The sequence below is a fragment of the Sus scrofa genome, chromosome 6 (assembly GCF_000003025.6).
Source record: "Sus scrofa isolate TJ Tabasco breed Duroc chromosome 6, Sscrofa11.1, whole genome shotgun sequence".
Lineage (NCBI taxonomy): Eukaryota > Metazoa > Chordata > Mammalia > Artiodactyla > Suidae > Sus > Sus scrofa.
Genome location: NC_010448.4, coordinates 91,448,878 through 92,025,593, shown reverse-complemented (window position 1 = coordinate 92,025,593; position 576,716 = coordinate 91,448,878). Strand labels below are relative to the sequence as shown.

Here is a 576,716-nt window from a genome sequence, read left to right as displayed (position 1 = left end):
TTCCATATGCTATGCACGTAACCATAAAATTACAAAAAAAAAAAAAAAAAAAAAAAAGAACTGGGACAACTGATTATCTATAGAGGAAAAGATAAAACTGAAAACCTTCCTCACTTTGTAAAATCAATTCCTGTGAAAAGTAAGCCTTGAAGGAAAAAATATAAGCAACTTGAGATGGAGAAGAATTTCTTAAGTGCAACATTCTAACCAAAAATATATTAACCATTAAAAAAAGACTATTAGGAGTTCCCGTCGTGGCGCAGTGGTTAACGAATCCGACTAAGAACCATGAGGTTGCGGGTTCCATCTCTGCCCTTGCTCAGTGGGTTAACCATCCGGCGTTGCCGTGAGCTGTGGTGTAGGTTGCAGACGCAGCTCGGATCCCGCGTTGCTGTGGCTCTGGCATCGGCCAGGGGCTACAGCTCCGATTCGACCCCTCGCCTGGGAACCTCCATATGCCGTGGGAGCGGCCCAAAGAAATAGCAAAAAGACAAAAAAAAAAGACTACTAATTTGGAGTCCCTGCTGTGGCACAACGGGATCGGCCACATCTTGGAAACGGTGGGACAAAAGTTCAATCCCTGGCCCGGCACAGTGGGTTAAGGATCCAACATTGCTGCAGCTGCAACTTAGGTCACAACTGCAGCTCGGATCTGATCCCATGCTGAGGATCTCTATGCTGCAGGGCAGCCAAAAAAGACTACAAATTTAACTAGATTAAAATTAAGAACATGGAATTCCCTTCATGGCTCAGCAGTCAACGAATCTGACTAGCATCCATGAGGACACCGGTTCAATGGATTAAGGATCTGGCATTGTTGTGAGCTGTGGTGTAGGTCACAGATGTGGCTTGGACCTGCATTGCTGTGGTTGTGACGTAGGCCAGCAGCTATAGCTCCAACTGGACCCCTAGCCTGGGAACCTCCATATGCCATGGTTGTGGCCCTAAAATAACAAAAAAATAAAAAATATATAAAATTAAGAACTCAAGTTCATCAAAACACAATATAAAGAGAGTGAAGACAAGGCAAAACATACATAATATGTATAATCATTAAATTACGTAAGTATCCAACATATTAAGAACTCCTACAAATCAATAAGAAAAACAGACATTTTTAAAGGCAAAAGTAATGAACAGCCATATCATAGAAGAGGGAACAGGAAGAATGAAAAATCATATTTTAAAAGTTCAGGAGTTCCCGTCGTGGTGCAGTGGTTAACGAATCCGACTGGGAACCATGAGGTTGCGGGTTCGGTCCCTGTCCTTGCTCAGTGGGTTAACGATCCGGCGTTGCTGTGAGCTGTGGTGTAGGTTGCAGACGCGGCTCGGATCCCGTGTTGCTATGGCTCTGGCGTAGGCCAGTGACTACAGCTCCGATTTGACCCCTAGCCTGGGAACCTCCATATGCCGCGGGAGTGGCCCGAAGAAATAACAAAAAGACCAAAAAAAAAAAAAAAAAAGTTCAATTTCATTATTTATTAGGAAAATACAAAGTAGGATTGTGGTGAGACATGAATTTCACCCACCAAAGATGGTAAAAATTGGCTTAGTGGTTAATGAACCCGACTAGCATCTATGAGGACTTGGGTTCAATCCTTGTCCTCACTCAGTGGGTTAAGGATCCAGCGTTGACATGGGCTGTGGTGTAGGTCACAGACACAGCTCGAATCTGGCATTGCTGTGGCTGTAGTGTAGGCCAGCCACAACTATAGCTCTGATTCAACCCCTAGCCTGGGAACTTCCATATGCCATGGGTGTGGCCCTAAAAAGACAAAAAAAAAAAAAAAAAAAAGATGGTAAAAATTAAGGGCGTAGAATAACAAGAACTCATGATACTGATATTGTTGGTGAAAGAGTGTAAAGTGATAAAACAAACATACTATTTTGTAAAGTGAAAATGTAAATACAACCCAGCTATTTAGGTCCAGAGAAACTTCTGCTTCTGGCAAGAGGAGATATGCATAAGAGTGTTCTTAATAGCACTGTTTGTAATAGCAAAATATTGAAAACAATACTAACACTGTCCATAATAGAACTGATAATAGAATTGATACAATCTCAGAAACATGACACTGAGTGACAAAACAAGGTGCAAATGAATGCATACAATGTGGCTCTAATTATATAAAATTGAAAAATATGCAGAAGTGGAGTTCCCATTATGGCTCAGCAGTTAACGTACCCCACCAGCACCCGTGAGGACGAGGGTTCGATCCCTGGCCTTGCTCAGTGGGTTAAGGATCCGGCGTTGCTGTGAGCTATGGTGTAGCGCAGACGCAGCACAGATTCCACATTGCTGTGGCTGTGGCACAGGCCAGCGTCTACGGTTCCGATTAGACCCCTAGCCTGGGAACCTCCATATGCCATGGGTGCAGCCCTAAAAAGACAAAAAAACAAATAAAAAGTAAACTGTATGATTTAAAGATAAAAATATATGTATTAAACAATACAGAAAAGCAAAGGGACAGTAAATCCAAAGTTCAAGAAGGTAGTTACATCTGAGAGGGAAAATAATGGGACTGGAACGTAAAGGAACACAACTCAAAAGGTAAAGGTAAAAAAGAAAAAAAAAACAAAAAACAGAATTTCCCATTGTGGCTCAGTGGGTGAAAAACCCAACACAGCGTCCGTGAGGATTTGAGTTTGACCCCTGGTCTCGCTCAAGGGGTTAAGGATCAGGTGTTGCTGCAAGCCGCATAGGTCACAGACGCAGCTTGGAGCTGGCATGGCTGTGGTTATGGCATAGGCTTGCAGCTACAGCTCTGATTCAACTCCTAGCCAGAGAACTTCCATATGCCTTGGGTGCGGCCATTGAAAACAAAAACAAAAACAAAAACAAAAAACCTCCACAAAGGTAAAAGTAATATTCTTGTTCTCTTTTTTTTTTTTTTTTTTTTTTTTTTGTCTTTTTGCCTTTTCTAGGGCTGCTCCCACAGCATATGGAGGTTCCCAGGCTAGGGGTCAAATTGGAGCTACTTCTGCCAGCCTACACCACAGCCATAGCAAAGCATGATCGGAGCCGCTTCTGTGACCTACACCACAGGTCACTGAAATGCCAGATCCTTAACCCACTGAGTGAGGCCAGGGATCAAACCCTCAATCTCATGGTTCCTAGTTGGATTCGGTTCCGCTGTGCCAGGACGGGAACTCCCCCATCTTGCAGAATTTTTGAAAATACACAATCCCCCTCCACTCACTCTAGAAAATTCGTTGTTGTTTTCTTTTTTTAAGGGCCGCACCCATGGCACATGGAGGTTCCCAGGCTAGGGGTGGAATCAGAGCTGTAGCTGCCGGCCTACGCAGGATCCCAGTGGTGTCTGCAACCTACACGACAGCTCACAGCACGCCAGATCCTTAATCCACTGAGTAAGGCCAGGGATCGAACCTCCGTCCTTATGGATGCTAGTCAGATTCGTGGCTTCCTCTGAGCCACCTCAGGAACTCTTAAAATCCCTCATTATTGATGGCAGACATTTCCGGGCTGGCAAAGTCACTGCATGGATTAGACTACAGAACCCCAAAGTGAGTACCAATCCTTTTTTTTTTTTTTACATTAGCAGTTAAGGCCTCAGGGTTTTAGTCCAAAAGCGCTAGACCTCTTAACAAACTGTGTGACCTGACATTACCCAATACCTCCAACAAAAACTACTGACCACCGGCCATGTGGCAGGGGATCATGTGGGAAAGGGGTAATTTGGTGATAAGTACGAAATATTCCTATCCCTCCAAGAGTTCATAGTTGAATCAGGAGACCAATGAGGGAAAAAAAAATTACCACAGCCCCCCCCACTCACTCACCCACGGGTCGTTCCCCACCCTCTCGAGCCCATTTTCCACACATCTTCAAAATATTATTTCAAAGTGAACACAGGCTTAAATCACTTACCTGTTTAAAGTCCTTCCATGGCGCCTCTGCGACCTCCAGATCAAAGGCCACCGAGTTCTGGAAGGCCTCGGGCAGCCCCGCCGCACGTGCTTCAAGGGGCTCCATCTCACCATGGCGGCCGCTCGGGTCTCCACTCTGATTGGTGAGCGTGGAGGTAGGACTGAACATGCGCAGCCGAGCCCCTCCCATCACCCCTAATTTCAGGTCCCGAGGGCTGCAGAGAGCTTGCCTTCTTGCCAACCACTCCCTCCCCATTCTAGTGAGGTTTAATTGACATTCGATAAATTGCAAGTGGGTAATATGATGAGTTTTGACATAAGTATAGTGTATATACTTTTATATATACACATAAGTTTTGTATCATCGCAATCCAGACCCTTAACATCTTTCACCCTCAAAATTTTCCTCCTGCCCCTTGGTAATACTGCCTTTTGTCTCTTCTTGCCGTCCCCTCCTGCAACCACAAATCTGCTTTCTGTTGCCATAGGTTAGTTTCATTTCTTAATATTTTATATAACCAGAATAAATTCTTTTTTTTTTTTTGCTGTTTCTTTATCTCACCATAAATATACTGAGAGTCACCCATGTTGCTGTATGTGTCAGTGGTGCATCGTAGTCTATTATGTGTCTATTAGGTGGATATATGTTTATTCACTCACATGTTGGTGGGCATTTGGTTGCTTTCAGTTTTGAGGCCATTATAAATAAAGTTGCTATGAACATTTGTTTACAAATCTTTTGGCCAGTTGTTTGGGTAAACATCCAGCAGTCAAATGGCTGGGACTTATAGTAGGTGTGCATAACTTTTAAATAACTTAAGGAACTTTTTATTGTTTTGTTTTGTTTTGTCTTTTTACGGCTACACCTGTGGCATATGGAAGTTCCCAGGCTAGGGGTCTAATAGGAGTTCCAGCTGGCCTATGCTACAGCCACTGCATTGCCAGATCCTGAGCTGCATCCACAACCTACACCGCAGCTTGTGGCAACGCTGGATCCTTAAGCCACTGAGTAAGGCCAGGGATGGTACCTGCATCCTTATGGATACTAGTTGTGTTCTTAACCCACTGAGGCATAATGACAACTCCTTAAGGAACTTTCAAAAAAGTAGCCAAACTGTTTTCCAAAGTGATTGCCTCATTCTCACCATAAGTGTATGAGAAATTCATTTGTTCCACATCCTCCTGAACAGTTGGTACCCACAGTCTTTTTAATTTTAGTCCTTCCAGTGGGAGGATGGTGGTATCTCATCATGGTTTCAATTACACTTTCCTAATGATAAATGATGTTAAGTATCTTTTCAAGTGTTTATTTGCCATTTGTGTAGTTTCTTAGGTGAAATGTCTAGTCATATCTGTCAATCATTTTTAAATTGTGCTATTTACCCTCTTAAGTTGTAGGAATTCTTCATATAGTCTAGTCTAGATAAAGTTCTTTACCAGATGTACATTTTGAAAATATTTTTTCAGATTATGGCTTGCCTCTTCATTTTCTTTTTTCCTTTTTTTTTTTTTTTTTTTTTTTGGTCTTTTTTGCCTTTTCTAGGGCCACTCCGACGGCATATGGAGGTTCCCAGGCTAAGGGTTTAGTCAGAGCTGTAGCCACCGGCCTATGCCAGAGCCACAGAAACATGGAATCCAAGCCATGTCTTTGAAGTACACCACAGCTCACGGCAACACCGGATCGTTAACCCACTGAGCAAGGGCAGGGACCGAACCCACAACCTCATGGTTCCTAGTCGGATTCGTTAACCACTGTGCCACCACAGGAACTCCCTATAATAAGTCTTAAAATCAGGTAGTGCATTATTTATCTACTGCTGCATAACAAATTACCACAAATTTGGAGGCTTAAAACAACATACATTTATTATCTCTCAGTTTCTGTGGGTTAAGTTTTGAGCCATGGCTTAGCCAGATCATCTGCTTAGCATATCACAGGCTACAATCAAAGTGTAGGCCATGCTGGGTTCTCTTTTGGAGGCTTAATCAGGGAAAAAACTCTCCATCTCCAACATTTGTCATTTGGTTCATAGCAGCTATCTACAAGAGCTCCCTTTTTTTGTTGGCTAGCAGCTGGGGGCTACCCTCAGCTCCTAGAGCCCGCTTAGACATCTCAACACAGCCAGTAAAGAGAGGTAGAGGACTTTCTAGTGAGTCTGCTAACAAGATAAAATCTTTTGTCTTTTTTTAGGGGTGGGGTGCCCCACCTGCAACATATGGAGATTTCCAGGCTAGGGGTTGATTTAGAGCTGTAGCTGCTGGCCTATGCCACAGCCACAGCAATGCCAGATCCAAGCCATGACTGATATCTACACCACAGCTCACAGCAAAGCTGGATCCTTAACCCACTGATCGAGGCCAGGGATCAAACCTCATCCTCATGGTTACTAGTCAGATTCATTCCCACTGAGCCAGGATAGGAACTCCAAAACAGAATATTATATAAATTAACATAATCACAAAGTCACATCCCATTTGCCATTTTTTGTTAGAAGCACAGGCCTTGTCCACACTGAAGAGGAGGGGATTATACAAAGGACTTAACACCAGGAGTTGGGGATCATGGGGCCATTTTAGACTCCATCCGCCACAGAAAGTATAAGTTCTAAACACGTTTTTCTTTTCAAAGTTGTTTTCAGCGATTCCAGGTCCTTTCAATTTCCATGTAAATTTTAGAATTAGCAATAATGTTTTACCAAAAAGCTTGCTGAAGTTTTGATTGGAATTAATCTATAGATCAATTTGGGTACAAATAACACCTTAACACTATCAAGCTTTCCGATCCATGATCATAGTGCATCTCTTCATTTTTGTGGGTCTTCTTTAATTTCTGTTATCAATGTTTTCTACCTTCCAATGTGCAGATCTTGCATATTTTTACAAATTTATTCCTAAACACCTTTTATTTATTTATTTATTTGGCTGCACCTGGGGCACATGGAAGTTCCCAGACCAGGGATTGAACTCATACCACAGCAGTGAGAATGTTGGATTCTTACCGACAGGGAACTCCCAACACTTTTTATTTTCAATGCTATTCAAATAGGATTTAAATTTTTTCCATTTTATTCTAAAGTGCTTAATCAATGAATTTGGAAAAGTAGATTTTGGAAAAGTAGACTGAGTGGAAAACCAAGGTTGTCCTGTGCTTGCTGTGACTAGGAAGGCAAACATGTTAAGGGAAATATTACACACCTGTTTGCCTGCACTTCTAAGCAAGTCCTCTTATCTAAGTCTTAGCAGCAACAAAGCTGACATCTTGCTCTTCCTCCAACTATCTGATATCTATGGCTATTTTTCAGTTGGTTCTCAACTGCTGTAAGGAAAGGAGTATGATTTATTAACCCCCTAAAACCTCAACGTCTCCTCCATCTGACTGCTGAAACCCACTTGTATTTCAAAACTCAGTTCAAGGCTTCCTGTGTTCATGACAACTTCCTGACATTCCCTCCCCAGTGTCCCTGCTTGCACTTCCTGTGATGCATGTGGCAACATTAGCTGCTCTCCTTTGTCAATACGACCTTCTCCTTCCTCCTCCTTTTTTTTTTTCTAGAAATGTAAAAGTCCCAAAAGCACAAAGAAAAACCATACTTATCTTTGAAACCTCACTGCTTAACACAATGTCAGGCAGGCAATAGGTATTCGACAAATGTTTGCCTAATAAATTATTATGACCGCAAAATGACATGACTTCAGTCTTGAAAAAGGATAACTTTGTTGTGTAATAGTTGATGAAATATATGCATTAAGATTATATAAAGATATATGCGGAGTTCCCGTCATGGCTCAGTGGTTAACGAATCCGACTAGGATCCATGAGTATGTGGGTTCAATCCCTGGCCTCGCTCAGTGGGTTAAGGATCCAGCGTTGCCTTGAGTTGTGGTGTAGGTCACAGACATGGCTTGGATCCCACGCTGCTGTGGCTGTGGTGTAGGCTGGAAGCTACAGCTCTGATTTGACCCCTAGCCTGGGAACTTCCATATGCTGTGGGTGCAGCCCTAAAAAGCAAAAAATAAAAATAAATAAAATAAAAATATGTATGTCTTGAAAAATGATCTGTAAAACAAATCACTTTTACTTTGTAAAACAAATGTACTTGGTGTCTTTTTTTTTTTTTTTTTTTTTTTTTTGACTTTTTGCCATTTTCTTGGGCTGCTCCCATGGCATGTGGAGGTTTCCAGGCTAGGGGTTGAATTGGAGCTGTAGCTGCCGGCCTACACCAGAACCTCAGCAACTCTCGGGATCCGAGCCATGTCTGCAACCTACACCACAGCTCACAGCAACGCTGGATCCTTAACCCACTGAGCGAGGCCAGGGATCGAACCCGCATCCTCATGGTTCCTAGTTGGATTCATTAGCCACTGAGCCACAACGGGAACTCCTGTATTTGGTGTCTTTTTAGCAAGAATTTAAAAACTGTTCACTATTCCTATCTGAATTGCAACCCCCACCCCCAACATAACACACACAGGTTGGGGGTGGGGCTCAATGTCACATGGGATATTGACTCTGAAGCCAGCCAAGTAGAGGCAGTTAGAGAAAGCAGGACTGAACACATGAGAGGACAAATCCAAATGCCAGTCGTGGAGCAAAAGTAGGGTCAAGGAAAGAGATCACAGAGACTGGAGTTCAGAATTAGATGAGACAGAGTCACAGGAGAGCAAAGTTTAGGGTGGAGGGGTATTCAAGCATGGCTTCCTTAAATATCTGTGGGAGTCTATGAATTTCATTTGGTTTGTGCATGAATTTGAAAATGTTTGCTACTTTAATATTATCCTTTAATTTAAATTATTCCTGTTACAGTCTCCTCTTGTTTAACAAATACAGTATCTCCTTTTATCTTCCTGAGAATATAAAATACAATTTTGGAGAGAAGTTTTCTAATGTTCCTTCTGCATGGTCCTTATTTTCCTTGAGTTGTGTTTATCGTTTGTTTTGTTCTCTGACTTTCATGTTCAGGAATTTCCTCAAGTAATAATATTAGCTAACATTTATTGGGCATCTATCTATAAGCCAGACACTGTGTGCTGTTTTCACAAAGACAGATAAAACAAAGTCCTAAGCAAGATAAATACAAAGATATCTAGGCTTATTAAAGTACGGTACTGAGGAGTTCCCAGTGTGGCACAGTGGGTTAAGAATCTAACTGCAGCGGTTCAGGTTGTTATGGAAGCACATTTTCCATTCCCAGCCTGGCACAGTGGGTTAAGGGATTCAGCATAGCCACAGCTGCTGCATAGGTCTTAGTTGCTGCTCAGATTCAATTTCTGGCCCAGGAACTTCCATATGCTTCAGGTGCAGTCTTTTAAAAAAAAAGTAATGATGTTGAAAATCAAAAACAAAAATTAAGATTAGCCTGTACCAGTCAGGGTTACCCAGAGGAGCAGAACCAATAGGATAAAGATGTAGATGGATGGACGGATGGATAGATAGATAGACAGACAGACAGACAGATGTACTGATGGTTTCCAATCCCTTTCTCCCGTCTGTATATACCACTCTCAAATCTATTATGTCCAAACTGGACCTACAAATTGAATTTACCACCTTCCTCCTTCTCACAAATCACATGTCTATTGCTGTCTTCTGTGTTCATTCTCTCAGTGGCACTATTATCTACCCAGCTACCCAAGCCCTCTTAATGAGTCTGCTTCCTTCCCCACACTCTCCATATTCACTTTCACCAAGTTCTGCTTCTTCTACCTTCTCTATATCTCTTGTGTTCATTCCTTCTCTCCAATTGCTCTGTCACTGCTCAGGTTCAAGCTTCGTCATTTTTTACTTGAGTTATTGCAAAGCAACTCTAAATTCCCTTTATCAGAACTTCAGCTGCAACCTACCCACAACACTACAGACAACATAACTAACACAAATCAGACTCTGCAATTCCCCTGGGCCTGTCAACAAACTCTAAACTCCTTAGAATGCCATTCAAGCCCAGTCCTGTCAGGGAGAGGTGCTTTCATCTGTGGTCCAGCCTTATCATTTCCATTTCCCCCTATATCCCTTTATAATTTGAAAGTACTGAAATTACTTGTAATTCATCCTAACTAGTCTTAATCTCTCCCCCACCCCCGTGCCTTTGCCCATAAAGATTCCCAGAGGAGTCCCCATTGTGGCTGAGTGGTAACAAACCCAACTAGTAACTATGAGAACACAGGTTTGACTCCTGGCCTCGTTCAGTGGGTTAAGGATCTGGCATTGAAGTGAGCTGTGGTGTGGGTTGCAGACACAGCTCAGATCTGGCGTTGCTGTGGTTATGGTATAGGCTGGCAGCTATAGCTCCAATTCAACCCCTAGGCTGGGAACTTCCATATGCTGAGGGTGTGGCCCTAAAAGAAGACCCCCCCCAAAAAAAATTCCTAGAATGCCATTTCTTCTAAGAAGATTTCCTTCATCCCTCAGGCTGAGTTAGAAACCTCTCTAACATTTCTCATAGTACCTAACCCTCAATGCTACCTTGTTACATATGTGGCCCCCAAGTTTACAAGTGAACATTTTAATGGTCAGAACTTGCGTCTCTCATCTTTATATTTCCTAGCACATAATAGGAGCTCCAGAGATGTTAAACTAAAATAATTTATTTCTTCCTCCAGTCAATTTGTAATATAGTTTTTTGTCCCTCTTTGCATTAAAGATTTGCCAATAGCTTCTGGAGAATAATCTACATAGAAGAAATCAGAGCCAAGAGATGGAGAAAGAGACACAGAAGAGGCACATGGTTTATAAGGATGCTGATCAGTCTGTGACCTCTCTGCTTGCTGGCCATGTCTCTGACACAGAAGTAGACACATGAGCCAATATTGCTGGTATAACACATCCCCCAGTGACTGATTCAAGGATGGACATGAACATGACACAAATGGTGGGGGATGAAGTGGGGAGAAGGACATTTGGACTCACTTGAAATACATAAAATAAGTGTTCCCATTAAAAAAGAGAGATTTTTATCACCCAAAGAAGTAATACGGGAAAGCATTTGGGTAGATGAAAATGACAGCCACTATAACCTACTATAACGCAACAGTGTATCTAGAATCCCCTTGATCCCCCCCTTGTCTACCTGGCAAAGTATGCCTCATGCTTTATGATCTATCCCAAAATTCATGAGTCTGTAAAGTTTCCCTGACCCCACATGGCAAAAGTTGTTTTTTCCTCTTTTAAGTTCCTATAATTTCATGCTCAGTAGCAGGTATAATGAAGTTAGATAAAACTGGATTCAAATTCTAGCTTTGACTCTTCATCTTTAAAAACGGGAATACCAGAGGTCCCATCGTGGTGCAGCAGGAACAAATCTGACCAGGAACCGTGAGGATGAGGGTTGGATCCCTGGACTCTCTCAGTGGGTTAAGGATCCGGCGTTGCTGTGAGCTGTGGTGAGGCCAGCAGCTGTAGCTCCAATTTGACCCCTAGCCTGGGAACCTCCATATACCACAGGTTTGGCCCTAAAGAGACAAAAGACAAAAACAACAAAAATGGGACTACTACTATCAACCTCAAAGGACTATTGCTGAGATTAAAGATGTTGGTATAATAAGGTAACTGACATATACTAGTCATCAAATCAGACAATGGGTTTTTTGGCATGTGGTTTATTTATTTATTTATTTATTTATTTATTTATTTGTTTTTGGTTTGGCTTTTTAGGGCCGCACTTGCGGCATATGGACGTTCCCAGGCTAGGGGTCGAATTGGAGCTACAGCTGCCGGCCTGCACCACAGCCACAGCAACACCAGATCCGAGCCGCATCTGTGACCTACATGACAACTCACAGCATTAACTTACTGAGCCAGGCCAGGTAGTGAACCCACAACCCCATGGCTCCTAGTCGGATTCGTTTCTGCTGTGCCACAATGGGAATGCCTGCTTTTTTTTTTTTTTTTTTTTTTTAAGGGCCACACCTGCAGCATATGGAGGTTCCCAGGCTAGGGGTCAAATCAGAGCTGTAGCTGCCAGCCACAGTCACAGCCACAGCAACACGGGATCCAAGCCACATCTGCAACCTACACCACAGCTCATGGCAACATCAGATCCTTAACCCACTGAACAAGGCCAGAGATCGAACCTGCATCCTCATGGATGCTAGTCAGATTTGATAACCACTGAGCCATGGTGGGAACTCCTCCTCTGCTAAACTTTTAATTCCCCGAGTATAAGGGCCACATGTACAAATCTCTGCATTATCCTTGCCATGACTTAACAAAAGGGCTTGGCTAGCAAGAATTAAAAGGCATGAGATTAGTCTGTGGCCACACTACCCTGAACACACCCAATCTCACCTATCTTGGAAGCTAAGCAGGGTTGGGCCTGGTTAGTACTTGGTTTGGAAATACAGGAGATTAGAGAGCCCTAGGATGGGTGAATTTGGGCACCTCTTCCTCTGGAGAAGTCAGTCTTATAAAGTATGAGGCCATACTGCCCTCTGGAGACTGCAGATTTTTCTCAAATCATCACTGAAATAGATCTTCCCATTAAGAGATGCACCCACATCCCTGATGAAACTTTGTTTTCACTTGTGAAATGTTGCAAGAAGCTCTTCTAAATTTCCCAAATAACAATTTCTAAAAAGAGGGACACCCAGGAATTAAGAACACAAAATTTTCCCATTGTTCTTCTTTCTCAAATTTCTTACACTGAAGAATTTCTTTTAAAAAGCAATCATGTGTGTTGCTATTACAGTATACTCCATATTTATTAGACATTTGACACAAAAAAACATTTGGCACAAGAATGCCAATTTATTCTTTTTTTGGACACATGAACACAAAATATCCCTGCAGGCCAAAAAAAAAAAACAAAATTGAAACTTAAACAACCATTATCTTATCTCAACATGGGGCTACCACCCCTCCCTTAATAGTTTAGCAAGTACCTCGTATTGCTAGAGACATACATCCAGTCCAAATTTAATAAAATACATTTGAAAACATTACAGGCGTAACAATATAGAAACAAAAAATGACACCATTAGTCAAATGAACAAATGCAAACATTTTTAGCCACTAGATGTAGAAGGAGCATGAATATGTCAATAGCAAGGGATAAGAAAATGGTTAATCTATAACAAGATCTTCCCTTTAATTTTACAAGGAAAAATCCTTGGAGTTGAAGCAGTATTGATACAATGCCCTCAGTCTCCACTTCCTTAAAATGAAAGCAGAGCTACCACCTTGCTATTGAGCAAGAAAATCTTACAGCACATTCACAAAGGGTCTCTAGAGCAGGGCAGAGAGGGTGAGCCTTGTTAAACAGTGGATTACCTTTTCCCACAGGATGGGTAGGTTGCTGAGCCAGCTAGATAAGCTCTGATATAGCCTGGGCACCAGATCCTAAAATACAGACCATGTAGAATATGTCTGCTTATAAATCATCACCTTTGGAAGCAGCAAATAGAATTTACAGTAAGAAAGAGTATGTTCTGCCTGCCCAGACAACTGGCTGTATTAAGCCAGCTAGTTCACTTTACAGCTAACAACAACAAAACATAATTGGTTCAACATTTGGATCTTCACCATTTAATATCCCCGCCCCTTATTCCCAAATTGTTACTCTTTAGCATTGCTACATTGAAATCTTTCACACCACATGACAGTGCCTAAATAGGCTGCATTTAAAAAAAACCCAACAGCCTAAAGCTACTTCTAGAGAATGCACACCTCCCATTGATTGACACATGCATAAGGATTCAGTCAGTCCCAAGGGGCTACTGTGTTCACACTGTCAAGCCAAATTAAAACTGCATTCAGATTTGCTCGAAGTAGTATTGTTGCAACTCTGGTTCTGCAGTGATTACCTTTTAAAGATTCACCCCTCAGCAAGTGTTTTCCAACAATCCTAGTTCTGTATTTCTTTTCATTTGTCCAAAATGACAGCATTGCACCCTTAAAGGTACTGTTTTCCTAGAAAAATAGGCCTCCCGGCTTTTCCTCCACCACAACGCTGATTTGCCCCAGTGTACTTGGACTGACTGAGGTCATACAAACTACAGTTCAAGGTCCAGCGGATAGCCCAACTGCAGGCAAGCGAGTCAGGGCTTCCTGGCATTCCGCCTCACTCCCTGCTCCATACATGCCAGGAGATGGTGAGAAGTGACACTTCTTCTGTGCATTGTTAACAAGCAAGTCTGAGGCACTCAAATGCAGATGTGGTGCCTGCTGGCCAGCCAGCCAGCCACCAAGAGTTCTTCACAGCCTGGACTCCAGCAAGTCCTTCTCCTAAAAAAAATCTTCCATTTTTCCTTCTTTGAGTCCAGGGTGGCCAAGCTGAAGGGTATTTTCTGTGCTCTCCCTGAACAAGTATGAATAAAAAGCAGCAGCCAGCCCCTCACCAACATGTCCTGATTTGTAGTGTCCAAGTGAGGTATTTGCAAAAAAGGAAAACCTTAAGAAATTAATTAACATCTGCCATCTTCTTCACTCCCACCTATGTTGTGCCTCTATTACAGAGCTTGCTTTCATCCCACTCTATGGAGAGAATAAGGAGGTCTGCGCTTGTATCTTAATGAGCTTTAGGACTCCATATACATTATAAAACTCTCAGAGACCAGTCTCAGCAAACACTGGTGGCGCCGCTGATCAACAGCACATGGAAATGTAAACTTTAATGTATTTACAAGCTTCTTTAAAAGACTGAAGAAAAACAGTGCTTTATATTGCTGGGATTTTGAGAAGGCTAGTTTAAGAGATTTGGACTGGCTAATGAGTTCGAGCAAACATCCTTCACCATTAGATCCAGTGTTTCCCCCACCAGCAGTTTCCAGACATAGGTGGCAAAATCAATTTACCACATGGTGTCTATCTCTCCTCCCAGCCATATGGAGTGGCTCTGGGACTTTAATCTCTCTTTCCAGCTCTCACTCCTGAGATTCCAGGACAGAGAATTCTAAGTCAGTAAAAATTGGACTGGGAAACACTGGCTGGAACTATCAAGACTCTATGTAACTGTTGTCCATTCACAAAGTATTATCTACACTAAATACAAAATACATTTCCCCCTACATTTTCACTGATGCTTACTTTAGATCAACTTCCTTTGTTTGGACAAGAAAGGAATCCTGTCTCCCTGTGAACGGAATCCAGAATCTATTAAGAAAAATCAACCTTTTCTATGTAGTTTCAGTTTAATAAAAGGAAGGAATCCCCACCAAATACATTTCAGGTTGAAAGAGAAGCAAAATTTTTGCACTGCAAGTAATTCTGTGAGTAACCTTGATTCCCGGGAAAAAAAAGTTTTAAATGCTGGTACATTTTTGCAAGTTGCAGCATCACTCAATGTACCTTAAGGATGGCAAAGCCTATCCAATAAGGAAGCATCCTGGTTCTAGCTTATTTTAAAACAAAGTGACAGGACATCAACTGTGACTATAAAACAGATAATAATTTTTAAAAAAGGCATGGAAATATATGTCTTTTCTGACCAGGTTCAGAAATTGCCAGACTATGATCTAGTAAGAAATAGCTGATAAAAATCATACTGAAATCTCATCTAAAAAACTACATTGTCAGGAGGAGGAAGAGAAGGGACCTTAAAAAATGTTTATTGCCAAAGTTAACCTTCTATGAGAAAAGTTTAAAAATCATTTAGATCTAACAAACCACACAGCAGCATAAAATGGGCACTTTTGAAAAATACTAAAAGCTAATTTTTTTTTTCAAAAAGGGGGAAACATGAGTACTTTGACCATGGCAGTGTTATCTGTCGCTGTGACATGCATTCCATCTGTCTGTGTTACACATTCACAAAAGTCAACCAAATAAGAGAACTGCCTGCCTGAATCTGCAGCCGAATATAGTGCAATTTGCCTGGCAGCCTGTACTTACACCAGCACAAGTCTGTAGAGATCAATAGATAAAGTAGTAAAACTAATAAAACTCTGTAAAACTTTCAAAAATTAATGCTCATTAAAGGCATTTACAGTGGTGAAGTCAGAAATCTCCATTAAAAAGTCTATGGACCCACACAATTAAATAGTTACACTGAACCGAAGTAGACTGTTTGGTTTTTCTCTCCCATTTATGCACATACCCCACTCGATGAATACAGAAAAAAGGAATAATCCTCTCTTGTAAGACTAGAAGGATGCGGTGAACACCACAGCTAGCAAAATAGTCCATAGAAACCTTTCTTGTAAAGTCCTTTAGAAAGTTCAGGCTGATCAGCCTTTGCATGATGAGGTAAAAATTCAGTCCAGTGCATCAGAAAAGACAATCTATGAGTATCTATTACTTTAAAAAAAATGGCTCAATTTTGTTGATGCATCAGACAGTGCTGTGAAGTATAGATTCAGTGCAACCATTCCGAATTGCTGGTAGAAGACCACCTGAAGTCAGCTTGGCTCTCTCTAGAGGCGGTAGGCATTTGAAACATTTTGAGGCTGCATGGGGTGTCAATTGGTTGAGTTCTTTTTCTGAGACTCTCAGGCAAAATACATCGTGTGCTGGGTATCATGGTGGATCTGCACGGCTTTGGCCAAGGCCTGAGGATCTCGGCCGTTGCTCTGTCCTGACACGTGACTGCCTTCCGCACTGTAAAGAAAAGAAAGCAAAAAACCAGGTGTAAGAAAAGACTACTGGAGTTCCCGTCGTGGCGCAGTGGTTAACGAATCTGACTAGGAACCATAAGGTTGCGGGTTCGGTCCCTGCCCTTGCTCAGTGGGTTAACGATCCGGCGTTGCCGTGAGCTGTGGTGTAGGTTGCAGACGTGGCTCGGATCCCGTGTTGCTGTGGCTCTGGTGTAGGCCGGTGGCTACAGCTCCAATTAGACCCCTAGCCTGGGAATCTCCATATGCCGCGAGAGCGGCAGAAGAAATAGCAAAAAGACAAAAAGACAAAAAAAAAAAAAAAAAAGAAAAAGAAAGAAAAGACTACTAAAAACTCCACAAGGTTCAGATAGCACGAATAGAACCTGGGCCCTTAAATAATTTGTTTTTTGTTTTTTTTTTCCCTTAAATAATTTGTAACATCTCTCTAAACAGTCAGTTTGCCTGACTGAAAAATATACACAGAACTTACTTAATGGACTGTGGCAATCGTTAAATAGAATAATATCTGCAAAGACCCAAATCTTTAACAATACCTACATAAGGACTTCCACTGCCTGTACTGTCTGGCTAATGCCTACCTGTCCTTTAGGCTTCAGTCAAATGTTATTTTCCCCCAAAGAAATCTTCCGTGACTCTCAAGTTAGGTCAGAGCCACTTGGAATTTCCCAGAATCCTCTACTTTTCATTAGGAAGATTATTATTTAGGTAATTATTTACTTCTCCATTGGGATGTAACTTCCAAGAAAGCAGCAACCTTGTCTATCTTACTCACAGTTGAACCCCTAGTGTCTGGCACATAGTACTGCCTCAATAACTATTTGTTGAATGAACGAATGAATGAATGGGTAAATGAATGAATGAATATGCTTAGCACAGTGTTGGAACACAGTGTGGAACAAAATTGATATTCAGCAAATGTTACTATGCCACAAGTCTTTCTCATCGTCCCTTCACTAGCTATAGACCTTGGACAAGTAATAGTTCCTCTGAACTTTTACCTTTTAGGATAACAATAACAACTTCCAAACATATTTCTTAAGGGCACCATGTGATATAAAGGGGTTAGTAAATGGAAAATCACCATCCCTCTTGTGACTTTTCTACTTAAATTATTATTACCCTTATCGTTTAGGCTCAAAGTCCTAGTCATCTTTTACTTCATCCTCCTCTCTGCCACTCACATCCAATTAACTGTTGAATACTATCTATTTTACCCCAGGAACAGCCTTTTGCTTTTAACAAAAATAATCTTGCTCTAATACACTTTTCCACCCTCATGCCTGCGATTCCCCTTTGAAATGCTCCAGCCAAAAAAAACAAAAAACAAAAAACAACAACAACAAAAAAAATCTGCTACCGTCCAAATATGTTACTTGTCTTCTCTTCTTTGTGTCCATTATTCCCTCTGCCTGGAAAATCCTTTTCTTTTCTTCAAAGAGCCACCTACCCATCCAGCTATGAAATCTCTAACAGACTTTACTCTGATGTCCAATTGCATTTTCATCTACACTGCTTTGGGCAAATGGTCAGTTATATGTTTGCCTGTACTGTCTACCATACTGAAACATAAAATCCCGGGAAACATGCCTTCCTCAACTTAAAGGTTTTAGTATCTAGCACAGTGCTGGGCACACAACTTCATAAATGTGTTGAATAAATGTGTATATTATGGAATGGAAGGTACAAAGCCACAGCTGGGCATTTTCCATAATAGCATACTTTCAACCCATACAGAAATAGACTTGCAGTGGAAGGTCTACTATTTAGCAGCTGAATACAGACTTGGGGAAGAGCCCAGAAACTGCTACACTTCACAGATGGTCATTTTGGGGGGGGGGAAATTAACACATTGAGCTTGTTTAGCTATTTAATAGTAGCCCAGTAACAAGTTAATATGTCAGATTCTCTAGAGATCCTTATTTTGGGATGAGAATGGTTTGGTACCCCACCTTTCCCTGAACACACACCAGGTTTCCTCTGGTGCATTCTCCCAGATTGTACTGAAAGCAAACGGAACTGATCAGGACTTCCCCCTCGCATGAAGTAGAATCCACAGGCCTAGGACTGCTCTGACTGGAGCCAGAACACTGGCCTGGACACACTCGTGGCATACAGAAGTTCCCAGGGCAAGGATTGAACCTACACCATAGCAGTGACCTAAGCCACTGCAGTGACACCAAATTCTTAACCTGTTGCTCTACAAGGGAATTCCTGGGCTAGACACTTTTTGAGGCTGCTTAGGACCTGAGCAGACCTGAAATGCATTTGGCTCTATGGGAAAACCAGAGGCAGTTCCAAATAAGAACTCCTGTTGGGGGGCAGACTTTATTTATCTACTTATTTTTAGGGCCACACCCACAGCATACAGACAGTCCCAGGCTAGGGGTCAATCACAGCTATAGCTGCTGACCTGTGCCACAGCCACAGCAATGCCAGATCCAAGCCACATCTGTGACCTACACCACAGCTCAGGCAACACTGGATCCTTAATGGATCCTTAACCCACTGATTGGGGCCAGGGATTAACCTGCATCCTCATGGATATTAGTTGGGTTTGTTACCACTGAGCCACAACGGGAACTCCCTGAAGGCAGACTATAGACACATCATATAAGAATGAACAAGCCTTGTCACTTCTTGAACCAAAAGTCACATTATCATCTCTCAAAGGTACAGGCAATTTCATTTTCTCCTTGAAATTTAAATCCTAAAAGGAAGTTTAACTCTTCCAAGAAGTTTTCTGTAGTAGCTCATTTTTTTTTTCTAACATGCTGCTAACACAGATAGAAAGTCGTGCTTCTTTTTGGCTTGAGAAACTTGCCTGTCGTGATCTTTATCCACCAGATGATACCGTGCCCTGAATGCTACAAGCCGGGCATAATAGGCAGGGGCTGGAATAGAGACTGAGCGTGTGCACCGCACATAAGTATGACACAGCTGGTAAGTTAGTAACTGGAGCTCATCTGCAGTGAAGCAGTTGTCATCCCACAAGACCTGGTAATGTGACGGACGGCTGGTTCCCTGGAGAAAGAGTTACATGATTAATGTCTCTGATACGGGTTGACTACTTAAGAGAAGGACTGCCCACTCTTGGGCATCTATCCAGACAAAACTCTACTTAAAAGAGACACGTGCACCCGCATGTTCATTGCAGCACTATTCACAATAGCCAAGACATGGAAACAACCCAAATGTCCATCGACAGATGATTGGATTCGGAAGATGTGGCATATATACACAATGGAATACTACTCAGCCATAAAAAAGAATGACATAATGCCATTTGCAGCAACATGGATGGAACTAGAGAATCTCATCCTGAGTGAAATGAGCCAGAAAGACAAAGACAAATACCATATGATATCACTTATAACTGGAATCTAATATCCAGCACAAATGAACATCTCCTCAGAAAAGAAAATCATGGACTTGGAGAAGAGACTTGTGGCTGCCTGATGGGAGGGGGAGGGAGTGGGAGGGATCGGGAGCTTGGGCTTATCAGACACAACTTAGAATAGATTTACAAGGAGATCCTGCTGAATAGCATTGAGAACTATGTCTAGATACTCATGTTGCAACAGAAAAAAGGGTGGGGGAAAAAATGTAATTGTAATGTATATATGTAAGGATAACCTGACCCTCTTGCTGTACAGTGGGAAAATTAAAAAAAAATAAAATAAAAATAAATAAAAAAAAAGAGAGAAGGACTGAAACCTACTTCCTAAATTCAGAAATATTCCTGCCCAGCACACCTACAAGCAGATATCTAGACCAAAAGATAACAGCTCTAGGGTACAAGCATTAACAAAGTTATGTGCAGTGTTTAATAACAAGTCTACTCAAGCTAGGTGCTGAATTTGCAAACACCTCCTTATCAAATCAAAGATCTGGATCAGCTTCCAAATTACCTGAATTCCTGCATGACTACAGAGGTAAAAGTCAAACTCAGATGGATGTGTGATGGTGCTGTCCACAGTAGTGCCTGCTGGTACGTTGCCACTTTTCCCCACCTACCAAAAAAATAAAAGTACAGTTGGTCATCAAAATGCTAAACTGGGTTCAGGTCATTAGTAACAAGTTAGTAAACTGCTCTTAAGTGGACTCTTGAAAACAAGTTTAATTCGAGAAGTTGAATATTCTATAACTTTCCCTTAGCCCAACTATTTTGTCCTTTCATACTTTCCCAAGCAAATATACTCCATTGTTTCTCTAAGGGAAAGCAGATAGAGAATGATTTTACCTGTGGTTTTGGGCTACATTATTGTCATCTACATAATGGGTGACACATTGGTATGTTCACAGAGGGGGGTAAAAAGACATTTAAGATGGATAATATTCCCAAGGAAAAAAATAAGTTTCCTCTCTTCCTTCCTTTCTTTTTTCATTTTTGGCTGTCCATGGAGCTCCTGGGCCAGGGACCAGATCTGGGCCACAGTCACAACCTAAACTGAAGCTGCAGCAATATTGGATCCTTAACACACTGTGCTGGGCCAGGGATCAAACCTATGACCCAGCACTCCCAAGACGCTGTGGATCCTGTTGCGCCACAGTGGGAACTCCCAGTCTTATTTCTTACTTGAAGTTAAAACAAAACACAACTTTCAGTAAAAGTATTTGAGTTGGTTCACTAGGTTCAACAAAACTAATACTTTTTTTAAATTTTTTTTGGGGGGGTCTTTTTTGTCTTTTTTTTTGTTGTTGTTGTTGTTGTTGCTATTTCTTGGGCTGCTCCTGCGGCATATGGAGGTTCCCAGGCCAGGGGTTGAATCGGAGCTGTAGCCACCGGCCTACGCCAGAGCCACAGCAACGCGGGATCCGAGCCGCGTCTGCAACCTACACCACAGCTCATGGCAACGCTGGATCGTTAACCCACTGAGCAAGGGCAGGGACCGAACCCGCAACCTCATGGTTCCCAGTCGGATTCGTTAACCACTGCGCCACGACGGGAACTCCTAAACTAATACTTTTAAACAATCAGTAAGAGCATTCACTGTCACATGCATTATCAGGAAGAGTGCATTGAAATGAGAATTAGGAAAAGAGAGTTTCAATTCTAAGCCCATTCTTGCAACCACATACTTAAACAAAGCATAATATTTTGGGTTTCAATCTAATTATCTATAATATTAGGTAATGATCTCTTACACTTCTAAAATTATAAAGTTTTTCTATAGCCAAACTCTGAAATCAACTTCTAGAAAAACAGAAAGGGTAACTTCAGAAACACATTTATAAGGAAAGGAATTCAATCTTGCTATTTGGTCAATTTTCATCCACTTCTGCTGCACAGAAGGGCTCTATATGAAGGAAGTTTATTTAGCATATTGGCACAAATTTGATGGAAATTTATTTGGCTCCATTCTAACCACTGTTAACTTCAGCTGAAGATCACACACCAATGCATATAATAACATACATGAGTACAGAAAAGTCTCATTCCATCAAATTCATATGTGACCTTGGGTACCTAGCTGAACAAGAGGAAATGTAACTGATTTACAATTGTTCTAGCATTGTTTCCCAAAGTGTATACTTTAAGAATATTAGTCTTGTAAGATGTGTTTAATCGTCAAATAAATTTGAGTAATACTGGGTGAAACAAAAGTTAAAAGTTTTTTCTATTGTATAACTTCTCAGAATCTTTACCTAGTAATGTATAATCTTTAAGAGGGAGATAGAGTATATAGCATTTCCCAAACTTATTTGATCACAGAATCCCTTTTAAAAAATCTCTTAGGAGTTCCCACTGTGCGTGAGTGGTAATGAATCCTACTATCATCCGTGAGGATGCAGGTTGGGTCCCTAGCCTCGCTCAGTGGGTTAAGGATCCTGCATTGCTGTGGTTGTGGTGTAGCCCAGCAGTTGCAGCTACAGCTACAATTCTACCCCTATCCTGGGAACTTCCACATGCTGCATGTGTGGCCCTAAAAAAAAAGTAATAATAAATAAAAAATAAATAATCTCTTTAAATCTACAGATGAGAGCTTAAAGAGGTGCTTCTCTGCGCAAAAGGAAGTCCAGGTATGTTCATTTCAATAGTTATTGCTTGAGTACCACATGTAAGGCTCTGTAGTAGATATTATGGATAAGAGACAGAGGCACAGAGAGAACTAATGAACCTGCCCTCCTGCCCTTCATGAACCACATGCAGGAGTTTCCTGGTGGCTCAGTGGGTTAAGGATCCAGCATTGTCACTGCTGTGGATTGGGCCACAGCTGTGGCACAGGTTTGATCCCTGGCCTGGGGAACTTCCATGTGCTGCAAGTGTGGCCAGAAAGAAAAAAAGAACCATATGCAGCAACAGCAATGCAACGTAATAAAGGCCTTATGGAAGGCACTTGGAAAAACTGGTGGGAGAAAACGGCTAACCCATACCTTATAGGATAAGTAGGGGTTGAAAGGAGGAGAGGAGGTGGAATGAAAATGCAAAACATTCCAAATATCCCTTAAAGTCAGGATAGATAAACAAATGGTGGTTTATCCGTATCATAAAATGCTACTCAGCAATAAAAAGGAACAAACTTTTTTTTTCCTGCTGCTTTTTAGGGCTGCACCCACAGAATATGGATGTTCCAAGGCTAGGGGTCGAATCAAAGCTGTAGCTGCCATTCTACGCCACAGCCACAGCAACGTGGGATCTGAGCCGCATCTGCAACCTACACCACCGTTCATGGTAATGCCAGATCCTTAATCCACTGAGCAAGGCCAGGGATCAAACCTTCATCCTCATGGATACTAGTTGATTCATTTCCGCTGCGCCACAATGGGAACTCAACAGGAACAAACTGTTGATACACATGATAATTTGGATGAATCTAAAATAACATTATGTTGGAGTTCCCATCGTGGTGCAGTGGAAATGAATCCCACTAGGAACCATGAGGTTGCGGGTTCGATCCCTGGCCTCACTCAGTGGGTTAAGGATCCGGCATTGCTGTGAGCTGTGGTGTAGGTCACAGATGTGGCTCGGATCTGGTGTTGCTGTGGTTCTGGGGTAGGCTGGCAGCTGTAGCTTCGATTAGACCCCTAACCTGGGACCCTCCATACACCACAGGTGCAGCCCTAAAAAGGAAAAAAAAAAAAAAAAAAAAAAAAGATCAAATAACATTATGCTAAGAAGCCAGACCAAAGGCTATGACTTCTTTTCTTATGACATCTTGGGACAAACAAAACTATAGGGACAGAATACACATTGTCAGGGGCTGTAGATAAGGGAAAGCATTGACCACAAAAGGGCATGAGAGAGGTTCTGTGTGTGATGGACTCCTTCTGTATATTAAAGTGGTGGTGACACAACTATATGCATTTGTCAAAACTTGCAGAACAGTATACTTAGAATTGTGAAATTTACTGTGTCCATATTATATCTCAACAAAAATAATGGAGAAAAGGGGTGGGCTGGGTGTGGATACTCCGAGGATAAAAATACACAATGTATGTGGGAAATGAAAACAGTCATACTGCTAATGGAAGGTGTATGGAGGTGTGGTGAAAGACCAAACTAAAATGCTATGTTTGGGAGTCCCTGGTAGCCTATTGGATTAAGGATCTGGTGTTGTCATTGCTGTGGCACCAGTTTGATCCCTAACCTGGGAACTTCTGTATGCTGAGGGCGCAGGCAAAAAAAAAAAAAAAAAAAAAAAAAAAAGAAAAAAGAAAAGAAGAAGTTGTGTTTTGGTGACCTTGGGAAAACACTGACCACCATAAGACAGCATTTGGTAACCACTAGGGGAAATGTGAAAACTTCTGGGCAGTGGAGTGGCAGGAAAAGACCTACATCTTAAAAACCTAGCCCTGACAGTAGGTGGAGGATGCATCTGTGAAGGAGGAATGGAGACGAGGAGACTCTCAGGAGTCTCCTGCAATGCTAGGACAGATAGAACACACAAGAGGAAGAAATGAGACAAGAGATTTCAGAGCAGAACACAGAGGACTATTTGACTATCTGAACATGGGAAGGGGCGGGGGAGACAGGAATAGAGGAGAAGAATTTAAAGACAACCTGAAGTTTCTAGCATGGCTGGCTAATATACAGTGATGCCAAATAACAGAAGAACAGGAGAACTGGGGGAGGAATAGCTTTTGGATGAGGATAAAACAATAATAAGAAGGTTTAGATGTGTTTTGTTTGAAATGCCTGTGGTAGATTGTATCGGTGGTGCCAAATATTCCCATGCCCCTCCCTGGGGGAGGATTATACATTCCCACCCAATTAACTCAGGAGTGGCCATGTAACCTCCTTTGGCTGGCAAAATGTGGCCTGAAATGTGTTACTTCTGGGCAAGAGCTTTAAGAGCCAGCATCTGGCTTGTCATGTATCTTTTTTCCCCTCTGCTACAATGACTGGCTATGTTCCAGGTAGATGCTTCTCTGTTAGGTTCCAAAGGGAGGATAGCAGGGTCACAGCTGCAGCATTGCCACAGTGAATGTGTAACGTGAGCAAAAAATAAATCTTTGTAAGCCGCTAAGACTTTGGAGTCTTTTGTTACCACAGCCCAGCCCAGCCTATCTTGACTGATACAATGCCTACAGAGCCTCTAAGTAAACTGGTAGACAATCAGAAGTGCAGATCAGGAGCCACACAGAAAACTTGGGGATACAGATTTCAGAATCTATAAGCAAATAAATGGATCTAGAAAAGTGGGTGAGACTAAAGAGAGTTGAAATTGAGAAGCGAATAGAGAAAACTATGAAATGTCAGTGTTGAAGACAACTGTCCATAAATGCTGCAGAGGTCAGGATGGGAACTGGACAGGTTATCACTGGATTCAAAATGAGAAGTCATCAAGAGAACAACTTCAAGAGGAGTCACTGAAATCAAAGTCAGGCTACAGAGAACTGGAGCATGATATGAAAAGTCTTTTTTTTCTTTTTCAGCTGCACCTGCGGCATATGGAAGTTCCCGGGCCAGGGATCAAACCCAAGCCACGGCTGTGACCTATGCCACAACTATGGCAATACCAGATCCTTAACCCACTTTGCCATAGTGGTAACTCCTCAAGTCCTTTTTTTTCCCAAAAGACTAGTCATAAGAAGGAGGAAAGAAAAGATGGCAAGTAGGCTGTGAGGTAAACAGAGTGAAAGGAAGCTTTTGGGGGGACTGAGGAAGAATTGAAAAACTTTAAAGGGTGAGGAGAGGGAGGCAGTAGAATGGGGAAAATTGAAATTTTGAGAAATAATAGGTAAGGAGTTTCTGTTGTGGCTCAGTGGTAACGAATACAACTAGTACCCATGAGGATGTGCGTTTGACCCCTGGCCTCGATCAGTGGATTAAGGATCAGGCACTTCCGTGAGCTGCGGTGGTCACAGACATGGCTTGGATCCTGCATTGCTGTGGCTGTGGCGTTGGTGGCTATAGCTCTGATTAGACCCCTAGCCTAGGAATTTCCATATGCCTTGAGTACGGCCCTAAAATAAAAAGAAAAAGAAAAAGAATAGGTAATAATGAAGTGAATAGGTAATAATAATATAGAAGGCAGAAAGGATTAGGAACAAAAAGCATAGGTGGGGGGAAAGAAAGTACAGGTGGAGAGGTTAGCCTTTGAGATTCAAGGACCAGGCTAAGAAAACACAAGTTTAGTTAAATTTGAAACTAGAGGAGAGGAATCTGAGAAAATTCACACCTTCCAGATTTTGTTTTCTGGAGGAAATAGCAGGTTGTTGGCAACTTTCTACTGACAGCAATGTAAACTGTTGGCAATGAAGGTGTCGTGGATAGGCCTGGGGATGTGAGAAAAGTATAAAGTTTAGAACAGGTGCTATGAGGAATAGGATAAATGAAAAAAATTGCAGCATCAAAGGCCTGGCTGAGGTTTTGCTATCATGAACCTGTGATATAGTTTTTTGTTGTTGTTGGCTTTTTTTTTTTTTTTTTTTTTTTTTGGTTTTTAGGGCTGCACTCATGGCATATGGAGGTTCCCAGGCTAGGGGTTGAATTGGAGCTACAGCTGCCGGCCTTTGCCACAGCCACAGCAAGGCCAGATCCCCGCTGTGTCTGCGACCCACAGCACAGCTCATGGCAACACTGGATCCTTAACCCACTGAGCGAGGCCAGGGATGGAACCTGCATCTTTGAGGATACTAGTCAGATTCGTTTCTGCTGCGCCACAATGGGAACTCCTATATTTCCTTATTAAAGAAATGAGTTTTTTCCCCCTCAGCAACCTCTATCAGCCCAAGAGAAGAATCAAAGGAAATAGGCGGGTGCACTAATTCGGAGTTGGAGACTGACAAGAGGTATGTTTAGAGAACTGAAGACACTGTTAAGTGTCAGGGGTGCAGAGTAGACCAAGGATTGAGACTGTCAATCTTTAAAGGTCAAGGAGTGACACTGGATGGCCAAGAACAAAGCTATGAGACAGCTTGGGGTTTTAGAAAGATACTCTAGGTCTTAAAGTTACATGAATAGCAAGTTGACAGAGGGATGGAGAGTGACTATGCAGTTAAGGAAGGGCTGGTAGGATGTTTTGTGCCCAGAGCTTGGGTAAGAATTCAGAGAATCTGAATTAACAGAATCTAGGAAATATTACCCAGTCAGTTTGGGCAATTTAGAAGACAATTATTTTTTGTCTCACATTAAGAAGACAGTATTTTGAATCTGAGCTGATTGGTGGACCTGGGGCCCAAGGAAAAAAACCTCAGTTCTCTAAAGATTCCAAAAACAAGAAGAAACAGTTAAACCTTGGATGAGAGACAAAAATTAAGAGTGTACTAGAAAACGGTGGGATCGGAGTTCCCGTCACAGCTCAGTGGAAACGAATCTGACTAGCAACCATGAGGATGTAGGTTTGAACCCTGGCCTCGCTCAGTGGATTAAGGATCCGGCATTTCCGTGAGTTGTGTGGTGTAGGTCGCAGACTGGCTTGGATCCCGAGTTGCTATGGCTCTGGTGTAGGCCATCAGCTACAGCTCTGATTTGACCCCTAGCCTGGGAACCTTCATATGCCATGGGTGCGGCCCTAAAAAGATCAAAAAAAAAAAAAAAAAAGAAAGAGAAAAAGAAAAAGAAAGAAGGAAAACAGTGGAAGTGACCTACAAGATGACAAGATTACGCAAAAGAAAGAACTGGTCTGTCTGGGGTAGATCAGGGAGGGCCTAGAAAAGATGGAGTAAAGTCATAGAAAAGACCATAGAAGTAACATCACCCTGCACTATGTACCTAGAATTTGCCTAGCTTATACATAATTATCAGATTATAAAAAAGGTATACAAAATGCCTAGAAATGCTGGGAATTTTACCCCAAATTAACATTCATTTACAAATTCATTCCTTAACAACAACCCTGTGAGATAGGTACTATTCTTCTCACACATTACAATTGAGAAATTCACTTGCCCATGATTAGTAAGTGCGACATCACAGATGTTCAAAGTGTGCACCCTAAGAATCCCTTATACTGATATAAAATCACTGGGGAGAGGAATTCTTCTTTATTCCCTAGAACCATGCCTTAGGCACTGGTAGTAAAAAGTAACAAATGGCAACAAAGTCCAAATAGATAAACCTTCCCTTTGGAGGTTGCCTGTGTCAATAGTGTACCTGGCATGTTTTGTTTTGTTTTGTTTCTTTTTAGGACCAAACCTGAGGCATATGGAAGTTCCCAGGCCAGGGGCAGAATTGGAGCTACAGCTGCCGGCCACAGTCACAGCCACAGTAATGCCACATCTGAGCTGCGTCTGTGACCTATACTGCAGCTTGCAGCAATGTCAGAATCTTAACCCACTGAGTGGGACCAGGGATCGAACCTGTATCCTCACGGATACCAGTCAGGTTCATTACCACTGAGCCACCAGAGGAACTCCTTTACCTGGCATGTTTTTTACTTCCCCCACTAAAAACTCTAAAAATCAGTATTTCTGTCACACAAGAGAAATATTCAGTCTTGACTGAATCATCTGTATCATTCAGAATTGCTATCTAAACACAACTGGAGTTAGTATATTTATTAAATTATTATTACGCACCTCTGCTTTTAGAAAAAAGAAAAACAACTGTATGTATGCCTACTCAAAACCACATTCACTCGCATCAGATAATAAAGCTTATCCTATGTGTTCTTACCCTTTCTGTTTTATCCGCACAGAAGAGTCTTGTGTGATGTCTTTTCTGAACCACAATATAGGTTATTCCTGGCCGATAATCTTCTTCCAAGCTAATACATGCTTTTCGAATTGCTATTAGTTCTGGCCAAGCTACCTAGGAGTAAGAAATGGAATGATGTTTAATTGAGAACTTACCTATCTCTCAGATATGATTTACCCAGGGTAGCAGATGGGAGGACGCTCCATCGGACACCCAGAAGCCCCAGAGGGCAACTACAGGATGAGAGTACCTGTTTCATCTGTCCCTCGGATACCCCTCCACGGTAATAGATGATCCGAGTGGGTTTGAAGCGTGTGGATTTGTAGAACTGAATCAGCAGCTCTCGAACCATGTTAGTGAGGTCCTGGATTACCTCCTGACTATAGAGGAGCTCCTGGGAGATCTCCTGGCGAGAGGTCTGCACCCGAACAGTAGCACAGTACCGGCTGGGGTGGCCATCCATACTGCCAACAACAGCGGCGATGGAAGGCTTCTTGCCATCCCCTGCTGGGGGGTGCGTGACATCTGCTCCCAGGAAGATGACAGGCTGCTGGAACACCGAAGGCCTGCTCAGATTTAAGGAGACATTGCCACTCAGACATATAGAGGAAAATGTTTTTGCTTAGCAAGCGCCCTAGATACAATCACAGACATAAATCTTATAAGAGAGAATAAAGACCTGGGCCCACTGCGAGAGAACTCACTGTGCCCCCTAGTACCTTGAACCTGGACTGACTGAAGAAGCCAACATGGTTCTTCTGCAACAGTAGGAAGGGAAGAGTCAAGAAGAGGACTTGAGGAGTTCCCATTGTGGCGCGGCGGTTAACGAATCCAACTAGGAAACATGAGGTTGCGGGTTCGATCCCTGGCCTTGCTCAGTGGGTTAAGGATCCAGCGTTGCTGTGAGCTGTGGTGTAGGTTGCAGACCTGGCTCGGATCCTGAGTTGCTGTGTCTGTGGCGTAGGCTGGTGGCTTCAGCTCTGATTAGACCCCTAGCCTGAGAACCTCCATATGCCTCGGGAGTGGCTCAAGAAAAGGCAAAAAGACAAAAAAAAAAAAAAAAAAAAAAAAAAAGAAGAAGAAGAAGAAGAAGAGGACTTGACCCAAATTTAACAAAACCTCTATGTGTAAAGGGAAAACTCTCCCAGAATAGGCTCTCTTGAGATCCTAGGATTTCTACAAAGGATACTGAATTGCAGAATGTACATGGTACTGGGACAAAACCCCCCACATGTGAGACTTAGGGAAGAGAATAAAGTCTCTCTCCTTCCCTATTTTATTTTTCTCCATCACTTTTACCACATATTTTACATACACACACACACAATTGTAAGCTCCATGAAGGCAGGAAATTTGTTTTGCTTTGTCTTGTTCCCTGCTGTATTCCTAGTGCCTAGAATACACTACCTTGCTCACAGTTGGCACTCAACTAATATTTATTGAAAGAATGAATTCAGGAGTTCCTGTCCTGGCTCAGCAGTTAACGAACCCAACTAGCATCCATGAGGAAGCAGGTTCAATCCCTGGCCTGACTCAATGGGTCAAGGGTCCAGCATTGCCATGAGCTGTGGTGTAAGTCACAGACGAGGCTTGAATTTCACGTTGCTGTGGCTGTGGCATAGACTGGCAGCTCAGCTTCAATTCCACCCCTAGCCTGGGAACCTCCATATGCCACATATGCACCCACCCCCCAAAAAAAAATCAAAAAAAGAGAATGAAATCATTTATTTGGCACTAATTTCTCCATATAAGGAATCAAGAAGAAAAATATCATGCAAGCATCAATTCTCTGGTAAATTCTTAAAGATACAACTTGGGACTGTGAATATTGATTTTTTTTTTTTTTTTGTCTTTTTCCCTTTTCTAGGGCCGCACCTGCAGCATATGGAGGTTCCCAGGCTAGGGGTCTAATCGGAGCTGTAGCCGACGGCCTACGCCAGAGCCACAGCAACACAGGATTCTAGCCGAATCTGCAACCACACCACAGCTCATGGCAATGCTGGGTCCTTAACCCACTGTGCAAGGCCAGGGACCGAACCCGAAACCTCATGGTTCCTAGTCGAATTCATTAACCACTGCGCCACAATGGGAACTCCTGTGAATATTGATTTTTAAAGTATGTCTTCGTTGCTGTCGTGACGAAGAGGAAATAAATCTGACTAGGAACTATGAGGTTGTGGGTTCAATCCCTGGCCTTGCTCAGTGGGTTAAGGATCTGGCATTGCCATGAGCTGTGGTGTAGGTCACAGACGTGGCTCAGATCTGGTATTGCTGTGGCTGGGGCATAGGTCAGCGGCTACAGCTCTGATTTGACCCCTAGCCTGGGAGCCTCCATATGCCACAGGTGTGGCCCTAAAAAGACAACATTAAAAAAAAAAAGATGAGGATCCATGAGGACACAGACTGTGTTGTATTTACAACATGGGCTTGGCACAGAAAGGTATAAGAGCAAAGGCATACATATACATATATATATGTATATATAAAACATAGATATATATACACACAGATAGTCTAAAAACATTATGTACCAGCCACTGTGCTAAATATTTTACATGTATAAATTCATTTAGTCCTCACAACAATTCTACCACAATGAGGGTGGTAAAAAAAATTTTTTTTCGTCTTTTTAGGGCTGCACACATAGCATATGGAAGTTCCCAGGCTAGGGGTCAAATCGGAGCTGTAGCTGAGAACCACATCACAGCCACAGCAATGCGGGATCTGAGCTTCATCTGTGACTTACACTGCAGCTCATGGCAATGCCAGATCCTTAACCCACTGAGTGAGGTCAGGGATTGAACCCACATCCTAGTGAATACTAGTTGGGTTCCTTACTGCTGAGCCATGGCAGGAACTCCAAGGGTGATACAATTATTATCTCAATTTTCCAGGTTTAAAAAATAAGATACAAGAGGACAAGGACCTTGTTCAAGATTACATAGCTAGGAAGTAATAAAGCTGAAATCTAAACCCAGAAGCCTGACCAAAAAAAAAAGTATGTAGTCTATGCCACTATGCTACAATGTTTGGGGTAAAATTAAAACTTGCCTTTGGTTAACTTCCATTCTATGGCCTGTATAGGCCTCATCTAACAATGTGGCGGGAAGGATTTATTTACCTAGAAGTTTCAATCAAAGAGGAAAATGAGAACTGTGATATGACTACGTAAGAGGAAGACACTTAAATTCATCTTTTTCTCAAGTATGGCAACGACTAGTATCACAACCCAGATTTAACTCTCTAAATTTCTCTCACATACAGGATTTCGCATAAAAAAAATTTTAGAGTTGACAAGTCAGATATCTCAACATAAGGAAACTACAAATTAATGAAGAGCATCCCTGATTAGGAAATGGGCAAAGGACTGAATAGGCCCATCACAAAAGAGGATGTCCACAGAGCCAATAAGCATAAGAAAATGTGTTCAATATGATTACTCATCCGATATGCATTCATCAGATGAATGCAAATTAAAACCATAATGAGACAGTCTTAGCCCCATCCAAAGAGGCTAAAATTAAAAGGACTGACACCATGAAGTATTGGTGAGAATATGAGCAAGTAGAACTCTCAGTGGAAATATAAATTGGTATGACCAGTTTGGAAAACTACAGTAGTTCCCATATCTGCCGGGGATATGTTCCAAGATCCCTAGTGGATGTCTAAAACTGCAGATAGTACTCAAACCTACATATACTATATGTTTTCCTATATTAATGGGTAGGCAGCATATATAACATGAATATGCCAGACAAAGGGATGATTCACGCCCAAAGCTGGATGGAGAGGGACAGTTTGAGATTTCATCAGGCTACTCAGAATGACATGTGATTTAAAATTGAGGAACTGTTTATTTCTAGAATTTTTCATTTAACATTTTAAAAAAAATTTTTTAGGGCTGCACCCACAGCATGTGGAAGTCCCTAGGCCAGGGGTCGAATCAGAGCTGGAGCTGCTAGCCTACACCACAGCCACAGCAACACCAGATCCAAGCCTTGTCTGTAACCTACACCACAGCTCACAGCAAGGCCAGATCTTTAACCCACTGAGGGAGGCTGAGGATCAAACCTGCAACTTCATGGATACTAGTCAGATTCGTTACCTGCTGAGCCACAACAGGAACTCCTTACTTAACATTTTTGGACGGAGGTTGACTGCAGATAACTGAAACCAGGGAAAGTAAAAACCATGGATGGGGGAGATAACCACTGTATTTGATAATATCTATCAATGTTAAATACATTTATTATCTGTTAAGTCAGCAACTCCACTCTTGGGTATATACACAGGAGAAAAAGTACTTAATTTCACCAAAAAAGTAGAAGACTTGTATGATAAACGTATAAGAACATCTAAATTTTTGTGGTATATCATACAATGAAATAATACACAACAACAACAACAAAAAACTAAAACAGCAATATTAATTAACTTCAGAGACATAATATTCAGGAAGAGAAGACAGACAAAAGAGTACAAACTGTATAGTTCCATTCATATGAGGTTCAAAAAGAGGCAAAACTAATCTATGGTGCTAGAGGTGAGAACAGTGCTATCTTTTGGGGGTATCTATCAGGACGGGCCACAAGGAAGCCTGATGAGGTGCTGGACGTGTTCTATATCTTAATCTGTGTGGTGGTTACATGAGTGCATATGCATATGAGAAAAATCAAGATGCATACTTGAGACTTGTACGCTCTACTATAAGCTAGATCTTGGAAAAAATGCGGGAGTTCCCATTGTGGCTCAGCAGTTAACAAATCTGACTAGCATCCATGAGGACATTAAGTTTGATCCCCAGCCTTGCTCAGTGGGTTAAGGATCTGGCATTGCCATGAGCTGTGGTGTAGGTCACAGATGCCGCTCAGATCCTGCATTGCTATGGCTGTGGTGTAGGCTGGTGACTACAGCTCTGATTTGACCCCTAGCCTGGGAATCTCCATATGCCACGGGTGTAGCCCTAAAAAAGCAAAAAAAGCAAAATAAGAAAAAAAAAAGGGAGTTCCCATTGTGGCTCAGCAGAAATGAATCTGACTAGCATCCATGAGGACGCAGGTTCGATCCCTGGCCTCAGTCAGTGGGTTAAAGAGCAGGCGCTGCCGTGAGCTGTGGTATAGGTCAAAGACGAGACTTGGATCTGGCATTGCTGTGAGCTGTGGTGTAGGCCGACCATGGCTATAGCTCCAATTCGACCCCTAGCCTGGGAACCTCCACATGCTGCAGGTGCGTCCCTACTAAGAAGACAAAGAAAGAAAGAAAGAGAAGGAAAGAAAGAGGGAAAAAAAATGGAAACACAGAGTTCAGGATCTTACCTTTGATGAGGTACAAGCACATTGTTGATTCCTCCAAGCTTTGCATTTATCTTCAGGCAAAGGTTAGAAAGGGTCTGAGGTGAAGTCTTCACGACATTTTTTACCTGGACACACTGTGTAGCCATACCCAAGAGAGTATCTCCAACACGTTTCACCTCCGCTACAAAAATGAGTTTATTAATTACATTTAAATTTAATTTTATATTCTCCTAATTACTAAAAGTAGAGGAAAAACCCAACACATTAACATTTACAGCGTGGCTACTATACACTGTATACTGTGCTAGATGCTTCTCACGTGTGGTCATCTGTTAAACACCAGGGCAATTTTTCTTTTCTTTTCTTTTTCTTTTTTGAGTTGGGTAGGCCTTACCCCTCCCTCTCTCTGTTTCTTCCCTTCTGCAGGCCTTGAAGCTAGTCCACTTCCTTTATTCTTCCACACTGCCTGCCACCACTCACTCAAGTCCTCTAAGGCTTCTTTGCCCACAAGACTAGTCTGATAAAGCAACCAACCTCCCCAGTTCCTCCTTCTCAGTATACACACCAGCCCTTTGAATTCTAAGGCTTTCCTTCCCCCACTTTTTTTGGCTAAACACAACAGACAAACAGAAGGCAACAAAAGAAACAAATTGAGAGGGTTGAAGAAGTTTTACAAACTTCAAATGACTGATCTCTGTAGTTTCCAAATCCTGGACTTACTGACAGCCAAAAGAACTTTGTATCATCCTTCTTGTAACAGATACAAACTAAGCAGCTCCTTTTCTGGAAGTCTCCTGCACTCTGATATTCCTAAGTGCTTTCACCAGACATTCCAGTTCTCCCTGCTTTGGGGACTACAGAATTAAATGCATACCCTAGACCTCATGCCCACTGCATTTCCTGCCCTGACTCTACTTCCTCCCTGTGTAGGCTGGGCGGCCATTCAGCTGGTTGTGGCTAAGAAATTGCAAAGGTAATGAACCGGACTAGGACTAGCATCCATGAGGATGCAGGTTTGATCCCTGGCCTTGCTCAGAGGGTTAAGGATCTGGCGTTGCCCTTAGCTGTGGTGTAAGTCACAGACAAGGCTCAGATCCCACGCTGCTGTGGCTGTGGCATAGGCTGGCGGGTGTAGCTCTAATTCGACCCCTAGCCTGGGAACTTCCACATGCTGCCACCAGTGCAGCCCTAAAAAGAAAAGAAAAAAAAAAAAAAAAAAAAAGAGGACCCTCCAGAGCCCAACTTTTCTACCACTGGGCCAGGAACATTCCAAATAGCAAGTGGGTTCCAGAGTGAAAATTATATGTTGACTGGAGCAGAGGCCTCGGTCTACCCTCAATGGACATAGAACAAGAGCAAAAATAAACTTTTGTTGCTTCAAGCCACTGAGAGTTGGAGATTTTTGTGATATAACATATGGCAGCAAAACCGAGTTTATCCTGACTGCTACACCCACTACTTGAAATCATTACTCAATCAACATTAAAGGAGTCCATACCATATACTGGTGTCTTTCCAGGCAAAATAACCACTATTAGCTGTAGGCCCACATATGTCATTTTCAGGTGTTTAAACATGGGCTCCACGCTGTCTGCACCTTGGGCATACTTGCAAAAACATGGTTGACCCTGGATGGGCATTCCTGCATCCTTAGAGATTTTACGGAGTTGGTCAGTGAAACTCCTGTTAAAATAGAACCAGTGGTACAGTGCTTTCATTTCAGAGCACATTTGTAGTATTTATTTCCGTCTAAGATATTTCTTTCAGTTCTGTAAATTCTTGGCCAAAATTAAAAACAAACAAATAAACAACCCCCCCCCCGTTTTTTAGTTGCCAAAAATAGCCTGGCGGTTGTATCACTGATAATTATAATACAGAAGAATCTGTATTATTAAACTATCAGATTATTAGTTTGCATTTTAAGATAATTATGCCTCATCTGGACCCCAGGGCCTAGAATAGCATTCTGTTCAAAGATTTTTTTTTTTTTTTTTTTAAACATTCAAGTCAGTAATTCTGGACTGAAGAAAAAAGAAAGGTCAAAATTTCAGGTCATGTATATTATGGTAAGCCTGGTACAAGAATAGTTGGGTAAGCTTGTGTTTGATTTAGAACATGGAAACATACTGTCACAAAATCAGCATATTTAGGATTACATTCAAACTTGTATAACAGATCATAATTCAATAACAATGTCAAAAGAAATCGTCACTTAAGAAAAAGCAAAATTCATTGCCAAGTGTTAAATTTTGGATTTGAGAAGTTACTTCAATCTATGTATAGAGCTTTCACAATAATTTCTTTTGTGCATTTGCTAATATTTTGTAGGATACCTTCTTTCATTCCAGTTCCCTTTTCCTGTCTTGATTTTTCCACCCTTCTCACTACCTTCCTTTATACAGATAACTGCATCTGTAAGATGTGAACCAATGATCTCAGTCAGTGACCCTGCAGTAAAACGATTTTGCTAGTAAATTATAATGATTAAGAATGAACTAGTTTTTAATCTTAACTGAAAAGATACAATTAATCTCAAAGGAAGCTTCACTAAGAACTCAAGAATTTGAGTTTCAACATTGTTAATCACACAGTTCTGCTCTAAATGTAGGAAGCTGAGTCAGATGCTTAACATTAATTCCCAAGTTTGCAATTTACTATAAGAACAAGACCTTTTTCCTATAGGCAGAGGGTGTCACTCTAGAAGTCAGGGATTCAGTGCCAGTGCACACAGCACATTCACATAAAGATGGTATTTTCATATCTGAAAGGGATATTACTAAGCTGAAAATATGAAGATACTCACTTTAGTAAATCTTCCCTACATTGTTTCTGAGGCGCAAAACAAGCAACTGCCCAAACTTTAATTTCAATGCCAGCATAAAACTGCTTTCCTCGCATGTCCCAGACACCCTGGTTGGGTGTGGCTACCGTTTTATTCTTTAAAAAAACAAAAAACACAAAAAGAAACAAAAGAAAAGAGAAAAGACATTACAATCTAAGGCCATTTTAAAGTTGATGAGGGGATAAACAAAACTCTATTTGGTATTAGCCAAAAGACAAAAAGCAATAAGCAGCAAAACTATGGGTAAATTCAGTGTGGTGTAGTGGAAAAACCCTGGCTTTGTCTTTTTTTCTGGTTGTAGGAAGAAACTTGCCGAATAAAATAAAAAGCTTACCCGGCCTCCATACTGCAGCATTGGTGCTGGAAGGACCCTGCCTGTGAGCTCTGTCATTTCATTGTGGACAACAATACCAAACTCTTTAAGGTATGGATCAGGTCCACCCACCATGCTGTTACTCTTCACCTAAAGAACAGGAAAGCCTGCATATATAAAAACCAAGGAGTAACTGTGTCCCATTAGGCATTATCTATTGTTTTGTTTTTTCATCTGAAAGCTAGCTTATCTTAAAGACCATGCCTTACTGACCAGTCTACTGATTTCTTCCTGTCTGTCAGGAGCGGATCGTGCTGTGGCTTTGATCATCGTGGAAGTCTGATTGTCCGTGAGCTTCTTTATACATCGCTGCCCTGCCACAATATTACAGACCTACCAAGAGGCAAAGAAGAATTAGGTTGTGTAACGAGCTTCTATATCTTAAGCCCCTGTTGAACTGTAACTTACATCTTCCATTTCCAAAAAAAAAGAGAAAATTCTGTTATATGGTGAAGTTACCTGTCCAAAACATTTTAGAAATTAATACAAAACTCTAATACTAGTCTAGAACATGTCTTTTTTTTTTTTTAACTCATTCATAAGATTGGCAGAAGAAAATTTAGTTTAGCTTACCTCAAGTGGCAAGTATGTATGCTTTTGTTCTTGTCCTACTTGGAGACAGGGAAGATGGGGGTATTTCAGCTGCAGACTATACTTTTGCTTAAAATATTGAGCTACTGTACATTCCATAGCTTGACCGTTTTCTAGCTGTAAGGGAAAACTATAAGAGAACAAATTTTTTAGAAATATCTTCAACTTCTTTTAATTTTTAAAATTTATTTTACTTTTATTTATTTATTTATTTATTTTTTGTCTTTTTAGGGCTGCACCCGCGGCACATGGAGGTTCCCAGGCTAGGGGTCCAATCAGAGCTATAGCCGCTGGCCAACACCACAGCCATAGTAACGTCAGATCTGGGCTGTGTCTGCGACCTACACCACAGCTCACAGCAACATTGGATCCTTAACCCACGGAACGAGGCCAGGGATGGAACCTGTGTCTTCATGGATACTAGTCAAATTCGTTTCCACTAACCCATGACAGGAACTCCAATTTTTTTAATTCTTATTTTTTTATTATTTTATTAATTAATTTTTTTTCTTTTTAGGGCCACACTCACGGCTTATGGAGGTTCCCAGGCTAGGGTCTAATTGAAGCTACAGCTGCCAGCCTATGCCACAGCCATAGCAACACCAGATCCGAGCCTTGTCTGCAACCTTTACCACAGTTCATGGCAACGCCAGATCCTTAACCCACTGAGTAGGGCCAGGGATCGAACCCACAACCTTGTGGTTCCTAGTCGGATTCGTTTCTGTTGCACCACAACGGGAACTCACTAATTTTTATTTTTATTTATGTTCTTTGCTTTTTAGGGTCACATCTGCAGCATGTAGAAGTTCCCAGGCTAGGAGTCAAACCGGAGCCGCAGCTGCTGCCCTACATCACAGCCAGAGTAATGCCAGATTCAGGCTGCATCTGTGACCTACACTGCAGCTTGCAACAGGATCCTTAACCCAGTGAGTGAAGCCAGGGATTGAACCCACATCCTCACGTATACTAGTTGAGTTTTTAACCTGCTGAACCACAAATGGAAATTCCTGACAAAATTCTTTTTGAAACAAGTGCTACAATTCACAGTAGCACATAAGTTATTGGTAACATTTTTTTCCCCTAGAGAATGAAGTCAGTGGTATAACATGAAGAATACATGGAATATCACTTTACAACTCAAGAAACTCATGTGAGGAGTTCCCCCTGTGGCACGGTGGCTTAAGAACCTAACTGCAGTGGTTTGGGTCAGTGCGGAGGTGACCTGGGTTAAAGGATCAGGCATTGCCACAGCACTGGCTCAGATTCAATCCATGGGTGAGGCCATAGGAAGGAAGGGTGGGGGGAGAAGAGAGAGAGAGGAAGAAAGAAAAACAGAAAGAAAGGAAAGAAGAAAGAAAGAAACTCATGTGGATGTGAACATAAGTTCAGACTAAAGAATTTATTCAAATCAGACCAAATTAATATACTACATTTATCCAGAGGTCACCCCAAAATTTCAGTTATCTAGAACAAAGCCCTCCAGGTTATTCTGACGTACACTTGCTTGAAAAAGTCTTCTAAATAAAGTTTACATAGCTAAGTTTATGCTCTTCACTTAGGAAAGCCGATATTCATATTTATGTCAGACATGAGTTTAATAATCTTTATTATAGGAATACAACTTACATATATGGTAATTTAAAAATTACTTTCATATATATCTTTTCACTAGGCATAGTTCACAGTGGATTAGAAGTTGGGTGATTAGAAAAATGAGATTGGGAAAGTAAAAACGAGTGTGTTGCTGGAGGCATGCCATATACACTGACAGATGGAAGAAGCGACAGCTAGCTACAAAAGGAGGAAAGAAAAATCCACATAAAACACAGGCAATATATCTTTTCCCATGACAGCTTTTATGACTTACAGGCCTTAATAGATCCTTCAGGCCATGCATTGAGAATTACAACAATATAATAAATGATGCTCATAATGATGATTTTGCATAATTATATAAAATTGATCTATGTTTAGCATACTCTGTTTAAGAGGTGAAATAAATTAAAGGCAGGAAATACATTTTACAAATATCTCTTATCAAAAATATTTAAAACATGGTGTAAAGTTTGGTGCTTAAAAGTAAAGATCTAGGTGATTTTTTTTCAAAAAAATTTTTGGCTGTAGCATGAAGCAGTTTGATGTAGGATCTTAGTTCCAGACCAGGGATTAAACCTGAGCTGCAGTGATGAAAGTGCCAAATCTTAACCATTAGACCACCAGGGAACTCCTCTAGGTGATTTTTTAAAATTACAATATGGGGTATCGATTTCTCATATGACTATAGTAGCTTATTTTGTTACCAAAAATGGAATGGTATAATTTTAGATGTGGCTAACATACGTTTGATGACTGGCTGGCCGTCTAGTCACATTACAAACTCGATATTTGCGTTTCATCTGTCCACAGTGGGTCACCTCAACTTTAAGACCTGAAATTAAAAGAAAGTCAAAATATCAGTATTAATTAAAATCACAGGTGACAAAAAAAAAGAAAAAAGATTTGAATGTTGTTTTCAGAAAGACATGACAAGAACTCCTGCTGTGGCACAGCAGGATTGGTGGTGTCTTAAGAGCACTAGGGCATGGGTTCAATCCCTGGCCTGGTAAGGTGGGTTAAGGATCCCGTGATGCCACAGCTGCAGCTTAGTTGGTGGCTGTGGCTTGGATCTGATCCTTGGCCCTGGGGCTCCATATGCCTCGGGGCAGCCAAAAAAAGAGAAAGGCATGACACTGTACAGGACAGAAGTTGCAAGGCTATAGGAACAATATCCTCATGTACCGGCAAAAACCTTCAGCCAAGCAGAATAAATTAGAACCCAGACAACTTAAGATTTGAAACCTACTTTGATGTATTACTTCATTTATAAACACCTATTAAGCATCAACTGTATTGTCTGTAGATAGCCCTAGTGAAGCCTATGGTATGAGAGAAATAGCTAATAACAGGTAAAGAAAAGAAATTCTAAGAGTGGGAGTTCTTGTTGTAGCTTAGTGGTTAACGAACCCAACTAGGAGCCATGAGGTTGCAGGTTTGATCCCGGGCCTCTCTCAGTGGGTTAAGGATCTGGCGTTGCTGTGAGCCGTGGTGTAGGTTGAAGATGTGGCTTGAATCTGGCATTGCTACGGCTGTGGTGTAGACCAGCAGCTGTAGCTCCAATTTGACCCCTAGTCTGGGAACCTCCATATGCCATGGGTGCGGCCCTAGGAAGACAGAAATACCAAAACAAACAAACAAACAAACAAAAAAACCCAAAAAAAGAAATTCTAAGAGGAGACTAAATGAACTTGTGTTATTTTATTAAAATGGGACTTTTCAAGTAAGTACGAGTAATAGTTACTAAGTGCCTGATATGTGCCTGGCACTGTGCTGGAATCTTTATAATCTGGCTGCATTTAACTCTTACAAGACACATATTATTATTTCAGATGAATAAACTAAGGCTCACAGTGGTTAAGTAAATTGCTCAAGGCCACAATGATAGAACTAGCTGGGAAGGGATGGAAGCCCAGATGTGTCTGATTCTAAAACTGTGTTCCTTGCACCATGCTGAGCTGCCTCTCCAAGATCACAGTAATGCGAATACCTACCTCTGATTTCTTTGGTAAATTTGACACGCTGGGAGTCTGTTAGAGGTTTGGTCTGTTCATTGATGTTCTGAATGTCTAAAACCTCACACATGAACTCAATGATAGGCTGAGCCCTGTAGAAAGCAGTTGCAGATACTAACAAACAGAGAAGAAGGCTGATTAACTTCAGGGAAAGGAAAAGGACCAAAAAACTAGCCAAAAGAGTACAGGGTGAAGAGAGTTCCATCCTACCATCAATATTGAGCATCATATTCCACATGGCAGGTCTCACAGACTGATGAAAGCCAAACCAAACCTCTCTACCTCCTCCCAGAGGATGGTAATAACCTTCAGGAGGTGAGAAAAAGGAGCGACCCACTGGAGTGTACCTGAAGAAACAAGAGTTTGCATGTTTCACAATAAAAACTTGAAAGGGCCTTCATTTCATTCTCAACTTTGTGAACTGAAACCAAGTTTCAACTATGACTTATGCAGAAAACTTTCAATGGCTCCAATGCAACTTAGCAGAAAAGTCTGACATTTGTGGCAAATAATTCAAACTAAGGTACCAACCTCATGGAGGGAAGGTGTCTTGTGATAACATCAAGTGCTTGAACTGAGTCATCTGGGACTTCATTCAAGTGCCCGGCCAAAGCTTCTAAAAGCAACTGAAGACTCACAACTGACACCCACTGAACAGACACTTTAAAGGTCTGGTCTTTACCCTCGCCTGGAAGGGTCACTTCCATATCGACCTAAGGAAAAATACATATACATACATATTTACAAAGGCTGAGAGATCTCAGGAATGTTCAATATAGTATATGTATATTTAACACTTTCTATAATTGCAAAATATTGGAAACAACCTATATTCCATCAATAGGGGAATCATTTAATATTGAATATTATATAATGGTTAATAACAAAGTAGATGCTACAACATGCATGAACCTTGAAGACATTATGCTAAGTGAAACAGCTAGACACAGAATGACAAATATTATATGGTTCCACTTATATGAGGTACCTAGGATAGCTAAGTTCATAAAGACAGAACATAGAATAGCGGCTACCAGGAATAGGGGAGGAGGAAATGGGAGTTATTGTTTAATGGGAACAGAGTTTCAGTTTAGGATGATGAAAAGTTCTAGAGGTAGACAGTGGTCATAGTTGCATAACAAAGTGAGCATACGTAATGCCACTGAATCGTACACTTAAAAACGGTTCAGGAGTTCCTGTTGTGGCTCGGCAGAAACAAATCTGACTAGTATCCATGAGGACGCAGATTCATGAGGATGCAGGTTTGATCCCTGGCCTCACTCAGTGGGTTAAGGATCTGGCGTTGCCATGAACTGTGGTGTAGGTCGCATATGCGGCTCAGATCCTGCATTGCTGTGGCTGTGGTGTGGGCCAGCGGCTACAGCTCAGATTCAACCCCTAGCCTGGGAACCTCCATATGCTGTGGGTGCAGCCCTAAAAAGACACACACACAAAAAAAAGGTTCAAATAGTGAATTTTATGTTATATATTTTACCACAATACAACAAGGAGTTGCTCGGGTAAAGCTGCAGCTTGCATCTGATCCCTGGCTCAGGAACTCCATATGCCATGGAGTGGCCAAAAAAGAAACAAAATGTCTTCAAAAGTATTGTAGTAGTATAAATATTTTTAAAAGTGGGTGTTATATAATATTCTACAAGTTATATAAAAATTCCACTGTTCATGCAGCAACTTGGATGGAACTAGAGACTCTCATACTAAGTGAAATAAGTCGGAAAGAGAAAGACAAATACCACATGATATCACATATCTGGAATCTAATATATGGCACAAATGAACCTATCTACAGAAAAGAAACAAACTCATGGACTTGGAGCACAGACTTGTGTTTGCCAAGGGGGAGGGGGAGGGAGAGGGATGGACTGGAAGTTTGGCATTAGTAGATGCAGACTATCACATCTGGAGTGCATAAGCAACTGAGATCCTGCTGTATAGCCCAGGGAACTATATCTAGTCACTTGCAATGGAACGAGATGGAGGATAATGTGAGAAAAAGAATGTACATATATACTATATATATATTTGACTGGGTCACTTTGCTGTATAGCAGAAATTGACAGACCACTGTAAATCAACTATAATACAAAAAAATAAAAGCCTATTTAAAAAATTCCACTGTTCAGATTCAGGCGGCACTTTAACACCTGAGAAATTTGGAATATATGTAAAGGTGACCTAATCAACCTAAATTCTAATGCTCAATTAATTGATTAACCAAGGGACAGAAGGATATGGACAGAATAACAAATCTATCATCACCATGAGAAACAACTTTAAGAACTGAATTGTTATTAGAAACAGGAACATTTTTGCCCTATATAATTATTACTAAATGTCCTAGGTCTAATGTACATTTCTTGCTGTTAACACTTACCCTATCCCGTCCAATTGGCAGTGGATGTGCTGTGTACATATTTCTTTTGCCATCATAGCCAGGCTGCCGATCACCAAATATTTGGATCTTAAAGTGCCGCACCATTGTATCTACTACCTCCCTTAACAATAACGGAGATAGTGAAGGTTAACTCTTCGAAATTGTGAACAGCAAGGAATACCTTAATCATCAAAATTCAGTTCAAAACTCCTTGGAAAAAGTAAGAGTTAAAGTTATAGTTGTTTCCAGTAATTTAAACTAGGAGTTCTCTGGTGGCTCAGCGGGTTAAGGATCTGGCATAGTCACTACTGCGGCTAGGGTTTGATCCTTGGTCCCAGAACTTCCACAAGCTATGGGCGCAGCCAAAAAAAAAAAAGGTTAACTAAAGAAAAGTAGACGAGTGCACAAAAGCAACTATGAGATGACAATGGAAGGGGGGAATAAAAGGAAAAAGAAAAGAAAATTTATAGCATCCTTTTTTTTTTTCCAGCCGCTGGCCTACTCCACAGCCACAGCAACGCCAGATCTAATCCATGTCTGCGACCTATACCAAAGCTCACAGCAAACCAGATCCTTAACCCATTGAGCAAGGCCAGGGATTGAAGCCACATCCTCATGGATATGAGTTGGGTTCGTTTCCACTGAGCCACAATGAGAACTCCCTACAGCATCCTCTTAAATTCCTACTCTCCGAAGTCCTCTACTATAACGAGTAGAGCCTTATATGAATAGCCTGGAGTTCCCTAGTGGCTCAGTGGGTTAAGGATCCAGCATTGTCACTGCTGTGGCTCTGGTTACTGCTATGGCATGGGTTCAAGCCCCAGCCCAGGAACTTCTGCATGCCATGGGCATGGCCAAAATAATAATAATAATCTATCTTAGGTATCTAAGTTTGGCATGTTCATAATTGAACAATGATAAGTTTGTTATCAAATAAGCATCCTTATTCAAGTATTCTGGTTTTGGAAAAGAGAGTAGGCAGAAATTCCAAATAAATCTAAGATGCACCATACTCAAAGGAATAAATCAACCCCTTTGACTAGTGCTACTAATTTATTATTCTGCATAATATAACTTGTTATATTCCAAACTGCTCCCAAGTAGTATAGAGAAGGGAATGTCATAAAATATCTTCATTCCATAAAGATTACCCATGCAGTTTCTTGTCTTGTGGAATGAAAACCTTTCTCTCAACCAAGCATGAATAGCTTTATTTGTTTTTGCAGATATGCCAGATCACACTGTCTGCAGACCCTGAAATAAATGCAGCTGTAGGGAAACTAGCGGCTATAGTTTAAGATGGACAGATCTGAGTGTGAGATTTTGGAATGCTACAGTCAATAAAAAGTCAGGTGCTATGTCTTACCAACATTAGTGAGCCCCATGTATGGGATCTGTGTTTTTTTTTTGTTTGTTTGTTTTTTGTTTTTTCGTCTTTTTGCCATTTCTAGGGCTGCTCCCGCGGCATATGGAGGTTCCCAGGCTAGGGGTCGAATCGGAACTGTAGCCTCCGGCCTACGCCAGAGCCACAGCAACGCGGGATCGATCCGAGTCTGCAACCTACACCACAGCTCACGGCAACGCCGGATCGTTAACCCACTGAGCAAGGGCAGGGACCGAACCCGCAACCTCATGGTTCCTAGTCGGATTTGTTAACCACTGCGCCACGACGGGAACTCCGGGATCTGTGTTTTAAAAGCCAAAATATATCACAATTAGCTAAGGCATTAATGTTCCTACAAATGAAATCTGTGGGAAAGTCACATGTTTTCAAACCAAATCATGCACCTGAAAAAAAAATTTAAGGGACAAATGGTCTCATACATTCCCAATTTTAACAAGCTGAGTTAAGAACAGTATATTTTCAGACTGGAAGGGTAATTTTTCACCTTACATTCTTAAAATATGACCATAAAGTTTGACAGTAAAAACACATTTTCACCTCTATTCTCATTCAATCTTCAAAACAACCTTGTGAGACAAGCAGGGCAATGATTATTGACCTCATATTGAAGAGAAAAAACAAAAATTGAGAATGGGCAAGTGACCTGCCCCAGTCACACAATGATTAAGTGGCAGAGCTGTATGACCTCAGACAAGTTACTTAATCTCTTACAACTGTTTCTTCATTTGTAAAATTATGGTAATTATAACACCTACAACAAAAGTTGTTATATTAAGTGAATAAATACATATAGAATCTTTACTTTTTTTTTTTTTTCTTTTGTCTTTTTGACTTTTCTAGGGCCACTTCCTGTGGCATATGGAGGCTCCCAGGCTAGGGGTCGAATCGGAACTGTAGCCACCGGCCTATGCCAGAGCCACAGCAATGTGGGATCCCAGCCGCGTCTGCAACCTACACCACAGCTCACGGCAATGCCGGATCGTTAACCCACTGAGCAAGGGCAGAGATGGAACCCGAAACCTCATGGTTCCTAGTCGGATTCGTTAACCACTGCGCCACGACGGGAACTCCCATATAGAATCTTTAGAAGAGTGTTTGCCATACAATAAGCCTCCTTATTGCAGGACATTTGGTCCTGTTCATCCATAAGATGTTTGGTCTGTAAGAAATTTGTTCCACGTCAAGAGGTCCTTGATATTTGGCCATATTTGTCCTGTCCAAAATATCCATGGTGGAGTTCCCGTCGTGGAGCAGTGGTTAACGAATCCGACTAAGAACCATGAGGTTTAGGGGTTCGATCCCTGGCCTTGCTCAGTGGGTTAAGGATCTGGTGTTGCCGTGAGCTGTGGTGTAGGTTGCAGACGCAGCTTGGATCCCGAGTTGCTGTGGCTCTGGCATAGGTCGGTGGCTACAGCTCTGATTCGACCCTTAGCCTGGGAACCTCCATATGCCGTGAGAGCAGCCCAAGAAAAGACAAAAAGACAAAAAAAGGGAGTTCCCGTTGTGGCGCAGTGGTTAACGAATCTGACTAGGAACCATGAGGTTGCGGGTTCGGTCCCTGCCCTTGCTCAGTGGGTTAACGATCCGGTGTTGCCGTGAGCTGTGGTGTAGGTTGCAGATGCGGCTCGGATCCTGCGTTGCTGTGGCTCTGGCGTAGGCCAGTGGCTACAGCTCCGATTCAACCCCTAGCCTGGGAATCTCCATATGCCACGGGAGTGGCCCAAAGAAATAGAAAAATGACAAAAAAAAAAAAAAAAATCCATGGAGACATTTATTCCACACCAAAAGGTCCTTGACACTCAGTCTTGTCCAAAACCATCTGGCATGGGCTGAAAGTGCTCATGGACATTTTGAATAGGACCAAATTTCAGGGAACTTTTGTGTTTTTGTTTTGTTTCATTTTTGGCCACCCCATAGCATGTGGAGTTCCCGGGCCAGGGATCAGATCCAAACCACAATTGCAAGCTAAGCCACAGTTGCAACAATGCCAGATCCTTAACCCACTGTGTGGAGCCAGGGATCAAACATGCGACCCAGCACTCTCAAGATGCTGCTGACCCCATTGTGCCACAGCAGGAACTCCTCAGGGAACTTCTGATGTGCACCAAATATCTTATGGATGTTTTAGACAAGCCCAAACATCTGCTAACCAGCCTATTTACTTTGGTATGTTCAAAAAATATCGCTCTAGGAATCTTTCTCTCTCCTGAGTCATCAAATTTTCCAACTCTACCGAATTATTTCTTTCAGCATACAATTATGGTATAATTTCTCTCATCTTGAAAAAATTAAACTTTCTCGATTCTCCTTCCTCCTCGTCTGAACACTTCATTTCTCTGCTCCCCACTGCATCAAAATTCCTTGAAGGAGTTGTCTCTAATTGCTCTTCTTTTCTCTCTTTAACCTCTCCTTTTTTTTTTTTTTTTTTTTTTTTTTTTTGGTTTTTAGGGCCACACCTGCAGCATATGAAAGTTCCCAGGCTAGGTGTCGAATCAGAGCTGTAGCTGCCAGCCTACACCACACACCACAGCCATAGCAATGCTGGATCCAAGCCATGTCTGTGACCTACACTACAGCTCACGGCAATGCCGGCAATGCCGGATCCTTAACCCACTGAGCGAGGCCAGGGATCAAACCCACGTCCTCGTGGATTCTTGTTGGGTTCTTTACCACTGAGCCACAACAGGACCTCCTCTCTTTAATCTTCTCAAGTGAGGCTTTTCCTTCACCAAAACTACTCTTAGCAAGGTCCCCAGGGAGCGCTATGTTTTGAAATTCCTTGTCCCCTGAGCATCAGGTGATCAGTTCTTTCAACTTAAAACACCTTCTTCCCTTGTCTCCTTACTCTGCCCTGGTTTTTCTCCTGTCCCAGTGGCCTCTCCATGACAGTTTTCTTGCAGATTCTTCCTCACCTCCCCAGTTTTTAAGTACTGGGTTACCTCAGGATTCAATCTCGGAGTTGTATTCCCTTTACCCATACTCACTTCCTATGTGTTCTCAGCCAGACTCATGGGTTTACCCAATATGCTGTTGACTCTCAAATGTCTGCTTCCAGCCTGGACCTCTCCCCTGAGTCCAACCTCACGTACTCGGCTTCCTGCTCAACATCTCCACTGGGATGTCTAAGAGACATCTCAATCCTAACATGTCCAAAAAACGTATCTCTGGATCTGCCACCCTTGTTGGATTCTCCCATAGATTTCCCTGTCCCAATAAATGGCAACTCCATTTTTCCATTTGCTCAAGACAAAAACCCTGGAATCAACCATGACTCATTGCTTTCTCTCATACTTCATGTTCAATCCATCAGCAAATCCTGTTGACCCTAGTAAACTTTGACCATTTCTTATCACTACCATTTTTACTACTAAAGTTCAAGCCATTGCTTTCACCCGATTCGTTATAAGTGCCTCCTAAATGATTTCCCTGCTTTTCACCCTTACCTGCTAGGGTTCACTTGCAACACCACAGCCGGAATGATCCATTAGAAATATAAGTTGGAGTTCCCGTCGTGGCGCAGTGGTTAACGAATCCGACTAGGAACCATGAGGTTGCGGGTTCGGTCCCTGCCCTTGCTCAGTGCGGTAACGATCCAGCGTTGCCGTGAGCAGCGGTGTAGGTTGCAGATGCGGCTCAGGTCCCGAGTTGCTGTGGCTCTGGCGTAGGCTGGCAGCTACAGCTCCAATTCGACCCCTAGCCTGGGAACCTCCATATGCCGCAGAGCGGCCCAAGAAATAGCAAAAAGACAAAAAAAAAAAAAAAAAAGAAATATAAGTTACTCATATCAAATATCTACTCAAAACCCATCTAATCAGAATAAAACTAAAGCCCTATGACTGCCTACAAGATCCTGCATGATAGGGTCCTTTGGAGTTTCTCTATCTATCACTCTCCCCCTGACCCCAGCAATATAGGCCTTATCTGCTGTTCCTTGAAAATACCATCCAAGCTGCTGCCTCTGCCTGGGATTCTCAATGTCGATATCCCTCACTTCCTCTAGGTTTCTCCTCAAATGTCACTTTTCAGTGAGACCTTCCATTGCCATACTATTAAAACATTATATACATATATACACACACATTTATTAGAACATATATATATTATATATACACACATATCTTACATAATATAAATGTCATTATATACATTTTTATATGTGTACACATAAAATCAGTGGCTCACTCCCACCATTCCCTATCTTCTATTCCTGTTTTTGTTTGTGTGTGTGTGTGTGTGTTTGGCTATGCCCACAGCATGCAGAAGTTCCTGGGCCAGGGATCAAATCCAAGCCACAGCAGTGACAATGCCAAGTCTTAAACTGCTAGGCCACCAGGGAACCCCTCTTCTGTTCCTGTTTTATTTTTCTTCACAGCACTTATCACCAACTAACAAATAATATGTATTGTTTGCTTATTCATTAATTTTGGTTATTATTATTCATTAATTACAGTATAAGTTCCTCAAAGGTACGAACTTTTGCCTGTCTTGTTCTCAGACAGACAAAAGAACACAGAACAATACCTGACATAAAATAAGTACCCAATAAAATATACAGTGAATGGATTGATGTTAGCCATTACCACCACTTCTATTACTACTGATCTCAGTTATAAATAGCCAAATAATTAAGAGCTTGCATGAGACTGAACTACACCAGAAAGCCAAATTATTGGTCTATAATGAAAAAAAAAAATGAAGCAGCATCCTTGGAAAAGCAAGAATTGTAATATTAAAGACTGCCTAAATATTGGTGTGGAAACAGAGAAGAGGGAAGTGGGTGATCTCAGCACATCAAAAGAATATCTGCTACAGGAGTTCCCGCTGTGTTTCAGTGGAAATTAATCTGACTAATATCCATGAGGACGCAGGTTCGATCTCTGACCTCACTCGGTGGGTTAAGGATCCGGTGTTGCTGTGAGCTAGGGTGTAGGTCACAGACATGGCTTGTATTTTGTGTTCCTGTAGCTGCGGTGTGGGCCAGCAGCTGCAGCTCTGATTCGACCCCTAACCTGGGAACCTTCAAATGCTGCGGGTGTGGCCTTAAAAAGACGGGGGGGGGGGGGGGGGGGGAGTTCCCGTCGTGGCGCAGTGGTTAACGAATCCGACTAGGAACCATGAGGTTGCGGGTTCGGTCCCTGGCCTTGCTCAGTGGGTTAACGATCCGGCGTTGCCGTGAGCTGTGGTGTAGGTTGCAGACGCGGCTCGGATCCCACATTGCTGTGGCTCTGGCGTAGGCCGGTGGCTACAGCTCCGATTGGACCCCTAGCCTGGGAACCTCCATATGCCGCAGGAGCGGCCCAAGAAATAGCAACAACAACAACAACAAAAGACAAAAGACAAAAAAAAAAAAAAAAAAAAAAAAGACGGGGGGGGGGAAGAGTATCTGTTATAGGGCTATGTCTTCACTCTTGGCAAACTGCTGTCATATGGATCACAGTGCTTAGATCATCCTATCTAGACCCCACTTGGATAATGCTAGAATTAAACAGAACTTCTCTCTGAGCTTATGTTCCTCAATACCCCAAAATGGTCCTGATATCTTTATACTTATGTTTTTCTCATGTCTAATACCAATACTCAATAATAAAATCTGAATTTCCAGATAGTTCTAGTAGTATTTTCCATATACGCCAATGTCTTCACCTATTTTTATAAATTTCTGCTGCCTTTCAATGAAAGAGTGACTTTTCTTCTTCATTCATTAAGTATTTACTTACTGATTGAACAACGATGTATCCAGCACTCTGCTAGAATCTGTGGAGGGTAATCTAGCACGAGACAGCAAACCTGCTATAAGAAACTTACCATCTGTTTATAATAACCTACAGGGGAAAAAAGAATGGATGTATGTACCTCCATAACTGATTCACTTTGCTGTACACCTGAAACTAACACAACGTTGTAAGTCAACTATATTCCAACAAAAGTTTTTTAAAAAGAACAAAAAAATCTTAGAAAAAAGAAACTTACCATCTCAGAGAAAAATAAAGCCTACATGTTAAAAATAATTTTGAGAACAATATGATTTGTAACAAATAAATTATATGTATTTAAATATATAGAGACGTCTACTCTTTGTAATCCTTACCTGTTGACTCTACGAGGCCGTTTTTCTGGTTTGATATCCACATCATAATGATACACATCTATTTTAGGAATCTGAACCTGAAAATGATTGGCTAACAGTCGAATTGGTTTTCCGACAGTTCCAAGGCCAGGACGACGAGGTGGCTGAAACAGGCTAGTTGGAGGTCCTAAAGAAGGTGAAAGACATTGGATGTGCTGTTTGGTCACGAAGGATGATATTCCTTTCATGATCATGACGACAGCTACAATTATTGAGATCTTATTGTTTACTGAACATACTCTAATGTAAAGTTTGGAATATCTTTTGACCTAAGAGCCTCTAGATTTCCAAGTATTTTTCCATGTCACTATTATTTTGAACATGGGAGATGTCAACATTAGATACAGTATGATGAACTCTGAGATAGAGTCTACTGTATAAAATCTTTTATCAGCATCAGTAGATCTATAGTTAACCTTACAAAATTATATTCATTAAAAAAAAAAAAAAACCATCTCTAAACTCGAGTCCATCACCAGGCTAGAGATGATCTATTAATCCTCCACAAATTAGCCTGAATTATTTTTTTTTCTTTTGGCCACTCCTGCTGCATATGGAAGTTCCCAGGCCAGGGATTGAAACCACACCACAGCGGTGACCTGGGCTGCTCCAGTGACAACACCAGGAGTACCACAAGGAAACTTCTGTAGCCTACATTATTTTGTTTGTACAGATTGTGGAAGATTAAACAGCAGCTGTATTTATCAATTTAATTGCTAAATTAGATTGTAATACAATACCGATCATGCTAGACTTTCTTGTTTATAACCTGATATTTAAAAAATCTGGACAGTCTGAGGAGTTCTCATCGTGGCACAGCGGAAACAAATCCGAGTAGGAATCATGAGGTTTCAGGTTCGATCCCTGGCCTCGCTCAGTGGGTTAAGGATCCGGTGTTGCCATGAGCTGTGGTGTAGGTCGCAGACACGGCTTGGATCCCACATTGCTGTGGCTTTGGCGTAGGCCGGCAGCAACAGCTCCAATTAAACCCCTAAGGTGGGAACCTCCTAAAAAGGTCAAAAGACAAAAAAAAAAAAAAAAAAATCTGGACAATCTGGTATTTCCTGATCATAAGGTCTAGTTTATTTCTTCAACAAACATTTATTCATTTATTCCATGTCTAATCTGTACTGTGGACTCAGGAAAAAGACAGAACCTCTGCCTTCAAGAACTTCCAGTCTAAGGAGTTCCCACTGTGGCACAACAGGATAGGTGGTGTCTTGGGAGCACTGGGATTCGGGTTCCATCCCCAGCAGGCACAGTGGGTTAAGGATCTGGTGTTGCCGAAGTTGTGGCTTAGATCTGATCCCTGGCCCGGGAGCTCCATATGCTGTGGGGTAACCAAAAATGGAAAAAAAAAAAAAAAAAAAAAAAAAAAAAGGAGCTTCTAGTCTAGACCAGTGGTTCTCAACCTCGAGGGAGCTTTTGTCCCCCAGTAAACATCTGCCCAATGTCCGAAGAACTTTTTGGTTGTCACAACTCCAGGGGCAGGGAGTGATACTGACATGGGGTGGGTAGGGGCTAGGGTTACAACTAAACATCCTCCAATGCACAGGACAGCCCCTGCAGCAAAGAAGTATTCAGTCCAAAGTATCAAATACTACTGAGGCTGAGAATCCTTCGTCTAGACAGTGCAGTCACTTCAAATTATTGCATTGATGATTCACAAGATATTCCATAAAGAGGATTCCATAAACTAAAGAAACTGCGTACTCTCTCCCCTTCTTAAAATTACAATACATATTATCATATTAAATTCTCTAACAAGTCATGTAATAAATAAACCCATTTAACTCATCATTTACCCAACTTATTTTTCCTCAGAACAAAGACACACACACACACACACACACACACACACACACACGAGCTCTCTCTCTCTCTGTTTTTAAAATCAAACATCTGATGTTCCTGTCATGGCTCAGCAGAAACGAATCTGATTAGCATCCATGAGGATGCAGGTTTGATCCATTGCCTCGCTCAGTGGGTTAAGGATTTGGCATTGCCATGAGCTGTGGTGTAGGTCTCAGACACAGCTCAGATCACACGTTACTGTGGCTGTGGCATAGGCCAGAGGCTATAGCTCTGATTGGATGCCTAGCCTGGGAATCTCTATATGCCATGATCAAGGCCCTAAAAAGACAAATAAAATAAAATAAAATAAAACATCCTATCAATATTCAGTAGATAAAGATTTAAGGAAATGCAAGCTGGGAATTATCTGTCTACAGAAAACCTTACTCCTTTTTGATGAAAATGTCAAATGGACACTGGCCTAAAAAATAAACATCCTTTCTGCTATGAACAGATGTTGAGTAAAGTGGGTTGTGACTACAAAGGAAAGTTACAACAAGTTCTCTTGTTGCAATGGTATTTCATCAAGAACAAATATGATTCACTGAGGAGAGAAAATTTTGAACCAAGAAGTTGTTCTGGCCCAACATCACTTAGGAAAATCAAAGCAAACACTTTAACGAAATTTGTGTTGACAGATCCCCACATTCTTTTTTTTTTTCTCACCACATTCTTAAAGTACTGAAAATCTTTTCATGTACTAAATTCATTGTTCATTCTTTCCCTAAGTTATACTCATCCTTCAAAACTCAAGTCAAGTGCCACCTCCTTAGAAAACCTTTCCAGAATCTCCCAGACTGGGGAATGCATCTTCTGGGTTCCCCAGACCCTCTGTGGAAGATGAGGGCAAGTACCTAGAAACAACTTGTTAAATTAATGCTTTCTCCACTGGACTGTATACTCTTATAAGAAATGGAGTTCCAGGATTTCCTGTCGTGGCTCAGTGGTTAACGAATCAAACTAGGAACCATGAAGTTGCGGGTTCGATTTCTGGCCTCGCTCAGCAGGTTAAGGATCCGGCGTTGTGGTGAGCTGTGGTGTAGGTTGCAGACGTGGCTCAGATCCCGAGTTGCTGTGCCTCTGGCTTAGGCCGGCGGCTACAGCTCTGATTCGGCCTGGGAACCTCTATATGCCGAGGGAGCGGCCCAAGAAATGGCAAAAAGACAAAAAGAAAAAAGAAAAAAGAAAAAGAAATGGAGTTCCAGTTCATTGTTACCTCAATACCTAATTCAAAGATGAGCACACTGTAGGAATTTAGTTTTTTTTTTTTTTTTTTTTTTTTTTTTTTTTTTTGGTCTTCTTAGGGCCTCACCCATGACATATGGAAGTTCCCAGGCTAGGGGCTGAATCAGAGCTGCATGTGCTGGCCTACGCCATAGCCACAGCCACAGCAGCACCAGATCGGAACCGTGTCTGCAACCTACACCATAGCTCATGGCAACACTGGATGCTCAACCCACTGAACAAAGCCAAGGACTGAACCTGCATCCTCATGGATACTAGTGAGGTTTGTTACTGCTGAGCCACAACAGGAACTCCACTTCCTTATGTTTCAATCCTGGTTTTATTACTTCAAACTGCATGACCTAGGGCCAATTTCTTAGCCAATCTGTGCCTCAGTTTCCTTATCTATTAAATGGAAAATGTATGATTATAATAGCATCTATATCATAAAGCTCTTGTGAGGATCTCATGATATGATGTACAGAAAAGGCTGAATACAGTGGCTCATAATGGTAAGCACTCAATAAATGTTAGCTATTATGATTTCACTTACATAAATGTTATATCAGTGCTCAAAGGTCTTCATATTGGAAGCAACTCCAAAATTTAGTGACAAAGTCAGAGAATCTTATCTTCCAAAAAGGTAAGGAGTATGACTCAACATAGATTGGATAAAGTCAGCTTAAAAGAGGAGGGCATTATCCTTACTTCACCACTCAGCCTTGAGACCTTGATAAAATCATGATAAGCTCTCTGAACTTTTTCTCATCTGTACAATGGGGCTAACACCTGCCTTGCCTTCCTCACAGAGGATCAAATGAGCTATCAGCTATGAAAGCACTTTCCAAACTATAAGGCACTGTGAAAATAAATGTTATCATTAATAGAGCAAAATACATGGTAATCTAATTAAATATATTTATTTCCAAGTTATGGTTGTCAGAAATCAAAATTGAATGAGGGACAGACAGCAATAGCAAGACTGAACATGCTTCAATGATTGTGCAAGAGTGGAGGGAACAGAGCACTAGATACAGGTGCTTTAACAAAGAAGCAGGAAAGCTTCTCTAGGTTCTTAGCCTGGATGAAATATCCCACAAGACCAGAAAATCCCTTTGCTCTGATTCCAGACTCATCAAGCAGCTTCTTGCTATGAACTGGGCTTCCAAGGTACTGTGACACCAAAAAAAGGAGTCTGCTAGACAGCAGACAAGAAAATATCTCAGTTAACAGAAAAGATCTATGCGACATTTTGGCTGACTCATTAATGTCTTATAAATATGGTTAGTGAGAATTAATTTTCCACAATCCAAGGTGAACTGATAAGCCCTCCAATCTGCAAAAGCTAAAATCAGCTCCCCCCGCACCAAGAGTCAGGGCAATCTTTCCCATGAATTTCATCTGTATACACAGTTACATAGTCTCTTTCAATATCAGCTCATAAATGCAACAGTTGAAGTCTCTTTCAATATCAGCTCATAAATGCAACAGTTGATTCAATTATGACTTACTAACAGGGAAGGGAGGGAAAAACCATTTGTTAAGTATCCATAATGCATTACTCTCTCCAACAAGATTTCTCATATACATTCTTATTTGATTCTCACAACAATCTTGCAGCACATAATTATTATTACCCTCATTTTATAGATGAGGAAATGAAAGTTCAAAGGAATTAAGTAATTTGCCCAAGGTTATACAACTATCAAATTACTAGACTGGATTTGAACAGAAGTCTGTCACATTCCTAAAGACCTGATCATGCCTTTAGCCGGGGGACATAGCTGAAATAGCCCAGTGTAATACTCACATTGAGGGTGATCAAATAATATTGTGACAAAACCAATTTATTTTTAAAAGGCATGTGAAATTTGATTATGAGGGCCTTTAAAAAATACTTTAAGTAGCAAATTAAGGTGGGGTTTCACCATTCAGCTATGTAAACAAGTTTTAAGTAAACAAACCTGCAAAGTTTCCAAGCTCAAATGGTAGACTGAATTTTCTACACACTATAAAAATGAAATGCTTTACAACAAAGTCCACTGTGTAGACAAGGTATAACGTTAAAAGTTAATTCTAACACAGCCCCTAAACCCTGCCCTACTTAGCCAAGACATTAGAAACTTGTTGGGGTTCCAAGTAAGAACACCAGATGCCAATCTGCAGGGTATTGGTTACAACCAGGAATGGTTCCCCCGCTTTGGGCAGAACTGGGGAGATAACCAGAGGCCATTCACAATGATGGGGAATTACAGTTTCCAAAGCACTTTCTCCTTCATTTGATCCTCACAACTACCCATAACCCAATTAGAAGACACTTGGGGCGTTAAAGCTTCTGCTGGAGCGCGCGCGCTGGCGAGTAACTCGGCCGTCACTAAGGCACTAGCACAGATCACTGGGTCTGTGACACAGACTCACAGACCGAGGCATAGGACTAGATTCCCCAAGATTTCAGGGCCTTTGAGAAAGGGTGGGCACTTTGCCCCTTGGCCTTCGGTGGTAATGAGAAGTGTTTAAGGGAAGTTCTCTTTCTTCTTTATCTGAGGGCTCTGAACTGCCTGCCAGTGCAAAGAAAAATAGGGGTGCGGCCTCAAGCCAAAAATACTCCTGGTAGTAGGTGGGGTAGTCCTTGCCGGTACAGGCCTCCACTGCGCACAGATCGTCCCTTCTGAGGCCCAAACTGGCCTCGCCTCCACCGCGGAGCACAGCTCTCTGAGGTTGGGTCAGGTCTCCCCTCTACCTGGGTACGCAGGTCACCTTCCTGGGCCTCCCTCTCTTAGACCTTAAGAACTGGCTCATCTCTCCTTGTTGGGGCGCGGTCCCCGCGCCCCCCCGCCCCGAGGCCCAGGTCAGCTCCCTCTGCCTTGTGCCATGGGGCACCAGTCCCCTTCCCCCAGGCCTAATGGCCCAACCCAGGTACGCGCGACTCGATGAGGGCCACAGGGAGCGGCCGGCCCTCCTGCCCACCCGTGCCGGGGTGCAGTCCCCGTCCCAGACCGAGCGCGCTCCTCACCGGGTCCCACTGCTTCCATGGCGGCGGCGGGGGCCGCCTCGCCCCGGTCCCCGGCGCCTCCCGCTCCGGGCCCCGCCGCCGCCGCCGCGTAACGCTTGATCTCCGGAATATTGGCGCTGGGGGGGCGCCGCGGAGACGCGGGCGCTGGGCAGGGGGCGGCGGCGGCGCCCGGCCGGGGGACAGGGACTCGGCTCCCACGGCTCTTCCGGCCTCAGCGGCAACAAAAACAATCCCCGCCGCCGCCGCTGCCAGCGGGAGCGGGAGCCGGGGCGCGCGCCCGCCAGGCGGGGAGGGGGCGCGGGTTGTGGGGCGCGCGCGGCCCGGGGTCCTGGCTCGCGGAGGAGGCGTGCGCGGCCCCGGACGCCGGGTCCACCCAGCCCGGCGGGGGGCAGGGGCAGGGTGGAGAGGGGGGCGGGCGCTTGCCCAGAGAGGGCAGCACCCCGAGGATGTGTCGAGTGCGCGCGCGCCCGCCTGCACTGTCCTGTGGCCCAGGGCGGCCTTCCTGGGCGAAGGGCCGTGGGGCCCTACACGCTACACTCCCAGAGCCTCCGCGAAAGATGGGGACCAGAACCCCGGATCCACAGACACAGCTCTCCACTTCTGTCGGTGGAAAGGGTCCCGAGATCTCCCACTTCAGACCTCTTCTTTCACCTCTGTCTTCTCTCTCTCCAGTGAGTGTCCCAGGACTGAAAACACCGGGGTCACCACAGACACAGCATTTTCCCTCCACTTCTTCATCCAAGACTGTACACTGAGGTGCCGGTCCTGACCCATGTAGCTGAAAGCACCACGGGAATGGACTATGATGAACGATGCATTCTCTTGCAGACGATGACGAGCACCTCTGCTCAGCAAGTCACTAGTCACTGAAAAGTCTTGCTTTCTCTGATGACTTGCGATCTCTGATGACGTCACCTTAGCAGCCAAGAGCCAAAGGAGCAAAACCCCACTCCAAGATGGCATGGTCAGCCCGGCAGAGCCAGCTGGGGTGTTTAGTTGGGACTTTAAATTGAAGAACATAGTCTTCAGAATGAGACAGATCTCTGTCCACCAGATAAAAAGGTACAATGCATATGCTGTACTCATTTGCTAGAGCTGCTATTACAAAAGTACCACAGACTGAGTGATTTTAAACAACAGAAGTTAATTTTCTTACAGTTATGGAGGCTAGACATCCCACATCAAGGGTTGGTTTCTCTAAGATTTCTCTCTTTTGCTTATAGATGGCCGTCTTCTCCCTGTGTTTTCACATGGCTTTCCTTCTGTGTCCAAATGTCCTCTTATAAGGACACCAGTATACTGGATTAAGGTTCAACTTACAGACTTCGATTTAATTAAATTACCTCCCTAAAGACCCTGTCTCCAAATACAGCAAGTTCTGAAATAATGGGGTGGGGGTTAGGATTTCAACATGTGAATTTTGAGGGGACACAATTCAGCCTATAACATGTGTAGTGAGATAGTCATTTGAACACTTTCCGTGTGCAGCCATAGAGCCAAGTAATTTCTGTATGATAAAAATTATTAAAAAAATATTAGGGGCACATTGTGGCCAGACACTGTCTTATGGGCTTCACATGTCATTTAATCTTCACAACCACCTATAAAGTAGATATTATTAAGAAAGTTATCAGTATGGATGAGGAGACTAAAACTTAGGGAAGCTAAGAAAGTCAGGCTCTGCATTGCATGATAGGACAGAAAAGCATGGAAAAATTTGAGTTCTAAATTCTGCATTCTAGGAGTTCCCATCTTGGCTCAGTGGTTAACGAACCCAACTAATAAGCATGAAATTGCAGGTTTGATCCCTGGCCTCGCTCAGTGGGTTAAGGGTCCAGCATTGCCATGAGCTATGGTGTAGGTCGCAGAAGTGGCTCAGATCCCGAGTTGCTGTGGCTGTGGCATAGGCCAGCAGCTGTAGCTCCGATTTGACTGCTAGCCTGGGAACCTCCACATGCCGTGGGTGCGGCCCTAAAAAGACAAAAAAATAAAAAATAAAAATAGATCCCGTGGCCAGTGTTAACGAATCCGACTAGAACCATGAGTGCGGTCGGTCCCTGCCTGCTCAGTGGTTAACGATCCGGCGTTGCTGTGAGCTGTGGTGTAGGTTGCAGACGCGGCTCGGATCCTGCGTTGCTGTGGCTCTGGCGTAGGCTGGTGGCTACAGCTCCGATTCAACCCCTAGCCTGGGAACCTCCATATGCTGCGGGAGCGGCCCAAGAAATAGCAACAACAACAACAACAACAACAACAAAAATAAATAAATAAATAAAATCCTGCATTCTATTCCTAGCTGATTCCAGCCTTGGCTGGCTATGGAATTGGGACTTTTAATCAAGTAACTGGTTCCAGTCTACTGATAACATACTCCAAGTTCTTTCCATAGTGCCATACTACTTCTCTGTTAAACCAAATATTTACTGGAAACAATGAAAGGGACAGAAAGTTTGAAGAAAAGGAAGTATTCACTAAATGAACAGACTGGTGGACAGTTTAGAGGATAAGAAAAACTAACTAAAGTTCAAGTTTTGAGTTAAACCTAGTAGCCACCTCCCTTCTCCACTCCAGGCTAAATTCCTCCCACAGTTTACTCAGTGCTGATGCCTTCTAATCTGGTTTGAGACTGACTTTCCCCCTCTCACTTCCTAACAAAATGTCCCTTATAATCTATTTGATGTGTTGAGCAGAGACCATAGCTTGTTTCCTGTACTGAAAATAGCCCCAGAAACCTGAGTATGACATGTTTTTATGCCGTAGTCAGGACTACAACGCCTTAATCCCTGTCTCTCACATTTGTCACTCTTGATCACTCTGATGATCTACAGTCTCCTTCCAAAACTCACTCCCACTAGGCACTCACACCCCCTTTCCGAGGGGGTGACTGAGCTCTCCCAAACCAAAGTTCTCTAGTGAATAAGCTCTCCTAAACTCAGCCTCTTCGGCAAGCCCTCCCTCCACTTCCTGCTGTGGCTAATAAGAAGCAGTGCCCCAGAATACCACTTCCCCCTCAGCTCTCTCTGATGGTGGCTGCTTTTCTCCTACGCCCCACAATCTACAAGACAGGGTGGAGGATGGGTAGAGAATTGGCAGTCTATTGGCCCCCATTGCACCAAACTTTGAATTCTCATTCTCATATTAAAACTACTAGCCATCTGGTCAGACTACCACTGGGCCTCCCTTGGTGTTATAATTAACTCAGCTCCTGGTCTTATGTCTCAGTTCAGCCTGGCTCCCACTATATTGTAAATCCTTGAGGGCAGACTTATGCCTTATTCAGGTATGCGGGTTTGTGTTTCTGTTGCATAACACCTTACCCAGCACCAAATACCTACTCAGAAATTTATGGAATGAACGAATCAATGTACAAGTTAGGTGTAAACTATGGGAGCTAGAAATGGTCCAGTGGAGGGGCCTATGGGAAAAACTCTGAGTGAACTAGCAACTTCTCCAGAGCACAGACTTTCCAATCAGGTGATGCCAAGTTCAAATCTCAGTTCCACAACATACTAGCTCTAAGTACCTGGAATAAGTCCCTTCACCTACAGCTCAAGGATGCTGTGAGGAGCATGCTAAACCATATAGGTACATGTTCCTGTGTCAGTGGCTCAGAGTAAGTGCCCAATAGTTAATTTTCTTCCTTCCTCCTTTCCCTCAGCTGAAAGCTGCTCCTCTACTGCTGTCTGGCTGTCTCTTGAGACAGTGAGCTCATGATCTTGGCTCAGTCCAAGAGAGTGGAGCAGAGTCATCAGGGACCAAGCATGTTTACACATTGTATGTCTGAGCCACCTGAGGACTGGGACTTGGCACAACCATCTGAGGATGACAGATGCTTGGTTATGAATGGAATTGGACTTACTCTGGTGTCAGTACTCTCCTGAGACCAGATTGTACCAGAGGGAGCCTTGCTAGTGGACATTGTGACAGATGGCAGAGGTCCAGCCACCCACGCTGCTTGTGACACTCCAACCTTTTCCTAGACTGCTGGTCTCTGTTGGTGTTTTGACTCCCCAATCTCTCCTCATATTGTCTTTCCACAAGTCTGGAGCTTAGAAGTCAAGGAGGAGCTTCTTGGCAGTCTGCCAATTAGACTAGAGGCTTTCACTCTTCTTTAGCTGGGGACCCCTTATTTAAACAAAAATCTTAAGTGGGAGCTGAAGTGGAGCCACTCTGGCTGAGGACAGGGACCTGCATTGCACACTACTGAACTAGACTAGCTTGCCAAGAGACACAGGGCATCCCAGTAGAATTTCTGCCCACTTGCTCCCACTCCATCAGCAGCCTTGCTCTTCTGCAGTTAAAATAATTGAGATATAGGAGTTCCCATGGTGGCTCAGCAGGTTAAGAACCCAACATAACCTCCATGAGGATGCAGGTTCAATCCCTGGCCTACCTCAGTGGGTTAAGGAGCCAGCGTTGCTGCAAGCTGTGGCATTGGTCAAAGATGGGACTTGGATCCAGTGCTTGGATCTGTTGGTGCTTGGATAGCTGTGGTATAGGCTGGAAGCTGCAGCTCCAATTCAACCCCTAGCCCAGGAACTTCCATTTGCCGTGGGTGCAGCTGTAAAAAAAAATAATAATAATAATCACAATAAAGATATAAGATTTCCCATTGTGGCTCAGCAGAAATGAATCTGACTAGTATCCATGAGGACACAGGTTTGGTCCCTGGCCTTTCTCAGTGAACTAAGGATCCGGCATTGTTGTGAGCTATGGTGTAGGTTGCAGACGAGGCTTGGATCTGGCATTGCTGTGGCTGTGGCATAGGCCAGCGGGAACAGCTCTGATTTGATCCCTAGCCTGGGAGCCCCCATATGCAGCAGGTGTGGTCCTAAAAAAAATAATAATAATTGAGATATATAATTCACATACTGTAAAATTCACCATTTTAAAGTGTAAAATTTAGTGGTTATTAGTATATTCACAGATTGTGGAATAATTACTACCATCTAATTCCAGAACATTTTCATCACCCTGGAAAGAAACCCTGTACCCGTTAGCAGTCACTCCCATGCCTTCCTACCCCCAGCCCCTGGCAATCACTAATTTACTTTCTATCTTTATGAATTTGCCTATTCTGGACATTTCATGTAATTGGAATCATACAATATGTGATCTTTTGTATCGTTTCTTTCATTTAGCATGTTTTCAAGGTTCATCCAAGCCATGACATCAGAACTTCATTGTTTTTATGGCTGAATAATATTCCATTGTATGTATTTTTTGTATGTATACACCATATTTTGTTTATCCATTCATTAGTCGATGGATATTTGAGTTATTTCACTTTTCGGCTGTGATAATGCAGCTGTGAACATTCAGGATATATGTCTTAAATTGTTTTGGTTATACTTAGGAATAGAATCGCTGGGTTATATGGTAACTCTATAGGGTTTTTTTTTAATTTTTAATTTTTAATTTTTTGACCACACTCATGTCATGTGAAAGTTCCTGTGCTAGAGATCAAACCTTCACTCTGGCAGTGACCAGAGCCATGGCAGTGAGAAAGCCGGGTCTTTAACCTGCTGAGCCACAGAAGAACTCCTGCTAATTCTATGTTTAACTTTTTGAGGAGCTGTTTTCCACAGTTGCTACATTATTTTATGTTCCCATCAGCAATGCATAAGGGTTCTAATTTCTCCACATTCTTGCCAACACTTATTTTCAGATTTAAAAAAATTTATAGCTGTCCTTATGGGTATGAAGTGGTATCTCATTGTGGATTTGGTTTGCATTTCACTAAGGACTAAATATGTTGAGCACCTATCTATTTATTTATTGACCATGCCCATGGCATGTGGCAGTTCCAGGGCCAGGGATCAAATTTATGCCAGAACAGTGACCTGAGCCACTGCATTGACAGTGCTGAATCCTTAACCCACTAAACCACCAGGGAACTCCTTGAGCATCTATTTATAGGCTTATTTATCTGTTGTATATCTTTGGAAAAATGTCTTTTTAAATCCTCTGCCCTTTAAAAAAAATGGGTTATTTATCATTTTTTTGTTGTTGTTCTTGAGTTATCAGAGTCATTTATACATCATAGATATTAAGTCCCTTATTGGATATATGGTTTGTAAAATTTTTCTCCCATAGTGTGGGATGTCATTTAACTTTCTTTATGGTGTCCTTTGAAACACAAATGTTTTCAGTTTAGAAGTTCAACTTTGATTGCTTGTGCTTTTTTATCATCATCTAGGAAACCTAATTCAAGGCCATGAAGATTTATATATAAGATATATATTTTTTCTGGCTATGCCCGTGGCATGTGGAAGTTCCTGGGCCAGGGATTGAACCCGAGCCACAGCAGTAAGCCAAGCCATAGCAGAGACAATGCCAAGTCCTTAACCACTAGGCAACCAGGGAACTCCTAAGTTGTTAAGTTTTATAGTTTTCGCTCTTACATTTATACTTCTTTTTTTTTTGAAGTTTTAAGATTTCTTATTGTTTTATTTTCACTGTACAGCATAGGGACCCAGTTACACATACATGTATACATAATTTTTTCCCCATTGTTGTGCTGCAAAGTAAGTATCTAGACATAGTTCTCAGTGCTACACAGCGGGATCTCATTGTAAATCAATTCCAAGAGCAATAGTTTGCATCCATTAACCCCAAGCTCCTGATCCCTCCCACTCCCTCCTCCTCCCCCTGGGCAACCACAAGTCTATTCTCCAATCCATGATTTTCTTTTCTGTGGAAAGGTTCATTTGTGCTATATATTAGGTATCAGATATGAGTGATATCATATGGTATTTGTCTTTCTCTTTCTGACTTATTTCACTTAGTATGAGAGTAGAGACTAGTTCCATCCACGTTGCTGCAAATGGCATCATGTCGTTCTTTTTTTTTTTTTTTTTTTTTTTTTGTCTTTTTGCTATTTCTTGGGACGCTCCCACGGCATATGGAGGTTCCCAGGCTAGGGGTCGAATCGGAGCTGTAGCCACTGGCCTACGCCAGGGCCACAGCAACTCGGGATCCGAGCCGCATCTGCAACCTACACCACAGCTCACGGCAACGCCGCCGGATCGTTAACCCACTGAGCAAGGGCAGGGACCGAATCCGCAACCTCATGGTTCCTAATCGGACTCGTTAACCACTGCGCCACGACGGGAACTCCATGTCGTTCTTTTTTATGGCTGAGTAGTATTTCATTGGGTATATATACCACATCTTCCTAATCCAATTGTCTGTCGATGGACATTTGGGTTGTTTCCATGTCTTGGCTATTGTGAATAGAGCTGCAATGAACATGTGGGTGCATGTGTCTTTTTTAAGGAAAGTTTTGTCTGGATATACACCCAGGAGTGGGATTGCTGGATCTTATGGTAGTTCTATGTATAGGTTTCTTTCTTTTTTTCTTTTTCTTTTCTTTCTTTTTTTTTTTTTTTTTTTTTTTTTTGGCTTTTTTGCCTTTTCTAGGGCCGCTTCCCATGGTACATGGAGGTTCCCAGGCTAGGAGTCCAATTGGAGCTGTAGCTGCAAGCCCACGCCATAGCCACAGCAATGCAGGATCCGAGCCATGTCTGTGACCTACACCACAGCTCACAGCAATGCCAGATCTTAACACACTGAGCAAGGCCAGGGATCAAACCCGCAACCTCATGGTTCCTAGTCGGATTTGATAACCACTGCACCATGACAGGAACTCCAATATGTATAGATTTCTAAGGTCCCTCCATACTGTTCTCCATAGTGTCTGTACCAGCTTACATTCCCACCAACAGTGCAGGAGTGTTCCCTTTTCTCCACACCCTCTCCAGCATTTATTTGTGGACTTATTAATGATGGCCATTCTGACTGGTGTGAGGCAATATCTCGTGGTAGTTTTGATTTGCATTTCTCTAATAATCAGGGATGTTGAGCATTTTTTTCATGTGCTTGTTGGCCATCTATACATCTTCCTTGGAAAAATGTCTGTTCAGGTCTTTTGCCCATTTTTCAATTGAGTTGTTGGCTTTTTTGCTGTTGAGTTGTATAAGTTGCTTGTATATCCCAGAGATTAAGCCCTTGTCAGTTGCATCATTTGAAACTATTTTCTCCCATTTTGTAAGTTGTCTTTTCGTTTTTTTTTTTTTTTTTTGGTTTCCTTTGCTGTGCAATAGCTTGTCAGTTTCATTAGGTCCCATTGGTTTATTTCTGCTTTTATTTCTGTTGCTTTGGGAGACTGACCTGAGAAAATATTCATAAGGTTGATGTCAGAGAATGTTTTGCCTATGTTCTCTTCCAGGAGTTTGATGGTGTCTTGTCTTATATTTAATTCTTTAAGCCATTTTGAGTTTATTTTCGTGCATGGTGTGAGGGTGTGTTCTACTTTCATTGATTCGCATGCAGCTGTCCAGGTTTCCCAGCAATTCTTGCTGAATAGACCTTCTTTTCCCATTTTATGTTCTTGCCTCCTCTGTCAAAGATTAATTGACCATAGGTGTCAACGTTACATTTATATTTCTTATGTATTTTGAGTTAACTTATGTGTATGAAGTGAGGTAGAGATTCAAATTCATTCCTTTGCATGTGGGTACCCAATTGTCCAAGCATCATTTGTCAAAGACTGTTCTTTCTCCCAACAAATGGTCTGGAACCCTTGTCAAAATTAATCGATTGCCTGTAAATGTAAGAGTTTATTTCTGGATTCTTAATTGTATTCTATCAATCTTATGTCTATTATTATGCTATTATCACACTGCCTTTTTTTTTTTTCATCTTTTGTCTTTTTTTAGGGCCGCACCTGCAGCATATGGAGGTTCCCACACTAGGGGTCCAATCAGAGCTACAGCTGCTGGCCTATGTCACAGCCACAGCAACGTGTGATCCAAGCCACGTCTGGGACCCACACCATAGCTCACGGCAATGCCAAATCCTTAACCCACTAAGGAGGTCAGGAATCGAACCCGAAACCTCATGGTTACTAGTCAGGTTCGTTAACCACTGAGCCACTATGGGAACTCCCTCACACTGTCTTGATTGTAGCTTTGTAAAAAGTTTTGAAATCTGAAAGTATATATCCTCTAACTGTCCTTCTTTTTCAAGATTGTTTTGACTATTCTAGGTCTCTTGCATTTTCATATGAATTATAGGATCAACTTGTCTATTTCTGGAAAAAAAAAAAAGGCAGTTGGAATCTTGATGGGGATTGCATTTAATTTGTAAATCAATCTGAGGAGTATTGCCATCTTGACAATACTGAGTATTCCAATCCGTGAATATGGGATATCTTCCCATTTATTTAGGTCTTCCTTAATTTCTTTCAACAGTATTTTCAGGATACAGATTTTATATTTTTTTGGTTAAATTTTTTTTTTTTTTGTCTTTTTAGGGCCACACCTGTGGCATATGGAGGTTCCCACGCTAGGGGTTTAATCAGAGCTGTTGCTGCAGGCCTACACCAGAACCAAAGCAACGCCAGATCTGAGCGGTGTCTGTGACCTACACCACAGTTCACGGCAACGCCAGATCCTTAATCCACTGATAGAGGCTAGGGATTGAACCTGCAACCTCATGGTTCCTAGTCAGATTCATTTCTGCTGCACCATGACAGGAACTCCTCTTTGGTTAAATTTATCCCTAAGTATTTTATTTTGGGGGGTGTTATTGTAGATGGAATTTTTTTTTGTCTTTTTTGTTGTTGTTGTTGTTGTTGTTGTTGGAATTGTTTTCTTAATTTCATTTTTAATTTTTCATTGTTCATGTATAGAAATACAACCAATTTTTTTTTTTTTTTTTTTTTTTGCTATTTCTTGGGCTGCTCCCGCGGCATATGGAGGTTCCCAGGCTAGGGGTCGAATCGGAGCTGTAGCCACCGGCCTACGCCAGAGCCACAGCAACGCGGGATCCAAGCTGCGTCTGCAACCTACACCACAGCCCATGGCAACGCCAGATGTTAACCCACTGAGCAAGGGCAGGGACCGAACCCGCAACCTCTTGGTTCCTAGTCGGATTCGTTAACCACTGCGCCACAGCGGGAACTCCCGATTTTTTTTTCTACACCCATGGCATATAGACGTTCCAGGGCCAGGGATCCAACCTAAGCCACAGTAGCAAACCAAGCCACGGCAGTGACAATGCCAGATCCTTAACCCACTGCACCACAGGAGAACTCCAAAAATGCAATTGCTTTTTTTTTTTCCCCACTTTGCTTTTTAGGGCTGTCCCCGCAGCATATGGAAGTTCCCAGGCTAGAGGATGAAACTGCCAGCCTACTCCACAACCACAGCAACTCAAGATCTGAGCAACCTACACCACAACTCAAGCAACACAGGAAGCCTAACCCACTGAATGAGGCCAGGGATGGAACCCGCCTCCTCATGGATACTAGTCAGATTTGTTTCCGCTGCGCTACAACAGGAACTCCCTACAATGATTTTTTTTTAATGATTTTTATTTTTTCCATTATAGTTGGTTGATTTTTAGTATTAACTTTGTATCCATAACTTTACTGAATTTTTTTCTTACCTCTAATACTTGTCTCTGTGTATGTTTTACTGCTTTCTATATATAAGATCATGCTATCTGTAAATAGAGATTGATTTTACTTCTTTTCCACTATGTATGCTTTTTCTATATTCTTGCTTAATTGCCCTGGCTAGAACCTCCAATACAATACTGAATAGAAGCGACCCTCTTGTGTCTTTTGCAGGCAACTTTCTACATATTCACGGTCTAGGGGTCAGGAATAGAGAGACTTGGCAACTATATTTGATTTTGCCATCTCTCTAAATGAGATGACATAGCTAGCAAGGAGGGCAATGCACGAGGGTTTGATAAACATATAGACTACTATGTTTACTTTCAGCCCTAATTTCTAGTACACTTTTTAATGAGGATGATTGATTTTTCTTTCTCTTCTTCAAGACAGAGTAAAGAGAATGAATTAGGGAATGAGATAAACCTGGATTTGAATTCCAATTCTGTATTGTAATTCTCAAAATTCAATTCTGTAGACCACGTGACATTAAGCCACCTCACCTCTCTGCACCTCAGCTTTCCCCATCTGCAAAATGGATGTTTCATAGTGTTATTGAGAGAATCAAAAAAGATAATGAATGGAAAGTGCCTCATACAGTGCCTGGCACTTAGGATGGGCTCAAAAAATGCCCACTCCCTTTGACTTCCTCCTCAGCCCTGAACAAGCCTCCTTTATCTGTAGGTTGGGGAAAATAATTAATTTTTAAAAGATTTTTCTTATAACCGAGTGGTCCAAAGAAGGAAGGGTTTCCAGGAGGTAGTGAGGTCCAGGCTCTGGGGGTGTTCAAGCATGTTTGAGATGATGAAAAGATAAGAATCTATTAAACTATGTGAAAATATTTATTGACTTATGTGTTAGTTTTCTCAGTAACTATTTATTGAGTACTTGCCATGTGCTAGCCCCTGTGCTAGCACAGATCATGGGAATACAAGGATGAGCTAGAGAAGTAGGATTCCTGTCCTTATGGAGTCCGTAGTCTTGAAATGAGATTAATGATAAAAAAATAACAAACAGTAACAAAAGAATAGATAATTACACATTATGATGAGAGTTGTAGAATAAACAAAATGAAATTGAGTACCTAGGGGAGGCAATTTTAGAGAAAGTGGGAAGGAATAGCCACTCTGATACAGAGACATTTGACCTGAGAACTTTTGGTGGTTTTAAAACATGGCTACACATTCTTTGACATTTCACCCATTAAGAGGTAGGTCAGAGAGTCCGTTGTGGTGAGGCAGGTTAAGGATCCGGCATTGCTGCAGCTGTTGTGTACGTGGTGGCTGTGGCTCAGATTTGATCCCTGGCCCAGAAACTTCCATATGCTGTGGGTATGGCTGAAAAAGAAAAAAATGCAATTCACTAATGTTAACAGTGGTCACAATGCTGTATATCACATACCCAGGATTTATTTATTTTATAATTGGAAGTTTGTACCTTTTGACTCTTCACCCATTTTGCCCATTCCCCAATCCCTGCCTCTAGCAAACATCAACATGTTCTCTGTAACTGTTGAGTTTGATTTTTGTTTGTTTGTTTTTAAATTTCACACATAAGTGAGATCATATGGTGTTTGTATTTCTCTGACTTATTTCATTTAGCATAATGTCCTTAAGGTTCCATCCGTGTTGTGACAAATGGTGAGATTTCCTTTTTTTTTGGAAAAAAAACCCCTTTATTTATTTAGAAAGGCTAAAAAGATTGTATGCTAATTTGAATAGCTAGGTTGTATAAGAAAATTCCACTTCTGATGTCCTCCAAGAGTTGGATTCCATTGTGTTAAGTATGTGTTCTTTATTCCAACCTGGGGAAAAAAAACGCACTAATTTTTCAGTGAGTAATTTAGCCCCCTTTTCCAAGTTTAGAAATTCTTATGATTCCCTCAGACAGTTCCTTCTGGAACAAGCCTTCCTCTTCTCCCCAGCCAGCCCCAGTGGAGTCACCTTTACAGGTTCTGGGACTAGGACAGGAGGTAAGACTGTGAATGTTTCTTCACAGGGAGAGATTCCCTTCGTTTTATGAGCTGAATAATATCCCATCGTACGTATCTGTATGTATATATATGCGTGTGTGTGTGCATACACTGTGTGTGTGTGTATACATATATACACACCGCATATACATATATACCGCATGTGTATATATGTATATGTATATATGTATGGATATAGAAATTTTAAAAAATACATATATATCTTATACATTTTCTTTATCCATTCATCCATCAAAGGACACTTACGTTGTTTCCATGTCTTGACTGTTACAAGTAATGTCAGAGTGAATATGGGATGTGTGTATGAATATATCATTTTGAATGTTTCCTTGGATAAATGCCCAGAAGTGGAATTGTTGGATCATCTATTTTGTTTTTTTGAGGAACCAGAACTTGTTATAAAATGATTTTTTGTTTGTTTTTTGGCCATACTTGCAGGCCAGAGGTTGAACCTGCACCATAGCAGCGACCTGAGCCACAGCAGTGACAACTCTGGATCCTTAACCTTTTTCTTTTTTTAAAATAAATTTTATTGGGGTATAGTTGACCTATAAAGTTGTGTTTGTTTCAGGTGTATAGCAAAGTAAATCAGTTGTTCATATACGTAGATCCATGCCTTTTCAGATTCTTTTGCCATATGAGTTATTACACAGTATTGAATAGTTTACTCTGTACTATACAGTAGGTTCTTGTTACCTATTTCATATGTAGTAGTGGGTATATGTCAATTCCAACCCCTTAATTTGTCCCTCCCCCCTACACTTCCTCTTTGGTAGCCATAAATTTGGTTTCAAAATATTTTTTTTTTTTTGCTTTTTAGGGCCACACCCGTGGCATATGGAGGTCCCAGGCTAGGGGTCAAATCAGAGCTGTTTACCTGCCCGCCTATACCATAGCCATAGCAATGCCAGATCTGAGCCACAACTGTGACCTACACCACAGGTCACAGCAACGCCGGATCCTCAACCCACTAAGCGAGGCCAGGGATGGAAACTGCATCCTCATGGATACCAGTAGCATTCGTTAACTGCTGAGCCACTTCAGGAACTCCTGTAAATATCTATACTTATAGCACATTTTCTTTATCCATTCACCCAATGATGGATTTTTAGATTATTTCCATATTTTGGCTATTATAAATAACACTGCAAAGAACATACGCGTGCATGTATCTTTTCAAGTTAGTATTCTCATTTTCTTCAGATAAATATCCAGAAGTGCAATTGATGGAACATATGGTTCTTGCTTTTTTCAAACAATACAGAACTACCATATTGTTTTTCATAGTGGCTGTACCAATTTCCATTATCCCCAACAGTGTACAAGCATTCCCTTTTCTCTACATCCTGGCCAACACTTGTTATCACTTGCCTTTTTTTTTTTTTTTTGTCTTTTTGCTATTTCTTTGGGCCGCTCCCGTGGCATATGGAGGTTCCCAGGCTAGGGGTTGAATCGGAGCTGTAGCCACTGGCCTATGCCAGAGCCACAGCAACGCAGGATCCAAGCCGCGTCTGCAACCTACACCACAGCTCACGGCAACGTCGGATCGTTAACCCACCGAGCAAGGGCAGGGACCGAACCCTCAACCTCATGGTTCCTAGTCGGATTCGTTAACCACTGTGCCACAACGGGAACTCCATCACTTGCCTTTTTGATAACAGCCATTCTAACAGATATGAGGTGCTATCTCTTTGTGGTTTGATTTGCATTTTCCTGATGACTAGTGATATTGAGCACCTTTCATGTCCCTGTCCACCATCTGTATATCTTCTTTGGAAAAATGTCTATTCAAATACTCTGGCCATTTAAAAAAAAAAAAGCAAATTGTTTGTTTTTGTCTTTGCTATTGAGTTGTATGAGTTCTTTGTATTTTTTTTTTTTTTTTTTTTTTTTTTTTGTCTTTTTGCTATTTCTTTGGGCTGCTCCCGTGGCATATGGAGGTTCCCGGGCTAGGGGTTGAATCGGAGCTGTAGCCACTGGCCTACGCCAGAGCCACAGCAACGCAAGATCCGAGCCGCGTCTGCAACCTACACCACAGCTCACGGCAACGCCGGATCGTTAACCCACTGAGCAAGGGCAGGGACCGAACCCGCAACCTCATGGTTCCTAGTCGGATTCGTTAACCACTGCGCCACGACGGGAACTCCTCTTTGTATTTTGAATATTAACCCCTTCTCAGATATGTGATTTGCAAATTTTTATCTCATTCCATAGATTGCTTTTTCATTTTGATGGTGGTTTCCTTTGCTGTGGTTTCAATGTAGTCTCACCTGTCTATTTTTGTTGCCTTTGCTTTTGGTGCCAATTCCAAAAAATTATCACCAAAACTGCTGTCAGGGAGCTTACTTTCTATGTTTTCTTCTAGGAGTTTTAAGGTTTCAGGTCTTATGATCAAGTTGTTGATTCATTCTGAGTTAATTTTTACGAGTGGTGCAAGATGGTGGTCCAGTTTTATTCTTTTGCGTATGGCTATCTAGTTTTCCCAACACCATTTATTAAAGAGACTCTCCTTTCCCCATTGTGTATTCGTGGCTTCTTTGTTGTAAATTGACCATATATCCATGGATCTATTTCTAGGCTCTCTATTTTGTTCTATTGATCTATGTGTCTGTTTTTATGACAATGCCATACTTATCATAGATTTGTAACATAGTTTGAAATCAGAAAGTGTGATGCCTCAAGCTTTTTTCTTCTTTTTCAAGAGTGTTTTGGCTATTTGGGGTCCACCCTATAACCCTTTATCATTCTTTTCTTTTTCAAAACGCTTATCTCTATCTGGCATTATATATTTATTTATTATTATTATTTTTTTTTTTTGGCTGCTCCTGTGGCATGTGAAAGTTCCTGGGCTAGGGCTTGAGCTAGTGCCAGAGCAGCAGCTGGAGTCACCACCGTGACAATGCTGGATCCTTAACCCACTGTGCCACGGAGAACACATATTTACTTATTTTTTATTGTCTATATTCTGCTACAAGATAATCTATGTTCTCTATAAGAACAGAAATTTTGTTTCAAACTCTAGTCTCTATGCCTGACCCACAGAAAGAGTTTATTTTGATTTATTTTTTTTTTTTTTTGTCTTTTTGCCATTTCTTGGGCTGCTCCCATGGCATATGGAGGTTCTCAGGCTAGGGGTCAAATTGGAGCTGTAGCCACCAGCCTACGCCACAGCCACAGCAACTCGGGATCCAAGACGTGTCTGTAACCTACACCACAGCTCACGGAAACGCTGGATCCTTAACCCACTGAGCAAGGCTAGGGATCGAACCCGCAACCTCATGGTTCCTAGTCGGATTCGTTAACCACTGAGCCACGATGGGAACTCCAATATTTTGATTATTTTTTTGTACATAGAAAAGCATACTAAAAAGTAATGGATTTTTTTTTTTTTTTTGGCCACACCCATGGCATGTACAAGTTCTGAGTTAGGGATCTAACCTTCACCACAGCAGTGACCTGATCGACAGCAGTGATAATGCCGGATCTTTAACCTACTGGTACACCAGTGAACTCCTAAAATTTAGTGGCTTATTGATTTGCCCACAATTCTGAAACTTGGCTGGGTTTAGTCAGTGGGTTCTTCTCTGTCTCACCTTTGGTCCCTCACATGGGTGCATTCATCTGGAGGTTCAACAAGATTGGAACATCCAAGATAGTCAAGTCTTGCAGGATTCTCTTCTTTTTTTTTTTTTTTTTCTTGTCTTTTGTCTTTTGTTGTTGTTGCTATTTCTTGGGCCGCTCCCGCGGCATATGGAGGTTCCCAGGCTAGGGGTCCAATCGGAGCTGTAGCCACTGGCCAACGCCAGAGCCACAGCAACACGGGATCCGAGCCGCGTCTGCAACCTACACCACAGCTCACGGCAACGCCGGATCGTTAACCCATTGAGCAAGGGCAGGGACCGAACCCTCAACCTCATGGTTCCTAGTCGGATTCGTTAACCACTGTGCCACAACGGGAACTCCATCACTTGCCTTTTTGATAACAGCCATTCTAACAGATATGAGGTGCTATCTCTTTGTGGTTTGATTTGCATTTTCCTGATGACTAGTGATATTGAGCACCTTTCATGTCCCTGTCCACCATCTGTATATCTTCTTTGGAAAAATGTCTATTCAAATACTCTGGCCATTTAAAAAAAAAAAGCAAATTGTTTGTTTTTGTCTTTGCTATTGAGTTGTATGAGTTCTTTGTATTTTTTTTTTTTTTTTTTTTTTTTGTCTTTTTGCTATTTCTTTGGGCTGCTCCCGTGGCATATGGAGGTTCCCGGGCTAGGGGTTGAATCGGAGCTGTAGCCACTGGCCTACGCCAGAGCCACAGCAACGCAAGATCCGAGCCGCGTCTGCAACCTACACCACAGCTCACGGCAACGCCGGATCGTTAACCCACTGAGCAAGGGCAGGGACCGAACCCGCAACCTCATGGTTCCTAGTCGGATTCGTTAACCACTGCGCCACGACGGGAACTCCTCTTTGTATTTTGAATATTAACCCCTTCTCAGATATGTGATTTGCAAATTTTTATCTCATTCCATAGATTGCTTTTTCATTTTGATGGTGGTTTCCTTTGCTGTGGTTTCAATGTAGTCTCACCTGTCTATTTTTGTTGCCTTTGCTTTTGGTGCCAATTCCAAAAAATTATCACCAAAACTGCTGTCAGGGAGCTTACTTTCTATGTTTTCTTCTAGGAGTTTTAAGGTTTCAGGTCTTATGATCAAGTTGTTGATTCATTCTGAGTTAATTTTTACGAGTGGTGCAAGATGGTGGTCCAGTTTTATTCTTTTGCGTATGGCTATCTAGTTTTCCCAACACCATTTATTAAAGAGACTCTCCTTTCCCCATTGTGTATTCGTGGCTTCTTTGTTGTAAATTGACCATATATCCATGGATCTATTTCTAGGCTCTCTATTTTGTTCTATTGATCTATGTGTCTGTTTTTATGACAATGCCATACTTATCATAGATTTGTAACATAGTTTGAAATCAGAAAGTGTGATGCCTCAAGCTTTTTTCTTCTTTTTCAAGAGTGTTTTGGCTATTTGGGGTCCACCCTATAACCCTTTATCATTCTTTTCTTTTTCAAAACGCTTATCTCTATCTGGCATTATATATTTATTTATTATTATTATTTTTTTTTTTTGGCTGCTCCTGTGGCATGTGAAAGTTCCTGGGCTAGGGCTTGAGCTAGTGCCAGAGCAGCAGCTGGAGTCACCACCGTGACAATGCTGGATCCTTAACCCACTGTGCCACGGAGAACACATATTTACTTATTTTTTATTGTCTATATTCTGCTACAAGATAATCTATGTTCTCTATAAGAACAGAAATTTTGTTTCAAACTCTAGTCTCTATGCCTGACCCACAGAAAGAGTTTATTTTGATTTATTTTTTTTTTTTTTGTCTTTTTGCCATTTCTTGGGCTGCTCCCATGGCATATGGAGGTTCTCAGGCTAGGGGTCAAATTGGAGCTGTAGCCACCAGCCTACGCCACAGCCACAGCAACTCGGGATCCAAGACGTGTCTGTAACCTACACCACAGCTCACGGAAACGCTGGATCCTTAACCCACTGAGCAAGGCTAGGGATCGAACCCGCAACCTCATGGTTCCTAGTCGGATTCGTTAACCACTGAGCCACGATGGGAACTCCAATATTTTGATTATTTTTTTGTACATAGAAAAGCATACTAAAAAGTAATGGATTTTTTTTTTTTTTTGGCCACACCCATGGCATGTACAAGTTCTGAGTTAGGGATCTAACCTTCACCACAGCAGTGACCTGATCGACAGCAGTGATAATGCCGGATCTTTAACCTACTGGTACACCAGTGAACTCCTAAAATTTAGTGGCTTATTGATTTGCCCACAATTCTGAAACTTGGCTGGGTTTAGTCAGTGGGTTCTTCTCTGTCTCACCTTTGGTCCCTCACATGGGTGCATTCATCTGGAGGTTCAACAAGATTGGAACATCCAAGATAGTCAAGTCTTGCAGGATTCTCTTCTTTTTTTTTTTTTTTTTTTCTTGTCTTTTGTCTTTTGTTGTTGTTGCTATTTCTTGGGCCGCTCCCGCGGCATATGGAGGTTCCCAGGCTAGGGGTCCAATCGGAGCTGTAGCCACTGGCCAACGCCAGAGCCACAGCAACACGGGATCCGAGCCGCGTCTGCAACCTACACCACAGCTCACGGCAACGCCGGATCGTTAACCCATTGAGCAAGGGCAGGGACCGAACCTGAAACCTCATGGTTCCTAGTCGGATTCGTTAACCACTGCGCCACGACGGGAACTCCAGGATTCTCTTCTATGTGGTGCATCTAAGACATTTTTGTTTCTTAAATGGTGACAGAGTTGTACTAAGATAATAGAAGTGAAAACTGCAAAGTTCCTTAAGGCTTAGCCTCAGAAACTATCTATACAAGGTTACCTTCACTACATACATTCTGTTGATCAAGGTAAGTAACAAGGACAACTCAGATTGAAAAGATCAAGAATGAGATAAGAGGTGCAGAAAAATCACAATGAAAAATGGAGAGGATACAATGAACTATGATTATTCTAACAGTCTATCACAATGCACAATAAAGGCTTGTGAAGAGAATGAACAAATTATATTGTGTCTAAAGTCCTGTGCTTCAGGAGTTCCTGTCGTGGCAGAGAGGAAACGAATCCAGCTAAGAACCATGAGGTTGCAGGTTCGATCCCTGGCCTTACTCAGTGGGTTAAGGATCTGGCATTGCCATGAGCTGTGGTGTAGGTCGCAGACGCAGCTCGGATCTGGCATTGCTGTCACGGGTGTGGGCCGGCAGCTGTAGCTCTGATTAGAACCCTGGACTGAAAACCTCCATATGCAACAGGTGTGGCCCTAAAAAAAAACCCAGAAAACAAAACAAAACAAAAAGTTCTGTGCTTCATATTCTAGGTCTGCTATGATCTTGTTTCCAGAGCACGAATCTCATCTCTTTCCTGACACACATCACAATCTGCTCTATAATTTATTTGTATGTGTGTTTTATCCTCAAAGGTATCTTATCTTGTTCTCTTGAGCTAGTGCCAGAGCAGCAGCTGGAGTCACCACCGTGACAATGCTGGATCCTTAACCCACTGTGCCACGGAGAACACATATTTACTTATTTTTTATTGTCTATATTCTGCTACAAGATAATCTATGTTCTCTATAAGAACAGAAATTTTGTTCTCAATGTATCTAGCAGATATTCAGGCTCCAAAGAGACACTCTATAGTTCTGTAATGAGCTTAATTTAATTAAACAACCTTGACATCTTATCCCCTACCTTCCATTCCATCATTAAGTCAATTCTCTGAAACTCTTATGATCTTTCCTGTCTCCATGCCTTTACCCACTCCATTTTTCCCACCTAAAAATATTCTCCTTCTTTCTTTTTGCTTATTTCAGTGTTTCTTACCGACATTTAGCAACTCTGGCCCTACCCACTAAATTTCAGTAGAGGCAGGGTCATTATGACAACCATGATACATCCCCTGGTTGAACATCCCTAGTAAGACCACCCTTTGGGCCTACAGTGGGAATGATGTTGTTTTGTCTGTCCAGTACCACCTCCTGTTTTAGGAAGTGTTCCTTCCCCACTCCAACTATATTGTTCTTAAAGAAGTTACTATATTCCTATCAGACTCTGCCCTTCTAGGTACAGTTGAATCACATGGCTTGTCTGAAGAAGGTCAGGCACTAGACTACCCATAAGGAGGTGCTGAAACTGAACAGAAAGTAGGAGTGGAGCAGATCCCCTTTGTCCTTCTGTGATAGAATCTCCTTCCTCCAAACATACATATATGGGTAAATTCTCCCTAGACTAGCTGAGGCATATGTGGTTGAGATACAATTGACCAAGTGCTGGGGATGCTAATATCTAAATAAACACTACTCGGAATTCCCATTGTGGCTCAGGGGATTAAGAACCCGACATAGTGTCCATGAAGATGTGGGTTTGATACTCGCTCAGTGAGTTAAGGATCCCGCATTTCTGCAAGCTGCGGCATAGGTTGCAGATGGGGCTCAAATCAAGTGTTGCTGTGGCTGTGGCATAGGCCTACAGCTGCAGCTCCAATTGGACCCCTAGCCTGGGAAGTTCCATATGCCTCGGGTGCAATCCTAAAAAGAAAAAAAAAAGTAATAAATAAATAAACCAACACTACTCTCACTGTAAGCCATCAAATTTCTATAAAGCTTGAGGGAGGGTTGAGTTGTGAAAACACTTGAGTTTTTACAAAAACTGAAGAATAAGGCTGTATGGGAAACTGAATAAAGCAGGCCAGAGGAATTTCTCATATATGTTTTTTTTCCCTGGGTAGGTAGCCAGAAAAGGAAAAGGGAATTGAAGAAAAAACATATGAAGGAGATACTAATAGCTGCTGAGTTAATGTTTTGGGAGCTGCATACATAGAAGTTTGGAACTGGAAAGAAGAGAAGGGTCTGTGCCTGCGGGATACCTCTTCAGTCACCAGAAAAGCCAAGAGAGAGAGCTCCGATTTGGACAAAGAGCAGACAGAGGTGAGCTAGGAAGGGGAAATCTTTTATTCTGCATTAACTTGTGCCAAACTAAAGTGAGTCTGTATTTAGATTTAGTGACCTGTATGTATTCTCAATTTTGGTGATTGGCATCCTAGTCTGGCATTCACCAGTCCAGAAACCTGAGAGTTACTAGTTTTACATTGATTCTACTGTCCCTTGCCCCTCAAGATTATTCATCAACAAGCCCTGTCAATTTTGCCTCTTTTCCCCCAATCCATCTCCTCCTCTCTATTGTTACTATCACTGACCTAGTTCAGGTCTCTATAATCTCCCACCTAGATAACTGGTCTTCCTTGCAGTTTAATCCCCTTCCAATCCATCTTTCATATGCTGCCAGAATAATCTTTCTCAAGCATACATCTAACCATGTTGCTCTCCTTCTTAATAACTCCCTCCACCACCACTACCCTCAGCTGCCCATTCAGACTGTCTAAAAACTAAGCTCTAAGCATAGCATTCCAGACTTGTTGTTCCCTGTTTAACTTTTAGCCTTCCCAATTCTGGCCATTTCCCCACCCCCCGCCACAACCCAAACACACACCCCGTGCTCTAGCTGCCCTGACCTACTTTCAGTTCCCCAACACAACATGCTTCATCAAGCCCTTGCACATACCTGGAATGCCTTCTTCCCGTGCCAGCCAGGAACATTCCAATCCATCTTTGAAACTCAGTTTAGGAGTCATCTCCCCCTGAATTGCCCCAGGCAAAATCAGGGCCCCCACAGCTGTTTGTATACATTTCTATTACACATGCCTTTTTACTTGCCTAACTTCAAACAGCAATGGGAAGCTCTCTGAGAACTAGACTGTATTTTATTTATCTTTGTATTCTCTGTGTCTAGCTTAGGCTTAAAATAGGGACTCAAGTCTTGCTGAATGAGTGGATGAATATTTGATATGTATTTTAGGTTGCCAAAATTTACAGTAAAGGAGCTTCTGCCTACAAAATAGCTGATGGTGTGTGTGCTATCACGTCTCAGGAAAAGGCCCTGGTATTTTGTTTAGTTTCATTTTTTAGGCTTATTTTATTTTATTTGCTGTGCTCATGACATGCAGAAGTTCTCTAGTCAGGGACTGAACTAGTGCCAAAGCAGGAACCCAAGCGACAGCAGGGACAACAGCATATCCTTAACCCGCTGAGCCACTAGAGAACTCCTTGTGCTTATTTTAATCATTCTTTCAACAATTATTTATTATGCATCCACTATGTGTCAGGTCCTGTGCCATTTTTAAAGGTCAGGGAGTACACCACATCAAGCAAGAAAAATAGTTCTGGCCTCTAAGCAGGCATTCTCCTGGAGAAGCTTTATAACTATATGGAATTACAGTACAAAATTGTTTTTGAAAGCAGATTCTAGAAGATGTAATTACTTCACTATTCCAAAGGAAAATTTAAACAATTCGTTGAATAATTTTAAAATGAAGCAAAGAAGAAAAAGGTTTTAGGATAGAGTAACTACAGGCACTAGATGGACTGACATGACCAAGCCCTGTCACATGGTGGCAGTGCTTCTCCAGGGATGAAGATTTAGCAGCCAAGACCTTGAGAAAAGCAAACATTTCTCACACTTCAATTCCAGACAGGGAAGAGTACTAAAAATTTAACATGGTAGACTTTCTCAATTCACAGAAAAGATGAAGTAAAAGACATAATTTGCTCAACTTTATCCCTCCAAACTTTCTTAGGCCTTTGGAATCTGTTTTTGTTTGTCTGCCAGCAAGCAAATATAAATAGAACTTTGGAATGGGCTGAATGTGTTAAATTACACAGCTTATTTTTTCATAATTGATTAATTAATTTTTTTGTCTTTTTAGGGCCACAAGCACCTGTGGCATATGGAAGTTCCCAGGCTAGGGGTCAAATCAGCAGCAGCTGCCGGCCTACACCACAGCCATAGCAACTCGGGATCCAAGCTGAGTCTATGACATAACCACAGCTCGTGGCAACACAGGATCCTTAACCCACTGAGGGAAGCCGGGGATTGAACCTGCATGCTCATGGATACTAGTCGGGTTCGTTAACACTGAGCCATAATGGGAACACCAATATTTTCATAATTAATTTTTTGTATTGATTTTTTGTGATATAATTATAGATCCTACTAGTGAAAACATTTCCTAATTTATATGACCCAAATAAATGTGTCAGTATTGAAATGTATTTCCTGTATTCTTTTTTTTTTTTTTTTTTTTTGTCTTTTTGCTATTTCTTGGGCCGCTCCCGCGGCATATGGAGGTTCCCAGGCTAGGGGTTGAATCAGAGCTGTAGCCACCGGCCTACGCCAGAGCCACAGCAACGCGGGATCCAAGCCGCGTCTGCAGCCTACACCACAGCTCACGGCAACGCCGGATCGTTAACCCACTGAGCAAGGGCAGGGACCAAACCTGCAACCTCATGGTTCCTAGTCGGATTCGTTAACCACTGCGCCACGACGGGAACTCCTATTTCCTGTATTCTTATACTTTCAGGTGCTCTGCCAATCAAGCCAATTTGAGAGGCATGGTCTAATCCAATGTTTCCTAACTACAGATAAGGAAAACAAGGCTCGAGAAGCTAAATGTCCTATCTAAAATCACAAAGCCATTTATGGAAGAGGTTCAAGGCTAATTCCTGCCAAGTGAACACTCCAGACCTTACCTTCACCTCCCTCTATCAACTTCATAAACAGAGCTTGTTGGATGATTAACCTTGAGAATCAAGAGACAAAGAGGAGTCAAAGTGACTTCCAGATTTCTGAACTGGTGAATTGGATTATGGCGCTCTATTCTCACCAAAATTAGGAATACAGATTGCTAACTTCAAATACAGACCCACTTTAGCTTGGCCCAAGTTAATACACAGAACAAAAGATTTCCCCTTCTCAGTTCACTCCTGCCACCTATTGTCCAAATCAGAGCTCCCTCTCTGTTTCTCTGGTGACTGAAGAGGTGCTCCCCAAAGAGAGGAAAATGCTAATTAGTTCTGGAAATGCTAATATCAGAAGTATCATCTCATTTATTCACTTCCAGAGGGTGTACAAGAAGAATAATATAGTTGTCAAGTGAGTGAGTTAATGTTTAACAAATTAAACTGACTTGACTGACTTCCCTACTATGAGCCAGGAAAGCCCTTGGTTCTCAAAGTGTGCTCTCCATACCGGCTGCATTAACATCACCTGAGAATTTGTTAGAGATGCAGGTTCTTGGGCCTCACATCAGACATACTGAATCAGAAATTCTGGGAATGGGGTCCAACAATCTGTTTTTACCAGGCCTTCAGGTCATTCAGATGCATGTTTAAATTAAAGAACGACTATTCTAGAATGAGAATATGGTGTTAAAGAAAATGTGGTGTTAAAGAGCTTGTCCTCTTTTATTTTTTTTATTTTTTTATTTTTTTGCCATGCTTGCAACATGAGGAAGTTCCAGGGCCAGGGGCCAGGGATAGAATAACCTAGCCACAGCAGTGACAATGCAGGATCCTTACCCCTCTGCCCACCAGGGCACTCTGGACAATGCTTGTTCTTTTGAAGCAATGATATACAAATAGACAAAAATAAAATTTTAGCTAGAGGTGAGTGCTACCAGGGAAACCAGTACAGGGGACAGAAGGACAATGTAGAAGGTGTCCAGGAAAGATCCCTTTGAGGAGTGTGAGCTCGGGAGTCAGAGTGAACGGGGTGTGAATGTTGGCTCCACCAGTTACTAGCCCTTTATTTTTTTTTGGGGGGGGATAAGGTGTACTTTATTTTATTATTATAAAAGTATAATTGTCTCACAATCAGCCTTTTAAATATTTTGTTTCCTCCTCTGGTAAAATAGAGATAGTAATATCAACTTACAAAGTTACTCTAAAGATTAAATAACAACTGCAAAATTCTCACAACTCTTTCTGTCCTAGGTTAAGCCCCCAATAAATGTTAGTCCTCCAAATATGAGGGAGGAGTGGGTAGATGTATATTGCGGAATAGTCAATGTAGAAATTGACATAAAGTGCATAAAAAGTTGGATGGATTGAGATGTGAGAGAAGAGGATGGATGATGGGATCTTGGTGGGAGTAAAAGTCGGTTGAGGAGTGGTGAAGAAATGAAGATGAGAAGAGAGAACTTTTATTTGAACCCAGCTAAAGCTGGAAACTTGGAAGAGGAGGCCAGGATAGGGTGACTAACCACCCCAGTTTGCCTGGGACTAGGAGATTCCTGGGAGGTGAGATTTTCAGGACTAAAACTGGGAAAGTCCTGAGAAAACTAGGATGGGTAGGTTACCTCATCAGTGGATAGAATCATGGTGCGTGAAGGGGGGGGGGGGAAGTAACCGCCGTAAGCTTTGTATCTTGGAGTTCTCATCTCTTCCTTACAGTAATCTTGCAAAGTACCCTCCAGTAGCTTGACTCAGGAAGAATCTAGAGGGTAAGGGAGCTCAAATCAAGCAGTGGGGAGAAGTCAGCCTTACCTGGACAGAGCAGGATAAGGAAAGACAGAGAACAGAGCTGGAGGGGCAAAAGGATCGTAACAAGCACAGTGACAAGGGATTAGAATTGTCTGGAATTAGTCTGACTCCAGACTTTCTTTATCCTGCCTAGTCTAAAGAAGATAGGGGGGAAAAAAAAAAGGAGTTCCCGTCGTGGCGCAGTGGTTAACGAATCCGACTAGGAACCATGAGGTTGTGGGTTCGGTCCCTGCGCTTGCTCAGTGGGTTAACGATCCGGCGTTGCCGTGAGCTGTGGTGTAGGTCGCAGACACGGCTCGGATCCTGCGTTGCTGTGGCTCTGGCGTAGGCTACAGCTCCGATTCGACCCCTAGCCTGGGAACCTCCATATGCCGCGGGAGCGGCCCAAGAAATAGCAAAAAGACAAGAAAAAAAAAAAAAAAAAAAAAAAAGAAAGAAAGAGTTCCCGTGGTGGCTCAGTGGTTAACGAATCCGACTAGGAACCATGAGGTTGAGGGTTCGGTCCCGGCCTCGCTGAGTGGGTTAAGGATCCGGCGTTGCCGTGAGCTGTGGTGGTAGGTCGCAGACGCGGCTCGGATACCACATTGCTGTGTCTCTGGCTTAGGCTGGCGGCTAAGCCAGCCTAAGCCAGTTACGATTAGACCCCTAGCCTGGGAACCTCCACATGCGGCGAGTGCGGCCCTAGAAAAGAGAAAAAATAAATAAAGAGTATAGGAGTGGGATGGATGGGTGTTTTCTGCATAATCTAATTAAACTTAAATAATATTATAAAGAGTAAATAAAATTATAAAGGATATTCTTTGGTACCTGAGCAGCCCACAAAACTTTTCTTTTTTGATGTCCAGTGGCATGAGTGCCATGTACGAGAAGGAGCAGGCAGGATCCAGCTGCTCCAGGAATGGAGGTCCTGGAGAAAATCCCCGCAGGGGATGCCCCCAGGTGCCCAGGGATCTTCTCCCAGCTCATTTCCCGTCTGAAGGGCTTACTCCTCAAATTGTGCCTGATGGGAACTGTCGCGCTAAGGCAAAGGTCAAAGGTCAAAGACTACCACTCTCAGGGTATTGTCTCGCAAGGCCAGAGGGTCTGGCAGCCAGGCAGCCAGAACACCTCCAGCCTCCCTCAGCCTCAGTTGACAAGACTTGGCGCGACCCGCCAACGCAACCCAGACTGTATTCGTACTTCGGGCCGAAGGCGCTTCGTGATTGGTAGGACATGGTGGGGGCGTGGCCTCACGTAGAAAGCCTCCTCCGGATTGGTACAAATCGCCCAGGGCGGGGCCACCAGGCTTGCTGGGCGCGAAAGCTCGAACGCCGCTGCCGGGCAGGAGACGGCGGGAGCGGCCGCACCCCGGGTGTGGGAAGCCGGGAACTGCTTCTTCCCGAGCGGTGGGCTGAAGAGGTCGGAGTCATGACGGGCGAAGTGATTTCCGCAGTGAGTTCATGCACTCGCCTCCATCCGCGGCTGTGGAGGCCCAGCGCTGTGGGGTGGGGTGGCGCAGTGGTCGAACCGGGCCGAGCAGGTCGCGGAGGGTGGGAGGACTACAGCTCCCGGCGTGCACCGCGGCGGCTCGGCCTCGCGGCCCCGCGGAGATAAACCCGCTGGCCTGGCGCGCTCGCGGCTCCACTCCTTGGTCCCGCGGTTGAGTTCCCGGCGCCTTCGTCCCTTCGGCAGTGTTGCCCCTGATCTTTGCGGCGCGCGCGCAGCCAGCCGCCTGCCCCTGCTCAGCCTGATCTGCCCGCACCTTTGGCGCGTTTCCCGTGGCGGGAGCTCTTCCTCTAACAGCGCCTCCAAAAGTGAGGAAGGACCAGGCCGAAACGGGCTATCTCTGTAAATGGACGGTGGAAGTCTTAGGGAATTGGAAATTGGGTTTGGAAGAGGCCTTTTGAGGTCATCGCACAGCGCCGAGAGGGGAAATTATCAGTCTCTGAGCCTCTCTAGTGGTGGCTGGCTGGTCGCTATCGGAATTGGAGGTAGAGACGACGTCTCTTTCCAGATGTGTGTTATTTTTCTGAGGCTGGGATTAGGGTGAAGCACTCGTCCTGGGAGCAGAGGTTAAGGGGGCGCCAAAACACTTAGTAATCAAGATAGTGTTTTAATGCAGCATTAAAAAAATTAAGGTAAAAAAAAATTAAGGTAAAAAAATCCATGATTAGATTTTGTGCAAAATATCAAACTTTAAAATAAAGGCGATCTGACCCTGTGTTTGCACTACTCTGTTTCATTCACCTTACCCTAATCCTGGCCCTCGTTTCCAAAAAGCTTAATTTACAAAAGCAGGTGGCTGACCTCATGAGCTATAATTTGCCAATTTGATTTTTTTCTTTTAATATTGCACTAAAATATTTTGATTATTGAATGTTCAAAACATTCTGGTCCCACCCTCTTCCGGGCCCTGTTTCTGGTTCTGCTGCATATTGCTTAGAATAATGATTAAGAGCATCACCATGTATTGAGCTTCGTGGTTACCTGAACTCAGTTTCCATATCTTACTGCTTTGGATTGGATTTCAGATCATATATTTCTATGATCCTCAGTGATTCCTCAGTTTGTGTCATTTTTTGTTATTATTATTATTTGGCTGCACCTGTGCCATACGGAAGTCCCCAGGCCAGAGATTGAATCCGAGCTGCAGCTGTGATACAGCTGTGACAATGCCTGATACTTAACCTTCTGTGCCACAATGGAACTTCTTGGTTATTTTTTTGATAATTGTACTAAACTGGAGTTCCCGTCGTGGCGCGGTGGTTAACGAATCCGACTAGGAATCATGAGGTTGTGGGTTCTGTCCCTGCCCTTGCTCAGTGGGTTAAGGATCCGGCGTTGTCGTGAGCTGTGGTATAGGTTGCAGACACGGCTCGGATCCCCCGTTGCTGTGGCTCTGGCGTAGGCCGGTGGCTATAGCTCCGATTGGACCCCTAGCCTGGGAACCTCCATATGCCGCCGGAGCGGCCCAAGAAATAGCAAAAAGACCAAAAAAAAAAAAAAAAAATTGTACTAAACATTCAAATCAATTTATTAGTTGCTTGAGAAACCATTAGGGTGAAGTCTTGTGCCATATTACCTTACAGATATTCATATTTTCTGCCTTGTTAATAAGTTGATTCATGGTCCTACCTACAGCAAGGAGGTAGGAGACCTGGTATCTAGGATCAGCTTGGTCACTAACTGGTCAAGTTACGTAATGTACCTTCTTAGATTTTTTTTTACTTGTGACTTTTATTTTTTATTTGTTTTTTGGGAAAATTTGTAATGAATCCACCACCTAACTTTAACAATTATCAAATCATACAAATTTGTTTCGTTTATACCCCTGCCCCCTGACTCTCCACCTTACTGGATTATTTGGAAGCAAATTCCACACATTTCATCCACAGCTATTTCATTATGCATCTCTAAAAGGTAAGGGCTTTCTAAAAAAGATAACTACAATTTTATTACCACACCTAACAATGTAGAATTATTGCTTGGTATCCAATACCTAGTCAGTGTTCATGTTTCTTTGACTCATACATATAGTTTCAGTTTGTTTGAATCAAGATCCAAATAAAACCTACATATTGCAGTCCTTGATATATGTGTGTATATGTGTATCTTAACTCTCTTTGTAAGTCCCCCTCCCTCTTTTTTCTTGCAATTTACTGTTAAAGAAACCATACAGTTCATACTATAGAGTTTCCCACATAACAAATTGCCTCTCTGTGATGTTATTTAACTTGTCATTTGGATACACTGAGAAACAGTTCACACAGAAAAACACAGTAAATGCTTGATTCTTTAAATTTATTTGCTGTTACTCAAACTAGTTTGTTCTATAGTATCCTTCAAAGGTCAACAATGAATTTCTGTCGGCTTTTTTTGTACAGTAATTCTTTTTTTTTTTTTTTTTTTTGTCTTTTGTCTTTTTGTTGTTGTTGTTGTTGTTGTTGCTATTTCTTGGGCCGCTCCCGCAGCATATGGAGATTCCCAGGCTAGGGGTTGAATCGGAGCTGTAGCCACCGGCCTACGCCAGAGCCACAGCAACGCGGGATTCGAGCCGCGTCTGCAACCTACACCACAGCTCACGCAACGCCGGATCGTTAACCCACTGAGCAAGGGCAGGGACCGAACCCACAACCTCATGGTTCCTAGTCGGATTCGTTAACCACTGCGCCACGACGTGAACTCCTGTACAGTAATTCTTAATGTCATTCTTTTGTTAGATCATTGAATTGTTTCTTTTCCTTATTTCAGCCTGATGATCCCAAGATGATTTGTGTTTTTTTGTGTACTTAGAGCTTTCTGTCGTCTGCTGGTTAATGCAAAGTATATTCTTATTTTCTAGGTTCATCTAGAAATCAATGATTCAAAACTCATTTCACAAGAAGAAGCAGATAGTCCTTTAGACAGTGGACAGGGCAGCTCTGAAACAATTGGGCCCTTGAGTGAAGGAGGTTTGTAATAGTCAGAACTTATATTTCAGGAATAGAATGTGGGAGCTTGGGTTGTAAGTGGACAGGATTAATTTCATTTTTCTCTTGATTTATTAAATTAATAATACCTAACTTATTTATTATAAAAGCAAAATAGTAGTGCTTGCAATCTTTTGAAAATAACCTTTCCTATCATATTATTGAATGTATTAAATGACTAGAAACTACCACATTGCCTGGTTGAATGCATTCATTCTATAATAAAAGGATTTTTAACACCTGCCAGAAGGATCAGAACAACTTTACACGTTGTAAATATGCATAATTACATTTCTCAGCAAGAGGTATTTTTCCAGGGAAGATCTTTTTCAAAACGTATTTTTAGATTTGTTTTGCTACAGTCAGTTCTTAGTGTTAGTTACATAATTTCACAAGGTATCACTTGGATAATTGGATATGTTTTTAAGGAGTAGTGGGACTAGGAAGAAGGCCAGGTGACAGTAGACCTCTAAAAATTTTTTTGTTTCCTCCAGATTCAGATGAAGAGATATTTGTGAGTAAGAAACTGAAAAGCAGGAAGGTGCTACAAGACAGTGATTCTGAAAGAGAGAATGCAAATGCCTCTCCAGAGAAAACTAGCAATGACAACGTTGAGGAGGAAGATAAAGAGAACTTATATGCCAGGAAAAATAGAAAAGTTAGAAAGCTGTACAAAACTCTGATGGACAGTGATGAAAGTGACATCGAGGAGTCTTTGTATCAGGATAATCTTGAAACCCAAACGACACCTTGCGTAGGGCTGGGTCTCCAATCTGAAAACTCTCTGGAATTTACAGTTGACAGAAAGAGTTCCAAAAAGCCCATATATGATAAAGAAGAATCTGGGCGAAAAGCAAAAGTAAAATCAAAGCGAAGACTTGAGAAAGAAGAGAGAAAGCTGGAGAAAATTAGGCGACTGAAAAAGAAGGAAACAAAAACTGAGGTACATTTAAAAGAAGAATCTGCTGTTTCTTTTTTCTTTTTTTTTTTTTTTTTTCTTTTCTTTTTTCTTTCCAGGGCTGCACCTGCGGCATAGGGAAATTCCCAGGCTGGGGGTTGAATTGGAGCTACAGCTGCCAGCCTACGCTACAGCCACAGCAACGCCAGATCCCAGCTGCATCTGTGACCTATGCCACAGGCTGTGGCAATGCCAGATCCTTAACCCACTAAGTGAGGGCTGGGATTGAACCCACATCTTCATGGATACTAGTTGGGTTCTTAACCTGATGAGCCACAATGATAACTCCAAAATTTGCTATTTCTGAGGCAGATTAACATTTTATAAAAAGTTTTTAGTTCTTGAGATTGTTTCTGCACTCAGTATATAGCTCTGAGTTGATTGTTTTGCATTGCAAGTAATGAGGTTTGCGATTTCATACCTGTTGGTCTCATTCTCCATTTGGGGTACATAAGGACACTTCCAAGTAAATGGGTTTCTGATATTCTTTGTGAACATGTAGAATTATTTATTGCTGCTTCTGATCTGAAGAAAATTAACTTTCACAGGAGGATTTTTCATGCATCCATCAGTCAAAAGACTTGTTTGCTAACTAGAAAAACTATCTTCAAGTTTTATAAACTAGTTTCTTAGTAAATTTTTTTTTTGTTTGTTTGTTTTTGTTTTTTTTTTTCTATTTCTTGGGCCGCTCCCGTGGCATATGGAGGTTCCCAGGCTAGGGGTCCAATCGGAGCTGTAGCCACCGGCCTGCGCCAGAGCCACAGCAACGGGGGATCCGAGTCGCATCTGCAACCTACACCACAGCTCATGGCAACGCCGGATCTTTAACCCACTGAGCCAGGCCAGGGATCGAGCCCGCAACCTAATGGTTCCTAGTCGGATTCGTTAACCACTGCGCCATGACATGTACTGTTTTTTACATTAGTTTTGGACAATTGCATGAAATCACATTGTGAACGTCAAAAGATGACTGTGGATTAGGAACCAGTGAGAATGTTGTAGGATGCGATATACTTGTCTATTGATGAAGCCTGCGCTTTTTCTTGTTCTGATGCAAATTGCTGTATGATGTTGTAAAATACTGGATTTAAAATGATTGGATCTTGCTTTTTCTTTATGTATTGTCTAGGAAGATGATATGAAACAGCCATTTAATGACAGTGGCTGTCTACTTGTGGATAAAGACCTTTTTGAAACTGGGTTGGAGGAGGAAAGTAACTCTCCACTGGAAGATGAAGAGTCATTAGAATCAATAAGGGTGGCTATGAAAAACAAAGTAAAAAAACACAAGGCAAGTAAAAGATGACTGCAATAAAAGCTAACCCATTACTTCTAACCTTTGCTTTGTTCTGAATTGCTGTGGGAATCTTAATTTTTTTTTTTTAACTGAAGAAAAACGTGTCAATTGATTTATGTTTTCAGCTGTTAATTTTGGAATGATGCAGTACAAGCGGTAGACATGCTAACTTGTTTGGAAACTAGTATTTTCATTGTCCTAAAAGGAATGTTGAGGGGGAAAGTAGGATACTTTATGTAGGAAGCAGGTTAGAAATAATGGGGCAGAGATGTGAATTTTATAATCTAGTAGCCTCTAGGAAATGAACCTATAGGGTTTCAGAAAGGGTATCAGAGAGAAGCATCTGTCAAAGCATTATTGTCCTGAATGTTTGGAAGCATAATTGTTCTTCCTAAGATTATCTTTAGTTCCCTGGGGGTCGTTTTCCCTCCTGAGGGAAAGATTAAATGCAGGGGTGTAAGAAATGAGGGCCCAAGCTCCATTTAAGACATCCAGTTTGTTTCCTAGGCTTTATAGGATACTGTGTGTCTAACATCTATACTTAGTAATTATTGATTTATTATTAATGTAGCATGATGGGCTGTTGGAGTGCAAAAGCAGTCTTTGACTAAGCAACATCCTCTTGTGTCAGTTTAATTTTTGTCCCTGTTTATCCATGTGCAATCTTCTCTTTTAGAAAAAGGAATTGTCTTTGGAGAGTGGGGACTATTCGTTTGAAGAAGAAAGTGGATTACCAAAAGGCACCACAAGGAAGGTGAAGTAGAGCCCTATATAGTTGTCATGTTGAGCTCTTTTCCCTGGAGATTGTGGGTTTCTCAGGAATTCCATCATGTCCATCGTATTTTCCTGATACCCAGAATATTGCTTTGTACATAGTCGGGACACAAATATGAGTTGGGTTGAATTAATTCTATGAGACTTGCAAATAAGTGAGCTCTTGAAGTTTATATCATATCAAGCTTATAGGTATTTACTCTTCCCTCTCCATCCTTGTTTCTTGGAGGAAGTAGACTCTTAAGGATGACTCTCTTTCTGGATAATAGCATTAATATAGTCTCACCTTTTGTTTTCTTTAAGGAAAGAAAGGCAGCCAAGTTAAGTAAGGAAGCATTAAAAAAATTGCATAGCGAGACTCAGCGCCTTATTCGAGGTAATATAAACCAGTATGGTAAACATTGAGGCAAATCACATTATTTCTTTGTAAGCTCAACTTGGATGTTGGGGACTTTACTTTTTTTAAACAATCCTAATATGAATGGGATTATAATAGCATGTTTAGAATTGACATTGTTGAATGGCTGTTATTCTAAAACCTCTGGATCATTAGTATAAACTGAGAAAATTTCCAGAATTGTAGTGGTTATGAGAAAGGAGTTTTTTGGAGTTTCCTTTGTGGCTCAGCGGTTAATGAATCCTACTTGTAACGATGAGGTTGAGGGTTCAATCTGTGGCCTCGCTTAGTTGGTTAAGGATCTGGTGTTGTCGTGAGCTGTGGTATAGGCCAGCAGCTGCAGCTCTGATTCGACCCCTAGCCTGGGAACCCCAATACGCTGCGGGTGCAGCCCTAAAACAAAACAGAACAAAAACAGAAGAGAGTTTTTATTTATTTATTTATTTATTTTTTGCCATTACTTGGACCACTCCCGTGGCATATGGAAGTTCCCAGGCTAGGGGTCAAAGAGGAGCTGTAGCTGCCAGCCTACACCAGAGCCACAGCAACGTGGGATGCGAGCCACGTCTACAACCTACAGCACAGCTCACAGCAACGCCGGATCCTTAACCCACTGAGCAAGGCCAGGGATCGAACCCGCAACCTCATGGTTCCTAGTTGGATTCGTTAACCACTGAGCCACTACAGGAACTCCCAGAAGAGAGTTTTTAAAAATGGTTGTCTTTGGCTTGTCTGCATCAGGATCCCTTATACAAACCTTTCAAATTTATAAATTTGTATGCCCTACAGAAATTCTGATTCGGTAGGCTTGAAATGGGACCCCAGAATCTGTATTTTTAAAAGACTTCCTGGATCAGTTTGATTTCACAACTAGTTTTTAAAAGCCACTGGTCTTCAGGGAATTCTTTTGTATTTAGATCTTGGTTTTTTGGGGGGTTTTTTTGGTCTTTTTTTTGCCTTTTCTAGGGACACTCCTGCAGCATATGGAGGTTCCCAGGCTAGAGGTCAAATTGGAGCTGTAGCCACCGGCCTACGCCACAGCCACAGCAACGTAGGATCCAAGCTGCATCTGCGGCCTACACCACAGCTCACAGCAACACGGGATCCTTAACCCACTGAGCAAGGCCAGGGATCGATCCTGAAACCCCATGGTTCCTAGTCGGATTCATTAACCACTGAGCCACGACGGGAACTCCTAGATCCTGTTTTTAGTAACGGCAGAAATATTTTCTATTTCTGGTGATGGCTTTGGTTCTATTGTTTAGTTAACTGAACATGAAGCGACATTTCAGAATATACAGTATATGTATTTGCTTGTTTTGTTCCATTTTATAGAGTCTGCACTTAATCTTCCATATCATATGCCTGAGAATAAAACCATTCATGAATTCTACAAACGTAAACCCCGGCCCACTTGCCAGGGAAATGCAATGGCACTACTGAAGTAAGAACCTTTTTTCCTTGTGATTATAATTTTCATAAATGTTCAGTTTTGAGACAAATACTTTGCATAAAGAGTTCAGATTCCCCCCTCCCTTAAAACTAATGTTAACTGGTTCACTATGTGCTGAAGGATGAGAATATTTCAGATTTAGGGTAATTTTCAACCCCGACTTATTTCCCATCCTCTAGGTCATCTAAGTATCAGGCAAGCCATCACAAAGAAGTCACCGATACTGTGAATACAACTGAGCTGAATAATGACCACCATAGCAAAGATTCCGAGCAGACAACAGGTGCAGAACATGAAATGGAAACCAACGAGCTCCTTGAAGTTACAAACGAACCACAGACCACTACTGGATCAGATGAATCTTGCAGTAAGAATTTGATGAGAAGTGAAAAGCTAGAAATTCCCAAGGAACAGGAACAAAGTGATGCTAGACCTTCACCTGGAGACATCTTGGTGGCACAAGAATGCAGCTTCCTTAGGGACAAGGACAGTGAGAAGTATCGGGCTGGAGGGCTCGTGGCACCTGAACCTCCTGCCCTGGAGGGAGAAGAAGACCTGAAAGAAACAAAAGAAGCAGATGAGAAGGTGGAAGAGCCCAGCCAGCAAACTAAATCAGCAGCAGTAGTGCCACCTGACAAAATTAGGAGGTTCACTGTGGATAGACTTAAGCAGCTGGGAGTAGATGTTTTCATTAAACCTCGGCTGGGTGCTGACAAAGATTCTTTTGTGATACTTGAAGAACCTGAAACCAACAGAGGTAATGCTCTGAATTGTGGAGAGATTCTCTAGAGTGATCTATTCTGTCAGCTTTCTATTATTTGCCGCTGTGGAGGATAAGGAACACGGGAGAAACGAATAACCACACATGGTCTTATTCTACAGATGAATCACAGGTAGAATCTCATGTAGATACACTTGGCAGGGTATCAGAATGTTCTAAACCTTGTTTAAAATGGAAACCTGTTGATAGTTAATGTACAAAGGAGGGTACATTGCGTTATGGCATGACACTGGTAAAAGCATTATTTAGTTTGTCACAGTTGGAAGCACTTTGGTTCAGCAAATTGTCTGCAAAACTGAATTTCTTTTCTTTTTTTTTTTTTTCACTCATTCAACAAATATTAAACTATCCATTGCATGCAAGATGCTATAAGGCATGCTTGAGAAATCTGACATTTATCCTACACTTAAGCTACTTGCACTCTAACAGGGGAGATAAGAAGTATGCAAATGACAGTAATACAAAAGATAAAGTGGTAAGTGACATCTATCCTGAATATGTCACTATAATTGGAAAAAATTAAATAACATAGAGAAAAGGGAAGCGTATTCTTTGCTGAAAGGAACATTAAGAATAAAGTATGTTGGGGGTTCAGAGAAGGAGTAAGCCTCTTATAATAGGTGGTTAAAGGAAGGCTTGAAGAGTGAGTGAGTGTAATTACTGATGCACTACCTTTCCCATTATACCTTGAGTAGGGATCTTCTGGCTTGCTCTCTACTCTATCCCCTGTGCTTCCAAAATGGATGATACATTGTAGGCAACCATGTTTATTGAATGAATGAGTGAACGAATGATCCTTTAACAGAGAACTCAAATACTACCCACATTGGGTAAATGTCCTGACTTGTAGGTAAAATTGGGCGCTCCCTCGGCATCAAGGCGGTGCGGTATGATAATTAAGAGCTTAGGCTCTGTAGCAAGATTGGGATTTGAATCTGGACTTCTCTACTCACTATTTAAACTTGAATATGCTGTTTGACCTCTCCAAGCCATCTTTTTAAAAAAAATGAAATAGCACTATCTGGTTCACAGGGCAGTAGTGAAGATTTGTTGAAATAGTGCATATAAACGAAGAGCATAAATAAACACTCAAATGGTGGCTGCTGTTTCTGTTATTAGTGAAATTATGTACATCAAGTCTTTTCTTTATTAAATAGAATATGGTTGGTGGGTACTAGGTCAGTCAGTGTCTGGCGTGTAAATTAAGCTTAGTGAGTCTTTGTTGATTGAATGGGTGGACTTTGTGTAAGTGGAGAGAAGGACATTCTTGGAAGGGACAGAAAGAGCTCTGTGGGGTGCGTATTGGGAGGATGTGTAAGTCAGTTTGACCAGAGCTGGGAATGAGGTGGAAGGGTTGTGTGGCATAACTCTGTTAGCAAGGAAGCATGGGAATAAGCTGTTGCCCAGCTGTTGCCCAGATTAGGGAGGGAAAGTTTTGTTGTATGGGACAAGAAATTATGTAAACAGTCTCAGACTAGGAGATGGGAAAGAAACTTTTTTGAGTACATTCTATACTAGCCACTGAAATTTTGTTATGTGGGACCAGAAATTATCTAAACATTCTTGGACTAAGAAACAGGAAAGGGAAGAAAAGAATTGTTTTGTCATTCCCACAGCATGTAGGACTTCCCTAAGCCAGGGGTTGAACTGCATCATAGCAGCAACCTGATCCTCAGCAGTGACAACACTGGATCCTTAACTCACTGAGCCATACAGGAACTCCAAGAAAACTTTTTTTGGGGTGTCTACTATATTAGATACTGACAGATTTTTTTGCTATCTTTCTTAATTTTCGTAGCCCCAGGTATTATTTTGCAAATGAAGAAATTGAGGTTTGGGGAGGTTTTCAGGGGTTTCTTTTGTCTTTTCAGGGCCGCACCCGCAGCATATGCGAGTTCCCAGGCTAGGGGATGAATTGGAGCTACAGCTGCTGGCCTATGCCACATCCACAACAACACAGTATCCAAGCCGCATCTTCGACCTACACCACAGCTCATGGCAATGCCAGATCCTCAACCCACTGAGCAAGGCCAGGGATCGAACCCACAACCTCATGGTTCCTAGTCGGATTCATTTCTGCTGTGCCACGACAGGAAGTCCTGTCTTCTTCTTCTTCTTCTTTTTTTTTTAAATATTTTATTTTATTTATTTATTTATTTTAGTCTTTTTGCCCTTTCTAGGACCACACCTGCGGCATATGGAGGTTCCCAGGCTAGGGGTCTAATTTGGAGCTGTAGCCACCTGCCTACGCCATAGCCACAGCCACGCCAGGTCCGAGCCGCGTCTGTGACCTACACCACAGCTCACAGCAACACCAGATCCATAACCCACTGAGTGAGGCCAGGGATTGAATCTGCAACCTCATGGTTCCTAGTCAGATTCGTTAACCACTGAGCCACAATGGGAACTCCTTCTCTTCGTATAAGTACACACCAGTCATGTTGGAATGGGGCCAACCTCATCTTAACTTGATTATACCTGCAAAAACCCTACTTCCAAATAAGGTCACATTCACAGACACCAAGGGTTAGGATGGGGACTTATCTTTCTGGAGGACACAACTTAACCTATAACAAGGTCCTTTGTTGACAGATCTCTGAAGTTACAGGATTGAACCTGTGTCCTCATGGATGTTAGATTCATTTCTGCTGAACCACGATGGGAACTCCTAAGGCTTGGAGAGTTTGGTTGGCTTATAGAGGGAACTAGCACAGTGCCTGGCACATAAATACGCACTTTTTTTTTTCAATTGAAGTATAGTTGGTTACAATGTTGTGTTAGGTTCTGGGGTACAGCAAAGTGATTCAGTTATATATGTTATTTTTCATATTCTTTTCCATTATAGTTTATTACAGGATACTGAATTTAGTTCTCTGTGCCATTCAGAAGGACCTTGAATGTCTGTTTTATGTATATTAGTTTATATCTGCTAATCCCAAACTTCTAATTTATTCCCCCTTCCTCCTTTCCCCTTTGGCAACCATGAGTTTGTTTTGTATGTCTGTGAGTCTGTTTCTGTCGTAAATAAGTTCGGTTGTGTCATATTTTAGATCCCACATGTAAGTGATAGCATATAGTATTTATCTTTGTAACTTACTTTACTTAGTATGATAAACTCTAGGTCGTGTTGCTACAGAAGGCAATATTTCATTCCTTTTTATGGCTGAGTAGTAGTCTATTGTATATATACTACATCTTCTTTATCTATTCATCTGTCAATGAACATTTAGGTTGCTTCCATATCTTGGCTTGTTGCTGTGAACCTTGGAGTTCTGCTGTGAACATTGGAGTGTGTGTATCTTTTCAAATTAGAGTTTTCTCCAGATATGTGCCTGGAGAAAAGGAGTGGGATTGCAGGATTATATGGCAACTTGTATTTAGAATTTTTTGAGGAACCTCCATACTGTTGTCCATAGTGGCTATACCAGTTTACATTCTCACCAAAGGTGTAGGAGGGGTCCCTTTTTTACACACCTCTCCAGCATTTGTTATTTGTATACTTTTTTTCCTTCTTTTTGGCCATGCCTATGGCATGCAGAAGTTCCCAGTCCAGGGATCAAACCATACCACAGCAGTGAGCTGAGCTGCTGCAGTGACAATGCTGTATCCTTAACCAACTGCATCACAAGGGAACTCCTGTAGACTTTTTAACGCTGGCTATTCTTTCTTTTTTTTTTTTTTTTTGCTTTTTAGGGCCGCACATAGGCATACGGAGGTTCCCAGGCTAGGGGTTGAATTGAAGCTGTAACTGCTGGCCTACACCACAGCCATGCAGGATCCGAGTTGTGTCTGTGACCTACACCACAGTTCACAGCAACGCCAGATCCTTAACCCACTGAGCAAGGCCAGGGATTGAACCTGCATCCTCATGGATGCTAGTCAGATTCTTTAAGTGCTAAGCTACGATGGGAACTCCAATGCTGACTATTCTGACCAGTGGAAGATGGTACCTCACTGTAGTTTCGATTTGCATTTCTTTAATAATTAGCAATATTAAGCATCTTTTCATGAATAGGCACTTATTTTTAACTCAGAATGTTTTCCTTCAGAAATAATATTTAACATGAAAGTTGGGTTTCCAGATCAGCCGGTTCCATAATATAATATGAATGTTGATGTATATTTACACATGTCAACATTCATTTATTTATGCATACATTTTTTTTTTTTAATCTTTTTAGGGCTGTACTGACAGCGTATGGAAGTTCCCAGGCTAGGGGTCAAATCGGAGCTACAGCTGCCAGCCTACAACACAGCCACAGCAATGCGGGATCCGAGCCATGTCTGTGACCTACGCCACAACTCACGGCCATGCTGGATCCTTAACACACTGAGTGGGGCCAGGAATCAAACCCACATCCTCACGGATACTAATTGGGTTCGTTAACTGCTGAGCCACAGCGGAAACTCCTTATGCAATAAATTTTTATTTAGCATATTTTTGGGTGCTCTGTAAGATGTGGTCCCTGCTTTCAAGAAAATGAAAGTCTAGTAGGAGTAACAGGCAGGCAAACAGACCATTATACTATTAGATGCTAAGTGTTGTGCATACTTTGAGCCTAGAGGAAGAGTTCCTCACAGGGAGTCAGGGAAGCTTCTGAAAGGAGCTGATACCTGAGCTGAGTCCTGAAAGCTGAGTAGGAGATACGAAGGCAGAGAAGTGAGGGAGGACTTTCTTGGTGGAGGTGATGGACTTGCAAAAGACACGGAGCAGGAGAAAGCACAGAGTGCTCTGGCTAGTTGAAGTGGGGCCTGTAAGGGGGTGGGTCACCAGAGGCCAGATCATGCAGGGCTTTAAGGTGTAGATGTGAGCTGGAGCAGAGACTTTTCACTTAGATGAAACGTGCTGGGAAACAACTGATGGAGGGAGAGGAGCTTGAACAGGGATTCTAGTGAAGAGGGTGGTGGTTGAGTCCTGTAGTAAAGGGCAAGGAAAGTGGGTGCTCCAGTGGGTTGGGGGGTGAAGGGATTTGAGGGACCTGGCCTTCTCCAGAAGAGTGAAGGCAATTCCTGCCTAACTTATTTTAGGTTCTGAATAGTTTTCCTCCCCTCCCCTTTCTTTTATTCTCTTGGCACCAATAATGACCTGCCTATTTCTGTTCCTTTCCACTGCCACCTTTCTTGAACTACTGTAAAATGGGATACAACTTACAGCTTCTCTCCCTACTCTTTGGTTGGCAATGTGAACATACCATCCTTTGGAGTTGGATTTTTGCTACTAATAAATACTGTTAGGGACTCAGAACACAAAGGTTTCCTCCAGTTCATCTCCTTTTCTACTAAGACCCTCCAGGGAAGGGAAAATAGTATCTAGATGCTAACCCCAAAACTACTAAAGTATGATTTGAGTGCATTTTAGAAAAAGAACCAAACTTGGAGCATCCTGGACATTTTAACATGGAAAAGAAGGCACGGTATGCAGAAATAGACAGCATCCCTCAACCCCAAAGGAACTTTTTCTTCTTTTCCTTTCCTTTCTCTTTATGACTGCCAGCTCTCTTACAACAGATCCCACTGTGGTTTGATTGACTCGTTAAACAGAGGGAGTGGGGGATGGTGCCAGGTAGCAGCTGGCCGAGGGAGAAAGGAGAGAAAGTTCTGAGCAATAGCAGTGGGGAAGAGGAGAAAGGCCCTATTGCTATTAGACCACTGAACTCACTCCCAATATCTATGTATATACGTGTGTGTGCATGTGTGTATGTGTGTATACATAACACACATATGTATACACAATATATATTCCCATTTGTAAGCAAGTTGAATGTGTGGTACAGGACTTACCTGTAAGTGGGATTTCTTTTTTTTGCCTTTTTTGCTTTTTAGGGCCATGCCTTTGGCATATGGAAGTTCCCAGGCTAGGGAACAGCTACAGCTGCTGGCCTACGCCACAGTCTCCACACGTCAGATCCAAGCTGCATCTGCGACCTACACTGTAGCTCACGGCAATGCCAGATCCTTAACCCACTGAGGGAGTCCAGGGATTGAACCCACATTCTCATGGATACTAGTCTGGCTTGTTACCATTGAGCCACAACAGGAACTCCTGTAAGTGGGATTTCCTTTCTGATTATACTGACTATATCAGTATAAAAGTTTCATCAAAAAACTTTTCCAGGGTTCCTGCTTTGGTGCAGCAGGTTAGGGATTCTGTGTTGTCTCTGTAGTGGCTTGGGTAGCTGCTGAGATGCAGCTTTGAAGCCCTGCCCAGTGTAGTGGGTTAAGGATCCAGCATTGCCGCTGCCGTGGTGTAGGTTGCAGCTGTGGCTAGGATTCAGTCTCTAACCCAGGAACTTCTATATGCTGCAGGTACAGCCCCCCCCCAAAAAAATTTTTTTTTCCCCAGTTCTGCTGCTGAATTACATCCCTTACTGTAGTGATCATTATATTCTTTTTCCACTTCTTAAAATTGACCTTGTCCACAATTTAGTGAGATTGCTAATACTGAAATGTTCAAAATATGGAATTTTTAAAAAGGAAACGAAACCCATGAAAAATTAAGGCCTAGAATAATTGAGAAGTATAGTATTTTTTTCTACTAGTTCAATACATTTTTAAAAAAGGAATTGCACATATATAGAAGCTTTGGTTATAAATTTCTGTCCTAAAATAAGTTTTGAAGTATATTGAGGAAGAGCCGTTGCAGCAGTTCATCAGTTTGGGTTAAGGCATATAAATTGGACACAGGTGTTGGTAGCAAAGGAGTTTTTTGATTTATCTTTTTTCCCTACAATTTTATTGAGCTTAAAAAACTTAGCTTGTAATTATTAACTGAAATCTTAGAGGCAAACTGACATACTGGTTGGTGTTTGGTTTAGAACTGGAAGCCTTGAAGCAGCGTTTCTGGAAGCATGCTAATCCAGCAGCCAAACCCAGGGTTGGTCAGAAGGTGAATGTGAACATCATAGTGAAAGATGTGGGCACTGATGGAAAGGAAGAGCTCAAGGCAGATGTGGTACCCGTGACTTTGGCAGCTGAGAAGCTGGATGAAGCAAGCCACACAAAACCAGGTATTTGAGTTCATGGGGGTTTTTTTTGGTTTTGGTTTTGAAAAGGGGTTTGCTTTACTCTTTGTACTCTGACAGGTCTTTTTTTTTTTTTTTTTTAATTCCATTTTACTTTATTTTATTAAATTTTTTTGCCTACCCTGTGGCATGTGGAGTTCCCAAGCAAGGGATCAGATCCAAGCCACAGCCACAGCTGTGGCAATGCCGGATCTTTAACCCACTGTGCCGGGCTGGGGATCAAACCTGTGTCCCAGCACTCTCAAGACACCACCGATCCTGTTGTGCCACAGCGGGAACTCCTGACAGGTCCTTATGGCTAGTGAAAACCCTATAGCGAAAAGGTAGAGAATCTTGGAGTTCCTGTCGTGGGGCAGTGGAAATGAATCCAACTAGGAACCATGAGGTTGCAGGTTCGATCCCTGGCCTCGCTCAGTGGGTTAAGGATCCGGTGTTGCCGTGAGCTGTGGTGTAGGTTACAGACTCGGCTCGGATCTGGCGTTGCTGTGGCTTTGGCGTAGGCCGGCGGCTACAGTTCCCATTGGACCCCTAACCTGGGAGCCTCCATGTGCTGTGGGTGCAGCCCTAATAAGACAAAAGACAAAAAAGAAGAAAAGTTAGAGAATCTTTTTCCTTGGAAACTTTGGAGATCAGATAGCACCTTTAGCGTGATTCATGTGTCACGTTGCCTAGATGTGTAGAATGGTGGGTAAGATGACTTTATTTCTTAAAATAGCCTTTGTCTTATTATTTAAAAAATATATATATCTGGGGGTTCCCATCTTGGCTTAGTGGAAACAAATCTGAATAGCATCCATGAGGACGCAGTTTCAATCCCTGGCCTTGCTCTGGGTAAAGGATCCAGTGTTGCCGTGAGCTGTGGTATACATTGCAGATGCAGTTTGGATCCCACGTTGCCGTGGCTGTGGCATAGGTTGGCAGCTGTAGCTCTGGTTCTATCCCTAGCCTAGCAACCTTCATATGTCTCGGGTGCAGCCCTAAAAAGACTACACACACACACAGACACACACACACACACACACACACGTACATATATATATAGTGTGCAGCCCTAAAAGCAAAACAACAACAACGTGACCATACATGAATTCTGCTTTGTAATCTGCTTTTTTGTTTTAGCAGTGTATTATGGACAGGTCTGTTGTTCCCACTCCCACTTTGAAAGTACAAGTAATATATTACATAGAAAAAAACTAAAACACTTAGGGGAAATGTATAAAATGAAAAATTAGCCTTCCCGAAGGCAACTGTTAACAGTTATTTGTGTCCTAGGAAAATTCATATGTATTTTCATATTCATATCATTGTGTGTGTGTATGTGTAAGAGAGAGATTGAACACTTTCTGCTAGGATTCCTCTAGGTGTTTTACAGGAAATAGCATTAGTATCCTTATTTTATATATGAGGAAACTGATAAACCATTTAAACAACTTGCTCAGGTTTACACAGCTAGTAAATAGTAGAACTAGCAGCCTAATCCATACCACCTAACTCAAGAGCTCAGTTGCTCATATTGTGTTTGACGTTTTTCTAAGAGCTGCATAATATTCCATTGTGTAAATATAATATGATTCGTTTAACAGTATTCCTCTTAATGGACATCTTGTTTGTTCCAGTTTTTGGAATTTCATACAGTGTTGTGTCCTAGTATTAGATATATGTTGGTAATTCTGGAGGCAAAATTCCTTACAATGGAATCAATGAGTCACATTTTGATATATATATATCATCCCATTATCCTTCAAAGTACTTATATTAATTTACACTCTGAATCACCGTGTGTAATAAGAGTTGCTGTTAATAATGGATATTATCAAACCTAATTTTTTCCAAATATGTATAAAAATAGTGTCTCATTGTTTAGATTTATATTTCTTTTTTCTTTTTTTTTTTTTTTTTTTTTTTTTTTTTTGTCTTCTTGCTATTTCTTGGGCCGCTCCCGCAGCATTTGGAGGTTCCCAGGCTAGGGGTCTAAACGGAGCTGTAGCTGCCACCCTACGCCAGAGCCACAGCAACGCAGGATCCGAGCCGCGTCTGCAACCTACACCACAGTTCATGGCAACGCCGGATCGTCAACCCACTGAGCAAGGGCAGGGACCGAACCGGCAACCTCATGGTTCCTAGTCGGATTCGTTAACCACTGTACCACGACAGGAACTCCCTAGATTTATATTTCTTTAATGAAAAGTGAGGTTAAGAAATTTTAATTTGTTTATTAATAATATGTGTTAATTTTTCTGTGAACTACCAGTTCACATCCTTTGTCCATTTTACTCTTGAGTTGTTTCTCTTTTTCTTTAATGTAGATAATTTATCAGTATTTTCCTTTGTGGCTTCTGAGCCAGAGACTTTTTAAAATTTAATTTAATTTTTTTTTTTTTTTTGCTTTTTAGGGCCACACATGGAAGTTCCCAGGTTATGGATCAAATCAGAGCTACAGCTGCTGGCCTACACCACAGCCATAGTAACTCAGGATCTGAGCCACATCTGCAACCTACACCACAGCTCATGGCAATGCCGGATCCTTAGCCCACTGAACAAGGCCAGGGATTGAACCTACATCCTCATGGATCCTAGTTGGGTTCATTAACTGCTGAGCCATGAAGGGAACTCCCCAGAGACTTTTTTTTTAATTGAAGTATGGTTGATTTACAATGTTGTGTTAGTTTCAGGTGTATAGCAGAGTGATTCAGTTAATAAATATATATATATATATTTTTTTTTTCAGATTCTTTTCTGGTTATTACAAGGTATTGAATATAGTTCTGTGTGCTAAATAGTAGGTCCTTGTTGTGCCAGAGACTTTTGAAGTCTCACTCTTCCCTCACTTTGTAGTAATAATTTTATAATCTCTATAATATATTATCCCGAGGTATAGAACATAATTCTGGAAGTGATCTTCTACACTCAGTTCATAATAATCCCCATTTCTTTGTTTGGCCACACCCATGGTATGCGGAAGGTCCCAGGCCAGGGATCAAACCCGAACCACAGCAGCCATCCAACCCCCAATGCTTGATCCTTAACCCACTGAGCCATACAGGAACTCCTAATCCCCATTTGTTAAGATAACAAAAGCCTAGGAGTTCCCATTGTGGCTCAGTGGTAACGAACCTGACTAGTAACCATGAGGACACAGGTTTGATCCCTGGCGTTGCTCAGTGGGTTAAGGATTCAGTGTTGCCATGAGCTGCGGTGTAGTTCACAGACGCAGCTTAGATCTGGTGTTGACGTGGCTGTGCCATAGGCCAGCAGCTGCAGCTCCAGCTCCAACTCGACCCCTAGCCTGGGAACCTCCATATGCTTCGAGTGTGGCCCTAAAAAAAACAAAAACAAACAAACAAAAATAAAAGAAAAGCCTAGAGGTCACCGACTTTCCTTTTGGGATGTGTCTAGAATACTTCTGGAATTGCTTAAAATACTCACTTGCATTGTTGTCCTGTGTAGTCAGTCATTACAGTTAAAGCATCTCTTCATATTTCTCTTCAGGGGAAAAGCTTCAGGTGCTGAAAGCTAAACTGCAAGAAGCAATGAAACTCCGAAGGTTTGAAGAACGCCAGAAGCGCCAGGCATTACTCAAGTTAGATAATGAAGATGGATTTGAAGAAGAAGAGGAGGAGGAGGAAGAAATGACAGATGAGTCTGAGGAAGATGGAGAAGAGGAGGGAGAGGAAGCATTAGAGGAAGAAGAGGAGAAAGAAGAGGAAGAGGAGGAAGAAGGCAATCAGGAGGTTTCTGGCAATTATGTGATTTTGTTACTAGGTCATGGTAAATAAGAGAAGGAGAAAATAAGATTTGAGTAAGAGTATAGTGAACACATTCAGTTGTATGAGATTTTAGGGGCAGAGATAAATGTAGCTCATATGTATCTAAATTTTAGTGCATACATTTCACAGAGCCAGAGCCTTGGCTTCTACGTGTTGGCTTACACATTGTAATATAATGCTAATATCAAAATGACTTCGTATGAATAGACTTTTTTCCTTGTTTTCTCTATTCAGAATAAAAAAGGACTCTTTTAACCTTGGCTAGGTTGAGGTCTGGAGTATTCTCAAGCTAAGACCTTCCTGAGTTAATTTCTTTCTTCATTAAGGAGAGTATTTGTAAAAGGACCTCTTGCCTTTATTTCCATAGTATTGTTTTCCACCTATAGAAGACAAATGATAGGATTTTTAGTATTAGAAAACAGAAAAGCATCCTTGTCAGAATGCTGGAATCATTTGAAAGAGCTGATTAATGTTTAACCCTAAGTAAAGGGAAGAGAAAAGCCATGGCTGAGTTGGGCAGGATTTTACAGTCTGTGGTTGGTTTGAGGTCATTTGTTGTCTTGCAGTCTTAGGCTAATCATGTAACCTGTCATTGACACAATAAAATTATAATCCAGTCTTTTTTCATAATCTTGTAACGGTTTGGTGAGAGTAAAAGGTAAAATGACATAGATATAAAAGAGCTCTAGAAGTGCCAGGGAGAATTATATTAATGACAATTGTTAGACCAAGCCTCCTTCAGGTTAACCTTTTCAGATTTAAGATATGACTAGTAACCAAGCAGCATATTTCAGGCTAACTGTGTTTGCTTTTAAAATTTTTGACTTGTATTATTTTGTTTTGGTAAAGATGGCAGAATTCCATCTCGATAGTGAAGAAACAGAAACCAAAGATGAGAAAGAAATGGATAAAGAAAACAATGATGGCAGTGATGAAAATGACAAGTCAGTTGGCCTTCTCTCTGTTCCCAAGCCTCTCTCATCAGATTCTACCTTCCTTTTATTTAAGGACAGCTCTTCCAAGATGGAGTAAGTAAATCTCTCTAAGAAAAGATTAAGATTCCTTGGTATTTGCCCCTCCAGTAAGAAGCAGAAACAGGGAGTTCCCATTGTGGTTCAGCAGAAACATCTGACAAGCATCCATGAGGACATAGGTTCAATCCCTGGCCTTGCTCATTGGGTTAAGGATCCGGTGTTGCTGTGAGCTCTGGTGTAGGTTGCAGACTCGGCTCGGATCTGGTGTTGCTTTGGCCGTGGTGTAGGCCAGCAGCTACAGCTCTGATTGGATCCCTAGTCTGGGCCTCCATATGCTGTGGGTGTGGCCCTAAAAAGACCCAAAAAAAGAAGCAGAAAGATACTCAAACAATTTACCTTTTTATTTTGTAGTTACTCTCCTAGTGAAGAAAAATCAGAACTAGATGAAAACTCAGGCAAAAGGCCTAGCAAACTAGGTAAGTAGTGACTCCTGTATAGAACTTGACTTTTCTTTGATCCTCTAGCTTTGACACTTAAGGACCATAATTTCTTAAGGTTCCATTTTTTGAACTCTAGTGGTCTTTTCCCAGTTGTACCTAATGGCAATTTGGTCCAATTTTGGAAAACTTTGCATGAAGTTTCTTTACAGTTGACCATGAGCATGTAAAGGTCCTTAGTGAGTATGTGTTAATTGAGCGAAACATGAAACATTTCTGTCATATGTAGATCAAAGAGATGTGTAAGTGATTGGATAATGGAACAAGTAATCATAGGCATCAGGCAGGGTGAGAGAAAGACAGGAACTTTGAGGTATCACTTAGCTCAGTGTGATAAACCCTGATCGTATCATGCTATTTTAGTACCATAATTTACCTTTAACTTATTGTTTTGGAGCATGTAACTTGAGAGGTTTGCCTGTGGATCCTACCCTGACAGTTTCATTCTCAACTCTTCTTCTTAAACAAATCTCACTTATTTTTGGAATCACACACTTAAAAGTTATTCTCTTTCTTTAGATGAAGATGATTCATGCTCATTACTGACAAAGGAGAGCAGCCACAACAGCAGCTTTGAGCTGATAGGCTCCACAATTCCGTCCTATCAGCCTTGCAACAGGCAAACAGGCCGTGGGACCAGTCTTTTCCCGACAGCAGGAGGATTCAGATCTCCTTCCCCTGGGCTATTTAGAGCCAGTTTGGTCAGCTCAGCATCTAAGGTAAGATGGTAATAGTTTTCTAATCTCTCCCTTTTGCTTCCCACATTGCTAAATAAAGTGTGTCCAAGCCAACAACTCCCACCATGTTATGTATGTTCATTTTTAAAAAATCCACCCCCTTTGTATATTAAAAACAAGCCTCACCCAAGGTTCTTACTTTCTTGAAGGTATTATTCTTTATGCTTCTCTTGGCTATGCATTGTCCTCCTCAACTGCAGTTGCCTGAGAATAGATTAAATTTTACAAATAGCAACTTCTGTTGTTGTCATGACAGTGAATGACATTTGTAAAACGTTTTGTTTTTGTTTGGTCTTGTTTTGGTGCCAGAGTTCAGGAAAGCTGTCAGAGCCTTCACTTCCCATAGAGGATTCCCAGGATCTGTATAACGCCTCCCCAGAGCCTAAGACACTTTTCCTCGGAGCAGGAGACTTCCAATTCTGTTTAGAAGATGACACTCAGAGCCAACTGTTGGATGCAGATGGGTAGGTAGTTTTATGTTTCTGTGGGTGGAATAGCGCTGGGTACTGCTTAATTTTGTTTAAAAATAAAGAGAGCTTCTGTCTCTCCATCTGTGCTTTTTCTTCTGAGAAAGAGAGGTGTACAGATCATTAGTATTGCATTCTACAAGTTTGAATAAAGTCTCTCTAGAAAATAAAAGGTAAATAGCCTTCCTGGCATTCTGATCCTTCAATTTCTGTCTTGTTTGAAATGTATAGCTCTCATAAAGGAATCAAATTTCCCTGTATCCATCCTACTATATTAGGATTGTTGGATGGGATTGAGAATCGACACATCTGTGGCACATTGCATGGCCAGAACACCAAGCCTTATTCTAGCACCATCGGCTTTCTTGCTTTTTAGGGCCACACCTGAGGCATATGGAGGTTCCCAGGCTAGGGGTCTAATTGGAGCTACAGCTGCCGGCCTACACCACGGCCACAGCAACACCAGATCCGAGCCGCATCTGTGACCTACACCACAGCTCATGGCAACGCTGGATCCTTAACCCACTGAGTGAGGCCAGGGATCGAACCCGCAACCTCATGGTTCCTAGTCGGATTAATTTTCACTGTGCCATGATGGGAACTCCTAGCACCATCCAAAGCCAAAAATTATCCTTTACCCTTATTTATTTATTTATTTATTTTAATTTTAGGGCCACACTTGCAGCATATGGAGATTCCCAGGCAAGGGATCGAATTGGAGCTGTAGCCGCTGTCCTACGCCACAGCCACACCAATGCCAGATCCTTAACCCACTTGAGCGAGGCCAGGGATGGAACCTGCGTCCTCATGGATACCAGTCAGATTTGTTTCTGCTGAGCCATGACGGGAACTTCCCCTTTAGCTTTTGAATAGCCTTTATTCTTTCATAAACTTCCCCTTCCTCTTTAGATTATCAAGAGGCTAAAGTCTGAGTCTTTTGTCTTCTGGTTCGGAATTCAGCTTCTAACTTTGGTATTGGAAATGAGTTCAGACTTTTTCATCCACCACTCTGTTTTCTTCCTAGAGTATTTCTGACATTCTTCATTGGGCTTGTAGGTTCCTAAATGTCAGAAACCACAGGAATCAGTACCAAGCTTTGAAGCCTCGATTGCCATTGGCCAGTATGGATGAGAACGCCATGGATGCCAACATGGATGAGCTGCTGGATTTGTGTACTGGAAAGTTCACATCTCAGGGTGAAAAACCTCTGCCCAGGAAGAACGACAAGAAAGAGAACATGGAGGAACTTCTGGATCTTTGTTCAGGAAAATTTACTTCTCAAGGTAAGTATCAACCAAGAGAGCATCAGGCTCACCACAGCCAAATATCTTACGTCAGTATCCTTGAAAAAAAAGCTCCTTACTCTCAGGTTTAAAGTTCACAGAAAAAAAAAAAAAGAAAGAAAGAAGGAAAAAGGAGTTCACAGAAAACAGACCTGTGGTGGATTCTTGGGTGTACATTGCATTCATTGCTTAGCTCCTGATATTTAGAGCTCTTACTTTCTTAGAATGGTGAAATAACAATCTAAGTCTGCTTTCACTTGGGCCATATGACTTGTCATTTATGGCTAATATATGTGCAAAGCCTGGAGCAGTACCTGCTATATAGTAAATTTCATATAAATGCTAACATATTACTTCCACCTGCACATGCCTTTAACCCCCTCACATCCCTGCTAGAATGTAAACTGGGAGCTGGGATTTTTGTTTTGTTCACTGCTGTTTCCCTGTTGCCTGGCACATAGTAAGCACTAAATAAGGATTTGTCGAATGAATGGAGGATGAGCTCTTTTTGGCAAGCTTACCTTAAAACTGTGTTGAGCTGGCATGTCCTCAGATGGCTGGGGAAAGAGGATAAAGCTGTCATTTCTTGGTGACAAATCTTTTTCTTTGTTGTGATGTAGATGTCTCCACTCTGGCTCCATCAGATTTAAATAAGCAGGAGAAGGAGAGCAGCATGGGTGATCCAATGGAGGAAGCACTTGCTCTTTGCTCAGGCTCTTTCCCAACAGACAGGTAAGTCAAAGTGCTTGGAGGGAATTTGGGAGGCCTGGCCTTCTGATAAAATTCTGGGGTAGGTTCTCTGGGCTTAGCAGTAACTGGTCATCTTAGGGGCTTCATGTTTCACTATACCTGTGGTTCTGTCTGAGAGTCTTGCAGTGGGTTTGAGTCTCATGTTTCCATAGTAAGGAAATGATAATGCTTTAATTGATTGGTAGGGAACAAGGTAAAAAAGGCAAGAATAAGAATGTGAAAGTGCTCAACATCACTAATAATTAAGGAAATATACCATAATAAGATACTACCTCATACTCATTAGGATGGCTACTGTCAAAAAAAACCCAGAAAATAACAGGTGTTGCTGAGGATATGGAAACATTGGAATCCCTTTCTTTTGCTGGTGGGAATGTGAAATGGTAACACTGCTACAGAAAATAGAATTGCAGGATTTCCCTTCGTGGCACAGCGGAAACGCATCTGACAACCATGAGGTTGCGGATTCAATCTCTGGCCTCAATCAGTGGGTTGAGGATCTGGAGCTGCCGTGAGCTGTGGTGTGGATTGAAGAAGCATCTCAGATCTGGCATTGCTGTGCCTATGGTGTAGGCCGGCAACTGCAGCTCTGATTCGACCCCTAGCCTGGGAACCTCCAAATGCCACGGGTGCAGTCCTTAAAAAAAAAAGAAAAAAAAAAGAAAAGAAAATAGAATTGCAATTCCCCCAAAAATTAACAGTAGAATATGATCCAGCAGTTACTCCACTTTGGGGTATATATACAATAGAAATGAAAACAGGATCTCTAATGGGTATTTGAACACCCATGTTCATAGCAGCGTTACTCATAACAGTTGAAAGGTAGAAGCATCCCAGGTGGATACATACACAGAATATTATTCAGCCTTTAAAAAAGAAGAAAATTCTGATATATGCTACAACATGGATTAAGTGTGTTGAAGGAAATAAGCCAATCACAAAAAATACAAATACTGGAGTTCTCATTGTGGCTCAGCAGGTTAAGGACCTGACATTATCTCTGTGAGGATGCAGGTTTGATCCCCAGACTTGCTCAGTGGGTTAAGGATCTGGTGTTGCCAAAAGCTGCTGTATAGCTTGCAGATATGGCTTGGATTTGGTGTGGCCATGGCTGTGGGGTAGGCCCCAGCTGTAGCTCAGATTTGACCCCTCACCTGGGAACTTCCATGTGCTGCAGATGCAGCCATAAAAAGAAAAAGAAAAAAAAAATACAAATACTGTATGATTCCACTTATATGAGGTACTTCGAGTAGTCACATTCATAGTGATAGAAAGTAGCCAGGGGCTGTGAGGAGGAAAGAATGGGGAGTTGCTATTTAGAGGGTGTAGAGTTTTGGTTTTGTAAGATGAAATGCGTTCTTGGAGGTTGATTGCATAACAGTGCACATGTACTTAATGCTAGTGAACTGTACACTTAAAGTGGTTAAGATAGTAAACTTTATGTTGTGTGTATTTCATCACAATTTAAAAAAAAAAATTAAAGGCTAGATATCTTGTTTCTTAAGGGATTGTGGTACTGTTCAAGTCCTAAGTTGGCTGACTGCTTGTAATTTGCTTTCAACAGCTTATTTATTGATTTGTTGGTTTGCATTTTAGAGAGGAAGAAGAAGGTGAAGAGGAGGAATTTGGAGACTTCCGGCTTGTCCCAAATGATGATGAGTTTGATAGCAATGAGGTGAGTTTGGAGGGAACAAAGTAGTCGTGACTGAACTCCATGTATTGCTGCTGTATGGTTTTTTGGTTTTTTGTTTTTATTTTTGTTTTTGTTTTTTGGTAGAGTGAGTCCTTAAGAATTCTGTTTGTCATATTTTCAGAAGCAATTTCTTAGAATGAAATGTTTGGGTCGAAGTTTGTAAATGCTGTCTCAGTGGAGGACATATTTTATTCCTTTAACTGCATGTGATTTTGCAGGATGAACATAGTGACTCTGACCATGAAGACCCTATGAAGACCCATGAAGACCTAGAAGACCATGAGGAGGAGGAGGATGAGGAAGAGCTCCTGCGGCAATCCGAGAAGTTGAAAAGGCAAATGTAGGTGTTATGTCCCTTCCTTCCATTGCAAGCAAGTTCTCCTAACAGTTGAATTGTAGCTTGCCAACATTTTACCTACATTTGCTGGTTCTGTATTTGCTTTTTGTGGTTAACACAGATTGAATGAGATTCATTTAGTTGCTATCTCTTGAGTATTCAAAGATGGCTGTGTCCTCCCCAAGTGATTTCTATACTAAACACCCCTACCTCTTCAGCTCTTTCTCATGTGACGTTGCTTCCAGACTCTTCACATATGTATGTTCTCTTTATCCTCAGGTGTGGTCTGACCCCACTGCTCTATGTTGTGGTACAACCACATGCCTTGTTCTGGATGCATACCACTTCTAAAGTAACCAAAGATCTTAAGAAGGGGTCACTGTAGATCCTGAGGATCTCATAGACAACTAAAGTTCCCCTTGTCTCTTTTCTTGTGAATTACTGTCATCTCAGGTTTCCTCATCCTAGTCTTGGGCAAATGACCCTCCTTTATTTTTTTTTTTAATGTTGTGGGTTTTTTTTTTTTTTTTTTTTTTTTTTTTTTTTTTTGTCTTTTTGCTATTTCTTGGGCCGCTCCCGTGGCATATGGAGGTTCCCAGGCTAGGGGTCGAATCGGAGCTGCAGCCACCAGCCTACACCAGAGCCACAGCAACGCGGGATCTGAGCCGCCTCTGCAACCTACACCACAGCTCACGGCAACGCCGGATCGTTAACCCACTGAGCAAGGGCAGAGATGGAACCTGTAACCTCATGGTTCCTAGTTGGATTCGTTAACCACTGCGCCATGACGGGAACTCCGTGTTTTTGTTTTGATCATGAAAGTAAACCATTTATTTTGGATAATTGAAAGAATACAAAAAGATATAAATAAAAAGTCATCTATATCCACCATCCAGAATATTTGTGAAAGTGGTGGTTATCATCTCATAACCAAAGGCATATATATATATATATATATATATTTTTTTTTTTTTTTTTTTTTTTTTTTTGGTCTTTTAGGGCTATACCCATGGCTTATGGAGGTTCCCAGGCTAGGGGCCAGTTGGAGCTGTAGCTGCCAGCTTAGGCCAGAGCCACAGCAACGTGGGATCCAAGCTATGTCTACAACCTATACCACAGCTCACGGCAACACCAGATCCTTAACCCATTGAGAGGGGCTAGGGCTCAAACCCATGTCCTAATGGATGCTAGTCAGGTTCTCTAACCACTGAGCCACAATGGGAACTCCCAAAGGCATATATGTTTATTTAGTTGAGATCTGTAGTTTTTTCGTATATGCAATTTTGCATGTTGCTTTTTTTTTTCCCATTTACCGCATCTGTGAGCATTTTTCCATGATACTGAAAGTTTTATAAAAACCATTTTAATAGGTTTTTATGTGTGAATTACTTTTAGAATTCAAATATAAGACATCATATTGATCCCTATTATATTTATTTTGTTGTTTTTATCCCATCATTTCATTCTATTAAGATCAGTTTGGGGTTCTAATTTGTCACCTATCAGGTTTACTGTATCATACAATTTTGGATCATCTATAAATTTTTCTAAGGCAATGGTTCTTAAACCTTATTTAACTACAGAGTCCTTTGTTTTGTTTTTTTTTGTTTGTTTGTTTGTTTGTTTGGTTTTTTTTTTTTTTGCCATTTTTTGGGCCGCTCCCTCGGCATATGGAGGTTCCCAGGCTAGGGGTCGAATTGGAGCTGTAGCCACTGGCCTATGCCAGAGCCACAGCAACTCGGGATCCGAGCCGCGTCTTCAGCCTACACCACAGCTCACAGCAACGCCGGATCCTTAACCCACTGAGCAAGGCCAGGAATCGAACCCGCAACCTCATGGTTCCTAGTCGGATTCGTTAACCACTGCGCCACAACGGGAACTCCCTAACTACAGAGTCCTTTGTTCAAATGAAATGTTATGAAGAATTACAGCTAAAAGTTGAACTGCTCTAGGAGTTCCCACTGTGGCTCAGCAGTAACGAACTCGATTAGTCCATAAGGATGCGAGTTTGATCCCTGGCCTCACTCAGTGGGTTAAGGATCCAGCGTTGCCATGAGCTGTGGTGTAGGTTGCAGAGGCGGCTTGAATCTGGCGTTGCTATGGCTGTGGCATAAGCTGGCATCTATAGCTCCGATTCATCCCCTAGCCTGCGAACTTCCATATGCCAAGTGTGCAGCCCTAAAAAAAAAAAAAAAAAAAATAGACACACACACAAAGTTCAAAGAGTACCCTCTTTAAGAAGATTGGAAAGCTTAGTGGTTATTGGCCCCTAAAGGGATTCTTCAGGAATCCTAGGATTTAGAGTAACTCAGCTGTAAAAAAAAAAAAAATGTAAGTCTTTGGTAAAAATCAGTTTTCAGAAGTACCTTATGGTGCAGAGGATTAAGGATCCAGTTTTGTCACTGCTGTGGCTGTGATCACTGCTGTGGTGCAGGTTCAACCCCTGGCCTAGGAATTTTTATATGCTGCAGGCCTAGCTTAAAAAAAAAAAAAAAAAATCAGGAGTTCCCATCGTGGCGCAGTGGTTAACGAATCCGACTAGGAACCATGAGGTTGCGGGTTCGGTCCCCGCCCTTGCTCAGTGGGTTAACGATCCGGCGTTGCCGTGAGCTGTGGTGTAGGTTGCAGACGCGGCTCGGATCCCGCGTTGCTGTGGCTCTGGCGTAGGCATGTGGCTACAGCTCCAATTCAACCCCTAGCCTGGGAACCTCCATATGCTGCGGGAGCGGCCCAAGAAATAGCAACAACAACAACAACAACAAAAAGACAAAAAAAAAAAAAAATCAGCTTTCAGAAAACCATCAGCTTCTGCCACTCATGACCATAACAGGACTTTGAATTTAGGCTAACAACAGATTTGTTCTCAAAGTGAACTGAAGTCAATAAAACTAACTAGTAGTGTTTTGGGGTTTTTTGTTTTGGGGGTTTTTTTGCTTTTTTAGGGCCACACCTGTGGCATATGGAAGTTTCTAGGCTAGGGTTGAATTGAAGCTGCGTCTTTGACCTACCACAGCTCATAGCAACACTGGTTCCTTAACCCACTGAGTGAGGCCAGGGATCGAACCTGCATCCTCATGGATACTAGTTGGGTTTGTTGCCACTGAGCCACAACAGGAACTCACCAACTAGTAGTGGTTTTGATTACCACTGACTCTGAGCCTCAGTCATACCTCTAACTTGAGGGTCAAGATTTGGTGGGCTCAGTCTTTCTATATTATGCTATCCCAGGTCTGTCTCCTGAAGCTGGTAAGCTTAAATACAAAACAAAAGAGTTTGAACCTTCTGGCAGGTATGTCTGAAATACATAGAGAAGATTGAGAGTTTTGGCTCTATTAGTTACCAACCTGGGTTGAAGCCAGGCTCTGCTTCCTCCTAGCTGTGTGACCATTGGTAAGTCTCTGAGTCTCAGTTCCTTCAACTGTGAATCGAAGGGATTAATATTGCATTAATCCCTTCGATAATGCAATAATGCTTCAAAGCAGTTATTGGCACTTTAAGACTTTTAAGTATTATCAAAATATGTTATTACGTCAATTTAAGCTTCTTGTTATTAGAGATGGCTCAGTGTTCTTTCTGTTTTTCTCATTGCTTCCATCTCATTGTTATTAGAGATGGCTCTATGTGTATATTCATTGTTGCATTTTCTAATCTTCAAAAATTGTTTTCCAGGAGATTAAAGAAATACCTGGAGGATGAAGCAGAAGTGTCAGGAAGTGATGTGGGGAGTGAAGATGAGTATGATGGAGAAGAGCTTGATGAATATGAAGAGGATGTAATGGACGAAGTACTTCCCTCTGATGAGGAACTGCAGAATCAAATCAAGAAAATACATATGTCAGTATCCCCAAAAGCCCTTCTAAGTAATAGGATGTGCTTTAAGGCAGGCCCTATAACCCCTATAACTAGGAATGGTCCTGGTTTTTAATACCATGTTTCTTGTGTTGTAGGAAAACAATGTTGGATGATGATAAGCGACAGCTCCGTTTGTACCAAGAAAGGTACCTTGCTGATGGGGACCTGCACAGTGATGGTCCTGGACGAATGAGGAAATTCCGATGGAAAAACATAGGTATCTTGATTGTTGCCTTCAAAAGCAAATGCTACAAGGTACATGTTTCTGTAATTTAAGACAGAAAGAAGAAATCACAACTATAGCAAGTGGTTGTGGAGGGCTTGGTTGTGACCATTATTATCTATTAATGGATAGGAGAATTTTGTGTTAGTATATTGTACATGGAAAGGGTTCACCTGTGTCTGCAGGCACCCTCTCCTGGGGATTGCAGAATGCTAATAGCCTTAACTCTTTGCTTTAGATGATGCTTCCCAGATGGACTTGTTTCACAGAGACTCTGATGATGATCAGATTGAAGAACAGCTTGATGAGACAGAAGCCAGATGGAGAAAGGAGCGAATTGAACGAGAGCAGTGGCTTCGAGACCAGGTAAGAAGCCTGCAAAAGATTCTCCTATTCCGACCACAGTTATGAGGGTCACTTCAGTCACCCAGCTTGTCATGACAGTTTTAAAATCTTTGGCAATAAATTGCAGTCCCTTTTTTTTGGCCACACTGTGGTGTATGGAGTTCCCGGGCTAGGGATCATATCCAAGCCACAGTTGCAACCTACAGGATCCACAGCTGCAGCAATGCTGGATCCTTAACCCACTGTGCCAGGCCAGGGATTGAACCTAGATCCCAGAGCTCCAGAGATCCTGTTGCGCCACAGTGGGAACTCCTATCATGGTCCCTTTTAATCCTTGAATTTTCTTCTATGCTTTGAGAAGGTTACCTTGGGCAATTTTGTCTGAAATCCCTCCCCCCCTTTTTTTTTGGTCTAAAGCAATAAAGGGTTGCAAGAAGGAAAACAAATGATATCTCAAGTACTCTAGCTTCCAGGCTATGCTAATTATTTGGGAGAGCTGTAGGCTTCTGTTAATGCTGTCTGATTTTTATTTTCAGGCACAGCAGGGGAAAATTGCAGCTGAAGAAGAAGAAGAAGAAATTGGAGAAGACAGTCAGTTTATGATGCTGGCCAAGAAAGTTACAGCCAAAGCTCTGCAGAAGAATGGTGAGCTCTTAGTCCTCCTCAGCATCTAGCTCCCTGGATTGTTAGTGCTGGAGCCTTGGAGGTGACTCCAGCCCTCAGGAGCTGTTGCAGCTTAGTCACGGGCCTGTGTCTAATATTGTCTTAAAGAGACCCCTCGGAGATGGGGAGAGACAGTGTTCTTTTGATTTTAGACTGTTGGGCAGTGGACATTGTACTTGTGTGTGTGTGTATCTGGTTTTGCTTTATGTTCTAAGGCAGCTCAGAGGCGTGAAATCTGGCTTCTTTATTTAGTTGCTCAGGCTTATATATTTAAGTGTTAGATCTGGAATCTGAACTCAGATGTATCTAACCCCATAACTGAAGCCCTTAAACACTTCTCAGCACTCTTATCACTCTTATTTTTTTTATTATTACTGTTAATTAGTCAGTAAGTTCAACTGAGTTGTCTGTCATCTCATAGCCATTTACTGTATTTTCAAGTTACAGTTTAAAAGTAATCAGGAGGGAGTTCCCGTCGTGGCGCAGTGGTTAACGAATCCGACTAGGAACCATGAGGTTGAGGGTTCGGTCCCTGCCCTTGCTCAGTGGGTTAACGATCCGGCGTTGCCGTGAGCTGTGGTGTAGGTTGCAGACGCGGCTCAGATCCCGCATTGCTGTGGCTCTGGCGTAGGCCGGTGGCTACAGCTCCGATTGGACCCCTAGCCTGGGAACCTCCATATGCCGCGGGAGCGGCCCAAGAAATAGCAACAATAACAACAACAACAAAAAAGACAAAAGACAAAAAAAAAAAAAAAAAAAAAAAAGTAATCAGGAGTTCCCGTCGTGGCGCAGTGGTTAACGAATCCGACTAGGAACCATGAGGTTGCGGGTTCGATCCCTGCGCTTGCTCAGTGGGTCAAGGTTCCGGCGTTGCCGTGAGCTGTGGTGTAGGTCGCAGACGCGGCTCAGATCCTGCGTTGCTGTGGCTCTGGCATAGGCTGGCAGCTACAGCTCCGATTCGGCCCCTAGCCTGGGAACCTCCATATGCCATGGTGCGGCCCTAGAAAAAGGCAAAAAGACTAAATAAATAAATAAATAAATAAATAAAAGTAATCAGAGTTCCTGTGGGTCTAGTTTATTGGTCTTATTAAAAGCTTGTTAGCTGGTTAAGATTTAAAATAATTCTGAGAGGGTGTTCCCATCGTGGCTCAGTGGTTAACAAATCCGACTAGGAACCATGAGGTTTCGGGTTCGATCTCTGGCCTTGCTCAGTGGGTTAAGGATCCGGCGTTGCCATGAGCTGTGGTGTAGGTTGCAGACGAGGCTCGGATCCCGCGTTACTGTGGCTCTGGTGTAGGCCAGCGGCTACAGGTCCCATTAGACCCCTAGCCTGGGAACCTCCATATGCTGCGGGAGCAACCCAAGAAAAAGCAAAAAGACCAAAAAAATAAAAAATAAAAAATAAAATAAAAGTAATTCTGGGAGTTCCCATCATGGTACATCGGAAACGAATCTGACTAGGAACCATAAAGTTGTGGGTTCTATCCCGGCCTCGCTCAGTGGGTTAAGGATCCGGCATTGCCGTAAGCTGTGGTGTAGGTTGCAGACTCGGCTCAGATCTGGCGTTGCTGTGGCTGTGGTGTAGGCTGGCGGCTACAGCTCCTATTAGACCCCTAGCCTGGGAACCTCCATATGCCGTGGGTGCAGCCTTAAAAAAAAAAAAAAAGACAAAAGACCAAAAAAAAAAAAAGTGATTTTACCCCAGCTTAGCCTATAACAAACCTCTCTGTCTTTTCTTTTTTTCAGTCAGTCACACTGTGGTTACTGAAGATTCAAAGTCATTATTTAGAAATCCTTTTGAAGCCATCAGACCAGGAAGTGACAGCCAGGTTGGTTGGGGACCTGATGTCATGATCTTGCAGTCATAAAGGTCAAGTTAAGGGAAGCTCTGTCATTAGTGGAGGGAGGTGGCTGCAGGAAATGGCAGTAGATGTCAGAGGAGCCTGCTGTTTCTCTTCTGCTTGAGCTGGGTGGGAGTGTGTCCCCTCAATACTTGGCAGAGTCAGGGAGGAACTGACTTCTCTTCTTCCCTTGGCACTTGGAATCTGATGCTAGATGACTCTTCTTTCCTCAGCGGAAGACAGGCTCACTGCTAAACCAGCCCAAAGCTGTGCTTCAGAAACTGGCCGCCCTCTCTGACCTCAACCCCAGTGCTCCCCGAAATTCAAGAAATTTTGTCTTCCACACACTTTCTCCTGTCAAGGCTGAGGCAGCAAAGGAATTGTCTAAGCCTCGGGTAAGGAATTTGAGAACTGATAGGGTGACTCTCCAAAGCAGAGTGAGTGAGTGAATGAATTGAGTTGAGTTTAAAATATATGCATATTTATAACTTAAAGGCTTCTGCTGCACTGTTATATCTTGCACTCCCAATAAGGTACAAGGGGATTGCTATCCCCATTAAGTAATCTGCTTTGAAACTTGCCTGGAAATTTTCTATTTCTTTTTTTTCCTAATCATCCATGATTTAACTATGAGCTGCTTAAGAGCTAATTGAAGCTAAGTACTTGTATGAGAGTCTTGAGTTGGTCCTATCTCTTCCTCTGCTCTCTAGGTAAGGAGAATGGGTCCATCTTTAATGACATCCCCTTCACCTAAGCGCCTCAAAACAGATGATAGCACTTCAGGATCGAAGCAGAGCATCTTCAGATATTTGGAAAGCTAACACCACACGGATGGCAGCACCTATGTTAAGACTTTGTTGAGAAGTATCTGGGCTTGAAGGTTGAAATTGATGCCCGCGTGGCCCCGTCCTTCATAATCAATGCATTAAGATTGAGGACAGAGATTCCAGCTCTTTCCACTGCATGGGCTCTGGCCTCTATTATTTCCTGGGTTGACTACTAACTTAATTCTGTAGTTTAAAACATCAGCTTCTGGCATACTTGGGTATCCTCCATTAAATATTTGGCATTTTATCCTAGCAGCTTCCTGGGTTGATACCTTTTGGTGAAAGGGGTGGCTGGAGGAAGAAAAAGTGCGGCGTGACAGAAAATTACAGAAAGCAGTGAATGTCAAAACCAGGACGACTCCTTCACACCCCTAAGATCTGCACCGTGGTGACCAGGACTCAGTGAAAGACTTCTTACAGGACCTAGGGATTGACAGAGGGGCTGTTATATTAGTCTTGCCCCTTAATTTTCTTTATGCCTCTTCCCAAGGCAGTCTCAAATTTCCAGTTAGCCTTTGCTTCCTTTATATATGGACTCAAACTTGTACCCAAGTTAGAAAGAGCTAACTTTCTGGAGTGTGAGGATGAAGATAAAAGGTTATACCTGGTGTCTGTCCACATTAGATTGTCCATGGGACAGAGAGCACTCTCCTAGGACTAAATTTTTGATGTGAAACACCGTTGCTTAAGGACTTCCCTTCTCATTCTGACTAGAAGAATTACTTATATAACCATTATTTATTGCATTCAACTGGGTTGAGTACATTGCTCCAACCAGTCGGAGGACAATTTAATACGTCATTACTTATTTTGAGAGAAGACCATCATGGAGTTTCATCAGAGTATTTTTAGGAGGATTGCCACGAATCCCAGTTTCCCCCAAACTTCCATGAGACTCTCGGGATTTTATACAGATATTTTCCCCCCTCAGAACCAAGTGCCACTGCTGCTTTGGAAAAACATTCCATGTAAATACTGTGGATTCACTGTCAGAAGCTGGACTTGGGAAGCTGGATAAATTGTGCCAGTTTTTTATTGGCAGACGAGAAATACCAGTTTAACTGATGGAATTAGGATATAGGTTTTCTACAGTTGTTTCTAATATGCAAGATGCTGACTTTGATGGAATTTATATTTGTACATTTGTAATCTTGTAATGGTGAAAATGTACATAAAGATGTTTTAATATGTATGTAGTTTTTCAATAAATCCCAATGCCTTAAGGCTGGATTTGCTGTCCAGATTAAATGCCCATTCTTAGGTCAGATGTTGAGCATTTTGTTTTCAGGGTATCTCTCTCTCAGGGAAAGCCAGGAATGAGAGACTATTGCTGTTGTCCCCTCACTGGCTTCTCAGCTCCAGTGAATTGATTGCATTAACTTAACCAAGTAGTTTGGGTTCAGTGCAGGTGAGGAGAATCTATTGAAATGATACCCATTGGGGTTCTAGTTGTGGCTCAGCAGTTAGCAAGTCTGACTAGCATCCATGAGGATGCAGGTTCAATCCCTGATCTTGCTCAGTGGGTTAAGGATCCTGTGTTGCCATGAGCTGTGGTGTAGGTTGCAGACGCGGCTCGGATCCCGCGTTGCTGTGGCTCTGGCAAAGGCCGGTGGCTACAGCTCCGATTCAACCCCTAGCCTGGGAACCTCCATATGCCATGGGTATGGCACTTTAAAAAATAGAAAGAAAATGATACCCTTTGTTGTTAAAGCCCTTCGATTGGCAGCCTTGGGTCCAAGGTGAGCATTATTGCCCTTCCCTTTTAGCACTCTAAACAGTGCCCAAGGCTAGGCAGCCCTTGCTGGTCAATAGAAAACTAGGGAGGCGGGCTAGATGTTTCTCCCCTCTTGCTTTCCCATATCCTTTTATAAGGTGGGGGCGGGATAGAGAAAAGGATTGGAATTGACTGCTGAGGATAAGAAAGTTAGTGCCTGACAGTAGAAATAAAAACAATAAACAAATAGGACCTAATCAAACTTACAAGCTTTTATGCAGCAAAGGAAATCATAAACAAAACAAGGGAGTTCCCTTTGTGGCTCAGCAGGTTACAAACCTGACTAGTACCCATGAGGATGCAGGTTTGACCCCTGGCTGTGTTCAGTGAGTTCGGGATCCGGCATTGCCATGAGCTGTGGTATAGGCCAGCAGCTGCAGCTCTGATTCAATCCCTAGCCTGGGAACTTCCATATGCTGCAGGTCTGGCTGTAAAAAGCAAAAACAGCAACAACAACCATAAAAAAAGACAACCTACAGAATGGGTGAAAATATTTGCAAACAATGCAGCTGACAAGGGCTTGATCTCCAAAATATATAAACAACTCATACAACTCAACAACAAAAAAACAACCCAATTGAAAAATAAGCAGAAGCTCTAAATACACATTTCTCCAAAGAAGACACACAAATGGCTGGTAGGCACATGAAAAGATGCTCAATATTGCTAATTATTAGAGAAATGCAAATCAAAACTACAGTGAGGTGCCACCTCACACCAGTCAGAATGGCCACTATCATAAGTCTACAAATAACAAGAGCTGGCGAGGATGTGGAGAAAAGAGAACCCTCCTACCCTGTTGGTGGGAATATAAATTGGTACAACTACTCTGGAAAACAGTATGGAGTTTCCACAGAAAAGTGAAAATAGACTTACTATATGATCCAACAATCCCAATCCTGGGCATATATTTGGACAAAACTATAATTCAAAAAGATACATGCACCCCTATGTACATAGAAGCACTACTCACAGTAGCCAAAACATGGAAACAACTTAAATGTCCATTGACAGATGAATGGATTACAATGATGTGATACATATATCAATGGAATACTACTTGGCAGTACAAAAGAATGAAACACTGCCATTTGCAGCAAGCTGGATGCAGCTAGACATTATTGTGAAGAAAGAAAGACAAATACCATGTGATACCATGTATATGTAGAATCTAAAGTATGGCACAAATAAACCTATCTGCAAAACAGAAACAGACTCACAGAGGAGTTCCCGTCATGGCGCAGTAGAAATGAATCCGACTAGGAACCATGAGGTTTCGGGTTCAATCCCTGGCCTCGCTCAGTGGGTTAAGGATCCAGCATTGCCCTGAGCTGTGATGTAGGTCACATATGTGGCTCAGATTCTGCGTTGCTGTGGCTGTGGCATAGGCCAGCAGCTACAGTTCCCATTTGACCCCTAGCCTGGGAACCTCCATATGCCATGGATGCAGCCCTAAAAAGCAAAAAAGCAAAAAGAAAAAGAAACAAACTCAAAGACATGGAGAACAGACTTGTGGGTGTCAAGGGGGAGAGAGTTTGGGGTTAGCAGATGCAAGCTATTACATTTAGAATGGATAAACCACAAAATCCTACTGTATAGCACAGGGAACTATATCCAGTCTCCTTGGATAAACCATGATAGAAAATAATATAAAAAAAGAATGTATATATATATGTATGACTGAGCTACTGCTGTACGGCAGAAATTGGCCAACATTGCAAATCAACTATAATTAAAAAAAAGAAAATCTGTGCCTGAGAAATCTAGGAGCAAATGATTTCTGTTCTAGATTCCAGAAAGGAAGCACTCTTTGGAGAAATAAAAGTTGAGTCTTAAGCTCTGGGTCACTTTTTCCCATGTCAATATAGTGGTCAGGAGGCAAGCTAAGCCTTGATCTTTGTAACTGGCATGGAGAATCATGACGTGACTTAAGCCCTGTGCCCAAAGCCCTGAGCCATCAGGAAACTGAAGCTCCAGGCCCTGTCCTGTGGCTCCTTCTAGGACTCAGGTTCACCAGCTTGGAATCACATACTTGGAGGGATGAGAGCCCGTGAGTCTGGGATGAGGGTGCTCAGCGTCAGTCCTTTCATCTCCTCGTGTTGGAGATGGATAGGGACAAACCATATTTACTTGATTGAAACAGGCCTCTGACCTCGCTAATTCACTCCACAGCTGCACAAGCCATACTAGGGTCTCTTCCATGAAATATCAGGTTATACTCACCAAAGCACTGTAGAGGCAAGGTGCTCTGCTCCCTGTGCAACTTCTTGACTGCTTCTCTACAAACTACCCTACTTTGAGAATTTCTAATGGCTGAGTGAGTATTTCAAGGCTTTATCTCCCAGAGTAATATCTGATAACTCTTAGGTCTTCCTGAGGCTTATATACCTAAGAATAGGAGAGAGTATTTCTGGGAGGAATATTGTCATGATACTATCTGATTATATCATTGCTGGGACGGTATTGTCTTCTACCTTTGTGTCCAGGCCTGGCATGTAGTATTGCCTGTTAAAGTTTGAATGAAAATTATCACACCATTCAGAGCCTTCATTAATATCTATAAAATGAAGATAGTCATTCCTGTCTGTCTCTGAGTCACTGTGAGGCTTGTTGGAAGATGTATGTGGCTGTATTATGTCGAGTGCTACTCTGCAAGCATATGGATTCATCAGTATCACAAGTGCATCATGTTTTTTTGTTTGTTTGTTTTTTTGAGGGCTGCACCCGAGGCATATGGAAGTTCCTAGGCTAGGGGTCAAATCAGAGCTGCAGCTGCCGGCCCACGCCATAGCCACAGCAATGCCAAATCCGAGCCACGTCTGCAACCTACACCACAGCTCATGGCAACACTGGATTCTTAAGCCACTGAGCTAGGTCAGGGGTCAAACCTGCCTCCTCATGAATCTTAGTCGGGTTAGAGTCTCTACCACTGAGCCACAATGGGAACTCCACAACTGCATCATGTTTTGTGACCAGTCCTTAAAGGCCTGTTGTCTCATAAGCATCTCAAACTCAACATCTTTAAAAAGGTGGTTTAATTTATATATATATATCTGGGGGGCTGCACCCACAGCATGTGAAAATTCCCAGGCTAAGGGTTGAACCTGCACTATAGCAGCAACCTGAGCCACAAGGGAACTCCAAAAGGTGGTTTTAGGTTTCCCTAAAAATCTGCTCTTCCTCCTGTGTTTCCCATTTCAGTAAAAGGTACCTCCACCTACCCAGTCACTCAGGCTGGAAACCTGAAGGACATTCTTGACCCCTCCTTCCTTAAACCCATAATCAAAGAGTCTCTAAGTCCTGTTATTTCTTTTTTTCTTTCTTTTTTTTCTTTTTTTGGTCTTTTTGCTATTTCTTGGGCCGCTCCCGCGGCATATGGAGGTTCCCAGGCTAGGGATCTAATCGGAGCTGTAGCCACCGGCCTACGCCAGAGCCACAGCAACGCGGGATCTGAGCCGCGTCTGCGACCTACACCACAGCTCATGGCAACGCCGGATCGTTAACCCACTGAGCAAGGGCAGGGACGGAACCCGCAACCTCATGGTTCCTACTCGGATTCGTTAACCACTGCGCCACGACGGGAACTCCTAAATCCTGTTATTTCTACTTCCAGATTACATCTTGAATCCCCTCCAAAGCCAATGCCCTATTCCAAGATTATTCCCATGATTTCTTGTTGCAGTGTCTTCCTATCTCCCCATTCTTATTTTTGCTTCCCTTCCAACCAGTCTGTGCACAGCAGCCAAAGGGTGGCATTTGTATAATCAAGTTGGAGGATGCCGCTCCCTCCCTCAAACCCTCTCACTGTCTCCCAGTGCACTCAGAATTCATTTCAAACTCTGCATGGCCTATGAGACCCTCGTGATAGAGCTGTGCCTGCCAGCCTCCTAAACACTGTTCTCTCTTCACATCACACTCAGCTTCAGGCCCTTCCAAAGCAGCCTTCCCTTTAACTGAAATGACATTTTCTCCCTTGTCCTTTGTCTCATGTTGGTTTAAATCTAACTTCCTCAGAGATGCCTCCATTACCACCCCTTTCTTAATTAGGTTACCTCTGTTAGTTTCTTATCTTTTTCTTTCCTTTTTTTTTTTTTTTTTTTTTTTTTTTTTTTTTTTTGTCTTTTTGGGGTCGTACCCTTAACACTTGGAAGTTCTCAGTCTAGGGGTCAAATCAGAGCTGTAGCTGCCGGCCTACACCTCAGCCACAGCAACTTGGGACCCAGGCTGCGTCTGCGACCTACACCACAGCTCATGGCAACGTTGGATCCTTAACCCACTGAGGGAGGTCAGGGATCAAACCCACATCCTCATGGATCATAGTCAGGTTCATTACCGCTGAGCCATGATAGAAACTCCCTTTTTCTTTCTTTAAAAAAAAAAAAAAAAAAAAAAAAATTTTTTTTTTCTTTTTTGGCCACCCCTTGTAGCATATGTAAGTTCCCAGGCCAGGGGTCAAATTTGAGCCATAGCTGCAACCTACGCCACAGCCGCAGCTGCAGCAACGCTGGATCCTTAACCCACTGCACCAGGCTAGGGAGCAAACCTGAGCCTCCACAGAAACAAGCCGGATCATTAAGAGCTGGATCATTAACCCATGTGCCACAACAGGAACTCCTTTTTTTTTTTTTTTTTTTTTCTTTTGGGCCTTCTATCACAGTTGGGCACCTTAGCATTTTAATGTTTGTTTAGGTCTGCTTTCTCCTTTAGACTAAATTCTATGAAAGCAGAGACTATATCTATTGTGTGTTTTTTTTTTTTTTTTTTTTTTAATGTATGTTTCAGGTAACACCATGCCTGGCACTTAGAATTATTCAATAAGTATTTGCTGAGCAGTGAGTAATTGAAAGCCTGAAAGAGCTCATGGTGAAGAGCTTGGAACAGAATGGCTCACACAGATGCTTTCTAGTGTGGGATTGGATAGAGGTGGTTGTTATGTGAGACCTTGAGTCCTTACTCTGCAGCTTACAAGTGGCGTGACCTTGGAATAAGTCATTCTCTCTGAACTTTTTTCCTCAACTGAAAAATGAGGCTAAAATGAAATGGTTTGGTTTAACTAACAGGGCTCTGGTTAGGATCCAAGGCATGGATTAATGGGAGCTTATTCAGCACATTTAACAGGCTGTGCTAATGCTAACTAACCTGTTGCTGAGCAAGGGGTGGATCTGATGCTTCATTACAGTCTGGCTGAGTAGGAAGGAGAGGCCAAGCCTCACCAAAGTGCCACAGCCGCCAGCCCAGGGGCCCGTGCCGGCACCTGTGGAGGCTAGCTCTCTGCCTGGCCTTGTGAGAGTGGGCAGGGTTGGAGGTCTGCTGGTGTGCCTGGATGGTAGTAAGTTGGGGAAATAGGCATGGCTTTGTGTATGGTAGTGTCACCTTTTGAGACCCAGGTGCCAGATCTCCGTCCCTAGTAGTCGAATCATCTTCGTCTGTACTGTCCATATCTTTCCCATCCCCTCTTCCTCTCCTCTCTTCTCTCACCTGAAAGATTTTTCATTTTCAGTTTATTGATCTAGTTCTTCCCTGTGGTGGATACATAATGGGGAAAGGGGGGTTGAAGTAGCTACAGCCTAAGGGTGATCAGAGGAAGCTATGGAGCTGGACACCTGGGTTCTTTTCATTCATTTCAGAAGGAACCACAGTCTAGCATTCTTGATGACTGGTGGGATGGAGGTGAGGGTGCAGAGGCAGCTCCCAGCTCCAGGCTGCAGAATCACAGGGCCCTGTCCAAAGGGTGGAAGGTGCAGAGGCAGGATTTAGAGTGAGTCCTATAGGTTTTTCAGCCCCCATCTCTTTTTCTCAGTGGCTGAAGAATGGAAAAAAGCTGACTGCCCACCCCTCTCTTTGTTTGTCTTATCTAATTTAACTTACGTTATTTATCAAAAAGACAGGTTATTTGGAAAACCAGATGGACCCAGGCAAAAATCATCTGGGTTTTCCAAACATGAAAAATTAGGTTCTGGGGGCCCAGGAGGAAAGGCTTATGAGTGTGTGTGTTGAGGGGGTGGTTAGGAGGGGGTGAGGAGTATTGAGATTACTTTATGTCTCTGTCGTCAGACCTGGAAATTGCTACATAACTTCCAAGCTTCCCCCCTGCCCTCTTTTTCCTTCAAGTTCTTGATGATTGCAATCTAAATGAGAAAACTAAAAGCTTTACGTTGGTGGTTGGGAGTGCTGAAAGGTTTAATTAATTGGCCAAGGATGAGGACATGTCAGGGCTATAGCAGAACAGCAGCTAACAGTTTTCCCTAGCTTTCCTGCCTTCACTTCCTCCCACAGAGCCACTGGGTTAGTGAGAGGTCCCGGGTTACAGAGGCTTCTGGAGCAGAAACCTGATCTACCTCTTGTCCCTTCAATGTTATCATCCCAAAATGATCGCAGCAGTTATGGAAGTTAGACATTAAGGGAAAAACTTACCCTTTCATGACTTTCTTTTCTTTTTTTTTTTTTCTTTCATAAATTTCTGATAAAGACATGGCCAAAGAACACTGGGAGTTAAAGGTTGTCTGTCCATTAAATATCCAGGGAAGGACCTAGCTCTGCAGCTACAACAGGGATTTTTTTTTAGGGCTGTACTTGCAGCATATGGAAGTTCCCAGGTTAGGGGTTGAGTCGGAGTTACATCTGCTGGCCTATGCCACAGCTGTGGCAGATCTGAGCCATGCCTGAGACCTATGCCACAGCTTGTGTCAGTGCTGGATCCTTTAACCCACTGAGCGAGGCCAGAGATTGAACCTGCATCCTCATGGATACGAGTCAAATTCTTAGCCTGCAGCGCTACAATGGGAACTCCCAGAGCAGGAATTCTTAAAGCTTGTGGTTCTGTTACCCCTGGGCAGCATCATTATTAGGAAGGAATTGAAGTGGGTGGCTATGGAAGCCTGACTTTTGGCTGCAACAAAGGAAATGTTCTGGCTGAAAGCATAGAGGGATCCCTTTCTGCATACACACATGCATACTCACAGAACAGAGCCAAGACCCTTTCTGGCCTGAAGAATCTTGGGCAGTAGCAAAAGCACTTGTCCCATCGTGAGTGTAATTTTTTTAAAGTGTCGTTGGACTGTGAAAGCCACTTAATAACTTGCTGTCATCTGTATAATCTGAGTTAATACTAGCTCCACAGTTGCGAGATTAAACTTGAAAAACTTGTAAAGTGTCTGCCTCCAGGCTCAGCAGAGAGTAAACCTCAATGAATGCCTGTTGAATGAATTAACTCATGAACTGGAGCATTAAGTGTCCGTTGACCATTTCCAAAGGTCAGTGTATAGCAGATGGAATAACTGAGGCTGGTGAGCTGTCCTGTTGAGCCTGAAGCCTGAGGCACGACCTAACCCTGCCATTCCTTTAACACATGTTTAACAAGCATCTGTGGTGTGTGGGGTAGACCCCACAATGCACACCCCATCCCCTTTAGTGAAGGTTGCTGGCCCAGCTGCAGATGGCCTTCAGTGAGGGGATGCTGCCTCAGCTGCAGAGAATGACTTACCGCGTGCCCGTGCCCCTTTCCAGCACAGCCCACATCCAGTGGTGACAGGATTGTAAAGGCCTAGCCATGTTAACTCGTTTCAGGAAAATTCTAAAGGGCCTATTCTCGTTTCAGAGCTCCCTGAGGGGTCAACCAAGTATACCACAGATCCGTGTGCTAATTCAGCTACCCTCCCCTCCCTTCCACAGACGATCCCAAAGGCACTTCTTAGTAAATATCCTGCACCCTAAACTGTCTAAGTCTGCTTCATGGGGAATCCGACTTGTGAGTGTGCTGGTCCTGGAGGCCAAGGCTTTTGGACAGAGACTCCTTTGCAGTTTTCAGCTTTTGTTTCCAGCATTGGAGGTGTCAGTGCTGCCTTTCATGTCCACCAGAGGGCAGCAGCAGCATGGCAACCCGTCCTCCTGAGGCTCAGGGCAGTGGGCTTGCCTCTTTTCCTGTCTCCCTCCAGCTTCCCACCTCCAGTATCAGGCAGGAGCACCTCCCTTAGTGTGCCCACCCTTCCAGGGGAAGAAAACTTTGGGAAACTGTCTAGGCCTTGGTTTTGTCAGTCTCAAAATGGCCGTCTCCCACCCCAGTGCCAAGGCCAATCTGTCTTCCTAATGCGGATCCCTTCCCCTCCTCAGCGGGCCACCTCTTTGCCCAGGATCTCCCATGTCTCCACACTCACCATCCACAACAGATTTGTTTTCTGCGTGACAAGGTAATTATGAACTTGGGGCCAGGAGGCCCAGGGGCCAGTCTGAGGATGGTCACTTCCATCTAGTTCTCCCTGTTCGGCTAACATTATTGATTTTTTTAGTTTTATTTATTATGATGCTTTTTCTGTGTGATCCTGCTCTGGTGACATGAGATATGGAGGCGAGAGGGCAAGAGGGGATTTATTCTTGTGACAGTTTAGCTCTTTGAAACCACCTACCCACCTGACAGTTTTTGTTTGTTTTGAGTCTCCTGGATTTACCGGATTTGCTTATCTGTCTTCATTCTACCCAAAGTTCTCCCAAAGATTCTTCTAGCAATTGGAGCCAGATGTGCCCAGAGGATGCCATTAACTCCTCAGCAAGCCTTTACTTGCATTCCCCTTACTGGTCAGTTATTTCGAGGAGAGGCTCCCCAACTTCCTGCTTCTTTCTCAGCCCTTCCCCTGCTGCAGTCCTTACACAGACCAAGCTATAAGCCTTTTTTTTTTTTTTCTTTTCCCTGCCAGAGTTTCTCTGGCTGAGAAATGGGTGTGAGGAAAACCTAACCAGGAAGCTTTCAGAGCATGAGATTGAGATTGAATGGAGCCTATTCAAACAAAGAGCATGTCTGCCTGACCCTCAGGTTACTAGAGGCCTCCCATCCTGTACTCTGCTTCCTTAGAGGGAAGAAGAGGGGCAGGCTTTAGGCAATAAATTGTAAGTGGGAGGGGGGCACTCTGAGCCATGGTGATTGCCTGATTGCCGTGGGAATCAGCTGAGGCCAAGGGCGATTTGTGGGGCCACGTTCCCCCAGCCTGTTTTCTCTGTGTATGCCAGGAGAATGAATAAATCATTGTTCAGGGGCGGGATGCAGCTGCCGGGCTCCTCCCCTCGGCACATGCCCCGACTCCAGGTCCTCCATTGAGGGCTGCTGGAGCAGAGCGGTTTATACACCCAGCTCCCCAAATCCTATTGAGGCAGCCCCCTTCGCACGAGCCACTGGCTCCAAGCCCATTCAGCCTGGCCCTTTGTGCTGGAGGTTAAGTGGTTACATGTGGGGGGCACCCAGAAAGGACCTGTCAGGCCCTGAAAGGCTGTGCTGATACCACTCCCTCCTACTGATGAATGGGTGGGTGGAGGAGAGGTGGGCGGCCAGAGGGTGGGGTAGGGGAGAGGGCCTGGGGATTATGGAGCCCACTTGGAGGCAGCTGCTAGGAAGGGGGTGGAACAGGCACTCCCTTCTCTCATTCCCCCTTCTGATCAGCTTCTCTACCACGCTCCCTCTGTTGTGGGCTCTGGAACCTTGGATTTGGCTTCTCTGAGCTCCTGGCGGAAAAGAGGCCATGCACCACTTGGGTGCATTGGGGAGAAAGTCTATACTACCTTTCATGCTTCCAGCTTCTCCAAAACACCCCTCGGTTTCTCCTTTTTCCCTTCAGGGTCAGCAGGGAGGATGGGGAGAGGGGTAGAGAAATTCATCTCCTATGTTCACGTGGAGCAGTGGATTTGGAACTGCCCCACTGAGATTTAAAAACTTCCTGGGGGGCAGTTCCCCCGTCATGGCTCAGCAGTAGCCAACCCTGGCCTCACTCAGTGGGTTAAGGGTCAGGGGTTGCCGTGAGCTGTGGTGTAGGTCGCAGATGCAGCTTGGATTCTGCATTGCAATGGCTGTGGTGTAGGCCGGCAGCTGCAGCTCTGATTTGATCCCCTAGCCTGGGAACTTCCATATGCTGTAGGGGCAGCCCTAAAAAGAAAAAAAATAAAGTAAAAAAAAAAAAAAAAGCTTCCTGGGAAGCCCCATGGGATCTGCTCAGGGTGGAGGGTTCAGGGCAGGAGAGATCTCAAACTGGGAATATTCCAAAGATTTTAGTGTAAAAGGATGATTCCAAGGCTTAAAAAAAAAAAAAAAAAAAGAAAAAGCCTTAAAACTTCAGATTGGATGTATCTCCCCCTCATTTTACAGCTGAGAAAACAGCCATGCTGGGGGCGTAGAGGATGGGCATGTCTTACCTACGAAGATCACACAGCAGTTTCTGGAGCGACTAGAGTGGCACTTTACCTTTAAGAGGTGGTGGAAAAATAGCTGAACAAAACAACTAGGTCACCAGCAGCTGCGAGGTCTTCCTTTCCTGAGATGAGCTAATTCTGGGGAATGGTTTTCTTTCTAATCTGCCTTAAGGGCTCTCAGGTACATCAAAGTTCCTCCAGGGCTGTGCCCGGCCTTGAGTGCCCAAGAAACAGTGTTCTGAATTTTAATGTTATTTAACAACGTTCAAGACATGTTATTGTTATTTAACCTAGAAAGGTTAAAATGCTTTGCTTTGCACAAGTTCCCAAAGCCATGTGGGAAGCTGACAGACAATATGAGCTCAGAGAAAGAAAAGAAAGCAGGTCGCCGTGCAGCTTGTACCCCAGGACGAGATGCCTGCGCTTTGTTCTGAGGTGGAAGCTTTGGGGGCTTCCTCAGTTGTCTCCCTGCTGTCCACAGGGTGAAGCCCAAGTTCCTTGGAGTGGTGGTCAAGGCCTTTCACAACTTGGCCAATGTTATCCTCCAGCCTCATCTCCCATCTCCGCTTCTTCCCAAACTCCAGACACACCAGCCTCCTCCATGTTATCGGAACAGGTTCTGAACACACACACCGCATCCAGTTTCCTCTGCCTCCTCCTAACTTCTTTCTTTTTCTTTGCTTTTCTTTCGTTCTTTCTTTCGTTCGTTCTTTCTTTCTTTCTTTCTTTCTTTCTTTCTCTCTCTCTCTCTTTCTTTCTTTCTTTCTTTCTTTCTTTCTTTCTTTCTTTCCTTCCTTCCTTCCTTCTTCCTCCTTCCTTCCTTCCTTCCCTTCCCTCCCTCCCTCCCTCCCTTTCTTCCTTCCTTCCTTTCCTTCCCTCCTTCCCTTCCTTCCTTCCTTTTTTCTTTCTTTCTTTTTGTCTTTTTAGGGCTGCACCCGAGGCATATGGAGGTTCCCAGGCTAGGAGTCTAATCAGAGCTGTAGCTGCCAGCTTACACCACAGCCACAGCAACGGGGGACCCGAGCCTCGTCTGTGACCTACACCAGAGCTCACGGCAACGCCGGATCCTTAACCCACTGAGCAAGGCCTGGGATCGAACATGTGTCCTCATGGATGCTGGTCAGATTTGTTTCCACTGAGCCACGATGGGCACTCCCTTCTTCTACTTTCTTTTGGTGAACTTCTATTCATCCTTCAAAGCCTGGCTCAGATATCGCCTCTGTGAAGCCTTTCCTTATCCTCTTTTGTGCTCATTACTCTTCCCTTCTAGCTCTGTTGCAGGGCCTGTCACATTGTATAGCCCACTTTTTGATATTTCTCTATCCAAACAGAGAGCTCCCCAAGGCCACCACCAATTCGGATTCTGCTCTGAATCCTCAGCACAGTACCTGAGGCAGCCGTTTGCAGCTGTGTGCTAAACATGAATGAATGGATGGGAAGGGGCAAAATGTTTGAGACTGAAACATCTTGACCCTACCTGTCTCTTCCTGGGAGTACTAACATCGAGAAATTATCCAAGTATAGAAGAACTCCTATGGCCATCCTATTTCATGGAGTAGAAACTCCTCTCATCTTCCCTTGTCTCCTTGCCTAACACCCCAGGCCCCCAGGGCCTGGATCTGGCTACTCACTGCTAACCAGTCTTGGCTGTGATATCTGTCTGCTTACCAAGATATCGATGCACTGCCCACTGCTAGATCATCATGATGGGCTGGCCTGCTGCAGAACTCTGCTTGGGTTGGTACTGTCCATCTCTGGTGATTTCTGTTCTATCCCCCTGCCAATTAAGTCCTTGCAACCTATGTAGCTGGGTGGACGCAGCCACAAAGAGCCCTTCTTCTGGGGTGACTGATTCCCTGGCATCTGGACTGAGGAATCCTCTGGTGACTGAATACCAGACATCTATACAAATGCTTTTCTGTGGTCACAGATGCCCTTGGCTTCCTTGCTCTCTGAAAATCATGGCGTGCCCAGGACCACTGTCTGAGCACTTACTGCATTAGTTATACGGTGCTAGAGTATTCCACATAATGTACCCTTGACTAAGAAGAGAGGCTATACCCTGATGCCCTTGGAATTCACTTTACTTACCAGGTATATGTTATTCAGAAATAACCAGTGTTATAGAATAACAGAGTGACCAACTGATGACTCAGCAAGGTCAGGTTATTGCATGCTGAATATAATATAGGCTTTAAATCAACAGTCAATATATAATTCTTTGGGTTTTGTAGCCAGAATACTTGGAAAGAGGTCGAGGTGGGTATTGCACATTATGATTGTACCCAATGACATTCTCAAAGAGTTTGCTTCCTGTCTCTGACAGTCTGGGTTCTGCAGTTCAGGAGGTTTTAGCATCTAGGGAGAAATGTCTCTAACCAAGGAACACAAATATGATTCCACTGCATTTCGGGCTCCTCATAATACTAGAGGAATAGAAGAAAGGAGGCCACACTGTAGGCTGGACTGGTAATGGCTATCAAGGGGAAAGAGAATTGCTACTACTTAATGAGGGCCAAGAGGTATGCAAGTGGGACCCAGGGGACTGCTTTGTGCTCTTGTATTAATCATGATTCTGGAGTTCCCGTCGTACCTCAGCGGAAATGAATCTGATTAGCATTTGTCAGGACGCAGGTTTGATCCTTGGCCTTGCTCAGTGGGTTAAGGGTCTGGCTTTGCCCCAAACTGTGGTGTAGTTTGCAGACGTGGCTCGGATCTGGCATTGCTGTGGCTGTGGTGGAGGTTGGTGGCTACAGCTCCGATTCAACCTCTAGCCTGGGGACCTCCCTATGCTACGGATTGGCCCTAAAAAGACCAAAATAAATAAATAAATAAATAAATAAATAAAAATTCAGGATTCTGTTGTTTTACAGTGAAAGAAATTCCACTCAAATTAGGCTTGGCAAAATAAGGGGCTTATTGCAAGGAATACAAGGACTTCAGGAAACAGGAACAGGACTATCACCAGGCCTTCTATCTTTCTGTGTCTGTATGTCAACACTAATTTCTCCTTCTACAGACTGACTTCTGCTTGGCAGGGAATGTGATTGCTATAGCCCTGGGCTCACATCTTCCCTGCTTTGTCTTCCTTTCATTTTATTTCAGAAAGTCCTAGAGAAGGAGTCTGACTCACCTAGAGCAGGAGTCCTGTTTCTGGACTCATCAGGCTCCCATTTGACCCATCTAGTTAGAGCTGGGAGAGACGGGGCTGGAAGGAGAGGCAGGAGGAGCTGTCTAGGGCCCACCAAACAATCAAACAATGTTGTGGCTGTGTGACATGGGGAGACTGGCATTACTGTAGACCGCCAAAGCTCAGAGACTTCACAAGTGAGGATTTGGGTCACTTCCTAGGGAAGACAACTCCAGCTGAAGGTAAGGGGAAGTTAGAGTGATTAAGGGGAAAGGGAGGCTAGTTAGGCCTCAGGACCTGATGTAGAAATGGGATGGAGGTCTCTGCATGTGTATACATTTTTTTGGTTTTTGCTCTTTTTTTTTCAGAGATACACCCACGGCATATGGAAGTTCCCAGGCTAGGGATTGAATCAGAGCTGCAGCTGCCAGCCTATGCCACAGCCACAGCAAGTGGGCATCCAAGCCGCATCTTCGACTTACACCACAGCTCATGGCTGGATCCTTAACCCACTGAGTGAGGCAAACCCACATCCAAACCCACATCCTCATGGATACTAGTCAGATTTGTTTCTTCTATGCCACAATGGGAACTCCCTCCGCATATATATTTTTAGCTGGGGGAGTACCCAAAGCTTGAGTTACTTCTTCCTTTTCCGTTTTATTTCCTTTTCTCTCTTAAAATAGTTGTCCTAATCATAAAATGATTTTTCTCTTCCACTTCCTTTATTTTGTTTACAGGATGTGTTGGTGTGATTTAATTTGCCATTTAATCTCTATTGCAGAGTGGGAAGTTAGAATTAAGCTGGGAATGGAAGAGGATGCCTCATCATAGAGATCAGACTCAAATTCTCTTAAAAAAAAAAGCAAAAGAAAGGAGGGGGAAAGACAATGGTATTTTCTAATGTATTACGACTCAAAAATGAATCCATATTAGTTTAGTTGAGGGTTTTTGTTGTTGTTGTTGTTTGTCTTTTGTAGGGCCGCACCCATGGCTTATGGAGGTTCCCAGGCTAGGGGTCCAACTGGAGCTGTAGCCGCCGGTCTACACCATAGCCACAACAACGCTGGATCCTAGCCGCGTCTGTGACCTACACCATGGCCTGCCAGAACCTTAACCCACAGAGTGAGGCCAGGGATCGAACCATAGTCCTCATGGACACTAGTCAGTTCGTTAACTGCTGAGCCACAACAGGAACTCCTAGTTGTGCTTGTTTTTAATTGGCAGGGGGAGGGGGGAGCATGGGGAAGTTATAGCCAATTGCTTGGTTTGTCCAGTAAAGGTGAGGGTGTAGAAGGGATCTTCTGGAAGATCCTATGACCTGAAGGCTAAATTTGTCCCATATTTTTTTCTGGGGCTGCCTCTCCTTAACAGCCAGTGCTTTTCGGTTTTATCAATAGAGTCAGCAATTACTCTGTTCATTAAATGACTTTAATCAGATAAGCACAAAAGAAACATATAACTTTAAATGGTGATAGCTGCTATTAAGAAAAGGAATAAAACACCCTGGAGGATAACATAAAAAGGGGGGACTAATCTGATCTGGGAGGTTAGAGGTTTTTCTGAGAAGAGATCCGAAATATGAGATGGGGGAGAGAATTTTCGGCAGAGAGAACAGTGTGGCAGAAGGGGCGTGAAGCCCAGCTGCAGAGGCGAGGGCACAGGCTGAAGCCGCAGAGGTGAAGCAGGATGCTCAGAGCCCCACGGCTGCTGCCCTAAGGATTTAGCCTGCAATGCGGAAGCCATTGAATGGTTTTAGGCAGGAAGGTGGAGACATGATCAGATTTTCATTCTGAAAATGTCACTGAATGTGCAGTGAGGCAAACCGATCGGAGGGATCCTGTGAACGCAGTTATGAAATAAAACAGAGTCTGCAAGGGCTGGGTCAAAGGTGCCGAAGGCTCAGGAGGCGGTTCCAGCGCTCCGGCCCTCGCGCGGCTCCGCGGAAAACCGAACCGACCCACGTGGGCCTGGCCGCCCCGCCCCGCCGCGCTGACGCCGCGCGACTCCGCAGTCCCGGCCTGGGTGGGAGCGCGACACGAAAACCCGCACCCACGCCCCTGCCCGCGTGGACGCCCAGGCCAAGGGACAACCCCCCCCCGCCCCCGCCACAACCCCGACGGAAGAGTTCCCGCCGCGGGCCTTCGGAACAGAGCTAGCTGGGCGGGCCGGCGCCTCCAGGCCGTGAGTGGGGGCCCGGAGCGGGAGGGTTTGGACCCCTGCCGCAGGGGGCGGGGGTCGCAGCCTCGGCCCAGCTGCCTCTTTGGGGGAGATTAAGGAAGGGCCGTCAGTATCCTCGGTCTCCCGGGGTAGTCTCCTTCCCCCACCCCCTCAAGGCTAGGCAGGAAGGGGGGCTGCCTCCTCCCACCCTTACAGAGCGCCCCACCTCGGCAAATTGCTAATTAGCTTGGAGAGAAACCTGATCCTGGGCTGTCTCCATTCCCATTTTACCGTCTCTGAGAACCCCGTGATTCTTAGTACCACCTCCACTCATCCCAGCTTCCCTCACGGCCCCCGCCCAAGCTTAGAAAAAAAGAAAACATTGGGCCAGGAAGATCTCCAAGCCCCTTGCTTAACAGGATGGAGTGTGTAGGTTACAAAGGGACTGTCCCTAAACCGTTGCTCCTAGGACCTCTTCCCACTACTGAATGTGGGAAGGGTCCCTGCTCCCTCCACTTACACTATCCCTCACTCTTACTGAACCCCCACTTTTTCGAATCCTAGTAATATATGGTCAATAGAAAGCTCTCGTCAAGTAAACACTAATTTTGGGAGAGGTCGGTTGTTGGGGAGGAAGAATAATGGGGCATGCCCTCTTTCCAGGGCCTCAGGATGGAGCAAGCTAGAGGCAGGGGCACCGGGATTGTGCTAGACATGGAGGCTTCAAAGGGCCGGGTCAGGGGAGAGAGGCTTGTCAGTGGGGGAGGGGGTTCCTCTCTGAGCAGAGGGGCGAACCTAGGCTTCAGCTGTAGCCTCTGCTACTGTTGTTGGGGTCTTCCTGAGCATAGATATCCCACTGCAGTCCCCCTCCCCCATTCACACACTCACTCGGCAAGGATCTACTGTACCTGGTTAGTGCCAGGCTCCATACTGGCTCCTGAATATGATGGAAGATATATAGAGGAATTCTATCTCTAGTCACAGAGCCAGAAGTGGAAGCTGCTATTGTAAGACAGATAAAAAAGCAAAACCCCAAAAACTTGAATAGACATTTACTGACCATCAAGAAACAAACATGGGAGTTCCCGTCATGGCTCAGTGGTTAACGAATCCGACTAGGATCCCTGGCCTTGCTCAGTGGGTTAAGGATCCGTGAGCTGTGGTGTAGGTTGCAGACACGGCTCGGATCCCGCGTTGCTGTGGCTCTGGCGTAGGCCTGCAGCTACAGCTCCAATTCGACCCCTAGCATGGGAACCTCCATGTGCCGCAGGAGCAGCCCAAGAAAATGGCAAAAAGACCCAGGGCAGTGGGGATTCAGAAGAAGGCACAGTTAGCTGTGTTAGTGTCTTTTGGGCAGAGGGGAGAATATCCAGATGGCTTAGAGAGGTGGGGCTATTAGAGCTGAGTTTTGAGGTACAAAAAGGAATTGTCTGGGTGGCAAAGGGAGGAGTTTGGAGGGAAGGGGAGAGGAAGGGTAGTGTAGGCCAAGGGAACTGTGTAATGAGAATAATGGTGTGTCCTGAGATCTCTGAGCAGTTTGGGGTGGTGGGAGGGGCAGAGTGGCAAGAAGCAATTCTGGAGCCGTGAGCAGGGGCCAGATGAAGCACGGCCTTGTAGGCCATAAAGGGGTTTAGCCAGAGTTTGTTGGGGGGAGCCATGACAAATTTACTTTTTTTTTTTTTTTTTTGCTTTTTAGGGCCACACCCTGCCATATGGAGGTTTCCAGGTTAGGGGTCAAATCTGAGCTACAGCTGCCAGCCTATGCCACAGCCACAGCCACACAGGATCCGAGCCGCATCTGTGACCTACACCACAGCTCATGGCAACGCTGGATCCTTAACCCACTGAGTGAGGCCAAGGATCGAACCTGCAACCTCATGGTTACTAGTTAGATTTGTTTCCACTGTGCCACACGGGAACTCCCAAAGTTAAATTTTTAACTAGAGGCAGAGAGATCAGCGAAAAGGCCACAGCAGTCAGTAATCCAGAAACAGCCCTAACCAAGTGAAAGCGAGGGGAGATGTATGTACAGACGCACGTTCTCTTTCTCTTTCCCTCTCTGTGTCTCTCTGAGGTTTTTAAGAGAAAGAATTGTCTGAATTTGATGGCTAGTGAGGAGGGAATGAAGCAAGTGAGGAGTCCAGGCTGCTCTTGATTCTTAGCTACAGTGACGGACTGGAGAGTGGGGCCGTCTTGCTGCGGACATGGAACGGGGAGAGCTGGTCTGGACATGGGGAACTTGAGGAACCCAGGCTTGGTTGCAGAATTTGGTAGCTGTCGGGTCTGGGCTGGAGACAGATCTGAGTGCCCCAACACATGGTTGTTCTTGAAGCTACAGCAGAGCATGAGGTCATTTGGGAAGAAGTGCATTAAGAGAAGACAAGCTGCCTCCCAGGGCTAAGGGAAAACCCTGTGAGGAGATGGAAAATCGGCAGACAGAGAGGGGGGAAGAAGACTGCAAAGGAAGGTGTTACCAGAGTGGAGGGAAAGGGGCTGAGAAGGAGAAGCCTTGTCCTGTGGCCAGGTTGTCTCAACCTCAGCAACCCACACCATCCTGCTTTGACTACATTCTTCTGCTTCCCTTTACAGACCAGATGTTTGCCGTCCAGCCAGGGGTTGCTGAGGGGGCTCAGTTCCTGGGGGGCCCGCCTCCTGCAGTATGTCCACCCGAGCTTCAAGCCGACAGTAACTCCAACTTCATGGCGAGTGCCAAGGATGCCAATGAGAATTGGCCCGAGATGCCAGGCCAAGTGGAGCCCAAAGTGATGAGGAGCTCCTCCAGGTTGCCCTCTGACAACCAGGGCTTCCAGGTTCCTGGACTCCCTGAAGGGGAGGTCCGATGCCCACCGGAGGGGGCAGAGATCCCCAGAGCTGGGCCTGAGAAGATGGGCGGTGCCAGCACAGTCTGCTCCCCGCTAGAGGACAATGGCTATGCCAGCAGCTCCCTGAGCATTGACAGCTCTAGCTGCAGTCCTGAGCCTGCCTGTGGGACCCCACTGGGCCCTGGCCCTTCAGATCCCCTTTTGCCCTCGGTGGCCCAGGCTGTGCAGCAGCTGCAGGCTCAAGAGCGCTACAAAGAGCAGGAGAAGGAGAAGCACCATGTGCATTTGGTGATGTACCGTCGCCTGGCCCTGCTCCAGTGGATCCGGGGCCTGCAGCACCAGTTGGTTGACCAGCAGGCCCGTCTGCAGGAGAGCTTCGACACCATTCTAGACAACAGGAAGGAGCTTATTCGCTGTCTCCATCAGAGGGCAGCACCATCCAGGCCCCAGGACCAGGGCTAAGGGGGTTCCTGTATAGGGGTGCAAGAGTATATGTATATATTTGCAGGCATGTGTGTGATTGTGCACAAGCAAGTACGGGTTATTTGCTGGCATGAGTGCCGGAAGCATAAACAAGTGTGTCAGTGCTAACATTTAGGCAGATGTGCCCAGAGATGTGTGAATCAGCACCTGGGCCTCAGCGTGTGTGCTGTATGGACACACAAGCTAACTTTTGTGCAGGCCTATGCGTGAGTATGTACATATGTGTATGTATAGTATGTATGTGAGAGGGAGTAAATTTGTATGCCTGTGTGGAAGGGTACCCCCACAGTGTGTGAATATGTGCATGAGTGAAGATATATATGCAAAAGATGTGTGTTTATGTATGAGTGAGTTCGAGTATACAGATTTGTGGTGGGTGTTTGTGAGTGAGCCCTTGTGTGCGCAGGCCTATGTGTAGGGGTCCATGTGTAAAAGGTGCAGGCATGGGAGAACTATATTCGGAACATGTGTATTTTCAGGCTGACTCACAAGTAGGTGTGCAAATATATGTTCATTGCATCTGTAGGATGTCCATCCACGCCCTGTGTTACCCATGGCCTACAGTAGCCTTTTTTCTCCGCAGGGTCCTAATGCTCCCTTTGGAGAGGGCTAGCCTGCTCTGATTTATCCCAAGGCTGTGGCTGATCCATTCTCTTGGGATTGCTCAGGCCACCTCTCCTTATCCCTCCCCTTTACTCCCCCCAGGCCTTGCTCTGGTAAGGCTGTTGTCCCTGATGGTGGATATGCTGAGGGAAGTTAGGTGGCTGCTCTGGCCTGCCATGGCTTTTTGGCTGCAGTTTTGTCAGGGCAGTTGGTAGGAACTTGATGTCAGGGAAGGGAGCTGGGATGGTTGACTGAGGCCATGGCAGGGATGGGGGCGGGATCAGAGAAGCTAGGGGACTGTCCCTTTTGAACTCGGTCTTGGGGCACACGGGAGATGGGGATGAGGGAGATGACAATGGCAGAACCCTGTGAAGACCAGGAGAATGGGAATTCTAAAATACCAGTTCCAAACAAATCGTATCTCACCACTGCAAAGGAACTGTTGCAAACCATGCCGACTTAAGCGTCTGATGAAAAGGAATCTGTGTTAATATAATGTCATATGTCAATTATACTTCAATAAAAGAAAAAAGAAAAGGAATGTGTGCTTTCTAAGCTTGCAAGGAATGGATAGATGTTCCAAGGCTGTTGGGGAAAATCTTACTTCCCTCTCTGTGCCTCTACTTGCTGTGCCTCTCTGGCTTTAGCAACACTGGATGTCAAATTCATTTGGTCCATTTCCCTGAAATCAGACTGCCTTGGCTGGCAGGAGCCACAGTTCAGCTTTGGTGGACAATGAGCAGTGTCAGCCCAGCCACTGGAAGCTCTTAGGATGCTGGGCCATACCCTCTTCTGTCACTGCATGGCCCTCTAAACAGGGTTGAGAGGCTCTAGCAGAGGCTCCATGAGATGGAGAGCAGGTGAGTTTTGGGGAGAACCAAGGACTAAGGTAGTTGAGCTCCCTGCTTTGCTTTTGGGAGCCAAGAGGATGCAAGATCCTGTTGGGTAAGTAGTGACATGGAAGTCACTGACACTGCCTCTGGCCCTTTGTCTCCCTATCTGCAACATGTGTGGGTGGGTAGGTGAAAGGTATAGGGAATGAAGCTGAAGCAATGGCCCTGGGGACTTTGTGCTCAATCTTGCATGTTGAGTGTGAACCTGGCCTCTGGACCAACCAGGATGAATGAACCGGGGCAAAGAAATGCATGTCATGGGAGTTCCTGCTCTGGCTCAGTGGATTAAGAATCTGACCAATATCCATGAGTCTTGGGTTCGATCCCTGGCCTCGCTCAGTGGGTTAGGGATCCAGTATTGCTGTGAGCTGTGGTGTAGGTTGCAGATGCGGCTTGACTGTGTGGCTGTGGCTGTGGTGCAGGTCGGCAGCTGCAGCCACGATTCAACCCCTGGCCTGGGAACTTCCATATGCTGTGAGTGAGGCCATATAAAGCAAAAAAAAAAAAAAAGCATTTCTTGGGTTTCTATTTTACCTGTTGTCAGGTAGCCTCTTTTCCACGCTATCTGAATCCCCCTTTTGAACGGGTTTTGGGCTAGGGGGGTGGGTGTGGGGAGAGACACTGGAAGGAGACATTCAGGCTGCTATGGCCAGCAGTCTCATGGGGGCGCTATGGAGAAGTGGGTGTGAGGGTGTCTCTCCTCAGGGGTCTCTCAGTCTGGCATAAACTCACACAAACACACTTACCTACTCGGTCTGCCCTGAAGCCACCACTTCCTTGAAGGGGGGCCTGACTGTAAGACTGAGTTAGTGTCCTTAGATGGCTCTGACATGGATATAGTTATACCACGTGTACACAACTTTAGATATTTGTTGATACCAATCTAGATTAGATCTTCTATTTTATTGCATTTTATTTACTTATGTAATTTTTAATGGTTGCACCTGTGGCGTATGCGAATTCCCAGGCTAGGTGTTGAGTCAGAGCTGCAGCTGCTGGCCTACGCAACAGCCACAGCAACGCTGGATCCTTAACCCACTGAGCCAGGCCAGGGATCAAACCCGAATCCTCACAGGCACTGTGTCAGGTTTTTAATGGGAACCCGAGGCACAATGGGAACTCCAGATCTTCTATTTTATATTGGTTTGTAGGATGACTCATTAATTCAAGTATATTACAGTTGACCCCTGAGTAACACAGGGGTTGGGGCATCAACCCTCCATGCAGTTGAAAATCTGTGTATAACTTAGAGTCAGCCCTCCGTATACTCAGTCCCTCCATACCCATGGTTCTGCAGCCGTGCATTAGATCAACTGCGGATAGTATAGTACTATAGTATTTACTATGGAAAAAAATACACATATAGGAGTTCCTGTCATGGCTCAGCTCAACCCGACTAGGATCTGTGAGGATGCAGATTTGATCCCTGGCCTTTCTCAGTGGGTTAAGTATCTGGCCTGGCCGTGAGCTGAGGTGTAGGTCAAAGACATTGCTTGGATCTGGTGTGGCTGTGACTCTGGTGTAGGCCAGCAGCTGTAGCTCCTTTTTGACCCCTACCTGGGAACCTCCATATGCCATGCAGGTACAGCCCTAAAAAGCAAAAAAAAAAAAAGCAAAAAAAAAAAAATCTCATATAAGAAGACCTGAGCAGTTCAAACTTGTGTTGTTCAATATTTACCTGTAGTTACCTATTGCATAACAAATTACCCTAAAACTTAATGACTTAAAACAATACACCTTTATTATTTCATCATTTCTGTAGGACAGGACTCTCTCATCAGGCTGCAATCAAGGTTTCAGTCCAGATCCAGGGTCTCCTTTGTTGGGAGCATTCAGTTCCCAGAGAGCTGTTGGCTGGAGGGCACATTTAGTTCACTGCCATGTGGGCCATGGCAGCTTGCTTCATCAAAGCATGCAAGCCAAGAAAGTTATAGAGTACTAGGAAGAATGAAGTCACAATTGTTGCCAGAATTCAGCCCTCTGTTTGCCGGTGCCAAGTTGAAACACAGAGACAGAGTTTTGGGTAAAGGAGAAAAAAAATAGTTTTATTGCTTTGCCAGGCAAAGGAGTGTCATAGCAGGTTAATGCCTTGAGACTATGCCCCACTTTGGGAAGGATTGTGGGAAGTTTTATAGTTAAAAGGAGAAAAACAGGTTTTCATATAGGAATCAGGATTGGGACAAGCGTGCATTCTTCTTTCTTTGGGGGAATCTTCGTCATCAAAGCTGGAGTCAGGAGATGTTCCCGATGGTGGTCTTCTGGGTTATTGCCTCGAATAACAGTACTTGCGAAAAGGGCACATTGATCAGAGATGAGAACAAACTAGGAAAGTTCCTGAGAAAACATCATGTGGTAATAATCTTTCACCCACAGGCCATTGTGCTCAAGGTGCCTAATCATTAGCTTATGGGTGACTGTGTTTAGGGTGCAATTGGGTCAGGGAGAAGGACAAGGAAAGACGCTAAGCTGTTTAATTTTAAAGTATTCATTTCTAAAAGAAGCATAAGGAATATAACTTTTCTCTTAGGTGTATAAGGTGCCTATATTATTATGTGTATTCCTTGAGAGGGAACCAGGATCTTGCCCCAAGGCTGTACTATTGTTGCTTGATCCTGATCAGCAACTGTCTGAACCTGTCCCTAGGAACTCAGGGAAGGTCACAGTGTCTGAATGAGGCCAATTTCCTAAGAACAAGAAATGGGGGACACAGAGAGGCTCTTGTGCCCAGCAGCCCCACAGGGCCGTGTTTGGTTTCACAATTATCTGCAACCTAATCATAGACGTGACATCCCTCGGTGTTGTCATATTCTCTACTGGTTAAAAACAAGTAGCTTATGGAGTTCCCATGATGGCACAGCAGAAATGAATCCGACTAGGAACCATGAGGTTGTGGGATCAATCCTTGGCCTCGATCAGTGGGTTAAGGATCCTGCATTACAGTGAGCTGTGGTGTAGGTCACAGATGTGGCTTGGATCTGGTGTTGCTGTGGCTCTGGTGTAGGCTGGCAGCTGTAGCTCTGATTTGACCCCTAGCCTGGGAACCTCCATATGCTGTGGGCGTGCCCCTAAAAGGACAAAAAGACAAACAAAAACAAAAACAAAAACCCAACAAGTTGCTTAAAGTCAGGGATCATTAGGGGTCCCCTTAGAGGTTGCCTACTACAGGAGGAATCATGGGGGTTTTTTTTGTTTGTTTTTGCTCTTTTTTCTTTTTAAGGCCACACTCAGGGCATATGGAAGTTCTCAGACTAGGAGTCAAATCAGAGCTGTAGCCATTGGCCTGTGCCACAGCCACAGCAACACCGGATCTGAGCCGAACTGCGACCTACACCACAGCTCACAGCAACACTGATCCTTAACCCATTGGGCAAGGCCAGCGAATGAACCCGCTTCCTCATGGATACTAGTCAGGTTCATTACCTTTGAGCCACAATGGGAACTCCCAGGAGGCTTGTTTTGATTGATTCAATAAAGGCATATTTTATGGATTACTTTTTAATTACACAAATACAAGTCACATTCTACTTAGAAAAATTGAAATATTTCAGAGAAACCGAGTGTTCCCTTTTAGCCATTCCCAACAAGTTATATATTTTTTTCTTTTTTGCCACGCCTATGGCATATGGAAGTTCCCAGGCCAGGGATCGAACCCATGCCACAGCAGTGACCCAAGCCACTGCAGTGCAACTCGGGATCCTTAACTCGCTGTGCCACAAGAGAAACCCAAATTTTTTTTTATTTTGTTTTTTTCTCCTCCGCCTCCAAGGTATACATATTTTTAATTTCACAAAGTATACTTCTCACTGAAACAGTCAGTGACCCAGTACATTAATAATTTTTGTTTTCTCAACATTTGACATTTAAACAGAAACAAAAAATAAACAGAAACAATATTGAACAAGTTTTTAACAAATTCTATTCATTAAGAGATGTTGTTCTAGCAAAGGGATATAGCTACATTTGAATAACTTTAACCACAAGGATATTTTTTTTTCTTTTTATGGCCGCAGTTGTGGCATATGGAAGTTCCCAGGCTAGGGGTCAAATCAGTGCTGCAGCTAAGGCCTACACCATGGTCATGGTAATACCAGATCCAAGCCCCAAGCCACATCTGCAGCCTACACTGAAGCTTATGGCCACACTGGATCCTAACCCACTGAGCAAAGCCAGGGATCAAACCCTCATCCTCAGGGACACTATGTTGGGTTCTTTTTTTTTTTTTTTGTCTTTTGTCTTTTGTCTTTTTGTTGTTGTTGTTGTTGTTGTTGCTATTTCTTGGGCCACTCCCGCGGCATATGGAGGTTCCCAGGCTAGGGGTCTAATTGGAGCTGTAGCCACCGGCCTACGCCAGAGCCACAGCAACTCGGGATCTGAGCCGCGTCTGCAACCTACACCACAGCTCACGGCAACACCGGATCGTTAACCCACTGAGTAAGGGCAGGGACCGAACCCGCAACCTCATGGTTCCTAGTCGGATTCGCTAACCACTGTGCCACGACGGGAACTCCACTATGTTGGGTTCTTAACTCCCTGAGCCACAATGGGAACTCTACCATGAAGGTTTCTAACAAGACATTCTGAGCCAAGGAGCAAGAGAGCTGGGGCTGGCCCTCTGTGAAGGTCTCTGCCTGAGATTTCTATATTTGAGAGGTCTGGTTTTTTGTTTGTTTGTTTGTTTGTTTGTTTTGGTCACTGGGCCAGAGATTGAACCCATGCCACAGCAGCAACCTGAGCCACTGCAGTGACAATGCCACATCCTTAACCCACTGAGCCACACAGCAACTTCGGGAAATTGTTTTAAAAGCCACCCAGGAGAGATTTCTTAGTCCCTAGGACTGTGAGAAGAGTGGGGAAGGTTCACACACGAGGGAGAGCATTATTAGCCAGTGAGCCACCCCTCCCTTTCTTGCCAGAGTGAAATCCCATGACCAGGAGCAAGAAAGTCTAACTCAGGTTTCTGGTCCTATGTGAGGAAACCTAGGAGGAGTTTAGGAGGAGGAATGAGGGATGAGGTGCTGAGACCTGGAGACCCACAGGGGCAAAGTGCACAGCAGAGGCCTGTGCAGGCCCCAGGACAGGACTGAAGCATGGAAGGGACTGGCAGGGATGTAGGTAGTGCAGGGCTGGGTCCGCTGGGGAGGAAAAAAAGTCTCAGTCCATGGAAACTTTCTCTCCAGGGACCCCAAGTGGGTCTGAGCCATCAAGCTGGTCAGAAGGGGTAGGGTTAAAACCTGGAGTGCTGAGAGGCAGGGAGTGGACTGGAATGAGGAGGGGTGTAAGAAGTTGGGAGTAGGGCACTCAGCGACTAGCATCCATGAGGACGTGGGTTTGATCCCTGGCCTTGCTCAGTGGGTTAAGGATCTGGCGTTGCTGTGAGCTATAGTGTAGGTCGCAGACGTGGCTTGGATCTAGCGTTGCTGTGGCTGTGGCATAGGCTGCTCACTGCAGCTCCTATTTGACTCCTAGCCCGGGAACTTCCATATGCTTAAAAAAAATTGTTTAAAAAAAGAAGTTAGGGGGATAAGGAGACTGCAGAATGTAGTAAGCGGGCCCCTGAGCCCTCAGCCTGGCATGTCTGGACTCTGTGTACAGACAGTGTCTGACTTTCGATGATTTATAATTTTTGGACCTTTTGATGGTGTGAAATGGATAAGCATTCTGTAGAAGCCTACTTTAAATTTTGAACATTGCTCTTTTCCCAGGCTAGAGATATGCAGTATGATATTCTCTCAAATACTGTTGTCATGCTGGCAGCTCCTGATCAGCCACACGATCACCAGGGTAAACAACCAATACACTTACAACCATTCTGTACCCAGACAACCATCCTGTTTTCACCTTTGGTACAGTATTCCATACATTACATGAGCTATTCAACACTTGATTATAAAATAGACTTGTGTTCAATGGTTTTGGCCAACTATAGGCTGATGGAAGAGCTGAGCACACTGAAGTTAGGCTAGACTAGGTGAGGATGTTCCATAGGTTAGGTTTATTAAATCCATTTCTGACTTACCAAACTTTCAACTTGCCATGGGTTTATTGGGACAGAACCCCATTATCAGTGGAGGAAGACCTGTAGTGGCTATCTCCAAGGACACTGAATGGCCCCTGATGGCAGCTTGTGCCAGCCTGCATTTCCTATAGGCCTCACCCCAAAACCAGTGTTTGTGTCTTCTTTTCTAGTGCAGACTGGACCCAGATGTCTTGGATCCTCCACGTACTAGCTGTGCCTCACTTTTTTCAACTGTGAAATGGGAGCAATCAGTACTTCTCTCACAGTGTTATGTGAGAGTTCAATAAGTTTACAGAGGTAAAGGGCTTACAGGAATTCCCTCGTGATGCAGCAGGTTAAGGATCCAGCAGTGTCACTGCTGTGGCTTGGGTTGCTGCTGTGGCTCGAGTTTGATGCCTGGTCTGGGAACTTCCACATGCCAAGGGCGAAGCCAGAAAATGGAGGTGGGGCTTAGAGCTGAGCCTGACACATAGGAAAGAGTCCCTAAATGTTAGCTGTTACTATCTGACTAGGAGAGAATGGGGAGGCCATCAGGGGTAGGAAATGCAGCTGGGCAGTTGTGCTGTACATTAAAAATCATTGTGGAGTTCCTATTGTGGTTCAGCAGTAATGACTAGCATCCATGAGGATGTGGGTTCGATCTTTGGCCTTGCTCCATGGGTTAAAGATCTGGCATTGCCATGAGCTGTGGTGTAATTCACTGACAAGGCTTGGATCTGGTGTGGTTGTGGCTGTGTCTGTGGCATAGGCCCAACAGTTGCAGCTCCAATTTGACCCCTAGTCTGGGAAGTTCCATATGCTGTGGGTGCAGCCCTAAAAAGACGCCCCCCCCAAAAAATCATTGCTAATGGGCCTTGAATCCCAGATCTCTGATTTTAATGGGATGCTGGTGGTGAGAAGAGGAACATGACATGAGAGTGTCCTAGGAACTGAACCAGACCTCAAATCCATACTCGTACATGCCCACACCCACCAGGCACCCACAGAACCGGAGGGCACCAATCCCATGCCTAAGAATTGTGCATATGCAATGCGCACACACACACATACTATACAATTGTTCATGCAAATGCACACTCCTAGACACAGACTCACAAGCATGCTTCCTCCTCTTTCCCCCACTCTTCTCAGTCAATAATAAGACTGCACCCAGTGTGGGGAGGTTTCCAGACCCAAGCAGACCCCCCAAGCCTCTCCCAGCTCCAGCACGGGACAGCCAGAAATGTGTCTGCTCCTGCTTTCCAGGCCTGAAGGCCTCCGTAGCCAAACCTTATCTTTCCCCACATCTCCCCTCAAACTCCTAAGCTCAGAAGTGGTTGATCTTCTAACTGTTCCCTTCTCATTCATCACCAGGAGATTTGAGAAGAGATTCAGCTGGTTGGGGGACAGGCCAGTGACGGGGGACGGTGCTCAGGGGAAAAAGGAGAGGGGGTCATCATACTAAGGTCAGGGTAGGGGCTAGGTTGCCCAAGGTCCTGTACCTCCCTGCAACCGGTTGAAAGAGGCGGGCCGTGGGATGAGAGCAGTCCAAGAGGTTAGGGGCCTGGGGGGCCTTGACCTTGCCCCATAATGGGGCACAAGGTGGAGCTCTAGTGCTCCGCGCAGAGGAGGAAGGAGAGGGCAGGAGGCCGGCGTTCAGCTGGTGTTCGGTGGTCCCCGGGCGGGGCTTGTCCCCCGAAAGGCACAGACAAAGAGGCTGCCACCCTGGACCCCCGCGCCACTGCAGCCGGGGGACTCTGCACAAAGCTGGGGGCGGGCGGAGCCGAGCCCGCCCCACGCGCCGGCGCGCACGGGACTGTTGATCCGCACGATTGCGAGCGACGTTTCCTGCGCCTAATCCCAACAGGCATGAAAACGGCTCGAGCGGGCCGCCAGCAGGCCCTTTGTCCCGGCCCCTCGCGGGACAGCTGCAGCAGGATCCCTCCCCCCCTTTTGTGTCTCCTCCCCTGCGCCCCTCTCCGCCCTCCCCACCTCAGCTGGCCGGATGGCCGCGAGCCTCCCAGGGCTTTCGCCTCGGGCGCTTGGGCCGCACAAAGGGGGGCAGTGCCCTTAATCTGGGGGAGGGGGAGGATTAACCCCAGGGTCTGCAGGGAGGGTTGGGACCGTGGAGGGAAGAGCAAGAGAGGGCTGCGGGGTGTAGGGATGTTCAGGTGAGAACACAGATTTGGGACAGGAGCCTTGGGTGGACACTATGAGTGGGTGCCAGTTAGAGGGGGCTTGGGTTGTTACTTATGCTCCTTGGACGCCTCTGGCCAGCCTCCGACATTCCGTGTTCAGATAGTACTCAGGTCGAGAAACTTCCTAGATCTGGATGCTCCCCCGGGCTGTCCTGGGACCTCCTTTCTCTGCACGCCTCCTGAGATCTCCTCCATTCTCTGCCTCTGTCCCTGATCATCCTCTGGACTCCAGCGGGGCCTCTGCCCCCACTGCCCAGCGGACAGCTCCACCCAGATGACCCACAGCATCCCAAACTTCCAAAACTGAGCTCGTCTCCCCACCTACAAACCAGCTCACCCTATTCAGTCATCTGGGGTGTGATCCTTGGCCCTCTGAGTCACTCCTCATGTCACATGTCCCCAGGTCCTGTCCCCTCCTTCTCCTAAGCACTTCTCCAGTCTATGCCTTCCTCTCCACTCAACTTCCCCGTCTTGGTTCAGGCCACCTTCATCTCTCACAACTGGAAGGGCTTCTGGCTTGGCTCCCCTCCTCCCATTTGCAACACTGCTCTAGGGTGGGCGTCCTAAGATCCCTCCGACTTAAGACCTTTCCAGGGCTCTTCAGTGGCTTGACTTGCTTAGCTTGGTTTGCAAGGCCTTCTCTGGTTGCTTCCTACATCCCCACCAGCCTGACCTTTCCTCTCAGTCCAGGGTTCCACAAGTCACTGTCTCATCCACAAAGACCTTCCTCAAGAACTTTCATGGAGATTTTCCCCATGCAATCTCTGTCTAGCCTTGTTCCTCACAAAACCAACCTTCGGATTCCCAAGTTCTAGGAAACTACACAGCAGTGGATGATTCAGGGAAGCCAGACTCTCCAGAGATGGTGTGTGCTGCCTGGCCTTGCCCACACTACGTGGCAGAATAGCAGGGTTCCTCCCAGGCTGATGAGGTCCTGCCCTTCCCTGGGCTTCCTCAGGCCATTGTGGCTGCAGAGGCCACTCCAGGTGCCTGAATCCCCTGGGGCTGCTAAACACCCTTGTCTCTGTCCCAGACCTCTGAGGATGGACCACATCCCCAGGGGGCTCAGAATCCCACAATCTGCAAGTGTGTCCGTGTCACTCTGTTCTTGTCACCATTATCACCAGCCACCTCCTTCCAGGCACTGCTAGGAATCTGCTTCCAAGGGCTCTTTAAGTCCTCATCTTAGTTGCAGACAGGAAATCCCTATATTCTAAGAATATTTATTGGGAGTTGTGGCACAGCAGAAAGAATCCCACTAGTATACATGAGGACACGGGTTCAGTCCCTGGCCTCACTTAGTGGGTCAAGGATCCAGCATTGCCGTGAGCTGTGGTGATCCTATGGCTGTGGTGTAGGCTGGAAGCTGTAGCTCTGATTCCACCCCTAGCTTGGAAACTTCCATATGCCACATGTGCAGCCTTAAATAGCAAAAAAAAAAAAAAATTTTTTTTTGTCTACCATGTGCCAGACCCTCTGGTGGGCAGTGGAGACCTAGATGAATCAGACACAGTCCCAGGCCACTGGGGCTTCACAGTCAATTCCTGGAGACCCAGACATGGGTGAGAAGAGTACAGTGTGATAAGTGCTAATACAAGTCTGTCCACAGAGCTATGGAAGCACTTTCCAAAACAGGTTCCAATAGTCAAGAAGTAAAAGATTTCCAAGTCAAAGAGGCTTGGAAAACACTGGGTTAAACGATGTTAACTGGGCTTCTTTATTGCAGGACTTCTCAGGGCCTTTGCTGTGCAGAGATGTGTGGGAATTCCTGAGACGAGGGCAGTGTATGAAGAGGGCTTCTCAAACTTGTTTGCTCATGGAACCCTTTTCTCATGGGTCATCTTATAGATGGAGCATTCCAGGAATCACATCTGGGAACCACAGAGCCATAGGAACCTAGAAAATAGAGAGACTAATTCTGTGTTTGACATGGGGAGAGGAATGAGGGAGGTGAGGGATGATGAAGAAAGAGTTTGCAGAGGTGCTGTTGTGACGGTTATGACTGAGAAGATGAATACGAGTAGGTGAGGACAACGGCATTTGGACTCACACTAGGGAGCCAGGAGCCAGGAACCAGGAGCAACTGAGAGGTCAGAAGCAGGGCCCTGTCCCCAAGACAGAGGAGATTCTGAGTTAGTGACTGTGATGAGGAGCGAGGCTTTACCTGTGCCACTGTTATGAATGCTTTTTCTCATGAGGTTGGCCTAAGACGTCACAGCACTTCCTGGGAGGCTGGGCAATATAATAAAGTCAGTAAAATATCCCACCTGTCTGTGAGCCACACAAGCCTCTGTCTTCAGGTACACCCTGAACCTCCCCCTTTGCGACCTACGCTGCGGCTGGATCCTTTTAAACCCCTGTGCCAGTCTGGGGATCGAACCTGTGTCCTGGCGCTGCAGAGATACCACAGATCCCATTGCGCCACAGCAGAAACTCCCCCACCCAACTTTTGAACCTTCCCAGTCCCTCTTCCCTTCCTCTTCCTCGTGCCCCTTAGAAAACTGGCTTTAAAGTCTGTGTTCAAGGTCACTAACCTTATCAACAAGAAAGAAAGTCATTGAAATTTGTGAAGCCTTCATTTCCTCATCGTTTGAGAGGGATAAGAAAGTAAGTGACATTTACTTTTACGAGATGGCTGTGAGTATTAAATAAGGCTCTTGAAATGGCTTTGTAGGTTGCAAAATATTTTACAGCCCAGTGTAACGTTGTTGTTTGGTTAGTTTGTCTTGCTTTATTTTTTACCCCTTCTAGAAGCAAGTGTTTTCATTTCAGTCATTACTGTTTGTTTTCTTTTCTTTTCTTTTTTTTGCTTTTTTAGGGCCACACCCGTGGCATATGGAGGTTCCCAGGCTAGGGTTCGAATCAGAGCTATAGCCGCTGGTCTATGTCACAGCCACAGCAACGCCAGATCCCTGACCAACTGAGCCCACATTCTCATGGATCCTTGTCCAGTTTGGTTCCTTAACTGCTGAGCCACGGAGGTTACTCCTTTCATATTTTTTAAAAGTCCCCTTTGGAATAGTATTCCTCCCTCTCCTCTCTCCCTACCTGCCACTTAGAACCACAGGGCTGCAGGCTCGGCTTTGGACATTGATCCCCTTTCGATTCTCCGCCCCATCCCACTCTTTTCTCCCAGGAGATCTCAGTACTTCTCTCTTCTGGGCTCTCTTGTTGAGTGTCAAGAGTTACTGAGCTCAAGGCCCAACCTGCCTCTGAGGCTTGAGGAGGCTGTTCCTTTAAGGAGGCTGGTTCCCAGGACTAAGTGTGGTGGCAGGGAGGGACAGTGGCAAGTGGGATGGGGTGGCTGCTGGTGAGAAAAAGGATCGGACCCCACCCCCGCCCCCTGCAGGCCTCTCCTAATCGCCACACTCTGCGTTATTACCCGCCTAACGCAGCGTGCTTTTAAATAAAATATGCAAAGATTTCCTTCTCAAATTATCTCCCCAGGCGTGCTAGCTTGACTCTAGCTTGTTAATAGAAAAAATGCAAATAGGGCCTCCCACCTCTTTCTCCCAGCCCCTAGGCCCTGGACAGCTAATGTGATTTCTTCCATTTAGGAATTTCTGTTTCCATTGAAACCAGTTTGGGGGGAGGAAAGGGGCTTTTCCATCCACCCGGAGAGTCTTAGAAGGGAGGGAACAGCTCAGGTAGAAGTTGGAGGAAATCACTCGGTTATGGGGCTTTTGCCTCTTTCTGAGCCTCATTCTCCTCGTCTGAGATCTCAATTAGTCCTTAGGGCTGCAGTGAGGCTGAACTGAGGGGAAGGCATGGGTGGGGTGCAGAGTAGGTGCCCCTTTCTGGTTTAAACCTGCTATGCTTGGAGGATTCAGAGATGGAGCACTGGACTTATTATGGTGATCATCTTTTTTTTTTTTTTTTTTTTTTTTTTTTACTATTTCTTGGGCCGCTCCCGCGGCATATGGAGGTTCCCAGGCTAGGGGTCCAATCGGAGCTGTAGCCACAGGCCTACGCCAGAGCCACAGCAACGCAAGATCTGAGCCGCATCTGCAACCTACACCACAGCTCATGGTAACGCCGGATTGTTAACCCACTGAGTAAGGGCAGGGACCGAACCCACAACCTCATGGTTCCCAGTCAGATTCATTAACCACTGCGCCACGACGGGAACTCCTCCATTTATGAGATAAATAAGTACTAGGGACTAGGGATGAGATGTAAAACATGATAAATACAATGAACATTGCTGTATGTTATATATGAACGTTGTTAAGAGAGTAAGTCCTAACATTCCCCCCCCAGCTGCCTTTTTTTTTTTTTTTTTTTTTTTTGCTGCATCTGCAGCATGCAGAAGTTCCTGGGACAGAGATCGCATCTGAGCCCCAGCAATGACAATGCTGGATCCTCAACCACTAGGCCACCAGGGAACTCCCTGGGAATTCTCATTACAAGGAAAAACAATTGTTTTCTATTTCTTTCATTTTGTATTTATATGAGATGATGAATGTTCACTGAACTTATTGTGTAATCATTTCATGATGTCTATAAGCCACATCATTATGCTGTACGCCTTAAACTTGTATCGTGCTGTATGTCAATTATCTCTCAATAAAACAAATTAAAAAAATAAGTCTACTCTGTTCCAAGTACTGTCCTGGAAGGATGTGGATGAATTAAAAGGGAAGAGAAAGATCTCAGCTTTACTGGACAGATGGAACACATGTGGAAAAGAGCAGTATCAAAGTATTGTATTTTTGCCTTGTTTACACTGTTAAATACAGCTGGAAACAATCAAAGACCCATCACTTGAGGAATGACTTAGGAAATTGTTACATCCAGTAATGTTTAGGAATAGGATGGTAAAGTTCCCATTTTATCATAGTAAATGAAAAAGCTAGAGGCAAAGTTGCAAATGTCATGTGACGTCAACCACATTCTGGAAGAACTACAGAGAAAAAAACATTCAAAGGAAAGACATTGAAATATTGACGATGGTTACCTCTAGATGGTGCTATCTGGGTGTGGTTTAATTTTTTGGAACTCGGTTTCCAAAACGTCGAATAATATACCTGAATTACTTTTATCTTTTTTTGTTTTCTGGCTGCGCCCACAGCATGTGGAAATTCCCAGGCCTGGAACCCGAGGCATAGCAGGGACAACACTGAATTTTTCACTGCTAGGCCACCAGGAGCTCCCGGAATTACTTTTATAATGGAAAGACTTCAACCTTCTTTAAAAAAAATTGCTTTTGGTTACAAATGAATAATGGCGTTTAAGCTTTTGAGGAACTGCCAGACCCTTTTCCAAGCAGTTGCATCATTTACATTCCCACCAGCTGGTCATGGGGGTTCCAATTTCTCCATATCCTCACCAACACTTGCTATTATCTGCTGTTTTGGTTATAGCCATCCTTGTGAGTATGAAGTGATCGTGTCATTGTGGCTTGATTTGCCCCTTCCTTCCTTCCTCCTTCCCTCCCTCCCTCCTTCCCTTCCTTCCTCCCTTCCTTCCTTTCTGTCTTTCTGTCTTTTTAGGGCCAAACCCACAGCATATGGAAGTTCAGGCTAAGGGTTGAATTGGAGCTGCAGCTGTCATCTGACACCACAGCCACAGCCACACCAGATCTGAGCCACATCTGAGACCTACACTACATTCCATGGCAATGCGAGATCCTTAACCCACTGAGCCACGCTAGGGATCGAACATTGTCCTCATGGATACTAGCTGGGTTCATTACCACTGAGCCATGACGGGAACTCCTTGATTTGCATTTTTCTGATGGTTAATGATGTTCACCATTATTTTTTTATAGCTGCAGCTTATGTTTTGATTGTTCAGTTCCTATATCTGCCCAATCCTACTTTCTCCGCTTCCCCACTTACATCGACCCCAGAGTACTCCCCAGTCAGCTTCCTGCTTGCAGAGCTCCACCTCAGGATCTGTCCTCAGGGCACCAACTTTAGACAGTTGGAATTACATACCTGGGCTTGGCAGCAAAGTTTGTTTGATAGACAGAGATTTGGGGACCACTTATTATAGCAAGGATGGTAGACGTGGGGCATTGGGCAAGGTGATGGGAGATGAGGGGCCAGAGAGCAGAGGGATCCCATCTTAGGGATAAAGGCCGGTTGTGGAGGGGGTGGGAAAAGGAAGAGTAGACAGACAGACAAGGGAGCAGAGGCAGGACAATGTAGGCTTGTAACTGGTGTTTTCTAAAAGGACAGGTGGTCAGGGCCTTTCAGATGCTGACTGAGCCCAGGCCACTTTTGTTTATATGAGGGTCCAGTGTACATGGAAAAATGTCTAATGCTGGAGTTCCTGTCATGGCTCAGCGGAAACAAATCTGATTAGCATCCATGAGGACTTCCTAGATGCTCCCTGGCCTCGCTCAGTTTCGATCCCTGGCCTTGCTCAGTGAGTTAAGGATCTGGTGTTGCTCTGAGCTGTGGTGTAGGTCACAGACGCGGCTTGTATCTGGAGTTGCTGTGGCTATGGTGTAGGCCAGCAGCTATAGCTCTGATTTATCCCTACCCTGGGGGCCTCCATATGCTGCCAGTGTGGCCCTAAAAAAAAAAAAGACCCCCCCCAAATGTCTAATACCAAAGAAGTGTGCCTTAAATGTGATATAATTTAAATGCTTCCATTAATACATTAATTTTTTTGTAGTGATACAACGCCCCCAAACCTATATATAATCTCACTGGAAATAAAAGTACAACATTTAGGGAGTTCCTGTCATGGTTCAGTGGTTAACAAATCCGACTAGGAGCCATGAGGTTGTGGGTTTGATCCCTGGCCTCACTCAGTGGGTTAAGAATCTGGCATTACCGTGAGCTGTAGTGTAGTTCGCAGACGAGGCTCGGATCCCGTGTTGCTGTGACTCTGGCGAAGGCTGGCGGCTGCAGCTCCGATTGGACCCCTAGCCTGGGAACCTCCATATGCCACAGGTACAGCCCTAGAAAAGGCAAAAAGATAAAAATAAATAAATAAATAAATAAAAATTAAAAAGTACAACATTTAGACTTGTCGTGAATATGAAGCCTATTCTAAGTTTCTCCTGGCCACCTTCCCCTGCACTAGGTCCTGCAGTCAGCAGAGGCTAACCTGATCAGAATTTGGAAAATAAAACCAGAAGGGGACAAATTTGGTAAGGATGTATAGAAATTAGCACCTTTGTATATTGCTGATGGGAATATAAAATGGTGCAGCTGCTATGGAATTCCTCAAAACCCAACAAACACAGAATTACCATATGTTTGCCACTGGGTAAATGCCCAAAAGTATTGAAAGCAGAGACTCAAAGATGTTCATAGAAGCATTATGCCCAGTAGCCAAAAGGTGGAAACAACTCAAGGGTCCGTGTGGTCTGTACCTACAATGGAATATAATTCAGCATTAAAGAAGAAGAAAATTTTGGAGTTCCCATTGTGGCTCAGTGGATTAAGAACCCCATGTAGTCTCCATGAGGATGCGGGTTCAATCCCTGGCCTTGCTCAGTGAGTTAAGGATCCTGCATTTCCGCAAGCTACGGTGTAAGTCACTGAGGCAGCTTGGACCTGGCATTGACGTGGCTGTGGCCTAAGCCTGAAACTGCAGCTCTGATTTGACCCCTAGTCTGGGAACTTCCATCCACCACAGGTGCGGCTGTGAAAAAGAAAAAGGGGGAAAAAAAGAGGAAAGAAATTTTAATACAGGCTACAACAGAAACCAGAGAATCTTATGCTAACTGAAATGAGTCAGTTGCCGAAGGGCAAATGTGCTTTCACTTATATTAGATAACGTAAGATAGTCAAATTCAGAAAGTAGAATGAAGGTTGGCAGAGGCCAAGGAGCTAGAGGGATGGGGACTTATTGTTTAGTTGGCAGGGGTGGGGGGGCAGGGGGGTGGTCAGTTTTGCAAGATGAAAAGAAAGTTCTAAAGTTGGGTGGTTGTTTTAGTTACACAACAATGTGAACGTACGTAATGCCACAGAACTATACACTTAAAATGATTAAGATGGTAAATTTGATGTTATGTATGTCTTAGCACACACACAAAAACAAACCAAAAAAGCAGTTGCCACGAGCTCTACTCCTGTGAGAGTGCTTCCATCCCTGACTTGCCTGGACCAATCAGACCTAAGTGACTTCACACGGCCCACAATCAGCAGCATCACAAGATGCAAGCAAACAGCATACAAGTTACACCAGCCACCTGAGCTTAGGAACCAAAAAACTCTGTAGGTGATGTGGTGCTTTATAAGCCATAATCGAAAAGCCAAAACTGAATTATTTGTGGTTGGTGATTAACAAAATCATTAGCTTATACCCACTACCAGAAGAAGTCTACAAGTAACATGTGTGCACAGCTTGAATCAGGTGTTACAAAAACTCAAGTTCTGATTTTGGAAGGATTTACCTTTTTGACTTGGGTAATTGGTGCTTTTTGGAAAAAAGGGGTGGGGGGGAAGAATCTGAATTCGTGTCAGTGGATTTGACAGCCAGTGGTGACTGGAAGCAAGGACAAAGATGGTTATATGATCATCATAGTCTATGTGAATGCTACCCTAGAGCTGTGCAGTCTACAACCTGCACAACTGTACTAAGCTTCCTGAGTGGCAAGCAGTGAGTTAGAGGATCATGTAAGAACTTCCCAGAATGCTCACAACTGTAAGAGAGAGGGGATGGACTTCCGAGGTCACCCAGGGAAGGGGCTGGGATTATTGTTGTTTGAATACAGCCTCAAATGCACATGTTGTGACTTCAGGGAGTCTCCAGCTTACTTGTGGGCATTTGCTGGACCCCTCCTCCAGCAGGTGAGAGCAGAGGGAAAGGCTTTATCCCTAAAGCCAGGAACTGGGTGTGACACTCTGGCTGTTAGAATGGTCTTTGTAAAACACTCATAGATTAGTCACTCTTCCAGATCAGATGTAAACTATTGTGGGCTGTGATGGTTGCAGTTGGGTCCTGAGATGCTGACCTTAGGGGCAGCTCAGCCCCTCCTTAGAAAGTGGTTTACCTTGGGTCCTGCTCCCACTGTCCCAATTCCAGGGTCCAGGAAGGAGGACCCTGAGCAGGAGTTAAGGGCCCTGGGCTCAGTGGGTGTCCTGGGTTCTTGTGACCCTGTTGTGTTGGGGTTGGGGGTGGGGACACCAAGGTGCTTTTCCAGGTTGCTGTTAGGCCACTTCTGAGGGGCTGAGCTGGGGGTCCAGAGGTCTGGGGTTCTGGCCAAGTGCCTGCTGCTGTGCTGAGCACTCCGTCAGCCTCCTGGCCTTGCTCTTGGTTCTCTAACCCTCCCCCACCCTTCTGCCAGGGACTGGCTGGGTCTCCCCCAGGCATAGACAGGCAAAGTTCAGGGGCGAAAGCAACTACTCTGTTCCTTCCCCAGGATCCTCTTTGCCCCTTTTTACAACCTCTTTCCCAGGGGGTCCTTTGTGGAAATGGAGTGAGAGCCAGAACAGAGTGAGCCTCTGGCTCTTTATTAAAGATTTGTGTGTGTGTGTGTGTGTGTGTGTGTGTGTAAGGAGAGAGAGAAGTGCGCTGAAAAATGAACGTGTCCCTTTTCCAATTTCTCCACAGCTCCCACCTCCCAGCCCTGCTCATCTGTGCAGGTGGACCTCGGGCTTGTCATTAAGTCTCCGTCTCTGACACCTCTGCAGCGTCCATGCCTGGGGCGCCTCTGTCTCCCACTCCCCCCAACCCCATCTCCACTTCAGCTGCATACCACACAGTCCAGCATCCCTGAAAGCTTCTCCGTCCCACCACAGCGCCAGCCCTCAGAACCAGCCCTTCACAAAATAACCACCCAGCACCCCCGCCTCCCCAACTCCAGACTTGGCATTGAGCTCCCAGATAATAGGAGGAGACAGAGGAAGGAAACTAGAAGAGGAATGCAGAGAATATAACTGAGCCTGAAAAGCTCGTTTCAGAGTTTCCTTGTGGCACAGTGGGTTAAGGATCCAGCATTGTCACTGCAGTGGGTTGCTGCTGTGGCACAGGTTTGATTCCTGGCCCAGGAACTTCAGCATGCCACAGGCAAGTGGAAAGAAAGAAAGAAAGGAAGGAAGGAAGAAAGAAAGATCAAATTTAAGAAAGAGGAGTTCCTGTTGTGGCGCAGTGGTTAACGAATCCGACTAGGAACCATGAGGTTGCGGGTTCGGTCCCTGCCCTTGCTCAGTGGGTTAACGATCCGGCGTGGCCGTGAGCTGTGGTGTAGGTTGCAGACGCGGCTCGGATCCCGCGTTGCTGTGGCTCTGGCGTAGGCCGGTGGCTACAGCTCCGATTCAACCCCTCGCCCGGGAACCTCCATATGCCGCGGGAGCGGCCCAAGAAATAGCAACAACAACAACAACAACAACAAAAGACAAAAGACAAAAAAAAAAAAAAAAGAAAAAAGAAAGAGAGTCTGTCTGTCCAGCTATTTTATACTCATCTGTGCACCCAGCCATCTGCCCATCTGCCTGTCTTCCCCACTTCTCTCTGTGTTTTCCTTCGTTCTATTATTTTTCTTTCATTCATTCATTCATTCTCTCTCTCTCTCCCTCTCTCTCTCTCTCTTTTTGCTTTTCAGGGCTGCACTTGCAGCATGTGGAAGTTCCCAGGCTAGGGATCCAATCAGAGCTGTAGTTGCCAGCCTCCACGACAGCCACAGCATTTCCAGATCTGAGCCGTGTCTGTGACTTACACCGTAGCTCACTGCAACGACAAATCATTAACCCACTGAGCAAGGCCAGGGATCAAACTCGTTTCTTCACGGATACCAGTCGGGTTTGTTACACTGAGCCACAATGGGAACTCCCCATTCATTCATTCTTAAATTTTTCATTAAACCCCAAATAGAACTACAAAACAATTTATATGAAGGAAAAAAAATCCCCGAGCTCTACTTTGGGGAACTTTAGCTTTTATCCAATATTCCCATTCTTGCTTCCATTCTCTGCCCAGTCGCATGAAGACAAAAACAGATCTTGCTAAAATAATTATTTAAGAATATATGTCAGCAGAATTTCCATTGTGGCTCAGCAGATTAAGAACTGGACTAGCATCTATGAGGACCCAGGTTCCATCCCTGGATCTGGCATTGCCCCAAGCTGTGGCATAGGTCACAGATGTGGCATTGGATCCGGCGTTGCTGTGGCTGTGGTGTAGAGTAGCAGCTGCAGCTTCAATTCGACCCCTAGCTCGGGAACTTCCATACGCCACAGATGCGGCCTTAAAAAAAAAGGAACAAAAATTAAATGATCATAAACTCTGTATGAAGGAGGTTCTAATATTATTCTTATTCTAGAGTTGAGAAAACTGGTAATGTTCATGGAAGCTAACTTCACTCACCCAAAGTCACAGATTTCTGTTTGTGTGACTGGCTCTCAACCACTGTGCAATACAGATTCACTTACTATAATTAAAACTTACTATTTTAATTATAGACAAAGGTATCTATTTCTCACAAAAGATCAGGAGCTGCTGAAGGTCAGGGACTGGCTTGGCTTTGTTTCTGTGTTGTCAATAAATATTTGCTGTGTTGAATCCGATTGAGAGCTTTGAGGATGGAGTGGATTTTGGGTTGGTGCCCACAAGGATAAATGGTAGAGTTAGTGAAGAGATTAGCAGGAAAGGGAGTGTTTGTGGGCAAGAGGTAGCTTTGGGGACTTATGGAAAGAGGAGTCTGATGAGTGGGGCGCCTAAAGGACACTGTCTAGGAGCTTGAGCCTCTGGCCCTGCAGCTGTTGCTCCTTGGATCACCCCTCTGGCTCTGTTTGGGGAAAGGGGACAGGTATGGGCAGAGTAGGGATGCAGGGGGCTATGCTGGTGCTGAAGGGACCATTGCAAATATCCACACTCCTCACTGGATTTCTGGATGGAGAAGAGAGCAATTTAGAGCTCATCTCCAAGGGAGAAAAAAAATATGCCTGATTCAAGGTCAGGTGTGCAGTGTCATTTTCTTAGTTTTTTTTTTTTTTTCGTTTTCTTTTTATGGCCACGCCTGTGACGTATGGAAGTTCAGGGGCTAGGGTTTGAATCGGAGCTGCAGCTGCTGGCCTATGCCACAACCACAGCAATGCCAGATCCGAGCCACCTCTGCAACCTACACTGCGGTTTGCTGCAACACTGACTCCTTAACCCACTGAGTGGGGCCAGGGATGGAACCTGCATCCTCACAGGCACTATGTCGGGTTCTTCACCCACTGAGCCACAATGGGAACTCCCGTTTCTTAGTTTTTACAGATACAGCATGACAATATAAAATGGAATAATGGGGAAATTGAGTGAAGGGCATACAGGAACTCTCTGTACTATCTTTTGTAGCTGTTATGTAAATATAAAGTTATTCCAAAATAAAAAGTTTGTTAAAAACAGGAAAGTAAGATATAGCTGAACTGATGGCTGGAATTCCATAAGAGTGCAGACTCTGAACAGAGAAAGGAAATTTTCTGCTACCCTTGGACAAGCTACCTTGCTGCTCTGAACTTCATTAATGTAATGAAGAAACATCCTTTTGCAGTGTACCTGTTGAAGATATGGTAATAATGAAATAAGAGAAGGGACAGGAAGGCTGTCAGGATCCCAGCAGAGCCGTGAGATTCAGGACCAGGCTATAGGTCCCATAGGGAAGCAAGCCCCAACCGTGTGCAGAGGCAGCAGTGAGGGTGGGTTCGGTTTAACCCAATTCACTGTATACTGAAGCAGGCTGACTCACACCCCCTGCCCTGGGAGATAAGGCAATGATCCGCTTGATGGGAAGTTGGGGGGGCAGGCAGAGACCAACACCTCCTCAGAGATGCTGCTCTAAAGCCCAGGGCTCCAGATGGCTTATCTCTGGCTCATCCTGTCCCTCTGCATGTCCTGGGAGACATGGACAGCCAAGAGCAGGTTGAGGGGGAGAAGTTCCTGTTGTGGCGCAGTGGTTAACGAATCCAACTAGGAACCACGAGGTTGCAGGTTCGATCTCTGGCCTTGCTCAGTGGGTCGAGGATCCGGCGTTGCCATGAGCTGTGGTGTAGGTCGAAGATGCAGCTGGGATCCTGCGTTGCTGTGGCTCTGGCGTAGGCCGGTGGCTACAGCTCCGATTGGACCCCTAGCCTGGGACAGGAGCAGCCCTAGAAAAGGCAAAAAGACAAACAAACAAACAAACAAACAAATAAACAAAAAGAGTAGGTTGAGGGGGAGTTCCCTCAGCATAGTAAGAACCTGACCAGTATCCACGGAAGATGTGGGTCTGATCCCTGGCCTTGCTCAGTAAGTTAAGGCTCTGGCATTGCTGTGGCTGTGGCATAGGCCTGCAGCTGTGGCTCTAATTACACCTCTAGCCTGGAACCCTCCATATGCTGTGGGTGAGGCCCTAAAAAGGCCAAAAAAAAAAAAAAAAAAAAAGAAAGAAAAAAAAAGAGTATGTTGAGGGGGTCTGGGCCCAGAGTAGTGGCCCAGGTTCTGGCACCAGACGACAGGTCCTCCCTTTCCCATCCATGGAGGGAGGCAGGCAGGCAGCAGTTCACAGCCAGTGGATAAAGTGGCAACTTTGGACTGGGAGATATGAGTGAAGCTGGGTCTGACAGGTAGAGGCTGAGCATTCCTGCACGCCTGGGCCCTCCTTTGTATTAATTACCCACTGACATGGTTTGTGTGCTGCTCTCCCTTTGTGCTATTTTAATTAACAGAGATCTCCTCCAAGCAAACCAGCTGCTGTGTAAGTTGTCAAACTGTCAGCACACACAGGATGGGTGTTATGGGGACATTAAGTGTGGGAACTAACGACAGGGTACCCCTTTCCTTGCCACCTTTGTACTTCCCCCTAAACTCACCCCAGTTGTAATCATGGGCAGAAGAATGTCAAGTTCAAGAGCTTGTCTTTGAGGAGTTCCCGTCATGGCTCAGTGGTAATGAAACCCACTAGTATCCATGAAGACGTGGGTTTGATCTGTAGCCTTGCTCAGTGGGTTAAGGATCTGGCGTTGGTGTAGGCTGGAAGCTGCAGCTCTGATTTGATCCCTAGCCTAGGAACCTTCATATGCTGTGAGTGTGGCCTTAAAAAGCAAAAAACAAAACAAAACAAAACACCAAAAAACAAACTGAGAGTCTCGGGAAGAAGAGAAGTGGACTTTTAGAAATCTTTAGGAGATAGAATCTCCAGAATTAATGCTGATTGGACATGGGAAGCTTAAGAATAGGGTAGAGGAATAAATGAATAGTAGGTGGCCAGAGAGATAAGAAGTAGTTTAAGAGTTCAAACTTGTCAAGAGAAGAGTTCCCTGGTGCTCAGCAGGTTAAGGATCTGGTGCTGTTGCTGCTGTGGCTTGGGTCACTGCTGTGATGCAGGTTTGATCCTTGGCCCCCGGGAACTTTCACATGCCATGGGTGCAACCAAAAAAAAAAAAAAAACCTTGTCAAGAGAGAAGACTGGGGGGTGTAACTTGAGTGCAGCAGTCAGGCAAGGAAAAGGAAATTTATTAAAGGGAAACAAGGGGGTGACTGACCCTTGCCAAGAGCCAGCCCCCTGTCCTTCTGGCAGGTCCTTCTCATACCCCAAGGACGGAAAATTGGATCCCCTGAAGGGGGAGGGTTAGTTTATCTTCAGCCTGCAGCTGGACTCCGGTGGTCACGTAGTCTTGAGAAAGCCGGAGGTGTCCCACGTAGGATGGTCTCATAGTCTTGAGAATGTCGGCACCAGCGGCAAAATTAGGATATCACTTGAGCAAGGTGGTCAGTTTCATGGGCCACTGTGACCTTTCATATTTTGTTTGCGAGGTCAGCACAATGAACCATTTTAACAATGAGCTCCCATGTAGCCCCTAACAGGGGGAGTGAGTTCCAACAACGAGGGAAAGGTCAGCAATATCCAATGCTGCCACAAGGTCCCAACTACAGGGACTGGGAAGTGGACCCTGGGTCTAGCTCACAAGAGACAGCAGGTACCCTTGGTGGGCAGTTGTATGTGGGTGGAGAGGAGATGGGATCTTGTGCAGGGGACAGCAGTGATTTGGGAAATAAAGGGGTGCAGTAAGAGGAAGAGGAGTGGAGACAGCGCTTTAGAAAAATGGCAATGAATCGAAGGAAAGTAGCAGATAGAAGGAAATGTTGTATGGAAGAGATGTGAGCATATGTATATGTGAAGGGAAGCTCTAATAAAGAGCAAGAGACTAAAGGAGATGGGGGGACAGTTGATGGAGAAAGGTTTTAGAAGAGAAGAGGGTGGGATGCAAAGCTTTAGTTGGCATTTGGCTGTGGATCCTGCTGAGATGGGAGGAAGTAAGGATGAGAACACTTTTATCAGTTTTGGTGATTGGTTTCTACTGGGATGGGTTCAGGAAGTTAAAGTTTTGCTTCTGGAGTTCCCTTCGTGGCTCGGTGGTTAATGAATCTGACTAGGAACCATGAGGTTGCAGGTTTCATCCCTGGCCTTGCTCAGTTGGTTAAGGATCCGGCGTTGCTCTGAGCTGTGGTATAGGTTGCAGACATGGCTCGGATCCCGAGTTGCTATGGCTGTGGCATAGGCCAGTGGCTACAGCTCCGGTTAGACCCCTAGCCTGGGAACCTCCGTATGCTGCGGGAAGCGTCCCTAGAAAAGGCAAAAAGGCAAAAAAAAAACCAGTTTCGCTTCTGACAAAAATAAACTCTAAATGGCTTAAGGACTTAAATGTAAGACAAGACACCATCAAACTCCTGGAAGAGAACATAGGCAAAGCAGTCTCTGATATCAACCTTACAAATGTTTTCTCAGGTCAGTCCCCAAAGCAACGGAAATAAAAGCAAAAATAGGAGTTCCCGTCGTGGCGCAGTAGTTAACGAGTCTGACTGGGAACCATGAGGTTGAGGGTTCGGTCCCTGCCCCTGCTCAGTAGGTTAAGGATCCGGCGTTGCCTTGAGCTGTGGTGTAGGTCACAGACGCGGCTCGGATCCCGAGTTGCTGTGGCTCTGGTGTAGACTGGTGGCTATGGCTCCAATTAGACCCCTAGCCTGGGAATCTCCATATGCCGCGGAAGCGGCCCAAGAAATACCAAAAAAAAAAAAAAAAAAAAAAAAAAAAAAAAAAAGCGAAAATAAACCAATGGGACCTAATCAAACTGACAAGCTTTTTTTTTTTTTGCCTTTTCTAGGGCCACTCCCGCGGTATATGGAGGTTCCCAGGCTAGGGGTCTAATTGGAACTGTATGCCACAGCCACAGCAACTCGGGATCCAAGCCGTGTCTGCCACCTACACCACAGCTCACAGCAATGCTGGGTCCTTAACCCACTGAGCAAGGCCAGGGATCGAACCCACAACCTCATGGTTCCAAGTTGGATTCGTTAACCACTGCGCCACGAAGGGAACTCCAAACCGACAAGCTTTTGCACAGCAAAGGAAACCATAAAAAAAGCCAAAAAGACAACTTAGGAAATGGGAGAAAATAGTTTCAAATGATGCAACTGACAAGGGTTTAATCTTTAAAATATACAAACAACTTATACAACTCAGAGCAAAAAAGCCATCAACCAACTGAAAAATGGGCAGAAGACCTGAACAGACATTTCTCCAAAGAAGATATACAGATGGCCAACAAGCACAAGAAAAAATGCCCCATATCCCCTCATCATGCAAATCATCATAAATTGGGATTAGTTATAGGATTAAGTCAGGGAATCAGATCCCACCCAGACATCCAGGGACAGAGCAGGGTGAGCCCTTGGCTATAGGTGAGGAGGGAGGTTATTGAGCAGGGTCTTTGGCTCCGACAGAAGGCAGTGAGACCTGGCTCTGACCTTAGGGGCAAGAGATGGGGGTATTTCTAGTATCAAAATAGCAGGGAAAGAGGGTGTAGGAGTTTGGCAGGAAGCTCCCTATGCATTTGCTGGACAGGCTAGCGAGATACTCAGTTATACACCTAGGAAGTAAACTGTTCCAGGTGGACCTTCAGAGGTGGGTGGGAGTGGGCGGAGGGAAATACATTTAGAGTGGAGTGTCCTTGCCAAGCCTGACCCGTTGCTTGCAGGTGTAACTGAGGGTGAACTCAGGTATGAGACATGTTAGAAAGTGGAGTTCCCGTCGTGGGGCAGCAGAAACTAATCCAACTAGGAACCGTGAGATTGCGTGTTTGATCCCTGGCCTTGCTCAGTGGGTTAAGGATCCAGCGTTGCTGTGAGCTATGGTGTAGGTCATAGACGTGGCTTGGATCTGGCGTTACTGTGGTTCTGGCGTAGGCCAGTGGCTACAGCTCCGATTAGACCCCTAGCCTGGGAACCTCCATATGTCGTGGGTGCGGCCCTAAAAAGGACAAAAGACCAAAAAAAAGTAATAATAAAAATAAAAAGTGTGATGCCAGGTGCAGGATCAGGCCCCAAATCCAGAGAAGGGGCCGGGAATCTCAAGCCATCCAGACATTCTCTGAATGCTCCCATCCTCATCTTGGGCTCTGTGGAAGGAAGGCATCAAGAGGACAGATCACATCACATCAGAACCTGGCACGGCCTGGCTCGTGGCATCCTTTAGCTTGTCTTGCCCTGGCATATGCCATCAGAGAAGCCCCCTGGATGTTGTCTGGTGCCTCGTTAACGGCATTGCTGAGCTCATTAAATCGATCTTTCTCCTCTCCTCAGTCTCCCAGCTCCCAGCTGTCACCTCAGTCACTCCCAGCCCAGGCCTGGATTAACCCGCAGAGTCTCCAGCACAGAGAATCCTATAGATGTTGCTGCTGGTCTCATGACAAAGATTTAGAAAAATTGATCGGAGTTCCCTTTGAGGGTGGATGAGTTCACTAGGGCTACCTTAACAAAGTACCGAAGACTAAGTGGCTTCAACAACTGAAATCTATGGTCTCTCAGTCCTGAAGTCTGAGGTCCATGAAGTCTGAGAATCCAGGATGCAGAAGTCTGAAATCAACGTGTCGGAAGTGTTGTTCCCTCTGAGTGCTGAGAGGAAGAATCTGTTCCGGGCCTGTTTCCTAGCTTCTTGACAGTTTTCTGTCAATCTTTGGCATCCCTTGTCTTGTAGAAATATCACAGAGTTCCCTTTGGGGCTCATTGGGTTAAGGAGCCGACATGGTGTCCATGAGGATGCAAGTTTGATCCCTGGCCTCGATCAGTGGGTTAAGGATCTGACATTGCTGTGAGCTGTGGTGTAGGTGGTAGACGTGGTTAGGATCCCATGTTGCTGTAGGTGCGGCATAGGCCAGCAGCTGCAGCTCCAGCTGGACCCCTAGCCCAGGAACTTCCATATGCTACAAGTGTGGCACAAAAGAAAAAAGAAAAAAAAAAAAAGAAAAAGAAACATCACCCCTTCTCTGCTTTCATCTTCACATGGCATTCTCCCTGTGTGTGTCTGTGTTCAAATTTCCCCTTTTTGTAAGGACACCTGTCATATTGAATTAGGACTCCCCCCACCCCTACAAAGACCTCTTTCTAACTTGGTTGCTCCTGTGAAGACCCTGTCTCCAGACAAGTCACATTCTGCTGTTCCGGGGGCTAGGACTTCCAATCTCTCTTTTGGAGGACAGAATACAACCCCTCACAGGGGACAATCTTTTGTCCTTCTCAATCCTCCTCTGAATACCCAGCATCTTGAAGATACACCTTCACGTTCTTTGTCTCTAGGATGGCCTGAACTGAAGCTCAGAAATGATTCCTAATAGAACATGGTGATAGCCATGGGAATAGAAAGGAGAGGAGGAGGAAGAGAGGAAAGAGAAGAAAGCAGAGAAGGAGAGGGAATGAATGGAGGAGAAAAGCCACACCCAAACTCATTTTCAGGATATCATAGTAAGGAAGACAGAGGTAAAGTCTCTCGAAGGACTTGGATTGAACTTCTCAGCTGGACCCAAACTGGAGTCTTGGTCAGGGAAGATGATTTATATTAAAGAACTTTTCCTTTCATGGACAAAATGTCGAGTGAAAGGAGTCACACATAAAAGAAGGCACACCATATAACTCCATTAATGTGAAAGCGACGATTAGAAAAACAAATCTATGAGGAAAAAGTCAGAAGTGCCTGCCTTTGGGAGGTGTTGATTGGGAGGGGGCATGAAGGCATCCCCAGGGTACCTTGATCTGGATGGGTGTACATGTATGTGACACCACTGAGCTTTACATTTCAGATGCCCTCTCTTCACTATAACTAAATTATGCTGTAGACAAATAAGTAAATAAGCCCCTTCCTTACTTTCCTTCTCACCACTGATTAGTCTAGGCCAGTCTATCCAGTTCTCAGGCTATTTCTGTGCTCTCTGTGCCTGCAAATGCTTACAAAGGTGAAATAACAGAAACCCCTAGCATGGTGTCCACAACACAAGAGCAACTCAAAATGCAAATTCACATTATGCTCCCGTGCACATCATGTTCTGGGGATGCAGCAGGGGTGGTGTCCAGAGATGATCTGGGCTCCCTCCTCACCTCCCATCCATGGAGGGTGACCCCAGGCTCAGAGTAGAGGGCATTCAGGCTTTGGTGGAAGACTAGTAAAAAATAATGTCTCCTATCCCCAGGAACAGCACACAGCCCAGCAGAAACCCCAAATCATAATTAAAAGATGCCCTGCAACTCTCTTGGCAGCATAAATTTTGAAGATGAAAGTAAATGATTAAAATAATTAAACACTTCAAGCTGACAAGCTGGAGCAGAATCTTGCCAGCGGACGTTTGTCAGTAATTAGCTAATTAATCCTGGCGCAGATTATAAGCCATAACAAACCAGTCAGGCTGAACAGAGCCGGCTGCTCAGAATTAGACTTTTTAAAAAGAGGAGAAGGTGGGGGGAGGAGAGAGCAAATAAGAGGGAAGGGGAAAAAATAAGAAAAAGACATGGCTTTTCTGGCCACCTGTCCTGACCCTAGCAGATAGTGTGGTCCAGCCTGTAGGGGGCTTCCTGGAGAGTTCAGGGACCGGCATCCACTGAGACCTCAAACAGAACAGATACTGGGGAGGAGAGGAGGGATCGCTTTGGCCCCCACGCCAAAAGGAGCAGTAGGAAGGAGTCCAGGTAGGAGTGATTTGATAGCAGGTGGGTACAACACTATTCCATTTATTTCCCATTCAGCAAGGGACCCCAACAGTGACAAGGGTCCCATTTGTGTTCAGAAATGAGATCCAAGTTGGGGGTCAGGGCTCAGCCAAGCAGTCTGGTATCAGGACAGGCTGCAGACTAGTGCTTCCAGTAGGACTATGATGTAAGCCACAAACATAATTACATAAAGCAAAAAGAAACAGATGGAATTAACTTTAGTAATGTATTTTCTTTGACCCCAAAGGCTATCATTCAGCCTATAATTAATATAAAATACTTTTTCATGAGCTATCTTCCCTTTTTTTGGCACTGAGTCTTTAAATTCTGGTATGTATTTTATACTTGCAGCCCACTTCAATTTGGTGTAGTCGGATTTCAAGGGCTCAATAGCCACACATGACTAGTGCCTCCTGTATTGGATGGTACAGCTCTAGACAGAAAAAAAAAAAAAAAAGTGGAAAGTGGGAGACTGAGATCCTAAGCCCTGGGACAATCTTCAGCAGGGAGGAGGCAGACCAGAGTGATGTTACCTCCTTACTGTCTTTCTCTCCTTGGCCATTCTTTCACCTAGCTGCTCCTGCTGGCAATTTCCAGCCCAGGCAGGCTTAGCTTTAAGGATCTCCAAGAAGAAGCATCTGGGAAGGACAGAGGAGAATCCAGAGAGACTGGATATCTGCCCCGGAGCACACACAAGGGCAGGGCAGTGCTACCGCTGTACACAGAGTTGTGTCCTGCTGTCTGGGAATGTGAGGGTATCTGTGCGTCTGTGTGTTTCAGAGATGCTTCAGGACATGAGCATGGACCCTCAGAGAGCACCCTGCAGCTTCAGCCTTTGTGGGAAAGCTGTTTCCTTCATAATAATCACATCAGGCAAGAGACAAGAGATGGCACATTTCACTCTAGTGACTCTAGTCAGATGGAATCTGTCTCTTAGAAAACAATCAAGATCTTTTTCCAATTATTTTATTGTGGTAAAAATATATGGCATAAAATTTATCATCTTGGAGTTCATGTTATGGCTCAGTGAGTTAAGAACCTGACATAGTGTTCCATGAGGATTGGGTTCAATCCCTGGCCTCTCTTAGTGGGTTAAGGATCTGGCGTTGCAGCACGCTGCAGTGTAGGTTACACTTGCGGTTCGGAACCTGCATTGCTATGGCTGTGGGGTAGGCTGGCAGCTGCAGTTCTGATTGGACTCCTGGCCTCGGAACTTCTATATGCTGCAGGTGCACCCATAAAAAGAAAAAAAAAAACCTTAAAAAATGTATCATCGTTACCATTTTTATGTATACAGTTAAGTGGTATTAAGTACATTTATACTGTTGTGCGACCATCACTATCATTCATCTCCAGAACTTTCTCATCTTGCAAACTGTTTAACTGCTCATTAAGCAATCACTTCCCATTGCCCAAGCCCCTGGCAACCGCCATTCTACTTTCTGTCTTTGTGAATTTGGCTAATCTGGGTACTTCACATACGTGGAATCATACACTTTTTGCCTTTTTGTGACTGGCTTGGTTCACTGAGCATGACATCCTCAAGGTTCATCCACGTTGTAGCATGTGTCAGTGCTTCCTTCTTTTCTGAGACTGCATAATATCCCAGTATGTTTATACGCTTTTTGTCAGTCCATTCATCCATTGATGGACGCTTGGGTTGCTTTAATATCTTAGTTTATTGTCAATAATAGCTAATCAGGATTTTTTCAAGGGGAAGATCAACTGCTTTTAGCCAGAGACCTGTCCATTTCTACTACCATCTCAACTTAAGCTCTCTGTGCATATGAATTGAATCTCTCAGAATACACATCAAAGCTCTGGTAAAAGGCAGAAGTGAAAGGACACAGCCTCTGGACCAGTGGCACGGATTTGTTGGTACAGCCACTGACTTGCCCCCACTGCCTGGGGAAGAGATCTGGAGAGGGAAGAGGAGGCACGAGGGAGAAGGTGGACTTTGAGAGCCATGTCATAGCTCAGACTATAGGACAACAGAAGCCATTCTAACCCCTAAACTCACCACCAAAGATACAAAACACTTCCTTCCCTACCCTCAAAGCTCATCTTTGTTTAGCCAAGCTTCTACCCATACATTTGAGTATGTATCTTGGGCAGGAGCTCTGTGCCCATAATCAAATAAAGTACCATTGCTTGGGGCCACGGGAGGTGCACAGAGACTCTTGTGGTGGCTCAGGGCTCAGGGACATCCTTGTTAGCTGGATTGACTGGGGGAAGTCCCAAGGAGGAGAAAAGCTTCAGTTGTACCTTGGAGATGGGGAGGAATCAGAGAGCAGAGAGAAGGAAGGAGGGCACTTTATAGGGGAATTTCATATAGACCCTTTCATTCACATAGCTCTTCAGAGCTTACAAAATGTGTTCACATGTGTAATCTCATTTCATCCTCATTGGGCTGTAGGATCCCAGAGGTACTGTCTCATTTGAGAGGCAATATAGCATAGTAATTAAGACTGCAGTCTTTGGATTTCTGGTTAAATGTGGCAGATGGAATATATGCATCTATATCTGCTCCCTCAAAAAAAAAAAAAACCCTCACTAAAATAAAAGTAAAGGAATATAAAAGAGGCATGGTGGACCACAGATGTCAGTACATTTTTGGAAGATGGCAAGTGGATGGAATAGTTGGCAGAGCTGAGATAGCTACGTACCAAGTGCTGCAACAGAGGATGCCAAAGAAGAGTCAGCCAAGTGGAGCCCTGGGACCAGGGAAAGAACAGATATTGTAGGCAACGTTTATCGCAGAAGGTGGGAGGCATGGGACTAAGAACATGGGAACAGGTTGAAAGTCTGCATAAGAAGCAGGTCTCTTCCCTGCACAGACAGCCAACTACATCTTCCACACCCTGGCAGGGACTGGAGGTTTTATTCTCCTTAGAAAGTGAACTAGGAGCTCCTGTTGTGGCTCAGTGGGTCAAAACCCCACATAGCATCCGTGAGGATGCGGGTTTGACCCCCAGCCTTGCTCAGTGGGTTAAGGATATGGCATTGCTGAAAACTATGTGGTACAGATTGCAGACACAGCTTGGATCCTGCATTGCTGTGGCTGTGACGTGGATTGGCAGCTGCAGCTCCAATTTGACTCATAGCCTGGGAACTTCCATATCCCACAGCTGCAGCTCTAAAAAAAGGGGGGGAAAAAGTGAACTAGAATGGGAAATAATCTGAAAAAGAATGGATATGTATGTATATGTATGCCTGATTCACTTTTCTGCATGCCTGAAACTAACATTGTAAGTCACCTATACTCCAATAAAATTTATTTAAAAATCACAGCTCTAAAAAAAAAAAAGAAACACAATGGTGGAAAATTTTTTAAAAAAAGAGATGGGACAAAGGGACTATACACTCTGTGTCGAGTGTCCTCAGTGAATAATGAGGGTGTTCTAGTGTCTTTTTTTTAAAAAAAAATTGGAGTATAGTTGATTTATATCTAGTGTTCTTAGTTCAATAAGGAAAATAATCTTTCTCTCTCATTAAAAAAAAAAAAAGAACCAGAGATACGAACTATTATGTAAAAAATGAGCTATGAGATACTGTACAACACAGGGAGTATAGCCAATATTTTATGATAACTATAAATGGAATATAACCTTTAAAAATCGCTATATTGTACACCTGTAACTGATACAATACGGTATCAACTATACTTCAATTTTTTTTAAATAAAAAGGAACCAGAAAGACTCTAGCCAGGAACATTGGGCCCAGTGGAAATCAGGGGAGTATGCCATAATAAAAAGAAGGACATTAGTGAGGGGGCGTGAACAGCAAGACTCTAGGGTCCATGAGACACTGTTTCTAGAATGCTTATGGTCAGGTGCATAACCTCTCAGGTGGGGACTGGTGGAGACTTCACTGGGGAAACTGAGCATAGAAAAGACCTTTAGCTATTAAAAGAGAGATCACATAAGATGGAGAGAAGAGATTCACAGAAATAAGGGAAGAAGATTTCTCAGAACTAAAAGACATGTACTTCCAGAGTGAAAAGGCCCACAAAACGTGTGACAAATATATTAAATGAAAATAGGCCCATGCCAAGTCTCATTAACATACACTTTTAGATGGGCAAGGATATAGATAAAATCTTACAAGTTTCCGTACAGAAAAGAGAGGGTACACACAAAATGTAACATCGAACCAGGAAAGGCAATGGACTTCTCAATAGCCATAGTGGAGCAATGCCTTCAAAATTCTCAAGAATTCCTATACCAGCATAGCCATAAATCAATTGTGAGGGTAGAATAAATAATTTTCTGAAATTCAAGACTTTAAAAGTTTTACTTCTCATATTCTTTCTCAGGAAGCTACTGAAGGATGTGCTCCATCAAAATGAAGGACTAAAGAAAGGAAGAAAAAGATGTGGGTCTTGGAAAAGGGGATACAGCCCAGAAAATTTACAACAACAATGCCCTAAACAAAAGCTGTGCCCAGAGTAAGTATAGTCAGCCCTCCATATCCATAGGTTCCACATTTGTGGATTCAAGGAACTGAGGATTGAAAAATTAAAAAAAATATATATATATATATTGCTTTTTAGGAGTGCACCCAAGGCCTATGGAGATTCCCAGGCTAGAGGTCGAATTAGAGCTACAGCTGCTGGCCTATACCACAGCCACAGCAACTTGGGGTCTGAGCCACATCTGCAACCTACACCTCAGCTCACAGCAATGCCATATCCTTAACCCACTGAGCAAGTCCAGGGATCAAACCTGCATCCTCATGGATGCTAGTCATATTCATTAACTGCTGAGCCACAATGAGAACTCCTGAAAATATATTTTTTTAAAGTTCCAGAAAGTTTCAAATAGCATTTACACTGTATTTACATGCATTTACACTGTATTAGGTATTATAAGTAATTTAGAGATGATTTAAAGTATGCAGGAGAATGTGTGTAAGTTAAATACAAATACCGTACCATTTTACATAAGAAACTTGAGCATTGGTAGATATCAGTATCTCTGGGGGTCCTGGAATCAATCCCCCAAGGATGCTGAGGGATACCTGTACACAGTGAGCAGCGAGATGGAAGACTCTAGGATAGAAGCCTTCAGGAAAAACAAGAAAGTGGAATTAATAGATTACCTGATGTATTTCACCATGTGGAAATTAGCATTTAGAAGGTTTCTACATTCTGTCAAAGAGTTTGGGAAGAATTCATGATAAGGACATGGCAAACAAGGAAAATAGGAGAAAGAAAAAAAAAGCTATTAACACAAGGGAAGACAAAAAATCTGTACAAGAAAGGTTATGCAGTATTAGTTTTGGCAGTGAACCAGGAGTGCCAAATTAATAAGGCAAACCCTAAACATTGATTTGAAATTGTGATAGAATTATAATAGGATACAAGAGGGAAACGTGTGGATGTGCTATAAGAAGAGGAAATTATTATCTTTCATAGTAGATTAAGAATTAGCATAAAAACATGTTATTTATTTCATATTCTTCTTTGTTCTTTCTCCTTCTCCTCTTCTTTTAATGGCTGCACCTGTAGTATATGGAAGTTCTCAGACTAGGGGTCAAATCAGGGCTGTAAATGAGGCCTATGCCACAGTCATAGCAACACCAGAGCCAAGTTGCATCTGTGACCTACACCACAGCAATGCCAGATCCTTAAACCACTGAGGAAGGCCAGGGATCAAACATTAATCCTCAAGGAGACAATGTCGGGTCTTTAGCCCACTGAGCCACAATGGGTAAAAAATCATGTTCTTCAAATGCTCAGACATAAACACTGGTAGGTACAGCTAAACTGATTTTAAATGGTTGCCTTGAGGAGTGAGACTTGAGGGTATGGTATGGACTCCTGATTTTTGTAATAATACTTGTAGTACTAGTTTACTTTTTAAATCCAGGTGCATGTATTGATTTGCTTTTAAAAAAAAGGAACATACCATGGAATATCATTCAACCTTAAAAAAGAATATTCTGACAATGCTACAATATTGATAAATCTTGAGGACATTACAGTAAGTGAAATGACAGTGACCCAAAAAAGACAAACACTGTGTGATGCCACTTATATGAAATAGAGTAGTCAAATTCATAGAGATAGAAACTAGAATGATGGCTGTCAGGGGCTAGCGGGGCAGGGGAATGGACAGTCACTGTTTGATGAGTACGGAATTTCAGTTTTGCCAGAAGAAAATTGTTCGAGAGATGGATGGTGGTAATGGTTACACAACAATGTGAATGCACTTAATACCGTTGAATTGCACGTTTAAAAATGATTTAAGATAGTAAATTTTATGGTATGTTTATTTTCCCACAATTTAAATAAATATAGATCTAAAAATTGGTTAATATGGTAAATTTTACATTCTGTGCATTTTCCTACAATTAAAAATTTTTAATAGAAAAAAGAGAATGCAGCCTATGACTCTGATTTCCAAAAGATTAAGTACAGGATTAGAATGTAGGGATTAAATGTCAACTCCAAGAGGACAGGAAGTATTGTCTGTTACTCCTGCCACTGCCTCTATCGTGCCAGTTTAGAACATTGTCCTTACATTGTGCAGTCTCCTAACAAGTGCTTCTGCCCCAGCCTCCCACTCCAGTACACTCTGCATACCGCTGCCAAATGAAGCTTCCTTAAAGGCTTTTCATATGAAGACTTTTAATGGCTCTACACTGCTTTTGAATAATTTCCAGGCCTGTTCACTTGCCATTCTAGGCCCTCCCCCGCCATCTGACAAGGATTTGCATCTCCAGAGTTACTCACGACTACATCCTTGGAATCTAGTGTAGTAGTCACTAAATAATCAAATACAGTGAGCACTCAATAAATGCCATATATTTTCATTCTTGTTATTTGCCTTCAGGGTACATCCCTTCATGCTAGAGCAACAGCATTTTCATGCACGCACACATGTGCACACACACATGCATACAAGCATGCAATCTCAGGTCATATCCCTTCGAAGTACTTGCAGAAATGGGAACAATTCGGCAAGACAAGCATTATCACGCCATTTTTTTAGATGAAGAAATTTAAGCCATGTGGCCCATAAATCGGATCCCAATCTTGGTCTTCAGACTCCAAGTCTGATATTCTTCCATCAGCAGCTGACAACTGAAAACTTGTAGAAGCACAAAGCTGAGAAATTACCTAGATTGAATGGGTGTGATAAATGGACCTGTTTGACTGGATAAAAGGAGAACTCATGCAGGGGAGGATTGGGCAACAACTCTGGAGATGCAAATCCTTGTCAGATGGCGGGGGAGGGCCTAGAATGGCAAGTGAACAGGCCTGGAAATTATTCAAAAGCAGTGTAGAGCCATTAAAAGTCTTCATATGAAAAGCCTTTAAGGAAGCTTCATTTGGCAGCGGTATGCAGAGTGTACTGGAGTGGGAGGCTGGGGCAGAAGCACTTGTTAGGAGACTGCACAATGTAAGGACAATGTTCTAAACTGGCACGATAGAGGCAGTGGCAGGAATGATGAAAAAATCAATGAAATTCATGAACCTTTAGTCAAACTAATCAGGAAAAAGGGAGAGAAGATCCAAATTACCAATACAAAATCAGGAAGCAGAAGAAGGTTATCACTAAAAATCCTAGAAAACTTGAAAGGATATTAAGGGGGTATCATGAAGAGCCTTACACCAATAAATTTAGATAAAAATATGATTTCCTTGAATCACTCAAGAAGAAATAGATAACTTGAATAGCCCCATATCTGTTAAAGAAATCACATCTTGCTTTAAGGTAAAGGGGGATGTGCCTGTAACTTCCCATTGTTTGTTGCATCAAGTCTCAGCATTCAGTGCCATCAGAGGTCCTATCTTACTCATTTGGCTCATTCAGAGACCTGCTTAAGATAGTTTGATGTAGATTTCCATTTCTTTCTTTCTTTTTTCTTTTTTGCTTTTTAGGGCCATACCAGTGGCATATGGAAGTTCAGGCTAGGGGTTAAATCAGAGCTGCAGTTGCCGTCCTACACCACATGGGGCCGGATCCTTAACCCACTGAGTGAGACCAGGGATCAAACCCACATCCTCAGGGATACTAGTTGGATTAATTTCCGCTGCACCACAATGGGAACTCCCTCCATTTCTTATAGTCAGAAGAATCTTGACTAATCTTTTAAAGACTACTTCCAGGATAGCAGAGCCCATGGCATCTGTCCATGGTGCTGACTCTGTGGCCCTATTCATTGCTTCAGCAAGGAGTCAGGGCCACTGAATACATCCTCAACCCAGGACGCAGTGGACCCTGTTGATTCTGTCCACAGTCCTAACCACAACCTTCATTTGCCCCTACAGCCCTAAGGGTCAGTATCAGAGTTTATAACTCTTAGTCACACTCTCCAAATTTGGGAAACCAAGAAGATACCCTGAAGCTGTAGCTTCAGAGACTTTCCATGGTCCTTCAGTGCACAACTCAGGCAAAGCTGAGGCCAAGCTCTGGTAAGTGCATGCACAGACAACTTGAGGCAGAAGGCCAGCCCTCAGTAGAGAAGTCCAGGCCCTAAGGAGAAGTGTGGCAAGATCAAGGCAGAAAAATCAAGGCTACTACCTATGGGGCAGAGCTCAAGCCTTGGAGGAACAGGAGAGAAAACTAATGAAGGAAGTCTGCCATGTGGACCAAGTACAACTGGAAGCAGTGGAAGAGGTCACAGCCTGACAGGCACAAGTATGCCCAGGTCTTACCTAAATACTATGTGACAAGCTTAGGATAGAACTTCTAAGTCCGGATGGATCTTATGATGTATCTGAGTTTGTTTGGTTCCCTTGCTGGAACTCAACAGTTCATTCACCCAAAGCCATCCCAATTTTATGGCTGAGCTTCCTTGGAGGGAGAACTTCTCCAGGTCAGGGAGAACACTGAAGCTTTTGCTATCAGCTTTTGCTATCACTGAAGCTTTTGCACATGACACTCAGATGATGAAAAGAGAGAAGATGGATCAACCAGAGAGGGATTCCCAGAGTGGGTACCTCTTGAAAACAGTGAAGAGTCAACTTCCATATAATATTTTTAGTTCCTACTATGTGTCAGGGACTGCACACACTTCTTTTTTAAATCCAAATAATTCAGTGAGAAAGCTGTTTTTTTTTTTTAAATCCCATATTGTATTAGGGTTCTTCAGAGAACAGAATCAATAGGATATTATATATATATATATATATACACATATATAAGAGGAAATCTATTACAGTATTTGGTTGATATGGTTATGGAGGCTGAGAAGTTCCACAGGCTGCTCACAGGCTGAAACACTAGGAATGCTGGTGGTATAATTCAGCCTGAGTCCAAAGACCCGAAAACCTGGAGATCTGATATCTAAGGGCAGGAGAAAATTGATGTCTCAGCTCAAGACGAGAGGGAGAGAATTTACTTTTCCTCTGTCTTTTTGTTCTCTTTGGGTCCATCAACAGATTGGGTGATGCTCACCCACATTGGTGAAAGTAGATCTTTATTGAGTCTACTGATTCAAATGCTAATTTATTCTGTAAATACCCTTACAGATGCCCTCAGAAATGTTTTACCAGCTAACTGGGCATCATTTAGCCCAGACTAGTTGACACACAAAATTAACCATCACACATGCACGTAGGGAAACTGGAGCCCAGAGAAGTAAATTATTTGCCCAAGGTCACATGGTCAATGTGTGGCAGAGCCTTTGCTTTTTCCACTGCATGGTGTAAGCTGCAAGTTGAACTCTGCAACCACTCACTCACACAGGACCCTCCTAGCAAGCAGTGCGTTTTGAAAAGGCCACCTGCCTTTATACCAGCTGCACCTAGCATCACTGAATGAGGTAGGTACCAGCCATGCCGCTTCTTCTTTTGGTCAAAAGCAGTTAGAGGAGCTCTGAGCACACATCAGGCCTGGGAACAGGAGGAAGTTTGGAGACTTCAGGTATCAGGGAGGGAAAGGAAACCTCTGTAGAGGGAGGAAGCTGGTGGGGATGGAGGTGGGAGAGGATTGGCTCCCTGCTGCTCCCAGAACGATTCTCACCTGCCAATCGATGGCTAGAGACTCACGCAAGTGCTAATCAGCTCCATTGACACACTCAGGCTGGGGCTACAATCCATTTTCACATAGAATGGCCGATCGATTCCTCATTCCCTACAGTCCCCCATCAGCCTCATCAGACCATCCGTCCTTGAGAAGCTGAGATACTAGTTAACTCTCTGTATCTCTAGCCATCTGCAAGCTTTGGCCTTCTCTATAATCTCCCAGATATAATCTGCCCCCCCTCCCCCAACCAAACCATTACCAGGTGGAGCAGTATAATAGAACTCTGGGTTGGGCATCCAACAGGCTTGGGTTCCAGTCTCAGGTCAGCACCTAACTGTGATTTTGGACAAGTCACCCCACCTTGTATAACTTCAATATGTCTCAGCTGTGTAACGGGGATAAAAATTTCACCTCTGCCAGGTCACTCTGAGAATCCCAATTATGTCTACTGAATATTAAGTTTGGGAAACACTGCAAAATGTAGCTAATATAAAGCACAGCCTAAAATAGGTTCTTTCCCCAAACCTTGCCTTCCCCTTCACTCTAAGCCCTATCCTTGATATCTGACAATTCTGTGAGGGAAGGTATATTGACTTAGATTTAGGAGAAGTTTATCTCCTGTCTCAAGATATGCTCAGTAGTCAAAAATAGCTCTTGGGTCCTTGTTCTCCTGGCAGGATTAGATCTTATGGTGAGGGCCACTGGGTTCTAGAAACTGAGCTGAGAAGTAGCAGAAACCAGGCAGGCAGGCAGGAGCTGAACTCAGCAAAGCCAGGTGGAGTGCCTGGGGAAAGGATGTTTTTAGGATTCTGGGTAATTTCTGGGCATATCCCCTACTCTAAAAAATAAAATTTGGGAGTTCTTGTCATGGCTCAGTGGTTAACGAACCTAACTAGCGTCCTTGAGGATGCAGGTTCGATCCCTGGTCTCACTCAGTGGGTTAAGGATCCGGCGTGGCCGTGAGCTGTGGTGTAGGTCGCAGATGTGGCTTGGATCCTGTGTGGCTGTGACTGTGGTGTAGGCCAGCGGCTACAGCTCTGATTGGACCCCTAGCCTGGGAACCTCCATATGCCTTGGATGCAGTCCTAGAAAGCCAAAAATAAAGAAATTTCACCCATAGTGACACTTTGTCAGTACTCATCAATTTTATTTAATTTCAGAAAAAAGGACCATATTGTAGAGATGCCCTATATATTCTTCCTGTGGATATCTTCTTTTAAAAGGAGGAGTCCTCTGGATCCCTCCATCCTAATCCCTGGTCATAGATGATTAGATGAGAGTAGGGTGCAGTTGCTTAAAGCTGGGCCAGTCGTATTTTTTCTAACTTCACGTGCACTGGGGCATAATAGTGTATGTGGAAACAGAGGACACCACTTCACTGAGAGAAGAATGGAGCAGACATGCAGAAAAGCAGAGGCAAGAAATTAGCAGGCTCCAAGGGATAGCAATGAGGGGAGTTGCTGCCTGATGATTTCCTAGTTCCCCAGCATATTGACTGTACTTGTTGGAAGGGGCATTCAATGAGTTTCCCCTGTGTTCTTCCATTGTAAACAACCTTCTATTCAGCTGGATTGAGTGTATTTCTTTTCCTTGCTACCAAGAAGCCCTCCACCTAGAACAGACCTCAAGTGTGCAAATGCTGTTTTATTTTTTTTAACCACCAAATGCTAATATTGACACTTTAACTGGGACGGTTACCAAACACTGAATCGGAAGTTGTTTGGCCATGGAACAGGTCTTCCAAAGTGCTTTTGAGTCAGCATCTGTACACCACGCATACCCTGGAGGTAAAGTACCACTCACTCACTCATTCAAAATGTGTTTAGTAGGAGTTCCCGTCGTGGCTAAGTGGAAACTACTGTAACTAGTATCCATGAGGACACAGGTTCAATCCCTGGCTTTGCTCAGTGGATTAAGGATCCATCATTGCCATGAGCTGTGATGGATCCTTGTGTTTTTTGGATCCTGTGTTTTTTGCTGTGACTGCAGCATAGGCTGGCAGCTATAGCTCCAATTTGACCCCTAGCCTGGGAACCTCCACATGCCATGGGTGTGGCCCTAAAAATAAAAAAAATAGTATTTAGTGAATGTCAAGTAATACTGTTCCAGGTACCCTACTATGTACTGGGGTTACAACAGGAGTGATACAAAATCTCTGTTCATATGAAGTTTGCATTCTTTTGGGGTTATTTTTTCTGACATAAAATGGAAACAGGAGCAGTATTAAATAACCAAAATACATTTAATATAAACACATTAATCAAACAAGTTAAATACATACATAGGACTTAAGATGTCTTAAAATATGTTACATATTCTCTTCATGTATTAATCAATCCATCTGCTTCTTACAACATCCTTATGAGGCAGGTGCTATTATTACCTCTGTTCTATAGGCTAGAAAATTGAGGCAAGAAGTTAAGCAACCTGCCCAAGCTTACAAGTTAAGTGTTAAATCTGGGATTTGAACCTAGGCTGCTTGGTGCTATATCACCCATGCAATTAACCATTACATCATACTCTCTCTCAGTACAAATGACTAACATACTAAATCAGAGATGAATCTGTACCAATCCTTCTTGTCTCATCTGAGCCCAATTTCCCCAGATGAGGGCCAGGAAGCCAAGCAGATTTAACAGGTTGTGAAGAATAGAGCACCTCATCAGCCACCTCTGGAGCCAGAGTAGTGCACAGAACTTGGGTCCTGGGTGCTGGAAAGGAACCCTGGCTACTGCTCATTCTACCTTGGACTCTGCATAGCCATCTGAACTCCCCAGACCTGATAGCCTGCTGATTTCTCCAGGGAGATGCCTGGCGAGGGAAGCTAGGTCACTCACATGGATAGTATCACGGCAAATGCCCAACGAGCAGGCCGCCCAGCCCAGGGCCTGAGTCTTGTGATTGTGCTCTTGCTTCTTTTGCTTCCAGAAATTTTCTCATAGTCATGCCTTCCTTATCAGCCCCTGTCCTGACTGTATATTTTTCCCACTGGATGATGTCAACAGCTTCATCACTGGTCTGCTAGGGCCAAGTCTCACTCCTCCAATTCTCTCTCTCTCTTTTTTTTTTTTTTTTTGTCTTTTGGCTATTTCTTGGGCCGCTCCCGTGGCATATGGAGGTTTCCAGGCTAGGGGTTCAATCGGAGCTGTAGCCACCGGCTTACGCCAGAGCCACAGCAACGCGGGATCCGAGCCGCGTCTGCAACCTACATCACAGCTCACGGCAACGCCGGATCCTTAACCCACTGAGCAAGGGCAGGGACCGAACCCGCAACCTCATGGTTCCTAGTCGGATTCGTTAACCACTGCGCCACGACGGGAACTCCTCTTTTTTTTTTTTTTAATTTGCTTTTTAGGGCTGCACCCACGGCATATGGAGGTTCCCAGACTAGGGGTCTAATTGGAGCTACAGCTCCTGGCCTACACCAGAGCCACAGCAACGTGGGATCTGAGCTGCCTCTTTGACCTACACCACAGCTCACAGCAACGCCAGATCCTTAACCCACTGAACAAGGCCTGGGATCGAACTTCCAACCTCCTCATAGTTCCTAGTTGGATTCGTTTCTGAAGCGCCACAATGGGAACTCCCTCCTCCAATTCTTCCTCTAAATATTTCTGTAAATCTAAAATTATTCCAAAACAAGAAGTTTATTTTAAAACACAATGGGGGAGTTCCCATTGAGGCTCAGTAAGTTAAGAACCCAAAATAATCTCCGTGAGGATGAGAGTTCCATCCCTGGCCTTGCTCAGTGAATTATGGATCCAGCAATGTAGCAAGGTATGGTGTAGGTCTAAGATGCAACCCGGATCTGGTATTGTTGTGGCTGTAGCATAGGCTGGCAGCTGCAGTCGCCTAGCATGGGAACTTTTCTGTATGCTGCAGGTGCTGCCATAAAAAGAAAACAGTTATATCTAATCATTTGTGATGGAACATGATGGAGGATAATGTTTATATATGTATGTATAACTGGGTCACTTTTCTGTACAGCAGAAATTGACAGAACATTGTAAATCAATTATAATACAAAAATTAAAAAAGAAAAAAAATTAAAAAGAAAACAACAGCAACAATAAAAACCAAAGTGGCTCACCACACCCCTTAGCCTGATGTTCAAGATCCCTTGGCAAACCCCAACCCCCTCCAACTGACTTCACACCATTCTTTGAGGATGCCATCCTATTGGAAACTTTAATACCATTGTATTTTTGGAATGCTCTTCTTCACACCCTTGACTTTGCCCCCTGTAAGCCTGATGAGTTCCTAACCAGTTGTTGTTGTTGTTGTTGTTTGGCTACACCCACATCACGTGAAAGTTCCCTGGCGAGGAATCAAACCCACAACACAGCAGCGACCCAAGCCACTGCAGTGACAACACCAAGTCCTTAACCCACTGAGACACATGGAGACTCCACCAGTTGTTTTTATTTACCAAACACTTATATAGTATTGTGTGCTACTACCTATGTAGTAATAGTGCTATATTCTAAGCACCTTACAAATATTGATTCATGTAATCTTTACCACGACTCCATAAGGGAGGTACTACTATTGACCCATGTTACAGGTAGGGGAACTAAGGCATAGAGAAGTTAAGTAACATGCCCCCCCCCAACAGAGCTGGTATTCAAACCCAGGCACGCTGGAGCCAGACTCCATGATCTGAACCAGTACACTGTGCTGTCTTTTCAGCTTTCAAAATTCGGCTCAAAAGTCATCCCCTCTGGAGCCCTCCTTGACTTCTTTCCAGCAAAGTTACTCTTCCCCACTCTCAGGTCTCAAAGCTCTTTGTATATTAATTAAAAAATCTGTTCACTCATTCATTCATTATTCACTGAAACATATTTATTGAGCATTCACTATGGCCATTCATTCTTATTTATTTAATTCCTTGCTTTTTTTTTTTTTTTTTTTTTTTTTTGTCTTTTTGCCTTTTTCCTGAGCCGCTCCCACGGCATATGGAGGTTCCCAGGCTAGGGGTCCAATGGAGCTGTAGCCACAGGCCTACACCACAGCCACAGCCATGCCAGATCCAAGCCACGTCTGCCACCACAGCTAATGGCAACGCTGGATCCTTAACCCACAGAGCAAGGCCAGGGATCGAACCTGCAACCTCATGGTTCCTAGCTGGATTCGTTAACCACTGCGCCACAATGGGAACTCCTTAATTCCTTGCTTTTTTAGGGCCGCGCCTGTGGCATATGGGAGTTCCCAGGCTAGGGGTCAAACGGTATCTGTGTCGGTGACCTACACCACAGCTCACAGCAGCTCTAGATCCTTGACCCGCTGAGTGATGCCAGGGGTCGAGCTGGCATTCTCATGGATACTAGTCAGGTTTGTAACCCACTGAGCCACAATCGACTCCCAGCCATTCTTCTAGGCACTGAGAATACATCTGTCTACAACGATTTGTACAATCCCATATTGAAATTATTTGTTGATCTCCCTCTCCCTCTCTATGGGAACTCCTCCTTAAAACTGTTTATCTTTGTAACCCCTTGAATCTTGCACAGTACCTGGTATGCAGTTTGTCATCAGTAAACGCATTTTGCAGAAATAAATGAATAGTTATCAGGAATGGTGGTGACAGTAATGATAATGGCAACCATTCAGAGGAATCTGGTATGCAACTGTGACAGCGTGGGCCAGGGGCCAGGTACATCATCACAGTCAAGCCCCAGGCCAGGAGGCTCCTGGGGAGATGACAAGTACCTTCTGTATGTAGACCAAGCCGTTGTTGTCACTGTGATTATTTCTGCCATTAGTGTTGGTGTTATGCTGCAGTGTGGCAGGTGCCAGCAGCAAGCTGGCCTGCCACACTTTCTCGTGGCAGGATAAGCATCAGAGAAGCAAATGGCTTTCAGAGGATGAGCAGCAAGGAGGACCAGGCTCAGGATGGGCTTTCAGCCCAGAGTCTCAGCAATCCAAACATCTGTTCTAGGTGGCTAATGTGAGGACACATTTGTATCTTACCCTGCTTTCCACAGTCCAAAGCCCTAGATATATCAGGGAGAGGGGCTATTGAGGAGGGGTGCTTTAGAGAAGGAATCATCAGATTAAAGGGCCTCAAGCAAGAGGAACCATCAGCTTTCACTAGATCAGAGCCTGAGTGGGTGAGGGGATAGTTAGGGGTGGGCTCCAGGTGGAAGTTGGATTTGGGCTGAGGATGGGAGGAGGAGCAGTAAGGCAGAGCTTAACATAGCCCTGAATTCCTTTATTGTTCCAAATCCTGGAAGGAGGCACACCAAGCTTTCTTGTTCTGTTTAATCTCCTTGGGGATCAGAAGTCAGATGGCACAAATGGTATTTCTAATGTTTGTGCAGAATTCTCATAAGTCCTCTACGACTTTTCCTAAAGGATCCTAAGATCATTGTATTTATGATGACAGGCTTCTTGGGCCCCTGGAATTTTCTCTAAGAGACTATGTCCAGCTCCCTGCCTCTGGGCAAGAGATTGAAAAAATTATAGGTGGTAAATAGCGCAGTGACAGTGTGCGGTGCTGTCAGTTGCAGACAGTACAAGGCATCAACAGGTCTCTGATCACAGGCCACTTCAATTCTACTGGGGCTGTGTCAAACACAGCTCCTGGGGAACCTACAAGAAGAGCCATGTTTTTAGCCATGAGCAGATGTAACCACTCTGGTCCCTGGGGCTAATACAAGGAGGAGGAAGGTGTCATTTGTCTGACAGTTTCCAGGATACTAAAGCTGATGCTGAAAACACCATCCAGCCCCCGTGTTTGTATTTTGGGCCAATCATACTCCCACCCCCCTCCCCAGGAGGTGGGGGATGGGAGATTTTCCAAGGAGAAGTCTTTCTTTTCAGGTGGTTAAGCTAAGGCCTGGAGCACAAGGTGTAGTCACAGAATTTGTCCAATGTATAGGTCCCTGATTTTTTTTTTTACCACCCCCACAGCATATGGAAGTCCCCAGGCTAGCTACTGAATCCAAGCCACAGCTGTGACCTATGGCACAGCTGAGGCGATGCTGGATCCTTAAACTGCTGTGCCACAGTGAGAACTCTTGTAGGTCCCTGATTTTTATCTTTAACTTCTTCCCTAGGACTGGTTCCATTTGAAAGCCTTCTAACTGAAAGCCAGACTTCTTTTTCCCAGGTCAGCAGTGGGGAAGCAGAAGAGAGGATTTGAAAATTGAAAGGTTCTTATCCGTCCTGGCTCTTTATCTCTAAGACTGCTTCTGTCACCTCTGGGTACCTTGGCCAAGAAGAGTATTGCTTTTGGGGGGTTTTCATTCCAAATCGGTGCAGTTCACCTGTTTGTACTTTAACCTTTCTCTGGTTACCTCAAACATAGCCTCATCCATCCCTGGCCTTCTCCTCTGCTGTGCCTCTCCCGCTGAGGCTTTGATAGGCTGCCTTTCCCCTTCTATGCTTTGGTTTGGTACCCTACATTCTGTTTTGCCTGACTCCCCTCTGGCCCAACCTCTTCAGTAATGAACTTCCTTCTGGTACATCCACATGGACGATTTTTAATTTTTTTTTGTCTTTTTGTCTTTTTAGGGCTGTACCCACAGCCTATGGAGGTTCCCAGACTGGGGTTCTAATCGGAGCTGTAGCTGCCGGCCTACGCCAGAGCCACAGCAATGCCAGATCCGAGCCACGTCTGCAACCTACACCACAGCTCATGGCAACGCCAGATCCTTGACCCGCTGAGTGAAGCCAGGGGTTGAGCCTGCAACCTCATGGTTCCTAGTCAGATTCGTTTCCACTGTACCACAATGGGAACTCCTACATGGACCATTTCATAGACATCCAAGAAATGTGTATTTGGAAGAAATTTTCCTGACCTGAAGCAGAAGGTGCTAAATAGAAATGTGATGATGAAAGATGAACATCCAGACTAAGGTAAAATAGATACCATGAAGGCCAAAGATGTGATATAGAAAGGTGCTTTGCTATTCACAACAACCAAGACATGGAAACAACCTAAACGTCCATCAATAGATGAATGGAAAAAGAAGAGGTGGTACATATATACAAGGGAATACTACTCAGCCATAAAAAGGAATGAAATAGGAGTTCCCGTCGTGGCGCAGTGGTTAACGAATCCGACTAGGAACCATGAGGTTTCGGGTTCGGTCCCTGCCCTTGCTCAGTGGGTTAACGATCCGGCGTTGCCGTGAGCTGTGGTGTAGTTTGCAGACGCGGCTCGGATCCCGCGTTGCTGTGGCTCTGGTGTAGGCCGCTGGCTACAGCTCCAATTCGACCCCTAGCCTGGGAACCTCCATATGCCGCGGGAGCGGCCCAAGAAATAGCAACAACAACAACAATAACAACAACAACAACAACAAAAAAGAAGGAATGAAATAATGCCATTTGAAGCACGTGGATTGAATTAGAGATCATCATACTAAGTGAAGTAAGTCAGAAAGAGAAAGACAAATACCATATCAGTGATATGTAGAATCTAAAAAATGACACAAAAGAACCTATCTACAAAACAGAAACAGACTCACAGAGAACAAACTTGTAGTTCCCAAAAAGTGGGGAAAGGGATGGGATGGAGTAGGAAGTTGGAGTTAGCAGAAGTAAGCTATTATACATGGAAGGGGTAAACAACAAGATCCTACTGTACAGCACAGAGAACTCTATTCAATGTCCTATGATAAAGCATAATGGAAAGAAAATAAAAAAGATAGATTTGTATAACTGAATCTCTTTGCTGTACAGCAGAAATTAACACAACATTGTAAACCAACTATACTTCAATTTTAAAAAAGAAAGAAAAAAATTTTTTTAAAGGCGTTTTGTAGAAAATGATGAGGTTGGGAGTTCCCGTCATGGCACAGCGGAAACAAATCCGACTAGGAACTGTGAGGTTGAGGATTTGATCCCTGGCCTCTCTCGGTGGGTTAAGGGTGCCGTTGTTCCCCTGAGCTTTAGTGTAGGTTGCAGACATGGCTTGGATCTAGTATTGCTGTGGCTGTGGTGTAGGCCAGCAGCTATAGCTCCTATTCGACCCCTAGCCTGGGAACCTCCGTATGCTGCAGGTGCAGCCCTTAAAAAAAAAAAAAAGAAAGAAAGAAAAGAAAATGATGAAGTTGGTAATACACACAAAAATACCTATAAAGAGAATTTAGAAATGCTGCTTGTGACTTTAAGTGTCCAACTGTCAACAAAATATGGATGACAACAAATGAACTATTTAAATGATGTATTTATCACATGTCCAACTGGGGTAGGCAACCTCAAAGGTACCCCCAAGGCTGAGAAGAATAGGATGCTGGACTTGAATGTGGAAGAGAATGTTTTTTGCAAAGGGGGCCTGATGAGACCAAAAACTTGGAAGAATCAAGGGCTGATCTAGAGGGGCAGCCAGCATATGTCAGGTGCAGCCAAGGAGACAAGGACAGCACTGAGAGGTGAAGCTAAGGACAACGAATGAATATGAGTGGTTGAATATCATGACCAGCCCATGAGTCAAAGGTGGGGCTGAAGAAGAAGCTGTAGTCACCGAAGTTCTGTCAGAATGTGCCAAGTAAATGGGCTCTGACTAGCAGAAGCAAATGAATAGGAGACATGGGAGCTTGAGGAGGGGGATGGTCATTTAGTTAACCATGGTTCTGGAGGATGATGCCATGCTATTAAGAGACAACTTCCATTGCCTTGTGGATTGGTTTAAAGGTGCTAACTTGTATCTGACAATGGAAAGATATACCTTGTTCAAAATAAATTTATCTGCTGGAAAGGGCATGGTGTAAACTGTCCAAGAACCTATATACTTGTAATGGATGTGAATTTTACTCACATGTAAGAAGTGAGTAAAATTTTTCTACATTAGGCAATTATCATGTAAGCCCTCACTCACCCTTGTTAATTATAGATTTGATTTCAGAAATGTTTTTGGGGACTCTCCCTCTCCCTAAGATTACACAAAAATTCTGAGCAATGTATACTGGCTAGGATTAGATTCCCTAGAAGCACAGTTTTAGACAGATATTCTTGTTCAAGTGACTTATTTGGGGAGTGATTTCTGGAGAAAGGGTATAAGAGAAGCAGGATGGGACAGGGAATAAAAAGCTGGCAAGAGTGTGGTCTTAGCTAATTCTGCAAGAAAGCCCCAGGGCACAAATTGGACCTCAGAATTAGCTACCCATTGACACAAAAGAGTCAGTCTCTTGTATCCCTGTTCCAATTAGTTATTGCTCAAAGTGGGGTACAGACTCCCAGGTAAGGGGATGACAAATTCTCTAGAAGAGAGGGTAGCTGTTCTGGGCTGAAGGTTTGTGTCTCCCCAAATTTACATGTTGAGGCCCAAACCCCAATGTGATTATGTATGGAGATGTGGCCTTGGGAGGTAATTAGGGTTAGATTAGGTCATGAGGGTTTGGCCTTCATGATGGGAAGAGAGACCTTATAAGAAGAGAAGATTCCGCCCCTTCCCCATCTCCCTGCATACACTGAGGAAACACCATGCTGTAAGGAGATAGTGAGAAGTCAGCCATCTGTAACCCTGGAAAAGAGCCCTCATTAGGAACTAAACCTTGATGGCACCTTGATCTTGGACATTCCAGCTCCAGAATTGAGAAAATAAATTTCTGTTGTTTAAGCCATCCAAGTGGACTAATACAGCAGCTGCGAGTTGCTATCAGCCAACATAGCTGGCGCGGGGAGGTGGGGGAAATGTTTTACACTAACAGAGACTCTACAGTCTGCCTCTTGCCCCAAAAAACTCCACTCACTTCTCACATTAAATTCATTCTGTCTAGTTATAGCCTTTCCAGGACCCTGGTTGCCCACAGTTCCTGAAGAAACTTACAAGAGGAGGGTTAGTGAAATGAACTATAGCCCCTGCTGCTGCATTTGGTCTATGAGCTCTAACTGCTACTCATCATCTCTCTCTACCACCATTCATTTTGGATCTCCCTCCCCTTTGGCTTACTTGGTAAGTTGACCCAGATCCTAATTTCTGCCCTCCCCCCACAATGTCACTGATATATAATTGACATTAATATTGTATAAGGCTAAGGTGTACATTGTGGTAATTTGATACACATCCACACCCTTATTTCTTGTCTTTTTTTTTTTTTTTGTCTTTGGCCACTCCTGTGGCATATGGAGGTTCCCAGGCTAGGGATCAATCGGAGCTGTAGCTGCTGGCCTACGCCATAGCCACAGCAACTCGGGATCCGGGCCGCATCTGCAACCTACACCACAGCTCACGGCAATGCCGAATCCTTAACCCACTGAGCAAGGCCAGGAATCGAACCCACAACCTCATGGTTCCTAGTCGGATTCATTAACCACTGCGCCATGACGGGAACTCCCTTATTTCTTTTTTTTTTTTTTCTTTTGTCTTTTTGTTGTTGTTGTTGTTGTTGTTGTTGTTGCTGCTATTTCTTGGGCCGCTCCCGCGGCATATGGAGGTTCCCAGGCTAGAGGTTGAATCGGAGCTGTAGCCTCCGGCCTACACCAGAGCCACAGCAACGTGGGATCCGAGCCGCGTCTGCAACCTACACCACAGCTCACGGCAACGCCGGATCGTTAACCCACTGAGCAAGGGCAGGGACCGAACCTGCAACCTCATGGTTCCTAGTCGGATTTGTTAACCACTGCGCCACGACGGGAACTCCGAAACTCCCTTATTTCTAAGATGTCTGGTCTCCTTCCTGGTCACCAGACCCTTACCAGGCCATGGTTGCTATGATTGCCCATTTGTAGTTCAACTGGGTACAGGAGTACCAAGAGATGCCCTAGGGGATCATCTGAGTGCCAGAGTGCCATATTCCTCTATGCCCTCATCATGTAGCTGCAGCCCTATGTCCTCATGAAGATTAAGATCAATTATCCCTGCAAAACTGTGCAGTTTACTTGTGCTCTCAGGATCTGCTTAGACTTGATCTTAGATGTATTACTTTCATTTTTGATGTATTATTGCTGGGCCCATTTGACCTTATAACACAGTAGGTTAGACGGAACTCATCTCCTAATGAGAAATTCAAACTATACGGTCATTTGATATCCTATGGTCAGACAATTTTACCAAGATGGTATGCCCTTGATCTAGAATCCTAGAGATCTGAGCTACAACTCTTGATTGTGGATTACCCAAATTTCCCTATGGCATAGTCACCTCTAGTAACATGCAGTCAGCCGGGGCAAATGTCCCAAGTAGCCAGGCTGACACTGCTGCAGAGCATGTTCTTGTCCTGGACCCCACTCAAAGCTAGAGATCTTCCACATGTCAATAGATGTTATTGGCACTCAACATCTTAAAAAAAAAAAAGCTTAATCTGATGCTTACTTAAGTATATTCTGATCAGGCTCAGTTCCAAGAAGAGTGAACTATTGATCTCAGGGTTTTGGGAAAGTTTTAGGATTCAGAGATTGGTGGATTTGCAGAGGCATGAGTGGGTCGACATAATCTTAAGTGTGATTACTTGGATGAGACTGTTATTGGTTGGCATTCAGAAGCATGTTCATTGGAATGAATCAAATCTTGATTGGTTGACTTTTAGAAACAAGGAGCTGTCACTGAGTAGTTGCAAAAAGCATGTTCACTATTTAATTGGTTGATATATCAACATTGATTGGCTAAAAGCGTTTAAAATCCATTCAAATGATGATTTGTTCCCAAGAATATTAGAACTCTCATTATTGGTTATACAGGTTTAAAACATATTCTTTCATCTTGTGGCTGTGTTGTGCGCAGGAGCCCTGTATGGCTGAGGAGGCACCCAAGGCTGTGCAGGGAGGAGGCCGAGGCCGCAGCTTGAGGGAGGCCCCGACCCCTCTGAGCCTGTGTCTGGAAGAGCTGGTTTGAGATGAAGAGACAATCCTCCCCAGCTGTCTGGATAATCAAGAGTTTTGGCCGGACCTTTGAGCACACACCGAGATAGTGAGGAGCCAGATGAAAATCACAGACTATGGCGCAGAAACGGATTAATAAGGAATTTTAGTGATTTGGCCCGTGACCCTCCAGCACAATGTTCTGCAGGTCCAGTTGGGGATGACATGTTTCAATGGCAAGCCACAATTATGGGACCTAATGACAGCCCGTATCAAGGTGGCATATTTTTTTTTTTGACAATTCATTTTCCTACAGACTATCCCTTCAAACCACCTATGGTTGCATTTATAACAAGAATTTATCATACAAATTTTTTTTTTTACTTTTTTTTTTGTCTTTTTGCTATTTCTTGGGCCTCTCCCGCGGCATATGGAGGTTCCCAGGCTAGGGGTCTAATTGGAGCTGCAGCCGCTGGCCTACGCCAGAGCCACAGCAACGCAGGATCCGAGCCGCGTCTGCAACCTACATCACAGCTCATGGCAACGCCGGATCATCAACCCACTGAGCAAGGGCAGGGACCGAACCCGCAACCTCATGGTTCCTAGTCGGATTCGTTAACCACTGCGCCACGACGGGAACTCCTATCATACAAATATTAACAGTAATGGCAGCATTTGTCTCGATATTCGAAGATCACAGTGGTCTCTTGCTTTAACTATTTCTAAAGTTCTTTCATCCATTTGTTCACTGCGATGTGATCCAAACCCAGATGACCCCCTAGTGCCAGAGATTGCACGGATCTATAAAACAGACAGAGTAAGCACAACAGAATATCTTGGGAATGGACTCAGAAGTATGCCATGTGATGCTACCTTAAAGTAAGAATAACCTGCATTATAGCCGGAATAAACTTTAAAAAATTACTGTTCCTTTTTTGATTTTCTTATCCAGCTGCTCCCCATCAGACCTCATCTTTTTAAATTTTATTTTTTGTTTACCTCCCTCTATTCATTCACATGCTCATCTGAGAAGACTTGAGTTCTTCCAGCTTTGGACAATAACTGCTTTTAGAAACTGTGGTTACAAGAGAACAGTTGCCCAAGATTCAGAATTTTCTAAAAAATTAAACATGTGTATTATGTGGCCAATGTCTTCATTCTAACTTGGTCATGACACTAAAACCATTCCTCACTGCTCTAAAATGCTGAAGAATCATTTGAGAGGGAGGGAGATGGATGCTCAGTTGTCACATCAATGGAAGCAGCACTATTCTAGCACCTCCATTCTTGTTTAAACCCTCCACTGCTAGAGTTTTGAGGTTACATAATATACTTTATGCTCATACCTGATGTGGCTGGAGAATTGGTACTGAATTTATAGCATCAGCAGAACAGAAAATGTGATGTGTTTTATGCACATCAATAAAGGAATGACCTGTTCTTGTTCTACAGAGAATGGAAATTGGAAGTCAAATACCCTTTGTATTCCAAAATAGGGTCTCAAACATTTTGTTATTTTCATTTAAATTGCTAGGAGGCTTGAGCTATTAGTTAATCTATCTTCCAATACACTGTTTAATATAGCACTGAATAAATGATGCAAGTTGTCAATGGATGAATGATCAACTAATAGCTCTGCTAGTAATTGATTTATTTTGCTTCAATAAAGTTGCATAAACCAAAAATAAATAAATAAGACAGATTCTTGCTTGATACTATGACTTTAGAAAAAAAGTCATTATTTTCATAATAATATGGGAATTTAAAAATTCTATTTTCCTTTTGGTCTTAACTCAGCCAAAGCTAATAAAAAGAGCTTGGAAAGCACTCAAGAAATGTGACCCAAGATTTCTTAGGCCTGACCAAGAAAACATGTTCAAACAACTCCTTGAGTCTACCTTAGATAGCCAGGCTGTGTTTTCTTAGATGCAAATTGTTCTATTTCCTTATGGTGTTAATTGATGTAAAATATGAAGTTGGGAGCCAGATTTTGTGTACCTGCGATGTAATATGTGAACCTCTTCATGATTTTGTTTTTCTATTCTATAAGAGGGTCTTGCCTAAGGATTTTAGACATAGTGCTTGTTAACATGAATATCTGCTAAAGAATTCGCGGAGTTCCCATCGTGGCGCAGTGGTTAACGAATCCGACTAGGAACCATGAGGTTGCAGGTTCGATCCCTTGCCTTGCTCAGTGGGTTAAGGATCTGGCGTTGCCTTGAGCTGTGGTGTAGGTCGCAGACACGGCTTGGATCCCACGTTGCTGTGGCTGTGGTGTGGGCCAGCGGCTAGAGCTGATTAGACCCCTAGCCTAGGAACCTCCATATGCCTTGGAAGAAGCCCTAGAAAAGGCAAAAAGACAACAACAACAAAAAAAGGATCCAGCTTCAGTGTAGGCTACAGATCTGCCTCAGATATGGTGTGGGTGTGGCATAGGTCAGCAGCTGCAGCTCTGATTGGACCCTAGCTAGCCCAGGAACTTCCATATGCTGCAGGTGAGGCCCTAAAAAGGAAAAAAGAAAAAAAAGACTGTGAGCAGTGAGGCTCAATGAATTTTGTGCTAAGGTAGGACGAGGTAAAGCTGGGACCAGAATTAGGTGTTGATTTATAGGCCTCCCACTACATCAGGGGGTCTGTAAACTATGTCCAATGGGCCAAGTTTACCTCTCTCCCTCATTTATTTTTGTAAATAGTTTTATTGGAACATTGCCATGTTCATTGACTTATATATTGGCTATGGCTGCTTTTGCACTACAATGGCATCATTGAAAAGTTGTGGAAGATACTTTATGGCCTACAAAGCCAAAAATATTTGGCTTTACAGAAAACTGGCTATATCATGCTGTTTCAGAACCTCCGCAGGCATTTTTCTAAGATTCAGTTATTCTAAGACTTTAATTGGAGGAGGGAGTCTCCCTAATTCTTCTCTCTTTTTAGGGTCGCATCTGTGGCATGTGGAATTTCACCAGCTTGGGGTCAACTGGAGCCGTAGCCACTGGCCTATGCCAGAGCCACAGCAACGCCAGATCCCAGCCGTATCTGTGACCTACACCGCAGCTTGCAACAATGCTCCTTAACCCACTGAATGACGACAGGGTACTAACCAGCATCCCCATGACACTAGTTGGGTTCTTAACCTGCTGAGCCACAACGGGATCTCCCCCGCCCCCTGCCTTATGCGTGCGAAAGCTCCTGGGCCAGGGTTCAATCCCACGACCCTGCAGCCTGTACCATAGCTGTGGCAGTGCTGGATCCACAACCTGCTGTGCCACCAGGGAACTTCCCAATTCTCCCCAATTCTTAGTGAGATAAAACAAGTTATTTCTTGCAAATCCACTTTCCTCTATACTAACAAGAAGTTACAGAATCTCTAGTGTGACTTAGCTAGAGGAGATTTCAAGAGTCCCAGGGAGGAAAGGGCCAGACTAAAAGATACTTAGGTCCTTCCTTCTTTTTCTTCTTTTTTTTTTTTTTAGGTCCTTTTTAAAAATTGGATTTTTCCAATTCAGAATTTTGCAGCCTTTATGAATGAATGAATATCGGTATATACAAAAGAAAAAAGGTCTGGAAGGATACACATCTGGTGGGTAGCTACCTCTGGTGGGAGGAGAGATATTTAACTTCACTTCTGTATTACTTGTGTATGCATGTATATAAAATGTAACTATGTAATTTTTGCAACTGAAAAACACAAACACACACAATGACAAAGAGAGAGAAACAGAGAGAGGCTTGAGAGACTTCTTCCCCAGTAGTGTTTAAGAAAAGGAGCTTTCTAGGATGATGGATGTATCTGTGTTCATAGTGGGATGGTTGACTTAATGACCTCATTTGCCCCTGGCATCCATCCCATGATAGATGGGCTGTCCCAAACTCAAGCTCTGTGTTCCTTCATGGGCAGAGAGCTGGAAGAAACATTCCTAAGAGAGTAAGGACCACCCATTTCTGCAGAAGCAAGTGAATTGTATAGCTGTTTTTGTAGATACAATTGCAACCAGTTTTCCATTTCTGAGGAGGTTAGTAAGGCTAGCATGGAGACTCAACTGTGAAACTATTCCAATGTCAGAAACTGATCATGGAATATTTCAGTCCCCCCCCCATCCCCCGCAATGCCTGCAAGATATAAAGGGATGGCTGTGCCTTCTCCTATTAAAAAATGAGTGATATGTGAGCCTTGAGAAACACTCAAATAACAGATGTGTATAAAATAGAAAGTGAAAGTGCTTCCCTCAAATCACTGTTACCAGAAATAACTACATATAATTTGGGGTTGGAACGTCTATAAATAGACCTTTCATGATTTTAGTTTTCATGCTTAGATCTTTAATACAGCCACATTTTACCTTTATGAAGCATGTAACCAGGGCTCCTTTCAAAGGCTCTTTTTCCAGTCTAATCTAGTTTGCAGGGAAGGGGTTCCTGGGATTTACCGAGGAGAGAATGGAAACGGCCATCTAGGGACGTATGCCTTTTGGCACACACATGTACACTTTACATACGGTGCGTGATTTCCTCCCCAAGTGAGTTTTATTTTTATTTATTTTTTTAAATTACTTTTATTCTTCCATTATATTTGGCTTCCCAAGCGAGTTTTAAATTCTGTTATAAATAAAGAAACGAGGCATTACCGAAGGTAATTGGCCTATGCAGTCCAGATTTCAAGACACGACGTATAGTCACAAAGCGATAACAGACTTTAAGCCACCAATCGCCACGCCCACCTTCCAACCTCTCGCGACAGTTGAACGTCATCTAGGAGCGCCGGCTGCCGGGAAGGTCGCGCGGCCTGCGTCGCGCGGAGCTTCGCTCGGCGGTGCTGTCTCACCGGTGAGGCCGAGAAGTCGGCCAGTCCCGCGCTCTGTCGAACCTGCAGGCCCGGGCCTCCTGTCACTATGGAGTATCTCATTGGCATCCAGGGTCCCGACTATGTCCTTGTCGCTTCCGACCAGGTGGCAGCTAGCAATATTGTCCAGATGAAGGACGGTGAGAGGAAGCAGGGGAGGCCCTGCTGGGCCTGGATTTAGAGGCAGCGGGGGAGGAGTCGGGGTAGGGGTGGGGGTGAAGGGGTTTGGGGTGAGTACCAGAAAGGTCTGGGAGGTGAAACCCCGCCTGCCTTGGTCTGCGCTTACTTAATTTTAGAATTAAGAGACAGGCAGACAAGTTTAGGGCCTTGACTTTCGTTCTTCCCAGGGCTTCTGAGTCAGTACTTGCTCTGGCTTTTGCTGAATGCTTGGTAGGCGAGAGTTGCTTAATGGAAAATAGTTTTTAAGTGTGTAAGCGCCAGCCAGCTCCAGGATCCCTAGACCCCCAATCTCTGATAAATTTCCTCTTATCGCAATTGATGAGGTCAGTTTGATGGCAGCAGCAGGTGCTCCCAGGGAGAGTGAAAGAGACTATGGGGCTAGAAATCTGGCAGTTTCCATTGACTGACTATATCTTCCCCTGTCTTAGCGCTGATCCTTCTTTTCCAGGGCATTGGCTGCCACGTTTTCCTTCTATTTAAGTAGTTAGAGGACTTAGAAAACTGGAGCCCTGTCACTTACTTGCTTTATGACTTTGTGCAAGTTATTTTGCAGTGCCCAGATTTCCTCATCTGCTAAATCAAGTTAGTAATAACAGCCTCAAAATCTTGTTGCAAGGATTGAGTGAAGAAGTTTTGTGCAAATGTTTAGCACCGTAACAAATACTTAGTAATAAACATACCAAGCACTTAGGTATGTATAATTTTAAGCAACTTATATTAATTCATTAACCCTTTGAGATGGGCACTATTACATTGCCACTTTACAGAGTACACTTTACAGGCAAAAACGTTGAGAACCTTGCGTAAGGCTGCAAGTGGCAGAACCCAGATTAACTTGTGCAGTTTGACTCCCTATCTTTTGCCATAAGTGCTATACTATACTGTCTCCCTAGTTAGTATTTTAACAATGTTTAAAAGATTTTTGGTTGTTGATCTGCAGAATCCAAGAGTAGGTTTTCATAAACATTACTGATGTTGAAAAATTGTTACTCTTTGCAGATGATTTGATGTTCTTTTGACAGATAGGTTTTGGGCACCTGTATGTTCATTACAGTGCTAGGTGCTGAAGGAATGCAAAGAAGAGTAAGATGTGGCCCTAATCTGGACGTTTCAGTTTAATAAAGGATTCAGATATATGTACAAATAATTTAACAAGCTAGAAAGTGATCCTGGAGTTCCCGTTCTGGCTCAGTGGAAACAAAGCTGATGAGGAACCATGAGGTTGTGGGTTTGATCTCTGCCCTTGCTCAGTGGGTTAAGGATCCAGTGTTGCCATGAGCTGTGGTGTAGGTCGCAGATGTGGCTCAGATCTGGTGTGGCTGTGGCTGTGGTGTAGGCCTGTGGCTACAGCTCTGATTAGACCCCTAGCCTGAAAACCTCCGTATGCCTCTGGTGCAGCCCTAAAAAGCAAAAAAAAAAAAAAGAAAAAAAGGAAAAGAAGAAAGTGATGCTGCATATAAAAGATACAATCAAACTTCAAACTTCTTGGGTAGTGCTGAGGAAGCAGAGATTGTTTTTAGGTAATCCAGAGGAGGAAGAGATTCTAGTTGTAGAAACTGGAAGGCTTCGAGGGCAAATGCCAATTCATTTGGGGCTTAAGGAATGAAAAATTAAGTTGTTAAACATCTATGGTATGGATTGTTCCTCAAGTCAAATTTCTTTATGAAAGTCCATGATTAATTTGTAGAAGTTTTATTTGTAAACCGAGTTTTCCAAAGGAGTCAGTTTATTTTTTTGAGGGTAAATCTATCCATTACTTTGAAGACTGAGGCCTTTGACATACAGGTAAGTTTAGCATGAACTAGTGTCTAGATAGAGCAATAACCAAGTCAGCATAGGTGTTCTGTTTCATCACAATAATGTGTATGAAATCAATTCAAAAAATAAAATGTATTTTAAGCCCACTTACATACACAGTAGTTCTAGGTGTTATAGGGTTTGCAGTGTGTTGGGTATAATCCATAAAGGAATCTAAGGCGTTAAGAAAACAAGGACCTAATACTTTTTTGGGTTAAAATGATTTTGTATAATAAAAGAAGTATCACTAGTATTAGGTTATTTTTATTTTTTATTTTTTTTAGGGCCGCACTCAGCCCTAAAAAACGGAGGTTCCCAGGCTAGGGATCCAATCCAAGCTGCAGCCACTGGCCTGCACTACAACTCATGGCAACACCAGATCCTTAACCAACTGAGCGAGGCCAGGGATGGAACCTGCGTCCTCATGGATGCTAGTTAGATTCGTTTCTGCTGAGCCTTGACGGGAACTCCAGGTTAGTTTTTGTGTGAATGGTTTTAAGAGTAAATCCTTAAGGTAGTCAGAGAAAAGAAATCACTGTGGTATAGAATGATAGATTTGAGTTATTGAAAAGAATGGTTCAGAGTTCCCGTCGTGGCGCAGTGGTTAACGAATCCGACTAGGAACCATGAGGTTGCGGGTTCGGTCCCTGCCCTTGCTTAGTAGGTTAACGATCCAGCGTTGCCGTGAGCTGTGGTGTAGGTTGCAGACGCGGCTCAGATCCTGTGTTGCTGTGGCTCTGGCGTAGGCCGGTGGCTACAGGTCCGATTAGATCCCTAGCCTGGAAACCTCCATATGCCGCGGGAGCGGCCCAAAGAAATAGCAAAAAGACAAAAAAAAAAAAAAAAAGAAAAAAGAAAAGAAAAGAATGGTTTGAAATAATTGCACTCAGCTCTCTCTCATCTTCCCTGTAGTCTTTTCTGATATAAAAATGTTTATGATAGAAGCTTTGGAATTGTCTGAGGACTTTTTCCTTCTTTCATTTCATGAAGTAACTTTGTCTGGTGGGCAAGAATGCTGAAAATATGGAGGTTCCCAGGCTAGGGTCAGATTGGAGCTACAGCTGCCAGCCTACACCAGAGCCACAGCAACACCAGATCCAAGCAGTCTTTGACCTACACCACAGCTCATGGCAACACCAGATCCTTAACCCACTGAGCGAGGCCAGGAATCTAACCCGCAACCTCGTGGTTCCTAGTCAGATTCATTTCTGCTGCGCCACAACAGGAGCTCCGCAAAAGAATAACTTTTTTTTGGTCTTTTGTCTTTTCAGGGCTACACCCGCAACATATGGAGGTTCCCAGGCTAGGGGTCTATTCAGAGCAGTAGCTGCCAGCCTATGCTGCAGCTGTAGCAACACCAGATCCGAGCCATGTCTGTGATCTACCCCACAGCTCATGGCAGTGCCAGATCCTTAACCCCTTGAGCGAGGCCAGGGATCAAACCCGCAACCTCATGGTTCCTAGTCAGATTCGTTTCTGCTGAACCACGACAGGAACTCCTGAAAATGAATAGCTTTTTGAGATTCATTTTCTCCAGGTATAAAATGAGAGTGATATCTCCAATCAATTTTTTGTAAGATATTTTGATACTATAGAGGAGGTATTTCCCAGGTATTTATTAAAATAGCACACATCTTCAATTTGGTTATATGCCACATTTCATTTTTCTTGTCTCCTGACCTGCATAGAGTTAATACATGTAATATTACCATTTTATACACTTGGAAACATAATTTGGGCACATAATTGGCCCAGATTCATAGTGCTGAACCAACATTATAACTAAGGTCTATTGGTTTCAGTCTCTTTGGCTTTGCAAAGTATTGTACACTGATGTTTATTTTGTTGTTCGTATGTATTACATATGGATCTTGTAAGTTCTTTTTCAGGGATTGGAAATTGCCTAGAGCTACGTGGGCTGTTTCCTGAACAACTCGGAGCCATTAGCATCTATCATTTTTGTTTTTATATTCCCCTTCACCAGTCACTGGACACACAATAGATGTTTAAAAAATACTTTTGGCCTTGAGTTAAGTTCATTTCCAAATTGAATGGTTTACTGTCTCAAAATTTAGCATTTCTTTTAAGTGTAATATAAATTCTTTGTAAATAAGCTCCCCCACCAAATTAGAACAGCTTTTTTTCTCATTATGATAATGAAGCAAACTTATCAAGTAATGTTTTCTTATAAAGATGATGCATATTAGGTATAGACCTTTTAGGAAATACTCATAAGCAAAATGAAGGAAATAAAAATTGCCCATACTTTTGCCACCGGCAAGAACTCAGATGCCAATGGTATATAATACTCTTCTGGTTCTTTTTCTCTGCATAGATAATATATCTATAAGTGAATTTTTTTCTTTCATAAACAGGTTTGCAAATTAACAGTCTTTAAATCTCCTGTAGCCTGTAACAAATAAAAGTGTGTTTATTTAGGAGTTTCCAGGAATTTTATACTATCTATAGACACATTTTAAGTGGTTTTTTTCCCTCCCCCCCAAAGTCTAAGAAACCATATTACTGGTATCTACAACCCTCAACACTTGTAAAGTATTTGACTGTAGCATTTTGTTTTTTAAATCCCGTTAAAGAGATTTTAACATTTTAGAAGCTTTCAAACAGGAAATATGTCTCCCAGGGAAGATTATTCAGCACTATTTGAAAAATGGAAAGTGAAAGTAAGATAGGGAGATTTAGCCTTTTTCTGAAGCTGTAAACTGAATATTGAGTTTTCTTCTTGGGGCACTGATTGCTATCTGAATATTTATTTATCTATTTAATCTGAATGAATCTGGTTCAGCTAGATAAGATTAGAGTTATTGGTATTTTTGAGGTATTTTAAAATAGCTTAGTGTTACAATATTTGTTAGAATTTTTGCTTTGGCACTCATTTTAATTTTCTCTTTGCTTTAGAAATGGAGTTGGTTACTTATATTCTCAGTTGGTTTTTTTGGTCTTTCTTGAGATGGTTCCGTTGCAGTAGCACCGGTCCTTTTCATATACTCTTGTATGTGTGTATATATAATACCTAACATGTGTATTTATAGAGACGTTTCAGGGTTTGTAATTATGAGCCTAAAGTAATGGCCATTGGCTTGGATTCCTCCAGTTTCTTTGTCCTATTCCTTGCATTTCAAGTGCTTTAATGTTTTTTATGGGTGTTTTCAATTATCAGCTTTTACATGTATTTTCCAACTGAAATTGATATTAATAAAATATGTAGATGGTTTTAACATGGAGAGTGAGAGAGTAATTGATACAGTTGCCCGTTAAAATCTCCTAAAAACTGATTCATAAAGTTATTTGATATAGTAATTGATAAACCTCTCCTGGTTACCTATATAATAACAATAAATTTCAGATAAGGCAATTTCTAACACTGTGTTTTCTTCTTTGAGCAGATCATGACAAGATGTTTAAGATGAGTGAAAAAATCTTACTTCTGTGTGTTGGAGAGGCTGGAGACACTGTACAGTTTGCAGAATATATTCAGAAAAATGTGCAGCTTTATAAGATGCGAAATGGTGGGTAATACTTAGAATGTAGCTTTGGTGAGTTTGTCTTTAAATTTGTACTGAAAGAATATTCTTGGGAGTTCCTGTTGTAGCTCAGCGGTAGTGAACCCTACTGGTATCCATAAAGATGTAGGTTTGATCCTTGGCCCCTCTCAGGGGGTTAAGGATCTGCTGTTGCTGTGAGCTGTGGTGTAGGTTGCAGACATGGTTCGGATCTGGTGATGCTGTGGTGTAGGCCATCAGCTGTAGCTCTGATTGGACCCCTAGTCTGGGAACTTTCATACGGCATATGCCCTGGGTGCAGCGCTGAAAAGACAAAAAACAAACAAACAAAAAACAAAACAAAAAGAATAGGAATTCCCTTCTTGGCTCAGTGGAAATGAATCTGACTAGCATCTAAGAGGATGTAGGTTCAATCCCTGGCCTTGCTCAATGGGTTAAGGATCCACTGTTGCTGTGGCTGTTGTGTAGGCTTGTGGCTATAGCTCTGATTTGACCCCTAGCCTGGGAACCTCCATATGCCGCCAGAGTGGCCCTAGAAAGCAAAAAAAAAAAAAGAAAAGAAAAAAAAGAAAGAAAAAGAATATTCTCTTACTGGCAGGTCTCTACATGAGCAGACCAGTGTGGTCATATTTTTCTTTGAGTCTTCCTATCTTTAAAGCCTTATCTAGATCCTCTTATCCTAAAGATTTACAAAAATCACAGAGCAGAAAAGAGAATTGTTAAAACACTGATACCTGGGCGATAAAACTAACACTATCTTGAAAAATGGGCATGTTAATATCAGACTTTTAAGTGTTAGAGAATGTGATAGGAGCTAAAGTATATCTGAAATCTCAGAGCTAAGAGACCTAAGTTAAACTTGGTTTTACTATTTTTTTAATATGATAAGTCACTTATCCTTTCTGGGCCTTTATTTCCCTTATTTCTCAAATGGCATTATTATAATAATATTAATGAATAATGCTTATGAAAATGCTTTGTAAACTTTAAACTCTGTGTAATTATAGGATATTTACTGTGTCATAAAAGGGTTCTGCCTTGCCTCTCTGGCAGGTTCTTGTTTTAGGGAGATAATTAGGTATTTTGTGAGCTCCATCTGGGGCTAATGAACTTATATCTACTGGAAAAGCCTGCCTGTGAAATAATACTTGCTAATGGCCCTCTGATCCAGGGAAATTTATAGTGACACTGTAGCAGAAAGAACTTTCCTTCCTGTTGCTTACTTCATAGTGTAATAACACTGTTGTACACAGCACCGGTATAATGTGGCACTGTAAAGGAGTTTAATTTGAATATAGTTGTATGTGTAAAATGACTAGATTTGATACATTCATATAGTTTTCTAGACAGCAAATTTAGCTTCATGCATTCAATTCTGTAAATTATTTTGAGGGCCTCATCTCTGTTAATTACTCTGCCTAGTACCACAGAGAATTGAAAGACAAATAAGACTTAGTTCCTGCCATGCAGGAAACTAAAGTACATGGTACTTAGGTTTAAGCAAATTTAAAATATTTCAATAATTATTTTTTAGTGGTTCTACTTTTTCCCTACATGGCAGGTGAATGAAGCCAATGTTTCTTTTTTTTTTTTTTTTTTTTTTTTTTTTTTTTTTTTTTGTCTTTTTGCCATTTGTTGGGCCGCTCCTGCGGCATATGGAGGTTCCCAGGCTAGGGGTCTAATCGGAGCTGTTGACACCAGCCTACGCCAGAGCCACAGCAACGCGGAATCCGAGCCATGTCTGCGACCTACACCACAGCTCACTGCAACGCCGGAACCTTAACCCACTGAGCAAGGCCAGGGATCGAACCCGCAACCTCATGGTTCCTAGTCGGATTCGTTAACCACTGCGCCACGACGGGAACTCCCCAATGTTTCTGAAGTACAGTCAGTAGAGCAATGCTTCATTGTCCTGTCCCAGGAAAGGGAGGAGGAGTAAAAAAATTGTCTGTTACATAGCTGTTAGGGTCTAAAGTCAGTACGTACCACAAAAATTGCATGTGCTTAAAATTGCCCTTTAAACCCCTTAAATTGAAGTTCCCGTCATGGCGCAGTGGAAACGAATCTGACTAGGAACCATGAAGTTGTGGGTTTGATCCCTGGCCTCACTCAGTGGATTAAGGATCTGGCATTGCTGTGAGCTGTGGTGTAGGTTGCAGATGAGGCTTGGATCCTGTATTGCTGTGGCTGTGGTGTAGGCCGGCAGCTGTAGCTCCGATTAGACCCCTAGCCTGGGAGCCTCCATATGCCATGGGTGTGGCCCTAAAAAAGACACCCCCCTCCCCCGAAAAAAACCACTCTTAAATTACCTGTCAAGTATAGTTTTGTGTATGTAACCTATACAGTATTTTTTTTTTTTTTTTTGCTTTTTAGGGAAGTTTAGTTTAGAACATTGTAGGAAATAATTACATACTCCCTTTCCAAGCCGACATTTTCTGTGTGGGTCTGCTGAATTGTGGGTCATTCTTGTGACTTTTGACACTAGCCCCATTTTACAGGTGTTAAGTTTCAAAGTGAGTGCCTTGTTAATGCACCCCTGATGCCACTGGTCTGGGTTGTACTTTCGTTGACATTACAACTTTATTTAGAGGTTTTATGCTCAAGATACTCTATTTTTAAAATATTGTAGATAGTGATAGGAACATTTTTTCCCCTGTGGCTTGAAAATTGTATTCTTTTTGAAAATTGTATTACACTTAATAAAATTGCTTTTTTTTAAAAAAAAGAAAACCTTATAAAGTGTGATTCTGAGGCTATTCTGATTTCTAGCCTCTCTTTTCCCAATCTTTTTTTTTTAATAAACTAAAAAAATTGTCCTCTCAAGACCTTTCTTTTTTTTCAACACCTGTATATATTTATACCTCTTTCCTTCTACAGAGGAAACCACAGTTTGTGGATGAATGAATAGCTTAAGCAAGGCTATGAATTTGATCTCACCATAGAATAGTTACCTTGGTTCTGTTTTATGGCGAGGAATTACTGTCAGTACTAACTAGCTGTTACAAAATGTTGACTAGAAGTACAGTTGTGCTCCTCATCCTGGTGTCCAAAGGGTGGTAGGCTCTAAGAATAGGAGTAGTGGAATGACTTGGATACTGATAGTCCTTCTGCTTCACTTTAAATATGATTATTTATCTCTTGTACCAGGTTATGAATTGTCTCCCACAGCAGCAGCTAATTTCACTCGTCGAAACCTGGCTGACTGTCTTCGGAGTCGGGTAAGCAATATAGCAGGCAGCCTTAGGAGCAGAAAAATCAGCTGCTTTTCTACTCCTGTTACACATGAGTGGTATTTTTGCATTTCTTTGGACTTCTGAGCCCTTCCCATTGCTACTTTTTCATTCTTCAGTCTCTTTGGATTTATTTTTTTTCTTTCTGAGTTGTTGCTAATGAAAGCCCAGAGAGTGAATATACATTCCCAAAGAATTTGGATGGAATATACCAACATGAAGGCCCTGTGATGGCCTTTAAAATTTTTTCTCACTGTTTTCATAGCAAGCCATATTTCTTAATTCCTGTGGTTGAAGGTCCTTACATGGTAGTGGAGATGAAGCCTTGAAAATAATCATACAAATTTCATTTTGAGATTAACTGTATCTTTCTATGAGTGTTCTTGTCAAAGCACACAGAATTGTTCTTCCTCACTTATTCTGGTCTTGTTGTTATCTTAGAACTGTAATAGCATATTTTTTGTTTGTTTGTTTTTTTGTCTTTTTTGTCATTTTTTAGGGCCGTACCCACAGCATATGGAGGTTCCCAGACTAGGGGTCTAATCGGAGCTACAGCTGCTGGTCTGCGCCACAGCCGCAGCAATACAGGATCCAAGTTACGTCTGCGACCTACACCACAGCTCACGGCAACGCCGGACCCTTAACCCACTGAGAGAGGCCAGGGATCAGATCCACAACCTCATGGTTCCTAGTTGGATTCTTTTCCACTGCGCCACGATGGGAACTACAGTCATAGCATGTTAATAGATGCAACGTAAGTTAAAGATTGAATGAAAAAAGGAAGAAAGGGGAAGAAAAGGATTGAATTGTGTAGGATGTGCCAGGAAAGTTCATATGATTGCTAAAGGTATGTATTGTTCCCTTCCCACAGGGACTGAGTAAATGGAGCCTTACCATATTACCTTTCCCTCAGTGCCTGTTTACTCATCTATGAAATCTAGATAACATCCTAACCCCACAGGAGTGCTAGGTAAATGAATGCTTGTAAATCATAATATTTAACATTCATATGACTTTTGCCCAAAGCATTTTGCTTAATAATTTAATCTACTCACTATTCCACTGAGATATATAGTAGTTAATTCTCTTTCAGTGGTATGGAATGAAAAGCATAAAGTAGCAAAGGTATTAGCTCCAGGTCAGGCGGAAGCTACACTAATGGTGCCATAATTACTTGTCTGTTCCGTTTTGACAGCTCATTGGTTTTCTAGTAGTGTTTCTAGAGCTTAAGTGCTATTTGTGTTTTTATTACGGTTTTAATTTCAACTGCACTTGTTTAAGCTGAGTTATGACAGAAATTGAAAGAGTTTTTATTTGTTTTTTACTTATTATAGATCTTTAAAGCAGTTTATTTTCTAGTGCCTAATAATAATGGTTTGAGAACTTTCTCCATAAATAGAATTTCTTTTCTCAGTGCTAGCTTGACCAAGGCGGTTTTGCAGTATGAAGGATTATGAAGTTTGAAGAGAAGCTAGAAACATGTTGGATTGATAGGAGAAGACAAAATTTACATTTTTTGACCTAGGTAAAATGTCAGTGGCTTTTTTTGTTCACTCCTCTGTTGGAGAGGAAAATGGGTCAGATATGACCTTTGCTGCCACTTAAAAGTTCCCCTGGTATTCAGTAAAGAGTATGCTGTGGCTCGCCTTGTAAAATATTCCTCTGACGTGTAAGGCAGAACTGGAATAAGAATTCCAGCTTTGGGCACAGTAAACACTTTGTTACAAATGCTACAGACATTAAGTGAGTTAAGCTCCTTTTAGAATTGAGATAAAAGTGGCAGTGTGCTTCATGCAAATGTAGTGAATCCAGTTAATCTCTTAGCAGAAATGTTTGATGTTTTAACAAATAAATATCCCATGTAGACAGTGACATGGGGCTGTAGTAAACAGTGGTTACCTCTGCCTTGTGCTCTAGGTCCAATCTGTGCTTCCCTATCCTCCTATCAAAATAGACCATTCATATTTTAGTCATTTTATTATGGGGAGAAAGGTGATGGTAGTTCTTCTGTCTTCCTACTAAGTACAGAGTTACCAGATTTGGTACATTTATATGGTCACACTAGTTAGCACATGAAATTTATTTTGAGTCAGCTGGTTACCATGTATAACTTTGTGTCTGTAGCTCAAATTATTCGATTTTCAACTTGCTGTGTGCTGTGCTATTTGCCAGTCTTATGTAAATGGGTTCTTTAAGATGCATGCAGTTTAGCTTTGTGGTTAAACATAGTGTCAAGAATTACACTGCCTAATTTAAATCTTTGCCCACTGACTTGCTAGCTATGTGTCTTTGGACAAATTCTAAGCTTAATTTCCCTATTTATAAAATAATGGTACTTACTTCAAAAGAGTTACTATAAAAATTAAATGAGGTGGTCATGCAAAGCTGTTAGCACAGTGTATGCCACATATAATTAAGTAAATCACTTGTTTTTATGCTGCTATTAAGAAGCAATTTAACAGTTACAAGTTAGTCTCTATGGGAGATTCTTTGTTATGCTTTTTAGTTGAAAACTTATCTACTAGTAAAGAGTGCAATACTAATACTTGATAGGAAAAATAGAAATAAACCAACATCTATCATCTTTTATCTGCTAGGCTTTTTTCTAAATTGACCCGGTCCAGTATGGTAGCCACTAGTCATATGTAGCTATTTCAATTTAAAATAATTAGAATTATCAATAGATGAATGGATAAAAAAGATGTGAGATACACACACACACATTGGAATATTAGCTATAAAAAAAGAATGAAATTGTGCCATTTGTAATAGTGTGAATGGACCCAGAGGGTACTAATGCTTAGTGAAGTGAGTCAGACAGAGAAAGACAAATACTCCATTATCATTTTTAATTAGAATCTAAAAAATAAAACAAATATACATAACAAAACAGAAACAGATTCACAGATATAAAGAACAAACTAGTGGGGGAGGGAAAAGATTCACAGATACAGAGAACAAACCAACAGAGGGAAAGGGGGAGGGGAAAGATAAGGATATGGGATTACAAGATACAAACTACTGTGTATAAAATAAATGAGTAACAGGATATTTACAGTACAGGAAAATACAGGTATTATTTTATAATAACTTTAAATGGAGTATGATCTATAAAAATATTGAATCCCCATCTTGTACACCTGAAACTAATAAGTCAGCTATGCTTCAATTACAAAATTTAATTTAAACTTCAGTGCCATTCTAGATACCTATATTTGGGACCTTATTTAATGCTTCTTATTACACCATGAGTATTAATCCCATTTCACTTACAAGGATACTAAGACTGGTTAATAGAGGGTTAAATATTTCTCTTATGTATCCGAGTATACCAAAGGTGCATATATAGCCTGTTAAAGACTAAAGGAAGACTTTTGTTTGTTTGTTTTTGCTTTTTAGGGTCGCACCCATGCATATGAAGGTTCCCAGGCTAGGGGTCCAATCTGAGCTGTAGCTGCTGGCCTATGCCACAGCCACAGCAATGTAGGATCTGAGCCACGTCTGCCACCTACATCACAGGTCATGGCAAGGCCAGATCCTTAACCCACGGAGCAAGACCAGGGATCAAACCCACCACGTCATGGTTACTAGTTGGATTTGTTTCTGCTGTGCCACAGTGGGAACTCCTAAAGTAAGACTTTTAACTTCAACTACTGCACTCTTACATGCTGTCTCCTTTATTAATTACTAGACTCATATACAGTTATGTTCATACATTTTTGGAGGCATAGAATGTTCAGTTCTATTAAGAAGTCAAGATCCCCACATAGGATTATATAGTTAAGGTATAAATATGTGCCCATTGGAAAAAAAAAAAAAAAGAAAAGAAAAGGAGTTCCCGTCGTGGCGCAGTGGTTAACGAATCCGACTAGGAACCATGAGGTTGCGGGTTCGGTCCCTGCCCTTGCTCAGTGGGTTAACGATCCGGCGTTGCCGTGAGCTGTGGTGTAGGTTGCAGACGCAGCTCGGATCCCGCGTTGCTGTGGCTCTGGCGTAGGCCGGTGGCTGCAGCTCCGATTCAACCCCTAGCCTGGGAACCTCCATATGCCGCGGGAGCCCCCCAAGAAATAGCAACAACAACAAAAAAAATAAATAAATAAAAAAATAAATAAAATAAATAAATATGTGCCCATTGTAGGTGTTGAATAAATATTTGCTGAATAAATGTCATCTAGTTAGGTCTACTTATAACACTGAAACTGTTATTGTGCATTTATACACTAGAAGGGAATTTTATTAAAATTTTTTTTTTTTTTTTTTTTTTTTTTTTTTGTCTTTTGAGGGCTGCTCCCGTGGCACATGGAGGTTCCCAGGCTAGGGATCGAATCGGAGCTACATCTGCTGACCTACGCTGCAGCCACAGTAACGCTAGATCTGAGCCGAGTCTGTGGTTTAAATTCTTATGATTTGATTAATAATAGACTACGGAAGGGAGAATGATGAATAATGGAGCTATTTCTTGCTTGAAATGAATTACATGGCACATTTGGTATAGTCCATATGAGTGCCCTAAAATTATCTAGTATTATCCATGGAGATCTCCATTTTACCTGTGTGGGAACTGAGGTATGAGCCAGCCAGATTTGATACTCTTGGGGAATGTAGAGTTTGTGATAAAGCTTAGAGTAGAATGCCAGCTTCTATGGTGTGTAATCTTCAGGCTTTACTACAGCTACTTGCTGGGCAAAGTGTTTTCATAGAACCTTTTCTGAAGTGCTTGATGAGTCTTTGGTAATTTAAGTTTTTATGGGGCTATACCTATAAATGCTTAGCAAGTTAACAATAGAAACAGTGTTGTTGGAGTTCCCGTCATGGCGCAGTGGTTAACGAATCCGACTAGGAACCATGAGGTTGAGGGTTCGGTCCCTGCCCTTGCTCGGTGGGTTAACGATCGGTGTTGCCGTGAGTTGTGGTGTAGGTCACAGACGCGGCTCGGATTCCGCGTTGCTGTGGCTCTGGCGTAGGCTGGTGGCTGCAGCTCCGATTCAACCCCTAGCCTGGGAACCTCCATATGCCACGGGAGCGGCCCAAGAAATAGCTAAAAAAGACAAAAAAAGAAAAAAAAACAGTGTTGGAGGCCTTCCTGTCATGGTGCAGTGGAAATGAATCCGACTAGGAACCATGAGGTTTCAGGTTCTAGCCCAGGCCTCATTCAGTGGGTTAAGATCCGGTGTTGCCATGAGCTGTGGTGTAGGTCACAGACACGGCTTGGATCTGGTTTTGCCATGGCTCTGGCGTGGGCTGGCGGTTACAGCTCCAATTTACCTGGGAACCTCCATATGCGGTGGGTGAGGCCCTAAAAAGACCCCCCCAAAAAAAGAAAAGAAATAGTGTTAGAAAAATACTATCCAGCCTGGTCTAGTGGTTTCAAACTTAATTACATGAAGCTGCCTTAGGAAACTCACCAAAGAAGACCAGTGTGGTGACGCTTTAGATCTGCTTCATATAGATAAAATCAACTGTTATCTTTTTTTTGTCTTTTGTCCTTCTAGGGCCGCACCCTTGGCATATGGACGTTCCCAGGCTAGGGATCTAATCAAAGCTGTTGCTACCAGCCTATACCACAGCCACAGCAACGCCAGATCCAAGCCACATCTGCGACCTACACCACAGCTCATGGCAGCGCCAGATCCTCAATCCACTGAGTGAGGCCAGGAATCGAACCCGCAACTTCATGGTTCCTAGTTGGATTTGTTTCTGCTGCACCACGACGGGAACTCCAACTTTTATCTATTTTTATATCTAAGAATTCCATGTAAGATTTTATTTGAAAAAATGACTTCATTGTCCCTTTCCCACTAAAGTTTGAAATCTAGTGGTATAGTTGAAAGAGCCCTGTTTCAGGAGGTATGACAATAGCTCTCCCATGAGCTAGATGAAAAACCTTGGGAGAAAGACAATAAACCTTGGTGGTTTTAATGGTTTCTTCCAGCCCCCAAATAGCATGATTTAAAGATCTGATATCAGATTTCCCACTATGGCACAGCAGGTTAAGGATCCAGCATTGTCTCTGAGGCGGTGGCACAGGTTCAGTCTCTGGCCTGGTGCAGTGGGTTAAGGATCCGGCATTGCCACAGCTGTGGCTTGGATTCTATCCCTGACCTAGGAACTTCTTTATGCCACAAGTGCAGCCAAAAAAAAAAAAAAAAAAAAAAAAAAAAAAAAGATCTGATGTCAAATACTGCGGAACTATAGTAATCAGAACAACATGGTATGGGCACAGAAACAAACGTTTAGATAAATGGAACAGAATAGAGAGCCCAGAAACAAACCCACATACCTACTGGCAATTAATGTACAACAAAGGAGGCAGGACTATACAGGGGAGAAAAGATGATCTCTTTAGCAAGTGGTGTTGGGAAAGCTGGTCAGTTACATGTACATCAGTGAAATTGGAACACTCCCTCTCACCATATTAAAAAATAAACTCAAAATGGTTTTAAAGACCTGAATATAGGATATGACACCATAAAACTCCTGGAAGAGAACATAGGCAGAACATTCTTGGACATAAATTGTGCCAGCATTTTCTTAGATCATTCTCCCAAAGCAAAAGAAATAAAATCAAAAATAAAGAAATGGGACCTAATCAAACTAAAAACTTATGTGCAGCAAAGGAGACTATAAATAAACAAAATGACAGCCTACACAACTGGAGGAAATATTGCAAACAATGCTACTGACATGGGGTTAATATTCAGAATATACTAACAGCTCATAAAACTCAGTATCAAAAGAAAACCACAAACAAACCCACCCAATTCAATCAGAAAGTGGGCAGAAGACCTAAATAGACATTTCTCCAAAGATGACATACAGATGACCAACAGGCACATGAAAAGATGCTCAGCATCACTAACATTAGAGAAATGCAAATCAAAACTACAATGAGGTACCACCTCACACCAGTCAGAATGACCATTATTAAACAGTTTACAAATAGTAAATGCTAGAGTGTGGAGAAAAGGGAATCCTTGTGCACTGTTGGTGGAAATGTAAATTAGTGCAGCCACTGTGGAAAATGGTATGGAGGCTCCTTAAAAAAATAAAAAATAGATACAACAATTCCACTGCTGGGCATATATCCTAAAAAGATGAAAACCGTATTGGAAAAGATACATGCACCCCAGTGTTCATAGCAGTACTGTTCACAGTAGCCAAGATATGCAAACAACCTTAGTGTCCATCAATAAATGATTGGTTTAAGAAGATATAGTATTACAATAGAATTGTTTAGTATACACTATACAATATTACTCAGCCATAAAAAAAATGGAATATTGATGTTTGCAGCAACATGGGTGGACTTGGAGACTATCATACTAAGTGAAGTAGGTCAGGTAGAGAAAGACAAATATATGATGTCATTTATATGTGGAATCAAAAAAATAATACAAAGAGTTCCTGTCGTGACGCAGCAGAAACGAATCCGACTAGGAACCATGAGGTTGCCGGTTCGATCCGTGGCCTCGCTTAGTGGGTTAAGGATCTGGCGTTGCCGTGAGCTGTGGTGTAGGTCGCAGATTCAGCTCAAATCTGGCATTGCTGTGACTCTGGCGAAGGCTGGCAGCAACAGCTCCGATTAGACCCCTAGCCTGGGAACCTCCATATGCCGCGGGTGCAGCCCTAAAAGGACAAAAAGGCAAAAAACAAAACAAAACAAACACAAATGAGTCTATATACAAACTTACAGACACAGAAAAGAGGGGGGATAAATTAGGAGTATGAGGTTAACAGAAACAAATTACTCTCCATAGATAAGCAACAGGGATTTACTGTATAACACAGGGAACTATATTCAGTATCTTATAATAACCTATAATGGAAAATAACCTGAAAAAGTGTGTATATATTGTGTGCATATATATGTATGTGTATATATATATACACATCACTCTGCTGTACACCTGAAGCTGACACAATATTGTTAATCAAAACTATGCTTCAGGAATTCCTGTTATGGTGCAGCAGCAACAACTCTGACTAGTATCCATGAGAATTCAGGTTCAATCTCCGGCCTTGCTCAGTGGGTTGGGAATCCGGTGTTGCCATGAGCTGTGGTGTAGGTCTCAGGCATGGCTCAGATCCTTCATTGCTGTGGCTGTGGCTTAGGCTGGCAACTGCAGCTTCAGTTCGACCCCTAGCCTGGGAACTGCCATGTGCCATAGGTGCAGTTCTGAAAAAGCAAAACAAACTGCACTTCAATTAAAAAAAAACCTAATATGAAGACCTAACCAGACTTAAATTTTTTTATTTTTATTTTTCAGTGAAAGGGAAAGAATATATTGGAAAGAATTTCAGTTATCAGTCATTTCTAGAAGTAACTTTTCCTAGCACTCTGCCCTGGATTTGAGTGTGTTTGGCCTGGTTGTTAGTAGTCATGCATAGTGTACTCTTGTCCTAGATGAGTCCTGTTGCTTTGAGCCTTCTCTTCAAAGGACAATATTGTTCTTGTGCCTTTGGTGGCTGGCACAAAGGCATCATTTGTTTATTGGTATCAGGTCATGTGACCTTGTGAACAGATGGCCCAGGTGAAACCTTGATTTTGTAGGTCTTGTCCCCTAAACACAACCAACCATTTTGTTACATGTGATTAAAATATCACTAACAAGGTTAATTTCACAAGCTTTTTGGCAAATGTGGTTAGCAGGATGTGACATGACACAGCATTACTTTCTTTCTCTATGTGCCATCTCCCTTGAGGCCTCATCTCCCCTGCTCGCCCCTATCTCACCCATGCCCAGGCTTGCCTTCCAGCTCACCTACTCCAGATGGGCGGCACAGTGGGAGGACACTGGCAAAGGCAGATGTGTTTATTTTCCGGAGACAAAATGTTGTGCTGTCCCAGATGGCAGTGCCTTGGAGCAAATGGCAGCCTTTGACACTGCTGCCACGCAGCCTGGGCATCTTGACAGACAGAGCTGGCTTACTTTGGATGATGGAGAAATTGAAAATAAATAAATAAATAAATACCAGGATGTTCATCATGAAACTCACGGAATTTAAGTGCAGGTAGTATTTTTTTTAGACCTGCAGAGCAGTTTTCTTCCCTGTCAGACCTCAGTTAGCTAGCTAGCTAACTGGATTTTTGCCATGGACCAAGAATTATTTGTCTCAATAGAACATAAAGTACAAACTTAAAACATGTGACTACATTTAGATGGATGTTCAGTGGTGCTGCATAACACGCATATCCCAGGTCACATCTCAGTAGAGTCTCTGAGGATTGGGAGTGGCTCATGTCTGTCCCATTGGAGATACCGCTGTTCTGTTTTTAGTGGTCATTTTGATTATCTAAAGACCCAGGGACAGATGTGCCTTGAAGTTGAGATGCCTTTGTGCTTATAATGTTTTTCTGCCAAGAAGAGTTAAGAATTCTGACAGCTGCCCTTTTAAGCAGTTTGCTTCTATAGTCATTAGAACTTGACTGAGTCCATTAAGGAGACAAAGACTCTGATGTTGAATTGTTACACTACTAGTCTCCTAGGGAAAAAATGGCTTAAGAAAATCTTTCTTCGAAAGTTACTGGCTTTATCAGGAAACCTTTTTTCCTTTTTTTAAATATGTGCTGTTTTTCCCAGTCCTAGTGCTGATAGAGTTAGAAGTTTGCAGGTGTAAAGTCCTCCCCTCCCCTTCCCCATCTCTCTCCAGGGGGTTGTATGTGAGAAGGTGTTGCTTTCTCACTCAGAGAGCATGTATGTGCTACCCTGTTGGATGCCTGCTGTGAGCATAGAGAACCTGTGTTCTGGTTGAATGGAATGAACCTATTGGGTGGCTCAGATTGTGTGACCCCCATAATGCCAACTTCTCACTTAAAGCATCTTTCCTATCCACGATGGGGGTGAAGCAATATAGATAATTGGTCTAAATTTGTGTCATTTTGAAACTTGTGCCTTGAAAATTAGGTGGCTTCCTGTTAAAGTTTGGTTTAAGCTGCAAGCAGCGGAGTACTGTTTCACTAAGCAGCAGAGTGCTTAGTAAAATATGTTTACCGTTAGAAATACAGACTTACCTCACCTTTTAAGACTGCTGTAAACTGGAGTTGCTGTGAGCTGTGTTGTAGATTGCAGACGTGGCTTGGATCTGGCATTGCCGTGAGCTGTGGTGTAGGCCAGCAGCTATAACTCTGATTAGATCCCTAGTCCAGGAACCTCTGTGTGCCGCGGGTGCGGCCCTAAAAAGCCAAAAAAGAAAAAAAAAAAAAAAAAGATTGCTTTAAACCAGTGCCTTGGCCTGTGTGGGCATGCCTTCACACACACAGATACAAATATACACATGTACGCTGGCGTCTTAGTGTTTCTCTTTATCTGCCAGGACCCAGGATCATTCAGAAATAGGAATTCAGGGGCTGACCCAAAAAATCTGTTTTCTTTAGTCTCTCCCACAATTATCTAAAATGAAGGAGGGAGTTCCCTTCGTGGTGCAGTGGTTAACGAATCCGACTAGGAACCATGAGGTTGCAGGTTTGATCCCTGGCCTTGTTCAGTGGGTTGGGGATCTGGCGTTGCCATGAGCTGTGGTGTAGGTCACAGACATGGCTCAGATCCCATGTTGCTGTGGCTCTGGCATAGGCTGGCAGCAACAGCTCTGACTGGACCCCTAGTATGGGAACCTCCATGTGCTGCGGGAAGCGGCCCTAGAAAAGGCAAAAAGACCAAAAAAAAAAAAAAAAAAAAAAAAAAAATGAAGGAGAGTGGGAAGCCTTTAGAGGGAGAAGTAGTTGACTGTTCTGTTTCTTGACCACAGAGGTAGTTACATGTGTGTTCACTTTATTCATTAAGCTGTACGTGTATATTTTATGCACGTCTATGTGTGTTATTGCATAAAAAACATCTTACTATGTATATTACATGTACAAAATCCATAATCTAAAGTAGTTTGTTAAATATGGCCCAGAATTTTAGGGGAGTGGTAAAAGATTGAAATTGGTCCATGTTATGAAGACTTCGTTGGAAAAGATTTTGTGCTAAAAGCTGTGGACCTCTCTGGAAGCTTATTGGCTAAGAGGGGGTTATCATGATCAGATGAGATTTGGTTAGACCACTGGCTACACTTTGGTAGACCGTTTGGGGAAAATAGAAGGAAGCAGGGAGACCAATGAGGGGCGCACATGTCCATTGAAGAGGTAGGAGTAACTTGTGTTGAACCCAGCCTGCTAATAGGGAGCAGTGTGTTCTAATAGAAGGGCTTCTAAATAGTCTTTACTCAGGATTATCTTGTTGCTATTGACATCTGAAAACATACCATTGTGTATATCCTACATAGTCTTTTCCAGCAGACTTATAGCCAACTTATTTTTTTTTTTTTTTTTTCCGGTCTTTTCGCTATTTCTTTGGGCTGCTTCTGCGGCATATGGAGGTTCCCAGGCTAGGGGTCTAATCGGAGCTGTAGCCACTGGCCTACGCCAGAGCCACAGCAACTTATTTATTAACTCAGGGAGATGAATCACTCTGATGTTCAACATTCAGAGATATTCATAGGCATGCCTAGCACATACAACATAGTAATATATATTATTATATGCCTTGGAATATGCAGAGCATAGCTTCTGCACTTGAATTTTTTTTTTTTTTTTTTTTTTTTTGAGAACCTACTTAAAGGTATATGGAGTCTTATATTTTCCCTGGAAACTGCCAGCTCATGAAAAAAGAATTCAAGCGGCCTTGTTGCAGACATGGTGCTGTTGGTTTTACCATTGCACAATCAGCAATTTTATTTTGATGTTATTTAGGAGAAAGCAGTATTTTTGATTAGCAAGTAAAATTAATGTAGAAAACAAATACTGTGTTAACTAGTTGGTATAATAAGGCATCTGTGCCATGTTGCATTTCAACTCATTAAATTTCTAAACTTCTAATTACGATAAGATTACAACTTTAATAGGAGAACCGTTCAAACTTTGGGTTAGTGATGGCTTTAGAGAAGTTAAATTTATAGAAATTTCAGAATTATTGAGGGGGTAACTAAAATCTAATTTTTCTAAAAGTTGAAATATACAAAATATTTAATTTTTTGCTCCTAAAATTGAGATTCAGTTGACATTTGTTGGGCATCTACTACTTAACTAAATTTCCTTCTTCTAGGAACTTTTAACACATGAGTATTTTTCATTCCTCACAGCTCTCAGGCACATTCAGATGCGGCACTTGAAACCTCAAGGCCAAGTGGACTGTCTTTCATAACACACCTGTAAAGTGATAAAGCCACATTTGATCTTGAGTCTTCATTATTTTTTTCACAAAAACATAGGCCTAACTTTTGACTTATGGCATTTAAAAGCACATGTTTCTCAAATAATAATTTAAAAGGTGTTTTGCTTTTAAAGTTTAAAATGTTGGTTGTAAATGCAGTGACATTCTTGAGCTTAATTAAGTTCAAGGATTCATCCATTATAAGAATTTTTGCCAGTGTGTTAAGCAAAAACATTCAAACAGAGCTAGTCATTATTAAAAGAGAATGAAAAAAAGAGAGAATGAAGATAATTTTTACTATGATTTTGTTTCTGCCAGCATGAAGCAAGTATGCCAGATACACTTTCAGAGAATGAACTAAGGCAGAGAAAAAGAAATGAGAAACCTTGGTTAGACAGTCTCATTTGCAGAGTAGTTTCTTTTATTTTGCCTTGGGCCTCTGAAAATCAAAGGTTTGTTTCATTTGAGGCACAATTTGCTTCCTTATTTCTTAGTTTAGTGTGAGAATTTATAAACATGGACCAGTTTGTATTTTAGTGCAACAGAAGATAAGCCTCTCTGAAGCAGAAAAGAACAAGGGAAGTCATTCGGTTAACTTTTTTCTTTTTTTTAAAAAGCTGCATCTGTGGCACATGGAAGTTCCCGGCCTAGGGGCTGAATTGGAGCTGCAGCTACCGGCCTGTTCCGTAGCCACAGCCACAGCAACACAGGATCCAAGCTACATGTATGACCTACACCACACCTTGGAGCAATACCAGATCTTTAACCCACTGAGCAAGGCCAGGGATTGAGCCTATATCCTCATGGATACTAGTCGGGTTCTTAACCCACTGAGCTACAATGGGAACTCCCAGTTTAATTTAACTTCTCTGTGGTGAACTTCACTATAGTATTCTGATTCTAATAGGTTTAAACTCATACTTTTTTTCCCAGCCACAACATTAAGAGGAAACTATTTTCAACTTCCAATATCATACTTCATTTTTTTTCCGTCTGAGTGGCAACAGTAGGTAAAAAGACTGGTCCTACCCTGTGATCATGAAGGAGAAAAAGGCTAGTTTCTTCTCAGCTCCCAAGAACTGCTCTCTTCATCTTAGATGTTTACACTCTGAGAGATTAGCCTCTCTGCTTTCTCTCTCATTTTACTTCCTCCCCTGCTTTGCCTCCAGACCTGCCTCGCACCCCTTTCTCACTGGCGTTCTCTGCTTCATACTGAATCACTTGTACTTCCCCTAAACTGCTGTGTGTGTTCTCTCCTGTATCTCTGCGTTTGTCTGCTCCACCACTTTGCTGGTCATTCTCACCTGAATGTACTTCCATGTCTCCAAAGGCTAACTCTTAATTGGTAGTTAAGACTTAATTCATCGTTTTCTAGGGAAACTTTCTGTACTTCTCCACACATGTAAGTCACCCTCAGCTGCTTCTTGCCCTCAGCTGCTTCTACCTCTGCCCTAGTTTCTTGTTATAATTGTTTCCTTTATTGTCTTCCACAAGTGAAGCATAGGAGTATATGTTTGTATAAAGAAAACCTCCTGACTGACTCTTCATTCAGTTTCTTGATTTCAGCTGTATGTTATTTTTTCTTTCCAGCTATTTCTGAACAGCTCACCTTAAGCCTCATTGGGTCTAAATTGAATTTTTTACATTTGCTTTTCCACTTTTCTCCTTATTGAGAGTCCTGTTAACTCTTCTTTCTCCCTCATCTTCTATTCTACTAGTCGTTAATTCCTATATATCCTACCTCTAAATACATCTCATACTCCATATCTCCTCTTTCATCCCTGCTGCTTCTGCAGTGTTCTAAGACATGAAAAAAGCTGGGGAATGGGAGTGGTTTTCATAGGTTCCTCCATGGTTTACATGCCAAAGTTCATATTCTTTAGTCTGGGAAGCCAGTGACAGTATCCTCCCAGTTCTTGTCAACCATTTCCTCTCTGCCTCCTACTGAATCACCTAATTCACTGAGTATACATGATCCATATTCACCAAAACATTCTATGTTTTTTTACCTTCACATATGTTTTTTCCTCCATCTGAAAACTTTCCTACTCCTGTCTGCCTTATCACCTCCTTTCCAATCAAGTTTTCCATCTTCATCACCTGGCACAGTGCTTCTCACATAGTAAATGCTAAATAAATAACCTTTATTGAATTTATAACGTATTCACATTCTGCATGCAAAAGAGAAGTTGGTTGGGGCAGTCGCTCATTTCATAATTATCCTGTGCAGGCTCAGAGAAGTCCTGTAGGATTTGGTTGAAGGCTTTGATAAACTTGATATGTTTTTACTTCAGATGTAGTCACCACTATTATTAGAAAAAGAGATTGATGGGTTTCCTTAAAAAGGACTCTGTCAAAGAGGATTAATGACAAGGTACAAGTGATTCTGTATTGCTTAGGCATTAGGGATAGGTAATTCTTCCTCACCCTGTCCCTATCATAGATCCATAATCTTTTAGAGCTAGGAAAGTTATGTAGGACACAAGGACAGTTGGAAGCTGCTGAAATTGTTCAGATTTTTAAAAAGTGTTTGAAATAGTGAACATTGCAATTCCAGTGTAGGTACAAAGTATTTTTTTAATTAACAATAGGAGTTCCTGTCGTGGCGGAGTGGTTAATGAATCCGACTAGGAACCACGAGGTTGTGGGTTTGATCCCTGGCCTTGCTCGGTGGGTTAAGGATCGGCATTGCTGTGAGCTGTGGTATAGGTCGCAGACATGGCTCAGATCCCGCATTGCTGTGACTGTGGTGTAGGCCAACAGCTGCAACTCTGATTAGACCCCTAGCCTAGGAACTTCCATAGGCTGTGGGTGCAGCCCTAGAAAAGACCAAAAAAAATAAAAAATAAAAAAATAACAATAGGCCCATTTTATTTATAAACGAAATTGAAAAATTGGGCATTGACAAAGTAGTTGAAGTGTTGTTATCTATTTATATTTAGTATCTACTACATACTTGAGTAGTTGTAGACCCTCTAGAGGAGTCATAATGATCTGATATTAAACCTGCCCTTTTTAAAAGTTTAAATATAATTGATCAGATATATAATTGGTCAAATATAATTGGTTAAGATATAATACGTGAAATTGAGAAAAATAGATGCTGGTATGCAAAATAATAACATTTTGAAATATTTGAGTATGCAACTGACATTTACATATTGAATCATATTTTCACACTGATTTCCATTTTGTGGAGGCAGCATTGTTTCTTAGAAAAGTGCACAAGGCTTGGAATCAGGAAGCCTGAATTCTGGTCCTGACTATAATTAGCTGTGTGGTTTAGTGTAAAAGTCACTGTCCCCTCTTTGAACCTGAGTCCCCACATTTGCAAGAAAGACACTGGATAAACTAAATGAGCTCTTAGATCCCTTCTAACTCTGTAAGTGGCATTTTAATGAAATATTCTCAGTGCCAAAGGTGAAATTTCAGGCTGCTTTGACAGTCAGCTAGACTTAATGAAATAGTGGGCACCATTCCCTTCAAAGTCTAGTCTCTGTTTAGTGTATTTAGAAGTTTAATATTTATTAAATATTAAATATTTATTAAAACACTGTCATCATTAGCCACATCCTTTGTCTCAGTGGTGTTTTTGCATCTCCTGCCCAATTTCTGACCCGCCAGGAATGGAAGTATGCTTCATACACTGCTTAACATTCCAAGGTGTGCAGCACATTGCACAAGGAACTACGCGTTCACCAAGGCACCTCACTCACAGCAACGTCGTCTTGTTCAATTAGAGGTGGCAGAGGCTGGCCTGGCTCCAAAGGAAGACTGTCAATTCCTCTCTTTTTTCTGTGTCCACGCTCGGCAGGATGCTTCCTCACGCCCACCTCTCTCCCCCTTGCTGTGACTTTGGCTTCCGCCAGATGTCACACCGCTGCTTGTCACCGCCCAGACTCTCGTCGCTGATTTTGTTGTTTCAGTGTATTTATTACAACTGTTCTCTTTAGCTGTAAAATTTATGGAATTTCACACTCTTCTTAATCACTACAGTGTTTCCTTTTCATGAGAGAGGGAATATACAAGGAGTTGTACGCACAAGAGTTAGAGGGAAGGAAATGCTCCATCTAACTTAAGGGAAGTTTGCCGTGTGTGCCATGTACAACCCCCACTCCCAGATGTACAAGGGAACTGAGCTCAAATGTACAAAGTGGAACTGAACTCAGTGCTGTGGGGCTCAGAGGCACTTAGGAAGTCCATTTTAATCCCAGGGAGAGGGGTATAAGAGATGTGCTTTTTGGCTAATTCCCCTGACTTAAATTGTATTCCTTTTAGCAACCAAAAAAAAAAAAAAAGTGGATGATTTTACTGGCACTCCATGGTACTTTTTTTTTTTTTTTTTTTTTTTCCTTTTTAGGGCCACACCTGTGGCATATGGAAGTTCCCTGGCTAGGGGTTGAATCAGCTGCACCTGAGGCCTGCGCCACAACCACAGCAACACTGGATCTGAGCCTCATCTGCCACCTGTGCCACAGCTTGTGGCAACGCCAGATCCTTAATCCACTGAGTGAGGCCAGGGGTCAAACCTTCATCCTCACAGACACTATGTCAGGCTCTTAACCTGCTGAGCCACCGCAGGAGCTCCCACATCTTGAATATTATTGTCTCATCAGCTGTTAATTATGTGGTCAGATCCTAAAAATGATGGTGATAGGGAGGATGATGGTGATAATAGATAATATGTATTATTATTATGTAACAGGTATTTCATTGAGCTCTTAACATTTATTTATTTAAACCTTTCCAGGATGATAGATACTGTTATTATCTGTGTTGTATAGATGAGGAAATCTCAAAATGATTTAAAGCTTTCCACTTTAAAGATAAGCTTACATCATGTATTTTTTAAGGGAGGAAAAGATACTAATTTATCTAGGTTTTTTTCTTTTTCTTTTTTCTCTTCTTTCCCTACTTGTAAAAAGAGGCAAAAATTTGGTGGCATTTTATTTTAGAAACTAAAATTCATTTTGAGTTCCCAGAATGGTTCACTTAAATTATTTTCTTTGTGTGTTGGTTAGATACAACTTTAAAAGTAAGCACTTTGGCATTTTCACGGCGAACCGTTGATGGTGATCCTCAAGGCCATTGGACAGAGAGGGCTTCAGCTAAATGTTTGGATTCATTTATTGATTACTTGGATGTTTAGGTTAGTTCAGAATTACGTATAATATTCATGGAAACAACCTAAATGTCCATTGACAGATGAATGGATAAAGATGTGGCATATGCATACAATGTAACACTACTCAGCCATAAAAAGGAATGAAATAATGCCTTTTGCAGCAACATGGATACATCTAGAGATTATCATGCTAAGTAGGTCAGAAAGAGAAAGTCACATTGTGTATGTTGTCGCTTATATGTGGAATCTAAACTACTACACAAATGAATAATATATCTACAAAACAGAAACAGACTCACAGTTACAGAGAACAGACTGGTGGTTTCTGGAGCAGGGGATGTGGGGTGGGGGGAGGATTGGGACTTTGGGATTAGCAGATACAAACTATTATACATAGCATGGATAAACAACAAGGTTCTACTGTATAGCACAGGAAACTATTTAAAAGTGCTGCTTTGAACATTGGGGTGCATGTATCTTTTCAAGTTAGAGTGTTTTCCAGCTATATGCCCAGGAATGGGATTACTGGATCGCATGATAGTTCTGTTTTTAGTCTTTTGAGAAACCTCTATATTGTTCTCCATAATGGCTGCTCCAATTTATGTTCTTGCAGACAATGTGCAAAGGTTCCCTTTTCTCCACATCCTCTCCAGCATTTATTATTTGTAGGTTTTTTTTGTTGTTGTTGTTTTTTTGTTTGTTTTTGTTTTTTTGTATCTTGTCTTTTCAGGGCTGCAATCGCAGAATATGGAGGTTCCCAGGCCAAGGGTCTAATCAGAGTACAGCTACCAGCCTACGCCAGAGCCACCAGCAACGCCAGATCCGAGCCACGTCTGCAACCTACACCACAGCTCACGGCAACACCAGATCCTTAACCCATTGAACGAGTCCAGGGATTGAACCTGAAACTTCATGGTTCCTAGTCGGAATCGTTTCCGCCGCACCAGGACAGGAACTCCATATTATTTGTAGATTTTTTGATGATGGCCATTCTAACCAGTGTAAGGTGATACCCCATTGTGGTTTTGATTTGCATTCCTCTAATAATTAGTGATGTGGAACATCTTTCATGTGCCTGTTGGCCATCTGAAAGTCTTTGGAGAAATGTCTGTTTAGGTCTTCTGCCCATTTTTTGACTAGGGTTTTATTATTACTATTGAGCTGTATGTATATTTTGGAAATTCCTTATAGATCACATTTATGAATATTTTCTTCCATTCCATAGGTTGTCCTTTTTATTTTGTTTATGGTTTCCTTTGCTGTGTAAAACTTTTTAAGTTTAATTAGGTCCCGTTTATTTATTTTAGTTTTTGTATCCATTACTCTAGGAGATGGATCCAAAAGTTTTTGCTGCAAGTTATGGCAAAGAGTGTCCTGCCTGTGTTTTCCTCTAAGAGCTTTATAGTATCTGGTCTTACATGTAGGTCTTTAATCCATTTTGAGTTTATTTTTGTACATGGTGTTAAATAAAGAATGTTTTAATTTCATTCTTTTACATGTAGCTATCCGGTTTTCCCAGCAGCAATTTTTTATTTATTTATTTATTTATTTATTGGTCTTTTTAGGGCCACACTTGCAGCCTATGGACGTTCCCAGGCTAGTGGTTGAATCGGAGCAGCAGCCACTGGCCTACACCACAGCCACAGCAATGTGGGATCCAAGCCGTGTCTGTGACCTATACCACAGCTTATGGCAATGCCAGATCATTAACCCACTGAGCAAGGTCAGGGACTGAACCCGCATCCTCATGGATATGAGTCAGGTTTATTAATGCTCAGCCATGACAGGAATGCCCTACCACCACTTACTGAAGAGACTGTCTTTTCATCACTCTATATTCTTGCCTGCTTTATTGTAGGTTAATTGACCATAAGTGCGTGGGTTTATTTCTGGGCTTTCTACCCTGTTCCATTGATTTGTATGTCTGTTTTTGTGCTAGTACCATACTGTTTTGATGACTCTAGCTTTGTAGTATAGTTTGAAGTTGGAGCATGATTCCTCCAGCCCCATTCTTTCTCAGGATTGTTTTAGCTATTGTTTATGGTTTCCTTTGCTGTGCAGAAGCTGTGTGAGGAGTTTGTCTTGTATTTCAGTGCCAGAAGTGGTTGGGCTTCTCCTGCGTACTTACCCTGTTTATTTCATGGACACTGTGAACTTCATAGGTGACTCTGTTTCCCTAGTAATAATTTTAGTGTTTATTGAGCCTTTTCTCTATTTTAGGTACTGTACTTTTTGTATGGATTATCTCCTTGACTCTTTACTATAGTCTTTTTCAATGAGAACGATAAAATTCAGAGAGGTTAGGTGACTAACTTTTCTAAAGCCATACGTCTGGTAATAGAGCTGGATTTCAAACTCAGGTCTAACTCTGTATTGTAACCCAGTGTTTCCTCCTGAGATATTTGTTTAAGCTATATTTTTCTCCTTCATTTAAATCTATATGTCTGTAGCATAATTTTTTCCTTACTTAACAACCCTATCTAAAGGATTGTAGAAAAAGAAGGACCTAGGAGCCTAGGAAAAAGTAGCAGTATATGTAGTCACAGAGAATCTGGCAGTCAAATTTGAACCAGTTCTTGGAAATAGGACCTTTTTGACACTTGTTTAGTGATTAATCTTTCTTCTTGGGATACTAGGCATTAGCTGTGTATGTATTAAAACATGTGTAATGCTTTCTGGTATTATTATTCACTCAGCAGATATTTGTTAAACATATACTATATGCTTAAATATTGAACAAGCTAGACACAGTCCTGCCTTCATGGAGTTTATAATTGGTATAAATATTTGAATAAGTGAGTTGTGTCTTACACATACAACGTGTTTCCCTAAACACACTATAGTCACGTATATATGCTGCAAGAATATTACAAAATTGAATAGCTTAGAATTTGTCTTATTCTAGGAAAACACTATTGGATCAAGAATATGAACTTAAGAGTTCCCGTCATGGCTCAGCGGTTAACAAACCCAGCTAGTATCCATGAGGATACAAGTTTGATCCCTGGCCTCACTCAGTGGGTTAAGGATCCTGCATGGTGTAGGTGGCAGACATGGCTCGGATCCCATGTTGCTGTAGCTCTGGTGTAGGCTGGTGGCTACAAACTCCCATTGGACCCCTAGCCTGGGAACCTCCGTATGCCATGGATACGGCCCTAAAAAAAAAAAAAGAATATGAGGAAAGGTAACGGTCAAGAAACTCATAACTATGGCTTTGTCACTTTGAATGCAATGATTCTTAGAGAAGAGTGGCAGTATACACGACTTTATTTGAAATTTAAAACAAAAAAACTAGTGTGAGCCAGAGGTCTTTGATGGAGCATTGTCAGAAGAATTTCAGAAACTGCAAGTTGTTCAACAGATGTATTGATTTAATTAGTCTAGATAACACCATTTATTTATGCTTAAGCATCTCACACATGCAAAAGTTGGTAATTTGAAGTCACACAATAATTTGTGAGTTATCTTCTGTACCACGTGTTGTAGCTTCTGAATACCAACTTGAGGAGCTTGTGTGTCAGATGCTTAAGCATAAATAAATGATATTATGTAGACCAATTAAGCAATACACTTCTGGAATTCTTTTGACACTTTCATGTAAGTTTTTTTGGTGGTGGCTTTTAAAGATCTTATTAATTATTTTAAACACAGTTTAATTTCATAGTATGGGCAAAATCCTCATTGGAGACAGAATGTATGTAGGTTCTATTGTTAGATCTCTAGATATCTGGATGGATCCTTAATGTATTATTGCAACTTGATAAAATTGTTCTGGTTAGCCATAAAAGGAGTGTTCTCCAGTGAATGAAGAAGAATTATCCTTGTAGCAAAAAGGTGAACTTATTTTGTGATAGGTAAGGGACTATTTTATTAAATATCTTGGGTGGGGAAACCAGTTAGACTCTCCTTATTACATCTATCTCTCTTTTGCTATTTTAATTTTAACTGTAAGAATGTCAATATAACATTTGCTTGATTTTGCAGTACTATTCTCAGTTTTTTTAAAAAAATACTGTTGGAGTTTCCTGGTGGCCTAGCATTTAAGGCATTGTTACTGCTGTGGCTTAGGTTTAATACTTGGCCTGGGAACTTTCACATGCTGTGGGCATGGCCAAAAAATACTATTACATATTTTTTTAATTTTTATGTAATTTAAACGATTTTATTGTTGTTTAAAGTGGTAAGCTATCAAAAAGAGACTGGGGTATAACTAATATACTAGAAATTTAGGTAGCATCTTTTCTTCTAGAGTTTGGGATGCTTCAGCTTCATTGTTTTTCCCTACCATACTCCTTAGAAGATAGAAAGGGTAAAGATTAATTAACCCAGTTTTACACATAAAGAAACATAACACTCAGAGTTCCCATTGTAACTCAGCAGCAGTGAACCGGACTAGTATCTGTGAGGACATGCGTTCGATCCCTGGTCTTGCTCAGTGGGTTAAGGATCTGGTGTTGCTATGAGCTGGTGTAGGTCACAGGCGCAGCTCGGATCCTGCCGTTCAACCCCTACCCTGGGAACTTCCATATGTCACAGGTGTGGCCCAAGAAAAGCAAAAAAAAAAAAAAAAAAAAAAAATGCTCATTGGGGTTAAGTGTCTTGCCAAAGGTCAGACCTACTAAGAATGTTGTTACAGAATGTGACAGAGCATTCCAGAGCCTAACACACTTACTGGGATATGTGATAAGTAGATAATTATTTTCCCTAAAGACTTGCCTCTTGTTCTATTGCTGGTGAACTCTTACTCCTCTGAGACTATTCACCTTCTTATCCCAAGGCAGAAACTTGTTTGCATGTTAGGGCTACTCTGTAACCTTTGAGAAATATTACTTAGCACAGCTGGCTTGGTATTCCAAGTAGGTATATAATATTTTCATGTGTTTCATGCCCTCAGCATTTGGAAGTTCCTGGGCCATGGATCAAACCCACAGCACAGCAGTGACTTGAGCCACTGTAGTGAGAACAGTAGATCCTTAACCCACTGCACCACAAGGGAATTCCTTTTCGTGTTTTTGTTTTTTTAATGGCCACACCTGAGGCATATGGAAGTTTCTGGGCCAGGGATTGAATCCGAGCCACAGCTGTGGCAATGCCAGATCCTTTAACCCAGTGCACCAGGCCACGGATGGAACCTGTTCCTCTGCAGCGAACGGAACCAAGGCAGTTGGATTCTTAACCTGCTGCACCACAGCAGGAACTCCTTTCATGTATTCTTTTAACACAAGTTCGAATGTTTCTTCAGGCTTCCAAGTGCCCATGTTAATCTGTGTTCAGAGAATTCAAGATGTTGCTTTTAAGACCATTTGCTGTTATTTTATTCTCCATAATAGGATGCATAAATATATTTGAATTCTTTTAATGGGCATTTAATCAAATATATAAGTTTAGGGATGGGCATGTAACCATGAGCAAGTCCTGCTCACTACCCACTGAGGCAAATGCAAAAGGAAAAACACACTTTGCAGAGAAAAAGGATGTAAAATAGTCTCACCGCTGATGCGTGGGGACATGGGCAGGTTGAATTTAACATAGTAAGTGGCCTACCTGATACACAAAAATAATCATCCACTTGGAGATGATGAGCAAGGTTCTCTATAGAAACTTGCATTTTTAGACTTATAGATAATACAAAGAAAGGATACCTACAAATAGATTATAATTATTGTCTCTTTGATAAAATTATCTTAATTATTTTAGCAGAGCCTTTTTGTATTAGGAAAATGTTATCGCTTCACCCAAATCTGCGTTCTTCTAGAGTTACCATATTTCTTTGTATTTATGAACTTCTGTTATTACTCTCTACATTGAAAGTTAAGTGATTTGACTTAAATATTTGAGACTTCTTACCCTTTCCCACCCCAAGATATATTTCCTAATGGTGAAGCATATAGTTTGCCATTTGAGATTTTGGTCCAGATGTCCAGACCGAGCCTTTTTATTTTGAATGATGTGGTTAGAGCTGCAGCTTTCTTTAGCCTCTGGCCTCACTCTCAGAACTGTATGTTGGTTTCAGCAATTAGGAAAGACAGAAGAGCACCCATGCGTTGCCTTTGAGATGCTTTTATGGCAGGTTTTGGTCTACAGGCATTAAGAAGCAGCTTTTTTATATACCTTAGAGTACTCCAAATATTCTTCCAGTCAGGAAAAACAAGCTGACCTCCCTTTACCTCTGACCACACTCTGGGTCCTTTAGATTTCTCCAGATCTTTACTTCCATCATAATTTACTCAGGTGCTGCTATTTTCTTATTCATCAAGAGTTGGAATGTTCTTATTTCCATGAGAAGACATGTAGGTGTTACTGCTGCGACCATCACTTTGCAGTGTTTTTTCCTTGCAGACCCCATATCACGTCAACCTCCTCCTGGCTGGCTATGATGAGCACGAGGGTCCCGCACTCTACTATATGGACTACCTGGCAGCCTTGGCTAAAGCCCCTTTCGCAGCCCACGGCTATGGTGCCTTCCTGACTCTCAGTATCCTGGACCGATACTACACACCAAGTAAGTTCCCGCTCTTTAAGTAGGGAGCAGTAGCAGAGCCCCGGGTTCAGCTGCTTCCAGTTTTGTGCACAGCGCCTTGGAGTTGGGTTGCCAGGGCTTGAATAGAGGATGAATCCTAAGAAGCGCACATGCAGCTGCCCTCTGGGAGCTTTCTTGTGTAGCTCAGTCAGTAGGGTTATTGAAAAGTTGATCAAAGTCCCTCTTTTGCCAGACAAAATGAGGTATTGCATGTATCCAGAGCTGGGTTTTATTTTAAGTGGGGGTTGGAGTAGTGAGTAAAATCGTAATTCTCCATTTTTTTTGACTCATTTTGCTCTACTTACAAGCTCATTCACTTCTCAGCTATAGAGAATAAGCAGGTAAACCAAGTGGTGTGTGTGTTTGTTTTGAGCTTGTGGTGGATGGACAGGTTCCCAGCATGACAACTAAGGGTCTCTTTTCTTAAATGTCAGAGGTTTTTAAAGTGATAGCCTGAGTTGTTCCCTTGGTTCTCATCACCTGATGGCTACTCTCCTATAAGAAAAAGCTGGCTCTCTACTTGTCTAAACTGTCAGCTTGGCAAACCTTCAGACGCAGGGGTGCTATTATGTTAAGTTCTGTCTTCTGACCCTACTCTCAACCTCACCTTCAGCCACTGTGAGCAATAGGCACTTGGGATTCTCAGCTTTTACAGGCTATAGATGCAGCACAGATAATTGCTTCTCTCCTTACATTCCCTTCTTCCCTGTCAGTATAGTAAGAATCTGGCTTGTTCATTCCTTTTTTTCAGTGTTGCCCTCTCAGTCAACCTCAGCCATGCCACAGCTCTAGGCCACATCCTGTAAAGAATTAGCCTGGCCTTCTAGTGATTGTTTCTTGATTTGGCATCTGTCAGCAATACAGCTGATTTGCCCACCAAAATAACCACCAACCACCCCTGAAGCCTAAGTGCATAATATGTCACTCCAGTTTGCCATGCCTGTGGACAGTTCTTTTGCCTCCTATTTTATGAGAGACTCAGCCCCATCCTATGAATTCTTTTTCCATTGTGAAACCGAAGCCCAGCTGGCAAAGTGAGGCTAAAACTCCGGCCCTGTCCTCTCTTTCCCTGATTTGCAGCTGGCTAGGGCAGATGGAACTGATTTAAGCCCTGGTCTAAAGGCGCGTGGTGGGGGGAGAGTTGGGGGATGGGCTATAAAGAGGAGGCAGGTTGCTGGACTTCTTTAGAGGCAAGTCCTGGCCATGGGAGGCAGAATTCCGTCATGCTTACCCTTCTCTGTAGCAAATCAATTTGCAATGGCTGTGGCTGCCAGAGCATTGGGTCTGGGGCACCGTCAACTGCATATGGAATAAGTTTGTTGCAAACCAAAAGGCTAGGCATTTTTTTGCCTTTTCTATTTGTGTAGCATGCTGAACTGAAAAACAATTTAAAACTTCATCAAAAGTTGTGGCAGAGAATTGAACTTGATGTCAGCACCTTGAGTTCTTGGCCTCTGTGTTCTCTTTCAGCTATCTCACGTGAGAAGGCAGTGGAGCTTCTTAGGAAATGTCTGGAGGAGGTGAGTAGCTCCCATGGGATCCTGAAAGGAATGTTTTGTCTCTCTGTTTGCCAATATTGTTCCTGTTCCTTGGTTACATTTTTTTCTGATCCTTGCCAGAAGGTATAATAAATATCCACTAACCAGCTGTGAAGTTGCTACCAGGGATAGAGTTTGGTGAATAATAAGCTTGTTTTTGCTCTCATGGGTCACTTTCTCATCAATGTCAGTTTTACAAGTTAATTACTTTTTTTTTTTTTGCTTTTTAGGGCCGCACCTGTGACATGTGGAATTTCCCAGGCTAGGGGTCAAATCAGAGCTATAGCTGCCAGCCTACACCACAGCAACTCGGGATCCAAGCTGCATCCGAGACCCACACCACAGCTCATGGCAATACCAGATCCTCAACCCACTGAAAAAGGCCAGGGATAGAATACCTGTGTCCTCGTGAATACTAGTCAGATCTGTTAACTGCTGAGCCACTAAGGGAACTCCTAATTACTTTTCTTTTTGGTTCATCCACACTGGTGGTTCTCAAATTTTAGTATATATAAGAATCATCTGGGGAACTTTTCTTTTAAAGGCAGATTCATGCTTTCCACTCCCCCCCAATTCTGATTCAGTTGTCCTGATGTAGAGCCTGAGAATCTTTTAACTAGCAGTCCCAGGTGATTTTGCTGCAGGTGTATCTAAGGCCTTACTTTAAGAACTATTGTGCCAGGAGTTCCTGTTGTGGCACAGCGGTTAACGAATCCGACTAGGAACCATGAGGTTGCGGGTTCGATCCCTGGCCTCGTTCAGTGGGTTAAGGATCTGGCATTACCGTGAGCTGTGGTGTAGGTCGCAGATGTGGCTCGGATCCTGTGTTGCTGTGGCTCTGGCGTAGGCCGGCGGCTACAGCTCTGATTAGACTCCTAGCCTGGGAACCTCCATATGCCGAGGGAAGCAGCCCCAGAAAAGACAAAAAAAACAACTATTGTGCCAGACCTTATACCTGCTCTACTTTTGTGCCACCTGTAATTGCTATAAAATCTGCTCCTTTAACAGTACATGAGTCTTGGAGAGAAAGCCTCCCTGGGAATTTAGGAGGCCATAGAAGCTTTGAGCAGAAGGGGAGAGTAGCTCTTAGTTCATGAGGCAGGAGAATGGGCCCTGCCCACTCCAATACTACTCCTAGGAGTCTAAGTCTCTGGGGTATGATCGGGGGAAAGGAGGAAAAGAAAGCGGCTCCATTAAGCTTCTTAATTCGTTTACTGTTCTTGTAGCCTAAGGATGAACTTGAGTTCGTGGTCTAGTGGGAAGAGAGTAGGAGGTTGAGAGCAGGTGGTCGCATTGGACAGTAATGTCGGTTTGCTTCTTACACAGCCTGTCATATTCAGTCCACAGTGCCCCTTCTTCCTCTTGTTTATAAATCCCCTTTCCAAAGCAGAAGCTGAGAATAAACTCATGTGCTTTTCTTTTTTTTTTTTCTTTCCTCTTTTTGCCATTTCTTGGGCCGCTCCTGTGGCATATGGAGGTTCCCAGGCTAGGGGTCTAATCGGAGCTGTAGCTGCCGGCCTGCGCCAGAGCCACAGCAACGCAGGATCTGAGCCGCGTCCGCAACCTACACCACAGCTCATGGCAACACCGGATCCTTAACCCATTGAGCCAAGGCCAGGGACCGAACCCGCAACCTCATGGTTCCTAGTCAGATTCGCTAACTGCTGAGGCACGACGGGAACTCCTCATGTGCTTTTCTTAAGCATTCAACCAAGAGGCTATATTATTAATCCAGCAGCTCCAGGTGTTGCAAGGGGCTTCCAGGAAGAAGCCACTGGAATATTGAATGCTTTGAGACTTTATTCCCCAGGGAGCTTAAAGATGATTATTTTATAAATCTGCATTTCCTCATTGTCACCTTTTCTTGATCTTGGAGCTTGTTTTTAGACAAGAGAGCACTGTGGCAATGAAATGGCTTGTTGCTGTCTAGTTCTCAGCTGTAAAGGAAAAAAGAACTATCAAGGGAGGGAGGGCTCAGGCCTGGGGAGAGGTACAAGATATGCTCCAAAGGAAGCGGGTAGAGCTTTGTGCCTTTTTTTTTTTTTTTTTAGGGCCGCATCTGTGGCATATGGAGGTTCCTAGGCTAGTTGGAGCTGTAGCCACCAGCCTGTGCCACAGCAACACAGGATCTGAGCCACATCTACCTACACCACAGCTCAAGGCAATGCCAGATCCCTCACCCAAGCTTTGTGCCTTCTACCTGGAGATTAAGTGAGGTGTTAAGGAAGAGTAGCCAAGAAGCAAAGATTTCCATCAGATGTGTTCCTCAGTAATCTCTAGCCAGGAGATTGATCGGAGCTATCTGCTTCTATGCATTCAGACCGCAGTTCCTTTGGAATAGCCTTTCAGAGGGAGTCTTATGAGAGTCCAGACATGTTTCTTTAATCACAGATTAGCTTGCATTGGAGGAGAGAGAAATAGGAGTTGTTGGGAGTTCCTGTTGGCTCAGTGGTAGTGAACCCAACTAGTATCCATGAGGACTCGGGCTTGATCCCTGGCCTTGCTCAGTGGGTTAAGGATCCCACGTTGCCGTGAGCCGTGGCGTAGATTGCAGACACAGCTTGGATATGGCATTGCTGTGGCTGTGGTATAGGCCAGTAGCTGCAACTCCAACTTGACCCCTAGCCTGGGAACTTCCATATGCCACGGGTGTCTAAAAAGACAGGAAAAGAAGAGGTAGGAGTTGTTCCAAGAGGAGTTTTGAGGCCATCCTTCCCACCACCCTCCAGCTATAAACACAGTCACACTCAGACACATCTGGGTGGGTGACTAGAGCAAACTTTTGGGACCTAGGAGTACATGGTTTTGGTCCAAAGCTTATTCCTAGGGCAGTTGCTCCTTGGTTGGCTTGTTACCTTGAGACATATTAAAAGAGAAGTCTGTTTACCAGGCTGATTGGTGGCAGATTGTGAAGAATAGTGCATTATATTGTCTCATCCTTCATCAGCTGATATGCCAGTGAAACTCTCAGCTCTTGCTCACTACCTTCCAGTCATCCTCCAGCTGCAATTTGGGCTTTCCTCAGTGTCCTAGTACCAACTTGCTCCACTAAGATACGTGCTTCACAAAAGCAGAGATTATTACCTATTTATATGTCCAGTGTCTAGAACAGAAAGCTTGACCCATAGTTAGTTTTCAGTAAAAATTTGTTGGAGTTCCCATTGTGGCTCAGTGGAAACGAGCCCGACTAGCATCCATGAGGATGTGGGTTTGATCCCTGGCTTAGCTTAGTGGATTAAGGATCCGGCCTTGTTGTGAATTGTGTGGGTCGCAGACACAGCTCAGATCCCACATTGCTGTGGCTGTGGTGTAGGCCGGCAGCTGAAGCTCTGATTTGACCCCTAGCCTGGGAGCTTCCATATGTCCCAGGTGTGGCCCTAAAAAGCCCCCCCCCAAAAAAAATTTTTTTTAATTAAAAAAAATAAAAATTGTTGACCGATTTCCGTTATATGTCTTTCTGCAGCTCCAGAAACGCTTCATCCTGAATCTGCCAACCTTCAGTGTTCGAATCATTGACAAAAATGGCATCCATGATCTGGACAACATTTCCTTTCCTAAACAGGGCTCCTAACATCATGCCCTCTCTCCCATTTGCTAGGGAACTTTTTTTGATGGGCTCCTTTATTTTTTTCTACTCTTTTGACGTGTGCTCTTGATAAATGGTTAATTCAGAATAAAGCTGAATATGAATAAACTGAGTGCTATGAGTTGAGTCTCAGTTTATCTAACATCACCTCAGGAAGGAAGTGGAGAAAGGATTAGCTGCATTGGACTTTTTTGCCAGTACTGTCTTTCCTCCTGCCCCTTTCTCTTCATTAATACTCTAATTGTCCTTTAGTGGCTGACAGTTTGCTTGCTACGGTCTTGTTCCCTCTAAAGCAGTAGTTCTTTTTTGTCCCTAAGCTTAAACATTTTTTAATTAATTAATTTGATTAGGTAATACATGAACCTAGAAAAAATGCAAAAAGTACAAAAACAGTGTGTATTTTTTTTAAATCACATCTGCAGCATGCAGAAGTTCTTGAGCCAGGGGTTGAACCCGTGGTACAGCCGTAACCCAAGCCACAATAGTGACAATACTGGCTCCTTAACCCACTGAGCCACCAGGGAACTCCTTCCATCCCTATAATTTAAGCAACTTCTCTTCCCAGAGGAAACTTCAGCTACTGATTTTTTTTTATTTTTTATTTTTTGGCTTTTTAGGGCTGCCCCACAGCATATGGAGATTCCTAGGCTAGGGGCTGAATCAGAGCTATAGCTGCCAGCCTACATCACAGCTCATGGCAATGCCAGATCCTCAACCCATTGACCAAGGCCAGGGATTGAACCCGTAACCTCATGGCTCCTAGTTGGATTCATTCCCACTGTGCCACAACAGGAACTCCTCAGCTACTAATTTCATATCTGACTTTCAAAAGATAAACTTTTTTTTTTCTTCTCTTTTTAGAGCTGCACCTGTGGCATATGGAAGTTCCCAGGCTGGGGGTCAAATAGATGATGCAACTGCCGGCCTACACCACAGCCACAGCAACACAGGATCCAAGCTGCGTCTGCCACCTACACTGCAGCTCATGGCAATGCCAGATCCTTAAACCACTGAGTGAAGCCAGGAATAGAACCCACATCCTCATATATAATAGGTTTGTAACCTGCTGAGCCACAACAGGAACTCCAGGATAAACTCTTCTTATATAAAGGATGTACACACAAGCTTGTGTGTACACACACATCTGCTTTTAATTTTCTTTTCTTTTCTCTCTTCTTTTTTTTTTAGGGCTATAGGTACAGCATATGAAGTTCCCAGGCTAGAGGTCAAATCAGAGCTACAGGGGCCAGCCTATATACCACAACCATAGCAATGCCAAATCTGAGCTGCATCTGCGACCTACACCACAGCATGCCAGATCATTAACCCACTGAGCTGGGCCAGGGATTGAACCCACACCCTCATGGATGCTAGTTGGGTTTGTTTCCACTAAACCACAATGGGAACTAACTCCTAAAATTTTTTAAAATATTCTGCATATTGCTTTTTTTCATCTAACATTATATTGGGGATTGTTTTTATATTAGTGCATAATAGCTACCTTATTCCTGTTGTCAGTTGCATATATTCTCTTAAATTCATGTACTATAGGCAGTTAACCAGATAGCTGTTTTACTTCCTAATCTTGCTTTCTGGAAGTGAGGAGTAATGTAGATGTTTTTTGATTGGTGCCACTAAAATAGTGGTTCTTAACCAGATGCATGGATTAGAATCATCCAAGGAGTCTTCTTTTTTTAGTGTACATGATAAGGTGCATTCACTCAGATTCTAATGAGTAGGTTTGTGGCCTTGACTAGGAATATTTTTTAAAGCTTCTTAAGTAATTCTGATCTTCAGTCATGATAGGGGACCACCAGATTTGAAGCTTCTTCGGAGCTGTGGTCCTCAAATTTTAGCATTCATCTCAAGTTCCTGGAGGGCTTATAAACATAGCTTGCTGGATCCTACCCCTATAGTTTGGGGTGTGGCCTGAGATTTTGCCTTTCTGATATTTCCAATTGATTCTGATGCTGTTGGTCTGGGAACCATACTTTGAGCAACATTTGGTCTTTTTTTTTTTTTTTTTTGCTTTTTACAGCTGCACCTGAGGCATATGGAGGTTCCTAGGCTAGGGGTCCAGTTGGAGCTACAGCTGCCCGCCTACACCACAGCTACAGCAACGCAGAATCCAAGCCACATCTGTGACCTACACCACAGCTCATGGAAATGCTGGATCCTTAAACCACTGAACTAGGCCATTGAAACCCACAACCTCATGGTTCCTAATTGGATTCATATCTGCTACGCCACAAAGGGAACTACAATATTTGGTCTTAAACTAAGATAAGCCTTACTTTATTCCATTCTGTGCTACTTTTAATACCACATACAAAAGCTTTTTGGTTTATCTGAGGTAAAATACATCACCTCTCTTGAGATACTCCTTATAGATTAGCACATTTGTATTAACAGTATTGAGTTAATATCCGATCTGAATGTTATATACTTTTTACTACTCTAATGGTAAATACTTTATACTATAAGAAGCAAGGTAATCACTGAATAAATTGGGAGAAAGAGATGCTTCACATCACCGTAGCTAGTTGATCATCAGGCACTACCATGAGTATGCATAGATTTGGGCTTTTGGCTAGATTCCTGTCTCTTTCTAAGGCAACTATTTTTTTTTTTTTTTTTTTTGCCATTTCTTGGGCCACTCCTGCGCCATATGGAGGTTCCCAGGCTAGGGGTCGAATCGGAGCTGTAGCCACCGGCGTACGCCAGAGCCACAGCAACTCGGGATCCGAGCCGCGTCTGCAACCTACACCACAGCTCACAGCAACGCCGGATCGTTAACCCACTGAGCAAGGGCAGGGACCAAACCCGCAACCTCATAGTTCCTAGTCGGATTCATTAACCACTGCGCCATGACAGGAACTCCTAAGGCAACTATTTTAAGCTCTACAGGTGATTCTGATGCTTTCCCCAGTTGAGTATAAGCAGTCCTGCTTCATGGTTTTCCCATCTGTAAAATGGTCAAAATTTTGTGGTGGTGGTTATGAGGATTCCACGCACCAATGTAAAGCATTTGCAACAGGGCCTGGCATCTGTGAGTGCTCAGTAAGCATATAATTATTGGTAAACTTGTTATTCTGCATCCAAGCCTCACCAGGAATGAAATTGTTATCTGCCTTTAATTATAATTCCCCTGAGCAATCTCACAGGCAAACCGACCAGCCAACCCTTTGTCTCTTTTCTCCAATCTAGATCTCTTTCCTAAGCTCAAGATACAATTAATTATGTGTATCTCACCCTTTAGTCCTAGGAACATCAAATTCAGCATGTCTAAAGCTGAACCATACCGTCAGCCCCACCACCACCACTCCCTCCCATTCCCAAGTGTCCAGGCCAGAAACTTATAATCATTTATCTTTTTTTTTTTAATTTTTAAAAATTACAGTTGATTTACAATGTTCTGTCAATTTCTGCTGTACAGCAGTGACCCAGTTATATATACATTCTTTTTCTCAAATTATCCTCCATCATGTTCCATCACAACTGATGAGACGTAAGGTCCCTGTGCTATACAGCAGGATCTCATTGCTTATCCACTCCAAATGCAATAATTTGCACCTACTAACCCCAAATCATTTATCTTTAATAAACTTTTTTGGAATAAAAATTTGGTTTTATAGAAAACTGGCAAAGATAATTAACAGAGTTTCCTTATATCCTTCACCTTGTTTCATCTAATGTTACCATGCTACATAGCCACAGTGTGTTTGTAGAAACTAAGAAACCAACCTTGGTCCACGCATTAGTATTAACTAAACCGCAGCCTTTATTCAGATTTCACCAGTTTTTCCACTAATTTCCTTTTGCTGTTCTAGGCTATGGTCCAGGATACCACAGTGCATTTATCTGGGCATCATTGTTGGTGCCTTCTTTTTCTCCAAGTCATCAAGTTCTGGTACCAAGTTCACATAGTCACCAAGTTCTGGCAATTTCACTTATTAGATCTCTCTCTCTCATTTTATTTATTTATTTATTTTTTGATTCCATAGGATATGGAAGTTCCCAGACTAGGGATCCAAGCTGAGCCATGGTAGTGGGGATGCCAGATCCTTAATCCCCTGAGCCACCAAGTAACTCCAACCTAAATCTTTTTTTAATAAAAATCTCCATCTCAGAGTTCCTGTTGTGGCTCAGTGGGTTAAGAACCCGATAAGAGTGTTTATGAGGATGAAGGTTTGATTCCTGGCCCCGCTCAATGGGTTAAGGATCTGGTGTTCCTGCAAGCTGTAGTGTAGGTTGAAGATGGAGACTCAGATCTAGTGTTGCTGCAACTGTGGTATAGGCTGGCAGCTACAGCTCTGATTTGACCCCTAACCCGGGAATTTTCACATGCTGCAGGTGTGTTTATTAAAAAAAAGCGAAAAACAAAACTCCATCTCCATTATGCTGATCTATCTCCCATCATTTCTTTCTTTTTTTTTTTTTCTGTTTTTAGGAAGTTCCCAGGCTAGGGGTCAAATCGGAGCCACAGCTGCAGGCCCACGTCACAGTCACAGCAATGCAGGATCCAAGCTGCATCTTCGACCTACGCCACAGCTCATGGTGACGCCGGATCCTTAACCCACTAAGTGGGGCCGGGGATGGAACCCGAGTCCTCATGGATGTTAGTCAGGTTTGTTACCACTGAGCCACAATGGGCACTCCTATCTCCCATCATTTTTTTCTTGAACTATTTTAACAGCCTCCTGTCTCTTTTTTTTTTTTTTTTTTGCTTTTTTGGGCTGCACCCACAGCATATAGAAGTTCCCAGGCTAGGGGCTGAATTGGAGCTGTAGCTGCTGGCCAACACCACAGCCATATTAACATGGGATCCGAACGGCGTCTGTGACCTACAACACAGCTCACGGCAATACCAGATCCCTCACCCACTGATTGAGGCCGGGGATCAAACCTGCATCCTCATGGATACTAGTTGGATACGTTTCCGCTGCACCACAATGGGAACTCCACAGCCTCCTGACTTCTTTCTATTTTTAATCTCCTCCCACTCCAGTGTACTCCAAAAGTTGGATCATGCATCACTTAAAACTTACTGATGGTTTTCCATTGCTTGAGAAATAAAGCTCAACTCTTTGGTTTGACATACTAGGCTTTTCATAATTCTTTCCCAACCTAGTTCCCCAATTTCCTTTCTCTCTTCTGCACTTCATAAAGCCCATTACCCAACTAAATGGCCTCAGCATACATTTTTTACTTTACTCATGTATATACACCTACTGTAAACGGGTAAGCATTGCTTCCCAGAACTTTTCTTACAGCAGATATGTGTATATGTCATGATGTAGTGCACACTGATATTTTCTAATCTATTTTCGTCTACCAGATTTTTTTTTTGCGGGGGTGGGGGGTGGGGGGGCGGGCAGGGCATGTGGAAGTTCCCAACCCCAAGCTGCAGCAGTGACCATACTGAATCTTAACCACTAGGCCACTAGGGAACTCCAACCCCAGATTTTATTTTTTTTTAAATGCCACCTATGTCCTTCTAAATCAATTTCCTGAAGTTTGAAAAACACTGGGAATATTTTAACACTCATGACCAAAAACTATTCAGAATGGTCTCCCAATTGATTCCTATCTGCTTTCAGGTGATTAATACATTGAAAACAGTTTCTTCCTTTCCAGGCTTGTGGTGAGTGAGAGTGGATAGTTTGGAGAAGAGAGCAGCTGTTTTGCCTCAGGATAGAGAAGCTTAATTCTAATTAGTGAAGAGGTTGGGGAGACTGACAAGGAAACTTTAAGAGATGGAAGAGAGTGCTGAAATAGTTTAATTGCCAAATATTTAATCCCCTCAACTTCCATAGTCTAAAATAATTCTAGTAGTTGAACATCTTGCTAGGCCCAGGGCTTTGGTTTAAGTGAACATTCTTCCAGCCTTTCCTTCATGCCTCCTTTCATATGGGTGGCTTGAGACAGGGAGACTTCTTGGGGACAGAAATCACATCTTTGGACCTTTCATCTGAGAGAGGACTCCTAGACCTTTCATTTCTGCAAAGCACTTGCTGCTGGCACATCTACAGAGAACTGGAGAAAGAGAATTCCAGGCAAAGAATGGTAAGTGCAATGGCCCTGAGGCATAAAAGTGGTCGTTTGAGGATTAGAAACCAGGCGTTCCCATTGTGGCTCAGCAGGTTAAGAACCTGACTAGTATTCATGAAATTATGGGTTCGATACCTGGCTTCACTCAGTGGGTTGGGGATCTGGTGTTTCCATGAGCTGTGATGTAGGTCGCAGATGCAGCTTGGATCCTGTGTGGCTGTGGCTGTGGCTGTGGCTGTGGCTGTGGCATAGGCTGGCAGCTGTAGCTCTGATTTGACCCCTAGTGTGGGAACTTCCATATGCTGTGGGTGCAGCATTGAAAAAAAAGAAAGGAAATCAATGTAGCTAGAACAAATTGAGCAATGAAGGGAGTAGTTTAAGATGTAGTTGAAGAAATAGGCAAAGCCTAGATCATTGCAAGGCCTTAGTATGAAAGTGTGCCAGTGAAAACAGGGAGACCAGTTGGAAGACTGTTGCAATAGCCCTGAGGACTCAAGTGGTAGCAGAGCAGATAGAAGAGGATGGACTTTCTCATGGATTAGCTGTAGGGAAAGAATCTAATATGACACCCTAGTTTCTGGCTTAAGCAACTGAGTGTAGAGAGTGGTGACATTTATTGAGGTCAGGAAAGTGGCCTGGTCAAGATTTGAATACTTGACTCAAGTACTCTACTTTGGATGTAAGTAGAAGTGTTTCAGAAAAGAACAGTGGGGAGTTCTCGTCGTGGTGAAGCGGAAACGAAGACGACTAGGAACCATGAGGTTTGGGTTTGATCCCTGGCATCGTTCAGTGGGTTAAGGATCCGGCATTGCTGTGAGCTGCGGTGTAGGTCACAGATGCGGCTCGGACCTGGCGTTGCTGTGGCTCTGGCGCAGGCCGGCAGCTATAGCTCCGGAAAGAAAAGAGCAAGTGGTCAGCCATGTCAAATGCTGTGAGGTCCAGAAAATGGGCCTTTGGATTTGACATTGTGGCTATTGATAACCTTGCTGCGTGGATTTCCATTGGCTGGTAGGGATAGAAGCCACATTTAAAGTGGGTTGAAAGGAGTTCCTGACACGGCTCAGATCCCGAGGGGCTGTAGCTGTGGTGTAGGCAGGCAGCTACATCTGATTCGACAGGAGTGAATTGGCAATGAGGAAATGAAGGTAAGAGCAATCTTTCAAAAACTTAACTGCAAAAGAAGTAGATGGGGAAAGGATTTACGTTTTGTAAGGTAAGAGATCCTAGAACGTGTATCCTTTGGGGAATAGTCAAGTAGATAATTCCGCAGAGGGAGAGACTGTGCAGGAAAGAAAAACAGCCCAAAGAATGAAATCCTCAAGAAGACAAAATAGCTGGATTTGAATGGTTCCAACATACACCCAGAGTCATCAGCATTCACACATAGAGATCTGCCACCAGTGGCCATGGTAACACATCACATAAAGCCAATAGCCAGATTGACACATTGACACACAGGCCCAGTAAGTCACAATAATATACATACAGCTCCCACCCACCAGGATTCACTTCACACACACATAACTAATAGGCACACTGACAAGCCAGATAGACCCACCCCCTCACACAGAGATGCCCACAGCCCCTTCTAAGGGTTTCCCCCTAGAGGCACAGTCCTTCAACCCCTCCTAAATCCTGTGGTCTTGCCCTCTTGGGAAGCAAATCCAGGACTGAAGGACAGGGAAGGCTTCATATCCAATGAAAAGTTTTTATTAAGATAATGAAAACAATCTGGGAGTTGGGGAGGTATACTGACTGCAGGGCAGGAGAAACGACACATACAAAATCCCAAACAACCTCAATGTCCCTGACATCTTTCTTCCCTCCCAGCCCACCCACAGCCCTCTGAGAGCAAAGACAACCTCTCCATCCTGGTCCAGCTGGACATCTTGGTACATGAGCAGAAGACAATGAAACAGGAGTCCTCAATGGGATAAATAAGTTGCACTGGACATTTAAAAACTTTAATTACGACATAAATAAATAGGACAGACAGCAACAAGACTGAAGTGCAGCCTGGATTCAAGTTATGCAATTTGTGCTTTATCTTCTCTGTTCCTCAAGGGTCTCTCCTGCCTACTTCTTTCCAAGGGTTGGAGGGGTCCAAAAAGCCCACCGGGGCCTCCTGCCAGCATCCCTTTTCTGGGGGTAGGAGAGTCTGGAATGAGGGGGTACCAATGCCTCAGTAGCACCTCTAGTTTGTTAGTTTCCCTCTGCTGGCTTAAAGCAGCAAGGCCTTGGCCCCTAGGAGAACCCATTGCTGCCCAGGCACCCTAATGGGCAGCACTGGCCCCAAGAATCAGGCTTTTCCATGCCAATTTCCTGTCCAAGCCCTTCGCAGCAGTCAAGGGTCAGAAAGTGGCACATGTGAGACAGCCACCTGGGCCCTTAGCAACAGACCACCCAGACACCACCTCCCATTACTTCATCCCACACCCCTAATTCGGGGGTTTCTAGAGGAATGTTCTCTTTCTGGCTTGATTCCAACCCCCCCTTTTAATCCTTTCAGGCCACCCCCAGGAACAAAGACCTCATTTCAGGCCTTGGGAGCCCCTTAGGGATGAGGTAGGGAGAGCAACTATTTCCGGTGTTTGGCATCCTTCTCCGAAGCCTTGGTGTCACCATGCCCACTGCCCGTGCTGCTTAGAAACATCTTGTCCAGCCCCTTGAGTGACTCCAGCAAGTAGTTCTGGAAGGCAGTGAGGGCAGCACAGATGGCAGGCCCCCCGAAGCCATGGGTGATGAGGCTGAAATGTGTCAGGCAGCTCTGCACTCCAGGCTCCAGGATGAGTGCTGGGCGGCTATTGCCCAGCGGTGAACGGTCCTGTGCCATCAAGTCTGCAAACTCCTTGCAGATCTGCCTGGTGGGGGAAGGAAAGTCAGAGGACAAATGTCTGCATCCAAGGAAGGACCCACCACATGCTGGGCACTTTATATATACATATGATTGCTGACCCAGTAGTCTGCAAATGATGATCATACCCATGTTACAGAAAAGTGAGGCTCAGAGATGTTAACTGATTTGCCCAATATCACACAGCTAATAAACAGCACATGCCAATACCCTACAATCTCTTTTTCTGTGGATGTCCTGCCCACATTCAAAGTCCAGCTCAATTCCTACCTTATTCAGGAGTCTCCTTGATTCTCTTTCCTACTTCTACCTCCACCCAAAATACCCAATGCTTTAAGAGTTTTGTCTATGAAATTATCAGGGAACAATCTAGAATCTGCCTTAAATAACAGAAATAAGGAATTCATGTCATGGCGCAGCGGAAACAAATCCGATTAGGAACCATGAGGTTATGGATCTGATCCCTGGCCTTGCTCAGTGGGTTAAGGATCTGGTGTTGCCACGAGCTGTGGTGTAGTTCGCAGACACAGCTCAGATCCCACGTGGCTATGGCTGCAGCTCTGATTCAACCCCTAGCCTGGGATCCTCCATATGCTACAGGTGTGGCCTTAAAAAGCAAAACAACAACAACAAAAAAAACACCAAACTGAAGTAATAGCAGTGAACATGATTTGAGGCCTAGATGCTGTACCAAGCACACTATATGTATTCTCACAACAAATCGACACTGTTATTATTACCCCCATCACATGGAAGAGGAAATTGGTTGGTTTCAGACAGGTGAGATGACCCGCCCAAGTGACTAGGCTGGGGTTTGAATCCAGCTCTTGTCTGCAGCCTTTGTTCCCTTCTCTGTGCATGCTGCATGTGGGCCAGACAGGACAGTCGCCCATGTCTCGCCTTTACATCACCATGGACACCCGTCAGCATCTTAGACACGACTGGGACCCAGGAAATGCTTGATGAATTAGCTGATTAATGAGTGAGGTGAGCCCTGCCCTAGATATGTTTCTCCAGCTGCAATGCAAGCAACCTCAAAGGTCCCATGAGCCTATGATTCCACTTCTGCCTAGAGGACTTAATTGTGATTTGAAGGACTGCGTTAGGTGAGGGGACTGGATGGTGTCCTAAGCAGCAGAGCAAGCCCGAGGGCAGGAGAGAGCAAGTAGGTCAATTGGAGTGGTTGGGGTTTGTGCAGAGCAGGTTGTGGGGCCCTCAAAGGAGCCTAGACTTTACAGGTTGGTGATTTTCAAAACCTTTCTCTTGCAATGGGACCCTTTCTAAAAACTAAATCTTAATGGAATACCAGTTCATTAAACAGGCCTCGAGGCATCTCCACAGAACTTAGTTTGAAAATCAATGAAGTAGCAATGGAAGCCATGGAAGGCTCTTGGATAGGGGAGCAGTGCATGTGCAAGGAGGCTGAGGGAACAGAGGGGCACTGGGGTGAGGGTCCACGAGTTAAGACTGGGAGACTGGAGTTGAGGTGGCAGCATGTGAGTGGTGGTGAGGGAGGCATCGATGAGATTTGCAGAGGGCTCAGGTATAAAGGACAAAGGAGAGTCAAGCCAGGGGCCCAGGTGGGTGTTGGTGTCCTGATGGAGGTCACTAGAGTAGAGGGGCTGACTGGCAAGGCTCAGGCAGGGGAGCAGGGCCAGGGAATCTCAGATCCAGGATGGACCTGGGGCTGGTGGTGCCATGGGGCAGTGTATGGGGGCGTGGTACCTATGTAAGCCTGTCTGTGACACTGTTTTTGCTGATTTCTGGAACCCAGAGATGCTCACGTATCCACGTGTGCCTCTGCTGTGCCAGGTGTGCCCATGGGTAGTGCCACATGTACCATGTATACATTGCATGTACAGAAGTGGTATCCATTGTGCCCACGCTTGGTGTCTGTGTCTGTGCCCTGCACCAACATGTGCCTGTACTCAGCACCCATGACAGCGTGTGCATGGCGCCCTCACTCACTTGGCAGCCAGCAGCATGCTCTTGCGGCTGTGCAGTTCCCCAGGGTCAGCATGCTGTCGGCACAGGTACTCGGCAGCTGCCTTGGCTGGGAACTCGGTCTCACAGACATAGCCGAAGTCTCGGGCCAGGTGCACGGCCTCTCCTGGGGAGGGGAGGCAGAGATGAGCCATCACTATAGCCAGGTGTATCTTTGAGCTTGGAGCATGGCCTTGAACCTTGAGCTCCTGGCAAGGCCATCCTGCTTCTTCAGATACTTTCTCCTCATTCCCCTCTCAGCTCTAGTCCCAACCCCACTGCTCTCCCTTGGGGCCACCTGGGATGGGCTCAGCTCAGGGATGGGAGCTGAGCCTACAGTGTATCCCAGAGCCTGAACCCAAGGTGACCCAGCCCAGAGTCACCAACCTCCAGGTAAGGGACTTTGATCCCCTCATCTCTACCACATCCAAACATTGGCCACTCTCCTTGCCACACACACACACACGCTCTCTATTGTACCAGCATGTGCATATGTGTGCATGCACATACTTTTAAAGATTAACACACATATCACACACACCCCTTACTTATATGTGATGCACAGAGAATACACATGACTAAACACACCATCTTGCACTGGAGACAGTCACACACAGTCACACTAGATGACACATGTCCCATTAGGTCTCACCCTCTACCAGCGAGGTCAGCAGTGTCACATTGGCAGCCTTGCGACGGCCAGCTGGCAGGTTGAGCCCAATCTTCTCCAGCCGTTCCCGCAGACACCGGCCCCCGTTCTTGGACTTGGCCCTTGACGTGCACACAGAGAGACAGATACACACCATGAAGACGAATAGAAGCATGTAGGCTAAGTGACCCCCAGCAGAGCCTTGCTGCCCCCACTAACCCTGCTGAGGCTTGGGTCTGGCCCTGGGGACACTCTTGGGCCTCTATTAACCTGATCCCAATCTCTTTCTAATCTCACTGGTTTTGCAGCCAAGATGGGAATGGAAGGTGTAGCGAGCGCCCAGCTCCAGGAACCCCTCATTTCTCCCTAATCCTCTCAATAGCAGGGACAGCCCAAGGTGGAGCAGGATAGACCAGCATCTTATGGTCCTTCTCCCCACCATAGCACACCAACACAGCTACGCAGGGACAAGCAGACCCAGAGACACCGGGGAAACACCGAGAAACACATGGGGAGACACAGTTAGACACACAGCTGCCCAGGGGCACACAGACACACACATACAGATGAACACACACAGAGGGCCAAGAGTAGACATACACCCACACCAATAGAGACAGACACAGACACCCAGAGGCAGAGGCAGAGACACATGTTCATGCAAGTCAGGATCCCAGGGACATTTGTACAGACACTTACAGACTCAGACAAGCCCCCCCGGGATGCTCAAAGAGACCAGGAATAAGGAGATATTCCCACACCTGCACAAATGCAGCTCCACACAAAGGTACATTTGTGCAAATATACATGTGTCTAGCTGCAGGTACACATGCAGTCTCTCTCTCTCTCTCTCACACACACACACACACACAGAGTGGGACACACTCTAACACATCCCACTAAAAATAACACAAGAAACTCACACTCATGAAAACATATATTGCTGGTCACCACTTCCTACCCCCCCAACTCATGCACGCACACACGTGCACGCAAGCACACAAACACTACAAAATACATCAAAACTCATAGCCCTGAAGCAAAAAATACCTTACCCAAGCACAAGGACGTGCACAGAGAGACAGACACAACCATGAAGACAAACTGTGGACCTCATGCTCCCCACCCTAAAACACACACACACACCAGAGAGGCCTATACTGGCACAGGGTCCTGGGAATACCTTTCCTATGGAAGATGGCACTCTCCCTTCCCCAGACCCAACCTTGTCCATCATGCCCAATGTGGCTGAGGCCTCCATCCCTTCCCTGTACCCAGGCTCCTCACCATCCCCCGCCCCCAAGCCCACAGACCAGTGGGAGCTGCTGGGGACCTAGGCCTGTGCCCAGAGCATGCACCCCAGAGAGACTGAGGTAGAGAAGACCCTGTCATCTGGACAGCTGTGACCTGGGATGGGGCTGGCCCCTCTCTGATCCCCTGGGAAAGTCTGAAATGTCCACAGATTTTAGCCCTGGCACTGTGCAGGGAGTTGTGGGCTGACCTTCCTACCTGCGAAGGACGCCACCCAGGAGGGAGGCATTGAGGCATTCGGGAGGTGAGAGTCGCCGCTGGACCTCCCCCACTGTCACCTTGTACTTGGACGTCGAGCTGAGCAGAGAGAGCCGGCCTGGCACGGAGCAGAAGACCTCACTTGGGTTCGTGATGCCACCAACCAAGCTGTCTTTGGCCAATGAGAGAGCTGAAAGGCTGCTGGCTTTGGAGGGGATGGGGACTGTGGAGCAGAAGCGAGAGCAAGGGAGAGAGAGACAACACTGAGCCAGGGACCACAGGACAGGGGCACTAGCCAGTTGCGGCATGATCATGTCGAAGAAGCACTGAGCTACCATGCTGCACACACATGGCCGCATCTGCTGTCCTGGCACTTTTCAGAAGGAAGTTCTACTCTCCCTGCTCTGCAAGGAAAGAGACTAAGGCACAATGAAGTTAACGGGATCCACTCAAGCTCACTCAGGTAATGGGTGGTAGAAATTAAACCCGAAGTCCTCCGGCTCTTGAACTGCCATTTCCTCCACTGAATCAGGCTGGTTCCCTTGTCAAAACTCAAACAGCTTCAGCAGCCTTGGAGTTTGGGCATGTGCAATCAGAGAGGGAGTTGGAAATAAGGCAATAGAGTCTGAGCTGGAGGCAAGACTCCTGGGTCCTGAAGCAGGGCCCATCCAGATCCGTGCAAACACAAGGAGTCACCAGTCCTCACACCTCAGCTCACTTGTGACCCCAGATCAGTGAAGGGCCTGTAGACTTTGGATTCCCACACAGGGAGGGTGAGGCTCCATTAGGCCTCCAGCCCTGGCCCCCTTCCTGCCAAGTCACTCTGGGATGCTCAAGGAGACCAGGAATAAAGATACACCCTACAGCCCTCTCCCCCAAATGCTCTCGAATTATCTACCAATATCTATGAGGGGTGGGAAAGGGAATCTGAGAAGTTTATTTTTTAACACCCATTCGGACACACTTGGGTCTAAAAGAACGGTCTTCCTGCAGTCTACCCTCCATCCTCCTACTAAGCCTCAAGGGGAAGGGAATGACTGAGGCACTTACTTCCCCTTGGGCTTCTCTTTTTTCAAGGAAGTAAGAGCATCAGTAGAGAAGGGAAGGTCTTGTGTGTATTAGGGGAGGGGGGTGCACATGGGGCGCTGAGGCCAGGAGTCACTGAGGATTCACTATACTATGTGCTTCCACAGATAACCTCACTGAATCCTCAGAACAACCAACCAGGGGGCTACATTATTCCCATTTTACAGGTGAGGAGACTGCAGCCCAGAGAGGTGAAGTAATCTGCCTGAGATCATGCAGCTGGTAGGCTTAGTGCCAATTGCAAGCCCTGGACTGTGATCTCTAAAGGCAGCACTCAGCCCTCTAGTCACCTGGCAAATACTTGCTGAGCACCTGTGTGCTTGGAACTGTGCTCAGCCTCAGGAATGCAGAAGTAAGCAAAGCTGGCCCAGTCCCTGGCCTAGCAGAGCCCCTCCAGCTTTTCCCTCTCTGGATCCACATTCAAACCCTCCACCCCTCCAGAAGCCTCAGTGAGGCTCCCCTCCTCACTGCCCTCTCCCACCACATCCCATCCGTCACCATGTACTAGGGCTTTCATTTCTCCACGTGCCCTGCATGCAGCCACTTCTCTGCCTGTACAGGGACGCTCACTTCCCACATGAATTTCTGCACCCCTCTGCTCCAGAGGGATCTTTCTGGAACACACATCATTCCTCAGCTGAGACCCCGACAGTGCCTGGTCTGTTCCGTGAGAATCAAATTCCAGGTCCATAGCTGAGCAAATGATGCTATTGATCCTTCATTGAGTGCCAACGGCATACCAAGTGCTTCACATTGTCAGCTCTGTGGAGAAGATGCTATTATCTATCCTCGTTTCAAGATAAAGAAACTAAAAGTTCAAAGAGGTTAAGATGGCACAGCATTAAGGAGCAGAAATGGGTCTTGAACTCTGAGGATGGACTTTAAAGTTCACATCCTTAACTGCCATAATGCCCTCCTTCAGGCTCTTTTGTGGTCCAGGCCCTGCCTACTCCTCTTGCCTGGTCCACCATCTGCCCTTTAGGCTCTTGGCCCACACTGACCAATACGAATATACTGTAAGCCACAGATATAAGTTAAAATTTTCTAGGAGTTCCCGTCGTGGCACAGTGGTTAACGAATCCGACTAGGAACCATGAGGTCATGGATTTGATCCTTGGCCTTGCTCAGTGGGTTAAGGATCCGGCATTGCCGTGAGCTGTGGTGTAGGTCAAAGATGCGACTCAGATCCCGAGTGGCTGTGGCTCTGGGGTAGGCCAGCGGCTACAGCTCCAAGTGGACCTCTAGCCTGGGAACCTCCATATGTCGCGGGTGCAACTCTAGAAAATACAAAAAAAAAAAAGCTAAAATTTTCTAGTAGCCCTGTTTTTAAAAAGAAGCAACTGGTAAGACCAATTTTAATATATTTTACTTACCCCAATATATAAAACTATTATCACTGAAACATATAGTTAGTTAATGGTTAAAATTTGTATTTTATTTTATGGCTACACTCATGTCATATGGATGTTCCCGGGCCAAGGATTGAATCCAAGCTACAGCTGCATAAATGCTAGGTCCTTTTAACCCACTGCACCAGGCCAGGGATCAAACCCACGCTTCCACAGCAAACGGAGCTGCTGCAAGCAGATTCTCAACTCATTGCGCTTACAGCAGGAACTCCTATAATCAATTTGTTTTTCTTTTTTCTTTCTTTCTTTTTTTGGCCGCCGCACAGCATATTATGGAGCTCCCAGGCCAGGGATCATATCCGAGCCACAGTCGCAACCTAAGCCACAGCTGCAGCAATGCCAGATCCTTAACCCACCGCACCAGGGATCCAGCCCACCTCCCGGTGCTCCCAAGACACTGCCAACCCCCTTTCGCCACAGCGGGAGCTTCTAAAATCAGTATTTTAAAAATCAGACTTCTCTTGTGACACGGTGGGTTAAGGATCTGGCATTGTCACTGTAATGGCTCAGGTCACTGGGAACTTTCACCTGCCACAGGTGCGGCCAAAAAAAAATTTTTTTTTTTTAATTATTAAGTCATTTTACGTTGTTTTCTTGTACTTGGTCTTCGAAGTTCAATGCATGTTTTACACTTACAGCCCATTTTAATTTGGACTAGCAATATTTCAAATACACATGTGGCCAATGGCTGCCACAGTGGACAGCACGGATCTAGACTTCGAAGGGGAGAGCACAGCAGGTAACATGAGTGAGTGAGACGTGGGGATCTGCTACTTGGTCGAGTGTTACCGTGCAGGACACAACAGCATTGACAGAACTCTCGGTTTGTTTGGTTTTTGTTGTTGTTGTTTACTGGCTGTGCCCAAGGCATGTGAAATTTCCTGGGCCAGGGAACAAACTCACACCACAGCAGCAACGCAAGCCACTGTAGTGACAACGCCAGATCTTTAACCTGCTGCCCCACGAGGGAACGCCTGTTAATTGTTATTATTGTTGGTGTTTGCTGGTGAGACCAGGATTCGAGATTTCAGGTGAAATCTCTGGATTTCTAAAACATTAGCAACTGATTAAAAAATGTAGGCGTTCCCATCGTGGCACAATGGAAACGAATCCAGCTAGGCACCACGAGGTTGTGGGTTCGATCCTTGACTTCCATCAGTGGGTTAAGGATCCAGCATTGCCTTGAGCTATGGTGTGGGTCGAAGATGTGGCTCGGATCCAGTATTGCCATGGCTGTGGTGTAGGCTGGCAGCTGTAGCTCCGATTAGACCCCTAGCCTGGGAATCTCCATATGCCATAGGTACGGCACTAAAAAGCAAAACAAAAAAAAAAAAGTGGAAACCCAGGACAGAGCAGATAGAACATGTGAAGTGCCACCTGCACTGTGGGATGACGAGCTCACCAGGGTATGAGCTCTTTAAGTCCCGTAGAACGGCTCACTCTTTGTCTCAGGCTCCCTTCTCCCTTTTCCTAAGCAGGGCCCTCTCCTTCCTAAGCTTTGGTCCAGGCACCACCCTCAATGCAAAGCTTCCTGGGCCCTCGACTCCAGCTCCCTCTCCCCTCTGTCACTGTCTTTACCACACTGAACTCCTGTCTGCTTCCTTTTCAGCCTTTCCCACCAACTGGGAGTGCCTGCGGGCAGGGTCTTGGCATAAGTAGACGGCAGTGAATGTGGAATAAATGAATGAAGCAAGGGTTCTTGAAACCTGAAATGGGGAGTGATGGCCACAGCCCAGATTTGCCCAGGGTAGAGGTCATTAGGAGACCATCATTCCTTTTTTAGCCACTGATAATAAACTATCCTACCTCCCTGGGTTGTCCCAATTCAGGCACGAGGGAGGGGCCAAAAAGTCATGGGAATAGTGGAGAGGTGGGGGGGATGTGGAGAAAGTAGCAGCACACACCACACCCCAAACAAGTTCCCTGTCGACAGAGCAGGGCCAAAATGTGAGGCAGGTGAGGTACTCACTTTGGGTGCAAAATTTGAGAAGGCACCACAAAGCAATCAGGACAAGCAGTAATCCTATGTGTGCTGGGCTACACCTCTGGCACGCAGAGGTTCCCTGGCCAGGGATCCAATCTGCACCACAGTAGTGACAATGCCAGATCCCTAACCTGCTGAGCCACCAGGGAACTCCAAAATAAACAGTATTTTAAGACTTTTTTTTTTTTTTTTAGGACTGCACCTGTGGCATATGGAAGTTTCCAGGCGAGGGGTGGAATCAGAGTTACAGCTGTCAGCCTACCCCACAACCATAGCAATGCCAGATCACTGACCCACTGAGCAAGGTCAGAGATTGAACCTGCATCCTCATGGATACTAGTCTGATTTGTTCCCACTGTGCCATGACAGGAACTCCTTTAGTATAATATCTTTAAAAATAAAAATTAAGGAGTTCCCACTGTGATGCAGCAGGATCAGTGGCATCTCTGGAGCACTGGGATGGACGTTCAATCCCTGACCCAGCAGAGCAGATTAAGGATCCAGTGTGGCTGCAGCTGTGGCATAGGTCATAACTTTGGCTCAGGTCTGATCCCCAGCCTAGGAACTCCATGTGCTGAAGGGCCAAAAAAGAAAACAAATTAATGTAAAAATACATGATGAGGAGTTCCTGTTGTGGCACAGCGGAAATGAATCTGACTAGTTTCCATGAGAACTCGGGTTCGATCCCTGGCCTCCCTCCATGGGTGAGGGATCTGGTGTCGCCGTGAGCTGTGGTGCAGGTTGTAGACGTCACTTGGATCCCGTGTTGCTGTGGCTGTGATGTAGGCTGGCAGCTGTAGCTCTGATTTGACCCCTAGCCTGGGAACTTCCATATGCCAAGGGTGCGGCCCCAAAGCAAAAAAAGAAAAAAAAAAATCCATGATGACAAAATCTCAAAAATTTAAATAGAAGCAGGCTCTGACCCTGACCTTGCATGACTCTGTCTCACTCCCTTTACCCCAATCCCGGCCTCCCCCCAGAATGACAATCAGGAATGTGCTGACCCAACAGACACACTGACATTGGACATGCAATAGCAGCCTTGCTCCTCCGACCCCAATGTCTCCTAGCCCTGTGCACAGATGCCCTCTTCACTTGTGTCGCTCTGCCTTGAGGGGACTTTTGGGGGGTGATGGAATTATTTATTTTGTTTCAGTGGTTACATGACCATATGATTACATTTGTCAAAATTCATAGAAAGGTGCATCTAAGAAGGGTGAACTGTAAATGTAAATTATATGTAAATTATACCTCAGAGTTCCCTTGTGGTGCAGCAGGTTAAGGGTCTGGTGGTGTCACTGCAGCTTGGGGTGCTGCTATGGCATGGGTTCAATCCCTAGCCCAGGGACTTCCATATGCTCCGGGTACAACCAGAAAGTAAAGAACAAGAAAAAGAAATTATATTGCAATCTTGACCTAAAAAATAAAACTATGAATTAATAAATTAACAAGAAAGGCAAAATGACTGTCCTCTCTCCCATGACTCCTAGTCAGAGGGACAGAAAACCCTTCTCTCCTTCAGCAGCCTCCTCCATCCCCAACTTTCATTAAAATCTGAGGATCAGAGTACCCACTGTGGTGCAGTGGCTTAAGGATCCTGCATTGCCACAGCCGTGGCATAGGTTGCCAGGTGTGGCTCAAGTTTCACAGGAATGTGACAATGCAAGTGCTTTTGCTCCTGCTCATATATATCTGTATTTGTCCTTTTTACAGCTGCATCTGCAGCATATGGAAGTCCCCAGGCTAGAGGTCAAATTGGAGCTGCAACTGCCAATCTACACCACAGCCACTGCAACACCTGATCTGAGCTGCATCTGTGACCTACGCAGCAGCTTATGGCAACGCTGGATCCTTAACCCACTGAGCAAGGCCAGGGATCTAATCTGAATCCTCGCAGAGACAACATGGGTCCTTAACCCACTGAGCCACAACGGGAACTCCATGTTGACATATTTAAACACAGAGTATGTGCTGGATGTATGCAAACATAGATGCAGCTAATGCAGGTGCATGACAGACATGTGTTTGTGTATATGAATTATAGATTTTGTTACTTCCCTCACATGCCAATCCTCTTTTCCTTAGAACTTCTTCCTTCAAAAATGACAGAGGGTTAGAGGTCAAGGTTAGGGAAGCAGCTGACCTGGGGAAGGAGCAGTCATGGAGGTGGGAATTAGCTAGCCCAGACTGCAAAGCAGGAACACTGGTGTTTGTCTCCCATACCACAGTGAGTCTGGTGGCTGAAGCGGTCTATTCATGGTGTCCCCCTGGTCATGCATGCAAAAGCCATCCACATGTACACACTCCTACAGACATAAGAGCTCCTACTTATTCAACCTATCAGACAAGACTCTCACATACTCACAAGTCTACACGCCTGTTCACAGTGGTGAATGGTCTGATCACTGAATCTGGGGAGTGTGCAATAAAGTCCCTGGAAAGCGGGTTAAAATTGCAATTCTTTCTAGAAGAAAATACAGGAGAAAAATCTTCATAATCTTGGGTTGGGCCGAGTTCTGAGATACAACACAAAAAGCATGGTCCAAAAAAGAAAATGATTGGAGTTCCCGTCATGGCTCAGTGGAAACGAATCCAACTAGGAACGATGAGGTTTCAGGGTTCGATCCCTGGCCTCACTCGGTGGATTAAGGATCCGGCGTTGCCATGAGCTGTGGTGTAGGCCAGCAGCTACAGCTCCAATTAGATCCCTAGCCTGGGAACCTCCATGTGCCAAGGGTGCAGCCCTAAAAAGACAAAAAAAAAAAAAAAAAAAAAAAAAAGAAAATGATAAATGACTTCATCAAAATCAAAAACTTTGGCATTCCCGTTGTGGCTCAGCAGAAATGAACCCGTATCCACAAGGATGTGGGTTTGATCCCTGGCCTCGATCAGTGGATTAAGGATCTGGTGTTGTTATAGCTGTGGTGTAGGCCGGCAGCAGCTCCAATATAACCCCTAGCCCAGGACCTTCCATATGCCGTGGGTACAGCCCAAAAAAGAAAAAAAAAAAAGACACTATTAAGAAAATTAAAAGACAGGAATTTCCTGGTGGCTCATTGGATTAGGGATCTGGCATTGTCAACTGCTGTGGCTCTAGTTACTGCTGTGGCATAGGTTCAATCACTGGTTGGGGAACTTTTGTATGCTGTGGGCGCAGCCTAAAAAAAAAAGGAGAAGAAAAGAAAAGAAGTGAAAAGAGAAACCACGGACTTGAAGAAAATATTTGCAAATCCTATGTCTTATTAGGGATGTGTATCCAGAGTATACAAAGAATTCTTATAATTCAACAGTAAGATAAACAACCCAATCAGAAAACAATCAAAATATGTGAATAGGCATTTCACTAAAAATGATATATGAATGGTCAGTAAGCACATGCAGAAGTGCTCAACATCATTAGTCATTAGGAAATTGCATATTAAAACTATACTGAGATTTAAAAATTAAAAACAAACAAAAGTTTACTGAGATACCACCAGGATGGCTGTAATAAAACAGACATATCAAATGCAGATGAGGATGGGGAGAAATCGGAACCCTCACACCTTGCTGGTGGAAATATAAAATACTACAGCCACTTTAGAAAACAGCTTGGGAGTTTCTTTAAAATATTAAACACAAGCTTCGCATAAAATCCAGCAATTCCAGTCCTAGGAACTCAAGAGCAATGAAAACATATGTCCACACAAAGACATGTGTGTGAATGGTCATAGCAGCATTATTCATCGTAGCCAAAAAGTGGAAACAACCCAGTGTCCATCAACTGACGAATGAATAAACAAAATGTGTTACAACTATACCATGGAGTACTACTAAGCAATAACAAAGGAATGAAGTGCTGATACAGACTACAACAAACATAAATCTCAAAAATATTATAAGTAAAAGAAGCTATATGCAAAGGTCAATATATTTATATGTTCTATTTATTATTATTATTATTAGTCTTTTTGCCTTTTCTAGGGCCACTCCCGTGGCATATGGAGGTTCCCAGGCTAGGGGTCTAATCGGAGCCATAGCCGCTGGCCTACACCACAGCCACAGCAACATGGGATCCGAGTCGAGTCTGTGACCTACACCACAGCTCACGGCAACACCGGATCCTTAACCCACTGAGTGAGGCCAGGGGTTCATAACCTCATGGTTCCTAGTCGGATTCGTTAACCTTTGCGCCATGACGGGAACTCCTGTATGTTTTATTTATGTAACATGTCCAATATGTGCAAACTTAGTAGATAAGAGATTGTCTAAGGCTTGGAGTAGGAATTAACTACAATGGGAATGGAGGAATTTTGGAGGGTGATGGAAAGGTCTTAAAACAGACCATGGTAATTGTTACACAACTCTATAAATTTACTAAAAATCATTGAATTGTACCCTTCCAATGAATGAATTTCAGGTCTGTAAATTTTACTTCTATCAATCAGTTTAAGAAATGAAGTTCCAGGGCCACACTTTCAGGGATTCTCATTTAATAGATGTGAGATCCAGACCAGGAAATCTGTATTTGTTAACGGGCACCCCCAGGGGATTTGATGCCTAAGGTTCCTTTAGCCACACTTAGGGCCCAGAGCCTGGGGAAAGGACAACAGGAGGAAGGCAGACAGGAGGGGTCAAGACCCTCCTCCCAGCCTACTAGGGTCTCTTCATCACCCCCAGCGGGACCAGCTAGTTTTGTTCTCACCAACTGCTAGAGCGGTTCTTTTACCTTTTTTTTTTTTTTTTTTTTTTTTTTAAATTGAGGTATAGTTGATGTACAATATTATATAAGTTTCAGGTGTACAACATAATGAGTCACAATGTTTAAAGGTTATGTTTCATTTATAGTTATAAAATATTGGCTCTGTTCCCCGTGTTGCACAATATATTCTTGCAGCTTATTTATTTTATGCACAGTAGTTTGTACTTCTTAATCCCCTACCCTTATCTTGCCCCTCTCCCTTTCCTCTCCCTCGAGGGTTTCCTTTAAATATAACTCCTACCCTTCACCGCCCTGCTCTGTATTGCCCCCAGGGACAGTGGATTCACAGTCTATCTGCATAAGCACTGGTTTTTTAGTCTCATTCTGGGGTCAAAGGTAGCCTGGGAGGCAAGTGAGGCAGGGGTGGAGACGTGCAGAGTCAGATTCTGTTTTTACACAAAATTTGGACATTTTGTTTATTGAGGATTTTTTGCATTATTTTTTTTAAAAAACACTGCAGTAAGATATATTGTTCATCTTGATTGCTGAGTTTTTAGGGACCCTCCTAAGCTTTGCCTCAGGCGAGTTCCTCACTTACCTCACCTCAGTCCTAGCCCTGCTTGTAGATTCACTTGGAAGCCCAGAACCTCCCCATCTCCCTTGTCCTTTCCCAGAGCCAGGCATTGCGGAGGAAAGGGTGACAATTTACATCAGCCTGGAGGTGCCTTGAAATTGGACAACAGAGCCTAGCAGAGAGCCATTCCCCACCCCAATTAGGCAACCACCCACTCTCCTTGGAGAGACCGAGGGATACTGCAATTCCCATCCCCAAACTACTCCCCTCCAGCTGTGACTATATAACCTGAAAGCCACAGAGATGATTAACCTTTTAAATACCTGCCTGGCTTTCCAAAGCATGCTGTGCCTAGTGGGGTGAAAGTAGCTCGGCCCTTTGGATAACCCCTCTTCAAGTGCACTCTAACTTTAAAACCCATCACTCATTCATTCAACAACCCCCCAAACACCTCCTGAGCCCTGTGCTAAAGTCTCTCCTTACCAAAGCCTTCCAACCTCAGTCACCCACCGCTCCTCTTCTGAGCTCCCACCGCCACTGTACAGACCCCTGCTCACTGCCTTTCTCGGCTGGAAAATATTCCTGTCCATGTCTGTCTCTCTGACCAGTCCCACCTGCTTTCTGTGCCCCTAGGATAGGTCGCAAAACTGAAAGCGATAAATGTGGATAAAAATAGAGGGCTTTCCCCTCCCCCACTTCCCTTAATGTCAGCCTCAGCCCCATCTGCCATCCCGGTCCTATGCTGTCCTGGCTGCAAGGGCCTGCCCACCTGCAAGTGCGTGATGAGGCAGGGACTTCGCCTCCCCTCCCTCGCCTGGAGTAGTGAAGATTTTACAACTTCCCCTGACGCCAGGCCTCCCAGCGATAGGAAGGCTGCTTCTGGAATAGAGCTGGGCTGCCTCGGTTTCATCCAGGACGCGAACGGCGGTGACACAGCTGCCCCTCCCGCCAGATCCGGGAGGAGCTGGAGGAATTCTTTGCTTCAGCTAGCCAAGAACGACTTTCTATAATTCCAGGGCCCAGCTCAGAGTGGGGTGGTCCCCAACCGCCCCTGGCAGGTGCCAGAGGACTTTACGACACAACGGGGGCTCCCGAGGCATTCGTAAAGGCCCGGGGGCGAAGAAGGATGCTAATCAACTGCGCCCAAGTGGCTGGCAGCGTGGCCGGAGTCCCGCAGTGACTGCGGACGGCCCAAGCGAAAATTACCGGTGCGCGGGGTGTGGAGGTTCCAGGGCGCAGGGCTCCAGCCCGGCCACTGGAATATAGACACAGCTGGGTCACCCGCGCATGCACTTGAGGTCTAGATTTCCAGAGATCAGCTCTGTCTCGGCGTTTGCAAAGCCAGAGAGCACCGAACTCTCTCTTCTCCCCAAAGGCTCGCGGCCCGAGCCGAAGGTCAAGCTCCTGTATTGGGAACCCCGCGCTTCCTTCTGCTGGGGCTCTCATCCTTTCCCCTTTGGTGCGTCGTTCCCTACTGTGACTCGACGTCCGAGTCAAGTCGGGGCTCCCAGGGTGCAGTCCCCGGCTCAGGTCGCGGACACTCCACTGCGACCACTGACGGGCTTGACACTGTTATACCGCCGGGGTGCGCGCCCGCGGCGGTCTCGCACCTCTCCAGCGCCCAAGTCCAACCTCACCCGCCGGAGCCAGCGCGCAACTCCCGGACGGTCCTGGCCCCACTGACAGTGTTCTTGGAACCGCCTCTGGGGATCTGGGCGCACACCTAGGACCCGGGATTTATGAAAACTGATGTTCTTTGAGAGAAACCAACTCGAGGCAAGTTTAGTTCCTTTTCTTGGCCAGTCTCTTGTCCTGGCTCTGGCCAAGGGATTGGGGTTTAAAATACTCAGGGCCTCGGCTGATTTTTCTACCCTTTCCCAGGGCAGAAATCCTGCAGCTCCTTCCCAAAATGCAAGGTCCTGGCTATCCTCAGGGAGTCAGTGAGCCCAGGCGCCCCTAGCTTGTTGAACTCTGGGAGGAGTAGGGAACCGGGAACCCCAACCAAGGTCGAATCTCCAGGTGGTCGCAGCCCAGCGGTGGGCTCATGCCACCGTAGACCAAACGCTCTCTTTCCCTCGGCTTCAAAGAAATCCTCTAAACCCAGGCAGAGCATACCAACAATGAGCTGGCTCTGAGCACACACCTCTGCCCTGACTCCAGGCACCCTCCAGGCAGCCGGGTTCCCAGCATCCTCCCCAAACCCCCAGCTCCGGGTAATACAGCCGGGATACCTGGAGCTCCCTTCCCCCAAGTTCCAGGAGGCCTGTCACCTCATCTTCCCCACGCACACTCCAGGCCAGCCAGCTAAATCCCAGCCCCAGGTAACACAGCCTCGACACTTGGAAGTCCAGCTCCCACCCCCACCCTCACGCTCAGGTCCCTCCTCCCCCATCTGAGAACACGTGGAGGGCAAACAGAGCCCAGGCTTGAATTCACTCATTTGAAAAACAAACTCGAGCCAAATCCCATGGGAGCAGCGCCTGGCCTGCCGGGGGCAGAGCGGGCTTGTCTGTGCCTCCATATTCCTCTCTGGCATCCGCCCCAAATTTAAATCTCTGTCTCTGTCTTTCCCATCTTTCCCTATCATGTCGGAACTCGGACCAGAGGCCTAGAAATCCACTGGAGGGCAGATCTCAAACCCCTGGCTTTTACTAGGGCAGAGAGACACAAACACCCCCCAAAAACACACAAAGAGCAAACCTACGTGCTTAGAGATCTTCAGTGCCAAAGAACAAAATCTGGGACACAATAAAGACCCTGACATACACCTCCAAATGCACAGAAATTGCACCAGCAGAACAGACACGCTCACATACTCACAGCAACAGAGACACTTACCAAGATATACTAGAAAGACACCTAAGAAAGGAACATATAGACAGGTACAGGACCCCAAACTCACATAGACACGGACACCAGGGCCCTGAGCCTCCTGCACACAGCCTGATAAAATATTCACACACCACCTTCCCCAATCCTAAATGCTGAAAGAGGCTCCCGTACAGAGAAAAAATTCTCTAGAGAAACTGCAAGGCCCCTACGGCCCTGCTGTGAAGGGAGGGGCAGAAGTACCTGGCAGGCTAGGAAAGGGTAAGGCTCTGTAAAGTGGAAATCATTTAACGAAATCCATGGGACTAGCACCCCCATCACTCCCTCTTAGGAAAGAGGGAAGCGGTTTAACTCGTTTTGCAAATTAACTCCAGATCCATAAGAGTGCCCTCCCCTTGGTAGGGAGAGGCCAGGCCCCTGTACACCTTGGCTGCCAGGGCAGCCAAGTGAGTGTGGTTGGCCTCCGGAGGACCCCAGGAGTTGGATCTGGGGCTGACTTACCAACCACAGCAACTGCCCAAGCTCTAGCCATGCCTGCAGCCTCTACTGCCTCTCTACTGGGCGAGGAAGTGTGACGGGTGACCACAGAGCTCGGTAATGCACGGGAGGTACCATCACAGAAGAAATTGGCTCTGTGTGCTGGGGCCTGCACCATCTCGCCCCGTTCTGCCCTGGCAGATGCACCCCATTCCTTACCTTTCTTGATCACGGACTGGTCCAGGAGACTCATTCCCGGCTCATCCATGGCCTGGAAAATAGGACAGAGTGGTGGTAAGGGTGGTGGTAAAAGTGGTGGTAGACCTTTTCTCCTGTCGCTTCCCAAGCCCCTGGTATCCCTGCCCCCCGTACTGTCTGCTCCACCCAAAGCGCACCACCCAGCAGCAGGCGGCAGGGACTGGCCTGGTGGGATCAAGGTTCCCCTGGGCTCTGAGTTGGAGCCCTGGCTACCTCACCATGCAGTGCAGAAAGGGACTTTTGAACCTTTCTTCACTGAAGGCACAGGCTACCCCAGGAGATCAGGACTGGGCATAGATGTCCCACGTTGCCCAGCGGAGACAGACGGCCCCTGCCTATTTACTCAGAGAAGGGTGGCCACCATCCAGGCACGGCTCATGGACTCAATGCCAGGCGGCCTGAAAGGCCAGGCAGCATCTAACTCAGGACGTGGGACGCATTCTCAGAGAGTCAAGGGCAAGAAGAGGCAGGCTGGGAGACAAGTCAGGTTCCTGTATTGGTCACTCTTTGCCTCCTGCCAAGTCCCAAACCACCGCGGCCGGTCCTGGCCCATTCCGGACCCTTCGGGCCTCACCTGCATGTCCTCCAAGCTCGGCGGCGCCGCCAGTCCGGGGAGGCCGAGGGGCGCGTCGGCCAAGCCGTGCGCGCCGTCTGCCAGGCCGTGCAGGAGCCGAGGCACAGAGGCAGCGTACTCGCGGCGCGGGTCTAGGCCCAGGGCTCGGGCGGGCGGCGCCAGCAGGCCGGGCGGCTCGTCGTGGGCGCGGGCGGCGGCGCGGGGCGCAGCCCAGGCGGCCTGCGGAGGCTGCGGCTGTGCCAGGGGGGCCAGGCCGCCGTAGGGGTCCCCGGCCAGGTGTGGAAAGGCAGCGGCGGCGTCGGACGCCTGACCGTAGGGTAGTGGCGGCTGCGGGTAGGGCGGCGGGAAGTAGGGCGGCTGGAAGTCGGCGGCGGCGGCAGCGGCGGCCGGCGTGTGGCAGAGCGGCGGCGCCGGCCCATAGGCTGCCTGGGGCAGAGACGACAGGCGGGCCCCGCCAGCTGCTGCTCCCAGCCCGTCGGGGCGCTCCTGGGGAAGGAGAGGGGCGCATTAGGCGACCCGCCAGCAGCTGAAAGGATCCCAGGCCGAAAAGACCTTCCTCAGTTCCCGAGGGTCCATTTGCTGTTCTGTCTATCTCTGAATGACCCTTGGGCGCGGGAGCCTTGGGCTGGGTACAGCGGTCTCCAGCGCGCACAGTTCTCAGCGGGCAGAGTCGCAGTGACTCCCTCCCTCCGAGATTTCGTTGGAGGAGGAGGTTCGGAATGTCCAGCACTCAGGCTCCCGGATCCCCAGCCCAGTGCCCCTGTGCCCCTCGGCCCGAGACGACTCACCATGGCGGAGTAGGTATGCACCAGCATGGGGCGGGCAGCGCGGGGCGCGAGGCGTGGCGGCGGCGGAGCCCTCGCCCGACGGCGAGCGCTGCGGGAAGAGGTGCGGGGAGCCTGAACGGCCCGCGGGGATCAGTTTACGGCGGCGGGGTGCAACCCAGCCCCGACCCCAACAGGCATGGGGTTCTCAGCAGTGGGAGCCCCCGGGCGGGTCCATGGGGGCGGGACGTGGGCCGGACGGGCGCTGATCGCACTTGAAAAAGTCGGTCAACGGGTGCCCAGCGCCCGCCCTTCTTCCTCTGAGCGCAGCCTGCTCCATGCACTCCAGTTATAGTGGCGGGGGCGCGCGGGGCCTCCGGGGGCGCGCATTAAAGAGACACGCTGGGGCCGCTTTCTACCCGGTCCCCAGAGACAGCTCAAAAGGAGGCGTGGCTTTGGTGCGACCCCCTGGGAAGGAAAGAGAGTTGAGTTGACTAGAAGGCGCTGTTCTGAGTGCCTTCTAGTCTCCCAGCTGCCTTGAAACAGAGAAGGTTTCAAGGCTGGGAAACAAGGGCTCTGGTTTGCTCTTGGCTCTATTGCATCTCTGCCTTTGAGCAAAGCACTAGTCTTCCTTGGTCTCAGCTTCCTTGTCTATGAAATGGGTATTAGTTCCTTGTCTGTAAAATGGGTATTGGTCCTTTCTGCAGCTCACTGGACTATGGATAAGGCGGGAAGTCCTGAATATGGAAGAAGTTTATGAGCTGCAGGCTCAAGCCCACTGGCTCATGTGCATATACCTATGTCAGTGCATGTGTGTGTGTGTTTGTGTGTGTGAGAGAGAGAGAGACAGAGAGAAAGAGAGTTGGAGACCATCACAGCCTCTCTGCATGTTTCTGGATCAAAGCCCCTCTAAGGGTGCCTTCTTCGTTCAGTCTTCCCTCAGCTGGAAACTCCCAACGCCAAGCCAGGCTCTCTGAGGAAGCTGAAAACACAAACTGCCTGGAGGTCAAATCTGCCCCGGACTGGATTTAGGAGTGAGTTCCACCTGAGAAGGGCTCAAGATAATTCTGCAGTCATTGAGGGTCCGGGCTGATTGAATGTGGGCCTCTCATACCCAGAGGATGTTGAGTGAATCTGTAACTGACATGGTGTGGACCATGTACCATCATCACACTAACACACAGGCTGTGTATTTATGTGTCACCATGGCAGACACCGGCTGGTTCTCAAGCATGTTTCCAGTCTATACAGTCACTCCACCTTTCTTTCTCTCAAAAGCCAAACTTCCCCTCCTGAGGAACAGGAACAAGGATTAAACAAAGGGAAATGAGAGGAATACTAAGGAGAATGGGAATTAAGAAAGCAGATGGGAGGTGTTAAAGAAAAAAAAAAAAGGCAAGAAGATGCTCAGACCAGGGCAGAGTAGAAATAATCACAGCAAACACTTATTACAGACTGTGCCAGACTCTATGCTAAGTACTTGATGAATATTGAGGTATTTAACCCTCTCAACAGCCCTATGAGACAGAAAGCCTTAGCACCCCCTTTCATAGTTGAGAAAAATGAGGCACAGAGAGGGGACATGACTTGCCCAACATCAAACAGTCAGTTCAGTGGCAGAGCTGCAATCGTCTGCCTGTAGCTCCTTTCTGTGCTCAGAATTACTGTTCTGTGTTGCCTTAGACCCAGGTCCCTGACTCCTTAGACTTAGTCCTGACTCCAATGGACCGTGTGATCCTGGGCAAGTCCCTTTTCCTCTCTGACCTCAATTTCTACAACTTCGACAATAAAAAAGCTAGGGGAGGGAAGAGAGGATTAGATGTTTTCTCAGGCCCCTTTCCGATGAAGTGAAGTGAGCTGGGAGTTCCCTGGTGGCCTAGTGGTTAAGGATCCAGCATTTTCACTGTTGTGGCTGGGGTCACTGCTGTGGCATGTGTTTGATCCCTGGCCCAGGGTGCAGCCTCAAAATAAATAAACAAAAAGTTTAAAAGATATTGAGCTAGATTGCTTTTTTTTTTTTTAGGGCCGCCACCATGGCACATGGAGGTTCCCAGGCTAGGGGTTGAATTGGAGCTACAGCTACTGGCCTACACCACAGCCACAGCAATGTGGGATCTGAGCCATGTCTGCAACCTACACCACAGCTCACAGCAACGCCAGGTCCATAACCCACTGAGCAAGGCCAGGGATCAAACCTGCATCCTCATGGATTCTAGTCGGGTTCATTAACCGCTGAGCCATGAAGGGAACTCCTAGATTGCTTTTTTGTTTATTTTTATTTTTTTGATATTGAGCTAGATTAGAAGAGAAAGGGAGAGGAGATTGGAGCAAAGTATCCCAGAAGGCAGATGGCAGGTGCAGAGCTCAGGTCTGGGTCATCTCAGCCTGGGAGGCTTTGGGAGAAAGGAAGAGGCTAGAAGCCACCAACAATTCATCAGTAAGAACTTTTCAGGGGCTGAAACCCCAGCGAGGGTGGTAGATGAAGCAAAATTGGGCAGCTCTGCAACCTCATGCCCAGGACAGATCAGAGGGCAGGAGTACGTTTGTGTGTGTGTGTGTCTATATATGTGAATGTGTGAGTCTATGGTGATACCCCCCCCTTCCCCAACCCTCAATTTCAGCCACAGGACATTAAACTTCAGGCCCCAGGAAAGGTGTATGTGTGTCAGCGCATGTATGCAGGTTGCTGGACCCCTTTGGGAGAAGTCCAGGAGCAGTGAGGCTGATAATGCCTAGCTCTGGGGCTCTCTTGCTCTCTCCAGTAGGCTTGGAAAGGGAAGACCAGAATGACAGGAAGAAATGTCTTCCCACTGACCTCCTTGGGTTTCTTCCTCCTGCAGCTTAAGGTGAGCCCTTCTTGCTTCAATTGACTTTTTTCTTTCTATCTTTCTTCTTCTTTTTTGCCCCCCCCCCTTTATTTAGGGCTGCACCTATGGCATATGGAAGTTCCCAAGGTAGGGGTCAAATTGGAGCTGAAGCCGCCGACCTACACCACAGCTCATGGCAATGCTGGATCCTTAACCCACAGAGCGAGGCCAGGGACTGAACCCACACTTAGTTGGGTTTGTTACTGCTGAGCCACAACGGGAACCCCTATTTACCTCCTTTCCCATCTGACCATTTCTCCGTCTTCTTTTCTGTCTCCTCTCTTTTCACCCACATCTTTAAGGTCAGTTATTCATTCTCAGAGTTGAAGCTGCTGCTCTTTTATTCCCATCTGCACTCTTCACTAGTGAGTTCCTCCCTTCTCAAGACTTTCATGACTACCTGGCCATAATTATCTCCCAATCTTGTTATCACCAGTCTGTATCTTCACTAGAAATCCAGACCCATAGATGCAGTTGCCAGTTGGATATTTCCTTCAGACATTTTGTTGCAGCCAGCTGAGACTTTCCAAGTCCCAAAGTGAACTAACATCTCCTCCACCTCCACCACCATCCCTAACCTGCCTCTCTTCCTCCTGTGTTTTATAGTTCTGTACATGGCACCACCATTCTTCAAATTAAAAAGAGCCATCCCAGGCTCTGACCTTTCTCTCACTTCCATAAGATGATCCTCATCAAATGTCATTATTTCTAACCCTCAAACATCTCCCTCCATCCTCTGGCAGTATCTTAAGCTACCATACTCTTTCTCATAGACCACTAGTTCTCCGAGTGTGGTCCCTGGACTAGCATCACCTACAACATCAGGGAACTTATTAGAAGTGCCTGTTCTTGGACCCCACCCAGATCTACCAAATTGGTAACTCTGGGCATGGGGCCTAGCCATAAGCCTGTAAGGTGACTCAGAAGCTCAGCAAAGTCTGAGAACCACTGCTTAGACTACTGCAACCATCCCCACCCCACTGGTCTCCTGCCTTCATTTCTATCTCTTCTTCAACAGGAGTGACTGGACCACGTTACCTCCAGCCTGAAAACTCTACTGGGGCTCCTCATGGCCTATTTTCAGGGGAAAAAATTTTAAACCCTAACCAGCATTCAGGATCTTTGCAGCTGCAACTTATTTTCCTTTCTTGCCTCATGAACCAGTTCACAAGAAGAAGATGAAAGGAGAAATAGAAAATTTGTCTAGTATTGGGCTTGGTACATAGCAGGTGCTCAGTAATGCTTATTAAATAAAGGATAAATGGATGAGTTTATGAACCCCTCAGGCTACTGAGCGATCCTTTAGGAAGTCTCCATGTGAACATGACACTACGTAGCTAGATGTGGAACCCAGACATAATCTGGGGAAGTCATCTGATAAATGAGTGATTTTGCCTACAGCTGCAGAAGAGAGGAATGTTCTCTACGGTCTGATGCTGTTTTGAGGGCTCCTAAGGCTGTAGGCTCTGTTGTCCTTCTTTCTCAGGGCCAACCAACTCCTCACTTTCTGAGGTATGGAGGTGGGCATTGCTTGCTGCCCACTCTCTGGCACACATGTACATGTGTGGAGGCCTGGAATGTTCACAGGGGTACACATGCAGACACTTTTGGACACAGGGCACATAACATGCTCAGGGGCACTCATGGGAAACACATACATGGGGACACAGGACATATATTGACACAGAAGTATGCATGTTCAAACATACAAGGACTCCCTCGCAGCATACTTGCCATATTGCTCTTTGCCCAGGCTCAAATATTCCCCCTCCCCTTTTTTTTCTTTTTTAGGGCTGCACCTATGGCATATGGAAGTTCCCAGGCTGGGGGTCGAATCGGCATTACAGTTGGTCTCTACGCCTCAGCCATGGAAACATCAGATCTGAGCCACATTTGTGACCTACACTATAGCCTGCAGCATCAATGGATCCTTAACCCACTGAGCAAGGCCAGAGATTGAACACGCTTTCTCAAGGACACTGTGCTGGGTTCTTAACCTGCTGAGCCACAACGGAAGCTCCAGATCTTTCCCTCACTTTCAAAAAGTGAGTTTGCAGATGTTTCCTGGTGGCTTAGCGAGTTAAGGATCCAGTGTCGTCACCGCAGTGGCTCAGGTCACTGCTATGGCACTGGTTCGATCCCTGGCCCTGGAACTTCTGGATGCCTTGGGTGTGGCCCCCCAAATAAAGAAAATGAGCTTGCATTTGGACTTTATGTTAAGCCTCAGGCTTGCCTCCCTTTATTGCTGACGAAGTCGCCCTCCTCCCAGCCGTTGACAACCTTCTGCTCTGGGCCTGGCTGAGTATTTGCAGGGTGGGGGAAATCTGGCACAAGGAGATGCTGAGGCGCCACCTCGTGGTTAGATCCTACAACTGCAGCTTCAGTTCCCCCTTTCTCACTTGCTGCTGACTTCCAGGAGCAAGCTTGGTTTTACCATGGTAGACTAGCCCCCTCTCCATTCCAGAGCCTGGATCTCTCTGACCATCTCTCACTGAAGTACAGGGCTCAGTCAGCTCGGCATTTTTTTTTTTAAGGCCACACCCAAGGCATATGGAAGTTCCCAGGCTAGGGGTCCAATGGGAGCTGCAGCTGCCCCCCTACACCACAGCCACAGCCACGCCAGATCCGAGCCATGTCTGCGACCTATACCACAGCTCAGTGCTGGATCCTTAACCCACTGATCGAAGACAGGGATTGAACTTGCATCCTCATGGATACTAGTTGGCTTGGTTACTGCTGAGCCACGTTGGGAACTCCCAGCTTTGTATATTGAGGCTTTCTGTAGGGTTTGTCTTCCCCTCCGCCCAAGGGAGATTACGAGTAGGGACCAGGGGGTGCCATTTTCTTTGGGACACTTTCCTTCTCTTTTCACTTCCCTAGATGATCTCAGTCACTCCCATGACTTAGGGACCCTCGGTACTGACAGCTCCTAAATCTGTCACTTGCCCAGACCTCTATCCAAGCTCCAGACTGCAGAGTCACTGCTTCCTGGATACATGCAGTACCAAATCACCATTTATCAAAATGAGCTTACATTTTGCATAAATCTGTTTCTCTCCCAGTGTTCCTTGTGTCAGCGAATGGCCCCGTTACCCACTCAGTGGCCCAGATCAGGAAATTGGGAGTCATCCTTTGCTCTATCCATCTTCACTTCCAATTAATCACCAAGCCCAATTAACTAACTCCTACCTATTCTTTTTCCACCCTCAGTGCCACTGGCTTAATTCAAACTTAACTACGTCCTCTCTGAGCTCCCTGTCTCAGTCATTCCTCTTGCAGCCAAAGTCTTCTTTATAAACTGAATCACATTCAATCTGCTTAAAAACTAGTCTCAGCAAGCTCCCACATTTAAGCTTCTTAGCACAGCACACCAGGACTTGTAAGATCTGGTCCTTTCCCACTGGTCCAGCCTCATCTTCACACTCTGTAATGACCTACTTGGAGTTCCCAAGCTTGCCTTTATACCTGCTGCTCCTCTGCTTGTCTGCCTGGCCAGCCCCTCTTCCCCTCAGGTCTCAGGGAAAATAGTTCCTCTGAGTTTCTAGGATGTATTCAGCTAGGCTGAGAGGCTCTCATGCTCCAGTCGCACTTCATTCAGACCACCCAGAGAAGCAACTGCTTACTTACCTCTTTAGGAGCTGGCTGGCTGTTGCCTAGTATATTTCCCCTCTGGATTTTAAGCTGCTTAGCAGACACGATTTGTCTTTTCATATTTTTCAGGGATTTCAGGGACTCCATGCCAAGGACATGCCTTTCAGTGCACCCAATAGATAAATGGACGTTCCTGTCTATGCATAGCCAACCACATGTGGGCACTTAGGATGTGCTCAGCGAATGCTTGTAAGCTTAGGGACTAGGTGGAGAAGAGTGCAGAGTGTGGACCTGGGGTTGGTCTGGCTCCAGCCTGGCAGATTTGGTTCAGATCTGGTGAGGCAGTGGGTGCTTGGGTCGGGTCTCTGCTGAAGCCCTCAGACCCTTCCCCTTCTCACTTGGCATAGACCAGGGGTGAACAGTTGGTTGTCTGAAATTTGGCTTGCAGATGTTCTGTTGGGATACTACTGATTGAATTTTAAAAATGATCAACATTCAAAATCAGATTTCATATAAAAATTCGGATCTCTGACTTCTTTTTAAAAATTGGAGCATGGGGAGTTCCTGTCGTGGCGCAGCAGAAACGAATCTGACTAGGAACCATGAGGTTGTGGGTTTGATCCCTGGCCTTGCTCAGTGGGTTAAGGATCCGGTGTTGCCATGAGCTGTGGTGTAGTTCGAGGACACGGCTCGGATCTGGCATTGCTGTAGCTGTGGCGTAGGCCAGCACCTGCAGCTCTGATTAGACTGGTAGTCTGGGAACCTCCATATGCTGTGGGTGTGGCCCTAAAAAGCAAAAAAAAAAAAAAAGCAAAAAAAATTGCAGTACTTGGCAGCACTACTTGGCAACAACCTGCTGCCACGCAGGAGCAGCACTTCCTTTGTACACAAGAGTCCTAGAGCCCCCAGTGGCCTTACCACATCAGCAGGCTAGTCTGCAACCTGCTCTGGCATTGAAGGGTGTGGGCTGAGAAGTCGGATAGCCTGCATGTTCTTGGCTCTGGCACTTACCAGCTGCAATACCTAAAGCAAATCACCTACCCATGCCTGATGAGTTTCTTCACCTGTAGAATCGGAATGATGCTGGCTTCACTGATTCTTGGAAGGGCTGAATGTGAGGTGTGTTTAACAGGGCATGTGTTCAGCAAACAGTAGCTGTGAGCTGCTGGGACTTGGAAGGGAGAAGGTGCAGGACAGACCACATGGGAACCATCTTGTCACCAATGAACATTTATTGAGTGTCCACATGTGCACAGCTTTGAACTTGGCGACCAGAGAACGCACTGGGGGAGGGGAGGGGAGAGGAGAGGGCAGCAAGGGGTTGGGGGAGGGTCCCCTGGATTCATAAGAAAGGTAGTCCCCGCTGGAGCCGCCAGTCGCGTCTCTCTGCAGCGGAATCATAGGCAGGGGTGGGAGTTAAAAGCCAGGCACCAGGATGGTGATGGGGTGCAGTTACTAGGGAAACATGCGGATTCTGGGAAAGCGTCCCTCTGGTTCCTGGCTCCAGCCAGGCCAGATGGCACCAGGGGCACAGGGACCTGATGCTCAGGTGTCCAAGCAGGGATTAAGGACAGGCAAAAATAAATAACCCCCCAACCCCCATTGTCACTCTGCTGCAACACGACACGAAAGCTTAGAGACCAGGACCCAAGGGCTCCTGGGTCCCCTCAAGGAAGCTCAGGCGGAAGGAGGTTTCCCAACCCCCCCACCAGGCCTGTCTGCCCCGGGTTTCCCTGGAAGGCTGGGGCAGTTCAGACCCTGGGTCACTGACGCTGATAGGAAGAACTGCGATGTCAATGGCCTGAGCCTGCTCTGTCTGCCCAAGAGGGCCAAGGGCAAGAACCAAATGGCCAATTGAAAGGACGTGGACGTGGGAGGCCAGAGGGGCACCACAGCCTAGGGGAGCCCACGCCCTGGCCGGCAGGGCACGTGGGCCGAGGCAGCCGGCTCCTGCCAGCCCTGTCCCACCTGGGGGGCCTCCCTCCCACAGGGGAGCCAGACATTGGGCACAATGCCACCTAGTGCCCCTCTCCTGGGGGGTTGCTCCAACCTCCCCTGGCCTGGAGGGGACAGCCACGCTGATTTCCAAGCCAATCCCTGTCCCTGAGCGGGCCCAGGGGGCGTGACGCAGTTCCTCACATTTGAAGGGTGGGCACCATGCCCTCACTCTTGGAAAAGCCAAAAGCTGGGGTGTTTGGGGGGGAAGTTTGGGGAGGGGGGTCCAACTTGGGGGCTTCAGGGAAGATGCCTCCTCCCTCCTTCCCTCGCCGCCCGCCCCCGGCTCTATCCCCAGTGGATGCCCCCTCAGGGCTCTGCCAGGCATTGCTCCAGGGCGGCCATGCGGTAGTGGCTGGCCGTCTCCTCACCCGCCTGCAGCCTCATGGCCTCACGGCACAGCCGGTTGGCCCGCGCCAACTCAACCAGGACGCCCTGATAGGCGGCTACCATCTCAGGCTTGACGGAGTTGGGGCTGACGCTGCCCAGCAGCTGGAGCAGCTCCTGCGGCCAGCGGGAGCGCAGGGCGGCGGGGGCCAGCCAGGGCAGCAGGGGCACGCAGCCTGTGAAGGCCTGCATGCCCAGGAACCAGAGCTCCTGCAGGTCGGCCCAGATGCCCTCGTAGTCGGGGGACAGGGCCAGCACCGCCTGGTCCGAGCCAGGCGTGGCTCGGGCCACGTGGGACTGTGACAGGAAGAGGATGGCAGCTGCGAAGAAACCTCGGGACGCTGGAGTTCCCTGAAGAGCTGGAAGGCAAGGAGGGAGGGGGCATGAACCAGAGGGGCCAGTGGCCTCGCCAGACCCTCCCTTCCCTTCCCTGGTGGCACACTCAGGAGCCAGAGCATAGACCAGCATCAGCCTGCCTGGGTTCAAACCCTACCTCCGACTTCACTGTGTGACCTTGGGTAATTCACTTTTCTGGGTCTTGTTTCTTCACTTGTAAAATGGGGCCAAGAGTGCTAATTTTAGCACGCTGTTGTGAGAATGAAATGTAATAACCCTGGGACGTTACCTCGTGGTTGGACCCTCCCGTAGTCTGAGGAGCCTCTGCTGAGCCTAGTACTACAGAGGCTGGGGAGGGCAGAGTGATTTGATTCTTAGGCCAGAAAAGGGTACCAGAGGGGACCATGGACTGGGTCCCTGGTTTGGCTCACCTGCCTGCAGGGGTTTGCCCCCTGCACTGCAGATGCTATCCTGGGGGCTGTTAGCATAACCTGGCAGCATCTGTGGGTGAATCAGTGCTGGGGCTCTACTCAGGGGCTGTGGAGAGGCAGCCTGGGACCGAGGGAGTGCAGGGGCTAGAGGGCAGGAGAGACCCTGGTCCACTGGGACCCCTTCCAGATGCTGGGTACACCCTCCCTCCCCTCAACCAGGAACAGAGGCAATTGAGGGTATGGGCTCATTACACTCTGTTCCCAGGCATCTGTGCAGCGCCTCCAACCTGACAGATGGGGCGCAGGGAACAGGCGGGGACAGAGGGACCTAAGCAGACACCCACGGCCAAAGTGGGAGACACAGAGGGCTGGCAGGGGCTGGAGCGGACACCCCTCCCCCTGCACGCAGCCAGAGTGAGGTGGGTGCGGGGGAAGGTATGTTCAGAGAGGCACTGAAGCCTGTCACGAGGGAGGTGAGGTGCAGAGGAAAAACCTCAATGGAGAGAAGTCATGTTTTTGACTCAAGGCCTGGGTGGGGGCGGCTCCACCTTGAAAATACAGAATTCAGATTCCTCGGGCTGCTGGGGATTCCAGGTGCCTATGCCTGTGCCTCCGAGCAGGCCTGTGCTTACACCCACCAGATCTTGCCTTAAAAGTCTTCAGAAGGAAGAGAATGTTATCATTTGGGGAAGAAGGGTGGGGAGGGCGGGGGATGCAGATGCACTTCAGAGACTTCCTCTTGACTGGAAAATTCTGTAAAACTATTTTTGGAAAACGGTGACTTATGCCCTGAGCACAGCAGGTCTATCACCCAGGTTTGCTGCCTCTGTCTGTTAGGACTGGGACCCCAGGGCTTACCTGGAGAGGTGCTAAGGAGCCGGGCCATGAGGAGGCCCAGGGTGGCCACGTTGGCAGCCAGAAGCAGCCTCCCCTGCTGCTGCACTAGTGCGGGCAGCGACGCCATCAGAGTGTTCATTAGAGAAGTGAAGCAGGCATCTCGCCTGGGGAGAAAGGGAGAGAAAGATGGGAGGTGGCGAATTAGTAGGGCCAGACCAAGCCCCGGGAAAACTTGGGCTCCCGGCTTCCCCAGGCCAGTGTCTGGCAAGAAATTAGCCAGCAGGGTGAACAGTTAACGTTAGGCCCCATCTGTGGCACCTGGGGAGCAGAGACTGGGTTATGCCTGCAGAGGGAGGGTTCCACATACACCAGATCTTCGTGTTGGGTGGCTCTCTCTCCATTCTGAAACCCTTTCGTTCTAACACTAACAGGAATTCATGTGCACAGGGAAGCAAAGTGGGAAACTGAGATTTGGGGCAAATTTGAAGAGGCCCCCTCCTTCCTCCAACCTCCTCCCCAGCCTCACTTGATCAGCCCAGGTGCGGTGACCACGAGGTTGAGGAAGATGTGACAGCAGGTCTGTAGGCCAATCTCCACGCTGTCGGGCAGCACTGAGGTGTCATGACCAGGGGAAGTGAGCTCCCACTGCTGCAGGAAATACTTGCACAGAAGAGAGGGGGCCCCCTCCTTGATCAGGATCTCCCGGGGCCCATCTTCGACTGTCAGGTGGCACCAGCCGGGCAGGAGGAGCCTGGGGGGTGTAGAAGGGAGACAGATGTGTGAGATGAAGGCACCAGGCTTCCCTTTTGGGGGGGTACCCCCATCTAAGAGAAATGGAAGTAGGGGAGGAGAGCACATTTTTGAAGGCACTGCACAAAGAGCACAAGCTTTGGGGGTACACAGGCCTGGACTCAAACTTGGGCTCTGAGTGTGAGCAAATTACTTTTTTTTTTTTGGCTCTGCGGCCACAGCAGTGATAATGCCGGGTCCTTAACTCTCTGAGCAACTCCTGGGCAAGTTACTTTAACTTCCTGGAGTCCCGGTTTCCTCATCCTGAAGACGTGAATGAGACGTCTATCCCAGATTTGCTGTGTAGACCAGATGAGATCATTTTGGGAAAGGTATAGTAAAATGCCTGGCCGTAGAGGCTCAATAAGCAGTTCTCTCTTTATAGAGCGATCTGGGTTTGGCAAGTGAGACTAGGCTCACCAGGTGTTTTGTGGCAACAAGTCCCCCGCCGCCCTAACAAACCGAAATACTACTCAATCTCATGCCCCTCAATCTCAGAAAGCCTGGCACAGCCCATGTTGGGGGGAGAGGAGGTGTTCCTGTGTTACTCCTTCCTTTAGAACATTCTGGCTGAACAGACCATAACTACAAACTCACCGGAGAGCATCCCCTGGCCAGGTGGGCCCTGGGGTGGTGGGGGAGATGGCCAGGGTGGCCACCTGCTGGGAGAGGTCATTGGCCTCCTCAGCCTCCTCGTAGAGGGTCTTAGCATAGCGGACGAGGAAGGGCAGCAGCTGGCAGACTTCCTTGCGCAGGGATGAGGTCTCCTCGGCCAGCCAGGCACCCAGGATCCGCACGGATGCAAACACAAAGGGCTCCTTCTGCTTCTCCTGCCCCACCTGTTGCCAAAGGATCCCTTTGAGATGAGGCAGGACTGGAGACCCTCCCCTGCCTGGCCAGCATGCCAACCAGCCTAGAAATAATTGAACTCCAAGAGAATTCTAATTCTGGCCTGTGAGCCCTTCAAAAGCAGGCCCCGTGCGCCAGAGCCCAGCACACACAGGGACACACTTAGCGGGGACCCCGGCAGAGAGCAAGCCCCCAGGTCATGCCTGTTGAGTGAACTGAACTTTAGACAACATGCTCTGGCCGTAGCTGGGACTCAAGTCTCCTCTACATCTCCCCCACCTCTCAAGTGGCTCAAGGCTAGAAGGGAACTCACAGGTCTGAAGCTGAGTAAATACCCCCTCTACAGTGGCTCTGACCTAGAGGGGGAGGCCAGGCCCCTGGCCACCAAGGAAATACCCCTAATGGTGGAGGCGGTGGGAGAGAAGCCCCCTTGGGGCTAAGACAGAAAGAATGAGACGATGGGAGCTTGGCGTGGTGTGGGGGATATACGGCTGCTGAGTCTAGGGGCTGGAGCAGGCAATGAAAGAGATCAGAGTTCTGAGCGAGCCCCTGTAGGCCGGGATCGCTAGACTCTCAGACAGGGAGGGCAGAGGGGATACTGGGGGAGGCGATCAAATGGAGTCAGGGGAACCTCTACAGAGGCCAGAAACCAGATGGCCCTGCTCCTTTTCCTTGCACACTTGCACATTGGCCTACGTATGTGTGTAAAGCAATGCTATAGATTGAGCAGAACAGACTGCTTCAATTTTGTGTGTGGACTGGGGGAAGGGCTGCGAGTGGGAGGTTACTGTGTTGTGTGTGCGCGTGTGTGTACTGTGATGTGAGTGCACATATGGCGTGTGGTATGGTGCTTGTGTGGAGGCTCAGGGAGGGCGGGAGAGGGAGGCTGGGCCGTGCACTACTCCCTGGAGTGCCGCAGGATCGGATCGGCCCTGTTACACCCAGGTGCGGGGCTTCACTTCCCCCTTTGCCTTGTCTTCTGGCTCCTCCCACACTGGGCACTCTTACCTGCTGCAGATAGTGGATGACGGCCCCGATGGCCTCCTTCATGACGCTCACCAGCTGCACCTTCTGAGGCTCCTTAAGCAGGGACTGCTCACAGCGGGTGCACTCCTGGATCCCCAACTCCATGAGCGCGTAGCAGGCGGTCACCACATCCTCTTTCACCTCTGTGCCTGTCTCCTCCAGTGCCAGCCGCACCTCTACGCATGCCAGATTCACCAGCAGGGCCAGGAACTTGCTCCCGGAGCTGCCCGCTGGGATCCAGTCGGAGCCGCAGGCGTGCGCCAGGCGGGCTGCCAGCTTCAGTGCGGGGTTGCGCTGCCAGGAGCTCAGCTTGCTGCCCAGGATGCGTGCCAGCCCAGCCTGCAGATCCCGGAGGCATTCAGAGGGCACGGTTGTCGGGGGCAGAAAGAGGGGCAGCAGCTGGCAAAGCTCAAACTTGCTGGCATCCTCAGCTTTCTGGAAATCTTCGCTGAGGCCCCGCAAAACAGCCAGCAGGTCGGGCTCCGCCTCCTTCCAGCATTGTGTCTCGGCAGCAGCCAGCAGCCCCACCAGGAGTGCCAGGGCCTGGTCAAAGCCATAGCCGTGCCCCAGGTATGCCTGACACAGGGCAGACACGGTGCCACCAGCAATGAGGTGTCGGGGCCCACGGGGTGTGCCTGCCACGGCCGTCAGGCACTGGTAGGTGTCATCGATCATGGAGCGGCGAGCAGCATCGTCAGGGTCCCCCCGGGCTGTGAGAAAGGTGCTAAGGATGGGGATCTTGTTCAGGACCTGGGGGTGGGCAGCTAGTTCAGGGTCACTGCAGAAGCAGGCCAGCAGGGCCACACCCAGGGCCCGGAGAACGTGGTCGGGGCAGCCATCTGGCGCCTCCTTGGTGGTCAGGAGACGATTGGGGAAGGTGAAGCCGACGGCATCAAAGATCCGCCGCCGAGTTTTGGCATCGATGTCACCTGCTTTGACTGCCTTGGTCACCTAAGGGAGGTATGGGCTATCAGCAGGATGAAAGGAAGAGGTGGCAAAGACTGTCCCCTGCCCTCTGGGGGGGTGGGGACATTAGCAGGACTAGGTTATATAACAGGATGCTCTGGGGTCAGGGAGCCTTCCAGAGATCATTTCATCCAGCTCCTTCCTTCTCCCCAGAGACAGATAGGTGTGACCTCTGGGATCCCTCATCTATGATAACCCCTGTGGAAGAGAGGTCTGGTCCTCCTCAACTACTTGTTCTGCCATTTCATCACCTCGTTAGTTGAGAAGTTCTTCGTGATGTCTAAGCTAGATGCCCATAACCAGAGTTGGAAGAGGCTTAGTACTCAGTGTTAAAAATCCTCCAAGGATTTAGGGGACCTCCCTAATTGCTCTCTCCAGAGAAGTCTCTAATCCATTCCCGCCACCTCTTAGGGGAAATGGCTCCTGTGTCTCGCCACTCTGCCTGTCAAAACATTTCCCCTTACGTTTCACCTAAACACCTCCTCTGCTGCAGTGTGAGCCCTTGACTCTCGAGCCTTCTTCCTGTTGCCATGGCAAACAAGCAGCGGCTGTACTCCCTCCTCCCTTCACCCCCCACACACCAACACCCCCCCCCCCCAGCACTGCAGCTCCTGTTCTGCTGTCCCCAGCTTGAGTTCCTCCAATGGGGTCAAGCCCCGAACCAGATCCTTCACCTTCAACCTACATACTGCCATCCTGGCTATCCCCTAGGACCCTTTCCCAGTCATTCCCAGTCCCACTACTCTCTCTACCCCCAGAACAATTATCCCCAGCCCTCAAGTACTCTGCACTAGTTACTACCTGCTGCTGTTACCCTATGAGTCAGCTCCCATCTGCTCTGGGATGCCCCAGAGAGCAGACCTAGGCAGCCTCCTCCAAGGCTCCCAGGGGGTGAATAAACCCCTGTTCTCCCCTTTGCTCCCACACTCAGGGGAGCAAAACTGAGTTCACAGGTAGATGCCTTGGGCCTTCTTTGGTGCCACAGGATTACCAGCACCACTTTGGGGACTTGTTGACCCCATTCCTTGGGGGCCCAACCACCCGGCCCTCCCCACTTCCCAATTTTCAGTCAGTTCCTTACTAGCAGCAGGGCTGCAAACTGCTCGCTGTCATTCTTGGCCTCACGGAGGGCTCCAAGGTAGCGCTCCAGGGTGGGGTTTCGGCCCTCTGCCTGGTTCAGAGCTGGCTCGCAATCCGAGGCCATGATGCCCGCCTTGCCCAACTGTGAACACAAGAGGGACTGAGCATCCCTCTGCAGAGGAGGGGTGGGGGTGGGAGTGGAGGATGGAGGGAAGGATTAGCACAGAGGGGAGGATCAGGAGGGACGGACTCCTCAGAACTGACCTCCCTTGGGGAAGCCCCTATAAGAGGCTGGACCCACAAGTCCTTAGGGATGAAGAAGGGACCCTGGTCCAAGGTCACCTCCAGAAAGCGGGAAAGAAGGACCATGCATCCTGCTGCCCAGCTGGACAGCTAACCTCACCAATTTCCTTGGGGTGGGAGGGGGCTGGCCCCACTGCTCCGCTGCCACCTGGCACCAAAGGCCAGGTTTTGTTTCCCTCCATCAGGCATACAGGGAAGGAGTGGTGAGGACAGACAAGGAGGAATGGAAACATACATGGGTGAAGTTCGATTATCCGGACTCAGGCCGACAAGAGGGAAAAGGGCATCTTGGGTTTCCTTTCCCCTCCCTTCTTCAGAAAAGGCAGGAGACAAGCTTCAGCAGAAGTGAAGAAACAGGGCGCTGACCAGGGAAGGCTAGGAGGCCCCTCTGGGGACCCCACCCCTCCAGCCAGGTCTCTCAGTCGCCCCCGCAGGCTCCTTGCCTCCTCTCCTTTCCCTCCCTCGGGCAGAAGCTGCAGCAGCAGCAGCAGCAGAAGCAACAGCAGAATTAACCCTTTGCGTTCCCTCTCCTCGCCCTCCCCGCCCGGCTACCAGCCTGTCGATGCCGGAAGGGGCTGGAGAAGCAAGAAGGGGTCCCGGGTAGCTCCCAGGACAACGGAGAATCCAAAAGCCGGATAATCGAAGCGGGGCTGCTGAGATGGGGAGATGAGAAGGGGAGGAGGATTCCTGGCGGTCACCACCTGTCCCGCAGCAGCCAGGTCACAACACGACATTGATGAAGTCACGACAGGGCGGCGATGAGATCACACTTCACGATGGCGCGGTGATGTCACGGAGAGATCACGGCAAAATCACGACATGGGACAGCCCCCAAAGATGACAGGGCAAATTTGTAAAAAAAGATATAGCTATATACTGAAAAGGGCTGTGACAAAATGGAGTCTCGACAGAGCACGGTGATGTCGCGATATGGCGCGATGGAGTCGCGATAGGGTCCCCGGGGTGTGTGGGCATCGATCAGCGCCGGCTCCGAGTGGCCCCAGCTGGGATGTAGGGGAGGGCCTGAAGGGGGCTGAGCTCACCAGGCTGCGGCCCCGAGCAGCGAAGTCTTCTCCGAGCGCGATGCTCCAGGAGCCTGGGGCCGCTGCTCACGCCGCGTTGCCCACTCCTGGCTCCAGGCTGCTGCAGCTCCACCCCCACCCCCGCACCGCTCTCGACCAATCCGCCGCGGCCTCACTCCAGGCTCTGGCCAATGGCACGGCTGGGCGCTAAGCCGTAGGGGGTGCTGCCGCTGCCGCCATCTTGCTTATGGGTATTGCCAGAGTCTGAGGCCTGGGGCTCCGCAGGGCGGGTGAAGGTGCAGACCGCCTCGGAAGAGCAGGAGGCGACACCTTGGGGACCCCGCTTCCTTCGCTCGTGCGTAGTTCTAACCCCCCCCTCCCCCGGCACTATCCCTCCTCCACCTCTGGCTCGAGGATGGAATTGAGCTTCCGGGGGCAGGAGGGCTTGCTTAGGATGCGAAGTGTGTTTCCGGGTTGAGCCCGGGAGGTGGGAGGGGGCGGTGTTTCGGCCGCCGTAGCTGACCGGAGAGGCTGAGGCGAGAGGGAGCTATCCCGGTGGGGAGCCCGCACCCCCTTCTTCCTTTTCCTCCTCCTCTGGGTGAGAGGAGCGAAGGTTGGGGCCCTGACCCCATGGACCGGGAGGAGGCGGAGGCCGCCGAGAGCCGGGGCCCCGCTGTGTGGCCCTGAGCCCCGGTAGGTGGCCGGGGGCGGCTGGCTGCCAGGCGGAGGACCACGAGCTCAAGGGAGGGGCAAGCGGGAGAGGCTCTTTCTGTGTGTGCGCTGGGACCCGGAGGTGGTGCTCCTGGTCCCACTAGAGCAGCCAGCTGTTTCTGGTTTTGCAGGTTCGGAGCTCGAGTTCCAGGTTGAATCCCGCCCGGGCCTGGTCATGCGGCTCCCTCTATTCCCCGACAGACAGAATGGCCTCGAAACTCAGCTGGTCTTCTTCCCTCGCCCATAGCTACTGTCCCTGGTGTTTGTTCCCCCACCAAGACAGAAAGTTGAACAGAATAAGGGGGGCGGGGCTGAGCACTACGTGTGAATTATGATGCGAAACCTGTCTTATTCAGGACTTGGAAAATTATGCCCCACAGAAGGGTCCTGTGGTGGCCGCAGTGAGCACAAAGGTGAAATGAAGGAAGTCAAGAGAAAAGACCTCTGGCGAGATTCCAGGAAAGCTTTGCTTTCTCTCACCTCAGGGAGGTTGTGTCCAACCGACAGTAGATGCAGTTAGTGAGGAGCATTAGCCGACTCTCCGTGTGTTTTCTTATCTGATTAATCAGACTGGAAGCTAGGAACAAACTGGAAAGACGACCTCCCAGAACAATCTGTTCATTTTTCCAGCTATTTGGAAAACAATGTCTGCAAATATAAGCAAAGCTATTCATGGCAGTCTGTTCTGTAACTTTCCCAAATATCTTAGACTTTTCTTTTTAAGGAGCTTTATTCTTGATTACTCATACCAGCTGAATAGGCTGTTTCAGCCGTGCTCTGTCGTTGCTCAAACATATCTTATCGCTGGGTACATAAATGGAGTTCCACGTATGTAGCTGACAGACTGAACTATGATACATCCCCCATCAACCTGAAGTATTAAGTAAACATTACCCCCTGCTCTGTCTGAACAGCTGCTGCAACAGAGAGTGCTTTTATTTCGGGTGTACTTGTAACGCCCTAAATGCCAGAACTATTGCAAGCTTTTCTAGATTTTCATTTGTCAAGTATTGTGGGGGTGTGTGTTCTCTCCATGGGCTGTTTCCCTTTGCTTCTATAACAAACCATTTGGATCTTGGTGATGTATTGTTCTTGCCTCTGGTCAGCAAGCCTCTGGCTGGACCCTAGGAGTGATTTGTGCCCTTAGGCAATTGTAGGTTTCGGAGGAATGGCTGGGAGTTCACAGGAAAATAACTGCCTCTCTCTCATGCATGATTTGCGAGACATTGCACTTCTAATCATCTTGCTAATCCAATGGTGTTTATTACTCCCATTTTCAAAAGCTATTCATTTCTTTTATGCTTCTGTCGCCCACCTGCCACGCTATTGATGACAGGTGTTGAGTCACCTTGAATTTAAAATCCTTTTGTGGTAGGCAGAAATGTGTTGGATGAGATTCATACACACACACACACACACACACACACACACACACTCTCTCTCTCTCTCTCTCTCTCTCACCCATTCCATCGTGAAAGTCTAGAAAAGTTGCTGGATATACTTTCTGGCTTAGGCTCCATTTCATAATCTCTTAAGTGTGTCTCTGGACCACAGACCTTGTTGCCCCCTTCTCCCTAACATACAACTACAAACCACTAGAAATAGTAATGGATGGAAGCACATGAGAAAGATGAAGTACTTCAGATGCTTAAGGCTCAATTAAAGCTTTTTCTTGGGTGAGCCATACCTTAGCTTTGTAGCTCTGTGTGTGCGTTTGTCTATTTCCTGGTATTAATTGGTATTAATATCCAACCTATACAGTGCTGGCTGGGACTTTGTGTTGTCAGTCTGTGTCATTTGCCAGATGTGGATGACAGGTGCATATTTAGGGCAGAGGACTTTTGAATTCCTTCTTCACAATTCAGCAATTCTTGTAATGCTGCCAAGATTTATATAATAATTTATATAATATAGGGAAATCATGTAAGAAGAAACTGATGGAAAATCATTTTTTTTCTTCTGGAAAGGACCTAAATCATTCAGCTCTTTGGCGTTCCTGTCGTGGCTCAGTGGGTTAAGGATCTGGTGTTGCTGTGAGCTGTGGTGTAGGTCGCAGACGTGGCTTGCTTGGATCCTGCGTTGCTGTGGCTCTGGCATAGGCCAGTGGCTACAGCTTCAATTAGACCCCTAACCAGGGAACCTCCATATGCCGCAGGAGCAGCCCAAAAAATGGCCAAAAGACAAAAAAAAAAAAAAAAAAAAAAATCAGCCCCTAGATTCTAGAGTAGCCAGCACAATGCGTAGTACCTAATAGAGGCTATGTAAATACCTGTCAATGGATTTAAGTGAGGAATTGCCAATGCTTCTAGGGATCTGGGAGGTTACATCAAAGTGTAAGCAGAATCTGTTTTAAAGGTAAGAGTGGTGGGGACTGGAGCAAGCTGGAGAGTGCATGGCCTGCTTAAAGACAGTCACATTAAAAGATTTTAAAAACATGGCTAGAAAGACCTTCAGATTAGCTTACCTCTCATGCTCCAAACTTAATAGATAAGAAAGTGTGTTTGGACAAAGTCACAAAGCTGTTAGTCTAACTGGAACTGAAATTCAGATTTTTGCAGTCTGGTGCTCTTTCCATTCTTCCACATAGATGATTAGCTGTTAGATTAGAAAATAATGGAATATAAAGTGTTTCAGTTTTGCAGTGGATTCATTTCATACCCCTTGCTATGTTTTTATCCTGATAATTATAGGCTATGTCAAAGCTCAGGTTTAAAATTTATAGGCAGGTATGAACAGTGAAAGACAAACTTGAAATTTCTCTTTTCCCTAATTCTGTCACATTCTTTAGCACTCTGCATTTTGAGGAATCAATTATTAATCACTTGGCATATCATTTTTTCTTTTTCTTTCTTTCTAGTGGACTGGTCCTGCCTGTCTGGAAGGCCATGGAGAAGCTGGGAATGAAGCCAAGCTCTGCTTCCTGGATTTTATCAAGACTTTGTTGGCAGACATCTGTGAAGTGGTTCAGAAGCCTGTACCTGTTTTGTATTTGCTTCTGCTTCAGTGCTCTGTGGTTGACAATAGGTACATTTTTAAAAATATATTTAAGGTTTTTTTAAAAGGGGTACTCTGTGTGAATCCTTCAGTTCATTTTAAAGACTAGTAGGAGCCAGAAAAGCAATCTGCTAGTTGATGGAAATGGTCATCCTTTTGGTGGACATTTATTTCATTGGGTTTATTTGTTTTAAACTAAAATTTTAAATTGGGTTCTTTCTTTCTTTCTTTCTTTCTTTTTTTTTTTTTGAGGGGGCTCTCTTTCTCATAAAGGAGAATTGGCATGATCGTTTTGAAATTTGATGAAAATGTAATGAAAAAAGTTTCAAAGTTAGATAGACCTGGGTCTTGGAGCTAGATGTTGCTTTTCACTTAACTGTAAAACCTTGAGCAAGTTACCTGTTGTCTGTGAGGAAGGATAAGACCTCATAACTCGATTTAAAAGATAGTATAAGGGAGGAGTTCCCTATGTGGCTCAGCGGAAATGAGTCTGAGTAGCATCCATGAAGATGCAGGTTCAATCCCTGGCCTTGCTCAGTGGGTTAAGGACCCAGTGTTGCTTTGACCTGTGGTGTAGGTTGCAGATGCGGCTTGGATCGGCATTGCTGAGGCTGTGGTATAGGCTGGAAGCTATAGCTCTGATTGGACCCCTAGTCCCTGGGAACCTCCATTTGCCTAGGTTGCAGCCCTAAAAAGACGAAAAAAAAAAAAAAAAAGTTCCTTGGTGGCCAAGCAGTTAACGATCTGGCATTGTCACTGCTGTGGCTTGAGTCACTTGCTCTGGTGCTTGTTTGATCATAGGCCTGGGAACTATTGCATGCTGAGGTGTGGCCAAAAAAAATTTTTTTAAGTTAATGTAATTTAAGTGTGTAGTACAGGGCTATGATCATAAATGATGCTTTGATTTCTTTCCTGAAGGAAGCTGTATTCTACACTTAGAGGGAGAATGTGTTCCTTGCTTTTTCCATGGAAAGGGGTTATGCTGATAGATTTTATAAAGCATGCTTTCCTCCTAGAGATTGTTTCACCAGTCTAGAAACTCTTGCCAGGAAAAAGTGCCAAGAAGGCTAAATTTCAAAGAATATCCTTTTTTTTTCCATCTTTTTTCTTTCAGTTCTTTTGTTGACATTTTCTTTTCAGAGTATGGCATGTGAAAAAACAGCAATTTGAGAATAACTTTTGAGTATGCTGCTGTTCTGGGCAGTGACCAAAAGACTTCTGTTGTAGAGACCACTGTCTGGGATAATCAGTCATTTGCTCCTATAATTACAAAGATTTCTGTTGCTTTCCAAAAGGAATTGGTGGCCATGATCTTGAGAATCAAATAATCACTGTATTTAGCAATTTCAGTAACATCAGCTTTAGGGTTTTTTGTTGTCTTGCAGTGGTGGTTGATGATTGCATAATTATAGCAGTGGAAATTGCAGTTGACAGAAAGCTGACCTAAATGTTTTTTACTCAGATGATGCTTTGCTGGGACAGCTAACTATTTCAGGCCAACATTTTATATAAGATCATTTGAATTAACTAACTGATTTAGAACCATCAGAGTAGGAAAATGACATTTTTTGAAGTACACCAACCACATAGCAGACCGCTGGTTATAAACATTACATGTATTTCATTTAATCCTTGTGATAATCCCAAAATAGATTGTTTTACTTTGTAGATGAGGAAATTGAGGCCCAGAAAGGCAAAATGACTTGATCAGGGTCTCACAGAAAGAACATGACAGAGCCATGAATCTAAACCTAGGTTTTTCCACTCCAGAGCTCACACTCTTTTTCTTCTGCTACCCTGCCTTCCAACCACAAATGATCTTTTGGAGAACCAAAGACAGTTGTTTTTTTTTTTTTTTTTTTTTTTTTTTGCCTTGATCCAGGACGAGCATTTGTTATTTGAGAGATTCTGAGTATAGGGGAGGAAGAAACATTTCTGAGTGTTTCTGTGTTTTCCAAGCTAGTTGGTTAAACATAGTACTGTGGGTTCATTGGGCTGTTTTTTTAATCCCTGGAGCTTGGTGCTTAAAAACAGCACCCTAATGAACAGATCGAGTATGACAGGTGAAAAGGTAGTATTGTTAGGAGTGGTTTGGCGGGAATTAGATTGTACCAGTTCTGTTTTTTTGTGTTTTGTTTTGTTTTGTTTGCTTTTTAGGGTCACACCTGCTGCATATGGAAGTTCCCAGGCTAGGGGTCGAATTGGAGCTACAGCTGCTGGCCTATGCCACAGCCACAGGCATATGCCACAGCCACAGCAACGCAGGATCCGAGCCCTGTCTGTGACCTACACCATAGTTCACGGCAATGCTGGATCCTTAACCCACTGATTGAGGCCAGGGATCAAACCCGAATCCTCATGAACCCTAGTCGGGTTCATTAACCGCTGAGCCACAGAGGGCACTCTTTGTACCAGTTCTGTTTGATGAAAGTTTGGAGCTTTTACTGTCTAAGGACCAAGAACTATGTGTGTTCAAACTGAGGTAGCATGCAGGCCACACATGACAGATTTATTGTATATTTTAATTTATCAGAGCTCTTTTACATCAGTTTTTCAAAAAATGCAATGTCCTAATAGCAAAAATGAGTAAGAGATATAAACAGAGAGTATCATAAATGAGAAATTAAAATGATTTAGGAGTTCCTAGTGGCTCAGTGGGTTAAGGATGCAGAATTGTCACTGCTTTGGCTCAGGTTGCTACTCTGGCACAGGTTAGATCCCTGGCTCTGGAACTTCTGCATGCCATGGATGTGGCCAAAAAAAAGAGATTTATAAACTTAAAACAAAATGTTCATTTTCATTATTAACCAGAGAGCTGCAGATTAAAATGAGAAATACGGAATTCCCATTGTGGCTCAGCAGGTTAAGAACCCGACTAGTATCCGTTAGGTTGTGGGTTCGATCCCTGGCTTCAGTCAGTGGGTTAAGGATCCGATATTGCCATAAGTTGCTGCATAGGTCACAGATGCAGCTTGGATCTGGCGTTGCTGTGGCTATGGCATAGGCTGTTGGCTTCGGCTCCAGTTTGACCCCTAGCCTGGGAACTTCCATATGCTGTGGACGCAGCCCTTAAAAAAAGTGGGGAGGGGGGGAGAAAAAAGAAAAAAAAGTTAAATGAGAAATCCTTTTTAATATAGTATGTTGATGAAGATCAAAGTAATATCTGGTGTTGCCAAGAGGTGATGTGGCTGCCCTCCTGTTGTGCTAGGGAGTTTGAACAGAAAACTTTTTGGCATAAAATCAAGATCTTTAAAAAGTTCATATCCTTTGACTTAGTAATTCTGTTTTTAGGAATTTACCTCAAGGACATATTTAGATGGTTATGAATGAGATCATTCATCAATACTTCATTTATTCTGTGTGTTGCAAAACATTTTTAGAACCTGTTCCACAATAGGAGTGTGGTGACAGTAGGCTTGTCCACATGGTAAAATGTTATCTGACTTCAAAATTTACATTTTAGAATAATAAGTATATGGGAAATGCTCCTCTTATTAAATGAAAAAGCATGATATTCATATTCAAAATTGGTGTCAATTTTGTGAAAAAAAATATTCTTATGTAATAGGAAGTCTGAAACAAGATATATAACAAAATGTTTATATATTCTTTTCAGTAGTGGTACATATTAACTCTTTTTATAAGGGGGGAGAAAAACCTACCTGAAAAGGCAACAGCAAAGCAACAGTAAGCAATAGTAGCAAAAACCTATTATTGATAGTCTGAGTTAATATTTATTCATACATTTGTTCAGTTTTTATCTGAGCTCTTAAGTCTTCCATGATAAAATACATAGATTGTTTGCTATTGTCCTTTAGCTCATGGATTATAGAAATTATTCTTGAAAAACTAACGAAAATAAAGCAGCTCTCTAGTTATCCTCATTGCTGTTTACCACTTAGCAGTTTCTCTATCTCCGGAACAGTCACAGTTACCCATCGATATGTATAGTGGGCTTCTTTTTTATTTCAGCTTTGGGTTCAGTGCTAGATCCCACTGCCAGAAGGAAGTGATTACAATTTGTCTGATAAAAGATTCTCTGTTTTCCTTGTGGGCCATTGAGACACTATGTTTCTGTCTAAGGTTTTTGTTAAAAGGCTTAAAATAGCATTTTGGTCTAGAGACTGTCAGTATCTGGAGACAAATGTGAAGTGACCCCAAGAATTTGGAAATTCCTGCAGTAACTTGTCAGCTTCTTGAGAGCAGAGATTTTGCCTGTTTTGCTTATACTAGCAATTCCTAGCGAGTACCAAGGTCTTGGCACATAGTAGATGCACCATAAAAGTATTTGCTGACTGAATAATAAATTAACAATAAGGGAATTTTCCTTTGAGAATTAAATGTTAAACACAATGTATCACTTGAGAGCTAAAGCTTAAAATGAACAGAGCAGAGGTATGCGAGGGCACTTTAAGGAAGGTACTTTATGCCTTTCAGGACGGCAAGATCTGATTAAAATATTCACCAATGTGTTAACATCTAAAGAATGTGTACATTAAGAGTTATGCGTGCACATGCATGGGAGAGGGTATACAGCAGCCTTGGAATTTTTTTTTTTTTTTTTTGTCCTTTTGTCTTTTTTTTAGGGCTGCTCCTGCGGCATATGGAGACTCCCAGGCTGGGGGTCGAATCAGAGCTGTAACTGCTGGCCTATACCACAGCCATAGCAAAGCCTTGGAAACTTAAACCCAGGAGAATCATTGGGGCTAATGTACACCTAAAGCTAACACTTGGCTATGAAAATGTTTACTCTTGTTCCCTTGCTTCTGGGAAGTAGATTATATAGAGTTAGTTAATAAGTATTTTGAGTACAGAGAAAAAGGTATTCAATTCAGAGCCAGTTTTTGAGAACTTATTAGGAGTCTGGACCTAGGCTAAGCATGAGGGTAATAAAGATGAGCACAACACAGTTCCTGCCCTGAAAGAACTCCCAATTTAATGAGGGAGATAGATGTATAATTACTATGATGTGTTAAGTGAGAAAATAGAGGGATGCAGTGCCCAGAGTGCTACTGCAACCAGAGAAGCATTCAGCTGAGAGATGAAGGAGGAGAGCTGAAGAATTCTCTCCAGAGAAGCTGATGCCTGAACAGAGTTTTGAAGGTTGAATTTGAAGGATATTCCCAGGCAATGGGATTGCAAGAGCAAAAGCACAAAATTATGAAACAGCTTGGTATGTAGAAGAAGCTCTCTTTGCAGTTTAGTGCAGCTGGAATGCAAAGAGCAAAGCCAGAATGGCAACCTGAAGAGGGAAATGGTGGCCAGGTGATAAAGGATCTTGTATGCCATGGAAAGAAGCTTTGAGTCTTATCTTTTAAGGCAGGTGGTCTGCATATTTTCTTGATTATACTGTCATATCCATAAAGAAATTTGAAGATGTACCTCAATATGTGTTTGTTTTTACTTTATACGAGATGCCAAAGCAAAACCTTAATACAATCAACTAAAAAAAATATAGTTTTAATATTTTCTTTTCACATCCCAGTGATTTGTCTTTTGCAACTCTGGTAAGCAAAATCTTTGTTTTGGAGATCATTGCCTTAGGAAATTCAGAGTTATAGAAAATTTTAGGCCAAAGAGTAAATACTTGTAAATTGCTGGAACATTTTTGCTGGAATATAAGGGAATGGTAATGGTAGGGATGGGAAGAAGATGGAAAGGGGAGGGAGGTCAGGGCTTGAGGAAAGGATATCCGTTAGGAAGCTAATGAACTAGTAGTCCAGGAGAAAATTGATGACGTTCTCTGTCTTCAGGGAACCTCTGTCGCTGAAGAGAGTAATTTCACTCAATATGAATCAATGGATGTAGGGCTAAATGGATGGATAGAATTTAGGAATTCTGTAGTAAGAGATTAGAGGAGGTCGTTTATTTTTTAATTGAGGTGTAATAACACTATTTATTTATTTATTTATTTATTTTTTTTTTGTTGTTGTTGTTTGTTGTTGTTGTTGTTGCTATCTCTTGGGCCGCTTCCGCGGCATATGGAGGTTCCCAGGCTAGGGGTTGAATCGGAGCTGTAGCCACCGGCCTACGCCAGAGCGACAGCAACGCGGGATCCGAGCCGCGTCTGGGACCTACACCACAGCTCACGGCAACGCCGGATCGTTAACCCACTGAGCAAGGGCAGGGACCGAACCCGCGACCTCATGGTTCCTAGTCGGATTCGTTAACCACTGCGCCACGACGGGAACTCCCAATAACACTATTTAATTCCAGAACATTTTCCTCACCCCCTAAAGGAAACCTCATACCCATTAGCAGTCATTCCCTATTTCTCCCTCTCCTAGCTTCTGGAAACCACTGATCTACTTTCTGACTATGGATTTGCCTATTCTGGACATTTACTGTAAATGGATTCATACAGCACATGGCCTTTTATGTCTAGTTTCTTTTGCGTAGCCTAACATTTTCAAGATTCATTCATGTTGTATCAGTATGTCACTCCTTTTCATGGCTGAATAATATTCCACTGTATGTATATACCACATTTTGTTTATTATATCTAGGAGTGGAATTGCTGGATCATGTGGTAAGTCTAACTTTTTGTTTGTTACAGTTGCCACACCATTTTATATTTCCACCAGCAATGTGTGAGGATTTCTCCATGTCCTCACCAACACTTGTTATTCTCTGCTTTTTTGGTTATAGTAGAGGAGGTTTTGTTTTTTTTTTTTAACTTTATTGGAATATAGTTGACTTATATAAAGTTGTCCTAATTTCAGCCATACAGCAAAATAAATCAGTTATACATATACGTATATTTATCAGAGGAGGTTATTATTGAAGGTTAGAAAAATCAGGGAAGTCTAGGAGGGGGAAATGAAACTTGACTTGGGCCTGATATCCAGTTTGCAGAGAGGCAAACTGACACAATAAGAAACAAGGACTGGTCAAACAACTAGATGGGTACAAATCATTCATTTGTTTTATTATTATTGCTTATTCATTCAATAAATGTTTATTAAACCAGGCACTGTTCTTGATCTCTAACCAGGTCGCTGGCTCACCGTCGCCAGCCAGGGAAGTTTTCTGAGAGAGCAGACCACATTTGCCCTCCCCATTCTTCCACTTTTGTTTTCTTCTGAATCCAGTGAGGTCTGGCTTCTGCCTAAACCTTGGCTCTGCTAAGGTAACCAGGGACTCCCCTGGTTGGACATCTTTACTTTTTACCTTGCTTAACATCTCTGCTGCTGTGACTACTTTCTTGATACCCTTTTCTCAGTTGCCTTACGTTACACCATGTTTTTTTTTTGTTGTTGTTCTCCTTAGTTGATACATTGCCCTTTCTAATTATTTATTCTAAGCTTGTCCCTTAAATGTTTTGTTCTTCAGGGTTCTGTTTCAGCCCTTTCTTGTCTCACTCCTATGTGTTCTCCCTGGGTAATCTCATTCTTTCCCATACTCGTGACCTGTGTGCTCATTACTCCCAGATCTGTAAGTGTTCATTCACTTCTCTCAGGGCTCCAGACCACGTGGGCACGTGTATGTCACATGTCTCTAACTGGATGTCTCCCAGCTACCTCTAACTTAATATATCAAGACTAAACTCATGGTCTTTTACCCTTCTTCCTCCTGTATTCCCTGTAGCAGTGAAAAGACCACCTCCACTCATATTCTGAGGTAGAAATCCCTGAGTCATTCTGTATTCCTCTTCTCCTCCACATTCAGATCACTGCTGATAGAGTGCATGTCATTCCTCTGCATATGCTGTTACCTTTCTACCTGATGTATTCTGATTCAGGTAGACATAAGCTCCTTTCCAGTCCTTTCCCTGAAGCCTGTGATTTGAACTTGTTGTTTAATGTTCTCATAGTGTCTGTACATTTCACTGTAAACTATGCCACATTATACTCTGTGGTTTTAGGCTTTATGGAGAGGATCAGAGTGAGTATTGCCCTGGAGTTCAATCCTTACTCCTAAAGGCATTTCTAGTACCTGCTGATCTGTGAAGTTAATGTGATTTCTATGCTTTGGCAGAGCTGGAATTCCAAAATGCTCCTACTTCCTACCCCAGTACTACTTGACCTCTAGTCATTCTGTTTCCCTCTCATCCTTGTAGTATCTACCGTGTAATAAACATTAGGTGGTCTTGCCTTGTGTTTTATGTCCCAGCTCTTAGCCTTTTGGAATCCCCTCTTTTCACAGTTCCTTCTCCAGTGTCTTACCACTCAAATTCTAGCCAAACTCAGATCTCTGCTCCTTGGGCTTGGTGAAACCCCTCTGTTCTGTTTGGGTTCCAGCTTTCTGTGCTATGGTTGAGAAGTTGTCCCTTAAAGGAGAACCGAGCAATTATGGGGCTCACTTCAAATTTCCTTTCTTCTTCTTCTTTTTTTTTTTTTTTTGTCTTTTGTCTTTTGTTGTTGTTGTTGTTGCTATTTCTTGGGCCGCTCCTGCGGCATATGGAGGTTCCCAGGCTAGGGGTCGAATCGGAGCTGTAGCCACCAGCCTACGCCAGAGCCACAGCAACTCGGGATCCGAGCCGCGTCTGCAACCTACACCACAGCTCCCGGCAACGCCGGATCGTTAACCCACTGAGCAAGGGCAGGGACCGAACCTACAACCTCATGGTTCCTAGTCTGATTCGTTAACCACTGCGCCACGATGGGAACTCCCAAATTTCCTTTCTTCTAATAATTGTAGCCTTGCACTGCCTTTTACTTCCTGATGGAAAACAGTTGTCATGTATATTCTGTCCAGTTTCGTCGTTATTCATGGAGATGGTGAGTCTGTTATCGGTTATTCCATTATGGCTATGAGCAGAGGTCTGCTATGGTTATTTGCTTGGGTGCCTACTTCATGAAACTATCTTACTCATAGTTACATACCTAACATTTAGCTCATAGTAAGTAGCAATAAAGGTTTGTTAGGTAAACTTAAGGATGATGCTGGAAATAGGGCCACCTTGTAATATAAATGTTAAGGAGAATAGATCTTTCCTGTTCTTCTTCTTCTTCTTCTTTTTTTCTTTGTCTTTTTGCCTTTTCTCGAGTTGTTCCCATGGCATATGGAAGTTCCCAGGCCTAGGAGTCTAATTGGAGCTGTAGCCACTGGCCTACACCATAGCCACAGCAGCGTGGGATCCGAGCCGTGTCTGTGACCCACACCACAGCTCACGGCAGCGCCAGATCCTTAACCCACTGAGCCAGGGATCGAACCCGCAACCTCATGGTTCTTAGTCGGATCCATTAACCACTACGCCACAACGGGAACTCCAGATCTTTCCTGTTCTTTGTTTCAGTCTTGACCCATTAAGTGGGCACTTTACTTCCCAAAGGGGCCAATGTTTGGAAGGTTATTTTTGCTCTTTTTTCCCACCTTTTCTCTGGCTCTCTCCATGAATGGAAGAGTGGTTTTTCTTTTTTCTTTTCCTTTTTTTTTTTAACAGCTGCACCTGTGGCATATGGAAATTCCTGGGCTAGGGGTCAAATCGGAGCTGCAGCTGCAGGCCTATACACCATGGCAACACCAGATCTGAGCTATGTCTGTAACCTACACAGCAACGTGCAGCAACACTGGATCCCTAACCCACTGAGTGAGGCCAGGGGTTGAACCCACATCCTCATGACACTACGTTAGATTTTTAACCTGCTGAACCACAGTGGGGACTCCAAGGAAGAGTGATTTTTCTGATTGGTGAAATCGGAAAAGAATTTTGTTGTATAGAATGGCCAGTCTTCAGGATTTTCATGTGTTCTCTTCCTGCCATGGTTTAACTGGTATGCCCATGCCAAGAGAGCCAATTTGTCCACTTGGTAAGTTTAATTCAGTGATTATCAGGAAAGCCAATTTGTGATTATCCATCTAAGAATCAGGAAGCCAATTTGTGATTATCCATCTAAGCTATGTTCTGTAGTTACCTTAGCACCTATAAGATGACATTTTAGTTTCCTTCTACCTGTAAATGCCATGATTTATTTATTTATTGCTTATTTATTTATTTATTGCTTAAACTTCCACTCGTGACAAATGGAAGTTCCCAGGCTAGGGGTTGAATTGAAGCTACAGCTGCTGGCCTACACCACAGCCACAGCAATGCAGGATCTGAGCCTCGTCTTTGACCTACAATACAGCTCATGGCAGCGCCAGATCCTTAACCCACTGAGTGAGGCCAGGGATTGAACCCAAATCCTCATGGATCCTAGTCGGGTTCATTAACCACTGAGCTACAAAGGGAACTCCTGCCATGTTTTATTTTTTAATTATTCTTAAACTCTGGGTGAGAGAGATTATTATCCTCAACTCTCAAAGTGACTGCAGATGGGACAAAGACAGCTTCCAGCTTAATAAGAACTCTTCCCCACTAGTTTTCATTCCTGTCTTGTTCTCATAACTGCTTGCATTTGCCCCTGGCAGACAGAAGGCACCTGGACTCACTTCCCTACCTTTTAGTTGTACTTTTAGGGCTGTAGCCTCTGTTGTACCAGTCAGACCAGATGGCATTCTTTTCCTTTAAGAGGATAATTATTTTGAATATGCATTGGTCTTATCTTTGGGAGAAAAGCATTTTCAGGAGACTTTTTAGGTGGTATTACATCCCTACTCTCCTTGTATCTGCTGGGCACCTAATTTAAGGCAGATGACTAATGGAATATACTTCATAGTGATGAGGCTTCAGCAGGAATTTTCTCCTGCCAAACTGTCCTATATTCTTAACTACATTGCAGTACAGGAAGGTAATAAATTATTAATCCTAAATCTGTCTCCTCAGATTGTGATAATGACTTGGGTACATGGCAGCTGGGGGAAGGTAGAGTTTTCTGGCTGTTAACATAAACCATGCAAGCTTTTTGATTATAAAATTCAGCTAACATTAAGCAAGTCTGGGATATTTTTACATTACAATTTAATTGATGTAAGTAAAAAACAATCAGAATCTCCTAAAGTTAGCCTCTCTCCCAATGAAATGAAGTAATTGTCTTTTGCTTAAATACCCTACCCGTTAGTAAAAGATAAGCATCCTAAGTCCTTCTCTCTAGCTTGGAAAACTAACTTTGGTGGGTTTGTGTTGCCTTTTAGAAGCATTATGCAAACAGACTTATTTCCTAATGTGAGAAAGTGAAGAGGGTTAAGAAAATGGCATATTTGGGCAGTAAATCCAATTCAGTTTAAAAGCTATCTTATTTGGAATGAATAAGCAATGAGATCCTGCTGTATAGCACTGGGAACTATCTAGTCACCTATGATGGAACATGATGGAGGATAATGTGAGAAAAAGAATGTATACATGTATGTGTGACTGGGTCACTTGCTCTATAGTAGAAAATTGACCTGACACTGTAAACCAGCTATAGTGGAAAAAATAAAAATCATTAAAAAAAAAAAAAAAAAAGCTGTCTTAAATTGACTCTCCTCAGAAACTCCTCAAGGGAGGAAATAAAATAATGGAGGAAGTTATAAAAACAGAATAATAATTGCAGGACCCAAGCAAGGCCTTCTGGCTTATTTTGGAGATTGTGTAAAAGTCTTACTAATTGGAACAGCTTCCATTTCAAGGCATTGTGTGGAATCAGCAAGAACATGATCAAAATTATGTGTGTGGTTACTCTTTGGACATCTGTTTTATTTTTTATTTTTATTTTTTTATTTTTGTCTTTTTGCCTTTTCTAGGGCCACTCCCATGGCATATGGAGGTTCCCACGCTAGGGGTCTAATCAGAGCTGTAGCGGCTGGCCTACGCCACAGCCACAGCAACGCCAGATCCTTAACGCACCGAACAAGGTCAGGGATCAAACCCGCAACCTCATGGTTCCTAGTTGGATTCGTTAACCACTGTGCCACGACGGGAACTCCTGGACATCTATTTTTAAGTGATTAGTACTGAAGGGTTTGGGTCAAAATGCGTAGCTCTTGGTTTGAGGGCCTGCCCTTTGAATTTTCTTTCTGATCCTCCATCCAGGAGCTTCCTTAAGAAAAGTTAGCCTGAGAGTTCTCTTGTGGTACAGCAGGTTAAGGATCCAGTGTTGTCACTGCAGTAGCTTGGGTCACCGCAGTGATGTGGTTTTGATCCCCGGCCTGGGAACTTCCACATGCCCTTGGCACAGCCCCCCCAAAAAAGGAAAAAGGAAAGAGAAGTTAGCCCATGTGGTTAAGATCTTTTAGCCACTTTTGATTCCAGGCAACACTGGATACATTTTAGAGAGAAGTTGTAAGAATTGTTCCTGACCGCCTACCTAATCATCAACTGAGCAAGAGACAGGAGACAGAATCGCTAAGGACTTGGGAGTCAGACAAGCCTGAGTCCTGGTTCTGCTATATACTGAGTGGTATTACTGAAACCCACCATTCTTCAGGTTCCTCATCTTCAAAACAAGAATGACAGTACCTTTTACAGGATTATTTTGAAGATTAAATAAATGTTCACAAAAAGTGTTTAGTCTACTTCCAGGTACATAAATAACAATTCAGCAAATGTTAGCAGTAGTCATTATGATGTAATGACATAAAATCCTGTTTGGTTGGATTCTTATCTGATCCCAAGATGACCCAGTAAAGCAGTAGGTTTGAAGTCTTTGCTGGCTTCTGAAACTTCTGGCCAATGGGATGTCAGTCCCCACCTTTTTTATGGTATAATATGGGCAGCATTGTCAGGAAAAGTAGGCCTCCACTCAGTCTTGAGATTGGTTGAAGCCCATGACAGGGTGAGCTTACTGTGCATTTCCTATAATTATAACAAGCCGCTAAGGAGCACAATGCCTTCTTGTTTCCTCCTTCAGCCAGGGATACTTTTCCTTTGGAAGAGGACTCTGTTCTGATGCCATGACACTACCTGGCCTTCAGCCGTGTTTCACTTCCCCCAACACTGGTGATATGCTCATGTTGGGCAAAGCCTTGTGCTAGGCCAGATTGTCTCTCTCTTTGGTCAGGGCAGTGTTTTTTTTTTTTTTTTGTTTTTTTTTGTTTTTTGTTTTGTCTTTTTGCTCTTTCTTGGGCCGCTCCTGCGGCATATGGAGGTTCCCAGGCTAGGGGTCTAACTGGAGCCGTAGCCACCAGCCTACGCCAGAGCCACAGCAACGTGGGATCCGAGCCGCATCTGCAACCTACACCACAGCTCCCGGCAACGCCAGATCGTCAACCCACTGAGCAAGGGCAGGGACCGAACCCGAAACCTCATGATTCCCAGTCAGATTCGTTAACCACTGCGCCACGACGGGAACTCCCAGGGCAGTGTTTTGACTGGGGCTACCTCAATAGCATTTTTTGATTTTATGTCAGAAATAGCTTGCAGAGTTAGTTCCTTCCTTCCTTAATCTATTTATTAGGCGCCTGCTATTCTAGGCATTAGAAATGCAGTGGTGAGTAAGACAGACATGGTCTCTACCCTCGTGGAGCTTGCAGGCTAGTGATTCTTTAATCGTTACTTGGGAACAGAAATGAATTCTCTTTGATAGCAATGATGTTACTGATATCAGTGATGCTGAGGGCTCCATAGGATCTCGATAATTCAGTGATAAGGGAGACCCAGTTTTCCTTGCAGAATCCTAAGAGACTAGGCAATTTGGTGTCTCAAGATGATCTCAGTAGAGTAACCTTCTGCTACAAATTATGTAGGTGAAGCCCCTGTCTATAATGCGGTATATCTCCAGCTCTCCTTTCAATCCAGCCCACTTTCTCCACCATTTATAACCCACATCTCTGAATAAGCAGTAAGGGTGGTTATCCGGCGATTTGGAAAAGGTGCGACTATGCAGTCTTTGCCTCCAGTTTGGAACTATGTGTGAGTCCTCTGGTGATTTCATGAGTATTAGAAATACCCAGCCAGTCAGCTTTTGAAAATCTTTTCTGCATCAGGTTTGTTACTTAGGCCCTCAAGTGAGCAGTTGCAATGCAAAGCAAGCAGCAAATTACATAAATCCTGAACTTCTCTGCTCAATCACAAAAGGAAACTGTAAAAGGCCCTATGATAAGAAGGAATTATGAATGTTCCTGAATGATGAGTTAACAATCACAGGCACTGTTCTAGGAGAAGCAAAAGCAGAGAGGAATGCTGGTCATGGCCTACCAAACTCCATCAACTGCAGACTCTGCCTCTGAGCCCAGTGTAGCTCATCCCATTTCCCCTTTTTATTTATTTATTTTTTTGCTTTTTAGGGCCACATCTGCAGCATATGGAGGTTTCCAGGCTAGGGGTCAAATCGGAGCCAGCCTACACCACAGCTACAGCAACGCAGGATCCGAGCCATGTCTGTGACCTACACCACAGCTCATAGCAACGTCAGATTCTTAACCCACTGAGCGAGGCCAGGGATCGAACCGGCAACCTCATGGTTCCTGGTCATAGTCGTTTCCACTGCACCATGATGGGAACTCTGCATTTCCCCTTTTTAAACTCTCCCAGCAAGTGATGGGCTTTTGAGGAATGCTCTCTTTCTTCCAACTGGCTTAACATGCTTTGATTCTGATCCAGCAGCAATTTAAAATAAATGCGTGCTCTTGGATTCTCTCACTTTTTAGGTAATAAGTTCATTTGTATTACCAGACCTGGGAGATGGGAGTTAATATTGATTTGATTTTACTTCTGTACTCAAATTTCAGATTCAGGTTTAAAACTTTAAAGGGATTGCCATTCTGCATATTAAGAAAGGACTCCCGGTGTTCCCGTCGTGGCGCATCTGAAACAAATCTGACTAGGAACCATGAGGTTGCGGGTTTGATCTGTGGCCTCACTCAGTGGGTTAAGGATTCGGTGTTGCCGTGAGCTGTGGTGTAGGTTGCAGACCCAGCTCGGATCTGGTGTTGCTGTGGCTGTGGCGTAGACCTGCAGCTACAGCTCCAGTTAGACCCCTAACCTAGGAACCTCCATATGCCACAGATGCGGCCCTAAACACACACACACACACAAAAGGATTCCTGTTTTTTTGCTTTTTTTTTTTTTAAGTACACCTCACAGCTTATTGTCCTTAACTGAGGGCAACCTGAGTCTGCTGGAAGCATATGGATTTAGGCCTGGTAGAATGAGTGAGTCTTAATCAGAATAAATGAAGCTGCCTTGTAGAGAGAAGCTAAAGAGCCAAATTCCACTTCAGAAAGTTGAATCCTGCTGGGTCAGTGTTGGCTCTTGGCCTGAGCTAAAAAAACAAAACAAAACAAACAAACAAACAAAAAACTTGTGCTGAATACCATGCTTCTCTTTTTTTTTGACCATGACTGAACCCAGGCCACAGTAGTGAAAGCACCAAATTGTAACCACTAGACTACAAGGGAACTCCCCCAGGCTTCTCTTCTACCTGTGCATTCTACAACTTTAGTCTCTAACTGCTTGGCTTTCTTTTTCTCTTTTTTCAGTTTGATTTTTTTTTTTTTTTTTTTCCTTTTTGGGGCCAAAACCTGTGGCATATGGATGTTCCCAGGCTAGGGGTCGAATCGAAACTACAGCTGCTGGCCTAGACCACAGCCATAGCAACTCGGGATCCAAGCCAAGGATGCGAACTGCACCACAGCTCACTGCAACGCTGGGTCCTTAACCTAATGAACAAGGCCAGGGATCGAATCTGCATCCTCATGGATACTAGTTGGATTTGTTACTGCTGAGCCACAGTGGGAACTCCTGGTTTGATTTATTTAACCCTTTCATATCTGATGATAAAAGTCACACATTCTTAATGTAGAAAGTTTAGGAAATGCATATTCCAGATAGAAATAAATACTTCCTGTGAATCCCATTGCCAGAGATGACCACTGTGTACCTGCAGCTGTAGTATCAGGGATATCCCTGGAGAAGTTGTGTTTTGTGAGGTCTTGCTTTCTCTGCTCAATTCTGACTTTTACTGGAGGCCGTTATGGCACCAGCCTCTCTAGACCTGGTAGAAGGGAGGTTTTCTATTCTTGTCGATGCCATGTCCCAGCCTAACAGAAGCTGCAGGCTCTTCCTCTCTACTTGATTTTCAGAATCACTCTCAGCTATGCTCTACAGAGTGTGCTTATAAGCTGTACCCTGACATTTCTCATACTGCACTTTTCAAATCATAGGGTGGATTTTCATATTACCCATTCTGTGAACGTTTAAAGGGAGGACCTGGCTCCTAAGCTCAGGGAAGCAGATCTTGAGCAGGGTTATTTGCCCAGGATAGTCAGGACAGAAGGAAAAGTTTTCTGGCCTTTCCAAGGAGACTTTCGCTGACAAGGAAGACTTTCCCTTCCTTCCCCAAGCTGTTTTGATTGAACTGTTTCGCCCCCACTCTTTCATATTCATGTGGGGGTTGCTGCCTTGGCAGCGGGGAAGAAGAAGTAAAGAGTGAAGGCCCTTTGTATATGGCATGTTTTCAAGATTTTTTTTTGCTGTGTGCTCATGGGGAGTGTGTGTATGTGAGAGAGAGCGCGCAAAACACATTTGGATATCCTTATTGCTCGAAATAATGTCACTTTGATGCACCATTTTACAGATGAGGATGAGGAAAGGCCAGATGCTCTGTGGCTAAACAGAGTCTGTATGAGGTAACTGGGTAGTGAAGAATGTTGACCGTTTTGCCCAGATTTTTATTTCTGTCAGTAGAGTATGTGAATTGCAGTCAACTTGAAAATGGAAGTATAAGACAAAGGTGTGTGTGTATATATACACACACACATATACATATATATGTATGTATATATATGTATATATGTACTTGTCATAAAAATGAAGTTATTGAAAGCCATACATCCAGAGTAAGTAAAACAAATGGTACCAAATTACCTGAATGCTACATTATGTCAATGACTAACTACATTACGTTTTTCTAATATTTGTGATCTCTGGCTCTTGATATGTGTTATCTTGTATTCAGTGCCTTAAAATATGCTTACTGCATTTCAATACCTTCTTTAGTATGCTTAATTCAGATCACTTATGATAATATCTAGGTGTTATGTGCATAGTATAGATACATATAATTCATGTCAACAAACACTGTCCCTGGCTAAATAAAACTTATTTCCTGCCATCAGAGAGTTCACACTATGGAGGCAGAGATAGATGTAGAAACATAAAGAAGCATGATAAATTTCAAGATGTGTTATGGGAACACAAACAGAGGGGCAGGGAAGAGCTGAACCCTGTTCTATAGCAGGCTGGTGAGATAAGTGCTATTCTGATCCCTTTGAACTTCTTTCTCCCAGATTCATCTGAAGTGGTTTTTAACCTGTGGAGCACTTTCACTTCTTTATCACAGGGAGGGGGTGGGGTAGGGGGAAGAGTATGTACAGCTCTATAAAGTCTAGAGAATAAGAGCCCTCAGAAAATTACTTTTATTTCTGTACAGATATTATACAGATTGGCTTTGATTTAATTTGAATAATCCAGCTCTTAAAAATTCTAAGAATACTAACTACTCATACAGTTTCACTTTCATTTACACACAGATGAGAAAGCATCTGTAGTTCTGCATTTTATTTGCTACAAGCAGAAAGTGGTTTGAGATATTTAAGTAGCTGAAGCTTGGTTGTATTGAGTCCTTGCATGTCCCAGTTCAGCCCACTGCAGTTTTTTTTTTTTTTTTTATATGAGACTTACATAATATTCCAAAATGAGAGATTTTTAATGGATAAATTGATAGAAATTTTTCCTCTATTGGCATATCTGCTAACATGACACTTCATGGTTTGCTATGTTATTTCATCCTGAGCTTATTGCTGTTTTAATTTACATATCTCTGCTGCAGCCCTCTAAATGACCTCTTTAGAAACAACAAAATCCCTCAGGAAAAAACAAGGAAAACAACAGCAACCCAAAGCAAAAAACCTTCTGCACAAACAAATCAGTGCTCAGATTCAAGGTTTATTGTGTGGGTTTCCAAAGAAGGTTGGTATGATTATGAATGCAAATAATTTATCAACCCTTCAGTCAGAGACAGCAGTCAACTGTGGTTCTTAGCAGTAACATTTAAAAGTGGGCTCTACAGGGAGTTGCTAGATTCATGATGTCATATCTAGGGGCTTTTCTCTTTAGAAATAGAAAAAAGGCCTTTTTGGGACAATTTTTTGTTTTGTTTTGTTTTGTTTTTTTTGGCTGCCTCTGTGCCATGCAGAAGCTTCGGGGCCAGGGATTGAACCCAAGCCACAGCAATGACAATGCCAAGTACTTAACCACTAGGCCACCGGGGAACTCCTAGGACCACTTTTATGTACAGGCCAGAATTTATCTGTTATCGTGTGGTACCTGTGCTTTTTGAAGTACAATGACAGTGCTACATACAGAGGTGTGGGTTCCTTTACACTGTGGCTTGGAGGCGTGCTCTCCTTGCTGACAGCATTCTCCAATCTTTTAGTCATAAGGTGGTGGGAGAAAAAGTGAAGCAGGAGATTCTGAGTATATTATATGCAGCAGTATAACCCCCAGTCACCATTTTTTTTTTTCTTGAGTACATGGTTTAATCATTTGCTTTCAATTTGCCTTTAAATATTATAAAGCCTTTGATGACTAGATCATTTCTGAGCAGGTGACTTTATGGTAGGAGAGCTATTTTCAGCTGTACCAGTGTTTCGATTAATACTCTCACTTATAACTTGGTTGTGAAGAAGTCTTTGGACTAAACCTTAGCAGATAGGTCTTTTGAAACTGTATAGCAACTATATCCAATTAATGCAAACTTTTGTTTTATTGCTAAGTATCAGGTAGAAGCTGAAGGCCTGAGAGTTGTGATAGACTGGTTTCTGTTCTTCATCTGGGTGACCAGAACTTTAAGAGGTGTTTTTTTCTTTTCCTTTTCATCATTACTCAGGAGAAAGGAAATTGAATAGATTTAGATGTCATCAGTGATAGATGACTATTTGCTTAGGTGAACTGGGAAGCTATTCTCCACTGTTGTTTTTTTCAGAAAGTTTCATGGTGAAAGCCTATCTTGCCTGTGAGTGAAGTGGAGTGGTCTGAAATGGATAGATAGCTCAGGGAACTGAAATTTGGTTGGTCCCTTCATGAGGAAAGATTGCTTTGTGATTTAAAAAGATTTTTCAGCTCAGTGTTTAGGCAGGAAAGGCTGTCGCCTGGCTGGTTATATTGGATTTTGCTATCTCTTTTTAATCCATTTGGCTTTTCTTGAGTTTCCTTTTGCATATCTCTCATTTTACCTCTCATTCAGTGCTCTCCCCAGTTTAATTCAAAAAGCTCTTTCTCATTTCTTAGTGAACTGGGAACTTTGCTTTTTCTTCTCTCCATCCCTCCCTTTTTTTTTTAGCCAAGGAAATGAATTAAGAATCTGATTAAAACTTAAGTAGTTCCATATTAAAACTTTTGCCAGATTTTGTTAATTAAAAAAACCCCTCATACATTTATTTAAATACTGGGTAAACTTTAAAAATTAACAAATATTTCTTTGAATGCCTGTTGTATGCCAGGCATTTTTTTTTTTTTTACTGTTTTTTAAAAAAAATAACTCAATGAATTTTACATTTATAGTTGTACAGTGATCATCACAACCCAATTTTATAGCATTTCCATCACAAACCCCCCACTCATCCCCCCACCCCCAACCTGTCTCATTTGGAAGCCATACATTTTTCAAAGTCTGTGAGTCAGTATCTTTCTGCAGAGAAGTTCATTGTGTCCTTTCTTTAGATTCCACATGTAAGTGATAGCATATGATGTACATGTCTCGTTGTCTGACTGACTTCACTTAGCATGATAATTTCTAGGTCCATCCTTGTTGCTGCAGATGCCGTTATTTCTTTCCTTTTAATGGCGGAGTAATATTCCATTGTGTATATATGTACCACATCTTCTTTATCCACTCCTCTGTTGATGGACATTTAGGTTCTTTTCATGTCTTGGCTATTGTACATAGTGCTGCAGTAAACATTCGAGTACATGCGTCTTTTTGAGTCATGGATTTCTCTGGATAGATGCCCAGGGGTGGGGTTACTGGATCAAATGGTAATCCTATTTTTAGTTTTCTGAGGAATCTCCATGCTCTTTTCCACGGTGGTTGCACCAAATTGCATTCCCACCAATAGTGTGTTAGTTCCCTTTTCTTCACACCCTCTCCAGCATTTATTGTTTGTAGACTTTGATGATGGCCCTTCTGGCCGGTGTAAGGTGTTACCTCATAGTGGTTTTTATTTGCATGTCTCTAATAATTAGTGATGCTTAACATCTTTTTATGTGTTTTTTGGCCATCTGTATGTCTTCTTTGGAGAATTATTCGTTTATGTCTTCTGCCCATTTTTTGATGGGATTGTTTGTTTTTTTGGTATGGAGCTGCAGAAGGTGTTTACAAATTTTGGAGATGAATCCCTTGTCAGTCGCTTCATTTACAAATATTTTCTCCCATTCTGTGGGTTGTCTTTTCCTTTTTTTTTTTTTTTTTTGTCTTTTTTCCTTTTCTAGGGCCACTCCCGCAGCATATGGAGGTTCATAATCGGAGCTGTAACCACTGGCCTATGCCAGAGCCACAGCAATGCAGGATCCGAGCCGCGTCTGCGACCTACACCACAGCTCATGGCAACGCCGGATCCTTAACTCACTGAGCAAGGCCAGGGATCAAACCTCATGGTTCCTAGTCGGATTCGTTAACAACTGAGCCACGATGGGAATTCCTGTCTTTTCCTTTTGTTTAGGGTTTCCTTTGCTGTGCAGAAACTTTTAAGTTTAAATAAGTATCATTTGTTTATTTTTGTTTTTATTGCCATTACTCTAGGAGGTGAATCTGAGAAGATACTGCTGTGGTTTATGTTGGAGAGTGTTTGGCCTATGTTTCCCTCTAAGAGTCTTATAGTATCTGGTCTTACATTTAGGTTTTTAATCCATTTTGAGTTTATTTTAGTGTATGGTATTAGGAAGTGTTCTAATTTCATTCTTTTATGTGTGGCTGTCCAGTTTTCCGAGCACCACTTATTGAAGGGGCTGTCTTTTCTCCATTGTATATTCTTGCCTCCTTTTTCATAGATTAGTTGACTCTAGGTGCGTGGGTTTAATTCCGGGCTTTCTGTCCTGTTCCACTGGTGTATATTTCTGTCTTTGTGCCAGTACCGTATGATTTCGATGACTGTGGCTTTGTAGTATAGACTGAAGTCAGGGAGCCTGATTCCTCCAGCTCCATTTTTCTTTCTCAAGATGTCTTTGGCTATTCTGGATCTTTTTTGCTTCCAAACAAACTTTAAAATATTTTGTTCCAGTTCTGTGAAAAACGTCCTCGGTATTTTGATAGGGATTAGAGTGAATCTGTAGATTGCCTTGAGTAGTATAGTCATTTTGATAATACTGGTTCTTCCAATGCAAGAGCATGGTATGTCTTTCTATTTTTGTGTGTAATCTTTGATTTCTTTTGTCAGCATCTTATAGTTTTCAGAGTACTGGTCTTTTGTCTCTTTAGGTAGGTTTATTCCTAGGTATTTTATTCTTTTTGATGTGATGGTAAATAGAATTGTTTCCCTGATTTCTCTTTCTGATCTTTCGTTGTTAGTATATAGAAATGCTGTCGATTTCTGTGTATTAATTTTGTATCCTGTGACTTTGCCAAATTCATGGATGAGCTCTAACTGTTCTCTGGTAGCGTTTTTAGGATTTTCTAGGTATAGTATCAAGTCATCTGCAAATAGTGATAGTTTTACTTCTTCCTTTCCAGTTTGGATTCCTTTTATTTCTTTTATTTCTCTGATTGCCGTGGCTAGGAGTTCTAAAACTGTGTTGAATAGTAGTGGTGAGAGTGGACATCCTTGTCTTGTTCCTGCTCTCAGTGGGAATTCTTTCAACTTTTCACCATTGAGATTGATGTTAGCTCTGGTTTTGTCATATACAGCCTTTATAATGTTGAGGTAGGTTCCCGCTGTGTCCACTTTCTGAAGGGTTTTTATGAGAAATGGTTGTTGGATTTTGTCAGAGGCTTTTTCTGCATCTATTGAGAGGATCATATGGTTTTTATTCTTCAGTTTGTTAATGTGGTTTATTATACTGATTGATTTGTGGATATTGAAGAATCCTTGCATCCCTGTATGCCAGGCATTTTGCTGTGCCTGCAGATGCAGAGATACAGGATACAGGATTTAATCCCAGCACTTAAAGAGGGCAGAGTGTTTGAGGAAGACAAACAAATATGATCCAGTGAGAGAAATACTATGATGGAGGTGTGTGGAGGATGTGGAGAAGAGAGGAATCTTGGAGTGAAAGTTTCAAGAAAGACTCTCTGGAAGGAGTGGTGCCTGAGCTAATATGATGTGTAATAACAGCAACAAAAGTAATGTCAGCTGATAATTACTGAGCTATAACAACATGCCAGGCATTGTTTAAGTACTTTATATAGTTTATTTCCTTTTGTATCTGTGATAACTCTGTTATCATTTCTATTTTTACTCATGAATAAACCAAAATTTTGACCCAAGATGACACAAATAGTAAGTTGACTGCATTGATAGTCAAACCCAGACAGTCTTATTTCAGGAGCAAAAGCCTTAACCAGACTTGTAGGGTGGGGATCAGAAGATGGGATGAGATGGAATAAGGGTATTGGTCTTTTTTTTTTTTTTTTTTTTTTTTTGTCTTTTTGCCTATTCTAGGGCCACTCCCACGGCATATGGAGGTTCCCAGGCTAGGGGTCAAATCAGAGCTGTAGCCGCCAGCCTATACCAGCGTCACAGCAATGTGGGATCCAAGCCGAGTCTGCAACCTATACCACAACTCACGGCAACGCCAGATCCTTAACCCACTGAGCAAGGTCAGGGATCGAACCTACAACCTCATGGTTCTTAGTCGGATTTGTTAACCGCTGACCACGATGGGAACGCCTCTTTTTTTTTTTTTTTTTTTTGGTCTTTTTTGCCATTTCTTGGGCCACTCCTACGGCATATGGAAGTTCCCGGGCTAGGGGTGGAATCGGAGCTGTAGCTGCCAGCCTACGCCAGAGCCACAGCAACGCAGGATCCGAGCCGCATCTGCGACCTACACCACAGCTCACGGCAACGCCGGAACCATGACCCACTGAGCAAGGGCAGGGATCGAACCCGCAACCTCATGGTTCCTAGTCAGATTCGTTAACCACTGCGCCACAATGGGAACTCCCTCTTTTTTTTTTTTTTTTTTTTTAAAGGCTGCATCTGTGGCATATGGAAGTTCCAGGCCAGGGGTCAAATTGGAGCTACAGCTGCAGGCTTATGCCACAGCCACAGCGACACCAGATCCGAGCTGTGTCTACGACCTACACCACAGCTCACAGCAACACCGGACCCCTGACCCACTGAGTGAGGCCAGGGATCATTGAACCCACATCCTCATGGATACTAGTTGGATTGGTTTCTGATGTGCCACAATGGGAACTCCTGGTATTGGTCTTGATATGGATTTTCTTGTTCTTTTTTCTTTTTTGGTCACTCCATGGCATATGGAGTTTCTGGGCCTTGGATCAGATCCGAGCAGTAGTTGAGACCTACGCCATAGGTATAGCAATGTTGGGTTTTAACCCACTGTGCTGGGCTAGGACTCAAACCTGTGTCCCCATGCTCCAGAGACACCACTGATCCCATTGCACCACAGTGGGAACTCTGATGTGAGATTTTCTTCTGGAAACAAAATTTTTAATGTAATTTTCTGAGGGTTCTATGTGAACTTCCAACCTTACCTTGGAGAAGTGGATGTATTTTCTCATTAAAACCGAAATTAAATGAGGGCAGTTATCATAGTTCCTTTAACCTGTGAAGTTCAGTTTTAGTTAGGTTAAAAGAACACTTCCCCCTCTTTTGCCTGTAAGTATTGCCCTCTGCTAAGTAGATGTTATGGTACTGTTTTTCTCTGTAACAAATGCCACAATCCAGTACCTATGAAAACTTTTGTTTGTTTGTTTGTTTTTTGTCTTTTTGTCTTTCTAGGGCTGCATCTGTGGCATATGGAGGTTCCCAGGCTAGGGGTCTAATCGGAGCTGTAGCCATCCGCGTACACCACAGCCACAGCAACTTGGGATCCGAGCCACGTCTGTGACCTACACTGGCAACGCCGGGTCCTTAACCCACTGAGCGAGGCCAGGGATCGAACCCAAAACCTCATGGTTCCTAGTCTGATTTGTTAACCACTGCACCACGACGGGAATTCCTGAAACTTGTTTACCGTAAGTCTTTTTTCTTTTTTTTTGCAAACTCTTGACATTTGGAAGTTCCAGGGCCAGAGACTGAACCTGCACCACAGCAGTGACAATTCCGTATCCTTTACCTGCTAAGCTAGGAAACTACTTCGCCATCAGGGAACTCCCTGTCAGCAGTTTTACAGGAGAAAACCTATTCTTCTTGGTATTCTTAACCGGAGAAGTGCTATAACTCTCTGGTTTTGTGATCAAGTCATTGGAAGCTTGTTTTTTCTTCTAGCAGCCAATCAAGAGTTAATGTGAATGGTGGCTAAGAGATATCTTGTGGGCAGCTAGTTTCATGGAGAGTTTGTCTTTGATCAGAATGGTCTTTGGGAAAAATGGAAACATTCCCGTCAAGGGAAAGGAGTCAGAATATGGATACAAAGCCTATTGATTCTTGTTTAGCAGTTAGTTTTTTTTCTAGCAAATCACCTAAACCATAACATTTAACAAACTGTGCTCTTAACAAAGCTAAGCACACAGAAAGGCAATGAATAGTAATTATTTTCTTTTCTAAGGACTGCTTTGTGAGGTGACTGCCACCTTTCAATCTAACCTGTAAGCAGTTGAGGAAGAAAGTATTGGCCCTTTTGAAAAGGAAGAGAGAGGGCAATGGTTATTACCCTGGCTTTTCCCAAACTTCATAATACCTGATTGTGCCCGTCAAAGGATTTAGTTACCTCCTCTGCCTTGCTTTTTGAATATGCTAACCCCCGCAGGAGAGAACTGGTGTGGAGAGTAACATGGAACCATTTTTGTATTTGTTTATTAGTGGGTGTACAAGTGACAGACATGCTGACAGTCAAAAGGAAGGTAGAGTGTGCCCCCTGATGTGGTTTGTTTTTGAACAGTCCCTTTGAGTTGTTTTGGGGATTGATAATATCCTTGCCTGTCTCATTTTCATGTGGCATCCATCTTGGCGGAGACCCACTGCTTCTGAGAGAACGCATACTTCTGATGATAGCTTCAGGAAGATAAATGGTGTAGAGCCATAGTGCAGTCACTGACTTAAGCACCAAATTTAAGGCATCTGCTTTCTTGGTAATGGTTCAGTACAGGTATAATTATCACATGAAAACTGTGAATGGATTCTTGACCACATTATGAAATTGTGAAATTGCCAAGACCGGCTCAGCAGGTTATGGCTAAAGAACTGGTGCTGTGAAGCTTAAGGAAAAAAGTTAACATAAAACAAGACACAGAGACATTTATCTTAAAGGTGGGAACCGGGGGACTCAAGGTCTCAGGGACCAAGAGTGCCGCCTCAAGAAACCACACTGCTTTTATTGTGCTCTTTGGGATTATGTCAAGTGAGGAGGGGGCTATAGGTGCAGGATATAGTTTTTTGTTTTTTTTTTAATGTTCTTTTATTATTTTAAAAGTCACAGAGCTGGTAGATGGTTAAGCTTTTACTCTGACCTTTAGGCGTCAGCTATCTATGCATAGCATTCTAGAGCATCACCATTGTGCTTCTGCAGATGGCGTGCCTATCTGCAGCAACCCAGTGTGCCTAGGTTTGCACCTTGGTTCTCCTTGCTAATGCATATCTTGCCAACGACCCCTCATAACCCCCTTAGGGCCATGAGGCTCATCTTCCTCCTATTCTTTTTTTTTTTTTTTGTCTTTTTGCCATTTCTAGGGCCGCTCCCACGGCATATGGAGGTTCCCAGGCTAGGGGTCGTATCAGAGCTGTAGCCGACGGCCTACGCCAGAGCCACAGCAACTCGGGATCCGAGCCGCGTCTGCAACCTACACTACAGCTCACGGCAATGCCGGATCGTTAACCCACTGAGCAAGGGCGGGGACCGAACCGCAACCTCGTGGTTCCTAGTCGGATTCGTTAACCACTGCGCCACGACGGGAACTCCCTTCCTCTTATTCTTTAGAGGACGTATCATGCTGTGCAAACCGCGTGCCTATCCGCACAGGTCTGGTGTGTCTAGACCAATGCATTATGTCTTCATTCAGCTGACCACATGAATAACTTATGCCTTTAGGTCTTCTTAAGCTTAAGTCATTTGCCAGCACTACGACTGTTTTCCAAGCAGGGATATAGGGTAAAGTAAAGCAGGACAAGATGGAGTTTTCAGCCTAGAAAGTAGAAGCAAAGAGGCTAAGAAAATATTGTAGAAATATGTTTCACGACATGAAATTTCAAGAAAAGAATTTTAGTTTCAATGAATGTTAAAAAGTAAGTGCACATTGTGCCTATAAAATACCCCAACCATGTGTAGTTTTCCACAGATCACCCTCCACTCCCCTTCCTAGGAGAAGAACTTATCAACTGCTTTTTTTTTTTTTTTTTTTCCTAATAATATTGGTGGGGCATTCTCTTGACTGCCATTCCCACCATTTCAGCCCTTCTCTGGGATAATGTTTGGTGAATTTGGTTAAGGTATAAATTCCCAATAACCTCAACAATGTGATTCCTAAGATAGCAAGCATTCTGTCTCTACTTCCATCTTGGTTGTCAGCCAGCACAGTTTCCAAGTCAGCCAGAGAAGTCAAGCTCATTACCTGAGACTTAAGAATGCTGTAGGCAACAGCACTGTCTCTAAATATTTCCAGAGTTGTTCACAGCTTTCTGAAAATATTTGATGAATTTCCTTCTGGCAATAATTCTTATATTCTATAGACTTTTTTATTCTGCTACTTGGAATTATGAAACCTGGTGTAGATTTTGTGCCAGATTTATTGAATTCTGTCTTTTGGGAGGTGGTAATGGTAAGTAAGCATTGCTAGTTCCAGAGCCTCCTGTTTTGGGGATCCTCCAGGCAATTCATATGAAAGCCTGTGTTCTCTGCTTTGTCATGACTTTAGAAAGAAAGGGACTAGCTCTCTCTTCCTGTTTTCACCCTGGGTAAGCTTTCTATGTGCTCCTACCAAGAATGAGTTCTAGACTTTTTCAAAGGGTTTTTAGCCTAATGTTCGACCACCTGTAAGCCCTTTTTTGGTAAGGATTTAATACTGCTTTTGTTTAGGCCCTGGAAGCAGAGCCAGGCTATGGAGGCGTGGGCAAGAGAGGAACTGATCTAAAATTGGAACTTATTTTCATCTTACCTTTTGTCCAAGTTACTTCTAGAATCCAATATTGACTCTACCAATGCTTCCCCACTTGCTTCTCTGATAAATCCTTTTTCTCAAGATCAATATTAATGAAAACATGAAAACGGAATCTCAGAGAAGTTAAATTACTTTTCAGAGATTAAATTACTAGTAAGTGATGGATCTTGATCTGAAACTGGAACCCTTGTTTTTTTTTGGATCAGTTATTTAATTGGGTTCTTTGTTTATAAAACAAACTTGTGAAGATAAATCCCATTTGTGAAGGCAAGCCCTGGAGCTAAGGAACAGCCTTGACTCTTCGCAGAATTTGTGAGTCCACAGCTTTCTGCTCTGTAATTTCCTATTTCTCTTTCTCTGCGTCAAAGATCTCACCTTCTTGGTGCTTGGGCTTATGTAGCTTCTTTTTCTTGAAGTAAGCACCAATAAGGTGTTCTGGGATTTTTACTCCACTGATAACACTTTTGGTGGAGGTGGAAATAACAAATTTCTGGTTTGTTCTACACAGAGGAACTCGATTGAGGGACAGAGGTCCAGTCACCAGTAGCAAGCCACTGCTCAGCTGCTTCAGGAAAATGGCCTTCTTGCCTCTGTGGTGTCTGGTGAGGGTGATCAGAACGGTCCCAGGAGTGACGTTAGCCTGCAGTTTCTCCCTTGCTTACTGAAGGGTTTTTTGCCATGACTCAACAGCTTTCAGGGTACATCTTCAGGAGGATAATAGCTAGGCATTTTTCGAAGTTTAACCACTTGGGTACCACCATTCTTGTCACCACCAATGGGTTTTGAGTTGGCGGTGACGAGTAGTAAGAACCCTCACCTTCTTTTCTTTTCAACCTTGGATTTAGCTGCTGAATACATCTTCTTATACAAAGCCTTTCTGGAATACATAGCCGATCAGGAATACCTGCCAATTCTTCTGACCAGGACAGGGTTTCGGCAGCAGTGGGGCTTCCCCTTCTTAACCTTCTTAGCCTTTTTAACCTTGCCACCACCATTAGCCTTCTTGGCTTCAGACTTTTTCTCCTTAGTATCTGGTTTCTTAGCTTTTTCGCCTGCCATCTTAAAAGACGGGAAAGAGCTGGAATCCTTGTCTTCTAACTGTGTAAGATGATTTATCATCCTTTAACCATCTAAGAGGAAGAGTTATGATTCACTGAATGGATGAAAAAGATCTCCCCTTCTCCCATTTTTGTTATTGAACACATAACAGAGCAACATTAAATAATGTTTGATTTAAAAAAATTTTCTCAAATTCCCACTAACTTAACATGTGAACTAAGAGATCAGAATATTGTCTCCCATTATAGGGAACTATTGGGATTAATTTTTTTTAGCAACGCTGTAGCCAGGTAACCTCCCCCAGACCTTACATGTCACTGCAGCAGCTTGGGTCACTGCTGTGGCCCAGGTTTGATCACTGGCCCCGGGACTTCTGCGTGCCATGGATGTGGCCAAAGAAAAAGATATAAGTGCTTCTGACCATCTGTTCTCTCCCAGGCTCTATTCCTTTGAGCTATTACAAAGGATCAGGTTGTCAGCTATGACTCACATGAATCGGAGATCTTACCCATTACTAAGCTTTAGTAATACTATTAAGAATACAGCAATCAAGAGTATAAGTGAAGTAGTGAGAGTCTGGAACAACCTGTATGAATCCATAGGTTGTTCCTTCCCTCATTGAATGTGTTCTCTCCAGCCCAGGGTAATGGATGAGATCTTTGACTGAGGCTTCCAGGCCACCTCAAAATCAGGGGGGGTGTTTGGGTTATGAAATATTTCTCTTCCATACTACCAGATAGTTGTATAGCTTATGTGACATTTTTTGGGGAACCATGGAAGCAAAAGAAGGCCTTTGCAGGACAAACCAGTTTTGTAGGCTCCCCCCTTGCCCCTCATTTTATCTCTTCCTCTTTCAAGGTCTGAATTTAACCAGAGCTGCTAGAAACAACAAGGGAATTAGAATTTTTTGCTACCTTCTCTTGGCCCTTGTAATTGCCATAAATCCCCTTGACCAATGGGTTGTTCCCCTCCCCTCCTCATTCCATTGATATGACATCCTCTGTGACTTGCCTCAAAGGTTTCACCATTTTACACCAAGGATGTATAGGCAGCCATCCTGTCATCAGTTCCTCATCATATTTTTCCATTCTCTTTTTTCTTGCTGTGACATGCCTTAACCATTATGATTTGTGTCAGTCTGATTTGACATTCCCGTATAACTTGGTGCTTTTCAACTCACTCGCACTTTCTACCCTTTCCTTCCTAACTTTTTAACTGTGACAAAAATCCATTGAGTTACTAGATTCTCTCTATATTCAAACTCGTTAGTTGGGACATTAGATAGAATGTTCTCAGACCTGGTTTTTTCTTGGCAAAGTACCTGTTTCTCCCTCTAGCCTGCAGGCAGTGGTTGCTCATCCTCCTGTATCCCATGTACTGCTGAGTTTTAAGGTGGAGCCGATGTCCTTATCATTCCTCACTGTCACTTCTTGAACATTACTCCTCCACTTTTTTTTGTAAAAACTCATGCTCTTTGAGGTTTATAACACTTCTTAACCCTAATCATTACTCACCTGCCAACTGTCATTCACTCTCCCTTCATTTATTGTGGCGTGTGGGCCTCATCTCTTTTCATAGTCCTGCCATAAGTCTGAATTGTCTTCAGTACAACCCTCTCAATACCTGGCCACATGGTTTCCTGACACTTCATTTGTTCATTCATTCTTTCAATACTTCATTCATGCATGTTCATACTTGCGTTTATTTGTGCATTCATTCAAAAAGGCTTTTTGATCACTTGCAATGTAATGTACTAAATCCTATGCTAGAATTGGAGATAACAATGGTGAGGGGAAAAAAGGCCACACATGATCCTGTCATCCTGGAGCTTATAGCAAAGTTGTAGGGGAAAGATATTGAGCAGATGATTATGCAAAAAAATGTAACTTTATAAATGTTATAATTAACTTTGAAGGAAAGGGGGCAACAGGGTCCAAAGGGTGTATTAGAGAGACCTTCCTAGTATGGAGGCATCTCTGAGGAAATGATGGTTGAACTGCAACCTCATATGAGGAATTAACTGGATAAAAAAGAGAGGCAAGAAAAAAAAAGAGGCAAGAAAATTCCAAATGGGGGGACAGAGTGTACAAACCCATTTAGGAGAGGGAGGGTGGACCATTTGAAGAATGAATGAAGGCTGGTAGTGGAACATGATGAAGGAGGGAGAGCATGATACAAGGTGGGGTTAGAAAGGTAGGCAGGGTCCAGATCATACAAGATCTTTTTAGGTTACCTGAAAGACTTTGGTCTTGCTTTTAGGGGAATGAAGCCATTGGAAATTTTGTTTGTTTAGGAGTTCCCATTGTGGCATAGTGGGTTAAGGATCTAGTATTGTCTCTGCAGTAGCTTGGGTTGCTGCTGAGATTTGGGTTTGATCCCTGGCCCAGGAACCTCCATATGCCGGGAGTGTGGCCAAAAAAGGGAAAATTTTGTTTATTTAACATTTTATAATTAATTAATTAATTAGCTTTTCAGGGCCGCGCCTGCCGCATATGGAAGTTCCCAGGCTGTTGAATCAGAGCTGCAGCTGCCAGCCTATGCCACAGCCACAGTTCACCTGGGAACTAAGCCTCGCCTGCAGCATACACCACAGCTCATGGCAACGCCTGATCCTTAACCTACTGAGTGAGGCCCAGAATCGAACCTGCATTCTTCTGGATACTAGTTGGGTTTGTAACCTGCTGAGCCATAAGGGAAACTCCCAAAATTTATTTTTCAAAATATAATACGTATACATTGTACAAATTCAAAAGGTGTAAAAGGCTATTTAGTGAACAAGTCTCTCAGCCACCTAGTTTCCCTCTAAAGGCAACTATGCCAGTTTCTTGAATATTCCTCCAAAAATAGCCTATTTGTATATGTACATAAACATTATATTCTCCCCCCCCACACACAAATTGTAGCATACCATACACACTCCTATGCACCTTTGTTTTTCCACATAATATTTCCTGGATATCATTTCATATCAGGACTGTAGAGAATGGCCTTATTCATCCTAGCAGCTGCATGGATCTTCCTTAATTTATTTAACCTGTACTCTATTGAGGGATGTATAAGTTATTTCTGATATTTTTCATTTCAAATACTATACAGTATATATCTTTGATATCATGTGACATAAATGATAGTGTATCTGATAAATAAATCCAAAGTTATCTACCTTTATTCATAAAGACTGAATTTCTCTCCTTCAGAATACTTAATTACTTTGCAGTCCTGCATTTATTATTATGTCTATTTAATCTCCGTTTCCCCCATCTAAATTATAAGCTCCATCAAAGAAATGCCTAGCATGAAACAGATGCTCAGTAATATTTGTTGAGTAGTTGAGTGAATAAGCAGATAAGGATAATAGCTAAATGGGAAGTAAGGGTGCCTTATTAATTAAACTTTTGAGGTTATCTTTTATACCGGACAGAAATGATTTACATCTCTATAAAAATCAAAGTGATTTGAAACTTACCAACTTTCTTTTTTTTTTTTTTTGTCTTTTTGCTATTTCTTTGGGCCGCTCCCGCGGCATATGGAGATTCCCAGGCTAGGGGTCGAATCGGAGCTGTAGCCACTGGCCTATGCCAGAGCCACAGCAACGCGGGATCTGAGCTGCGTCTGCAACCTATACCACAGCTCACAGCAACGCCAGATCGTTAACCCACTGAGCAAGCGCAGGGACCGAACCCGCAACCTCATGGTTGCTAGTCGGATTCGTGTTAACCACTGCACCACGACGGGAACTCCTGAAACTTACCAACTTTCTATATGTTAACATCTAAATTTAGGCTCTACTCAATAATAAATAGTAAGTCAAACCAAAGTATATATTCTTTTAGACCAGAGATTGGCAAGCTTTCTTAAAGGGCCAGATAGTAAATATTTTCGGCTTTACTGGTCCTAAAGATAACTCTGTTGCAGCTACTTAACTCTGCCACTAGAACAAAAGCAGCCATAGATATGTTCCAGTGAAACTTTATTTACAATAATCAGCAGCTGGAGTTGGCCCTTGGGTCATCATTGGCTGCTGCTAGTTTATAGAATCAGTAGTGATAACCCTTCTTTCATTCCTGATACTGTCAATTTGTGACTTCTTTCTTTTTTTGTCATCAGTCCAACTAGAGCTTTATCAGTTTTATTGATCTTTCAAACAACTAGATTTTGGTTTCATTGATTTTTCTCTGGTTTTTGTTTCATTGGTTACTCTTTAATTTTTCCTTTCTCTGCTTATTTTACATCTAATTTGCTCTTCTTTTTTTGTCTTTTATGATGAGAGTATAGACCACTTTTTTCCCCCTTTTCTCAGCCAAGCCTGCAGCATATGGAAGTGCTCAGACTAGGGGTTGAATCGTAGCCTCAGCTGCTGGCCTGTGCCACAGCTCTTCATATCCGAGCCACATCCTTGACCTATGTCACAGCTTGTGGCAGCATTGGATCTTTAACCCACTGAGCGAGGCCAGGGATCAAACCCACATGCTCATGGATGTTAGTTGTGTTCTTAACCTGCTGAGCCACAATGGGAACTCAATAGATCAGTTTTGTTTTTTTTTTTTCGGTGTTTTTAGGGCCACACCTGCAACATATGGAAGTTCCCAGGCTAGGGGTTGAATTGGAGCCACAGCTACCAGCCTTCTTCACAGCCACAGCCATAGCCACACCAGATTCTTAACCCACTGAATGAGGCCAGGGATCAAACCTATGTCCTCATGGATACTAGTTGGGTTCATTACCACTGAGCCACGATGGGAACTCCAGTTTTTTTTTTTTTTAGTAACTGTTTTTTGCTTTATTCTGCATTTCACATATGACAGTCCCAAACCCAACTCTCAGTTTTTCTTTTCAGACTTTGTTATTCTTTCAGCCTCTATGTCAACATACTTTCTTCCAGTAGCGCATAACAGATTGATCCTCACCTGGTGAGTGCACACAGGCTCTCAAACATCCCGACTGTCCAGCATGGGAACCTGGGTCCTTCCTTTTTTTTTTTTTTTTTTTTGTCTTTTGTTGTTGTTGTTGCTATTTCTTGGGCCGCTCCCGCGGCATATGGAGGTTCCCAGGCTAGGGGTTGAATCAGAGCTGTAGCCACCAGCCTACGCCAGAGGCACAGCAACGCAGGATCCGAGCCGCGTCTGCAACCTACACCACAGCTCACGGCAACGCCGGATCGTTAACCCACTGAGCAAGGGCAGGGACCGAACCCGCAACCTCATGGTTCCTATTCGGATTCATTAACCACTGCGCCACGACGGGAACTCCTCTTCCTTTTTTTAGTTTATTCCCCCCCCCCCCCCCGCATATGGAGTTCCTGGGTCCCTGGGATCAGGTCTGAGCCACAGTTGTGACCTAAGTTGCAGCTGTAGCAATGCCAGATCCTTAACCCATTGTGCCAGGCAGGAGATTGAAACCTGTGTCCCAGCACTCCCAAGACACTACCAATCCCTTTGTGCCACAGCAGGGAGTCCCCTGAGTCCTACCTTTTGATTGCATCCATGTCTGTGTGTGTTGGGGCTCTGCCTTGGTCCCATTACCCCTGAAATGTCCGTAGGCCAGGAATGCCAAACACATTATGTACCAACTCTTAATAAACACAGGGGGCTGCTTTGGAACCTAGGGTTGAGGGTGAAAGGCAGGCTCTGTCTAGGTTCCCTTATAAAGAATGCTGTGCTTGATTGGTAATGTCTGCCGCAGCAACACCCACTAGACCTGTCTGGAATGAGGATATTGGGAGAAGAAGCCACATGCTGGCCACAAGTTTAGATAGGGACAAGGCAAGGAGTTCCCTGGTGGTCTAGTGGTTAGGTTTTGGCATTTTCACCACTGTAGCCTTGGTTCAGTCTCCCACATCAAGCTGCTGCACGCTGTAGCCAAAAAAATAAATAAAAGAAAAGAAATAAATAGTAAAAAAAAAAAGGGACAAGGCATATGATCCATCCTTGCCTTAGGTGTTTGTTCTGTTTTCTAGGTTGTGTTGTCTCACTGGCCATGTGGCTGAGGAGGCAGTCTGAAGGCCACAAAGCTGCTGGTGGCTTTCCCAGGCCCTGGATGGGAGAGCATAAGCATCAAGCTAGAGGTTGGAAGGGCAGTCCATGCAGGGCTCTCCAGAGGTCTACATGCTGCAGGCCACGCTGGCATTAGTTCCCTGTCCTTTGGAGTCATTTCATTCAGTCAGAGCCAGCTGGCTGGCTGTCAAAGAATTATATGCAGCTCAGGGTAAAAATACTTTTTCATGGCACTTACACAGAAATAACTTAAATCTCTGGATAAACTTCAAAAATCTCTATTCCAGGAGTTCTTACTATGGTGCAGTGGGTTAAGAATCTGACTGCAGTGGCTTGGGTTGCTGCGGAGGCACAAGTTCAACCCCAGGCCTGGCACAAGGGTTAAAGGATCTGGCATTGCTGAAGTTGCAGCCTAGGTCACAGCTGTGGCTCCGATTTGACTCTGGCCTGGGAAACTTCCATATACTGTGGGTGCAGCCATTAAAAAAAAAAAAATACCCCAAAAATCCCTCCAATTCAAACTGAAAAGGTTTCTCTTCTATGTGCTCAAAATAGAGTTACAAGACAGACTTACTTTATTAATTAATTAATTAATTTTGTCTTTTTTGCTTTTTCTAGGGCCGCTCCCTCAGCACATGGAGGTTCCCAGGCTAGGGGTCGAATCCGAGCTGTAGCCGCTGGCCTACGCCAGAGCCACAGCAACACGGGATCCAAGCCTCGTCTGCGACCTACACCACAGCTCACGGCAACACCAGATCATTAACCCACTGAGCAAGGGCAGGGACTGAACCCGAAACCTCATGGTTCCTAGTCGGATTCGTTAACCACTGCGCCACAACGGGAACTCCAGAATGTTCTGTAGTAGCTATTTCCATATTGATAAACATTCTTGTTCTTCAGATATTTTACCAGCACAAACTATACTGTAATGAAATCCTCACAAGTGAGAAGTTTTCCAGGATAAAGGTACACAATATTTTTGATGTATAATTTATTGAATGTCTTCTTACTTATGCTCAGAAGGAATGAACTGGTTCTGTATGATTTATCACACTAATTACATTTTATGGCTCTTTGTTATGAATTTTCTTCTTTTTTTTTTTTTGGTCTTTTTTTTTTTTTTTTTTTTTTTGTCTTTTTTAGGGCCGCACCTGAGGCACATGAAGGTTCCCAGGCAAGGGGTCGAATTGGAGCTGTAGCTTCCGGCCTAGGTCACAGTCACAGCAACGCAGGGTCCGAGCCACATCTGGGACCTACACCACTGCTTATGGCAACACTGGATCCTTAACCCACTGAGCGAGGCCAGGATCAAACCCAGTCCTCATGGATGCTAGTCGGGTTTGTTAACCACTGAGCCGCACGGGAACTCCTGTTATGAATTTTCTTATGTTGTTTAAGGGCTGAGCTTTGGCAAAAAGTTTTCCCACATTAATTATATTCATTAGGCTTTTCTCCAGTGTGGATTCTCTGATGCTCAACTAAGCTCTTCATAAAGGCTTTCTCACAGTTACTACATCAGTAGGATTTATTTCCACTATCGGTTTTCTGATATCCAGCAAAGGATGTGTACCTTAAAGATTTTCCACATTTACTACAGTGATAGAATTTCTCTCCTGTATGCATTCTTTGATGGTTAATAAGAGTTGAGCTCTTCCTAAATGCTTTTCCACATTCATTATACCAGTATAGTTTCTCATCAGTATGAATTTTCTTATGTTCCAACACAGTTGAGTTACTCAAAAAGCTTTCCCACACTCATTATGTTTAAAAGGCCTTTCTCCACTATGTACTCTTTCATGATGAGTAAGGGCTGCCTTCTGAGCAATGATTTTCTCATAGTCTTTGCATTTGTAAGGGTTTCTGACTGGTATGAATTCTGTGATGACTTAAAAGGATAGAGTTCTTTCTGAAAGCTTTTCCACATTCATTGCATTTATAGCGTTTCTCATTAGAATGAATTCTGTAATGATTAATAATTGTTGACTGCTTCTTGAAAATTTTCCCACATTTAATACATCTCTAAGCTTGCTTTCTTATATGAGTTTTATGATGATTTAAAAGAAATGAGCTTTTCATAATGGTTATCACACATTCTTTATGGGATTTCTTAGCAGTATATATCTCGTGTGCAATAAAGGAGGAATTAAATTCAAAGACTTCCTACATTATAGTACTTCTGTCCTCCTTCTCCAGGCCTATATCAGTCATGATGCTTTTTGTTTGCTCTTCCAGAGCAGATCCTTCAGAAGTATTTTGCTTTAGGGCTGACATCTTTTTTTTTTCAAAGTGGTACACCTGGACTGCATGATACCTGATGGAATTTCTCACACTTCTATCCAGCGCTCTGCACTTTGCTTCAGTTGGGCTATTAATTTTGGTTTGGAAGAGAGAAGCTTCATAGACAAGAGATTTTTTTCTTCTTCTTCTTCTTTTTTTTTTTTTTTGCTTTTTATGGCTGCACTTGCAGCATATGGAAGTTCCCAGGCTAGGGGTCGAATCAAGGCTGCAGCTGGTGGCCTATGCCACAGCCACAGAAGTGCGGGATCTGAGCCATGTCTGCAGCCTACCCCACAGCTCACAGCAATGCCAGGTCCCCGACCCATTGAGCAAGGCCAGGGATGGAGCCCGCATCCTCATGGATACCAGTCGGATTCGTTTCTGCTGCACCACATGGGAACTCCATAGACAATAGTTTTCCAGCATCACATTCCCATTGAATGTCATCCAGGTGTCATCATTCAATCTGGGTAAAAGCCACAGCCACATCCCCAAATGTCAGTGATCCCTGTATGTAGGCTCTTGCTAGTCTTGGAGCTCTCTCTCTTTAAATATTCTTCCAGGCAAGGGTATAGAATCCTGCTTAAGCCAGTAGTTCTAGAGGCCAGGAGGCCAAAATCAAGGTGTTGGCGGTGTTGGTTGGTTCCTTTTAAGACTCTGGGTAGAAACCTTCTTTGACTCTTCCTAGCTTCTGGTGGTCACCTTCAGTCCTTGACATTCCTTGGCTTGTAGCTGTATCATTTCAGTCTTTGCTTCTATCAGCACATGGCATTCTCCCTATGTGTCTTTTCTAGATCACTGATTTTAGACTTCTTTTCTAAAATAAGCATTTAATGCTATAAATGCTCTCTAAATATTGCTTTAACTGCATCCCACAAATTTTAGTATGTTGTGTTTTGATTCATTCAGTTCAAAATATTTTCTAAACTCTCATGCAATTTCTTTTATTTTTTATTTTTTTATTTTTTTTTGTCTTTTTGCTATTTCTTTGGGCTGCTCCCATGGCATATGGAGGTTCCCAGGCTAGGGTTCGAATCGGAGCTGTAGCCGCTGGACTACGCCAGAACCGCAGCAACGCGGGATCCGAGCCGCGTCTGCAACCTACACCACAGCTCACGGCAACGCCGGATCGTTAACCCATTGAGCAAGAGCAGGGACCGAACCCGCAACCTCATGGTTGCTAGTCGGATTCGTTAACCACTGCGCCACGACGGGAACTCCTTCTTTTTTTTTTAGAACTGCCCTTGTAGCATATGGATGTTCTCAGGCTAGGGATCGAATCGGAACTATAGCTGCTGACCTGTGCCAGATCCAAGCCACATCTGTGACCTATACCACAGCTCGTGGCAACACCAGATCCTTAATCCACTAAGCGAGGCCAGGGATTGAACCCACGTCCTCATGGATACTAGTCGGTTTCATTAACCCCTGAGCCATGACAAGAACTTCTCTCATGCAATTTCAACCAACACTTGTATAAATTAGTATTATACCAAGTGAACCACTATTCAGATGTTTGGAGCTCTTTCTCTGTGTAGCTTCCTCCTTTCTGGTAGTTTGTTCCAAATTCTAGCTATCACAGTCACCCTGAACTCTCTTTCCTCAATTCAGCAGGCCATCCGATTCCGCTTGGTTTCTTCCCTATTCCATAACCTGCAGCATGTGCGGCCTGTAAACAGAAAGCCAAGTTGGTCATGGGGGTTCAGCCTTGTTTATTTCCTTTTTCTCTGGGCTCACAGTCCCAGAACAGCATGTTGAATGCATGTTGAACCACATGTTGTTCAGTGTCCAAAACCAATTGTTTTGTGTATGTTGCCTAGTTTTCTAGTTACTCTTGGTGGGAAAGCAAGTCCTATGGGAATTTCTCCTTCAAGGACAGATGTGGAGGTCACAGTACATTAAAAAAATTAAATGGAATAGCTGCTTGCAGAAGAGTGCAAGTTATTTTCATTTTTGTGGACCTCTTCACTATGTTCAATATGAGAGACTTTTTCTGAGAGGAATGATGGAAAGTTGATAAAAAGGCAACTGACAGTAGTTATTAATGTAACAATTTGATTTCAACAAAGTAACTACACTCAGCTGTTACCAAGGTTTATACCATTGGTTAGTGTGTGGGAAGGTAGATGAGGAAATAAGGGGCATTTCTGTAGCTCTTGGTAGCTTCATTTTTTTTTTTTTTTCATAGTTTCTACTTCTTCATCTTTTCTTGAGGAAGTTCGATTTTTTTCTGGTCTCTAAAGTATCTTGTCTGATTTTAGGTTGGTGCCCATGTTTCTCTGTTTTCTTTAAAGAATAGTGGCAGATTGGCTTCCCTGGTGCTTGCCCCACTCCATAATCCAGAAACCTGCCTATTTTCCTCTTATCTCACAGTCGACTAGTGTTTATATTTAGTATTTCCTGGCTGTCAAGTTGGCTTTGGCTGATTATCCATAGTTAGTCATAGCCCTTTTTCAGTTATATACATACAGACGTGATTATCCAGCTCTTCAGTAGTTTGGCTCTACTATGTATTTTCTATATGTAATTCTAAAATATATGTTATAATCCCAGGGCTAGGGCTTGGGTGAAGAGAGAGTCACCTCAGGTATGTCATCTTAGGGAGACACTCTCAAGGTCAGGTAAATGAACCCTACATTTACATGACTCTTGAGAGTGAATGCCTCTATGCCCGAGGTACCTTCTTGTCTTTCCCTGGTTCTGGCTTTGTTAACCCTGACCACAGTTGGTTACATGGCTATACAACTAAGACCTTAAAATGAATGCTGTATAACAACTTCAATTTATAACATGCTTTGATTTTACTTCATCTATAGAAGCGAGGTAATATTTCAGGAAAATCAATACTGTGCCTGAAAAAATTCAGTGGCTCAAAAGTTTATCCATGAGCAGCATTAGCTGGAATTTTGGACCATGTTATCTAGGTTAACCACAGTAGGTCACCACTGTACTTCTATTTCTTTTTCTTTTTTTTTTGTCTTTTTAGGGCTGCACCTGTGGCATATAGAGGTTCCCAGGCTAGTGGTCTAATTGGAGCTACAGCTGCCGACCTACACCACGGCCACAGCAACGCAGAATCTGAACTGCATCTTCGACCTACACCACAGCTCATGGCAACGCCAGATCCTTAACCCCTGAGCAAGGCCAGGAATCTAACCTGCAACCTCATGGTTTCTAGTTGGATTTGTTTCCACTGTGCCACGATGGGAACTCCCCCCCCCCCTTTTTTCCCCTATTTCTTTCTTATCATGACATGGATTGTCATTAGGAAGTTCATTCTAGCAGAATATCTGTCATGATTAAATATCATGAGATGTTGGAGTTGCTGCTGTGACACAGTGCATTAAGAATCCAACTGTAGTGGCTTGGGTTGCTGCAGAGGTCCAGGTTTGATCCCTGGCCCAGCACAGTGGGTTAAAAGGATCTGGCATTGTGGAGTTCCCGTTGTGGCACAGCAGTAACGAATCCGACTAGGAACCATGAGATTGCAGGTTCGATCCCTGGCCTTTCTCAGAGGGTTAAGGATCCGGTGTTGCTGTGAGCTGTGGTGTAGGTCACAGACACGGCTTGGATCTGGTGTTGCTGTGGCTATGGAGTAGGCCAGCAGCAACAGCTCTCATTAGACCCATAGCCTGGGAACCTCCATATGCCACAGGTGCAGCTCTAAAAAGACAAAAGACACACACAAAAAAAAGGATCTGGCATTGCTACAGCTGTGGTGTAGGTCACAGCTGCAGCTTGGATTCAGTCCCTGGCCCAGGAACTTCAATATGCTGCAGATGCGACCATAAAAAAAAAAAAAAAAAAATCATGAGATACTTGACTACTGCTCTGGTTCATGCTGTGATATGTAAAACCACTTGATTTTGGCAAACCATTGGTTAGAAAATGGATGAACCTGAAACCTGCAAGAGGTCAGGAGTACTTGGTTTATGTTGCTGCCAGTTCACTGGGGGAGGTATTCCATCTTCTTCAGCAGCCTGCTCTTCTGGCCCCATAGTCTTCATATTGTCCCTGAGAAATGCCTCAGAGGTGAGTGGGTGGCCAAGTGGTAAAATTCTGTCCCTCAGTACACGTCACCAGGAGAGCTCTTTCGTTTTATTTTACTGTGTTTTTTTTTTTTTTTTTTTTTTTTTTTTTGTCTTTTTGCCATTTCTTGGGCCGCTCCCGCGGCATATGGAGGTTCCCAGGCTAGGGGTCTAATTGGAGCTGTAGCTGCCAGCCTACGCCAGAGCCACAGCAACGCGGGATCCGAGCCGCGTCCGCAACCTACACCACAGCTCACGGCAACACCAGATCGTTAACCCACTGAGCAAGGACAAGGACCGAACCCGAAACCTCATGGTTCCTAGTCGGATTTGTTAACCACTGCGCCACGACAGGAACTCCTATTTTACTGTTTCATGAACTGGAGGTCTGTGTAAAAGATCTGTGTGGAAGGGACTCATTGAGGAGGGGAGCCACTGATGAATGTGGAGCAGTAATTCTGCAAGCTAAAATATCCTGAGCCAAAAAACACTGTCTTTTGCTTCTTCTGTTCCACTTACTAGACAGCTTTCCCACCCTCTTAAAACCCAGTCTTCAAATAGCCTCAAATGTTAGTATTCAGGACTTTTTACAGAGCTGTAGTCTCTGTTTTTATTTCATCTTTAAATGTTTTCATTCTTTGTTTTTAGATGCCAAGGAGAGCAGGTGCCAGCAGGCAAAGACACAATTTGGAGTTGGCCTGAGATCTAGAGGAAAAAATCACCTCCGGCTTCTTGAAGAAACCCCATCTTTCCAGTCTTGTTGGGCTGCCTGCTGCCAGGACTCTGCCTGTCATGCCTTTTGGTGGTTAGAAGGAATATGCCTTCAGGCAGACTGCAGCAGGCCCCAGAGCTGCCAGGCTTTTAGGACAGACTCTTCCAATTCCATATTGGTGTTTTTAAAAAAATTCCAAATTGCAGATGATTTAGATATTCTACTTGAAGATGATGTACCACATATTCTGGGGCTAGATTGGAGCAGGGCATCTCAGAGGAGGCAGAGCCTACCCAGAGCTCCACTCAGACCCACTGTATCTTCCAGTGACCAGCAGAGCTTAATCAGGAAGCTTTGTAAGAGAGAGAGTCCCAGTGAAGAAGTAGCTGCAGTGACACAGCCTTCTAAAGTGAATGCCTCCAAGGAACCAGGTGATCTGAATACCACTGGCTCTGCAGAGGTAAGTATATTATGAATAGGGAGCACAGAAACTGTTTAATCTGCTTTTGCATTTGGCACACATGAGCAATGAAGCTGGTGCTTGTGGGCAGCTCTTATAGGCTGAGGAGTGTATCTATAATGCTGCATGGTGTCATCTTAGTGGGTGCTGCTCGGATGTTCAAGGGTAATTTGACCTTAGAGATGTTCACTCCAGGCAAGTCTGACCATTGTTTTGGTGAAAGCAGAAAGCTGCTCATTATCTACTCTAAGCTGGTTCTTGGCTACAGGTAAACGCAGTTGTGTGGGTGTCAGTCTCCATCAGTGATTCTGCAGTGTTTTCTGCCAGATTGCAAAACATTTGATTGATGTGGTTGCAGTTAAGTTCTTTTCCTCCTCCATCTCCTGCCTGTAAACACATTCCTTAAGAGGTAGTTTCTATTCCAGTCTGAAGTAACCATGCTTGGTACCACAGATTAAGACCTGACCTGCTGGGCTGGAGAGCCGGATGTGGCCATTAGCCAAGAGGTCTCTGAATTCTCACCAAGCTTTGTATGCCAAGGGAGAAACCACCAGTGGAGTTTATTCTGCTTATTATGTTTCTTCATTGTTGATCTTCCTGGGCGAATGATTAAAAGGAATGACTCACTCTGTGCTCATTCTCCCTTGATTACTGTGACTTATTTTTGTATTTGTTTTGTCCTAGTTGTCTCTATCAAGTTGAAGCCAGAATGGGGAGGCTTCTACATGCCAGGCATTATGTGTGCTAATTGTTGTACTGTGTCATTCTGTTTAATTTTCATAGCAATATTTCTGAGTAGATAATATTATCCCTGTTTCATTAGTAAGGAAACTGAGGCCCGAAGAGGTTAAACAGTTTGATCATGCAGCTAATGAACAGCAGACCTAGAATTGGAACCCAGATTTAATATTAAGAAAAAACTTTTCAGCGCAATATTAGAGATACAATATTAGGTTTAATATGTCCATAAACATTAATGTCGGGTATTTTTCTAAGCATTAGAGATATGAAAGGAATTCCCATTGTGGCTCAGTGGGTTAAGAACCCAACTAGTATCCACAAGGATACAGGTTCAATCCCTGGTCTCACTCAGTGGATTAAGGATCCAGCGTTGCTGCAGTGTGTGACAGGTCACAGATGCAGCTTTGATCCTGCATTGCTATAGCTGGGGTGTAGGTCAGCACCTGCAACTCCGATTTGACCCCTAACCTGGGAACTTCCATATGTCACAGGTGTGGCCTGAAAAAGAAAAAGGAAAAAAAAAAAAGAAATATAAAATCAAACAAGACATTGCCATTAGAGTTTATGGTCTAGTGGAGATGCAGACATAAAGGTGTATATTTACAGTAGTGTATAATTATTGCATTTGTAGATTTATGTATCCAGTGTAATAGGAACACAAAAGAAGTGATCCCCTTGAGCAGGCAGGTGATGTGTATATGCAAGGAAGACTTTTCAGAGATGTTTACCTTACTTCTTGAAGAAAGTGTAGGATTTTACTATGGGGTCAAAGGTAAATAAAAAACTTTCTGGAGAGAGATCCTGTATATGCAAAGGCTCAGTTGGTCAGCAGATATTTATTGCACACTTATTATGCAAGGTCCTGTACTAAAAGCTAGGCACTAGAAATATTATAGCAAATAAGATAAACATGGAAGAATTCCCTTGTGGTGCAGCAGGTTAAGGATCTGGTATTGTGACTGCAGCAGCTCAGGTCACTGCTGTGATATGGGTTTGATCCCTGGCCCAGGAATTTCTACATGCTGCAGGCACAGCCAAAAAAAAGGATTAATTTGATTCCTGTCCTAACAAAGCTTATAATCTAGTAAGGAAAACAAATATGAAATTTATGGTAATTAAATAATTATAACTTTGATGCACATTATGAGAGAGTAAATATAGAGTGCTTAAGAGCATCTAACAGGGTCCTAATCAAGACTATGTGGTAAAGTTAGGCTTCCCTAAGTAAGGAAAGTTGAAGCTGAGATTTGAAGTAGGAGTTAGGAAAAGAAACAGGCAAAGAATAATTCAGGCAGAAGAAATAACAATTTCAAAGTTTGTTAGGTGCCCTGGAGCATGGCAAGATTCAGAAGTAAAGAGAGACTGGTTTTGTTTAGCAAACAGAGCAAGAGAGCTAGTAGTGAAAGAAGAGGCTTCAGAAGTATGTGGAGCCTTGAGACCTTAAAATATCAGTATTTATCTTAAGCAGGGAATGAAATGATTAGATATGTTACTGTGTGGTGAATAGACTAGAGAAGTACAAGAATGTACTGGAATGATCAAATAGGAGGCTCTTCAGGCAAGAGAACCACCACACCTTTAGAAGGAAGTCGAAGATTCAGGAAAGGGGATAAATGACAAATACTCCCTCAGAGCCAAGGTTCTCAAACTTTAACAAATGTCAGAATCACTTGGAGTTCTTGAGAAAAATAGATTCTAGGCCAGAACTACAGTTTCTGATTCAGTAGGTCTAGAGTGGGGCCTGAGAATTTGCATTTGTTGCAAGATCCTGGAATGCCCATGCTGATAGTCTGGAAACCACCTTTTAAGAGCAACTCCTTATAGGCCAGGTGGGTTAGAATCCAGAGCAAAGAGTACAAGATTAACCTTAAGCAGAAGGAGAGACATCTCCTTCATTGTGATAAGAAGAAAGAAATGGTTGGATATAGATGCAGCTAAGATGGGCTTTTAGGCTCATTAGAAGGAAATTTTGGTAGTTCTAATCACATTCTTGTTTTTTCTGAAACAAATGGGATAGATCATTTACTGAGAGTAGAAGGAGTACAAGAATGTACATGGGACAATCAAATAGGAGGCTCTTCAGGCAAGAGAACCACCACACCTTTAGAAGGAAGGTGAAGTGGGGGTAGATAGGTAATAGGCAGGAAAATGAGAGGTTTTGAGAGTGTAAAGGTCTGAAATGACCATTGTAAGGGGTAGAAGATAGAAAATTTCTGGATAGCTTGAAGATGGAGACTGAATTTACAACAGTGGCACTGATCTTTATAGTTGTATGATTCTTCTCAGTAGCTCTCAGCAACCCTTTCAAGAAGGCTGATAGTTTGATTCATCCGTGATTAGAACCTTGCCAGTTTTGTATAGAAGGAAATTGGGGCGTGAAGACAGGTTGTTGTCAAGAGAGTGGATAAAAAGGAGAGTATAAGAAGAAAGAAAAAGAGGCAAAGGCAGGAAGGGGTGACAGAGATGCAGTAGAGGAGTTTGACATTCAGAGGTTTCAGTGAGAGAAAGCAGATATAGGGGCACAGGTAAATGTGTAGGATGGATAGGAAGTAGTTATCAGAATATGGGATATTTGAATTTAAGATTTTGGAGGTTGGGAGTCCCATTGTGGGGCAACAGAAACAAATCCAGCTAGTATCCATGAGGACGTGGCTTCGATCCCTGGCCTCACTCAGTGGGTTGGGGATCTGGTGTTGCCGTGAGCTGTAGTGAACTTCGCACATACAGCTTGGATCCCAAGTTACTGTGGCTGTGGTGTATGTAGGCTGGCAGCTGTAGCTCTGATTCAACCCCTACCCTGAGAACTTCCATATGCCCCAGGTGCGACCCTGAAAAGAAAAGCAAAACAAAACATAAAAAAGATTTTGAAGGTAGAAGTTCTGGTGATTACAGGATCTAGGGTGAAGTTATGGAAGAGAGTTGCTGGGGTAGAGTGGACAAGATATCTGTTGGTGACAAGGAGCTCAAAGAACATACTGAACAAGTTATCCATGTAGACATTGAGATAGTCTTTAATAAGGATGATAGCAGCAATAGCTAATGTTTAATTAATACCTACTATGTGTCAGCTACCGTTATGAGCCCTTTACATGAATTAACCCTTTTATCTATACAACAAATCCTATGAGGTTCTATTACCATCTTTATTTTATAAATGAGGAAACTCAGGAAAAGAAAGGTTAAGGAACATGGCCAAGGCAACATACCCACTATATGGTAGTACCAAGACTTCAACCCAGGAAGTCTCATTCTATCCAGTGTCTGTCCTCTTATTCCTCTTACACTTGAGTCAAGGACTTGCAGTGAGGAGGAATTTTAAGAGCCAGATGTCAAAGCCATCAGTAAAATAGGAGGAGTAATGAGTAAGTTGGAAGATGACAGCTATGATGAAAGTTGAATTACAGTGCAGCAAGATAGCAAAGGAAAAGAGGTTTTTTTTTTTTTTCTTTTTTTTACAAAGAAGATAGAAGAGTAATGATTTGCAAAGGGCACTGGGAAGAGGAGCAAAATAGCAACCCACCTTTAATCTTGAAATATGGGAGAATAAGCTGGCCTTTGTATTGCAGAGGTGCGTTAGAAACAGTATCCCCAGGGGAGAGGGCAAGCTTACAATTAAGAGTAGGTGGTCGGAGACCACTTTATGGGCATGTGACCTCTGTAGTACCCATCCTCAGAAAGGCCTTGTTATTTTATTTTTGGCCATGGTGTATAGCGGCTTGATGTCTGGATCTCAGTTCCCAGACCAGGAGTTGAATCTAGGCCACAGCGTTGAAAGCACCAAGTCCTAACCAACCAGACCATCAGGAACTCACAGAAAGGGCTTGTTCTTGACCTAATGCTCTGCTGTCATTATCTTAAAATTCTCTCTCTTTTTTTTTTTTTTTTTGGTCTTTTTAGGGCTGCACCTGAGGCGTGCGGAAGTTCCCAGGCTAGGGGTTTGAATCAGAGCTGTAGCTGCTGGCCTACACCATGGCCACAGCAACACAAGATCTGAGCCTCATCTGTGACCTACACTACAGCTCATGGCAATGCTGGATCCTTAACCCACTAAGCAAGGCCAAGGATCAAACCCGAGTTTTCATGGATAGTAGTTGGGTTCATCACCACTGATCCATGATGGGAACTTCTTAAAATTCTTAATTTTTGAACAAGGGACCCCACATTTCATTTTGCACCAGATCCTGAAAATTATGTATCCTGCCCTGCAGAAGATATAGGGAACAAAACATGACATGACTGAGCATTTGGGACTTTTCCAGTAATGGAATAGAAGTTCCAGATACTTCAGTGGAATTTTTGGAAGGAAAAAAAGGAGGTTGGGTTTTAAAGGAGAGAAAGTATAGGTCATTGTTGGGATAGCATTTTGGTGTGATAAATGTTTAACAACTGGGTTTTCACCCAGAAAAAGTCAAGCCCTCAATCGTAGACACTGCCAATTTTCATGGTATAAATACTACCATTATGACCAGTTTCAAGCTACCAACATGAAGTCACTGAACACAGAGTTGACAGAAATGGGCATAGTCAGCTTATGAGCTGGCTCTAGCACACAACAGGAGAATAAAGTTAGACCAGTAAAATTAGAACTTTGGGAGTTCCTGTTGTGGCTCAGCAGTAAGGAACCCAACTAATATCCATGAGGATGCGGGTTCGATCCCTGTTCCCCCTCAGTGGGTTAAGGATCTGGTGTTGCCATGAGCTGTGGTATAGGTGGCAGACGCAGCTTGGATCCTGTGTTGCTGTGGCTATGGTGTAGGCCAGCAGATACAGCTCTGGTTTGACCCCTAGCCTGGGAACTTCCACGTGCTGTACCTGCCCTAAACAGAAAAAAAAAAAAAAAAAAGAACTTCGGTAGATGTAGGCCTAAGAAGCTTCTGGAAGATGGTGAAAACTCAACCTCAGGCCTCGTAGAATTCAAGTGTATATTGGAGGGAAGATTCTGAGTTTGTGTTGTCTAGGCAGGTTTTTGTTATTGTTTTTGTTTTCCCTAGTTGCTCACCCATTGTAGGCAGTGGCAATAAATTGCTGCTAGAGAATAGGATCTTAGGCTTTATGATCTGACATGGAGAGTGGGTGAAAATGGGGGGAAGACTATCGAACTTGAACTATGAGCCCTAGGAGTGGGAAAGGGCAGTGTTGCATAGAGGCATTACATAGTTTGGCATCACATATTGGGAACTACAAGCATTGCTGAAAAATGGGTTCAAACTTCTGCTTAATACACTAGGGAAAGTAAGAGAAATGTGTGCATTGCAGATCTCCTAATTAGGGATGACTGGCTAGCGGCAATAGTTTTTAGTTTGTACTGTTTTCACTGAGATGTCAAGCAACTCTATATCCAAAGGAGGAAGAAATTGTATCATAAGTTACTCTAGTCTTGCCTGAAATGCCTGCAGAGCTACAAAGGCATGAGGTTGTCACGTAGCAGTTTTCAATTTTTTGAGAATCTGCACAAACACACATATACATATATATATATATATATATTGCATCCACGAGCAGGTATGTGGACCTTTAGCAATTTCAGAAGTGGAAAGAAGTGTCACCAATTTATTCTCCTTTCTCAACTTAGAGAAGGAAAAGCTTGTATTGCTTGGTTTAAGTACTTCATCCTTTCTATACCGTAAACCTCTGAATTGTTGGCAGGAGGAGCAGAAGGCTTGTTAACTGGGTATTGGAACATTTGTAGACAAGTAGTTCGGCCACTACAGTTAATTGCTGCCAATCCTGCTTGTGAAAGGGGTGTTTTCTTGGAGCCCAGGGAATAAAGCTCCAATTAGGTATCCCCACATAAAAGGTTTGACTTTAGAAAGACTGAGGTGCTCCTTTCTTTACCAGCATCACCTTGTTTCCAGTCACTATTAGAGCATTTTAGCGCCTGCAGGCCACTGGCTTTCTATGGAACAAATGACTGAGAAAGATAAATGAGCCAAGCCCTTGGACACCTCCCTGCTGCCTTTTAGTACCTCTACAAAAGGTCAGAACTTACCTCTTATTAGAAGCTCTGTATGTGGGCAGCAATAGAGAAGAGCCTTGCATAACCAAGGACAGAAACCCAAGCAGTTCTTTTTCTCTTCATCCATGCTTTTGTTTTATTTTGTTTTTCAGAGTTTTTTGTTTGATTGCTTTCTTTTGGTTTTTGTTTTAAAAATCTTTCCTTTAACCCTTTAGCCTTCTGAAATTTTTGCTAAAGGCTCATATATTCTTCTGGCCATTACTTCCTGACAAATTTCGAATCTCTCAGGACCTAGTTTTCTCCAGATTCTCATTCTTAGTTATCTAAGCAGCAGGCAACCAAAATTTTTTAGTCCTAGGCCCTCTTCCAGCCCTCTGGTCTGGACAGATTGTGTGGGTTTCTTACCTCTCGGTGATCTAGGTACTTCCCATACTGTCTGTAACTGTGTACATATAGTTATTAAACACTCGCCAGACAACTCCCCAACTCCCACCATTCTAATCTTACATGAGTGGCTTATGGCACTGAGAGAAAAACTGGGCAGTCTGTTTCCTTGTTGTGTGTAGGTGTGCAAAAAATCCCTGCTATTGTACTTTTCCTTTTTCAAAAGTATTAATGCCTGAACCATACTACCTTTTTCTTATTTTTTTTTCCCACTGTAACTGTATACTTTCTCCTCTAATCTAAATATTCTGGTTCTTTTATATGATTATCTTTTTTTTAATTGAAATATAGTTGATGTACAATATTGTGTTAGTTTCAGGTGTACAACAAAGTGATTCGGTTATACATTTATATATGTATATATCTATATTCTTTTGGGACACCCAAGGCATGCAAAAATTCCTAGGCCAGGCATCAAACCTGCACCATATCAGTGATCTGAGCTACAGCAGTGACAATGCCAGATCCTTGACCCATTGAGCCACCAGGGAACTCCTCTGTATTCTTTTAATTTAATTTAACTTAAATTTAATTTTATCTAATGGCTGCACCATGGCATATGGAAGTTCCTGGGTCAGGGATTAAATCCAAGCCATAGCAACACCAGATCCTTTGACACACTGCACCAGGCCAGGGATTGAACCTGCATCTCTACAGGGACCCGAGCTGCTGCAGTCAGATTTTTTTTTCCTTTTCTTTTGGGAGCTGCACATGCAGCATATGGAATTTCCCAATCTAGGGGTCAAATTGGAGCTACAGCTGCTGGCCTGTGCCATAGCCACAGCAATAGGAGATCTGAGCCACATCTGCAGCCTGTGCTGCAGCTTGCGGCAGTGCCAGATCCTTAACTCACTGAGAGAGGCCTGGGATCAAACCTGAATCCTCACAGACACTATGTCAGGTTCCCGCCATGGTGGGAACTCCTGAAATTTTTAAATAAATAGAAACATATATTACTCTTCTTTTTAATAACTTCATTGAGGTATAATTTATGTACTATAAAACTCACCCCTTTTAAGTGTACAATTCAGTGATTTTAGTGAATGTATAGAGTTTTATATCTTCACCACAACTTAGTTAACATTTCTATAACTCCCAAAACTTCCTTTGTGTTTATTTGCCCCAAAATTCCCTTGTGCCATCTCTACTCCCACTCCCAGTCACAAGTATCCACTAATCTGCTGTCTCTATAAATTTGCCTTTTCTGGACTTTTCATATGAATGGAATCATCATGTAGTCTTTTGTGTCTGGATTCTTTCACTTTAATGTCTTGGTGTTCATCCTTGTTGTAGTATGTACCAGTAGTTGGTTTCTTTTAATTGCTGAATAGTATTCCATTGTATGGACATGTCATAATTTGTATATCCATTTACCTATTGATGGATGTTTGATTGTTTCCAGATTTTGGTTATAGATAAATCTGCTGGGAACATGTGTGTGTGCTTTTGCATGGACATATATTTAAATTTCTCTTGGAAAAATACTTGGGAGTAGAATAGCTGGGTCATATCATAGGTATATATTTAATATTTTAAGAAACTGCCAAACTATTTTTCAAACAGTTGTGCTATTTTACATTCCCATTAGTAATGGAAAGTTCCAGTTGTTCTACATTCTCACCGACATTTGGTATGGTGAGTCTTTTTCATTTTAGATGTCCTAATAGGTGTGTAATAGTATCTCATTATTGGTGGGTTTTTTGTTTGTTTTTCAGAGCCACACCCACAGCATATGGAGGTTCCCAGGCTAGGGGTCCAATCGGAACTGTAGCTGCCATCCTACACCACAGCCACAGCAGTGCCAGATCTGAGCCACATCTGCGACCCACACTACAGCCCACGGCAATGCTGGATCCTTAACCCACTGAGTGAGGCCAGGGATCGAACCTGCAACCTCATGGTTCCTAGTCGAATTTGTTTCCCCTGCACCACGATGGGAACTCCTCATTATGATTTTGATTTTGATTTCCCCAGTTAGTAATGACATTGAACATCTTTTTACATGCTTATTTGCCATCCATATGTTTTTGGTAAAGTGTTCGTATTTTCCCCCATTTTCCGTATATATGTATACACGTGTATGTGTGTAATATATATCTGTGTGTGTATATATATATGTGTGTGTGATATATATATCTCTGTGTGTATACACACACACACACACACTGCATAGAAATTATGTCTCTATGTGTGTATATACATCTTTGTGCATAAATACATATATACATATACTGCATATGAATTATTTGTGTGTATATATATCTATGTGCGTATATACATATATACATACACTGCATATGAATTATTTGTCAGATATGTGATTAACAAATATTCTCTCAGTCTGACACTTGCTTTCCATTCTCTTAGCAATGCGTTTTAAAGAGCAGATAGTAATTTTGATGATGTCCAGTATATTGGATTTTTTTTCAGGGATCATACTTTTGGTGTTGTAGCTAAGAAAAATTTCTCCTAAGTTTTCTTTCAAAATTTTATAGTTTTAGGTTTTAAATTTAGGTCTGGAATTTTTTTGTACATGGTGAGAGCTATGGATGGAAGGATTGTGATTTGCTTTTTACATGAGTATCCAGTTGTACCAGCACCATATTTTTTTCATCCTTTCTCCACTGACTTGCTTATAATCTTTATTGGAAATCAGTTAACCATATTTTTAGGAATCTATTTCTGGACACTGTTTCCACCGGTTTGTCTACATTAACATCAGCACTATACTCTCCTACTAACTATAGCTTTGCAATAATAATACGTCTTTATATCAGATAACATAAATCTTACAGCTTTGTTCTTTGTTAACAAAATTGTTTTGGCTCTTATAAGTCCTTTATATTTCCATGTAAATTTTAGAATCTTGTCAATTGCTTTTTAAAAAGCCTTCTGGGATTTTGATTGAGGTTATGTTAAAGCTGAAGATCAATTTGGGGAGCATTCATAGCCTAGTAATAATAGCGAGTCTACTGTCTACTGATCTATGAACACAGTATATCTTTCTATTTGTTTAAGTCATCTTTAATTTCTCTCAGCATGTGTTCTCCTATGGCTTCAGCTTCTATCTTTAGGAATTTGATTCCAAGTCTGAGTCTCTATTTGAATTTCCCAGAGGTACTTCAGATTCAGTCTGTCTAAAACGTAACTTGGCTGTTAAATTCTTTTTTTTTTTTTTTTTTGTCTTGTGAGAGCTGCACTCGTGGCATATGAAAGTTCCCAGGCTAAAGACTGAATTGGAGCTGTAGCTGCTAGCCTGCACCACAGCCACAGCAATGTGGAATCCGAGCTGTGTCTGCAGCCTACACCACAACTCACTGCAATGTCAGATCCCTAACCCACTGAGCAAGGCCAGGGATCGAACCTACATCCTCATGGATACTAGTCAGGTTTGTTACCACTGACCCACCATGGGAACTCCTGCCTGTTACGTTCTTAAAACTGCTCCTTTGTAGTCTATCTTAGTTTTTATTTATTTATTTATTTTGGTGGGGGGGGGCATGCCCACAGCATGCAGAAGGGATTGAAGCCACGTCACAGCAGTAACAATGCCAGATCCTTAACCTACTGTACCGCCAGGGAGAGCTTATGTTAGTTTTGATGACATCACTATAGTTTGTCCCTCACTCAAACCAGATACATGGGAGCCATTTTAGATTCTTTTCCTCAAGCCCCAGATGCATTTCAGCTTCACAAATATTAAATTCTTAATATTTTAAAATCCATCCCACAGGGGAAATTTCCAGTAATGTTGGCAGAGTAAAGCAGTCTCTTGAACCTTCTTATAGATAATAATTATAAAATATGTAAAAAAATGTTTAAATAGACTGGAAAGTATCCAAAAGCAGACAAAAGCTATCAGAGCGTTTACTCTTGAAAATCAGTAACTGGAAATGGTAAGAATTGTGAGTTTGCAGGTGGTTAAAAATTTTGCTTGAGGGCATTCATCATCTCCTGCAGCAGAGGAAAGTGGTAGTGGAAAGCATCAGCCTTACTTTCTTGTAGTAGCAAAGAATAGAGTCCAAGTAATAGAAAAATTACTTGGAAATTTAAGGGGAGGGGCCCTTGAAAGGAAAAAAAACAAAATAAGACAGCAATATCACAGCAGAGGGTAAAACCCATGACCTCACTGTAAACTCCACTAAAATTCCTGGGTGAACGTCTAATCTATACCTACATGGGGGGATTCCAGAGGGTCTGGTTAATATAGAAATCAGAGAGATGGAGTTCTGTCTTTGAAAGACAGAAACCTAAACCAGGTGAGCTCTGTGAATTTCCCACTTTTTAAACTGAGTTCATTGCCCAACCATGTATAATTCATGTGGCAAAAATCTGAAGTCTTATTTATTTGAGGTATCAGGACAGAGTTTAAGACTGAAAAATTAAAAGTAATCTCCAGGAGTTCCCGTTGTGGCTCAGTGGTTAACGAATCCGACTAGGAACCGTGAGATTTCGGGTTCAGTCCCTGGCCTCGCTCAGTGGGTTAAGGGTCCGGCGTTGTGGTGAGCTGTGGTATAGGTCGCAGACGCAGCTCGGATCCCGCGTTGCCGTGGCTCTGGCGTAGGCTGGCAGCTACAGCTCCGATTAGACCCCTAGCCTGGGAACTTCCATATGCCGTGGGAGCGGCTCAAGAAAAGGCAAAAAGACAAAATAAATAAATAAATAAATAAATAAATAAAAGTAATCTCCAGATTAAAGAAAGCACAGCCAGAACAGGTCCCAAATATGGATATAATCTGTGGCCATAATCTTGGGCAGTCACCAGATTCACAAGAATACCTAAAGGGGACCATGCTGAAAATATAGCTGCAGGAATTACAAAGAGATACCATTTTCTGCACATTGCAGGGAAAGCAAAATAAATCCACTTAAGTTACTTACCCACTAGGAAAAGTACTGCAAATAGTTCCACAGATTACACAGTAAAATTCAGAGTCACTAGGTATGTTAGAATGTCTAATATTCAAACAAAAATTATTAGATATGCAAAAGAACAGGAAAGAATGACCCATACTTAGCGGGAAATAGCAGTCAGTAGAAACTGACTCCAAGTTGACTCAGATGTTGGAGTTAGTAGCCAAAAAAAATCTCAAAATATGTTCAGAGAACTAAAGGAAATGAAGGGAAAATGGTTTTACTGAGTAAACAGTTAAGGAGAAAAGAGAAGTGAACAGTTAAGTCAAAAGAGAAAAGTAAACAATTTTTAAGATGGGAAAAGAGGAGTTCCCTTCATGGCACAGGGGAAATGAATCCAACTAGGAACCATGAGGTTCTGTGTTTGATCTCTGGCATTGCTCAGTGGGTTAAGGATCCCACGTTGCCATGAGCTATGGCGTGTATTGCAGACGTGGCTCAGGTCTGGGGTGGCTGTGGCTGTGGCATAGGCCAGCAGCTGTAGCTCTGATTGGACCCTTAGCCTGGGAACCTCCATATGCCATGGGCACGGCCCTAAAAGGACAAAAGAAAAAAAAAAAAGTGGGAAAAGAGAAGCAAGCTTCCACCTATGGCATCATGAAGTAGTCTGTAATTTTCTCATTGTAAAATCAAGTGTAAAGCTGGACAGTATTGTTAAAAACAAGTATTTCAGGCCACTAGAAATATAGTGGAGGCAGAAGTAAATTTAGGAGTATTTCCTCTTGGAAAGCTGGTAAGATTGAGCAAGTACAGTGGGAGTCTGTAGTTGTCTTCTTGGGGCTTCTCCTGTTATCCCAGTTCAGGTGACAAGACATGTAGTCTTACAGATGTGCAGCTAGACATGAAAACTTGCTAGGAACTTTCCTTCCAAATGGGATGGACTTGATTTGGGTCAGAGAGTGAAAACATATGGCTTTGTCAACTAAAAGTGGCAAACTTGGTTGCGAGTGAATGGATTGAATCCACAGTTTGCTAGCCTGAGGTTGCAGTGCCTGTTGGTGTGAGTGATGGACCTGCCAGAAACTTAATGGGAAGGTCTTGAAAATAAGAGAGCCATAGAAGGGCTAAGATAAGCTCTCCACATATCCTGGCTGACTGTGAAACTACTTGCATATATGAGAGGGACCCAAGAAAGCCTGGTAAAAAAATAAAAATCAGGAGTTCCATATGGATTAAGGTTCCAGTGTTGTCACTTCAGTGGCTTGAATCATTGCTGTGGCAAGGATTTGATTCCTGGCCCAGGAACTTCTGCATGCTGTGAGTGTGGAAAAAAAAAAGGCAGGGGAGGCTTGGGACTTGGTTGCAGCATTGAATGCCCTCCCCCAAGCAACACACAGATGGATAGGCAGAGGTTGAAGTTTTATGGGTTCAAGGCCTTTAAGTGACCTCTGTCTAAACCATTGACTTAATGCAAAACTATGTAGATATAGGAGTAATACCTAGGAAGCCAGGCTAAAATAAAAATAGAAATTAATGGGAGTTCCTATTGTGGCTCAGCTGGTTAAGGACATTTTCCTTGAGAGGATGTGGGTTTGATCTCTGGCCTTGCTCAGTGGGTTAGGATCTGGCATTGCTGTAAGCTGCGGTGTAGGTCACAGATGTGGCTCAAATCTGGTGTTTCCGTGGCTGTGGCGTAGGTGCCAGCTATAGATCCAATTCGACCACTAGCCCAGGAATTTACATATGCTGCAGGTGTGGCCCTAAAAAGAATAAAAAAACTGAGCAGAGACATCAGTGGCAGCATACTCTGAGGAAGTCCGTTTCTGCAATTTAAGTACAGGGAAGTTATTAAAAATAATCAACAGCCCATCCAAAAAAAAAAAAAAAAAAAAAAAAGCCCCAACCAAACAACAACAATAAAAAAATAGAACCCAGAGCTTCTATAATATATTATAGAAAATTTCCAATTTTCAGAGTTACCTGGTGGCCTAGCAGGCTAAGGATCTGGTGTTGTCACTGCTGTGGATGGATTCGATCCCTGGCCTGGAAACTTCCTCATGCCTTGGATGCAGTCAATAAATAAATAAATAAAATTTCCAATTTTTAACCAGATTTTATGAGACTTGTGAAAAAAGAGTGGGAAAGTGTGACCCATGCTCAGGGGATAAAAGTAATCTATAGAAATGAATTCTGAGTGGATCACCTATTACATTTAACAGATACTTCAATGCAGTTTTTAAAAATAGGCTTAAATGAAAAATACACTTAAAAATGTAAAAGAATCTATGTTCATAGATTAAAGGAATATGATATAAGAATTGCTCAGCAAATAGGGGCTCTAACTACATTCATTAAATGTTATACTACAGGTTCTTGCCATTGTGATAATGCAAGAAAAAGAAATTTAAGGAGTACAAACTGGAAATAAAGAAGCAAAACTGCCTTTATTCACAGATGGTATAATCATGTATTTAGAAAATTCCAAGGAATGTATATAAAAGCTACTGGAGCTGTTGAGTGAATTTAGCTATTAAGTGAATTTACAATGTAATGTTACTCAGCCATTAAAGAATGAAATAATGCCATTTGCAGCAACATTAATGGATGAAAGACTATCATACGAAATGAAGTAAGCCAGACAGCCAGCCAAAGACAAATATCACATGATATTGCTTGTATGTAGATTCTAAAAAAAGTGATACAGATGAACATATAGAAAACAGAAATAGGCCCACAGGAGGCAGGATCAAAATGGTGGAGGAATAAGATGTGGTGCTCACCTTCTCCCACAAACGCAACAACAACAAAAAATCTACATGCAGAACAATTCGCACAGAACATCTGCTGATGAACTCTGGCAGAAGACCTTAAACTTCCATAGAGGGCAAGAAACCCTCCACATAACTGGGTAGAACAAAAGGAAAAAAAGAGAAAGAAATCAGGATGGAAGTAGCACTCCTGAGAGGAAGCTGTAAAAGAGGAAGGGAACCCACACCATGGGAAGCCACCCATCTGACAGGGAGATCAGCTGAGACGGAGAGACCTCAAAGCCTCAGAGAAAAGCTTAGCAGCTGGACTGAGGACGGCAAAGCAGAGAGAGAGCCGCACAGGCCATCCATACCACCTCCCAGGACACCATAGCCTGAGACGCTCGGGAGGGTGTTGGGTGCCGAGACTCAGGCTCCGTAGGTCAGTTCTGGGAGAGGACCAGGGTTGGCTGTGTGGAGACAGCCTGAGGGGCTAGGGAGCAGTGTGCTAAAAGCTGGGGAGCAGAGCCCTGCAGCCAAGGGAACCCAGAAGGAGGTCTGGGCCCAAGGAGAAGCAAGGTGCCATTACTGGGGAGGGCAAGAGGAGGAGGGGCAGACTGCCATAGGAGTATCTTAATCTGCGCACACTCAGACTCTTGGAGGGTGGGGTGATGGGCTGGTAAGGCACCTTTTGCATGGGCTATGGGAGATGGGCCCCTCTTCTGCAGGCTGCAGGTGGCAGTGCCTCCTGTGTGGGTTAAACATGATGGGGGTGCCTTTTGTGTGGTCTACAGGTGGTGGGGACAAACCATCTGAGACTCCAGAGGTGGATGTGGCCCATCACCACTCGGGGTCCACTAACAGAGACCACCTGTGACCCCAGTCACCTCAGAGGTCAACACAGAGGAGGGCACTGCAACCAAGCACCATGTGTTGTTGCTCTCACCTCCCTGGGAACATATACGCCCTACTGTTGCCACTGCCAAATCCTCCAGGGGCCATCTATACCTGCCTGTGGGTCACTGCCACTTCCTAGAGCCCTGCACCTAGTAGCAGCCTGTGCCACCTTCCTGCAGGTCCTTGCCACTGTCAAGGGCCCAGCAACCAGGCACTGGCTACTAACTCTGCCCATCGCCTCCATCTACCTGCAAGCACATGCAGCACCGTATCATGGGTATAACAGCCTGCACCCAGTGAGGCAAGAGATAGAAGGTATCCAAACCCAAAGCAGCCCTCACACCAAAAATAAATAGTAAGCCCTCCCTCACAAAGTACCCAGGGCTACTTTTGCATATAAATAGCCCTCCAAGACTAGGGCAGTTTCTTTCCCTAGACTCATAGAATAAGAAAAAAATAAGCAAGATGAAGAAGCTCAGGAACTATTCCCAGTTAAAAGAAAAGAAGAATTCCCCTGAAGGAACAAACAATGAAACAGACCTCTGCATTCTGACAGTCACTGAGTTCAAAAAAGAGATAGTGGAACTATTGAAGGAATTAAGAGTAAGTATGAAGGATCTAAGAGTGGATATGAACAGATAGATGCAGATTACTTTAGAAAGGAACTAGAAAATATAAGGAGTAGCCAAGAAAAATAAGAAAATTCATTTGCAGAGACATAAGCTGAGTTAAAGACACTGAAGAGCGTAATTAATAATGCAGAGGAATGATTTAGTGACTTGGAAGATAGAATAATGGAAATCACCCAATCAGGACAGCAGACAGCACACCAAGTGAAAAACACATGAAAGCAACATAAGAGGTCTATGGGACAATATAAAGCAGGCCAATCTATGCATAATATGGATTCCAGAAGGAGAAAAAGGGGATTGAAAATATATTTGAAGAAATTATAGCTGAAAACTTTCCAAATCTAAAGGAAACAGATACCAAGAGGCCCACAGAGAGCCCCAAACACGTTGAACCCTAACAGGCCCACACCAAGACAAATTATAATAAAAATGGCAAAAGTTAAAGAAGATTCTGAAGGCAGCAAGACAAAAACAGTTAATTATAAGGGAACACCCCTAAGTCTAGCAGCTGATTTCTCTACAGAAACACGATAGGCCAAAAGAGAGTGGCAAGATATATTCAAAGTTCTAAAAAGGAAGAATTTGCAGCCTAGGATACTCTACGCAGAAAGAATATCATCATAGGAGAAATAAAGAATTTCTTCAACGAACAAAAACTGAAAGAGTACAGCAATACTAAATAAACTCATTATCACCATGGGAAAGTAATCACTTAAATAAGCCAGTATACAGATCTAAAAGGGGGAAAAATCTATTGTAAAAGCAACAATAAACACAAAAATAACAGTAAAAGGATATATGTGAAGGTGCTAGGAAAAAACTTCATAAAATGTGGGTAAGGAAAATAAGAAAATCTAGATTTTTTTTTTTTTTAAAGCATGTATGACTATCAGGGTAAAGCAAGGAGATATAGGGACGGGTTGACATAGAAAAACGGGGCAACTGCAAATCCAAACCAAAGAATACACAGAAAAACTAAAAAGAGGACACAAGCGTAAGATAAAAGGAAATCATTCAACCAAAAAAAGAAAAGAACAAAAGAGAAACATAGACTCAACTGGAAAACAAGGTTTAAAGTGGCAATAAATACATCTTTATCAGTAATTACCTTAAATCTCAATGGACTGAATGCTCCAATGAAAAGACATAGGTAGAATGGCAGACTGGATGAAAAAAGAAGGGCCTACAGTATGCTATCTACAAGAGACTCACCTTAGGGCAAAGGACACTTATAAATTGAAAGTGAGGGGAACAAAAAAGATATTTCAGGTGAATGGAAAAGACAAGAAAGCAGGAGTTGAAATAGTCATATCATACAAAGTGACTTTAAAACAAAGGCCATAAAGAAAGACAAAGAAGGATACTATTTAATAATAAAAGGATCCATTCAAGAAGAGGATATTCACTTGTTAATATATATGTCCCTAATATAGAAGCACCCAAATACATACAACAGATGCTAACAGACATTAACAGGAGAAATTGATGGGAATACAATAATAGTAGGAGACTTTAACGCTCTGGACAGAAAATCGCCAAGGCAACAGAGATCCTAAATGACACAATAGGGAAGTAGACTTAATTGATGTTTTCAGGACCTTACATCATCAAAAAAAAAATCAGAATATCATTCTTTTCAAGTGCACATGGAACATTCTCAAGGATTGACCACATACTGGGGCACAAAACTAACCTCTGCCAATGTAAGAGTATAGAAATTATTTCAAGTATCTTCTCTGACCACAATGGCATGAAACTAGAAATCAATCGTAGGAAAAGAAAGGAGGAGAAACTGACTACATGGAAACTAGACACCATGCTACTAAAAAAAAAAAAAAAAACCAATGGGCCAATGAGGAAATCAAGAGGGAAATTAAAAAATACCTTGAGACAAATGATAATGAATATAGAATCTATGGGATTCTGCAAAAGCAGTGCTTAGAGGGAAGTTCATAGCAATACAGACCTTCCTCAAAAAAGAAGAACAATCTCAAATCAACAACTTAAGCTACTACCTAAAAGTATTAGAAAAAGAAGAACAAAAGTCAGCACAAAGAAGGAAATCATAAAGATTTATGAGGGGAAATATAGAGATTCAAAAAGACAATAGAAAAAAAAATGAATAAAACCAAGAGCTGGCTCTTTAAAAGGGTAAACAAAAATTTTTTTTTTTTTGTCTTTTTGCTATTTCTTTGGGCCGCTCCCGTGGCATATGGAGGTTCCCAGGCTAGGGGTTGAATCGGAGCTGTAGCCACTGGCCCACGCCAGAGCCACAGCAACGCGGGATCTGAGCCGCATCTGCAACCTACACCACAGCTCACGGCAACGCCGGATCGTTAACCCACTGAGCAAGGGCAGGGACTGAACCCAAAACCTCATGGTTCCTAGTCGGATTCATTAACCACTGCGCCACGACGGGAACTCCTAAAAGGGTAAACAAAATTGACAAACCTCTGGCCAGACCCCCAAAGAAGAGGAGAGAAGGAAACTCAAACAAAATAAATTAAAAAGGTGGGTTTTCTGTTGTGGCTCAGCAGTAGTGAACCTGACTAATATCCATGAGGATGCAGGGTTGGTCCCTGGCCTGGCTCAGTGAGTTAAGGATCTGGCATTGCTGTGAGCTGTGGTGTAGGCTGCAGATGCAGCTCGGATCTGGCATTGCTGTGGCTGTGGTGTAGGCCAGCAGCTACAGCTCCAATTTGACCCCTAGCCTGGGAACTTCCATGTGCTGTGGCTGTGGCCCTAAAAAGACAAATAGAAAGAAATGAAAAAAAAATCTCAATGGATACTGCAGAAATACAGAAAACCATAAGAAAGTACTATGAACAATTATTTGCCAACAAATTTGACAACCTAGAAGAACTGAACAACTTCCTAAAGACATACAGCCCGCCAAAACTGAATCAAGAGAAATAGATCAATTGAACAGACTGATCACTAGAAATGAAATTGAATGTATAATAAAAACACTCCCTACAAACAAAAGTCCAGGACCAGATGGCTTCACAGGTGAATTCTACCAAACATACAGAGAACTTATACCCATCTTTTTAAAACTTTTCTAGAAGGTTGAAAATGAAAGAATAATCCGAATGATATCCTATGAAACCACCATCACCCTAATACCAAAACCAGACAAAGATACTACCAGAAAAGAAAGTTACAGGCCAATATCTTTGATGACTATAGACGCAAAAATTCTCAACCAAATTTTAGCCAACCGAATCCAACAACGCATAAAAAAGATCATATACCATGACCAAGTGAGATTCATCCCAAGTTCACAAGGATAGTTCAGCATACGCAAGTCAATCAGTGTCATACATCACATAACAAAAGTCAAAAACCACATGATCATCTCAATATATGCAGAAAAAGCATTTGACAAATCCAACATATCCATTCATGATGAAAACTTACCAAAGTGGGTATAGAAGGAACATATCTTAACATAATAAAAGCCATTTATGACAAATCCACAGCCAATATAATACTCAATGGAGAAAAGCTAAAACCTTCCTGCTAAAATCTGGAACAAGACAAGGGTACCCACTCTCGCCACTTTTATTCAACATATTGTTGCAAGTCCTAGCCACAGCAATCAGACAAAAGAAATAAAAGGTATCCAAATTGGAAGAGAAGAGGTAAAATTGTCATTCTATGCAGATGACATGATACTATATATAGAAAACCCTAAAGACTCCACACAAAAACTACTCAAACTGATCAATTAATTCAGCAAAGTAGCAGGATTCAAGAGTAACATTCAGAAATTGGTGGGATTTCTGTGTACTAACAATGAAATATAGAAAAGGGATATAAAAATGTAAAACCTTTTAAAATCACACCCCCAAAAATTAAATACCTAGGAGTAAACCTAACCAAGGAGGTAAAAGACTCATATTCCAAGAACTGTAAAATATTAATCAGGGAAATTAAAGAGGATTCAAATAAATGGGAAGCTATTCCATGTTCCTGGTTTGGAAGAATTAATGTCATTAAAATGGCCATACTAGCCAAAGCAGTCTACAGGTTCAATTCAATCCTTATCAAATTATCCATGACATTTTTCACAGAACTAGAACAAACAATCCAAAAATATATATGGAACCATAAAAGACCCAGAATTGCCAAAGCAATCCTGAAGAACAAAAACCAAGCAGGAGGCATAACTCTCCCAGACTTAAGACAGTATTACAAAGCTACAGTCATCAAGACAGTGTAGTACTAGTACCAAAACAGATATACAAACCAATGGAATGGAATAGAGAACCCAGAAATAAATTCAGACACCTATGGTCAATTAATCTTTGACAATGGAAGCAAGAATATAAAATGGAAAATAGTCTTTTAAGCAAGTGGTGCTGGGAAAACTGGACAGCTGCATGTAAATCAGTGACACTAGAACACCCCCCCACACCATGCACAAAAATAAACTCAAAATGGCTTAAAGACTTAAACATAAGACAAGACACCATCAAACTCCTAGAAGAGAACATGGGCAGAACATTCTCTGACATCAGTTGTACAAATGTTTTCTTAGGTCATTCTCCTAAAGCAATAGAAATGAAAATAATGGAACCTAGTCAAACTTAGAAGCTTTTTTGAACAGCAGAGGAAACCTTAAAGTGAAAACAAAAAACAAAAAAACAACCTATGGAATGGGAGAAAATAGATTCAAACTGTGCAACTGACAAGGGCTTAGTCTCCAAAATATACAAACAACTCACACAACTCAACAGCAAAAAACAAACCCAATTGAAAAATGGGCAGAAGACCTGAATAGACATTTCTCTAAAGAAGACATAAAGATGGCCAACAGGCACATGAAAAAATGCTCAGCATCACTAATTATTAGAGAAATGAAGATCAAAACTACAATGAAGTGCTACTTCACACCGGTCAGAATGGCCATCTTTAGTAGGTCTACAAATAACAAATGCTGGAGAGGGTGTGGAGAAAAGGGAACCCCCCTACACTGTTGGTGGGAATGTAAATTGGTCCAACCACTATGGAAAACAGTATGGAGGTGCCTCAGAAAACTAAATATAGAACTATCGTTTGACCCAACAATGCCACTCCTGGGCATATATCCAGACCAAACTTTCATTGAAAAAGACACATGCTAGAGTTCCAATTGTGGTGCAGCAGAGACGAATCCAACTAGGAACCATGAGGTCGTGGGTTTGATCCCTGGCCTCACCCAGTGGGTCAAGGATCTGGCGTTGCCATGAGCTGCGGTGTAGGTCACAGACATGGCTCGGATCTGGTGTTGCTGTGACTGTGGCATAGGCCGGCGGCAATAGCTCTGATTGGACCCCTAGCCTGGGAACCTCTATATGCCATGGAGCAAAAAAGAAAAAAGAAAAAGAAACAAACTCAAAGACATGGAGAACAGACTTGTGGGTGTCAAGGGGGAGGGAATTTGGGGTTAGTAGATGCAAGCTATTACATTTAGAATGGATAAATCACAAAATCCTAAAAAGTCAAAAAGACAAAAAACAAACAAACAAACAAACAAAAAAACAAAAACACATGCACCCATATGTTCATTGCAGTACTATTACAATAGCCAAGACATGGAGACAACCTGAATGTCCACTGACAGATGAATGGATTAAGATGTGGTACATATATACAATAGAATACTACTCAGCCATGAAAAGAAGAAAATAATGCCATTTTCAGCAACATGGATGGAACTAGAGACGTAATAAGCATAGAGAGAGAAAAACAAATACCACGTGATATCACTTGTATCTGGAATGTAATATATGGCACAAATGGACCTATCTACAGAAAAGAAATAGACTCATGGACATAGAGAACAGACTTGTGGTTGCCAAGGGGGAGGAGGAGGGAGTGGGATGGACTGGAAGCTGGGGGTTAGTAGATGCAAATTATTGCATTTAGAGTAGATAAGTGATGAGACCCTGCTGTATTGCATAGGGAACTGTATCTAATCACTTGTGCTGGAATATGATGGAGGATAATGTGAGACAAAGAATATATGAATATATATATATATATATAAAACTGGGTCACCTTATTGTACAGAAGAAATTGACAACATTTTAAATCAATGATAATAAAAGATTAAAAAAAAAAGAAATAAACCCACAGACATAGAAAACAAACTTATGGTTACCAAAGGGGAAAGGGTGCAGGGGAGGGATAAATGAGGAGTTTGTGATTTACATGTATACACTGCTATGTATAAAATAGATCACCATCAAGGACCTATATAGACAGGGAACTATACTCACTATTTTGTAATAACCTGAAAGGGAAAAGAATCTGAAAAAGAATATATATACTCAAGGAGTTCCTGTTGAGGCTCAGCGGGTTAAGAATCTGACTAGTATCCATGAGGATGTGGGTTGGATCCCTGGCCTTGCTCAGTGGGTTAAGAATCCAGCAGCGTTGCCACAAGCTGTGGCCTAGGTTGAAGATATGGCTCGGGTCTAGTATTGCTATGACTGTGGCATAGGCTGGCAGCTGCAGTTCCTTAGCCCTCATGCTATATATTATACTCCTGTGGCTTTGTAACTGGCAGTTTGTACCTCTTGATCTCCTTCACCTATTTTTCTTCCACCCGTCACCCCCATCCTTCAGGCCTTTTCCTTCTGGCAACCATGTTAGTTCTCTGTAGCTATGAGTCCTATTTTTGTTTTGTTTATTTGTTTTTTAGATTCCACTTATAAATAAGATCATATGGCATTTACCTCTTACATATTTTACGTAGCATAATACTCCCTAAATGTATCCATGTTATTGCAAATGGCAAGATATCCCTTTCTTTAGAGGTGAGTAATATTCCCTTTTGTATATAGTACCACTTCATTCATTCATCTGTTGATGAACATTTAGATCGCTTTCATATGTTGGCTGTTGTAAAGAATGTTGCATTGGAGTTCCCGTTGTGGCTCAGTGGTTAACGAATCTGACTAGGAACCATGAGGTTGTGGTTTCCATTCCTGGCCTTACTTAGCAGGTTAAGGATCCGGTGTTGCTGTGAGCTGTGGTGTAGGTTCCAGAGGAGGCTCGGGTCCCACGTTGCTGTGGCTGTGGTGTAGGCTGGCAGCTACAGGTCCGATTAGACCCCTAGCCTGGGATCCTCCATATGCTGTGGGTGTGGCCCTAGAAAAGACAGGGGGGAGGAAAAAAAAAAGGAATGTTGCATTGAACATTGGTGTGCATATCTTTTCAAATTAGTGATTTTTTCTTTGGGTAAATACCCAGTTGTGGAATTTCTGGATTATATGGCACTCCTTTTTTCAATTTTTTGAGGAGCCATCATACTGTTTTTCGTAGTGGCTGCACTGATTTACAATTCCACCAACAGTGCATGAGGATTGTCTTTTCTCCACATTCTCACTGACACCTGGTATTTGTCGTCTTTTTGGTGATAGCCATTCTGACACTTGTGAGGTGGTATCTCATTATGGTTTGCTTTACATTTCCCTGATGATGATTTGTGTTGTTGAGCATCTTTTCACTTTGTCTTTTGGCCACATGTATACCTTTTTTGGAATAATATCTGTTCACTTCCTGTGTACATTTTTAAATTGGGTTTTTTTGATGTTGAGTTGTATGAGTTCTTTGTATATTATGGATATCAATCCCTTATCAGATGTATCATTTGCAAATATTTCCTCTGATTTAATAGGCCCTTGTTCATTTTGTTGATTTCCTTTACTGTGCAAATGCTTTTTAGTTTGATGTAGTCCATTTGTTTTTTGTTTTTTGTTTTTTTGCTTTTGTTTCTCTTGCATGAGGAGACAGATTGAAAAAAATCAATATTGATTTTGTGCTAAGACTGATGTCACGTAGATGACTGCCTATGTTTTCTTCAAGGAGTTTTATAGGTTTAGGGCTTACATTTAAGTCTTTAAGCATTTTGAGTTTAAATTTGTATATGATGTGAGTAGTCCAGTTTCATTCTTTTGTGTGTAGCTGACCAATTTTCCCAACACCATTCATTGAATAGACTGTCTTTTCCCCATTGTATATTCTTGCCTCCTTTGTTGTACATTAAATTAATCATATAAGCATGGGCTTATTTCTGGGCTCTCTGTTCTGTTCCATTGATCTGTGTATCTGTTTTTATGTCACTACCATATTGTTTTGATCATTGTAGCTTTATAGTATAGTTTTCCATGGTTTTTTTGGTGGTGGTGTTTTGCTTTTTAGGGCTGCATCTGCAGCATATGGAAGTTCCCAGGCTAAGGGTCGAATCAGAACTACAGCTGCCGGCCTATGCCACAGCTATAGCAACAGAAGATCCAAGCTGTTTCTGTGACCTACACCACAGCTCACAGAAACACCAGATCCCCAACCCCTTGAGTGAGGCCAGGGATCTAACCTGAATCCTCATGGATACCATTCAGATTCGTGTCCACTGTGCCACAATGGGAACTACCTGTCAGATTTATGTCTGCTGCACTACAGCGGGAACTCCCTGTACTATAGTTTTAAATCAGGGAGCATGATAGATACCTCCAGCTTTGTACTTCTTTCTCAAAATTGCTTTGGCTATCCAGGATCTTTTGTGTTTCCATACAAATACTCAAATTATGAAGAATGCTTTTTTTTTTTTTTTTTTTTTTTTTTTTTGTCTTTTTTGCTATTTCTTTGGGCTGCTCCCACGTCATATGGAGGTTCCCAGGCTAGGGGTCTAATCGGAGCTGTAGCTGCCAGCCTACGCCAGAGCCACAGCAACGCAGGATCCGAGCTCCATCTGCAACCTACACCACAGCTCACGGAAATGCCGGATCATTAACCCACTGAGCAAGGGCAGGGACCGAACCCGCAACCTCATGGTTCCTAGTCAGATTTCGTTAACTACTGTGCCACGATGGGAACTCCTTTTTTTTTTTTTTTTTTTCCCTTTGATAGGAAATGCACTGAATCTGTAGATTGTCTTGGATAATGCGGTTATTTTAACAATATTAATTTTTTCAAAAATTTTTCTTTTTTTTCCTTCTTTTTTTTTAAATTTTATTTTCCCACTGTACAGCAGGGGATCAAGTTATCCTTACATGTATACATTACAATTACATTTTTTTCCCCACCCTTTGTCCTGTTGCAACATGAGTATCTAGACAAAATTCTCAATGCTACTCAGCAGGATCTCCTTGTAAATATTAATTTTTATAATCCATGAGTGTGATATATTTTTCCATTTGTCTGTCATCTTCAGTTTCTTTCATGAATGTCTTGGTAAAAATCTTCATAATATTTATTTATTCATTCACTTATTATTTAGGTATAGTCGATGTATAATATTGTATAAGTTTCAGGTGTTCAACATAGTGATTTGTAATTTTTAAAGGTTATACTCCATTTATAGTCATTATAAAATATTGGTTGTATTCCCTGTGTTGTACAGTATGTCCTTGTAGCTTATTTATTTTTTTACATAGTAGTTTGAACCTCTTAATCCCCTACCCTGTCTTGCCCCTTTCCTGTTCTCTTTCCCCAGTGGTAACCATTAGTTTATTCTCTATATCTGTGAGCCTGCTTCTTTTTTGTTATATTACTAGTTTGGTTATTTTTTAGATTCAGCATAAACATGTAAGTGATTTTGTACAATATTTGTCTTTCTCTGACTTATTTCACTTAGCCTAATATGCTCCAAAGTCCATCTCTTGCTGTTGCAAATGGCAAAATTTCATTCTTTTTTATTGTTGAATAGTATTCCATTGTGTGTGTGCGTGTGTGTGTGTCTGTGTGTGTGTGTACATACCACACCTTCCTTATCCATTCTTCTGTTAATGGACACTTAGGTTGCTTCCATATCTTAGCTATTGTAAATAATGCTGCAATGAACATTTTTGGATCGGTGCTTTTGTTTTTTACAGACATATAGCCAGGAGTCAAATTGCTGGGTCATATGGTAGTTCTATTTTTGGTTTTTTGAAAAACCTCCATGCTGTTTTCCACAGTGACTGTACCAATTGATATTCCTACCAACAGTGTACAAGGACTCCCTTTTCTTGTTCATCAATGTCTTATCGTTTTCAGAGTACAGATCTTTATAAACTCTTTGGTTAGATTTGTTCCTAGGTATATTTAATTTAACTTAATTTTAATTTAATTTTTTTATTTTATTATTTATTTGCTGCACCTGCAGCATATGGAAGTTTGCAGGCTAGAGGTCGAATTGGAGTTGCAGCTGCAGGCCTTTGCCACAGCCATAGCAACGCTGGATGCAAGCCCACATCTGCCCTGAACCTGTGCCACAGCTTGTGGCAATGCCAGATCCTTAACCCACTGAGTGAGGCCAGGGATCAAACACACATCCTTATGTACACTATGTCAGGTATTTAACCCACTGAACCACAATGGGAACTCAGGTATTTTATTATTTTTGATGCAGTTGTAAATGAGATTGTTTTCTTAATTTCTCTTTCTGATAGATCTTTATGAATGTATAAAAATGCAACAGATTTCTATATATTAATTTTATGTCCTGTAAAATGTATTTACTGAATTCATGTATTAGTTCTAATAGTTTTTTGGTAGTGTCTTTAGGATTTTCTCTGTATAGTATCATGTCATCTACAAATAGTGAAGGTATTACTTCTTCCTTTCCAGTTCAGATTCCCTTAATTTCCTATTCTTGTCTGATTGCTGTGTCTAGGACTTCCAGTAGTATATTGAATAAAAAAGGCATGTGTGGGCATCCTTATCTTACTCTTGATCTAAGAGGAAATGCTTTCAGATTTTTACCATTGAGTATCATGTTGGCCAAGTGCTTGTTATACATTTGTGGTATGTTTTCTTCAGTACTTTTCAAACAGTTTTTAATCATATATGAATGTTGAATTTTATCAAAAGCTTTTTTGCATCTCTTAAGATGATTATGATTTTTATTCTTCAGTTTGTTAATGTATATCACATTGATTGATTTATGAATATTGAATTATCCCTGATTCCTTGAGATAAATCCCATTTGCTCATGATATATGATCCTTTTTAATTTTTTTCTTTTCTTTTTTTTTTTTTTGTCTTTTTGCCATTTCTGGGGCCGCTCCCGCGGCATGTGGAGGTTCCCAGGCTAGGGGTCTAATCGGACCTGTAGCCGCCGGCCTACGCCACAGCCACAGCAACTCGGGATCCAAGCCGTGTCTGCAACCTACACCACAGCTCACGGCAACGCTGGTTTCTTAACCCACTGAGCAAGGACAGGGATGGAACCCGCAACCTCATGGTTCCTAGTCGGATTCATTAACCTCTGAGCCACGATGGGAACTCCTTTAATGTATTATTGACTTTGGTCACTTCCCTGTGTATAATCCTTTCATTAGCATCATTAACGTGGCTGCTGCTGCTTTTTTTTGTTTGTTTGTCTTTTTGTCTTTTCTAGGGCCGCACTTGCTGCATATACAGGTTCCCAGGCTAGGGGTCTAATCGGACCTGTAGCCGCAGGCCTACGCCACAGCCACAGCAGTGCTGGATCCGAGCTTGTCTGCGACCTACACCACAGCTCACAGCAATGCTGGATCCTTAATCCACTGAGCAAGGCCAGGGATCGAACCCGCAACCTCATGGTTCCTAGTCGGATTTGTCAACCACTGAGCCATGACGGGAACTCCAACCTGGCTTTTTAAAGTGACATCTAATGTCTTCTTTATTCTGGCCCCAGACTGTCTTTTCAGTTCATCTTCTCTTACTCCCCATCTCTCACTTTGCTCATGACCCTCATTTCTCAACACTAGCCTTCTTTTTTTTTTTTTTTTTTGTCTTTTGTCTTTTTGTCTTTTGTTGTTGTTGTTGTTGCTATTTCTTGGGCCGCTCCCGCGGCATATGGAGGTTCCCAGGCTAGGGGTGAATCGGAGCTGTAGCCACCGGCCTACGCCAGAGCCACAGCAACGCGGGATCCGAGCCACGTCTGCAACCTACACCACAGCTCACGGCAACACCGCATCGTTAACCCACTGAGCAAGGGCAGGGACCGAACCCGCAACCTCATGGTTCCTAGTCGGATTCGTTAACCACTGTGCCACGACGGGAACTCCAACACTAGCCTTCTTAATCTCATTTTTTGTGCCTATACTCATCTCTCACCTCAGTCTCTTGTCTAGGTTACCCTTTAAAACTCTCAGAACTCTCTACCTCCAGGAAGTCTTTATTTATTTAAACCATCCTCTTTCACATGCTTGCTCTCTCCAAGAAAGAGCAGTACTCTCAGATTGTGTTTCTTTGGTTCATCATAGTTCTTATAAGTTTATTCACCATTTCAGCTTATGTTTCCAGCTATTTCTCCCCCACTAGATTGTGTACTTATTGAGTACAGTGATTATGTTTCATTTATATGTTGGATCCACAGGCCTGTTTTATAATAGGTACTTAGTACATATTGTAGAAAGATTGAATTGTAAAAGATAAGTGAGAAAAGAAGTTAAAGTACATAGTATGATTATACTGTTTAAGCAAAGCTCTTTGCATAGAAAAAAATACTGAGCAAATTTATATCAACATTTTCATACCAGTTTGGGTGGTAAGATTAGTTTCTTTAATTTCTTTAAACTGGCTGTATAACTTTTGCCTATTCAAATGAATTTTTGCATTTCTCTAGGTCCACAAGGCAGTTATAATTTCTAATCCCTTAACCACAGACCAGACTGAGAAGATTGCTGGTTGGTCAAAGAATGTATCAGTTCAACCTGAAACGTCCGAGGACCCTGGTACTACTTCTAGTGTTCAGCAAGTAAAAAGCCCTGGGAAAATGCAGGTTGCTACCCCTCTGCCAGTGGCTCCCTCCTACAGTTATGCTACCTCTACCCCCCAGACCTCATTCCAGAGCACCTCAACACCATACCCAGGTGAGGCCCTTTGCTTCTGCTCTTGGAGATAGGATAGGAAAATAGAGCTTTTGATCAAAGTGTTCCCCTTTAGTGGAAAGAAAGGAAGGAGGCATGACTTTTGAATACTATAGATTAGAAAAAAATAATCCCATTAATGTCCCTGTAATTATAGGACTTGGGCTCTCAATCCTTTTTTTCAGTAAGCTCCAACCTGTGGGAATGTATGAGGCTCATTTCCTAGAGCCAGATTCTAGGTGCCCAGGACTTAAAGGCAGAAGATACAATTAAATAATATTCAAGGAACCAAGCAAACAGAGGCCACTGGAAAGAGTTGGATCTGTACCCCTGTTTGCCTTCCGAATGGCTGATTGTAGGTCAGATATTTCTGTCTCTGATTTTGACAGCATCTTTATATATATATATAGAGAGAGAGAGAGAGAGAGACTTTTTTTTTTTTTAAGGGCTGTAGGCGTGGCGTATGGAAGTTCCCAGGCTAGAGGGCTACAGCTGCCAGCCCATGCCACAGCAACAGCAGATCCGAGCTGCATCTGTGACCTACACCGCAGCTTGCAGCAACGCTGGATCCTTAATTCACTGAGCAGGGCCAGGGATTGGCCCATATCCTCATGGGTACTAGTTGGGTTCATTTATGCTGAGCCACAAGGGGAACTCTGCATCTTTATCTTTTTTTTTTTTTTTTTTTTTTTCTGTCTTTTTGCTATTTATTGGGCCGCTTCCGCGGCATATGGAGATTCCCAGGCTAGGGGTTGAATCGGAGCTGTAGCCATCGGCCTACGCCAGAGCCACAGCAACGCGGGATCCGAGCCGCGTCTGCAACCTACACCACAGCTCACGGCAACGCCGGATCGTCAACCCACTGAGCAAGGGCAGGGACCGAACCCGCAACCTCATGGTTCCTAGTCGGATTCATTAACCACTGCGCCACGACGGGAACTCCTGCCTCTTTATCTTTAAAGCAACTCATAGGGAGGAGATTTAAATAAGAGTGTTGCCTTATTAAGCCTACGCTTCCTAGCTTCCATTCTAAGGTATTAGGAGGAAATGGTTAATCAAGAAAACTGTGTCAATCCCCTGAAAAAGTCAACAGGGTGAAGCAAAACCAGTGAAAGTGAATTTTTGCCAATTTTTAATTTCCTAAATTCTCCTTTGGTGGTAATATAACATGAAATATTAAGGTTTCAATTCTGAGACACTAAGGTAATTTTTGTATTCAGATATAATGGTTGTAGTTTCTGGTGTAATTATGAAAGATTTGGGCTGTGCTGTATTTTTGTCCATTATGCTTTCTCTGATTATAGTGGTTTCTTTCTTTTCTTTTCTTTCTTTTTTTTTCTTTTTTGGAAAGTTACTTCAGCAATTCTTATTCTACCTCCTGGGGTATCTAAAGGCTGAAGCTTCCATAATGAATGGTTTCATTTCTCCCCGAGTGCAATGTTCCCAAGCAGATGGATAAAATCTCAAATTTCATATTTGTCTCTTTTCATCTCCCTGTCTTGAAATATAGATGGACCAGCCAGTTGTTTGCTTTAAGCTCTCTAGTTCCTGGGTCTCATACCAAATGAACAGTTATTGTTAGAGAAATAAGATTTATATAATCAGTGGTTCTCAACAGCCTGTAAACATTTTGGGTTGTTAAAACTGTGGAGGAGGGGTGCTACTGACATCTAGTGGGTAGGGACTAGGGCTACTGCTAAACATCCTAGAGTGCACAGGACAACCTCTTCCCCCTCCAAACAAAGAATTATCTAGTTGAAAATGTCAGTAGTGCCAAAGTTGAGAAACATGGAATAGCTGGTGAATAGTATAAAGGCAGTATCTAGCTATTAGCTGATGTGGGTGTTCTGAAAATGCTAAAGTAGATCACCTTAAACTGAAGTGGTCTGGGAAGATTTCTTGGAGAGAACACTGGCTTTTAAGCTAGAAACAAGGTACAGTATTTAGAATAAAGTAGGCACATGTCCCATTTGAAAGAAATAGCTTTAGGAAAGTCTCCATGAGTAGACCATGGCTTATATGGAGCATAAGAGGGAAAATGAAAATAACTAGATTCAGAATTAGCAGGGGTGAAATGATGTCATCAGATGATGAGGGTCTCTAATGCCAGGTTAGGAGTTTGGCCTTAAACATGGAGTGGGAGTTGGGGTCTTAAGTAGGAGAGTATCATAGTGGGTGAGTATTTTAGAAAAATTCATGGTGATACGTGTTTTAGGAAGACAGAGTAGAATGGGTTAGAATGGGGAGAGGCAGCAGTAGGAAGACTAGTTAAGATTCTTGGAATTATCTCAATCTATAGCTGCAACAATTGAAATGGAAAGAAAATTAAGGCTGGCCTTGTTGACATTTCTCCTAGGAACTTCATATATGTATTTAATTTAATTAATTATTTTTAATTTAACTTTTTTTTTAGGGCCACACCTGTAGCCTACAGAAGTTCCCAGGCTAGGGGTAGAATCAGAGCTGCAGCTGCCGGCCTACACCACAGCCATAGCCACGCAGGGTCTGAGCTACGTCTGTGATTACACCACAGCTCACTGCAACACTGGATCCTTAACCCACTGAACGAGGCCGGAGATTGAACCCACATCCTTGTGTATATTTGTCGGGTTTGTTACCTCTGAGCCACAACAGGAACTCTGATATATATGTATTTTATTAGAATGTTATATATCAGCATAAAGATTGTCCTTGAAAATGAGATGAACTCTATTTATTGAAATCTGTGGAAAGTACTCTATAAAGAGGGCTTACGGACACACCATAGTTAAAAGGCAATGGAGAAAAACTCAGAAAGGAAGAAAGTAGAATAATATGGTGTCATGATAACCAAGAGTTTTAAGATAGAGGCAGCCAGCAGTATTAGATGCCATAGAGGTGAGGGTGAGGGTTAGAAACAGCTGTTAGATTTGCTAAGATGCAGTTTGTTGATGACCTCTAAAGATCCTTTTCAATGAAAAAGTGCTGGGGAAAAAAATCACATTTCAGGGGATTAGAGAGTAGATAGATAAGAAAGGCAGTAGCTGAATATTGTTTATAGAAGAAATTTGGCCCCCAGAGGAAGGAAAGAAATGAGATAGTTTGGATCTAATTTCTTATATTTTGTATATTTTCTTTGTTTCCAGTTGTAAAGGAACTGGTGGTCTCTGCTGGAAACAGTGTCCAAATTACCCTGCCTAAGAATGAAGTTCAGTTAAATGCATATGTTCTTCCAGAACCACTTGCAGGTAAAATAATCCTCTTATACTTGTATAATGTTTTAACTCATATGATATCTACATCCCTTAACTCATTTACTTGTTGTATAAGTCCTGTGAGAATAGGATATGGCTTGTGCATGCACAAATATTTATGTGATATGAAAGGCAATATAATAAAATGTTTGAGATCATAGGCTTTGATGTCAAGGCTGGGTTCAAATCCTAACTCAGTCATTAGCTGAATGATTTTAAGCAAGTTATTTAACTTCTCTTAAATTCCCATTTTTTTCTTAGTAAAATGAGGCTAATAATTCCTACTTTATAAGATTACTTTAAGGGCAAAATGAAATGGTATATAAGGTGCTTACTTCTTTGCCTAGCACATAGTTAATGCTCATTAAATATAGATTGTATTATACCCACTTAAAAGAGGAAGAAACTGAGACCCAGGTTAACCTGTTTGTTTTGGCCAAACAACTCGTAAACAGCAGATATAGAACTTGTAGAGAAGTTATTCAAGACTACTGCTAATATAGATTTGTCACCTAAAAAAATGCAAGTCCAATGTGATATACAAAATTCAAATTTATAAAATATATAAATTAGGGGATGATTAATTTATTATTTAAGAAAACTTTTGTATTTTGAGCATCTGTTTCTTGAAGTATATGTTAATATGCCAGGGTTTTACTTATAAACACATGTTCTCTTAAGACTATCTGTAACATGAAATGTAGCATACTTTGACAGAAGATGATTGCATTGGGTTTGTGTTACTCTTTTTTTTTTTTTTTTTTGTCTTTTTGCCATTTTCTTGGGCCGCTCTTGCGGCATATGGAGGTTCCCAGGCTAGGGGTCCAATCGGAGCTATAGCCACCAGCCTACACCAGAGCCACAGCAACCCTGGATCCGAGCCATGTCTGCAACCTACACCACAGCTCACGGCAATGCCGGATCGTTAACCCACTGAGCAAGGCCAGGGATCGAACCTGCAACCTCATGGTTCCTAGTCAGGTTCGTTAACCACTGCACCATGACGGGAACTCCTGGGTTTGTGTTACTCTTGTTATAAGGTTAGTCAAGTACTTCGTTATAAGGTTAGTTAAGCAAAATGTCACACTTTATTCAGGATGGGGTCCTCCCATTTTAGGTACACATGTTTCCAATACAATATCCCTACTTTCTGGGCCAAATACCAAATAGTGTATTTATGCAGAAAATGCTTTTCCAGAGCCTAAATGCCCTCTCTGTTCTATATTTCTGCCCTCAAATTGAATTTTCCGTATCAATTCATTCCACCATCCTGGAGAGAAACGTTTTCCTTTTCTCCTCTGGTGGTAAGTTGAAGGTTCAGGTGAGGAAAGAACTGCTTTGAGCTGCCATTGCTTCCACTCTTTTGTGAAAGATATCCTGGGCTCTGTTGTATTTTCTTTTCTTTTTATTATTTATTATTTTTTCTTTTTTTTTTGCTTTTTAAGGCTGCACTCTCAGCATATGAAAGTTCTCAGGCTAGGGGTCGAATCAGAGCTGCAGTTGCTGGCCTACACCATAGCCACAGCAATGCGGGATCCAAGCTTACACCACAGCTCACGGCAACGCCAGATGTCTGACCCACTGAGTGAGGCCAGGGATCAGACCCACATCCTCATGGATACAAGTCAGATTTCATTTCCTCTGTGCCACAACAGGAACTCCTGTTATTTTTCTTTTTTCTTTTTTTTTTTTTTTGTCTTTTTGCCTTTTCTAGGGCCACTTCCTGTGGCATATGAAGGTTCCCAGGCTAGGGGTCTAATCGGAGCTGTAGCCGCCGGCCTACGCCAGAGCCACAGCCACGTGGAATCCGAGCTGCGTCTGCAACCTACACCACAGCTCACGGCAATGCCATATCCTTAACCCACTGAGCAAGGCCAGGGACCGAACCCGCAACCTCATGGTTCCTAGTCCCCGCAACCTCATGGTTCCTAGTCGGATTCGTTAACCACTGAGCCACGATGGGAACTCCTATGTTTTCTTTTCTAACCCCTATTCGAATATACATTTCTGTGAATTAATATCACCTGGTATATCAGTATTCAAGAACATATCAGTTTGATTCTCCTGTCCCCAGGTTCTTCAGCCTTTATCAGGAACATGAGATGGATGGTTTCAAACTTTCGAAGATTGGGGATGATGAGGCAGGACCAGCTCTTCCTGTTCTTCATCCCCTTCATTTCCCGTGGCAGTCCCTGAAACACCTCTCAGGATCCCTCTAGGGTTCAGAGGCATGGTTTGAAAACCACTGCCCTAGATCATTAAAACCAGCATTCTGTCTAATAGACCTACGCAGTTGTACCTACCCTTGGGCAAGTTTCTATCTGTAAGGCATAATCCGTCCCCTGAGTATTTCTGTCCTAGGAATAGTGTCATTTTTTGAAATTTGTGTTGCTAGCCTTAGATGTTATAAAATTGTCAGTTCCCAAACTAGTGTGAATCTCTTTTCTCTGTGGAGAAAAATTTCCAGGCACAGTTCAAGAAATGTTATCCCTTAAAACAAGTCCCGCTTCTGCTTCTTTCCTGTTCCTCACCCAGCTAACTTCTGCATATACATTTATGAGAGCTGCCTGGGGCCAACGACTGGCCAAAACAAAGCTAGTATTTTCTGGAGGAAGGAAGAGTAATAGATCTTGTATCTTAGGCTTATAAAATAAAATCCAATCTTAAGATGAAGCCTGTTTGGAATCAGGTTCTATGTGTTAACTTTACCTTTTGACCTCATGAAATAAGAAAAAGACAATTATTCTCTGTAAGCATTTGAGGTTTCTTTTGCTATTCTTTTCTTTTTTCCTTTTTGGGTAGTAACTTAAACTAAACCTTCCTACCAAATCTCACCCTTTCCTAGCCTTTGCATTTTGTTCTAAAAAGTATTTAAGACCTCTTAACTGGGGAGGGATTCCATTAGGTAACAGGGTCTGTCCTCTTCTACCCAGTCATATAGTCCAAGGTACCAATGAGGACCATTTAATGCTTCATTTGATCTTAATTAATTTCAGTGGGGCCTGTTTTAAATGGGCCATACCCTACCATCTTCTGCAGTGTGTTATTTAGCTCAGCGGGAATGAAGTAGCTCTTTTAACTCACCAGGGTGCGATGACCTCAGTGAGAGGAGCATTGTTAGCACTCTCTAAAAAGCTATTTTTGAACCATGTTATTTAGAAGTCATTGCTGTTCTTTGTTGCAAAAGAAGTTTTGTAAGAAAATGGCCTTTGTTCCCTGTGAGTTCATCCATAGTGGTTGGTGGGGCATGTATTTTCCCTGGGGTGCCACACTATGAGCAACCTGGTATTTGGGGGAGGACCGGCCCAAAGCAGGGTGGTTAAGGGCAGGAATGAACACTGCTGGGAGAGAGTGGAAGAAGCTTTAGCAGTAGTTGAGTCAGCAGAATCTCCTCTTTATTTCAACAGACTATTTGGTTTCCCTTTAGGTTTCGGGGTGAAAATTTTAAAACTAAGGCCTTGTCAAGGTTTGGAAGAGATTTGTTATAGACAGGCTGTGTGGCTGCCCTCTCTGTGTGTAGGTGTGTATTTTCATGATTTTTGTAACTGCCCTTCTATAGGAGAAACCTACACCTACGACTGGCAGCTGATTACTCATCCTAAAGACTACAGTGGAGAAATGGAAGGGAAACATTCCCAGGTCCTCAAACTATCCAAGGTGAATTTGCCTCCTGTCCTTTGCAGGGCTGGGCTAGAGGTGTTGACCATTTTCTAAAATGTATAATATAGAATTTTCTGTCCACACTTAAGTCAGGAATAATTTTTCAGAAGTGAATCCTCCAAAAGTCTGGCTGGCTGACATCCAGTATTTGTTAGTGTATGATTCTCAAATTTTCACTTATGGTAAGAATACTGTATAAGCATAGTGGTGACAGCTGAAAATATACACTAAACAGCTTTTAAGGGTAACATAAGGATTTCAGAATTTGGGAGATAAGCTAGGTTATTTGTGGCCACATGACTGAGTAAGGCTTAGTCTTTTTTGGGATTTAGTGTTGTTATTAAGAGTCATAAAAATGCTCATATTCTTTGGCCAAGCAGTCTCATTCATTCATTCATTTATTCACTCATTCTTTCTTTCAACAACTGTTCATTGTAAACTAGTCATATGGCAGGTATTGGAGATTTACCAGTGACTTAGTCATAATGACATTCAAGGACAATAGTATTTAGTAGGTACTGCTGACCAGAAGCAGGTAGTTAAAACAGGGATACATTAGGTCAGTGCAAGGGATATCAAAGCCCTGGGTAGTTAGAGTAGATTTCTTAGAGTTTGCTTAGTTGAGTCATGAAAGGTAACTAACTTATTGGGTAAAAGTGGGGTGATAATACCCCAAACAGAGGAAGTAATATGTCCATTGGGACAAATAATAGAGAGAAATGTGGGGAAAAGGGAATTATATGTGATTCATCCTGACTGGACTCTAAGGTCTGAGAAGAGCAGTGGCACAAGTTTGAGAGTTGCAGGGGCCAGATTGTACAGAGCCTTGTGTGCCAGAGTAAGGATTTTATATCTTATCTGGAGGGAATATGGAACCTTTGAAAGGTTTTAAGTAGGAGAATGACATGTTCAGATTTTCAGTTTAAAAAGATCACCCTGATTGCAGATTGGTGGGGTTAAGACCCAAATTAGGGAGATCAGTGAGGAATCTGTTGAAAAATGTAGGTGTGAGATGATGATAGTCTGAGTGAAAATAAATAAATAAATAAATAAAATAAAACTTAAAAACCACCTATTTAGCTCATACCATGTATCAGACACAGTGCTGATTGTTTTATATAATTATTTCATTTAATCTTCCTAACAACCCCACGATGCAAGTATTGATATCTTTTTTAAAATGACAAAACTGAAAAATAGAGAGCCCTCCTACATTGTTGGTGGGATTGTAAATTGGTGTACAGCCACTATGGAAGATGGTATGGCGGTTCCTCAGAAAACTAAAAATAGAGTTGTTCATCAATCCCGGTCCTGGGGATATATCCAGACAAAACTATAATTCGAAAAGATACATGCACCCCTATATTCATGTCCATCAACAGATGAACAGATAAAGATGTTAGGGTATGTACACATACACACACACACTGGAATACTACTCAGTCATAAAAAGCAATTAAAAAAATGCCACTTGCAACAACATGGATGAATTTAGAGATTATCATACTGAGCAAAGTAAGTCAGAAAGAGAAGGACAAATACCATATGATATCAGTTATACATGTAATTTTAAATACAACACATGTGAACATATCTATGAAACAAACAGACTTACAGACATAGAGGACAGACTTGCGGCTGCCAAGGAGGAGGGGGTTGAGGGTGGGACGGATTGGGAGTTTGGGATTAGCAGATGTAAACTAGTATATATAAGATGGATAAACAATAAGATCCTGCTGTGTAGCACAGGGAACTATATTCAATATCCTATGATAAACCATAGTGGAAAATAATATGAAAAATTATATATATATGTATGTATAACTGAATCACTTTACTGTATAGCAGAAACTAATTCAACATTGTAAATCAACTATACTTCAATAAAATTTTAAAAATAAATAAATAAAAATTAGAAAAATAAAATGGTTTGGCCAAAGTGCACAAAGCTATTAAATGGTAGATTTGAACTGGAACTTTCCATCTCTGAAAGTCCATACTTTTAACAACTGTGCTATGACGAATGGTTAAAAACTAAGATGATGGTGGTATGAACAGAGAGAAGTGGGTGGATTTGAGAAATATTTTGGAGGTCAACTTGATAAAACTTGGTGATTAATTAATTGGGTGCAGTTGTTGGAGAAGTCTAGGATAATTCTAGCCTTTTGGCTTAGGCACCTGGATGGATGTTGGTGTGTTTGTGGTGATATTCACTGAAATGAAGAGCATAGAAAGAGGAGAGAGGGAGAGGTTTGAAAACGATTAATTCATTTTGGGACACAGTGAGTTTGAGGTACCTGTGAAACATTTGAGTGGAGGTGGCCAGTATGTAGCTGGAGGTGAGGGGCTAGAGATCAGGATACAGATCTGGTATGGAGATATAAATTTGTACATCAACCTCAAATAGATGACATCTGAAAACATGGTGATAGATAATATCAGCCAGAGTATGTAAAGTAAATAAATAAACAGATTGCACTGGAATTCTGGGGAACACTTACTGAAGGTAAGGCAGGAAGAGGAAACGTAAGAAAATGAGGAGTAGGTACAGAAATAAACTCCAAGAAAGGAGAGCATTGCAAGAAGGAAGTGGTCAGAAATGCTCCATGCAATCAATTAATATTTACCCAAAGGAGATAACTCAAAAGAAAGAAAGAAGTCATTCTACCTGAAAGACATCCATCATAGTAGCATTAGTTATAATAGTAAAAATTTGGAAACAACCCAAATATCTAACTATGTGAAATGCTTGTATGAATTATGGCACATTTATTCATGTACTATTCTGAAGCTATTGAAACGACTATTAAAAATATTATTCTAATGGGAAAGTGTTCATGCTAAATGAGCGGAAGAAGGAACAATAAAAAGTTTGATGCACACTGTAAGCTAGGCCATGAATACTGCTGAAATATGAGCTCTTTATAATCATCTTCAAACTCCAAGCCTGGGACAGTGACCAGAATATAATTGGTTCCCAGTAAGAGTTGAACAGATGAGCTGTTTATAGCTATTTTTTGGTATGTGGTCAAGATTAGAAGGAAAGAAGAAAAATATGATTAATTGGTATGTTAGGACAGTCAGATTGTGGGTAATTTTTTTTCTTTTATGTTCATACTGGTAGTAGAAATCAGGAGGGAAAAATACTCAGATATTTGAGAGCTATTTGGTGTTTTTTCAAAATGTTTTTCTTTGCAGAGATGATTGTTTTAATTTCATAACTCTGTGAAGTAGGATGGTTGGGCCCTTAATGTTCTTCTGGAAAGAAAATGGGAGTACAGAGATTTTAAAATCCCTTCTGTTATTCTAGAGTCAACTAGTAATAAAATTCACATTAAAAGCTATGGGTTTTTAGTTTATAATTTATTGTTTCATCTCTCCAGCTAGTTTACTTTCCCCGTTTTGAAAACAGTGCAAGAAGAGGAGATTGCAAGAATCATCATTGGAAAATTCAGATATATATTTTATTTAATTAAAAAAATTTTTTTCTGCTCACAAATTTTATTTTATTATTATTTTTAATTTTTTTTGTGATTTTTTTATTCTTTTCCATTATAGCTGGTTTACAATGTTCTGTCAGTTTTCTACTATACAGCATGGTGACAATTTAAAAAATTTTTAAATTTGTTTTGTTTTATTTTTATTTTATTTTATTAGTATTAGTATTATTATTTTTTTATGGCCACACCCATAGCATGTGGAAGTTCCTGGGCCAGAGATTGAATCTAAGCTGCAGCTACCACAATGCTGGGTCTTTTTTTTTTTTTTTTTTTTTAACTCAGTGAGTTTTATAGTTGTACAAACATCATCACAACCCAATTTTACAATATTTCCATCCCAAACCTCCAGTTTTACAATATTTTCATCCCCTTCCAACTTGTCTCCTTTGTTAACTGTAAGTTTTTCAAAGTCTGTGAATCAGTTTCTGTTTTGCAAAGAACTTCATTGTATCCTTTTTTTTAGATTCCATATATAAGTGATAGTATATGACATTTGTGTTTCACTGTTTAACTCCACTTAGCATGATAACTTCTAGGTCCATCCATTATTTCATTATTTTTTATGGTTGAGCAGTATTCCATTGTGTACATGTACCACATCTTTATCCATGCCTCTGTCAATGGACATTTAGGTTGTTTCCATGTCTTGGCTATTGTATATAGTGGTGCAGTGAACATTGGGATACATGTATCTTTTCGAGTCATGGTCTTCCCTGGATAGATGCCCAGGAGTGGGATTGCTGGATCAAATGGTAATTCTATTTTTAGTTTTCTGAGGCATTGCCATTCTGTTTTCCATGATGGTTGCACCAAGTTACATTCCCAGCAACAGTGTATTAGAGTTCCCTTTTCTCCACACCCTCTCCAGCATTTATTGTTTGTACACTTTTGATGATGGCCGTTCTTGTTAGTGTAAGGTGGTACCTCTTAGTTTTGATTTGCATGTGTCTAATAATTAGTGATGTTGAACATCTTTTCACATATTTTTTTTTGGCCATCTGTATGTCTTTGGAGAATTGTCTGTTTATATCTTCTGCCCATTTTTTGATGGGGTTTGCTTTTTTGGTATTGAGCTACAGGATGTGTTTATATATTTTGGAGATTAATCCCTTGTCAGTCGCTTCATTTGCAAATATTTTGTCCAATTCTGTGGGTTGTCTTTTCATTTTGTTTAGGGTTTCCTTTGATGTGCAAAAACTTTTAAGTTTAATTAGGTCCCATTTGTTTATTTTTTTAACACCAGATCCTTTAACCCACTGCTCCTGGCTGGGGATTAAACTCATGCCTCCACAGTGACCTAAGCTGCTATAGTTGGAGTCTTAACCCACTGCACCACAGTTGTAACTCCAGATATATGTGTTATTTTAAATATAATTGCTGCTGTTTGTGGTTGTTTAAAAGATCTTCTCTCACTTCTGCAGCTCACTCCAGGCCTGTATGAATTCAGAGTGATTGTAGATGGTCAAAATGCCCACGGGGAAGGCTATGTGAATGTGACAGTAAAACCAGGTATGTTTCCCAGCCCTGCCCATGTTTTTATTGCTCCCTCTGCACGATTCCCAAGAAGATGGAGATCTAACTTGGATTTTTAATTTCCTTTCTTTTCTGGTAAAGAATGTCTTGGGCAATTCCTAGTTCAGTGTAGTAAAAGGTTAGAGTGGCAGAGTGTAGATAGTTTGGTTCTAGTTGGAACACCTGACTGGGCAGGAAACGTTAGTCACATGGCCCGCAGTGCAGTATGGCCTGTCTGCTTGAGAATTATTGCTCCAGGTGAGTCATGCTGGGAGAGGACCATATGTCATAATTAAGAGACACAAGAAAGCCAGGAGAGTGGGAGAAACATGTAGAAAGAAAACCAGGCCAGTGGCTGGTTCTGTCTGATTTCTCTCCAGAAATACGGGCCTTTGCATGCAGAATTCCTCATTTAAAGCTTGCCAGTCCTCTTTCACTGTGGAAGACACATCCCATCATTCTTTTTAGATCATCCTGGTATATTACAAGACATTACCTTGTTTTGCATTTTTAGAAAAATTTAAAGGAAGTTGGAAAGTGGCATATACTGGCACCGTTTTTTTCCCTTTTTTCTTTTTAGGGCTGTACCTGTGGCATATGGAAGTTCCTGGGCTAGGGATCCAATCAGAGCTGCAGCTGCTGGCCTACACCACAGCCACAGCAATGCCAGATCTGAGCCACATCTACAACCTACATTGCAGCTTGTGACAACACCAGATCCTTAACCCCCTGAGCGAGGCCAGGGATCAGAACCACATCCTTAAGGACATGATGTTGGGTTCTTAACCCCTGAGCTACAATGGGAACTCCTGGCACAAATTTTTAATACTGTTTTCTGTCTTTGTTGGTAATAAATTTCCTTGTCATTCCTTCCTTGAACTTTGTAGCCAGGGTAATCCTTGCACCTTCTTAAACATGTGTGTAGCATAAAGACCATTTGATCATCTCTGAAGGAGAAAAGGCTGCTGGGTTATAGTTCTGTCATTTGAGTGGATCAGAGCCTAGTCACCTCACACACAATCAGCTCAGGGATGGTTGAGAAATCACTCATTATCTTTTTTAGGACAGTCTGTGCCAAGGGGTAGTTTACCTGCCAAGGCCTTTATTGAACAAAGCTTGTTGGTTGTCCACCTCTACTCAGCATGTCTGAAAGCAGTCACTTGCTGCTCTAGTACTTCTAATGTACTAGATAGTAAATGAGCATTGAAAGAATGCACAGCTTTAACAATCATCAGGATTGGAAGAGGCTTTAACATTCCCAGGTGTCTTAGGTTAGAATGGCAGGTCGATCTTGTAACTTTCCCACTTGCGATGCTTCAGCTATCAATTATGTAATGGAAACTGTCTTGTATTCCACCCAGATATGGCCTTTTCCTCCTATAATTTATAAAGCCCCTCTTCCAATATCTTCTGTGTCACATTCTTGCAGAGCCTCGTAAGAATCGGCCTCCTGTTGCCATTGTGTCACCACAGTTCCAGGAGATCTCTCTGCCAACTACTTCTACAGTCATTGATGGCAGCCGTGAGTACCTGTCTAGGGATGATGTTTTAGACGAGTATTTACTGTGTATTCTGGTAGAAGATTTGGGGCCAGCTGTGTTTGCATACTGTTTAGGTCAGTACTCTTGGCTACGTTATCAGAAGACCAACCATTTGAAGCAACTGATTAGGAAGTAAAAATGAGATAGGCCCTGTTTAAAATCCCCTATGGGTTGTCTGAAGTAATATTTTTGAGATGGTAAAAAAGTGGGATTATTCATGTACTTAGCATTATTTTAGTTGAAACTTGCTGGTTTTCAAATTTGCTTAGCTGGACTTGTCATTCTCAGTTATGGAAACAAAGCTCCTTCCTCTCATGACAAGATAAGGAACTGGAGGTCTTGACAAAGAGCTCTCACTCAGCCATTACTGCCTAACAAGATTCTTGTCAGCCTTCTTCTGGAGAGACTCACAGAATGTACTCCACACCCTTGCCTGGGCTCATTAACATTTTACCCTTCAGAGCAGTGTCACCTGATGGGTGACATGAGAGGATTTCTGGGTCTCAGCCATCCATCCTGGCTATGTATATGCAGGTTTTGGGCCTGTTGTCTCACCAGGTTTTGCTTGATTTCTTTTTTCTTTCTTTTTTTTTTTTTTAGGGCCACACCTATGGCACATGGAAGTTCCCACGCTAGGGGTCACATCGGAGCTGTAGCTACCAGCCTACACCACAGCCCACGGCAACGCCGGATCCTTAACCCGCTGAATGAGGCCAGGGATTGAACCCACATCCTCATGGATACCAGTTGGGTTCTTAACCTGCTAGAGCCACAATGGGAACTCCTGCGTGGGGTCTTTTTCAACCCATTAAGGCCCTGTTACTCAGACTGTCTTGACACCAACAGTGATTTTTGACCGAGGCAGTCACTGCTTTAACAGAGAAATCTCTAGCAAGGTTAAGCATTTCATGTAGATGGTTCTGGCAGAAAGAGGCTAGAAGAACAGGAGGTCAAGCAGAAGAGACAGAGTAGAAAGGAATACTTGTGAGAGTGGTAGAAAGGATTTACATAGTACCATTTCATTTTATGTTTTTGAATAGATCAAAGTTAAATAATATGCAGAGGTGTAGAGTGAAAAGAATCACTACCATCCCTGTCTCCCAACTCTCCAGTTTTCCTCCAGACAGCCAGTGGAGGTTGGTTGTCTTACCTTTCAAGAGATGTTTTATGCATATATAAGAAAATACATGTACAATCTTTATGATAACATTGTACACACACACACTGTCATGTGTAAGTCTTCCTTCTCTGTGTTGGAGTATTTTTCTGAATCAGTCCATCAGTACTTCTTCATTCTTTTTTTCTTTTAATGGTTACATAGCCTTCTCTTCTATGAATGCATACTTTCATTGTATGAATATGTATGAATAGATACTTATTTTCAATCAATCTGTATTGGTGACCATTTAGATTATTTTTGGTTTATTATTACACATAATGTTGCCATGAATAATCTTATAAGCAGACATGTAACACCAATATTAAATATCCTATAGATGCACAGCACAAGTACACTACACCTGTAGGATTAAATTCCAAGAAGAGGAATTGCAGGGACAAAGATAAATTTTGCCAGACTGTTCTTTATCGAAGTAGCATCGATTTATACTTCCACCATGACTTAGGAGGAGGCCTCTTGCCCCACACCTTTACCATTGATAGGTTAAAAAATGCTATCTCAGTTGTAATTTAAATTTTCATTTACTTTCAGTGAGGTTGAGTATCTTTTCAGGTGTTTAAGAATTTTTGATTTTCCTTTTTTTATATTGTATCATTTTTATCAGAGGTTACCTGTGTTAGAGTCCTTGGAAAACTATGCAGTGGAGGCAGAATGACCTAATAATCCTGGGGAAGAAACACTCTGGAAAGATAGTCTGTAATTCCATGAAGTTTTCCTAGCCTCAAATCTCTGGATAGTTGCCCTGGTTTGTGTAAACTGAATAAGTGCTGAGACCCAGTGCTCTCATGTTGTAACTGATGTTTCTTTATGGTCAAGAAAGCACTGATGATGATAAAATCGTCCAGTATCATTGGGAAGAGCTTAAGGGACCTCTGAGAGAAGAGAAGATTTCTGAAGATACGGCCATATTAAAACTAAGTAAGCTCGTCCCTGGGAACTACACTTTCAGGTAAATTTGGATCCTTCAAGTTTTCCATGGACCATTTTTTTCCCCTTATGGGTTTTACATTCTTTTTTTTTTTTTTTTTTTTTTTTTTTTAATGGGTACACCTGTGGCATATGGAAGTTCCCAGGCCAGGGATTGAATCCAAGCCTCAGGTGTGGCAACCCACTATGCCAGGGTTCAAACCCACACCTGCTCAGCTACCCAAGCTGCTACAGTCAGATTCTTAACCCACTGTGCCACAGCAGGAATTCCCTTTACCTTCTTAGAGGAGTAACTCAGAGATATCAGATTCCCTGTACAGTTGGTTGATCATACAGCTTTTGGTTCCAGTGGTTCTTTGAGCTATCTGGAAATTGTGGTCATGACAGTGATAACTTTTTAGGTCAAGAGTCCTTTCATAATAGATCACGACCCACCACAGTTAATCCTTCTCCAGCCTTACTTGGCATATATCCAAACCCTTTTTTAGAATTTCTTTTATTAAGTGAAAGAGCCCATCTTTCTTTGCCTTTTCTCAGGAAAAATCTAGAAGAAATCTATTTTCGTCTCTTTCATTTGGGAAATGCTTCCTCACCTTACGAAATCTTTACTTTTGGCTAGTGGTTTATTTTAATATGATTTGTAAGATCTTTCTTGATTGGGGCTTTTTGGAGGATTTGATTCAGTGTTAGTCCTTTTGGGAACTAGTGTTGATATACTATACTGTGATTAATAAGAGTGTGAGGCTGACTCTAAAATAATCCTTATATTTGCATTATTCCTTGTGTGTTACAAAGCACCGCACATGAATATCAAACAAACACCATATGTACACTATACTATCTTCATTTTACATCCGAGGAAATTGAGGCTCAGTGTATTTACTAACTTCTATGACATCACACAGCTAGAATTGAAATGCAGATTTTCTAATCCTCAAGTCAGGGCTCAGTCTATTCTCCTCCTTGACTTGACTCATACGCATTTGTTTGTACTTCCGAAAATGCCCTTTTCAGTTTGTTGGGGTTCTGCCTATTTTTAAGGACCTCCTTAGCTTTCTAGATTGAGGCTCTCTGAAGTCCCTCCGGATAGAAGAGGACATGTTTCTCTTCTTTCCCTGTTGCACTCAGTGCCTCCACATGGCACCTGCCATGGTGCAACAGCTCGTTCATGGGTGTCCGTCTTCCCCGCTAGATCTGAGGTTAATCACGTTTTAGACACTGTCAGAGACACGGCCATGAATGTCCTAGTGCAACATCTCTCATATATATAAATGTATGGGTTCTGACTTGGGGCACTCTCATTGACTCAAGACTTCAAGTGAATGAAGGGTAGTTGCTATTACAACAAAGTAGTCTTCCATAAAATGAAAATGTGAGTTGGTTTTTACCTTGCATTTCTTTTCTTTCTTTTTTTTTTTAATGGCCGCATGCTTGGCATATAGAGGTTCCCAGGCTAGGCGTCAAATCAGAGCTGTAGCTGCTGGCCCTCACCACAGCCTCAGCAACATCAGAGTCGTGTCTGCGACCTACATCACAGCTCATTGCAACGCCGGATCCTCAACCCACTGAGAGAGGCCAGGGATCGAACCTGCGTCCTCATGGATACTAGTCAGATTCGTTTCTACTGAGCTATGACAGGAACTCTTACCTTGCATTTCTAACATAGGAATTTTAATTCCTATGGGATTTATCCTAAGCCATGTTGATCCCTTTTTGAAATAGTAGCAGCTGTAGCTACTGCTTCTTGAACATGTACTATGTGTTTAGTACTGTTCTGAGCTCTTTGCATGCTATAGTTCATTTAATCCTTGTAACTGGTATTACAATTACTCTTTTTTTTACAGATTAGAAAATTTAGGCACAGAGAGGTTAAGTAACTTGCCCAAGGTCACACTGGCTGTCTGACTCCAGAGTCTGAGCTTTTAAAGAGCATTTTGGGTAGGTAGGGAATTGGGAATGATTTTTTTTTTTTTTCCTAAGCCTCAATGCATGAAAGGATGGGATTGAGTTTTTTTCTTTTTCTTTTTTTTTTTTTTTTTTTTTTTCATTTTTGGTCACCCTGTGGTATATGGGGTTCCTGGGCCAGGGATCAGATCTGAACTGCAGTTGCGACCTAGACCACCGCTGTGGCAGTGCTGGATCCTTTAACCCACTGTGCTGAGCCAGGGATGGAACATGCGTCCTGGCACTGCAGGGATGCTGCCGATTGTGTTATGCCACATAGGGAGCTCTAGGATTGAGTTTGATTAATATTAAGATCCAATCTGTTTGACTCCACTTACTTTTTTTTGGCCGCACCCTCGGCATGTGGAAGTTCCTGGACCAGGGATCAAACCTGCACCACAGTTGCGACTGTGGCAACACCTAGTCCTTAACCCACTGCGCCACAAGGGAATGTCCATGATTCCACTTATTTTCCCTCTCCCCTGCTTTTACATGGCCTTTTTCTCCGGTTCTGTGCTCAGCTGATGTTTGGTTCTAGGATTTTTGCATGCAAGCTAGGGACTGTCTGAGGTAAAAGTCAGAGTAAGGGCAGCTGCCATTTTGCCATCTGTCTTACCACTTGTTTTTGTTCTGAAATAGGAGACAAATAAGATATGTTAAACAACCCCCCCCAAAACTGTGAAAACAGGGAAACTGGAAAAACTGGATTTTTCTTCATCAGATGTACTGATTTGCACATCTGTGTGTTTGATGTTTTTATAAACCTGTAATATCAGAAATTCCCTTAAGACCATAGGTAAAAAGTGAGATGGTGAGATAAAACCCCACAGATGTCTGGCTCTTTCTGTGGCTGGTGGTGAGATTTAAACAAACGACATGCCTTTTATATGCTTTTCCTCTTTCTGTCAGCAAAATGGAAGGAGCCCAAACCTCCTTGCTTGCTTATGCTCACATTTTGAGGTGGCAAGAGAAGCTTTAGGCTGTTCAGCTGGAAGGCATCATTTAGGTAAAAGCCTGCTCTTATAAATGAACATTTTTTTTTCTCTTGCAAATCCTCTTTCACACTGGCACAAACTGTGGGACTGTTGCGTAGGAGAAATCATTTCCATCTCAGGCTCCTGTCTTACTGGAGCCAACCCTCCTGGTCCATCCTAGAGGCTGTCTGCCCAGGAAATAGTCCATTCTTGTGCTGTGTACACAGCCAAAACAGGATGATGGGAGGAGAGCCTGCTGCAGTCAGAGCTTGCTTTATTTAGTGTAGCATCTTTGAACCCCATAGCAATAGGGGCCAGGGATTATTGGTTCTGGGCTTTGGAGTCAGAGAACTGGGCTTGCATCTTGGCTCACTATTCAGCTCTGGGCGGGTTACTTAGCCTCTGTAAGCCTCCTATAAAGTGAGATTGATGATACCTATCCTGTGACTGTTGTGAGGGCCAGTACAGACAGTGCTTTAAAGGTCCCAGCCACAGACACATGCAGGCAGCAGAGCAAAATGGTGCTACAGATATATTTCCTATATTCATATGCTGACTCCACTACTTTCAAGCTTGAGCAAGTTGCTTTACCTCTCTCTGCCTTGATCTCTTCATTTTTGTAAGGAGTGAAATGGGGATAGTACTTTATAGAGCTGTTGTAAGGATCCATTGAGATGTAAAGTACTTAGAACAGTGCCTGGCACACAATAAACCTCAGTCAGTGTTAGCTCCTAGTATTACTCTATCTTTCTAAAAAGAATGGGTATGAATTGGTTATCAATTGGTAACCCCATCACCTTGGTATTTTTTACCTTGATTTTCAGTTCTCCCATGTTTATTCCCTTTTCCTTAAGCCAATCCCTGATTGTACTCCTTTCTCCGTCCTCATAGCTTGACTGTAGTAGACTCTGATGGAGCTACCAACTCTACCACTGCAAGCCTGACTGTGAACAAAGCTGTGGATTACCCTCCTGTGGCCAATGCAGGCCCCAACCAAGTGATCACCCTGCCTCAAAACTCCATCACCCTCTTTGGGAATCAGAGCACTGATGATCATGGCATCACCAGCTATGAGTGGTCACTCAGCCCAAGCAGCAAAGGGAAGGTGATGGAGATGCAGGTAGGGGGGATGCAGGTTGTCTTTTCTTGCCCATGGGAATTAGAGCTACTGGTCTGGGTCACCTGTTCAAGGCTTATTTCTGCTCCATTTTAATTACCAAAGTCAGATTTGTGCATAGAACGTTTGAGTTTTTTTTTAAATGTAGAAAGTTTAAGGGGCCTTTAGTTAATACATTAGCAAAAACCTTTGTCTTCAGTGTTTAGTATTAGAGGAGAAGACTGGCTGAGAAATGGTAGCTGTTCTAGCATGATTTCAGAGAATCAAATTATTTAGAAGCTACAAGGGTGCAAATCTTACTTAGTAAGCTCTATTACAAATTGGAGTAGATTGCCTGACTAGATGGTGAACAACTTCTCTCTGGAGATATTTAAGAAGAGACTAGGTCTGTCACCAGGCAGGTAATGTTAAGTAAATGATGAAAACTGGATGGGAGTGGGGGCAAACCAGAGAATGTAAGCCCTGACTAAAGGGATCAGCTGTCCCTCAAGTCTGGCTGGTTGTTTTATGGTCTGAATGTTGCTAGATCCTCTAGCTTTTCAAGAGAAGACGAAATTTAGACTTTTATGTGAAATTGTCCAAGTTTTAAGACTAAGGCCAAACAAAATGTCTGCAGGCTGGACTTAGCCCAGAGGATGCCAGTTTTTGCCTACTGTCCTAGAGAAAGCTCCTGCATGCGAAGTTTGCTCTAAATTATTTATAAAGTTCCTTCTGACACCTTCCAAGTCTCTGTTTCCATATTTGAGGCATGATTTAAAGCTCACATTTCACCTGGCTTTAGTTTAAGTATTACATTAGTTTAAGTATTACATTAGTATTACATCAGTTTCTCTGCTGTTGCAGAATCTGACAGACCTAAGGGGACATCAGGGAATTACGTAGAATCTTGAGTTGTTGTTGCCATGTTTTATTGAGGCCACTTTGTTAGGGTCACACTGTGTGGCCTCAGTAGGAAGAACATTGCTTTTAAATTGTGTTATTTTATTGTATATTCATAGTCTTCTTTCTGGCTTGGGTCATAGAGACTGATCTTGGTTATCTCTGCAAATTTTCCTATACTCCTCTCCCTTGTGAGAGCTCTAACTGTTTGAAACTGTTGCTATGTCAGGGAGGTTTATTCCTTTAAAGGGGGGAATTTTTAACAAGAAGTCCCGCAGTGTCTGATTTAACATTCACTAATTATATTGAATTGGAGAGGTAATAACCAGGTACCAGCCTAGGTTTGGAAAAGTTGGTAAGTCATCTAGACCAGGGCAGGACTTACTGTAGGATATTGTGATTCTGGGAGTCCATGTGTCTGTGTTTATATATCCAGGGTGTTAGAACACCAACGCTGCAGCTTTCCGCCATGCAAGAAGGAGACTACACTTACCAACTCACAGTGACTGACACAATAGGACAGCAGGCCACTGCTCAAGTGACTGTTATTGTGCAGCCTGGTAAGTTCTAACTTTGTGGTGAGGGATCTTCGGTTGGCTGGTCCCTTGAACCTTGAGGGAGAAGAGGCTTGGGTTCTGAACTATATGAAGGTAGAAGTGGGAGGTTCCATTGGCCTAGTGCTTTCTTCATAGATAGAGTACTTCACAGCCTCAGCTTGTCCCTTTTGCTCTTCCTTAGTTATTGCACCTTCAAGGGGACCAAGAAGATGGAAGCCCTGACATCCCAAATCCTGCCTTATTTTCTTAAAGCTTAGAGCCCCCTTCCTCAAGAAAGCCGTAACTTAATCTCTCAGACCTTTTCATTTGAACTCCTACAGTACTGTATTTCAGATTTACCGTGGCATTGTAATTTTAGTGTCTTCTACCACCTTCTTTCAGAATCGTTTTATATATGTTTCAGTCTTAAATTCTTCATTGTGAGCTCTCTGACCATACCCTCATCTCCCACATTATCCGACAACTTCTGTGGGTGAAGAGGCAGAGTACTCGAGGCTTCCAGAACATAAGTCCCAGTTGGTTCTTCTCCTTTCCCAGCAGGACTGCCTGCTTTTGACCTCCACATCTCTGTCTTCCAGAAAATAACAAGCCTCCACAGGCAGATGCAGGCCCAGATAAAGAGCTGACTCTTCCTGTAGATAGCACAACACTGGATGGCAGCAAAAGCTCAGATGATCAGAAAATCATCTCATATCTCTGGGAAAAAACACAGTGAGTATTGACACAAAACCCTTATATATGCAATGGCCCCAGATGTTTGAAGAGCAAGGTTTTACTTGCTTATAAGAGTTTACTTGCTCTTATTAGCTTATTCAAGGAGGGGAGAGGGGTGTGAATGAGAAAGAAATGTTTGCAGTCCCAAACCTCGACTTTAAGAAAATGATATAAAATAGTTTTTGTAAGAAAAAAAGCTTACCATCAGCTGTCCCCAGGTGGTACTTCGTGATCCCAGTGCTTTTACAGGTACAATCCATCTGCTGAAATGCATAGTTTAATTACACTTGAGAGGCAGAATGGAAGGGGTAATGGAGCTGAAAAATACTCTTGCTCAAAATTAACTGGGTAAGGCTGGCAGGAGGGATGGGGCAGAGCAGCTATTAAGGAAAATTGAAAATTCATCTACAAAATGAAAGCATTTCTATGTTATTATTTCCTTGAAAACACCATTTGCCATTTATTTTAGCCAGAGGCCAAAGGCAGTAAGCAGAATAATACTAATTAAATTGGAATTACCTAATCGAACCATTCCTGGTTCTTGTAGTTTCTTTCAGCTCCTTTAAACCATAACAAGTGGAACTCAGATTATACGCAGGATCCCACAGGATGCAAAAGGATTCCAAGGAAGAGTTAAAAGCATTCTCAATTTCCAAAGGTAGCAACCATAGGACAGATTGGGTTTTTTATTTTTGTTTTTATTTTTGACTAGGGCATTAGAGATAGGTAGGAAGGGGCTATGATTTACTTAAAAAAGCACTTGACTTACGATTGGTGAGTTGGAGTCTAGAAATTATTTTCCGTAGCTTTTGTTTGTATTTTTTGGAGAATCTAGTTTTTTCCTCAGCCCAGCATGTTTTTAATTATAACTGTTTGGTTGAAGATGCAGCTGATAAACCTTTCAGCTGAATTTTATTGGTGTTTACAGCAGAAATGCTTAGCATAGCTTCTTGGAGGAAAATCTGTTTCAAGAGGGCTGCTGGGGTCAGGACTAAACGTTTACGTTGCAAAACAAAGCAGCAAAACCTGGGAGTCTCCAGGTCTCTCAGCTCATTCTGCAGTGTTAAGGAAGGCTCTGAGGCATTTTGATCCTTGAACAGAAGGGCTCTCTGATATGTGTAGTGTTGTGCCTGGATGTTGGCACAGAGATCACTGCCCTGCTGCAAGCTGCTGTGTGAGGCCACAGGGGAAAAAGAAAGATACGGAGTGTCCTGAGTATTCTGTGGCCCCTGTCCAGGAGCTGGAGGGAGTTTTGCTTATAGGGCTGCTAAGAAGAGGATGGTTTTGTCCTGAGAATTCCCCTGAAGCCTTGGCCCATTTCCTTTCCCTGACTTTTCAGCAGGAGGGAGTTTGGCATATGATTAAGAAAGGCATTTTGCTTCTTTGCTGGCAAGAGCTGAACCAACTCCTGAGCCAGAAATGCTTTTCAGAAACGTCACTCTCAAATCATTCTTTTGATCAGAGACCTGCTCAGGGCACTTTCTTCCTTTTACAAACTAGAACAGCAAAGAGTTTGAATGTTCTTGAAGCTCTTATAAAGCTCAGTTTGAAAGCTGGTGAATGGAATTTTCTAATCAGCAGGTAGTCTGTATTTTGGGACCAAATGACACTCTGTCCGAATGGAATATTTTTAAACATGCCCTCTCAAGGTGTGAGAAACAATAGTTCATGTCTTAGCTGAGGCAATAATTGTCTGCTCCTCCTGAGTCAGAGACGAGAAGCAGTAGACAGGTACAACTCCACCCTCTGGTTTCTCTCTTTGTCCAGGGGACCTGACGGGGTACAGCTCGAGAATGCTAACAGCAGTGTCGCCACTGTGGCTGGGCTGCAGGTGGGAACCTACGTGTTTACCTTGACTGTCAGAGATGAGAGGAACCTGCAAAGCCAGAGCTCTGTGAATGTCATTGTCAAAGAAGGTACCTTGCTGCCTTGGGTTGGTGCAGCAGCCTCTGGGTGGTATAACTGAAGAATCCATCATCTCTTGTTTGGCTACAGAAATTGATCAGAGACAAGGGGTAGAGGAAGAAAGTTAGGAGTAAGGGCAGCTGTTAATTTGCTTTTCTAAAGCAACCTTTGATTGAATGACCGTAAGGTGAATTTTAACTTCTCATTTTCCCTCCCTCCCTTCTTTCCTTCTCAGTTGAATAGGGCAAGAATTAAGGTTTTTTTCCCTTTGCGTTTTTATTTTGCATCTGCTGCTAATACTGGGCTTCTGTGACTCTCCTGCTAGCTACAGTGACACCTTCTGTCAGACCTTAAAATGACTTCCCTGCACTGTAGCTTCCTGTGCTCATCCTAGGAGCCTGCATGCTGAGGCAACTTGAACCAAAGTGGATTGGCTTTGCTCTGATTTGCAGGCATGGTGATCAGTGATGGTCTTAGAAGAAGGCAATACACTGATAGTCAGAAAAACTATCAGATATGCACATGACCTCCAGATGTAACAATATTGAACTCAGTGAATAGAGAGCACAGACTGAGTAAACAAAGCTGCAGGTGGAGCCCAGGATAAGAAAAGTGTCTCTCTCCTTTTTCTCTATTAAAGTAATAAGGAATGAATCAAAAAAGATGTTCAGAGAATAAAATTTTAAGCCATATTTTGAAGACGATTTGTGGTATCAGTTGATGAAACATGAACTTCAGGGCTTTAATCCATTTTAGGCCTTTGTTTCCAATCATCATATACGCCCAAAGCAGAGAAATGAATTCCTTTTGGGGAAGCTGCTATGAGAATACAGGAAGAAGCTATAGTTGTCCCCTCTATTTTACAGTGTCAGGAGAACATTTCTTTGGGCGGGACTGGAGTCTCAGGACCTACAAGCACTGGTGGCTTTAAATCTACATTGTTGGAGTTCCCATCATGGCTCAGTGCTTAACAAATCTGACTAGCATCCGTGAGGACATAGGTTCAGATCCCTGGCTTGTTCAGTGGGTTAAGGATCTGGCGTTGCCATGAGCTGTGGTGTTGGTTGCAGATGCAACTCAGATCCTGAGTTGCTGTGGCTGTGGCTGTGGCGTAGGCCGGCAGCTATAGCTCTGATTTGACCCCTAGCCTGGGAACCTCCATATACCAAAGATGCAGCCCTAAAAAGCAAAAAAAAAAATATGTAAATCAATCAGTCAGTCTACATTGTTGCTGTCATGGATAGTTTTCCACTTAAGATGCTTTTGATGTTTAGTTTTCTTGTAAAGCACTGTGAAGAAACATTCCTTCTTTTTCTGAATGTTATATTTTTTTCGATGTTTTTTCTTTGGTTAGAAATGAACAAACCACCGATAGCCAAGATAACTGGGATTGTGGTGATTACCTTGCCCACGGACACAGCAGAGCTGGATGGTTCCAAGTCCTCAGATGACAAGGGAATAGTCAGCTACCTCTGGACTCGAGATGAGGGGAGCCCAGCAGCAGGGGTAAGTGTGCCAGGAGGTGGAGAGCTACAAGGTCCAGATGATAAGATGTGGGGAGAAGGCGGAGCCAAACATTCCAGTATCAGTTTTAACCAAATGGTCTCTTGTGTCAAACCTAGATTACTCTCTGAAATCCAGGGAGGTTAAATGACTTTCTTGTGTCAAACCTAGATTACTCTCTGAAATCCAGGGAGGTTAAATGACTTTCCTAGGGTCACGCCTCAAGTTAGTGTGGGATAGAAGGTGATTCTCTTCCCTGTTCCTAGTGGCTGTGGGCCGTAGTCTATCACAGAGCAGGAGCTGCCCATGGCCAGCCCAGGGGGATCTTGGTTGTGACAGGAGCAGCAGCTGTCTCCACGAAAGGAGTGTTGTTTTCTGCAACATAACCATGCTGTTCAATCCCACAGGACGTGTTAAATCACTCTGACCATCACCCTATCCTCTTTCTTTCCAACCTGGTTGAGGGGACCTACACATTTCACCTGAAAGTGACTGATGCGAAGGGTGAGAGTGACACAGACCGGACCACTGTGGAGGTGAAACCTGGTGAGTTCATTAAGTGAGCTGACAGAGTGGCATTGCTGGGTCAACCCAGCAGGGCCTTGATCTTGAGACCCTTCCCCTAACAGGAGAGTTAGATGGCATATCCAGCTTTCAAAAAAATCTAGAACCCTCGAGCTGAGAACTCATTAGACTGTCTGTTCCAACAAGACCTCTCCTACCTGAGCAGGAGTCTGGACCTCCCCCTACTCAGCTCAGATGGAGAAACAAACTCAGAGAGGGCAGGGCTTGCTCAGCTTCACACAGCAGTTGTGTCAGAGCCAGGCCTTTGTGCCTCTACTTCAGCACTTTCTCCTCCAACTGTGACTGATGAGAGAGGGCCCAGGGTGCTTTGGGAATCTGAGCACAGGAATAACTTGAGTCATGATGTCTCATCAGCACCCAGATGCAGAAAACAATTTATTTTTATAAGTTGAGCCTCAGGCTTTATCTGACAACCCAGAGAAGGTAAAGAAAGTAACTGGTGTCCTTTACATTTTTCAGATTTGCAGAAATAAAATTTCTTTCTTAAATAGAACCATGTTTTTGTTTTGTTTCAAGGTTAATTTGCTAATTTTTTTAGGAAGGGAATTAGTAAAATATAGAGCTTTATAAATTCCTGAGCATCTGATGAGAAGGTATTAACTTTAAACCTACTCTTTATCTAGGCCAAGCTCACGTACTGATGTCTTAGATGGAAAAGGATCTTGGCAGGTCTTCCAGTCCTTGTCCTACCTCTGTGAAGGACAACGGCCAAGACACTGTAAAGTCTCTTCTTGTGTTTAAAATCAGATCACAGCTAGTGGACTAATTATGTAAACTACACATCAGAACAGACAAATGGTGCATCCAAGTATGTGAATAAGGTATTCCGAATAGTCATTTTAAACCTGTAAGTGTAGAACAGTTAGGACATAATCAGAAGTAAAGCACAATAGTCTCAAGGTTCCAGAGTTGTAAAAACATCACGCAGCTGTGATGTTGTCTTAAGGAAATCCTTGTTTCTTGGCTACCTGGTTTTCCTTTGCGTTTATGGTTTTCAAACCTGTAGGGCAGATGCATTCCCATTATTGATAAGATCATTGAGATAGAAACCTTCCCTCCCATTGTTGTAGACAAAGTATGGAGGGTCACTGAAAGTCAGATTAGTTCAGGAGAGATTGCTAGATACCTACCTGCCACTTGGCCTGGAGAATTCAGCAAAGCCAACTGGGCAGAGGCTTTTAAAGGAAACCTTGAAACATTTCTGTCCTCCCCACTCCCTTCACTAAACCTCATTGCTTTAGCCTGGTCCCCAGAACATGTGTGGTTGAGAATTAGAGGCCAGGACTAGACTGCTGAGGACCAGGCCAAAGCAATGGGGAATTCACTGTTGTACCTTTCTAGTTGAAGGAGGTCAGTTGCATTTCTGAATGCTCTCACTGCTTTCTCTCCCGGGCCAAAGCGGATACAGTGGCAGGTCTGCGTTAACTCTCTTACTTCTAAAGCCATGACTGATCCACATGCTTTCCAGATCCCAGGAAAAACAACCTGGTGGAGATCATCTTGGATGTCAACGTCAGTCAGCTCACTGAGAGGCTGAAGGGGATGTTCATCCGCCAGATTGGGGTCCTCCTGGGGGTGCTGGATTCCGACATCATTGTGCAAAAGATTCAGCCGTACACGGAGCAGAGGTAGCTGGGCAATGAATGGGGGGAGAAAAGGACAGACTAGGGGTCCCCTGGGTTTCTTGACTGAGCTGAGAAATAGTGTGGGTAGATAGAGACGGGTGGGCTCTCTAACTGGGAACCGCTCATGGTGTCCATTTCTTTAGTGAACTTTTCTAGTGTAGGTCACATGCTCTGTACTAGACATTGTAGCAGGGTACAAGGTCAGGAGAGGTCTATGATGTTTGAAGACCATAGTCTAGTAGGGGAGATAATCAAGTGAACATAAAACATCAGTACAGGGTGGATTTTTTTTTCCCCACATCCATGGGATGTAGAAGTTCCTGGACCAGGGATTGAACTCCTGCCAGAGCAATGACCAGATCCTTAACCTAGGAGAACTCCAGTATAGGGTGAATTTGACACAGTCACTGCTCTTATAAGCAGATAGGATGGAAAGTTCCTGGAGAAGGAGAACCAGGTATAGCCTTCTTGACATTCTTAAGAGAAGCCTTTTTTTTGGCCTAAGCCATTTTGTGGTCTAAACCTGACCACACTGCTTGACCTTGGACAGGTCTCAGAAATTCATGATCTTAAGGGAACAAAAGAATGCAGGAACAAATGACTCTTTGTCAGGCAAGAGAAGTTACAATAGCAAAAATAATAAATCATTTGTAAAGATTACCTGTTTTGTTTCACTGGTAAAGATGAGCTTGAAGTACTCAACCCCAGATCAACTGGAACGTAAGAAATATTGATGTTCACCTTTTCTGACTCCTGTGACTTTGATCAGCTGAAGCTGGGACTCTGGACCTTTGGCCCAATTCTATGCTGAATTCCCCTCTGCTCAAACCATTTCATGAATATTCATATGCCCTTCGTTTAAAACCTCCCCAGTACTGCCATTCTGGAGACACTGCTTTGGGAAGTATCCCTGATGTTCTCTTTACTTCCACAAGTGATAAATCCTTCCTTCTCCCCATGTTTGGCTCAGTTGTGTCTTTTGGTTCAACACCAACCATGAAGAAAACCCAGTTTTTTGGGTAACACTGTTGTGGAGCCACAGAGGCAAGGGCAGTTAATTCTTCCAGGAAGCTTGGGGTTGAGGTAGTTCAAAGATTTTCCAAAAGTAAAACTTGCACTGATCAAGCATAGAAGGACTAAGCAAATTCAGAATAGGGGAACAGCATGAACAGTGTTCCTGTGGTGTGAAAGCATAGGGTTTCCTCTGGAAGAAGTGAGTTCAGAGTACTTATCGGGCCCTAGGATATGGTAGAGGATAAGGCTGGCCCTGAGAATGCTTATAAGCAAGCCAGGCAGTTTAGGTTTAATGGTTTGGGTGGGAGGACTCAAGCTTTTTTGTTTTTGCTTTTGTTTTTAGGACCACACCTGTGGCATAAAGAATTTCCCAGGCTAGGGGTTGAATTGGAGCTACAGCTGCCAGCCTACGCCACAACCACAGCAAAGCCAGATCTGAGCCACGTCTGTGACCTGCACCACGGCTCTCTGCAACGCCAGAATCCACTGAGCGAGGCCAGGGATTGAACCTGCATCCTCATGGATACTAGTTGGATTTGTTTCCACTGTGCCACAGTGGGAACTCCTCAAGTTTCTTTTCTATATGTGAAGTTTTTATTTATTTATTTATTTTTTGTAGCAAGGCTGTTAGATTTTTTTGTTTGTTTTTAAAGAGAGATCTGTAGTGTGGAGACTAAAATAGGGAGAGGCCAAAGGCTGGGAGACCAATCAGGAAGCTTTTGGACTAGTAAAAAGGTGATTATACCTAAATGAGGTAGTGGCAGTAGAAATGTCGGAGAGAAGAGGAAATTGAAAGAAATTAAGAGGTAGAACAGTAGGATGTGGTGACCCTTTGGGAATGAAGGTAAGTGAAACCTCAAATATGAGAATTTTTGGAGTTCCCGTTGTGGTTTAGCGGTAAATGAATCTGACTAGCATCCATGAGGATGCAGGTTCAATCCCTGACCTCATTCAGTGGGTTAAGGATCCAGCATTGCCGTGAGCTGTGGTGTAGGCTGGCAGCTACAGCTCCAGTTCAACCCCTAGCCTTGGAACCTCCATATGCTATGGGTGTGGCCCTAAAAAAAAGGAAAAAAAAAAGTGAGGATTTTTGTTTGGCTGCCTGGATAGATGGTGGATGCCATTAACTGAGATTAGGGATAGAGAAGAAACTAGTTTCAAAGAAAAGATAATGAGTTCGGTTTTCACTGTTGGATTTGAGGTGTCTTATGGTTACATGGGGCAATCAGGTAGTAGCGAGTATAGGCCGGAATGTGAGCAGGAAGCAAAAGCCAGAGATGGGGAGTAACTACATACAGGCAGGAGTTACAGCCGTGAGGATGGATAAGTCACACGGGGAGAGTGTCAAGAGGGTTGAGGACAGAGCTCTGGAGAACATCCGTATTTTAAGGAGGAGGCAAAGGAAGAAAGGCCAGCAAAGGAAACTAAGAAACAGCAGTCAGAGAGGTGGGAGAAGAACAAGGTAGGAGTGGTCTGCTGAAAGTTAAGGGACAAGCTGGCAGTAGGGGGGCTGCCAAAGGATTCAGGTGCTAGAGACAGGTGGGGTGAAGACACAAAACAGGCTTTTGGGGAGTTCCCTGGTGGCCTTGTGGGTTAAGGAATCGGCATTGTCACTGCCGTGGCTTGGGTTGCTGCTGTGGCGTGGGTTTGATCCTGGCCCAGGAACTTCCACATGCCACAGGCACAGCCAAAAAGAAAAAACAGGCTTTTGGGTTTGTGAGTGGTAGATCATCAGAACAAAAATGAAAGCATATTACTTAGATAGTAGGAGCAGATTTTTTTCATGGTTTGAGGATCCAGAAAGAGGTATAACACCTCTTTGAAGAGGTTGGTGCTGAAAACAATAAAGGAGATAAGTTCAAAGAACACCTTTTGAAGATGAGAAATACTGGGACATTTTTATAGACTGAGGGTAAGGTGCAGAGGAAAAGCAGACGGTGGAGACTGGGGAGGCGGGTTATAAATGGAGGGAGGTCTGGGGCACTGGCTTTGGAAGAGCAGGAGCACCGCATTCTCTGGACGTAGGAAGTGAGGGAAGATATGCTATTATGAGTGAATCTATAGGTGGAGAAGATGAAATTTGTGAGTGTTGGTACCCATGTCCTGGTTTTTTTGTTGTTGTTTTTTTCTGAAAGTGGAGGCAAGGCCATCGGCTTTAAGGTGAGAGTGAGGTGGGCAGGCTGAGGAAGATGGTAAAGGTTGGGAACAGCAGCTCCAGGAAAGAATGCTGGCTTTGAGCAATGTTGGAGTCTCAGCTAGAGTTAGAGACATGAGGTGAGAGCAGTGATTCCCAGCTCTAGCTGCATAATAGAATCGCCTGGAGCTTTTATGAACTTGCCATTACCCAAGCCTCACTTCGACAGACTTTGATTCAGTTGGTCTGGAGTGAGGTTTTAAAAACTCCCCAGGTTGGGAGTTCCCTTGGCGGCTCAGCTGTTAACAGATTTGACTGAGATCCATGAGGATGCGGGTTTGATCCCTGCCCACGCTCAGTGGCCTAGGAATCTGGTGTTGCCGTGAGTTGTGGTGTAGGTCACAGACTCAGCTTGGATCTGGCATTGTTGTGGTTGTGGCATGGGCCAGCAGCTGTAGCTCTGATTTGACCCCTAGCTTGGGAACTTCCATATGCGGTGGGTACGGCCCTAAAAAGCAAAAATAAAATAAAGTAAAATAAAAATAAAAACTCCCCAGGTGGAGTTCCCATGGTGGCGCAGCAGAAATGAATCTGACTAGGAACCATAAGGTTTTGGGTTTGATCCCTGGCCTCACTCAGGGTGTTAAGGATGTGGTGTCGCTGTGAGCTGTGGTGTAGGTCGCAGACGTGGCTCGGATCTGGTGTTGCTATGGCCGTGGCATAGGCCACCAGCTGTAGCTCCGATTTGACCCCTTGCCAGGGAACCTCCATATGCCATGGGTGCAGCCCTAAAAAGCAAAAAAACAAAACAAAACCAAAAAACAAAACAAACCCTCCCCAGGTGAATCTAACATGCAGTCGGGGTTCAGTGGATCAGAGACAGCACGATGACTGGGACTTGCTTTTTAAGCTCTGCTTAGCAGCCTAGGAGCAGGACTAGGGAAGATGGCTGCTGGGATCCATCCAAGCTGGTGGGAATTGGCTGGGACAAAGCAATGGAAAGACATTAGCGAGAGTGCAGGTAAGAGCATTGTAAGAGGGGTTTGTTTTCAGACTTGCTATGACTATCTCTGGATCATGAAGAAGAGAGAAGCAGCAGTGACTCTGGGTTTCCGGCTTAGTTGAGGAATTTGGGAGGAGGATATGCTCGGAGGAGATAGTGTATTACAGTGGGAAGGAGCATGGGCCTCACACCAGGCAGACCTTGCTTCTGAGCCCTGTTCTGTTAGTGGGAGCACTGACACCAAGACAGAGCACAGGTTATTGTACTTCTCTGAACCCATTCTTCATTTGTAAAAATGCTAGCACCCATTTTATAAGATTTTGTTGAAGCTTACATAAGATGATGTTTGTATAGTCCCTACCATATAATGAGTTAGTGGTTATTCTAGTTTATTTTGAAACATGTTGGCATGTGTGGAATATCTGGGGTAGATATTCTACCAAGCATTTGCAGATACAGATTTGGCCACTCTGGAGGGACATGGGGAGAGGAGATAAAGATTTGAGTGTCTTTTGTATATAGAAATTGAAACAGTAAGCATGGATTAGTTATGGCTAGGAGAAAATAATGAGAAATGGACCACAAATCTTTTATGGAAAAAGTTTGGTTTTTGATCCTGGAATTTGTAATTGCACTGTTAGTCTCACTGTGCAGTAAGCTTTTAAAAGTCTTTATGACAGGGCTTCTCAAACTTTTATGTCAATCTACCCATAGAAAATAATGCTGTTTATATCATTTGGGACAATTTTATTGGAAGCAACTGGTCCAGGGCCTCTGGGATACCCAAGTCCCCTGCAGCCACCCAGTGTGCTATGGGGAGCAGTGTATGTGGCACAGCTATAAACCCAGTGTGACCCACTGATTGGGAAAATTCTTTTTGTGACACCAACCTGGAGTCACGAAGCAGGCTGCTGCAAATGGAGGCCAAGGCATAGAGAACAGAATTTGTGCCACCCAGGAGTGAGTTCACACATGGTCTACCTTGGGTGGAAGTTGACAGTCAGAAAGCAAACAGATTCTGGGCATGAAACAACATAATCTTGCACCAGTTGTACCATTGTATAGGGTCTTTCTCGTTGCTGTCATAATAGTGATCACTTTGGTTATGTTTCGACCTATGGATAATGCTTTGATGCTATCCAACAGTTTACATTTCTCAAAGCACTGTGGTTTTGCTTACAAATAACCCAGGCACAAACCCAATAGCACCACACCCTTAGCTGTTAAAAGGCTGACATTGTGATAGAACATGATGTAGGATAATGAAAAAAGGAATATGTGTGTGTGTGTGTATGTGTGTGTGTGTGTGTGTGTGTGTGTGTGTATAATGTTTATATATGTTTATATATATAAAAAAATTGGGTCACTTTGCTGTACAGCAGAAATTGACAGAACATTGTAAATCAACTATGATAAAAAAATAAAAATCTTAAAAACAGCTGACAACAGGGATGTACTCGTAGGCAAATCTCCATTTTTATGATCTCAGTTACCGATTTGGAATAGGCCTTCTTTTTCTTTTGGGCCACACCCACGGCATATGGAGGTTCCCAGGCTAGGGGTCTACCCTACAGCTGCCAACCTACGCCATAGCCACAGCAACGCCAGATCCGAGCCACGTCTTCGACCTATACCACAGCTCACGGCAATGCCGGATCCTTATCCACTGCGCAAGGCCAGGGATTGAACCTGCAACCCCATGGTTCCTAGTCAGTTTCATTTCCCCTTTGCCATAATGGGAACTCTTGAAATAGGTCTTCTTGTTAGCTGGGGCAGCTTAGGGCTTTTCCAAAGGCATAGTCTCTGGAGTTGGACATATCAGGGTTGGGATCTGGCTCTGCCATAATTAACTGTGTGACCTTGGGCAAGTTTCTTAACCCCTCTGAGCCCCAGTATTGTCCTCTGTAAAATGGGGGTGATGCTGATAACCCCTTTCTCACCAGCTTACTGTGAGAGAAAGTGTATAATGCTTAGCACGGTGTCTGGCACAAACAGAAGGTACTTATTAGCAAATGGTAGCTACTGCTTTTGTGTTGACAGCTTCAGCTCATTCATACTGTTGCATGTCTCTGCAGCACCAAGATGGTATTTTTTGTTCAAAACGAGCCTCCTCACCAGATCTTCAAAGGCCATGAGGTGGCAGCGATGCTCAAGAGTGAGCTGCAGAAGCAAAAGGCAGACTTTCTGATATTCAGAGCCCTGGAAATCAATACTGTCAGTGAGTAATTCTGGGAAGTTGGGAATGAGAACTTAGCCACTGCCCCAGCTCACCTGTTCGTCCCTGCTGTCCTTGGGCTTCATTTCCTGTTCTCCAAGAACAAGAAGATAATCACTTAACTTCGCTACCCTTATCATGAAGGAATCTTGACTCATTGCAGAGGTTCTAAACCTGGGCCTCTGGGTTAGCATTCAGAGGAACCGTGAGTTTGAATTGGAAAAAAATTACGTCTTTGTTTTCATGAACCTCTATATTCATTGTTTCCTTCAGTCATGAATGTAGGCAACAAACTACAGTAGTATTAACACAACGTGCGACTTTAAGGCAATAGAAATCTCAGATAATTTTGTATCCTACTACATGACGAAATAGCATTTTTACTCATCACTACTTCAAAATTATGACAGTTGTTAGGCCCACTTCTAGATCTTAATATTTTAATATAGACACATATATTATTAAAATTTTATATTCCTAAGTACTTTAAAAACATGTTCAATATAACTGTTTTCTTCTGTGATACTGTGTATTTTTTTTTGGCAATTAAATTATTCAGAGGAGGGCGTCTACCAGACATGGAAGATTAGAAACTGCTGATATGGAGAAACAAGTAAAACCAGTGTGGAGCCTTTCTGATTGTTCCTGTTTTATCCCACCGTGATAATAATGGGTACTGTTCCCAGCTGTGAAAGCTCTTGGGGCAGGTCTCCAGGACATGTCATCACAGGCCATCGAGCAGGGGGTCCCTTCACACTTCATGGGCACTGGAAGCTGGTTGTTCCCCGGCTCTGACTTCTGTTGACTTTTTCTCCTTTCCTTCTGCTTCCAGCCTGCCAGTTGAACTGTTCTGACCATGGCCACTGTGATTCATTCACCAAACGCTGTATCTGTGACCCTTTCTGGATGGAGAATTTCATCAAGGTGCAGCTGAGGGATGGAGATAGCAACTGTGGTGAGTTTTCTGCTTGGCACTGTGCCAGCTGGTTTGGCACGGAGCGTGGCTCTGAGTTGAGTGGGTGGGTGTTGGTGTTTCCAAGGCAGATGAGCAAGTGAGAACTTGGTGTATTTTCTGTTTGCAGAGGACTTTTACTTCCTTCCTCCACACTTGCTCAAGGTTAGAGGAAAGCTCTGAAGCAGTTGTTTAAGAAGAAACACACTTAAATCAGACCAACTGCAAATTGCAGCCTAAATCAGACCAGCTGGAAGGCCTCCTGTCGCTTTGGAGTGCCTGTGTACCCAGCCCCATGCAAGCCCCCAGGTTTCTATTCCCTGCCTTCCCTCTGTTAAAGCTCCTTATAGCCTGCCCCACTGCTCCACGGTCTCAGAGCAACAGCTAGAAAGCTGGGGCTATTTGTAAGGTTTAAAGTTTCAGTTGCCTTCTACTCCAAGATCTCACCTTCCCTGGGGAGCCCTGGGGGCCTTTTTGTCTACAGAGTGAAGCCACCTCCTGCCCAGGGTGGACAGCCCAGACCTCCCTTCCAGCCCGTCTTCGCTGCCCTTACCATTCTGATTTTCTTGGCAGAGTGGAGTGTGTTATATGTCATCATCGCTTCCTTTGTCATCGTTGTTGCCTTGGGAATTCTGTCCTGGACTGTGATCTGTTGTTGTAAGAGGTAAGGTGAACTTGCGGTGGAAAGTCATTCGGGCTTCTGATCATATGTTCACTCATCAAAAGTGCTGAGTGTGCCCCCCACGTGATGGGTGCTGAGTCCTGGGCTTTCCCCCTTCCCATCACTGTTGGAGTGGCTTGGTCCACCTACGGCACGCACAGAAGAGCTCTCCTGGCCCTCTGACACTCCTGAGGGTAGACGCACACTCCTTCAGTTGAGTGGCTATCACTGCAGTGATTTGCAAGCTGGAAAACGTGGCAGGAGTGGGAGTGGCAGGATCTGGGGTTGGACCAGGCTCACATCTCCAGGGCGTATGGCCTTTAATACTTCACACCTCAGCCGCACCACGTTAGCACGTGGCTTAGTTTGTCTGCCTTCCTTCCGTTTGGGATTCCCGTGCATATGTGTTTTCACATAATGGTAGACTTAGGTTAGTCATGATTTAATAAGCCTTGCAGGTTTTTTCATTTAGTCTTCCTATCTAGTGTTATAATATTTAATGGTAACATATATTATGTTTTCATTATTAATAATAGGTGTCATTTCTGTGTTTACTGTGTGCCAAGCACCAGGATAACATTTTATATATTTTATAGGTAATAGCTTTTTTAATATGCATAGCAACCTTTTCTCATAGCTAAGGAAATGTAGGCTCAGGAAAATGGCATCACCTGTCTGTGGACACACAGTTAGTAGGTGGCATAGCTGGAGTTTAACCTGTAGCATAACCTCGCAATAAAAACTTAGAAAATTAAAAGAAATTTTAAAAATTACCACCAAGCTAAGACAGCTACCGCTAACAATATTGTTGACTTAATGCTTTCCTCCATCCCACACCCTTCAAGCGTAGGAGTTTTGTTTTATATATATATATATATATATATATATTTTTTTTTTTTTTTTCCCCCTCTCCTTTTTAGGGCCGCCCCTGTGGCACATGAAGGTTCCCTGGCTAGGGGTTGAATCAGAGCTACAGCTGTCAGCCTATACCACAGCCACAGCAACAGCAACCCGGGATCCGAGCCGCGTCTGCAATCTATACTGCAGCTCACCACGACACCGGATCCTCAACCCACTGAGCGAGGCCAGGGAGGAACCTGCGTCCTCATGGTTACTAGTCAGATTTATTTCCACTGAGCCACAGTGGGAACTCCTTTTCATTTATGCTTTTAACCAGTCTGTCCTTTATTTGCCACTGTGGGGTGGTAAGTCCATGATAATATAACCATGTTTTCCTTGCTTTTTTCCAAATTGGTAAGGAATATTTGAAGAACAAATCAGTTACCTCCCTCCCCAGCTGAGGAGAAAGGAGAAACAGCCTTTCCATTGAGTAGCGTCCCCTGAGCCAGGGCTGTACATGCAGTCTGGCCACCATGCTGTGGTGGGCTCCCTGAACCTCATACAGACCCTCTTTCCTAAGCAGGGGCGGGGATTGTGTTTTTCAGGCAAAAAGGAAAACCCAAGAGAAAAAGCAAGTACAAGATCCTGGATGCCACGGATCAGGAAAGCCTAGAATTGAAGCCAACCTCCCGAGCAGGTAGTGGCCCTGGGAACTGGGAGCATGGGTGTCTAGATTGGTGCTCTCTCCCTGAAGAGCCACCGTCATCACCAGTCCCCTCTTAAATGTGTTGCTAACAGCTCCTTGTGCTGGAAAAGCCTCTTGTTCCCTCCCTGATAAGGCCTGAGGGCCAGCTTTGCCCTGTGCTGGACAAGCTGCCTACTGGACAAGCTCACTTCCCAGCATTCCTTTCACTGTGCTGAGGGGCTAGGCCTCTTGCTTTGCTTTTCCTGCTCATTCCTCTCAGAGCTCCTGCCTGCAGTTCATCTTCTCACGCTGCCCCTGAGTCAGGCTCAGAGACCGTGGTCCCTTACACTTGACCAGTGTGTCCTTTCTGGGCAGACAGCAAGGTGAGGCAGCCAGTGTCTGTCAGGGGGCCTCCTTTCTAGCCAGCCTTCCTCTCCTAGCTTCCTCTCTCCAGTATCTGTCAGGTTCTATCACTGTCTTAGAACAGGTAGAGGGCAGATTTCCTGCTGGCTCCTGCTGTACTGGGCTCATCTGTCAAAAGAATTTCCAACTGCATGAGCAGTAAGATGGCTTTCAGTGATGGGGTTAGGAGGGGCCCCCTTCCTTACCTCAGCTTGGTCATTGGTGAGGTTCCCATTCATCGTGGATGCTGCAGGACAGGTCCTGTCTGCTTATGGGAGCTGGACTCTCTGTGGAGCTATTCCTAAACACCCTGCAAGTAGAACTAATCTTTATACAGAGTATTTATTAAACATTTCTCATACTTACCGCTTTGTACTAGGAGAGGCTGTAAGGGGACCATAGAGAGTTCTAAAACACAGGCTCTGCCCTCAGACTTCCACTCTAGTGAGGGAGAAAAGACATGTAAGAAGAGAAATGCTCATGGCAGCTGGCTCTGTCTTTCCCCGGGCAGCTTGGTTAGGGAACACTGTGGGGCGGTACCAGGAGGCGGGAGGCTGGCGAACCACAGAAGTGCAGCCAGAGCGTCCCACACAGGATACTGAGGATGAAGGGTGAAAACGAGGGTCCAGAGGGGGAAATGGGCATAGCATCCTGTACGTGGCAGCCAAGGTCATGTTTACGTTGCTCTGGCAAAGTTTCTCCACCCCTTGAAATCCTTCGGTGACTTAGGTTTGGTGAGGTAGACATGGCCTTGGTGACCTTACACCATTGTGCTTTCTGAGATCCTCTTCTTTGCTGATCTTTTTTCTTTATAAACAAATTATGTTCGTTCATATTTCTCTGGAGAAAGCATTTTATCATCCTTCCCATAACTTGCCAGTTGAAGTCATGCTCATCTCTCTCCCACATGTCTGTTTTGGTGATTCTCTCACTGTTATTATCAGCTGTGTTACTGTTTGTCCCCTTAGTAGTCAGTGAGGGCAAGGATTGTATCTTCTTCATCTGTGCATATGGATCAAGACCGCTGTGTATCAGGCCCTGTGCCAGACACTGGTAAGCCAGACAGACCTTGCTCTTGGAAAGCTTGTATCAGGCGGACCTTCAACAAACAAATTCACAAATACGCAAAATGTGGTAGTGGAATAACACTTAAGCTGAGACTCGGGCTGAGAGGAGTTAGGCATATACTCTGGGAAATAGCATACCAGGCAGAGGAGCAAAGCTGGTGAAGGGCTGGCTGCTGGGAGCAGCAGAGAGCATTTGAGGCAGAGCTTGGGCGAGTGGCACAAGGTTGGGCAGGCAAGCAAGAACCTTGCCATGAGTTTCTTCTAAGAATTGGGGAGCTGTGGGTAGTTTTCTTAAGGAGGTGAACAGTGTGATTAGATTTACATTTCAAAAAGACAACTGTGGCTGCTACTGAAGGAACTGGAGAGGCCAGAGTGAGTGAGAGATTGGATTAGAGTGTCCTCATGGTGGAGAGATGGTGAGGTAGGAGAGGCAGCTAGATTCCTGATACATTCTGAGGGAGGACTTGCTGAGGTTCATGATATGTGGTCCAAGGAGTGTGAGAGAAAAGGGAGAGGAAAGGATGGTCCCCAGCCTTCCGCCTCAAGCACCTGTGGATCAGGTGGCTTTATTTCCTGAGATGCAAAGGACTGGAGAGGAAACGCTGGCGAAGATCATTTAGTTTAGGACAGTTACGAATGGGGTTGGGGAAGTGAGGCTGGAAGATTGACAAGGATGGGGAGTTTGCAATATCATCAGCCGAAGGAGTTCAGTATTCATTATCGTGGTGATGAGGAGTGACGTCTTGAAAGTGTTGGCTGGACTTAAGTGGCTCAGCAGGTTAAGGGTCTGATGTCTCTGTGAGGATGTGGGTTTGATCCCTGGTTAGCCTCGCTGAGTGACTTAAGAATCTGGTGTTGCCGTCAGGTGCCATATAGGTCACAGATTCGGCTTGGATCTGGTGCTGCTGTGGCTGTGGTTTTCGCCTGCAGCTGTAGTTCCTGTTCAGCCCCTGGTCTGGTCTGGGAACTTCCATATGCTGCAGATGTGGCCGTAAAAAAATAAATTAATTAAAAAAATAAAGTGCTGACTTTGAAAAATAGTCTAGTAACTACATTTTAATCCATTGAAGAGATTACAGGTGGCGGCCAGCAAAGTGATTTTTGCCACCATCCAAGGTCAAGGCTGACTCCTGACCTGAGAGACTAGTAGCACTGTTGACAGAATTAGGACATACGGTGCAGTCTGGGTAAGAGGAGATGAATTAAATAGAACTCAATGGAACAGGACTGGAGGTAGTGACATAGGAATCTTCTCTGTGCTGGGGAAGGTCAGCACCACAAAAATGGGTCTGATCCCTTCTGGGAAGAGTGCTGAGGGATAAAGGAAGAGGCGCTGAGGTGAGGGAGCAGGGGTGTCATCAGAGAGCGGCCAGCAGACACTGGCATAGGAGAAGATGATAAGGAACTGATGACAGTGACAGCAGCGGTGATGACACTGGAGGAGTTTGTAGTCACCTAAAGTGCTGGAGTAGATGGTGAATGACAGCAGAAGTGACAGTGCAGTTTTCTTAGGGAGTAAGCAGGTGGTGAGGAAATGGAGGCCATCAACACTTAAAAGTCCTTTTAGAAGTTGAGCAGTGGTACGTGGGGTGCATGGGGTTCAAGAACAAATTTGCAGGCAGAGGTGCAGAAGGTCGAGGTGATGTTCCTGAGGAGGGAGGAAGGAGTGGAGAAAGGGGTTCCGATATGCTCCCGAGGTGGGAGGGAGGGAAAAGCTGGATGATGCTGCTGAGGGCTGGGAGGAAGAGCCTGGATGCAGCGCCGAGGACTTGTGAGAAAGGCGAGGAAGGAGGGAGGTGGCCGGCTGCACCGAGGTGATGCTGATGAGACGAGGGGAGGAGCATCAGCCCTTTTTTTGTGGGCAGTGTCTGGCTGAGAAGGCAGTGCATGTCCCCTTGGATCTAGTGTGAGTCTGACCAGGCCAGAAGCTCTTCCCCTTGTTCTGAGCTCTGTGTGGATTAGTTGGTGCCACCCAGAGCGGAGACACTGGTGGATGAGAATGGGTCGCAAGAAACTGAAGAATTACAGCTTGAAGAAGAGTAAATTTAGTGGGGCATGCTGGGTATGGAAGTGACCCGAGATGGACACTGTTTGCTGGGAGCCAGGATCAGCTGGAATAAAGAGTGACTAGGAGTGACTGAAGGCCGCCAGGCAGTGTGGGGATGCCCGCCCTCAGCAGATGTGGTTCACATTTAGCAGCTGTGGTTTTGGGTTTGGTTTGGTTTGGTTTTGCTGTTCTGTTGCTTTTCCAAAACTTTCTATTGAAGCATATTAGGTTGAACCATATAAAATTTTTGGTATTTAAGGGGTTCCCATTGTGGCTCAGCAGTAACAAATCCGACTAGGAACCATGAGGTTTAGGGTTCGATCCATGGCCTTGCTCAGTGGGTTAAGGATCCCGTGTTGCTGTGAGCTGTGGTATAGGCCGGCTGCTGTAGCTTCCATTTGACCCCTAGCCTGGGAACTTCCATATGCTGCAGATATGGCCCTAAGAAAAATTTACTGGTGTTTGACATTTCTCAATCTGTGGACATACCAGTTTTCTGTGGTTCAGTCTAATATGTATAGAAAATCATAAGCACAGCTTGATGGGGTTGACATGTGAATGTGCTCATGTAATCAGCCTCCAGTAGTGCCCCATGGGGCTTCCTTCCAGTCACTCCTTCACCCCAGTTTTACTTCTTACTTCTTGGAGTAGTTTATATAAATGGGATCATTGTGTTTGGCTCCTTTCATTCAGTATTACATTTACGACATTTATCTGTGTTGTTGGGTAGAGCAAGAGTTCAGCCATTCTCATTGCTGTTTAATTCCTGTTGTATGAATACATATATATATATATTTGTCCAGTATACTGTTGGCAGACGGTTGAGTTCTTTCCATTTCTAGCTATCACAGGGAGTGCTGCTGTGAACATTCTTGTCCGTGTCCTTTGGTGGACATGTGTATGGATTTCTGTTAGGTCATTCTCCAGAGCCTGAGTTCTTCTTATGCTTTCCTGCCTCCCACAGAACTCCACCCTGTGCAAAAAGGAAAATGATAAAACAATCCACATTTGAGAGAGAGGAAAGAGAATGTCATTGGGTGGCACTAACCAAAGCCAGTAGGTACTGGAGATAAAGAATCCGCATTGGAACCCTGCTCTCTTGGTCTCTAGTCCACAGTCTGTGGCTTCTCTGATGGGACTGTCCCATGTAGCCAGGACGGGGAGGACTCCGGAAGCCTCCTTCGCAGGAGAGGGCAGGAAGAGGACATGACTGTCCCTCTGCTCTGCTTCAGGCTGGGAGGAGGGCGCCGGGTGTGGCTCGAGGCAGAGAAGGTTTGTGCTCCTGACACTGGGTTCAACTCCCTTGCAGGCATCAAACAGAAGGGCCCAATGCTGAGCAGCAGCCTGATGCACTCGGAGTCCGAGCTGGACAGTGATGATGCCATCTTCACGTGGCCAGACCGAGAGAAGGGCAAACTCCTGCATGGTCAGAATGGCTCCGTGCCCAACGGGCAGACCCCGCTCAAGGCCAGGAGCCCACGGGAGGAGATCTTGTAGTCTCCGGGTCTGTCTCCTCAGGTTAGGGTCAGCAGTGCCAGTCTGCTTCTCATACCTCCCAAGTCTGAGGGCAGCTGCTGGTCACTCCACCCTAACACCTCAACCAGAGCTGCTGGTACTTGAATCTAGAGACATTCTCCAGGCACCCCGGAATGAAGCTGTGAACGAAGAGTTTTCCTCTTTAACCTGTCTGGTAGGTCCCCCCCAACGTCCTCACCTCAGGGCCACCTTTTTTCCAGCCTCTCCCCTGCTCCGAGGGCAGATGGTGCCAGCTCCTGGCCTCCTCTCCAGCTCCCTGTTGGCAGGGTTGCTGCTCCCAGGGCGACTGCACAGTGAGGCCTGGCTGTGTCCTCCACACCTGGGTACAGAACGAAGCACCACAGCCGTCTGGCTCCAAAAGCCTGCTTGCGGGCATGGTCTTTGTTCTCTTCTCGGGATGGAGTGTGCCTCTCGCTAGGCCCAGAGGTAGTGTCACCCTCTCCTCACCACTGAGACTGGACTGGTAGTCCCGTAACAGCCTGGCCCAGGATTCGGGGAGGGCTGGCTCTTTCAGGAATGGAGAGGGGCCCCTCTGGCTGCTGAGCTGATGTGTTAGAGCAGCCAGGCTGGACAGACTGCCACCCCCCTTCCTCCTGGCCATCCTGGTTGCTTCAGGGCTCAGGCCACCATGCCCTGTGCCCAGAGGAGACAGTCACAAACAGAATGGAAATGTTATGGCATGAGGGCGCATGTGTGTGAGTGTCCCACGGTGGTTTCCTCTCAGTCTGTCTCTGTGTCCCTTGCATGTGTGTGTGTGTGGGTGTGTGTTAGCGTGAGTGTGCATCAGCTCCTCCTAGGGCTCTTGGCTACTCACCAGGCAAACCTGACCTGGAAAGACTTCCAGCTCCTTGGAACAGAGACTTACTGAATCCATCTGGGCCTGTCACTGGTTCCTCAGCCATGGTATCTGGGTGTTGAGGAATGGGAGCTTTGGGAGAGTGGCTTTTTAAAAAGAAACTTACCGTTTATACTACTGCACTACTGTCTGTTGTGAGATGATTAAACATGGTATTTAATTGTACACATGCCTGCTGGGTATGCTGCTTTGTGCTCCATTGCTTACCTTACCACGGCTCCAGCCGTCTGTGCGTCCCTGTGACATGATGGCCTCTGGCAGAGAAGTCTTGGGCCTCGCATCAGAATGTGTGGTCAGTGTTGCTAGGATTCTGCCTCAGGGGCTGCCTGGCTGCTAAAGGAGTCACTGCCCTGGCTCCTGCCGGCCAGCTGCTGCTTGTGGCTTTGAGGGAGGAGGGTTTTCTGTCCTTTCTTCACCCCTTTTGTGAACACAAAATTGATACACACACGAAGCCCCCAACCCAGTGGACAGGCTGGGGCTACAGTGTCTCAACAGCCAGGGTGACCTTTAGGGGCCCTGACAAATCAAGTCCTTTTCTGGAACACACAGAGATTACATCTCAAGCCTTCTGCACAGTATGGGCAGAAGAACGGAGTTCCGTCTTTGGCCCTGACCCTTTAGAAACTTCTGTGTTGACACCACGCCCCCCCGCTACCCGCCCCTGTCCCTCTTTCCATCTGCTGGCCAGATGCAGTGACCACTCAGGAGACTCTAAGGCCATGGTAGAGACACACACAAGGGGAAGGGAGCCTGGTCCCTAAACCACCATGTAGAAGAGCTGCTCTACCAGAATGGTCAGTGGGCTGTGACAAGAGAAATAAGCTTCATTGTGTTAGCCAGTGCATTTTTCTTTAAAGTAATGGCTTGCGTTAAGATTGTGTGACAGCCATGTGGGCCGCAGGAGGGGCCGTACAGTTCTAGGTCACATGTTCTCTCTTCTTTCTCTGAAGAGCATTCATTCGGATCCTCCCTTAGGATAGGGCACCCTGCTTGGGGATCCGGCGTCAGGTGTATGTTTACCTGCAGTGTGTGGTCTGGGCGTTGAGGGCCTGGAGAGGAAGAAGCAGCAACAAGCTGAAACTCCTAGATCTCTGTGTGGGGGAACTTCCCACCTGACTGTTGACAGGCGGTATCTCAGCTGTTACTATATCTAGTAGCCCAGAAAACTGAACAGATTTTCAAACACCCATTTCTGTGGTTTAAAAAAAAAAAAAAAATGCTTAAAGGAAGAGCCAGGACAAATCCAGTGCAAAAAGTGCTTAATTCAAATTTGTGCTGCTAATGCCTATAGCATTTTAGTATTCAATTGGAAATAAGACTACATGGATAAAAATCGTTATTTTTGTAAACTGCAGGTAACTACACACACCCTGAATCTCTGAAGAGGTCCAATGTCCTCAAGAAAAACAATGTCATTACACACCTGGAGTCAGACTGGGGTTCTTGGTCTGAACCGTAGAGCCCAAAATGGGGAACTGAATCATGGGAACATCTGAGCCATAGGATTTTCCTTGGCATTTATTATTTGGCTAAATAAATTAAATCATTAAAGCAGATAAAATAGGGAGTTCCCATCATGGCCCAGTGGAAATGAATCTCACTAGCACCCATGAGGATGCAGATTTGATCCCTGTCCTCACTCAGTGCGTGAGCGAACCCAGTGTGGCCTTGAGCTGTGCTGTATAGCTCGCAGATGCGGCTCGGATCTGGTGTTGCTGTGGCTGTGGCATAGGCTGGTGGCTGCAGTTCTGATTCGATCCCTAGCCTGGGAACCTCCACATGCAGCAGGTTCAGCCCTAAAAAGATCAAAAAAAACAAAAAACAACAAAAAACAAACAAACAAAAAAAAACAGATAAAGTACCATCTCATTACAGCAACTTAAATTTTTCCCCAGGTAATGCCCTTCAGGGCATTGCAGCCAAGAATTGCTCTCCCTCTGAAACGTGGAGCTATAGTGACTTGTGTGCCTCTTACACTCTATACGGCCCTCAGCCTACTTACAAATTCATGAAGCTGGAGGCATCTTAGGTTTTATGACACTCTTCTCATTCTGATTCTGTTACACAGAGACAAAACACATGAGTCTCACACATACACTCTCTCAACGAACAATTAAAAAGAAAGCAAAATAAATATACAGGGAAGTAAATACTAGCAATATGAAGAATAAGAACCAAGTGAAAATATTAAGTATGAAAAATATAATGAATAGTATAGAGGAGCAGATACAGGTCAAAATCAGTTAGCTGGAGCATCACTTCAAGAGTCTTTACCAAAAAGCAGGGAGGAGTCAGAAGAGATGGACACACACACACACACACACAACACACACACACACAGCAGTCCAACGGTAGAGTAGAAATGCTAACATCTGAACGAATGGAAGTCCTAAAAAGAGAAAAAAGAGGAAATATTTGAAGAAATAATGCGAATAGACTGGCCACAATTAAAGGAAGCTAAAGGGACTCAAAGATGAGTAAGGAAAACATACAACCCAAAAACAGTAACAAGAGATTTGAGACCACCTAAGAAAATCAAAAATTCTAAAAGCTCCCAGAAAGAAGCAGATCAATTACAAAAGGAACAGGGTCGGATTCACATCACGTTTCTTAACAGTATCCTTAAGTGAAAAAAGACGAAGGAATCATGTTTTCAAAATGCTGAAAGAAAAGAACTTTGAACTCAGTTTATCTCAAGACAAACTCATTTAAACAGGAAAGTGTTATAAAAATATTCTCAGTGATACAAGGCTTCAGAATTTTTTTCAGGAGTTCCTTTTGTGGTACAGAGGAAGTGAATCCGACTAATACACATGAGGATGTGGGCTCGATCCCTGGCCTCACTCAGTTGCCAAGAGCTGTGCTGTAGATCGAGGACTCGGCTCAGATACCATGTGGCTATGGCTGTGGCTCCAATTCAGCCCTTAGCCTGAGAAAATGTATTACTTTTAAATAGGTCGATGAAAAGGTTCCAGTGAGTAGCAAGGGGGAACACAAGTTACAGTAAGTAGAAACTGTGAAACAATGGCAGAAATAAGTTGTAAGAACAGTAGTTAAAATAATGTAAGCATCTTACGCTTAACCAAAGGGAGACTCACCCCTTCTTTTCCATCTTCACTTGCCCTCCTTGCATGGAGCCAGTGTTGGAAGAAGAAAATGCACACACAAGGAGTATTGGTGGGCCTGAAGCCCATGGAAGCTGGCTGGTGAAGGGGGCCACAGGGAGGCAGCCCAACCGTAGGGCGAGTGAGACAGTGGGTGGCTGAAACAGTAAGGAGATTGATTACGCTGTGCAAACATGTTACCTGATGAGGAATTAAGCACATATATTGAGGATAATAGGAGATAGATTTTCCACTTTTTATTTATGAACATGGAAGGGAAGAGGCTAAAAACCCCAAGTTACTGAATTCAAACTGGAAGAACTGGAATGTGAACTCACCGGTTAAAACAGACAACAGAGTCGAATACAGTTATATAATAAATATGTGTTTATATTTGCTTATGGGTTATTTATTTATTTGTCTTTTTAGGGCCACACCCGTGGCATATGGAGGTTCCCAGGCTAGGGGTCAACTTGGAGCTATAGCTGCTGGCCTACGCCACAGCCACAGCAACACCAAATCTGAGCTGTGTCTGCAATCTACACCACAGCTCAGGGCAACCCGGAGCCTTTACCCACTGAGTGAGGCCAGGGATCAAACTTGCATCCTCATGGATACTAGTCAGGTTCGAAGCCACAACAAGAACTCCTTGGATTGATGGATTCTATCCACTGATAGGGCATAGGAACAGTTTTGTCTTAGTAGAAACAAGCATACCAAATACTCAGGCTTGGAGTTCCCGTCGTGGCTCAGTGGTTAATGAATCTGACTACGATCCATGAGGTTGCAGGTTTGATCCCTGGCCTTGCTCAGTGGGTTAAGGATCCGGTGTTGCCGTGAGCTGTGGTGTAAGTCACAGATGCGGTTCGGATCTGGCGTTGCTGTGGCTCTGGCGTAGGCCAGTGGCCATGGCTCTGATTCGACCCCTAGCCTGGGAACCTCCATATGCCGAGGAAGCTGCCCAAGAAATGGTATAAAAAAAAAAGAAAAAGACAAATGCTCAGGCTTTAAGGCTCCATGGCAAAGGCTAAGACTGGGGCAGGGAGAGTATAAAATAATACCAGAATGTCTGATTTTGAGTAATACTGAAAAAATGATGGGGACACGTCAGAACATAAAAGCGAGCCAGAGAGGCTTGCATTAATCAAACCTGGGATAGGAATTCCCATTGTGGCTCAGTGGTTAATGAACCTAGCATCCATGAAGATGAAGTGGGTTAAAGATCCAGCATTGCTGTGGCTGTGGTGTAGGCTGGAGGCTACAGCTCCAATTCGACCCCTAGCCTGGGAACCTCAATTTGCTTCGGGTGTGGCCCTAAAAAGAAAAACAAAAAAAAATCAAACCCAGGACAATTGGGGCATCAAAATAAATTGAACTATAACCTACTGAATAGGAATCTATGAGTATATACAGATATACATAAGTGAGTAAAAATTTAAAAGGTTCAACATGAATTCTTTTTTAAAAAAACAATTTAGGGCAAAATGATTTTAAAAAGTAATAAAACAGAAGAGGAAAAATAGGGATGAAACTGAAAAAATTACAGAGAAATATAAAAATTCCAAACTGACATCAAAAACTTGAATAGACTGGAGTTCCTGGGAGTCCTGGCTCGGTGGTTGATGAATCCGACTAGGAACCATGAGATTGCGTGTCTGCGACCTACACCAAAGCTCACGGCAACGCCAGATCTTTAACCCACTGAGGCCAGGCATCGAACCCACAACCTCATGGTTCCCAGGTGGATTTGTTTCTGCTGTGCCAAGACAAGAACGCCTCAGACTTCTTTAACTTGATGTTTAAGATTGCTCTCCAGAATGGATATTTATTCTTAGAATATGTAAGGGTTTTTATATCCCTACATCACTACCACCACTTGGCATTATCCATTTTTCTAATTTTATCCAGTCTTCAAGATGTAAAGTGATAGCTCTTTAAAAATATCCCAGGAACTTCCATTGTGGCTCAGTGGAAATGAATCCGACTAGTATCCATGAGGATGCAGGTTCAATCCCTGGCCTTGCTCAGTGGGTTAAGGATCTGGTGTTGCTGTGAGCTGTGGTGTAGGTCACAGATAGGGCTCCAATCCCACGTTGCTGTGGCTCTGGTGTAGGCTGGCAGGCAGAGCTCGGATTCAACCCCTAGCCGGGGAACTTCCATATGCCATGGGTGTGGCCCTAAATGAAGGGAAAAAAAAAAAAAAAAAAAAAACCAAGATTATTGATGAGTTTGAACATCTTTTTACATATTTGTTACCCTTTTGGGTTTGCTCTTCTATGAACTATCCATTATTCTTCAGTTTTCTTTACATTTTAGCAGTTTTTGATATATTCTATGTGTATATCCTTTGATGGTTTTACAAATTACAAGTATCTTCTGAGCCTGTCATTTGTTACCTTTTATTGACAGGAATTATTAATTACTAAGTACTTTTAAAAAAGCAAAAAACAGAAAATGAAGTTCCCGTCATGGCTTAGCGGGAATGAATCTAACATCCATGAGGACGCAGGTTCGATCCCTAGTGTTGCTCAGTGGGTTAAGGATCTGGTGTTGCCGTGAGCTGTGGTGTAGGTCACAGACGAGGCTCAGATCCTGTGTTGCTGTGGTTGTGGTGTAGGCTGGCAGCTACAGCTTGGATTCGACCCCTTGCCTGGGAACCTCCATGTGCCACAGGTGCAGCCCTAAAAACAAAACAAAACAAACCATAAAAACAAAACTAAGTACTTTATGGCCTGCATTACTACTATGAATAATATCTTTTCCTTTTAAGTACACTATCTAATCAGCTATTGTTCTTGTGGAAAAATTCTTGAAATTTTATAAGCTTATTTTTTAGTTAGCAACCTTAAACTTATTTTTAAATAACTGTTTTTCTTGGCTTTTTAACATAGATGTTCATAAACATCTGAAAATAATGACGTACAAATGAGTTTTCTCACTTGCCAATATTGATAATCTTGTTTTTTTCCTTAGAGTCTGAATCAGAACTTCCAGTTCTCTATTCAGCAGCAGCATACTGGGCATAGCAGGTCTTTTAGTTATGGCACTGGTTTGGCTGCTTTAGTGGAGACCAAATAACAACTTCAGTAAGATGAAGGTTTGTTTATGTGACGGTTTTGAGCTAGTAGGCAGTTCAGGAGATAAGTGGCTGTCCCATGAGCCACACCTCATGGTTACTAGTCAAGTTGGTTAACCACTGAGCCATGACGGGAATTCCTAATGTGCTCTTGGTACGTTGCCCTTTCCCACACAGACAAAACCACAGCAATGTGGTTTGCTGTGACCATTCACCTTGGGAAGTGGGAATTAGAGGGCAAGCCCTTGCCTCTTAAAGATATGGCCTCATAATTACTAACACGTTTGCTTCCATCCCACTGGTCAAAACCTAGTCACATGTTTACACCTAGTGGCAAGATAGCCTGGTTACCAGAAAGCTACCGAGTAGTCAAAATATGGGGGTATTTTTTTTTGGGGGGGGGTCTTTTGTCCTTTTTAGGCCCACACCCTAGGCATGTGGAGGTTCCCAGGCTAGGGGTCTAATTGGAGCTGTAGCCACGGGCCTACGCCAGAGCCACAGCGACACAAGATCTGAGCTCCACCCGCGTCTGCGACCTACACCACAGCTCACAGCAACGCCAGATCCTTAACCCACTGAGCGAGGCCAGGGATCCAACCCAAAACCTCACGGTTCCTAGTCAGATTCGTTTCCACTGTGCCACAACGGGAACTCCGGTATTCTTTATTGTAATCTCACAATTTCAAAATAGTTCAAGGTGAAGTAGGCAAACTGTAAATCTCAAAAAAGTCTGCATGAAATGTAATATATACAATACTTGATACTTTAAATATAATTAACATTAAAAATCAAAACAAGTCTTTGATGGGGGAAAAAAGACAACTGAAAAGATTTTGCAATGAAACAATATATTTACTGGACTGAGTAAAAACCAAATAATTTATTTTCTGAAAACTGCTCTTTTTCTTTGTAATATACCATCTGTTGGGTCATACCAATAGGGTCAAAAAAGTTCTTTCATAACATAAAGAAAGGAATAATTCACCCATCAAATACAAATATACTGTTTTATTCCAAGGGAATATTTCTGTGGTTTCTGCAAGGGAAAAACCCAAAAGTGTTTCAAAAAAAAAAAAAAAAAAAAACAGAACAGAATGGCTAATTTAATGTTTTTCTTGTTTGATATTTTTCTCCCCCCCCAGGGGGGGATGTAATTTTGCATAATTTCAATAAAATTTTAAAAAGCAAATAACCTGACACACATATTAACAGCTATATGCTTATGCGGAATGACCAATAATTAATCAAGATTTTCTTTTATGAATTAATTTAGGATCTGGACAAAGTCTGTGGACTAACATGCAATTGAAATCCTGACACAGTCATTCACCTGGGTATTTGGCTGTTCTCAGAAGATACAGGATTTTTTTTTCCTCTCTGGTGTTTTATAACAATGTACCTACTGTGCCAAATATTTTTTTTCATACAACTACAAAAGGGGAAATATTAGTGTTTATATAAACCATAAAATTCGTATAGTGGGTACTATTACACCTGATGTTGCTGGATAGTTTATTGGCAGACTTATCAGACAATCCAATTGCTTTTCCTCCATATCAAACAAAGTTTAGAAGTAAGTTTTCCAGCCAGAAATGACAAACACAGATGGAATTAATCATACAGAATTGGGGCAGATTTACTTCTTTCACATAGTTCGTGGTAACAAAAACAAAATTTGTTACAGGCAGAGGGACAGAACTGTAAGTACACAATGTCAAAAGGCCTACCTTAAAATTTTTGTTGTAGTTAAATGACTTTATTAAAAAAACAAACAAAAAAAAAACACCTGCCACACCTATCTATAAAGATGGGACATAATGAAAAGTCTTCCAAGGTTAAAATTTCTAAGAGGCTTTTTAGACTTCTCTCATTTCTATTACAGGGTCAAATTAATCTCAGCTAAAGAATTTATGTGATTAGCCAATATCATTAATGCTTTGATTCAAAATTCTGTGAGGAAAAAACAGAATAGAGATGAAGGAGATGGATCCATATGCCAAACACACCTATGACTTGCAATCCTCATAGAACTACTGAAACAGCTAGAGTTTGGAATAATGCTATAAGAAGACTGGATATGCAAGACAGTCAATGTCTTTGTATCCTAACCCAAGAAGCCTATTTTCAGTTTCTTAGGGCAACAAGGTCATTTTCCAAATGCTTTATATAGGAATATACTAGGACCTTTTTTCCTACCATAATTCTGATACCTAAGTAACACTGTGTCTTTGTGGAATCACCCACAGGTTTGCCAGAGTAAAGAGAGATTCATCTTTTTGAAACGACAAGGGCCTCCAGAAACTGGTACAAAAGACAAAATAAGAGGAATTATTTGGGAAACAGGAAGATAAAACAATGGGAGAAAAGCTGCCATTTGGGGATAAAATGAAAACGAAAGGAGAACCCCCATTTCTGTGTACCACAGCTCATGCTGTGAAACAGCAGCAATAAAGGCTGACACCCAGAGAAGTGGGCATTTTAGTGGGTTTTCTACAAACATTTCAAGACACTTGGGCTCTGACAGGCTCTACAGACTTTCTGCAAAATCATCTTGCAGGTTCAGCCCCTTTGACTTAATTTACCCACATCCAGACCCGCACTTAAGAAGCTAGACCCAGAAAGTGAAACGGACACATTGCTGCGTGAACAGCAGTGAAGGCCTTTTCCCTAATGTGAGGGACCCCATGGCGAAAGCACCAGAGGGTTCTATCCTTCACAGAATTGGCTTGGCAGTGAAAATTAAAATCAAGACCACTTCACTCTCTACCTTTTAAAAAAAGTTGAGTATTTTTATTGGGTCTTCAAGTCTGGGTCCCACAGTCCTCAGCTGATGTCACTCTTAGCGCGGTACTGATTTCTCCCCTGACTTTCACATAGAGCTTGCCCAAGTAGCCTACTGCAGCCAAGGTTTCACTCCAAAGCTACCTCTCTAAGGTCTAAGGTTACTATGGTAGAGTTTTATACAACAGGTTTCCTTAAAAATATTCCACAATTTGTTATTCCCAAACAAAATAAGATTATGCACCACTCAGAGAAATTGGTTAGTCATTCTGAAGATGTCTAAGGACTATGTCACTGCCAAAGAACAACATCTCTCAGTTCGTATTCTTTCCTTCAATTTTCATTTGTACATCCACACTGTGGCTCACGAGTCATCTGTTTTCCATTATCTTATAATCAAGTCGAGAGGACTTGGCCTTAAAGATCGTTTTCCAAAGCTGGATGCATTCACAGTTTGGTGCATACCAACGTATATGAAAATAGGAACCGCACTTCCACTTTAATCTGACAATTCAACATCAGAGTCTTCTGATTTGGCTTTGGCAAGTTCTTCGTGTACTTCCCTCACCATGAGAATACGTGTTAACATGGTGTCCAGGGTCCCAGGGTCTATCGGAAACGTGGAGTACCACATGGGGCTGTTTGGAACACAGGAACGCTCAGGCTGCAGGTAAAACACGTCATTCCTCTGCTTTACACTTTCGGAACTATCCACAGGGGAACAAAAAGAACAGAAAAAAGGAAAATTGCAGGTCAGAGCGTATAGGAAATATGTGACTACTCTTCCAATACAATGGCTCTCAACTTTTCCATACTGTGACTAATACTGTAAACAGAGCATCCACAGAAGTGAGTTTATAAGTATTTATTCTCCAGGAGCAACCTGTAACTCCGTATTTTTTTCTCCCACACTCAAGAATCACACTGGATTGGAAGTGAGTATGATGCTAGCAGACAAAAAAGTGTAAATCCTTCACAACAGGATTATGAAGGATTTATCAGATGCAACAAAAAATTCAACTCCCATGTAACACTATCGCTGAGACAAACATATCCTCAGCGCCCAAGATCTGGAATGAATCCCAAGAGCACTCAATACGCACTATCAAAAAGCAAGCCCAGGAGTTCCCGTCGTGGCTCAGTGGTTAATGAACCCGACTAGCATCCATGAGGACGAGGGTTCAATCCCTGGCCCAACTCAGTGGGTTATGGATCCAGTGCTGCGGTGAGCTGTGGTATAGGTCGCAGTCACCCATCAGATCCCAAGTTGCTGTGGCTGTGACAGCAACTATAGCTCTGATTGGACCCCTAGCCTGGGAACCTCCATGTGCCTCGGGTGCGGCCCTAAAAATACAAACAACAACAACAAAAATACAAAAAAACCCAAGCCCAGTCATATTTGAGAAAGTGCTTTAGTGTGGATCTTACAACTCTTTAACTCTAAAACCAAAAGGTTTCTGTAAGAAAAACACCACTCAAAAAATTTCAATTCTTTAAATTGTTTTCCTATTTATGGGTTTGATAACACAACCTCTCCCTTATCTTTCTTATAAATAAATTCACAGCAGTTTAGGTATCGCTCAACTAGATATAGTTGAGCAACAATTGGAGAAAGCAAACAATGGCATTGATTCTTGCTTTTGAAGAGATTTTTGAATTAAAAAACATTACAAAGATAAAGCAGTTTGTTTCAAAATCCAGGCAGATATGAGTTGGGAAATATACGAAATTAGCTGTAAATCATTATTTAAAGTCACAGACCTTTCTAGCTAACATTTACATTTAAGCATCTGAAATCCAAACTGTTTTACTACTCTTTGAAGTGTGTTATTATCCAGTTCGGAGGAAAATCACTTACCATTTTGAGAGATAAAACTCATAAAGTCGGACTGGGCATCTTAGGGGGTTGTCAGTATTCTCTGCCATCTCCACACCCACTGGAACCTCGTCATCTTCATTTCGTTTCCTCTTGCCAAGAGTTAATTTATCTTGACACAGGAAATAATAATCAAAATATTGTTAAGTCTTTCTTTACATCTTAAGACCAATGAGCTTTACCGGCTTCTAGTAGGAACTGTCATTCCTTTTCCTTTCACCTTTCACTCATTCAACACTTACTGAGCACCCATAGAGGCACTAGACTAGTGCTAGCTTAATGAAACAAAGTCCCTGCCCTATAAAATCTATGATTTCCTCCTCATCAAAGTGGAAGCAGCATGATAAAAAGCCTGATGCTTGAGAGAAAGTCTCAACTGTGAGACTGAGTTTGTTAAGAGATTTTTATGAGGCATTTCCTAACCCACAGCAAGATAAACAGGGGAAAAAGGTCCCGTGTGCTCTCCTCCTACAGAAGCACACAAGACAGACGTCGTCACCTCTTCATCTGAAAATATTTTTCCTGTGGGGCACCAGTGTCCACTGGGCATTTGTTTAAGTTTCTTTCATTTGTCATAGTATGAGAAATGAAGTCTTTGGAAAATAAATCCTTGATAAAGTTGACCATTTGATAAGGAAAGAGCAAACCCTTTTTTACCAACAGAATTTTGTAGAGGCCAAGGGTTACCACGGTGAAGACATGGAAAGTGGCCTGTTTCCGTCCCACCTCTCCATTCAGTCTTCAAGAGAAGAGTTACTGAGAACCTGAGGGAGAAGGTTTTCTTCTTTGCCTATAGCTGCTTTTAACAACTCATCCAGAACTTTCTTTCCCCAGCTTCGTGTATTACTTATAACTTAAACAAATTCACCCAGTTTTCCATGTAGAGGCTACCTAAATAGAATTTGCTAGCTACTCATTCAGTAAAGAAGCTAAAATTATTACCAATCTTTTCAAGCACTTAATCAGAAAACAGGGAAATGTTATTACCTCATTGCCTCCACCTCCCAGAAGTAATATGAATTAAGAGCACAAACTGGGCAATATATAAATGAAACCAAGTGGACATAGATGTGTGATGAAAAAAGATAACCTTAATATTTTCTAAAGCAAAGGAGCAATGAGAAAAAGTTAACACAGACGAAAAGCACAATTATTCCTTACAGAGTTTAGTTTCAGTAATTAAAAACTGTCACATTCAAAATATATATTTCACAAAAAAAAAAAAAAAAAAGGAGTTCCAGATGTGGTGCAGTGGAAATGAATCCAACTATGAACCATGAGGTTGCAGATTCAATCCCTGACCTCGCTCAGTGGGTTAAGGATCCCACGTTGCCGTGAGCTGTGGTGTAGGTTGCAGACGGGGCTCAGATCTTGCGCTGCTGTGGCTGTGGCATAAGCTGGCCGCTTCAGCTCCAATTCAACCCCTAGCCCAGGAACCTCCATATACTTCGAGAGCAGGCCTAAAAAGCAAAAACAAATAAACCCAAAATATGTATTTCATTCTTATCCCAAGGAGGTAACTACCTAAGCAGTCCACTCTAGGTGAGGTTTAAATTCCTTCAGAATTGGAGTTCCCGTCATGGCTCAATAGTTAACGAATCCGATTAGGAACCATGAGGTTGCCAGTTCGATCCCTGGCCTTGTTCAGTGGGTTAAGGATCTGGTGTTGCTGTGAGCTGTGGTGTAGGTTGCAGACATGGCTCGGATCCCGTGTTGCTGTGGCTCTGGTGTAGGCCAAAGGCTATAGCTCTGATTCGACCCTAGCTTGGGAACCTCCATATGCCGTGGGTGCGGCCCTTAGAAAAGGCAAAAAGACCTAAAAAGATAAAAAATAAAAAAAATAAATTCCTTCAGAATTTGACAATGTTGAACTAAAAAGAGGTCAAACTGCAATGAATCTGGGGGATTAAAATGATGGAGTGAAAAGGACTGGAGCTCACCTTCTCTCATAAAAGCAACAAAATTACAAACAACTGCTGAACAACCTTCAACCAAATAGACTGCAAATTATCAAAAAAGATATTCTATTCCAGAAGACAAAGAGGAGGCCACACTGAGACAGTAGGAGGGGTGGTTATGTGACATGAGCAACCCCATACCTGAGGGTGGGCGGCCCACAGACTGAAAAGTAACTGTATCGCAGAGGCTCGCCCACAGGAGTGAGAGTTCTGAGCCCCAAGTCAGGTCCCCACACCTGGGGATCTGGCATCCGGAGGAGGAGCCCCCGGAGCATTTGGCATTGAGAACCAGCAGGGTGTGTCCACAGGACTTGGAGGAAATGGAGCCTCCACTCTTGAAAGGCACACACACACTTTCATGTGCACTGGGTCCCAAGGCAAAGAAGGAACTCCATAGGAATCTGAGTCAGACCTGAGTGCAGTTCTTGGAGGATCTCCTGGAAAAATAGGGGTGACTGTGGGTTCACTGTTGGGGAGGGACAATGGAGACAAAGGTCTTGGGAATATTCATCAGTGTGTGCTCCTCTAGAGGTGGCCGTTTTGGGAAAAAAAGTGGCCCCACCCAGCGGGGGAGGGGGAGCCCAGACCAAACAATAATCCAGGTGGGAACACAGCCCCACCCATCAGCACACAGGCTGCCTAAAGCCTCCCCACCAACAGGCACACAGGGCCTCTAATCACACCCAGAGACAAAGCCCCACCCACCAGAGGGATAAGAATCAGCTCCACCTACCAGTGGGCAGACACCAGTCCCTCCCACCAGGAAGCCTGCTCCAAGCCCCCATAGCAAGTTCAGCCTCAAGGAGAGCAGACACCAGAAGCAAGAGAGGCTACAACCCTACTCTCTGCAAGAAAGAGACCACACCAAAAATCTATACAAAATGAAAAGGCAGAGAATTATGACTCAAAAAACCCAGAAAAACAGCTAAGTGATCTGGAGATAACTAACCAACATGAAAAAGACTTTAGACTGATGACAGTAGTGAGTCAAGATTTTAGAAATAAACTGGAGGCAAAGATTGATAAATTACAAGGAGGAATGAGCAAAGAAATAGAAGATTTAAGGATTAAGCAGAGGTGCAAAATAAATCAAAAAGAGGCGCTCTGCTCACAGGAAAAAAAAAAGATTTAGAAACAGACTTAAAAATTAAGCGGGTTCCTTTTAACTAGTTGGCCCATCTATTGCCTCTATATCAGTGATTCTCGAACTTGGTTATTTATTTATTTATTTAGTCTTTTTGCCTTTTCTAGGGCCGCTCCTGTAGCATATGAAGGTTCCCAGGCGGGGTCTAATCGGAGCTATAGCTGCCAGCCTACGCCAGAGCCACAGCAACTTGGAATCTGAGCCACGTCTGTGACCTACACCACAGCTCACGGCAACGCCGGATTGTTAACCCGCTAAGCAAGGGCAGGGACCAAACCCTGCAACCTCATGGTTCCTACTCACATTCGTTAACCAATGCGCCACGACGGGAACTCCTGGACCTCTATTTAAATTCCCTAAGAAATTTTATTTTTTTGCCTTTTTTTTTTTTTTTTGGCCTTTGTTTTTTTGGTCTTTTGTCCTTTTTGGGCCGAACATGGAGGTTCCCAGACTATGGGTCTGATCGGAGCTACAGTTGCCAGCCTACACCACAGCGACAGCAACTCCAGATCCAGCCACATCTGTGACCTACACCACAGCTCACGGCAATGCCAGGTCCTTAACCCACTGAGTGAGGCCAGGGGTTGAACCACCAACCTCATGGTTCCTGGTAGGATTCGTTTCTGCTGTGCCATGATGGGAACTCCAACCTGAGAAATTTTATTTTATTTTTGTCTTTTTTGCCATTTCTTGGGCCGCTCCTGCGGCACATGGAAGTTCCCAGGCTAGGGGTTGAATCCGAGCTGCAGCCGCTGGCCTACGCCAGACCCACAGCAACATAGGATCCAAGCCATGTCTGCAACCTACACCACCGCCCACAGCAACACCAGAACCTTAACCCACCGAGCGAGGACAGGGATTGAACCCACAACCTCATGGTTCCTAGTCGGATTTGTTAACCACTGAGCCACGATGGGAACTCCCAACCTGAGAAATTTTAAAATGCAGATGATCTGGGCTATATCCTAGACCAATTAAATCAGAATGTCTAAAAGCCAATTAAAGCATACTGAGGCAAATAATTTCTCTAATTTTTAGTCAAGCCTTTAACCTGGCCCTGACAATAAAGAGAAGCATTCAAATGCTAAATTAAAGCTACACTCCATCATGTCTAAATTTTGCAATTACTCTCTGGCCATTGTGGCCCAGCAGGTTAAGAAACTGACATAGGCTCTGTAAGGATGCGGGTTCAATCCCTGGCCTGCCTCACTGAGTTAAGGATCCAGCACTGCTGCCAACTTGTGGCAGCGGTCACAGATACAGCTCAGATCCAGTATTCCTGTGGCATAGGCTGGCAAATTCAACTCCAATTCAACCCCTAGCCCAGGATCTTCTGTATGCCACAGGTGCGGGCATTTAAAACAAAAATGTCTATCTGGAGTTCTCCTTGTGGCATAGCGGAAACAATCTGACTAGGAACCGTGAGGTTTAGGGTTTGATCCCTGGCCTCACTCAGTGGGTTAAGGATTTGGTATTGCAATGAGCTGTGGTGTAGGTCACAGACGCGGGTGGATCTGGAGTTGCTGTTGCTGTGGTGTAGGCTGGCAGCTGTAGCTCCGATCAGACCCCCAGCCTGGGAACCTCCATGTGCCATGGGTGCGGTCCGAAAAAGACAGAAAAGAAAAAAAAAACAAAAAGAAAAAAAAAGTGTCTATCTGAATACTACTAAGACTTCGAATAGAATCTTTTAAGAGGCGGAGTTCCCGTCATGACACAGCGGAAACAAATCCAACTGGGATCCATGAGGCTGCAGGTTCTATCCCTGGCCTTGCTCAGTGGGTTAAGGATCTGGCGTTGCTGTGAGCTGTGGTGTAGGTTACAGACGCAGCTTGGATTCTGTGTTGCTGTGGATCTGGAGTAGGCTGGCAGCGACAGCTCTGATTAGACCTCTAGCCTGGGAACTTCCATATGCCGAGGGTGCGGCCCTAAAAGGACAAAAGACAAAAAAAAAAAAAAAGACATCTTTTAAAAGAGGGATAAGACTGCAGAATAGGAAGATCCTGGACTTGTTTCCTTTCGTGGTCACACCAACTCTACAATGATAAATAGAGGAACTACCTCCAAGAAAGACTGGCAGAAAAGACTTTCCACAACCAAGGATAAAAAAGAAAATCCCCAGTGAGAGGGGCAGAAGGGGTGGTGATGTACCTAGCCAGGACCCACGCCACTGGTGCACCAACACACAGGTAGGGGAGTTAGGACAGCTGCAGAGGTCCTCCTGAGGAGACAGGGTTCAAACACCACACTGAACTCCCCAGCCTGGTGGGATCAGCACCAGAAAGACAAGACCCAATAATACCATGCTTGTTAAACCAATGAGGCTTATGTCCAGAGGGTGGTAGGAAACAAAACTCTACTCTTAAAAGGGTGCACACAAAAACTCCCGCTCCAAGTCCCACCGCACTGGCAGCAGTTTGAAAAGTGCCTGAGGAGTTCCCGTCGTGGTGCAGTGGTTAACGAATCCGACTAGGAACCATGAGGTTGCGGGTTCGGTCCCTGCCCTTGCTCAGTGGGTTAACGATCCGGCGCTGCCGGAGCTGTGGTGTAGGTTGCAGACGCGGCTCGGATCCCGCGTTGCTGTGGCTCTGGCATAGGCCGGTGGCTACAGCTCCGATTCGACCCCTAGCCTGGGAACCTCCACATGCCGCGGGAGCGGCCCAAGAAATAGCAACAACAACAACAAAAGACAAAAAAAGACAAAAAAAGACAAAAAAAAAAAGAAAAGTGCCTGAATCATACATGAAGAAGATTCAGTAACTGATTTTAGGGTATGGACAGGAAAGGAAGAGATCTCTTGGAATTTTCAATGGTGACAAAGACAATGGCGAACATGTTATTTCTGCACACCTTCTACCTAGCTGGTCTGGTTGTGGGCACCATTTATGACTGCTGTTGGACACCATCTCACCCGGTTCACCTGCAGATCTGTCCAGTGGGCATCCTCCAAAGCAACTTCCCACCCCATCACACCAAGCAGGTGGCTTCAACCAGCATCAGAGGCCAAAGCATCCCCCAATCCACCACTCCCAGGAAGCTCTCTCAGATGGCACGGGAGCTTCTCCAAAGCAGCTCCCACCCTAGGAGCTGGCCTCACATACCAGAGTGCCTGCAATAGTCAAGACTGAGCACCATAGCCAGCTAAGTCAGCATACTAGCATACACACAGCCATCACAGCCAAGCCACAACAAGAAGGTGCACGCAGCCCACAGAGGTGACAGCCCCGAGCAGCTGGCTCTACTGACCAGGGGGACCCATGCTACTAAGCCTTATAGGATACTCTGTTATTTTTTTTTGCTTTTTAGGGCCACACCCACAACATATGGAAGTTCTCAGGCTAGGGATCAAAATGGAGCCTACACCACAGCCACAGCAGTGCCAGATCCAAGCTGCATCTGCGACCTACACCACAGCTCGTGACAATGCCAGATCCCCAACCCACTGGGCAAGGCCAGGGATCGAACCTACATCCTCATGGATACTAGTCAGAATCATTTCTGCTGCACCACAAGGACGGGAACTCCCTCGGAGGATACTTTTTACATAAAATCACCCCTTTAAAACTTGGAAATGTAGGAGTTCCCATTGTGGGGCACAGTGGTTAGCGAATGTGACTAGGAACCATGAAGTTGCGAGTTCAAATCCCTGGCCTCCTTGGTGGGTTGAGGATCTGGCGTTGCCGTGGGCTGTGGTGTAGGTCACAGATGCGGCTTGGATCTCGTGTTGCTGTGGCTCTGGGGTAGGCCAGCTGCTACAGCTCCAATTCAACTCCTAGCCTGAGAATCTCCATATATATGCCGCAGGTGTGGCCCTAGAAAAGACAAAAAACAAAAAACAAAAAACTTGTTGGTGTAGCTGATCTAATACATAGAAACAAACACAGAGAGCTAAGAAAACTGAAGAGACAAAGGAACGGTTCCAAATGAAAGAATAAGATAATAACCTCAAAAAACAAAACAAAACAAAAACAAAACAAAGATAGTCCATCTACCAGATAAAGAGTTCAAAAGAATGGTGATCAAGATACTAACCAAACTACTCTGGAGAAGAATGGAGGACCACTGTGAGAACTTCCAGCAAAGAGATAGGAAATACAAAAAAGAGGAACCAATCTAATATAAAGAATACAATGAGTAAAGTGAAAACTACACTAGAGGGAATCAACCACAGATCAAAGGAAGCAGAAGAATGGGACCAGCAACTAAAAGAAAGGGTAAAGGAAGTCACCCCACTGGAAGATCAAAAAACAAGAAGTTAAATTAAATAAAAACAAACAAACAAAAAACAAAAAAAGAGGCTAGTTTAAGAGACCTCTGGGGACAATGTCAAGCATACTAACATTTGCATTATAAGGATCCCAGAAGAAGGGAGAGAAAATGAAACAGAAACCTATTTGAAAAAATAACAGCTGAAAAATTTACTATGTTGGAAAAGTCACCCAAGTTCAAGAAATAGAATCCCAAACAAAATGAACCCAAAGAAATCCACACCAAGACATGTTATAATTAAAATGTCAAAACTGGAGTTCCCGTCGTGGCGCAGTGGTTAACGAATCCGACTAGGAACCATGAGGTTGCGGGTTCGATCCCTGCCCTATGCTCAGTGGGTTAACGATCCGGCGTTGCCATGAGCTGTGGTGTAGGTTGCAGACGCGGCTCGGATCCCGCGTTGCTGTGGCTCTGGTGTAGGCCGGTGGCTACAGCTCCGATTCAACCCCTAGCCTGGGAATCTCCATATGCCGCGGGAGCGGCCCAAGAAATAGCAACAACAACAAAAAAGACAAAAATAAAATAAAAAGAAAAAAAATAAAATAAAATGTCAAAACTTAGAGAAAGAATATTAAAGCAAGAGAAAAAGAATTAGTTACATATAGAGGAGTCTCCATAAGATTATTAGCCGGTGGAGTTCCCATCATGGCTCAGTGGTTAACGAATCCGACTAGGAACCATGAGGTTGCGGGTTCGGTCCCTGCCCTTGCTCAGTGGGTTAAGGATCCAGCGTTGCTGTGAGCTGTGGTGTAGTTGCAGACGCAGCTTGGATATCGCGTTGCTGTGTCTCTGGCGTAGGCTGGTGGCTACAGCTCCAATTCAACCCCTAGCCTGGGAATCTCCATATGCCACGGGAGCGGCCCAAGAAATGGCAAAAAGAAAAAAAAAAAAAAAAAAAAATAGCTGGCTTTTCAACCAGAAGGGAGTAGCATGATATATTCAAAATACTGAAAGGAAAAATATGCAACTAAGAGTACTCTATTTGGCAAGATTGTCATGCAGAATTAAAGAAGAAATAATGTTTCACAGACGCAAAAAGCTAAAGCGGTTCATCGCCACTAAACTGACCTTACAGTAAATGTTAAAGGGACTTTTTTTAAAAAAAAATTTATGGCCACACCCAAGGCATATGGAAGTTCCTGGGTCAGGGATTAATCTGAGCCACAGGTGTGACCTATGCCACAGCTGCAGCAATGCTAGATACCTTTGACCTACTGCACTAGGCGGGGATTGAGCCTTCTCCTCCACAGTGACCAGAGCCACTGTAGTCAGATTCTAAACCCACTGTGCCACAACAGGAGCTCCTAAAAGACTTTTTTAAACATAAAAGAAAAGGCCATAAATAGAAATATGAAAATTATGGAACAAAAAATCTCACTGTAAAGGCAAACACAGAGTAAAGGTAGTGAATCAACTGCCTGTGTAACCAGTATGGAGGTTAAAATACAAAAGTGGTAAAATGATATAATCTACATTTATTAGGTAAATAATACACAATTTTTTTTCCTTTTTTACGCCCGTACCTGTGGTATACGGAAGTTCCCAGGACAGGGATGGAACTGGACCTGCAGCCACAGCAAAACTAGATCCAAGCCATATCTGTGATCTTTGCTGCAGCTTATGACAACATCAGATCCTTAACCCACTGAGAGAGGCCAGGAATCAAACCTGCATCCTCACAGTGATGGCAGGTCCTTAACCTGCTGAACCACAATGAGAACTCCCACAAATTTTTTTAAAGTACAATATGATGTCAAAAGCATAAAAGGTTAGGTGGGAGAGTAAAAAATGCAGTGCTTCTAGGACACACTCAAAATTAAGGAACTATCAGCTTAAAATGGACTGCTATATACACAAGTTCTTATTTAAGAACCTTATAGTAACCACATATCAATAACCAGGTAATAGGTACTCACACAAAAAAAGAGAAAGGAACACAAGCATAACACTAAAAACAGCTATCAAACCACAAGGGAAGAGAGCAAGAGAAAAAGAAACAGATAAGAACAACAAAAACAACCAGAAAACAATGAACAAAATGTTAATAAGTATATACCTATCAATAATTACTTTATATGTGCAATCTAGAGACACTCATTTGGCTGAATGATTACCAAAATAAGATTCATATATATGCTGCCTACCAGAGACTCACTTCAGATGTAAAGGCACACACAGACTGAAAGTGAGAGGATAAAAAAGGATATTCCATGCAAATGTAAACAAACAAAAAAGCTAGGATATCAATACTTAGAGCAGATGAAATAGACTTTAAAACAAAGAGATAAAGAAGGGCTCTGCATAATGACAAAAGGATCAATCCAACAATAAGAGGAAACACTTGTATATATGTATGTACCCAACACAGGAGCACCTAAATATATAAACCAAATATTAACAGATATGAAAGGAGTCCTCCATAATCATAGTGGAGGACTTCACACTCCACTTACATCAATGCAGATCATTCAGACACAAAAGCAATAAATACTGGCCTTAAATGACACATTAAACCAGATGGACTTAATAAATAGTACATCCACCCCCAAAATGGATAACATTCTTTTTAAGTACACATGGAACATTCTCCAGGATAGATCACGTTAGGCCACAAAATGAGTCTCAATAAGTTAAAGAAAACTGAAATTATACTGAACATCTTTTCCTGACCACAACTCTATGAGACTGTTAGAAAAAAGTATGGAAAATACACAAACGTGGAGTCTTAACAACATGCTACCAAATAATGGATCGCTGAAGAACTCAAAGTGGAAGTCAAAAAAATACTCTGAAACAGAGTCAACGGGATGCATCAAAAGCAGTTCTAAGAGAGAAATTTATAGCACTGTAGGAAACAAGGAAACAAGGAAACTTAGGAAACAAGGAAAATCTCAAATAATCCAAACTTACACCAAAAAGGAGTTAGAAAAGAACAAACAAAACCCGAAGTTAGCACAAGGAAGAAAATAACAAAGGATCAAAGTAGAATAAATGAAACAGAGACTAAAAAATAGCAGGAAAGATCTGTGAAACTAAAAGCCTGTCCTTTGAAAAGATAAACAAAATTGACAAACCTTTAGCCAGATTCATCAAGAAAAAAAGAGGTCAAATACATAAAATGAAAAATGAAATGGAAGTATACAACTGACACCACAGAAATACACACAACTGTAAGAAATTACTATGAATAATTATATGCCAACAAACTGGACAACCTAGAAGAAATGGCTAAATTCTTAGACACATACTACCTTTTAAGACTAAGTCAGAAGAAATAGAAAACATCAACAGATCAATTATCAGTAATGAAACTAAATCAGTAATCAAAACACTCCCAACAACAAAAAGTTCAGAACCAGATGGCTTACAGATGAAGTTTACCAAACACTTAAAGAAGAGTTAATACCTATCCTTCTCAAACTATTCCACAATATAGAAAACTAAGGAACTCCTCTAAATTCATTCTACAAGGCCAGTATCACCTTGCTACCAAAACCAAAGATACTACACAAAGAAAGCAAATTTCAGGCCAATATCACTGATAAACACAGATGCAAAAATTCTCAACAAAATATTAGCAAACTGAATCCAATAAATCATTAAAAGGAGCATACACCATGAGCAAGTGGATTTATCCCAGGGATACAAGGATGGTTCAATATTCACAAATCGAACAACATGACACACATTAAGAAAACAAAGGACTAAAAAGCATAATTTCATCTCAATATGGTCCATAAAAGCTTGTGAAAAAATTCAATACCCACTTATGACAGAAACTCTCAACAAAATGGCTACAGAGGGAACATACCTCAACATAATAAATGACTAAATCAGAGTTCTCATTGTGGTGCAATGGAAATTAATCTGATTGGTATCCAGGAAGATGCAGGTTTGATCCCTAAGTGGGTTGGGGATCCAGCGTTGCCATCAGCTGTGGCACAAGCCAGCAGCTGTAGCTCTCATTTGACTGCTAGCCTGGGAACTTCCCATATGCCATAGGTGCAACCCTAAAAAGCAAAAAAAATTTTTTAAAAAGCGTATATGACAAACCCACAGCTAATACCATAATCAACAGTGAAAAGCTGAAACCATTTCCTCTAAGATCAGAAATAAAACAAGGATGCCCACTCTTGACACCTTTATTCAACAGTGTACTGGAAGTCCTAGCTAATCTGACAAGAAAAAGAAATAATAAGAATTCAGATTGGAAAGGAAGAAGTAAAACTGTCCTGTTTGCAGATGACATGATACTATATACAGAAAATTCTAAAGACACTACCAAAAAACTATTAGAATTAATAAATGAATTGAGTAAATGTATTTTACAAAGTACAAAATTAATATGCAGAAATAATCTGCATTTCTACACACTAATAACAACCTATCAGAAAGTGAAATTAAGAAAACAATCATATTTACAATTGCATCAAAAATAAGAAAATACCTAAGAACAAATTTAACCAAAGAGGTGGAAGACCTGTATTCTATGACCTTGATGAAAGAAATCAAAGACAATACAAATAAATACAATACAAATAAAGACAATACAAATAAATGCTCATGCACTGAAAGAATAGTGTTGAAATGTCCACACCAAGATAACCTATAGATTCAAAGCAATCCCTATCAAAATACCAGTGGCATATTTTATAGAAATAGAGCAAATAATCTTTAAATTTATATGGAAACACAAAAGGCCCCAAACAGCCAAAGCAATCTTGAGAAAGAAGAAAACTGGAGCTATCATACTCCCTGACTTCAAACTACAGTTCACCCCTAGACAACACAAGTTTGAACTAACTGGATCCACTTATTTGCTGATTTAGTTCAATAAATAGGTACCATAGTACTATTGAATACATGGCTGTTTGAATCTGCAGATGTGGAAATGAGGATCAGGAGGGCTGACTGTAAAGATATATGCAAATTTTTTACTGTAAGTAGGGTTGGTGCCCCAACCTATGTATTGTTTAAAGGTCAACCGTATTAACACAAAGCTATAGAAATCAAAACAGTACAGCAATGGCACAAAAACAGACACATAGATCAATGGAACAGAACAGAGAGGCCAGACTAAACCCATACTTACATGGTCAATTAATCTGCAACAAAGGAGGCAAGAATATACAATGAGAAAGAGACAGCCTCTTCAATAAATGGTGCTGGGAAAACTGGACAGCTACATGCAAAAGAATGAAATTCAACCATTCTCATGCCATATACAAAATTAAATTCAAGATGGATTAAAGATTTAATTTTAAGACCTGAAACCATAAAACTCCTAAGATAACCCAGGCAGGAAACTTGGACATCAGTTTTGTAATATTTTTTAGGATATATCTGCTTAGGCAGAGACAACCAAAGCAAAAATAAATGAATGGAACTATATCAAACTAAAAAGATGTTGCACAGCAAAGAACACCATCAACAAAATGAAAAGGTAACCTACTGAATGGAAGAGGATATTTGCAAATTATCTATCTGGTAAGGGGTTAATATCCAAAATGTATGAAGATTTCTTAAAACTCAGTATCAAATAACCAAGTGATGCAATTTAAGAATGGGCAGAGGATCTGAATAGGTATTTCCCCAAAAGACATATATAGGACTTCCCGTGTGGCTCACAACATAACTACTCGGTGTTGCTTCTACAGTGGCTGTGGCTTGACCCCTAGCCTGGGAACCTCCATATGCCGCAGGTGCGGCCACTTGTTTTAAAAAAAAAAAAAAAAAAAAAAAAAAAAAGACATATATAGATTGCCAACAGACACAAGGACAGATGCCACCAATCATCATGGAAATGCAAGTCGAAACCACAATAAGGTATCACCTCAAACCTGTCAGAACGACTGTCATGAAAGAGATGATAGATAGGAAGTGTGGGTGAGGATGTGTAAAAAGGGGAACCCTTGGGAACCCTTGCAGCCACTGTGGAAAACAGTAAGGAGGGTCCCCCAAAATTAAAAATAGAACTACAGTATGATCCAGCCTTTCCACTCCTGTGTATTCACCCAAAGAAAACAAAAACACTAATTCAAAAAGACATATATGCACCCCTTTGTACACTGCAGCATTACTGACAATAGCCAAAAATATGGACACAACCTAAGCATCCTTTGGTAGAACGCATTAATATACTCAGCTATAAAAAAAGAATAAAATCTTGCCATTTGTGATAACACGGATGGATCTAGAGAGTGTTACGCTAAGTGAAATAAGTCAGTGAGAGAAAGACAAATAACATATGATTTCACCTATACGTAGAATCTAAAAAATAAAACAAATGAACAAAACAGAAACAGACTCACAGCTACAGAGAGCAAATTGGTAGTTGCCAGAGGAAAGAGGGTTGGGAACTGGACAAAATAGGTGAAGAGATTAAGAGGTGCAAACTTCCAGTCATAAAATAAGTAAGTCATAAGAAGTAATCTACAGCATAAGGAATATGGCCAATAATATTATAATAACTTTGTATGATCACAGATAGTATTAGACTTATGGTGGTATCCATTTCATAATACATTTTAAGTCACTATGTTGCACATTTGAAACTAAATGTTATACATCAAGTAGACTCAATTAAAAAATAAAGAAATGAACAAACAAACCTTAAAAACTCCACCACACACCTGGTTCTGACTCCTGCTTCTGTAAAGGTGGGAAGAACCTCAGGTATGTCATCTTGGTGCTGTACTTCAGAGTCCTGGTCCGTCTCATCACGTGGGCAAAGGAAAGCTTCAAGTGCTCAGTAACGTTCTTTAGTTGAAAGTATTTGGTATTGAAGAAAAGGAGGGTGTTCAAGAGGACGATTGGTGAGTAAGCGCCCAGTTGCTTGCACTCCCACAAATGCTCTTCTTCAATGCGAGAGAACATGTAACCTGGACAGAAGGGGGCGGGAGGAACAGAACTGAGCTCCTGCTAACTGGGAATAAGTAACTTCTCTTATTCTCTGACAGGAAGATACTAGAGAAAAGACTGGTTGTTACTCTTTTTCTCCCTCTTCCTCATATAGAAAAACAGAAAAGGCACTGCAAAGAAAAGGGCAGATGATTCCAGTGAAGCAGGCAATATGAGGACTCACCTGAAACAGTTTTAATCTACTGTTATTTTAGACCAGAGGGTAGCAAACTTTTTCTGTGAAGAACCAGATGATAAATATGTTAAGCACTGGGGGCCATAAGGACTCTGAACAAGTTTGTTGTTGTAGAAGATGAGGAACTATAAGCAATTCATAAACCGGTGTGGCTATTTATAAAATTCACTTACAGAAACAAATTTGAACTTCATGTCATTTTCACATGCCACAAAATAATGTTCTTGAATTTTTTTCCAACTACTCAGAAGTGAAAAAAATGTTGAACTCACGTATTATACAGAAACAGGCAGCAGGCCAGATCTGGCCCATGGGCTGCAGTTTGCAGACTGCTGTTAGAGATCATTATGTTTACTGTTAACTGGTTCAGTTTTATTTGGCTAAAATCATTAGAAGGGGGAAAGCTCTCTCTCTCTCTCCCACATCCTCTTATTTTAAATTTATATTAAGAGTGATTACTTCATGGAAACTTAACTGGATTTTTCTTGAAAAGCAAAGGTCAGAAGATTAAAATAAACAGACCCTTTAAACCCCTCTTCCTCATGATACCCCTTGGTCTTTCATGACATCCTCTTCCCAGTCCTCTTCACTGCTGCTTCTTCTATATTCTGTTCTTGGGAGAGTACTCATCAACATGAACTTATTATTTCCAACTCTATGTTCCTAGGCCCCTCTCTCAATGTTAAATGCATCAAGCCATCACACTGCTCATAATGCTTCTCTATAGCCCGACAGAACAGGGCACATATTTCTGGGCATCACATTCAACCTCTCTATTCATAGCCAAGGAGGCTGAGACCAGGAGTAAATCAGGGACTTGTCCAAAGACATACAGTCAAAGACGTTTTGAGAGGAAGACTTTAATTCTTTTTTATTTATTTATTTATTTTTTTTTTTGCTTTTTAGGGCCGCACCCACGGCATCTGGAGCTTCCTAGGCTGGGGGTCTAACTGTAACTACAGCTGCCAGCTTACACTACAGCCACAGCCGTGCCAGATCCGAGCCTTATCTGCAACCTACACCACAGCTCACAGCAACGCTGGATCCTTAACCCACTGAGCAAGGCCAGGGATTGAACCTGCAACCTCATAGCTCCTAGTTGGATTCATTTCTGCTGCGCCATGACAGGAACTCCAAGGCTTAACTCTTTTGACCAGTTCAGGATACTTTTTATAAAATATCAAAACAGGTCCATGCTAACAAATAGAATCTAGAAGTAGGATACGTGGCAGATACTGGTACACTACACAACTGTGCCAGATCAAAAGTGGTTTCTAAAGAGTAAATGTAACCTCCAGTTGTTTTTTTTTTTTTTAATTTTCAACAGTTTGTATCTTATATGAAATGAAAATTACAACTTTACTAAAATCAATAATAATAAACCAAAGACTTTCTCCTCAAAAGTCCAAATACGTTATAAATCAAGAGACATAAAATGAGTGATTAATAAAAAGGTAATCATAAAACTTAAGGAACTTAAGGCATATCATGAAAAGACAAAATATAGAATAATCATCCTACCATTAGGAAGTATTGTAGGTTCCCATATTTTCAAGAGTTTGGTAAGTTCAATCATAAATCTGGAATAGGGCTCAGTAAAAATGTTATCTATTCTACCATTTTCAAACAGGTACTACGAGAGAAAAAAATGGAAACATATATGGTTGATATAAAGAAAATACAAGTTTTAAAAGATTATTATAAGGAATAGAGTTTACCCTTAGTTTATATCCTTACAATAGTGTGAAACATTTTACAAATACTGTTCAAATACCAAGATTCAAGCTAAAGATCCTTTTCACATGAATTAACATTATCTTGAGCACTGAGCTTATAAAGATTTCTATTTCCTTTTTAAAACATTGATTAAAAAATAATTATAACAAATAACATAAGTACCTTTTTTTTTTAGGGCCACACCCGCAGCATATGGAGGTTCCCAGGCTAGGGATCAAATCAGAGCTGCAGCTGCTGGCCTACGCTAGAGCCACAGCAACACCGGATCTGAGCCTTGTCTGTGACCTACACCACAGCTCACGGCAATACCAGATCCTTAACCCACTGAGCAAGACTAGGGATCGAACCTGCGTCCTCATGAATGCTAGTCAGATTCGTTAACCGCTGAACCATGATGGGAACTCCTGATATAAGTACCTTTTAAACAATTAATAAAACTACTATACTAAAAATTGGTTCTAATTCATACTTGCCAAATAATTTTTCTAATTCTCAGTGTCTGAGATGTGCTTACTCTTTAGCCTAGTTATAAGATGACTTCCTGAAATAATGCAGTTAGCTACTGTTAGGTGACCTGAAGATACCTAAATTTTAAAACTATTTATTTGGAGGCATCTAACCACAGTTCTCAATGCTCTGACTCACAACCCAGCCTTCAAAAAGTTCAAGTCTAATTATAGGACATAAAAGTATGTTAATTATAACCACCAAGAATCATATCACAGGAAGGAAAGCAACAGCCTGGGTAGATTACTATTAAAAAAATATTCTGAGGGTGCAGGCTAGGTCAGATGAAATCAGAGAAATATAATGAGCATTTACAGAACACAAAGTAGCATGATTACATGTTAAAAATCTTTTGATATTTTTAAGATTTGGTATTTTTAACATATATCTATGGCTACTTTGGTTTCCTACTTTTTGGTCTATGTATGACTTGGAGAAAATTTTTATTTCAACTTAAATTTATGCTGGCTAATAACAATTATACATCATTTCAATGTGCTCTGTTTTTTGTTTTTTCGTATTTTCTAGGGCCACACTCATGACATATGGAGGTTCCCAGGTCGAATAGGAGCTATAGCCGCTGGCCTAAGCCACGGCCACAGCAACACCGGATCCGAGCCGCATCTGCGACCTACAGCACAGCTCACAGCAACGCTGCATCCTTAACCCACTGATCGAGGCCAGGAATTGAACCCGAAACCTCATGGTTCCTAGTCGGATTTGTTAACCACTGAGACATGACGGGAACTCCCTCAATGTGCTCTTTGATGGCCACACCTGTAGCATGTGGAAGTTCCTGGGCTAAGAATCAAACCCAAGCCACAGCAGTGACAAATGCTGAGCCCTTAACCACTAGGCCACCAGGAAACTCCTCAGTGTGCATTTTAATAGGCCTTTTCAAAAGCAATTTATGATCAGATAGCCAGATTACAGTTATGTTGTTGAAAAATGAAAGATAAACCCAGTATACAAAGGCAACTACAATCAACAGTCGGGGGGATTTCAATCCTTAAAAAAATATCCTTTATGAATACAGAATTGAGTTTTGTACATTCACCCAAATATACGTACATATAAAATACATGGATTAAAAGCAATCACTTCTCCCTCAGATCATAAACAAGACAAAAATGCCACTTCTATTCAACACTGTATAGGAAGTCCTAGCCAGAGTAATTAGGCAAGAAAAAGAAATAAAAAGCATTCAAATAGAAAAGGAAGAAGTAAAACTATTTCTATTTACAGGTGGCAAGAAACTATATAATAGAAAATCCAAAAGAACACATACCAAAACTAGTTATCAGAGCTAATAAATGAATTCAGTAAAACTGCAGAATATGAACAACACAAAATCACCCACAATGAACAATTCACTTCAAAGAATAATTCACAACAGTGACATCGCTGGACATTTAACCTGCTGGGCCACAAAAGAAGGCCTGAACTATTACTTTTTTTATGAATACTTCTGTGGTTTCTAATTTTTTGCTGTTAAGCACAATGTTAACAGAGTTCCCACTGTGGCTTAGCGGGTTAAGAACCCAACATAGTGATGTAAGGATGCAGGTTCAATCCCTGGCCTCAATCAGTGGGTTAAGGATCCAGTGTTACTACAAGCTGTGGCATAGTTTGCAGATGTGACTCAGACCCCATGTTGCTGTGGCTGTGGTACAGGCCTGCAGCTGCAGGTCCAGTGTGACCCCTAGCCCGGGAACTTACATAAGCCATAGGTGGTGCCATAAGAAGAAAGAAAAATATCATAATCAAAATACTTGCACTTTTGTGCATTTCGTTGGGAGAAAGATGCTGATCAATGGATTTGCTAGACTAAAGAATTTATATGCATTTAAAGGTACTGTTTTGGTTTTGGCAGCACTTGGGGCATGTGGAAGTTTCTGGGCCAGGGACTGAACCCATGCCACAGCAGCAACCCTAACTGATGCACTGACAATGCTGGATCTGTAACCCACTACATCACAAGGGAACTCCCCATTTCAATTTTTTTTTTTTTTCCTTATGTCCACACCAGTGGAATGAGGAGGTTCCCAAGCTAGGGGTCAAATCAGAGCTACAGCTGCTGGCCTATGCCACAGCCACAGCAACACAGGATCCAAGCCGCATCTGAGACCTACACCACAGCTCACAGCAACGCTGGATCCTTAACCCACAGGGCGAGGCCAGGGATCAAACCCACAACCTCATGGTTCTTGGTTGGATATGTTTCTGCTGGGCCACAACAGGAACTCCCACATTTAAAGTTTAATAGCCACTGTTAAAGTGCCCTCTGAAAAGATCTCCAACAGTGTACATATATCTTCACTAAAACTTGGTATTATCAAACTTTTCAACTTTTTAAATCCAACTGATAGGTGATTTAAATTTGTTTTTCTTTTTATGGCCGCACCTGTGGCATATGGAAGTTCTCAGGCTAGGGGTTGAGTAAGAGCTGCAGCCGCCAGCCTACACTACAGCCACGGCAATGCCAGATCCAAGCCACATTTGCAACCTACACTACAGCTTGCAGCAATGCCAGATCCTTAACCCACTGAGTGAGGCCTGGGATTGAACCTGTATCCTCATGGACAGTATGTCAGATTCTTAACAATAGGAACTCCTGATAAGTGAAATTTTCCCTGATTATAGCTGACCACATTTTTATATGAGAGGCACTCCAAAACAGTGAACATAAGCACTGCCCCTGAGGCTGAATTATCAGAGTTCACACTTTGGCCCTGCCACTTACTGTGCCTCAGTTTCCTCAGCAGAAAATGATAACAATATTAGTTTTTAGACAACATAGGGCGACACTAACAATTAAGTGAGTTAATGTATGAAATGCACTTATATTAATATATATCATCCACAGTAAGTGATTGTTAAGTATTCCTAGTACATTTTATATATTAGCAATCTGTTGAATTTTTTCTCTTGACTATTAGTTTCTTTTACCAAATTATCCCTCCTAACTAATGTTGACAGTGGTATTCAAGGTGGTGACATTATAGATGAGTTTAGTTTCTTTACATTGTTACATTTTTCAACATTTTTTACAATTAGCGTAATTATTTTTATAATCAGAAAAAAAATAAAAAAGAGCACAGGTATCTAAAATGTCAACATACGTAAACTATCAAAATTCCTTACAGTTAAGGAAAATTTATTTCTTGTCAAAATTGACAAAGGGTTCATAATTATTTACTTCCAATAACAATCATCAGACAATCTGTTAACTTACGGCCTCTTTTTAATGATATTGTAATAGAAGGTTTGTTTGTTTATTATGCTTTTTAGGGCCATACCAGTGGCATATGGAAGTTCCCAGGCTAGGGGTTAAATCAGAGCTATAGTTGCCAGCCTAAGCCACAGCCAGAGCAATGTGGGATTTAAAGCTGCATCTGCGAGCTATACCACAGTGCACAGCAATGCCAGATTCCAGAAACAATGGGATTGAACCTGCAGCCTCATGGATACTAGTAGGATTCCTTTCCACTGCGCCGCAAGGGGAACTCCCAAAAGGTCATTTATTAATTAATATAAACAAAGAACAAGATAAATATACTAGGAAAACACTTTAACAGGTTTATGAATTGTCCCACAAATAGAGTCTATTTAAATACAGCAAAGTATCTGACATGTAAAGAACTCAAATGTTTTTGATTGAAATCCTGGCAATGATCACATTTTGATTCTATCCAAATCATTAGAATATTAATAAATATCACAACTTATTTCTTGATGTCTGTACTGACAAAATAAGAAAATGTCCTTTAGATACAATATTATAGACTCCAAGAGTACAGGAAATGTGTTCATAATCCTCACAATTTTTGGCTAAGCAAAAATGTACACATAGCACACATAGTAAGTTCTCAATGAATTTTTGTTGAAAGAATCCATAAAATCCGCTAGTACGTAAATTTTAAAATATTTTTTACAACACAGAAATAGGATCAAAATATAAGGGGAACTTATTAAGTAGCAAAGGTGCTTTTTTTTGATCTTTTGTCTTTTGAGAGCCGTACTTGCGGCATATGGAGGTTCTCAGGCTAGGGGTTGAATCGGAGCTGTAACTGCTGGCCTATGCCAGAGCCACAGCAACTTGGGATTCGAGCCACATCTGCCACCTACACCACAGCTCACAGCAATGCCAGATCCTTAACCCAGAGCAAGCCCAGAGATCAAAACTGCAACCTCATGGATACTAGTCGGGTTCATTAACCACTGAGCCACAATGGGAACTCCAAAAGGTGCCATTTTAATTCTGTGGAAAACAAATGTTGCTTATGTAACTAGCTACCCCTAGGAAATGTTATTCGTCATAAACATACCTTTCTCATATAAAAAACTGAATTGTAGATAATTAAAGATGTCAATCCAAAAAGCTCCAAATATTTTAGAAAGAAATTGATGAGAATTTACATTTAAATACTTGAGTATGAAAACCATCCTAAGCAACATGGAAAACCCAAGAACTATAAGGAAAAATATATCCATATTGGACTATGTAAAAGAAAAAAAGAAAACGTAGAAAAGGTCATTTATTGTGCTACAAACAATGGTTATCTCAGGGTACGGGAATGGATGGAGATAAGTTTTTCTTATTTTATTTATTTTTTTGTCTCCTTGTCTTTTCTAGGGCCGCACCAGCAGCATGTGGAGGTTCCCAGGCTAGGGGTCTAATCAGAGCTGTAGCCACTGGCCTCCACCAGAGCTACAGCAACACAGGATCCAAACTGTGTCTGAGACCTTCGACCACGGCTCACGGCAACACCGGATCCTTAACCCACTGAGCGAGGCCAGGGATCGAACCTGCAACCTCATGGTTCCTAGTTGGATTTGTTAACCACTGAGCCACTACAGGACCTCCAATACATTTTTCTTTATAGGCCTTCACCTACTGTTTGTTTGTTTCTGCTTTTGTTTTCTTGGTCTTTTTAGGGCCACACTGGCAGCATATGGAGGTTCCCAGGTTAGAAGTATTTCATCATCTGCAGCCGCTGGCCTACACCACAGCTACAGCAACGCCAGACCAGAGCTGCATCTGTGACCTACACCACATCTCAGGGCAACACTGTATCCCTAACCCACTGACTGAGGCCAGGGATTGAACCTGCATCCTCAAGGATAATAGTCAGATTTATTTCCACTGAGTCATGACCGGAACTCCTTTTTTTTCCACCTACTGTTTTAACAGTACTTAGCATATTTTATAATTAAAAAATAAAACTTTAACAACAAATAAATGCCTAAATAGAACAACACATCACCAATACAAAAGTGATAAAATTTGGCAAATAGAGAAAAGAGAAAAAACAATGATATCCAGAGTTATACTACCCCTGGGGAGTTCCTGTCGTGGGTCAGCAGTTAATGAATCTGACTAGCATCCATGAGGACGCAGGTTCGATCCCTGGCCTTGCTCAGTGGGTTAAGGAGCCTGTGTTGCCATGAGCTGTGGTGTGGATTGCAGACGTAGCTTGGTTCCTGTGTTGCTGTGGCTATGGCATAATGGCTACAGCTCCAATTCCACCCCTAGACTGGGAACCTCCATATGCCGTGGGTGCGGCCTTGAAAAAAAAAAAGGCAGAGTTATATATACCACCCCAAGATGATAACGGCTGTAAACACTTTTCATGCATTTCATTTTATTATGTATCTATGTCTGTGAATGGTTTTATTTATTATTTTTCTATTTTATTTTTCTTTTGGCCACAGTCATGACATGTAGAAGCTCCTGGTCCAGAAACTGAACCTTCGCTACAGCAGTGATCTGAGCCACAGCAGTAACAATGCTGGATCCTTTCTTTAACTGCTAGGCCACCAAGGAATTCCTTATATGAATGATTTTAAACCACTGTATGTTAACATATAGTAATACACATAGAATATGAACTTATATTGTTCATTTAATGCTTTAATATTTTTTATGCACTACTAGAAGTCACTTTGTAAACAGTTTTTATTAGCTACATAATACATAACTGTATAAATGTACTATAATTTACTTAACCATTACCCTTTGGTGGATACTTAAGGTGATTCCACTTTTGGGCAATGATGTCTGAACTTCAGAGCTCTGACAGACTCCCCCAAAATGAATTACTGGTAAAAAATATGAACATTCAAAAATATTCTTGAAACATATGCTCGAAACTGCTTTCTACAAAGTATGTACTAACTATAATTACCACCAGCTATTAAGGTGAACCTATCTCACAGAACTCATATCAACAATGAGTGTTGTAATTTTTTTATTTTTGCTAAGGTGATAGATAAGGTGATATATTAATTTGCATTAAAAAGTTTAGATGAGACTTAACATTTGTATAAATACATATATATATATGATGAACAGAGTCACCTATGTCACTTCTTTTGTTAACTGTTTTGTATACCTTTTTTGTCCATTTAGTAATAAAATACGCCACCCTCAATTTCTGTTTTACTACTAACAGTCTCAGTACAGCTTACAAAAGCTTATACGATTAAGACTTTTAAATCAGAGTCGGTGGTTCATTGAGAGTTAAGGAGCAATAGTAATAGCTAGCAAACCATATATATACACTATAGTTTTGCAGCTTAATTCACAAGTTCTAACAAAACTATTAAAAATATAATAGATATAATAACAATTATTGAATTTTATACCTGCTGGATTCCAAGGCACAAGTATAAGATACTGTCTGGATCATATTTTTCACCATTTGGTCTCCGTACTTCTTGGATAAACTGGCATAAGCCCAAACTCAACTCAGCAAAAGTGCAGGACAGAATATCTTCCTTCAACTTGATAGAACGGACTGTGAAAAGGTAGAAAACATCTGAAATACTAACTTACAGGAAAAATAAGAGCATTACTCAATTCACTGACTACAGTGGCCTGGGTATTCTGGTATACAATGGTGAATACATGGATTAAAGACAGATTCTAATCTCAAGGTTTTTTTAGTTAAAGGAATAAAGACAATACAGCACATAAGATGTAATAGGTGCTATGATAAAGATTTTATTTAAATAGGAATCTATGAAAAAAAATGAGGCCCATCTACTAGGGAAGGGTCACGTTAGATTTTGGAAGATGTGACACTAATGCTAGACCTTGAAAAAGAATTAAACAGGTGGATAAAGAATTCCAATCTGAGAAGTTCTTTTGTGGTACGGTGGGTTAAGGATCCATTGTTGTCACTGCAGCTGCTCAGGTCACTGCTGTGGCATTGGGTTTGAGCCCTGGCCCAGGAACTTCTCCATGTTGAAGGCATGGCCAAAAAAATAAAGAATTCCAATCTGATGATATAAAATGATATCCCAAATTGTATTCCACAAAATATAAATCTGGAAAACAGCAGCATATTGTATCTGCCTCTAAAGAATTCACAATGTTTTTCAATACATTAAAAGCTGTAGGGTTATTTGCAAAAATAATAATGCTGTTTAACTTTGTCATATTTATTTGAATATAGAGCAGTTCAGTAACACATAATATCTTCATGCCTTTAAAAATGCTGCCATAATATGTGCTTGGCCACAAAAGTGAAAAGGTTCAGGTGTATAGCAGAAAAGAGTGTAGGTGGGCAGATCAGAGTAAGCCTCATATATTAGGATTTTGAAGACATCTAAGAACTGAATTAATTTTAAGTAGAGTTATCTAATTTGACATGTAGGCAGGGTAAGAGTTGAAACAGTCTTTCTAGTAACTGCATTTCTGCAGTCTAGATTGCAGGTTTCCAGAGATATACTTGAACTCTCTGAGTTGGTTTTGCAAATGGAAATAGGTGATTTATGAGGGCAAGAACCATGTCTAACCCTTTCACTCGAGTACCCATACCATGTGCCTGATACATGATAAATATATTCAGGAAGTATCTCACTGGATGAATGAGTAGTAGTAATGAGTAGGCATCCCCTACATCGCATTCACTCCTTACAGTCAAATGCAATATTACTTCTTCATTCTAAGTACCCCTCCTTCTCTCTCAAAAGTGTTATGGTTCAGAGTGGAAGGTAAAGGGCCAAATAAACTCCCATAACAAGAATATACTGATAACATTCTGGAACAGAGAGATTACACTTCATCTAGGGAAATTCAATGAGTCAGTCACACACCATAGCAGCGACTAACTCTTCAATAAGGAGGGTAGACTGAGGAGAAGCTAAGGGTGCATGCAATCACCAGGTGTTAGAAAGTATAGTTGGAATGAGGCAAAAAATCGAGTTACAAGGGTATCTTACATAAAACAGAAAATAAAAAAGCAAAGTATAAGTTGAAAACAAAGTTTAGAATATAACAACAAAACCAGGAGAAAAAGAAAGCTAATTACTGGGCTGTGCTGCTAAATTATACATCTTTGCTCTATTTGAACTGTTTACTAAGTTCCAAATTTCCTGGAACCAAAAGAGAAACCTACAAATATGGTCAATCACATACATCTCCTTATTAGGAAAAATTCCTATAGAAGCTTTTCCAAGTATTTTTCTTAAAAAAAAAAAAAAAAAAAAAGTGTCAGAGTGGATTCCATACGGGTTATTCTACAGACATAGGGTTCAAGAAGATAGATTTGAGTCATTTGCATAATGTTAGAAAAGCAAATAAAATTCCTTTTCTTTGAATGAGAAACCAATGTAACGAGTTCTTTAAAATTGAGAATAAATATTAATTTCTCTTTTTAAACATTAGACTTCAAATTTTAAATAATTTAAAAAATTCCATTTACAAACTATAAATTCCATTTACAACAATGAAGGAGTTCCTGCTATGGCACAGGGGGTTAATGATCCAGCACTGTCTCTGTGATGGTAAAGGTTCTATCCCTGGCCCGGTACAGTAGGTTATGGATCTGGCACTGCTGCAGCTGTAACGCAGATTGCAATTGTGGCTTAGATTCAGTCTCTGGCCTGGGAATTTCCATATGCTGAGGGTGTGGCTAAAACAAACAAAAATCAACAATGAAATTACAAGCAATTCAGATTACAAGGAGATAAATGTTTTACCTCTACAGCCTGGCTCTGAAGATTCTTGAGAGAGCGCATGGTCTTGAGCACTTCCTAAAGGATCAGAACATGGGCTAGATGACGCATGTTCAACTCCTGACAAGGAAAGAAAAATTAAAGAGAAGTTTAAATAAAGATGGAAAAAAATTTAAGTAAAGCCAAAATCAAAGTTTTATGAGATTTTTTTTGTTTGTTTTTTTTGGGTTTTTTTTTATTTTATTTATTTATTTATTTATTTTTTTTAAAGTTTTATGAGATTTTTGACCTAGTGCTTATCTCTTTTGAATATGTATGACCTTACTTATTACCTTATTTATCTATATCCCTCCCACCCCCCAAAATCGAGACACAAACTCAAGCCCAGTATTTACCGCCACATTTCAGATCCCCCTGCTCCTCCTTGGCATTTTTCCACTGAACCCAATTCTTCCAGGCATTCACCCCATACATGTATTTCAGTGTCATCCCAGATACTGAGCACCCTTGAAAGGCTCCTTGAATAAGACTCCTGGGTTCAACAGACACTATAGACTTCTTCCGCCCCTGTAAAAATTCCAAAAATTTACAGAATATAAAATTTAGTTTTGGATCTTTAAGAATTATGGCTCTCAAAGATAGAAAGGGCATAAATGTACAGAAAATGGAATTTAGTATTAGATCCCAAAGACTTACAGTTCTTAGATCTAGAAAGAGCTTTAGAGATTATCTAATCCAATCCATATGGGAAAAGAAAAAAAGAAAACTGAAGTGTAGAAGGTAAGATTGTAATAATCACTAACATATGAGTACTTACTAAGTTCCAGATACTAGACCTACCCAATGCGGTATGAATAACAATTATTACTGCTCATGACTAATTAAGGGAACATATGAGTACATGGGCCATAAAACAAGCCTCAATAAATTATCTAACTAAAATAGAATTAAGCTAGAAACCAATAATGGAATAAAGTTAGAAAAATCCTTAAAAATTAGAGATTAAACAACACTTAATAAATACCCCACAGGTCAAAGAAGAAATCACAAATACAGTTAGAGAATATTATAAATGTACATAAAAAGGAAAACAAAATTTATGTAATAGTGCTAAAACAGGGCTTACAGGGACATTTACAATGTTAAAAAGCTTCTATGAGAAGTCAATAAAAGTTGAAAGTCAAAAATTTAAAGAGTTTCCATTGTGGCTCAGTCAGTTAAGAAACTGACTTGTTTCTTAACCCACCAAGAGGAGGTGGGTTCAATCTCTGGCCTCGCTTGGTGGGTTAGGGACCTGGCGTTGCCCTGGCTGTGGCGTAGGCTGGCAGCTGCAGCTCTGATTCAACCCTTGGCCTGGGAACTTCCATACACCACCCTAAAAAAGGGAGAAAAAAAAAAAAAAAAAAAGCTTATATGTTAAGAAACTGGGAAAAAGACTACCTTAAAAACCAAAGTAACCTAAGAAACAAAACAAAGTAGAAGTTCCCACTCTGGCACAATGAAATCATTGGCACCTCTGAAGAACCAGGATGCAGGTTCAATCCCCAGCCCAGTGCAGTAGGTTAAAGGACCTGGCATAGCTATGGCTGCACCATACATTTCAAATGCAGCTTGGATCAGATCCCTGGCCCAGGAACTCCATGTGCCAAAAACAAAAAACAACCCCCCCCCCAAAAAAAACCAAGTAAGGAAATAATAAAAAAAATAAGAGCAAAAATGAATGGGAAAAAAAAGCGAAAAAAATAGTAAAACTAAAAGCTGGTACTTTTAGAAGGTTAAAAAAAAAAAAAAAACCAAATCTCGGAGTTCCCGTCGTGGCGCAGTGGTTAACGAATCCGACTAGGAACCATGAGGTTGCGGGTTCAGTCCCTGCCCTTGCTCAGTGGGTCAAGGTTCCGGCGTTGCCGTGAGCTGTGGTGTAGGTCGCAGACACGGCTTGGATCCTGCGTTGCTGTGGCTCTGGCGTAGGCTGGCAGCTACAGCTCCGATTCGACCCCTAGCCTGGGAGCCTCCATATGCCGCGGGAGCGGCCCAAGAAATGGCAAAAAGACAAAAAAAAAACAAAAAACAAACAAACAAACAAAAAAACAAATCTCCAGCTGAGATGATCAAGGATAAAAAGAGAGAAGACAGGAGTTCCCGTCATGGCGCAGTGGTTAACGAATCCGACTAGGAACCATGAGGTTGCGGGTTCGATCCCTGCCCTTGCTCAGTGGATTAAGGACCCGGCGTTGCCGTGAGCTGTGGTGTAGGTTGCAGACGCAGCTCGGATCCTGCGTTGCTGTGGCTGTGGCGTAGGCTGGTGGCTACAGCTCCAACTCGACCCCTAGCCTGGGAACCTCCATATGCCGCTGGAGAAGCCCAAGAAATGGCAAAAAAACAAAAAAACAAAAAAAAAAAGAGAGAAGACAGATTACCAACAACTGATTCTACAGACATTAAAAGAATAACAACAGAATATCATAAACATTGTTATAACAATAAACTTAAGTTAGATCAATTGGACAAATTTCTTAAAAGACACAAATTAACAAAGCTGGCTCTAAAAGAAATAGATTACCTAAATACCTATAGCAATTCAATTCATAGTTTGAAACCTTCCCACAAAGAAATTACAGACCTGGAGTTCTTGTTGTGGCGCAGCAGAAACAATCTAACTAGGAACCATGAGGTTGTGGGTTTGACCCCTGGCCTCGCTCAGTGGGTTACGGAGCAGGTGTTGCTGTGAGCTGTGGTGTAGGTCACAGACCTGGCTCGGATCTGGTGTTGCTGTGGCTACGGTGTAGGCCGGCAGCTGCAGCCCCAGTTAGACCCTTAGCCTGGGAACCTCCACATGTCGCAGGTGTGTCCATTAAAAAAAAAAAATTCTAGACCCAGATAGTTAGACTGTTGAATCCTACCCAACAATTATATAAATTATACCTCAGAAAACAGAAGAGGAATAACACTAGTTCACCTTATGTTGCTATTATCCTGATAGCAAGGACAGACAATGTCATTATGAGAAAATTACAGCTGAAGAGCTCTTTTAAAATAATACACTTAAACCTTTAACAAATTATCAGAACCTGAATACAGCAATATATAAAAGAATAAATACATCGTGGCGCAGCAGAAACGAATCCGACTAGGAACCGTGAGGTTGCGGGTTCAAACCCTGGCCTGGTTGAATGGGTTGAGGATCTGGCATTGCCATGAGCTGTGCTGTAGGTTGCAGATGTGGCTCAGATCCTGCATTGCTGTGGCTGTGGCACTGGCCAGCAGATGTAGCTCCAATTCGACTGCTAGCCTGGGAACCTCCATATGCCGCAGATGTGGCCCTAAAAAGAAAAAAATAAATAAATAAATAAATACATCAAAAGAAAGTAGTGATCATCCCATGAATACCAGGTTAGTTTAACATTTAAAAAGTTAACATATTTCACCATTTTAATAAACTCAGAAAAGAAAAAACAGATTTATCTGAAGAGATCCACCTGATAAAGTTCAAAACACAATCATAATAAAAACCTGAGCACATCAGAAATAGAAGAGAAGTTCCTGAACTTGAGAACATACAGGTAACATGATACTTTATGTTGCAAGGCTAAACACTTCCGTAAGATTGATAAGAAGCATGATGGTCTGACTCCAGTTAACGCAAAAAATTTTTAAAAAGGAAGAAAATGCATCAAGATTGTAAAAAAAAGGGAGTTCTCTTGTGGTGCAGTTCTTTAAGGATTCAGTGTTATCACTGCAGAGGCTTGGTCTGCTGCTGTGGCATAGGTTCTACTCCTAACCTAGAAATTTCTATATGCCATGGGTGTGGCCAAAAAAGGGCTGTTACTAAAAAAGTAAAAAAAATAAAAAATAAAGAGAGAGATTGTAACAAAAAGAATGAAACTGCCTTTTTTACAGATAACAAGATAGTGTAGGTAGAAAATACTAAGGAGGTCCCGTCGTGGCTCAGTGGTTAACGAATCCGACTAGGAACCATGAGGTTGAGGGTTCAATCCCTGGCCTTGCTCAGTGGGTTGGGGATCTGGTGTTGCCGTGAGCTGTGGTGTGGGTCACAGACATGGCTCAGATTCCAAGTTGCTGTGGCAGTGGCAGAGGTCAGCGGCTACAGCTCCGATTCGACCCCTAGCCTGGGAACCTCCATGTGCCGCATGTGCGGCCCTCAAAAGACAAAAAGAAAAAAACAAAAAACCATAAATCAATGGAACAGAACAGTTTCAGAAACAAACCAACACATATATATAGTCAATTGACTTTTAACAAAAGTGCCAATGAATCTAATGGGAAAGGGTTGCCTTTGCAAAAGTGCGCAGGAACGATTATCATGTATCAAATAAATGAAACTTGAAATTTGCCTCAACTTATACAAAAAAATTACCTCAAAATGGATTATAGAAAAACATAAAAGACAAAAAAACAAAACTAGAAAAAAAGATAAAATATTAATTACCATAGTTAAGCAAAGATTTTTAGGTGGGAGCATAAAAAGCATGAATTGTAAAAGGATAAAAATTGATAGAGTAGATTCCTCGAAATTAAAAAGTTCTACTCTGGTGCGGCTGACCAAGGCGGCAGAATAGGAAGACCCTGAGCTCATCTCTTCCCATAAGAACAACAAAATTACAACCATGTACAGAGTAACTATCCATAAAAATGACCTGAAGACTAGCAGAAAAGAGTTTCTACAACTGAAGATATGAAAAACTACTACAAGATGGGTAGGAGGGGGAGACACCATATAATCAAACTCCACACCAGCAGGTAGGTAACACACAAATGGGAAGATAATCTGCGACTGCAGATGTTTCTCCCAAGGAGTGAGGGGTCCGAGTCCCATATAGGGCTCCCCAGCACAGGACTCCTACACTGAGAAGACAAATGTTTAGAACACTCAGCTTTGAAGGCCAGTGGGGCTTATTTTCTGGAGAGCCAGGGGGCTGTAGGAAACAAGAGACTCCACTCTTTCCTCACATACTCCAAAACCTAGGCAAAAGCAGCAGGCTGTAAGGAGCCCACGACAGACCCACTTGGTTTTGGGAAGCCTCCAAGAGAGGCAAGAGGAACAAGAACTTACCTTGGGGATATAGATGCTGGTCATAGCCATTTAGGGGAGTTCAGGCTACAACAAGAACCCTGCTGCTGGCAAACAATATTTTAGAATCCTCCCACTAGCTTATGAGAATTGGAATCAAACTGCCAACCAACCAGGTGCCACCAATCTTGGGTGGCCAAGCAGCTAGCCAGGTGTAGACACTGTCACACCTACCAGCAGGTTTCCTGCTGTAAGGCCCCATGAGTCACCAGCAACCTAAAAACAAAGCTCTAACTTACCACTGGGTACCAGCTGTAGGACCTTCTCAGGACCAGCCTTGACCACAGGTAGGCTGACAACAGCTCCAGGATCACTAGGGCTCCACAGCCAGAGATTTCCCAGAAGCATGCTCAGCCCATCAGTGGGTCAGTACTAGCCCCAGGATACCATGGGAACCATGCCCACACACCAGCAAGCCAATACCTGCTTTGGGAACCCTAGGCCCCACAGCCAGAGATCCTGGGATTCAGTTCTGCCCAGCAATGGACTGGAACTAGCTCCAGGACACATCCTCACCCACCAATGGATGGGCACTAGCCCTGGGATCCCATGGGCAGTGGCCCTGCCCACCAGAGAGCAGACACTATCCCTGGGAATACTGTAGTCCCACAGCCACCTGTATTAGGACCCAGTCTATACCTCAGTGGGTCAAAACCAGCCCAGGACACCCACCTCCCACACAGCCCCACCCACAGAAGGAAAGCACTAGCTTAGGAACCCTGCAGAGCTCTGCAGCCAGCCACCTTATAACCTGGCCCTGCCCACCAGTGGGCCAGCACTGGGACCAGAACTCCCTGGGCTGCAGCCAGCCACACAAGGAGGCAGACGCCTACATATGGCAACCAAACGGGCTGGGGACCAGTCACACCTACAACCACAGCCACAGTAGTTAGTATTTCATAACATAAGGACTCATGCAGTGCGTATAGAGGGCACCCCTAGAGCATACAACTCTGGGGATCAAAAGGGACTGCACTACTTGGTCCTATAGGACATGTCCTACATAGGTCACTTATCTAAGACTGGGAATCATATTAACCTATAAAGTACACAGAATTAAAAACAGAGAACTAGGCAAAATGAGGCAATAGAGGAATATGTTCCAAATGAAGCATTCTACCCAATAAGAGTTCAAGGTAATAACTGTAAAGATAAACAAAGAATGAATAGTGAGAAGTTGGAAATTTCGAAGAAAGAGTCAGAAAATGTAAACAAAAACAGCTGAAGAATACAATAAATGAAATTAAAAAAAAAAACCACTAAAAGGAATTAACTAAAAGATTAAATGACACAGAGGAACAGATCAGCAAATTGGAAGACAGTATAGTCAAAAAAATCTCAAGCTGATGAATTTCCTCATGGCTCAACAGGTTAAGAGTCAGGTGTTGTCAGTGCTGTTATTCTGCTATTCTTATTACAAATGCGAAGGTTTGTGGGTAAGGCAAATATATGGTAAAGGTAAGAAATCATCCACACATAAATAAGATATCAAAACCACCAATCGTGAGGAGGGTACAAATGTAGGATACTGGACATGAATTTGCAATTAAGGAATCAGCAACTTAAAACAATCTTGTCTATATACAGACTTCTACATCAAAACCTCATGGTAAACACAAAATAAAAATCTACAATAGATAAATACACAAGTAAGAAAAGGCAATCCAAACACAACACTAAAGACAGTCATCAAACCACAAGGGAAGAAAAAGACCAACAAAAACAAATCCAAAACAATTAACAAAATAGCAATAAGAATGTACATATTGATAATTACCTTTAATGTAAATGGACTGAATGCTCCAACCAAAAGACAGTGACTGGCTGAATGGATTCAAAAACAAAGTGAGACAATGGAAGATAATAATCCATGCAAACGGAAATCAAAAGAAACTGGAATAGCAATATTCATATCAGACAAAATAGACTTTAAAAAGTTACAAGACAAAGAAGGACATTACATAATGATCAAAGAATCAATCCAAGAAGAAGATATAACAATTGTAAACATATATGCACCCAACATAGCAGTACCTCAGTATATAAGACAACTCTTAACATCCTTAAAAGATCAACAAAACTAATAAACCCTCACCCAGATGCATCAAGAAAAACAGGTATCAGACACAACCTAGAATAGATTTATAAGGAGATCCTGCTGAATAGCATTGAGAACTATGTCTAGATACTCATGTCGCAACAGAAGAAAGGGTGGGGGAAAAAACTGTAACTGCAATGTATACATCTAAGGATGACCTGACCCCCTTGCTGTACAGTGGGAAAATAATAAAAATAAATAAATAAATAAATAAATAAAAAAAAAAGAAAAACAGGTAGAGGACTTAAATCAATAAAACTAGAAATGAAAAAGGAGAAGTTACGATGGACATCACAGAAATACAAAGGATGACAAAACACTACTATAAGCACCTATTTGACAAAAAACGGACAATTTCTTTGGAAGGTACAATCTTACAAGACTAAACCAGGAAGAAATAAAAAGATGAATGGACCAATCACGAGTAATGAAACTATGATTAAAAACTTCCAACAAAAGTCAAGGACCAGATGGCTTTACAGGTTAATTCTATCAAACATTTAAAGAAGAGTTAACATCCATCCTTCTGAAAATCTTCCCAAAAAATGGAGAGGAAGGAACACCCCCAGACTCATTCTATAAGACCACTATCACCCTGACATCAAAACCAGAAAAAGATACCACAAAAAGAGAAAATTAAAAGAGTTCCAATTGTGGCGCAGTGGAAATGAATCCGATGAGGAACCATGAGCCTGTGGGTTCGACCCCTGACATCACTCAGTGGGTTAAGGATCTGGCATTGCTTTGAGATGTGGTGTGGGTTGCAGACATGGCTCACATCAGTGTTGCTGTGGCTATGGTGTAGGCCGGCAGCTGTAGCTCCAATTCGAATCCTAGCCTGGGAACCTCCATGTGCCATGATTGTGGCCCTTAAAAAAAAAAGAGAGAGAGAGAGAGAAAATTACAGAGTAGTATCAGTGATGAACACAGATGTAAAATCCTCAACAAAATACTAGACAACCAAACCCAGCAATACAAAAAAGGATCATATCCCATGGTCAAGTGGGCTTTGTCCCAGGGATTTTTCAATATACACAAATCAATCAATGTGATATATACCACATTAACATATTGAAGAATTAAAAACCACATGATCATGTCAATAGATGCAGAAAAAGCTTTTGACAAATTTGAACAACTATTACTGAAAAAACCCTCCAGAAAGTGATCATAGAAGGAACCTATCTCAACATTAAAAAGGCCATATATGACAAGCCCACAGCTAACATCATTCTCAATGGTCAAAAGCTGAAAAAATTCCCACTAAGATTAGGAACAAGACAAAGATGTCCACTTTCACCACTTTTACTCAACATGGTTTTGGAAGTCCTAGCCAAGGCAAACAGAAAAGAAAAAGAAATAAAAAAATAAAAATTGGGGGGAGTTCCCGTCGTGGCGCAGTGGTAAACAAATCCGACTAGGAACCATGAGGTTGCGGGTTCGATCCCTGGCCTTGTTCAGTGGGTTAAGGACCCAGCGTTGCCGTGAGCTGTGGTGTGGGTTGCAGATGCGGCTCGGATCCTGCGTTGCTGTGGCTCTGGTGCAGGCCAGCAGCTACAGCTCCGATTAGACCCCAGCCTAGGAACCACCATATGCCACGAGAGTGGCCCTAGAAACGGCAAAAAAAGACAGAAAAAAAATAATAACAAAAATAAAAACTGGAAAGGAAGAAGTAAAACTATCACTGTTCGCAGATGACATGAAATATACATAGAAAATCCTAAAGATGCTACCAACAAACTAAGAGCTCATGAATGAATCTAGTAAAGTTGAAGGATACAAAATTAATACATAGTAATCTACTGTATTTCTACATACTAACAGTTAAAGATCAGAAAGAAACTACGAAAATTAGCCATAAAAAAGGATGGAATAATGCCATTTGCAGCAACATGGATGGACTCAGAGACTGTCGTACTAAGTGAAGTTAAGTCAGTCAGAGAAAGGCAAAATCATATAATATCACTTATATGCGGAATCTGAAAAATAATAAAAATGAAGTAATTATAAAACAGAAACAGGAGTTCCCGTCGTGGAGTAATGGTTAACGAATCTGACTAGGAAGCATGAGGTTGCGGGTTTGGTCCCTGGCCTTGCTCAGTGGGTTAGGGACCCGGCGTTGCCGTGAGCTGTGGTGTAGGTTGCAGATAGGGCTCTTATCCCACATTGCTGTGGCTCTGGTGTAGGATGGTGGCTACAGCTGCGACTGGACCCCTAGCCGTGGGAGCGGCCCTAGAAAAGGCAAAAAGACAAAAAAAAAAAAAAAAAAAAAAACAAAAAACAGAAACAGATTCAAAGACTTTGAAAACAAACTTACGGTTACGGAAGGGGAAAGATGGAGGGGGTGTAAACTACTATTCGGATTGGCATAAACTACTATATAGAAAACATAACTATGAAACAGTTACTAAAAAAAAAAAAAACAGTTAATCAACAAGGACCTACTGTATAGTACAGGAAACTCTATTTGATATATTGGGTTTTTTTGTTGTTTGTTGTTTTTTTCTTTTTATCTTTTTGCCATTTCTTGGGCCACTCCTGTGGCATATGGAGGTTCCCAGGCTAGGGGTCCAACCAGAGCCACAGCAAAGCGGGATCCAAGCCATGCATGCAAACTATACCACAGCTCATGGCAAGGCCGGAACCTTGACCCACTGAGCAAGGGCAGGGATCGAACCTGCAACCTCATTGTTCCTAGTTGGATTCGCTAACCACTGAGTCACGACAGGAACTCCCAGCTATTCAACATATTGTAATAAATTCTAAGGAAAAATCTGAAAGAGAGTGGATATACATATAACTGAATAATTTTGCTGTATGCTTGAAAATAACACAACATTGCAAATCAACTGTATTCCAATATAAAATAAAAATTAAATAACAAAAAACAAGCAAAAAACAAAAGAAAAACCTCATGCTATCAACAAACCAAAAAATCAATAATGGACATACACACAAAAAGAAGAAAGTAACCCAAAATAACATTAAAGATCGCCCTCAAATCACAAAGAATGAGAACAAAAAAAAGGAACAAAAAGTTTGAAAAACAGCCATATAACAATTACCAAAATTGCCATAAGTCTATACCTATCAATAATTACTTTACATTAAATGGACTAAGTGCGCCAATAAAAAAGGCACAGGGAAGCTAAATGGATACAAAAATGAGGCCCATACAAGTTCTACCTAAAAGAGACACGTAAGATCTAAAGATACACACAGACTGAATGTGATAAGATGGGAAAAGGCGTACGTAAATACATAAAGCAAACATTAACAGACATAGAGGGAGAAACTGACAGTAATACAGCAATAGTAGGGGACTCTAATATCACACTTGCATCAATGTACAGAATATCTGGGCAGAAAATAAATAAGGAAACACTGGACTTAAATGACATAGTAAACCAGATGGATTTAATAGATATATAGAGAACATATTAGTATAGAACATCTACCCCAAAGTAGCAGAATACACATTCTTTTAAAGTGAACATGGAACTTTCTCTAGGACAGATCACTTGACAGGCCACAGAACAAGTTTCAGTAAATTTTAGAATGAAATCTGCTATCAAGCATTTTTCCAACCACAATGCTATGAGGCTAGAAACCAAATTCAAAAACCATGAAAGGGAGTTCCCATTGTGGCTCAGAGGTCATGAACCTGAGTAGTATCCATGAGGATGCAGGTTTGAACCCTGGCCTCGCTCAGTGGGTTAAGGATCTGGCATTGTCGTGAGCTGTGGTATAGGTTGCAAACATGGCTCAGATCCCTTGTTGCTGTGGCTGTGGCCTAAGCTGGCAGCTGCAGCTCCAATTCGACCCCTTGCCTGGAAACTTCTACATGACAGTGTGGCCCTAAAAAGCAAACAAACAAAACCAACAAAACAAAACAAAAAACCCTGCAAAAAACATACATCATTTGAAGACTATACAATATTCTATTAAACAGTCAATGGGTCACTGTAGAAACTGAAGAGGAAATCAAGTTATACCTGGGAACAAATGAAGATGAAAATACAATGATACCAAATCTGTGGGATACAGCAAAAGCAGTTCTAAGGGGTAAGTTTATAGTGATACAAGCCTATCTGAGGAAACAAGAAAAATCTCACCTAACCTAACAATACACCTAAGGGAAACAGAAAAAGAACAAACAAAACCAAAAGTCAGTAAAGGAAATAAATCACAAAGATCAGAACAGAAAAAGACTTAAAAAAAAAAAAAAAAAGGCAAAGATCAATGAAACAGAAGAGCTGATGTTTTTAAATGTAAGCAAAATGGATAAACCTTTAAACATATTCAAAATGAAAAAAAAGAGAGGGTTTCAAATAAATAAAATATAAAATGGACAGAGAGAAGTTAAACTGATAGCATAGAAATATAAAGGATTTCAAGAGATTATTATGAACAATTATACACCAATAAAAAAGGACCACCTAGAAGAAATGCACAAATTTCTAGAAATGTACAATGTCCTAAGATTGACTCAAGAATACACAGAAAATGTGAACAGACCAATTACCAACAATAAAATTGAATCCATAATCATAAAACTTCCAACACAAGTCTAGGGCCAGATAGCTTCATAGGCTGAGGTTGACCAAACATTTAAAGAGTTAATACCTATCATTTTCAAACTAATACAAAAAAAACTGCAGAGGAAAGATCACTTACAAATTCATTCTATGAGGCCAGGATCACCCTGATACCAAAATCAGACTAAGATACCATAAAAAAAGATAATTACAGGCCAATATAACTGATAAATATAGATGCAAAAATCCTCAACAAAGTATCAGCATACCAAGTTCAATATTACATTATAAAAAAGATCATATAACATGAGCAAGTGGGATTTATCATAAGGATGCAATAATTTGGTATCTGGAAATCAATGTGATACACCACATTTATAAACTGCAGAATTCAAATAATATGACCATTGTAATAGATGCAAAAAAAGGCTCTGACAAAACTCAATATCAATTTATGATAAAAAAAAATCTCTATAAAGTATAGAACAGCAGGAATATATATCTCAATCTAATAAAGGTCATATGTGACAAACCCACCGGGAGCATCATGTTCAATGATGAAAAATTGCATCCATTTCCTCTCTGATCAGGAATAAGACAATATCCACTCTTGCCATTTTTATTTGACATAGTATTAGAAGTCCCAGCCATAGTAATAAGACAAGAAAAAGAAATAAATGAAACCCAAATTGGAAAGGAAGAAGAAAAATCACCAGTTTATGGATGACATGACACTATATACAGAAAATCCTAAAGACATCACCAAAAAACTATGAGAACTCAGCAATGAATTTGGTAAAGTTGCATGATACAAAATTAATATACAAAATCTGCTGTGCTCTGATACATTAACAATGAACTATCACGAAGAGAAATTGAAAAAAACAATCCTATTTAAAATATCATCACAAAGTATCTAGACTATGTCTAGATACTCATATTGCAACAGAACAAAGGGTAGGGGAAAAAAATGTATACATGTAAGGATAACTTGATCCCCTTGCTGTACAGTGGGAAGAAAAATAAATTAAAATAAATAAATTAATTAAAAAATCATCAAAAAGAATATTTACAAATAAATATATTTAAGGAGATAAAACACTCAACTCAGAAAACTGTAAGACTACTGATAAAGGAAACTGAAGATTTATCAAATGAATGGAAAAATACATCATTCTGATGGAATACAAAAATGACCATACTACACAAGGGAAGCTACAGATTGAAAGCAATTCCTATCTACCACCAATGGCATTTTTCACAGAACTAGAATAAATAATTCTGTAATTTACATGGAAACATAATAGGCAAAACAATTTTGAGAAAGAAGAACAAAGCTAGAGATATCATGCTCCCTGATTTCAAACTATACTGCAAAGCTATAGTAATAAGAACAGTATGGAAGTGGCACAAAACAGACACATAGATCAATGGACAGAACAGAGAGGTCAGACATAAACCCATACTTGCATGGTTAATTAATCTACAACAAAAGAGGCAAGAATACACAATGGGGAAAGACAGCACCTTCAAGAAATGGTGCTAAGAAAACTGGACAGCTACATGCAAAAGAATGAAAGAACCATTTTCTCACACCATACACAAAATTAAATTTAAAATGGATTAAAGATTTAATTGTAAGACCTGAAACCATAAATCTCCTAGAAGAAAACCCAGGCAGGAAACTCTGACACCCGTCTTAGTATTATTTTTCAGGATCTATCTCCTCAGGCAAAGACAACCAAAGCAAAAATAAACAATGGAACTATATCAAAATAAAAAGATGTTGCATAGCAAAAAAAAAAATCATCAACAAAATGAAAAGGCAACCTACTGAATGAATGGAAGAGGATATTTGCAAATTATATATCTGATAAGGAGTTAATATCCAAAATGTATAAAGAATTCTTAGAACTCAATATCAAAGAACCAAAAAATGCAATTAAAAATGGGCAGAAGATCTGAATATACATTTGTCCAAAAAAGACACAGACTGCTAACAGACACATGGACAGATACCTCCAATCACTAATAATCATGGAAATGCAGGGTAAAACCACAATGAGATATCACCTCAAACCTGTCAGGATGACTATTATGAAAGGGATGCTAGATAGCAAGTGTCGGCGAGGATAAGTAAAAAGGGGAACTCTGGAATGCTGTTACTGGGAATGTAAATTGGTGCAGCTGTTGTGGAAAACAGCATGGAGGTTCTCAAAAAATTAAAAACAGAACTATAATCTGATCCAATAATTTTTCTCATTCCTGGGCATTTGTTCAATGAAAACAAAAATACTAATTTGTAAAGATACATATATCCCTATGCTCACTGCAGCAATACTGACAAGGACCAAGATATGCAAGCAACCTAAGTATTCATTGATAGATGAATGGATAAAGGAGAGGTGGAGAGTTTCTGATGTGGCTCAGTAGGTTAAGGACCTAACATTTTTTCTGTGATGGTGTGGGACTGATCCCCAGCCTTGCTCAGTGGGTTGAGGACTGGCATTATCACAAGCTGCACAACACGTCCAGATATAACTGGTGTTGCAGTGGCTGTGGCAAAGGCCTCAGCTGCAGCTCCAATTCGACCCCAACTCAGGAAATTCCAGATGCTGTAGGTGCAGTCGTAAAAACAAAAAGAAAATGTGTATATATATATATATATATATATATATATATATATATATATATACCCAACCATAAAATTAAAAAAGAATGAAATCTTGCCATGGATATAGAGGATATTACAATGAGTGTAATAAATCAGACAGAGAAAGACAAATACTTTATGGGTTTACTTATATCTGGATTCTAAAAAACAAAACAAATTAACAATAAACAAACAGAATTACAGTTTTAGGGAATAAACAGGCAGTTGCCAGAGGGGAGGGATTGGTAAGATGAGAGTAATAGGTGAGGGAGACTAAGCAGTGCAAACGCTAGTCACAAAGTGAGTGAGATATAGTTATATTATGAAATGTACAGTGTGGGAATTAGACACAATTATAATTATGTAATATCTCTGATGACATATTATAACTAAAATTCTGTGGGGAGTTCCCGTCGTGGCGCAGTGGTTAACGAATCCTACTAGGAACCATGAGGTTGCGGGTTCGGTCCCTGCCCTTGCTCAGTGGGTTAGGGATCCAGCGTTGCCTTGAGCTGTGGTGTAGGTTGCAGACACGGCTCGGATTCCGCGGTGCTGTGGCTCTGGCGTAGGCCGGTGGCTACAGCTCCGATTCAACCCCTAGCCTGGGAACCTCCATATGCCGTGGGAGCGGCCCAAGAAATAGCAACAACAACAACAACAACAACAAAAAAGACAAAAAATAAAATAAATAAATAAATAAATAAATAAAATTCAGTGGAAAACATTTGGAAATATACAGAAATACTGAATCACTATGTTATATTCCAGAAACTAACAAAGTGTGATAGGTCAATTATACTTCAAAAACAAATTCTTAGAAAGAGAGATCAGGAGTTCCCATGGTGGCTCAGTGGTTAACGAACCCAACTAGTATCTATGAAGACGCAGGTTCGATCCCTGGCCTCGATCAGTGGGTTAAGGATCTGGCATTGCTGCGAGCTGTGGTGTAGGTTGCAGATGTGGCTCAGATCCTAAGTTGCTGTGTCTGTGGCATAGGCCGGCAGCTATAGCTCCAGATTCGACCCCTAGCCTGGGAACCTACATATGCTACAGGGGTGGTCCTAAAAAGACAAAAAAAGGAAAAAAAAGAAAAAGAGATCAGATTTGTGGTTATCAGAGGTAAGGAGAAGATGGTGTGGGAACTGGATGAAGGTAGTCAAAAGGTACAATCTTCCATTTAAGTAAACACTAGGGAGGTAATGTGCAACACAATAAATGCAATGAACACTGTTATACATGAAAGTAGTTGAGAGAGTAAATCCTAAGAGTTCTCAAATTGAGAAAAAAATTTTTTAATTTCTTTAATTTTTTAAATTATAGGTTAAAAAATGAAAGATGATAGATATTTACTATCTTAATGCGATATTAATTTCATGATGTATGTAAGTCAAATCACTGGGATGTATACTTTTTTTTTTTTTTTTTTCCTTTTTACGGCTGTACCTGCAGCATATGGAAGTTTCCAGCTAGGGGTCAGATCGGAGCTGCAGCTGCTGGCCTATGCCACAGCCACAGCAACATCAGATCCAAGCTGCACCTATGACCTACACTGGAAGTTGTGCCAACACCAGATCCTTAACCCACTGAGTGAGGACGGATATAGAACTACATTTTCATGGACGCTATGTCGGGTTTTTAACCCACTGAGACACAGCTCTGATGCTGTATACCCTAAACTTATACAGTGCTGTATGTCAATTATATCTCAACAAAATTGACAGAAAACAAATAAATAAGTGAACCCTGGAAATGTGGGGGAAAAGTTGTTTTTCACAATTAAGAAAATAAAGTCACAGAAAAGTAGCAAAAGTCATACTTGATATAAGAATTACATCCATAAAAAAAAAAAACCTTACAATTCAATAAGATGACAACCAACCCAATAAAAAATTGTGCAATAGTTTTGAATAGACATTTTACCAAAGATACACAAATAGCAAATATAAATACAAAAAGATGCCCACTAATTAGTCATAAGGAAAATACAAATTAAAATCATAAATTAATACCACTATATACTCACTCAGATGGCTAAAATTAGAACTCAACAATACCAAGTATTAATAAAGTCATGGACCAGGGAGAACTCACAGACTGCTGATGGGAATTCAAAATGGCACATCCACTTTGGAACACCGTTTGGCAGCTTTCTTACAAAGTTCATGATATACATACAACCCAGCAATCCCACCCCTAGGCATTTTTTCTCAAATGAAAACATATATTCTTCACAGAGATTTATAGTAGAATGTTCATAATAGCTTTGTCAATAACGCAAAAAACTGGAAATAACCCAAATTTCCATTACCTGATAAACAATTATATAAACTGTGGTTTATCCATGAAATGAAATGCTCAGAAATAAAAAGGAATGAACTAGTGATACATGAAATGATACAGAAGAATCTCAAAAACATTATGCTAAGTGAAAGACACAGAAGAATACAAATTACGATTCCATTTATATGAAATATTAGAAAATGCAAACAAAGCAATACCATTTTGCATCAATGTGCAAAGTAGATCAGTGGTTGTCACGAGGTGGAAATAAAGACTGACTGTAAAAAGTAAAGGCAACATTTTGTAAAAATTAGAGTGTTATGATTGTGGTGGGAGCTTCATACTGAATATATTCGTCAAAGTCCATTAAAATATACACTTAAAATTTATGGGTTTTTTTTTTTTTTTTTTTTTGCCTTTTCTAGGGCCGCTCCTGAGGCACATGGAGGTTCCCAGGCTAGGGGTCCAATCGGAGCTGTAGCTGCTGGCCTACACCACAGCCACAGCAATGCAGGATCCGAGCTGCATCTGCAACTGACACTACAGCTCACGGCAACACCGGATCCTTCACCCACTGAGAAAGGCCAAGGATCGAACCTGCAACCTCGTGGTTCCTAGTCAGATTCATTCACCACTGAGCCACGACGGGAACTCCAAATTTATGAATTTTTAAGAGTAATTATAATTCAATAGAACTAATTTATTAAATTAAGGCTAATTATCCTTTTAATTGTGATATGGGAAAGCCATGTCAACATGAGAAACAGTCCTTGTGAGCTTCACTATTATAACTATACTATACAAAATAGTGAACATGTTTGTTATATGTTAAAAAGCTAAATGTAGAGAGAAGAACGTCTTCAACAAAGACTATAGAAAGCTGAAGTAAAAACAAAACAGAAATCCCTCAATTACAGAAACAATAAAAAAGTCTCTGCTGAAAGAAATATAAAAGATGATTTGTGACTTTAAGATACAAAAACAAAAGCATAAAAATACAAGGTCGAAAAACAATGTACAGAATTCTCTGACTCTGGCTTTTACACATATAGAATGAAAAAAAGAAAATGCTAGAAAAATGAAGCTTGTGCTTGCTTACTCTTCGTCTGGGCTGGGGGAAGCCATCTCTGTGTCGCCGCCTTGTTCGGGAACGAGCCTGGATTCCCTGTCCTTTATTCAGTGGGTCAAAGGATTCTATGATAGCCAGGAGAGAGCATAATGTGAGGTAAATAACTCATAGATTTAAATGAAGGCTTAGACTGGGGGGAGAAGATATCAGATAATCATCATTATATTCATTATTTTCTTTCTGATAATATATGGAGTTTATTTATATTTAAGGAAACAAAGGAGATAAATAGAAACTTCATTAACAATCAAGAAAATACCCCCATGATTACTGTGGAAAGTTAAAAACAACAACAGCAACAAATAAGCCCTTAATAAAGAACTACAGTGTGAATTAATACCTTCGAAGGCAGGGACCACTTGTGCCCTAGATTGTTATTACACATTAAAACTACTGATTGGGAGTTCTGGTCGTGGCTCAGCAGTTAACGAATCCGACCAGGGACCATGGGGTTGTAGGTTCGGTCCCTGGCCTTGCTCAGTGGGTTGGGGATTCAGTGTTGCCGTGAGCTTGGTGTAGGTCGCAGATGCAGCTCGGATCCCGCATTGCTATGGCTCTGGTGTAGGCTGGTGGCTATGCTCCGATTGGACCCCTAGCCTGGGAACCTCCATGTGCCGCAGGAGCAGCCCAAGAAATGGCAAAAAGACCAAAATAAATCAATAAATAAAACTACTGATTAAGAGTTGTACCAATCTTCTAATAAAAAAGACTTTCAGGAGTTCCTGTAACGAATAGGACTAGCATCCATGAGGACATGGGTTCGATCCCTGCCCTCACTCAGTGTGTTAAGGATCCAGGGTTGCCATGAGCTGTGGTATAGGTCACAGATGCAGCTCAGACCCACATTGCTGTGCTGTGGTGTAGGCCAGCAGCTGCAACTCCAATTTGACCCCGTAAGCCTAGGAATTTTCATATGCTGCAGATATGTCACTTAAGGAAAAAAAACAAGATTTTCAGCAGACAGGCTTTACTGCACAAACCTGATGGAAAATCTGCTTCCAGGTCCTGTTCGGTTTCCCCTTTTGAGAACTGCTTTACTTCTAAATCAGTATCTTGCACAGTATTGGACTTTAAGGCATAATGATTCAATTCTTCCTCCCAGCTATGTGGAGTAGATACTGCCTCTGACTCAAGATCACCACTGTAAGTACTTCCTTGGTCTGAAATATATAGAAAACAAACAAACCTTCAAAATGATAAGACTCTTGACATGCTCAGAAACCTCCCTGATACTGAATATCAAAAACTGAGATATAGCTGCTGGACAATTACCTAGGTACACTCAAGAATGAAGTCACTTGTTCACTAGTCTCACAGAACTGGATTTATATTCCTGGTACACTTTAGTGCATTATTTTAATTAATCCTTAAAACCAGTACCTGAGGTAGCTTTTATTAGTCTCATTATAAGTTAGCACACAATCATAGATATCTGATGCCTCCTACAAATAGATAAAATAGCAAATATTAAATCCAAGGATATTAACACTTTATGGGTTTGTATCACCAATAGGAGATAATATTTCTACAATTCAAAATATATTTATGTTAGATACAGAAAGCAAAGCCATCAGCCTTTAAGGACAATGGACACGTCTCTTCCATACTCTTTTACCACTTCCTGCCAGGTTGGCTTTACCATGTTTTTGCTTACTTCTATCGCTCCTTAATTTTCACTGCCCAATAGTATTCCATTGTAAGAATATGCCATAATTTATTTATCTATTCTATCATTTATGGCTGTTTAGGCTATTTCTGTTTTTTTGCTATTATGTTATGAACATTCTTTTACATGTTCTTTTTGCACCATGTGGATACATTTCTTAGGAGCACAATGGGTAAATCATAAGATAACTCTTTCAAAGTAGTTGTAACAATTAACTCCCTCCTGTAGGGTATCTGTGTTTCCTTTGTTTCATACCCTTTTGTTATTTTCAGATATTTTAATTTTGCAATCTGGTGGATGTATAATGATGTCTTATTGGGGTTTAATTCACATTTTCCAATTACTGATGAGGCTGAATAACTTTTCATATTGTTTATTGGCTATTTGAATTTTCCCTTTTGTGAATTTTCTCTTTGGTTAGAACTATTGGGTTATCTATCTCATGTTAACTTTTAGGAATTCATTTATGTAACAATCACATAATGTTGCAAATATTTTCTCCGATTTTGTGGCCTCTCTCTCCACTGTTTATCTAGTCTTTTGATGAACAGAAGTACTTAATTAAAAAAATAGATATATGTGTGTGTGTTTATGATTACAAACCTTTTTCAAATATCTTGGTGTCTAGAAAGAGCTCCTGTTCAGAAGTTTGGGATCCTAAAGAAAAAGCAAAGTACAAAACAAAGTCAATTTTTATGTATACATAAAACAAACTGCATCTCAAATGAAATGACAGCATTATGGATTTCTACATAACTTGCCTTCATATGCAGTATTCATTAATAAAAATTAGGCAATTAGTGATAAATACATTTAAATTACAACTGATTACAAAGTTTACACTTCCAAAAAGAAGTATGAAAGAAGTCATGGCAAGAGCTACTTTTTTCTTTTGGCCACCCCATGACACATGGAGTTCCCAGGCCAGGGGTCAGATCTAAGCCACAGTTATGACCTAAGCTGCAGTTCTGCCAACAGCAGATCCTTAGTCTAATGTGCTGGGCTGAGGATTAAACCTGAGTCCCAGCACTCCCAGGAAGCTGTCAATTCCATCAGCGGGAATTCCAAGAGATACTTTTATTTTGGGTTCTTATGCTACCTGAAATTCCTTTTCTTTAACCACAACACACACACACACAATATTTACTTACTGACAGGTTGACAAATCTGTTTTAAGTTTCTTTTTCCTCCCCCCAATAAAACGTGCTTTACAACTGCACTAGAAAGCCAAAAGACTTAGAATATAAACACATCAACAAATGGAACTAAAAAGAACAAAGTTCTATTAATTACAAGTTATTTTATTTATTTTATTGTGTGTTTTAGGGCCACACCCAGAGCATATGGAAGTTCCCAGAATAGGGGTCTAATTGGAGCTACAGCTGCTGGCCTACACCACAGCTCATGGATCCTTAACCCACCAAGCAAGGACAGGGATCAAACCTTCATCCTCATGGATGCTAGTCAGATTAATTTCCACTGAGCCACGACGGGAACTCCCTACAAATTATTTTAAAATTAAGCAGTTTAAGGATTCAAAGTATTAAGAAGCCAATTTTTTAATTTTTTATTTTATTTTATTCGGGGGGAGGCACCTGCAGCATATGGAAGTTCCTGGGTTAGAGGTCAAATCAGAGCTGCAGCTGCTGGCCTTACACTACAGCCATGGCAATACTGGATCCAAGCTGCTTCTGTCACCGACACTACAGCTTGCAGCAATGATGGATCCTTAACCCATGGAGCAAGGCCAGGGATTGAACCTGGATCCTCATGGATATTAGCCAGGTTCTCAACCCACTGAACCACAATGGAAACTCAATTTTCTTAAAAACCAAAGCAAACTGCCTCTTTTCCCTGAAACCAAAGATAAATGTACCAGATCCTTTCAGTCTTAATTCATTTCCCCCCCTTTATATTTCTATACCATTTGACTTTAATTACACTATAATTAAAACTATTTGTGTTGAACAGTTTTTCCATCTGGTTCAAGGCAAAGTCACAGTAGCTCTACAGAGAAAAAAACTTGATAAATGTTGACTATTAATGTGAATGGAAAAGCCAACTTAAAATGAGGTTTATCACCATGAATTGCTTGAACTTCCAAACTAAGTGTCAGAAATTAGAACATCATACATAGGGACAATATCCTAAGACATTAACATACACATATACATGGGTCACAATAATGAGATTATACACTAAAGCGCATTATAAGATCAGAAACCATGTGATAAAAGCAAAAGGTTTTTACCCATTTCTCAGAGCATGTTTTAAAAACTTACTGGCAACACAACAGAAAAGTTGTTTTCAAATGCTTACAATATTCAGAAAATCATCTAGAATTTATGATACAAAATCAGGACCCAGTTGCTGATGACAGAAAAAAAAAAAGAATTTCTCACCTCATCATTGACAGAGGGAAAAAAACACCGCAAAAATCCATCTGTACATTTCAACTATCTTAAACATCTTCCTGTGCTTTTATCTCTTATTATATTCAAAAACCAAGGGGGTACTAATTAAGGCTAGAAACTGTCTCTAATACATATTACTGTGTCCTGGCTAAAATCATGTGCTTTGAAGTCAGACAGACACAGATTCTACTTCTGGCTCCATTATTGTCTGTTGTCTGCTAACCACAGCAAGCTTATTTTCCAAAAGAGGAATCTCAAGTAAACAGTGCCTCCCTCATGGGTTTGCTTTGAAGAGTAAACAAACTGAAACACATATTGTATTTAGGACAATGTTCAGAGAAGAGTAAACACGTAAGTGCTAACTAGTGATATTATCATTATTCTACACTCATAAAATGGAATTTACCTATAGGGCATTTTGAACCAAATGGTTTTCCATCCTAAGGTTCTACTTATCTTCTACCAACATGCTGACTACTATACAACAGGACGATTACATGATAGGATATCATATCTGGGGTCCACGGTTTTGACTACAGGGATAAAACCAGAACATGATCATGAAACATGGATGTATGGGTATTTTTCTGGAATTGTTAAGAAGTAAACGCTGTATGGATATTCAGTTTCCTTTGTAAAAAGGATACACAGCTTTCAGAGGCATCAACAAATTCAAGAAATCCACATACTTGGAATTTAAACACAAAGTTTTTAGAAACTCCTTGACTGCCTAATACTTAAAATTACTTGAGCTACCTGAAAATTTGTAGGTGTGTTTCTTTTTTAGATGTAAAATTATACCAACCTCCCTGAGATAGAGTCTTCTCCTTCTCTTCATCTTCTGCAATCATTTCTGCCATCTCAAGGAGATCAGCTTCAAAAGGATGTGAGGGAAGCTTTTCCTTAATGTCTTCAATACTCTCAGTGACTTTATCTTCATTTTCCATTGAGGATGGAACAAGCATAGGGACAGGCATCTGAAAGACCAAGGACAGATTGACGAGTTTCTTCGGCAGAGGTCTGTCATCAAACCTATTATTTGTGAGATCATTTAAATATAAAAATAATAAGCAAATTCAAGGTATCCCCTGATGATAAAACAGTCTTAATAGTTTGTTTTTGTAAGATTACAGCCATTTAAATAAAAATTCAGTTAAGTGTTTTCCTGGACATTTAACAAAATGTGACTGAATATACTAAAAGAATAATTACTTAACTCATTTTTTTGTTTGGTTTTTGATTATATTTCTTGCTTGGTATTTTCACACAAATGTTTCTCTTAAGAATTTAGTACCAGGAGTTCCCATTGTGGTGCAAGTTCAATACCTGGCCTCGCTCAGTGGGTTAAGTATCTAGCATTGCTGTGAACTGCGGCCATAGGTCGCAGACATGGCTCAGACCCCGTGTTTCTGTGGCTGTAGTACAGGCCAGCAGCTGTAGCTGGGATTCAACCCCTACCCTGAGAACCTCCATATGCTGAGGCTGCGGCCCTTCAAAGCAAAAAAAAAAAAAAAAAAGAATTCAGTACCAGTATGGCTCAAGAGTAAAAAACCCAACTAGGATCCATGAGGACGTAGGTTCAATCCCTGGCCTCACTCAGTGGGTTACAGATCCAGTGTTGCCATGAGCTTTGGAGTAGGCTGGCAGCTGCAGCTCTGATTTGACTGCTAGCCTGGGAACTTCCATATGCTGTGGGTTCATCCCTAAAAAGACAAAAAAAAAAAAAAAAAGAATTCAGTACCAAGGAAATACATATTTCCAATAGAAAATAGTGAGAATCCTGTAAATCACAAAATTCCTTCTTCACCCTTGTTAGAATCTAGGATTCTAACATACATACACACAGTATCTGATCTTTTTCTATTTGAGTGGTCTTACTGTGTATAAAATGTTATAAAAAGGCTACCTCATAACCTTCCTCTGAGAAGGCAGGTACAAATAGAAGGAGTCCTTTATATGCTCCATATTAAGGAATGTAGTAAAAGTCAGGTGTATTTTACCAACAAACAAAAAGTTTTTTAGGGAACTGTCAAATCTTAATTGAGGAAAATGTGCATGCACTATATTAGCCTTAATCTCTAAATGATTACTCACTGGAACTGGAATTCCAAATGGGACTGGTGCATACTGAGTATAGAGATGAAGAGGTATAGGTATAAACACTGGTACTGGAACTGGCACCACAATAATTTGGGGCTGAGTTGGAGTGTCTTCTAATGGGAAAAAAAATCCACAAAAACAAAGGTTAGAAACAACATTTTAATTAGGAAAAAAACTTCAGGCATATAAATATTTCATAGGTCAAACGAAGTATAATTTTACTTTTAAAAAATTTAAAGCATGCAGAGATATATAATTCAAAAGGAATATAATCTATGATACTAGGAATTCAGGGAAAGGAAAAATAGGAAAGAAAGGCTTGAGTATAATAGCACTAACAATAAATGGGCAACACAATTATCAATGATATGAGGACATAATGAATGAAGGATATAATCTGCATGGCTGAATGGAATAGTGATCTTAAAAGTATAGAAAATTTAATATGAGTAAGTAGTATATGTTATAAAGGAAAGTGAATGATTAGAAGGGCCATATTTGTAAGGCTGTAATGCACATTTAAAATCATTTCTAGGGATGGACCAGGGATTTGAGAATGGCATATCAAACTGAGGTATATGGAATGACTGGCCAATGGGGACCTGCTGTAGTATAGCACAGAGAACTCTATGCAACATTCAGTGATAATCTATGTGTGAAAACAATCTGAAAGAGAATGGATGTGTGTACATGGGTGACTAAGTCACCTTGTTGTACAGCAGAAAGTATCACGACCTTGTAAATCAACTATACTTCAATAAAACTTAAAAAAATTATAATACTGAATACTGCTAAGGAGGTAATGAAAAAATCATTTCTAGTAGACAGTAGGGAACTACTGCAAAATGGTAACAGAGTAACGTAATGAAAATGGCATTTTAAAATATTAATTTGGCTGCAATCTTAGCATGGAATAAAAAGTATATAAAGTGTATAAAGTAAAGTGTGAAGGCAGGAGGCAACTACAATATGTAGAGCTAAGATGTTGACGGCCTAAACTAGGGTGGTTATGATACCTGCAAAAAAGGAATAAATAAAAAAGTAATAAAATTTAAAAAAAAAAAAAAAAAAAAAGAGTTCCCGTCATGGCCCAGGGGAAATGAAACCAACTAGGAACCATGAGGTTGCAGGTTCGATCCCTTTCCTCATTCAGTGGGTTGAAGATCCAGCGTTGCCTTTAGTTGTGGTATTGGTCGCAGACGAGGCTCAGATCTGGTGTTGCTGTGGCTGTGGCATAGGTCAGCAGCTATTCTTCTGATTAGACCCCTAGCCTGGGAACCTCCATATGCCACGAGTGTAGCCCTAAAAAGCAAAAAAAAAAAAAAAAAAAAAAAAAGACAAGTAGATGTTCTAAGATATTAAAAACATAAAATAGAACCTGAGAACTAACTTAAATATGACTAGGGTGGGAAGGATGGAGGTAGGATTCATTCGATTATTTAAAAAGTATCTAGAGGAGTTCCCGTCGTAGCACAGTGGTTAACGAATCCGACTAGGAACCATGAGGTTGTGGATTCGATCCCTGGCCTTGTTCAGTGGGTTAAGGATCCAGCATTGCCGTGAGCTGTGGTATAGGTTGCAGACGCGGCTCCGATCCCGCGTTGCTGTGGCTCTGGCGTAGGCCGGTAGCTACAGCCCCGATTGGACCCCGAGCCTGGGAAACTCCATGTGCCACCGCGGGAGCAGCCCAGGAAGTGGCAAAGGGACAAAAAATAAAAAAATAAAAAGTATCTATAAAGTCTTTTCTGTAGGCCAGAAAAACATGCTAGGTAATTATAAAAGCATTAATGTAAGAGAAAGGTAATGCTAGAGGAAGTGACAAGCTGACAATCTGACTAGGGTTAGCAGTGGAAAATAATATGGGATCAATTTTACCATGGTGCAGTGGACATAAAAACAAGTTATCTGATTAGAGATGTTTGATTACCAAGCTACCTAATATTAAATTAAGTAACTACTGATACAATAAAAATAGAGTTCCCTTGTGGCACTATGGGTTAAGGAGCTGATATTGTCACTGCAGCAGCTCCAGTTGCTGCTATGACATGAGTTTGGTTCCTGGTCTGGGAATTTCCACATGCCACGGGCACAGCCAAAAAAACCCCACAGGACTAAGTCATTTATAGCCTTGCTATTCAACTTGACCCATGGACTGGTAGCACTAACATCAACCAGGAACTTAAGCGATGCAAAACCTCAAGTCCACTGAATCAGAATTTGCTTAACAACACTCCCAAGTAATTCGTATGCATATTGATGTTTGAGAAGTACTAGCCTAGTGGATAACATTCCAGATGTGGGAATCTAGATTCCTTTCTATTTTAAAACTAGGAATTTCAGATGATAGCATGAGGAGTTCCAGAGACCCATTCCCTAGGGAAATAAGCAAAGCTGACAAAAACTTAAAAAATAATCATTTTGCGGTTCTCTAGTGGCACAAAAGGTTAAAGACCCAGTTTTGTCACTACAGTAGCTTGGGTCACTGCTATGTCATGGGTTCAATCCCTGGCCCAGGAACTTCTACATGCTGCAGGTGTGGCCAAAAAAATAAATAAAAAATAAATAAATGGAGTTCCTGTCATGGCCCAGGGGTAAAGAACCCAACTAGCATACATGAGGACACAGGTTTGATCCCCGGCTTTGCTCAATGGGTAAAGGCTCCAGCACTGCCATGAGCTGTGGTGAAAGTTGCAGATGTGGCTCGGATCCCAAGTTGCTGTGGCTCTGGCATAGGCCAGTGGCTACAGCTCTGACTGGACTCCTCGCCTGGGAACCTCCATATGCTCCAAGTGCGGCCCTAAAAAGACAAAAATAAATAAGTAATAAATAAATGAAATTAATAAATGTTTAAACTTTTGAAAAATTGTCCTAAGGGTATAAGCCAATGGGGAAACATTTATTCAAGAAAATATACTAAATTCAATGAGAATAGTAGGAGTTTATGACATGTTGTCTACCACCTGCTCCATATCCCTACCTCAAGCTAGCTCAACATGACAGGAACTCCACTGTGGATGGATGTGGCCAAAAAGATGGGCTCCCCTTTCTTCAGCTCCTAAGCAAGAGTTACTATATCTCACCAGAAGGGGCAGGCCACCATCATTTCTTATCCATCCTAACTTCAGGTTAAAAAAGGTTAATTTCCCCATGAGTACAGCTTCCACCCACAAAGATTTACTATAGGAATAACAGCCAAGAAAACTAGCGTCAGAACTACCTTCACCCCAGATCACCTTGCAGGGCAGAGACTGCATGATGGGAGAGGGAAGCTGAAATCAGAAGCTCACATCTTGCCCATCACCCAGAAAAGTAGCAGTTCAAAGAGGGGAAAGGCAGTTCATAAGAAAAGAAAGCCCTGGAGTTCCCATCGTGGCTCAGCGGAAACAAACCTGACTAGGATCCATGAGGATGCAGGTTCAATCCCTGGCGTCACTCAGTGGGTCAAGGCTCCGGCGTTGCCATGAGCTGTGTTGCAGGTCCCAGTTTCGGCTCTCGGATTTGATGTTGTTGTGGTGTAGGCAGCGGCTACAGCTCTGACAAGACCCCTAGCCTGGGACCCTCCATATACTGCAGGGGCAGCCCTAAAAAGCAAAAAAAAAAAAGAAAGAAAGAAAAAGAAAAGAAAAGAAAGCCCTGAAGCTCTTCCCAAAGAAATGTGGAAAAGTTCAAGCCTAAAGGCATTATAGAAAATAATTGTTTGTTTTCTGGGGTTTTTTTTTTGGGGGGGGGGGGGTTGGCCCTGCCTGCAGCATGTGGAAGTTCCCAGGCTAGGAATCAAACCTGAGCTATGGCAGTGACCCAAACCGATGCAGTAACATCACCAGATCCTTAACCCACTAAGCCACCAGGGAGTTACCAATAGTTCCTCTTAAGACCCTGTTCATATAATTTCAGAGTCTATGCTTACTCCATAATATTACACTGTCAAGAGTAAGGAAATTAAATGAAATGTTCACAGAATGGTATTATCAACTACCTTCTCTTTGCCATAACTTGGTAAAACTGATGAAAATAACTAACCTACAGGGGTATCATAAGAACTCAGTTTGACAATGTATCTTAGCAACCAAACACATCACCTAAAAATAGCAGGAACTTAATTAACAAGCAGATGCCACATTCCTTTTCCCTAGCAAAAAGTAAATAAAGAAAGCACAAGGAACATACCTGTCTGGCATTCTTTGTTTTGGGTATGTGGCTTGCAAGAGGTGGCTTTCGTCTGTGTGATGGGTTTGCACAATAAAGCTTTATTCTTCAAAAGTCTTGAAGGCTGGGAAGGTGGCAGTTTCAGGGCATCCGTTTGTGTACTTGCCTAGTAAAAAGATATCAGAATCCAAAACTTATTAATTACAAGAAATACTATAAATATTATATAGTATTTCAAAATATAATTTCAAAAGAAATACACTGGAATTGCATGGAAGACAGAACATAAATACTCAACTAAATATATGAAATATAATATCTCTGAAACATCAATAAAGGAATATTTTAATAACTATATACTGACTCTGAATATGCCTAATTACCAGTTCTATTTACCAAGAAAAATGCTGTTTGTATTTTAAGATATTATTAATCAATAACAATGGTGGTTGAGCTTAAAATGAGAACTGAGTTAAGGGAACTCTAGACTGAGTTAAGTCTTTGAAGAAATAGCTTCAAGATAATAGAAATAACAAAAAATTATGATCATTTAAGTGACTTGAAAAAAAAAGAACACAGAAATTGTCCCAGAGACCAGGAAACACTTTAGAAATGTCACTGTTCTAGTCTTAAGTTTTTCTCATTATTTTTCTTCTTCTATTTTATTTATTAATTTTTGCTTTTTAGGGCCACACCCGAAGTATAGGGAAGTTTCCAGGCTAGGAGTCCAATCAGAGCTACAGCTGCCAGGCTACACCACAGCCACACCAACACAGATCCGAGCCACGTCCGCGACCTCCACCACAGCTCACGGCAATGCCAGATCAGTTACCCACTGAGTGAGGCCAGGGATCAAATCCACGACCTCATGATTCCCAGTAGGATTCGTTTCCGCTGAGCCACAACCGGATCTCCCAAACCATATTTTATAAACCCTTTATTTACAATGTGACTACATTACAAAATACTTCCCAAACCTTGCATGCCCAAATTTTGTAAAATTTAATTCTGTAGAGTTAAAAAAAGGGGGAAAAAAAAAAAAAAAAAAAAAAACAACCTTCAGTAACCAGGCATTCAAAGAAATTAAAGTACATATAAGACCTAATTAAACTTACATCCCCAATGATTTTCGCTGTTACTGTTGGAACGGCACCTGATATAAATTAAAATACATAATTTAGTATCTTATCCAATTATTTAAACATTAGTACCAAAAGGTGATTTTTGGAAAATAAACACGAAGTTTCATAATAAAAACATGTATTATCTTAATCTAATTCAGAGGAAGACTAACATCTAAAAGATATATGAGAAAAAGAGATCTGGAAATTATAAAAACACTGTTTAATGCCATGGCAGCCCCTAGTAAGCCGCTGTTTGTGATATGAATGTATAAAACATGAAAATGATGACTAACAGAAAAAAAGGAGATAGCCACTGTATTCAACCTCAAAAAGGGGAGATGAATGCTTACAAATCAAGTCATACCTTGTAAGACACTGTTAGAATTCACTGTGGGCTGAGCAGCAGGAGCACTTGCTAATGATACTACATTAGCTATAACTGGAGTTGAATCTTTTCTTAGAGATGGGGGCCCTGCTGAAGCAGCTGACACCATGGAAATACTTGCTAATTAAGATAAACAAAAATAAGAATACCTCATATAATTTATATGTACATACACAGAAACCAAAATCTCAAGGAGGTTAAACAATGCTTTTAGTTGAGAATAAATTCTGTTGGAGCAAAGAGTCACTTCGGTTGGTTTTTTTTTTTTTTTTTTTTCTATTTTTTAATTAGTGATCCTTCAAAGTATTTCATGTACCTTCTCTTGCATAACTCTGCCTGTGGTATATTTAAAAGGTCATGTGATTTGGATTCTATGTTCTTTGTTATAGTCTCAAATCCTTTTCCAAGGAAGTCAAGACGAATATCTTCAATTATGAAACATTAACTGCCATTCTTTCCCATAAAGTTCTTACAGAGTTTGACTCAATATGCTCAGGGGACACTAAAGAACTCATTTCTACAAGGCCTTAATCTAAGGTTTTAAACAAAAAGGGATCTAAATGTTAATGTCATTTAAACAGAATGAAATTTACATTTCATGAAATTACTGACAACTGTTTAAATCTGTCCAACAGTAGTTAGTTCCTGGCATTGATCAAAGACTTAGGTTTAATTTTACCTGCATTGTTTTGTGAAGGAGGGTCACACACACTCTGCTGATTACAGAACATCAAGATACAAAGCAGGTTACAGAAATGTTTCATTTCTCCCCGCCATTTCAAGGACTCGCTGAGCTTACCCTGTCGCTTACAACCATCACATTTGGCCATCTGAAAAAGAAACAGAAGACAGTACAGAAGTAAGAAACAAATTATCTGCAGTGTAGAGAATAAAAGTAGGCCACATGTAACAAGGGAGGAAATTTACTTAGAATTTAGACCACAGGAGTTCCCGTCATGGCGCAGTGGTTAACGAATCCGACTAGGAACCATGAGGTTGCGGGTTCGGTCCCTGCCCTTGCTCAGTGGGTTAAGGATCCAGCGTTGCCTTGAGCTGTGGTGTAGGTTGCAGACGCGGCTCGGATCCCGCGTTGCTGTGGCTCTGGCGTAGGCTGGTGGCTACAGTTCCGATTCGACCCCTAGCCTGGGAACCTCCATATGCCACAGGAGTGGCCCAAGAAATAGCAGCAACAACAACAACAACAACAAAAGACAAAAAGACCCAAAAAAAAAAAAAAAAAAAGAATTTAGACCACAAAAATGAAGATTAACTATTTTGGGAGGGGAGACAACACAGAGGTGGGGGAGTAAGAGATAAAAACCATTATAAAATGTAAAACAAGCTACAAGAATGTATTGTATAACACAGAAAATACATTCAATATTTTCTGATAACTATAAATGAAGTATAAGCTTTTAAAAATGTGAATCATTATATTGTACACTTGTAATATATATAGTACCGTACATCTACTATACTTCAATTTCTAAAAAAAATGGTTAACTTTTCTAAAATTTGAAATATTTATTTACAAATTTATACTAAACATTAAAAAGGGACACATCATAGAAAAGCCAATAAATAGTTATTAAAAAACACAGTGAAATGGAAACAGATTGATTTTCCTTAGATACGATAATTCCTTTTAGTTAAATAATAAATAAAATTATAATTTTAAAGATTTTAATGCTTTAAGACTAATATATCTTTACAAAGAAATTAAAAACAAAAAGAATGCAACTTCAGTGACACTAAAGTCTTCTTAAATCTTACATTAATACTGGAGAACAGAATGCATTTCATACTTAAAAAGTTTTAAATAGTTAATTGCTCTTCATACTATTTGAAAGAAAAAAAGAAGAGAAAAATGTCCCCTAACTTCAAAACTCAGCAATGTGAATTATATTTACCTGATAGAACAGGACTGTATATTTGGACATACATTCTTCACAACAAAACTCTTCCACTTTCCCTCCCAAATTATTCTGTACCAATTTAGGAGATGTCTGTAAACAATAACTGCACATTTTACAGTGATTTCCCCAGCGTTTTGCCAAGTCATGTTTATAAAGCAATTTGCAACCTAAAAAATCAGAGAAGATAAAATTAACATTAGGGAGAAATAGTAAGTACATCCAGCTTTCATTTAAATACCCTACAATAGGAGTTCCCATCGTAGCTCAGCAGAAATGAATCTATTATCCATGAGGATCCCTGGCCTCGTTCAGTGGGTTAAGGATCCAGTGTTGCCACGAACTGTGGTATGAGTCGCAGACATGGCTTGGACCTGGCGTTGCTGTGGCTGTGGTGTAGGGCTGATAGCTGTAGCTCGAATTTGATCCCTAGCCTGGGAAGCTTTGTGTACCACAGGTGCAGCCCTAAAAAGGCAAAAAAATTAAAAAATCAAATAAATAAATACCCTACAACAAAATTTGCACAGTTGGGCTCTTACCAATAGATCAATTTTGAGAATTTATACTATTATTTTTTAATGAAATAAGACAGAACAGAAAATATTAAAGTGCATCATACATAATAAACGTCAGTTTTGTTTCATAAAAATTTTGTTTTATTTGGGTATGTGATCGTACACTGGGTCACACACAATGTAAAATGTACGTCTTTTTTGTGTGGTCAGAAGGTTTGAAAGCCACTAGCCTCAGAGGCTAATCCTGCATGGTTTTAAAATAAAACAAGGAGTTCCCTTCTTGGCTCAGTGGTAACAAACCTGACTAGTATCCACAAGGATGTGGGTTCGATCCCTGGCCTTGCTCAGTGAATTAAGGATCTGGCATTGCTCTGAGCTGTGGTGTGAGTTGCAGATGAAGCTCAGACCCCATGTTGCTACGGCTGTGGTGTAGGCTGCAGCTACAGCTCTAATTGGATCCATAGCCTGGGAATTTCCATATGCCGAGGGTGAGGGCATAAAAAGCAAAATAATAATAATAATAATAATAATTAATAAAATAAAATGAAACAAAACATTCTAAACTCACAGTCATCTAAATTTTAAGGAAGACATACTGATTTGCACATTCAGGTCTCTTATATTCAGAAACATAATGGATGTTTAAAACAATAAAAGAATAATCTTAGGATGCTACCAAAATTTAAGCAGTTCCCTTTAAAAATAAATATAACAGAAATAACTAAATATAAGAACCAAAAGACCCCTATGAACCTAATAACATCAATACCTTCTTTTGCTATACACTTTGAGGATCTTTCCCTTCACTTTAACATTCATACAATACGAAGCTAAGATCAAGTCAGAAAAGAGCCAACAAAGCAAGTGTAAACAAAACAAAAAGGCGATGGTGTTAGACACAATGGATAATATAGATAAACTTACATAGTGACAGCTTAAATCATCAACTACTTTTGAAACTACACATGCTCAGTAGGTAAGATAATCTTCTGTCTTTACCTTCACTACAGAATGACTTGTCAGCACCTGAGAATCGCACAGTCTCCTTTACAATTTTCTCAATTTTACAATATTCACACATTGCCATTACATTATTTATTTTCTTATATTCATCAGAACAATTTTTGCCACAGAACTGAAACATTTTACCCTGCAAAGAAATAATCATTAAGTACTAATTAAACATTTGATTTATCTTATGGAAATCCTTATCCCTCTTACTTTCAAAATAAACAGAGTAACTGTGAGGGATAAAAAGCCAGAAATAATTTTTGTAGACAGACCAGTTTATACTCAAACCCTCTATTATGCTGCTATACTTTACCTTATAGTCAAGAAGCTCTGGTTTTGTGGCAAAAAGACGGTTACAGTGCTGACACTTGAGTTTTACAACACTTCGTGCAAACCCAACATGTTGGGATTGGGCAGCAAGACGCTGAAGACCAGCTGCAGCAGAGCTACTGATAGAAGTGGGAGAAACAGCAGAGGTATTTCCTCCTGCTGACACTGTTGAACCTGTGGGGATGCTTACAATTACTTGGCCCTGGGACAAGGGCACTACTGAAGAATTCATTCCTGTTGGTTTGTTGAACAAATTCTGGAAGAACAAACAAACAAAAAGATCATTCTTATTACTTGTTCAAACGAGTAAATACTGAGCACCTATCTATGCCAAGCAGTTCTAGGCACTTAGGATACATTTGTGAACAGGCAAAATTCCCCGCCTTTGAACAGCTTACAACTGAACTAGGGGATTGTGGGGTTATTTATATCCAAAAAAATAAAATAATCTAACTAATAATATTCATTAAAAATAATATCCTCCCAATAGATAATCTAGGTCACAATCGTACCATTTGATTAAATGATATGTCTCCAAACACAGGATAGACCAAAGAACCCAAGTTTAAAAGGAGAAGGATAGAAATTTGGGCAATCCAGGCACTTCGCAAACACCTAACAAGTTTACTTAACCTAGGTGGCACACTGACTGGAGAAGAGGAAGCGTCCTGAAGCCATACCTGGAAAGCTACCACACAACTGTAGCTGCAGAAGTTGCGTATACTTCCATCTGACATGGCTAGATGGTACTGAGGAATTGCTGAGGTTTTACAACTGTTACACTGAACCTGGACACCTTAGCAAATCAAAATAAAAGCTAATGAGTAACAAATACAAATGTACATAAATGTGTGAGAAAACAAATATTACATATGAAAATTCAAGGGCCAAGTCAAGTTGCAGGAATTGAAACTAAACTTCCTCAATATAGATAAAAACTAAAAAAGTTAAAAATATTTCTTTTAATTTAAAGTTGTCACAGTCTACCCTGAAACTACACATAAACAAATTTTGACATAAACCAGGTATGGATAAAGAAAATACATTTTAAAAGCCATAAATTATTTTGGCAAGAAAAAATGCAAATAGATAAGCAAATAAATAAACACAAAATAAGCATTCAAGAGAATAAGTGCTATTTTGCAACACAGATATGAAATATTTTTAGTTTGTCTTAAAAATCTATTAAATTTGGACAAAAATCTGTACTATGTAAACAAAGCCACAACCATAATTTTCTCAACTATCATATCTATACAGTTTATGAAACCAGTATTACCTGCAGAAGTAACCATTTTAACTCTGTAAGCAGATAAGCAATTAACAGAACAGAAAAGCTCTGTCTTTCCCAAGCTATTGGTATTTTCAATCATTTCTGCAGAGGATCTCAATGATTTGCAAAGCGCGCATGGTGTAATTTTGGCTGATTTCTATTAAGAGAATAAAATAACATTCATTTTTACCAAATTACAAGTAAAAGCATAATTCTTTTGAAATGTTTATACTTAACACTATTGAAATATTTTAAATCAGTGGCTTTCAAACTTTTATAATTACAATCCTCAGTAAAAAATAAATTTTACAAAATGACCCTGCAATACATACTTCTGGGGGTTTTTGTGTTTGTGTTTCACATATATTATGATAACATGCAATGCACTTTGTTATTTTCCATTCTATTTCATTAAAAAATAATGCTGGTCACAACCTAGCAGCTAATTTGAGGATCTATTAATTGGTTGTAACTATAGCTTTTCAAAACACTATTTTACCCCTTCTCCAAGATAAGGGTAGGGGATTAAGAGGTACAAACTACTATGCATAAAATAACTAAACTACAAGAATACATAGTGTATGAAAACAAAGTCCCCAAACAAAAAACCTCCACTATTCTAAAAGTTACACAAGGAATTCATGTTTTTATACTATCCTAAAAATTGGAAAAACTTCCCCACAAAAAGTACAATGAAATGTGAATTCAAGGAAATCAACAACCTTACTAGAAAATTCACTATCAAATACTCTACCGCTAAAAATAAAATACAAGCACACTGTAAGCAATAAAGTAGGAAAAAATTTTGGATATCCCAATTGTACAAATATAAACAACCATAGAGTCTTAAGTTCCCACTAAGTTAGTGATTCAGTAGCAAATAATGCTAAATACTATTAACGTGTCATTCACTCAGGATAACTCATAAGGTATATCCAGCATCTATTAAGAGATTTCAAGAACTCTGTGTCCGCTTCAAGGATAAGTCTGTTAGAATTGCTATTAACATAAGTACATGTTCAAAGGAGCACATCCTTGCATTCTGGAATGTCTTACTCCAACCCTATTTCTTCTTTCCTCCTCCATCAGGACTGCAAACACAAACTTGATTTATAAGAATAAGGTCAAGAATTATCTCTCAAGTTTTTGCTGATAGTCTCAATTTGCTCTATCAAGTAGAATTGACCATGCTTCCGCTGTGCCCCTCCACATTCCATAATACTTTCTTCATAACATCTCTATAGAGTTATACATCTATCGCCCCCAGGAGACATATAGAAACTCAAAACAGGAATCATATCTAACATCTGCTGAATAAAAAAAAATTTTTTTTATAGCTATACCTGCAGCATATGGAAGATCCCAGGCTAGGGGCTGAATTAGAGCTGCAGCTGCAGGCCTACGCCACAACCACACCAATGCCAGATCCAAGCTGCATCTGTGACCTATGCCACAACCTGCAACAATGTCGGATCCTTAACCAACTGAGCAAAGCCAGGGATCGAACCTACATCCTCACACACACTATGTCAAGTTCTTAACCTGCTGAGGCATAACATGAACTCTTTGAATAAACTCAAAAAGAAAGTAGCAGAAATGGCCATGTTCAATGTGCAAGGTTCTGTACTAGGTACTTTCTCATTCTTAGTTCATATAACCCTAAAAACATCCCAGTAACATTGGTAATACATACCCATTTAAAGATAAGAAAATGGACTAAGTTTAATTGCTTTCTCAAAGGTAAAAATCCTATTTGAACAGAAAGTCTAGGAATCAAACCAAGATCTGCTTTACTTCTAAATCCACATTCTGGAGTTCCCTGTTGGCTCAGCGGGTTAAGGACTGGGTATTGTCACTGCAGTGTCACTGCAGCTACCATGGTGCAGGTTTGATCCCTGGCCTGCAGAATTCTGCATACTGTGGGTGCAGCCAAATATAAAAATCACGTTCTTTCTCTAGGCCATAGTACACACTAATATTTGAGAAATTTAATACATATTGGCTAAATTAAATGTAACAAACTTAAGATTTTGAAAATATTTCTCTTCTTGTGGACTATATACCATCTTCCAATGGAATGAATTCGAGTAACTTTCAGAACATGATACAATATCAGGAAAACCATCTTTCGGACAATAATAAAGCACATGAAAATATTGGATCCCCCACCACCATGAGAACAAATATAAGGTGTTTCTAAGGAAGGAATAAACAGTCTAATTCTAAGCCCTATTAATGTGTTTGCAAATTAACAAGAAATAAATGGAAACACTACAATGTTTAAAATTACAAAATTACTGCAAAGTTTTAAGAACAATTTAAAAGAACTTTCCCAATCGACATATATTAAATTCACCAATTTTGATAAACTGTATAAAAACTTACTATTTTAAGAAAAAGAATGATCAGCAAATACACGAAAACAAAAGCACTGTAAAAATGAAAAAGTAAAAAGTTCTTACTATCCCTTTGGGTTTACCAATTTTTTTTTTTTTTTTTTAATGGATGCACCCATGGCATATGGAGGTTCCCAGACTAGGGGTTAAATCAGAGCTGTAGCTACCGGCCTATGCTACAGCCACGGCAATGCAGGATCCCAGATGCATCTGTGACCTACACCATACCTCAGGGCAACACTGGATCTTTAACCCACTGAGCGAGACCAGGGAATCAAACCCACAACCTCATGGTTCCTAGTCAGATTCATTTTCACTGTGACACGATGGGAACTCCAGGTTTATCAACTTTAAAACTGAAATTTTGATCAAAACTTACTAATAAAATATGTCTAATAAAACAGCATAGAAGACATCTGTCACAGAATTCAAGCAGTTCATCCTCTACAAACCTCTTCAATTCATAAAGTAATATATAACTTACATTTTTTCCTATTTCATAAAGAAAAAAACTTAAACAATTAATAGTAAGAATTTTATTTTCTGAATTGCAATTTCAATCATATGGATCTAATTTCAAGAATACATATGCACTTTGGACCTTACCTTGTAAAATAAAAGTGTGTATGTGTGTGTGCAAATAAAAATATATTTTAAAGATAAAAAGGCTGTACATTAAAAGGATCGAACTGGGGACCTCTGAGAAATGCATTGTTTGTGCTTTTCTGCATTTTCAAAACATTGTTCGAAAACATTAACCATATTTGAAATAAAAAAGCCATGCCCTAAAAACACATATTTCAAATTCATTACCAGAAAAACAGTCTGCTCTCTGGATTCTTGGAGTTCCACATCCATGGATTTAACCAAGTGCAAACTAAAAATAATTCAGGAAAGGGGTTCCTGGTGGCTCAGCAGGTGAAACATCCAGCATTCTCACTGATGTGGCACAGTTTAGATCCCTGGCCCAGGAATTTCCACATGCTGAGGGTACAGCCAGAAAAAGTTTCTAGGAAAAAAATCCCAGAAAGTTCCAAAAAGGAAACCAATCTGGTGTATGCTGACAACTATTTACACGGCATTTACACTTTATTTGGTATTATAAGTAATCTAAAAATGATTTAAAGTCTAAGTGAGAATGTGTGTACATTACATACAATTACTATGCCATTTTATATAGGCACTTGGGCATTCTCAAATTTTGATATCTGTATCAGGGTTCCTGGAACCAATCTTCCACAGATACTGAGGGACAACTGTATATGGCACTTGTAAAACTCTTAACAGTTTCTATGGAGTTCCCATTCTGGCACAGTGGAAATCAATCTGACTAGGAACCATGAGGTTCCAGTTTGATTCCTGCCCTCAGTCACTGGGTCAGGGATCTGGCCTTGCCTTGAGCTGTGGTAGAGGTCACAAATGAGGCTCGGATCCTGCATTGCTATGGCTGTGGCGGAGGCCAGCAGCTGTAGCTCTGATTAGACCCCTAGCCTGGGAACCTCCATGTGTCCCAGGTGCAGCCTAAAAAGTCAAAAAAAAAAAAAAAACGAAAACAAAAACAGGAGTTCCCGTCATGGCTCAGTGGTTAATGAATCCAACTAGGAACCATGAGGCTGCAGGTTCGATCCCTGGCCTTGCTCAGTGGGTTAAGGATCTGGCGTTGCAGTGAGCTGTGGTGTAGGCTGCAGATGCGGCTCGGATCCTGCGTTGCTGTGGCTCTGGCATAGGCAAGCAGCTACAGCTGCGATTGGACCCTAGCCTGGGAACCTCCATATGCCATGGGAGCGACCCAAGAAATGGCAAAAAGACAAAAAAACAAACAAACAAAAAATAAGTAAATAAAACAACAGTTTCTAAAATATGTGCATTTGACAAATACTACTTACATGTAAAAGTGTTAAGCTAATAAGATATTAATATTTTTGTGATATTGTTGTGATAAATAATTTCTACCAAAGTTTAGGTCCTTCTGAAATGAACAAAGACATTGGGACTAAATGTGATCATGTACCTGCTTATATGCTGTGACACACGCTGAACTACAAAACTTCTTAGACTGTCCCTCTATTTGAAGCATGTGGCATTGTCCAGAGCCACTGTAGCAGTAACCCCCACAATTTTCACAACAGTTCATGGTGAGGTTGTTAGCAGAGCGGAACTTAGAAAAGCAGGTATCACTGCAAAGTTTATGTACCACATTCTGGTAATTAACTTCATGTCGAATCTAGGAATTAAAAAATAACAACTTACAAACAACAAGTAGAGACCATCAAAAGCCGTCCTTTAAGCACAAACATCATACTCCTTCTCCCAATAAAGTAAAAAGATAACTTACAACAGCATTCTTCTGACACATGCTGCATTTGGTTGAAATACTATTCGTATTTATGGTAACAACAGGTTTTCTTTTCAGCTCATATGTTGACAAACATGACTGACTACAAAAATCTTTACTAGTGGTGGTATTTTCAAACTGGGCACTGATCACATCCTTTGGATTTAAAATGTCTCTAAAAATGATAACAAAGATAAAATAAGCCATAGAATAATTCATTTTTTTCTTTTTTTCAACTAGAAAAATCAAATAAAACAAAGGCAATTATAGTGTAGGGAAAGGGCAGAGATATTTAAATCTGAAAACCTGGGTTTTCTTGACTGCACTAATAAATTGCCTTGATCTTCAACGTCTATTCTATAAAATGGAACTAATACATGACTTAGGTTATGGAACTGTTCTGAGGTATACTGTATACTACATTTCAAGATTAAAAGGATATACATCAAAGAGCTATCATTCACTATCTCTAGTAGGTAGGATCATAGGAAATTTTCATTTTGTTCTTTAGGTTCTCCTATATTTTCCAAAAACTCTCTCTCTCTTTTTTTTTAATAGCCACACCTGTGGCATTCAGAAGTTCCCAGGCCAGAGATTAAGCCCATGTCACCACTGCGACCCAAGCCACAGTGGTGACAATGCCAGATCCTTAATCCACTGAGCCACTAGCAAACTCCTCAAAATACTCTTTAAATAATATTACACTTGAAAAATTTTAAAGCCACTATGTTATAAAAGAAAGTATACATTTCAAACTACACAATGCATATCCTAGTAGGGTTATATAAAATTGAAAATTGTTGTATTTAATAACTGAATTTGTAAGCATTAGTAGCAAAAGGCAATGAAGACTAAAACCCAATGATTAAGACTCCCTCCCACTCCACCCCTTATCTCATTCCCAAATTAGCGTTCCCACACAGTAGTTTATCTGATAGTTGAAGTGTAAACCATTTTAAAAACGCCTTGATGAAATTCTCTAAACAGTGTCTCTCTCCCATGAGTATACACTCTTGCAACAGTAAATAAACTGGTATATTCATTCTTACATTTTAAACAGACTATATTAATTCAGTACTTTCAAAGAAAAGATTACAAATATCTCTGCTTCAATAAAAGATCATAGTAAATATAATACAACTCATGTATTAGTTCCCATACCTCATCTTCAATACTTAGACTGTTCTACTATCCACAATTTTTTTTTTGCCTTTACACTTATTTTTTACCAGGTTTTAATGTATTTCATTTATATGGGTATTAATTGAGCAGTTATCTTAAACCAGGAAGTAGCTCAATCCTACATCAAGATATGGCATAAGCACTCAAGGAGCTCACAGTATATGAGGATAAATAGACAAATGACAGATAAAATACCGTATCAGAAGCATTTTTTTTGGGGGGGGGGGGGTCTTTTTTTTTTGCCATTTCTTGGGCCACTCCTGCGGCATATGGAGGGGTTGAATCGGAGCTGTAGCCGCTGGCCTACACCAGAGCCACAGCAACTCGGGATCCGAGCCTCATCTGCGACCTACACCACAGCTCAAGGCAATGCCGGATTCTTAACCCACTGAGCAAAGCCAGGGATCAAACCCGCAACCTCATGGTTCCTAGTTGGATTCGTTAACCACTGAGCCACGATGGGAACTCCCCAGAAGCATTTTTAACATAGAAAAGTATAATAATTTTGTAAATATATATAAACAAAATGCACTAAAGAAATGAAGAAACAAGTGTTTAGATAAGATGGGAAACGAAAAGCTACCCAAAAGAAGGTGACATTCAAGCAGGACCTTAAAAAGGAGTTTTTTAGAAGGCTAAAGAAATAAAAGAGTTGGGGAGTAGCATATATCAAGGCAAGGGATGCATAAAAGCAGGTATTTCTAAATTCTCTCAGTATGCTTAGCATCTAATTACTTTTTTTTTTTTTTTTTTTTTGACTGTTAGAGCCACACCAGCGGCATAGTGAAGTTCCCAGTCTAGGGGTCGAATCAGAGCTACACTTACCAGCCTACGCCACATCCACAGCAATGCATGATCCAAGCCACATCTGCAAGCTACAATGCAGCTCACGGCAATGCCAGATCCTTAACCCACTGAGTGAGGCCAGGGTTCAAACCCGCATCCTCATGGCTACTAGCCAGTTTGTTACTACTGAGCCACAAAAGGAACTCCCAAGTCCAATTACATGTAATTCTAATAGATTACATCTTACACCAGGATAAAAGGAATGCTCTCATTTCAGATGGTAAAAATGCAGAAAAGATACAGAAAATTTTGAAAGAATTACCTTTCTGAGTGCGATTATATCAAGAAATCTAACAGAATTTTAAAAAATTACCCTCCAAATTATCTCTCTAATGTAGGATTTGAAATGCATTTTTAAAAAGAAATAGTTAAGTCCCTATTACTAATGAAACCTATACATTAAATGATGATTAGCCAAAATATATTCAGAGTTTAGGTTAAATTCAAGATGCTAAGATATCTGGTTAATAAATGATTGAGAAAAATAAAGTTGTTACATCAAATAGATAATGAGTTTCTTTTGACCTAAGTTGTGCTGCTATATTTCTACTGGTCTATCAGGAAGAAAACCTTTTCTATCTCTACCTATTCAAATTAAAGTAAAAATCTTTCTTACAGGGACTGACTTACAAATTAAACCTGTTTGACTATACGGGAGGAAAATGCATGTGCCAATACTAACCAGCCGTGTCACACCAAACAAATCACTTAAATTCTTGGAATCTAATTTCTGTGTATTTAAGACACAATCCAAATCAACCACTTTTTTTTGTTTGTTTTTCATTTTTGGCCACTCTGTAGCATATGGAGCTCCCAGGCCAGGGATAAGATCCAAGCTGCGGTTGTGGTCTAAGCTGCAGCTGTAACAACACTGGATCCGTAATTCACTGTGCCAGGCTGGGGATCGAACCTGTTCCCAGTGTTCCCAAGGCACTGCCTATTCCACCACACCACAGCAGGAGCTCCCAAATCAACAATTCCATAATCAGGTTAACCAGACCATTCCAAACTGTTACAAAGACTGTGTAAGTAAGGGGGGAAATAGGGAAGGAAAGGAAAAGTGGTAAAAAGGGTATGAAAGAGTAGTTCAGAAAATGGAGTACAAGTAAAAACATTACTGATCAGTGGGTGAGGACTGAATGGCAAGAGAAAATGATATTCTTAAGATGAGAAACAGATAAAGTTAAGATAGAAAATGTACAATGAGATCCTGCTGTAGAGCACTGGGAACTACATCTAGTCACTTATGATGGAGCATGATAATGTGAGAAAAAAGAATGTATACATGTATTTGTGACTGGGTCACTTTGCTGTAAGTAGAAAACTGATGGAATACTGTAAAACACCTATAACGGAAAAAATAAAAATCATTATTAAAAAAAAGATAGAAAATATGGTGAGGAAAATGCTGAGTTGAGAGGCAGGCAAGGAGTACCTCAAAGAACAGAAAAGGGTGAATGGTAAAGAATAAGGAATAAAAAAAGAATAGAATAAGTGAATGAAGAGGTAAAACAGTTAAAAGTCAAAGACCAGGAGTTCCCGTTGTGGCACAGTGGTTAACAAATCTGACTAGGAACCATGAGGTTGCGGGTTCAATCCCTGCCCTTGCTCAGTGGGTTAAGGATCCGGCGTTGCCATGAGCTGTGGTGTAGGTCTCAGATGCAGCTCAGATCCTGCGTTGCTGTGGCCCTGGTGTAGGCCGGGGGTTACAGCTCCGATTCGACCCCTAGCCTGGGAACCTCCATATGCTGCGGGAGCAGCCCAAGAAATGGCAAAAAGACAAAAAAAAAAAAAAAAGTCAAAGACCAAACATTACAAAAGAAGAAAATATAATCTTAAAATTAATTACACAAGATCAGGAGTTCCCCTTGTGGCCCAGTGGGTTAAGGACCCAACCTTATCTCTGTGAGGATGCAGGTTTGATCCTTGGCCTGGCACCCTCTTAAGGGTCCAAGAGCTGCCATAAGCTGTGGCGTAGTCCACAGCTGCAGCTCCAATTCACCCCTGGTCCAGGAACTTTCATGTGCCACAGGTGTGGCCATAAAAAGAAAAAAATTACATAAGATCAGACAGAGAGCTAAGATATGACAGGCAGGTAAAAACGACTATCTCCAAATAATAGAAGGCAAACACCAGAGACCAAAAGAATATAATACATTTAGATGAGAACAACATATATGGACAAGAAACAAAAAACGCATAGGGAGAGCACACACTTTAGAACTTTGGTGAGGCATTCCTGTTGTGGAGCAGTGGCTAATGAATCCGACTAGCAACCATGAGGTTGCGGGTTCGGTCCCTGCCCTTGCTCAGTGGGTTAAGGATCCGGCGTTGCTGTGAGCTGAGGTGTAGGTTGCAGATGCAGCTCGGATCCCGAGTTGCTGTGGCTCTGGTGTAGGCCGGCTCTGGTGTGGCTCTGATTAGATCCCTAGCCTGGGAACCTCCATATGCCGAGGGAGTGACCTAGAAAAAGGCAAAAGAAAAAAGAAAAAAACAACTTTGGTGAGTTTCCTATGGCCATTTTGAAATTCACTGATAAATCCTTCCAATATATATCTATGACTATTACTATGAAAGGAGAAATATTGCTGAAATTTTACAAAGTGCTGATTCCTAAAGTTAAGAATTAAATAAACATAAAAGGAAGTTATTACGTGAAATTATTTCATGGCAAAATAAAAATCAGAGAAAAAATCATATTAAAAATTATAATTTCCAGTTGATTTAGTCTTAGAATCTGAATAATATACTGGAATACAGAAATGAGATATGTGGTACATAAGCACTCATTTTTAAAAGCATGTTTCATAATTCAAACAGTATATATAAGAAGTCTATTTTCAATCACTACATTAAACTTGAAACATAATAGGGATGTGCATATAACTTCCTGAAAAAACTTCTAACCATATTCAAATGTCTTTTAAGTTTTTTTTTTGTTTTTGTTTTTTGCTTTTTAGGGCCACACCCATGGCATATGGAGACTCCCAGGCCAGGGGTCTAATCGGAGCTGTAGCCACTGGCCTATGCCATGGCCACAGCAACATCGGATCTGAACATCATCTGTGACCTATACCACAGCTCACGGCAATGCCAGATCCTTAACCCACTGAGCCAGGACAAGGATCGAACCCTCAACCTCCTTGTTCCTAATAGGATTCTTTCAGCTGCGCCATGACAGGAACTCCTGAAGTTTCTTTTTATATACCTTTTTCCAACTGAACCAGAAGAGGGAGCATCTCCTTCCCTTTCTAGACAGAGAAATGGCAGCATCCATGTGAGAAACTGTAAATACAAATATCTAAACTAAACTAATAAATCATGGTTTGAGTAGCTTGACAACAGAGACCAAAGTGTTTCAGAACGAGAGAATTTTCATCTTTTCCTGGTTTACCTATACAGTTTCTAATAACCACCTTGTGAAATTAGGCTAAATTAGTTCATGTTCCTCAAATATCATCAGGATGACTTTATGAGGATCACCAAAAAGTAAAAGGCCATTCTTTTTGGCCATTAAACACTGAAATGGAAACTTTGAGATAGTTCAGAGACATTGAAAAGATAAAAATACATACACTGGGAGTTCCCATCATGGCACAGCAGAAACGAATCCAACTAGGAACCACGGGGTTTAGGGTTCAATCCCTGGCCTCGCTCAGTGGGTTAAGGATCTGGTGTTGCCGTGAGCTGTGGTGTAGGCCACAGAAAAGGCTCAGATCTGGCGTTGCTGTGGCTCTGGCATAGGCCAGCAGCAACAACTCTGATTAGACCCCTAGCCTGGGAACCGCCATATGCCATGGGTGCGGCCCTAAAAAGACAAAAAAAAAACATACACTGGAATCTATTTAAAGTTAAGAAAAAAATGTTATCCATTACGTAATAGGAAACATTATACAAACATTAAATATTTGTTGGATTTAAATATCTATTGCCTGCAGTTACAAGATAAGATATTGTGGTCCTAACACCCCTAAATGGTATAGTTTTTGTTTTATAAAGCATCTCAACCACTAAGAATGGTAAAGTATGTTTCAAAAGCATCTCATTATATAAAAGGCACATTATTTAAAAAAAGCTGAACACCTAGCATCCAAAATGACTGAAAACAGCAACATGTTGATACTAAACAATGTGATTATTTCTCAAAAAAAAAAAAAAAAACAAGGAAAGGCAGAAAATTAAACAATATACAGATAAAAACAAATTATCTTAAAAGAAAGGAAACAAGATAATTTAGAATTTTGCTGTACTTTGAGCAACTTGAACAAGTTTTCTTAGTGGGAGGAGGCGGTGGGCGGGCAGGTGGAACTGTATATCCAGTGAGGCACAGTGTAGAGCAGAATAGCTGAGTAGACCCTTTCCTCTGATAAGCAGTTTGCCCCTTCTGGAGGATTTTTTTACAACCAGAACAGGAAACTCGAACAGCTGTGGCTGGAACTGAAGGAAGCATTTTATTCATGCCAGATGACGCCAGTGAAGGCTGAAAGCCAGTAGTCAACTGTGGAGCTTTAAAAGAAAATTGAAAAAAATTTTTACTTTTTACCATGAATTTTAAGTAGGCATCCTCTCTCTCTCTCCTAGAACTAGTCTTGAAACCCAACACTAATTATGGAATAAACAATTAAAGCCATTCTAAACAGGCAGAGAGAGCTGCCTAGTTTACTAATATAAGTAGATACTTCATCTCACTCATACTTGTCGGAATAAATAAACATGATTCATTTATTCAGTTCTGTTTCTTACCAAGAGGACTGCCACTGACTGAAAACACAGCACTAATTTTCAGTTCCCCCTCTTGAGTTTTTTGCTGTTGGCCATGACTATACTCCTTTAAAAAAAAAAAAAAGAAAAGAAAAGAAAAGAAATAAATACATAGAGCAAAAAATTAATAAAATATATCTAAAGAAATCCAGACATTCAAGACATTTTACTATAGCTATATCGGGGTGGAAAATGTTTACTACATTAACATTAATAAGAAATAACAGCAAGCAAGCTATAATTACAATAAGGGTATTTTACAACATGTTTGTGTATGCTGAGAGTAAGAGGTAAAAAGTGAAAATAGTCATCTATTTACCCTGTAAACACTGCCAGATATTTATAAGTCAGTTTTTTAATTCTTATTATTACAGTACTTTAAATTGCTGTTTACCTATTATAAAAGTAATACACACTTACTATACAAAATGTATACAAGTAGAAATGAAAAAAAATTCTAATCATATTTCTATTACCTCCAAAACCATCACTATTATTCTTTCATTGTATTTCTTTCCAGTCTTTTCCCTCCTGTGTTTCTTTACACTTAGTCATAATTATACTGAATATATCATTCTAATAAAATGATTTTTGATCACTTGAATCAACTGAACATTTGCATATAATTACATATTACTTCAAAATCACTTCTAGTGGCTAAATATCAGCGCTTTAAAAGTTGGAGTCCAAGAATCCCTGAGGTCTATAAATGTACTTGCGGCAGTCTATGAGAATTTTAACAAATATTTTAAAAGTCTGAGTTTTTATTTCAATGATTTTTTTTTTATTGAATGGAAACATATTTTTAGCCATGAATAACCACATATAACTGAGTAATACTACAAGTTTTTAGTGCTATTGTTTGCTTTTCCACTTATATTAATGCGTTGTGAAACCCCTAAGTGGTAGATTTAACTTTTTATTTGAATTCACTGTTTATCACACTGAAACTTGCAAAACCCTGGAAGACTTCTTATTCTTGGAAATCTCAGGCAACTCCAACATACCCCTTTCTTTTTGTAGTAAGAGGTGCCTGTATATTTATTACTTGAGTACAAGAAATCCTGATATATATTATTTAACAGATAACAGATTCCACAAGAATGAGAGTGGGGTGAGGTTAGGCACTTGCCTCAGGCACAAATTAAGGCACCGAAAATCTCAGTAATATTTTAAAACTCAAAAATGCAAAATCTCTAATAAAGAAAAATCCAAAACTTTAAATAAAGTACAGGATCAGTATTACTAATTTTTCCTTTGACCTTAGGCTCCAATTTGATAGCCATGTATGGCACTGAAATTATATAATCACATTTGATGTTGGTCTATTTGTTTCCACACATTTGCTTTAAACAGTAATGCCATGATGAAACATCTTTGTAAATATTCATACACTCATATTTAGGCTTATCTCCTAAGGAGAGGATCTTTAAAGTGGAATTACTAGGTAAGTAAGTACATAGTAAGATTCTTGATGCACAATGACAAATTATTTTTTTTAATTTACTAATATTTATTCTAGCAATTTGTGAAAAAAAGCCACTTAGAAGTCTTTTCCCACTGTTTCAATTTCTAATTTTTTAAATATCCATTTACCAAAAAAACAGCATTAAATGATAACAATATTAACACCTTACAGCAGCTGCTATCAACATTTCAATATGTACTTTGAGTTAAAATTTTATGTACTATAGTTTCGTTATTTTCTTTTGTTTATTCTTGGCCACGCCAGTGGCATACAGATGTTCCCAGGCTGGGGATCGAACCCGCACCATAGCAGTGACCCAAGCCGCTGCAGTGACAATGCCAGATTCTTAACCCACTGTGCCACAAGAGAACTCCTAAAGTTTCCATTTATATCCCAAAAATCTGACAGTTTTTACCTCTGTGATTTCTTCTGTTTTTGTTTATTTTTTTTGTTTTTGCCACTCCTGCGGCATACGGAGGTTCCCAGGCTAGGGGTCTAATTGGGGTTGTAGCCATCGGCCTACACCACAGCCACAGCAACGTGAGATCCGAGCCACATCTGCAACCTACACCATAGCTCATGGCAACGCTGGATCCTTAATCCACTGAGCAAGGCCAGGGATCGAACTGGCAACCTCATGGTTCCTAGTCAGATTCGTTAACCACTGAGCCACAAGGGGAACTCCAATTTCTTCTGTTTCTTACAAAGTTCTACTTTCACAATAAAATACTAAGAAAGTGGTTTGATTGTTTATAATATAATCCTTTATTCAAGAGGTCAGCAAACTTTATCTCCAAAAGGCCACATATTTTTTATTTTTTGGGGGCATACTATCACAACCACTCAACTCTGCCCTGGTAGAGCAAAAGCACATATAGATAATGTGTAAATGAATGAATGTGGGAATGACCCAATAAAACATTATTTATAAAAACAGTGTGCAGAAAAAGACAAAACAGAAACAAATACTGCAGGATAGATTTGGCCCTTTGCTGATAGACAATTTGCCAACTCCTGCTTTAATCCATCTGGGATTTATTTATTTTGATGTATAATGGACATTTTTCTTTTACATTCTCTGAATAGCTGGTGAATTCCTTCCACTCACCACTCACATGTCAAATTCTTTTAAAAACGTCTCTTGTGGCGATCTATTCTGCATAATTATCAGGCCGACTACTCTTAAGACATCACACTATCCTAATGAAAATAATTGTGAGCTATTTAATAGTTTGCCACATCTACAATTTTTAGAATATAAGTGTAACGTAATGTGTGTGTGCATGTCTATTCCTCTTTAAAACACAAGAAACTACTGATATTTTCTTCAGAGCTGTGTCAAAACTACATCTTGGAGTTCCCATCGTGGCTCAGCAGAAACGAATCCAACTAGTATCCATGAGAACACAGGTACAATACCTGGCCCCGCTCAGTGGGTTAAGGATCCGGTGTTGCCGTGAGCTGTTGTGTAGGTCGCAGACATGGCCTGGATCTGGAGTTATGTTGGTTGTAGCGCAGGCCAGTGGCTACAGCTGATTCAACCCCTAGCCTGGGAACCTCCATATGCCACCGGTGCGACCCTAAAAAGACAAAATAAATAAATAAATAAACCTTCATCTTAATTAAGGAATAGCTAGTAGCTTACATTTTTTAAAAAATCTCTCCATTCATTCAAGTTGTTTTATCTGATGTAAGCACTTTTTAATTGCTTTGCTGTAGGAAATAGTATATCTTTTCATCATATTATCTAACTGGGAAACAAATGATTTATAGAAATATTGCTGTTTTATATAACTAAAATTCAACTACCTACTCCACTAAACTTTCATGAATTGTATTAATTTTCTAATAAAGATCCTTACCAGCAAATGATGATAATTTTGTCTCCCCTTTTCCATTACTTCTTCTAATTTCTTTAACATGTATTAGGTCGAAAATCCAACAAGAGTTAAATAATAATGCTGACATCAGTAATTTGTGTTCTTTTAGTAATTATTAACAGAAGGTTTCCATCATTTTACTTTTAAATTCAATGACTGTTATTGATCAGAAGTAGATATTTCCTTACCTGATCAAGAGAGTATCTATTATAAGAAATGCATAGTGAATTACATAAAATGTCTTTTTGGCATCTATACATCTAAGTAGTCTTATCTGACATGTTGATGAAGTTATATATTAAAATATTTTCCAATACTGACTCATCCTACATTCTATATTAAATTATAAGTTAAAAAAAATCTTTAAATCTCAGAAAACTCCAGAAAAAAATTATTACTCATGGGCATACTTTAATGGTCTCTAGTCAGCTCTTTCTCACTGTCTGTGACAGTTATTTCAAACTTCTGATACATTCCTTAAGGCTCAAGTACATATTACTTATGTAATACAGTACAATAAATATATATCTTAAGTACTCTGCTTGTATACCCCACAATGCCTCAAGGCAGAATCATGATGTTTATGTTAGTATCCTCCCAACAATGAAAATTTTACAAACCAATGACTAATAACTTCAGAAAAGAAAATTCCCATGACCCAAAATCTTTCAGAAGCAGAAAGGTATCAAAACAAAACAAAAAAATTCTTTACCATTATCTTTACCTTCCCTTTGTTAAAACCATAAAGTATATATAACAGTATCCCAAGAAAGTATTCTAGAAGTACTGACGGTTTTTACTGGGTTCTATAGCCAAGTTAACCTGACAAGGCTGAAAAAAAAAGCCCCAACATTTAATTACTGCATTCTACTTTCCAAGACTATATGACTCACAACTGTGACAATAAATTGATTTGTTTCCCATCCTAATCCATTTACTTTAAAGAGTGATTACAGATTAGCTTTCCTTTTATTATGAGCAAAAAGGAAAGAAAAAAAAATGATGATTCTAAGGTAATACTACTGAATTTCTAGCTTATACTACTGAATTTCTAGCTTTTAGAATCTACAGAAAAGGAGGGGGGAAATGAGGTCTCTGGCTCTTTAAAAAGTTCTTATTTTAAAAACTTCTCTACTCGTTTTTAAAAATAACTTTTATTTATAGAAAGATTGATAGACTAATAACAATAAGACCTTGATTCAGGCCCCAGACTGGTTCCTTCCTAGCCATATGGCCTTGAGTAACTAACTTAACCTCTATGAACCAGAGTCCTCTTATCTAAAAACAGAGTTGATACCATCTGCTCTGGCTTCCTTAAACTGGAGGCTGAAACAATATAGTACACATAAAAGTACTTGTAATTATAAATATTATATACAGAATATATTCTAGTAACATGCACTAGGATTAGAATGAAGAAATGAAACTGGGAGGACAAATGATGTTAGGCCAGTAACAGAGGTAGAAGGATGTTAACTGGCAAGCCCAGGAAATTAGAACTGAAGAAATAATCAAGAGCAAATGGAAAGAAGTAGTTAAATACATATAAACACACATTTGAGTATCTTAGGAAAAGCAAAAAAATGAAGACCAAAATGAATGTGTAAAAAGGAGAATTAGGAAGTAAGTTGAAAGCAAAGCCACAGTTAAGCCAAGAGAAAAAGCCAAGGAAAGTTTTGACAAGATTCCAGAAGCTAAAGGTATGATCTTATTAAGCTAAGAGAAAAGTTATTACTAGTAACTGATGGTCAAAAGTAAAGACTGACCACAGCTGTTAAATCTATTGCTATTTTATGAGCATTAGATTAAGAGTACTGTTTCAGAGTCTAAGAAAATAATATGCCAGAACACCTTTTTCCAGTCTATGGGAAAGGAGTAAGAGTGATAAAACATTAGGCAGTACTGAACAAGGAATATAGATTTTCAATGGTCACTGAGAAAAAAATACCTGAAAGAACAGGACAATGAAGAAGGGAGTGGGAGAAGGGGTGAGAGAAAGTAGGAGGAGGAGAGGAAATAGAAGGGGAAAGTAGTGGAGGGGGAGGAAAGAGAAGAAAGGGAAGGGAAAATAAAAAAGAAAGATAGATCCAGGTATCTACAGTTTAACATGAGGTCTCCTGAGAGATTTCTAGAAGAGTTATCAAAGGTCTGATCGCACAGAATTGGTGTAGCTGATAACAGAGAGGACTTTTCTGAGAAAACCTAGCTTTACACACTCACATGCTAAGACATTATTGTAGGGTCAAGGTAAAGAATGCTTCTGGACCTTATGACTAGGACACTCGGTTCTCAAGAATCCAGAATCCCATCAATCAGGTGGTGAGGCCTTGGGGAAATTCTTCCCCCAAATCATGATGAAAACTTCATACTCAGCATCTCATAACACATTATTTTACTTTAAATAGTGTACAAAAATATAGGCGTTTCTGTGCCCCAACAGTTCCATTCAATTGGTATTCTCCAGCTATTGTAATCTCTGACTGTTTTTTCAAAACAGTAATACAAAAAACCCTTCCTGATCCCTTCTGCCCCTAACGTATTTGGTCTTTGCTATAACTACCTCTTCATCCCAGGGAAAGTGTCACTGAGTTATGTACAAGGAAAAAAGTGATGCCTTTGGTACCCTGCCAGCATTATGATTTCTTATGGATTTCGCATGTCCAGACAGGGGCATGTAAGGAGACAGGAGATCTGCTCTGTATCAACATGGTACTAGTCTTCTGAAGCATATACACTGTCCTATGAACTTCTACATGTCAGGATATTTCTTTACCCCTAATTCAGATATTCAAAACCTCCATCTTGCCTGCTTCTATTAACATGCTTTCAATCGAATTTCTATTCAGATATTTTCATATTCCTACTCTACCACCTTCTTCTTTGTAGCCACCACACTCATACCTATCCAACTCCTACAGCTCTATCATTACTACCCTATACAGCTACCCTCTACTGGGCACAGTGGAATTCTCACTTCACTGAAGCATCAATGTGAAGCATCCTATATATCACCTACATCTATATATCACCCATTCTTCCATTTCCTTACTCTAAAAGAGTGGTTCTCAACAGCAGAGGATTTTGTTCCCCAGGGTACATTTGGCAATGTCTGGAGAAATGGTGCTACTGGCATCTAGCAGACAGAGGTCAAGATGTTAAACATCCTACAATGCACTGGACAGCCCCTCACAACAAAGAATTAGCTGGCCCAGAATGTCAATAGTGCCAAGAAACCTTGCTTAGAGACATCTGAGTGAAAAAATCCTCTTGCACAGAAGTCTCACATTCTCAACCTCCCTAATATAAAAGAAAGACAAGGAAAGGTAACCTTTCTCCAGATCAAATGTTATTTCAAAAAACAGTTAACTCTTGCTATCTTTACTTCTCCGCTTCTGCACTTACACCATCTGTATAAAACACAGACTACCCTCAGACAACTACTGTTATTGCATATTCAACCTTTGGTCTTTCTCCTACATTCCAAAAATGATTACAGAATCTGATATAGTCTCTTTATTTCATTCCAACAACTGCAATATCACTAACTGAATGGATAACTTCAATGACTTCAGGATTCCCAATTACAGGATCTCTATGACTTTTACCTCCACAGCAACCTTAAATAACAGAGCTCTATCCCTACTCTTATTACTCACAGATCTCAAATTTGGAATCCTGTATCACCAATCAAAACATCCTTTAATCTTCTACCCAATGACCTAATGAATTAGTTCTTTAATTAACTGACTCTTCGAAGAATAACCTGTCCATTAATCCCTTCTGAAAAACACTTACATACATAGTCTATACTTCATTAGCAGTAACTGCAAACTCAAATCACACCATAAACTCATAAACCACCATAAGAAACCCTCAGCCATGTCTGCTGTATCAAACTCAAATTCCTAAAGACTCACTTTCCCTAAAACTGTAAAAACTACCCAACAGTGGTATTAAGGAACAAAGTGGATTAAAAGCCTTAATTACTACTCAGGAAAAGTTTCCTATAACTTGTGTTGAATCCTTAGCAGTATTCTTACAAGACAATTCAATTGCCTCAACCTTCATTAAGAGTCTCCTCTCACCCTTGTCAACAAAACACTTCACTTCTTAATCAAGAAATTCCTCTCTCAAATGAATAATTCATGTGTGGAACAAAAAGAAGGGGGGGAAAAAAGGTGAAATGTTTACTTGAGCATTGTCAGGTTCATCTTTAATTTTGTCTAGTAGTCCCTGCTGTGGTGCCATTGCTTTGTCATACTCATCATCCAAAGGTTCTTCTTTAATTCTAATATTTGATGCAAAGGAATTTCCCAGTTCCGAACCAATGGATTCTTTATTGGCAAATGGATAGCTGGAATCCTAAAACACAATATAAAGGATTAATAAATATTCAGATTTTAAAATTATTCCTCTTCAGGTTTAACACCCAAAGAAAAGCTCACTGGAAATGAAGAACTCAATGGAAATTCATTATGGTCCCTATGCCTACAAGTAAATGTGATATGCATCTAAATATCAAATACAAATTAAGAATCTAAGAGCAGAGGCTTCCTAGAACATCTCCAAAGATGTTCTTACCCAAATAATAAAGGAAAAATTTTTAAAAATCAGTGTTCTACCTAACACATATAGTTACAATTTAGAAAATCACATAAAGAAAACTTTGACACTTGCCACAGTTACAGCAATCTACATACACACTGAAAACTTACCCTAAAGTTTGTTTCTGGGGTTTGTGGTAAATGGGTATGTAATGTTTCTTCAACTTGATTAGCTATTGAAAGAAAAAAACAAAACAAAACAAACACATGTATATGAATAACAAATCTTATAAAAAGTGACCTAAAAAGCTATCATTCGACAATCACCTCTCTTTTCCAACAAAGATGCTCATTAGAGTGAAATGGGTCCTAAAAAAATACCCAAAAGGTAGTTTCACTCAAAACAATCTGTCCCCACCTAAAGTTTAGCCTCACCTCACACTACTTCCTTGTCCAAAACTAAATCAAGTGGTTATTTTATTCATTATGCTCTGAAAGCACTTATGTTGGTTCGTCCCCATTTCTACTTATATCATTCCAAGTCCCCTCTATCTTAATCTTTAGAGTCCTCTAGACTTAGCTCAATTCAAAATTTACCTCTTCTCTTAAAAAACCTTCCCTTGTCTACTGAATTAAAAATCATCTCTAAGAATACCTAAAACATAGTCTCAGTTATTTGAAAGAAATCTTATTGTATTGTGTTATGACAAACTCTTCCACCACTCTCTTTAATTATAAATTAAATCTTATGCTTTTCAACTGGTCACTGACACTTAAACTACCTGACTTGTCTTGTCCCTTCTACTATTAGACATTACATTGCCTGAAGATAAGTACCCTCATAATTTAACCCTCATAGGGACACTGAAAATATATATTGAATAATATGTACTGAAAAATATGGTATACCCTTGTACGGCCTTGCACACAATGGATACTTAATTGCTCTTTATAACAATATTGATTAGTTCTTTTCTAGCATATTTTTCCTAGTACTGTAGAAGAAATATAAGGGTTGGTATATTCTACCTTGCTTTCCTTCACATCTATGAATATTTATTGAAATAATACTATTTTCACTACACCAGGTTAGGCCCCAAGAACAAAAAGATGAGTAAGAAATGATCCGGCCCTCGATAAACTCCTACACTAGTATATAAGGCAAAACAAATGCAGAGCTATAATACTGTGTGACAATTACTATAAATAATGAGGCATAAACAAAATGCTATGGTAATATAGGTAAGGAAACAAACATTCTTGATGTAGAGAGGTTAGGGATGACTAAAGGGTAGAAGAGATTTAGAGTTAGGTATTGTTGGATAAGAAGCACTTTTACAGGCATATATAAAAAGAGAGAAAACATGCAGGCAAATGGAACAGCAAGAGGAAAGAGAGGTACAGAAATAAGAAAATGCATATATTCAAGAATGGAACTGAAGCTGAAATACAGGGTATACTTGGCAAAGAGGTCCAAGAGGATTCTAAAGAAACTGCTAAACATAAAATAGAAATGTTATCAAAAAGAAAAACCCTTCCTAATTTGGACTAATTTGTGGGACAGCAGTTTGAATTAGTGCTTACAGCACAAAGAAGTTAAATCCAACTTCAGGTTCCAATGTTCAACCAAAGAAAATGAACAGGTGATTCGAGTATCTTGCCTTCTCATCAAAATATTGCAACCAGGGGAGGGAGAAATGAGGTTTAGAGCTATTTTTCAACCATTTATACCATTACCAATAGTTACTGGGAGAATTTCAGTCACTCTGCAAAGAACAAGGATAAAAGAAAAATGACAAGCTTACAATGAATTTAACTGTTCATATTTTGCTTAGCATCAGAAGTAATAAAAGCTGTATTATTATCAGTACGTTGTTACTTATTGTGTTTTATGGCTCTATTCCAATAATTATTACCTGCTTTATCAAAAAAACTGCTTTTCAACCTTGAATCCAACTCTTTATGGGGTTTATCCAACCGTTTTTCACGTTCATGATAAGTTAGGTCTCTATTTTTCTCCTTTCCAGAAAATGTCTCTTTGCTGTTTTCTCTTACTAGACTAAAATCTTTCCGTATTGATTTAAAGACAGAAACCTGATCAAACTGTTTAGGAAAGTCTTTTTTTAATTTATTTTGAATCTGTATTTCATTTTCATTGTCTGATTCATGCTGTGTGACTCTTCTCTCTACTTCCAAGCTATCATCAGTATGAATTGAAGAAACAAGATTGTCCTTTGAACTAAAATCCTGTTCATCCTCATTGTCACTACCAACGACTGGAATTCCTGCAAGATCCCCAGAGTTCAAAAAATAATCATCTTCATCCAGCAATGAATTTTCAGATCCTGTTTGATTCGGCATTCCATAAGACATGCTGTCAAGGGTAGGAGTTAAGTTGTGGTCTATATCTTCAGACATTTCTGTATCCATGATACCACCACCTTAAAAAGTAAAATACTGTTTAGACAAATAATAGTGCTAAAGATGACCATATTTATAAGGTCTGTCTGGTAATTAACCAAATATAGTTTTTTCTTCTCAAATAAAATATAGATAATAGTACCATAGTATTCAATTAGAACTTTGATATAGGTGTGACAAATATGATATTTCTGTCTGACAGATAAGGAGGTAAGGATGTAAAACTTGAGAAACTATTTCAGGTTAGAAGGAAAGTCAATGTGATATAGAAAAAAAAGAGTATCAACGTCAGAATCAGACGTATCTGCTGGAATCAGCATTACAACTTAAAATCTATGTGACCCTGAAAAATAAACTCAGGTTTCTTAATGTATTGAATAATATAATACTCACCTTGGAAATTAATTTTTGGTGAGGTTTAATGATAGAGTACATAAAAAGCCTATTAACACAGTGACTGACACATAGAAGGGAATATAAAAGTGATAATTATCATTATCATAGAGACTATTCTGGGGATTTGAGATTAGAACCCAGATCTCTGATCTCAAGAGTCCTAATTTCTCTGCACTAACTCTAATAAACACTTATAACAGCTAATGTTACAAGGATAAATATTTAATCATAAAAATAAAATTTATCCAAGCCAGAATAAAGTTTAAAAATTATTTACTGTTCAAAACTACAAGTCCAAAATAAAATGAAACAAAACAAAACAAAAAATTCCCAGCTCTGTTATCTATTTTTCCTGCCCTAATTCACCTTTCACAGTCAAATTTCTAGGCGAAAAGTCTACATTGGTTTGTTTGTACTTCATCTGCCAACCATTAATACTTTGAATTTAATACAACCTGGTTCCCTACTTTGCATTGGAACGTCTCTCATTAAGATCACCAATAATTTTCTCATGGAGTTCCCATCATGACTCAGTGGTTAACGAATCCAACTAGGAACCATGAGGTTGTGGTTTTGATGCCTGGCCTTGCTCAGTGGGTTAAGGATCTGGCATTGCCGTGAGCTGTGGTGGAGGTTGCAGATGCGGCTTGGATCTGGCGTTGCTGTGGCTCTGGCATAGGCTGGAGGCTACAGCTCAGATTAGACCCATAGCCTGGGAACCTCCATATGCCTCAGGTGCGGCCCTAGAAAAAGACACACACAAAAAGACAACAATAGCAATAATAATAATAATAATTTCCTCATGGTCAAATCCATTTGATTTTTCAATCCTTATTTGGCATATCCCTCCTAGATAAAATACTTTTGGTTTCTTTGACACTGTTATTTCTTCCTACTTTTGCAGTTTTTTTACTAATTTATTTCATATTTCTCTTCCTCTGCTGTACATGCTCAATATTTCACTTTTCATCTCATTTTATACACTCAGACTATTTTATTCACCACCAGAGCTTTAACTTTTGCTGTTGACTTCCTAAGCATTTCAGCTTAGACTCTTCTTCCAAGATTTAGATGTCTACATTCAACTAGCTTCTAGGGACCTCCAACTTAAGCACCTCTAAAACCAAATTCATCATCTTTCTATTCCAAGCATACTTTCTTGTATTTCCATTACTTAATTAACGGCATCACCAAGTCAGCAGTTTGCTCAAGATTAAAAAAAGAGAATCACTCCAATTCTCCTTCCCCCTGGACAAATTCTATAAACTGTACTAATTAATATCTCTCTCAAATCTATGTCCTCCACTTGGTATCATTTGAACACTCCACATCTCTTCCTGTTGACAGTGTACTAACTCAATCCATATGGCTACCTAGGGAGAAACCATATTCTTCCAAACCCTGCCATCAAACCACATTTAATTGGTCCATGAGCAGACAAATTAGAACTGATAAATACACAGAGTTAGGCAGAGACCGAAAATATTAATTGCACCAACAGTCTTGCTTTTATTTGTTTCTGAAGGCCAGATGCACCCTTCATGTGGCTGCTTCTTCAAATCATTCACTGAGTTCCATGACCCAGGATGAATTCCTCTTTTTATTTAAGCTGATTTGAGTTGGATTTCTTGTAATCAAGTCCTAACTGATACAGGGTCCAAATGAAAGCTTTCCTTAAGTTGTTCTCCTTTATAAAAACACCAGAATTATCTTTCTATAGCACTAGTCATTCCACATTATACCTTTACCTGAAATCCTTCAACTCCCTACAGCCTAAAGTGCCCACTCATTTATTTAGCACATATTTATTAAGAAACCACTCTGCCATTAGTACTGTGCTAGGTTCCAGGGGAAAAGACAGCTATGATTCCCCCTCCTTACACAACTAGGAAAATAGACAAGTAGAGTAAATAATAAAATTAGAAAATTACCATTTTTACTTAACTAAGTAACTCAAACAAAGACGCTAAAATCTTAGCAATGTCCACATCTAACTTTCACATAGTATACCACAGAAAGAGAAGCAGGGCAGAATGAGAAAGCATGTGCAATATTAAAGATATTCACTATACTGTTCTTCTGAATGTTCTATTTAAAAATTTTCATAATAATAGAAGGTTAGGGATGAAATATAAAGAAAGAGCAAGGTGTTAAAAAAAAACACCTAACGATATGTAATGTGATAAATTTACTAGCCTGTAAGCAAGTAAAGGTCAGGGTGAGAGCCTTCTCTATACAACAACACTTTATCCTTGCTACCCAACCACCCAGCGTGTGCTCAGTAACTGTTCATGAATGAAAGAATATGCATTTCACTGTGGTCAAGAGTTTAATCTAAGTTCTACAGCATATGAGAAGTCAACTGAAGAGTAATATTGCAAGCAACTTCCAAAATCTCTGTTTAAATTCAGGATATGGTATTGGGAGGAAAGGGTAGCCACTTGAAAAACTGGATCATAAGTCATACCAAAATAATTTCTAGATGTATTTAAGGTTTAGATATAAAAAATAAAACACTAATACTAAAAAAAATGGAAGAACTATTTTTCAGAGAAAATCTTTCCTAAGAATGACACAAAACCTAGAATAAAAAGACCAATTTACTGGAAAAAATAAAAAATCAAATGTGACTAAAATATTCCTAAAAGAAGAAAACACAATCCAAATGAAAAGATTAAAGATAAAATTGTTAAAAAACATTTCACTACACTATCACAAAATGTCACTTCCCTAATGGATAAAGATTAAGACTCATAGTTCAATAAAGATACTAACAATCAAACACATTTATATAAGCAAAGAATCTAAACAAACATTTTACAAGAAAAGAAACACTACTAAGATTGATCTTTGCTCATAAGTGAAATGCAAATTAATAATACATCGAGATACCATGTTCACACAGCACGTTCGTAGTGACAAAAGGTTCTGATAACAGCCTGGCATCTATGCTACAGAGGCCAAAGCTGCCAGGCTGTGGCTTTGAAGCCAAAAAATATACAAAGAATGTGACACAGACCATACGTGAGCTGAAAAGCCTAAAATATTTCCTATTGTGGCCCTTAACAGAAAAAAAGTTTGCCGATCCCTGTAGTCTATTTAAGGGAGTATAAATTGGTACAATTCTAATAAAGAGCAACCAGGCAATATTTATGATAATTTAAATACACACACCTCTTGATCCAGCAATTCAACTTTTAAGAATCTACCCTACAGATGTCTCTCAAAAGAGCTATGAAAAAGAACATTTATAGCAGACTGGAAACAGCCTATCCATCCATCAGTGAGGTTCAAGTAATTACAATACATATCTATAACAGAATATTATATAGTTTTTCTAAAAAATGAGGCAGCTTTACATGAGTTCTTAGGGTCATTTAGTAAAAATATCTAAGTAAGGAAGAACAAACACATTTGTTATGCTATCATTGCTGTATTTTTTATAATTTATCTATAGATATAACTGTTTACACATTAAAAATATCTTCCACTGATTTTCTGTGACATCAGAATCAGGTGGCTGGAAGATATAAACACTTAACTTCTCAAAGCGTACCCTTTTGTATCTTGAGTTTTAAATCACATACATCTATTGCCTATTGAAAAAAATCCTTATCTGAGAATGAACTCAAGATTTAAAGTTTCTTCAGAGATGGCAATTTCTAACAAAGCATCTAATTTGAATTTATAATTTCGCTAGTCATCACATAATAAATCTGAAAGCAGCATAAAATTTTATGAGGTTAAATTATATTAACCTCATAATATATATAACTAACTGGAACAGAACTGTAGTCATCCCTGCGGCCCAAGCAAAAGAAACAGCTTCTGTTTCTCAGAGCCTCCACCTACCAAAAAAACATGGCACTAAATTATATTTGGGGATCACAGTAGGTGGTCAAATACTTGAAAGCACAAATTGTTCACAAAGATTCCTAGCTAGTCTTTAAACACTTCAAACAAGTTTGGCATGTGTGAGGGAAAGCAAGGACTGTGTGGCTAGAACTGAGTGAGTGTGAGGATGAGTGCTAAAAAATGACAAAACGGAAAAAGCCAAAGGATGCATCTATAGGAATGTGCACACCATACAAAAAAATGTGATATATTTAACTGTGAAAGGAAGTCACCAGAAGAACCCAAAGAGGAATTAACATGATTTATGTTTTACAAGGAACACCCTAGCTTCTGTATGACTACTTTAAGGCTGTTAAATGTCACACGGAGTGAAGAATAGAAGCAAGACCACCACACAGATGGCTACTGCAATAATCCAAGAAAAATCTAGTGTCTAAGACCTGGCATAGTAATGGTGGCTATGAGGAAAAATACTCAGATTTGGGTATAATTTGAAAGTTAGAGGCATTTCCTAATACATGAGATGCTGAATATGAAAGAAGTCAAAAACAGCACAATACAGAGCCATTCCTTGAAATGTAAACACTAAGGGAGGAACAGACTGAAAGGGGAAGAATGAATAGTTTTGACTTGGACCCATTAATTTTGAGAAACTTATTAAACCTTCAAATGGAGACATCAAAAGAGGAGAGTCTCGCCAAGAAATGACATATAAATTTGGGACTTATCAATGAAGACATGGTACTTAAAGTTCATAGGACTAGTTAAGATCACCTAGTAAGAGTATCTACTCCTGATGGAAAAGAGCTGAGAGTTCTCAGATACTTTAACTTTCAGAAATCTGGTAGAAGGAAGGAATCAGAGAAAGAAAGACAGGGCAGCCAGTGAGGTAGGAGGAAAACTAGGTAGCTGATGTCACAGAAGCAAAATGAAAAAAAATAAGGAGTTCCTGTTGTGGCTGAGCAGAAAGGAACCCAACTAGTATCCATAGGATGCAGGTTCAATAGCTGGCCTTGCTCAGTGGTTAAGGATCAGGTGTTGCTGCAAGCTGCGGTGTAGGTCACAGATGGAGTTGGGATCTGGCATTGCTCTGGCTGCGGCATAGGCCAGCAGCTGTAGCTCCAAATCTACCCCTAGTCTGGGAACTTCCATATGCCACAAACGCATCCCTAAAAAGAAAAAGAAGGAATAAGAAAAGAAAAAAATATTTCAATAAGGAGGAAGTGGCCAACCAAAATGAATGTATAATACATAAAATGAAGACTGGAGACTACTACTAATATTGGGAAAGCTGAAATGAACTTCTACTTTGATAAAAGCTATTATCAGTGAAAAAATGAGTACACAGGAGTTCCCGTCGTGGCTCAGTGGTTAACGAATCTGACTAGGAACCATGAGGTTGTAGGTTCAATCCCTGACCTTGCTCAGTGGGTTAAGGATCCGGTGTTGCCATGAACTGTGGTGTAGGTCGCAGATGCGGCTCGGATCCCGCGTTGCTGTGGCTCTGGAGTAGGCCAGCGGCTATGGCTCCAATTAGACCCCTAACCTGGGACCCTCCATATGCCACGGGTGCGGCCCCAGAAAAGGCAGAAAGACAAAAAAAAAAATGAGTATACAAAAGCTGGAGTGGGGTGATCCCATAAAGACACCGTGAGGAGATAAATCAGGAACCTTAAGTACAGAAAACTCTTTAGAGTTGTTGTGCTCTAAATTAAAGAAAATGAACAGAAACTGGACTAAAATCTGTAGTGAAAAGTTTTTATGACTTTGTATCTTTGCTTTCTTTATTCTTTATTTTTTGGTGATTTCTTTTTTTTAAGATGGAGAATACTACAGCTTATAGTATACTCATGAGAATGACACAATAAAGAGAGAATAACTCATGAGTTCAGAGGGATAATCTTTGTGCAACAAGAGATGTGATCAGTAATAAACCTCCTTTGTGAAAGAACGAAAGGAGTACATGGATTAAATGCAGGTAGATTGTTAGATTTTGTGAAAATGACAGTTATTTTAAGCAATTTAAGTATAATATTTGTGTTTGATAATGAAAATAAACTCCATGATGTCAAATTAACTTTTACTCCTTGTCTTCCTTTTGCTTATTTCCTGCTTTAGCGGCATACTGATGTTTATATAGTATACCCAATAATCATTTCATTTTAAAGTTCAACCACCAACTAAGGTACCCACTAAAGTAAGACACAAAAATGAACATTATGAAAGGGCTGTTAGTTACTTTAATTGCCCATGTATCACTCAATTACTCTCATACATTTTTGTTTTAATTAAAGGTTAATTTTCAGAAATAAAGTAATATAAATTACAATTTTAACTTCAGAAGTCATGGTTCTCTAACAATTGTCTGACACAGTTTTTCTCTATTAGGAAAAGGAACAAAGATTTAAAAGAAAAAACCCACTCCAAAGAAATGTAAAAACAAATATCAGTAAGCCTAAAAGTGAGGTAAACTTGGTTCATTTAAACTAAACACTTAAATTAGCATTTTGTTATCACTAAGATTCTGAGATGATTTATTGTTTTTTAAATAAAATGCAATTTCCTAAATAATAAAAGCTTCTTTAAACTATAAAATCAGTAATGCAGTTCACCAGTTAAAAGTCTAATAAAGCCAGGAATCTTAAAAATGAAATGGGTGGGGGAAAAAACTGTAACTGCAATGTATACATCTAAGGATAACCTGACCCCCTTGCTGTACAGTGGGGGAAAAAAAAAAAAATGAAATGCACATGCCTTAAATATTTATTTTTACTTGAGATAATTTTAAAAAAGTACATTAGCTCATCACTGATGATCAATCAAGACTTAGGGAATGGGTAAGCCAATTTGAGTTCCTTCCTGAACAAATCACGGATTGCACACAAATAATGCAATCTTCATGAGAGCAACTTTGGTGTCTTTAAAATGGAGTGAGAAAAATAAAGATACTTGCACTTCAATGTTTTTACTGACTTTACTTATTAGTAAGTCTTTCTAAAGCATTAAAATTGTTCATAACAACTATTTATTTCCCAGAGAAAATTTCAGTTAGTGTCAAAATGATACAATTAAAATGATTTAATTACAATAAGTACTACTAGACTAAACATGCCTGGGAACAATTGACCCGTGGTAAGCATGCAATTCATCAAAATCTGAATCAAGTGTCTTTGTCTGAAACTACTAGATGCTTAACAGCCATTCCGTCTTCCTCCCTTAATGACAGACCCTGATTCTCATCAGAGCATACTTAGTGTAACAGGAAGAATGGTAATTTCTATTTATGATCCTAAGCTGAAAAAGAATCATAACTATTAAGAGGCCAGTAACCAACATAAAACTTTTCATGAAAACAGGACAATAACTGGAATACAACAATCCAGTCTTCTTTTAAACTGTCAGCATCAACCCATTAGTGAGCCTGGGTCAGGTTTCTTTTTTTTTAATAGGCTAACACAGAAAACAACATGATTCAGAGCAACAATAAGTAATGCTACAAAAACCTGTACATACAGGAGTTCCTGTCGTGGCTCAATGGTTAACGAATCCAACTAGGAACCACGAGGTTGCGGGTTCAGTCCCTGCCCTTGCTCAGTGGGTTAACGATCCGGCTCCAGCGTTGCTATCAGCTGTGGTGTAGGTTGCAGACATGGCTCGGATCCTGTGTTACTGTGGCTGTGGTGTAGGCTGGCGGCTACAGCTCCATTCGACCCCTAGCCTGGGAACCTCCATATGCCGCGGAAGCAGCTCAAGAAATCACAAAAAGACAAAAATAAATAAATAAATAAATAAAAATAAAATAGTTTAAAAAAATCTGTACATACAAACGGCACACACACAGCAGGCAGACATCAATGTAAAATATATTTCTAAACATATTGTTTCAAAATTTTTAAAAAACAAAGGTAATAGGTGTTAACTATTAACTAAATTTATGACGGTAATAATTTTGCAATACAAACAGTAAATCATTATGTTGTACACCTAAAACTAATGCACTGTTATATGTCAGTTTGGTCTCAACTTTTAAAATGTTTTAAACACAGCAAAAAAATAAGCACCCATAGATAATTTTGCTTCTGATCATGATAATGCTTGACGATCACTGAGCAATCCTTCTCAACAATTACCAAGAGATATCAGAATCTCTTGGTGTGTCTGTTGGAAACAGATTCCCAAGTTCCACGCCTAAAGATTCTGGTTCAGTAGGTTAAGGGGGGCAACCAATGATCTGATTTCTAATATATTCTCGTGTGATACTGATAGTGCCAATGTCCTACCACACTCTAACAGGCTCTAGTTTTTTAATGCACCAGGAATACGCACACTACAGAAAATAAATCACTGAATCCACTGGCTAAAAGCGATCCGAAGATCCATGAAGTCCAATCTTTTATCAGATGATTGAATTTCTTCCATAAAACCCAAAGTGGTCAACCAGCCCTCTGAATGTTCTACTAACAAAGATAAACACCACTCTGCCACACCAAAGATAAACCGAGCAATATGTTAAGTGCTAATGAAAACGAATCAGTTTTCTCAGGGAGTCATGACTCAAGACTACAGCTCTCTTTTCTTGTTTTCATTTAGGTTATGGGTTGTTACTGTGGAACCATTAAAGTATGCCACTGTATAGTCAATACATTCAGTGAGGAGAGATGAGACTTGTGAGACTCACAGAATTCACGTTCATTAATTTTTGCTTTAACTTGTTCCCACAGGAGGGAAAAAAAGTTTGAAACCAGCAGAACCATTCAGGACAATTTGATCTCATAACTTACCAAAAAGTAATCAATAAATGTGAACACTTAAAACACCTCTGATAAAAATTAGTTACATTTTACCAATTTCAATAGTTTACTTGCACACTATTAAGACTAAAAAAAAATGACTTTCACATACATTATAAAATAAAACACATAACTATTTGTTCTTCACTATGAGGACAACTGAAATAAACACAACAGACTTTACTTGTTTGAACGTTCACTCATATTTATAGTGCTCTAAAAGAAATGATCAAGAAGATCAGCGAGATCTATAAATTGATATAATCAGCAAGTATCTAAAAACAGCCCAGGGTCTATTAAAACAGAAACATAGCACTACAACAGTATTGTATATTTTAATGGAATACAACATTTAAATATTTTTATAACATTTCATAGACCATATTACTCTCATAAGTAGAAAACAATGATATTTTAACAAAATAACAAAGGCAAAAATAATTTATGCTAATAGTTACAGAAGCACAATTCCATAGAGGTATGAGGACAGTTCCAACTATGTCACAATCGGAAGTTCTACAACATTCCTGCCATTCCTTCTAATTCCAAAATTTCTGTAACATAGTTATTTATAAAATAAAGCTTTTAATTTTCATCTCTCCCACCCTGCCACACCAGATTTAGCTAATATCCTTTTGTACTCAGATAAACAAGGATCTATTCCAGTGCTGAAAGTAATTTTTTATCCCACCCCTTGTAAGTGGGGGGAAAAAAATCCAATGTTAATATCATCTTTTTTAAGGGCTTTAAAACTGTAGAAAAACTTGCACTTTTCCATCCTCAATGGCCATCAGTAAACTTATAACAATTTCACTGTTACTCTTATGAGCTCACTGAATACAAGACACACCAACTCTACCAGTTCATATTACCTGTGGCAGTGGTCAATAGAGATATAAACGGGGGGGGGGGGGGAATCCTACTTGAAGAGCTCTATCTACAGTAGGGGCTGGTAAACTACAGCCCTTGACCAAGGAATGGCCTGTAGGCTAAGAATAGTTACTACATTTTTGAGGGAGTAGAAGAAAGAGAGGGACAGGAGAAGGTGAAGGAGGAGGAAGAGAAGACTATATTTGTTGATTGCATACCACAGAACCTAAATGTTCACTACTTAGTCCTTTATGGATAAGGTTTCCTGATCCCTAGTACAAGAATATTGTTGAGTGTAGTTCACATAGTATAATCTGCATCATGCTAGAAAAACATATTAAGCTAAAACAGGCCTAGAAAAGACATTAGGGCAATTATCTATAGAACTATTTCTGAGTTATACCCAAAATTATTTAGAACAGAAAAAGTGTAATTAGGCACTAGCTACAATCCACTCTTATAAAACTACTTCCAGGCATGGCAAAGTACTGGTACCAAATAACCCTCTTGCTATGAATAAAAAACTGGACAAAGCATATAAAACAAAATGTACTCGAGGTATGGACAACAATCAACACAAGACTGTGATCTCTGAGAAAACAGAAACTAATGAGGTGACTGCCCTTGACTTTCTGCCTGGGAACATTTAGCAAGTCCCAGTGTAGAGAAGGAAAACTCGGGTACAGTACACCAGTCTCAATAAATCGAGGAGACAAGAGACCAAGAAAGTTAAAGCAGCTGGCATCTGCAAAAAAGATTACCAAAGAAGACAAACACACACGAGATAGTGGGGAAGGTTAAGCTTGCGTAAGGTAAGGAGATATATGGGAACTCTACATTCTGCTCAATTTTGCTGTGAACCTAAAAATGCTCTAAAAATTGAAATCTATTTTTATTATTTTTATTTTATTTATTTATTTTTTGTCTTTTTTTGCCTTTTCTAGGGCTGCTTCCTGCAACACATGGAGGTTCTCAGGCTAGGGGGTTTAATTGGAGCTGTAGCCACTGGCCTACGCCAGAGCCACAGCAATGCGGGATCTGGCTGCGTCTGTGACCTACACCACAGCTCACGACATGCCGGATCCTTAACCCACTGAGCAAGGTCAAGGATGGAACCCGCAACCTCATGGTTCCCAGTCAGATTTGTTAACCACTGTGCCACGACGAGAACTCCAAAATCTATTTTTAAAAAAGAAAACGAGGAGTTCCTGTCGTGGCGCAGTGGTTAACGAATCCAACTAGGAACCATGAGGTTGCGGGTTCGGTCCCTGCCCTTGCTCAATGGGTTAACGATCTGGCGTTGCAGTGAGCTGTGGTGTAGGTTGCAGACATGGCTCAGATCCCGCGTTGCTGTGGCTCTGGCAAAGGCCGGTGGCTACAGCTCCGATTCAACCCCTAGCCTGGGAACCTCCATATGCCGCGGAAGCGGCCCAAGAAATAGTTAAAAAGACAAAAAAAGAAAAAAGAGGAGTTCCCGTCGTGGCTCAGTGGTTAACAAATCCAACTAGGAACCATGAGGTTCCAGGTTTTTTAGCTAGAAGGGAAATGACACCTGATGGAAACCTGGATCTCAACAAGAGAATGAACACTGGAAACTGACAATTAAAAGCAAAAACAAAAACAGAGAACTTCATCATGATATTTGAATAGTTCAATACTTCTCTCCAAGTAATTCAATAGTCAGAAGGTCAATAAAAACATAAGACTTGAAAACATACTATCAATCAATTGGACCTAAATGACACATAAAATATTAACCTCAAAATGGGAGAACACACATTCTTTTCCAATACACATGGAACAATCACCAACACAGATCACGTAATAAATGATGGAAATATTCTAATGTTAGAACTATCAAAAAATGGAACTCATACAGAAAATCTACTTTGACCAAAATTAAATTGAATCAGTACTCAACAACAAAAGCAGACTTGGAAGACCCCCAAATATGTATAAATAAAATACTGCTTTAAAAAAAAAAAATGCCACTAGTCAAAGAAGAAACTACAAGGAAAATTAGAAAATATTATGACCCCAATGACAATGAAAATACACCTTAACAAAATTTGAGAAATGTAGTAAAAGAAGTACTTAGAAGGAAATTTATGAATTTATATGCTTCTATTAAGAAAAAAAAAGTATAAAATCTATGACCTAAACTTCCACCTTTAGAAGCTAGAAAAAGATCAAATTAAGCACAATGTTGAAGGAAAGAATAATAAAGAGAAAAACCTATGTAACAGAAAATAAACAGTGGAGAAAAACTAATGAAACCAAATGTAAGCCCTTCACAAGGAACAAAAATAACCCCTATCCTGGGAATTTCCATATGTTGTGTCTGCGTCCCTAAAAAGACAAAAAAATAATAATGACAGTAACAATTAAATGGTAATAAGAAAAAAATAAAATGGCAGATTTTAGTATACGTGTACTTTATACTTAAAATATTTTAATAAAAACAATACAAAGAGAAGATACCTGGTGGCATAGCAGTTAACGACTCAGCATTGCCACTGCTATGGCTCAGTTTTGATCCCTGGCCTAGGAACTTCTGTATGCTATGGGCGCGGCCAACCACTGCCCCAAAAATACAAAGAGAAGGGTAGGGGGAGAGAGAAGGAAAGAGAGAAGACACAAATTACCAATTATCAGCAATGAAAGACAAAGCACTGAAGATTTCATAAAGACTAAAAATAAATTAATAAAATGTTGGAGTTCCTGTTGTAGCTCAGCAAACAAATATGACTAGTATCCATGAGGATGGAGGTTCGATCCCTGGCCTCGCTCAGTGGGTTAGGGATCCAGAGTTTCTGTGAGGTGTAGGTCACAGACACATTCGGATCCCACGTAGGCCCGCAGCTATAGCTCTGATTAGATCCCTAGCCTGGGAACTTCAATATGCCTCGGGTGTGACCCCCCAACCCGGAAAAAAAAAAAGAAAAAATGTTAACTTTATAGCAACGAATATTAAAATATTATGAATAACTTTATGAAAATACATTAACTTGATGACAACACATTAAAAAACTATTAACAACTTTGTGGAAATGAGTTTATAGCTTAGATTTGCTATATCCAATACAGTAAGCCACCAGCCACCTGTGATAATTTAAATAAAACTGAAAGTTCATTTCTGTACTATCACATGTCAATTACTCAAATGCATTGGCAGTTAGTGGCTACTATATATTTTAACAGTATACACAGAACATTTCCACCATCACAGAAAGTTCTACTGAACTGTTCTGACTTATAGAAAATGCCTTGAAAGGTACAAATTACAACAAAGAAGAAATGGAAAATACGAACAGCATAGAGAAAAAAAAAGAAATATGAACAGTGTAAAGTCCAGATGATATCACTACTCAACTCAATATTTAAGGAAGAGGAGTTCCCATCGAGGCTCAGTGGTTAACAAACCTGACTAGCATCCATGAGGACTCGGGTTCAATAATGGGTTAAGGATTGGTGATGCCGTGGACTATGGTATAGATCACAGATGCGGCTCAGATCCCACGCTGCTGTGGCTCTGGCACAGGCCAGCAGTGACAGGACCAATTCGACCCTAGCCTAGGAACCTCCATATATTGCTGCCACTGCAGGTGTGGCCCTAAAAGACAAAAATATATATATATATATATTTAAGGAAGAAATAACATCCATTTTACATGAATTCTTTCAGCAAATATAAGAGAAAGGAACACTTACTAACTAATTTTATAAGAACAGTATTACCCTGGAACCAAAGCTAGAGAAAGACATGACAACAAAAGAAAACTATATACAAACATCCTTCAAAACATAGGTTCTTAAAAATCAGCATAAATACTTATTAAAACGTTAGCAAATTCAATTTTTTTTTCGTCTTTTTGCCTTTTCTAGGGCCGCTCCCGGGGCATATGGAGGTTCCCAGGCTAGGGGTTGAATCGGAGCTTAAGGTGTCAACCTACACCAGAGCCACAGCAACGAAGGATTCGAGCCGTGTCTGCAATTTACACCACAGCTCATGGCAACACCGGATCCTTAACCCACTGCGCAAGGCCAGGGATTGAACCTGCAACCTCATCATTCCTAGTCGGATTTGTTAACCACTGTGTCACAACGGGAACTCTAGCAAACTCAATTTTTAAAGATATAAAACAAGTAATAGACAGTGACAAAGTAGGATTTATCTCATGAATGCATGGCATAGGCCAGCAGCTGTAGTTCTGATTTGACTCCTAGCCCAGGAACTTTGTTCATGGATACTTACATACACACACACACACACACACACATTTATTTATTTATTTATTTATTTATTTATTTGCTTTTTAGGGCTGCACCTGTGGCATATGGCAGTTCCCAGGCTAGGGGTCAAATCAGAGCTACAGCTGCCAGCCTATGCCACAGCCACAACGATGCCACATCCGAGCCATGTCTGTGACCTACGCCACAGCTCACAGCAATGCTGGATCCTTAACCCACTGAGCAAGGCCAGGGATCGCCCACATCCTCATGGTTCCAAGTCAGATTTGCTTCCACTGTGCCACGACAGGAACTCCATGGATATATTTAAGACGTAAATTTTCTTCCAAATTAATCTACAGATTTAAAGTAATTTCAATCAAACTCCCAGTGGCTTACTAGTATACATTTACAAAATGATTCTAAAATCCTATATGTAAATGCAAAGGGCTTGAATAGACAAAATAATTTTTAAGAACAGAGTTGGATGACTTATACTAGCTTGTTTTATAAGTCTTACAGCTTAATAATAGAATATATATATTTCAAAATATGATATATTTTATTATCTGTACATTATAACTCAATGAATTCAAATTTTTTCATTTCATTTATAAGAAATTACATAGGGATAACAAAATATGTACAAGATCTGTACTTGACACTATAAAACATTGCTGAGAAAAAGGAAAGAAGACATAAATAAATTACAAGACACATCATACTCATCAACTGGAAAACACTATTATTCAGATGTCAGCTCTCCCCAGATTCATCTACTGACCCAACACAATCCCCAAGGAGGCTTTTTAAAAGAAATTGACAGGTTACTTCTATGAAACTGCATGAAAATGCAAAATATCTGGAATGGGGGAAAAAAAACTTTGAAAAATATGACCTAGAATACTTGATTTAATATAAAATTAATCAAGACAGTGTGGTATTGACATATGGATGGAAATACAGGTCCTTGAAACAGAATGAGTCCAGAAATATACCTAAACATATAGATCAACGGATTTTCAACAAAAATATCAAGGTAAATCAATCAAAACAATCTTTTCAATAAACAGTGCAATTAGATATCCATATGGAAAAAATACTTGACTCTTACATAAAACTACATACAAAAACTGACTTGAAAATGATGATAAACCTAAACATAAAAGCCACAGTTAAAACTTATATTAAGTGAAAATATTCATGATCCTGGGATAGGTCTTCTCATCAGAATACAACAAATGCAGCCCACAAAAATATGATGATAAAAATGTGGAACTTCATCAAAATTAAAAATTTGTGCTTTTCAAAGCACACCACTTACACAATGAAAAGGCTAACCAGAGAATACAAGGATAGATGAATGAATGGATGGATGGGTGAATGGACAGATAAAGAGACAAGATACAGATGGATGAAAATAAAGATATTCCCATCTATTTTTACCTAATGATCTATAGATTTGTATCCAAAATATGTATTTAAAAAAAAAAAAAACACCCTTACAGCTTAATAATAGAAAAGACAAACCAATGAATTAAAAGATGGGCAAAGACTTGAAAACACATTACAAAAGAACATTTTAAGAATGGCCAACACGCACACTCAAACGATGGTCGAAATCACTGGTCAGCAAGAAAATGCAAATTAAAACCATAATGAGTTTCCACTATCCTTCTCACTAAAATAACTCAAAGAAACTACTTAAATGAAATGAACAAATTTCTTGAAAAACACAACTTATCAAAACTGACACAAAATTAAACATATAATATGAATAATCCTCTATCTGAAAATCTGAATTCATAACTTGAAACCTCACACCAAGAAATCTCCAAGGGAGTTCCCATCGTGGCGCAGCGGTTAACGAATCTGACTAGGAACCATGAGGTTGCGGGTTCGGTCCCTGCCCTTGCTCAGTGGGTTGACGATCCGGCGTTGCCGTGAGCTGTGGTGTAGGTTGCAGACGCGGCTCGGATCCCGTGTTGCTGTGGCTCTGGCGTAGGCCGGTGGCTACAGCTCCGATTCAACCCCTAGCCTGGGAACTTCCATATGCCGCGGGAGCGGCCCAAGAAATGGCAAAAAGACAAAAAAAGAAAAAAGAAATCTCCAAGACAAGATGGCTTCACTGCTGAATTCTATAAAACATCTAATGAAGCTACAACCACAAGCATATACAAAGTCTGTCAGAAAAATCCTTAATGAAATATTAGCAAGTTGAATCAAATAATATACACATATATATTTAAATACTAATATTCTTCAGCCATTCTTCAAGGTAAAATGGGAATAATAAAGAAAAAATGTAATAAAGCCTTAACTAATGTGCAGAAACCAAAAATAATGATTCCTAAATGACAAAATAAGAAAACTGCTTAACTGGCATCAAAAATTAGTCCAAGCCGGAGTTCCTGTCATGGCTCAGTGGTTAATGAACCCAACTAGTAACCATGAGGTTGCAGGTTGGATCCTTGGCCTTGCTCAGTAGGTTAAGGATCCAGCATTGCCGTGAGCTGTGGTGTAGGTCGCAGACATAGCTCGGATCCTGTGTTGCTGTGGTTGTGGTGTAAGGCAGCAACTATAGCTCCAATTCGACCCCTAGCCTGGGAACCTCCATATGCCGCAGGTGCAGCCCTAAGAAGACAAAACACCAAAAAAAAAAAAAAAAAAAAAAAAAAAAAAAAATTAGTCCAAGGGACAACTACTTTAATTATCACCTATAATGCAATCTTATGGGGTTTAGCAAAAACAATAAATATAGTTTGAGTAGACACTGTGAAAAAGAAAAACACTTCTAGTTGATACAATTTTATGTCTGGATAACTACAGACTCAAGTGTTAAAAGACTATTACACGAGTTCCCATCGTGGCACAGTGGTTAACAAATCCGACTAGGAACCATGAGGTTTCGGGTTCGATCCCTGCCCTTGCTCAGTGGGTTTAATGATCCGGCATTGCCATGAGCTGTGGTGTAGGTTGCAGACGCGGCTCGGATCCTGCGTTGCTGTGGCTCTGGCGTAGGCCAGTGGCCATAGCTCCGATTGGACCCTTAGCCTGGGAACCTCCAAAGACCAAGAGGTGGAAGTAACCCAAATGCTCATCAAGGAATGGGTAAACAAAAGGTGGTTATTATCCATAGGATTATCGTTCACCTTAAAAAGGAAGAACATTCTGGCACACATTACAACAGGTATAAACCTTAAGAGGGGAAGGGGAATTTTTGTTCAATGGGTATAGAAATTTCAGCTTTGCAAGTTAAAACAGTCCCAGAGATATGTTGCACAAAAATGTGAATGAACTTATTATTAATATTACTGAACTATATGCTTAAAATGATTAAGACAATAAAATTTAAATTGTGTTTTTACCACAATTTAAAAGTAGTAAATGAAAAGTGTAATGCATTTATATAATGAATTACTATACATCAGTGATGAATAAGAGCTACATGCATCAACGCAGTCAAATCTCAAGAATATACAATGATAAAAGGAACTGGTAACATATGCAATATGATTCAAAAATAACAAAGTTTATAAACAAGCAAAACTAAATATATTGATCAATAATGAAAATGTGGTTAAAAAACTATAAAGAAAAGCAAGGAAAATGGCAATAAATTGATACTTATCAGTAATACAAGCAATTATAACCAATAAAATAAATAATCTAGAACAAATTCATGGAAGTTACAATCTTCCAAGACAAAACCAGTGGTACACAGAAATTAACACAACACTGTAAATCAACCACACTTGAATATGATTTTTTTAAAAAAAAAGATGACACTAGTAAGAAACAGAAAATATGAACAAACCCCATCACTGGTACTAAGATTGAATCAATAAGTAATGATCTCCCAATAAGCAAAAATCTAGGAGCAGATGGCTTCACAGGTGAATCTTATCAAACATTTAGAAAAGATTAACACCTATCATTCTGAAACTATTCCAAAAAATTACAGAGGAAGGACCACTTGTGAACTCATTCTATTGGGACACCATCACCCTAATACCAAAACCAAAGATACCACATGAAAAGAAAATTACTGGCCAATATCACTGATGAACGTACATACAAATATCCTTACTGAAGCAGAAGCAAACCAACTGCAACTATATATTAAAAGGATCATACACCAACACCAAATAAGATTTATCCCAGGAATGCAAGGATTTTTCAATATCCACAAATCAAGGTGATACACCACATTAACAAACTGAAGGGAGATGCGATTGATATGGCAGAATAGAAGGACTGGAACTCATCTTATCTCAAAAACAACAAAATCACAACCAAATGCTGAACAACCTTCAACCAAATGGACTGGAAACTTTCAAAAAAAGATACCCTACTCCAGAAGTCAAAGAGGAGGCCACACCAAGATGGCAGGAGGGGCAATTACATGATATAAGCAACCCCATACCCACCCGGTGGGCAGCCCACAGACTGGAAAGTAACTGTATCACAGAGACTCACCTACAGAAGTGAAAGTTCTGAGCCCCAAGTCAGGTCCCCACACCTGGGTTTCTGGCATTGGGAGAAAGAGCACCCAGAGTGTCTGGCATTGAGGGCCAATGGGGCTTGTGTGCAGAAGCTCCACAAGACTGAGGGAGATGGAGACCCCATTCTTGAAAGAAGCACACAGGCTTTCATGTACACTGGGTCCCAGAGCAAAGCAGAGACTCCACAGGAATCTGGGTTGGATCTGACTGCAGTTCTTGGAGGATCTCCTGGGAAAACAGAGGGTAACTGTGGCTGGTTGTGGGGGAAGAACACTGGAAGCAAAGGTCTCAGGAGTGTTCATTGGCATGTATTCCTTTAGAGGTGGCCATTTTGGGGAAATCTGGCCCCACCCATCAGTGCTAAGAAGCCCCAAGCCAAACAATAATCCAGGTGGGATCACAGCTCCAAAATCAGTAAACAGGCTGCCTAAAGACCTCCCCCAGGCACAGAGCCACTTCTAATCTCACCTAGAGGTGAAGCCCCACCCACCAGAGGGATAAGAATCAGACCTGCCTACCAGTGGGCAGGCACCTGTCCCTCCCATCAGGAAGCCTACAGCAAGCCCCCCCACCACCAACTTCAGCCACAAGGGGGGCAGACATCAGAAGTAAGAAAGGCTACAATTCTATTGTCTGAAAGAGGAGACCACACCAAAAACCTATAAAAATGAAAAGGCAGAGAACTATAACTCAGATAAGGGAGAAAGAAAAAGCCCTAAGAAAAACAGCTAAGTGATCTGGAGATTATCAGCCTCCAGGAAAAAGAGTTTAGACTGATGACAGTGAAGATGGTGCAGGACATTGGAACTAGACTGGAGGCAAAAACTGGTAATTTACAGCAAACATTAAGCAAAGAAATACAAGATTTAAAACTAGCAAGCACAGATGCAAAATACAATTAACTGAAATAAAAAATTAATTAGAAGCAACCAACAGGGGAACACAGGAGGCAGAAGAATGAATAAGGGAGGTAGAGGACAGACTAGTGGAAATCACTGATATGGGACAGAAAAGAGAAATAGTTTGAAAAGAAATGAAGGGCGCGGTGGTTAACAAATCTGACTAGGAACAATGAGGTTGCAGGTTTGATCCCTGCCCTTGCTCAGTGGGTTGAAGATCCGGTGTTGCTGTGAGCTGTGGTGTGTATGGGTCACAGACGCAGCTCGGATCCTGCGTTGCTATGGCTCTGGCATAGGCCAGCGGCTACAGCTCTGATTAGACCCCTAGCCTGGGAACCTCCATATGCCACGAGTGTGGCCCTAGAAAAGGCAAAAAGACAAAAAAAAAAAAAAAAAAAAGAAATGAAATGAAATGAAGATAGTCTAAGAGAACTCTGGGACAATGTCAAATGCACCAACATCCGTATTATGGGAGTGCCAGAAGAAGAGAGAGAAAAAGGGACAGAAAAATATATTTGAATAAATAATAGCTGAAAACTTCCCTAACATGGGAAAGGAACCACTCAAATCCAGGAAGCACAACAAGTACCACATAAACAAACCCAAGGAGGAACACCCTGAGAACATGTTAATCAAACTGAACAAACTATAGAATAAGGACCATATGATTATCTCAATAGATGCAGAAAAAGCTTTTCATAAAATTCAATGCCCATTTATAATAAAAACTCTCCAGAAAGCAGGCAAAGAGGGAACATATCCCAACATAATAATAGCCGTATTTGGAGTTCCCGTCATGGTACAGTGGAAACAAATCTGACTAGGAACCGTGAGGTTGTGGGTTTGATCCCTGGCTTCATTCAGTGTGTTAAGGATCTGGCGTTGCTGTGAGCTGTGATGTAGGTCCCAGATGCGGCTCAGATCTGGTGTTGCTGTGGCTGTGGTATAGGCTGGTGGCTACAGCTCTGATTCAAACCCTAGCCTGGGAACCTTTATATGCCATGGGTGCAGCCTCCCCACCAAAAAAAGACAAAAAAATAAATAAAATAAAATAAAATAAAATAAAATAAAAGCTGTACTTTACAAACACACAGCTAACATCATAATTTACGGCGAAAGCCTGAAAGCCTTACCTCTAAGATCAGGCATAAGACAATGATGTCCCATCTCACCTCCTTTACTGAAAATAGTTTTGGAAGTCCTAGCCACAGCAATCAGGGAAAAAAAGAAATAAAAGGAATTCAAATTGGAAAAGAATTAGTAAAACTCACTGTTTGCACATGACATGATGATATACACAGAAAAATCCTAAAGATGCTACCAGAAAACTACTAGACCATGAATGAATGAAGTAAAATTGCTGGATACAAAATTAACATACAGAAATCTGTTGAATTCCTATACACTAAAAAGGAACTATCAGAGAAATTAAAGAAACAATCCCAATTGCCATTGCATCTAAAAGAGTAAAATACCTAGGAATACACCTATATCAGGAGGCAAAATACCTCTGTTCTGAAAAACTACAAGATACTGACAAAAGAAACTGAAGACAATAGAAACTGATGGAAAGATAAAGCCAGTTCTTGAACTGGAAGAATCAATATAGTTAAAATGACTATATTACCCAAGGCAATCTACAGGTTCCTGATCAAATGCATTATCAATGGTATTTTTCACAGAACTAAAACAATTTTAAAATTTCTATGGAAATACAAAAAAAAAACCTTGATAGCCAAAACCATCTTGAGAAAGAAGAACACAGCTGGAAAAATCAGCCTCCCTGACTTCAGAGATTACTACAAAGCTACACTAACTAAAATATTAGTAAAATATAGGACTTCCCTTATGGTGCAGCAGGTTAAGGTGTCACTACAGTGGCTCAAATCACTACTGTGGTATGAGTTTGATCCCTGGGAACTTCCACATGCCATGGACACAGTGGGGTGGGGGGAATGGTATAGGTACAAAAACAAACCAAATAGGTCAATGGAACAAGAAAGCCCAGAAATAAACTCATGCACTTACTGTCAATTAATCTATGACAAAGGAGCAAAGAATGTACAATGGAAAAGAGACAGTCTCTTCAATAAGTGGTACTGGGAAAACTGGACAGCTACATGCAAATAATGAAATTAGAACATTCTAACAGGTAGTTAACCAACAAGGATCTAGCATATAGCACAGGGAAATATACCTAATATTTTGTAATAACCTATAAGGGAAAAGAATCTCAAAAAATTAGACATATATATATGAATAACTGAATCACTATGCAGTAAACCTGCAACTAATACAACACTGTAAATCAATTATACTTGAACTAAAAAAGGAAAAATTAAAGCCAATAAAAATAGTAATGAATAGGAGTTCCTGCTGAGGCACAACAGGATCAGCAGCATTTTGGGAGAGCTGGGACGCAGGTTTGACTCCCAGCCCAGAACAATGGGTTAAGGATCCGGTGTTGCCACAGCTTCAACCTGGGTTGCAACTGCGGCTTGGATGTGATCCTTGTCTGGGAATTCCATACGCCACATTCCATATGCTGCGAGGTGGCAAAAATAAATAAATAAATAAATAACAGAATAGTAATAAATACACAAAATAAAATTTGTTTTGTGGTCCATCAAAATAATAAATTGACTGATTTTTTAAAATAAAAAATAGATTTTAAAAATAGGAATTCCCACTGTGTTGCAAAGGCATTGGTGGTGTCTCTGTAGAAGCAAGACACAGGTTCAATACCTAGCCAGGCACAGTGGATTAAATGATCCAGTATTATCACAGCTTTGACAAAGGTTACAACTGTGGCTTGGATCTGACCCCTGTTGTGGCTTGGATCTGACCCCCGTCCGGGGAACTCCACATGCCACAGGGCAGCCAAAAAAGAAATAAAAATAAAACAATGTAGAGTTCCCACTGTGGCACACTTGGTTAAGAATCCAACTGCAGTGGCTTCGGTCACCATGGAGGCTCAGGTTTGACCCCCAGCTCAATGCAGTGGGTTAAAGGACTTGGCATTGCTTCAGTTGTGGCTCAGATTCAATTGCTAGCCTGGGAACTTCCATTTGCTGCATGTGCAACCATTAAAAAAAAGGAAAAAAAATACATTAAATGTCAACTGACTAAAGGCTCCAATCGAAAGACTCAATATAAAGCAAGTGTAGTCAACTTGCTGTACAGTAGAAAACTGACAAACACTGTAAACCATAATGGAAAAATAAAAATCATTATTTAAAAAAAAACTATTCTAAAATTAAAAGTTTATTTTTAAGAAATAAAATTAAAAAATAAAGCAAGTGTACATGGAACATTTTCTGGTATAAACCACATAAAAGGACACAAAACAAGCCTCAAAAAATTTAAGGACAGAAATTATTTCAAACATTTCCTCTGACCACAACAGGATGAAATTAGAAATCAATGTCGGGGGGAAAAAAAAAAGGCAATTACATGGACACTAAGAAACATGCTACTAAAAACCTAATGAGTCAATGATGAAATCAAACAGAAAACCAAAAAATTCTATGAGACAAATGACAATAAAAACACAACCATAGAAAGTCTATGGGATTCAGTAAAAGCCACCCTAAGAGGGAAGTTCATGGTGATACACAGGACATCCTCAAAAAGCAAGAAAAATCTCAAACAACTTAATCTATCACCTACAAGAATTAGAAAAAGAAAAACAAAGAAATCCTAAAGCAGAAGGAAGGAAATAGTAAAGATCAGAGAGAACATAAATAAGACAATTTTTTTAAAGAGACAGAAAAAAAATTAATAAAGCCAAGAGCTGACATTTTGAAAGGAAAAACAAAATAGACAAACTTCTGGCCAGGCACACCAAGAAGAAAAGAGAGAAGACTCAAACAAAATAAGAAATGAAAGAGGAGAAATAACAAATTTATAACGCAGAAATTCAAAAAAATCATAAGAAATTACTATAACATTATAGTAGACAACCTAGAAGAAATGGACAAGTTTCTAGACAACCTAGAAGAAATGGACAAGTTTCTAGAAACATAGAGCCTGCCAAAACTGAATCAAGATAAACAGATAATCTGAACTCACCAATCACTAGACATACAGACGCAAAAATCCTCAATGAAATATTAACAAACAAAACCCATCAACACAAAAGAAGGATCATACTTTGGATTCACTCAGGGTCACAACGATAGTTCAACTTATACAAATCAATCAACGTGTTATACCACATCAACAAAAGAAAAAACAAAAACCACACGATCATCAACAGTTGCAGAAAAAGCATTTGATAAAATTCAACATCCATTCATGATTAAAAAAAAAAAACTCACCAAAATGAGTGTAGAGGGAACATATCTCAACGTAAATAAAAACCACTTATGACAAACACATACCCAATATAACACTTAATGATGAAAACCTGAAAGCCCTCCTGCTAAATTCTGGAACAAGACAAGTATACACCCTCTCACCACTTCTACTGAAGTCTTGCAAGACCTAACCACAAAAATCAGTCAAGAAAAAGAATTAAAATACATCCAAATTGGAAAGAAAGAGGTCAAACTGTCACTGTATGCAGATGACATGATACTCTATGTAGAAAGCCCTAATGACTCCACATAAAAAATACTAGAGCTGATAAAGTAATACAACAAGGAAACAGGATACAAGATCAATATACAGAAATCTACTGCATTTCTTTACATTAACAATGAAATCACAAAGAGAAAATAAAAGAATAAAAATTCCATTTAAAATCACAGCCAAAAAAAAAAAAAACCTCTATGAGTAAACTTAACAAAGGAAGTTAAAGACCTATACCCTAAGTACTATAAAAGCCTGATAAAGGAAATCAGAGATGATACAAGGAAATGAAAAGACATTCCATGCTCTTCTACTGGAAGAATCAGTGTTGTTAAAATGGCCATACTACCTAAAGAAATCTACAGATTTAATACAATCTGTAACAAACTAGCCATGACATTTTTCACAGAACTAGAACAAATAATACTAGAATGTATATGGACCCACCCACCCACACACACACAAACACACACAAACAGCCAAAGCAATCCTAAGGAAAAAGAACAAAGCTAGAGGCATAATCCCCCCAGACTTCAGATAACACTACAAAAAAAATCATGGTATTGGCCCAAATCAGACAGGACAGGCATCAATGGAACAAAACTGCCGAGAAATAAACCAACACACCTACAATCAACAAAGGAGGCAAGAATTTACAATGGAGAAAAGACAGTCTCTTAAGTGGGTGTTGCTGGAAAAGCTGGACAGATGCATGTAAATCAATGAAGTTATCACTCCCTTAAATCATACATAAAGGTAAGCTCAAAACGGCTTAAAGACTTACTTAAATATAAAGACATAACACCATAAACCTCCTAGAACAGAACGGAGGCAAAGCATTCTTGGTAACATTTTCTCTGATCAGTCTCCCAAGGCAAAAGAAATGAGAAAAAATAAACAACTGGACCTAATCAAACTTAGTAAGCTTTTGAACAGCAAAGGAAAACATAAACAAAACAAAAAAACAATCTATGGGCCAGAAGAAAATATTGCAAATGATGTTACTGACAAGGGCTTAATTTCCAAAATATACAAATAGCACATACAGCTTAATATCAAAAAAACAAACAACCCAACCAGATTTTTAACAGTGGGTTAAAAATCTGACTACAGTGTCTTAGGTTTGACCCCTTGCCTGGTGCAGTGCGTTAAAGCATCCAGCATTGCCACAGCTGTGACACACGTCATAGCTGCAGTTCGGATTTGATCCCTGGCTCAGGAACTTCCAAGTGCTGCAGGTGTGGCCATATAAAATAAATCAAAACAAAACAAAAATGAACAGAAAATCTAAATAGATATTTCTCCAAAGAAGACAAACAGATGGCCAATAGACCTATGAATAGATGCTCCACATCACTAATCATTAGAGAAATGCAAATCAAAACTAAAATGAGGCATCACCTCACATGGGTCAGAATGGCTATTACCAAATCTACAAATAATAAACGCTGAAGAGGGTGTGGCAAAAGGGGAAACCTTCAACATTGTTGGTAGGAATGTAAGTTGGTGACACCACCATGGAAAACAGTCTGGAGCTTCCTTAAAAAGCTGAAAATAGAGTTACCATATGACCCAGGAATCCTCCTCATGGGCATATATCAGGTAAACAGGAAAAGTCTAATTCAAAAACAAAGGCCCAGAATAGCCAAAGCCATCCTGAGAAAGAAAAATGGAGCTGGAGGAATCAGGCTCCCTGACTTCAGTCTATACTACAAAGCTACAGTCATCAAAACCATATGGTACTGCACAAAGACAGAAATATACACCAGTGGAACAGGACAGAAAGCCTGGAATTAAACCCACGCACCTACAGTCAAACTAATCTGTGAAAAAGGAGGCAAGGATATACAATGGAGAAAAGACAGCCCCTTCAATAAATGGTGCTGGGAAAATTGGTCAGCCACATGTAAAAGACTGAAAGTAGAACACTTCCTAACACCATACACTAAAATAAACTCAAAATGGATTAAAGACCTAAATATAAGACAAGATACTATAAAACGCTTAGAAGAAAACACAAGCCAAACACTCTCCAACATAAACCACAGCAATATCTTCTCAGATCCACTCCTAATGACAATAAAAATAAAAATAAACAAATGGGACTTAATTAAACTTAAAAGTTTCTCCACAGCAAAGGAAACCCTAAACAAAAGGAAAAGACAACCCACAGAATGGGAGAAAATATTTGCAAATGAAACAACCGACAAGGAATTCATCTCCAAAATTTATAAACACCCTCTGCAGCTCCATACCAAAAAAAAAAACCCCATCAAAAAATGGGCAGAAGATATAAACAAACAATTCTCCAAAGAAGACATATAGATGGCAAAAAAAAACACATGAAAAGATGTTCAATATCACTAATTATTAAAGAAATGCAAATGAAAACCAAAATGAGGTACAACCTTACACTGGCCAGAAAGGCCATCATCAGAAAGTCTACAAACAATAAATGATGGAGAGGGTGTGAAGAAAAAAGGGAACACTATTACACTGTTGCTGGGAAGGTAAACTGGTGCAACCACTGAGGAAAACAGTACCGAGATCCCTCAGAAAACTAAAAGTAGAATTACCATTTGATCCAGCAATCCCACCCCTGGGCATCTACCCAGAGAAAACCATGACTCGAAAAGATAACTGTACTCCAATGTTCACTGCACAACTCTATACAATAGCCAAGACATGGAAACAACCTAATGTCCATCAACAGCAGCATGGATAAAGAAGATGTAGTACGTATACACAATGGAATATTACTCAGCCATTAAAAGCAAAGAAATAATAGCACTTTCAGCAACATAGGTATACCTAGAAATTATCATGCTAAGTGAAGTCAGTCAGACAGTGAGACACCAATGTTTATGACATGTATGTGATATGTTATCACTTACATGTGGAATCTAAAAAAAGGATACAATGAATTTCTTTGCAGAACAGATACTGACTCACAGACTTTGAAAAATTCATGGTTTCCCAATGAGACAGGCTGTCGGGGGAGAACGTGCTGGGGGTGTGTGATGAAAATGCTATAAAATTGGGTTGTGATGATCATTTTCCAACTATAAATGTAATAAAATTCACTGAGTAAGAAAAAAATAAAAAATAATTCAAAAAAAACATGCACACCAATGTTCACAGCATCATTATTTGCAACAGCCAAGAAATGAAAGCAACAGATGAAAGGATAAAGAAAAATGTAATATATATATGCGTATATACACAGATGTATAACAATGGAATATTACTCAGACATTAAAATGAACTGAAATCATGCCATTTTGCAACACCATGGGTGGACATAGAGATTTTCATACTAAGTGAAGTAAGTTAGGTAGGGAAAGACAAAGATTATATGATATCATTTATGCATGAAATCTAAAAAATAAACACAAATCAACTTATTTACAAAACAAACAGACTCACAGACACAGAAAACTTATGGTTAACAAAGGGGAAGAGGCAGGGGGAGGGAAAAATTAGGAGTATGGGATTAATAGATATATAACACTACATATGAACTACACAGGCAATAAGGACTTAGTATATAAGTACTCAGAACTATATTCAGTATTTTGTGATAACTTATAATGTAAAAGACTGAAGCTGTACAATTGAAACTAAAAAAATAGTGTAAATCAATTATTTAGTTAAATAATTTTTTTTTTTTTTTTGGTCTTTTTGCCTTTTCTTAGGCAGCTCCCACGGCATATGGAGGTTCCCAGGCTAAGGGTCGAATCAGAGCTGTAGCCACCGGCCTACACCAGAGCCACAGCAATGTGGGATCTGAGCCGCGTCTGCGATCAACACCACAGCTCATGGCAACACCGGATCCTTAACCCACTGAGCAAGGGCAGAGATGGAACCCGCAACCTCATGATTCCTAGTCGGATTCGTTAACCACTGCGCCACAATGGAAACTCCCAGTTAAATAAATTTAAAAAAAAAAAAAGAAAGAAAGAAAGAAAGAAAAGCAAAGAAAACAGCAAAATTCAGGACGATGGCTGTTTGGAGGAAAAAACAAAATGGGACTGAGGAATTGGCATCAAAGGCATGATAATGTACATTCTTCTAAAAACTCCATGGTGGGAGTTCCTCCTGTGATGCAAGGATTGGCACCATCTGCAGCAATGGGTCACAAGTTCAATCTGCGTCCTGGCACAACTGGTTAAGGCCTTGCCACAGGTGCAGCATAGGTTGCAACTGTGACCTGGATCTGATCCCTGGCCCAGGAACTCCATATGCCTCAGGGCAGCCCAAAAATATTTTTGAAAAATAATAATATAAAAAAAATTAAAACCATGTAGGGAAGCCAAAGTGTTTTGTTTCTTCTTAATCTATCTTACACGGTAAGAATAATTTTTGCATTTAATACTTTACAAAAACTTTTCCTTTGTTTTTTTTTTTTTTTTTTTGTCTTTTTTGCTATTTCTTTGGGCCGCTCCTGCGGCACATGGAGGTTCCCAGGCTAGGGGCCGAATCGGAGCTATAGCCCGGGGCCTACGCCAGAGCCACAGCAACGCCAGATCCGAGCTGCGTCTGCAACCTACACCACAGCTCACGGCCATGCCGGATCCTTAACCCACTGAGCAAGGGCAGGGACCGAACCCGCAACCTCATGGTTCCTAGTTGGATTCGTTAACCACTGCGCCATGACGGGAACTCCCTTTCTTTTTCTTTTTTTATCTTTTTTTTTTTGCCATTTCTTGGGCCGCTCCTGCGGCATATGGAGGTTCTCAGGCTAGGGGTCTAATCAGAGCTGTAGCTGCCAGCGTACACCAGAGCCACAGCAATGCGGGACCTGAGCTGTGTCTGCAACCTATACCACAGCTCACAGCAACGCCAGATCGTTAACCCACTGAGCAAGGGCAGGGATCGAACCCGCAACCTCATGGTTCCTAGTCGGATTCGTTAACCACTGCGCCACGACAGGAACTCCCAAAAACAGTTTTCTAAATCTTCCAAGAAACTCTAGGATGCCATAAAATCAAGAGGTAAGCAAAACTTTAACAGACTGAAAATATGATGTTAAAGATATCAAATTTTGGAGTTCCTTGATGGCCTGGTGGGTTAAGGATCCTAGGCTGCCAACGCTGTGGCTTGGGTTCAATCCCTGACCCAGGAACTTTTGTATGCTGTGGACACAGCCCCTCCTGCTCAAAAGGATCAAATTTTTATATCTTAAAAACATTTGTTTAGGGGGAGTTCCCGTTGTGGCTCAGGGGGTTACAAACCCAACTAGTATCCATGAGGATGCAGGTTCAATCCCTAGCCTTGCTCAGTGGGTTAAGGATTCGTCGTTGCCATGGGCTGTGGTTGTAGGTCACTTCTCAGATCACGAGTGGCTACTATGGCTGTGGCATAGGCTGGCAGCTGCAGCTCCAATTCTACCCCTAGCCTGGGAACTTCCATTATGCCACAGATGCAGCCCTAAAAGAGCAAAAAAAAAAAAATTGTTTAGGAAGAGACACAAACTAAAGGAAACAAAGCAAGGGAAATCAAATCCCCCTATTCCACTATCTAAACAACTAAGTCATGCGCTATAAAAGTTAAATTTTCTGAATGAACAAGTGATTATCTTTTTAAATATATACCTGAATCTTTTTTTCAGACTTATCCTTTACCTTACAGTGACTCACATTAACTATTACTACAATATAAAACAAGCCGACAAATGTGAAATGGAAAAAAAATATATAAGAAATGTGCAAAGAACATTCGTTTGTTTAACAAATATGTGTAACTAGACAATACTGAGGAGATATTTAAAATATTAATCTTATTAAAAGCTGCTTAAATTCAAATTCAGCCCTACTGGTATGAATGTAAAATGATGAAGACATAATGGAAAACAGTTTTAACAGTTTCTCAAGAAGTTAAACAAAGAAATACCAGCAGTTCCACTCCTAGGTATATACTCAAGAATGGAAAGCAAGGACTAAAATACATAGTAGACACATATTCAGAGCAGTGTTATTCAAAATAGCCTAAAGGTAGAAACAACCCAAGTGTCTATCTACAGACAGATGAATAAATAAAATGTGGTTCAGACATCCAAGGGGTTATTACTCAGCACTAAAAAGGGAAATTCTAACACATGCTATCACATGGACGGACCTTGAAGACATTACGCTAAGTGAAATAAACCAGACACAAAAAGAAAAAAAAATTCATTAAGAGTTAAGAAAATGCAAATTAAAATTAACACCATAATATTTCACATCTGTCAGGTTGCCAAACATGAAGAAGAGCTATAATATACACTGATGAGGCAGGGAAGGTGTTCTTATACATTTCTGATGGAAATATGAGTCATTAAAGCTTTTTAAAAAACAGGCTGTTTTCCCTGGTAGCCTAGTGAGTTAAGGATCCAGAACTGTCACTGCTGTGATTGAGCTGCTGCTGTGATGTGGGTTCCATCCCTGTTCTGGGAACTTCCACATGCTGCAGGTGAGACCAAAAAGAAAAAGAAAAACAGGCTAGCAACACTTATTAAAATAAACACAATCCCCAGTCTTTGCAATCTATGGATAGATGAGAAAAACCACTAATACATGACGACATACATTAAAGGATTTTTTTTTCTTTTTTAATCTTTTGTCTTTTTAGGGCCGCACCCACAGCATATGGAGGTTCCAAGGCTAGGGGCCCAATGGGAGCTACAGCTGCTGGCCACAGCCATAGCCACACCAGATCCAAGCTGTGTCTGCGACCTACACCACAGCTCACGGCAACGACAAATCCTCAACCCACTGAGTGAGGCCAGGGATTGAAGCCGCAACCTCATGGTTACTAGTAGGGTTCATTAACCACTGAGCCACTACGGGAACTCCCTACATTAAAGGATTTTTAACGTGTCATTGTTTATCATGGCAAAAAATACTAAAACAACATGAATGCTTAAAAACAAAGCAAAAAAATGATTTAAAATGACCTATACATCTAAATCATGGAATGTTACACTCTAAGAGCCGGAGCTATCCCAGTACAGGTAGAAGACCATCATTAAGTATTCTTGAGTGTAAGAAGTGATGTGGATACATGTATGTACATGATGATCCCATTTGTTAAATAAAACAAAACAAAACAAAACAAAATAAAAAACCCTAAAATCAGAGTTCCCTACTAACCTAGTTGTTAGGGATTTGGCATTGTCACTGCTGTGTCTCAGGTTCAATCCCCAGGTCCACGAACTTCCACATGCCACAGGCACAGCTGAAAAAACAAACAAAAAACAACAAACAAAAAAAAAAACTAGAATCCTTACATATGACTACCATGTGAATACGTGTGTATATAAGTTTTATGAGCATAGGAGAAAAAGACGGACATTTATCTACAAAGCTGTTAACAAGCATTATGACGTAAAATAGGGGCAATGGTAACTTGGTCCCCATGCTGTACAGCAGAAAAAAAATAAATTAAAAAAAGAAAAAACAAAACAAAACAAAATAAAGTCAAAAAAGTGGAACAAAAAAAAAAAAATAGGTACAATGAATGGAAAGGACAGGCTAAGACAAAAGAAGAGCCAAAATGTTACTCTTAAACAATTATATATGATCAGATTCATATAATTTGTGTTTTTAAGTAGATAATGTTGTGAATATCCAAATACAGACCTAGGAGTTCCCACTGTGCTCAGCAGAAATAAACCCAACTAGTATCCATGAGGTTACAGGCCCTGCTCAGTGGGTTAAGGATCCAGCGCGGCCATGAGCTGTGGTATAGGTCACAGATGTGGCTCAGACCTCATGATCTGATGATCTGATGATCCAATGTTGCTGTGGCTGTGGTGTAGGCCAGCAGCTATAGTTCTGATTCGACCCCCAGCCTGGGAATTTCATACGCCATGGGTGTGGCCCTAAAAAAAAAAAAAAAAAAAAAAAAAAAAAAAAAAAAAAAAGCAAATACAGACCTATAAGGATATATTTTTTCAACACATCTTCCAGTTTAGAATAAAATATCCCATGAAAGGATTATATGTAGTTTTCGAATAGGGCCACAACAGTATTTCCCATCTATGATGTAACTTTGATCCCTCTCCTATCCAAAGGTGAGGTCTATATCCTCTTCTATTGAATCTGGTTGGGCTTGTGACTTGGCTGTAGCCAAAAGAATGTGATAGAAGCAATGCTGTGTCAGAAAACTTTGTGAAGCTAAGTCAAAAAAGAAGAAACTTCTACCTTATTTACTGAATTACTCTTTTGCTTGGAGCCCTAAGCCACCATAAAAGAAGTCTGACTACACTAAGGTCACCATGCTATGAGGAAGACAAGACAAAAAGAAAACTATGCATAGGTACTCAAAGCAGTACCAGTCTTTGAGTCCTCCTAAGCCCAGACTAGACATGAATGAATGAACTTTCAGATTATCCCAACTGAGCTTTCAAATCTTCTTAGCTAAGACCCAAGATACTGTGGACCAAAGGTAAGTCATCTTTCATACACTGTTTCTGAGTAATTTGAGCCATAGAACCACAAGCATAATAAAACTGTTGTTTTCATACCACTAAATTAAGAGTGGTTTGCTAAGCAGCACATATGTGTATAAAGAATACAAATTCAAATTATGTTTTACCTTAATTTAGATAGCAGTCTCTAGAAAACTGTTAACTGACTAAAAAATTACACTAATGATGATAGTCCAATTTTTAAAATACGCATGTTAAGTACTTAAATTCTTTCACAAAATAACTGGGAGAAAAGCAGTATTTTTAAAATTTATATTACTTAACATGAGGTTTAAATATGTATTTAATTAAATTAACAAATGACCAACAGATATCTTTCATCCATATGTTTGAGAACATACAGTTTAAATATCAAAAATTTTAGTGTTGAGATCTTTTCATCAGAAAAATTTGAGTCTTTCACAAATAAACTGGTATAGCTGCAAATGATCAAAATATTATGAATAATTTTTTAATCCAAACAACTGCACATGAACTGTCGCAAGACATGTTTCCTTGAAAACGCCATCTTGTCCTTCTTTACTTTATCCCATCTTCTTGTCTTACTTTATCCCATCTTCCTGCTTTGAAAAACAGTCAGCAGTACTGATAAATGACTTAAGCTTAAGAACAAAAGACCTAAAGGCATAAGTGACTTAAGCTTAAGAACTGTTACGTGCCTAGAGGTCAGAGTAAGAGCTTAACCCTTTACCACCTAAGTGGCTTTTTAAATAGTAAAAGAACTTACATAATAGTAAACAAACCCTGTATCATCCACCATAGCCACTCCTCACTTGATCTCATCTAAAGAGCACAATAAAAGCAGTGTGGTTTCTTGAGCCAGCAGCCGTGCGCCACGCGCTCTTGGTCCCTGAGACCTTGAGTCTCGGCTCCCACCTTTACTTAAGATAAATGTCTCTGTGTCTTGTTTTATGTTAACTATTTTTCCTTAAGTTCCACAGTACCCGTTCTTCAGCCCCATCCTGCTGAGCTGGCCCTGGCAATGAACAAATCAACGATGCTCTTATTTTTCCCTTGAAGCTGTCAAGTCTGTTATATTCAATGAACTTAATCTAGCAGTAAGAAAATTAACCACTGGTAAATGACCAAGTGGTTACCTTCGAGCCATTTAATGAATAAAAGTCCTTGATTTTAGGAAGAAGCTATCGGAATTAATTTTTTTTTAATCTTCTATTCTCTTGAACTTCTTTCAAACTTCTCATAAATTGGCAATGATTAAGGGAACATGAATTAGGTTAATGCATTGTTTTAGTCACTTCCTCTAACACCAGGTTATCTTAAAAAACCCACAGCACAAATTCTCCAAACAATGAACCAGAATTTGGACAACCCTTCTTTCTCTTTTGATTTGCAAAAAATATTGAAGGCTTATTTCTTTTAAATCCCTTTCACTGAAAACACTATATATTTTAAAAGTTAATTCAGCTTCTAAACGTTTAAACCAAATTTCCTCAAGTTCTCAGTGACAAGGTCATACTCTATCAGTTTATATATCCTGACAACTAGCAGATGCTATATTTTGTTGAAAGTTTCAGAAGGGTTATAATCTAAAGGGGCTGAATTTGATCTATAAGACAAATATTTGAAGCCCTATGTGCCAGTGGTCTTGATAATAAATACACTGTACGTCTGGTATTACAGAAGAAAGTTTGATGTACTTGCCTGAGAAATAGTTAATCTCCTTTTTTCTGGACATGACATCAAGACAAAATGGTAGGCCTCAAATGACCATCTCTAGAATGAGAAACTTTCTGAATACCACCTAGGCAGCAGTATACCCTTATCTCTCTGAACAGGTGTCTGTCTTCCTGAGTCCCCTTCATAGAGGAATGCCTATCTCCCCTTCCAAGCTAGTCACTCCTCTGCCTTAAACAGCCCCCTAATGATAACCTACCAGAAAGGGGGAGATAAAGGGTAATCTTTACCACATCACTGGCACTCAATATTTGGTATAAAAACCCATGCTTATAAACCTTCAGCCCAAAAATATTTTCAAGGATAGAGCAAAAAAAGCACCAGACACAAGAAACACAAACCCCAAAATTTGGGTGTAAGGACCCATGTGTATAAGCTAGGTTACTGACTTAAGATTTCTGGAGTTCCCGTCGTGGCGCAGTGGTTAACGAATCCGACTAGGAACCATGAGGTTGCGGGTTCGGTCCCTGCCCTTGCTCAGTGGGTTAACGATCCAGCGTTGCCGTGAGCTGTGGTGTAGGTTGCAGACGCGGCTCGGATCCTGCGTTGCTGTGGCTCTGGCGTAGGCCGGTGGCTACAGCTCTGATTCAACCCCTAGCCTGGGAACCTCCATATGCCGCAGGAGCGGCCCAAAAAATAGCAACAACAACAACAACAACAACAAAAAGATTTCTGCTACCACCTTAAGATTGTTGTACTGTGACATCTTTAACAAATAAAATGTCAGATTAAAACCATCATTAGAAGGCTAGTGGAGGAAGTTCCCACGTGGTGCAGCAGATTAAGGATCTAGCACTGCCTGAGCTGTGGCAGAGGTTGCAGCTGCAGCACCAATTCACCTGGTCTGGGAACTTTCACATGCCACGGTTACAGGGGAACAAAAGAAGAAAGGAAGGGAGAGAGGGAAGGAAGGAGGGAGGGAGGAAGGAAGCTATTTGAGTAATTTCTATTACCAGTATACAAATTTGAGCAAAGCAAAGTCCAGAAGCAGGAAATCAAAAATTATTTGCTGAAAGTGAGAAGTAGTGGCTGAGGAATCTCTTCTAACAGCCATATTTTATTTTCTGACTGTTTTCTCTGACCACGGATGACTGGTTCAAAGATAAACACTGGGTCCAAAGTGAACCAATCATAATCTTTTTCCTAAGAATTTGAAATCTAAAATGGATACACAGAAAAGTCATTGGACAATAACTGCTTTCTGGCAGTACTAGAGAGAGCAGACCCATGATCTTCTTTCACTGAGTTCCCTGGAGGAAATTTGTTCATCACCTCCTCCCAAAATTCTGTAAAATACACCAGTATATTCTAAAATTGTTTCTGGATAAGCTAGCTAGAGTCTATTTTTGTTGCTTGTATGCAACAAAAAGGACATTCAGTAACTAAATCCACTGAAGAACAGAAGAGCTAGTTACTTCTCAATATGTAGTCTAAAAAAACTGTTATCACTCAAAATATATTAACAAACTAATTCCAAAGAGAAAAAAAAGATCCTTCTAGTCAAAGTAAAGAAACAAAAGAAATGCACATGCCCTCTGACTTAGGAAGTCTAGATGGCGAAATTTATCCTTCATAAAGAAGTACACAAACACCTTTTGATGATTCATCAATTCTATTCTTAGATTCACTAAACTTATTGTGGTAATAATTTCATGATGCATGTTAAGTCAAAACACTGTGCTGTACACCTTAAACTTCTTCTATTCTTAGAATTTATTCTACAAAAACGCTTTAAAAATTAGACAAAGATATGTAAAGAAATGCATACCTAAAATTGTAACAGTGAACAGCTGAAAATAATATACACACATATAAAAGAGGAAGCTGGTTAAATTGTAACACAGTCATACAGTAAAATATTGAATAACCATTAAGAAGGATATAATAGGCCAAAATCCACTCACACGGAAGATGTCTGAGTAGTTGAATGGAAAAAGCAAGAGCAGTAGCCATAGGATACATAAATCTCCACCCATAACATACAGATAAATATATACATTCACAGAAAAAAGTCTGGAAAGATATATATTAAACTTTTAAAACTGATTATCTTTGGCAAATGGTAAAGATACAGGCTTTTATTTTCTGCTTTATTCATTTTTGTACAGTAAAATTGAATGTATTACTTTTATAGTATAGGAAACAAGTTTTCTTAAGAAAATTATGCAACAATGAAAAGAATATGAAGAGAAAACTAAACGAAGTAGAAATAATATTTATTGAGCTGTAAATTTAATACAATACATACATATACAAAGCATGGCTATACTTCAACATTAATAACAATGAAAATAAAATATTTAAGAAAAGAGTAAGATTTTTACAATTCAGATTAACTTTATGAAAATACTAACAAGGTTTGATGCGATCTAAACTAAATCAAACTGGACCATCACATTAATTAGTCCTAACTCATCACAGCTACAAATAAATGCTTTGGACTTATAATTATTATCTATTTAAAGACACAACTGTGTTTGTTTTTTTTTTCTAAAATGGTACTTACAGTTCTCTACAATTTCATCAAAAACTGCACCAGCTTTCTGCTCAAACTGAAAAAGCAAAAAAGGAAAGAGAAAAGTAACATTATTATCATATTCTTCATTCATACTTTTTGGTATCCCTCCCCATGCCCTGCCAAGAGCTGTAATCATCAACCCACAGTATACAAATTTCACAATAACATAAACAAAAACATCACCAGAGACTAAAATAAAATTTACAATGAATAAAAGGGTTCTCAGACCAAAGCCCCTCAGACCAAAAATGAAGATAAAAACATTACCTCACTATAAAAAAGCTACTTATTTTTTATTTGAGGGTTTTTTTTTAAAATTGAAATACATTTAATTTACAATGTTTGAGGTGTACAGCAAAGTGATTCAAAGAATTACTTTTTTTTTTTTTCTTTTTTTGGCGTATGGAGGTTCCCAGGCTAGGGGTCCAATTGGAGGTGTAGCTGCCAGTCTACACCACAGCCACAGCAACACTGGATCCAAGCCGTGTCTGTGACCTACACCACAGCTCACAGCAACACCATATCCTCAACTCACTTAGGGAGGCCAGGGATCAAACCTGCATCCTCATGGATACTAGTCAGGTTTGTGAACCTCCAAGCCACAACGAGAACTCAAAGAATTACTTATTTTTTAAAAATCACTTTTATGTCACAAAATACAGAGGATCATACACATCTGAAATAATAATCAAAAACACAGCCAACACTTATTGAGAACTTATAATACTTTTTAGGAACTAAATAAAACTTCTAACAAAACTGAACAGAACAATCAGCAACAACAGCTTTTGGTCTTACTTTAAAGCCAGAAATCTGCTCTTTAAATCAAAGTTTTACAGAGATGCTTCCTTTTTGAGTATATCAGGGCCCAAGACGGACGCAAAGACAAGACTAAGGTAATTTCAGACCTTTAAAGCAAACACAGAAGGAAAAAAAAAAAGTAAAGCAGAGGCAACCCCACCCCAAAGCTAATAAAGACACTAGGATGTTTTAGCCCTAGTCTTTAAAGGTTTCCTCACTTTGGCAAGTGTAAGCATTCCAACCTTCTGCTTCCCTGCCTAGTATTTATCAGTGAGGCAAGAATAGAAGGAAGGCTGCTGTGTGATAAACCCTGCTCACTAGAACACAGAGTGAGTCTCCCTATTCAAGGGAAAAACTTCAGGGAAAAAGAACTACCAAGCTACCTATGCAACTACAGAAGAAACACAACAGCTAGCTAAAGTAATCAATAGCATCTGATACTGATGTGAAGAGACAACCAAGAATCACAGGTTTCTAAAATAAATTATGTGAAAGAGAAGGCTCAAGGTGGATTAAAGAAATAACCACTCCAGAAGGAAACGATTTATAATAAAAAAAAAACTTCTAAAAAATATTTTTAGTGGTATCTGAGATATCTGATACTGATGCAAAAAATTAAAAACAGATGGGCATGAAAAGGAGACATGAGAAAACGTTCAAAAATAAATAACTGCAAAAACAAAAATTTTATTGGACAAACTAATAATAGAACTCTCACTTTCCAAAAAAACAAAAAGTCACAGAGTTAGAAGATATTTTACATGAAAACATGGAAGATTAAAACTATTAGGTCAAACAGGAGTTCCCGTCGTGGCGCAGTGGTTAACGAATCCGACTAGGAACCATGAGGTTGCGGGTTCGATCCCTGCCCTTGCTCAGTGGGTTAACGATCCGGCGTTGCCGTGAGCTGTGGTGTAGGTTGCAGACGCGGCTCGGATCCCGTGTTGCTGTGGCTCTGGCGTAGGCCGGTGGCTACAGCTCCGATTCAACCCCTAGCCTGGGAACCTCCATATGCCGCGGAAGCGGCCCAAGAAATAGCAACAATAACAACAACAATAAAAAAAGACAAAAGACAAAAAAACAAAACAAAACAAAAAAAAACTATTAGGTCAAACAGAAATCCCAAACGCAAACCCAACAAAGAGCAAAATAGTTGAAATGATAGAAGAAAATTTGAGATTGAATAGGTCCCAAGTTTCGAAGAGAAAATGAAAAAAAAAAAAAAAAAAAAAAAAAAAGGATACATCCTGGTGAAATTTCAGAATCTCAAAATAACAAATGAGAAATTAAAAAATTATAGTCCGTGGAGTTCCCATCATGGCGCAGGGGAAATGAATCCAATTAGGAGACATGAGGTTGCAGGTTCGAACCCTGGCCTCGCTCAGTGGGTTAAGGATCTGGTGTTGCCATGAGCTGTGGTGTAGGTCAGAGATGCAGCTCAGATCTGGCGTGGCTGTGGCTGTGGCTGTGGCGCAGGCCAGCAGCTGTAGTTCCAATTGGACCCCTAGCCTGGGAACCTCCATATGCTGAAGGTACAGCTCTAAAAAAAAAAAAAAATATATATATATATATATATACATATATATATATAGAGAGAGAGAGAGAGTGCAGGTGATTCATTAAACACATTTACCATAACAAAATTCAACTATATAAAATAAACACTGAAAAGGAAAGCAAAGGAAAAAAATAGTAAAGACCACTCTACCTACCATTCCACTCAATGAGCTACGCTGCAGAACAAAAGGGAAATGGGAAATGTGACTGCAAGCCAAAGAATGAAAGCACCTGTATGCACTGAAAGGGCTCGAAGTGTTTGAAGATATATCTTTTCTTTTTCTGATGCAGTTGCAAAACTGTGAAAATATTGAAGACTACTGAATTATGCACTTTTAAGTTTGTAAACAAATGGCATATGAACTACATCTCCATTAACCTATTTTAAAAATTTATTAAGAAAAAATTTTCCATGAAATTTAGGTATTAGAAACCGAAAGGCAGGAGTTCCTGTCGTGACGCAGTGGTTAACGAATCTAACTAGGAACCATGAGGTTGCAGGTTCGATCCCGGCCCTTGCTCAGTGGGTTAAGGATCCCGCATTGCCATGAGCTGTGGTGTAGATCGAAGACGCGGCTCGGATCCCGCGTTGCTGTGGCTCTGGTGTAGGCTGGCGGCCACAGCTCCGATTCGACCCCTAGCCTGGAAACCTCCATATGCCGCGGGAGCGGCCCAAGAAATAGCAAAAAGACCAAAAAGACCAAAAAAAAAAAAAAAGAAACTGAAAGGCAGGCCATACTGAAACAAGATTAACTAAACTCATGGGGGGGGGGTCCAATCTATACATTTATAAATCAGAAATTAGATATAAAAAGCCAGTAATCTAGCTTTGAAATTAATATACTACTTATCCCTCAAGTTTCAAGAAAGATCTAACTGGACTTAAAAGCCAAGCTGATTTTCTTTTTAATAATCTGTAATAACTACATTGCATGGGCAGGGATTTTCTAAATATTACAAAACCTAAAATTAAAATTAAAAATTAAATGAATATGGATACTACTTCAAGACAAATAATATCAGTTCATTTTTAGTTATCAAAATAATCTCACGGTGGCACGAGCTAAGGGTCCAGCACTGTCACTGCAACAGCTCTAGTTCAGGTTCAGTCCCTGGCCCAGGAACTACAACATGCCATGGCATGTCTCATGGGTTCCACCCATTTCAAAATATATAACTGTTGCGTATTTAAATTTATGAAATAAATGTTATAACTTAAAAAGGTTTTCACTTTCAAATTTCCTCACCCATAAAATATATACTGATACCTTCACTTTCCAGAATTATTAGCATGATTAAATCAAAAGTATTTAGTACAGTATTTAGCAAAGTGACCCAGTTACACATACACATACATACATTCTTTTTCTGACATTATCTGCCATCATGTTCCATCACAAGTGACTGGATATAGTTCCCTGTGCTATACAGCAGCATCTCATTGCTTAGAATTCAAAATACGATAGTTTGCACATTCAGTTATTAACCATCTATGATTATCATTTCTATCAACTGTCTGATTACAAAATTATTTAGATGACCTGAGGCAATGGTTCCAAAATCCTTATAATTAGTGACTAATATTAGCAAGAACCTTACGCTGTATATTGCATTTTTCAAGGACTTCACATGACTTAATTCAATTTAATTTCCCCAAAATCTCATCAAGTAAATATGGTTAACACCTCCACTTTGTAGCTAAAGAAACGGATGTAATTAGAAGTTACAAGTACACATGTACATGTACAGCTCTGAAAGAGGCTCCCCAGAGAAAAAACTCAAACTTCTGACTCACCAAAATCTGCCCCTACTTCCTCCACTGCTTCACTTTTCCCTGCCTTCATGTACCCATTACATCCTTGTCCCCAAAGCAAACGTTCTAGCTATTATGAATGACCTATAGCTCACCCAATGAAGTAGTTTCATGCCTCTAGACCACGGTGCACAGTGCTTAAACTTTTCCAATCTTAATCAATAGTAAACACACCTACTCAGCTTTCATGACTGAGCTAAAGTTACAACTCTTTAATGATGCCCTAAACTGATATAGCCCACAAACACCCAACATCCTGAATAAGGCAAAATCCACAACTCTTTCCTAGCACTACGACAGATGCATCTACGATGGCAACATAAAAACTTTTGAGGACAAGATATAAGCAATCAAGTACCCATCCACTTTTCTGAAGTTGTATCATGAAACACCCCATTCTTTTTAATAGATCAATCTTCTGACAAATGACAGGGAATATACAAACTGGGAGTTGTAACCACATATTGGAAACTATCTAAAAAAGAAACAATAGGAGTTCCCGTCGTGGCGCAGTGGTTAACGAATCTGACTAGGAACCATGAGGTTGTGGGTTCGGTCCCTGCCCTTGTCCAGTGGGCTAACGATCGGGCGTTGCCATGAGCTGTGGTGTAGGTTGCAGATGCAGCTCGGATCCCGCGTTGCTATGTCTCTGGCGTAGGCTGGCGTCTACAGCTCTGATTCGACCCCTAGCCTGGGAACCACCATATGCCTCGGGAGCGGCCCAAGAAATGGCAAAAAGACAAAAATAAATAAATAAATAAATAAATAAAATAAATAAAAAAGAAACAATAAACACTGTCTTTATACAAAAGCCTTTAAAGTTATTTTTTTAAAAAAAAGTAAAAATAATCTAGTTAGCTTCTTTCAACAGAACCTAAAAGAAATCAAGACTTGCAAAAACTTTGAGATTGCACCTTTCTCAAAGCAGGGAGCAAGCTTCTGTCTGTTTCATAACTGCTATAACCCTAGCACCTAGCAACATGCCTAACATACAAGAGAGGCTCAATAAATGTTTGCTGAACAAAAGAATTACTTTCACCAGTTAATAGGTAATTTTTTTGGCCCAATCTGAACACACAGCATATGGATGTTCCCAAACCAGGGATCAAACCTCAACCTCAGCAGTGACCAGATCCCTTGCAGAGACAATGCCCGATCCTCAACCCACTGCACCATAGCAGGAACTTCAGTTAAGAAGTAATTTAAAACCCTTTTTATATTAAAAACTTAACCTAAATGTATTTTTTCCTCTTTAGGGCTGCATCTGCGGCATACAGAAATTTCTGGGCTAGGGGGTTGAATCAGAGTTGCAGTTTCCAGCCTATGCCACAGCCACACGGGATCCACATCTGCAACCTACACTGCAGCTTGCAGCAACTCGGGATTCTTAACACACTGAGCAAGGCCAGGGATCGAACCCGCATCCTCACAGACACAATTGGGTTCTTAACCCAGAGAGCTACAACTGGAACTCCCTAAACGTACTTTAAAATTTGCAAGAATCTCAAAAATTAAGCAAGAGAATCAAACAGTTTTTATTCTTGCAAAAGACCACTCTAACTAAATATCCCATCCTCTTCCCTCAACCCAACTAGTAATGCTAGTCTCTTCCTATTGCTACCCCAATTCAAATACCCCTTACTTATAATTTCAAATTTATTCATACTGATAATCTTTATAATCATTTTATCAGCTTGACAAATATAACAAATTTGTTACGGGAAAAACATACTTTTTACACAGGCAATACTTACTTTGTACTATAGAGTAGGACCATAAAAATGACTTTGCAAGTTTAAACCAAGCAAAGCAATCTGAATAATCAATGGGAAAAAAAAAACCCCACATTGTTCCATGATCTTTAAAATTCAAAAAACATTTAAAACTATTTAATGTTAAAAATGTATAGGGATATGAAAAACACTGTGTAATTAATGGTTACTGCGTTATAATTTAAAAGAGAAGAAACAATGAGAATTAGTGTTTTGTTTCTTTGTTAAAAAAAAAACTTACGAAGAGTAGACAGTGCTTATCTTCATCTTTTCCTCATATAAATTATGATTCAGAGTAAGTATTTTTTCCAAGCTTTGCTAAACTCTCATAACCCGTTCCAAGTTTGGAAAATACTGGAATTCCAACATTTTACCCTTCGCCCTTTCAATCTTATCATACACTTCCAAGAGTTCCTTTAACCTGAAATTTTTCCAGTCACTTCCTCTGAGACATCTTCAACCTGTCACAATCACTTTCTTCATTAATGTTCATAAATCTGCTTTTACTAAGTTCCTCAGAGTTCATATCTGTACTCGCCACATTAGGACTACTTCTTGATCCTATGACTTCCATCATATAAAGTATGGGACTGCCTTCTAAAATAGACCTAAACCACATTAAGTAGTTGATGATCAATTATTTGCTCAATTAATCTTTGTAACTTGGGAGTAAAGTTCATAGCAGCACCCCACCAGCTCTAACAGCTTTAACCCATGCTGCTTCCGAAATGAAACCAGCCTTTACTGGCAATGAAACTATGCAGAATGTTGTATTTACACTAAAACACGAACTAAGGAAGAAGGAAAATATGTGCTGCAGTGATTCTTTATGTTTCAACTGTTAAACTATACTTTTACCGTCAAGTTTTCTACCTCCAAAATAATGTATAAATCTTGGTATTAGTTTGGAAGACCAGAAACATTTATAATAATATTCATGATATTCCTCAAGGAAATCTCTTCAGTGCTTCCAAAAATCTATAACAACTATGAACTTGTAAATCAGAAAAACTTAAAACAAATAAAAGTTTCTTCAATTATTTAAGGTAAAAATAAAAATCTCAGATCCCTGACTGTGACTGAGATATAAACTGCCACAACCCAAAAAAGTAAAAATCAATCCAAAGAAATCTCCTAAATTGTATATAGACAAAAAATTGAAACGTTAACTAAGGTCTAGCATCAAAGTATCTGAGGAATTAAAAAAATAAAAAGGCAAAGATTACTCAGCCTGGAATTCCTGTCGTGGCACAGAGGAAATGAATCCAACTAGGAACCATGAGGCTGAGAGTTGGATTCCTGGCCTCGCTCAGTGGGTTAAGGATCCAGCGTTGTCATGAGCTGTGGTGTAGGCTACAGATGCAGCTCAGATCTGGCACTGTTGGGGCTGTGGTGCAGGCCCACAGCTGCAGCTCTGATTCAACCCCTAACCTGGGAACCGCCATATGCCGTGGGTGCGGCCATTTAAAAAAAAAAAAAAAAAGATTACTCAGCCTACAAATACTCGCAACCATCTAAGAAACCTGTGAAAAACAAGATAACAGTGGTTCTCTACAAGTGGTTCTTAGACTCTTAAGGTCCCAGGACCATCTCAGGTGTCCCTGAAAGTCAAAACTATTTCCAGAGTCATACTAGGATATTCTTTGTACTTACTATTTTGACATTTGCATTAATAGCGCAAAATCAAATCTGGCCCCTTAGGCCATAGAGTCAAATTGTACTAGCAGTGTATTCATCCTAATGGTTGTCATGCATGTATATTTAAGAGAAAATATGATTTAATTATTTCTAAATTTCTTGAAATATCTTGAAGAACTAACTAAATACCATCAAGCACTTTTATTTAAAGAATAACTTAAAAGTAAGCCCAGGAGTTCCTGTCGTGGCTCAGCTCAGATGTGGCATTGCTGTGGCTGTGGCATAGGCTGGCAGTTACAGCTCCAATTTAACCCCTAGCCTGGGATCTTCCATATGCCATGGGTACAGAGCTAAAGAGACAAAAAAAAAAAAAAAAAAAAAGCAAACACAGTAAGTTAGTTTAATCTTAATTAAAATATTCAGTGCTTTAGTGATAATCCACGTTTTCTATCATAAAAGACATTTCAAAATCTAAGTTTTACGTGTTTTTTTCCAAAGCCACAATTAATACATGGTAATAAGATTGTACGTAATTACTCATTAGTATAACATACAATACATTAAATCAGATAATATAGGTAGAAACCAGAAAGATCAAGCTTAAATTGTCACTGAAAAATTTTTACTTAAGTTTTCATAGTTCTTAGTTCTCAAGCCTAATTAACTATGTCATGTTATGTTAATCCTAGATAATCTGACAGACTAGTAAAAAGATACCAATAAAAAAATATTTAACAAGTTTGAAAACATCGTACTTCTAGTTCATTTACCTTACATAAAACAAGAGTTATCTGTCATTTGAAGTGTATTTTTACTACATGCATACAGGCATACCATGTTTTATAATGCTTCGCTCTACTACACTTTGAGACACTGAGGGTTTTTTTTTTTTTTACAAATTGAAGGTCTGTGGCAACCCTGAGTCAAGTAAATCTATCAGCACCATCTTTCAAAAGCATTTGTTCAGGTTGTGTCTATGTGTCACACTCTGGTAATTCTCACAACTTTCAATGCTTTCATTATTATTACATTTTTCTGCTGAAGTGACCTTTGAGGTTGCCACTGTAATTGTTTCAGGGTGTCATGAACTACAGCTACATAAAACAGTGAATTTATTGCTCAATGTTGTGTGTGTTCTGACTGCTCCCCCATCTCTCTCCCTCTCCTCAGGCCTTCCCAATCTCTGAGACAACAATATTGAAACTAGATCAATTAATAATACATCAGTGGATTTTAAGTGTTCAAGTGAAAGGAAGAGCTGCACACCTCTCATTTTAAATCAAAAATGAGAAATGACCAAGCTCACTGAGAAAGGCATGTCGGGAGTTCCCGTCGTGGCGCAGTGGTTAGAGAATCCGACTAGGAACCATGAGGTTGCGGGTTCGATCCCTGCCCTTGCTCAGTGGGTTAACGATCCGGCGTTGCCGTGAGCTGTGGTGTAGGTTGCAGACGCGGCTCGGATCCCGCGTTGCTGTGGCTCTGGCGTAGGCCGGTGGCTACAGCTCCGATTCAACCCCTAGCCTGGGAACCTCCATATGCCGCGGGAGCAGCCCAAGAAATAGCAACAACAACAACAACAACAAAAAAGACAAAAGACAAAAAAAAAAAATAATAATAAAAAAAAAAAAAAAAGAAAGGCATGTCGAATGACAAGACAGGCAAAAAACTAGGCTCTTGCAGTTAGCCAAGACATGAATGCAATGGAGAAGTTCTTGTAGAAAACAAAATGTGCTACTCTAGTGAACACATGAATGATAAGAATGCAGAAGAGCCTTATTACTGATATGAAGAAAGTTTTAGTACTCTGGAGAGAAGACCAAAGCAGCCACAACATTCTTAGGCTAAAGCCTAATCCAGAGCAGGGCTCTATCTCCATTTTCAATTCCATAAAAGCTGAGAGAGGTGAAAAAGCCACAGGAAAAAAGACTGAAGCTGGCAGATGTTGCTTTACAAAGTCTAGGGTCTGTCTCCCTAACATCAAAGTGCACGGTGAAGCAGCAAGTACTGATGTGGAAGCTGCACAAAGTTATCCAGAAAATTCAGTGAAGATAATTAATGAAGGTGGTAACACTAAACAGCAGATTTTCAATGTAGATAAAAGAAGCTTCTATTGGAGGAAGATTCCATTTAAGATTTCCATAGCTAGAGAGGAGAAGTCAATGCCTAGCTTCAAAGAACTGGCTAACACCTCTTGCTAGTGGCTAATGCAGCTGGTGACCTGAAGTTGAAGCCAATGCTCATTTACCATTCTGAAAGACCTAGAGCCCTTAAGAATATTGCTAAATTTAGCATAATTCTAGAAACTAAATCTTGGCCTGTACTCTTTTCTCTTTTTAGGTTCACACCTGTGGCACATGGAGGTACCAGGCTAGGGGTCCAATCAAAGCTGTGGGCCTACGCCACAGCCAGAACCATGCCAGATCTGAGTTGAATCTGGTGTTGCTGTGGCTATGGCTGTGGTCTGCAGCTGCAGCTCCAATGTGACCCCTAGCCTGGGAATTTCCATATACTGCAGAGGCGGCCTAAAAAGAAAAAGAGAGAGACAGAGAGATGGAGTCCATTTCCCCTAAAAAGAAAAAAAAAAAAAAAATTTGTGATTCTTGGAAAGAGATCAAAATATCAACAGGAGTTTGGAAGAAGCTGATTCCAATCCTTATGGATGACTTTGAAGAGGTTAATACTTTGGTGGAAGAAAGAATTGCAGATGTAGTAGAAATAACAACAAAAAAAGAATTAGAAGTGGTTAGAAGTGGAGCCTGAGGGAGTTCCTGTTGTGGCGCAGTGGAAGTGAATATGACAAGGAACCATGAGGTTGCAGGTTCAATCCCTGGCCTTGCTCAGTGGGTTAAGGATCCAGCATTGTTGGGAGCTGTGGTGTAGGTCCGAGATGTGGCTCGGATCTGGTGTTGCTGTGGCTCTGGCATAGGCCAGAGTCTACAGCTCTGATTCGAGCCCTAGCCTGGGAACCTCCATATGCCAAGGGTGCGGCCCTAAAAAGACCAAAAGGGGGGGGGGGCTGAAGATGTGATTAAATTTCTGCAATCTCATGATGAAATTACAACCAACAAGTAGTTTACTTCTTTGTAATGAGCAAAAGTAGTGTGAAGATGCTGTGAAGACTGGTTTTTCTATTTGTTTATTTTGCTTTTTAGGGCTGCACCCTTGGCATATGGAAGTTCCCAGGCTAGGGGTCACATCAGAGCTGTAGCTGCCGGCCTACACCAGAGCCACAGCAACACCAGATCCAAGCTGCATCTTCGACCTACACCACAGCTCACGGCAATGCTGGATCCTTAACCCACTGAGCAAGGCCAGGGATCGAATCACACTCCCTGACTTCAGACTATACTACAAAGCCACAGTCATCAAAACAGTATGATGCTGGCACAAAAGCAGACACAGATCAATGGAAGAGGATAGAAAACCCAAAAGTAAACCTACACACTTACCATCAATTAATCTACAACAAAGGAGACAAAAATATGCAATGGAGAAGAGACAGTCTCTTCAATAAGTGGTGCTGGGAAAACTGGACAGCTACATGTAAAAAAGAATGAAATCAGAAAACTCTAACACCATACACAAAAATAAACTCAAAATGGATGAAAGGCCTAAATGTAAGAGCAGATACTATAAAACTCCTAGAGGAAAACACAGGCAGAACACCCTTTGACATAAATCATAGCAATATTTTTTTGGATCCATCTCCTAATGTAAATAAAAGCAAAAATAAACAAGACCCAGTTAATCTTAAAAGCTTTTGCACAACAAAAGAAATCATAACCAAACTGAAAAGACAAACTACACACTAGGTGAAAACATTTGCAATCAATGCTACATACTGACAAGGGATGAATTTCCAAAGTATACAAACAGCTCATAAAGCTCCATATCAAGAAACAAAGCAGGCAAAAAACAGAAGACCTAAATAAACATTTCTCCAAAGAAGATACAGAGATACCAATAGATAAATGAAAAGAGGCTCAACATTGCTAATGCAAATCAGGGAGTTCCTTTGTGGCTCAGCAGTTAACGAACCTAACTAGGATCCATAAGGATGCAGGTTTGATCCCTGGTCTTGCTCAGTGGGTTAAGGATCCAGCATTGCCATGAGCCATGGTATAGGTTGCAGACACGGCTTGGATCCCTTGTTGCCATGGCTGTGGTGTAGAATGGCAGCTGTAGTTCTGATTCAACCTCTAGTCTGGGGAACTTCCATATGCCTCGGATTGCAGCCCCTGAAAAGGCCAAAAAAAAAAATAAGTAAATAATAATAAAAAATAAAAATGCAAATCAAAACAATGAGATATCACCTCATGCCAGTCAGAACTACCATCATCAAAAAATCTACAAACAATAAATGATGGAGAGGATAGAGAGAAAAAGGAACTCTCCTACACTGTTGATGGGAATGTAAACTGGTGCAACCACTCTGAAGAATAGTATGGAGGGTCCTTAAAAAACTAAAAACAGACTTACCATATGATCCAGCAATCTCACTCCTGGGTATATGTCCAGACAAAACTATAATTCAAAAAGAATCATAGACACCTATGTTCACTGAAGCACTATTCACAACAGCCAAGACGTGGAAACAACACAAATGTCCATCAACAGATGAGTGGATTAAGAAGATGTAGTACATAAAAGTGGTACCACTAAGCCATAAAAAAAAAGAATGAAATAATGCAATTTGCAACAACATGATTAGATTCTCATACTAATTGAAGTAAGTCAGAAAGAGAAGGATAAATACTATATGCTATCACTTATATGTGGAATCTAAAATATGGTACAAATGAACATATCTACAAAGCAGAAACAGACCCACAGACATGGAGAACAGACATGTGGTTGCCAAGGGGCAGAGAGGAAGGAGTAGGATGTACTGAGAGTATGGGGTTAACTGATGCAAACTATTAAATTCATAACAGATAACAAGGTCCTATTGTATAGCACAGGGAATGATATCTATTCTCCTGGGACAGATCATGATGGAAAATAATATATAAAAAAAGTATATATATGTATGACTGAGTCACTTTGCTGTACAGCAGAAATTGGCACATCATAAACCAACTATAAATTTTAAAAATAGGAAAAAAAAAAAAGCTACAATGAGATACCACTTCACCCTCAACAGGATGGCTGCTATCAAAAAAACAAACAAACAAACCAGAAAATAAATGTTGTCAAGGATGTGGAGAAACTGAAATTATGCATCGATGGTGGGAATGTAAAAAGGTACAGCTGCTATGGAAAACAGATGGTTCCTCCAAATATTAGAAAATGAACTATCACGTAATCCAACAATTCCACTTCTGTGTATATTCTCAAAAGAAGTAAAGCAAAGCCTTAAAGTGATACTTGCACACCATGGGTTCATAGTAACATTTGCAATGGCTAAAGCATGAAAGCAACCCAACCATCTACTGACAGGCGAATGATGGGCAAAATGTGCTATTTACAGACAACGGAGTATTATTCAGCCTCTAAAAGTTAGAAAATTTTGACACCCATACATTTATACAAAACATATAAAATCTTAAGACATTATACTAAGTAAAATAAATAAAGACAAAGTAGAAAGGTAGTTGCCAATATTGGAGTTAGGAGAGAATGGGAAATTATTGTTCAATGGGTATAATATACATTTTGGTTTCAGAAAATAAAAAGAGCTATGATGATGGTGACGGTTACAACATTTTAAATGTATTTAACAGCACTTAAAAAATGGCTAAGATGGTAATTTTCATGTTATTTGTATTTTACCATATTTTATTTTTTAAGGCAAAACAAAAAAGGTTTTCAGATATACAACTGCTAAAGAATTCATCACCAACAGACCAGCACAAGAAATATTAAAAGGTATGTCATTCAGGAAGAAGGAAAATGATAGCACACAGAAATCAAAGTCAACCAAAAGGAATGAAAAGTATGTAAATATCCGAGTGCACCAATTAAAAATGTACATTCAACTCCAAATCAGCTTTTCTCTGCCTTGCTTGGTAATAATGGAGCTGGTGCCTACAGACATTTCTCCTTGGCCAGCTGGCACAATGCTAACCTCTGACAGCAGATGGCACAGGAAGAATACTCCAGAAGGAAGGGTCCTCTTCTCATTACAGTGTGCTCTAACCTGCTTGCTCCAGTGGGCCCAGTGCCCCAAAGATATTCTCCCCAGGTGCCAACTTAAAACCAGTCTCAGGGACACATACACATAACCCCATGGGTAATTTCCTATCAAATTTTGTCAGGACACCAGAGGGCAGCCTACCTAATAAGAGTCAACAGTACTCCTACGAGTGAGAGGTTTCCCAGAGAATTATGCCAGTGCTCCAGGGGGCTCGCTTTTCAGTTCCAGCAAGAGGTTTTCTAATGATTTTTGTCAGCACCCAAAGGGAAGTTTCCTACTTGCCAACAAAAATCTGCAGTACCTAAAACTTCTCCAGCATCTAATTGAATACATCTCTTTAACAAGATCTGAATCTCAGCCTTGAAAATGGAGATAGAGCATCTTTGAAAATTCTCCACCCCTGCTACTCTGCCTCAGTCCTAGAGGCAAGTGGCTGCTCCCTCTACCTGCTATTCTATAAACTTTAAAGTTCTCTCTTGGGAGTTCCCGTCATGGCCCAATGGAAACAAATCTGACTAGTATCCATGAGGATGTAGGTTTGATCCCTGGCCTCGCCCAGTGGGTTAAGGATCCGACACTGCAGTGAGCTGTGGTGTAGGTCACAGATGGGGCTCCAATCTGGTGTGGTTGTGGCTGTGGGTAGGTCAATGGCTACAGCTCCAATTCGACCCCTAGCCTGGGAACTTTCATATCTGCAGGTGTGACACTAAAAAGATTTTTAAAAATAAATTAATTTTAAAAATAAAGTTCTCTTTTGCCCTTATATTTAATTCTGTTACTGGTTAATAATTCTTTATATTACACTTTCCCTATTCAAATTATTATACGGTTTCTGACCTGTGTCTAATACAGGATAGGCACTAGCAGTGGTACAGCAGATAGACCTACAAAGATCTGGAGTGGCCTGTTGTGTCCTTGAGCTTAAGCAGGAAATAGGATGCTAGTAACCCCTGGCATGCAGTGCCATCAAGTTAAGCAAGATATCACCTGTGGTTGATCATAATGAAGTGCCGACTGAAGGAAATATCCTGGGAACCCAAGTGACTGCTACACTTAACTGTTAAGACAGTAATGATGACTATAAGGTCTGCTATGTGAGATAGATTCTCTGTTCTTCAGTAGTATGGAATAACGAGTTCAGGTTCCTTAACTCTCAGATCAAATCACAATCCGAGAAATAGAGCACTTTCATGACAGTATATTTCTTTAAAAAAAAAAAAAAAAAAAAAAAAAAAAAAAAAAAAGGAGTTCCCGTTGTGGCTCAGTGGTTAACAGATCCGACTAGGAAACATGAGGTTTCGGGTTCAATCCCTGGTCTTGCTCAGTGGGTTAAGGATCTGGCACTGCCATGAGCTGTGGTGTAGGTCGCAGATGCAGCTCGGATCTGGCGTTACTGTGGCTCTGGCATAGGCTGGCGGCTACAGCTTCGATTCGACCCCTAGCCTGGGAACCTCCATATGCTGCAGGAGTGGCCCTAGAAAAAGGCAAAAAGACAAAAAAAAAAAAAAAAAAAAAAAAACGCTTATAATTCTTATAACCACAGGTTGAAAACTCAAAAATAAAAAAAAAAAATCAAATGCAAAATTTAACTGTTCAAACAGTTGAACTACATCATTACATAAATTCAGAGTCTCACTAACACTAATGTGAAAATAAGGGCAATGACTAGGAAAAGAACGGGGACCCTGAAACTTGGAATGGGAACATATGGTTCCATGGCTTCATTCCATAATGAACTGGAATGGAAAAAAAAAACAACAACAAAAAAAAAAACAATGTCAAACCTCCAGTAGGGTAGTTTTCACCATACTGTATCTAAGAAGAACAGCCTTTCTTTTCTTAAAAATCTTTTTATGATATCCTCATATGAAGCAAACTGCTGGAAGATGTCCATTCTCCTAAGATCAACCACAACCAACCTTGTTGCCACTAGACCCATAAGCTGGTTATAGTGGGACAGGTACACACTATGACCCAAACGGGAATAGCTCACATATCCAAAAATTCAAGATTTTGCTAACACAGAAAGGCAAAAAAAAAAAACCAAACCTGGGGGGACATGAATGAAATTAGATGCTAACAGTTATAAGACAAGGAGATTAGAATTAATTAACATTGGTGAGATCACCACAGATTCAGAACGTGATGTGTTAGCTTGTGTACTCAGAGACGGGTGTAGTGACTTAATTGTTAATTTAAACTTATACTCAACAATAACTGATTAGGGAAAGCCAATCAACACTACATTAAAAAGAGGAGTTCCCATTGTGGCTCAGTGGGTCAAGAACTCAACATAGTCTCCAAGAGGAAATGAGTTTGATTCCTGTCCTCACCCAGTGGGTTAAGGATCTGGCATTGCCACGAGCTGCAGCCTAAGTCACAGATTCAGCTCAAATCTGGTGTTGCTGTAGCTGTGGTATAGGCTGGCAGGTGCAGCTTTGATTCCACTCCTAGCCCAGGAAATTCCATATGCTGAGGGTACAGCCATAAAAAGAAAACAAAAGACAAAACTACACTTACTAACAAGAAACATTTAATGAGGTTTAATGAGGTTGAGATACCAGAGTTTCACTGTCATTATGTAGAAGAGGAAATCCAAAGGCTTAGGGAGACAGGAACACTGGAGTAAATTTATCCACTGCAACCAGTACACCTACTACCCAACTACATTCTCTAAGAAGGCCCAGAAGATGCTCTACTAGCAAGCACACCTGAAAACCTGTGGGGCTGCTCTCTTTTGTAGGTCAGTATGATGGCAGAGAATGTTACCACTGAGATGGGCTCCTTGATTTCAGAAGATAATGGGATCCCAAAGCAACAAAGGCCAAGTGGCAGCACTTAACCCCAAGGATAAGGGCAGCAGGGACGTACCAGTAATCAGAATGCTTTGGCCCGCTGGGATCTTTGGCAGTGGCTAATTGATCACGATGTTCCTAGGAATGAAATACATGGGCAGTTTAATCTATATACCAGGAAAATGTCTAAATCTGGTGGCCAAAAACTGACTCAAGTCATCAGAGTGGAAGTCATGGACATTCAGACCACTTTCCAGACCTAGTCAATTCATAGACCCACTGCCCCTTGACTGAGACCGAGTTGGCTTGAGAGAGGACTCTGCCATTACCACAAGTACACAACATAAATCTTTCTCCAAGTCTGCCCCCAAAATGACCTATAAAGCAGTGGCTTTCAATCAGGAGCAGTTTTGCTCCCCAAATCTAGAAAATCAACATCTACAGGCATTTCTAATCACGAGGGAGTTCTACTGACATCTGGTGCGGAGTACAAGGGTGCTGTGAAACATCAACAACAGCTACCATAACAAAGAATTATCTGGTCTTACAAGCCCCCTACGTGATCTAGAGAGTTATCTCCCTGATCTCATCTCCTACTACTCACCAACTTGCTCACTCACCTTCAACTAGTACCTGCTTGATGTTCATAAAACATGCACAATACTCTCTGGCCTCAGAGCCTTTGTCCTTGTCTGTTGTTCACTCTACCTAGAATATTATTCAGATATCCACATGACTCTCATTTCCTTCACATTTCTGCTTAAATGCCATTGTTTAAAATTGCACTGCCCCTTCCACTACAGCATACTGTGTTCCATTTCTCTTGTTTATGCTCCATTTTTACTGTTCCATGTATATCAGAAGTTCCCATCATGGCTCATTGGGAACAAATCTGACTAGGAACCATGAGGACGCACGTTCAATCCCTGGCCTTGCTCAGTGGGTTAAGGATCCGACGTTGCTGTGAGCTGTGGCATAAGTTACAGACAGCTCGGATTCCGAACTGCTGTGGCTATGGCGTAGGGCAGCAGCTACAGCTCTGATTCACCCCCTAGCCTGGGAACCTCCATATGCTACGGGTGCAGCCCTGAAAAGACCAAAAAAACCAAAAAACAAAAACCCTCTATATGATTTGATTAGCAGTTCTCTCTCCCATCACTAGAATGTAAATGCCATGAGAGCAGAAATTGTTGTACAACTTATTTCATTACTATATCCTCAGTACTCACGGTGGTTCCTCGTACATAAGAGACACTCAAACATTTGTTGAATGAAAGCAAGGATGGTGACTGGATGGAAAATAGGGATGTGGAATGCTGAGGAATTCTAATATAACTCCTAAAAAGTTCTTATTTTATTTGCTCAATACCCTATTCTTCTGAAAACAGTCACTTCAGTTCGTCAGATATTTCAACCACTTCTCCCTTTTTAAAAATGTGGTACTTTTTTCAATGTACTCAAATCTATCATTCTTTTGAATTACTTTTTTTCTTTTTGGTTTATGCATTCGTCATACCAAAATGTTACATTTACCTCTATTTTCTTTGGGTGCTTTAATAGTTTCATTCTCTTACATTCATATATTCAATCCCTCTAGAATCTGCTATGGAATCTGGAGTGAGAAAAAAGATCTAACTTTATTTTTTTTGCTGAAATAAGCAGCAGACTGTCCAAACGCCATTCAATGAACAATTCATAATCATATTCTAAAATAGACATCAATCTATTTATTTGTAATAATTTGTCTGACCATTCATATACGGGTGTTACATTCAAGATCCTGTAGAACGAGGTAACCACCTATTGCCCTACTTTTCCATTCCCCCATTGTTCTTTTAATTCACAAATGTTTTGACTATCTTTCACATACCTATAACTCCTAAGGAAATGGATCATTGCTTCATCAAATTCGACCCTGCTCACCATCAAAAAGGACCAAAAAAAAAAAAAAAAACCACCTGGATATTGACTGAAATAATATTAGTTTTATGGAACATTATTTTAATAACATTGAGTTTTCTAAGCCAGGAACACAATATATTTACTTTTTTTTTAAGAGTCATCAAAGCATGGTGGTTACAGATTCTCTGGAGTCTAGAGTCACACAACTTGAATAAATTCCAATCCCATTCTAAGCCAGCTAAATAACCTTTAAAAGGCACCTTACCTCTCCATTACCCTCAGGCACAGCACTATATCATAAGGTTGCTGTAAAGAGTGAGTTAAGATTCATATGCTTAAAACAATGTTCAATAAAAATTACTTGCTGTTGACAGTTATTATTTTATTATCATATCCTTAATTAAAGTCTTATCACTTTAAGTCTCATGTGTTTCTTGTTAACAGGTTTATCCCAAAGAATTTTAAATTGATTGCTTTGTGAATCGATCTTTTCTTAAAATATTATTTTCTAACTACTGATAGTCAAGTAATTGGGATTTGTGAGATTTTTTTTAAAAAACTTTATAACCAAGCATTTAACTGTTCTCCATTATAACCCTAGTGCATGTTCTTTTCCTCCAGACTATTTTCATTTTTGCACTTTTACTTCTTAGCCCTAAAATATTTTCTGCTAATACTCTTGAGATTTTCAGGTAAATAATACATCACCACAAAATAATCAAAAATCAATTTTCCAAAATTTACCCATCTCATTTCTTTGCCTCATCTAACTATACTGACTACAACTTCCAGAACAGTAATAAATAATTCTGATAGTAGTAGGCATCAATCCTAAATTTTAAAGGATGACTGTTGGATTTGAATAAATATGTTTTGCTAAAGGGAAGGAAATAAACTTCTATTCTTTTTTTTTGTTAAAGGGCTGCACCCACGTCATATGGAGGTTCCCAGACTAGTGGGCGAATCTGAGCTACAGGTGCTGGCCACATCCACAGTCATAGTCACAGCAAAAACAGACCCAAGCTTCATCTGCAACCTACGCCACAGCCACAACAACTCCAGATCATTAATCCACTGAGTGAGGCCGGGATCAAACCCGCAATCTCAGGGTTACTAGTTGGATTCTTTCTGCTACACCACAATGGGAACTCCTAACCTTCTACTGTTAGTCTTACAGAAAGAGACTTTATTGGAAATAAATATTAAGCATATCAAGGTCTTTTTTAGCATCTTGATATTAGATCTTTTCAATTTTGGCAAGTATTTTTAAAAACATGAAATAAGCTATTTCTCAAAAGTTACAAAGAAAGATTAAAAACTTGGGAAGTTGTTCTCTAAGATTAATTACCATTTCTTAAACAGTTATTAACCTATCCAGATTTTCTACTCCTTAAATCAATTTTGATAACATATTAGAAAATCTTCCATTTCTTCTAGTTTATATATCTAGAAGACCAGTTGAGTTAATCACATAAAAGTTATTTCAACAAATTATCACCAATCCATTATGGCTACAACTTTTTCTTCTCCATAATACTATTTTTTTTCTTCCTCAATTAAACCTGTCAAAAACTTGTCTCAAAAAAAAAAAAAAAAAAAAAAAAAAAGAGTTCCTGTTGTGCCCCAACAGAAACGAATCTGACTAGTATCCACGCGGATGCAGGTTCCACCCCTGGCCTCACACAGTGGGTCGGGGAATGGGCGTCACCATGAGCTGTGGTGTAGGTCGCAGACACAGCTTGGATCCTGCGTTGCTGTGGCTATGGTGTAGGCCAGCAGCTGTAGCTCCGATTTAACCCCTAGCCTGGGAACTTCTATATGCCACAGGTACAGCCCTGAAAAAAAAAGCAAAAAAGAAAAAAAAACTGTCTATTTATTGGTTTCTTCACAAGGAATCAGCTCCTACTTCTATCAATGTATAGATTTATGTTTATTAATTTTTTCAGTCTTTTTTGTCTTTCTCTTACATTAATGCTTTTACAATTACCTAGCATATTTTTCCGGCCTACAGAAAAGACTTTATAGATACTTTTTAAATAATCGAATGAATCCTACCTCCATCCTTCCCACCCTAGTCATATTTAAGATAGTTCCGAGGTTCTATGTTATTTTTTTAATATCTTAGAATATCTACTTGTCTTTTTTTTTTTTTGCTTTTTAGGGCCACACCCGCAGCATATTGAGGTTCCCAGGCTAGGGGTCTAATCAGAGCTACAGCTGCCGGCCTCCGCCACAGCCACAGCAACACAGGATCCGAGTCACGTCAGCTCACGGCAACACCAGATCCTTAACCCACTGAGCAAGGCCAGAGACTGAACCCACAACCTCACGGTTCCTAGCTGGATTCGTTACCACTGTGCCATGACAAGAACTCCTCAAAGTCATTATTTTCAACTTTGGTTCTTCCCTTGGGCTTTCCTTGAGTTGTAACATACAAAGTTGAATAGTAATTTATTTTTTATATTAAAAGCATTTATGGCAAAAAAAAATTTAATGTTCAACATTTTCTTCAGAGTTACATAAGATAGCTCTCCTCATATCCCAAGTTGTGATACAGCATGCTCTCGTTGTCATATTGTTTTTTATTGAGGTATAACTGACGTATAAGTCACTGTTATACTCTGAACAACTGATGTTAGCTTCAACTTGTTTAATCTAACAGTTGCTTAAAAGGTTTGTTTGTTTTGAGGGCCGCACCTGCAACATGTGGAAGTTCCCAGGCTAGGTGTCAAAAGAGAGCTGCAGCTGCCAACTAGGCCACGGCCATAGCAATGCCAGATCCAAGCCACATCTGCGAATTACACCACAGCTCACAGCAACGCCAGAGCCTTAACCCACTGAACAAGGCCAGGGATCAAACCCAAACCCTCACAGACACTAGTTGGGTTTGTTACCGCTGAGCCACAAGGAGAACTCCACTTAAAAGTTTTAAAGTTTCCAAATGGCTGGGTTGTTTGTATGCTTAGGATGCTTTTTTTTTTTTTGGCTTTCTAGGGCCACATCCACAGCATGCGGAGGTTCCCAGGCTAGGAGTCCAATCAGAGCTATAGCTGCTGGCCTACACCTCAGCCACAGCAACGCCAGATCCGAGCTGTGTCTGCGAGCTACACCACAGCTCACAGCAACACCAGATCCTTAACCCACTGAGCGAAGCTAGGGGTCGAACCCGCAACCTCATAGTTCCTAGTCGGATTCATTTCCGCTGCGCCATGACAGGAATGCCTGGGATTTTTTTCTTTTTTGGCTGCACCCACACATGCAGACCTTCCCAGGGCAGAGATCAAACCTGCCCACAGTGACCTGAGCTGCTGCAGTGACAAGGCCATATCCTTAACCCAGTAAGCCACAAGAGAACTCCTGGTTGAGTTGTTTTAATTGACACTGTGCTCATTTCAGCTTTATGGCACTGTGGTCAAAGAATATTATCTCTAAATTTTAAGGTTAAAAATTGTAATCTTTTCCTGAAGTATATATTGTGATTAATTTCTGTAATTATTCCATGAGAGGGTAAAAAGAGACATTTTGCCCCCAGTGTACCAAGTTCAATTAAACTACAGTTCCTCTAAACCACTAAAAAAAATTTTTCACTCACTGATTATAACTCAGCACTTCCCAGATTCAATCTCTGGTTTGGGAACTGAGATCCCACACTGAACCACTGCACACGGTGGCCAACTACACACACACACACACACACGTTTTATATACTTCAATGCAAGGCTTTTTGATACATAAAATTCATGGCAATTACATCCTCAATGTGAATTATATCTTTCACAAACAAAAAGAAATTTGTGGCAATTATTTCTGCCATGAATAGTTTTGATATTAAAGTTCTAGTATTTTGCTGTATATACTTTACATACACTGTTTTTTTGTTTGTTTTCTTTTGTCTTTTCAGGGCCATACCCGTGGCATATGGAGGTTCCCAGGCTAGGGGTCCAATTGGAACTGTAGCCACTGGCTTACACCAGAGCCACAGCAATGTAGGATCCGAGCCATGTCTGTGACCTATACCACAGCTCACAGCAATGCCGGTTCCTTAACCCACCAAGCAAGGCCTGGGATCGAACCCACAACCACATGGTTCCTAGTCAGATTCGTTTCCACTGCACCATGACAGGAACTCCACTTAACCTTTTTAAAAGGTCTTCAACTATGAACCTGCAAAATACTTAGGACACAAATTCCTACACTGGCTAGAAACTCCAAAAAACCCTTCAAAATCTAAAATTTAAGACCATATAACTTTAAAAAGTTGAAGTTACTGAGCAGCTCAGCAGGTTAAGGATCCAGTGTTGTTACACCTGTGACTTGGGTCACTGCTGTGGCATGGGTTTGACCCCTGGCCTTGTACAGTGGGTTAAAAGATCTGGCGTTGACGTGAATGTGGTATAGACTGCAGATGCAGCTGGATGTGGCATTGCTTTGGCCTAGGCTGGCACCTGCAGCTCCAATTTGACCCCTAGCCTGGGAACTTCCACATGCCAACACGCAGCCATTAAAAAAAAAAAAAAGGGAGTTCCCGTCGTGGCGCAGTGGTTAACGAATCCGACTAGCAACCATGAGGTTGCGGGTTCGGTCCCTGCCCTTGCTCAGTGGGTTAACGATCCGGCGTTGCCGTGAGCTGTGGTGTAGGTCGCATACGCGGCTCGGATCCTGCGTTGCTGTGGCTCTGGCATAGGCTGGTGGCTACAGCTCCGATTCGACCCCTAGCCTGGGAACCTCCATATGCCGCGGGAGCGGCCCAAGAAATAGCAACAACAACAACAACAACAAAAAAGACAAAAGACAAAAAAAAAAAGATCATACATCATGATCAAATGGGATTTATCCCAAGGATGCATGGATTTTTCAATATCTGCAAATCAATGTGACATACCGTATTAAGAATAAAAACCAGAGCTCCCATCATGGCTCAGCGGTTAACAAATCCGACTAGGAACCATGAGGTTGCAGGTTCGATCCCTGGCCTTGCTCAGTGGGTTAAGGATCCGGCGTTGCAGACGCGGCTTGAATATGGCGTTGCTGTGGCTGTGGAGTAGGCCACAGCTACAGCTCAGATTAGACCGCCTAGCCTGGGAAGCTCCATATACTGAGGGTACGGCCCTAGAAAAGACAACAACAACAACAAAAAAAAAAAGAATAAAAACCACATGATTATCTCAATAGATGCAGAAAAAGCTTTTAATAAAATTCAATAACCAGGAATTCCATGGTGGCCTAGTGAGCTAAGGATCTAGCAATGTCATTGCTGTGGCCCGGATTGCTGCTGTAACAGAGATTTGATCCCTAGCCCAGGAACTTCTGCATACTGCAGTCAGGCACAGTCAAAAAAAAAAAAATTTCAACATCCGTTTATGATAAAAAATTCTTCAGGAGTTCCCATCATGGCACAGCGGAAACGAATTTGACTACAATCCACAGGATGAAGGTTCAATCTCTGGCCTCACTCAGTGGGTTAAGGATCCAGCATTGCTGTGAGCTGTGGTGTAGGTCACAGAGACAACTGGGATCTGGCATTGCTGTGGTTATGGTGTAGCCCAGCGGCTACAGCTCCAACTTGACCCCTACCCTGGGAACTTCCATGTGCCACAGGTGCGGCCCTAAAAAAAAAAAAAAAAAAAGAAACTCTTCAGAAAGCAGGCACAGAGGGAACACACCTCCACATTATAAAAGCCATATATGACAAAACCACAGCTTACATCACACTCAACAGTGAAAACATGAAAGCATTCCCTCTAAGATCAGGAATAAGACAAGGATGTCCACTCTCACCACTTTTATTTAACATAATTTTGGGACTCCAGCCACAGCAATCAAAGAAACAGAAATAAAAGGAATCCAAATCAGAAAGGAAGAAGTAAAAATATCACTGTTTGCAGATGACATGATACTTTACATAGAAAATCTTTATGCCTCCAGAAAACTACTAGGGCTCATCAATGAATCTGATAAAGTTGCTAAATACAACAACTAACATGTAATTATTCTAATTAATTCTAGTTATTCTACTTAATATATAGAAATCTGTTGAATTCCTAAACATTAAACAAGAAACTCTCAGAAAGAGAAACCGTGGAAACTATCCCATTTACCACTGCATCAAAAAGAATAAAATACCTAAGAATAAACCTATCTCAGGAAGCAAAAGATACATACTCCAAAAACTGTAAGATGCTAATGAAAGAAACTGAAAACAACAAAAACAGATGAAAAGAGGTACCATGTTCTTGGATTGGAAGGGTCAATATTGTTAAAATGATCATACTACCCCCACTCAATCAACAGAGTCAATGCAATCCCTATTAAAATAGCACTGGCATTTTTCACAGGAGTTCCTATCATGGCGCAGTGGTTAACGAATCCGACTAGGAACCATGAGGTTGCGGGTTTGATCCCTGACCTCGCTCAGTGGGTTAAGGATCCGGCGTTGCCATGAGCTGTGGTGTAGGTCGCAGATGCGGCTCGGATCCCAAGATGCTGTGGCTCTGGCGTAGGCTGGTGGCTGTAGCTCCGATTAGACCCCTAGCCTGGGAACCTCCATATGCCAAAGGAGCAGCCCAAGAAATGGCAAAAAGACAAACAAAACAAAAGAAATAAAATAGCACTGGCATTTTTCACAGAGCTAGAATAATTTTAAAATTTGCATAAAAACACAAAAGACCCAAATAGCAAAAATAGTCTTGAGAAAGAAGAATGGAGCAGAAGGAATCACACTCCCTGGCTTCAGCCTATACTACCAAGCTACAGCCATCAAAACAGTATGGTAGTGACATAAAAGCAGACACACACATCAATGAAAGACACACAGATCAAGAGAGAGCCAAAAATAAACCCACACACTTATGGTCAATTAATCTACAACAAAGGAGGAAAAATTACGCAAGGGAGAAAAGACAGTCTCTTCATTAAGTGAAACTAGACAGCTACGTGTAAAAAAGAAAAATACTCTCCAACACCATACCCAAAAATAAACTCAAAATGGATTAAAGACATAAATTAAGACCAGATACTATAAAACTTGTAAAGGAAAACACAGGCAGAACACACTGACATAAATTGCAGCAATATTTTTTTGGATCCATTTCCTAAAGTAATGGAAATAAAAGCAAAAACCAACAAATGGGACCTAACTAAACTTAAAAGCATTTTCATAGCAAAGGAAATCATAAACAAAATGAAAAGACAATTTACAGACTGGGAGAAAATATTTGCAAATGATGTTACCTACCAACAAGGGATTAATTTCCAAAATATACAGACAGCCCATAGAGCTCAATATCAAAAAACAACATATACAATCAAAAAATGATCAGGGAGTCCCACTATGGCTCAGTGGGTTAAGAACCCAACTAGTATCCATGAGGATACAGCTTCAATCCCTGGCCTTGCTCAGTGGGTTAAAGGATCCAGCATTGCTGCAAGCTGCGGCATAGGTCACAGATGCAGCTCTGATCTGGTGTTGTTGTGGTTGTGGTATAGGCCAACAGCTGTAGCGCCAATTCGACCACTAGCCTGGGAATATTCATACACCATAGGGGTGACCAGTATGGGAAAAAAATAGGTCAGAAGGAAGTTCCCTTGTCGTACAATGGGTTAAGGATCTGGCAATGCCAAAGATACAGTGAAGGCTGCAACTGCAGCACAGGTTCAAGATCCCTGGCCCAGGAACTTTCACATGCAGTGGGTGTGCCCCCCCCCCAAAAAAAACAGTCTGAAGACCTAAACAGACATTTCTTCAGAGACATACAGATGACTAAGAGGTACACGAGAAGATGCTCAAGTTTCTATCATTTATAAAATGCAAATTAAAACTACAATGAGGAATTCCCACTACGGCACAGTGGATTAAGAATCCAACTGCAACAGCTTGGGTCACTGCCAAGGTGCAGGTTCAAACCCTGGCCCAGTGCAGTGTGGGTTAAAAGATCCAGCACTACCACAGCTCTCTGGCACAGGTCACAGCTGTGGCTCAGATTCAATGCCTGGCCTGGGAACTTCCATATGCTGCAGGAGTGGTCATTAAAAATTAAAATTAAAATTAAAAAACCCAATGGGATATCACCTTATGAGGGTCAAAATCACCATCATCAAAAAGTCTACAAACAATAAATGGTAAAGATGGTATGGAGAAAAAGGAACTCTCCTACACTGTTGGTGCAAACGTAAATTGGTGCAGTCACTATGAAGTATAGTGTGGAAGTTCCCTGAAAAAACAAAAAGAGGAGTTCCCATCGTGGCGCAGTGGTTAACGAATCCGACTAGGAACCATGAGGGTGCAGGTCTGATCCCTGACCTCACTCAGGGGGGTTAAGGATCCAGCATTGCCATGAGCTGCGGTGTAGGTCGCAGACGCAGCTCGGATCCCACTTTGCTGTGGCTGTGGTGTAAGCTGGCAGCTACAGCTCCAATTAGACCTGGAGAACCTGGGAACCTCCATATATCTCGGGGGCAGCCCCAAAAAAGGTAGAAAGACAAAAAAAAAAAAAGGAAAGACAACACAGAGAATGGGAGAAAACATTGCAAAATGATGCAACTGACAAGGGTTTAATGTCCAAAATACACAAATAACTCATACAACTCAATAATAAAAAAAAAACTAACAACGGAAAAATGGTCAGAAGACCTAAATAAACGTTTCTCCAAAGAAGATAAGCAGACGGCCAGCAGGCATATAAAAAAAGCTCAAGATGACTATTTTATTTTGTTCTTTTAGGCTTGCACCCATGGCATATGGAAGTTCCCGGGCTATGGGGTCGAATCAGAGCTGCAGCTGCTGGTCCATGCCATAGCCACAGCAATGCCTGATCCAAGCTGAGTCTGAGACCTATGCCACAGCTTCAGCAATGCAGGATCCTTTTAACCCACTGAGCAAGGCCAGCGTCAAACTCACATCCTCATGGATGCTAGTCGGATTTTTAACTCTCTAAGCCACAATGGGAAAGTCCCACATCACTAATTATCAAAGAAATGCAAATCAAAACTACAATGAGGTATCACTTCACACTGGTCAGAATGGCCATCATTAGTAAGTATACAAATAACAAATGCTGGAGACGGTGTGGAGAAAAGGGAACCCTCTTTCACTTCTGGTGGGAATGTAAATTGGTACAACCGCTATGGAAAAGAGTACGGAAGTTCCTCAGAAAACTAAATAGAGAACTACTACATGATCCAGCAATCCCACTCCTGAGTATATATCCAGAGAAAACGCATAGTTTGAAAAGATACATGAACCCCAAATGTTCACTGTAACACTATTTAAAACAGCCAACACATGGAAGCAACCTAAATGTCCATCAAGAGAGGAACGGATAAAGAAGACGTGTTTTTTTTTATATACACAATAAAATATGATTTAGCCATAAAAAAGAATGAAATAATGCCATTTGCAGCAACATGGATGCAACCAGAGAGTCTCGTACTAAGTTAAGTCAGACAGAAAGAGAAAGACAAATACCATATGATATCACTTTTATGAGGAATCTAAAATGTGGCACAAATGAAACCATCTATAAAACAGAAAGAGACTCAAAGACATGGAAAACGGACTTGTGGTTTCCAATGGGGAGGGAGTGGGATGGACTGGCAGTTTGGGGTTAGTAGATGCAAACCAGTACCTTTAGAATGGATAAAACAACAAGGTTCTGCTGTATAGTACAGGGAACTACATTCAATCTCTTGAGACAGAACATGACGGAAGATTAAGTGAGAAAAAGAATGTGTGTGTGTGTGTGTGTGTGTGTGTGTGTGTGTCTGGATCACTATGCTGTACAGCAGAAATTGGCACAACACTATAAATCAACTCTAATTTAAAAAAAGAAAAAAGGAGTTCCCGTCGTGGCGCAGTGGTTAACGAATCCGACTAGCAACCATGAGGTTGCGGGTTCGGTCCCTGCCCTTGCTCAGTGGGTTAACGATCTGGCGCTGCCGTGAGCTGTGGTGTAGGTTGCAGACGCGGCTCGGATCCCGCGTTGCTGTGGCTCTGGCATAGGCCGGTGGCTGCAGCTCCAATTCGACCCCTAGCCTGGGAATTTCCATGTGCCGCGGGAGTGGCCCAAAGAAATAGCAAAAAAAAATAAATAAAAAAAAGAAAAAAGGAGTTCCCGTCGTGGCGCAGTGGTTAACGAATCCGACTAGGAACCATGAGGTTGCGGGTTCGGTCCCTGCCCTTGCTCAGTGGGTTAACGATCCGGCGTTGCCGTGAGCTGTGGTGTAGGTTGCAGACGCGGCTCGGATCCCGCGTTGCTGTGGCTCTGGCATAGGCCGGTGGCTGCAGCTCCAATTCGACCCCTAGCCTGGGAATTTCCATGTGCCGCGGGAGTGGCCCAAAGAAATAGCAAAAAAAAAAAAAAAGAAAAAAAAAAAAAAAATAATAAAATTAAATTAAAAAAAGAAAAAGAAAAAATCATAGAGATAATCTCAACAAGACTTACCATTAAAACTGGATTAATAAGGGAAAGGGAAGAAGCAAAATGACACAGAAGCTTCTAACTTGGGTGAGAGAGTACAGGAAGAAAAACAGATTAAGAAGGAACAGGGCACTATTTAAGAGAGCAAGTACTTATCAAGGACATAGCATTCCATTTTAGGCATTCTGAATTAGCAATACTTGTAAGACATGAAAATACAAGTCAAAATTCACATCTGGAAACACTGATTTTTGAGTTTTAGATATAAGAAAGAAGCAAAGAAGAAACGAAACCACAAAATGTATTTAATGGGTAGTGGTTAAAATTACTACAGAAGGGATTAACCAAAAAAAAAAAAAAAACCCCACAAGCTGAGGGAACAAGACCTACTGGACAAGCAAAAAGAGAATAAGATGACTGAAAGAAGCAATTCAAGAGAAGAACCATGAGAATGTTATTTTATAAGGAGAAGTTTCGAAGAGGGAATGGTTAAGAGGGTTGAGTGCCTAAAAAAAAATCAAATAAGGAAAGTTCTAAGTTCTTTAGACTCAGGAATTATTAGGTCATTTCAGTGAGCTTTAAAGAATTTTAGTGGCAAAACAGAAGGAAAAGTAGATGTTGTTGGGGAATAACATGAGAAATCATCTCAAAAAAATTCCAACCTCAAAAGGTTTGTCTAAGTTTAGACTATAGTCTATTAGAAACCATTTCCCACTGAAAGCAACCAGAGCTTTTCGGAGTTAATTCCAAAGTGAGATAGTAATGTATAGATAGGATGAGCCTAGGAACATCTCTTTGACTAAAAAGGGAAGAATCTTTCAACGACTTACTGGAGTTAGATCAAAAGGATACAAGTGCCTAAGTATTTCATTCTTTTTGATGTTAATATAAATGGAATCATTTTCTTTCTGGATTGTTCATTGCTAGTGTATAGAAATACAACTTAAATATGAAAACTGATATATTAGACTTCATCAAAATTAAAAACTTTTGTGTATCAAAGGACACAATCCAGAGAGTAAAAAGATACCACAGAATGGGAGAAAATACTTGCAAATCACATTATCTAGAATATATGAAAAACTCCTACAATTCAACTACCAAAAGACAAAATACCCAATTAAAAAATGGGGAAAGGATTTAAATAGACACTCCTCCAAGGAAGATACACAAATAGCCAATAAGAACAAGAAAAAATACTCAACATCATCAGTCACTGGAAAAATACAAATCAAAACCACAATGAGAAGTAAATTAGGAATCTGGGATTAACATACATACTACCTTATATAAAAGAGATAACCAACAAAAACCTACTACATAACACAAAAAACTATAATCAGTATTTTATAATAACCTATAATAGAAAAGAATCTGAAGCATATAATACTGAATCACTTTGTTGTACTCCTGAACATTATAAGTCAATTATACTTAAAAAAGTCAAAACCACAATGAATGTAATGTACAACATGATAAATATAATTAACACTGCTATATGTAATATATGAACGCTAAGTGAATAGTCTCAAGAGTTCTCATCACAAGAAAAAAACTTTTCTCCATTTTCTTAAGTTGGTATCTATATGAGATGATGGATGCTCACTAAACTTATAATAATATCATGGTATAAGTCAAATCATTATGCTGTATACCTTAAAAATATACAGTCCTGGAGTTCCCATCGTGGCGCAGTAGAAACGAATCCTACTAGGAACCATGAGGTTGTGGGTTCGGTCCCTGGCCTTGCTCAGTGGGTTAAGGATCTGGCGTTGCCATGAGCTGTGGTGTAGGTCGCAAACTCGGCTCAGATCTGGTGTTGCTGTGGCTCTGGCAAAGCCCAGGAGCAACAGCTCGGATTAAACCCCTAGCCTGGGAACCTCCATATGCCACAGGTGTGGCCCTAAAAGGACAAAAAGACCAAGAAAAAAAAAAAAAAATATATATATATATACACACAGTCCTGTATGTCAGTTATATCTGAGCAATACTGGAAGGAAAAAAACCACAATATTATATCACATTACAGTGACTAGGATAGCTATGGTTCGAAGAAAAGAACAAATGTTGGAGAGAACTTAGAAACCTCGTGCGTTGCTAGTGGGGATGAAAATGGGTGCAGCCTCTGTGAAAAACAGGTTGGTGATTCCTCAAAAGGATAAAACACGGAATCTCTACATGATCTAGCAAATCCATTTATTTCTAGGTACAACTCAAAAGAACTGAAAGCAGGAACTCAGATGCTCATATGACAACAGCCAAAAAGTAGAAACAAACCAATTGTCAATCAACAGAAGAACAGATAAACAATGTGTTACTTACATACAATGGACTATTATTCAGCAATTTTAAAAAATGAAGTTCTGGAGTTCCTGTGTGGCTCAGCAGAAACAAATGTGACTAGTAACCATGAGGACACCAGTTCGATCCCTGGCCTTGCTCAGTGGGTTAAGGATCCGGTGTTGCCAAGAGCTGTGGTGTGGTTCACAAACGCAACTCAGATCTGGCATGGCTGTGGCTGTGGCGTAGGCCAGTGGCTATAACTCTGATTTGACCCCTAGCCCGGGGACTTCCATATGCCTCGGGTGCAGCCCTAAAAAGACAAAAAAAAAAAAAGTTCTGATACATGCTATAACAAGGATGAACCTTGAAAACATTGCTAGGTGAAATAAACCAGACACCAAAGGTCAAATATCTATGATGCCACTGGCATGAAATATCTAGAATAGGCAAATTCACTGAGGCAGAAAGCACACCAGGGACTGGAGGGAAGGGCAATGGGGAGATATGCCTTAATGAATATAGAGAGTTTCTGTTTGGGGTGAAACAGGTAATAGATGCATGACACTGTTAATGTACCTAATGCCACTGAATTACACACTTTAAAATGATAAAATTGTAAAGTTTATGTTATGCATATTTTAAGACATAAAAAATTTTAAGGTAGTTATTGAAATATAAAATAAATAATTTTTGAAAAGGATTCAGGTACTAACCTTAAAGATCCTGTCATAAGCTTAACTGTGGGAGTTCCCATAGTGGTGCAGTGGTTAACGAATCCGACTAGGAACCATGAGGTTGCGGGTTCGGTCCCTGCCCTTGCTCAGTGGGTTAACGATCCGGCGTTGCCGTGAGCTGTGGTGTAGGTTGCAGACGCGGCTCGGATCCCGCGTTGCTGTGGCTCTGGCGTAGGCCGGTGGCTACAGCTCCGATTCGACCCCTAGCCTGGGAACCTCCATATGCTGCAGGAGCGGCCCAAGAAATAGCAACAAACAACAACAACAACAACAACAACCAAAAGACAAAAGACAAAAAAAAAAAAAAAAAGAAACAGAGAGAGGAGGTCATGTGAAGATGGAGGCAAAGATGGAATTATGCGGCTACCAAAATCAAAGACCTGAGGCTGGAAGAGAAAAAGATTCTTTCCTAGAATTTTCAGAGCAACATGGCCCTGCTAACACCTTGATTTTGGACTTCTAGCCTCTAGAACTATATGGGAATAAATTTCTGTGGTTTTAAGCCACCAAGTTTCTGGTGACCTGTTATGGCAAACCTAGGAAAGTACCACAGATTTTAGTACACTGAAGTGGTGTGCTGCTGAAATAAATACCTAAAAGCGTAGGAGTAGCTTTGGAATTGGGAAATGGGTAGAGCATGGGTGGATTTTGAGAAGCATCACAGAAAAAGTCTAGACTGCCTTGAAGAAGTGGCTGTTACACCAATTCTAATGATAAAGAAGTGGGGAGCAAAAAAAAGACAGCGTCTATTACCTCAGGGAATACACGTACCATGAACAGAATTTTGGAAAAACACATTTAAGGTGCTTCTGGTAAGACCTCAGAGGGAAATGAAGAATACATTACTGGGAACCAGATGATGATCCTTGTTATAAAGGAGCAGAAAACTCAGCTGAACTGTGCTCTATTGTTGGATAGATGGCAGAAAAAAACTTGGAAGCAATAAACTTGGATATTCAGCTAAGGAGATTTCTAAGCAAAATGTAGTGAGCCTGCCCCCACCCCCCCCCAGTCCGGTGCTTACTGTAATAAGAGAGGAAAAAGCTAAAGTGAAGATGAAACTGTTAGGCAAAAATGAAACAGCTCTTAATGATTTGGGAAGTTCTCAGCCTATCCAGATTGCAAAGGATGCTAAAATTGGGAAATTCACTGTAAGAAGTGTGCTCTAGAAAGAGGGCCAAGGGTGTGTGGCTGGGCAACCTTTTGGTGAAGATATTAGGAGTGTGACTCATGGACCCAATTATTCACCCCAACTTAAGTCAGGAATAGGGATGGGGTTATCCAGGAGAGATCTGTGAAGAACTCTCTTGTCTAACTACATGAATACCTTTAATATATAGAGGAGATTTACAAAGTTTCTAAGCATTATTTAACCAGAAAAAAACCCTGCCAGCCTGTTTTTAAAGGTACAAAGACTAGAAAAAGTGAAAGAAATTTTCAGACTTCTGGAATCCTATGGGCAGGAAAGAGCTACTAAAGCTACTCATTTGGAGTTCTCTTGTCTCACAGCAGGTTAAGGATCCAGCATTGCATGTTACTGCTGCTCTAGTGCAGGTTTTTTGTCTTTTTTGCCATTTCTTGGGCCGCTCCAGCGGCATATGGAGGTTCCCAGGCTAGGGGTCGAATCGGAGCTGTAGCTGCCAGCCTACGCCAGAGCCACAGCAACGCGGGATCCGAGCTGCATCTGCGACCTACACCACAGCTCACGGCAACGCCGGACCGTTAACCCACTGAGCAAGGGTTGGGACCGAACCCCCGCAACCTCATGGTTCCTAGTCGGATTCGTTAACCACTACACCACGACAGGAACTCCTCTAGTGCAGGTTTGATCCCTGGCTCCCGGAATTTCCATGTGCCATGGGCGCAGCCAAAAATAAAAATAAAATAAAATAAAGTTGGAGTTCCTGTCGTGGCTCAGCGGAAACAAATCTGACTAGCATCCATGAAGAAGCAGGTTCAATCCTTGGCCTTGCTCAGTGGTTTAAGGATGAGCTGTGGTGCAGGTCACAGACATGATTCAGATCCCACCTTGGCTATGGCTGTGGGACAGGCCAGCAGCTACAGCTCCGATTCAACCCCTAGCCCGGGAACCTCCATATGCTGTAAGTGTGGCCCTGAAAAGACAAAATAAAATAAATTAAATTAAATTATTAGCTACAAACAGGTACTCTCTTTAAGAAAAAGAAAAATAAATCTAAAGACAGAGCCACAAACACAAAGGCAAATATTAGAGAAGTAGGCCCAAGCAGGGGTCCACAGTGCCTCCATGGACCCAGGGGGCAGAAGGTCAAGTCTGAAAGTTATTCTCAGGCCTTGAAACCTAATGAATTTTTGTCCTGGTGGGTTTTGAACTTCACTAGGAATAGTGATCCCTTTATTCCTTTCATTTTCTTCTTTTTGGAATGGCAATGTCTACCCAAAGCCTGTTCCACAACTGTATTTTGGAAGCAGAAAACTTGTTTTCTGGTTTCACAGATACATATGTAAAGAGAAATTTTACTCCAGACGATTGTATGTAGAGTCATACTTATATCTAACTTAGATGGATGATGTATGAGATTTGGGAGTTTTTGAGTTGATACCTAGATAAGGTTTTGCACTTAAATATTCATATTGTAATTGAGTTGAGACTTTGGGGAATGTTGAGATGAGGTGAATGTATTTTGCATACAGGATGGATATGAAGTTTTGGGGACAAGAGGGCTGACTGTAGTGGACTGAATTGTGGCTCCTAAAAGATATGTCCACCCAGAACCTTAGAATGTGTGCAGAATGTTTGCACATGTATTTCAGGTAAGAATCTTGAGATGAGATCATCCTGAATTTGGACAGACCTTAAATCCAATGAAGAATATCCTTAGAAGAGACTGAAAAAACACAGAAGGCAGCCACATGAAGATGGAGGCAAAAATTTGAGTTATTCTGTCACAAATCAAGTAACAAATCAATTCACCAGACGCTGGAAGAGACAAGAAAGGATTCGTCCCTAGTGCTTTCAGAGAGAACATGGCCTTGCTAACACCTTGATTTCAAACATCTAGCCTCTAGAACTGTGAGAGAACAAATTTCTGCTGTTTTAAACCAAGTTGGTAGTAACTTATTAGAGCAGCCTTAGGAAACTAACCCAGAAAGCCACTGATCAAAAATATGACAAATTTAAACATCCAAAAGAATACTAACCACAGTAGTTTAAATATATCAACTATATTAAAATCCATGAGTTTACAATGATATCCTCTCCCAAACCTCACCATTGGGATTTGCTAAGGGATCAATTCATTCTTTTGAAAATTGCTAAGTAAAGAAAAAAAAAAAAGAATTTACTCAGTTTTTCCTGTACAAATGATATTATGAAGTAATCAAATAATTGATTGTGTGTGTGTGTGTGTCTTCTTAGGGCTGAACCCACAGCACATGGAGGTTCCCAGGCCAGGGGTCTAATTGGAACTGTAGCCACCGGCCTACATCAGAGCCACAGCAACGCAGGATCCGAGCCTCGTCTTTAACCTACACCACAGCTCATGGCAATGCCAGATCCTTTAACCCACTGAGAAGACCAGGGATTGAACCCGTAACCTCATGGTTCTTAGCTGGATTCGTTAACCACTGAGCCACGATGGGAACTCCTCAAGCAATTGATGATTTGAAAGAATTCCAGTGAATATAGGAGAAATGACAGAAAATCATTCTTCCAACAAAATAATGGATCAAGGCAACAATCATCAATGGCTGATAAATGTATTAGGTGAAAAGTTAAGAAGAAACTATGTTTGGATCCTGCTAACAGACCATAAACTGATCAATTTTAGTATCTCAGAGTCCCATTGTGGCTTAGCAGTAACAAACCTGATTAGTATCCATGAAGACGTGGGTTCAATCCTTGGCCTTGCTCAATGGGTTAAGGATCCAGTGTAGCAGTGAGCTGTGGTGTAGGTCATAGATGAGGCTTGGATCCCAAGTTGCTGTGGCTGTGGAGTAGGCTGGCAGCTGCAGCTCAGAGTCGACCCCTAGCCTGGGAACTTCCACATGACACAGGTGCATCCCTAAAATACCAAAAAAAGGAGTTCCCGTCGTGGCGCAGTGGTTAACGAATCCAACTAGGAACCATGAGGTTGCAGGTTCGGTCCCTGCCCTTGCTCAGTGGGTTAACGATCCGGCGTTGCCATGAGCTGTGGTGTAGGTCATAGACGAGGCTTGGATCCCAAGTTACTGTGACTGTGGAATAGGCTGGCAGCTGCAGCTCAGAGTCGACCTGAGAACTTCCACATGACACAGGTGCATCCCTAAAAAACCAAAAAAAAAAAAAAAAGTACATATCCTGAAATAATGCAATAAGAATTCATAGCATCATTTAATAGAGTGACTATACATCCTAATTAGTCCAGGACAGTCCCAGTTCATGGCTATTGACCCAATGTAATTCTTAAATAGCAACCTTTTCATTCTTAAAATTGTCTGATTGGAAATAAATTATACAATCACTCTATTTATGAATTTTTCTTTCCAAATAAACTGAACCTAAATCTCATAAAGCTTTACCAATTCAAGTTCTCAACCTTGGCTGCAGACTAAAGTCACCTGGGAAATTTTTAAAATACTAATACCTGGAGTTCCCATCATGGCTCAGCAGTTAGCAAACCCGACCAGTATCCATGAGTACAGGTTTGATCCCTGGCCTCGCTCAGGGGGTTAAGGATCCGGCATTGCTGTGAGCTGTGGTGTAGGTCGCAGAAGCAGCTCAGATCTGGCATGGTTGTGGCTGTGGCACAGGCTCAGGTTAGACCCCTAGGCTGGGAACCTCCATACGCTGAGGATGCGGCCCTAAAAATAAAAGGCAAAAAAAAAAAATACTGATACTTACAACCCACCCTATGAATTCTGACTTACATGATCTGAGAATCAGAGTATTTAAAAACTCTCCAGGTAATTCAAAAGTTTCTGCCAAAATAATGACCACACTATATCTATTTTGTGGGAAATGTAAAAGGTAACTGAACATGTTAAATACCACAGAATTCAATCAGCCAAAACCAGAATGTGGAAAATTCTCTTGGACAAATGAGAGAGTTTTTCCAACAAATAAATAGCACAAGAAAAAGTACAGCGGCTGGGAAGGACTGGGGGAGGGGGAAGGAGGAATAAAGTTAACAGAAACTTAAGAGACATACATAAATCAAATGAAATGGTAAACCTTTTTTGGATGGTGACTTCAACAAAACAACTGTAGAAAGACATTTAAAGAATCAGAGAAATGTGAAGTTTCCGATGTAGCCCAATGGGATTAGCTAGGTCTCTGGGGCAGCCAAAAAGAAAAAAAAAACAAATCAGAGAAATCTGAACTGGATTAAGGAACACTTAATTTTGTTAGGTGTAATAGTATTGTGGTTGTTTGCTTTGTTTTGTTTTTAATTCTTACCTGTTAGAAATACATACCAAAGTATTTACAGATTAAACGATGTGATACTTGAGATTTCTTTGAAATTAATTCAACCACAAAAAAAAGAAAGAAGTTAGGTGAGACAGGAATGGCAAAATGTTGGTAACTGTTTAACAGTCAAACCTGGGTTTTAAAAGTATGGGGTTTCGGAGTTCCTGTCATGGCGCAGTGGTTAACGAATCCGACTAGGAACCATGAGGTTGTGGGTTCCATCCCTGCCCTTGCTCAGTGGGTTAACGATCCGGCGTTGCCGTGAGCTGTGGTGTAGGTCGCAGACGTGGCTCGGATCCTGTGTTGCTGTGGCTCTGGCGTAGGCTGGCAGCTGCAGCTCCAATTCAACCCCTAGCCTGGGAACCTCCATATGCCGCGGGAGCGGCCCAAGAAATGGCAAAAAGACAAAAAAAAAAAAAAAAAAAGTATGGGGTTTCATTGTACCAGTCCATATACTTCATACTCTAAATTGATATGGAATTATCAGACATAATAAAAATATTTTACCTATAAGTGTGTAGTATACATGTAAGTATATGTTACATACACAATATATAGACACGTGAGTATGTATGTTATAAGACATATTGGGAAATGTAAAAAAAGATGAACACATACAATCCTTGACCTCAAAGAGTAGCAGGTAGTCTATATGTTGGACAAAAAAGATTTGCTCAGGTACCATCTTTGGTCAAAGGCAGGAAGGCAGCTAGCTCAAGCTTCTATGAAACCAGAAAGATGGTAAGAATGAAAGTAAAATAACATTATAAGTACTCCCTAAGCATAAGAAAGTGGTTGTGGATATACTATTGATAAACACCAGAAACTCTACATAACCTGACTCTGAAAAGCCCATGTTCTTACTGTTATGCTGAGGCATATGAAAACAAATTTTTGTAGGTCAAATGGTCAAATAATAGCAATTCTGTATGGTTCAACCTAATACTATGTTTTAACACCTTTCTTTTTCTTTGGGTAAAATAATTAGAGTTAACTCCTGGAAAAATAATCAGAATATTTAAAGGAAATGTCAGTCTTCTTTAAAAAGTGGTTGGTTTCCTAACACAGAACTCAAAAATTTCTAAATATCCAGAAAAACTGCAAGTTTACATTTATCTACTTATATTTTTAGTATATGATAAAATCATTTGATTTTCTAAGTAGGCCTAAGTTTTATCTTTAAAATTAATAACACCTTAAAAATAAACTTGGGAGTTCCTGTTGTGGCCCAGCAGAATGGCCCAGCAGAAACGAGTCTGACTTGTAACCCAGAGGACGCAGCTTCAATCCCTGGACTTGCTCAGTGGATTAAGGATCCAGCATTGCCATGAGCTGTGGTATAGGCCGCAGATGCGGCTCAAATCTGGCGTTGTTGTGGCTATGGTGTAGGTCTGTGGCTACAGCTCTGATTGGACCCCTGCCTACGAACCTCCACATGCCTCGGGTAAGGACATAAAAAGACAAAAAATAAATAAACACTTGAGTTGCAAAGACATATTTAAAGGTTATCTTAAGATATAATTCTTAGGTAAAAAGTTGACTTGAGGAGTTCCCACTGCAATACAGTGGGTTAAGGATCCGGTGTTGCTACAGCTGTGGCATAGGTCACAGCTGTGGCTCTAATTCAGTCCCTCGCCCAGGATATTCAACACGCCTTGGGTGCAGCCAAAAAAAAAAGCTACCTTAATGTCTCCTGAGAAGTAATTTAGTGATTTACATCCATTTGATTTAAATGTAATTCAATGTTAGAGCTTCCCTTGTGGCTCAGCGGCCCAATACAGCCTCCATGAAGATGCAGGTTTGATCCCTGGCCTCATTCAGGTGGGTTAAGAATTCCAGCTTTGCCGCTAAGTGTGAGGTAGGTCGCAGATACAGCTTGGATCTGGTGTTGCCACGGCTGTGGCCTAGGTCCAATTCAGCCCCTAGCCAGGGAACTTCCATATGCTGCAGGTGCGGCTGTAAAAACATAAATAAATTTTTTAAAATTCATAAAAATTCAATGTTTTGGCTTTTTTCTTTTTGCTTTGGCTGTGGCATTTGAAAGTTCCTGGGCGCGGGATGGAACCCAAGCCACAGCTGTAACTAGAGCCACAGCACTGGCAACTCAGGATCCTTAACCCACTGAACCCTAGGGAACTCCTTAATGTTATTTTAACAAAAAGTCACAAATAATGAATTCCAGACCCATAGTATTATTTTCATATATTACCATATATCATATATTAATAATTAATGTATACGTTTCTTCATTACCGCATGTTGTTATAATGAATTCTAATCTATACTATTTATCACATACAATTCTTCAAGTGGCACTTGACCATGGTTTAGCCTATTACATCATGATCTTGAGCTCTCTCTGTGTTGCAATTCCTCTTTATAAAATAGTAAATAGTGACAGTAATAGTGACTACTAGTTACTGAATTAATAAGGATTTAAAAAAATATAAAACATAGGAGTTCCTGCTATTGCACAGTGGGTTAAGAATCCAATTGCTTCACTTTGGGTCACTGTAGAGGCATGTATTCAATCCCTGGCCTGGTGCAATGGGCTAAAAGATCCTGTGTAGGTCACAGCTGCAGCTGCAGATTCAATCTGGCCCAGGAAATTCCATATGCTGCAGGTGTGGCCCTAAAAATTTTTTAAATAAAGAATAAGCATATATATATATATATATTTCACATATAAAATATTTAGACTAATATCTGGAACTTAAATGTTTATAGATATCAAGTACTGTCATTACTTACAGAAGCCTCTGCTAGTTACAAGATGGGCACTGTGAACACAATTCAGGACCATTGTCAACACTAGAATGGTCTCTTCAAAATGCTCTCTATATAAAGAGCCAAAGCACTGTTAAAGCAGAAGACTTACAGTGTGTACGTGTGCACCACAAATATTTTTTAGTGATAGGTACTACTGTGTTTTTAAGCAACACCTTTAGCAACAAGACAAAAGATAAAAAGTTCGTTAAGGAATTAAGAGGGATCAGCCTTTTGCAATTATTTTATTATAAAATATTAAAATAACAAATCCAAAACAAAAACTTCTCCATAATCCTATCACAGTGTTTTCATGTGTTCATGTTATTTTCTATTCCTTGTCTACATGCATGTTCAGTTTTTACATATTTACAGTAACAATATAGATTACATTTTCACTTAACATTATACCTTGAGTATTTCCCATTTTGCAAAGTTTTCCCCTAGTCTCCCTTTCCTTCTCAACTCCACCTGCTAAATGTAATCAAGGGTAACGGCCTGACGTGTCCTCCACAACTTTCTCCAAGCTCATACATATACAAGTATAGACATATATATGAAAAGAAGAGAAAGATCAGTTTGTTTTTACAAATACTGAAGCATATTACTTATACACATGATTTCTCTTTCTTCTAATCATACCAAACATACATATCTAAATACACAGAAAAGTTTAAGTATAAAAATGGATACAACTTATTAGATCACATAATAACATATACACTTATAAAAGTTATTATCTTGAATGTAAACTTTGAAAAGATAAAGAGATTTCACAAAAAAAAATATGGGCACCAGATTTAGTGAGATCTCATGCTTTGTAACAGTTTATTGTTAATAGTCATGCATAAAATAATCCCACTATTTACAAGCCTACCTAATGAACTTTAAAACTTATTTCAGAAAATAAAAATTTTACAGTCTTAAAAAAGCACATAAATAGCATCTCAAAAAATATCCTGACTTTAAAGTAAGAGAATGTGAGCTCTGTGGATATAATTCTGGCCTTCATATGAACTTGGTTCTTTCTACAGCAGAGATGACAAATGGACATAGATATAGTGCTGACCCACCCAAATATTCAGCTTCCCCATGTTTACGATTGAGGGGCTAGCATTTAGATACATTCTGAATACAATAAAATCAATCATTAACACCTATTGTCCTAAGTGCCCACAAACATAAAAATAAGACACCAGGCAGACCTACAAAGAATTTAAGGTTGTTAACGCAATGGTTTTAAAACACACTCTCCCATCTAACCATAATCCAGAATAATCAGAAGATCCTTAAATCTGAATCAGAAGAGAACTTGGTGTATATAAAGGGTAATATGAAAATTAACAGAAGGTCTCCAAATCACAAACCAGGTACACAAGCCACAGAATCTCTAACGTAAGAGGACAACCTCTCTTACCAAAAATAAATAAATAAATAAATAAGTCTTCTGAGTTCCTATTATGTGGAGATCACAGGTGTGGAAGATGAAAAAAAAGCTCTATAATGGCCCTACCGTTACGGAATTCACAATTTAACAGGAGAGTCAAAACATATAATTCTAAATGATCATAAACACCATATACCATAGCAGAATGCCTAGCATATAGTTCATCAACTAGTACAGGTACTCAACAACTTTTTGTGACTTATGATTATAAAGGTCAAAGGCAGTAAGCATCATAAACACAATACCACGTCACCCATGCAATTTTAGAATAAGTAATCTAAATTTATCATCTAGGCCTATTTAACCATCTCAAGACAAACATATTATTTTAAAAGATATTGTACGTTTGAATACAGTCTCCATTAATCTGCTTGGAGCATGTACATAGAATCCACACAAAGGGAATCCACATCAATGCACGCACACAAGCACACACACAAATAAAATGAGGGAGAAAAGCACGTGTACCATTTAAGACAACTCTGAACATTCTAACCGAATATCAAAAACAAAATGGATTATGGAGCCTAAAAGTCACTGACTGTAACCTTCCTCCACAATAAAACTGGTAAAATGATGGGGAAAACCTGTACAAGTTCTGTGTATAGCATGTGTTGTTATAAAACAATGAAGTTTAGGGTGCTACTAGCGTGGCACCTTTTTTTGTTTGTTTGTCTTTTTGCCTTTCCTAGGGCCACTCCCTTGGCATATGGAGGTTCCCAGGCTAGGGGTCGAATCGGAGCTGTAGCTGCCGGCCTGCACCAGAGCCACAGCAATGCAGGATCTGAGCTGCGTCTGTGACCTACACCACAGCTCACGGCAACGCCGGATCCCTAACCCACTGAACAAGGCCAGGGACCGAACCGCAACATCATGGTTCCTAGTCGGATTCGTTATCCACTGCGCCACGATGGGAATCCAAGTGTGGCACCTTTTAAGTGTATTAGAAGAGAAGGAAGTATTTAAAATCTAGCTGAATTTGTTACTGAAGTGCATAGGTGTTTTCTAGAACATTCTCTCTTATACAGTGAATGACAACAGCAATTGGAGTCAGAGACCTCCTTGAATAAATACTACACACCTAAAATAATTCATTCTATATAATTTAATTGGTGGACCACATGCCATATGCCTTTACTCAAGCATAACGAGGATCCAGTTTAAGACTGGCTCACAGCTTGAAGAACAATTTAAAATTTCAAAACACAGGCACTCCGGGAGTTCCTATTGTGGCTCAGCATTAACGAACACAACTAGTATCCATGAGGATGCAGATTTGATCCCTGGCCTTGCTCAGTGGGTTAAGGATCCAGGTTGCCGTGGGCTGTGGTGTAGGTCACAGACGCAGCTGGGATTTGGCATTGCTGCAGCTGTGGAGTAGGCCAGCAGCTACAGCTCCAACCCCTAACCTGGGAACTTCCATAAGCCACAGGTGTGGCCCTAAAAAAAAAAAACAGGAAAAATAAATAAATAAATAAGCAATCCATAACCAATATTTATACTAAGTGAACTATTTGAACATACTATTACACTGCTTAAATTGTCTTATGAGCACGAGGAAGACCTAATATGTTACCTCTAAGGCCATCCACATTAAATTTTAATTGCTCAATCCTACAATTAAATGCATTAAAATAAGAACTGATGAATGGATGAAGTAATAGATGTGGATAAATATGTGATACAAGTATTGTAAAATGTTAATGGTAGAATCTAGGTGGTGGATGTTATGGACACGCCATCAATTTTTTCAGTTTTGCTATTTGAAAACATTTTCCTAATAAATTGTGGAAAAAACATTAATTAACACTTCCTTGGTTATTTATCAGTTAAGCTTTTTAAGGAGGGAAACTTTTTTTTTTTTTGTCTTTTCTAGGGCCGCTCCCGCAGCATATGGAGGTTCCCAGGCTAGGGGTCTAATCAGAGCTGTAGCTGCCTGCCTATGCCAGAGCCACAGCAACGTGGGACCCGAGCCGCGTCTGCTCACAGCTCACAGCAACGCTGGATCCTTAACCCACTGAGCGAAGCCAGGGATCAAACCTGCAACCTCACGATTCGTTAACCACCTCAGATTCGTTAACCACTGAGCCACGACGGGAACTCCTGAGAGAAACATTTTAAAACATCCTTTGTGGCGGCCAACACAAGCGCTGTAGTTGGGACAAATGTGGATTCAAATCCTAGCTCACCTGCTTAACAAACAATCTGACCTTAAGTACTTCACCCCTCTACGTCTACATTTCCTCATCTGTAAAATGGGTTTTACATCATGAATGTGAACTTTAATTCTTCCTGTAAAGCACAGTGCCAGGCACATAATAAGCCCTCAAAATGTTAGCTGTAATACCAATACGAATTTGCTAATTTTATGATAAATAAAAAGGGCATCCTCAGTAAAGACTCAGCAGTAAATTTTTTAAGCAGTTGGCTTAACACTAACTTGGTCACTTTGATATCTCCAAAAATGAAGATTCTTGACAGGGAACTGATTGCTTAACACTAAGGGGGAGCAGGAAGATAAAAGAAAAATCTGAAAAATACTGCTCAATCAATATCAGAGTATTATCCTCCATCTGAAAAAAATCATTCAGAATTAGATGAGAAAAGTTTCAAGACAAACTTTAAAATGCACTCAACAGCTCCTATGTAGAACTGGCTTCACCTCTGCAGGTAGGCTGGGTACATCCTTGTTATGACAAAACTTGTCATACCCGTCTACGTTTTTAATTGTTGGTAAAGAGGCTAGACTAGAACATGACATTTATAGTTGCCAAAATCTTTCCCTCAATCAGGACATGCCAACGACCCCACTTCTTTTCAGGTAAGCACACCACCTCTGTCTACCTTGGTCCTGATAACGGTTATGGGGGGGAGGGGAAAGGAGGCAAGCAGATGAATTCGCGATATTATTACTGAAGAACCCTCTTAGTTATCCCTCAAAAGACCCCTCCACGACTTATTCCCGCCACCACCACCCCCACCTGACCTCTCTCCTGTTAAACTTCCAGACTCTGGTTTACTAAAGATGCACTTAAGTATCTGACACCTTTTCTCCCCTGGCCCAGATAACCCACCCCCAGTGCTGGAAAATTAAAAATACACAAACAACAGCCCCCGCCCCTCCCCCTCCCAACCAGCAGCAAATCTTTGTCCCACCTGCCGAAAGACCACTCTCAGCGCGCTCCAGACCCAAGGTTGCCCCAGTCCTGCCCGCAACCTTTCCGCAAGCGGGCCTTGGCGACTCCTCCACGAGCCTACGCTTGGCCCATTCCTGGCCCCGGCCCGGGGACGCGGCCCCCGCCCCGCCCCGCCCCCCGCCGCCCGAGTTCTGCCTCACCTCACCTACCCTCTTTCGGGGGCTGGACTCCACCTCTCTCTCCGCCATGTTGGGCCCCGCTCGGAACCGCTGCGGCTCCCAGCGCGATAGCGGCGGAACCTCTCGGGCCCCCGGCCCCCGCCCACACTGCAGGCACGGCCGCCTCGCGGCAGCTTCCCAGGACCTGGCCGGGCCTGGAGCTGAGAGTGGGGAGGGGGCGGATGCCGCGCGCCGGGTCGGAGATCTGGAGATCCCACGGGTGCGCGCGTAGGCGGTAGGGCCTGCCGGGGAAAGGGGGGGCCCGGGACTCGGGGGGTTAATGGCCTCCAAGGGGCCCCGTGAGTAGGATTATTTTCTCTCAGAGAAATTCCTCCGCCTGCGGTTTCTTAAAGGGATCACCAAACCAGCCCCTTGCGCGCGCCCTCGATGCGCAGGCGCACCCTAGGCCCCTCCTTCCTTTCCCACCAAGCCCCCGGTCCTGAGCGTGCGCGTTGAGTGGCCTAGGGTAGGCCAAGTCCTGCAAGTCTCTTTGCTGCCAGCAGCTGCTCCCACCACTCAACTATGGCCGCTTCCTTAAAGGGACCATGACGCAGTGATGAAGGAGGAATGAAAGAAATTAGTGAAAGGGCTATCTGGAGTATTGGGTGAAATGTCAGTGAGAGGTCTAGATCACCATCTTACACCTGACTGCAGAGATACCATTGTAAAAGGGAAATGATGGTGAGCCCAAGTTCACAGTGGACCTCTGAATCTGAAGAATCCCAAGCAATGAGCGTACAAGCCAATTATCTCAAGAAGATCCAGGTTTCTCGCCTTTAGGCCGCCTGATCTGAATTGAAGCACAGAGCGTAGAATATTAAGGGCCAACTCTGATAGCCTAACCTCAAAACCAAATCCTTTGGTGATTTTGAAGACTGAACCAACAACTGGAGATGATTTCTTCAATAGTTATTCATCCTTTGAATATCTAAATCGAGAAGGATCTTAGGAACCATCTACTTTGATGCTCCCAATGGTAAAACCGCAGCCTGGTCAAGGGAAGTAATTTACCCCAAAGCATCTAGAGGCTGGTGTCAAATTAGGATCAAGACTTGAATCACAGCCCTCTAGGCTTTTCAATGCATCAAGCTGTCTTTGAAGCAAGAGATTAATTAATTCATTTTAATCTAGAAGATTAAAAATGAAGGCTAATGATATTTCAAGAAGTTGTAATTATCCTCTGAAGATGTGTGATTTGCAAACATTGCTTGTCCTCGTTCGCCTCCACTGAAAGAGCTTTGAGAATCTGACTTAAAGGATGAGCATCTTGTTCTCTAAGAAAATTGGGAAGTAGATTTGGGTCTATCCTGAAGCCAAAGCTGAGGATGGCTGAAGAAAATTAGGGCTTGATCCAATCCTCTTCATCCATTCCATTGCCCCAGCCTCAGGTAGAAAAAAACTGCCCTAAAGGAGTTCATAAAGATAGCTTAGAGGCAATCATATAAGAAAGAAATGCAAAGAAGTTGCTTCCTGAAAGTCATTCACCATAACAAGAAACATTCAAATGCAAATGAGCAACTCCTAAAATTACAGGATAATGAGATGTAACTTTTGTGTGTCACTTTAACTTTTATATGTTACTTGGTAGATGTTTTGAATCTGAGAAGTTTCCTAATCCATCACGTTTTGCTGAAAACTATCTGTGAGATTGCTGAAAGTTTCCATGCTAGTCTTTGCTTACTCTTGTTCATCTTTAATTACATTTCTGGGTAGGAAAGAGGAGAGAAAGACACTCAGAAAAGTGTTATTTCAGCCCGAATCTAAAAGACATGTCAGTCTTTAGCTCTATGTTAACGACAAGAAAGAATTAAAAAGAGAAGCCAAAAAAAGATAGTTCCGGAGAATATTGGTACATGAAAGGTCTAGTCATTTCCACTTGTTTTATTGGCAAGTGGAATACTCCCGTCTAAAAAAAAAATGTGGTAGCTTAAAATGGAGTTGCTAAATTTGAAGTGGAAATAAGGAACCCATAAGCTTGCTCACCCAGCTTCCCCTTGCCCTCACTGTTCTCTGACTTTTATGCCTGCTCCCACTGTTAGAGAAGTATTGTGTTTATTAGAACACAGTTTAAAGCCATTAACTTCATCCATTTAAATATGGAACAACTGAGGCCCAGAAAATGTGACTTGCTTGAGATCGCACAAAGGATTAGGAACAATGTCAGGACTGGAACAGACAGCCTAGGGCTGTCTCCTATATCAGACTGTTTCTCGAGGTATTGGGAATGTGTTGGGTCTTGAACAATAGTCAGGATTTGTGCATTCCAGATAATATACAAGCATACCATGCATGTTCAGAGCAATCATCTATGCAGGGGAAGGAGAAAAGAGAAAACTAATATTTAGTGAACACTGCAAGGTTACTCACATTGTCTGAATTTTACACAAGGATTTGTAGAGGTTACGTGACAGTCCAAAATCCTTCCACAGAGAAGCCAAACCATAGTTCAAAGCCTTTTTCTTTCTAGCCTATGCAAATATATCATAAACTGGAGGTTGCGAATTGGTGGCCTTGCAGACAAATCCTTCCCACAGCCATGTATTTGGTTTGCACTATGTACAGCTTGGTCAGGTTGCTTGCTCTGTGCCTCAGTTTCCTCATCTGTAAAATAAATTGTTGGGAGAATTAGTTAACATCTCTAAATCTCTTAGAATACTTTTGGCTCCTAACACCTAAAGAACATATTATTTTATACATTTTAAAATTTTTTAATTTTAAAAAATTTATTACATTCCAACGTTTAAAATGGGATATTTCACAAATAAATCCAGTTTTATGACTTCTCTTTAAAAAGTAGAATAGGAGTTCTCTTGTGCTGCAGCAGGTTAAGGATCTGGCGTTATTACTGCTGCTGCTTGGGTGGCTGCTGTGCCACAGATTTGATTCCTGGTCCTGGAACTTGCACATGCTGTGGGTACAGTCAAAAAAAAAAAAAAAAAGCAGATTATAATGGTGTAATACTTGGTGACTATCAAACTGATTCATTTTCATTCTCTTTTTAAATTATGTCATTATAGACTGTTGTCTGAAGTGTAGCTCTGAGACTTATTTCCCTTATCAGGAGAGAGTAGATTAGCTTTAGTGGAGAGAGAAATAATTTGCTAAATTTCCTTAATTCTGTTTAACCTATGAAGTTCAGCACATAGTAAGAATCTCGTATTCTCTCACACTCCAGGGGAGATACTCCATCTCGAACAGTTCAGCCATGAAGCTGTGACATAGAAAAGTAAAAGAATAGCCTGACTCTTAATTAAAGGGTAGAGGGAAGAAGGAAGAGATATGAGAGGCAATGATTGAAAGATACATGCCTCTGTCTTCCTGCTCCAGGTCTTCAAAATAGAAAGCATTCTTGCTTTGTTTCTGCTAGGAGTTCCAAATAGAGATGCTTTGCCAACTCTGCCCACAGCAAAAAGCAAACAGCCACCTATGAGTAAAAGGTGATGGCCTGGTATAGTGGGAAGAGAGAGAAGGCCTGCATTTAGCCCCCTCAGAGTATCATTTTTTCCAGAGGTAAATCCAAGTTTCGTGGGCCTTGAGATGGGGGTGGGGAAGAAGTTTTTAAAGAAACAGAACACAAAATTAGATCTAGGATCTTGAAGGAGCTCTGCAAGTGAGCAACCCTTTCCTCCTGTGTGATATCAGATATATCCAGAAGTTCCCACATACCCTGTGGAGGAATAAGGCAGGCAGCCAAGAGAACTGTCTGGCCAAGTATTGGGGGTAGGGAGGTGGGGGGTAGCTCCAAAGATCTTACTGAGCTGGAACCAAAAAGTAGTAACAGCCAGACCTCAGGAAGAACTGTGGTTTGCCTCAAGGCTCTTAGCAAGCCTAGGGAGGGCAAGCCTACAAGATATCCCACTCTCTGACGGACATGTTGCTGAGCATCCAGAGAAGTCAGAGAGCAGTACAAGAACACTAAATGGATCTAAGGTCTCAGGCTTCCTCAACAAGATTATCCTTCCTACACACTAACGTTATCTTTGGGACATGCGCAGAAGTAGATAGAGGCTGTGGGAAAGACTTGGTATTCCTTCCAGAGGGAGGTTATTGCCTAAAGGAATTCTATCCATTAGATTCAAATATGTCTTAAACAAAATTGGACACTTAGATATATTAGATAAACTCTAAGAATGGTAAGAAGAAAGCAAAGCAGGTTGCTGGCATAAAAAGTGAGTGGAGTAGGGCTACTCTAGTTATTCAGTTTCTAAAGAACTTTTTTTTTTCTATTTTTTTTGTGGCACTCACAACATCCAGCCCATGGAAGTTCCCAGGCCAGGGATTGAACTCGTGCCACAGCAGCCACCTAAACTGTAGCAATGACAAGGCTAGATCCTCCTTTAACTGCTAGGCCACTAGGGAACTTTTTTTTTTGGGGGGGGGGCGTCTTATTAGGGCCACACCTGTGGCACATGGAAGTTCCCAGGCTAGGGGCTGAATCAGAGCTGCAGCTGCCAGCCTACACCACAGCTTCAGCAATGCCATATCCAAGCAGCATCTGTGACCTACAGCATAGCTCATGGCGATATCTGATCCTTAATCCATTGAGCGAGGCCAGGAATCAAACCCACAACCTCATGGTTCCTATTCGGATTCATTTCCGCTGAGCCACATTGGGAACTCCTCTGAAGAACTTTTAAACACTGGTTGTGGGAACCTGAACAAGTCTAGAGGGAGCTGGGTGCCTCTCTTGTGGACTGCCATTTGTAGAGGGACACTTTCTTTCCCTGCTACCTGGTGGGATAGTTTCAAGAATTCAACAGTTAGGGAGTTCCCATCATGGCTCAGTGGTTAATGAACCCAACTAGTATCCATGGAGGCGAGGGTTCTATCCCTGGCCTTGCTCAGTGGGTTAAGGATCTGACGTTGCCATGGGCTGTGATATAGGTTGCAGATGTGGCTTGGATCCTGCATTGCCACAGCTGTGGTGTAGGCCAGCAGCTGTAGCTTCGATTGGACCCTTAGCCTGGGAACCTCCATATGCCTTGGATGCAGCCCTAAAAAGACAAAAAGACCAAAAAAAAAAAAAAAATCAACATTTTTAAGGTTTACAGAAGAATCTTAATTTTCCTCCTCTCTATCCCCTGCCCTCACAGTAATAGGTGGAGGAACAGTAATATAATGCTGTCTGTCCCTAGCTGCTCCTTTGAGTTTCTTGATGCCACAGGAAACTGTCTTCCCAAATAGAAAAGATCTACTCTGTATAGACTCTTAAGAGCCCTTACCAGAAACTGGGGCATAGTCAATTGATTGAGGGTTCATAAGACAGCAGATTTTTACATTATACAAAATAAGCCTTCTGTCAGCCATTGAATAACCTTGGGCCAGTCTCATTACTTTTATGGGCCTCAGTGTTAGAATGTAAGGTGATTAGATTATCTTGGGTAGGGCCTCATTGGCAGCTCCAATTACTAAGTAAAGGTTGTTGGGACCATTGTGGCAAAAACATCTGCTGGGCCACATTTAGGTTTAATAATTGATTAGTGATATGTGCCATAGACGAGGGGTGGAGGGAAGCTAGTATACCCAACACTGTATGCCATCCCTAAGTTAAATGCTTGATTAATTATTCCCAATTTTAGATTTATTTTATTCTATAATGTGACTGGGATATAGCAATTTAATCTCACTGTTTTAAGTATTTGCCATTGTGTCAATGGGAATGGAGAGAAGGATGAAAAAGAGTTGATCCTCCAATTTGCCATTGCTCCTTGAGTAGTGAAGACCCAGAAGTCTGGTCTACAGCTTTTATTTGAACCAAAGTGTTTTTGTTTTTTGTTTTGTTTTGTTTGGCTTTGCTTTTTAGGGCCATACCTGCAGCATATAGAGGTTCCCAGACTAGGGGCCTAATCAGAGCTACAGCTGCCGGCCTATACCACAGCCACAGCAACACCAGATCCGAGCCGCATCTGTGACCTACACCACAACTCATGGCAACACCAGATCTTTAATCCACTGAGCAAGGTCAGTGATCGAACCTGCAACCTCATGGTTCCTAGTTGGATTCATTTCCGCCGTGCCATGACGGGAACTCTAAAGTATTTTAATTAGCTGCAAAAACTGGGGAAGATGGATTCTTTTGTCAAAGAATAACTCTTGTTTTTCTTATCTTAAAATGGAGAAAATAATGCTTATCTCCTTTTTTTGCACCAAGCCATTATGCACAAAATTCCCTGCTGGAATTTCATTCATCACATGATTCACTGGCTGTCTCTATTGACATGTTCAATCCAGACCTTACTCTGAGCTCTAGAACCTCATATGCACTGCATGGTGATTTAACATAATTTACTTATTTATAAGCCTGACACGTGCCAGAAATTAGAGGTGCTGACATAAATAAGATAATGACTGAAATGGACATATAATTAGACAATTAAGCTAGATGAGGGAGTTCAAGTCATGGCTCAGTGGTAATGAACCTGACTAGTGTCCATGAGGATGTAGGTTCAATCTCCAGCCTTGCTCAGGGGGTTAAGGGTCTGACGTTGCCATGAGCTGTATTGTAGTTCACAGACAAGGCTTGGATCTGGCATTGCTGTGTCTGTGGCCAGCAGCCAAAGCAGCTCCAATTTGACCCCTAGCCTGGGAACTTCCATATGCCACGAGTGTGGCCCTAAAAAGACAAAAAACAAAAACAAAAACAAAAACAAAACCCTAGATGATATGAGAGAAGTAGGCATAGTATGGCAGAGAGCACTGAGGAGGGATACCTAGTCTTTGTAGATTCCATTCGTTACACGTATATTTCAACTTGAACTTATTAACTTTGTCTCCACTCAAATTCATACTTCAAGAAACTAAAATCTGAAGTTCCTGTTGTGGCACAGTGGTTAACGAATCCGACTAGAAACCATGAGGCTGCAGATTCGATCCCTGGCCTTGCTGAGTGGGTTAAGGATCTGGCATTGCCGTGAGCTGTGGTGTAGGTTGCAGATGCAGCTCAGATCCTGTGTTGCTGTGGATCTGGCATAGGCTGGTGGCTACAGCTCTGATTAGACCCCTAGCCTGGGAACCTCCATGTGCCTTGGGTGCGGCCCTATAAAAGACAAAAAGACAAAAAATTTAAAAATAAATAAAAATTGTTATTTCAACCTTCAACATATGATAACTGTTTTTTTCATGATAGAAAGCAGAAACAACTGACATTTCTTGCTCAGAAAGAAATTTCCTATCACATGCAGCACTATTTACAATAGCCAAAACATGGTAACAACCTAAATGTCCATCGACAGAGGAGTGGATCAAGAAGATGTGGTACATATACACAATGGAATATTATTCAGCCATTAAAAAGAATGAAATA

At 42.1% G+C, this 576,716-nt stretch overlaps 8 protein-coding genes, 1 long non-coding RNA gene and 1 pseudogene across 31 annotated transcripts; 5 read left to right on the top strand and 5 right to left on the bottom strand.

Annotated features, from left to right (window-relative positions):
• Positions 12,564-58,095, bottom strand: AGO4 (argonaute 4, RISC catalytic component). Of its 4 annotated transcripts, none has more exons than XM_021093286.1 (18): positions 57,879-58,095; positions 51,110-51,275; positions 43,617-43,737; positions 41,753-41,934; positions 41,432-41,568; positions 41,201-41,335; positions 39,954-40,041; positions 37,596-37,743; positions 37,236-37,355; positions 36,984-37,112; positions 36,611-36,744; positions 35,306-35,490; positions 33,829-33,988; positions 28,764-29,079; positions 28,493-28,627; positions 20,340-20,441; positions 19,253-19,452; positions 12,605-16,414 (listed from the first exon to the last, which is right to left on the bottom strand). In XM_021093286.1, the coding sequence occupies exons 3-18, from the start codon at positions 43,719-43,721 to the stop codon at positions 16,306-16,308; spliced, it is 2,385 nt and encodes a 794-aa protein (XP_020948945.1). In that variant the 5' UTR covers positions 43,722-43,737; positions 51,110-51,275; positions 57,879-58,095; the 3' UTR covers positions 12,605-16,305.
• Positions 57,524-119,269, top strand: CLSPN (claspin). 3 transcript variants are annotated; one of them, XM_021095923.1, is made up of 26 exons: positions 57,524-58,301; positions 78,013-78,211; positions 86,982-87,090; positions 87,603-88,051; positions 89,196-89,357; positions 90,040-90,117; positions 90,441-90,513; positions 91,870-91,978; positions 92,167-92,744; positions 99,584-99,775; positions 103,280-103,521; positions 104,407-104,585; positions 104,943-105,007; positions 105,548-105,747; positions 106,075-106,229; positions 107,289-107,515; positions 108,136-108,247; positions 109,862-109,940; positions 110,177-110,298; positions 113,965-114,129; positions 114,243-114,364; positions 114,609-114,736; positions 115,252-115,360; positions 117,125-117,207; positions 117,453-117,614; positions 117,930-119,267. In XM_021095923.1, exons 4-26 carry the CDS (start codon positions 87,791-87,793, stop codon positions 118,038-118,040), a joined length of 3,714 nt encoding a protein of 1,237 aa, XP_020951582.1. In that variant the 5' UTR covers positions 57,524-58,301; positions 78,013-78,211; positions 86,982-87,090; positions 87,603-87,790; the 3' UTR covers positions 118,041-119,267. The 3 variants fall into 3 exon arrangements, with proteins under 3 accessions (XP_020951582.1, XP_020951583.1, XP_020951581.1); XM_021095924.1 differs by lacking the exon at positions 86,982-87,090 and having other exon boundaries at positions 58,155-58,301; XM_021095922.1 differs by lacking the exons at positions 57,524-58,301; positions 78,013-78,211 and adding an exon at positions 83,930-84,091 and having other exon boundaries at positions 117,930-119,269.
• C6H1orf216 (chromosome 6 C1orf216 homolog) lies at positions 135,091-139,729 on the top strand. Its single transcript, XM_021095921.1, has 2 exons — positions 135,091-135,304; positions 137,870-139,729. The coding sequence occupies exon 2, from the start codon at positions 137,875-137,877 to the stop codon at positions 138,562-138,564; it is 690 nt and encodes a 229-aa protein (XP_020951580.1). The 5' UTR covers positions 135,091-135,304; positions 137,870-137,874; the 3' UTR covers positions 138,565-139,729.
• Positions 195,652-233,539, top strand: PSMB2 (proteasome subunit beta 2). The gene is made up of 6 exons (XM_021095920.1): positions 195,652-195,879; positions 201,121-201,243; positions 204,385-204,455; positions 228,123-228,285; positions 229,774-229,823; positions 233,305-233,539. Exons 1-6 carry the CDS (start codon positions 195,789-195,791, stop codon positions 233,410-233,412), a joined length of 606 nt encoding a protein of 201 aa, XP_020951579.1. The 5' UTR covers positions 195,652-195,788; the 3' UTR covers positions 233,413-233,539.
• Positions 240,072-260,852, bottom strand: TFAP2E (transcription factor AP-2 epsilon; the record flags this gene model as incomplete). Its single annotated transcript, XM_021095919.1, has 6 exons — positions 240,072-242,339; positions 244,301-244,442; positions 244,968-245,086; positions 246,474-246,696; positions 259,733-259,784; positions 260,346-260,852. Coding segments are annotated over 6 exons (1,326 nt in total), but the record flags the coding sequence as incomplete, so codon positions are not given.
• On the top strand, positions 262,053-265,196 carry LOC110261439. Its single transcript, XR_002345519.1, has 3 exons — positions 262,053-262,143; positions 263,872-263,955; positions 264,995-265,196. It is a non-coding gene; the product is annotated as an uncharacterized LOC110261439 (long non-coding RNA).
• NCDN (neurochondrin) lies at positions 268,782-278,044 on the bottom strand. Of its 5 annotated transcripts, none has more exons than XM_021095914.1 (7): positions 277,268-278,044; positions 276,265-276,405; positions 274,200-275,168; positions 272,940-273,181; positions 272,080-272,304; positions 271,575-271,717; positions 268,782-270,308 (listed from the first exon to the last, which is right to left on the bottom strand). In XM_021095914.1, exons 1-7 carry the CDS (start codon positions 277,298-277,300, stop codon positions 269,872-269,874), a joined length of 2,190 nt encoding a protein of 729 aa, XP_020951573.1. In that variant the 5' UTR covers positions 277,301-278,044; the 3' UTR covers positions 268,782-269,871. The 5 variants fall into 5 exon arrangements, with proteins under 5 accessions (XP_020951573.1, XP_020951574.1, XP_020951577.1 ...); XM_021095915.1 differs by having other exon boundaries at positions 277,610-277,969; XM_021095918.1 differs by having other exon boundaries at positions 276,265-276,435; positions 277,610-277,723.
• On the top strand, positions 277,804-394,930 carry KIAA0319L (KIAA0319 like). Of its 3 annotated transcripts, none has more exons than XM_021095912.1 (21): positions 277,804-277,943; positions 281,157-281,323; positions 322,376-322,899; positions 351,754-352,000; positions 355,123-355,224; positions 358,790-358,887; positions 363,812-363,899; positions 365,332-365,424; positions 367,440-367,572; positions 371,360-371,588; positions 372,901-373,024; positions 373,600-373,732; positions 375,503-375,651; positions 376,995-377,146; positions 377,551-377,689; positions 379,197-379,356; positions 385,580-385,722; positions 386,552-386,674; positions 387,245-387,335; positions 388,778-388,869; positions 393,683-394,930. In XM_021095912.1, exons 2-21 carry the CDS (start codon positions 281,185-281,187, stop codon positions 393,868-393,870), a joined length of 3,147 nt encoding a protein of 1,048 aa, XP_020951571.1. In that variant the 5' UTR covers positions 277,804-277,943; positions 281,157-281,184; the 3' UTR covers positions 393,871-394,930. The 3 variants fall into 3 exon arrangements, with proteins under 3 accessions (XP_020951571.1, XP_020951570.1, XP_020951572.1); XM_021095911.1 differs by lacking the exon at positions 277,804-277,943 and adding an exon at positions 278,045-278,281; XM_021095913.1 differs by lacking the exon at positions 277,804-277,943 and adding an exon at positions 278,068-278,143.
• Positions 308,573-309,429, bottom strand: LOC100624298 (annotated as a pseudogene).
• Positions 401,807-571,947, bottom strand: ZMYM4 (zinc finger MYM-type containing 4). Of its 12 annotated transcripts, none has more exons than XM_021095902.1 (31): positions 569,405-569,804; positions 541,160-541,221; positions 524,560-524,605; positions 487,267-487,791; positions 485,522-485,583; positions 484,998-485,168; positions 477,441-477,525; positions 476,948-477,203; positions 470,670-470,844; positions 470,346-470,558; positions 465,945-466,095; positions 465,346-465,461; positions 464,649-464,921; positions 464,324-464,474; positions 462,807-462,979; positions 461,576-461,726; positions 460,876-461,016; positions 460,503-460,540; positions 459,409-459,553; positions 455,236-455,354; positions 453,947-454,118; positions 451,331-451,384; positions 450,042-450,221; positions 449,032-449,126; positions 431,670-431,841; positions 431,299-431,394; positions 428,959-429,110; positions 421,588-421,699; positions 419,603-419,851; positions 405,585-405,714; positions 401,807-404,433 (listed from the first exon to the last, which is right to left on the bottom strand). In XM_021095902.1, exons 4-31 carry the CDS (start codon positions 487,778-487,780, stop codon positions 404,226-404,228), a joined length of 4,554 nt encoding a protein of 1,517 aa, XP_020951561.1. In that variant the 5' UTR covers positions 487,781-487,791; positions 524,560-524,605; positions 541,160-541,221; positions 569,405-569,804; the 3' UTR covers positions 401,807-404,225. The 12 variants fall into 12 exon arrangements, with proteins under 12 accessions (XP_020951561.1, XP_020951562.1, XP_020951558.1 ...); XM_021095903.1 differs by having other exon boundaries at positions 569,396-569,668; XM_021095899.1 differs by lacking the exon at positions 541,160-541,221 and having other exon boundaries at positions 569,396-571,943.

Excerpts from the sequence above, each read along its gene's own strand:
- AGO4 (XM_021093284.1), bottom strand. The coding sequence starts at position 51,342 with ATGATCATGAAAGGAATATCATCCTTCGTGACCAAACAGCACATCCAA. Across the intron at positions 33,989-35,305 it reads TGGAAAGACACCAGTATATG|CGGAGGTGAAACGTGTTGGA; the intron begins GTATGGACTCCT and ends TCATTTTTGTAG. Across the intron at positions 29,080-33,828 it reads GTGCTTGTACCTCATCAAAG|GCCTTCGGTGTTCCAGCAGC; the intron begins GTAAGATCCTGA and ends AAATCTGAGCAG.
- CLSPN (XM_021095922.1), top strand. The coding sequence starts at position 84,068 with ATGACGGGCGAAGTGATTTCCGCA. Across the intron at positions 110,299-113,964 it reads GAGAAGTTGAAAAGGCAAAT|GAGATTAAAGAAATACCTGG; the intron begins GTAGGTGTTATG and ends ATTGTTTTCCAG. Across the intron at positions 117,615-117,929 it reads AGGAATTGTCTAAGCCTCGG|GTAAGGAGAATGGGTCCATC; the intron begins GTAAGGAATTTG and ends TCTGCTCTCTAG.
- C6H1orf216 (XM_021095921.1), top strand. The coding sequence starts at position 137,875 with ATGTTTGCCGTCCAGCCAGGGGTTGCTGAGGGGGCTCAGTTCCTGGGG.
- PSMB2 (XM_021095920.1), top strand. The coding sequence starts at position 195,789 with ATGGAGTATCTCATTGGCATCCAGGGTCCCGACTATGTCCTTGTCGCT. Across the intron at positions 201,244-204,384 it reads GCTTTATAAGATGCGAAATG|GTTATGAATTGTCTCCCACA; the intron begins GTGGGTAATACT and ends CTCTTGTACCAG. Across the intron at positions 228,286-229,773 it reads GGACCGATACTACACACCAA|CTATCTCACGTGAGAAGGCA; the intron begins GTAAGTTCCCGC and ends GTTCTCTTTCAG.
- NCDN (XM_021095914.1), bottom strand. The coding sequence starts at position 277,300 with ATGTCGTGTTGTGACCTGGCTGCTGCGGGACAG. Across the intron at positions 272,305-272,939 it reads TGGCCAGGGGATGCTCTCCG|GCTCCTCCTGCCCGGCTGGT; the intron begins GTGAGTTTGTAG and ends TACACCCCCCAG. Across the intron at positions 271,718-272,079 it reads ACCGCACCTGGGCTGATCAA|GCGAGATGCCTGCTTCACTT; the intron begins GTGAGGCTGGGG and ends CTTTCTCCCCAG.
- KIAA0319L (XM_021095912.1), top strand. The coding sequence starts at position 281,185 with ATGGAGAAGCTGGGAATGAAGCCAAGCTCTGCTTCCTGGATTTTATCA. Across the intron at positions 355,225-358,789 it reads TCTTCCAGAACCACTTGCAG|GAGAAACCTACACCTACGAC; the intron begins GTAAAATAATCC and ends GCCCTTCTATAG. Across the intron at positions 385,723-386,551 it reads CCTGGAAATCAATACTGTCA|CCTGCCAGTTGAACTGTTCT; the intron begins GTGAGTAATTCT and ends TTCTGCTTCCAG.
- ZMYM4 (XM_021095899.1), bottom strand. The coding sequence starts at position 569,443 with ATGGCGGAGAGAGAGGTGGAGTCCAGCCCCCGAAAGAGGGTAGGTGAG. Across the intron at positions 470,559-470,669 it reads TGTGTCAGAAGAATGCTGTT|ATTCGACATGAAGTTAATTA; the intron begins GTAAGTTATCTT and ends TTTAATTCCTAG. Across the intron at positions 431,842-449,031 it reads TCCCCCAGCCCAGACGAAGA|GGGCGGAAGAAGTCTATAGT; the intron begins GTAAGCAAGCAC and ends GAATTTTTACAG.